Source organism: Cupressus sempervirens, chromosome 6 (genome assembly GCF_028749045.1).
Source record: "Cupressus sempervirens isolate cs-2001-9-10 chromosome 6, ASM2874904v1, whole genome shotgun sequence".
NCBI classification, from domain to species: Eukaryota; Viridiplantae; Streptophyta; class Pinopsida; order Cupressales; family Cupressaceae; genus Cupressus; species Cupressus sempervirens.
In genome coordinates, this window is record NC_143123.1 from 299,174,144 (window position 1) to 299,656,839 (window position 482,696).

Sequence of the window (482,696 nt, forward strand, 5' to 3'; positions counted from 1 at the left end):
TTTGATTAGTAATCTTTAGACAATTAATATATACATACATACATATAAAACAATTCTCTAATAATTACTAATCATAAATACTGGAACAATGTATTAATGAATAAACATGTCCCTTCATGGGACATGTCTTTCCTTGTCTCATACACAATATAAATACAAGAGATCGCTGGCCTTGGAGCACATGGAAATCACATGTAGTTCTATTACATTTGCAGTGATAATACTTTAAAATGGTATTAGAGCAGGTGATAGTCATGGAGCATATTTAAACATCACAGTCTAGGGTGATACTAGTCCATTTCATATTCCATAAGGAAAATTAGAGGAACAAACATTGAAGATTTGTACAGCTTAGGCCAGATTATAAATTCTAGAAGATTTTTTTCTTTTTTCTTTGATGACCCACACCACAATTGACATCTAGAGACACCCATAAGAAAATACATGGATTAAATAATATGCATTGATATCATCGTTTAAGGGAATTTATGGAATACATGATTGAAATATCTCTTCTAGCACCAAAATATTTTGTTGGTCGATAGAGAGAGAGAATGGAAGATATAGTATGTGGTTGGACAAATTAGTTGGAAAGTTTGCTAGGACCTCAAAAAATATTTCATACAGTAATGGAATCTTAATTGTTCAGAGTATTTTGTCTTTAGCGCAATCAAACAATTTGATAACTAAGAAAAGATCTAAATTGTGTGTCATAATTGACATCTATAGACAACCATAATAATATACATAACTTGGATTAAATAATAGTGTATTCATATCATTGCGAAAGGGAATTTATGGAATACATGATTGAAATATCTCTTTGCACCAAAATATCTCTATTGGTCCATAAAGAGAGACAAAGGAAGATATAGTATGCAGTTGGACAAAATATTGGAAGTTTACTAAGACCTATAAAAGTATTTCATATAGGTAAGGGATCTCAATTGTTCAGAGTATTCTATGTCTTTAGCACAAGAGTTAATTAATCTTGTGGTGGTTTGTGACTTGAGTTTTGTAGCAAGACAAATCTCCCAGTTCAAACGATTTGATAACTAATAAAAGATTGAAATTGTGTCATACTGGAAACAATGTTTGACTATTATAGAGCATTTGAATATATATATATATATATATATATATATATATATATATATATATATATATATATATATATATATATATATATGCATGTGCATAAGCCAAAATGCTTACAACTGCTCCTCTAATATACTAACAACCAAATTCAAGGCGTCATTTGTACTTGGTGAGGCACTATAAGTGACATTTAGAAGGATTATGGATTGTTGCAAATATTTGTTTGGACAACCTATGAGGATAACTTGCCTACATGGTAAGGTGTTGAAGACGGTCGTCCAACTATTTCATTCAAGAAATGTGCAATGGCTATTCTAGGGTGACTTGGGTTGAGCATGCCGAAGTGGATGAGAGCAGTTCACAACATTTATCGTTAGTTGGTGAAATTGAGTTTGGCATTCGACACCAAACAATATTGGATTAGTGAATTTGGATAGATAATGCGAACATTTGGTAAGTGTGTTGGCCAACAATATCCATGCCAAGGATCTCAGGGTATTTTCAAAATCGGAGGGATGAAAGACCTTGTTGAAATTAGTGGAGTGCATGGAATAAGCTTCTAGGGAGGTGTGAGTGACACATCAACTTGTCTCTATGCAAGCGGGGTTGAGGATGCACGAGTAATGATTTGAAAGAGTGCAAGTGATCTCGAAAGACCTCTTGGCATTGTCCTTAGTGTTGCTACTTCTTTCTGATTCCTTGTTCCCCATAAGACTCTTTGATTTCCTTAGGGATGAAAGTTCTAGAAATGAGTAGGATATCTTGTCAAATGGTGGTTTTGTTCAAGAAATGGGTCATATTGTTAATGGACAAGACCTTGTCAATTCTATCTTTCTTTTGTGTGTCAATATGTTATGGCCGTGTTATGGAAGGTCGCTCAAAGGACACATTAGAAGGTGAACAAATCAATGAGGATGAAGGTTATGCCTCCATGAAGAAATCCAAGGATGCCTTGGTTGGGGATTGATGTGTTAAAGTTGTAGCTTCACTCAGATTGATTTGATTTGATATACATTATTATTATTGGTAATCATCATTTCCTATATATACTTATCCATGTTAATAATATATACTACACACACATTGTTATACATATTATTATTATTCATGTTAATATAATATTATTTAAATGATGATTGCACCATAGAGACATGTCTCTTCATATTTATATGAGATCCAAATTTGCATTTGCACATCATCAATAACAATGGCTATGATTCTACATTTGTAGAAACGATCCTAGAAATAACATGGTATCAGAGTAGGATTGCATATGTAATGAATTAAATACATAATAGAACATCAAATGTTGGAATTAGTTAGGATTCATTAAAATTGCTAATCTTAAAGATCCATAGAAAATTGTGACGTAGTTGGTGTACATAGAAGTAACTGGACTGTGAAGTACAATCTTTGTAGGTAAGGGCACGTGACCTCATTGGAAGAATAATATGGCAAAATCTTATCAAGGAAAAGATAGTGTGCAAATGTGGCATAACAAAGGAAGACTAATTGAATGTTGTATGAGCTATATGGCAGTAATTAGGCATGAAATTTTAAATAAAACACTAGGAGTTGCATTATTGTATAAGGGTGAGAATAAAGAGTCTAAGCAAATAATTGCTTGCCAATTACTTGATATAAGGCTCCTAAATGATTTGAACCATTGGTAACGCTGAGCATATCTGTATTGTAATAAAAGAAGCTAAGACATCAAAGACTTCCTTGGTCAATGTTGAGGTCAAAATGCCAGTAGAGACATGAAGATACCATTGGCAAGCCACTACAAAATAGGAGTCGAATTTAATCATTATCAAACCATTGAGCTATAAAATGTTGCACAAATTTTATAGTCTACAAAGTGTTATAAGCATTGAATGCAGACGTCCAACAGTTTGAGGAATGACAACCAATAGATTTTTTTATCTTCTTTGTTTCACTCAAATTTTACCTTACATGAGTGACATCATATATGTAGTGGAGAAGTTCAGTGTATGTTGCATATACATTTGACAAGAAAAATATGTGACTGACGTGCTTGGTAAATTGCTCATTATTGAACTTTGAATAAAGGAGTAACATAGCCCATATTGGCTCCTAATTTAACAGTGATTTCAGCTACCTTTTATAATGCCAGAAAACCTAGGGTACGCTACAAACCATTATTGGTATTTTGCAAATCAAAACAAAAGGATCAACTAACAAGACATCAAAGTCTTCTCCACTTCGAACCCTACAAAATTTAGGCAGGTTTACCTCAAGAATTCAAATCTATACTCTTCTAGTCAAGATTTATAACACAAATTCCAATGGCAACAGATTTATGAGCCTTTTTTCTTCTAATTCAATGATCTCGAGATATGGCAACCAACTATTTTACCAAAATCCTAAGGCTTATTGAATCAAGTGCAAACCAACATTTTCATGCTTAGTTAATAGAAATATAAAGATTGATTGATAATTGTATTATGCATCATGCAAAACATTCCACTCAGATTAACTTACAAGGATGGCTAGTGCCTTATCTATTGAGCTATAACTAACAGAGACCACAAACCTACTTATCCAATCTCAACACTTTGTGTAAAGATTTATTTATATTCACATTAAGATCTCATACTTATCATATCTTCACTTAAAACCATGGTGTTCTTTCACTTTGCATTAAGCATTTACATAATCCATTAGATTATTGGAAAAAGAAAACTGAAATATAAATCAAAGAAAATTACAATTGAAATTCAATAAACTTTGCTATCAAAATTTCAGAGAACAAAACAGAGACAAGATTTGGGATGAAATCAACTCTCGGTATCTGTATTCATTTCCTTTGAGGTGTATACAATTCAATGATTATCTTTGTCAAAAATAACTCAAAAGACGAGCAATTGTAACTTAGTATTTAATTTTCGAATTGATTTACAGTCTGCATGGTCCGACTTAGAATTTACAGAGGCTTATGCAATAAAAGAAATTCAGACCCTCCTTTAGCCTTGGAAAATCACTTATATAGCATGAGTTGCAACAAGCTTCAGACATCAAGGGAAAAGGACAATTGTCCTTAGCACAGAAAAGATTTACAAAAAGGACAAAAAACTGTCACTATTACAGAAAAGACAAAATTTGGTTTTCGTTTGTCTTTTGCAACATAATGGCTTTCTCATTGATTTTCTTGTGGTGAGGTCAGTTCTATTGTAGCAACTTCTTGTTGATCTGTTTCATCTATTGATTGGACCTACTCCATCTATTGTTCTTCGGGCTGTGGGACCACTTGGCTAACACGTGATGTATCATGCACTGATATCTTCACATTGATCACAATTGTTTGCTCTTTTGCCAGATCATCAGTTTGAGTGGCCATGTCTACTGTTGTAGTTTGTTGCTTCTTTTCCACCTCTTCGGTTTGAATTACTACATCAACTAACTGCACCCTTTCTGTGGCAATTGATTTGTCCACATTCTCACTCTCAACTGCCATTTGTAATAAGTGTGTTGTTGGGGAATACTCAGCTATCGACTTGTCAAAAAGTGCATCATCGGGCTAATTGAAACTTAATATTTCTTGTTCTTTCTTTAGGGTATCTTTTCCCATTCTCCTTATCTCAAGAAAATCTTGTTTGAAAGAACCAAAAAATAATTGTACCCATACAACTTCCTCGATAGTTCTAGTAAACCAAATGTATTTTTCATCATTTACCACCTTATTAAGCTTGATGCTCATCAATTCATTTAGTTCTTTGGCCCATTCCTCCTTTCCTTTTATTTCACCCATACCTTTGAGCGTAGGAGGAAACAGATCACAACTTTTACCAAGATACTTTAGGAAGCAATTTTTTATCCTTCTTTGCAACAAATTTCTCTTATGATCAAAATCTAAGAGATAATTAATTTGATTAAAAGTTCTCTCAACTTGTTCATTAGAAAAGTCAATGACATGATAACAAAGGGTTGTGATGGCATCATCCCTACTGATCCCTTTATTCATAATTGGCCTTAAGCTTGTCCCATTATTTATTAATTGATTCCATACCTCTACTAGCTTTGATAATTCTAAATAAAATAGGGGGCCAACCTACCCTATCTACTAGATACAAAATAGTATCCCAGATTCTGTCTTCATGTTTGATACCTAATTCCACATGTAGTGAACACATTTTTTCTTTTTCTTCTTCAAGCTCCTTAGCTGAATAAAGTTGTGGTTCTTGAGGAGTACTTGGGATTTCTACAATTGGAATGGTGTTAAAAGGTGGTACTAGGGGAGGAGGAGCAATTCTGAGTGGGCCATATTGTGTGCCTACCTTTCTTTTCCTAGGTTTTTTCTCCAATTGTGCGATCTTGCTTTCCAATAGGTAGATCTTCCTCCCTCTTTCATCATAGGCTTCCAAAACCTTTTCAAAATTCTCATTTAGTTCCAAGAATTTATTTTTCTTTGGTTGCCACAACTACACCAAAGTCAACAATTTCCTTGTTAATTAAGGCCACGTTTTCATGTCTACTTCTTCAACTCTGTAGACCATGAGACTGCTTATATGCTCAAAATCTGAGACTTCCTGAATTTTGGCCTTGTCTCTCTTCTGAATAGACCACATGACCAAGGATTTGTGGTCATCATTGTATTTGATCCCTTTATGGGCTTGCAAAACGTTGTCCTCAGTTTTAAACTTGGTCTCCTTTTCCTTTCTGACAGCATAAAAACCCATTGCATTGGCAATGTCCCATTCAGGCAATATCATGATTCCCAAATCCTTTAATAATTGCCTTCCCCCCCAGGGGTTATCTATCCAAAATCTTCCATGAGGCTAGCCTTGACCTCCTCTTCAATGTCGATTTTTTCCTATCAGGTTGCTTTGCTTTAATCTTTTTGCACTTTGCCTCAAAATTGTCTATATTGTTTCTCCATAAAAATTGAATGAATGCTCTTGACTTGACAAAGCTTTCATCATACAAAAATTTATTGAATGTCTGTTCCACCATAGGGTCAATTTCTCTTCCTTTAAAATCCTCTATAGTGAGAGCTAAAGATGGCATGGAAGGCTCTATAGGTGCTCCTTCTACCTTGTAGTTATGACAATATCCTTTTCACCTCCTATCTGTCTCAATCGCTCTCTCAAGGAGTCTTCATCATCTATGTGGATAGGGGTATGTGAAGGGGAACACACTTCAACCCTAGATGAGGAACCCTGTTCTAATTTTTGCTTCTTTGCAATAGGAGTAGTAGGTGGACTTTCAAACAATTGTCTCTTGTAGAGCAATACAGGTTGTATAGTCTTTGCTACCACATATCTAGGCCTTCTCTGTAAAGTATACTACGCTGGGCTTATTATGGCTCTGTTGGTTAGTCTCCTTTCTATCTCAATAGCCTGGTATAGATATGCTTGAGCCAAAATTGCCTTTTTCTCATTTAGGGTTTGCATGAACCCAACAAAATTACTCATAAGCATATCAATCTTATTTCTCCAATATTTTACATCAGCGAGGGGATTATACTTAGGCTCTAAAGCATTAATAAACTCAAGAATTCTACTATATACTTTCTATTTTTCTTTCCTAATCTCTCGCTCTTGCAATGAAAATTCATTCCTAATTATATCTTCAGGAAAGTAAACAAAATGTTCATAGGATTTAGCCTTTGTCCTCTCCTTAAACATGTCATAAAATCCATCAAGGTTACTGAAACGTGCATTGGATTGGGTCATCCGATACCTATCCAAAAATCTGCTTAAATGCTTTCATCCCTCCTTTGTAATGACAAAATTGTGAACAACAGTGAAAAAGGGAAAAATTGTACCTCTAGATCTGCCGAGGAGCTCTTTCTCTCTCTCCTAGTCCTCCCACTTGCCATAGGAATTCTGTAATCCCAACTTTGAGTGGCACTTGATAGGGCAGGACATGGGGTTTCCCTTGGAAACCATACATTCTGAATACATTAGAGACCGAGTATGGGATAATATCCCCCTAGTTGTGGCTTTTCTTCAACCCTTTAGCATTATCCTTGGGTCTAATCAATTCTAGCAATGATTGAGGTATCCTAGGATTATTTCTAGTTAATAAAATCCTCAATTCAGAAGCAAAGTATCTGTCAAATCTCAAAAAATTGGCATCAATGACTTCCCAAGTCATATCTGCACTCCATAACTGAACAGGTAATTTTTCTCCATCCTTTTACAGCTCCAATTTCATCTCCTTGGAGAAAATAGAAACACCCTTGTACAACCATATGTACATCAACATGGAAGACTAGTAGAAAGGTTTCTATACTTTGGCTTTGCTGATACCTATCAATCCATTGTGGATTTCCTTTGCTAAATATGTGGCAAAGTCAAAAATTGAGCTTACACCATACTGTAATGTTCGAGCAATGATGAAAACTATAGATCCTTGGATGTGATCTTGCTCATCCATCCCAAAAAGTTTGTAGAGGGAAAAGTATAGTGCTTGTGCCCTAGGGTTAATGTATTTCCGTAGTAGAGGCTCCAAGGTATTTATTTTCACCAATGGCAAAGGACCTATCTTTACAAAGTGTTCTTGTAGTGGCCTATTCCTTAAGTATACCCTTTGGGCATCATACTTGGCATGTAAATCCTCTAGATCAATTTGCTCATGCAATGCATGATTATCATTTAACTTGAAAACTTCCCTTATCACCCCTCTTGTAACCCTAAAAAGATTATCTCCAGCATGATTCTTGACTATCCTTGACACTGAGTCATTTATTTTAGCTATCATTGTTAAGAGTTCATCATCAAAGAACACACCAGGAACTACTAATTTGCCAATGTCGAATTGCCATACATTGCTCAGAGGAGTATCATGATTTCTCTAAGAAAATTATTTTCTAAACAAATCCAAACCTCTGATAGATGTCTCTACATCTCTTAGCCAATTTTCTTTATCATACAAATCCTCACTAGTCTGCAACCTAGGGTGTTTTGGAAATAATTCTTTCCCCTTAGTTGCTTCATTAGTCGATTGAGGTAGTTGTTCTAGAAAATCATCATGTACATTCTAATGCTGATATTCCACTTTACCAGAAAAATCTTGTTGGGGAGGCATTTTTTCAACACAATTTCATAAAACAATCTCTTAGAGGATATCCATACTTACCAATAAAGATTTGCTTACTTCAACGACAAATATGTTTGCAACACTTTAATGCTTAAGAAAACACAATATGAGCTTAGGTTTTTTGTTGCGCCTTTGAAATCTTAATTGCTTGGTACTTGATACAAATTGAATTGTCAATTTTATGCATAATTCTCCTAACACGAACTAGCATTGATCAACATTAATCCTTTCAACAATCAATTTTTGGCCAGTGCCAACATTTTGAAATCTGGCCGTCGATTTGGCAAAGATCGGATGGTTATGTTTTAAACTTGAAAGGTCGTGTTACCTTTTTAGAAAGTTGGACATGTGTCAATTAGTTGTTTTCTCACTTTAGCTAAACTTCGTGCATCTTCAAAATGTGAGAAAGTGACAACCGTCAATTTGATATTGATCAATGATCTCGAAAGATCTTAGTTGTCATTGCATTTCCTTTTGAATTTGGGCCCACTCAGACACATGTCAAATAGTCATATTCTTACTTTGACTAATCTTCTTGCAACTTCAAAAAATGAGAATATGACAATTGTCAATCTTCTAAGATCTGACAGTTATGACAAGCCAATACTTTTCCTTATGTGTTGTATCTGCAACAAATCGAAACACACCACTTGGAACCTTGTATAGTTAGCATCCTTTGGCAACTTATAACACAGGTTGACCCTACCATTTCTATGTATCATGACATCGCTTTCTCACTTTAGCTAACCTTCGTGCATCTTTGAAAATTGAGAAAGCGATAATCATCAATCTGCATCCGATCAACGGTTTTTATAAAACTAAAGTTCTTTTATGTTAGTTAGCACCTTCGACCAATCTGAACTTATCCTTATGACAATTCACTCTGACACCTTCTTTTTTGCGGCCCACAACTAAGTTAGTTCCCACCATGTCCACGTGTCGCCCGCTCACATTCTTGTTTTGGCTAATCTTCGTACAACTCTATAAAGAAAGAATGCGATGAGCATTGATCTTTTGTAATGCCCCGCCAAGGGATCCAAAGAATTAACCTAGAATTTCATTAAGTTTGGTAACATTTTTTTTTTTTTTTTTTTTTCTTTTAAAATTACATGAAAGTAAACACCACATATAACTTATTCACAATAACGGAAGCAATAGCAATGTCCATCTAGAGAGTAAACATAACGTGCACAACAGATTACATTCTTTAAGATTCCTTAACGTTGAATTACATACATGAATCTCTCTAGTACAACAACCACATGAAATAATAATGATAAGTCCAATGTTCATACATTACATTTTCAAATGCTCAAACATCCACTGTACACGTCACAGGGTATGAAGGCTTGAAAGAATATACATATGTGAAAAAAGGTACATCATCCTATTCTAATCCATGGTACATCAAAGTAAAGATAATCAAATGATTCACATGATACATCATCATAAAAGTCATATACATCCATCATAATGATCAAACAAAATAAACTAAGTGCATGGTTCCTCCCAACCATTAATAGTATCATTAGACCATCGTGGGCCCTAGCCATCCCTCCCTGTGTAACATCCCAAATCACCGAAGAGATCATCGACATTAACATAGTAGGAATCTCACTCCTAATAAATACAACATCATATGTAGAAAGTAATCTAACATGCAAATATAAGCATAGGATAACATCATCTAACATATGCTAATCATCAATGAAAGGATACATATCCACCATCACGAAGGACGCATCAGCCATGATGTCTCAATGAATCTCAAATGATAAGAGTGGAAAATACGCTATCACCCGACCACGTGGTACCTAAGTGGTCCACTCCCACCGTGCTGAGGAGATAATCTCAAGTCCCAAACAAGCTGTCAGAATCACATAGCACAAGTCTCTAAAGTACAGGAATCCTGAAAGTATACTAACTCAAAGGTTCCAATCACAAAACAGACATCTACTTCCCAGAGGCACACAATGACATGTAGGAACCTACTATGCAAGCGGGAAAGTGTCATCGCATTTATCTCGTACAAGTTACCCTGGCAGTTAGCTAAACTCCACGGGTCCATACAGATCTCATGCGGCCACTACTATCCTTTCATACTGACAAGACATACTATGGAATGCAAGGTCGCAACCATGCGTTCTCACTACTCCCATCCTAGCCTATACAAGCACTCAAGGCATGGGCGAGAACCAAAACTCTTATCTTTTTAGGTTCATTCAGTTAGTATTAAGTGTGAATGTTATCACTTATTAATCCAACTTACAATGAGTTACCCTGGCAGCCTCTTAGGGCCCCGACCCCCATTGCAAGCCACTTCCTGACACTACATGTAGATATCCTACCCTAATGCTCATGGTATCATAATCATAAAGAAAGTCCATAAAATCATCAAATATCCACAGTAAGAATCATCAAATATCCATGATAAAATCATCAAATATGCATAAAAGCATCAAATCTCCATGGGCAACATCCATAGAAAATCATGACTACAACAGTTCTCTATTGGCAACTGAAGTATCACTGATAATCAAAGTATCCATTAGTTCTTAATAACCAAAATATATCTCAAAATAGATCGCCATATCCATTGGTTCTCGACAAGCAACCAAGAATATCTCAAAAACATACTGATCGAAGACTCCAAAATGGTTGAGTCACACATGTCACAACATGACATCATTAAGAATAAATCCACATATTAGTCCCATCATGGCGACTAGAATATAACCAGGGATAACTGATCGATGACCAAAAATAATGGTTAAGTCAAGGGTCTCAAACATAAGAATCTCAACTTTAACAATTAGTAATCACAACCAATACATAGAGCATTCCATCACATAGTCATGGTTGGGTTTATAAAAATCGATAAATAAATCTTCATCATGACATCACAATCACATAACCCCGAAGCCTCTGGTAGACGTCCTATAATTGGTCAACACTAGTCAATCCAAAATCTCAAAACATTAGCATAAGGAATACACAATGTAAACACATGTTTTGGTTTCGCTAAGTTTCAAATTTAAATTCAAATGCCAAATTTCAGTTTATGTTTCCAAGTTTAGAGAAAGAATTTAAAGGACCATTTTGTACGTTTTTTCCCATGTACTATTTTTGGATGGATTAAAAGTTTTCCTCTAAACTTCAATTTCCAATTATAATATTTTAAAAATGTTCCCCACCAACTTTAATTTTCATATACTTTATATATTTTATAATCTAAAACTATTAATTAAATCTTAATAGTTAAAATTATAAAATTACAAAACTATTCATCATTATAAAAGATGAACTCTTAAATCTTTTATCAAACAATTTTAAATCTTTTAATAACATATTTACATATTACACACACACACACACACACACACACACACACACACACACACACACACACACACATATACATACATATATAATATATAAATATTTATTATCGCATTTTATAAAAAATTGAATATTTTTAATTTCGAATTATATCATATAATAATAAAAGTCGAATAACAATCTTTCTTTTTAACAAAGCCGAATTATACATGTCGTCGACTATCATCGAAGTGACATCTGCCGCAGGTACCCTGTGACTGTTACTATCGCGGGTATGCTGCGTAGCAGGTACCTCGCGATCCATTCAAAGCACGGGTACGGGGGTGCAATTCTGCCCCCACCCAAAATGTAAATTTATTTATATATATATTTTTTTAAACAATCGCTGCACGATTTTTTCAAACGTTTATTAGAACGTTTCCGCCCACAGTAAGATATCCGACTTTTAACACATATGAATATATATATATATATATATATATATATATACATATACATATACATATACATATACATATACATATACATATACATATATATATATATACATATACATATACATATACATATATATACATATACCTATATATATACATATACATATATATATATACATATACATATACATATATATATATATATATATATATATATATATATATATATATATATATATATATATATATATATATATATATATATATATACATATACCTTTATATATATATATATATATAATTATAAATATCACAGTATTTATATATAATTATAAATATCACAGTATATATATATATATATATATATATATATATATATATATATATATATGATAATTTATGAATACAAGCTTTCATTTTCAGAATTTCTCTATGAAACTTGGTTTTCAAAATTTCTAATAATTAATTCTAATGGGTTTGTCTATGAATTGCAACCCTAGCCCCGTGTCATTTTCAGATCTAAGCATGTAGAATCCTCAAATAAATTTTAATTGCCGAAATTAAAAATGCATAATGAAGACACATGGAAGACACGAAGAAGACAGGGAAAGCAAGATGCGAAAATAGCATAAGTGAAATCACAAGAATCTACCCGAACTCTGATGCTATATCGCTCTCCCGTAGAACAAGCTCCTTTCTACAGAATTTTCGAGTCCTCCAATGCTCCAATTGTTCTCCACGCTATCCACACTATGTCTAAGCTTCTAGGAATGCCTGAATATAAAGAGCTCTCAGGAAACCTCTAGAATGCTTCCAGAAACAGCTGGAAGGTGTCACCAACTAAGCATGAGTCTTTTCCAACCTTTTTGATGAGCCATAGGGTTGTAGACACCATGTGCTCAATTGATGCACTAACCCCCGTGTTGTTGACACATGAAAAATGGAGAACTGCATTAATTCTCAAGCAAGCTTATAACTCCAATTACTTTTTAAATAATTTCCATTTAAATATTTATAACTCCCATTTTAATTTAATAACTTTTATTTTAATTTTTATAACTTTTATTATTATTATTTGTTTATTAATTTATTAGTATTTTATAATTATTATTTATTTTAATTTTCTAATTTTCTTTTTATTTAATTCTTTTCTCTCAATTAATTCTCCTTTAATTAATTATAATCAAAATATTAAAGATCAAGATATTTAATTTTCTTAAATAATTAATTTATTAATTAAATCTATTTGTTGAGATTTAATTAATAGAAAATTCACCATAGACCTTCAAGATAAAATATGAAAACCCATCATAGGACAATTCATACAAAATCAGTCTAAAGGATTAAAAATCACGAAATATGTCATCCGACACATTCAATGGGTACTCAACTCTGATACTTGTCCTAGAGACAAATGGTTTTATGGTTTGGGATTTGGACTTGAGAATTTATCTCTCTTCTCTTATCATTGAGATAGTAAAATAGGGTACGCTCATCCTGGCAATTTAGGGAAGTCAATACCTGGTACCTGCAACCTGCAGAAAAACCATGCATGTACATACAATATATATATAATGTTAAACTAAACAGGCAATGGCAGGAAGTGGTGCATCGTGTAGATCCCGACTAAGCAGGTGACTACGACTCCCTTCCTTAACCACATCAGAAATGCCATACAATAAGAAAACACGCACACCATACACATGCAAGTATGGGGTAAGTATCCATAATAAAACACATGAGATAATAAAACATCTAACTAATCATCAGTAGTAACTGAAAACAATATAATGATCATCATACATACATGAAATGTAAAGTCTAAATGATCTCATCATATAACAACCGAATCCATACATAGTGTCTGATAGTCTCAAAACAATACCACTAATCCATTAACATAATACTAGTCCATCAAAGTCTGATAATAATAGCAACAATGAGTCTAGAAAAGATGTGAACGAGGGTAGGCACTACATCCACCCCCCCTTGGATTAGGCTTACTCCTGAAAGCCTACAAACAAGTAGGGATATAACTCCCGTAATCTAGCTGCATCCTCCCAAGTAGCTGAAGAATCATCAGTAGGGTCCCATTGGACCCTTACCTGCTCAATGGTTCGACCCCTGAGGGTCAACTCCCGCTGCTCCAGAATACGAACCAGCTCCAAAGCCAGCTGCCCGTCCTCTACCTGCAACGCATTCCAATCAAGAACATGCACAATATCAGGAATATATTGTCTAAGCATTGAAACATGGAAAACATCATGAATGCGAGCTAGGCTGGGCGGTAGAGCAAGGCGATAAGCAACCGGGCCAATCCTCTCTAGAATCTCGAATGGTCCCACAAAACGAGGTGCTAGCTTAAAATCCTTTCCGTAACGGATCAGACTCTTTCGCGGTCGCACTCTCAAGAAAACCTTATCTCCCACTGCAAACTGCTTATCAGTCCTATGAGCATCAACATACTTCTTCTGCCTATCCTGTGCCGTAGTCAAATGTTCGCGGATACGCACTACCTATTGCTCCATATCACAAAGCATCTTAGGACCCAACAGAATGCGATCCTCAAAGTTGTCCCAACTCAAGGGTGTATGACAAGGATGACCATATAATGCCTGAAAAGGTGCCATGCCAATAGAACTGTGATACCCATTGTTGTAAGAAAACTCCACTAGGTAGAGATAGTCCTCCCAATATGTCTGCCTATCCATCTCATACATCCGTAACATATCTTCCAAAACCTGATTCACCCTTTCTGTCTGACCATCAATCTCTGGATGATATGCCGAACTGAAGTTTAACTGCACTCCAAGCTCATGTTGCAACGATGTCCAAAATGCGGATGTGAATACAGGATCCTTGTCAAAAATAATCTTTCTAGGAATACCATGTAATCTCACAATGTCACGCATGAAGACATTAGCTACAGAAGCTGCTGTGTAGGAAGACCTGATGGGTGAAAAATGTGCCACCTTAGTCAACCGATCAACGGTGACCATGATAGCATCATGACGACAAACGGTCATAGGTAATCCTACAATGAAATTCATGGAAATGATATCCCACTTCTAAGAAGGAATGAGATTTGGCTGCAAAAGTCCAGTTGGGTGCTGGTGTTCTGCCTTAACTCTCTGACACTCAAGGCACCTCGCCACAAAATCAGCAATATCTCACTTCATTCCGGACCAAAAGAACAAACGTCTCAAATTAGCATGCATCTTCTTGACACCTGGATGTGTTGAGTATGGTGTACGATGGGCTTCTGCTAGAATCAAGGTGCGAAGCTCATCCAGTAATGGCACATAAATCCTCCCCAAATGTCTCAAAAGACCATCTGATTCTCAAACATAACCTGCAAACTTACCTTCCAAGGGTCTTCCTGAATCTATCTCTCTGCACACTTCCTGATACCATGAATCCATAGGAAGTGCCTGAAGAATCCGACTCCTCAAATCGACACTAAGGGTCATAGATGATACCACATGTCTCCTGCGACTCAAAGCATCCACCACCACATTCTCCTTACCTTGAATGTACTTAACCTCAAAATCATACTCACATAGAAACTCCATCCATCATCTTTGGCGAGCATTCAAATTAGGTTGAGTGTAAATATATTGAAGACTGTGATGATCGCTATGTAGCTCAAATCTGTGCCCCAACAAGAAATGTCTCCATCTTGTCAAAGCATGAACTACTGCTGCTAACTCAAGATCATGCGTAGGATAATTTAACTCATGATCCTTGAGCTTGCGTGATTCATACGCTATCACCCGTCCATTCTGCATCAACACTGCCCCAATCCCTTCAAGAGAAGCATCTGTACACACCATGAAATCTCCCTCTGGATCAGGTACTGCTAAAATCAGTGCACTAGTCAAAAGATCCTTGAGCTTCTGAAACGCTTCCTCACATTTCTCTGTCCACACAAACTTCTTTCCTTTCCTCTGAAGAGAAGTGATAGGATGTGCTATCCTAGAGAAGTTCTGGACAAATCTACGATAATAACCAGCTAAACCCATGAAACTACGAATCTCTGACATGTTAGTCGGTGTCGGCCAATCTATTATCGCCTGAATCTTTGCAAGATCCACTGAAATACCATCACCTGAGATGACATGCCCTAAATATGGAATCTTTGATTTGAAGAATTTGCACTTATAAAATTACATGAAAGTAAACACCACATATAACTTATTCACAATAACGGAAGCAATAGCAATGTCCATCTAAAGAGTAGGCTCTGAAGCTGTAGGCCTAGGTCCTGAAAACTGAGGTGATCACTGTGGACACTAAGCTGCATAATGACCAATCTGTCCACATGAAAAATATTCTGTATTCCTGCCAGATCCTCTACCCATAGGTGGTACATTTGATTGCTGACGGCTGTTCCTACTAACAAACGACTGACTACTCTGAGTTGGTTGATTGGGCTAATTTTGTTTATTGCGTTGAGCATTGCGGTTGTTCTTTAAGTTAGAACCTTTGCCACCACCTTGAGCCTGAGAATTTGATCCCTTCTGTTGTTGTGTCTACTGAGACTGCTGCTGAAACTGTTTTCCCTTAGAAAAGAAAGGCTTCTTGTTACCACCTGAATTGAAGTTGCCTTTAGATCCTGACGCTGTTGGCGCTCCTACAAAACCACCTTGACCAAGGTTGACGCTTTGCTCAACAAGGATTGCTCGATGTACCGCATCCTTGAGGGTTTTTGGCTCAAATACTTTGACACCCCCAATAATACGGTTGTTCAAACCCCTAATAAAGTGTTGTGTCAATTGAGTTGAATTTTCACTGAACCCTGAAAAAGACATGAGCTCATAAAACTTACGCTCATACTCGGTCACTGACATAGTGTACTACTTGAGATTATGAAATTCATTTGCCCTTTGCTGTTTCCATTCCTCTAGTAGGAATCATTCACAAAAACTCTCTAAGAATAGTTCCCAAGTGACACTGCTCATATCGATCCCAAACTTCTTCTCCTCAATTGTCCACCAAGTGGCCCCAAAATTCTCTAAATTGGTGATTGCAAATCTTGCCTTAACATTGCTGTCAAAGTCCTGCATAGCAAAAATCTTGTCGAGAGAAATAAGCCACTGCTCGGCCACATAACCAGAACCTTGCCCATTGAAAGGCTTAACCTTGGATCTTGAAAGATCCTTCATCTGAGTGGACACAATGGACCTCTGACGATCCTTCTGAGGACTTCTAGACCTTGGTCTATGCTCTTGTTCTGTCTGATGTACTTTAGGCTATTCTTGAACAGGAGGTAGACGTTCTAGAATAGTCTGCATCAACTGTCTCTAACCAACCTCTTCAGACTCAGCTTGGTCCTCTCTACAGCTCTCTTCCTGCTGCCTATTAGAGTGCTCTTCCTTGCTCTCTATATGAGCCGATCCCTCATGGGTAGACTCATGGGCACTGATGGTTCTGCCATGACCACGACCTCTTCCATGGCCCCTACAACGACCTCTAACAGAAGACCTAGTCCCAAATACCATCCTGCAACAGTACAGAGTACTATTACAATCAAAAGACACATGTTACAATAGACTATGTTCAGTTCTATGTTTAGGTCTAAGTAAAATTTCAGTTTTGACAACTAAGTGTTGAAGTATGAAAAATATACAAGTAATAGTTCAAGTTCTATTTTTCTTTTTCAGTTCACCTAGTTTCAAGTTGAAAAGATATACTTAATAGTTCAAGTTCTAGTTGTTCCGAAATACCCAGAGCTCCCAATGTAAAAACTTGGGCTCTGATACCAAATGTAATGCCCCGCCAAGGGATCCAAAGAATTAACCTAGAATTTCACTAAGTTTGGTAACATTTTTTCTTTTTTCTTTTAAAATTATATGAAAGTAAATACCACATATAACTTATTCACAATAACGGAAGCAATAGCAATGTCCATCTAAAGAGTAAACATAACATGCACAATAGATTACATTCTTTAAGATCCCTTAACGTTGAATTACATACATGAATCTATCTAGTACAACAAACATATGAAATAATAATGATAAGTCCAATGTTCACACATTATACTTCCAAATGCTCAAACATCCACTGTACATGTCACAGGGTATGAAGGCTTAAAAGAATATACATATGTGAAACAAGGTACATCATCCTATTCTAATCCATGGTACATCAAAGTAAAGATAATCACATGATTCACATGATACATCATCATAAAAGTCATATACATCCATCACAATGATCAAACAAAATAAACTAAGTGCATGGTTCCTCCCAACCGTTAATAGCATCATTAGACCATCATGGGCCCTAGCCATCCCTCCGTGCGTAACATCCCAAATCACCGAAGAGATCATCAGCATGAACATAGTAGGAATGTCACTCTTAATAAATACAACATCATATGTAGAAAGTAATCTAACATGCAAATATAAGCATATGATAACATCATCTAACATATGCTAATCATCAATGAAAGGATACATATCCACCATCACGAAGGACGCATCAGCCACGATGTTTGAATGAATCTCAAATGATAAGAGTGGAAAATACACTACCACCCGACCACATGGTACCTAAGTGGTCCACTCCCACCGTGCTGAGGAGATAATCTTAAGTCCCAAACAGGCTGTCAGAATCACATAGCACAAGTCTCTAAAGTCTAGGAATCCTGAAAGTATACTAACTCAAAGGTTCCAATCACAAAATAGACATATACTTCCTAGAGGCACACAATGACATGTAGGAACCTACTATGCAAGAGGAAAAGTGTCATCACATTTATCTCGTACAAGTTACCCTGGCAGTTAGCTAAACTCCATGGGTCCATACAGATCTCATGCGGCCACTAGTATCCTTTCATACTGACAAGGCATACTATGGAATGCAAGGTCGCAACCATGCATTCTCACTACTCCCATCCTAGCCTATACAAGCACTTAAGGCATGGGCGAGAACCAAAACTCTTATCTTTTTAGGTTCATTCAGTTAGTATTAAGTGTGAATGTTCTCACTTATTAATCCAACTTACAATGAGTTACCCTGGCAGCCTCTTAGGGCCCCGGCCCCCATTGCAAGCCACTTCCCGACACTACATGCAGATATCCTACCCTAATGCTCATCGTATCATAATCATAAAGAAAGTCCATAAAATCATCAAATATCCACAATAAGAATCATCAAATATCCATGATAAAATCATCAAATATGCATAAAAGCATCAAATCTCCTTGAGCAACATCCATAGAAAATCATGACTACAACAGTTCTCTATTGGCAACTGAAGTATCACTGATAATCAAAGTATCCATTAGTTCTTAATAACCAAAATATATCTCAAAATAGATCACCATATCCATTGGTTCTCAACAAGCAACCAAGAATATCTCAAAAACATACTGATCGAAGACTCCAAAATGGTTGAGTCACACATGTCACAACATGACATCATTAAGAATAAATCCACATATTAGTCCCATCATGGCGACTAGAATATAACCAGGGATAACTGATCGATGACCAAAAATAATGGTTAAGTCAAGGGTCTCAAACATAAGAATCTCAACTTTAACAATCAGTAATCACAACCAATACATAGAGCATTCCATCACATAGTCATGGTTGGGTTTATAAAGATCGAGAAATAAAACTTCATCATGACATCACAATCACATAACCCCCAAGCCTCTGGTAGACGTCCTATAACTGGTCAACACTAGTCAACCCAAAATCTCAAAACATTAGCATAAGGAATACACAATGTAAACACATGTTTTGGTTTCGCTAAGTTTCAAATTTAAATTCAAATGCCAAATTTCAGTTTATGTTTCCAAGTTTAGAGAAAGAATTTAAAGGAACATTTTGTACGTTTTTTCCTATGTACTATTTTTGGATGGATTAAAAGTTTTCCTCTAAACTTCAATTTCCAATTATAATATTTTAAAAATGTTCCCCACCAACTTTAATTTTCATATAGTTTATATATTTTATAATCTAAAACTATTAATTAAATCTTAATAGTTAAAATTATAAAATTACAAAACTATTCATCATTATAAAAGATGAATTCTTAAATCTTTTATCAAACAATTTTAAATCTTTTAATAACATATTTACATATTACATATATATATATATATATATGTATATATATATATACATATATATATATATATACACATATATATATATATATACATACATATATAATATATAAATATTTATTATCGCATTTTATAAAAAATCAAATATTATTAATTTCAAATTATATCATATAATAATAAAAATTGAATAACAATCTTTCTTTTTAAGAAAGTCGAATTATACATGCCGTCGACTGTCACCGAAGTGACATCTGCCGCAGGTACCCTACGACTGTTACTGTCGCGGGTATGCTGTGTAGCAGGTACCTCGCGATCCATTCAAAGCACGGGTATGGGGGTGCAATTCTGCCCCCACCCAAAACACACACACACACACACACACACACACACACACACACACACACACACACACACACACACACACACACACACACACACACACACACACACACACACACACACACACATATATATATATATATTTATTTAAACAATCGCTGCGCGATTTTTTCAAACGTTTATTAGAACGTTTTCGCCCACAGTAAGATATCCGACTTTGAACACATATGAATATATATATATATATATATATACAGAATTATAAATATCACAGTATATATATATATAGAAATGATAATTTATGAATACAAGCTTTCATTTTCAGAATTTCTCTATGAAACTTGGTTTTCAAAATTTCTAATAATTAATTCTAATGGGTTTGTCTATGAATTGCAACCCTAGCCCCGTGTCATTTTAAGATCTAAGCATGTAGAATCCTCAAATAAATTTTAATTTCCCAAATTGAAAATGCATAATGAAGACATATGGAAGACACGAAGAAGACAGGGAAAGCAAGATGCGAAAATAGCATAAGTAAAATCACAAGAATCTACCCGGACTCTGATGCTATATCGCTCTCCCGCAGAACAAGCTCCTTTCTACAGAATTCTCGAGTCCTCCAATGCTCCAATTGTTCTCCACGCTATCCACACTATGTCTAAGCTTCTAGGAATGTCTGAATATAAAGAGCTCTCAGGAAACCTCTAGAATGCTTCCAGAAACAGTTGGAAGGTGTCACCAACTAAGTATGGGTCTTTTCCAACCTTTTTGATGAGCCATAGGGTTGTAGACACCATGTGCTCAATTGATGCACTAACCCCCGTGTTGTTGACACATGAAAAATGGAGAACTGCGTTAATTTCCAAGCAAGCTTATAACTCCAATTACTTTTTAAATAATTTACATTTAAATATTTATAACTCCCATTTTAATTTAATAACTTTTATTTTAATTTTTATAACTTTTATTATTATTATTTGTTTATTAATTTATTAGTATTTTATAATTATTATTTATTTTAATTTTCTAATTTTCTTTTTATTTAATTCTTTTCTCTCAATTAATTCTCCTTTAATTAATTATAATCAAAATATTAAAGATCAAGATATTTAATTTTTTTAAATAATTAATTAATTAATTAAATCTATTTGTTGAGATTTAATTAATAGAAAATTCACCATAGACCTTCAAGATAAAATATGAAAACCCATCATAGGACAATTCATACAAAATCAGTCTAAAGGACTAAAAATCACAAAATATGTCATCCGACATATTTAGTGGGTACTCAACTCTGATACTTGTCCTAACTCACTAGGACAAATGGTTTTAGGGTTTGGGATTTGGACTTGAGAATTTATCTCCCTTCTCTTATCATTGAGATAGTATAATAGGGTACGCTCATCCTGGCAATTCAGGGAAGTCGATACCCTGTACTTGCAACCTGCAGAAAAACCATGCATGTACATACAATATATATATATATATATATATAATGTTAAACTAAACAGGCAATGGCAGGAAGTGGTGCATCGTGTAGATCCCGACTAAGCAGGTGACTACGACTCCCTTCCTTAACCACATCAGAAACACCATACAATAAGAAAACACACACACCATACACATGCAAGTATGGGGTAAGTATCCATAATAAAACACATGAGATAATAAACCATCTAACTAATCATCAGCAGTAACTGAGAACAATATAATGATCATCATACATACATAAAATGTAAAGTCTAAATGATCTCATCATATAACAACTGAATCCATACATAATGTCTGATAGTCTCAAAATAATACCACTAATCCATCAACATAATACTAGTCCATCAAAGTCTGATAATAATAGCAACAATGAGTCTAGAAAAGATGTTAAAGATGTGAAGACGTGAACGATTCTAGAAAGTCGGATAGTACTTGGAAAATTTCTAAATAAATGAACTAACCATTTCCATTTCTACCTGTAAATGTCTCCTTAATCCTACCACTTATGCCATGATTTTTGAAATTGTAGCACTTTTAGGATGAATGTATTCTTGAAAATTTTTATTATTATACCACATGGCTTATCTTGACTTAATGTTGAAATCCCATTCTACTTGTTCCTCTCTTTGTCTACTTTTTTATCAATGCATGTGGGAATCTGTTTCTCATTCATTACATTTTTTTAATATTGAAGTGTGGTTGATTTCTATTAGCTTGTTGTGATTTGTCAGGGAAGTATTGTACACTCTCTATCTTTTTGGGCCTATTTTATTAGAAAATTTTGGGCCAATATGGCGTAATTGACTGTAACCCTAAAGCAACAAAAATCTTGTATAGAATGACCTAGGGTTATGAATTTCATGATGTGTCAAATTGTATCAAAGTAAGATTGTTTTCAAATATCCTTTGCAGGAAAGTCTCATAGTTGAGTGGGAGCAATGGAAGATGAGGGTAAATTGGAGGTTGATAAGTTTAATGGGTATAACTTTTAGTTATGGAGAATGCAAATGGAGGACTATCTTTATTAGAAGGATTTATGTTTGCCATTGGAAGGAAAATCCAAGAAAACAATTGTAATGCCCCGCTTGGAGATCCTTGGAATAAGGATTCAATACAAGCCAAGATTTTTTTGTTTTACAAGTATGAATGCACATTACAACATCATACATGGATCACAAAGATTGCAACGGAAGACTTCACCACAATCCTGACAACCAACAGATCTTTGAATGCCACTACCAAACTGACACACGTGAACAAAAGTCAACAACCACCACATACAAGATGAGGGCTCAAGAAATGACCACTCATCAAAAAAATACCAAGCTAGGGTAAAATGTAAAATCTTGAAATTTGGCTAAGCCTAAAATCCTGAAGCCCTGAAAATTGGCTAAGTCTAGATTTCTAAAGCCCTGAAATTTCTTAGAATCTTTATCTTATCTCCGAGAGGTCTGAAACCTATCTCAAAAGATTTGTCACATATATTAAAATATATCTTAAGTATAAGATCATCTTATACTTAAACGATATATTTTAAACCCCAAAGGACTACAACAGAAACATGCAAAAAAAAATTGAAAGAAAACAAACTAAATCCAAATAGCAACAACATAGGGTCAAAGAACACCAAAAAGGGTATCCAAAACCACTCTCAAAAAGTTTTGATCAAATCGAAAAGTGCCCGTTGTTAGCCTGCATAGGTTTTTACAAAACTCGTGCAATACTTTAATACAACACTAAAAAGTACCACCCAACATTTCTAAAGAAGGAGGGCGACACTTTCAGAGTTTGAGTGATACTTTTCTCAAGGGCATGCGATACTTTTAGGGTATCGTACGACACTTCTCCAAAGGAGGTGCGATACTTTCTAGTATCTCACGACATTTCTCCAAGAGGCGTGTGATACTTTCTAGCATCGTATGACATGGTTTCTATGGGCGTGCGATACATTTTTATGTCACACCATGCTGATAAAATGTCACCCATAGAAACACAAAAACACTTAAGGAAAACACAAAAGGGGAAAAAGAGAGAAAAATTGAGTTCAGAACCTCCACACTGGGGAGTACTGGATTCACATAGATCGAGGAGCAAACACTTGAGTGCATAATCAACAAGATGCCAAGATCAAGGAGATACATCTATCCATCTAAAACTATAGCAGAAAAGAATGTACAGAAAGCAACATCATAGAAACAAAACAACCAAACTAAGTACGCAGTTCCTCCCAACCGTCAATAACATCATAAGACCATCATAGATCCTAGCCATCTCTCGCGCGTAACATCCCAAGCTACCGACCAAATCGTCAGTACTATCGTAATAGGGACACTACTACTAAAACATGCAACAATATAATCATAAGGAATCTAACATGCTAGTAGAAAAGCATAAGATAATCCTCTAGTAGATAACATCACCTATCACATGCTAAACATCAATAAGCAATAGATATGCTACTACAACAATTCACATCATCTAATCATACGCTAAACATCATAATATGAGAATGTGTCAAGTAAACTAACATCATCTAAACATGATATCTAAGCATTCCAATGAAAGCATAAATCACAAGAAAGCATACTTCAGAACTCGAAGTACCAAGTGAAAACATCTAGCAACGGTCGCACTAAGACAAAAGATCATCTCTGTACACCACTCCCTAGCAGTGGTGAAGGTAGCTACACCTCTCAGTCACATGGAACCCGTAGGTCCACACCCACCATGCTAATGAAGATAATGATCCAACCACAACCACACATAAAGCACAACATCCAAGGCTAACACTCACACTAGACAGTATGATGGTTGCAACCAAGAACCTAAGACAATGCAAGGAGTACAGGTCTTGGTTAGACACTCAATAGGCTACTAAGTAGGGGCTAACATCATGGAGAGTCACTTGGCATCCAAAAGCCCAAGCTAGTATAGGTAGCTACTCTTCTCAATAGGAAGACACACAACCTAGGGCAACAACTCTTCACGACGAAAGGCACACAACCCACACATTTTATTATTTTGTATTTATTACCATCCAATATTTTAATTTAATTATCACTTATATAAAACTTCCTCTGCCAACTGGGGAATAGTCACTAGGTTGTAGGATAGAAGCCCCTCCATATGCTACCCTACCCTACCCATGCTCATCCTATGACAAGTGCTCGTGGGCATGCATACTCCCATCCCAACCCTAATGATTATAACTCTCAACAAATCCATAGAAGATCAGGCCTTGCAAGTCACCCAAAAAATGTACATGCGCGTACTCGTGTGTGGCGCACCACCATCACGAAGATCAAAACTCAAGGACAGGATGAGAACACAATGCAAAAGATAACACCCAATTGAAAGCAATGCAGGAAGGATGGATTCTACACGAATCTCAAAGTCAATAAAACCATACATCATAAAATCACTCAACCAGCTTCAATCCAAGAGTATGGATTTTACACAAATTCCAATGATGCAATAAGACCAAACATCATGAACTCACTCAACTAGCCTCAATCCAAGAGTATGGATTCTACACGAATCTTAGCACTCATGAAACAAAAAAAAAAGTTTAAAAGAAACAATAACACCAGGTATAAAATCACTCAATCGAACACAACATTGGGAGTATAGGTGCAACACGCATCCCAAAGCAACATAAAAGTGCAATAGTGGTATGACTGATATCCAAATGGATCATCAAGGTCCACGACCCACATTGTGCCAAGAAAACTTGAGAAAATAGGGTGGCACACAAAACGAGGTAAAAACCCCAAATTTTGAAAAATTTTTAAAATTAAAACCCATTTGGCCTTTGGGCACAAAAATTTTAAAAATCCAAAAATAATCAAATTTGGACATCGTATGCAAAAACAGCCAGCATAACAGTGTAAAACCCCAAACCCTCATCCTGAAAAATAGGGAAATGTTCATACCCATCCAACCGAGTAGAACTAACATATAGAAACAGAGGGGAACACTAGTTCTCAACTTCCAAACAAATGGCTACCAAAAACAGAAGCAGAAATAATAAAATGAGAAAGCCCTACCTCATAGCCAAAAGGGCAAAATGAGAATTTGAACCAGAAAATAAAATGCCCGCAGAAGTAGTTGAAAATTGCGACAATCCAAGGTTTCCCTGAGCTAGATCCAATGAGCTCAACCTCGCAACAATCCCACGCATGTAGCTCCCACAATGAACAAAACAATAAATCCTCATGAAGAGGATTTTGGATTTTACTCTCAAACTTTCTAATTCAAAAGTGAGAAGTGAGGAATTAAATTCCTTTTTGGATATTTATTCACTTTTCAAGTTAATAATCGATTAGGGCAAATAACTAGCCAACCTAGTTAAACCCTGAATTGACCGAAATGAAAACAGGTTATTCTTAGAAATAGGAATTCATCTATGGCAAAGCTACTAGAAATTAAAATAAATCAATTAAAAAATCGAAAACCCAAAAACACATAAATTTTCTTAATAACTTTCGCGACAATGTGAACCTCTAGATGCACAGACATGCTTACTGGTCTAATCACATAATGCAAATGAGCTCAGATTTAATAATCATGAAAAGGTTTAATTAAATAATTAAAATAAGGATACATGGACCATACAAGGATGACATTGGTAAAATATGAATGGTTGAATCACTAACTCCATGTGCCACTGCCAGGGATATAAATCCTACACACTAAACAACACGATCAAGTGCAATTGTATATAATAACATAGCCGAAGCAATAAATGCATTAAATCACCTAATTTAACCATTTATTTAATTATATTAAAATAATCTATTTACATCACTCATGTTTGCATAAAGCATAACAACGCAAGAATGAAGTAAATCACCATAGCATTGAATCCATCACCTAACATAATCAGAGGTATGTCCAAATACTAGATAACCAGATATTATCATAAAACACACTGTTATCTCAAAATGGCATCATCATGCAATATGATCAATTGAACAACATAGTAGTCTAATATCTATGATACTGAAATCAAAGTATAACATCTGACCCTCGGGTCGTCTCAAATGTAAATCATCACAAAGTAACACATAACTCTCAGATCAAAATATAACAAGGTAAATGTCTGCAACACAAAACCAAATAATCCAACATGAATAATCTATTTAAATTATTTAAGCATTTAAGAATGATTGTTTAAACAACATTGATAAGGCACTTAAAACACATAAGTGAACACAGTCATAAACATGACTACCCACTACTACAGGAACCTAGTCCAATGTAGCATGGTAAAAAGTACATAGTGCAATCTCTGTACACATCTCAAGGTAATCACGAAACAACTTCATGATACCACATCGATCCTAGTAACCACTGGCACAAACCTCAGTGAACCATAAATCACATCATAATCTCATAGATTAGTCAAAAGTATAATCAAAGCAACTGATATAGAAACATAAATCCAAACACCTCAAGGGTGTAGACCACTCATGGTCACAATCATGATCCAACACAACAAAAGATCAACAAGGTTGCATCCATCAGGATGACTTACATAAGTCAAATGGGAGAGGCACTACACCAACTGCTATGACAGATGAGGATTGAGATATTTTGGACAAAAAAGCACTTGGAAGCATTCATTTATGCCTGGCACAATTAGTGACATTTAATATTATAAAAGTGAAGATGACATCATAGTTGATGCAAACCCTAGATAGGTTGTACGAAAAATCTTCCACTTCAAATAATGCATTTCTCATGAAGAATTATTTAATATGAAGATAGTAGAAGGTAGATCCATTGTAGATTATTTAAATGAGTTTAATACAGTTACTAGTCAGTTATCTTTTATAAATGTTAATTTTGATGAAGAAATTAGGGCTCTCTTGATTTTTTGTTCTCTTGTTGAAAGCTACAATGCCTTGGTAATGACTATGAGTAATTCTATTTCTAGATCTAATACCCTAAAATTTGATGATTTGATTGGTGTTATTTTGAGTGAGGAAACTCTTAGAAAAATCTTAGGTGGATCTACATTAGGAATTGTCTTGAACACACAAAGTAGAGGAAAAATGAATGAAAGAGAAAATAATTCTATAAATTGTGGGAAATCAAGAGGAAGATCAAAGGGAAAGAGGTCTCAATCAAGAGAACCAAGAGATTGCTGGTACTGTAGGAAACAAGGGCATAAGAAGAAAGATTGTTGGACTTGAAAGAATAATGAAGGAGACAAACAAGAAGAGAACAACATGGTAAATGTGGTAAGTAATAAATTTGAATAGGATGCTTTTCTTCTTTTTTTAGAAAGCATTTTGATGATTCATGGGTTTTAGATTTTGGGACTTCATTTCATGCTACTTCACATAGAAGTTATTTCCTTGATTATGTCCAATGGGATTTTGGGCTTGTTTATTTGGGGGATAATGAACTTTATCATTGTAGGAAAGGGAAAAATTAAGATTAAGTTGTAGTATGGGAATCATTGGCTACTACAAGAGGTAAGACATGTTCCAAGGCTAAGTAGGAATTTAATTTCAGTAGGGAAACTCGCTGATGAGGGTTGCACAATTACTTTTAATGATAAAAAATAGAAAGTTTCAAAAGATTTCGTTGTAGTAGAAAAAGTGTGAAAGTAGACATCTTATATCTTTGTAAAGGTCATACTATTCCTTCTACTTTAATTTTTTCAAAGAAAAATGAATGTTCAAGAACAATTGATATAGTTGTGCAGGGAGAACAAATATATGTTGTAGATTTAGATACAACACTATGACATAACAAACTTGGGAACATGAGTGAGAAATGTATGAATTACTTCATTCAAAGAAAGTTTTACCAGGTCTAAAATACATCAATATGGATTTTTGTGAGAGTTGTGTGTATAGAAAACAAAAGAGAGTTAGTTTTGTGAAGAGTAAGAAAGAAAAGAAAAATGAGAAATTAGAGCTTGTGTATACAAATGTATGGGGACCAACTTAGGTATCTTCTCTTGGTGGCTCTCATTATTATGTTTCATTTATTGATGATGCAACTATAAAAGTATGAGTTTATTTTCTTAGATATAAATATGATGTATTTATAACTTTTAAGAAATGAAAAATGCTTGGTTGAGAATGAGATTGATAAAAGATTAAAATATCCTAGATTTGATAATGGTGGTGAATATTGTAGTAATGAATTCAAACATTATTGTTCCACTAATGGTATTTATAGGCGGAGAACTATTGCAAGGACTCCACAAGAAAATGGAGTGGCTAAACACATGAATATGACAATAATGGAGCATGCAAAGAGTATGAGGTTGCATGTTGGGCTAACCTTAAACATGTGTGTGGAGGCTATTAATACTACTATACATTTGATTAATAGAGGTCCCTCTACTCCTTTAGGTTGTGGTATTCCATAGGAAGGATGGACTGGTAGGAAGATGCGTTATTATTTTCTCAAAACCTTTGGTTGTGAAGCATTTGCACATATAGATTATGAAAATAGAACCAAGTTGGAAGCTAAATTAAATAAATGTATATTTTTTTGGATATGACATTGATGAATTTGGTTATAAGCTTTGGGATTTTAAAAATCATAAAAATTAAGAAGGGATGTCATACTCAATGAGAAAGTGTTGTACAAAGATCTTTTGTAGTAGCATGAGAAGAAAAAAAATGATTACATAGTACTAGATGATACTCAAAAAGATGATGTTCTAACCATTTCTCACGCTTTGTAACAGCTGCAAGAAAAAATACCACAAACCCTAGTGAATGTTAGACAGGCCAACAAGGCTAAGTAGACCTCTAGAAAGATTTTGTCCCTCTTTGTATTCTATTTTATTAACAGATGCTGGTGAACTTGAATGTTATGATGAATTTTTGCATGTGCATACAAAGATTCAGTGGGAGTATGCAATGGTAGAAGAAGTGAACTATTTGCTAAAAACCAAGATTGAGATTTATATAAGCTACCTATAGGAAAAGAGCTTTATAGAATAAATGGGTTTACAGGTTGAAAGAAGAGGATGGAGGTAAGAATATATTTAAAGCCAAGCTAGTTTTAAAATGAGTTTCACAAAAAAAGGGCATTGATTTTGATTAGATATTTTCTCTTGTTGTTAAAATGACTTCTATTTGCACAGTTTTAAGTGCTGTGGCTACTAAAGATTTGTGTTTGGAGAAAATTGATTTTAAAATAGCTTTTCTTCATGGTGATTTGGATGAATAAATATACATGGCACAACCACATGGATTTGAGGTCAAAGGTAAGGAGAATTTAGTGTGCAGATTGAAGAAAAGTTTATATGGCTTGAAACAATTACCTCAGCAATGGTATCTTAAATTTGGTAGTTTTATGAATGAGCATGGTTATACTTAGTGTCATTCCAACTATTTTGTTTATTTTAAGATGTTGGATGATGACAACTACAGTAATTTATGTTTATATGTGGATGATACACTTGTAGCTGGTCTAACATGGATCACATTAAGGGCTTAAAACAACAGTTAACACAATCATTTACTATGAAGGATTTGGGGATAGAAAAAAATCTTTGGTATGGGAATTTGCAAAGATAGTAAGAAAAAATAATTTAAAACTTATCTTAGGTTGATTATATTGAGACAGTGTTGTAATATTTCTCTATAGACAATGCCAAAGCTATCAACGCCCCTTTTCCTAGTCATTTGAAATTGACTATATATATGCATCCAAAGACACACAAAGAGGAGAATAAGATGTCCAAGGTACCTTATGCATCAATTGTAGGGAGCTTAATGTATGCCATGGTATGTACTAGGATAGATATTACACATGTAGTGGGAGTTATTAATAGGTATATGAGTCATCCTGGGATTGAGCATTAGAATGCAATAAAATGGATTCTCAAATATTTGGAAGGAACATCTACTAAATGTTTACATTTTGGAGGCTCTACTACTTACTTACAAGGCAGTGTTGACTTAGATTTGGTAGGAGATCTTGATATGAGGTGGAGTACTATGTGATATGTATTTACTGTTGGTGGGACAATAGTGAGTTGGATTTATTAGTTACAGAAGGTGAATGCTTTATCCACTACAAAGGAAGAGTATGTTGTTGCTAAAGATGCAACCAAGGAGATGATAGTACTTTAATTATTCATGGAAGAATTGAAACATCCGTAGAGGGATAATTATTTACATACAGATAGTCAGAGAGCCATTGATCTTGCCAAGAATTTTGCTCCATATTCAAAGACAAAACACATACAGTTGTGTTACCATTTCATTTGGTCAAATTTTGATGATGAACAATTGAAGCTAGACAAGATACATGCTAATGATAATTCAATAGATATGTTTACAAAAGTAGTGACAATGGAAATTTTGAAATCCTCTTTAGCTTTGATTGGTCTTCTAGATTGAATAGAATAAAAGAACAGTTGAGTCCAGGGTGCTTCGATCTAGTGGAAGCCTCATGGAGTAGTGGTATTGCTATAGGATCAGTCTTCAAGTAGGATATTTTTGTCTTGCATGGAGCATTATCAATCCCAAAGAGGGAGATTGGTAGTTTTTGGTGGCTGATTAGGGAAGTAATATACATTCTCCATAATTTATCAATGATTTTTGGGCTGACATGTTGTAACTGACTATAACACTAAAGTGGGAAAAATATTTTATAAAATGGATTAGGGTTAGGAATTTCATGATTTGTGATGTGATAATAGCTTCTTGTAGTGATATAGAGTTGTAAGGGATTACAAATTGTAATCAGGTTGTAATCACCAGATAATAAAAATATTGGACTCATTGTTTGGTGGACGTAGCCCAAGAATTGGGCAAACTACATTAAATCTTTGTGTCTTATGTTCTCTTTTTTGTTTATTATTATTTTATGTTATTGAATATATTTGCATGTAATTGTTAATTTTGTCTCTTTAAATCCTAACAATTTGGACATCCATTGCCTTATTGATGTCCTTATAAAGTTGAACATCAACATAGACACAATGATTCAAGTGAGATGAATTAAAAAATCTCGTGTTATACACAAATGATAGAATCATCGAGGATGCAATTTGGCTATGAAAGCTCCAAAAAGGAAAAAGTAAAATTCAACCCCAACCCAGACATGCAATTTTTCTTTGTGGACAAATTTCACAGATCTAAGATTGACATGTGAGAATAAATTGAACATTTGAGATTAGTAAAACAAAAGGAATTCTTTGTGAGATTTTGTATGAAGTAAGGGAAATATCACATGAGGTTCAACATTTATCTAAAGTAAAGAAGCACAATTTTGAAGGTAAAATTCTATACATGAAATATACAATAAGAGTAAAATTTGTATATTATAAAATTAAAAGCATATTATTTAGAGGTAGGTCAAAATATTTAGCTCATGAAATATCTTTGAGATGTTTGAGAAGAAGATCTATGAGGTGTTGTCATAAATTTTTTAATTTTAACAATAATGGTTAAAATAATAGCTTATTGTTGACTATTTTCTTTATAGTAATGTGATAACTTTGCATTTTAACCAACTTGTCTCTTTTGTAGAAGATCAAGTTACAACTGCATATAAAATATGTGAAAAAAATTTATATTCATAAGATTAAATTCATTATAGTCTCCATAATGCTTGTCTAACATGATAATCCAACATGCATAGGTCTCTCTAAAGGAGTATAAATGATAATCTCTCATAATATTTTGTACAATCTTATATTATTGAGTCATAAAAAATGATGTCTGGAAAGATAATAAAAGGATGATCTAGTAATATAAACTTATGTGCTTAATTAATTAGAAAATACACTTGAGCTTTAAAAAACATGCAGACCCTCTTGTAAATCTAAAACATTGAAGTTTAATCTTTCAAACTAGACATGCTCTTGTCATAAACATGCATTGATACACTTATCTAACAATTTTGAGGCTCATAACCATGAACAAGGAAAACTATGCTCAAATGAAAATTTTCTTTGAAAATAGTAACCTCAAGTAAATGCAAGGTTGATATAATTTTCCCAAAAAACATGTCTACTTTTATAGTTAAATACAACTTCCTCTAGCAATTTATGCTCATTTCAATGTTGGGAACTCTTCTAAACTATTTTTTTCTAAGATTTCAAAAATACTTTGTATGTATTTTGAATGACTTTAAATCCTATTAATTTTGTCATTGTTCTTTAATCATTTTCTTACATATTCTACCCTTGTATTCTAGAGGTTTTATCTCACTTTGACTTCAAATGAAAATTAACATATTTTCCCTTCAAGATATCCATGATGTCTAGTGAGTCGCATCTATTTCTATACTAGAAAGTATTCTTTCTTTGTCATTATAGAATTTTTCAAAAAATTGGGCTTATTTTTAAGAGTTTTCACTTATAGTCCATGTTTAACATACCATAATGGTGAGAGATTGATTCAAAGTGCACACAATAGAAAATTCTAAAGGGTTTGGTTAATCCTTCAAAATGCACAAATGTACAATTGAGTGGAACAATGAACCCTAAAATGTAACTCCAATATTGAATCAACTTTCACTTTTCCCTTCTTAGGTTTCCTCTTTACTCCTAGGGTCTACCTTCCTTGAAAGACACAACAAAAATCAAAGTGATAATTCAAGTCCTAGGGCACTTAGAATTTTTCAAATGATGGATTTATCTCAAATACCAACAATCAAAAAATCTTGCAAAATTTGGACACACCAACTATAATTTTGTGGCTTTTAGCCTTCTTTACAACTAGGTCTCTCCTAGAAACTTTTCCTCTAAAACAAGGGTAAGGTTGTGAACTCATACATTTTTTGTTGTTGTGGATTCAACCTACTCAAGTGCAATAATTTAACTCCTCCAAATACCAAGAACCAATCTCACTCGTGCAACACAAACACTTACAAACAACACTTTAGCCTAATTGATCAAGTTAAGCTAGAGCTTGATATAAATGCTTCAAATTGGGGGCATGAAATTGATGTAGTGGCTTGGTGACCCTGTATAGACTCACTTTGATCTAATTCATCTGAATATTGGAACCCACAATCTTCCTATGTTGATACCACACTCAAAATAGTTCATTTCAGGCTAAATACATGGGCTTATTTAGCATAGGGCATCAAGTTAAAAATAGTAAACAAGGTTTTCCTTTCCTAGCCTTTTGGAATCATAAAATAAAGTGTCCTAACTTTCATTTCACCAAGTGGCATTAGATTCTAATGATGAACTTGCAAGTTAGGGCCACATTTTAAACAAAATGTTGTAACTTCCTCTAAACAAAACTAAATTGGAAAAAAACTAGATGAAAATGAAAGATAATTTAAAATTCCAACTTCACACAAGCTTTTCTTGCTTCAACCAATCCATACAAGGCCGGAATAAGTTTCTTCCAGAAAATAGATTTTTCTTTCATAAAATGCTACTATAGTTCATACAATCTAATGATCTGCAAAGGAAAGATGTCATATGCCTTCAAATTTCTTCAACCAATGGACTCAAACAAAATTTTGGTGGTTATGAACATTGGGAGGTTGAAATGCCCTTTCATGACAATTTTTCAAAAGTTGCATTAGAAATTTTTGCAAAATATGACAGATTTTTGCATTATGAATCCTAATAGATGCCAAATGGTTCCAAACCCTTAGAATTGGCGGAAAATACATATCTAAGGAAAAAATAACTAATTTTCATTTGTTAGACTCTAAAACACACAAAAACCAGCAAAATACATCCTAGTGAACTAAGGACTCTTTTTGTTTATAAGATGGCCATAAAGATCCTTGTTCACACAAAAAGAGAAAAGCAACACACAATGGATGGTGCCAACACATCATTATTACATCAATAAGAAATGAGAATACAACTCCTCAATAAGGAGATAGATTTCATGCACCATGGTACCAGGCTTGAAAGAAACTCAAGTTCCTTTGAGTGGAATGGTGGAAAAAGTAAATACATCTTTCTCAATGGCTTCTGTGGTCATCCATAAGGCATCTTTTAAAGGTTTTTCCTTTCCACTAAACCAAATACTCATAGTAAGTCCTTCTTCTTGTTGCCTTGACTACCCTTTTATCCAAAAGGCATTCAATATCCAATGTAGGTGGCTTGAGGAGATTTTTTAGCAACTCATCCTATTGGGAACTAGTGTCACCTACAACAAAACAATCATCTTTAGTACCTTTGTAAGCATAAAGGTCAACAATATTAATAATAGGTGACAAATGAATAAGAGGAGGAAGGTCAATATGATAAGAATTTGAACCATATTTCTTTAGGATCTTTTAGGGCCCAACATTTTTCATCATTAGTTATGTATGGCTCCCTCTTGGCATTCTTTCCTTCTTTAAATGGGCCATCACTAGATCACCGATCTAAAAATGCAACTCCCTCCTTTTTCTGTCAGCATATTATTTATTTTTCTTTGAGGTGTGTTGCAAATTATCTCTAACTTGTTCATGAATGTCCTTCATGACTGTCAAAAATTCATCAACCAAAGCACTAGGCTTCTCCATGTTTGCAACACTTTTGAGTTGCAAGACTCCCCTTGGGTGAACGCCATACACAATCTAAAAAGGAGTTTTTCTTGTGCTTCTATTGACATAGTCATTATAGGAAAACTCAACTTGGGCAAGAATAGAATCCCAAATTGAACCATGCTCCTGAATTAGACATCTCAACAAATTACCAAGTGATCTATTGATTACTTTAGTTTTTCCATCAGATTGAGGATGGTATGCTGATGAAAGACACACATTTATTCCTAGTTTCTTCCACAATGTTCTCCAAAAGTGGCCTAGAAACTTAAGATCTCTATCTGAAATGATAAACATTGGGAGTCCATGTGACCTAATAGTTTCCTTAAAGAACAATCCAACAATATTTGAAGCATCATGTATGGTTCTATAGGGAATAAGGTATGCAATTTTGGAGAACCTATCAACTACCACAAATACACTATCATGACCTATTTTTGTCATGTGTAGTCCTAGAACAAAATCCATACTAATTGAATCCCAAGGTTTTGATGGGATGGGAAGTGAAGTATAAAGTCCTTCATTAGAAGTATGACTTTTGGATTTTTGACAAACTACACAAGTTTCAACAAATCTTCTAACATTAGTCTAAAACTTAGGCAAAAAATAGAATCTTGTAACATACTCCAAGGTCTTGTCTGCTCCAAGATGTCCTACTAGGCTGCCATAATGTTTATCCTTTATGATATTTTCCCTTATGAAACTTCTTGGCACACAAAGCAATCCACCTTTAAACAAATAGCCATCTTGAATAAGAAATTTAGAAAATTTTGTATGGTACCATTTTTTCATGTCCACACATACATTGTAGATATCTTTGAAGTCTTCATATGCTTCATACATGTCTTTGATAGTTGAAATCCCTGCACTTTCCAAAGCAATATTCTGAACTGTCAAGTTTCTCCTACTAGGAGCATCAACAACTTTATTAGCAATACCTTTTTATGGTTGATTATGAAGGTATATGATTGCAAAAACTCCATTCACTTTACATGCCTATGATGAAGTTTTTCTTTCCTATTCATGAAACTAAGAGCATGATTATCAGTAAAGACAATGAATTCTTTTGGGAAAAGGCAATGTCTCCATTTTCTGAGTGATTGCACCATAGCATAGAGTTCTAGGTCATATGTGGAATAATTTTTTTTGGCCTCAATTATTTTTTCACTAAAGAAAGAAACTAGCTTTCTATCTTGACTAAGTACACCCCCTATGGCCTTGTTTCAAAAACACATTTTCTCCCTCCTTAATGGTATTGAAGATGGGTGTACATATACCACTTAAGTTTCTTATAAATTTTTTGTAAAAGCTACATAAGCCATAGATTTTTTTTTACCTTAGGTGCTGAAGTAGGAGGTGGTCAATTCAGTAAGGCTTATACCTTGGTGGGGTCCATCTTCGAGATGTCTTTGGAAATCACAAAATCCAAAAATACCAACTCTTTCATTTTAAAGGAAATTCCACCAACTTAGTGTTGGCCCTTTCAACTTGGCTTTTTCTATCTTCACCTTTTGATTTTTAGGTATGTCACCAGATTCAAAATGATTTTCAAGGGCCTCTAGCCACTCCATACATACCTCTAGTTCTAGCTTCCCATAAAACATGGTAAAGTCTCCTTTATCTTTCCTTCCTACCCTTTGTAGGGTTGCTACCATAATTATCTGATCATCAGATACCTCAAGCAAGTCATTATCTTCCCTTTCTTCTTCCTCGGATTCCTCATGGTCTCCTTTACACACTTGCCCCTTCAAAATTTCAATTTCTCTCCTCATGGTTCTATTCTCTTCCCTAACTTCTCTTATCTGAACCATCTTCTCCTTCACTATCTTTTTTAGTTCCATTTTGGAAATCCTTAAGGAAATATCTTCTCCTTTTGCCATTTTGTTCTTCCAAATAGGGTCTTAGTGGCTCTAATACCACTTTATGTAGAGTGCACACAAAAGAAACTTATAAAAGGCTTGGTAAATCCTTCAACATTCACAAATGTACCATTTAGTGGAACAATGATCCCTAAATATGCAACTCCAATATTTGTTCAACTTTCACTTTCCCCTTCCTAGGTTTCCTCTTTACTCTTAGGGTCTACCTTTCTTGAAAGACACAACAACACTCAAAGTGATGACTCAAGTCCTAGGGAAATCTAGACTTGTTCAATTGATGGATTTATCTCAAATATCAACAATCAAACACCTTGCTAATTTTGGACATATCAACTGCAATTTTGTGGCTTTTAGCCTTCTTTATAACCAAGTCACTCCTAGAAAATTTTCCTCTAAAAGAAGGGTAAGGATATGGACTAAATTTTTTTTGTGGTGGATTCAAGCTACTCAAGTTCAATACTTTCACTCCTCCAAATACCAAGAACCAATCTCACTCGTGCAACACAAACACTTACAAACAATACTTTAGCCTAATTGATCAAGTTAAGCTAGGGTTTGATAGAAATGCTTCAAGTTGGGTGCATGAAATAGATCCAGTGTCTTGGTGACCCTATATAGACTTAGTTTAATCCAATTCATTTGAATATTGGAACCCACAACCTTCCTATTCTGATACCACACTCAGAACAATTCATTTTAGGCTAAATAAATGGGCTTATTTAGCCTAGGGCATCAAATTACAAATAGTAAACAAGCCTTTCCTATCCTAGCATTTTGTAATCATAAAATATAATTTCCTAACTTTAATTTCACCAAGTGGCATTAGATTCCAATGGTGAACTTGCAAGTTAGGGCCACATCTTCGTTTCAAACCCTTAATTTGAGGGTTTCAAATCGATGCTAAAAAAAAATGTTGCAACTTCCTCTAAAAATAACCAAATTGCAAAAAAAAAGATGCAAATGAAATATAATTCAAAACTCCAACTTCACACAAGCTTTATTTGCTTCAACCAACCCATACAAGGCCATATAGAACAAATTTCTTTCAGAAAATAGGTTTTTCTTTCATAAAATGCTGCTAGAGTCCATACAATCTAATGATTTGCAAAGGAAAGATGTCATATGCCTTAAAATTTCTTAAACCAACTGTTTCAAACCAAATTTTGGTGGTTATCAATGTTGGGAAGTTGAAATGCCCTTTCATGACAACTTTTCAAAAGTTGTATTAGCAATTTTTGCAAAACATGACAACTTTTTGCATTATGACTCCTAATAGATGTCAAATGGTTCCAAACCCTTAAGAGTGGTGGAAAATACATATCTAAAAGAAAAAATCTAGTTTTCATTTATTAGACTCCAAAACACACAAAAACCAACAAGACACATCCTACTGAACTAAGTACTCTTTTGGTTTATAAGATGACCACAAAGATCCTTGTCCACACAAAAGGAGAAAACCAACACAATGGATGGTACATCAACAACCAATGAAAAGAAAACTCCTTAATAAGGAGATAGGTGCTCTGTACTAGAGATGGGAGGGGGTGAATCAAGATATATTAAAACTTAAATAATTTCATTTATAAATTAAACTAGAAACCATATTACCTAATGAATAGATTCAAAAAAAATTATACACTATGGGAGACACACTCCTCATTGCACAAACAGAGAAAGCAAATAGAGGGACCCTGAAAACCTTGTTTTTGAAGGTTCTCCCAAGTGAGGCATTTCTTCTGATCCAACAACCATAAGAAAAAATTACATTTGGGCCAAGAGAAGTGGCTCCATACCTTCTTCCACTACTACACTTCATCTGGACTGTGTAAGTTATTGTCAAGAGTAGCATATCCATGAGCCACCGTGTATTTCCCTTTAGGGCTAGGACTCCAAGAAAGAGCATCCCTCTCATTAAGGGAGCTACAAAACCTATTCTCCAAAGCTTTAGAAAGGAGGGCATGGTCCTCATCAGAGCCTCTAGCAGGCCACTCCTGAGTATCCTTCCAGCAAGTTACCTCCACCTGACCCAATTTCTTAATAGTCTTAAAATGGTCCACCTTATACCAACCAGCATTAGTGAAAGTATGAAAAAGAGGATGGAGCTAGGGATAGCTAGAGAGAATGGGAGGATGGCCATCCCAAGAGTCTTGCCAAAATAGCTGAACCTCTGTTGCAAATCCATAAGAGACCTACCTTAACCAGATAAGCTCCCTTCTTAAGAGTGTCCCAAATATAAGAGCCCCTGCTCATCAAAGGAAGGCATGGCACATCAAAGTGATCAACTCCAAGAAGGTACTTATGGACAAGACTCTTGGCCCAATCTTGATCTTGATTGTTGCACCAGTGCCAGTACAACTTGGCAATCAAAGCCGTGACAACCAGAGCCATCGATCTAAGACCAAGGCCACCAGCATGCTTCGGCCTACACACAGAATCCCACTTAACCAAGCTCCACTTTGAGGATAGAAGGTTACCAAACCAAAGGAATTATCGAGATAAAGCATCAAATCCCTCAAAAAGTTTGAGGGAGGGACCTAAACACAACACCTGTAAATGGGAAGAGACTGCACCATAGTCTTTAATAGAATCACTCTCCTAGTAGAAGATAACCACCTATAAGTCCAATGAGTAACCTTATTTTAAAACTTATCCAAGATCCCTTGCCAGTAACCCCTCTGCTGAGAACCCAAGGACAAAGGGACTCCAAGATACATCAAAGGGAGGGACCTGATTTGGAACCTAAGAATTCTAGTAATCCTGCTCTGTATAAGCTGAGGGGTATTAAAGAAATAAATGGATGATTTATCATCATTAATCTTTTGACCTGAAGCTTTCAAATAGATATTTAAATCTTTCCTGATATTTACTACCTCGCTGATTCTAGCCATCCCCATCAACCCAGTGTCATCCACAAACTAAAGATGGGAGTAGGAAGGACTATCATTATTCTAGCTCCAACCTTGGATAAGACCCTACTGCACCTGAGATCTTAGAAATCTACCAAGACCCTCTACTATGATAATGAACAAGTAGGGAGATAGAGGGTCCCCTTGCCAAAAACCTTGAGAAGCACCAAATAGGTCTGAAGGGTCCCCATTGATGAGAACAGAGAAGGAGGATGAAGTCACATAGCTAAGAACCCAATCCACCCACTCCTTGTCAAAACCAAAAGTCAAAAGAATCTTCTATAAGAATTCCCAACTCACCTTGTTGTAGGATTTAGACATGTCCAGTTTAATGAACATAGCTTTCTCTTTAGAAGTCGCCATAGAGTGGACTGCCTCCATAGCAATCACAACTCCATGCAAAATTTGCCTACCTTCAACAAAGCCCCCTTGTTTAGCAAAAATCAATGAACCGAGAATAGGCTTGAGTCTCTCAGCAATCAATTTGGTGATGATCTTGTAGACAATGTTGCATAATGCTATAGGCCTGAATTGATCCAACTGATTAGCCCCTTCTTTCTTAGGAATGAGATCCAAGAATGTAGAGTTCAAAGACTTCAATATCTGCTTGTTCCTATGTGATTCTTGGACTACATCTAGGAGATCAAACTTAACTATCTCCCAAAATTCTTGAAAAAACTCAATCGGAAATCCATCTGGGCCAGGGGCCTTACCTTTCTTCATATTAAACACAACCTTCTCCAATTCAAGTAATAAGATAGGGCACAAGAGGGCCTCATTCATCTCGATAGAGACAAGGTACACTCCTCTTATTCTAAAGTTGATAGTTCTAGATGAATAGAATATGATAATTTCCCATATAGGTTTCATCTTAGACATGTTTGCATGTTCTCTGCTAAACCTTTTTCATGTTAAACTGTAGTTTAGTCAGATTGATATGATCATGAGATTCATTATAAATGGTAAATCATCATTAGATAAATATTCTTTATACATACATAATATTATAAATATATATATATTACACATTATATTATATATAATAATATAGATTATATATATATATATATATATATATATATATTATACATATAGTTAGTTATATTAAAATGTACTAACCAATGATGATTAACTATAGAGACATGTCTCCTCCTTCTCATATTTATATGAGATGTAAATCTACAATTGGAACATATCTATAACTATGGAAATATAATTACATTTGCAAAATAGATCCATGATATTTAACATGGTATCAGAGTTAAATTGCAAATGTAGTTTTTGTACACTCGAAAGTGTCCCACTCTAAACCCTTCTATCCAAACGATTCCATAAGTTGGAATGCTTGGATGCCAGCTTAGAGCTCCCTATCCATGGAGTGCAAGAGAGTATATTTCAAGAATAAAAAAGCTCTCAGATGAGCCTTAGAGATGCTCTTCTTGCTAGTAAACCATGCAATGGGAGGTTCCAAAGACAAGATGCAAGAATGCAAATGTCTCAAGGAGTTCCTCAAGAATGCAATGCAAATGAAGATTAAGCTAGAATGAGATGCAAAGTGGAGCTATGCTAAAACATGTATGAGAATGTTACAATACCATTATTAAGCTATGTGAGATTAAGCTACATGTAAAAATGAAAGCTAAGCTAAGCTAGAATGCCATGGATGAGAGAATGTAGACAAGAAATAGAAGTTCTCCACAAAGCTCCAAAGAAACCTATTAGAAAACTTGTAGCATAATAATATTCAAAAAATGAGGATTGATTGAGGGGGAAAGCTCTTTCCCTTTTAAAGATGTATGGACGGTAGAGATCAAGATGAAGATGGTCGATGATCAACGGTGGAATTTGAAAAGAGGAGTGATCCATGTGCACACACAAGTCAACCAATAGAATATAAGTTGACTTGTCATATAAGACAAAATTCACAAAGCCTTTTCTTTTAATTGCAAAATAGAAAAAGGACTTTATGTGTGCACTTTAAGTGGGTTAGAAGAATGGGGTCTTTTATTTAATTAAAAGGGGACATGTTCTTTTAATCAAATAATGAATTTAGGATAGCATAGTCAAACTATAGGTTATAGTCAAATAAATTGATTATTAGCAATTTGGTCTAGATAAATGATTAAATTAAATTAGCCAAAATTTTGAGAAGGGGGCTAATAGTCTAGATGACCATTTTTAGGTGATTACAGTTTTCATGATTGAATTAATAATATGGTTGATTCAAGTGATTGCTTGAGATAGTAGAATGACACCATTTTAGTAGACAATCATTTGTTCTCAATGTGCCCATCATGATTGAGGATTCATGTAGTCTTCAAATTAGTTCTTCTTTTGTAAATGTTGAATAGGAGATTTAGTGCAGTGAAGAAGCACTTTTCAATGTTCCAAATTGCAAAGGATTATGATTTCAACGATGACAAAAGATTCAAATTTTTAGTTGCTTAATTTATCCACCCAATCAGAATGTGGACATATATGTAATTCTCAGGTCAAAGACAAATGAGAATGATCTGTGTACAAAAGACCAACCTGTATATTGTATTAGGCATTCCAAAGAATGACATTGATGATCGCCTTGATGAGCTCCTTCTTCTACTTTTGGGGTTTCTTGACCTATAGAAAATATGAGTAAGGGTAGAGAGAGCTTAGGAAAATGGAGGGATAAGACATCATTTTGAAGGAGAATGTGATGAATTCACTACAATTGGGATTTGACACTATTGTGGTGGGTGACAGAAGTGTGACAGTGATGAAGAGGGAGAAGATGGTGGAAGAGCCCAGTGCAATTTGAACTCACGATGTGGTGGTCATGATTGAGTGCATTACAATTTGACCTCAACACTTTTGGGTGTATATTTGGGAAGTGCCTTTTCATCTAAGGAGTTTTTAATATAACAAGGTGAGGCAAAATAACATCGACAAAACTAGGTCACATGCAGTAGGTGATGACACACTACTTAAATTATAACATGTATAGCATGAATATTGTGCAGATCAATACAAACCACAAAATACGTTGTGATTTTTGGTAGAATGAGGATGTAAAAAACAAAACAAAAAAGACATGAAAGGAAAAATAATATCCACAATCAAGACAGATCAAGTGCAGGGTTAAAAATGTGGGGATGATCGCAGTCAACAAGGAGGATAATTGATGGGAGTAGGATACACAATCAGCAAAAAATCCTCCATGTTAGTTGGTAGAAGTGATCGTAAGAATATATGGAGCAACCTTATATATGATGGCAAGACTATGAGATAAAATGAATTTAAAATAAAAGAACACAATATTTTGAAACAATTATGGCAAATCATGTGAAAAAAAAAAGAAAAAAAAAAGGACTATCAATAAATTGGTAATCTACCAGGCTTGTCAAACCCTCTACATGGCTAGAGCATTCTATATAATGCATATGGATGTAAGTTATTATTTTAGGAAAGGTGAATTGAACCATATAATAATCAGATTAAGAAACTATTATTTTTTACTGGAGAAGGTAGAGATTATGGAACCCAATGAGTATCTCTATCTGTTTAATCATATCTGAGTTCATGGTAATGATGCATGGGAATAAATATTAGTTAAGATAACTACACAAATTATCTTGGTTTTTTCAACTCTCAGATTGGATCATATAGAATTTTGCAGACATAATATCATAGGGAACCAATTTGTATATACAAGATAAAGATAAATAGTTTGGCATTCATCCAGATTTGATTTGGAACTTTTCTTAAAAGAAGAAGAAGAAGAAGAAGAAAATAATGACTGTAAATTGAACTCATCAAAGAGTCAATTTGGACAAAAAGGAAAACCTCCAATCATCTACATACAAGAAAGTAAAATAATATGAATGGGAATCAATAAGAAGGAACTGGTAGAGTTTATTATATGATAGTGAAGTCATTGTAGATTATAGAGGTTGTTGTATTATGGTTACCAAATAAGTTTGATTGGAGTAATATTTTTGACAACACTCAAGGCTTGATTCATGGAGTAAAGAATCTAGTCTAGCCAAAAGAGTAAATCATGCATAAGACTTGGTCAATGCATATTAAGTTTGGATGCATAAGTTTTTTAGAACAAGAATAAAATGTTACATCATCCTATTATCACATACAATTTTTGGAACATGTGCTAAGGTAGATAACCCTTTGTCATAATCAACTCACAAGAAGTTGCAGACATATCTTAATTCCCACCATGATATTGGGAATTCTACATCTCAACCATTGGTGAATATATAAAACACATTTGGTAGCATGGTATCGCTATTCAAAATTGTGATTAGTCCTTTACAAACATCGGTGGCTCCATTACAAAGTGTCATGGATAAAATATAAACTATGGTGGGTGAATTGGTTTAGCATGGACACGACTTGGTATGCCAAAGATGTGAATAGTTTATCAGACACTTTCATATATGGGTTAAAGAGATTGTCGTCTATACTCTTGGCATCACCTGACATCTCACAATAAACAACCATGTGATTTTTTCACAATTAAATGCATATATATATATATATATATATATATATATATATATATATATATATATATATATATATATATATATATATATATATATATATATATATATATATATATATATATATATATATATATATATATATATTCAAGTCTAATGTTGATGTTTCTCCTTGCATAATACACATTGACATGGGCTTTTTCCACACAAACACTCTTTCTACAGAACTGTCAATGCATCATGGTTGAAGGGATTAATGTGTATAGGACACATGTGTTTGTTGTATGATTTAAACCATTTGCAGAAATTTTTTTTTATTCATACATGGTATCTTAGTGGTACCAATAATATTTTGGGTATAAAAAAGGATTAAAATATGGAGAATTACATTAACAAGAGTGTATTAAATGAGAGGGAATTTATATGGTTCATTAGAGGTCATTGTACATACAAAGAAGTCAAAATATTGATATCTAGTTTAGAGTTTGACAATTCATCAAAGACAACCTTGGATGAAGAGGTTAGAAGGTTAAAATAATTGGAAATTTTACATTGTGGGGGGAGGGATAATAACCAATGTTTCATTCCCATTGTTAGCAAATGTTTATATGCAGACATTTTCTAATGGACTTATAAGTATTCTTCTCTTTTACATTCATCTACTTATTGTAGTCTCTCTCCTATTTGTAATTGTATACATAATAAAAGAGTTATTTTCATTCATCTTCACTTTGTACCTAAAGTTGATCTTATAGGAAAAGAAAGCTGGTATATCACACATTATTTTCCTTCATCTTTACTTTGTACCTAAAGTTGATCTTACAAGAAAAGAAAGCTGGTATATCACACATTGTGCATGCTAAAATAGATGATAGTAACTCCAAAGACCCTGATGATCAAGACATATAATGTCTAGCATTGAAAGAAAATATCCTTGATGATTATGAACAAAAATTTCAAGGGTTGCATCACATAGGAAGAACTCATTATTGATTAGTGTATTGGAAAAGAAACAATATTATGAGAAGAATCAGTTAGAGTATATCTATTTGAACTAGCAAGAGAGCAATACTAGAAACAAGAACATGTGGAAATTCTAAATTGAGGGGCGATGAATGATTACCTTTAAAAATGTTGAATTTCCAATTAGAGGCAATTGTAATGCATGTGGATCTTTGTTAGAGAAATTGGTATCAAGGATAAGTATTTATTATCCTTAAGTATACATTTATCTATTTTAGTCTCTCTCTTATTTGTATATCTATGAACTATTTTCCTTTGATCTTTTTCTTCGTATCTAAAAGATGATCTTGTAGGAAAGCAAGAACAATATAGGCTCAATCTTATGAAGTAACTCTTATGATCTATAATTCATTAGTCTTCTAATGATCTAGTTGGATAATGCAAGCACTATAAAGAAAATATCCATGATGAGGAGTATCCTTATATAATAATAAGAGGGAGTTTGTCACTTCTTCTAAAGGAAACATTGGAGCTCAGAAGATAAATAAACTTAGAAGTTTAATAATCAGAGGGAGTCTAGAAATACATGTGGGTAACTACCTCATGGGCCTACCTCTACCTACATCATGAGAAAATAATGAATTTCCACCAAGATGGAAGATTATCAGATTCAAAGGGAGTTTTACAAGCATCGTTGGGGGAAGGAATTTTTGTGGAAGTAACTAGAGGACCTGACCTCCCAGGATCAATATTCAGAGGGAGAAATTTAGAGATGCAATCCTTCATGGATGATATTCTTTCTATGAGAAGAAGTTATAAGTAAAATTCTCTGTAATGCACTCTTGTTTATTGTTGCTTCATTCTTGGGTCAGCTATGATATCTTAGTTTAGTAGAAAACAACTAGTTGTTGCTTTGAGTTCTACTGAAGCTAAGTATGTAGATGTCTCCATGGGAGCATGTGAAGCATATCGAGACTCCTTATCACTATATAAGAGATATGGTTGGTAGTGATGTTATCAAATTAAGTTATATCAGTACATACAAGCAACATGTTGATATTTTACCAAACCTCTTGTGAAGTTGAAAATTGAGTACTTCAGAGGTAAACTTGGTGTGATATTTTTTAAAATGCATTTATTAACTCATATATTCATGAATAAAAATTTCTTGCAAGCTTGTGTTGTGAAAAGTGATGACTTTTCTTGTGAAAGGTGACAACCTTTCTTGTGTTCTGATCCTATTTAAAGTGACAACTTTATTATAGTTGATCTATCTTCAAACAAAAATGTTTGAAGTTAAGGGTTATCCTTATTCTTTGGGCTGAATTTTGTCGAACACATTGATGACCTTCATGATTCTTCAGGCTAGATTTTGCCAGACACTATGAAAATCCATTTGTTATGGTTCTTCGGGCCAGATCTTGCTAGACACCATAACTTATTAGACCACATTTCAAGTGGTGTTTTATATCTACTTTAATTCCCCCTTTGCTAAAGAGGGAGTGTTTGGGATTCTAGCCTCATAGTGAATTGAAGTAAATTCCATATGTTAAATATGTTAATTTACGTATGTATATTGATATGTCATTCTAGGGATATCATAGTGAGATGATATCTCCTTATACTCAAGAACATAGTATGTTCTATATCAATCCTTCCTAACTAAGAGGGAGTGTTAAACTGTAGTTCAATCAAATTGATATGATCATGAGATTCATTATAAATGGTAAATCATCATTAGATAAATATTCTTTATGCATACATATTATTATATATATAATATATATATTACACATTATATATTATATATAATAATTTATATATATTACACATATGGTTAGTTATATTAAAATATACTAACCAATGATGATTAACTTTAAAGACATGTCTCTTCATGAAAGATGTCTCCTCCTCATATTTATATGAGATGCAAATCTACAATTGGAACATATCTATAACTATGGCAATATAATTACATTTTCAGAACCAATCCACGATATTTAACATTTCAATCCTTTGATCTTCCCTTGAACTTATAGAAATCCAAAATAATGCATCACATAGCATGCCATCTACTTCTAGGTTGATTCTTAAATTCTACCATTTTATGCATATAGATGAGCCCTAAAAGTTACACATTTTGTATTTGCTACAATATGTTGTTCCTATTGGTGATTATATTCCCTTTGGATCAAAAATTCTCAATTGGACTAATAATTTCTTGCACAAAAAATACTTCTCTCACATAATCCTTGCATTTCCTAGAAACCTGCTTCAACCTCTCACAGTAAAAGTTCTATGCATAAAATCCCAACATAAGTATGATATCATTACACACTTAGATTCACGTGAAAATAAATTCTTTGAATATCATCTTCAACACCTTCAATTTGAATTAGTTGTTTTACATGTAGATTATGGGTATGTGCAAGATCATGCTATGCGAAAAAGTGGTGATGTGAAAAAGTGGAGTTTGAAAATGTCTAAAAGTGTTTCAAATTTTGCTCTAAATTTTTTCCACCCATCCTAATACCAAGGCTAAAAAGTTTGGGCCAAGCCTTTTTGGGTATTTGATCCATAATCGAGTATCTGATATGAAATTGGATACCCAAAACCTACAACATAGATTTAAAAAAAAAAACTTGAGAGCTATTTTGCATTGCATTTTTTTTAGTTTTATTGTTGTGCTCCATTCGGGTATTAGATTTCTGAACGGGTATTGAATAAAGGTAATTTTTTTTTGTATTTTTTTATGATTTGAATGATTATTATTATAAATTAGTTATTTGAAATAGAATTTATTGAAAATTAAGTTTTTTTAATAGAAATTGTTGAAATTTAGGTTGTTTTTAATAGAAATTATGTTTTACAAATTAATAGGTATGGCTGACCCAAATGATGAAACTTATCAATGAACACAATGTTTTTCTTTATTAGCATGAGAAAATGCATGCCATATTTGATAATGGGTTGGACTATGATGAGGTTGCGACCCTAAATATAACTAAAGATGATATAGTTAACCTTTTTGTGAACCCTAAAACTGGTAAAAATGTAGAATGCACAAAGTCCAAATTATCAATTAAATGGTGCACAAATGAGGCTATGTGTGCAAAATTTTGGGATCATTGGTGGATGGTTTTTGACATCCCTCTGCACAAAAATTTAGAGGTGCCATTCTATTTTATTAAAAAATTGTATGCCAAATTTGTGTTGTACCTCAAGGTGAACTATTGGAGCATGAGGCCCAACATGGTTGTAGGAGGAGGAGATCCTCAAAATAAACCCTTTTCCCAATGGAAGAAAATTGACATTTTTGTCCCCCCTATTGATGTCTCCCCCCTCCTCTAGTACAACATCCTGATATCATTGTAGAAACTAGCTCTCAAATTATTAGAGCCATCCATAGATTGAGTAGCCTATTGATATATTAGGACTTAGTCTATGATTTGATAAGATTTCTTATCCTGATATGAGTACAAGTTTGATATATTTGATTCTACTAATGCTTATGTATGGTGGTGCTTACAATATTTGTATTATGCATTCAAGTCTAACATGTATTCATGTGCTTAGGTTATGTGATGACTACAAGATTACACATGATGTAATTTAAAAATCTTTGAAATTAGACCCTCATAATTTGTATGGTCTTCTACCTTACGTGATTATTTGCTGAATGTCAAAGATTATCTTCGCCACTATTATTTCCTAACCACCTATTCTTTTCTTGTCTTATTCATACATTATCACATATTCTCCAATGTAGCCTTCTACATCCAAAATATAATAGTTCAAACCTCTATATGGTGAGTCTATATGATTATTATTACTATTACTATTACTATTGTTTTGGCTTCAGTCCTATCAATATTCTTTCATTGGTGCAGTGTTGCTAATTTGGCAATGGTCTGTTTGTGCTTGTGTCCATCTTATTCCAAGGATTTATTCACTTGCTAGAGCTACTGTCTAAAGGTTCTTGAATGATTTTTGTTACTTTCTCTTAGTCAATGGAATTTGTTCTTAGTTTGTGTTGACACACATTTCACTTGTATGTTGCCTTGCAATACCATTCCTTGTTTGTTTTTGTATCTTTTTTTTTTCAATTTTGTCCAAGGTGACACTATTATTTTTTTGCTCTTCTCCATTCCTTCTTATATCTTCTTCCTCCAAAATATTGAGACGAGTTATAAGAGTCGCATCACTCTTATCTCTTAACCACACCACTTGATATTTAGTGATTTTGGTCCATAATAGAAATGTGTTGCCTTGAATTTCTTCATGACTAATAGAAGTAATATAGTATTTACATTTTTCACTTTTCTATTATTTATCTTTCAAATACATGTTATCTTATAATAATATTAACTATATCATAGATTTATTTATATTTGAATCAATATTTATTATTTATCTATTTTTTAAATTTTATTTATATTGTTATATTATTCAAACAATATTATGATGGTACTTAGTTGATAATATGTATATATTTGTTTATGACTATAAATTGTGATTTAGCATATTATCATCTATTTAATAATAATAGTAATTTTATTTAATTATGATTCTATTAAATTAAATTAAACATTTAATTTAACTTTACTATTATTACATATTAATAATATATTATTGATTTATTTATCATTGAAAATGGGGTCATTACACTCTGGCTTCTTCAAATTGCTTGTCTTCAAGAAATGCAATTTTTTCCCTTGTGATTCAATCATATTCCTACAACAATAATTTTAATATTGAGATTAGATAATTATAAATTTAAATTTAAAGATCGTATAATTCAATTTAAATTAATAGGAATGATTTTCAAGAAGGAACTTATCTTGATGTATTGTAGCACTTTTTGTTGCTTGCTCCATCATGACTCTTGACGAATAATTCATATGAACCCTAGGAGATACTTTATCTCTTTCCAGAGCATTTATGATATATCTATCTCTATAATCCTTAGGAAAGACTATCTCCCCAAGGCCTCTATGGATATCCCTTTTGGACTATCCACCTCTATTCAATCCTTGGTAAATACTTTATCTCATCCCAAGGTTCTATGGATATCCCTTTAGGACTATCCATTTCTATAGGATCCCTAGGAGAGAATTTTTCATATCCTAAGGCCTCTATGATCATTATCCTTATAGGATGTACTCATTTTGTGATCCTTAGGAGAGATTTTATCTCATTCCAGGTCACTAGGGATATCCCTTTAAGCGTATGCCTCCCTAAATAATTCTTAGGATAGACTTTATCTCATCCTAAGGCCCTTATGGCCCTTATGTGTATCTTATTAGGATTAACCATCTCTATAATCCTTGGGAGAGACTTTATCCCTTCCCAAATATCTAGAAGTATATGATCTATGTAGTTTCCTAGAAGGAAAATTTGGAAGATTTTGAGTGTGGGTAAATACAACTAAATATTTTGCATTAGTTTTCTTTTTTTATTAAAAAAATATTTCTTCAATTTTGTAATCAAATGTTCTCCATCTTATTTTTTGATCTTGTATATTTTTCACTAATAGAAAGTGAATAAGTTTACTAATTTCTTATTCCATTTTATTTTCCCCTTCTTCTCTAGTATTGGTTACTAATTTCATTCTCAAATTTATACTTCAAGTGGAATTTCTTCAAAAGACCATCACTTCTCTCTTTCATTTTGTATTTGGATACTACTGAGATCTCTTAGATCATGTCTTGCTTCTTGTGTGACTCTTTTATTTTTCTCTCTCAGATGTTGCTTCTATTCTATTTATTTGATTCCTTTTGCTACACTTGTGTCCTGATGCCCATGGCTCTCCGCACCTAAAACATAGACCTTTCTTTATCACACCCTCTTTTTTCTTGAGAGCGTCATTTCCTACACTCCACTATTTTTTGCATAAATAACATTCTTTTTATCTATGCTCTTTTCTTCAATCATTGTTTCTATGTTTTGTCTTTGCTAAAACATTCTTATATATTTCTTTTGAAGGATTTAATTCTACCATTTTTTTCTTTTCTAATGGCTTCTTCCAAGTTTTGAGGTTCACACAATTTTTCCACATGTTTGGTTGAGTCTTTCAATCCTTCTAAAAAAATATGAGGAAGTCTCTTTTGCGAAAGGTTTGGGATCATAATTGATAACTCTTAGAATTTGCGAGAAAATTCTTCCACTGTTCCATTTTGTCTGAGTTGAGTTAGTTCTTGGATATACCATTTGATGTCCTTACCATCATATCTATTCATGAGATTTTGGAAGAATCCTTCATAATATTTTACATCTTTATGTCCCAATGAGATAGATCCATGGGTCCACCAAATTTGATTTCCTTATCATCAAATCTGTTCATGAGCTTTTGGAAGAATCCTTCATAAGATTTTACATCTTTATGTCCCAATTAGATAGACCCATGGGTCCACCAATCATATGTGACTCCCTCTAGATGGACTATAACATGAATTAGAGGGCATATTCTTCCTTCATGGGGGTTAGAATAAAAAATGAGTTTTATTTTTCTAACCATTGGTGTAGTGTAATCTTTTCCAACCCATCAAAATTTGGGATTTTTAATTTGAAATGGCCAATATTAGAAATATGTTGCCTTGAATTTCTTCATGACTGATAGATGTAATATGGTATTTAAATTTTTTACTTTGTTGTTTATCTTTCAAATGTATGTTATCTTATAATAATATTAACTATATTATACATTTATTTATATTTGAATTAATAGTTATTATTATTTATATTGTTATAGTAATCATGATATTTTTTTTTAATACATATATATTTGATTATGACTATAAATTATGATTTAGCATAAATTGTCATCTATTTAATAATAACAATAATTTTATTTAATTTAACTTTACTATTATTATTTATTGATAATATTTACTTTATTTAATTATTTCTAAAAATGGGGACATGACAAACAAATCTTAATAGGGGTAGTTCTACCATACAAAACACCTCACATAACTAGGGGCAAGAGGAGAAGAACCAAAAAGCACAAGGGGGTTGCATACATGAGACACCCACAACTCTAATGAAGTAGAAAACACTCCAAAAGACTATCACAGAAGGGAGAGGAACCACCCATGATACACTCTATCAAAATCATAATAGATCATAACATAGCAACTCAAAACCCTTGAAATCCACAAACTAGAGAGAAGGACCTAGTTAGAAAACAAACACTTAAAGACCACCTTATAGGAAACATAGTACATCCCCCAACATGAAACATAATAGGGAAACCAAAATATCCCCTAAACCCTACAAAGAAGAACATTATTGCACCTAAGACAAGAAAAGAAGAAGCCCAAATAGCTCCTCATCATCATCATCTCCCTTAGAATATAAATATCCACTAAAACCCTAGTGGATCACATTTTTTTTATTTGATTCAATTTTGGTCTTTCTTCTTTGTTGTACTTTAGAATATTGGCTTCAAAATTTGTATCATCAAATTGATTAAATTTTACTCATGAGCATTAAATAGTTTGTCCCTATCAAGGAAGTTTGGAGTAGATTCTTATTCTTTGGAAGAATCCTAAGACATGGTGGCCATTTGTTCCCTAGCTCTTCATTATATCTGACATCTCAAGATTGAATTTTTAAAAAGATACCAATTCAAGGACTATTAATGGTGTTAAGGATGCTTTTTCATTGTCATTATCTATTCAAAAATATTTTTTCAATGATACTATAATTTTTGGTGACACCAGATAGGCATTGGAAATCTATTCTTAGGGATATTACAATGCCAACATGCTAATTTACCTAATATCTATCTAGCCCTATCTTTGATTACTAAAATTTCACCAAATTCCTTCTAGATAAACAAAATTAAATGTTCTCATAAGAAATTGGGTGGGCGAAAAGAAAAATCCCTTGCTCAAGTATGAAAATCAACGATTCTTAAGGCCTCTCTCTGAATATCCCAGTCTAGTATCTTTTTAGTTCAACATTTTGACATCCATCTCTAATACGATTGAATAAAATTATGGAGCTTTTCTATGGAAAAACATTGATGAACTCTATTCGATGACCCTATTAACTAGGAAGCTATTTTCCCCCCAATTTTTTTGATGATCTAGGCATAAGGAAACTTTAATTATTTTACCAAGCACTACACTCCAAAGTATGACATAATTTGCTTGAGGATAATAAAGACTAATATCAAAGCCTAAATCTTGGGTCTCTATAATTGTTTTTTAATATGGAATAATATTCATAAAATAAAAATATCCTCAAAAAATTAATCAAATGAAGGAAAGGTGATGAAAAAATAATTGATTTCTAGAATAACTTTTGGCTAGAAGGGTCCTTAATCATTTGATCAACTAGCTTAACAAAGCCTTTATATCAGTTAAATATACATGTACTACACCCCACTATTTAATTTTGTAGAAGTCTTTTGTATGCCTTATTTTTTCTTAAGAATTGTATAACACATTTTGGAAATTATAAAAGATCACATCAAATGATCTATATTAATAAAGATCATACAATAAAATATTAAATATAATATATTTAAATTCAACTCTAATAGTTTAGATAAAAAGATAACCATGAACACAAAATTAAATGATTACTGTATCAATGCTTTATAAAAAAATTTGTAATGTTTAAATACTTTATATCTAACAGTGCTATATTAAAATTTGTACAATACACTTTTTAATAGAATAATTAATAATCAAACAACTCGTGAATGTGTGTGTGTGTGTCTACACACACACATGCACGCACGCACGCACGCACACACACACACACGCACACACACACACACACACACACACACACACACACACACACACACACACACACACACACACACACACACACACACACACACACACACACACACACACACACACACACACACACACACACACACACACATGCACAAGGTCAACACTTTGAGTGTGCTCGTTAAGCTAGGCTGACCCTTACACCTATGTTTCATACATAAAAAATACTAGCATCGAGCTTAGAATTACAATAAAAATAATGATTTAAAATGTTGTAAGTATAAAGCACAAATTTTTTTCCTTACTAATATGGTGAGTATTCTTCCCTCCAGAGTTTGGAGAGCCAAATGAAGAGTGAGCCATTGAAAAGAAATCTCATGTGATTCATGCCTTGCTTGCTAATCACATTACTCAAAGACAACCATCAATTTGATATTCGCAACTAAGAAATTTTGGCTCCCTCAATTATTTTATGCTGAAACAAGTACCCTTTTATTATTAATTTAGTCTCCCTAGTCTGATTGTATTATTTTTGCACCAATGTTGGTGCTCGAGTGCACAAACTATATTGCAGTTATAATCTATAATTATTCTATTCTTATTTTATTGTTATTATTTTTAATTATGGATATATCTATAACATTAATATTAAGATTTGAATAAGGTAAAATTCTACAACATAATGATAAATTATAAACCTCTTACCTAAAATCTTGGGGTTGAGTCTACTCTAGCTTAACAAATACTAATAATTAATCATGAAAATTATAATAATTAACCTTGACTTTGGCCTCTTGCCTATCAATTGTCTTTTATTAATATTTTATTATAAATTTATTATATCAGTTGTATCTTATATTGTTATATTATTATTGATTGACTTATTTATATTATTATTTAATATTATATACACAAGTAAATATCTTTTCATTTTTATAATATTGATAATTCATTCATTAATTTCTTCTGTTAATTAGTATACAAATAATTGATAGTATATTATTATCAATATTTATTTTATTATTAATAATATTTTATTAATATAAATTAAATCATGTTAATTGAATAAAAAAACTATAGAGACAGTGCAAAGATATATCCTAAACCTAAGATGTGAAATTCAAATCAAACCTAAATTGGAGCAAATTGCTAGCAAACTAAGTGAATTCAATCACAAATTTTCTTTGAAAGGTGATTTCAAAAGTGAAATCAAGGCAATAAAAGTGTAGATCAATAAGAGAAAAGTGTGATTACTGATAGGCAGATGTAAGGCAATTTTGATAATAAAAAATCAAGACAAAATAGAAGTGGTCCAAAGGTGATCCCTACCCTAGTAAGAAAGAAAATTTCCACCCTGTGGTGTGAATTTATCAGATTATAAAAGAAAAAATCATAAATGATCAACAAAATCCTCTAGCAAGCAGATCAATGGCCTTCTTTTCTTAGGGAACGACTTGATTTTAAACCCCTTAACATGGTTAAAATTGCAATAGTGGGATAATATCCCTTAGTAGGTTAGTCTTTAATAGAACTCTTAGATACATCTAACAATGAATCAATTACTTTTAAGAGAGTGAGTCACTTAGAAGGTGACAATTATAGCTCTTAACCAAGAATAACTTTCTACTACAGTGAAGAATTGTTGGTGCCCTTCGCACCACAAGTTTTCCTTCTAACCAAGGGTTTCTATGAGACCAATAATCATGGAGCTATGTGTGTGTGCATGATTTCTTATGGTTAATTACTTTATTTCTTTACATTTCAGCTAATAGGTAAACTAGTTTACTTGCTGCAAGATAATGAACATAAATTGAAGGATAATGAATATCAGTTCAAGTTTATGGTTAAAGTTTGAATAGGTGAATTGATTTTTAGTATTGATTCACCCTACCTCTTAGTACCTATCTTTCTAACACTAATAGGGTTTGTACCCCCAAAAATATGGTTTTATGTGTTATGGTGTTGTTTTCTTCCATGCATTAATATTCATCTTTCAGATCTAGGTTCTTATGGTGGTGAATTTTTTATAGTATCAAGTTTTATCACACATCTGATTCACACCCCCCTTAGTAGTGATGATTTCCTCATTCTTCCTCACAAAATGATCTTCTTGAATTTCTAGAAAGTAATATGGTCAAGCCTTCAAATGATACTAATAAAATCTAGTAGAAGAACAAGGATATTAAGGCTAGGAAGATCTCGATTGACTCTTCTATTTTGCCCCATTCCTTATATCACCATTTTTTAAAAACAAATGGGGTTCACTTCATCTATTAATTTTTTGGCACACTTTTAAATAATAATACATATTTAAAGTTATTTAATAGATCCCCTCATCCTTAACTTCAAAATAAGCTTTACCTATGCAAAAGATTGATAAAAACTCCCCAAGTTATGCTTAGTAGTTCAAAATTTTAAAAGTCCTAACTAAAAAGGTTTTCAATGCTCAAAATTTGAGTCCTTGTAACCAAATAAGGTTGTCAATAATCAAAATTTGGGCATGCAAAACCAAAATGTTTTTTAGTTCTTAAAAACTAAGTATGCACAAATTATGACTTTTTAATGCTCAAAAAATGAATATTCATAATCTATTACTACAAATGGCTTGAAAAATCCAAATTATGAACTATTGTGCTCCAAATGGTCAAACTCATAATTAGTTCAAGTTATTAATGCCCAAGTAGTAAGCGTTCTCAACTAATTTGTATAAAATACTTTGAAAATTCAAAATCAAAACCAATTAGAAGGTTGTGTGTGGTAAAAAATTGAATATGTAAAACTAATTTGGAGGTTTTGGATGCTCCAAAATTGAGAATTTCAAACCTTACATTCTAACCATTATTCAATGAATTAGATATTTAAAAAATTTCATGCCATCACAAAGAAAATAAACTAAACATCCAAAACTATCAAGTTATTAGTGCTTGAAAAATGAGAATATATTTCTAACTCTAATATGAATCTCAATTCAAGTAGTAGCTATAACTACCTTGGAGAATATTGTGATGAGAGATTCAGAAAAAAAACATCAATATTTACTAGAGTAGTGGGCACACAAATGGAGATGTAGAAAAATGTCTTTGAAACTCCAAAGAAAATCCAATTGGCATGAGGTATAAAGCCAAACTCTGCAAACTTTTACCTATGTTCTCTTAGCCCATGAAAAATGAGATCTTTTAGGAAAATGTGCATACATTACTAATAGACATATATGTGTAATGTGGAATTGTAGCCTAAGTAGAGAGAAAGAACAATAAGTGGTCGACATAATACCACTAGCCTTGCATATAATAATTTACAATATGTGCAAATGAGATCAAAGTAACATATATGAGTACAAGTTCATTGAAAGCCTTTGAAGTGTTGAAGAAGATACCAATGATGTATTCAACATACAATAGATGACACAACTTTTACAACTAGCACTTGCACCAAATAGTGTAAGGTTTTAGCTAATTTTGATTATGAGTTTCTATGTCCTAATTCAAAATTGAGCTTCAATCCTTTTATTGTCTTAACATATGAACCTAATTGTATTATTAAGTAATATTAATAGAAGAATATCTAGTTGTAATTAAGAGATCTATCAAAAAATTGAAGACACAAAGATACAATCTAATTATATATATTATGCAAACCTGTCAAAAATACCTTCAATTATATATATTCTTCCTCTCCTCTTTCTCTTCTTTTTGGTATTTTTCATCTCTATCTTCTTTGTTTCTTCTTCTCATTTTCCTTCTTGTCCTTTTAGTTCCACTTCTTCTCCTCTTCATCTTTGTTTTCCCTTCTTCTTTAGTTTCACCTTCTTTCCTTATTGCTCTTGCTCCTCTATTTTCCTACTTCTTTTGCTCTATTCCCATTGCCTCTTTCTTTTTATGCACCCTCTGCCCCTCTCTCTTCCCCTCATTTTCCTCCTCTCCCTTGTCCTCTTCCCCCTTCTTCATTTTCTTCTTCCTCGTCTTCTCATATTCTTCACCTTTATTTTCTTTGCCTTCTCCACTTTCCCCACCTCTTTGTCCTTTGTCATCTTTAGGTTTCTTAAATTCTAAAAGTATCAATTTTTTTTTATAGTATCTATGTTTGGTAAAAATTCAATTCCAAATTTAAAATATAATACTCTAAAAATAAAAATAAATGATATATATTATACTTTAAATGACGATAAATACCAAATTTCAAAATGAATATATATTTTAGTTGTAAAATAGAAACTAGATATAAGCATATTTTTAAATACATATATATTTAAATTTGTGTTTTAATAGGTAATTCTTTTTTACAAATAAATTTTCTAAACTTATAAATTTAGATTCATATAAATAAATTTTAGTTCTATTCTTACATATTTAAACTTGGATAAATGATCCATTATAAATTTAGTTTTAAAAAATAATTATACAAAAATAATAAAAAATAGTTATAATTTTTACACAAAATAAATCAATTTATATATAATATAAAGATCAAAATTAATATATTAACCAACAAATAGAAATAACTCAATAATTAAATCAAAGTGGACAAATCCTATTCTTACCTAAAAACTTTGTTGCTTTCTTTCATAGTTTCTATCAATTCTAAGATAGAAACTTTAAAGAAAAAGAAAACTCAACTTTAATGCATTTAGTTTCATAAATGAGAAAAATACAAAACCAAATCAACACTTGATGCATTTTAATATGTGTAGACCACACACGTATCTCTGTCAGTAAAAAATGGAGAGAGATCAATGTACATAGGGTGTTTTGTCATATACATTTATTTTGTAAACTTTAGCTACTCCCTTACATGTAAACAAATTTAATAAAAAACAATTCATTAATTTAAAATATTTCATCACATAATTCAAAATTAAAATAATACATTAGCTTCAAATTATTTAATATTATTTATGGTTAGACTCAAATGTAAAATCAAGAGGCACCATCAATCTAATCTAAATAATCATAATTATATTTTACAAAACAAGCATATCATACAATTAAATTTTACAAAACAAGGCATAAGCATACTCTCTTAAGTGAATGATTTACTCCTTAACTATTAGAGTAATAAAGTATTTTATTATTAATTAAATCATGTTGATTTAATTTTTAAGTCACTTATTATATCTAGTTTACTTAAGCTAAACTTTGAGCATATAATAATTAATTCATTTATTAATTATTATCATGAAACTATGTTTTATCTTTTAGGGATTTGATCTCCTTTATAAGGATGATCTGTCTTTGCAATCTAATTCACTCAATACAATTTTAAATTATTTATTTTCACATCTAGAATGTTTCACCTTCTATGGATCTAGGAATTATAACCTCCATATCTTTTGCTTCTCTCTTTCCGTGACAGGTGTTTGCATGCAGATGATTCTTGGGAGTTGTGGGATTGATCTTTCATCAACTTCAACATAGTATCATAGCTCTATATCTTCATGCCTTTGTTCTATTTGTGAGTGATTCAACATTAATTTCCAAATCTATGACTTTTAGAGGATTTTATATTAGATCTGGGGGCCTATTTTTTAGAGAACTTTGAGCCCAAATGGGCATTTTCATTGAGCTCAAAGCACTCAAAAACCCCCATTTCTATATAAAATGCATCCAGTTTGGACATTGTTCAAAATTTGAGGATTTTAGGCCAAGGCCGTATGACCTTGGGCTCAAAAATTGAGGTGGTGATTATTTTATTTTAAAAAAGTAAAAACTAGAGGTGATTGCTTTTATTTATTTTACAAAAAAAAAATTCTTATTGCATGAGTGAATAAAAAAAGAAACACATGCAATTTACAAAGGGAAAATTAAAAGTTTGGGTCCTTTTTTACAAGGAGCATGAGCCTCAGCCATACATGCACTACATAGGTTTGACATTGTCATCTTGAATAAGAAAATGGTACCTCATCCTCCATACTTTATCTTCATTCCATGTAGTTGTTGTCCCTGTGCTAAAGTCTACCTACGATTTATTTTGGAGCAGATTTATTTGTTTTTGATGAGCACTTCTTGGGATTTATTTCTTTGACCACAATTTTTGGCCCCACACATGGAAATTTTTGGCTTGGGATCTCTAATTAGCTATGATATTTGATTGTGGGTTATTTCCATAGTTGTGCCATCCTTTTTTATACCCTTCTCCATGGTTTGCATACCCTTTTTGGAGTCTTGCACCCACATTTTTTGGGACCATACATGACCAACTTCGATCCCCACACATTTGAGATGTGGAGTGTTGTTTTTTGAGTGTAGGGCACCAATGCCATGTAACCTATACAAGCCTTCATCAATGAGATTGGAGAGTGCACAATTATTTTTGGAGATGTGTGATGGAGAGCGTGGACTTTTCTTTTCTGATCCTAGTGCCACATTTACCAGTGTTGAACAAGATTGGACTGTGTTTGTTTTGGGCTTTGGCAATAGTTTGGCATTTTGGTAGTCTGATTGAAAATTATGACTGCCATTTTTTTTTTCCTTATTTGGAAATTATTTTCAAACACATGCATAATTATATGGCCATGACATTTGCCTGCATTTTCTAGCATTGACCTCTTGTTTTCCAAAAATTGAATCTTTTTCTGGCATTTATGTTTGGTGAAATTTTTATCTCCACTGATTACATGGTCTTCTTTTGGTTCTCCTTGCAACAATTTGATTTTTTTCCATAGTGACTTGCCCTATTTTGGTAGATATTATGGTAGGCTTCGCCTTTTTGGAGGATATTATGGTAGACTCCACTTTTTTGGTGGGTATTATGGTAGAATTCTTGGCTTTGTCATGGACTTTCCTCTTTTTGTACACTTTGTTAGTCATGCCTTGAGTGTTCCTCCATGGTGCTATGTGACTTTTTAACATGCCCTCTACACACCTTTTGATGTTGGTCTTTCCCTGATCAGTGTATTTGGAGACTTTTAAGGCATTTTTTTCCCTCAATGGTTGTTTGGCCGTCAAATATGCCCACCATTCACTGATGTCAATGCCATGTCAGTATTGCATCAACACTCCTGTCACCCCTTCTAGCTTTGTTTGAACCTAACTTCACTTTTTTTCTCATATCTTGAGCATACATGCTCTATTTTTTGCAAACAAAATATTGTCAAAAATTTGGTTCTAATCCCAATCAGTGGTATGAGTAATTTTCAATTTTGATGAGTTTATGATGATTTTTTCTATTGTCAAAGCCAAGGGTTCTATTTTTCACTTTGGGAGACATATCTTGAGAATTTGATCTATGATTTGGGAATTCTTTATATCTTGGAAAGGTCTTTCAGAGCTCTTTTTAGTGATGTTGGTTATTTTTCTAGATTTTTCTCCATGCATAAAAATTCAAGTTTTTGCATTTTTGCATTCTAGTAGATATCTTGGTTGCTTTGAGTCTAGGAATTGATTTCATTTCTTTAGATGATTCTTCATGGGTTGTACTATATTTTTTATTAGCCTTATGTCTCTATGGTTTATTTAGACTTCTATTATATGTATTCTTGCAAATATATTGAGATAAAGTACCATATTGCATCTGTATTTACATTTAAGTTATATTGCCTTGTTATTTATTCTAATTCGAGCAATGTCATCTAAAGAAACTCATGCATATTATTGTATTCTTGAGATTCACCATATCTTTTTCCTTATTGTACATGCACTACTTTGATTAGAGTGTTATGGGGGGTTGATTTTGTGCCTTTGTTTGCCATCTTCCTTTCTCCAATGAGTTTCCCTTTCGTGACATTAGCCACATGACATGTTTGAGGTTGATCACCTTAGTACACACATATGTATTCTTTTGTTCATCTTGATTGTGGTTTCTTGACATGCAATTTTTTTGGCCCACTTTTCCAATTTTCTATCACCTCACCCGTTCCTGTATTAGCGGGGTTTTTCTATTTGTTCTTATGCTTCCTTGGTTTGCTAGAGTGAGCTATGTATTTAGTATTTGTCTCTATGTACTAGGTGGATGTAGTGGCTAGGTACCTATGCATTTTAGTGAGATGGATCATTTACCATATAGACACTTTTATTTTTGCTCCTACTTTGGTTGTAGCCTTCCATGTTTGATTGATCAACTCTTCAAGCTTGGTGTTTCATGTCATTTCTATCTTTGAGCTTAGTTTTTTTCTTTGTGTGCCCTCTAGTTCGAGTAGTGTCTTCTAAGAGCACTCATGTAGATTATAGTCTTCTCTAATTGGCCAAATTCTATTTCAATAGAGGTTCTTTAGATCAATAGTTACTTTTGATAGAATTTTGCAGCCTCTACATGCTTCAGTGGTGTTCTACATGATCATTCGTTTGTTCATATCTTCTGGGACATTCCCTAGTTTTGAGGCTTCTTGAGTCCTTCAATATTTATTTTAGCATTCTTTCTATATCTTTTTAGAGTAGGGTTTTTCCCATGTGGTTTTCTCTTTTTTTCCTCTTTACAGAGATTTGGTTGTGCTTGGGTACCTCATTAGGCTTTCTTGCAGGGACCCAAATATACTTTCAGTAGTAGTTTCTAGGTTTTTAGCTACTCCATAATTTTATATTAAAGAGGGTGTTATAGTAATAAATTATTTCCTTATTAATTAAATTATGTTGATTTGATTATTAAGTCACTTATTATTTCTAGTTTACTTAAGCTAAACTTTGGACATATAATACTTAATTCTTTTATTAATTATTATCATGCAACCTACGTTTTACCTTTTAGGGTTTTGATATTCTTTATAAAGATGTTCAACCCTCTTTGTAATCTAATTAATTCAATACAATTTGCAATTTTTTTTTGCACATCAATAATGTTTCATTTTCTATGGATCTAGAAATTTCAGCCTCCATAGCTTTTGCTTCTCTCTTTTTGTGATAGCTGTTTGCATGTAAGTGATTCTTTGGAGCTGTGGGATTGATCATTCATCAATTTCACCAATAAACAAATAACTTTATAAGATCCTTTCTCAAACTTTTCAATACCATTTATTACTATAATGCCCCACCTAGAGACCCTTGGAACAATGATAGATAAAAGCTAATACAATTTTTTATGTTTTTAAAGAGCAAGCATGGAATCAAAAACATCAACATGCAGTTGATCAAAAGATCACAACAGAAGACTTAACCAACAATCCAAACATCCAATGAATCTTCAAGTGTCACTACTTACCAATACGTCCAAAACCAACTATGAAAGTTTACGCAAACAAGAACCCAATAATCTCTTATCTGTGGGACCTAGGAAGAGGCACAACCCAAGAGGGTACCCAAAACATCCTTAAACTTTCAACCAAAAAGTCTAGAGATACTCACTATTTTTTGAAGTAGGTTTTTGCAAGGAAGTTAGGTGATATTTTTCTAGTATCATATGACACTGTTTAGTACTACCAGGTGATACTTTTCTAGTATTGTGCAATACTTCTTATAACTACAGTGCGATAATTTCTAGTATCACATGATATAACTTACTACTATTGTGTGATACTTTACCAGTGTTCCATGATAGAACTTATTACCATTAGGTGATACTTTCCAGTATCACACAATATTTCTCTCTAAGGCATGTAATAATTTTCCCATATCACTTGATGCTAGACTTTAGTTGCCCAAGATTACAAAGAAACAACCCAATGAACAACCAGAAGGGAAAAAGAGTTAGAACCTCCACACTAGAGAGTACTAGATCAACAATAGTCAAGGAGTAAACACTCAAAAGCATAAGGAAGATCGCATAAATCTAATAGCTCAACCATAACATCTAATCCAAGCATATAATGTAATCATGTAGAAAGTAACATTGCAATGAAAATACATGTGCATGAATCAACTACCTCTATGAATTGAAATAATATAAATGATATGGAAACATACTCTAAAATATATAGAGAACCATGTAAGCATCTAGCTTCAGAACTCAACATGGAGGAAGGCCAACTCTGTATGTGAGTCTGCAATAATGGTAAAGGTAGCTACACCTCCCAACCACATGGAACCCATAGGCCCACTCCTATCATGCTAATGGAGATAGTGATCCAACTTCACAAGCAAAAAATAGTCATCTGTAGCTAACACTCATGCCAAATAGTACAAAGGACTAAAACCAAGATCATGAGATAATGTAATACAATATTCCCTAGTCAGACACTCTATGGGTCTACTATGTAGGGACTCTAGTGGAGAGTAGGTTGCTTGGGACTCCCAAGCTCAAAAACATAAGAATCATTCCCCTTAGAATTCCCTTAGGAGGCAAACATGATATGTCCTTGGATGATCCATGTGGGAAAAGTGGCTCTTAGATAAACCGACAAGAACATACCTTTGGAAGAGCCATACAGGTATGTAGTATTTTCTTATCTCAGTTAATTACCCATGAATTTATTTAATTATCACTTAATTAGAAAATTCTTCATGTATACCTCACTAGGAACACAAGTCGAGGTTATGAGAGAAGCCCCTCCACCAACCTACCCTATATACCCATGCTCATCACATGATGAGTAACCCGTAGGCAATGCAATTGCCCAACCAAACCCCAATGAACATAACTCAACTAAAAAGTAACCAGGAGCTTGGGACTCATAAGACCTTGCTAAGTGTACACTCACATGCTTTTGTGTGGGTGCACCAACTACACAATGATCAATAACAACAAGGGCTGAATGAGAAACATAAAAAAGACACAAGTATAAAAAAATCACTCAACTAGCCCCTATCTAAGAGTATGGATTCAACATGGTTCCTAATGAAATAAAATACATTAAGGGTTAGAAAGAATATCCCTATGAATAATCTGGATCCATGACCAATTGCCTTGCCAAGAAAACTCAAGAAGGCAAGGCAACACACAAATTGAGGCAAACACCAAAAATGAAAAAACCTCAAAATTAAAACCCATTAGGATATTGGGTACAAAAATCACAAATATTAGTTGGCACCAATGAATCTATGATAGCTCATATTTTCTTTGGGTCTACAACAATACCATCACCTATGATGATACGCCCCAAATAATTCACCCTAGACTAGAAGAATCCATATTTACCCAGGTTGTCATATAATTGATGGTGTCACAAAGATTGCAACACCTAGAATAAATGGACCTCATGCTCCTCAACAGTCTTAGAATAGATACATATGTCATCCAAGAAAATAAGGACACACTGATTAAGGTACATGCAAAATACTCCACTCATCAAACTCATAAACACTGATGGTGCATTGGTTAACCCAAAGGGTACAACCATAAACTCATAATTCCCATAGTGTGTATGAAAAATTGTTTGATGAATGTCATCCTTATGAATCCAAAGCTAATGGTATCTGAATTTAAGATAAATCTTTGAGAACACTCTTTCTCCCTTCATCTGATCAAACAAGTCATCAATCCTCGGCAAGAGGTATCGATTCTTCACCATCACCTTATTCAATTACCAATAATCAATGAATAAATGCAATGACCCATCTTTCTTCTTCACAAAGATGACTAGTGCACACCATGGGGATATGCTAGGAAAAATATGACCCTTGGCCAATAATTCCTCCAACTACAAATTGAGATAACTGAACTCCTAAGTAGTCATATGATAAGGAGCTTGTGAAACAGACTCCACTCTTAGAATGAGATCAATGTGGAAATTAATGTCGCATTCTGGTGGCATTCTTGGTATATCATCAAGGAATATGTCAACATACTCATGAAGGAGTGGATAATCATCTAGTGTCACCTCACGACTCTTAGGCTCCTCAGGGTCACTAATAGAGACCATAAACATCTAACATCCATGTCACATATTCTTCTTTAGCCTCTTAGCTGAGATCATTTGAAGTGAGACTAGCCTATGGACCCCTACAAGTTCCACCTACCCACCTATGGCATCCACACACTATACCAACTTTCATGGACAATCTATATTCACCTGATGGGTGGCTAACCAATCCATACCCAACAAAATGTCATAAGACCCTAAGGATAGGATGCAAAGATCAACTATAGTGGTGAAGGTGCCCAAGTCTAACACACAACCACTAACTATAGAATCCACAGTCACCTTGGAAACTTTAGCTAACACAACCTAACACCTATCAACCTATCATGTAGCATAGCCCACATTGCTAAACAAGGGGTGGTGAAATAAAAGAATCTGATGCATTTGAATCCATTAATACTATAAAAGTATTACCATGCAACATACTTATAGCCTCGACTATGGTACCCTAGTGCTCAGCTTGATGATTTTCAACCATCGCAAATACTCTATGGGATCTTCCTATGTCACCCAAGGTAGGTTCATACATAGTCATACCTCTGCTAGTTCTTGAAGATGTCTTTATATGACACTCTACTAATCTATGGCCAAGTTGACCGCAAGAAAAACATGCTCCTTTGAAACTGGAACCAAATCCACGTCCACCCTAGGAAGCACCAGAGTAAGGTGCACTCCCTCAGCTAAAGTCCTATTGATTACCCTAAGATGGATGGCTTTGTTGGGACTACTGACCTTGAATCTAGTCACACCCCTTTCCTATTGTGGTACCTAAACTCTATCCACCTTTCTACAAATAATGTTGACATCATCGGTCTTAATGACTGCGACCACTTTGTGAGGGTGGGCTTGACCCTGTTGTGTGACCTATGTCTTAAGTGGTGGTACACTCTAACTTGTGGATGGTGTACTATGGCTCTAGGAGCTTGATCTAACACTAAACCCCCTAAGAACATTTCTCTTAGCAATCCTTGCCTTCTCAATGGCCTCGCACAAGTGTCTTAGGTTGATGAAGACAAACATCCCTGATGATAGAGTCCTTAAGACCCCCAAAAAAATATTGTGTGAGGAGCACCTCACCATAATGGTAACTAGAATATTGTCTCAAGGAAAATAATTGCCTCTCATACTGATCCACTATCATATTCCCTTGTTTAAGCTCATGGAACTCATTAGCACGAGACTCATGGTACCGTGGAGACAAGAATTTCTCCTTGAACCTCTCCTTAAAGATCTCCTAGGTGAGATTCATTATACTGATATGGAACTTATCACTCTCCATGTCCCACCACACAGATCCATGTTCTCTCACTTGTGTAATAGCACATCAGCCTTCACATTTCTTTTATATGGATGCAAGGAGAAGTAATGCCCCATGTTTGAAAATCATGTCTCAGCCTTGAGACCTCATCCTAGGCCATCAAATGGTGGTGGTTTATACCTTTCAAGGTCTCTCATCATGTCCATTAATATGAAATCTCCACCATCCTAACCATGGCCTCTCTTATGGTCACCTCCACCACTAGGTGGTGTGCAAGAACACTCACATTCATGCCCATGATCTTCTTCACCACCATGCTCTAACATGTGGGAGTCTACATGGTGGGATCCCTATTCTTGGCTACAATCCTGTTAGTTTTCCTTAACTCAAGGTCTCAACTGAGCTATAATGTCTTGTAGCAAGGGAAATATTTCCCTAAAATCACCCTGATTGTTATCGCCTTGTCCTCCCCCAACACCTTGATGTTCTTCCTCATGGTGTTCATATTTATTGTTATTCTATTAGTTCTTACCCTGACCACCAGGTCTATGTGTAGGAGGCATCACTAAAGAAAAAACAAGATAAGGGTTAGTCTCATACGTAGCAATCATTAGTATCACAAGCATAAGCTAAAATAAGATACCATAATATGTAATCAAAATAATCTCATAGTGGGAGCATAACACAGAGATCCCAATTTTTGCAACATGGGATCTGATACTAGATGTAATGCCCCACCGGGATATCCTTGGAATAAGGATAGATAAAAGACAATACAATTTTTTTAAAAGAATACGCATGGAATCAAACACATCAACATACAGTCAATGAAAAGATCATAATAGAAGACTTAACCAAGCAATCCAAACATCCAACGAATCTCCAAGCCTTGCTACTTACCAATGTGTCCAAAACCAACTATGAAAGTTTATGCAAATAAGAACCCAATAATCTATGACCTGTTAGGACCTAAGAAGGGTCACAACTCAAGAGGGTACCCAAAAAACCCTTCGACTTTCAACCAACAAGTTCAAAGATACTTGTTTTCTCAAGCAGGTTTTTTCAAAGAAATCAAGCGATACTTTTCCAATATCATATGACATTGTTTAGTACTATTGAGTGATACTTTACTAGTATCACACAATACTTCTTATAACTACCATTCAAAACTTTCTAGTATCACATAATATAACTTATTACTACCGTGTGATACTTTACCAATGTCGCATAATAGAACTTATTACTATCGGGCGATACTTTCTAGTATCACATGATATTTCTCTCTAAGGCATGTGACAATTTTCTCGTATCACCCAATGCTGAACTTTTATCACCCAAGATTACAAAGAAATAGGCCAATAAAAAAATAGAAGGGAAAAAGAGTTAGAACCTCTAGACCAGGGAGTAGTAGATCCACAATAGTGGAGGAGTAAACACTCGAAAGCATAAGGAAGATCACATAAATCTAACAACTCAACCATAACATCTAATCCAAGCATCTATTGTAATCATGCATGAAGCAACATCACAGTGAATATACATGTGCATAAATCAACTATCTCTATAAAATGAAATAACATAAATCACATGGAAACATACTCCAAAAGATACAGAGAACCATGTAAGAATCTAGCTCCAAAACTAAACATGGAGGAAGGCCAACTCTGTATGCTGGTCCCTAGCATTGGTAAAGGTAGTTATGCCTCCCGACCATGTGGGACCCATAGGCCCACTCCCACTATGGTAATAGAGATAGTGATCCAACCTCACACACAAAAAATTTTCATCCATGGCTAACACTCACACCAAATAGTATAGGGGACTGAAACCAAATCAAGAGACAATAAAATACAATAGGTCTTGGTCAGACACTTTATGGGTCTACTATGTAGGAACTCTGGTAGAGTATAGGTTTCTTGGGACTCCCAATATCAACATCATAAGGACTATTCCTTATGGGATTCTATCAGGAGGCTAAGGTGTTGTGTCCTTGGATGAGTTGTGTGAACAATGTGGCTCTTGGATAAACCAATGAGCACATACCTTTGGAGGAGTTGTACAAGTACACAATATTTTCTTATCTTAGTTAATTACTCATAAATTTATTTAATTATCACTTAATTAGAAACTTCTTCCTGTGTACATCACTAGGAACACAACTCAGGTTACGAGAGAAGCCCCTCCATCGACCTACCCTACATACCCATGCCCATCACATGATGAGTACCTGTAGGCAATGTAGTTTCCCAACCCAACCCCAACAAACATAAATCAAGTAAAAAGAAACTGGGAGCTTGGGACTTGCAAGACATCGCTAAGTGCACGCTTACATGCTTGTGTGTGGGTACACCAACTACACGATGATCATAACCAACAAGGGATAGATGAGAAACATAAAAAAGATACATATATAACAAGTTACTCAACTAGTCTATATCTGAGAGCACATATTTGACACAAATCCCAATGCAATTAAATACATCAAGAGTAAAAAAGACATCCCTATAGATATTATGGATCCATGACCAACTACAATGCTAAGAAAACCTGAGAAGGCAGGGTGACACACAAATCGAGGCAAAAACCAAAAATGACAAAAACTTCAAAATTAAAACCCATTAGGACATTGGGTACAAAAGTCATAAATATCAAATAAAATTTGGGTTCAGGGTCCTTATGCAAAAATGACTAGCATAACAGCCTAAAACCCCAAACCCTCAAGTCCACAAGGATACAAACACTCATACCTGTGCAACCAGGTAGAGCTAGCATGCAAAAATGGAGGGAAACACTAGTTCCCATCTTCCAAAAACATTACTACCAGAAAATACCCCAAAATGGAGTGGAAGCAATAAAATGGGAGAGTCCCACCTTACAGCTGAAAGAGCTCAAACAAGAATGTGCCCAATAAAGTAATTGCCCTATGATAACCACCGAAAATCTTGGCAAACAAAGGTCTCCCTAGGTTGGATTTAACAAGATCAACCTCACTACAATCCCACACCCATAGCTCTTACAATGAATAGAACAGTAAACCCTTCAAAAAGGATTTTGGAATTTCCTCTCCAAATTCCTATTTTGCAAGTGAGAAGTGAGGAAATAGTTCCCTTTTAGGATCTATATTCACTTTTAAAAGTGGAATATAATATTAGGAAATTAACTGACCTACTACAACAACCCTTTTCAACCTAGACAATATTAGGAAATTCCAATTAAATAAAACTCAACTATGGAAAATATATCAAGAATTAAAATAATTAAATAAAATATAAAATTCCTAAAAACTATATCTAATATTCCTTAATAACTTTTGTGATGATGTGAACCTCCAAATGCACAGACATTCTTAGAGGTCTAATCACATAATGTCAATGAGTCTATATTTATTAAATCATCAGAGAGTTTAATTAATCAATTAAATAGGATATGTCGATCATACATGGACAACATTGGCTAGGTAAGAACAACCCAATCACTAATGCCATGTGCCACTTCTAGAGATATAAATCTTGCATACTACATAATATGATCAAGTGCAACTATATATAATAATATAGCTGATTCGATAAATGCATTAAATCATATTAATAACCATTTATTTAATCACATTAAAATAATCTATTTAAATTACTCACTACATCTAAAGAGATGTAATCTCAAATTCTCATAAAAGTATTGATAAAATTTAAATGAATCATTATAAACATTGATGATTGTAGAAGCATAATTGGGCTAGTGTTGTTTATACCAATGATTCTCAAACATAGTAATATTCTTAGCTAATGCTTTGCTTTTAATCTTGGCATGTTTTATTTTGTTTTATTGAAAAGATTGTCAACATGTTTGTTTGCCAAACTATAAACGAAAACAAATACAAACATAAGCTTTGAATAACATGATAACATGTTAAAGGTTGATAAATTCAGTGTGTAATGAAAAAAAAATGGACAGCACAAATTTTTTAAAATTTAATGCTTAATGATAAAAAATATCAACCCCTAAAATAAAGAAAATTCTAAGTAGAAAAATTAACTAGATGGCAGAAACCTAAAAATGGAGAGCTAAAATTGCTCACTATACATCATTAACAACTTTCATTTCACATCACAGATACATAAACTTACAAAAATAAAATAAAATTCACAAATTGTAGCTAGGCTAACATTAAATCCATAAGGCATAAAATTATATCAAACAAAAAAATTCTTAAAATCTCAAAGCATTAGATTTAAGAAGCATTGATTTTTTGGTTGGGACTTACCACATAATAATTTAAAAAACTTATTTGCTGAATTTTTGTGTGTCAATTGACACAATTCATAAGTACCCAATGTTATTCGAATATAAATCAACACCTATACCAATTTATATATGAATACTAACTAAATTTGGCCAACATATTATACACTCCATGTTCCCTTTTGTATTTCCAAATCTTAACACATAAGCACAAACATGCAAAAAAAAAAACAATTGTAAACAAATGAAAGTTGGCTATACAAAATCAATGTTTTGACTGTAAAAAATGAAATAAACTTGTGAATGATGACAGAGTGGAGTGCTTCCCTGTGGAGTGATTATTGGAAAAGCATAGGGCTGACATTGTTTATACCAATAATTCTCAACCATAATAATATTCTTAGCTCATGCTCTACTTTTATTTTGACATGTTCTATTTTGTTTTATTGAAAAAATTGTTAACATGTTTGTCTGCCAAACTAGATACAAAATCACATATAGACATATAGACATAAGCTTTGAATAACATGATAGCATGTTAAAGGTTCAAAAATTTAGTTGTAATGAAAAATAAAATGGAGAGCTACAAATTTTCTAAAATTTAATGCAAAAAAAAAAAAAAAACATAAAACACTAAAACAAAGTAAAGTCTAAGTAGAAAAATTGACTAGATAGCAGAAACATGAAACTAGAGAGCTAAAATCACTCACTATACATCATTAACAACATCATAGATACATAAATTTGCAATAATCAGAAAAAAATTCACAAACTACAGTTAGGCTAACATTAAATCCATAAGGCATAAAATAATATTAGACAACAAAATTCTTAAAAGCTCAAAGCATTAGATTTGAGAAGTACTAATTTTTTTTTGGGACTTATCATGTAATAAAAATAAACAAATTATGTGCTAAATTATCGTGTGCCAATTGGCACAATTCATAAGTCCCCAATGATATTGGAATATAAATCAACACCTGTACCAATTTATATTTGAATACTAACTAAAGTCACACAAAAAATTATACATTCCAGGTGCCCTTTTGTGTTTCCAAATTTTAACACATAAGCACAAACATGCAAAAAAAAAATCAATTGTAAACAAATAAAAGTTGGTTGTACAAAATCAATGTTGTGATTGTATAAAATGAAATAAACCTATGAGTGATGACAAAGTGGAGTGCTTCCCTTTGAAAGCATTAACTTTGGAATGTTGATTTGCAAAATGTGGGTTTGAAAGAATTAAATATGAGTATCTTATTAACAAGAAGAATGTGCAATGATTTCTTCAACATTATAGACTCAAATCACGGGTCATGAATGTAATCACCCAAAAATGATCATCTAGACAATTAGCTCTCTTCTCAACATTTTTGCTAAATTATTAAATCATTTATCTAGATCAAATCTTTAAAAATTAATTTATTTGATTTTATCCTATAGTGTGACCATTATATCCTAAGTTCTTATTTAATTAAAAGAACATGTCCCCTTTTAATTAAATAAAAGACCCCTTCATCTCTTATCCTAAGTTGCACACATAAAGCCATTTTCCCATTAAAAAGAAGAAGAAGAAAATACTTTTTGTCTCACATTCAATTCCCCACCTTTGATTAGATCTTCTTGTCTCATGATCTCTAGAATTTTTACTTCTTTGAAATGGAGAGTTCTCTCGTCATCTAGGGGTCCATCTTCTTTGCATGAGTATTATGTTGTAGGTTTTTCTATAGGTATTTTTGGAGCTTTTGAGGATCTTGTGGATTCTGATGTAACATCAAGTCTTGCTCACTACCCTAGCTTCTCTTAGGGTATTCTATAGGCCTCTTCTCTGGCCTATTTAGAGTTATTCACTAAACCTAACTTATAAGGTTTCTCTTCTCGAGAACCCTCACTACATCAGCTTGTGTCCACCAATCAAGAAATCAAAACATACCACACCTAGCCCCATAGAGGTCTTCTTGCACCTTTTCCCCTAAATGAGCCATAAGGTTCAAGATCACACACACATGAAGAGGTAGGCTTAGAATCATGCCAATTGGATCCTATCCAATTCTTACCAACTCTTCTTGCAATGAAACTCTAATCGAATTCAAAGAACCAATGCAAATTAACCCAAAATAAGGCTACAATGAATTAGGCCTTTTTCTGGCTAAATATCCTATAACTGCCAACTTCCTCAAACAATAATCCAAACACACTTCACTTTTAGATTCCCTTTATGTTACTCTACAATATTTTACTAGTTTTGATCTCCCAAATTGATCATACACTAGGGTGCTACAATCAAGGTTAAAAATAAGGGTTTCTATGTTCTTGGACTATCTCCACAAGGGTTTGGTTTCTTGCCACTCCAAATTTATCACCCAAGCTTCTCCATGGGCATGGTGCTTCCTTAAACATCTAACCACCTCTCCACAATCTCAAATTGAAGCATCCAATGCATCCAATCCACTGAATAGCCCTTGTAGTACTTTGTATTTCCTAGCCATGCACTATTGGCTTGCCTAGGGCATAACTACAAAACTAGTAAACAAGATTTCCAAGGCCCCTCATTCTACACATATATAGTATAGGGAGTCACCTCACCCATTCCAAGAGCTTGCACAAATGCTACAACAAAATGATGAACTATGACCCATTTACATGGTTTGCTTGGTTCATACTAGCGACATGGCTTTAAAAAAATAGAATTTACAAAACCGACTAAAACCAACCAAACTACTAAACACATGCCACATATAATTCAAAGATGAAATCCTCTAACTTATTCACTAGTCATAGTATGCAATCTAGTCTAGTAAATCAAAGAAAAAATATGAAAATGTTTAGAAAACTTGCAAACTCTTCAATTTGTCTTTCTCCAAAAATTTATCCAACCCAACACATAGGTCAAGGGAGGCCTTATATAGTTTAACATCAACCTAATTCATTGGTTTTACATAGTTAAGAAAGAAATTTCTCAAAGATGCAATAATACAACAAATTTTGTTAATGACAACATTGACAACTTTTACAACTTTTGGGTTTTTTCTTACAAACTTGGTCAAAAACACAAGAAACTTAACCAAATTCCTATCTAGGTTAATTAAAACATCCAATAGGTCTCCTAAACACTCTTTTGTCCAATTTGACCCTAAAGTGCAAAAAATACAACTTTTGTCACCATTTTGACAACATACAAACAACTTGAAAAACTTGGACAATTTTTACATGTATGGTCACAAATGACCTAATGAGGCCTCCTAACCTATTACACCACACTCTAGGACCCATATTGTTTGATTATTGCATTAGTGGTTTGGCTAAGACCACTACCAGCCAAAAATCAAATTATGGAACCCTAGGACACCAACTGGCCTTACCTAGGTTACCTAGGTGCTCCTGCACCATACTCCCCCACAAATGAAAGTCATGTCCCTATTAAGAACAAGATGTATTCAGAAAGGCTCACCTTCTTGAAATATATAGCTGCAATCTATGTTTCCTATGATTTTGGCCCGTTATTCCACTTGATGAGGTGCTCCATGTACACCTTATGCCTTGTAGACTTCTTAACCCTTGAATCCAAAACTCTATTTGCTTCTAGTTGTGGCTTGGGAAATAAGATAGTAGGTTCAATATCCTTGTCAAACCCCTTGAATTTTCTATCTCAATTGTTGATTTTTTGAATTTGATCAAGTCTTGGACATTAAAAACAAGAGAAATGCTCAAATTTGAAGGTAGATCTATCTTATAGGCATTATCCCCATACTTGGATATGATCTTATAAGGTCCCACCCTCTTTATCTTAAGCTCACTAGGTACACCCTTCTACAATCTAGATTTTTTCAAATGAACCATTACATAGTCACCCACCTCAAATTGAACATCTCTTCTCTTTTCATCTACTTTGGCCTTCAACTTTTGTGTATTGTCTTGGATTGTCTTCTTAACCTATTCTTGGATATCCTTCATGGTTTGAGTGAAGTATTCAATATATCCACTCCTATACTCCATGCCTCCAAGGTCTCTAAGCTCACACACACCCCTTGGGTGCATTCCATAAACAACTTCAAATTGGCTTCTCCTTGTTATTCTATTATTTCTATCATTGTAAGCATACTCTGCTTGAGGAATGACAACATCCCATGTCTGGCCATACTCTTTAGTTAGACACTTCAAAAAATTACCCAACCCTCTATTTTCCACCTTAGTTTGGCCATCTATCTGAGGGTGGTATGTTGACCTGAAGGAAAGAGTTTATACCCTTGTCTACTCCACAATGTTTTCTAGCAATGGGTCATAAAATTTACATCCCTATCTAATACAATGCTTAGGGGTAGACCATGGATTCTCACAATCTCCTTGAAGAACAAGTGTGCTAAATGACTAGCTTCATGGGTAGTCTTGCAAGGTATAAAATGACCCATCTTACTAAATCTATCAACCACAACATAGATATTGTCATGACCATTCTTTGTCTTATGTAACCCTACAATGAAATCCATGCTTACACACTCCCATGACCTATTAGGAATTGGAAAAGGTAGGTACAAACCTACATTATTAGTTCCACCTTTTTCCTTCATGTACACTACACATTGTTCCACATACTTGGTTATATTCCTTACCATCTTAGGCCAATGGTAAAATCTTTGAACTAACTCTAGGGTTTTTTTCACACCAAAATGGCCACTCAAACACCCATTATGATTTTCCTGAATGCAATTTTTTCTTGGATTGAACCCTTAGGAACACATAGTTGGTTCCCTTTACACAACAATCCATTCTGCAAGGTTTATCAAAAAATTGACTATGGAAGTGATTCTAAAAATTAGAACATAACTTATAGGTTTCACCAAAGTTTTCATCTTCCTTATAGAGGTCTTTGAAACTCTCTATCCCAATTCTATTCAAATAAACTTCCTAAATGGTTAGTAACCTTCTTGTCAAAGCAACTCCAACCTTGTTCAATAGCTTTTTCTTGTGCTTTATAGTGAATGTGAATGCTTGAAGGTATTCCATGCACTTCAAGTGTCAGTTACTAAGCTTCTCTTAGGTGTTTATATAGTTCAAGGCCTAGTTATCAGTAAACACCAAAAATTCTTTGGAAAAAAGGTAATGTCTCCACTTCCTAAGAGATTGAACTAAGACATACAATTCTAAGTCATAAGAAGAGTACTTCTTAGCTTCTTTCAATTTTTCACTAAAGAAGGCTACTAGCCTACCTTCTTGACTCAACACACCCCCTATTTCCATCTCACTTGCATCACATTCTAGGGTAAAAAATTTGTCAAAACTAGGAAGTCTTAGGATAGGTTGTGTAGCTACTTGTTTCCTCAACATGTAAAAAGATTTCTATACTTCTAAGGTCCACCTAAACTTGGTTTTGACCCTACCATTTATGGTATCTAACAATGGTGCAAAAATACCATTCAAATTCCTAATAAATTTCCTATAAAATTAGACTAATCCATGGAAAATTCTTACCTTAGTTGCTGTGGTAGGTGGTGACCAGTTTAGAATAGCTGTAACCTTATCTTGGTCCATATTTAAATACCCTAGCACACAAGCTCTTGCTTTAGAAACTCACACTTCTCAAGATTTATAACTAGCTTCTCTTCATGTAACCTCTACAATATAGTCCCCACATGCTATATATTCTCCTCTCTTGTCTTGCTAAAAATCAATATATCATCAAGATATAGTACTACAAACTTCCCTATGTAGTTTTTGGGCACTTTATTCATAAGCCTCATGAATGTGCTAGGATCATTTGTGAGCCCAAAAGACATCACAAGCCACTTATAAAATCCATCTGTTGTCTTGAATGTTGTCTTCCACTCATCTCTCTCCTTCAAACTGATTTGGTGATAGCTACTCTTTAAATCAAACTTAGTAAAGTACATTACCTAAGAAAATCCACAAGGTCCTCAATTCTAGGTATGGGAAAGCTAGACCTTATAGTGATTCTATTTATTGCCCTTGAATTATTGCAAAGTCTCCATTTTCCTTCCTTCTTGGATGCCAACACAATAGGGACTATACATGAGCTAATACTCTTCTTAATCAATCCTTGGTCCAAAATTTATTGTACTTTTGGTGCCACTTCTTAATTATGATAAGGGGTAAGCTTGTAAGCTTCCTTATTAGGCAATGATGCACTAGGAACAAAGTCTATCTGATGGCTTATCAGTCTAATAGGAGGTAAAGTTGTAGGGGTACCATCACTCACTATATAATTATGAAGAAATTATTGAATCTCTGTTGGTACTCATTCCTTCACTGGTTTTTCTTCCTCTTTCAGCTTGAGAAAAATAGCATAGCCCTCACTATCTTCTTCTTTAAGGAAATTAATGAACTCCTTTTCACTACTCAACAAAACACTAGGGGTTTTGGTTTGTGGCTCCTCTTCTTCTAGCAAAGACCATATCTTGAAAGTTCTATCTCCTTTCTTCAATGATATGGATTTATCCTTCCCGTCATACAAAAATCCTCTATCATAGTGCCAAGGCTTTTCAAATAGAAAATGGCAAGCATCCATTGGTAAGATATCACAAAGTAACTTGTCTTTATAGCCTATTATAGAGAACTCCACCCAAGTTTTCTCATTCACCAACACACTTTGGTCTTTGTTAAGCCATGTCACCTTGTAAGGATTAACATGAGGAATCTTGGTTAGTTTAAGTTTTCCTCCTTTGATATAATGTTTTCTATAGAACTAGAATCCACAATCACTTTGTAGACTTTACCAAGAATCTTGCATCTGATTCTAAATAGTGCCCTCCTTTTCTTGGGTTCATCTTTGACTATTTGTATTATCAACACTCTCCTAAACATTAGGACTTCTCCCATCTCTAACTCTATATGGTCAACTTCATGTGATTTGACACTTGTTGTGTTCTCATGAGCATAGGCAATTCATTTGTCATTTTGTGAAGAAGTAGGCTTTCTATAGGCAAGATGACCAACTAACCACAATTGTAACATTTCATATTTTCAAAGTATGAGTTGCTTCTACCTGATCCTCTTCCTCTACTATAACCTCTTTGATGTCCTCTTCCTCTGGTATAACCCCCTCTTGGGGTAGTCTCTATGCTCTGCTCTGTCAACTTAGTTTCCCCTTGGTTTCTTTGCTTATTGCCCCTGCCTTGATAACCTCCTCTTTGGATCCTTTGCTCTCTTCCTCTACCTATACCTTTGAAGTAAGAGTAACTCTTCTTTTTTTTCTTTTCCTCCACCTTTAGATCTATTTGATGACACCTTTGAACTGTGGTTGGTCTCGACAAAATTATCTCTTCTTGGATGTTCCACTTGAGACCACCCAAATATCTTGCCACCCTTATTGGCTCTTCTTCTTTCTTATTGGATCTAAGACATAACCTATGAAACTCCTCTATATAAGAGACCACATCCATATCTTTTTTCTTCAATCCTTTCCTTTACCTATAGAGTTGAATCTCATAGCCCTCTGGTAGATAGTTTTCCTTTAAATTGGTCACCATTAGATTTCAATTAGCTATGAGTTGCTTACCCACTCTAATCCTCTCATCTTGAAGAGACTTCCAATATATTAAGGCTAAACTTCTAGGTCTTGAATTGGAAACCTTAAGTTTATGTGCCTCAGTCACACCTTCACATTCAAAATGGTTCTCCATTCCTTCAATCCAATCCATAACTATTTTGATGTCCATCTTCACACTAAACATGGGTATACCTTCCAATTCCTTGCCTCCCAATGCTTTGATGGCCTTCAAGAATGATTCCTCATTCATTGGAGGATCTCATTTAGGGATGATGTATTCTACATCTATTTTCCCCTTGCCTCTATCATTATCATCTGTGTCTTGTTCCTAGTTACATCAACAACTTCTTTTAGCCTTATCTTCATTTCCTATAAGGATTCTTCAAAGAGTTTGTTCTTATCCTTTTCCTCATCAAATTCCTTAGCTAACTCTGCATTAGTCACCATGCTTGACTCTCCTACTAATTCACTAGTAGATGCATACATACACCTTCTTCCCCAAATATTTAACCCACTTTGATACCAATCTAATGTAAAAACAAGCCTTGATCACTACCCTAGCTTCTCTTAGGGTCTTCTCTAGCCCATCTATATTTCTTCACTAAACCTAACTTCCAAGGTTTCTCTTCTCAAGAACCTTCAATACTTCATCTTGTGTCCACCAATCAAGAAATCAAAACATACCAGACCTAGTCCCATAGAGTTCTTCTTGCACCTTCTACACTAAATGACCTATAAGGTTCAAGATCACACATACATGGAGAGGTAGGTTTCCAATCATGCCAATTGGATCCTATCCAATTCTTACCAATACTTCTTTCAATAAAAGTCTATTTGAGTTCAAAGAACCATTGCAAATTCACCCAAAATAGGGCTACAAGGAATTAGGCCTTTTTCTGGCTGAATGACCTATAACTCCAAAATTCCTCAAAGAAGACTCCAAACACACTTCAATTCTAGAGACTCTTTATGTAAATCTACAATATTTTACTAGTTTTCATCTTCCAAACCAAACATACTCTAGGGTGCTACAATCAAGGCTAAAAATAAGGGTTTCTTAGTTCTTGGACTGTCTAGACAAGGGTTTGGTTTCTTGGCACTCAAAATCAATCACCCAAGCTTCTCCATGGGCATGGGGATTCCCTGACCAACTAACCACTTCTTTATAGGCTCAAATTGAAGCATCCAATGTGTCTAATCCACTGAATTGCTCTTGCAGTGCTCTATGTTCCCTAGCCATGCACCACTAGCTCGCCTAGGTCATCACTACAAAATTAGCAAACAAGCTTTCTAGGGTCCCTCATTTTGCAAAAATTTAGTACAAGGAGTCAAATAATCAATTCCAAGAGCCAATAGAAATACTATAGTGGAATGATGAGCTATGACCCCATTTACATGGCCTGCTTGGTACAGACGAGTGACTAGACTTAAAACAAAAAAAATTACAAAAAAAACTAAAGTAATCAAAGTACCAAACTAATACCACATATAACTCAAATATGAACTCATCTAACTTATTCACTAGTCACATTATGCAATATAATCCATTAAAGTACTTCAATCAAAGAAAAGCATGAAAATACTTAGAAAACTTGCAAACTCTTCAATTGCTCTTTCACCAAAAATTCATCCAAACCAACACATAGGTCAAGGAAGGCCTTATATATTTGACCATCAACCTAATTCACTGATTTAAGATAGTTAATAAACCAATTTATTAATGATGCAATAATGCAACAAATGTTGTCAATGTTGTCAATGACAACATTGACAACTTTTACAACTTTTGGGTTTTTGCTTACAAACTTGGTCAACAACACAAGAAACTTAACCAAATGCCTATCTAGGTTAATTAAAACATCCAATAGGTCTCCTAAATGCTTTTTTTTTTTTTTCAATTTGACCCTAAAGTGCAAAAATGCAACTTTTGTCACCATTTTGACAACATACAAACAACTTGACAAACTTGGACAATTTTTACATCTAAGGTCAGAAATGACCAAATGAGGCCTCCTAACCTATCACACCACACTCTAGGACCCATCTAGTCCTATCATTACATTAGTGGTTTTCATAAGACCACTACAAGCCAAAAATTAAAAGCTAGGTTACATAGGTGCTCTTGCACCAACTTCACACTCATTCTTGCATAGAATAGTAGTTTAATCTCATAAACATGGAAAGGTTTTGAATTATTGAGAGATAAAACATTAGATTTGAGAAGATATGATCATTGTTGATCTTTATTGAGTTATAAAATGTTATTGGAAAACCTTGGGCCTACATATGTCACCTATTCACATCTCACATTTTTGCATTTAGGAGTGTTAGATCTGACAACAATACGAGGATCATTGATTTGGGAACTCATTTTGAGGTACAACTATAAGGAATGGTAGAATATAAACCAAAATTTTAAACTTAGGAACAATTTTAGACCATGGGAGAAAACACTTAAAATGTGGTGATTGCTAGGGAAAAAATAAGGGGGCCCAACTCATGAAAAGACAATCCCTCACTTAAGTTATATGCAGATATAACCTTGGGATAAACATAAGATGGGGTATAAAAATAAATTCATAGCATTAGGAGAAAGAAAAGGCCCTTGCTTCATGACATGACAACCCTTAACTTACTTAAAAATTAACTTAAGATTATAACATGATAAGTATTCTTTCAAGGGTTTCACCTAGGGTTTCAAACACTTAATTTATCTTCATAGCAATGGCAACATTGTAAAACCCATCCAAACAACAAAAAGTGAAAATTTTATGACACTACTACACAATTTTGCAGTATACTAACAATAGGGTTAACAAAAGAAAAGGTCCAAAATGGTGGAAAAGAAACATAGTTTCATATATATTTTCATCAAGATCTATAAGAGAAAATAAAAACTTGCAATATAACTACCTACAAGGGAAAATAGAGCAATGTAGAGATAACAAGATTTGAAGAAAAACCTCATATAAATATGAATAAATAGTAAATGGTGTAACAAGGAAGTATGAGGAGATATTTCCAACAAGAAGAAAGACACCCTAAGTTTTTCAAAAAATGGAAACCCTCATGGGAGTCTAACATAAGTGTTTTTTTTAAATGACTTAGCTGAAGCCTATGAGGAAACTTAGATTCAATTTATTGTTACCAATTTTAGCACACTTGACTAAAATTAGTATCCTTGTAGAGCTAAATAGTTGAGTGCTTTGGTGTTATTTGAAACTTCTAAAGTTTGAAGTGTAGTGTTCCATTTTTAGTAATGCAAGTACTAGAGAAATTGAAGTACATAGATTCAAAGAAGAATAAAATGATAATTTTATTCATGGAATTGATCATTAAATAGATTATTACAAAGTTATTTGCAAACATATCATTTGCAATTCAATGTCTTTCATTTCCTTTATGAATGGAAAATCATAGTACAATGTTTTCATTCTATACAATGCACCTGACACACAACAATGTAGAACTAAAGAAAAAAGGCATGGTAGAGATCCATCATTTCTTGAGCATGATGACAGGCTGAAAGTAGTGGTCCCAACTAGCTAGTTGTCGTGGTGCTCCTCACAAATATGCACTTGCAAAAGATTAAAAGAGGGGGTTTAGTCTACACGAGAGTAACAAATGACAAATCTTTATCATACTACAATTTGTTGACTCCTACATTACTAAACATCGAATCACATTAAATGGAACTAAGATCCTAAAAGAATCAAAACAACAAAATGAAAGAAACTTATTCTATCTAATGAGTATTTTTATTGTGCAAGTAAAAAATGTTGTATCATTTTCCTTGACAAAAACTAAAATATTAGATGTTGGATAAATCATCATGCAATTAGTATAACAAGAGGTCAAAGTCTTTGTACATATGAGGAAGAGATTTGTACTACTAGTGCATATTCAAAAATATTTGACTATAATAGTTCAATCAAAGGAAAATAACATTATGGAGACAAAGAACAATAAAGGAATTCATCCAAATAATCTTGGTAGAGAGTTAATCCTATTTATAAAATTAGTGCAATGAAGTGTTTGAAAGCTAAACGTTTGAAAAAAAAATTGACAAACAATAAAAAAAAATGGTATTTTCTTTTCCTAATCCAAATTCAATATTGCAAAATTCTCATGGTAAAAAAAGCATAGGGAAGATTAGTATTCTACTTCTTTATAAAATGTCGAAAAAGATACATTTTATAATCTACTATAGTAACAAACTCTCATAATCACTATGGGGATGAGAAAGATTCCCAAGTAAAAGTCAAATGGTAAAGTATATTCAGCTAGTCATGGACTTGGTACGCGAACAACACATGCCCATATAAGGTTACAAAACATACATCAAAGTTCTAAAGAATAAGATATATCAATAATGAGAATGCATATTTGAAAAGAAAGGAGCAATGAGAAATTTTAAGGTGGAATATGCATAGAATAGCTATGAAGTGGTTCAACAACAACATTGTAAAAAAAATGTATATAACATCCCAATGCAACAAAATAGTAATCCAATCATGTTGTAGTGAGTACTTTCCAAGGAAGAGAGCTCAACATTATAGAGTAACAATCAAGAGAGTGTGCACATAAGAAACTTATGGCTATGCATTTAAAGATAAAGAAAATATTTCCAAATCATAATGACATCTATATATGAGTTTTTCATATCTTTACTTTATAGATGCTAATAAAAAAAACTCTCAACATTGAGGACCACATTAGCAAGAGTAAATTGATTGTATCAAAGCCACAATGTTAGTGATAATGTGAGAAATATGAGCATACGTGGCATCAAAAAGAGTACAACAACCACTGAAAGAAGTAAGTAAAAAAAGAAATATTATTGTTAAATTTTTAGCCTATAAATAGAGAAAACAAAAATAAAAGAGCATAAAAAAATCCACAAACCACTCAAAACATTTATCTTGGGGAAACCCTTCCATGGGAAGGGAAAAACTTGGCCACATCAACAAAATCTCTTTTATTGATCACAAAAAATATTCATGTACATAGCTTTCCACTTGATTGATTTACAATATACCAAACAATCATATAAATAGATTGCATAAGACTCTTCATCTTTCACACAAAGGTCTTTCCGAGTCTTAAAAATAAGACCCTTCATATTTTCACATATTCAACACTTGACATTTGCATACGTGCATGCCTCTTTGCATGATTGCATAATATTAAATTAAACATAATCACAAATATATCTTTTAGCTAAATATGACCATAATGATCATAACAAACATATTATGTCTCATAAAATTAGAGATGAAAATCTCTATTGCACACAATTACAAATTTAAACACCCCCACTTACCAAGAGAGAGATCTTTAGTCAAGAACACACACATAGTTACAACCAAAGATGATAAGTTCACATATGTTATCTCCGTAGTCCACCGTAATTACTTCATAAGAATATAGAATAAAGTCACACACATGAATTTCACCATACCTTCTTATAGAGGGTAGAACAAAGACTTTTATCTCAAAACTTCTTCTAGGATACATTTCCACCATGCCTACTCATAGAGGGTGGCCCACTATAACCACTCACAGAGGGTGGAATGAGGGCTTTCACCTTAGGCTTCTCCTAGAGAAGAATACAGTTCTACAATGCCTACTTACAAAAGGTGGTCCACCATACCTACTCACATAGGGTGGAATGAGGGTTTTCTGGTGTAGAGGCACCTCACCATTGGAGAAATATTGCAAATTCCATAACCATGATGAAATGGTCTAAATGATTAAAATATCAAAATATCATTGTAATGTGTAGAAAATGGTTTAAATTACCATTATGATATATTTAAAAATGGATTAAATGTCATCCATAGTGGTTAGTGGTTGGTTTTTTATAACTAACCAAGAATACAATTCTTTAAAAAAAGAGAATTGCATGTAATGAAGGAGAGATTGAAAAAGAATTAATAGTGGAGAGAGAAGTGAGAAAAAGAAGAGAGTGCAAATTTTGAAAAGAATTGGCTCTCTAGTCTTTTGACCAAAGAGCCATTCAATTTTTTTTGATTATGCAAGTGGAGTGTTTTAAATACAATACATATTGAATTTTGGAGTTCTATTATGCACTTCTTTCTCTCTCTCATAAATGTTTAGGTTGTAGTTTTGAGTTGAATGGTTTACACATCTTGCTTGCAAGAATCAGTTATGTGGAAAGGAACTATTTTCCATAAGTATGGAATTGGCCTAAACCAGCAATGGGTCTATAGAAATTTGTGTGGGATTTCATAAGAATTTCATTCCTTTGGTTTTGTTTGTTTTTCATTCACATTGTTATGATTCAATCTTATTGGCATTTACTATTGGAAATGTAGTGAATGTGGCTAATATCCATATGGAGAAAAGAATTCTATCCTAGGAAAAAGACCCTCATTTCATGGGGCATAACTTTCCAACCAATTGTTCGATTTTGCTAAGATTGGAATATGTTTTTATAGGCCTAATTATGCCCATCTTCATAGGAGTGATTGAAGATTTTTTATTTGGTTCAAAAGTTATTCATATCTGAGTACGAGTCTATCTAGAGATAACAAGAAGCAATGTTTTGAAGATTTGAGTAGGGTGATTGTGTCTTGTGAGTGTGTAGTGAGCCAGTTACATCATTTTCACCTCAAACTTCTCCTAGAGAAGACTACATTAATAACTAAGATTTTCTCTTAATAGATACTCCCTCTCAGCAAGGATAACTTTAATAATTGAGATCAGAAAGCCCTCTCAGTAGGAACATATTTAATAATAGAGTCTCCATCTTAGAAGGGACATATTTAATAATAGGGCCTCCCTCTCAGTAGGGACAACTTCAATAATAGAATCCCCCTCTTAGCAAGGACAACTTTAATTTCCACAATAAGATGACTAACTATTGCATAAACTTACAAAGGGTTGGACATCTCCAACTATTATGTAATATCTCTCTAAAGCTTATTAGTTTATTTATCTAAATATGATCTTCCCCTTATGAATATTTTCCATGAGTTTAGTATCAAGATTACAAACAATATTGCATAATATCTCGCCATCCCATTGCATCCTGCAACCATGAGAGATTTTAATAACTCTTAACCATCGATGTTAAAAGCAATCACTATCTAAAAATCAATATTCAAGAGATATAATCATAAATAATTACCTCTATAATATGCACACATATATACACATAAAAGAGATTATGTATTGTGTCTCTATAGCCAATGCTCATGACATCAATATAGTTCCAAAAATCTAATACTTACATTAGAACAATAATACTTATCTCAACATCATTTAATATTCTTCACAACCCACCTGTTCACTTATTCATAATACCTCTGTATAGTTTTTAAAGGATCACCACAGGCCTTCAATATTGTGGCTAATCATAGAGCATTAACACCACAATGTTTTTGAAGCATCAACTTCTTCCCTTACTTTCTCATCAGCCTATATATAACATAGAGGGATGCAAGAACTATTGTGTAACACCAAAACTTGAATGTGGGCTCAACATAGATGATGATTGTAGAGATGAGCTAGATAATGACCAAACCTTCAAAGCTTCATAATTACATATTGGTTAGAGTTTTATGAATGCAAACAAAGTATTTCCTTCATGAAATTTATGAATCATAAAATCAAGAAATATAATGCTAAAATTTTGATCAATACAAAATACTTATCAAAACCACAAATAGACATTGAAAATATATTAATTTTACTATTCCTACTAAAAGACTAAAATGAATTAAAGTCTTTTAGGCTCATGAGAGAAAACAAAAACCACTGCTAATAATAATAATCACTATTATAAAGACAATAGCATATCAATGTGAAGGATACAATACAACCTTTTATTTAACCTCTGCATTGAAAGGAAATGTAAAAACCACTATATAACATAGATGCTAACAAGGAATATAATAATCATAATATTAGAAAAAAATGATAATATCCTTGATAAGGCTTGAAGAAGCATCAAGAAATTTTCCATTAAAGAAGATGACCTGGTAAACCACCACCCAAAAAGATGATTTCTCTCTAAAGAATAAGGAATAATAGTCAGTGACTACAAATGGTAGAGGTCTAGAAGTGTGATAATGAATCATCATCTGGAGGGGTATTTTTAGGCTTGTAGTAATATTCCTCAAATTGCTTCACCATTAAAATACCAGTATTGATGATCTTCCATATGTTTAGTATGTTGTAATTCTCCACAACATAAACCCTAGCTATAGTTCCAACTATGAAGGAAAAACTACTCTGAATTATTCTCATCGGGGCTACAATAGAAACCCACCTAAAATCCTCGTCACTCTCTTCCAAAATATAGGTGTTTCTAGACTAAATTGAAAGAAATTGAAACCCCCCCAAAAAAAGGAGAAAGAATAATTCTATGGAACACTTCCTCTTGGAAGAGACTATTGGAGGAGCTGTAGTGATTGGGCTGATAAAAAATTAATGAGCTGCCATTTATATGAAAGAAAAACTCTCCGCCAATAATAATAAAAGATAGATATAAGAAAATTATGACAATAGGAGAAAAGGACTTTGCACAAAATAATAACTTTAAATTATGGATATAATATAGTAAATAAAAACCATGTCACGGATCAAACAATGACATTTTCCATTAACTTGAGAAAGATGCATGAAAGAAACATGTAGCTCACACTAGAAGAACAGTTCAATATGAAAAATTGATAGTGAATAAACACCAGGAAAATTAGATGATACCATGACATGAAAATAAATAACATGATTCACTTTCAACATAAGACTGGTATTTCAACCAATAATTGATGTTAAACTGAAATTATAAAGTACAATACATGTGAGTGAAAACTAGGAACAATATAAATACAACAAGCTAAGAGCTACCAATCTAGAAATATCCATGTGATCCTTATCTTTAGCACTCCTTTATTTCTTCTGTTCAATCTAACTCCAATTCCATGTTAAAGATTTAGCTCACAAATAGAGAAAACAAAAATAAAAGAGCATAAGTAACCCACAAAATACACAAAACATTTATCCTGGGAAAACCCTTCCACTAGAAGGGAAAAAAACTAGCCATGCTAGCAAAAATATCTTTTATTGATCATAAAAAATATTCAAGTAAATAGCTTTCCACTTGATTGATTTACAATATACTAAGCAATCATATAAACAGATTGTGAAATACTCTTCATCTTTCATAGGAAGGTCTCTTTGAGTCCCAAAAATAAGACCCTTCATATTTCCACATATTTAACACTTCACATTTTCATACACATTCATCTTCGCATGACGTATGCCATGTATTTTTGCATAATATTAAATTAAATATAATCACAAATATCTCTTTCAGCTGAAGATGACCATAATAGTCATAACAAATATATTATGTCTCAAAAAAATAGAGATGAATATCTCTATCATAGCTACAAACTTCAACAATTATAACATTAAAAATAGAATATGTTGTCAACTACAACATTTCCAAATTTAGTAAACAAAGTGAGGGAGAGCTAATATCAAGGGAAAAATCTCATGTACATACTAAAGGTACATAAATCTCTAGCACAAAAAATGTTTTACATGTAATTCTTATTTCATCACAATAGATCTTAAATAGGTCATATTTTTAGTATGGTTAAGACATAACAACTTTACATTATATGTAAAAGAGAAACTAAAAAGTTTAATTCACCAATATATAAAATAGATTTGATAAAGACAAACATCCAACATGGGAAAAAAAGATGTTTAACACAACATGGGAGATATGAGCATGAAGGAACTCCATAATCATGGAGCACATAAGGATTCAACTATAGTAAAATGATATCATTAAAATGGAAAGAAGAATAGATTGGAGTTCTATTTTGGTTTACAAATATTATGACCACGATTCAAGTTGTGGGCATGGAAAAATCCTTTGTTTAGTTTCAAATGGATCGAATGGCTACAAAAAAGATGGAAAAGGACCCACATTTTTGCACAAAAGTAATAAACTCATGTTTAACATTTTTATCTTGAACAATATAAGAAGAGAATCCACATTTAATCTACTTAGCATGATGGTGACATTGCATCAAAGTGAAAAAGTCTAATTAGAAAATCACAACCTTGATGTCATGCACATAAAAGGAAGACATTTTATTCTATTGATGGTTTTGTGGCCATGACATAGGAATATTTGAAACTCAGTGAGTAAAGTTTAAAATTATACAAAGTTTCAAAGTCCTCAAAAAACTATGAACTAAGATTTGTGCAAGGTGTAACATCATGTAAGGGAGGTCTAGTGACTTCCCACATAGAATCAAATAAATATAAATGTTAATGAAACAAAACCTACAATACATGCATAAAATATGCAAAGAAGGTTCCAACTTTTGGTCACAATTTTGCACCTCGCAAATCATGCTTGATTATTTGAGCATGCAAATTGTAGTAGATTTCCTAATTTATCTACAAAGGTTGATTTGATATCCCACAGAGTGTATTTGTGATTGTGTTTCACATTTTGATTATGAATCTGTGATAACACAAGTGTTTTCCTCTTTAGAAATTGGGATAACAAAGCTTTTCGTAGAGTTACTTTTGCAAAGTTGTCAAATTGATTTTTAAATTTATGGTGTAATTTTATGAATAGTATTGAGTGTTAGAGTAATTATATATTTCCTATTTAACTCTAGTTGCTTAAGCTAAACTTTATGCATCTAATAATAATTATTTTTATTAATTATTATGATGCAACCTAGATTAGACCTTTTTAGGGTTTTGATCTCCTTTATAAGGATGATCTCTCTTAGTAAATTTCATTCATTTAGTTTTGATTATAGCAATTTCTCTTTTTTCTCATCAAGAATGTCTCATCTATAGATCTGGCAATTCTTGCCTCCATAGTTTTTTACTTCTCTCTTCTATAATAGGTTTTTGCATGCAGGTGATTCTTGGGAGTTGTAGGGTTGATCTTTCATCAACTTCAACATGATATCAGAGCTCTAGATCTTCATGCCCCTATTCTTTTCGTGAGAGATTTGACATCATTTTTTCAGATCTAAGCTTTTAGGTTTTTTTTTTTATTGGATCTAGGGGTCATTGATTTTGAGACACTTTGAACAAAAATGGACATCACCATTGAGCTCAGAGCACTCAAAAACCCCTATTTCCATATAAAATACATCCTATTTGGATGTTGTTGAAATCAGAGGCAACATTTTTTTGTACCCAAGCCATTTGACCTGCTCATGAAAAAAACAAGAGGAAAATATTTAATTTTAGTCAAAAAAATTATTTTTGACTTGGAATTGTATGAGAGGGGCATTTTGTTACAAAAAGGTACACACTCATCAAAAGCCCCATCCGCTGACCTTGGGCTTCCCATGTCCTCTGTTGGTGTACCTTGTCAGAGGAAGCACTTTGTAAAAAACACATATAGTTGATATTTATTGAGGCATCTTCTATTTCTTGGGATCCACTAGTCTTTTGGGTGATTTTTTTCACAATAGGAGATAGTGATGTCACCAGGCTTGACAACAAGGATGAGATGTTTCAATGGGCCCCTGTGTGACCTATCGTGTGACCTGTGCACTTTTCTTGATCTGATGATGCCTTTGACTAGTAATTGACCTTAGGATCCTCCCACATGTAGGTACAATTTTTTTGTGCTCACCTTGGTTACTGGAGTATTTTTTTTGGGCTTCCACAATATGGTGGATCCTTTTGGCCCCCATCTCGCCATGCCCATTCATAGGGACTCCCTGCATCATCCATCTCCTACATATGTGATGATTTTTTTTGGTATTGATGCACTCTTCATGAATTTTTCATATATTATTTGGAGCTAAGATGGTGGATGTTTTGGCATCGCTGATGCATTAGAGCCTACGATTTTGGGCTAGATGGTGAATATTTAGGAGATGAAACACCTACCTTCCCTCCACGCAAGTACTATTTGACTTGGATACTCCAATACCTCCATGCTCACATGAAGGGTGGCATCAATTTTGCCCAAGTCTATAGACCTTTAATAGAGGCTTATGGACTACTTAATTGGTGTTGTTTCTGGTGCCGTCACTGGTGATGTTCACCTTGTTTAGGATGTGAAGGCTTGTGTAATTAATTAGCCTCATAAAACTAAGTGCCGAAGGTTGATGGAGGAGTGCTTTGTCTTGATTTTAGGTGGTACAATTCCCATAGTGATTTGTTGGAGCTGAAGGTTTTTTTTTGGCCCACCCACTTTGGCAAGCGTTCTCCATACCCATGCCTTTGACTATTTCCCTCATTCCTTGGGTCCCATGTGATTTTTATTGGTGTGGCTTTTGATTTTTGAATGGAATTCTTTTCTGACAGTACAGGCACAATTTTTTATGTGGTGCGATTGAAGACCACCTGTCCTCCAACCTTTTCTGCAACATGATTTTGGGCACAAAACTTGAGCAATGTCTCCATGCAATCGATATGCATGCTGGTGGTGAAGAGCTATTAGAGTTCACCTTGGCCTTTTTGGTAATACAAACTTATTTTTGGTTTGATTTTTGTTCTAATTTTTGCCCACGTAGACAAAGATTGATTTCTCAGCCTCATGTACATGCCATTTATTGTGGATTGGTGTTTTTATTTCAAACATGCAATTTCTTTTGGCCACCAAATTTTTACTCTAGCACTGGCCCTTTTTCTGGCATTGTGTTTCTGGCAATCGAATATTTTTTTGATAGGGGTCATTTTAAAGCATTTTTTGCCTCGAAAACCATTTGACCATCCAATTTGGGCTTGTCACTTGCTGATGTCAACACCACATTAGCACTACATTAGCATTTCTTGTTACGTCCTCAACCTCTATTTGGACCTACTTTCACATTTTTGTTCATATCTTGTGCATGTGGACTCTGTTTTTCAAAAACAAGATATTGCCAGAAAGCTAGTTTTGAGACCGTCATAATGGTATAGTTAGTTTTTAGTTTTGATGCCTTTTTGATTCCTTTTTATGCTATCAAAGTTAGGGGTATAGTTTTGTACTCTGGGAGACATATCTCGAGCATCCAATCTTTATTTTGGAAATTCTTTATATCATTGGAAAGGTCTTTCCAAGATCTTTCCACTGATGCTAGTTTTTTTTCTAGATTATGCTCCAAGCACATTCTATTTAGTCTTCTGCAATTTTTCATTCTAGTGGATACCTTGGTTATTTGAGGTCTAGGAATTGATTTTGTTGCTTTAGATCATTTTTTATGACTTGTACTATCTTTTGCATTAGTCTTATATCTCTTCTAGTCTATTTTAGCTATCATTTGTATGCATTCTTGCAAATACACTAAGATAAAGTGCCATATTGAAATGTATTTTTGTTTTAGTTGTTTTCCTTGTTTCGCCTTCTGATTTGAGCATTGTCATCCGAGGACACTCATGTAGATTATTGTATTCTTAAGATTCGCCATATTTTGTGCCTTATTGTACATGCACTACTCTAATAAAGTTCCATGGGGGGTTGATGTTTTGCCTTTGTTTTCCATCTTCCTTTGTCTAGTGAATGTCTCTTTCATGACATTAGCCTCATGATGTATCTGACATTGATCACCTAAGTACACACACATGTACTATTTTTGTATCTTGATCATCATTCCTCAACAGGTAGTTCTTTTGGCCCACTTTTTTAGTTGCCTACTACCTCACCCTTCTTTGCATTAGGGGGGTTTTTCTTTTGTTTCTCATGCTTCCTTGGTTCAATTGATCAAATCTTTAGGCTTTGGTATTTCATGCCTTTTGTATCTTTGAGTTGAGTTGTTTTCCTTTGTGTGCCTCCTTATTTGATGTAGATTACAATCTTCTCTACCTAGTTAGATTCTATTTCAGTGGTTTTTTATTTAGATCACCAGTTACTTTTGATAGAGTTTTTGTAGCTTCCATATGCTTCAATGGGTGTTCTTCATGATAATTTTTTGTTCCTATCTTCTAGGACATTCCCTAGTTTGGAGGCTTCTTTAGTCCTTCACTAGTTTTTTTTCAACATTATTTCCATCTCTTTTGGAGTAGGGTTTTTCCCATGTGGTTTTCTCTATTTCTCTTCTTTTTAAAGATTTGGTTGTGCTTGGGTACTTCATCAGTTCTTGTTTTTTGAGATTCAAAATCTACTTTCAGTTGTAGTTTATAAGTTTTTATCTACTCCCTTAGTTTATCTTAGGGGGTGTTAGAGTAATTAGACATTTCTTAATTAACTCTAGTTACTTAAGCTAAACTTTAGGCATCAAATAATTAATTCTTGTATTAATTATTCTAATGCAACCTAGGTTAGACCTATTTAGGGTTTTGATCTCCTTTATAAAGACAATCTCTCTTTGTAAATTTCGTTTATTCAGTTTTGATTATAGCAATTTCTCTTTTTGCTCATTAAGAATGTCTCATCTATGGATCTAACAATTCTTGCCTCCATAGTTGTTTGCTTCTCTCTTCTGTAACAAGTGTTTGCATGTAGGCAATTCTTGGGAGTTGTGGGGTTGATCTTTCACCAACTTCAACATTGAGAAGGTGTGGTTACAATTTTTTCAAATTCATAGATACATCACCATGAACATTAGTTTAAGTTTCAATTTTACAACATATCCTTCTATCCCTTTTCTTGTCCATACTTAGTTTTAGGTGATTCACAAGGGGAAATTGACCCTTCACCCAAAGCTTCACTCTCATCATAGGTTCATCCACTACCTAAGAGTGTTTCCATGTTCCAATAGGATAGCTTGAAACCGCATTATTCTATAGGTGAAATCCCAATTAATAATAGTTTCTGGTACCCTGATGGGATATGAACAATTTCATAGTTTAGTTTAAGATACATATTTTACTACCAATTTTGGTGTGAATAGTGAGTATACAACCTTTCAAAAGGTAATTTTTGAGCACTCAATGAATTTATATCTAATATTTTTTTAGGTATGTACTTTGAGAAGATTAGGATTTTCAATGGCTTATCAACTCCCAAAAATCTATCATTTGTGGCACTCAATCAAGGCAATCCACTAAATATTCAAAAATATTATGACATACCAAGATCATCCTTAAAGAGCTTACCTTATTTCACATGTCAAGATCAAGTTTCAACACTTGAACACATCAAATATGTGGATTCATTATGTGGAATTCATCAAGTTACACATCAGGACATCACATTAAAGCTATTAGTAGGATCATTAAAGTGTAAAGCTCTTGATTGGTTGAGAGGTCTAGTAGTAATTCAATATCCACATGGGATGAATTAGGAGAATAGATGAATTTTCAATTTGAGGATAAGTATGATCATATTTCATTGGTTGAATATTTGACCACTATTAATAGGAAATAACATGAATTAATGTTATATTTCACTCATCATTTCAAAAGGACATGGAACTGGATTCCAATTTTTATGAGATCATCTAATGCCTATGCATTCTTATTTTATCTAAAGGATCTTAACAATTATATTTCAGAAATGATTCTATCAATGAAAAGAAATACCTTACCAACAATATTTGATATAACTATAATAGCAAAGAATTGATTGATACAGGCTTGTAAGATTGTATTGAGGCTTGTAATGCCTTATGTTGTAGAAATCTAGCCAATTCCACAAGTTGTTTTCGCTATTGTAATTTTTGTTCCAACACTTACAACACCATTACATGATCTCCAAAATTAGAATCAACATCTAAAATAGAAAAAATAGACCATGCTAAGGACCTCATAGAACTGTGGTAGAAAGATCATGAGTCTTGAAAGGCAATATAATCAAGGTAAATGGCTAATCAAGTTACTTATCCAAAAAGTGTTCCTAATTATCAAGTTAGTAATCAAAATCAATATAGATGTTTCAACCAAAGATTCAATCAACCTCATAATCATGTTACTCCAAACACCTCAAGTGAATTGGTACTGGAGTTCAATTACATGACACATGAGGTACAACAACAAGATAATTATGATCAAGACATGCTTGATCAACCATTTAGTCATATTGACATAGCTAGCATAGGTAACTACATGGTGCATGATGAAGGTTTTGTTGTACTAAATTTGGTAAAAGATCACTATCAACAACCTACAAATTTAGAGATTTATCGTGTTAGCCTTGATGATGGATTCACTTTTCAATGGAGGAGATGAATAAAAAGCATGAAAGAACACAAATACTTCTTACAAAATGGATTTCTAAATTTAGTATTCCAATATTTTTGCAAGGTAGAAATTCTATGTCATGTAATGAAGTTTCAAATTCTCTAAGTTCTATAAGAGCCTACACAAGACCAAATTAGTATGAATTTTTCCTTAGTTATCAAAATCTTGTCTTGAGAAATTACTACCATATAATAAAGTTGATGATGCTCAAATAATTTAAAAGTTGGTACTTATAGTTTAGAAAAGCCTCATATTTTGAAATATAGTCAAATTTCTCAAAAGAAAGCATATAGAAACAAGGTGTATGAATTAAAATAAGATATTTTACCAATTGATTTGCATGTGTGAGGTTCAAGATCATAGGAAAGGCCAGTTACAAGTGGTAGCAAAGGTCATTATTGATAAAAACTATGTTGATGAGGTTCAAGAGGATGTATTAGATAAAAATACATTTTATTGACGAGAGTCCTAAAAGGGAGTTTCATCCATGTGGCATTAAAAATATGTTTCCTACTTGGCTCAATGATCTTCCCTATTATATTCAACATGAGTATGAGGTTGTGCTTAATTTTTTAATAATTTACTTAGTTTAATGGAAGAAGATGATGATAATATTCAAATTACAGCACCAATACCAAATATTTATGAACAAATAGGAGTGAAGATATTTGGTATGTCGTAAATCTGAACTAGAATCAACACTTGTTCAAGAAGAAATTTCTAAGGAAAGAGATGAATGCCATATCCCCATTTTAAGATATAATTTTAATAATAATTAGATAATAGAATGTTATTAAATAAATATGATGATAAAGTTGTATTAAAACTAATATAAAAATATAAAAATATAAAAATAGGAAATAATAATTATTTAGTCTATATTATCAATGAAATAATATTTAGTATGATATTTTAAATAATTAAAAAATAATAAAATTTCAATGAATAAATAAAGAAATAAAAATAAATACAAGACAATACTATGGAAAGTATGTTAACTTTCTAAATAGAATTCAATAACAAATAATAATAAACACAAATAAGTAAGTAAATACATAATATAATATAATTCTCGTAATATAAATTAACTAAATCTAATGAAAAGTTAAGAGATATTTAACAAATAGACATGAATTCTTAAAATTACTTGATATAAAAGGGAGGAGAGTTTATTTTAGGGGGGGAAGAAGACACTACAACATTTGGGGTCAAATTGTGATGGCAATTTGTGATGGCATTGTAATTGTGGTGATTTTTTTTTTTTTTTGCAACTGTCCCCGACATCATTGTAATACCAACGTTGGCATTGTAATTGTAATTGTGACACCCACATGAGTATAAAAAAAAAAAAAAATTAAACATGACAAATCATTCCCCATTTTTTTGATTGTGGAGAGTTGTATGTGAAAGAGTGTGGAGAGCTCGAAACGAGGATGGAGAGCTTTGAACGGTGTTGTGCCCTTGTGATCGGTGCATTTCATTGTTGTGCCCTTGTGATCTCTACATTTCATTATCATGCCCTTGTGATCTTCGTACCCTTGCTCTATGATTTTCTTCAAGGACAAAAGAGGTACCTATGTAAATTTTCTTTTCTTTTCCTTCAAAACATGTATCTCTTTATATATACTTGAAGAGACCTTTTTTAAGGTGCTTATTACATATTAGCTCACAACAAAAAAATTCATCCAATTGCATGCATATTCTAGAATCCAAATAATAAAACAATGAAACTCGCTCAACCTATGTTAAGTGACTTACCTCAAGATCCTACACAAAAATAATGTAGACCAAGAAAAATGGGCAGAGTTTGCAAGAAATTTTACAAAAACATATCATTGCAGATATTTTTAGAAATAAACAAGCCATAACCTAGTTAAATTGGTCTAGTTTCTAATTAGATGGGTTGATTAAAAATTCCTATATAACTATCATCATATTAGGTACAATAAAATGAAAAATTAACTATTCCCAACTAACAAGATCAAATACAGTTTTTCAACGTAATAAAATTGCATATGCAGATGCATCATTTGCATGTCAAGCATTAAGTGCATTCCCCAAGTTATAATGAATGGTTGGATATAAAGGTTCCATATGTTGGCCCAATAATGGAAGCCAAGGATGTAACCATACATGTATTGGCATAGTTTCCCTATGAGGATCACAAGAATCTATTGTTATTGTTAATTTGGGCATCACTATATGATCCAAAATGTTATGAAGTACTGAATCCAATAGTAACTTGTCCCTTGGCTCCCATGGATTTGTAGCAACTATTATCACTACTAGAAGAATAACTTTAGTAAAGAGTTGAGTGTAAGGATTTGAAGAAGCAAGTTTTGCTTCTGTATAAATGTCATAATCATGAGGCTCATTCCCTTGCAAAAGCCTCTGCCACAATGATGTTACCTCTAAACCATGAAAATGATGTTGAAGTGGTTCCCAACCTTGAAACACTCTTATAAGCAATGGTATAGAAAATACAAATGCAATACATGACAAATTACACAACTTGATAGGCTAGTCATAATGGAAGTAGCAAGACAATTACTCACATATGAAAAAATTAAATAAAGAACAAGCACACATTTGGGGGTGCCTTTCCCTTCTCATATTAGAAATTTGAGCAAGATCTACCCATTAGTCCTAATGTAGGGGGAGATGAGAAATAATTTTACACTAGGCCTATACAACACTTGCCCCAACTTCAATCCACATCATCAAATTTAGAGGGCATATGAAGTTAAGTATAACCATATATAGTTCATGTTGAATATCATTGGATTAATATGATTTTTTACTATAAGGTAAAGACTTATAAAGATCAGTGCATTTGATAGAAAATAGGTTATAACTTATTCCAAAGTTGTTTGAGGAGGATGGAAGCTATTTCCAAGGTGATCATGACATAACAAGAAAGAATGTAATTCCTTCTATAGATTGGTCAAACAAAGATGAAGTTTCCACACAATAATGATTCATGTTTAACACCATTCACTCGCACATGGATAAACCAATAGATGGCTAAGTTGAAGGAAAAAAGAATTCCATTGAAATATGAACTAATGAAAGGTGTAGAAGAACCAAATGAGGAATCATGTGAACAACTCCTTGTTCAAGAAAACAAGAAGGCCAAAACAAAAAGAAGAATTGACGGAGTGACAAAGAGTTACAAACAAGAAGAATAAAGAGGAAGGGGATAGAGGACAAGGGGCCACCTCAAAAGAAGCAAAGGTCAAAAGGTAAGATGGCTTCACAAGTTGTGACTGAATTAGAGACAACAAGAAGTTCAAGTTCAAGGTACTCACCCTTATCTCCAAGTAAGAAAGAGATAGATTCCCCCTCTAATGAAAGTAAAGAAAAACATATTGAGAGAAATTTTGTGGTTGACATTGAGGCCCTTTCAAATGATGATCAAATAGGTCCCTAAGGCACAAAAGTGTTGGACATTAATTTGAGCACCCAAGATCATGATTAAGGAATTCAAAGTCATGAGGATGAACTAGGTGAGATCACCTCCCTAATAGGGCTATCAAACTGAATGTGATGGGGACAAATAATAATAGCCCAACCCATTAGGAGTTAGCAAGGTAGATCTAATATTTACCTTTAGATTTTGTTTTCTTTGTGCAATCTTATTTCTTTTCTGATGTTGATTCCTAGAATGGGATTCCATTCCCCCATATTTTCCATATTTTAATGTGTCAATGTAAATGTCGTAAGAGATTCATAAAGATTAGACTTACGAGATTGTAACTAGTCAATTTTTTTGGCGAATTCCCCAAGGAAAAAAATGTCTAGCCCATTTTGTTTCCTAAAATATAATGTGTAAGGAATTTTTCTACAATTAGAAAATATTCAAACTTAGTATAAAGGTTAATATTTTCAGCTTTTCATTTATGGTGATTACAAGTTTTTGTTTATTTTTGTTAGTGTATATTTTCCAAAATTGCTTAATTAAGTTTATTTGAATCATTTAGCTTGCATTATTTTTTTAAATTCCCCCAATCCATTTCATCCCTATTCATAAAATTGTCACATTTAGCACATGAGTTTAACTTAAGCCTTCTAAGGAATCTTAATTTCAATTGTAAAAAAGGAGCAAAAACATATCCTTCATACCAAATAGACATCCCCAACTATCTTTCTTTAATGCACATTTGCATTCTTGCTAAATTTATTTGAACATTTGCATTCTCACTAGAAGAATAACTTCAATGAAGAGTTGAGTGTAAGGAGTTGAAGAAGCAAGTTTTGCTTTTGTGTAAATGCCATAATTGTGAGGTTCATTCCCTTGTAGAAGCCTTTGCCATAATGAAATTACCTCTAAATGATGCAAAGGATGTTGAAGTGGTTCCCAAACTCGAAACACTCTTATAAGAAATGGAAGAAATGCAAATGGAATACATGAAAAATTGCACAACTTGTAGTCCTCTTGATATTTGGACTGTAAATTCTCAAAGACACTTGCAAGTGATTCCAATGTCATAGTACCTACAAGAACACTTTCCTGGATTCTATCTAGTACTCCCATAATATCATCTAGGTTATCTAGTTGTTGTTTCTTCTATGTAGTCTCTTTCAAAAGCCTCTCCTTCTCCTTTTGGTATATTGCCACAAACTCTCTCTCATGTCTTAAATTTTGATCAAACTTCTAAATATCTACCTCTACCATATCTTAAATCAAATTCACATTATGTTTTAACTCTGGCACAGGTATTTGATCCTCAATGGCTTTCATTTCAACATTCAAGTTTTCAAGATTGGTCAACACCCTGACTTGTGGACCTCTCATGTCAAGCACTTTCTATACTATTTCAGCACCATGTTCTTGCTTCCGAGCTAATAGTTCTTTATGTGCATTTTCTTGTAAAACATTAATTTTTTTTAACAATTTTAAAGTCTTAGAAAATGCAATCTTGTTTCTATTACAATTGACGAGCTTTCCTTGAAAAAAATCAAAATTAAGAGGCATAAATACACCAATTTTTGATTTCAAAACCATATGTGCATATATAAACATTCAGTACAACATGTCCAATATTTTTGTAGATATACACATTAATTACACCAAATATCTCTTTCAAAACTATATGTGTAGATATAAACATTAAGTATAACATGTCCAATATTTTTCTAGATGTAACATTAATTATACCAAATTTATCTTTCAAAACCATATGTGTAGATATAAACATTAAGTACAACCAACTCAATAAGGGTACAAGAATAAGTTATTCCCATGAAGAAGGATCATATCAGATAATACAAGGGAATTTGATCAAAATAGGGAGTCACTCACAAGACAACAACCTTTCAAAGAGAAGGTGATGACAAATGTTATTATCCTTGCAAGAGTTGTAATGGTTTAAAGACAAGAAGAATCAAAATCAAAACAACTAAGAGACATTGTAGGGAGAATGGTCACATTGAAGGGGGGTTTGATTATAATCCATTGGTATGAATCCATTGATCCATGACACATTTGGTACTGGTGGTGGTGGTGTTGTTGTTGATGATGATGATGATTATGATGAGGATGACATTGAGGCCAGCCATGATATACCTTTACTTGAGAAGGAAAACATGACCCTTTATGAAGAATCTCAATCAAATCTTCTCTCTATTGTATTTTTGTTGGTGAATTTGAAGGTTATGAATGGTTTATCCAACATAACAATATCACATATGTTAAGGTTTATGATATAAATTATTATAGTCTATAAAAGGTGAAATATGTACTATTAAGATTGTTTATACTAACAAATTATTTTTTTTTCTGTAGATTGATAGGTGACTATTTGTTACCACCATCAAATGTTCTCCCTTGCTCGTACTGAGAATTATGTGCCACTATGAAACATATTGGAATGGAGTATCAAGCAATATATGCTTGTCCTAAAGATCATGTTATTTATCATAAAGAATGTGAAAATGCAACAGAATGCCCCGAATGCCATATGAGTAGATATCAAGATGATCAAGTGACAAAAAGATTCCTCGCAAGGTTCTTCATTACATCATCTTAAATGATTATTTAGGTGTAGTAGCTTGGCACAATTTATGGATTACCATGCATGCAATAGAAGTCAAGATGACATTATTCAAATGCTTGCGAAAGGTTCAACATTGATGGACATAGAGGAAAAGTGGCCACACTTTAAAGAAGAACATCAAAATCTTAGGCTTTCTTTGGTAACTGACAGTGTCAATCCATTTGGAGAGATGAGATCTGTTTACTACGTATGACCTATTTTTGTTATCAACAAAAACCTTCCTCCATGAAAGTCAATAAAGAGGGAGCACATTATATTGGCAATGATCGTTCAAGGTATTTTATTATTTTATTTTTATCTACATGTAATTATAAGTCTTGGAGAGAAATGACCACAATAATTATTTGATGTTGTTCATTTAACTAGGTAAGTACCCAATGAAAGATATGAATGTACATCTATTGTACCTCTTATAGATGAGTTGCTAGTGTTATGGAATGGTTTCACTATGTATGATATCTCTAGAGCAATTAGACAAAAAAAATTTCAATTCCATGCAATGCTTGTGTGAACAATTCATGATGCCCCAGGGTTGACACATTTTTGTGGTATGTTATGTTGATATCTAGTTGTACATGATAATACTAATTCCAAAAATGAACATATTTAGTCCAATTGTATCATTATCTTGTAGGTATTCAAACAAAGTGAAAATTTTCATGTCTAATGTGTGGTCCAAAGATGAAATCTCATCATTCAAAAAGTTTAAGAAAGTGTAATGTCCCCATTTCTGAGATAGGTTTTAATAATAATAGAGTTTAAATATAAAACTAAACAAACAAATAAATAGATAAATAATAAAATAATAAAACTTTGTTGTTTACATGATAATAAAAAGAGAGAAATTAATGATACAATATAATTAAGAATGTTCAATAATGATATATTATTAACAAGTTATTTATTATCAACATAATCAAGAAGAAAATAAATGAATGATATACTATAATTATAACAATAATATAATAACACTAATAACATAATTTGAATATCATCATTTATTATCGATCAAAAAATGGTTATAGGAAATGAAAACCTTACCAATTAATTATATGGAATCACCCGATAGTTAGCAATTATAAACTAATTAGTCTATATGGAGAATATGCTAGGAAACAATGAAGCATTTGAATTAGCACGTCAACTTGTCTAGTTTTTACACATCATTGGCATTTGAATCACATTTCGTACATTCTATTTAGATGGGCGATGAGGTCCAAAACCCTCCATGTTAGAGTTGACACATGGATAAAGTGAATTGAACATCAACATGCTATAGTATGGACAATCACACGAATACGAGTTGGGCATCGATTCAAACAGATGCACCCCCTTACATAAAGAAATATAAATAAAGGATGGTTCGGGGAAGATTTAGACACATCGGATATACAAAAAAGATATCCTATATAGTCAGGCACGAATATATTTAGACATGATTGGGAAATAATTATAAGATTAGATAATACACCATACACCACGAATATAGATAGGAAGACATAGGATATGAGATAATATGGATAATTATCAGGAGAAGCCTATATAATCATACATAGTCAGGGGCTGATGATTGTTTTTATCAACAGAATAAACAATAGAGAGAAGAGATGATATCACAAAAAAGTCATCTATGACTACGAAAGCTATCTTCAAATTACAACATCCTCTGAATAGATAAATTGAAAAGATAGAATAATTTGTACCTTTTTAAGTCAGTAATATTGGACATGTAATCAACATATATCAACATAATAAAGCACCATTCATAGACAAACCATTATTGGGCAGATATTTTGATTATAGTTGTATAATATTCATATCTGAAGTGAAAGCGTATTGCTAGTAGTAAAAAGTTGTCACTAAATATAAGTACATAGTTGTGTAAATAGTTCATCGATATAGAAAGATCTAATCACCCAAAATATATGTAATCCTCAAATCAAAGATACCAATAAATTGACATTAAATATATTCTTACAAGTGATCTAACCTATGTATTGTTCTTGAAACAATAATACCAATATCTACATATATCTTATAAATTACATAAGCTTGCATCAATCATATTAGATAACATAATAAGGTTTGAAGAAGAAAAAAGTTTTCTAGAAAGTGCCTTGAAAAGAAATTGTCCCAAATTTCCAAACTATACTAAGGGGGACATTACAATGGTATCATAGCATAATCCTGCCATCTTGTAAATAAAGGCTTATGGAAACTTAAGAGAGAAGGATAAATAAAATTATAATGAATGACTTAAAAAATGAAGTGAGAACATATATGGAGAAAACCCACCAAACCAACCAAACTATATTGAATCAAATGGAGAATTCAAACCAGGCCCTCTTGCAAGCATTATAGAATATGGGAAACTCAATCAATAATTTGAGAAGTCAACCTAACATAGGGAGAGAAAATAATTCAGTCAATTCTGAAAATACTAATGTAACTTCATGTTCTAGCCTACCCCAACCCACATTCCTACCTAGAAGAGTAAATCTAAGAGAGGAGGAAGGGATCAAGCAACCCCTAACTAGTACAAAAAATATTGCAAGGGCATATGCTGCTCTAGAACTTAACATTAGAGAAGTAATATCATTTAGAGAATTTTGTGATGATAAATGAAGGGAGACATCTAGAAGGATGGTAAATGAAGAACTCAAACATAAAATTAACAAAATAAAGCTTCCACATTTTGATGGTTCAGAAAAGATTAAATTGTGCCAATGGTTAGAAAAATTAAACACATTTTTTATTCTAAATCCCATGATGGAAGAGAATGCATTGCAATTCACTATAGTGCATCTAGAGGGAGTAGCACATGATTGGTGGACCCATGGGCGTATCTCATTGTGACATAAAGATGTAAAATCCTATGAAGAATTCTCCTAAAAGCTCATGAATAGGTTTGATAATAAGGACATCAAATTTTTCCAAGAACTAACTCAACTCAAACAAATTGGAATAGTGGAAGACTATTCTCACAAATTTCAAGAGTTGTTAGTTATGGTCCCAGACCTTTCCCAAAAGAGACTCACTCATATATTTATAGAAGGATTAAAAGAATCCACCAAGAACTCTATTAAACCGCATGAACCACAAAACCTGGAAGAAGCCATTAGAAAAAAAAAAATGGTAGAATCAAATCCTTCAAAGGAAAGATCTAAGATTTTTTCAGCAAAGACAGAACATAGAAATAATGACTTGAGAAAATATCATAAAGAAAAAGAATATTATTTTTGCAAAGGAAAGTGGAGTGTTGGGCATCAATGCCAAGCAAAGGATGCTCTTAGACAAAAAGATGACATAATAAAGAAAGGTTTATGCTTTTAGTGTAGAGAACCATGGGCATCAAGTCACAAGTATAGAAAAAGGAATCAAATTAATAGAATAGAAGCAATGTCCAAGAGAGAAACAAAAGAGTCACATAAGAAAGAAAGACATGATCTAAGAGATTTGAATAGTATCCAAGCACAAAATGAAGGAGAGAAGTGATGGTATTTTGAAGAAACACTACTTGATGTATAAATTTGAATGGAATTAGTAATAGATATTAGAGAAGGGGAAATAAAATGAGACAAGAGATTATTCACTTTTAATTAGTACTCGTACCTATTTCTTTTGGGATTGACAAGTAAAAACAAGTAATTGATTATGAAAATTTGTAATAAGCATATGAATACAAATATTCAATCTCAATTGTTTTTGTACTTGAAATTTTCTCAAAACTCCTTGAATGAAACTATAGAAAGATCCTGCACTTCTAGAGACCTTAGGATGAGATAAAGTCTCTCCTATGGATTAAATAGACAGGGATACTCCTAAAGGGATATCCTTAGTGACTTGGGGTGAGATAAAGTCTCTCCCAAGGATTATAGAGATGGGTAATCCTAAAGGGATATTCATAGAGGCCTTAGAATGAGATAAAGTCTCTCCTAAGGATTAAATGCAGAGGGATAATCCTAAAAGGATACCCTAGTGACCTTAGATGAGGTAAAGTCTCTTCTAAAGAATCACATAGATGAGTATATCCTAAAGGGATATTCATAGAGACCTAGGACGAGATAAAGTCTCTCCTAAGGATATTCCTAGTGACTTGGGAAGAGACAAAGTCTCTACCAAGACTTATAAGGATTACCCATCAAGACTTGTCATGGGTCAAAGAAAGGCAAATAAAGGAGCAGGAAGTACACAATATATCAAGATAAGTCATCCTATAAAATCAATCTTAGTAATTTAAATCTAATATTTTAATATTAATATTAATATTTATAACTATCTAATTTCAAATTTTTGTTGTAGGACTATCGATCAAACCACAAGGAGAAACTATTCACTTGCTTAAGGACAAGCAATTTTGAGAAGGGTGGACTATAATGTCCCCATTTTTGAGATAGGTTTTACTAATAATAGAGTTTAAATATAAAACTAAACAAATAAATAAATAATAAAATACTAAAACTTTATTGTTTACATGATAATACAAAGAGAGAAATTAATGATGCAATATAATTAAGAATGTTCAATCATGATATATTATTAACAAGTTATATATTATCAACATAATCAAGAAGAAAATACATAAATTATATAATATAACTATTATAGTAATATAATTACAATAATAAGATAATATGAATATCATCATTTGTTATTGATCAAAAAATGATTATAGGAAATGAAAACCTTACCAATTAATTATATGGAATCACCCAATAGTCAGCAATTATAAACTAATTAGTTTATATGGAGAATAATAATGAAGCATTTGATTTAGCATGTCTACTCGTCTAGTATTTACATGTCACTAGCATTTGAATCACATTTCATACATTCTATTTAGATGGGCAATGAGGTCTAAAACCCTCCACATTAGAGTTGACACATAAAAAAAGTGAATTGAACATCGACATGCTATAGTATGGGCAATCACGCAAATACTAGTTGGGTGTCGATTCAAATAGATGCACCCCCTTACACAAAGAAATATAAATAGAGGATGGTTTGAGGAAGATTTAGACACATTGAATATATACAATAGATATCCTATATAGCCAGGCACGAATATATTCAGGCATGATTGGGAAATAATTATAAGATCAGACAATACACCATACACCACAAATATAGATAGGAAGACATAGGATATGAGATAATATAGATAATTATTAGGAGAAGCATATATAACCATACATAGTTAGTGGTTGATGATTGGTGTTATCAACATAATAAAAAATAGAGAGAAGAGATAATATCACATAAAGGTCATCTACAACTAAGAAATATGTCTTCAAATTACAACATCCTCTCTATAGATAAATAGAAAAGATAGAAGAATTTATACCTTTTTAAGTTAGTAATATTGGACATATAATGAACATATATCAGCATAATAAAGCACCATTCATGGACAAACCATTATTGGGTGGATATTTTGATTATAGCTGTATAATATCCATATCTAAAGTGAAAGCATATTGCTAGTAGTAAAAATTTGTCACTACATATAAGTACATAGTTGTGTAAAGAATTCACCGATATAGAAAGATCTAATCACCCAGCATATATTTAATCCTCAAATCAAGGATGCCAATAAATTGATATTAAATATATTCGTACAAGTGGTCTAGCCTATGTATTGTTGTCAAAACAATAATACCAATATTTACATATGTCTTATCAATTACATAAGCTTGCATCAATCATATTAGATAACATAATAAGGTTTGAAGAAAAACAAGCTTTCTAGAAAGTGCCTTGAAAAGAAATTGTCCCAAATTTCCAAACTATACCAAGGGGGACATTACAGAAAGTAGGTATTTGATGAGAATAGAAACTTCCTCCACATAAATCATAAGTATCGAAGTGCAAAAAAACATCTTTTTGATGAGAAAGAAGAGACTACATCAAAGCCACAAAGAATGACACCTCACCTCTGGGAGTTGGAATATAATATAATTCGAGGTATTATCACTCTACCTAATGGTTTATGTTTGGAAATTATATATTTTGTTGTGTTTTGTTGGCTAATTATGTAATTGATGATTGTGAAGGTCATCAAGGCATCAATGACCACCTTCCAAAGGGACTAAAATGTTATCCCAAAGAATTTAGTAGGCTATCCTACTACAAGCAGCTAAGAATTATGCATTTATTTGATACTATGCATATTGAAAAGAATGTAATAGAGACACTATGGAAAATATTGGATGGAAGGCATGACAAAGAAAAACTTGCCAAAATTTGTAGTGACATTCATGATTCCAATCATTCAATGAAAAATATCATTGAAGAAAATAGCAATGGAGACTAAATAAATGCAAGTGTCCTTCCTTGGTTATTAATGAACCAACAAAGTAATGCCATAAAAGAAGTCACATGAAAAAATTGATTTCCTATAGGATTTTCTATGAATATAAGAAATCTCATATCAAAGAAAAGTGATTCAGGGCCAGTGCTAAAAATGCATGATTGGCATACCTTCATCAAGGTAAGTCACGATCTTTTGTATTTAGAATACATTTGTGAAATTGCATTCAATTTTCATTGTATTATGTTAGAAAAGAATGAAATAATCAGTTGATAATTGTTGTAGTATGTGCTACCCATATCGTTCCCAAACAACTTTGACAATAATATTAATCATGTGATATATGATCTTGGAAAATACATGAGGTAAGCAGTGATATGTGTTCAATATACCAAACAAGTAATATATTGTAAAGTCTCATATTTACATGTTTTTGTGTCTTGAATCCCTTGTAGGTGATTGTCATCTAAAGAAATCCATAAAGAAGATATAAAATATTGGAAGAAAAGAATTTTTCTACTAGTGTGTGAAATGCAAAAGTGTTTACCTTCAACTTTTTTCAATGCACAAGAACATTACCTCATACACCAAGTTGAGGAGATTGAATTGTGTGGACCTGTACAACCTATGTCAATGTGGATGGTTGAAAGACACTTGAAATTTTTGAAGGGCTTGGTTCAACAAAGAGCATGTCCTGAGGGTTCTATGATTGAGGGATATATGGTATACCAAATGATGGTATATGTTTTACTCAATATCTTCCTAATCTTGCAGCAAAGACCCATATAGATTGCATTTGAGATGTTGACTCCATTAAACAATTTGAAGGGGAGTACTTGGTGGGGAATGGTAGATTTAGAAAAGTGAAGGGTAATAAATTATGAGATGTTATTGTAGTTAATTAATCCTTAATCTTCAAAATAAATATGTTGTAAGTCATCTATTTACTTTTGTACAACTGCTAAAGAGTGGGATGTAATACATTTGTTTATTGCAAACAATCAAAGATTGAATGACGGTGTGGAATGACCAATGTCAACATTCTAGTCATAGATTAAAATAGGAATCTATCTCTTCATTGGTTAAACAAGATCATTGTAATGGAGATCCCAATCTTACACAAAAGGAAATATATTTAGCATATGCTTTAAGAGATCTCCAGGTACTTATAAGTTTGTTAAACTATATGTTTTTGAACTCGTGATGCAATAATTTATAAATGTTTGACATTATTGTAGGTGAAACACCGCAATGCTATGTTACACAAAGGTTATAAATTTTGCATCAAATATTTTGATGACACAAAGAGAAATTGTGATTATGACATAAGAGTAGTCTTCCAGGTGACTAACATTTCATCTAGAAATGACTTACATCCTCAAGAATCTCAAAATCAATACTATGGCGTTTTGGTTGATATACTTGACTGTGACCTTAATTCCTTCAAATTAGTTCTATTCATCATCAAATGATACAGACTAAAATTCAATCAAAATTATTCTAATAGAACTATTATTGAGCATGAGAATGGATTTTCAATAATTAATACAAGGTTGTTTGAGCCACTTGGTGATGAGCCTTATGTTCTTCAAAGACAATGTGAACAGGTATTTTACTTAGAGGTTCCACATAAGCCAGGTTGGTCATTTGTTGTTAGACATAATCCAAGAGGAAGGCCGATAAAGTATAATGTGATGGAAGAAGAAGATATCAAGGAAGAGGAAGAAGTGGATCACGATCAAGAGTTAGTCGATGATGTTCCTAATGCAAATGATGATGATGATGATGAGAAGGAGGAGGATGATGATGACAACCATGACCATGATAGTGATCATGACGATGTCGATGATGAAAATGATCTTGATGATGAGATAGATGAATAATAATATCAGTGATGGGGGGGTTGATTAGCTAACATTGGAGGGGGGTTGATTATCAATGAGAAAAATAAAACGTATAGTTATGTAATCAATGCCTATGCTATTCAATATTTAGTTCTTGATAGATCAATGATTAATTTGATTAACTTTTCATGTACCTTTTATTATTCATAATTCATATGTGATGCTAATATTCAATGTAATTTTGAGTATATGTATCATGAAATTTTTAGCTAACATAAGACAATTGATTTACATATGCAGAAACTTGAAGCCCTTTCACGAGCATCCCGTACAATTTCATGGATCATAAGGTATAAGTTAGTACACCCCATAAAGATTAATGTCTTTTACCATTTGTAAAATATCTCTCTCATTTCCACCTATCCCTTTTATTTTATGGAGTGCAGGTACTAGGGAATAGGTATTTTTCTTATTTGTCTTCCTCGAGTGAGGAAAATGTAGGAATGAAAGAAGAAAGTGAGGCATTTAATATGTATAAATCAAGGAGATTAGCTTGAGGTGAAAATATTTTTTAAAAAAAAAAAAAGCACATGAAAATTTTCCTTTCTCAAGGGGGGTCATGTTCTCATGACAATGAGAGTGAAGGTGACTCAGATGTGCCCTTTAGGTACAAACATCTACAGAAACAATGGGTCCTCAATTAACTTCCTCCAATAAACATAGATTTTTGTTTTGGAGAGAGGATATATCACATAACAACATTCTTATTACATGGGTTGGGCCTAGTTTCCATGGATGGCATAAACGTCTCTTACAAAAATGTTATTGAATTGATGGAGTATGTCAGACCTTGCTACAATTACAGTAGTTGGATGTAGATTGTTAGATATAAAAAATGTATGTATAGGTATGCACTCATAAAAAATTATATACAACAAAACATTAGTGAACAAAGTAAAATAGTAGATATTTACATTGATGGAAGACCAAAAGCATCAGGGAATATTGTAGGTTTTATAAATAGTACACAACTTGCATCAACTAAGAAGTGACACAATTGCATATTTGAGGTGGGCGAGGGAAATTGTATACTTGTATTTGCAATAAAATCAATATGTGGAGGTGAAGAGATTCTTATTGATTACAATTTTAATTGCATATATAGAAAAAAAGCCACTATCATGGGCAAGGTGGTACGTACTATGCACATTTATAATCAACTCCAATCAATGAATCCGACACACCATTAAATTTTTAAATATTTTTTGCTAACTTAGAATAATAGTACATATGTTTTAACATGTCTCAATGATTTTTTTTTTGAAATATAGGGTTACATTATAGATCAATAGCCACAGCATATGCACGGTGGTGATGGTTCTCAAGGGACTTCTTCTTCCCAACAGGTAAAACTCATTGTTACTGTACAAATTAGACACAAAAAATATGTTAATGTATATTTTTTATTATGTTTTATTCTTCACTACTATTTTGGATTGATTTCAAATATAGTGCTAATAATATTGTGATGTGAATATCAAGATTTAACTATGTGATTTTGAGTCAAACTCGATGACCCATGTTTCATGAGTAGTGATTCAACATGAATCCATCTCTCATGAGAATAAATGGAATGGTTAGCACTCATTGGATCTAGGTGATGCTCACAGGGGTGAAGCACCGGGACTTCCCGGGAGGTCACCCATCCCAGTACTACTCCAGCCTGAGCGCGCTTAACTACATAGTTTCCTCCACAGTTAAACCCAAAGCTTGCAAACATTTGCAAGCTTTGGGTTTAACTGTGGAGGAAACTATGTAGTTAAGCGCGCTCAGGCTGGAGTAGTACTGGGATGGGTGACCTCCCGGGAAGTCCCGGTGCTTCACCCCTGTGAGCATCACCTAGATCCAATGAGTGCTAACCATTCCATTTATTCTCATGAGAGATGGATTCATGTTGAATCACTACTCATGAAACATGGGTCATCGAGTTTGACTCAAAATCACACAGTTAAATCCTGATATTCACATCACAATTTGACTAGTTGTGGAAATCATCTCCTACTTATCAGCTAATAATATTGTTCTCGCAAATGAGTGCTAATCAGGAAAAGGGAAAGGAAAATATAGTCCACGAGGAGCCACACAATCAGCTAGATGAATTCATGATTGATTTTACATCAGCCACTGATCCTATGGTTGTAGTGCAAAAGTTTCTTTATAATATAGGAATAAGGTTAATGTAATTTGCATCAACTCAAGCTCAGAATCTTGAACTACAACAAATGGAGGATAAGTTGATGCACCTTGTTAAGATATATACAATAAGTATTAATGTAGTTTTTAATTATAACATAAGTTCAATAACAGTTTTTATAGTATAATTTTTTATTTATGTCATTACATAAAATGCATACGTGTTATTTTTACAAAGGATGCTGAAGAGGTTCAAGGGTGATGCTCTAAAGGATGATACTTTAGGTGGTTCAAGTACATTACATGTTCTATCCTTCAATTGTGTTTTTCTCAAACAATTTTCTTTTAATAGCTCTAACAATCTCATTTTTACTCTTACCATTGATCCTATGTTCACTATGCCACCTGCTACAAGGAATAGAACCAAAGAGGTAATGGTGAATATAAATTTGGCAACACATAGCATGGTGACAAATGTAGTGGAAGCACCTATTGGTAAGTAGATTCCTCTTTTTCTCTCCCATTTTTCATGTGTTTATTTCACTTGAACTATTATTTCTTAGGGGGAATTTTGTAATATTGGATTTATTTTATGTAGGAGGTGATGAGGACAATCCTAGGTCTACCCGTGTTAGATGTACAAGAATACTAACAAATTGTGATCAATTTTTTGTTAGCAATGAAAATGATCTTCCCCTGAGATTAACCCAAGTTCCAAGTACATTAACGTTTGATCCTTTCTTTTACTATACAATCTTATACTCATAATCAAATGCACTAACCTCCTATGGAGTCCCTTGCAATAACTACTAATCCCATTATTATTTTGTAGGAATAATCTATTTTATGAAAAAATTAATGATGAATGCTTGCATATATTTGGGCCGACCATATGCACATGGTATCATATTTTGATTTCATTGCTAGATCATGTTTCCTTTGATCAATTTCTTCTAGTAAATTATAAGGTAGCTTCAATTCGTTTATGAATCTATTTTTTTTTTCTTTTCTTAAAACGTGGAATTTAAAAACTAAAGAGTTAAAGGATAAAAACTCATTGATGTCATAACAACACTTTTTTGGACCCAACGTCCTTCAAAGACTTAGGCTCCTTGAGAAAGTGGGCCAAGGTTTGAAATATATTAGGTACAACTACTAGATAAAAATGAAAGAAAACCCTTGCTATGAGTGACCCCCCTATATTCCTATTATTGAGTGGAAGAATCTTAAAAAGGACACCACTAAGAAAAAAGAAATACATGGTAGAGAAATGGTACCACCTAAGGAAAGGATGTATGTCATAATATTCAGAATGAAATTATCTAATAATTACTCTTAATACTTATGTGGTCAAATATATTTCAAACTTCACATAGGTTTCTTGACACATCAAAGGAAACCAAAGCAAGAAAATAGAAGCATAGGCAACACAAGCTTGGCTCGAGTGGATATTCAAAACTTGTTGCACGAATTATAAGTATAAGTAAATGAAAAATTATATGCAAATATTTATAAATTATAAACAATTTGGTCTTTGATGAAATTCATTACAAAAAAATATTCATGATACCAAGAAAAAATGTAGGCCATGGAGTTTTAAAAAACAACTTCTGAAGAGGACAAGAAATGAGCCTACAGACGAGGCTATACAACTATTGTTGAATGACTCTAACCAATGAGCGTGAAAGGTTCTTCTACTAGATCTATCAATTAGGATTTGGACTCAAGAGTTATCTCCCCACTTATACCATTGAAATACTACGATAGGGTATGCTTATCCTGGCAATTCAGGAAAGTCGATACCTGGTACCTATAATCTACATAAAATCAACACATGTACAAACACAATATTCTAAATAAGAAATGGTAGTAAGTGGTCATTGTGTAGATCCCAACTAGCAGGTGACTACGACTCCCTTCCTCAACCACATCAAAAATGTCAAATATAAAGAAAACATACACACACACCATACACATGCAAGTATGGGGTAAGTATCCATAAAAATCGCATAAAAATCATTCATCTAACTAATATTATTAAATAACTGAAAGTCACTAAATGAACATATATATCATCATCAAAAAAATCATGAAATAACTAAAATAATTAGTACTAAAGTAAGTCAACACATATATTAATTGAAGATGAAATACAATTAATTAATTTTGGTAACCCAATACTACTAAACATAAAACAAAATTAGAAAACTGGCCTAAAAGAATTTGACAATACAATTAGAAAAGTCAAGTAGGGGTAGGCATTACATTACTTTTGTGACCTCATCTTCAACACCTCCTTCATGACACTCTATTAGATCTGAAATGTTAAATACTAGTGAAATATTTAGTTCACTAGACAAATCTATTTCATATGCATTTCTTGAATTACATTTCTTTAGTATCTTACATTGTCCAAAATTTTTCATTTTTTACTTATTATATGTTCTTGCTAGAAATCTCCCCTTTCTTAAATGAACCATGATTTTTAGCCCCAACCTAAAATTCCTTATGTCTCATCTTCTCATATGCCTTATCCTTGTACTATGTATTCATTTTAGTAATATGCTTCCTCTCCTTCTCATGAATGTTCTTCATGTTCTCTACAAAATATTCACCTTTAACACTATATGTCTCCTCTTTGTCCAACCTTTTTAATTTAGAAGCATTTTTGGGACTACTTCCATCTCCACTTGGAATGGTGATTTACTAGTGCTCTTATTGACATAGTTATTATATGTAATTTTTATCTGTGAAAAAATAAAATCCCATCCCTTTGGTTTATCTCCGACCAAGCATCTCAATAAATTTTCAAAACTCCTATTCACTACTTTTATCTATTTATCAGTCCATGGAGGATGTGGTGAGTTAAATTAAATTTTTTTGTTAACTTCTTCCATAATGTGCACCAAAAGTACCCAACAAACCTAGTGTCTCGAACAAAAATTATGCTCTTTGGTAGACAACGTAGTCTCACCACTTCTTTGAAAAATAATTATGCTACATGAAGAACATCATTAGTCAAATGAAATGTACCATCTTCAAAGATCTATCAAACAACACAAAAAATGAATCATCCTCGTGCTAAGTCCTTGGAAAACCAAGAAAAAATTCGATACTAATATCCTCCCATGAATTCTTTGGTATAGGCACTACAACATTTGGGGTCAAATTGTGATGGTAGTGTAATTTTTGGTGATCTTCATTTTTTTTTGTAATTGTCCCCAACATTGTCACAATACCGACTTTGACACCATAATTATAACGACACCTAAACGAGCATAAACAAACAAAAAAATATGACATAAATCATTCCCCATTTGTTTTGACTATGGAGAGCTATGCACGAAAGAGGTGGAGAGCTCCGAACGAGGGTGGAGAGATGTGAACATTGCCATGCCCTTGTGATTGATGCATTTTTTTGTTGTGCCTTTATGATCTCTACATTATAGTGTCCTTCCCTTGCTCTAAAATTTCATTGTTGTGTCATGCCCTTGTGATCTACATGCCCTTGCTCTACAATTCTTGTCAAGGGCGAAAAGAGGTACCTATTTAAATGTTCTTTTCTTATCCTTCTAAACACGTATGTCTTTATATTTCCTTCTAAACATGTATCTCTTTATATATTCAAAGAGATCTTTTTTAAAGTGCTTATAACATATTAGCTCATAATAGAAAAATTGATCCAGTTGCATATATATTCTAGAATCCAAATAATAAAACAATAAAACTCACTCAACCCGTGCTAAGTGACTTACCTCAAGATCCTACACAAAAATAATGCAGACCACAAAAAATGGGACGAGTTCACAAGAAATTTTACAAAAACATATCATAGCAGATATTTTTAGAAAGAAACAAGCCATAACCCAATTAAATTGGTCTAGGTTCTAATTAGTTGTGTTGATCACAATTCCTGTAGAACTGTCATCAGATTAGGTACAATAAAAAAAACAATCAGTTGTTCCCAACTAGCAGGATCAAATACAATTTTTGAAGGTGATAAATTACATATGCATATGCATCACTTGGATGCTAGGCATGAAGTGCATTCCCCAACTTATAAAAAATGGTTGGATATAAAGGCTCCATACACTGGCCAAACAATGGAAGCTAAGGATGTAACCATGCATGTGTTGGAGTCTCCCTACGAGGATCCCAAGTATCTATTGTTGTTGGTAATTCAGGCATCACTATATGATCCATAATGTTATGAAGTATTGAATATTGTAGTAACTTCTCCCATGTCTCCAAAAAATGTAGCATAGGTTCAAGGTCCTTTGGCTCCTAGGAATTTGTAGTAGTTATTGTCACTGCTAGAAGAATAACTTTAGTGAAGAGTTGAGTGTTAGGAGTTGAATAAGAAAGTTATGCTTCTGTGTATAAATTCAATAATCACGAGGTTCATTCCCTTGCAGAAGCCTCTTCCACAATGAAATTACCTCTAAACCATGCAAAGGTCATTGAAGTGGTTCCCAACCTTGAAACACTCTTATAAGCAATGGAAAAGAAAATTCGAATGCAATGCATGACAAATTGCACAACTTGTAGTCTTTATATATATAGAGAGATCTTTTTGAAGGTGCTTATTATATATTAGCACAATAGAAAAATGATCTAGCTGCATACATATTCCAGAATCTAAATAATAAAACTCACTCAACCCGTGCTAAGTGACTTAGCTCAAGATCTTGCACAAAAGTAATGCAGACCAAGAAAAACGGGTAGAGTTCGAAAGAAATTTTACAAAAACATATCATAGAAGATATTTTTATAAAGAAACAAGCCATAACCTAGTTAAATTGGTCTAGTTTTTTATTAACTAATTTGATTGCAAATTCATGTAGAATTGTCATCAAATTAGGTATAATAAAATAAACAATCAACTGTTGTCAGCTAGCAAGATTAAATATAGTTTTTCAAGGTGATAAAATTGCATATGCAGACGCATCACTTGCATGCTAGGCATGAAGTGCATTCCCCAACTTATAACGAATAGTTGGATATAAAGTCTCCATATGCTAACCCAAAAATAGAATCCAAGGACATAACCATGCATGTATTGGCACAACCTTCTTGTGAGGATCCCAAGTATCTATTGTTGTTGTTAATTTGGGCATCACTATATGATCCAAAATGTTATGAATTACTGAATTTGGTAGTAACTTCTCACTTGTGGAACTCTCATGTCAAGCACTTTCTGAATTGTATCAACACCATGTTCTTGCTTATGAGCTAACAGTTCTTCAGGTGTGTTTTCTTGTAAAACATTAATTTTGTTGAACAATTGTAAACTCTTAGAAAATGCATTATTGTTTTATATTACCATTGATAGGCTTCCCTTGAACAAAATCAAAATGAAGAGGCATAAATACACCAAATTTTCCTTTCAAAATCATATGTGCATAAATAAACATTAAGTACAACATGTCCAATATTTTTGTAGATATACACATTAATTACATCAAATTTTTCTTTCAAAACCATATGTGTAAATATAAACATTAAGTACAACCAACTCAATATGGGTACAAGAATAAGTTATTGCTATAAAGAAGGATCATGTTAGATAATACAAGGGAATTTGATCAAAATAGGGAGAAAATCACTAGATTATTGTCTAGCTTTAAAAGAGAAGGTGATGACAAAAGTTACTGTCCTTGAAATTGTTGTAACAACCTAAAGACAAGAAGAATCAAAATCAAAACAACTAAGAGAAATAATATGGAGAATAGTCACACTAAAGGGGGGTTTTATTATTATCCATTGGTAAGTTGTTCGTTATATTGTTTTCGCAATTAATATACATATGAACCATGGAATAGGGGTTTGATTATCGTCATTTTTATATAGGTCGATCTCCCTAGGGTAGTACTTAATATGGACCACCACATCTTGGAGGAACATAGAGGTGTGAATATGGAGGAAAATGGAGGTGTGAATATGGAGGAACATGGAGGTGTGAGTATTTAAGGAGAAGATCATGATCTCATGGAAGATGATGATCAATCGCCAAAAAATACATTTGAAGATGATGGTATGAATGCATTGATCCATGACACATGTAGTTCTAGCATTGTTTCTACTATTGCTGATGATGATGATTATGATGAGGATGACATTGAGGTCATCCATGATATACCTCTACTTGAGAAGGAAAACACAACCCTTTACGAAGGATCCCAATGAACTCTTCTCTCTGTTGTAATGTTGTTGGTAAATTTGTAGGTTATGAATGGTTTATCCAACATAACAATGTCATGTATGCTATGGTTTGTGATATACATCATTATAGTATATATAAGGTGAAATGTGTACCATTAAGATTGTTTGTAATAATGACTTATATTCTTTGCTATAGATTGATAGGTGACTATTTTTTACCCCCATCAAATGTTCTCCCTCACTCATACCAAGAATTATGTGCCACTATGAAACATATTGGAATGGAGTATCAAGCAATAGATGCTTGTCTTGAAGATCATGTAATTTATCATAAAGAACACGAAAATGCAACATAATGCCCCAAATTCCATATGAGTAGATATTGAGATGATCATTGAAAGCAAGCATTTATTTATAAAATACTTTATTTACTTGAGGACCTTCTGTATGAAACTAATACATGTCATTGCCAATGGACTTAATCAACACAAATAATTTTCTCTGATATGTTTGACATGTTTATCTCGAAGTATGCCATCCAATGGTTTAGTGAACAAAAACAACATGCAACTCCAAATAGATTTATGATCTAAGTATTAAATATATGTTGTTTAATTCACAATAAACATATAAAAGTTATGTTTGGCCTTATTTAAGAAATCTTATATGTTCAAGTGGTAGACAATGTGATCCAAAGGATGTGATCATTGCACAAGTGTGGTCCTTATTTTGCTTAAGACTTAAGTGACACTTTGTTTTTAAAATTTTGATGTAATGTTGTTAGCTATTGTTTTAATCTCCAATACAATCCATATTTTTTCAATGACTTCAATCATGCATTAAAAGTTATTAAAATGTTGGTTCAAGGCTTATCCTCTAGCCCATGGGTTGAAAGGAGATTTAAGGTGTGTATGCGTGCATGGAGACCTCAACCAAGGTTGAGAAAATGTAAAAGGTGGTAGGCTAAAACTTTATTCACTTTGCACAATTTCCTACAATTCCACCTTGCATTTGAAATAACTGCCTATAGGACACTTTATCAAGTAGTCCAACACCTCATTCCTACCACAACTAGAATGGAGAGAAGAAATTTTAAGTGAGAGATCTACATATGCTGCACACATGCTTTTTACAAATTTGTACTACCAACTTCTTCATTTTTTTTCTACCAAAAATTTACAATTGAAATCCATAATGATAGATGAAATAGGAAATTGAACACATGTGGAAGTATGTTGAAGATGGTTGTGTCAATTTGGGGTATTCAACAAAAATGGTATGCAAGCCAAATTTATGATTCCATATATTGGATGAATGCCTATGAGAACATAGCTATGAGGCATTGGCTCAAAGAATTCGCACACAATATTTAAATGGGCACATTGATCATAGCTTTGCCATCTTGAATAGTAGGGATATATTTATTTTAGAGCTCAGCAATACTTGGTCATTCATCCCATGTGCACATTCAAATCTTTTATCTATTGTTGATAGTACCTGCACATGCAGAGCATCCACTCTTTATCTCAAGATGCCTTGGGATGCCTACGCTCAACTTAGTATAACCACCCTTGGCGAGAAGATGGTTTGTCTTGATATAACATCTCTACATTTTTTAGAAACAAAACACATGGATTTTACATGTTTTTAGTTATTTACAGGAAAGAAAAATTCAAGTAAATCGCGCAATCGATTAAAAAATATAGGAGATGTTGGGATTTTCTAGGGAATATAAACTTAATCAAGTAAGGAACACATTGAGGAAAAATCAAAAGATATGAGATGATTATGTAGATATTTGATTATTTCCAAATAAAGATAAAAATGAATTAAGTAAACCATATATAAAATCAAGAATTGCAAATTGGCATATTTCAGGACTTTCATCTTTTCGTGCCAAGAAACCAAATTAAAGAAGTCTAAAAATAGAAAAGACAATGTGTATAGCTAATAAGAGAAGATAAAACCTAGTGAATAGTGGGGTACTTGATCAGATGACATGAAAACTCAAAGGTAAAGAGATTATAAAGAGATGCCCAACATTGACAACAAGTAGAGCTTTGCTCTAAATCACCGACATTAGCTTGCCCTTCTTATGAGCTACCACCCACAATAAAACATAGAAAATAGACAGGAAAAATATAGATAAAATCAAACATAAATGCCACAAGAATGAAAAATACTACAAAATTGAACAAAACTATCTTTGAAATCGTAGTGTGATTGAGATGAAGAGTACAATGTTGATGGTGAAGAGTACAAAATTGAACAATACTACCATTTTTTTTTAATAATTCAACAAGCCATCACAATTGTGACGACTTGTCTGACATGTAGTTGTCGCTCCAACAACATTGTCATCGCATACCATTGTAATTATGATGGCCATTTATGATGGATGGTCTTCGCTCCAACAACATTGTCATTGCATACTGTCATTGTTGTGATGTCCCCATCTGACAGTTGGTTGTCAACCTTGCAACATAGTCTTCACACTTGCGACAGAAGATTAAAAATGTAATCCATCGTAATTGTGACAATAGACTGTCATAATATCTACGACACGAAGAATAACTCTTGTGCTTGCTTTCTTCCAAATTTTGACGAATTTAGGCATCCCAATTGTGATGGATGTGCTTGTCATCGCAAATTGCGACTACAAAAGTCTAATGCCCATTTGACAGAAGCCAATTCATGGTACTTTCGCTTGGGCAATGGTTGGTCATTGCAATTAGAGCCCAAATGTAGTAGTGAGGTAATGGCTGATATAACCTTGTATTCTACTTTGCTCCTTTTTCCATCTGACATACTCTACAACTATGTACAATTTCTTTGACATCTTGTTGCAACTATGACTAGTAATAATTCACCAAATTGAGCATTGGTTTTATCACAACCAAAATGTCTAGCCAATCCTCAACTATACCTCTCCTTAATGATATTTACCTCATATAACTCCTTGGAATGCACAATTAACTTTTTCTAAATAACATACCATCACAGATGAAAAAATTCAACCACTCGGTTCTATCTAGAGTAACATGTTTTGTACAAGCTTTCCAAACTTCACCAAAATCATGATCCTCTAGATACCAACTCTTGAGTTCCTTGAGCCCAACAACCTCATATGGCATCTTTGTGAACAAAATCTATCTCCTACTAAGGGCCTTTGCAATCTTGTTAGACTTTTCTCTCCTATGTTTCAAAACAAAAATTTAAATCTGCAAAATCTCAATCCATTTCAAATACCCTTGATCTAACTTTCCTTGATTATTTAAATATTCCAAAGCATGATGATCAGTATATAAAACAAACTCCTTAAAAAGAAGACAATGCCTCTATTTCTTCAATGTTTGAACTACAACATAAAATTCGTGATCATGAATAGAATATTTTCTTTTGGCATCATTTAACTTCTCACTGAAGTAAGAAAGAGCTCTACCTTCTTGGATCAAAACAACTCTGATTGCTTTACCACTACCATCACAATATACTTGAAACATCTTATTAAAATGTGGAAGTGCTAAAATAGGTTAATTTGTAACCTTTTATTTCAACAACTCAAAACTTTTGTTTACTCTTGTAGTCCACTTAAACTTCTTTATATCCCCTCTCATTATTTTAGTCAAGAGTCAACACATACTGTTAAAAATATTGATAAAATCCATATAAAATCTAGTCTAACCATGAAAATATTCCACCTTAGTAGAACACTTTGGAGTAGGCCATTGGAGGATATCTTTCATCTTCTCTAGGTCCCATTTTAGACCTTTTACCGAAACTAAAAATCTCAGGGTATACTAAATCCTTTTTTACCAAACTACTTTTCTTTCAATTAATCATCAATTTCTCTTCCCTTAACTTCTCAAACACCTTTAAAATATTTATTAGGCTCTTCCAATGTCTTACTAAAGATAAAAATATCATTTAGGAAAATAATGAAAAACTTAGTGAGAAATTATTTCACTACCTCATTCATGAGCTGGACAAAAGTGCTTGGTGCATTATTTATCCCAAATGACATGACTAACCACTCATGCACCCCTTCCTCTATCTTGAAGATAGTATTCCATTCATTTACTTTCCTAATCTAGATTTGGTGACATCTACTCTTCACATCTGCCTTTGTGAAATATACACATCCACTCAAATCATTCATAATATCTTCCATCCTTAGCAAGAGAAATGTGTACTTGCTTATAATTTTTTTAATGGCTTGAAAATATGTACACATCCTCCATTTTCTATTCTTCTTTGGTGCTAATATTATTGGTACAACACACAAACTTACACTTTATCAAGTTAATCCTTTCTACAACAACTCTTGTACTTGGCTATTCAACTATTCACTTTATGCTATTGTCATTTTGTGTGCTACCTTATTTGGAAAACTAGCTCGTGGAATCAAATTTATATGATGGCTCATCTTTCTCATTGGTAGAAATCCATCAAGCACATTATTAGATACAAATCCTTAAATTCATCCAACAAATGGGAAATTTGTAGGTACATCTACTTCTTATTTACCAACTTTTAAAGAAAAATAAGAATGCTCATGCCTCATACCCTCTAGAAAATTTCTTTAATCACCTAAATACATTCTAACATTAATATATGCATTTTATTTTATGTCTTTCAATGGATTTATCTTATGTATCACTCCATCCTTTATTAAGGAGTAGGTATTTGCATGACCATCATGTATAACATGCCTATCAAATTGTGATGACCTTCACAACAACATATGACATGAATCCATGTGAATGATGTCACCTAGCATATCATCATGGTAGATCTTAATCTTAAACATTACTAGGCATTGTTCATTGACCAAGACCTTGTGATCATCATGCACCCAATAAATTTTGGTATAGATGCGGGTGTCTCCCTCTCTTGAGATTTAAATTTTTCAATGCTCCTACTAACAATAATTATCTCATAACACTTAACCCCACACTTGCACCTAGTACAAATCAATATATTCCTTTGTTTAGGTTCATTCTCATCACTTACCAAGACTCTTATATTAACTAGGACTTCCCTCTTTTATCATCTTTGGAATGTAATGACTTGGCATCTTTATCTAGATGTACAACTCTTGCCTAGCCTTCAAATCTCCTATATATCCTTTATTTGCATTAAGGAGAATCATATGCTCTATTACCTTCTTTGTCACAATAGAAACAAGTTCCACAGAAACCTCCTCTTCCTAGTCCTTTCCCTCTCCCTCTTCCTCTCTGATCCCTATTATTCTTATCATGAAAATATTTAGAATTATTTCCCCTCTAATTCTAACTAATGTTTCCTTCATCCTTCTTCTTTGTTATCATCATTTCCTCTTCCATAAAACTATCCACTAGATCTTCCACCATGACCTTTTCCACTTTACCCGCTCTCAAATTTTCTTGTTCAACTTTTCCTCTACTCTTAGGGAAAATTGGCATGCCTTTTTTATTATGGTTATTCTAATTAAACTCAATTCCTTCTAAATATTTGACCTCAACCCTTTAAGATAACGACCAACTTTCTCTTTGTTATCTTGCATGGTCTATTCTAATGAGGACTTTATAGAACTTATATTCTAATGAGGACTTTATAGAACTTATATATACTCCTAAATTGATATTGCTTTATATATACTCCTAAATTGATATTTCTTCTTTCTTTAATGCTTGCGATTTCTTCAACAAATCAAGCTCATAATAAATAGGAAAGAATTGTTGCTTCAATTTATCCACCATTTGATCCCATCTTGTGATTTTCTCCTTTCCTCTTTCATTTCACTCCAATTGAATCTCCTACCATTGAATCTTCACATGACCCTTCAATCTAACCCTCACAAACTTGACCTTATTAGGATCTTTGATATCTTCATACTCAAAATATTCTTCTATTTCATTGATTTAGTCGATCAATTCCTTTAGCTTAATATTTTTTTAAAATGTGGGGACCTCAGTCTTGGGCATTTTTCCAATCTTGGAAATGGTCATGAAAAACCTTTCTTCCTCAAGGTTCCTAGCTTCTTCTTCTCCTTCTTGTTCAATGTTTCCTTCTTTACATTCATCCTCACTTTCATCTCTTACCACAATACTCATTCCTTTGTGAATTTATCCTTTTGAAATGTTTGCACTTATCTTTGGAGGGCTTGGAAACCCTCAAGTGTCACATCTCCAACTCTTCCACCACGTTCCCTCCATGGAGGCATATTACCACTTGTCACTCAAACCCACACCCATGGTCCTGATGCAAACTACCTCATAGTCAGTGATTTGTATACACACTCAAGAACTCTAACTCTTAAACCACTTGATGAAGGGTACTCCCTTTAACAACCTAACCACACAACATAAATAGAGAAACAACAACAATTTGCAAGAATATAAAATTGACTTCTTATTATCTCCAAAAGTATGGAATTACAAAATTTAGAAATACATGTTAATCCACATAGGCATTTTCACTATAATATTCAGTAAGTAGGAGCCACCAATAATCCACCCAAAACTAGCCTAAACAACCCTACAAACCTTTGTTATTTAGGAAATTGTCTACTACCCAAAAATGTTCTAGAAATTTAGCCCTACCCCTTGAGGCTGACCAACCTTACATTATTTTATTTTTCATATTCTATTTTTAAGAGCACAGGATTATACTAGGGGAGGGGAGGGGGGGGGGAGTTAATTAGTATAGTAAAAACTTTTTATCCAAATAGCTTCAAAGGTTGGAATCAATAATTATGCACATAACACAATAACACAATGTTTAAGTGAGAACCCAACGTGGGAGAAAACCATGACAAAAAAATACTTCTATTTAAACTTGTTCTTTTACAATGTTTTGTAGGCTCTAACCCCTATGCTTTATGAGCACTGACTCAATGTAAGCTCCAACTCCCACACTTTGTAGGCACTGATCTACTGGAAGCACCAATCCATTTCTCACAAACTTATTTTCCACCTTTATGATGCTTCTTTCTTTAACTAGTAATGGACACTTTTATTGCACACTTCTATCTTCTTATCTTCTTATAAATTTATATCTTGTTCACTCTTGAACTTAGCCAATCACTCTTTAAAACTTGATTATATTTTTGCTTTTACTCTATTATATATATACATCCACTTATTTTACTTCCTTTATATTTATGTTCGATCTCAGACTTCTTCAACTGTTGACTCATTTCCTTTACTATTTTATTTCTCCACTTTATTGTAGTAGTGACTTCTCTTCTACTCACTCTTTTATTTCCACATTTTTTACTATCTTCTAATTCAAATCTTCAATCTATTTATATCGTTAATTTTTTTTTAAATACACCTTTTGGCATAAAGGCTCTCTGTTAGTGTAAATAAATATTTACTATTTACACTTTACTTAAGTTTACTTAGGTCAATGCATTATTTTATTATTTCTTAGGTGAGATAGGATTTTGCGTACTCTTATGAGTTGTCATGCTGACAACATTGGAGTAAGCAACTCTAATTTAGCACATGGTGTCTACAACATAATGTTGTGTGCTACACCTTTGTAGATTTATCCTCTCATCTTCACACTTACTCCTATGCTTAATGGAGGATAACCCATATCTGGTGGACATGTCCCTAGTTGTATGGCTTATCATGTTGCTGATTCCTATGCATTCTAGAAGCATTCTAGAGGCCTTCATATACAGGCACTCCTAGTGTAATTTCACATTGAATGAATATCATATCATCATTCTAATCATACTCTTTTGGTCTACTATTGTGTTTGTGCTTAAGTTCCTTGGTCTTGGGTGATTTTTTCTTAAGGAAAATTCTTACATGGTATCAGAGCTTGGGGAGATTCTCTTCACATAGTCGTTCAAGACCATTCTTTCTTTTGCACCTCGACCCAGATCTGAAGAATCTCCAGATATTAGGAGCATCAAAAGCCAAAGCATACCTTTCCATTGCGTCCAGAATGTTAATTCAATGAAAATAGGGTATAAATTCACATATATTGGGCCAAAGTCAATTTTGAGGCAAATTCTTTTTGCAAACTAACACCTGAAAGCCCGATTTGAAAATCTAGTATAATCTATTAAATCTATGCAATTATTTTGTTCAGATCTGCAATTATATGTATTTTTCAAATTTTTGGCATTTTTGGGAAAAAAATTTGCCCAAAAGGGGGTGCAGAGAATTTTTTTTGCAGGAACCAGGTAGTGATATATCGGCCCTTGCAAAGAATATTCTATTTTAATTGGTGGTTTCATATTTCCAAATTTTGGCTCACAACAGCTAAATCTAGTGAGCCTCACCAATCGAGCACATAATTTCGATGCATGAACCCCATTCTTGTTAGCTTGTTTGTTATTCTCCTATTGGCTTTGCCTTTTAAGCCATCCACATTATGCCTATACTATCGACATGGGATTAAATCTAAATCCCACCACCATCCTTTCTACTTCTCGACATCACTAAACTCCATCTCAAGCAAGCACACCCATCAAAGGCTTTAACAACCTAGCAAGAATCTCTAGCGCATTGAAATCTGGCCCCGGTGAGCAAAATTTGGCCTGTCAAAGTCATTGGAAAACCTGCATTTTTCGGCCACCACTGCAAATTTTTTGGCAAATGTGACCACATCTTGCTTTGCTCCAGTCTACCACACATCCCTTACTCCACATCCTATACCAGCTCACCACTGAGTCATCACCCACCACATCAGCATATGTCATTGATGCAACACAACAGACGTTGGACACATGGACTACCAACTCATATGCTGAGTCACCGCGACATGTCAGACAAAGTTGTACGTTGCCCAGTCACCCTAACCATATGCCACACAGGCAAAATATGTGTCAGATTGTATAGGTCGTACATGTTTGTATATGTTGACGTCGTCCTTACGTCACTGCCATGTCATTAGGGAGCCAAGTGTTTGTTGATGTCATCATTTTGCTAGTTTAAAATTGACAGTTGTATGACCATCATTCCCAACCAATTTTGAATCGCTGCAATGACCGTTTGACCATCAAATTTAACCTCATATTTTGTTGATTAGACCCCTCTCCAGATTCATTTTTGATTTGGCAATTTGGATTTGGGAGGTCATATCTCAGTCATCCAAGCTCCAAATCAAGTGCAATATTTTTTGATTTTGGCTAAAATCCTAAACTTTTTAGTGTAGCTTTTTTTTTTTCTAATTTTGGTGCATGAATTTGTCAAAAATTGCATCTTTTAGCGATTGTACCTGTCTAATCCTACATTTTGCAACTTCAATTGCTCCATCTGGGCTCGTCTGGACTCGAAATCAAGTTTGTTTGTTTTGAAAGTGTGTTATTTTTTTATCTACTTTCTAAATCTACAATAAAATTATAGAGTTGTGTGGACAAAAGTATCACTTTTAGAATTAGGTCATTTCTTGCGTTGTAATGCTTTGATATATCTTCAAGAATTGTTGTATATCTGAGATACATTGTAATGTTCTAGTTTTGAACTCTATAAGGAGGTTGTAAAAAGAAAAAATCAGAAGTCCACTAAGGCCAAAATTGGCAAGTAGCCATTGTAAACACACTACATATAAAGTGTCAAAAGCATCTCTTTGTTTTTGGGGGGGGGGTTTCTTGATTGAGTGAAAAGGGGGGGTGTTTCTTGGTGTTGTGTTCCTCTTTTCTTGTTTTTTTCTTTCATTTCTTGCATCATGGAAAATTTGAAGATTTCAAAATTAACACCACATAACTATGCTACATGGTTTATTAAAATGTGGTGTCACTTAATGCATAATGAAGTTTCTTGATATGTAAATGGTACCCTTCCTAAACTAATAGGCGATCAAGTATCTAGAAGTGAAACCTCTGCTTAGAAATCTACAGATAGGAAAGCCCTAAGTAATATTTGTTTGGGGGTTGAAGACAAGATTGCCTATCAGATCTAGAAGTCTCATACATCCAAGGAAGCTTGGGATACCCTCAAAAACCTATATGGTAAAGTGTCTGAGGAAGATATTTAAAAAATTTGAGACGAGCTTGTATCCCTAGATCCTAAGACATTTGATTCTATATAGGATTTCCTCATAAAGGTGAATTAATTAAGAATGAAACTTGATGATTGTGGGAGTCTTATTAAATATGAAAGGTTAATCTATCTCATTCATAATAAGCTGCCATCTGAGTATTCCACATTTGTTTCTTCTTACAACACCAAAAAGACTAAATTAGGGGCTACCTATCAGAAACTCACTTTTGATCGTTATGTTGAACTATTGGATGAAGAAGAAAAAAAAAAGTTACAATCAATGGGGATTCTCTAGTCACCTAAGTCTAAGGCATTGGTGGCCAATAATGAGGGTTCTCAAACTTCAAATAAAGCAAAGGGAAAGAAAAGGAAGTGGAAAAATAACACACAAAAGGATTTAGAAAAGACAAAACCACCATCAAATCAATAAGGGAGGTCTTCCTCAAATTCAAATAAGAAGGGAGACACTAATAAGGAAAAGAAAAAGTGTTCTTATTGCAAGAAGTTGGGTCATGATGAACATGAGTGTTATCATAAAAAGATTGATGAGTTAACAAACATCATAAAGAAACACAATGTTCTACTGCCTAATGCATATAAGGAGAAAGGATCTTCAACTTCAGATTCAAAGAGCAAAGGGCAAGGACTCATGGAAAACTCAAGTTCTTCATCAGAATGGATTCTTGGCTCAAGTGTCTCATATCATATGGGTTCTTCAAAAATAGACTTTTCTTCATTGAAGCAGTCTAAGGTATCACACATCTTTGTAGGGGATAATACAAAAATGGAACTTAAAGGGAAAGGACATGTAGAGATGGAAAATGGGGAATTCAGAGACATTCTCTATGTTCCTAACCTAAGCTCTAATATCCTCTCAATTTACCAAATCACTCACCTTGGAGATGGCAACAAAGTTGAGTTCCTTCCAAATTTAGTAATGGTGTACACTCTCAAAGATGATTCATTGGTTGCAATGGGGAAATTTAATCATGACACAAGGTTGTATTCTTTCTCCCACTTTGTGTCTAAGTCTCCTTCACATGCTTTGTTGATTCAATATCATCCAAAAATAAAATTATGGCATGAGCAGTATGGTCATCTTGCCTTCTTCTATTTTCAGCAACTTTTATCAAAAAACATGGTCAAAGGTCTACCTACAATCAACTTTTCTAAGGGTGAATCTTCAACATGTTTAGTGGATATGCATCTAGAGGAGAAGTTTAATAAAGGGAAGTCTTTAAGAGCACTAGTTGTTCTTCAGTTGGTTCACATGGTACTAGTAGGTCCTTTTGTAGTGACATCAGTTAGCCAAGGTCACTACATACTCACTTTCATTAATGACTTTTCATGCTACACATGGGTCTACTTTCTTCATCACAAGAATGAAGTGTTGGACAAGTTTCTAGCCTTCAAGAGTCATGTTTAACAACAATCAAGGAAAGCCATAAAAGTTCTTCAAATGGACAATGAAAGCAGATATGTGAACACAAGACTTAAAGACTTTTGCAAACTTGAGGGTATTGAACTTCAGAATCCACTAGCATTCAATCTGTAGAAGATAGATGTTGTAGCACTGAGATTACAAACTCTTAAGTCTATGGAAAGTTGCATGATACAAGCTAAGTCTCTAGATCCTACACTTGAAGTCGAAGCTATAAGTAATGCCAATCACATACTTAATAGGTCTTCTCATAATGCCTTATATGGAAAGACTCCTTTTGAAGCATGGTGCGGAAGAAAACCAATTGTGAAACACTTCAGAGTTTTTAGTTGTCCAGCATGGGCAAACATATCTTCCAAGGGATGCAAGACACCACCACCTAGGCCTTGTACTTTTATCGAATATGAAGATGGTGTTAAGGCATACATGTATGCACCCTAAAATGGTTGCCTAGACTATAGGGCTCCATTATTCAATTTATCAATTTATCAACTTTTCTGAATCAATGGTTTGCAATATTTTATTAAATCAATTCAAATCAAAAATTTTGATCAAATTCAATTATTTATTTTTCTAAGGTTGATCATTTTATCCTAAGTCTTATTTAAGTAAAGAAAAATCTCTCTTTTAATTAAATAAAATAAGTTCTCATTTAATCAAAAGAAAACCTATCTTTTAATTAAATTCATCCACATTTAATTAATTAAGAGAAAAACCCCTATTTTAATTTAATTAAATATTTTCTATTTAATTAAAATAACTTGCTCCCTTTTAATTAAATAAAATTCCCACTTAAATATCTCTTTGTGATGAAAAAAGAAATAAAATAAAATAAAAAATTAAAATAAATCATTTTTATTTGCTCTACACTTAAATACACATATCTCTAAGTGGGAGTCCTCTTTTTCTGCTTTCCACTTTTTTCTCAAACTCTCCTCTTTTCTCATTGGTGGAATTTTGTCTCACATGGATCAAACTCTATTATCCCATATTGATTGTGAGAAGCCTCTCATCTCCATATTTTCCTTTATAAAGGAGATCCCTCTCCTCATTTTAGACATCCATGATTATACATCCATTATTGTGCTATTGTTATGTTGTAGGTTTGGAGAGTGATTTTTGGAGTTTGGGCATCAAAGCTTTTTGTGGAGAACTTCTATCTTCTTTTCTTCTTCTCTCATGCATCCATGGCTTCTATCATAAGGTTTCATCCTTGCATTTGTATATTAGCTTAGATCTACATTTATTTTTATAGATTAGTATTGCATTGCTATTACATTTCCTTTCTTGTATTGTTTTGCATTGTTATTATATAAATTAGTTTTCATCTCCATTTGCATGCATTTTGGATCTTTGAATCTCTTGTTTCATGGTGTACTTGCATGGGCATAAATTAGGTCAAACTGAGGGCCTCCATTACAAACCCTTGCACTCCATGAATAGAAAGCTATGAGCTGTCATTCGAGGTCTCATTCTTGAGCAATCTTAGATATAATGACTCATAGAAGTGTGCCCACATTTTAGGCATGATAAACAATGCAAAAAAATGCAAGAAAGGAAATGTAATAACAATGCAATACTAATCTATAAAAACAAATATGGATCTAAGCTAATATACAAATGCAAAGATGAAACCTCATGATGGAAGCCATGGATGTATGAGAGAAGAAGACAAGAAGATAAAAGTTCTCCACAAAAAGCTTTAGTATTCAGACTTCTTCAAAAATCGCTCTCCAAAATTGCAACATAACAATAGCATAATAGTGGGTGTATAATTGTGAATGTTTAAAATTAGGAGAGGGCTCTCCCTTATAAAGAAAAATATGGAGGTGAGAGGCTTCTCACAACCAATATGGGATAATAAAGTTTGATCCATGTGAGACAAAATTCCACCATTGAGAAAAGATGAGTGTTTGAGAAGAAAGTGGAAAGAGTAAAAAGAGGACTCCCACTTAGAGATATGTGCATTTAAGTGTAGAGAAAATTAAAAAAATATTTATTTAATTTTATTTCTTTTTTCAAGTGGGTTTAATTTTTATTTATTTAATTTCTTTTTTCATCACAAAGAGATATTTAAGTGAAAATTTTATTTAATTAAAAGGAAGTAAGTTTTTTTAATTAAATAAGAAATATTTAATTAAATTAAAATAGGGGTTTTTCTCTTAATTAATTAAATGTGGATGAATTTAATTAAAAGAGAGGTTTTCTTTTAATTAAATGGGGACTTATTTTATTTAATTAAATGAGAGATTTTATTTTAATTAAATAAGACTTAGGATAAAATGATTAACCTTAGAAATGAAATAATCAAATTTGATCAAAGAAATTGATTTAATAAAATATTGCAAACCATTGATTTAGGAAATTTGATAAATTGAATAATGGGGCCCCATAGTCTAGGTGACCATTTTAGGGTGCATACAATACAGACTTATGGATCCTGAGACATATGAGATTTCATAGAAAGGAATGTACACTTTGAGGGAAGTTCACCTAGCTTATCCTCTATTCCTCTCCACACTTCATACGTGTTGTGGAAACTGATAGTAACACCAACGATAGTGAGTCAACAGATTTAGATATGTGGGATACTCTTGACAGATATAGGGAGAGGTCACGACATCATCACATTCCACATGCATATATAGCCATAGTGATAGGTCCAACACAACAGGGTACAGCTAGTCTTCCAGCTCTAGCATTAAAGGATGACTACATAGTAGATTTGGGAGACATCATTGATGATATACATTTTCTCTTTGATGAAGAACATCCTTCTTCAGTTGTTGCAAGGGCTCACTCTAACCCTCATGTCCATTCTCTACATGATCGATCTTCACAGGTTGATGTGATTGTGGATTCTTATATACAATAGTTGCAAGATGTCTCTTTATCAATTGAGGAGATAGTATATTCTTTAAGATAGGTTCTACATCCATCCTTGCTAGATCTGACATTGTTCTTTTCAACAGCATTGGAAGGGGCGACAGTTAGTATCGACACAAGGACAATTGAACAAGTTTTAGAGGCATCATTGATCATCGAGATTCTTTCTACATATAGGGGAAGCATCTCATATGTACCTATGATATTGTTTCTTCCAAAGGGGAGGAACATTATTCAGTAGTCCTGGATCAGCTTCTACATTGGAGCAACTATCATTGATTGGCATTCTACATTTGGCTAGGGGGGGTGGGTGGGGACTATCTTGTCTCTTTTATTCTTCTCTTTTATGGGAGGGACCTTTTCCTTCTTTGGGATTGTGTTCTTCTCAAACTTCTCTATTGTATATACTTGATGTATGTCGTAATGGGCAGGTCTTGATTACTCCATCCATCCATGCATCTTGATTTTTCATCTCTCTTTTTGGGGGAGATTTTTTCCTATGAGGTTTTCCCTCTTTCTCAGCTTTATGAGAGATTGCATTGCATTATGTACATGGGTACCTAACATGGCCTAATAGCTGAGACCCATCTTGCATTTCATCCTAGCTTTCATAAGCTTAAGTGCATTCCTCTAAGTTGCACTATTTACACTTTACTTAAGTTTACTTAGATCAATGCATTATTTTATTATTTCTTAGGTGAGACACTTAGGAGTTTGCATACTCTTATGAGTTGTCATGTTGTTGAGTAAGCAACTCTAATTCAACACATGGTGTCTATAACACTGGAGTTTGCACAATTCACTAAGTTGTCATGTAGACAATATAGTTATTCGCACTCCTAATTTAGCACATGTGTCTACAACATAATTTTATGTGCTACACCTTTGTAGGCTTATCCTCTCATCATCACACTTACTCCTATGCTTAATTGAGAATAACCCATATCTGGTGGACATGTGCCCAGTTGTATGACTTATCATGTTGCTGATTCCTATGCATTCTAGAAGCATTCCAAAGGCCTTTATATACAGGAGCTCCTAGTATACTTTCACATTAAATGAATAAATATCGTCATTCTGATCATACTCTTTTGGTCTATTGTTGTGCTTGTGCTTGAGTTCCTTGATCTTGGGTGATTTTGCCGTAAGGAAAATTCTTACACTCTCTAATAAGAGATACGTCTTTTCAATACCATGTGTTACTCTACTTAAAAAATAAATTACTTCAACCCCATAGCTAAAATATCTTTATTCCTAAATGCCATAACTAAAATATAAATTGGCACCTTTTGGCACATGAGATATAATCCATCATTTTACATATTTTATTTCATTTATATTGTTGTTGCTTTGTTGAATACACATCACATGGTTTCCTTCACAATTATTTGTTTTCATGTTTATTATAATCTTTGTTTTATTTGAATGTTATAAACTCTACTAATGAGTCCATCCAAATATATTCATCATAATAAATTTTATACATCTATATAGTTTTCCTTGATATCGACATAGTCCATGTTATAGGTATTTGAAGCAATTATATTTTCCTTAGTGGGGCTTTTGACCAATGGATTAATATTTTCTCAGTTTGAACTCAAACTTTAAGGGCCTGTTTGGCTACGAGAATAGGAATACATATTCTGGATATTTTATTTTGGAATAGAAAATGAGAATATGTATTACTATTTTTTTGTTTGGTTAGACAAAAAAGAAAATTTTGAACCGAGAAATTCAATGGCGCTCCCAAACCGGTGTTGTCGATAACTTTCCATAAAAATGTAAATTTCATACCTTTCCAGAAGATTGTCGATAACTCTTTTAAAATCCACAAATCTCCAGTATCTTAAATTATACTAGGTTACTAGGGTTTACTTATAGTGAAGTGGAATAATTTGTGCACAATTTCTTAGAATCATGTAAAAATTGATGGGGGCTTGAGCCCTGCACATCTTGATCTTCACTATACAAATTTCTCACAACATTTTGTAAGGTATCATCTTATAGTTTATGTTTTCAAATCCTTTTACAAAAAAATAAGGACGATCAACGTAGTTAATTTAATTGCTTTTGGAAAAAATAGCCACAGGCATAGGGGGCATTAGATAAATTTTAATGTTAGATTTAGTATATTTCACTTTTTTCTTTAAGTAGTTGTGGGTTTAGTTTTGTTATGGCAACCTCTAGATTCCATTGATTTTAACGTAAAAATTATGGTAAAAACAACTAACTATATTACTCGAGCATCTACATGTTCAAAATTGACCATTTTCCTAAAAATTTTAGTGAATCAATTTCTATGATTGTGGAGCTCTCGTTGGCTGTTCTCATGGGCATGGACTTGAAATTTTCATCAAAAATGAAAAAAGTCAAAATTGAAATAGAAATACATAGTCCACTACCACCTATTTTGGTGGAATAGAAAATGCTCATTTTGAGACCAAAATGGAAATACATGTTACTATTCTCAATTCCAATTTGTGTTACCCAAATGAAGGATTCAAAATTCTTAAAATTTACAATTACCTCTTCTAGTCTAATTCCTCTTGCCAAACGTTGTATGTACTATAAGAAACTCATACCGTTCTTTGTATTTTATGCATGTACTCCGGTGCTGCTGAAGTCATCGAGGGTTGATTAAATGTTGTCTTTCATTTAATCTCTATGTTTGAAATGTGTTTGGTTATCGCCATTTCATTGAGTCTTTGTATTGTCGACTATGGCATGATCTTGGTAAGTCATTCAATTCAATCTTTCTTTGTTTATGACACTTTTTTCACTGCTATAGCATGTAACACAAATGATCATTGCATACCCGTAGTCTCCATGCGACATACACACTAAATCCATCGCTTTGTAAAGACAAATTCCTTTAATATATTATTTGCGTTTCCATTGACCAAAATAAATTGAGACTTCAGTTACATTTCCAAAATATGAATTGGTATCAGTCTGACTTAGGAATTCACTTCCACAGATCGCTGCTTATTAAGAGGCTTGATGTCACATGGTACATAATCGCTTTTTAATCGGGCTGGTCTTCCTCTGAATAAATCAATAACTCCCGATGGTATCCGATAATTCTATTCATCGTAATCACTGTCCTCTTGTGATGAGCCCATAATATAGACTTGGTCGCCCGCTCACCTCTGTGATTGCCTTGAATAATCATAGTATCATGTGCTTTGTATGGCCGCAAAGCTTCAATTGTCCGCGTTCACATATTGTCTTCACCGGATGTTTATTAATGCATATTTAATTGCCGCTTTTCCTTTCTAAAAACTCCGTTCAAGCATATGTTGCAAGTTCACATTGAAGTCGCGTATATATCTTTTGGTGCTTATACACATCATAATTTTGGCATCTTCATAATCACTCTTTGATATTGATAATGGTTATGCTTACAACTCTGTCTTGTATGTGGCGCCCCTAGACATAAATGATAATATCAATCCCCTGAATGCCTTTAACATCAATGACAATATTCCATCAATGTCCCCTTTGTCACTAATGGCAATACAAATCTTCTGAATCTCATCATTTCAAATCTCTCCTTTGACATCAATGGCAAAGGGACAACTATCAGAAGTGGTCATCAAATTCTACCCCTGTGAAAGTTATCACATACTTTTCCTAAGAATGATTCCTTGATGTTCTCTCATGCTCTATCATTGTAGCTAATGCGTCTTACTCTTTGAAGTTTCCCCTTTCAAACTTTGACATCAATCCAATCCAAAATCCATCTTCTTAGTGTGATCAATTCATCTCACTCTCTTTCAAGAGCTTAATGAATATTCTCATTCGTATCTCCTCCTGAACTCATGCTTCTCCTTTTAATTAAGAGGTTTATGAATTACAAGTTGCACTTGCATTAGTTTCATCTTCTTCTTTGGTTATCTTCCTTTTCCAAACTTTTATAGTTTTGATTTTGTGATTATCTTTGGCATCCTATCTCTTGTCATCTACACGAGTCTCTCTAACACCAAGTCTGCAATGCTTTGCTATATGCTCATAGTTATTGCATTTGTGGCATAAAGTAGAGTATGGGTTATAATTTATGCTTATCCATTCATGAGGATTTTTCATGTGTTCAGCATTTTCCCGCCTTGCGACCAAAATAGTTGCATGAGTAGCAATATCCATAGAAGCTAGGTTTATAACCTTGTTTTCTATGAGCCTTTTTGAGTTCAAATCCATCAAATTTTATGAATGAATGTGTCATAGTACTTTTCTTGACAAAGCCTATCAATGTACGGTCTTTGATTATTTGACCACCCTTCATACCCCACTCTCATTTGCTTGTGGATGGTCTTTACCTATCAATGATTTCTATTAGAATATTAGAGCTCTTTTTAAAATTGAGACCATTTTTCAGTTTGGTGTTACTCTCTTCTAGATCCTTTCTCAAGTTTTCAATTTCTTGTCTTAATTTGGAGCACTCCTCTTCATCATTCTCAACTTGTTTAGATTCTTCTAATTGGGTCTTTAATTCTTATATTTGCATCTTGTACTTCATGACTTGCTCTTTTAGTTTCTTATTTTGTTTGTATGCATAATGTAACTCTTCTATGACATCCACATCTTCTTCCTAACTAGATGACTCATCATCTTCTTCATCTTCATTACTTGCTTTGTTGACACCTTCGTCCTCGCTGCCTACCTCATTAGAAGATCCATCTTCTTATTGCTCACTAGTCATGGCTAAAAAGAGCATTTCATCTTATGTATCATCACTTTGGTATTCATCATCACTCTCTTCTGATGAAGCACTTTCTTTCTTCGAGTAAAAACTCTTTTTGTGCTTGTGATATTTCTTCTTCCTATTATGCTTAGCATGCTTCTTTCCTTTTTTCTTTGTGCATGTTTCTTCTTCATCGTTGCTGGAGTCACTTCTAGTTAGAGGGAATTTTGATACACAATGTCCCAATTTTCCACAATTGAAACACTTCAACTTTCTTTTGTTCTTTCCATTACTCCTTTTCAACTTTCTTTTGAAGCAAGCATCTAATTCACTATTTCACCTTTCACTTGAATTTTTTTGCTTTCTTTTACCTTTTTTAGATGTCTTGAATGTTATTTCTTTCTTTGATTCATTGCCCCTGATTCTCATTTCATAAGTGACCGATAAGGATCTCATGTAATTCTTCTTTTGTCAATGTGTCTAAATTTTTCCTTTCTTAGATTGTACACACCTTAGAATTAAATTTCAGAGGTAATGATCTTAAAATCTTTTCCACTACGAGTTGTTCCTTCACATCTTCACCAAGAGCTTTCATTGAGTTGACCACTTCATCCATACGATTGAAAAAAGAGGCTTATTTTCAGCATCCTTCATTCTGAGGCTTTCAAATATGCTTCAATGAGCTTGAAGTTTTTCTCTTTACATTTTCAAACATAGAGATTAAATGAATGACAACATTCAACCAATTGCAATAGAGTCAAACCAAATGATTTCATTTTTGAATTTTTGGGTACCCCAACTTTTGAAGACCATAACTTTTTAACCGTAGCTCTGATTGACTATGATAACAACTTTTTGGAATTGAAACCTCCTGAGCTACAATGACATGGTCTTGTAAAAAATGGTGTTCAAGATTCAACCTTGTTTTAGAGCCTCTAAGTCCTTCAAAATTGAGTTCAAAGATTTTGTACAAAAACTTCTCAATAACTTCACCAATAATATGGTAGTGCAATGAGACTTAATTGGTAGGCTCAAATATCTAAATGAACCTCCACCCATGAAGTCAAAATATTCTAAGCTCAAATGACCAACTCACTAAAAATAACAAGTTTCCATAAAAAGAAACTATGCACTAAAACAACTCTTATTGAAAAAGACAAAACTAGAAATAGTTTTGGGTGATGCAAGATTGCCCTTACACCCAAGATGCTCTTGCGTTGGATCATATCAGAACTTTAGATGGGTTAATCTCTTATGCTCAAGAGACTTGTGATGGAGTGGGAAAAAGAGGAAGTTGAACCTACCAAAATGTGGATTTTGTGTAGGACTTAGATGGTAAATGTTGTTAGTGTGGATAGTGGAAGTACCAAAAACATGGTGTTAGAAGAGATGGTAAAAGAGCTTGGCTTTAAGAGGCTTAGATATCATTGTCTTTATTAGATAAGTTAGTTGCAAGATGATTATATAATAGAGGAGGACCGATGTTTGGTGGACTTCTACATTGGGCCTTTTAGGGATGGAGTTTTATATGATATTGTATATATGAGTTCTTGTCATGTTCTATTAGGTAGACCTCAACAATATGATCAAGGAGTGATTTGTGATTGCAAAATAAACTTGATTATAGTAGAGAAGAATTTTTGGAGATTTACTTTGGTTCCCTTGAATGAAGAGGGGTTGGAGAGTGAGAAATTTGAGCATTATGAAAAAATGTCACGTTGAGGAAAAAAAAATATTGAGGTTAAGTTCAAGGAAGGCTTTGGATATGAAGGAGGATCTTTAAAACAAGATAGTATTGAAATATGGTTGAGGTAAGGTAAAAGAACAAAAGCTTTTGGTTGTAGATAAAAGGGAGACTTTTGTAGTGGTAAATTGGATGTGCAAAAGAAATGAGGTGGTGGTGAAGGTCCCTTATAACCATGTGAAAGTGCAGAACTAGAGAAGTTTAATATTGGTTGAAGATAGAGAGGAGTTGAAGAAGAAGACAATTGGAATCAAGGAGATATTTGGATCGACAATGAGCATGACATTTACATCATATATCATGTAAGTTGTTCATGAGTTCCTCTTGCGTAACATCTTCTTCTCACAAGGTGTATACAATGCAATAATATCCTTGGGTTCTCCGCAATCTTGCATCAACCAAACATATTTTCTTTCATCTTCATGTTAGTCAATTTTTTTGTTTTTAGTGGTGTTCCTTCATTTTGATTCAATTGCTTTTGTGAACCTTGGGGATTATTCTAGACAATATGTTTCACCCATGTTTAGTAGGTTCACACCTCAATTGGATTCTTGTTTGGGTCAATGAGTTCTTCATGTTCTAGCTATTAGTTGGAGATTTCCAATCTTGCAAAGTAATTTCTCAATTGACAAATCTTGGTGGCTCATATCATGAAATTTTTGGATCTAAGGCAAATGTCTCTCTTGGATCACACATGATTTCAATGACTTTTCATCAAGGTCCTGACCAATATTTTTGTATTATATTTTCTTATTCTTGAAAAATGTGATTGATCTAGGATGACATGTTTCTTGCAAAGGCTCTATATATTGAGGCTTTGTTCATTGTTTGTAACATCTTGGTGGCATATACTTGAGGGTTTAAAGGAATTAGAAGTTTAGATTTTGTTTGTAAATTAGACATGTATGCCTAGATTGTAAGATGAATGTTGCAAGTAAATTTCATGTAAATCTTTGATTATCTATTAATATGAACATCAAATTGAGCATATTTTTTATTCATAATTTTCTATTGTTGATAATTTCTGTCATGTGACTTAAGCTGCATGGTTTGGACCATCTCCAGTGGGGAAACTCCTATCATGATTCTATTAATATATATGAGGGATCATTTGTGTGTACATATAGTAGGATCCATGTGTGTGGGTATTTGTGTGCATGCATGTGCACATGGGGACACATATGCAAGTATTAGTGTACACAAATAAATGTGAGTGCACATTTGCAATGAGTCTTCATATGTTGTATGGGTGTGTATCCATAGGCTATGCCCACTTAACCCATACCAATATTGTAATGCTCGCAATACTAAATGGCTTTAGTTGAGAATTTCAAGGAAGAGGTACCAAAAATCTACAATCTATCCTTTAACTCAAGTTTCCAACTCATAGTAGCATGGTCCTTTAGAAAAAAAAATATTGTCTTTTTAAGAAAAAAGGCCACAAATAGGTTTATTAGAAATTTTAATGTCAATAATGGTGGATTTTCCTTTATGTAATAGCTCTTAGTCTCACTTGAGCTAGGGCATCACCCATTGCATCTTATGTTGTCATTGACTCCAATCCATTCATCGTGATGTTTTCTCTAGCTATGTAGGGTCCTCCCTTGGTCATCTCTCTTGTTGGCAATGTTATGTTTGTGGGTCTAGGCTCATCCTTTGTAGGTTCATTGTCACATACTCCTCCTTTGGTCCTGATTTGTGTTGGCATTTCTCAGGATTTTGTTGGCCCTACTACTTCTAGTGATGTTGGACTCTCTTTGGCAGGTTCATAGGTTTTTGTTGAAGTAGCTAGGATTTTTTTTGTCCCTCCAATGTCTTCACAGTCATTAGCCAATGTTTTTGAATTGGGATCTTTTATGTTGGGGTCAATTTCTTCACCTGAAATTCTTCCTTCAATAGGAGAAGATTTTAACAAGAAGGTTTTAACTATTGGTAAGGTTTTATACTCAAAGAAGGGGCTTGCTAATCATGGGTTTGTCCCTAATTATAAGCCCATTGTTGTCATTTTGGATACAAAACTAGATGAGGAAATACACTACAATTCCTTTATTTTTTGTGCTCATGGTTTGATTTGTCGCTTATGGGGCTTTTGGCCTAACCTCTCGAGTTGCATTCCTAGATCTATCATTAGTGGGAGCTCCTTCTTGGTAGACCTTTTCATATTTACACTATGGAAAAGGGGCATTTTTGTTTCTACATTTGAAGATGTTGAAGACAAAAATAAAATATTGTGTGATCATTTCTTCAACTAGGAGAATAGACTTATGCTTATGACTAAGCCTTGGTATATTGATTTCTTCACTGTCATTGAAACTTTCAATAAGGTTCATGTTTGACATTGATTACCTAATCTACCCCTTCATTGTCTAATTGATAATTTCCTAGAGATGGTTGGTAATGCTCTTGGGGGTTTCTTGATTTCTAGTTTTGCTCATTTTTTGGTTGATTTGCATGTCTCTTAAGGGACTTCTAATAGAAATAGAGATTGAGTCCTTTAAGGGCATTTTTTCAAGTGTAGAAGATGCTTTAAGACATGGCATGTTGCTACCCAATGTGATCTACAAAAAATAAAAAATCTACTACTTGGTGCTAGGGTGCCTTTGCTCAACATTATTATGTTGAAAAGTCTACTTAGAAGAGCTTCTCTTAGGTGGTTGGATAGGATTATTTTTCTTCTTCTCATGAGGTGTGTTTCGTAGACGGTCGGTGTAACAAGCTCAATGTGCCTTAGTCGGTCTGTGAAAGGGATTTAGTTTCTGGTAGTGCTTCTCTTGTTGTATGTTGTTGGCATTGTTCCTCTCATTTCTTTTGGTCCTCCTAGAGATAATTTTTCACCATTAGTTGCTAAAATGATTCCTTTTGGGGGCAGTGCTTTGGTTTATGTGCCTCAACTAGTTATTGTGGATGGTGATGCCTCATTGGTTGTTACTAGCCCTAATCCTCAAACTTCTTTTGGTCCCTCCTTCGTTGCATCCCTTCCCAAGGGATGGGGAACTCTGTGCTTAATGAGTTTTGTTGGCAGTTCGAGGTTGCTAAGGTGGAGGAAGGGTTGGTCATGGTCAAAAAGAAAAAAAATCTAAATTGCCCATGTCCTCATTTGACCCTCTAATCACACAAGGGGAAAACCAAAGATAAATCTTGAAGGTTTTTTGGTGGGCTTGGGGTTTGGGATGGATATCTTTCTAGTCGTCTCTTCTTGTTTGGCTGCATGTTGGCTTTTCCTATGTATGTTGGTCTTTTCCATGAAATGTGTATTTTTTTTTGTGCAAGCCTAATGGATTTTCCTCCATCTTGGTTGGCACATGTTTTGGCTATGTCATTAACCTTATTGAATATCTTGTATTGTGGGATTCAAGTCCTTCCAAAATCTATTATGTCTAGGGTTTTTGGCCCCACCAAGATATGTTTTGTTTAATTAAAAAGGAATTCTAAGGCCAATAATGATTTGACCATTGTTATTACAAAAAGGATTTGATATCAATATCGAAAAAAATAAAAGAAAAATTAGTGGTCATAAACCTCAAGTGAATACTTAAAAATGTTAACATCAACTATAGAAAACAAACAACGATATAATTTAACATCAATGCTCTAGTCATATTGTAAAAATAATTGATCGATGGAGACCTAAAAAAATTCTAAAATATTAGGACAAACAAAATAGTTGAAGGTGTAATGTCCCCATTTCTAGTAGGTCTCTATAGTTGGCTATGCCAGTTCATCATTGCAACCATAGTGAGATGATGGTGAGATTTGACATTATTATAAAGACACTTTTAAGTTAATTAATGTTATAAAACAAAATTGCAAAGATGAAGCTTCATAAGTGATGAAAAGTGTGTAGAATGAGCTAAGTATCAAAGAATATATAAATATGAGCCCAATTTGTAGAGAAAAGCATCCAATTTCTTGTTTATTTCTTGATATTTTTTTGAGGGTTTGAAGACTAAGTTTCATCTACAATATGCTAGTGAGGTATAGTGTGATTATGACATTGAGTAATCTGAATTTATAAAGTTGTTCCCTTTTGTTTCTACTGTATTGGGGAGCTTATCAACATTGAAAGAGTTGGTGATGAATATTTGATTTGATAGCCATACATGTTTATTGTATGGAGCATGGGTTGCTACTAAAAATTGATTGCAATTCTATTTCCAATTTGTGGAGGGCAGACTTGCTTTGAGTGATTGGAATTTGGAGTATCTAAGGGACCTTCCTAATTCCCTAGTATTGGGTGATTGAATTTGTTGTTATAAGGCAACATTGTTTCTATGTGAGATTGTAATTTGCAACTCATATTTGGCATCCAAACTTCTACCATTTTAAGCATCCATTTACATTCTAATGATGTACTGTTGGGTATCTGTAATGTTTTGATGGAATGCCAAAGCATCAACATATCATTGTCACAGTTATTGGTGAAGTTCTTGCTACAAGAAGCATCCACTATAATGATTCATGTGGAGTTTTTCTAGTGGTTGTTGGCATCCTAATAGGTTTGCATTGATTCACTGAAGGCTAGGAAAGATCAATGTGTGTGATCTGGTAATCTGAATATTCCATTATTCATTGTTAGGCTCTTTTAATTACATTTAATTCCTTAATACTATTGCAACCATGGTTTGGGGTTTGGCTGAAGTTACCAGCCTAATGTGAATTCAACAAATTAACATCATCGCATTCATTACAAATTTTCTTCAATTTTAGTAATGAATCTTACTTTGCAAAGCAAAAAAATTGCAAGTCTTACTACTGTTTGGTATCTGGCATTGTTTGTTGTGAAATATTTGTTCATAGTTTCTTTGCTTGACATTGAATTTCCAAGACAAGTTGTAAATTTATTAGAGTTTCGACATAAATATTGTCTCAGTTTATGGCTAAAGTCAATTGGACTCATTATAGTGATAGTATAGCTTTATTGCAAAGTGTCTAACAAAATGCCAAACCACTCATTAGTAAAGAAATTTGATGCTTATTTTTTATTAAGGAAAATAGGTTTTGAAGAGTACCTGAAACCCTTTACACATCAAAATATTTTCAATGGAGCCCAAAAAAAAGATACAACAAACCAAAGGTGAAACAAGTCACCAACCAAAATAATGTGACTAGGGTGGCCTCACAGATAACACAATACACTTATGCCCCCAAATTACAACTCAATAAAACCATTTAGGACCCTTTAGTCCCAAAAGAGTGAGATCTAAGAAGCCGATTAGAGGACTATTGAGATTGTTTGTATTTTTTTTCTTTAACATTTATCAAATCTTGCTCCGCCAAAGAAGCCTCCTCCCAAACCAAAGCATTGACATCAGACCCAACCAGAGAATCAGGCAAAACCATACTAGAAAATTGCCCACAGGATCTCGACCCTTAGAGGGAGGGGCAACCACGACATCCACATTCAACAATGAACCAAAAGCCAGGTCAGACAGGGAAGAGCTATAAGCACCAAACCAAAGGAGTAGTCTTTAAGGACAGAGTAATGCTGAACCAAAGCCCCAACCCACCAAGAAGGTCTTTTCTTTGATTTCCTCAATTCCATAGGCTAGCGTGTTGCAACATGTCTAATTCCGGAGCAGACCCTACAATGGAAAGGAATTCCTTCATAGTCTAGAGTCTGAATCCAAGAACCATTAGGGACTTCAATTTTGATCTTCTCAGGGAGGCCCTTAGAAATATCAACCACCACGAGAATGTGAGCATAAGTAGTATGAAGAATATTTGAAGATTTAGAATCCACCATTTGGAAGTCTCCAGTAGCATCTCCCACTACTTCAAGAATTGAATTCAGCCACAAGTGAAGGGGAAGATTCGAGAGCCTGACCCAAAGAGGCATATGAAAAAAGATTTTGATGTAGGGTTGAAACCCTCGTGCCAAGGTTTCACCAACAAAGGGTAATGGTCCTCTCAGCTGAAGCGACTACACAAAATAACCTTCCTATCTTCAGAAGCATCAAATTTCTATGAAAAAACGCCTAGCCACAAGGTAAATCTGGACAGATTCAATAATCAACGGGTCCCAATGCTTAGAAATCCAAGCATGAAGAGCCTGAAGGGAAGCCAAGGAGTCTCAAAATCTAAAAATAGTTGCCCTCTCAGAGAAGTCCTCGATCTTATGAGCAATTTCTTCTGCAACATCATCCTCCAACATTAGTGGATAGAAAATTGGAGCCTAGTAGCCTAGTTTTGGGAGTTGATAGAAAATTGGAGCCATGACAAGAGTCACAACCGAGGAGAAAATTGGACAATCCAAAACCGGAACCACCCAATCCATGGACCTCAGCTTCAAAAGCAATCACATTTGCAAATGAAGCAGCACTACCGCTAGCAGCTGAGGTAGGAAACCTAACCCCCGATCGACCGTTGGAAATAGGCCAAGAAGACGTGGCCCCAACAACCATTCATGGACCATGCAATGGAGTGGGATGTTGACACCCTCAAAGTTACTCAACATGATGCTTGTTAAAGATGTAAGTAGTTGGGATTATTATGGTGGTATTAGAGCAATTTTTTGCCATCTTGTGGGGTCAAAAATTCCTTATTTTAATCATATTTGTTGTTGTATTCAGAGTGACAAGCACTCTTGCATTCTCTAGCTATGGGCAGGCACAAGAGGACTACTAGTTTTGGGAGTTGATAGAGTAGTGTGGAAAATAGTGAGAAAACAAATGTCAAGCGTGAGTATGGAAAGATTAAGCTTCATCATAAAAGATTGTAAGCGAGTCGGTTGGATGTAGTGACAGTAGATAGGGCTGTGAAATACATGGTTTCTATTTTTAGTAGACCGACATGAAGGATGCATGGTAGAAGGCTTCAATTCTATGCAGGCATTTAGGTTGCATACGAGACTATTTTTGGTGCAACAACCACTAGTCTTATTTGTAGTCTTGATGTTGGACTTTCCACATAGACATGTGGATGTGTCGATGTCATTAGTGATCAGTGGCACTAAGCCTCAACAGTTTGAGGATTCCAGAGTCCATGCTGTGGATAGTGCAGAGGCTATTAAGGCAGTTGTTACCTCTTATCGTTCAAACTCTCTTGAGGAGCGAAATGTTATTGGAGACTATGCAGAGAACATGACGACTAATGCCTATGATAATTGTCACAGTGATGATTCAATATAGAAGGTAGTGGCTTCCTCATGTGGTATCAATGCACGTATGGTCACCTAACTCTAATACTAATAATATGGGCATTACAATGAGTCAAGGAAGGTTGGTTTAGGATTTGCCATTATTGATTCACGACATGACATTGAGTCATCTATGCAAGGGCAAATGACATTAGTGGATATTAAATTAGGAGTTGTGGATACAAATAGTAAGGACACCCTTGATGATTTGTTCAAGGATTCTATGAGTTGTTGTGGGTATGATATTCCTTGCTAGATGTTAGGTGATGACTCCTAGAGATTTTTGGATGGGTCCCAAGATTGATATTTATAGGGACTTATTATTTTCGGGGGGAGGGGAGTTGAGACATGCATGGAGTTCAATACCGCGAGGGCTTCCACTACTTCAAATGAGGAGTTGGTAGAGGTATTGAGTAGCTATACCTCAATTATTAATACATGGGAGGAGGATTGCACACATGGTGTTAGCAATCTTGTGGGAGCAATTATGATTCTACTTCCTATCACTATGTGTTTAGTAAGACAGAGGCTTACATAGGAGTCCAGAGTTGTAGAGACATCATGTGGCTAGTCAGCTGAAGGTGAGCGATAGTGATATCCTCTTAGCTCTAGAGCAATATGATGTTATCTAACATAGGTTAGATGCATTTGATTGGGGTGCTCCGATGGCAAATGAGCATGACGATAATTGTCTTTCCCTAGTAGAGGCTGTTAGATCTTGAGACATAATTACTCTCAGTCGGTAACTAACAAAAATTACCTTCTAGAGTGGGGTAGCAACTATTATGAGACATTGTTAGGGAAAGAGGAGGTGGTGGTTGAGCTCACCTAGGAGCTTTAGGTGCCTGTGGACTCTTTAGATGACTCTCTAGGAGTCACAATCATGTTTAGATGAGGTTACCATGGAGTTGGAGAGGGTTTTGTCCACATCGGCCCTAGATCCAATTATGTTACACCTAGTGGTGGTTGGTAGTGAGGTTACTTCCACAAGTAGGGAGGATGGATGTGGTGATGATGTAGATACGTCTATCTAGGATAGGTGTGTAGTGGATACAAAGGAAATGATTGCGGATTGAGCCTTATTGTGCCAAGTTCTTCCGTAGTTAGCATAGCAATGAGGGATGCTTCAGAGGGATGTGTGCTTGTTCTTGACACTATTCCCCCTTCTTCTTAGGATTTGGTTAGGGGATTACATGATGTGGAGAGGTGCTCTCATGGAGATATGTTTCCTTCTACAAGAAGCAAATATGTTATTTCATCTCATACAATTGATAACATTGAACAATTGGTCGCACCACGATTTCAAAGGTATCAATTGTGGATTGCAGAAGAGTTGGTTGACGCATCCACATGTAATATCTACTTCACAGTCTTTCATGGGAGTATCTATTGGAGGGTGCGGATTTGCAGTAGGGACCATATAATGTGTTTGAGGATACTCTTATATGGGACTCTCGTGGTATTTGGAGATATGTGGGAAAGATTGTAGAGGTCTTCACCACAATGTTTCCCCTCAAGGATTTTGTGATTGGGTTTGCTAAGAGGGTTACTCACAACCTTGGCCAATTAAAGATCGAAGTCGTCTCTTGATTCCTGGTTTTATTTTGATGGGCCTCTAACAAAGATTAGAGATTTTTAGCAGCATTACACAATGAGTGCTCATCATTTTGCTTTTCACCCACATGTAGAGGATTTGGTTTCATGCCAGTGTGGGTTGGCTCCTTTCTCATAACATCTAGTATGGGATGGATTAGCACCATCATTTGTAGACGAGACCAACAATTGGAAGTTAGATTCAACATAATTTTGAGTTAATATAATGGCCTAGCTAGTACTTGAGCCCAACCGCCCAAAGATATTAACTACTAAGTGACCATTTGCGAGTGAGTCTAGAAACTCTTTACAAGAAATGTGGCCAATAGATCTTTTATCATCTTCAATAGAAGAAAACACCATTGCACAAGAAAATTAAAATAATAAAAACTTGTGAGGCTCAAGGTAGGCCCTTGCATACCCCCTACTATTTCTCAGGGAAGGGCAAAGGACTACTGACTAGTTTGATCCCACCACCAAGTATCATTCATGCCACTTCACTCATCAATTCCCAACAGAAGCAGTCATTCAAGGAAAGCAATCAACCAAGGAGGTCGACAATCAATCAATTTTTGGAATGGCTTCATTACTGTACTGATTCCCTGTTCGTTTTAGGAATTGGCTAGAATCACAATGCCCAATAGGCCTACAATTCCCCCTATTATTCTATTCTCATGTTACATATTGAATCTGGCTTCATAAACTTCTCTCAATCAAACATTTCTAATAATTGGTTCCCACACTAATAGCAAAATAAAGGGTGCACAACCCTTCATTATATTATTAACCTTTGCTAATCTACTCAAGTAATATCATTCATTTACCCATCTAAATAATCTAGAAGGGGGGCACTACAATAATCTATTTTAGGGGCCCTTACAATAATGTAGAAGGGCCTCCTACCCCTACTATTTAAAGCAAAAGGGAACCTGCAGTCCCATGTACGGTTCGAGAGCTTATTGCAGAGTCCGTTCTAGTGCCTTTAAATTTCACGCTAGTAGAGGCTTAGGCAATTGATCATCCACCCCAAAGATCTTACAGCTTAAGCAACACATTTAATGGACCAAGAAGTAGGTCCATATCAATATGGAGGACCCACGATATTCAAGGCACAAAAAGCATAGACAACAAGAGCAAAGGTGGCTAATGCAGGAGAGTAAGCAACACCCCTTCTTGGCACTAGCCTAGCTAGCAGAAAAGCCATATATAGAGACAAAGATTGCCGGTCATAGAGACAGTGGAGCCATATCCATATCCTACAGTCATAAATTTGTGAAAAATAAATCAAGGCACAAAAAGCATAGGCAACAAGAGCAAAGGCGGCTAATGCAGGGGAGTAAGCAACACCCCTTCCTGGCACTAGCCTAGCTAGCAGAAAAGCCATATACAGAGACAAAGATTGCCAACCATAGAGACAATGGAGCCATATCCATATCCTACAGTCGTAAATTTGTAAAAAATAAATCACAACCCTAAAAATTTTGCTAACAGTTTTGCTCGACACATAATGGATGCCAAGTGACAGACAATGGGTGTCGAGTAAGCTTGGCACAAGAATCTAAGTGAACACGGCACAGAAGGGCAACTTGGCAATAGTGTATGTCAAGTGAGCTCAACAATGAAGATGCCGAGTGAGCTTGGTCATCATTGCAAGGTGATGCTCGACAAAAGAGAATGCCAAGTGAGCTCGGCAATAACAACAAAGAGAGAGCTCGATCAAACACTGAATTGAGTGAGCTATAGACCAAACTTATAACTAGAATATTTCTACCATTAAAATGTAGAGAGCTGAAGGATGAAGCTTTCAACTATGAATTTTTCAAATGCAAAATACTATGCAATGATGAATAGAAGTAGGGAACAACATATTTTAGTATGCTTGCTTTCTATTCAAATAAGATAAAAACTATTACAAAATCTGGGAGCATTCGATTTCAACTAGAAACCCTAAAATCTTCAAACTAATAAAACTTAAAACTTACAGCTCTAATGGCTACATACAACACCACCTGGAGCAATCACTGTTTCATAGGTCGAATCAATACAAACTTACAGAATGACAAAAGATCCAACACGTGCAACTGCAAACACGAAACTGAAAACCTTCCGTCTTCTGAACTCTGACTTTATCTGCTGATCGATTTCCTTCTCTGCTCTGCAACTGATCCACTTCTGCTACTCTGCTCTCTTCCACTAATCGAATGAATCCAATTCATTCCTTTTGTCTCTTGGAAAAAACATCTTCCCTCTCATTTCGAATTTGAACTCACCTACCATGCATTAATGTTTCTGACCATTCAATAGGCCATCAGAGTGGTGGTAGGTGGGCATTTGGCTCTAGGGGCAAACCTACTACATTAAGTATTTCAACAAAATTCAGTTCCATGGCCTGCATTGGCGAATATAGAAAATATGGAGCTTATGCAGACCTTCAACAACTAAATAAGAAGGGGGGGCGTTCTGCTTGTTGATCGTGATGATGACCTTGAACCATTGAATGATCAAGCAATAAAGGTGAGGTGCCCCCCATAGATATATAGGGCCTCTCTCGGTGAACCGCTTGAGCCTTCTTATGCATCCTCATGACATCTAGCATGGGCGGGCCCTACTATTTTAAGGGAGCTAGTCCCACATGGACAAATTGACGATCCCTACCTGGTGTAGATTGACTTTTTATGCAGTGTCATATCCTGTAGCTTACCTTGTACAGTTAATGGATTCACCAGCCTACCCTACAATTCTATGGACTATGAGGATCCACAGGCCAATGGCGAAAGGACCAGGACAACCAAATCAAGAACCCCGATCAGACGATCTGCACCAATGAAGAAAGATCTGCTACTGCAGACAAAGCGCCGATAGATAGTAGGGGCTGTCCCACATGCTATCTGCACCACAAGCCCAAATGCCAAGTCTCAAAGGATGGAACCCCAGAAAGCAAGCAGCTCCGGATGAACCCGACATTTCAAGGTAGCCCCTGCGGGAACAACACATGCTAAACGTACTGGCTCTCAATGATTGGAATGATCTGGCAAAAAGAAAAGACTAATCAAGAAATTTAAAATTCTATTTGCATAGAGGAAAAAGAAAAATCATGGGATGTCTGCCTAAGGATTTTGCATAGTATATGTTTTGTTTACTTTGATATGATTTATTCGATTATAAATGAAAATAACTGCAAGGTAAGAAAATATATTCCTTCATTACTTCCACTACTACTTGTCCACTAAATCCACAAAGGAGGACAATCCAATGACTCATTCCCTTCATCATCATGCTGGATTTCTACCAAAATTAACAAGAGAATACCGTGAAAGCTTGATTCATTATACATAGAAAGAGAAGATGCTGATGAATAAATCGGTTAGGCATCCATGTCTGTTAACTTTGAACTGTATAAATACAAGCAGTTTTCAGTTTTACAAAATTTTGGACTACACAATTATCATTGGTGGTCTTTGTCACATTCCAAACCCAAATTCAAAGATTTCGTACTACAGTGATCATTAAGACAAGGTTGCAAATAAGAATCCATTTTTTTCTGGCGTTTATTTAAGTTAAATTGCTGCTCTGAAGAAGCTTCCAAGGCATTCTCTTGACCATCAAGCACCTACAATACAAAACAAACATTAGCCATTGGCAGAAACTTAATTGAATAAGAATCAACCTAACTATCCTATATAAATAAAGTTGTAGGTAGATTGTGCATTCAGAAGAAACACGGCAACTCAACCCCTACCCCCTACATAAAACTTGAAAAACATACTCGAAAAATAAATCTTTAGAATCTTTTAAGTGCTTGATTGGTTTAAGCTAGTTGTAACATATATCAGTTTTAATCTCGTTGCTAACACAATGTGCCCTACCAAAGGATAACAATTATTGGTAAATCACAATGGAATGGGGGTGTGGATGAGTCACGATATGCTATAATAACAGGAAACATGGGAAATAGTGGGTTCAGAAAATAAACCTGTCCTAAATTTTCCAGTTTATGCTGCACACAATCCCTGCGTAGAATTCCAATTCAAAATCAGATTATATAGAGCTACGTCATTTTAAGTTGACATTCAATGTCGGGCAACAGAACAATCAGAAATAACCATAAGGTGAGTTACCAGATAAGGTCATCCACTGTCTCATTTGCATGCAGATAATATACATTAACCGACGAAACCTGCCAAAAGTTCCCAAGATAAATATGATAACAAGAAGTTAAACAGCACATAATATCTCTCTTTGTTTTCTAGCAAAGATACCTTGTCATTGCTAATTGTAATGCAAATCCAAAAAAAAAACAATAGCAACTCTCACCTACCATTTTAATTTACGTAAATTATCAATTATTCGTAGCCTTTATTGAAATATTAATTGCACATCCATGCTATTGTTAGCAACACCCTTCTCACATGGTTTAAACAAGAAATGCAGAAACAACCTCCCTCCAAAAAGCCAAATAATAGAAACAACTCAGAGAGTTTAGTTTGCAAGATTTAAATTCAGCTTTAACAACCAAAATCCATAAAATTTCATGTTAGATAATAAAAATAATTAAATCAGTTAGGGACTAACATATTTAATTAGTTTTATTAAATTAGTTAGGAAACATAGGAGTTATTTCCCAAGATGGATTATGATCTCGAGGTCTTCACCTAGTGAACCTGGGTCATAGCTCGTATATTTATGGCATACTAAAGAATCCTCTTATTTTCAAAAATATTGCCCCAAACTCTTTTTTAATCACCCCCTCCAATACCCACCCAAATAACCCCCTACACTGTCTTCTTATATTTTGACCTCACTCCCCTCTCCCCATGCCAAAGAAAACCCCCTCACCCCTTTTTCGTAAATATTTTGACCCCTTTTAGGCCTATTTTAAACCTCCCAATATGATCCCACATGGTATTGTATTGCCCCTTCAGTGAAGATCCCATGATTTATGACAGTGTTGGAATGCAGTACTTTATAAATATTTGTACAACACATTGTAAGAATTCCAATGCATTATATTATATTTACATTTTGGTGCAATCCATGTGAACGAAATTGTTTAATTTTTATGGGATTGATGCCTGCATTGTTTCAACATGATATCAAAGCTTATACTTTAATTTTTCCATAGTTTCTTGTATGCTCAAGGTATCTCCTAAAATCATGGTGGATACTTCACAAACAAAAACAAAAATGGTGCTTGGCTTTTAATCTGCTTTCTTGCCGCTGCACAACATCGGAGGCTAGGAAGAAGCTGCCGTTGTTTGAACAGAACACAAGGGATGAAAAGATATCTTGTGGTCATTTTGCTAGCACACTTTAGTTTGGAAACTTTTGATTGCATGTGTAATGTCCCCTCTTTAGAGAAGGTTTTTTTTTTTTTCCCATTTTGATAAGCAGCTCTTTAGGCAAGCTAATTGACAGCTAACGTTGGCCTATTATATGGTTCCCACAAGCCAGCAGACTGTGTAGGGGATAATTTAATTAATTACTCAGATTATAATATAATAACAATTAAGTGGACTATTATAGTCACTCGTAATATAATAATACATGACCACCCATTTTATGAATAAATAACCCCTCGTATGTATCAGACTCCTAGGGGGAGAGTTTTTTAAAATAAAACTTAGGTAAATTACAAAATAAAATAATGATAAAATCGTATATGGTTCAAACCATTTGAGAGGGAAAAACAAGTTGACTAAAAAAGGATTTTGAGATTTTTTGGGATATCCAGGATTATTGTATTTTGCAGCATTGGGTTTTGAACCTCCATGAGGTTTGAACCAGAATTCATCTTTCAGGAACAAAATCTCCAGGGAGAGAGTGGAGCTGAACATATCCCCAAGTCTTGGTGACAGGCCATGCAATTAAGTCAATTTGTATTCAGTTTGCAATCCAAAATTTAGTGACATTTCTCAGCTCAGAATTGGAAGGCAGGGATTTCCTCATTAAAAATTACAGATTGGAGCTTCAGGAATAATTTTATTTAATTTGAGCAACCCAGCCTGGGCCATACAGCTCCAGTTTCCATCCAACAAGACCCAGCTTGGTTGACATGGAAAATTGCAGATCAGACTATTGTTCCAGGTGTTTGGGACAGAAAACGTCAGGTTCCAACTCTATAGGGCCTCTAAGCAATGTAGTAGACAGATCGGTATTGAATTTCCAGCCGTACAGCAGCACCATATTCACTGTTTCATTGGATCTGTGCTTTCCTTGGCAGCAGCAGCTGTCATCCCACTGAAATCAGAACTTTTGATTGATAACAGCACTTGGGTACTTGACAGAGAGAAAAAAGACATTAATCAAGCAGCTGATCCAAATGTATGCAACTCATGATATCAGTTTTGGCTAGCAGATAGCCTGGTACAATCTTATGGTGTATTGTTTCAAAACAAATTGAATAAATCTGATTTTTCCAACCAGATCCTCATTTAGTTCTGGCATTAGTTTGGAGTTAGCAGTCTTGTGCATTTGGTTATATTCTTTAGTACTGCAACCACCTTATTCAAAAATACAAAAAATATAAAAAAATAAACACAAAGCCAAGAAAAAATCAGAATTCACTATTCAGTGAAAATCAGACTTGGCAAAACATTCTACGTCTGGGGTGCTTATTACAGCATGTTGGATGTATTTCCTTTTTCATCACAGCGTTTTTGTAATCGGGTGAAGTCTTTGATTTTTGCTTGTAATCAAGAAAATTCTGAAGGATTAAAATTAAGCATGATTTCAAAATCAGTTTACAATACACTTTAACATTGAAAAGATGAATATGGTATGACATGCGTAACAAAGAGATTTTGTCATTGCACCACACAAGCAATATTATTCCATTTCCATTCCCTTGTGGCATGTTTTTTTTAACTTGTGAGAATAAGACATATAAGTTATAACTACACAAAAGTTTATTTGATTACTTACTCTAATGGTTACCTACCCTCAAGTCAATATTTGAGAAATACACAGCTCCATGCAAATGACCAATTTAGTGCATCAACCCACAATTATGTACCTTGTTATTATAGTCCTATTGTTCAGAAATGCTGGTATGACACAAATTTCTGTAGGATGTTGGGTACGTTATTGGTATATATATATATGTGTGTGTGTGCGTGCGTGCGTGTGTATATATATCTTAGGATTAAGTTTAGAATATCATATACCTATACATATGCTATTGCAAATTTTAAATTTTGAAACATATCATTCTAATTTAAATTCAGGTTTCTGTCTCAGAAAGATCAAGCCAAAATCTAATGATAGGTAAGTTCATAATTCGCTGATCAGCAGTCTAGGTCTTAAAAATATCTAGAAGATCAAACTAGAACAACTAAACATTTCGGGATTTAAAAAGACAAATCCCAGATGTGTACCGACAAGAGATTCGTTTCAGATTTAGATTCCAGTACGTTTCATATCAGGAAATGCTTGGAAAAATCCCATGATTCAGCAACTTAGTTCCAAAGCTTGTTCAATAATCGTTTGCATTATTTTCATTAACAAAACCATTGATGAAGCAATGGAAATCAAGTTATACCTGATGTGACTCATATTTAACAGTTCTTCTCTAGCATATCTTTTTCTTCTTTGTACCTCCTTGGATGGTAGCACTAGCAGGTTGCACTCTAGGCTCGAAAGTCAGTTCCAATTCTATTATATGCTGAAATTCTCTATTAGGAGGCAGTCTTGAAGGTAACCCATTGCATACCATGATATCCAAGATAGACTAGTTATCACTATGATAAGATTTCATATCTATGAACTTATGGTTGTCAGTAAACAAGGAGTTGTCCAAGCAACTTACAATTGTTCCATCTGTTGTATTGAAATAACTCTAAAGGGTCCTTTACATATAACTTGGCATCACTTCTGTTCCTTTTGATTTGAATTTCAGCTGAATGTTTTGGTAGTTTAGAGTGAAATTTCCAAAGAAATGTAACCATTACACTCACAAGACCACGTTAGTCACTCCAAGGCACATCCTTCATCTAGACAGTACTGGGTTGCTCCACTATAAAGTAATTCTGCAATTTCTGCTCCCATAGACCTCAACATAGTTGAATCTAGACACAACAAAAAGGGTAGAAGGGTGCCTCCTAGAGACTTTTCTAGTTCTTTATATTCAAAATTTGATTCATTCACTTTCATTTTTTGTTCAAATTCCTCTAATTTCCATTCCTTGTATAAATCATCTCTATGTAATGCACCTATCCTTTACCAAGGCATCATTGTCCTCGTACCCACATCTTTTGCACGAAGCGCAATTTTTGATTTTCTCAATTTATTCTTCGATTGAGATATTTCTAGTCAAATTTGATCTAAAAACTAGGATTTACAAGTTTATGGACTTAATCCAAAATAAAGTATGACTTCCCTGATCCAGGCAGTAAATGCATGGTTATATGTTTTAACCATTGAATTTACAACAGAGTACGTAATACCGTTATGATTGAAACATTTCAAACATAAAAGAGAGAACAATAAAGAACTAAGAGAAATGAGAAAATAAGAAAGAGATAGAAAAGAGATGCAAAAACTTTGATAACGGAGTTCGTCAAGTTAGGACTATGTCTCCAGATCCACTTCTCAATTCGGGAACAACTTTATCAATGTTGCCAAGAAAAATGCTTTATTACAACATCCAAGCTTCAAAGCCCCATTCACAGTGTCTCCTATGCACTTGAACACAATACCCAATGCCTTCATGCTTACAAAATCTCTCAATAATTTTCCCTGTAGAAATTACAATTAAAATTTCCACAAGAATTCTATCACTGAAAATTCTCCAAAGCTAATTGTCTTCCCAAAGAATATTACTCTCCTTTTATACATGAATTTTTCCATAAATGGGTTATAACCATAATAACCCTTTTAACTATTTTGGATATTTGTTTTATACCCCACTTTATCATCATTATATTTTTTGGGGCTACTTGAAACAAATATAGCTTTATTTAAAAGGTTTCTGGCTGCAAACACTTAAAATAAAATGTGCCTCAAATTAATTCCCAAAATAGTAAATGGTGGAATGGTAGGGATTGCTTTTAGGAGTTGGGTGGTTGGTGATTCAATATCCACCATTAGCTTTTAATAATCATGCCTGACCTGATAAGTAACAAAACGATTTGGCGACCAAAAAATAGCATAACCCCCCTTATTTGGTGGAATGGTGGAGGGGACAAATTGGAAATTGGAATTGCTAGGTTCAAACCTTCCAATGGTCTTTTGACTCAGATAAGAATAAAATCTGATTCGGATAGGACTGCCACATCAGTGCTGCATGGCACCAAATTATTGGCTTCCTTGCTGACATGTCACACTTCAATTGGTCAAGTGTTTTGCTTTTTTGCAACTGCCACGTGTCGGCATTGCCACCTCAACTCGCCATGTCACCATCCTGCCACTTGTTGCCTTTTGATTGGACCTTTACCATGTCACCGTTTTAACCATGTCATGCTGATGTCACCACTAGCCTACCTCATCAACCTTTGACCACAAAACATTGACTGGCCGTAACTTTTGCATACAGACTCTGTTTTGTGAAACCGAAGATAGTTCTGGAATCAACATGATGAACTCTCTGACTTGGTGTCAATTTTACTTGCATTTGAGACAATCATATTTTCACCATTTTTTAGTCAACCTCTGCTATGCCTGTTTGACCAGACCTTTAACAGAGCATAACTTCTAAGGATGAGCTCCTCTTGACCCCGTTCAAGTTGCGTGGGGTAAAGTTTTATGAGCTCTATGCAGCAATGCTGAGTTTGAGTGATTGTAAGACTGATTTTTTTTGGCTTTTCTAGATCCACCTGGATCAAAATGTGTTGTTCTTAAATGTTTTCTTCTATTGTCCCACTAGTGATGTCTTAGAGTCAAATTTGTTTTCAGGTATAAATGTTTCCAAAGCTATTGCCCTCTTAATGACTTCTTGCAAAGACAGTGGGTTAAAAGCCTTAAACCAACCTATGAGAGGCTTGGTCAAACTCTCTATGAAAAGAACAGTAAGTCTCCTTTCAAACATATGAAGAACAATCATTGAAAACTTCTAAAATGTTGTGATGCTTTGCCTAGGATCGATCCAAATCATAGGAATGAGAAGCAAACCTCAGGTTTAAGTACAACTAATAAAGGATGATCTCTAGGTAACTCGGGCTAACTCATTAAAGTGGAATCACCTTGTTTAAAGTCCAACTATCATGGCTTGATCACGTTATTCAGAGAGTCCAATAAGTTAAAGGATGTTAGGAAATAAAGTGATTAAATGTTAAAAAATGATGACCCATGATTAGTAATGATGAGGCACCTCTCTTGAGGAAGAAGTCATCACACTAGTGAAGTCATTCCTATTTATGAATTGCCACTTCCTTTCAAGTTAAGGTGGGATTGGGTATTAAAAAAGGTATGTGAGATAAAGGCAAGCAATTCAATGAAATACTATAAGATATAACAGAAGACATAAGCAGAGATAAACCTTAAAAGCAGCAAGTAAACAAGACAGAAGCACCAGCAACAATAAGATACTAAAACCAGTGATTCTGTTATTTTAGAAGGCAATAAATACCAACAACAGAAATTTTAGAATTAAAGCAAACACTCATATAACAAGACACCACCTTTTATTAATAGTTATAACTCTTGGTGCACCCTCATAGCTTCACCTTTTAGTGATAAGCCAAGATAAATTGACCAACTAGACATTTTGATATAGATGGACTAATTGGTTAAGTGTGGATATGGAGTTAACATCTTAAGGTGTTTCAATAAGTTAAAGAGTAACTTAACATTTAGCTTTATGATAGAATGAGAATCAGTATCATCCATGACAATGACAGCATTAACATAAAAAAGTGACCCTTCAGAAAACCCAATTATCTATTAAATAATGGATAAGATTAATGTGACCAAAAAATATGCCAATGGTGCGAACTTTGATATTAACATTATTGATGTTATCTGATCATATAAATTAAAATGGAAAAGAATAGAAAATAATAAAATATTGGCACCTTTTCATTCGTATTAGTAAGAGAGCATTAGACATATCATGGGATTAACATATACCACTGGTTAGGATACCTGACGCAACAATTAATGGCAGGGATTGGTTATAAATAAATATCATTAAGAGATCAGTTACGAAAAGGCATTGTTAAGAAAGGTCGTGTCCATCCCTTAAGGACAGCAATCTCCAAGAGTTGTCTCTCTTCTAGAGGCACAATGTTATTAAGGCAAGAAGATCAGAATGGAGGAGGCATCAAGACAACCAATCCAATTATCACTGAAGCTCATAAGAGCAGATCAGTTCATCAAACATCACCGATCAAGCACATAGATGGACCAAACCAGACAAATATTTATTGCAGGCTAAGCATTCTTGTTCAATGGTGGTATGCATGAGATATATGATTAGTGTATGCATGATGCAAATGTTACCTACTTATAAATTCAACTGTGTAGTTTTGAGTCAAAATCATTGACCCATTTCTAATTGCATCTGGGTAATGCTCACAGAGGTGAAACATTGAGACTTCTCGAGAGGTCACCCATCCTAGTACCATCTCAGCTCAAGTGCACTTAACTGGGGAGCTTCCTCCAAGATTAAGGCCACCTTGCTTGCAACCCCATTTGCAAAGCCTTTAACAAATTTTGTGCCTTATGAACCACTCATTATAAAGCCCCTTATGCTCATCTTCTTTTAAATGCTAATCACTCTAGATTATTAATTTATTTATTGTCCCAAGGAAACCATCATGTGTGGGTGGGAGAGGAAATGCAAGGAGGTAGAAACTGATATGAGGTTCTCTTTTAAAGTACACCACCTTGTGGTGGATGGCTAGAGGTCGGTCACATGACACCAAGTGAGGCAATGTGAATACCTCCCTTGGGCTTAGATGGGAATGATACTTTGGGATCTCTATTGTAGTTTCCCCTCTAACCTATACTGAAAAGGATTCAAAGGAGTTTCAATCATAGTAGGGCGAATAAGGTGGTATGAATAGGAGACAGTTACAAGCATACTAACTAGATACACCAACTCATGAAGGATGGAAGGTAGACAACTGCATGAAGCCAAGAGGGATGGTATATCAGGCCTTAGCCCTAGCATGAGGATCACTTTGGCTACCCTATCACGTTTCCTTATCCAAGCCCCATTATGGTTGAACCGAAATAATGAATTATATGCATTATATAACTAAGACGATTACAGATAAATGTTCTTTAACCCTAATACTAATAACAGATTATATCTTCAATAATTGTCTAACATGATTTAAGGATCTCAACCAGGATCTATCATGCTTTTACATTCTTTGGGTAGAGTTATATCTCTAATTGTATTATCTTCCTTGTTTTAATTTAACTTATAATTATAGGGTAAAATATAGAGTAATTCCAAAAGGAGATATTAAAAAATTGGTATCAGAATAGTAATCTTACTAGCCAATAAGACAAACATACTTTGGCCGCTATCTAATTAGGGTTACTATTCAACCCTTTTCTAAACTAAATTCGAGTAGGTCAACATTGCATTTCTATATGTATGTACCTTTACATACGTCATGTCTAATAAGCTGTAATATCTCGAAGGGATATTTTCCCAAATTTCCTCACAAACTTTAAAACATAACAAATAGCTCATGCAAATAATACCACCAATACAAACTAGCAAATTAACCAGTAGATAGTCATTAAATTACCTCAAAATACATTATTGCATTATACATCAGCAATACAATAACCCGATATCTAAGATCCAATCTTAAATACAGTTACACAGTTAGATTGGAACAGTAAGAGAGAACCTTTAAGCTCAGTGTGAACTCTGTCTGAATCCACTGTACTAACGAACTTAAATTGAGTCCAATCCACTAGAAATGGCCTAAAGGTTTCTGACCTCAGCTCTGAATAGGAAGTTGTAAGCACTCCCAATGTGTCTCCAAGAGCAACTCAAAGTTCTCCAAAAAAAAAAAACTAACCAAGCATAGCTGAAAATTTGGCTTCCCCTTTAGTGCTCAAACAGTGACTATTTCGTTGTCTTCTCTTGCCTTCTAGTTTTATTCCTCCTTTGTCACTTTTGCCCACTTTATAATATTAAACCGACCCCTTGTAATTAAGTTGCATCATGTTCTCATAAATCAATTTTAATATTACAGGAAAATGTCCTTAATTTCCTAATGTCCCCAAAGGGGGACATTACAATCCTCTCTCCTCAAGATTGTTTTCCCTCAAACAATCATGAGTCCATAAACCAATACTAGGATCCCATATCCATCTACTAGCATCTTAATGGCCCATACTAGTAACTTTGAAGTCAGCACCTGCCATGTTGTGGTACCAAAAAAAAGAATGCAACTCATCTATTACTATGATCATTGGATCCCATGTGATATTCAGAGATATTGTTGTGACTGTCTGTTGTGCTACTCTGAAAATAATAGTGTCACATCTTAGATGGTGAAGCAACTCAACATAGTCCACATAATGCATAGTGTCCTTCCTATTAACTCCTAGATTGCATACCACTCTATCCATATGATCTTGGGAACAGATGTGCGTTCTCCTACAATCTTCTTTGGAAATCACCCCATTGTTGTAGTTTTGTGACCGAGGCCCAACGCTAGTGTGTATGCATGGGTCCCAAATCCTGCGATTAATCTCATCCTTGTCATGTAAATTGGTGGGATCATCCTCATCCACTTAGTCAAATCAGAATCCATCTCAAATAAACAAAGTCAACAAACTGAATGACTTCCATCTCATCTTGACGATCTAATGGTTCCTTCAATTTCTTGGGGCAGCTGTCCAAATTATAAGTTTGCTGAATGCTATCAAGTTCCTTAATTACTTCCTAGAAAACTCATGCCTTCCTATAATCTCCCATTCCCTAGATTGTTTGGTAGCAACCATCTGATTTTCTACTTCATGAAGAGCAACCTACGTATTATCCAATGCCTTTTGAGCAATATTAAGCTTTCAATTGAGCTTATTAACCACATCATATTTTTCCCTCAATTGTTTAGCATATCTTTCAGCAACCTTTAAGATGTAAACCTTGTCTATAAGCAAACATAAATAATCTGATTTCAAAGACTCACAAGGCTACTATAACCCTCTGTAAATTAACAATATAAGAATCACTTCTTATTCCCTTTTGCTGAATTTCCATTTGTGCCTTTATGTAAAGATCCTCAATCATCCTGTGTGTGTCGTCATAGCATACTAAGGCTGCAACAGTCATATCTTCAGTGCTTTCAGATGATTCTTCAAGACATGCCTCTCATCCTTGTCATAGTGAGGGGCATCATCATCCTTGAATACGATCTTTGTTTGGTATTCTAAATCAGTATTGTTTATAAGTGAGTTGTTGATATAAGAAATACATGATTCATCGCACCTCTCAACAATGTCATCATGTGTTTCAAATTCCCTGTTTGATTAATTTGTATGCAAAGGCAAGGTTGCTGCTGTGCCATTGAACAATTTCTCATGACATGAAGTTTTATAAGCTTCTTTAGAAACATCCATCACGCTTTCACAGAGTATGACTATTGTTAATGGAGCCCTCGTCAATTTTAATCTCTAAGTCACCAATGTAGAGCTTTGAATGTTCCATACCCTTGACAAAAATTGCATTCATGTCATCACCAATCAGTGTATTTTCTTGTGGGGGCAAAGTGGTGAGATTCTTATCATTTCCATTGCTGGTCTGAATTTCTTGGTCTGCCTTATCTACATCAACAACATGAGTAGGTGTCCAAGTTTGATGGCATGTGAAATAAGTTTGCTCTCTCCTTATTTGATTCTTGCTCATTTTTAGAAAACTCACAACCTGTATACCTGCTGATGTTAACTCACATTTAGTCATAAATTCCTTGAACATGTCAAACTTATGTTCAATCAAGTCCTCCTCAAGCTCATAAGCAATAGGTGAGATTATATTCTCCGTTCTCTGCATAGCCAACAAATCTAATTTTTTATTGCTTACATGTCATTGTTCTCATCAAGGATTAATGACGTGATGGTTTTTATGCAAGCTCTCAAGTTGTTGGGATGTTGTTTCATAAATTCTCTTAGGAAAAATTGAAACAAGTGTTGAATCATCTCCATACAACCAAGGTTCCAACCTGAGAATGAAAAATCTGGTTTTTGCCATTAGTTCTAGAATCTTTACCTTCTTACGACAAGTAGGGCCCTTGTCATCACATAACCCCCATAAGCTATCCACAATCAGTTGCAATACCCTTCTTAATATGTTATCGCTATAGGGTGTAACTGGTGCTGTGATTCTGAAGAATTCACTAAGACAAGTAGCAACTATTAACATCACCTCTTCACATGGATGCTCTGTCAATCTGTGACGGACTAATTTAATCATGGAAGGCTACAAGACCTACATTAAGAGCCTCTAATCAGACTGGTCTATTTTGGATAAACATAAATCCAATTCCTCCAATTTTGCAAGGACATCATCCACACATTGGGTCTGTCATCCCATGATATACAATTCATTTCCAATTTCCTTTTCCTTTTGCAAGCCTCGTCGGTGATTACCATCGAATGTCTCATTGAATTCTTTGGAAAAGATTTTGTTCTTAAGATTTTTCATTGTGTTTTGTGGTGGTTTGACTCCTGCTGCACCATAAGACTACCACTACTTCCATTGAATATTTTTACATCAAAACTGCACTGTTCCATCCTTTTATCTAGCTGGAAATTGTCAAACTGTTTGTGTGTATGTTGGTTGGATGTTCCAATTTATACAAAGATTGCTAAGAAGTAATCGCAACAACCCTCAATCCAAATTCATATCATAATGTAAATGTGAATGAATATATATCAAAGAACCCGCTGTTGGACAATACCAGAAACTACTATCATTATTTTGTCTTCTAACACCTTATCATCCTGATAAGAAGTTTTGAGCTGTTTACAGTATCCTCAATAAACTCAAGCAATCATACATCTGTAAACCAATACAAAGATCCCATATCAATTTACAACTGCTCTATAGGTCATTCCAGAATCTCTTAAGTCAGGACATGCCATACTGTGAAACCAAATGTTAGAATTTAGGGTGCAACTCATTTATCAGTAAGATCTCTAGATCCGGAGTCAACTTGGACAATACTGCTGCACAATCTACTACATCACTCCGATCATAACAACACCAAGCCTCAAGATGAGAGGCAACTTGTCATAATCCACAAAAAGAAAAGCACTCATCCTGTCAACATCTAGATCCCAAATCAGCCTAACCATTCGAACCTGGGATTAGAAATAAATGCATATCATTTTACCACCTTCACAGACATTGGAATGAGTAATCCACCCAACAGATGCCAAATACACCTCTAATAGGCACGAGGATCAACCCATTAGGCCAGCAAATGTTCCTTTATAAGATATGCTAGCATCAATAATAGTACTAAAGGAGCCATCATGCGTCTGCACTTGAAGAATAATCACCTCAAGAAAAAATGTCTTTACAAACCTGCCTGCAACTCAATAACTTTGGTAGAGCAAGCCAAATCTGAAGATGCACTAGAGGACGAAGCAAGACAGCCACTAATAAATGAAGCATGGATGAAGAAGAAATCACCAAACAATAAACTAATAGCTGCTATAGTAAAAAAGCTCAGTGGCATATCTCTAGCTGAACCATAGAAGCCTTCATTACACATTAAGGACAACCATGGAATTCTTGATTCACTACAAGTGTCATCAATCAAATCAACACCTCCATGAAGGAAATGATCATCATCACATGAAATTGCAGAACTAGTATCACTAGGTTTATCCTCATCCTCATGTGGAAAAGTTGTTATCTCATGGTTTTGTAAAGGCATACAATTGCTAATGTAAAAATCAGGATTCTTGAGTCTAGCTTCTATTGTCAGGAATAATTGTAGACCTTTAGGAATAGTTATTAGTTAAGTGTGTAAGTTGTCAAGTACCGAAGGTAGTTGGAATGTGACGGTTGACTCGCAACCCTTCGGGTACTATATGTACATCCACCTGAGCGGCAGTAGGAATCAATCAGAAGTAAATTGTCTTATATTGTATTGATATGAACATTAATGGAAGCAGCATTACAGTTTTATGAAACTCAGTGTTACATTCTTTACTTTTCTATTAAGCATTAAACTTGTTCACCGGTAAACAACTTCTTCTATCATTTCTGCCTCAGAACTGAAATGACTCTGAAATCTGCCCATAGAGTCTGTTATATCAACTCTTTTACGGCTGCATAAGGCAACATCATAGGTAAATAGTTCATCAAAACTCACAAGTTTAACTTCTCACTGGTTCTTTTGATCTTCTTTAGCATAATGTGTCTCATTTGAGTAGGGAAAGGTGGAAATGCTATGCTCAATTTCATTATCGCAAATGGTGTTCATTCCTTCAACAAATTGCATGATCTCCTTGGTTTTTGAATCAACTCCATCTTGCCTATGAGTGCCTGCCATAGAAATCTGATTTTCAGCCTAGTGCAATAGGTAATGTGACATACTCAGTTGAAGACAGAGCTCATCTATCTCCTCCACTTTATATACTGCAAACTTGATGGTGATATCTCTATCTTTGAGAAACTTCATATAATTTGATTCCAGCTTTAACAATATCGTCTTTATTGTGTGAAGGAATGCACTATTAATTTCACTCACTATCCCCTTTCCCCTACCTTAATTTGTACTTCCCACAAGGTTTCTTCAACTTTATTATGGTATTATCAAACTACACTGAGGCTGCAACAACCATGTCATACGATACTTTTATCTTCCAAATTACATGGCCCAAATTCCTCATCTAGAAATAAAAGTTCTAATAGGTCATTTAAATCGGCCCCTTTAGTCTCATCATCACTAAAAGAGTTTTTCTCCATCTCAAAGTGCATGGCCTCATTTGCTATTATGTCATTAGTTTCAAATGATTCATCATCATCGGAGGATTTATTTTCTTGCATGGGAACATCAAAATGCATGTCAATAACAACTTCCAAGTCACTAAATAAGAGGCTTGTATATCCCTTACCATTAACTGTAGCCAATTCCATTTCCTTGCAAGCTTGAGTAGCATTACGTTGAAGCCATGTTGTTGGTTTCTCATCTTCTACAATGAAGATCTGAACTTCTTCGACTGACTCTTCTTTCTTGTTGTTCCCAAATATGTGATCAGGTGTTCAAGTATGCTGGCATGTGAAACAAATTATCTTATTTCTCATTTCATTTTTGCTAAGTTCAAAGATCCCATAACCTATATGCCCATTGAAATTAGCTCATTTTTAGTCATGTTCTCCTTGAACCCTTTTAATCTTATGCTCAATTAATTTCCTTAAGAACTCATAAGCCATAGGTGAAATTTTATATTTGGCTCTCCAAATCGCCAACAAATCTGATTGTCACTGCTTACATATGTCATCATCCTCATCTAAGATTTAGGACATTATTGTTTTGATGCAAGCCCTCACATTGTTTGGATGATGCTTCCTAAATTTCCTTAAGAGACATTAAAACAATTGTAGAATCATTCTTTCACAACTGAGATCCAACAAGATGATAAAACATCTGGTTTTTGCCATAAGTTCCAAGGTCTTAACTCTCTTACCAAAGGTCCCTTGACATCATGTAATCCACATAAGTTGTCGACAATTAGTTGTAGAACCTTCTTGAAGATTCTATCACTATAAGGTGTAACGAGAGCTATTATTCTGATGATTTCACTAAGAAAAGAAGCAACCGTTAGTCTGACATCTTCACGTGGATGCTCCATTAACCTATGTTGAACTATCAATATCTTCCAATCAAAATGGTCCACTTTGGATAAATATGCATCCAATTCTTCCAACTTTTAAAGGACAACATCCTAATTTTCATAGACTACAATTGCAATCCAATGATATACAACCCATCCCCTATTTCTTATTACAGTAAGTTCTGCAGCTGATTACCATTGAACGTGTCATTAAATTCCGTTGAGAAAACACTGATTCTCAGATTTTCCATTGTTTAAATTTGTTTTTCTTCCATCAAATCTAATGCACTGAAAATTATCCCTGTTTGTACCTGTCTCTTTTGTCTTTTTTTCTGAAAGGAATTTTTGTCCAACAGTTGGCTGAGAAGTAGGAGATAATTTCCACAGCAAGTCAAATTGTGATATTGCTATCAGGATTTAACTGTGTGATTTTGGGTCAAACTCATTGACCCATGTTTCATGAGTAGTGATTCTACATGAATCCATCTCTCATGAGAATAAATGGAACACTTAGCACTCATTGGATCTAGGTGATGCTCACAAGGATTAAGTATCGGAACTTCCCGAGAGGTCACCCATCCCAGTACTGCTCCAGCTTGAGCGCACTTAACTACGGAGTTTCTTCCATGGTTAAACACAAAGCTTGCAATCCCTTTTGCAAAACCTTCACCAAGTGTTGTGCCTTATGAACCATTCATTAGAAAGCCCCTTAAGCTCATCAATTGATAAGTAGGAGATAATTTCCACAGCAAGTCAAATTGTGATATTGCTATCAGGATTTAACTGTGTGATTTTGAGTCAAACTCATTGACCCATGTTTCATGAGTAGTGATTCAACATGAATCCATCACCCCTGTGAGCATCACTAAGATCCAATGAGTGCTAAGTGTTCCATTTATTCTCATGAGAGATGGATTCATGTTGAGTCACTACTCATGAAACATGGGTCAATGAGTTTAACTCAAAATCATAGTTAAAACCTGATAGCAATATCACAATTTGACTTGCTGTGGAAATTATCTCCTACTTATCAATTGATGAGCTTAGGGGGCTATCTAATGAATGGTTCATAAGGCACAACACTTGGTGAAGGTTTTGCAAATGGGATTGCAAGCTTTGGATTTAACCATGGAGGAAACTCCGTAGTTAAGTGCGCTTAGGCTGGAGCAGTACTGGGATGGGTGACCTCCCAGGAAGTCCCGATGCTTCACCCCTATGAGCATCACCTAGATCCAATGAGTGCTAAGTATTCCATTTATTCTCATGAGAGATGGATTCATGTTGAATCACTACTCACGAAACATGGGTCAATGAGTTTGACTCAAAATCACACAATTAAATCCTGATAGCAATATCACAAGTTGGCTGAGAGTTATAGAGTTTTTTGAGATTTTACAATTGCAGTGTAATCTCGTTAAAGTTTAATCACTCATACGTATTGGTTGAGCAAATGGAATATCACTAATACTTTAATAGAGTAGAAAGTTTTCTGTAATGACTGTAGACAATAATGGAAACCACACCTTGATTAGCAAGTATGTTTGGGTATTGATACTGGAATTAATGTTTGCAGGCTGTTATTCTGAGATGCCCAAAATCTGAGCTTGCTTGTACTACATTCAAAATATTCACTGAAAACATACCAAGGCCCAAATCAATTCAAACAGTCCTGAGTCTGTATATTTCAGTAGTGAATGGTAGGCACACAACAGTAATGACTTCAGTAAAATGAACCAATTAGGCCAATACACCTGAGGTAATTCCTTAATAATTTCCCAAAACAGTAAAGTTATATGCCCAGTCTAGGAATGTCTTATAGGCACCAACACTTTGCTATTAGAATATGTGCGCTGGTGAATGGTAGTGTGACCTCAGACAATGACTTATATTGAAATTCCAATCATGGACTATTGCAAGTGTCTGACTAGACATGAGCCTCAACCTACATAAGAATGTTGTCTGCATCCAAAATGCCCATGTGTTGATGAATGAAGGCATTGTTTGTGCACAAGTACCATATGTTTTTAAACCTGTCTAGTAGAATAAAATCTAACTCCTGACTCTTTCTGAAAAACAACTAAGTAATATTCCCTTGTCAACTCCAAAAATGGAATTCACTGGAAAGTTCCTTAGTTGTGTATTGATCTATTGCTCCCATCATTATTTTTAATATACCTTCCCAATCTATAAGTGTTGCTTAAGAACTATGATTATAAACTTCAATATAGTTGTGATGCAACTTTTTCCTAGGCTTATTAAATACTATGCCACTCACAAAAAACTTTGTTAATTGATGTAGGGGCATCTAAGGTTCCTGGAGATTCAAGCATTTTTATGGAAAGCTAGAGGTGCTCGGTCATCTCTATGGTTTTTCTTGGTTGGAGGCTTGACCAAATGGGCTTGGTGGATACGCTTGGTGCTCGGTCTAAGGAGTGGTGCTTAGTCATTGAAGGAGCTCGACAAATACTATAGTGCTTGGCATGCACTAGGAGCTCAACATGACTTGGGAACTTGGTTATGCTTGGAGTGGAAGGCTGATGCTCGGGCTTGATTTCTTTGACATTTGGCTTGGTCTTGGTTACTGTGGTGCTGAGTTGTCAGTGAGCTGACTTTTGGCATTTCAACTTTGGATATTTAATTTGTGTTGTAAATGACTTGTCGCTCAACATATTGTTAATATAAAGGATTTAATTTAATTTGTAATGAACTAGGCGACTTGTGGCTTAGTTGGGTATAAGTAGGGATCTTGTGGAGTCTTTTGAGATTCATATTCATTTTCATTCGTTCTGAGGGAGTGGATCGTGAGTTTAGCGTGGAGTAGCTAAAGGGCGAGTTTTCCCGAGTCTGTGTACAAAGCACCGAATGTGAGGCAGTTTACAGTAGGATTGTGGTGGAGTCGTGAGTTTGTGAGTAGGGCTACTAGTCGAGGCTTGAGAACCAGAGGATTGCTTGGTGGACCTGAGGGTACAAGTGTAGATCCTTCTTGGTGTTCTTATCCAATTGTGGATTTGGACTAGCTAGGGTTTGGATTGGATCTTGAGGAATCTTGCAAAACTATTACTTGCTCTGTAATTGGTCATAACTGGGAAGGCCTTACAGCTCGGCACATTGCATGTAAATAGTTATATTTATGAATACAGAGTTTTGATTTGGTATGAGATCTTGTGTTTCCACTGTGCGGTTATTTACTAGGGGCTGGGACATCTCCTTTGGGGATTCCCCTGCCTTGTACTACATCATTAATGAATATTGAAATACAACCTTGCTGGAATATGGAAAGCCTTGTATACAATATTTGGGTCTCGTCTATTAAGTTACTAGCTAAAAACTTCAGAGACTTACATCAATGATACAATGCCTAATGAGAAGCACGAAAAATGAACAATGTCTATTGGTCTCAATCAAATATTTATTCTTCGTTCATTCAACCCAATAACAGTATTCTTTTCAGTCAAATCTGAAAAACGATTGTTCAGGAACAAGATGTTGTAGAAGAATATGTCATTTCTATGAATCCAAATATTATGCAACCTCCTAGGATTTGAAAAATCATTAAGTTCTTTAGCCAAGAGATTAAGCAATTGTTCCCACTTCACCACAAATTGAGCACACCTAGCTAAGGACACCTAGCATTGGAAAGCTGTAACAACAACTTTACCTAAACCCAACTCCACTAAACATGTTCAGAATATCATCTCGCTCATTCCTTTGTGCTTCAAGATAAGTTTCTTTCCCTCAATAGCAATTACCTGTACACAAAATATTATTGTTTGTTGTGTGGAGAAAAAACGATCCGTTTCTATTTCTTCTTCACTTCTGCGATGACTAAATCTTATCATTTCTCGCACCAAAAAAGGATAAGAGTAGTAGTTATTGTCAGTAAGGAGAACCTGACAAATGCATATATGTTATGGATGTTTATTTTTCTCAAAATATTTTAGACTTGTCTCATCCTCGAACTTAGAGGATTAAAAAACATTAAACTTAATATAAGGTGCCCCCCCCTAAGTGAACTATTTAATTACTACTCCAAATAACATTTCACATAAGAATGCTTTTGGACCTACAACATTATTCTCATTCATAACAAGCAACATAATTTATTTACCAGCCATTTCATGACTTCATAAGATCCCAATATCGAACTTAAATGTTGTAAGCAAATATTCAAACTCAAAAAATAACGTTTCTAGAAAATTGGAGACTACCTTGAATATTTCACCACAATCCTTTGTGCAACGGCTATATACCCACAACAATATTTTTAATGCTTTAGAAATCTCAATGCCAATACGAGATGTGGACCCCGTACTTTTTATATAGTCCTTGGAATAACTTTTCACAATCAAAACTTGCATGAGTATTTCAAAATAGAGAAACTGACTTCTAATAAATATTAACCATTCTTTTAAATTGTATGTCCAAACTATAGAAGAAATCCTTCACACGACATTAGGTTGCAAACATTAGTGGTGATAGTATGAAATATATAGCCTTTCAAATGCCCATCTCACATTATAATCAAAATGAGATAGAGTCCTTATTTTGTAATCCACAACTAACCCATAATACTTCAATTTTTCCAATTTTCAATAGCTCATTGAAATATTTGTACACATTGATGCCATTTAACTTTTTAGGTCAAACAAATTTTCATAGGATCTCACACCAAAACCATCAGCAATAGAATATATTAACTAAGAGTAAACCTTAAATAGTGTTCTTTTGCAACTAAATATAACTCTACAGAACCCTTTGAGATCTTGGGTATATCAAATTCGGAATTAAATATTTCTATTTTTCCAAAACAAATTGAAAACAATCTCTAGAACTGTAAACCATTAAGTTCTGGTTCTTTTGAACTTTATAGGTTGGTAGGAAAGCTAGCTCTGGTACCAGTGTAGGCCAATCGCTAAACCAAAAGATTAGGCATATCTCCCATCACTGGAGCATTTGAGGGCAAGGACCAGCCCCTAATTACGCAGACCCTGAAGACGTATTTGTCGAGGCACACAACTGGTGCAAAGGACATTACATATGCAATGATAGCATAGGTCTCAAAACTCATGTTTGATTGATCTACATGCAAAGTCAAGGCTTTTGCTATGTCATCATTTTGTTGCAATTTCTCATCATTTGAAGATTTATTTTCATCCTTAAAAACATCCCGAGTCTTCAACATGCTCTCCCCTTACGTAAGACCATCATCAACAAAATGTTCGTCAATAACAACTTTTAAGTCACCGATATAATGGTTTGTACATCCGTTACCTATAGCAACAATTGAATTCACCTCCTCATAAACATGTGTGCTATTTGGTAGGAACAACACTTGGGATACCTATCTTCCATCATTTGTCCAAATTGTTTTCACTGGCATATCTTCCTTACCAACCCCAAAATTGTGACCAGGTGTCCAAGTCTCCTAACATGTAAAACAAATCAACTCCCTTCTCATTCGGTTCTTACATTTTTGGGAGACCATGCAACCTATAAGCCCATTCATAATCGTTAATTTTTAGTCATCAGTTTTTGGAAACTTTCAATCTTTTCCTTAGTCAACCCTTTTGGGAGCTCATTAGCCATAGGTGTGAAAATTCCTAGTAGGACATTTTCTCCAATTTTTCTCAAAATAATTTTCAAAATATAACAGATAAAAGATGCAATGAAACCCAACAATAATAACCAGTAATTGCTCATATAAATTCTTCAGAAATGCATGTTAATGCACTATACATCAGCAATACAATACCCAGATAACAAGTCCAATCTTAAATGTAGAAAATACACTTACATTGGAAATAACTACAAAATGCCCCCGTAATCCCAAGTGTGAGCTTTGAAATGAATCCACCACAAAAGATGAACCGGGGCTACATCCAATCCACCCAAGAAGAGCTTGAAGGTTTCTGTCCTTAGGACCCTCAACAAGAGAAAGCTAGTAGCTTCCCAAAGTTCTCCAAAGAGAATCCAAAAAATAAGTCTCAAATCCAAGTCTATTAAATGAAACCATCTCCTTTTATTGTCCAATGCTCTAACTCTTCATCTTCCTCTACCCCATCTCCTTGTCATCTTGTCATTTCGTCTCTTGTTAATTCCCCTTTAATATTAAATTGACCCTTTTATAAATTTGCATCAAACTCTCATAAGCCAAATTAAATATTTCATAAATTTGACTTTAGAATTCTTAATGTCCCAAAGGGAGACATTACAAAGTGAGATATTATGCTCCTTTCTCCAAATGGCCAACACGTCTTATTGCATCTGCTTCCTGAGAATATCACCCTCATCTAGGATTGAAGACACAATAGTTTGCATATAATCCCTCACATTGTCTGGATGTAGTTTTCTAATTCTAGAAACAAAAAATTTGAAACATTTATAGAATCAATTTATCACATTTGAGATCCAATATAGTTATTAATGATAAATGATTTAGCTTTTGCCATGATTTTTAACATCTTAGTCCTCTTATCAAAAGTAGGGGATTCGATATCATTTGACTCATTTAGGCTCTCCACAATCAGTTGTACAACCTTCTTTAGTATTCATCATTATAAGGTGCTATATAAGTTGTTATTCTAACGATCTCAATGTGACAAGAAGCAACTACAAGTCTGACATCTTTGTAAGAATCTTCCCTAAAATTGGGCTAGACCGAAGAGAGCATTGGGGCCTGCAAAGACCAATTCCAAAGCCTCTGATCTGACTGGTCATCTTTGGACAAATATGAGTCTAATTCCTCCAATTTAGAATCTAGATACAATAGCATCAGGAAATTTCATGGACTCGAATTGCAATTCAATTACATAGAGTCAATCTTTCTACTGCTTTTTCTCTCTACAGCAGATCACCAGTAAATATATCATTCAATTCATTAGAGAAAATATCACTTTTCAGATACGCATTTATCTTCTTAGTATTTTTTGAGATAAATGTTTTGAATTTCAGAAAATCTGATGCACACTAAACCAAACTCCACAAGCTAGCAAGAACTTTAAACTCTGATACCATTGTAAGAAGCCACCTCAAAACTAACCCAAACATTTAGCCCCTTCTTAACCAGTCCAACTACAAGACATTTCGTCAAATAGTCTGCATGATTTCTCTTTGATGTTGAATGCATATCAGATGTATGAAATCATGGAAACAAGAGGAAAAATAACAGAAAAAGAATAATGTCAAATAGTTGGGATGCAATGTCAAATAAGTAACATGATGTAGTTTCAGTTGTTCTTGGCAAGTTTATAATCGTATCCAAACTTGTATTTGAGAATAAGTGACAAGGACTGACATGAGATTAACTTCTCAGGTTAAGATCATACTAAAACTCTTGACATTGCATAATATTCATGACTGAAACTACAAGGAGAGAATGCTACCAATCTAACCTCCTTTTCTGAGTTTTCTAATCATAATATTTGATGTATCCAGAAAAGACTTCTATGGACAAGCTGAGAGTAAAACCTTAGGCAACCTTATGCAAGACTGGAACTCCATACTTTAATAGAGAATAATGAACAGCAGATAGCTATTAACATCTATAAAGTTAAGGCAAGAGCCTACAACACAATGGTAAATTGTGAGCCTCTTATCGAAGAGGTCTTGGGTTCAAATATACCCATGCTTACTAAAATAATAATTAATAATAATACATAATAATTAATCTTGGCTTTGGCCTCTTACCGATCCCAAAAAATCATCTATAAAGTTAGTTCAAATCTGAAAATGAATTGTGTTGTTCACAGATACATATATCATTTGAAATTGCAGAAACAACACTCAGCAAAATACACAGCAATACTCATCATTGATTCCTCTTTCCAATGTTATATTCTTAATATTGCCAAAGATCACTCCCACCAACCTCTAGAAATGTCTATAAATAAATGGATGTTTGCACAGAGATAGAACATTCCCAGCTGACAGATATAAAGAAACACAGACATAATATGAAGTGTCTAACAATGAAGATGCAACTAAGTAGTGTAGTTGTCAATCATCAGTTTCCTAAAGGGTCTAGTTTTTTCCCTCTTTGACTTGTATGATGCCCCAATTAAATAATGCATATGCTCCATGTTGTACAGAAGCCCCAAACAAATAGAAATAACAATAGATAATTTTATGGCTGATAGCAGTGATGCTAAACTGCAAAAATAGAATGGTACAGTCAGCATGGGCACAGCCAATAATAATATCAATAAAGACATCGCCACTCAATGACAAATAAAAGTATATTATAAAATCAGGCAAATCTTCCAAATCACTAAAATATTTGATCACCAAATTGAAATTGGCAAAACTACAAACTTCAACACAAATGTAACTCCTGAATGGAGTCACCTCAACAGGAATTTGGGAGGTATTTCATTCTCCATATTTCTGCACCAAAGGGTTTTCATTCTTGGGTGTGTATATCAACAAAATGCTCAAGCTCTGTTATTGGGTTTGATAACAATAATAATGAATGCCTCTTTTGATGCCAAACTCTTGTTTAATATAAACCTTCTTAATTTTTTCTTTTCTTTTCTGCCTAAAAATTCCTTTGTTTTAAAACATCTTAATAAAATATTTCTATGATGCTCAGATTAATAAAAATGACCTTAATCATTTTCATAATATTAAAAATAAATTTTTTTGGACAACTTTAAATATTATTAATAAAACATTCCTCTAGCCTTATCCCTTAACATAACAGAAATAAGAAATAGGCTACAATCTCCCATATAATTTAACTTAGAAAACGAACCTGACAGGAAGAATAAGTAGTTAAGTTTTCATAAGGGCAACCGCATTTAAAATATTTAGCATTTGCTTTTATATTGAATTAGATATATGGAATTTTTGGTGTTTTTATATGTATTGGTAACAAAAGCTTTAAACTATTTAGTAAATTTGTGAATGGCAATTCGTGAATAGCCAGCTACTTCTGACACTTTGAAGTGAGTTTTTTTTTATCATGGCATTCCATGCTTGCACTTGTCAGGCCATCCATGCTACACTTAACAAGGCTTATAGAGACTCACATGAAATATCAAGCGAATAATCAATAAAGTGTAACAAAGATGGAGGATAGAGGTACTAAAGGTTGGAGACAATCTTATCTCAAGCTAGCTACACACTTAGAGACAGTTTTTGCATCCAGCTATTGCTAATTCTTATTCTCTTCCTCTGTTTCGATAAAGTATTTCTTGAATGAAATCCACCTCATCACCCACTTTCCAATGGGAACTGATCCATGTAAACCAAACTTGTCTATCCCATGTTCTTTTTATAAGAAAAAGCTCACCAAATCATCCTTTATGGTAAATTATATTAGAAAGTATTCATGCTTTATCTTTCCCACACGTGACACATACTATTCTTTTATTTAAAGGTTCACATAAAACTCCCGCCTCATTTGCCCCCTCAAACATAGGCCTATGTTCTCCTTTCGAGTGCTTTAACACCCCAACATATTTTTGCAATTGATGTCAGCTCAAGGTTTCCATTTGCACACACTTAGGTGAGTAATCCAATTGCTAATTGCCATCAACTTCCCAGGGCCTTCTTCTAAAGAAAGTGCACAACTGTCTAGCGCACCGCCACCCTCCCCCACAAAAAAAATTAGAAACAGACTTCTGAAGCTACCATAGATATCAAGATGATCCAAATTAACTTTTTCTCAACTATAGTCCACCAAACAAATAAATTCCAAGAATTCTCAAACCATGTTTTCTTTGTTTTGGGAAGCCAAGCTCTAATTCCCACTCTACATTTTAATTTTGACAAATGGGAGTTTTTTTAATGCTGCTCTACTCAAAACAATACTGCATTATATCTAAGAACTTATATCCAATCCAAACCATAAGATATGATATGAAATTAATGCCTACAAAAACATCTCATGGCTCCACAATGGATTCATCAATGCACAACCATTGGTATGGGATTGCGGAAGCCAAGCATTAGCAAGATATAAGCAAATGAGTTTCACACGCTGCCAAAATCATTCTGAGAAATTCAACCATGGAGTGAACACGTGGTCTGAAATCAAATGACTGCAGAGAATTAGTGGAAAAAATAGGGAATTGACATTTTTGAGAAGCAATGAATAAAGACATTGCATATATAGGGGAAATCTGAGGGGGTAGCAACAGGAGAAGACATGGAAGGGTGTGAATGTATATGGGGCACAATGCCATGTCTACAAAATGTTTAATCCATAGTTACACTGCCTTGGGGGATGGGGGGACGGCGGAACGGGGGGACAAGTTTTCAAGACAGGGGGGTAGAGGGGCCTTAATTTGGGGATGGCGGCGAGGGACAAGAGGGGTGAATATATCTATGCATATGGTACTTAAAAATGCTAGTTATGAATATATGTATTGCAATATAGGATATAAAGATGTAAAAGAGTGAATACTTGAACATTGCATTGAATTGGAACATCGAACATTAAACATAAATAGTCGAATCTGTAAATAGTGAATATCAGAATGTCCCCCATCCTCGATGGAGGTGGTGGAATCTGGTGGTGCCGCTGGGGATGGGGAGACGGAGTCCCCAAGTCTCTGGTGCGTTGAAGTCTCCGAGATGTTGGGGCAAAAAGGGGGGGGGGAACGCGTCCCCGTGTTACTATGGTTTAATCTATGTCCCCATGACTCTTATTATACAAAAGTATTCTTGTTGAAATACATTTAGTTACCCTTGCATATGGTTCAACATTCAATATGTCATCCTGCAATAAGAATGGTGCATAAATAGACAAACATTCCTCATTCCAATTCTATTATATTATATATTACGAAGTCTTATTCTCTTAGATGTATTCCTAAACATTCTCATACAATGTTCTCTGTTTCTATCAATTGTGCATTTATTTATTTATGTTCAATAGGAATTTGGTTATCTAATCTATCATAGCCATCACTGATGAAATTTCTAGATACAGTTCCCCATAATATCTTCTTTCACACTTCTCTAAAACATTATAACGACCAATATATTGTATCATACAATTAGATTGTGGAAGGGTAAGCCAAAGAATTATTATGACATCTTCGTTAAAATGTGAACTTATTACATTGTCTTTTCAGAAAGTAGCAGTAATAAAAAAAAAATTCTAATCATGGTAACATTAAGAAACTTTGAATTACAGTTCAACACAGTCCTGCCAATGAGTTTGTGTAAGTAGGCATGCATGCAAGAGTAAATGGAGTAAAATGGGTGAAAAAGAAAAATAGTGAGTTAAAAAGAAAATAAAGTTAATAAGTGTATTTTGAAATATCAGTCAATGGAAAGAAACAGCAATATTACTAAGGAGATGCACTCGTAGAGTGTTTTCCCATCTCAAATTTATTTACCAATATGAACACAGTAGCTAAACTCTAGGTACAAAATATGTAGTTTGTCGTAGTAAACCATTTTCTCAGCAAATCCTTCAAAAGCTCTTGGATTTAGTCATGTTATGTTTCCATCAGCTAAAATTGCATACCTGGCCAATTCGATGGGCACGATCTTCTGCCTGAACAATTTCACCAGGTGTCCATGACAATTCTGCAAATATCACGGTAGTTGCCGCAGTCAAGGTCAGGCCCACTCCTGCAGCACGTATAGAAAGCTGGACAGGCAGAAGTTATGACATTTGAAATCAAGTCAAACTACCGAATTCACTAAAAATATATGTCAAATAATTCCAGACTCCCATGAATGCAGTTTTGGAGTATAAACACTAGAAAACAATATTAAATGGTAAGGCATTAAAAGATTGCAACATAGACTGAAAATGTCATACCACAGCCACTTTCACATCATCTCTCTCCTGAAACAGTGTCACTAACATCTGTCTTGATGATGCCGGTGTACTTCCATCAATTCGTATACAGCTAACTTTCTTTTTCTGAACATAGACAATGACAATGAGTTTATTAGACATTCCACATTACATATTTAAAACATTTACATACAATGGTAGGAACCAGTAAATAAATATGCTTACAATCAGATATTGTTCGATAGCATCTAGCATTGACAGATGATGTGCAAACACCAGAAATTTGCAGCCTCCCTGCAATACATTAGTCAAAGAAAAGACCTTCAATACCAAAATATAAAGAAATGCTCATTTAGTACGTAAGCTTCAGGAGTAATGCATCTATCTGTCAAAAAGCTAAACCAAATCTTTTAGTTCTTGCTTTATTACAAAGCTGCTAGAAAAAATAAAATGGATTGAACCATTGACTTTTGTCAAAGATAGCTCTCTTTATCTATGGACCCTAACACAAAAAAAAAAAGCAAAGAATAAATTGACAAGCATTAAGCAAGCTGATTCAAATCTAGTACAAAACAATCACAAATATCTTCAACTCCAATGAATACAAATAGCCAATTCATATTCCAGCATCCCAAATCCAAGTAAACTAAAATGTCAAAACACCAAAGGTTGATCATTTCATTGGGAATTAAAAGATTGATCACATTGATACACCATATATGATATCACTCATTATGAAAAATTTAGATCTACGAAATTCAAACACAAACTTACGATGGGGAACACAATTCTATCCATGGTCATCCTAGGGCCACATCATCATACTAACCTCTACGCTCAAAAAAGTTTTCAAGAAAAAAACAGAACTGGAAAAAAAAACAACTAGCTTGAAACTAAGCTTCTGATTCTAGTTTTGGTTTCATGTATCGTCCCGTTCTTGGTACATTAGAAGTTATCGAATAACTAAATTTTATGTTGTCAAGTTGTATCAAATTTGATAACAACATAATTTAATAAAGTATTAAAATGATTTTAAAATAGAGCTTAGTGAATAATTAATAGTCATTTTAATTTAAAGGAGGATAATAAAGAAAAAAAGAAAAGGAATACCTAAGTTGCCGTTACGGGTATGGGCACGGATACGGGAACATTGATACGATACGCTGGTACAACCATTTTTTGGGAGGAGTTTGGGTACATTTGGGTACGTTCGTAAAGAAAAACATTAAAAATCATAACTATATAAATATTTGCAGGCTTAAAAGTTAAAAGTAAAAACAAGACTAAATTTAGAATATCACAGATCATACATGCTAAACAAACTCAAAACTTCCATTAATATTAAAAACCCAAAATACAATAGTATCAATTTGCTATCAATTTGTCAAAACTTGAATTTATGGTAGATTATTCAATTCACTGTTCATTGATTCAACTGCAACATTAAAATAACACAAATTATTCAATTCATTGTTCATTTATTCAAATGCAGCATTAAAATAACACACTTAGTGGCTACTAATTATGCATCGATGATATAGGCATCATATAAGATCATCAAAATCAACATCATCAGTGACATTAGTTGATGTAAGTAGATTAGAATCACATGAAACCCCACTGCTACTTGCACTAGGACGGTGGCTGCCTGGCTGCACATCCAGTAAAGATTGTGTGGCAGCTAAAAAAATCCAAATCAGTTCACTACAGATCTACATCCCAAAAATTTATGTCCCCTTCCTTGTACTCATCTTGACTATGAGTAAGAAGGCACAAGTTGGAATGCACATAAACTAGTTCTTCTGCCTTACTTGCAGCCAATCGATTGCGTTTCACTGAGTGAATAAAGGAGTATGTACTTCAATTTCACTCATATGAGGAGGAACTAGCAACCTATATTAACAAAGTGAGGGGCATAAAAAATATCATTGAAATTTTATAGCTGATAATTTTTGTTATTTTTACAAATAGTAAACAATATAACTTGAGTGCAATGAAAATGGAAAACCGAAAACAAAAAACTTACTTGTGATAAAAGTTTGATTGCAAGAGTTTGGAGGTGTGGTGACGTATGACCATTAAGATACCACCAAGCATGAGCATCTTTTGTATACTTGTCACAAAGAGCGGAAGCACTTTGACCATTGGAAGCCACAAAATCAGCAGACTCACTTGTAATTATATTCTCCATTTCACGATCGGAGAAGAGTTTTGTAAGTGCTTTCCTGCACCCCTCACTAACTTCTACATCTCTATATGGTGGTACCCTTGAAGGCATAGAAAGAATTTCATCACTATAAAATTTGGGAGTCAATGCAAATGCAAGAAGATGAAGAGGGGTGGTCATTTTATTCCACCTCTCAACACAAATTGTCTACACCTCTTTGAAGAAAGTTACTTCAGGATCTTGCTCCTTTTCATTGATGACATGTTTCATTTTCTCAAGCATTGAGTCAATTCCATCGTATACCTCTCCTAAACATAGATGATCCATGCCAATATAACGAATCATACTCATGATGGGCTCAGTGAAACTAAGAAGATATTCCACTCGTTCCCACCAAGCGTCGTCCAAGATCATTAGTTTTAGATTTGTAGCCCTTTCAGTACTAGATTGCCTCCATAGTGACCAACTTTGACTAATAACAATACTAGCAAGTGACTCTCGCAACTGAACAAGTCTCCTTAACACAATTGTGTTGGATGCAAAGCGAGTCTCGGCAACCTATTCAAAACACAAAAAAATAAAGTTCAAAATACGAAGATGTGCTCACCTTTAAAAACTAAATTCATAATTATTATTGTGAAATACAAAATTTAAAAGTTAAGAACTAAAGTATTTCAATTACCTTTAGCAACTCCAACTGCGAAAATGATCTAAAAATGGCCTATGACATGTGATGGTTTGTAATGAACATTTGGATCTCTTCAGCTTCTGCATAGATTTCTTTGATCCAATTTATTTTCCTACCCAACTTTTGTAGCATAAGATTGAGAGTGCAATGGACAAGGTGTCCAAAATATGTGTTCAAATCGTGTCTCAATCAACATGCCAGCAGCTTTACAATTCTTTGCATTGTCCATTATTACTTGGACAACATTCCGAGGGCCCACATCTTGAATGCAATGTATAAGGATGTTAGCAATAAATTGTGCATCCTTCACTTGCCCTTCACAATCTACAACTTTAAGAAACATTGCCCCTTTAGGGCACACCGCAATCACATTGATTAGAGGCCAAATTTCTGACATCCTTCCACCCATCAAAAATAATTGACACCCTTGTTTGTTTTCATGAATTCCTAATAGGAGCCAATGCAGTATCAATGCTTCTTACCTCCTTTGTTAATAAGGTGCTACGCACCTTCTCATATCCTAGCCCCATATACCCTTTTGAAGCCTCATTTACTTTTCTCAACCTATCATGCCAATATGGTGATCGTACAATGTTAAATGAAAAACCATTTGCATATAAACATCTTGCAACACTTTGATCTACAATCTCCCTAGCATCATTCTTAAATGCACTCTCTAATGGCCCCTTGCTTCTCTTTACATTATCAAGTTCTTCATTTCTACCCAAAAATGGGTGACTCTCTACTACAACATCAGGAAAATCAGTATGAGATGGAGGATGCTTACTTGATTTCTTCCCTTTCTTTAAAGGATGGTTTGTGCCATGAGAAACTCTTGCATCTGCTTCTTGCTCTCTAATATATCCTGCTATTTGTTGAGGTGGTAATCCGTTACCATTCTCTCCTGGACATGCTTTGATTCCCTGTTGCGGAATCACACAAAGATGGGCTTTCACATGACTATATGAACTTTTGTACCTCACATTACAAAAATTGCATATCCAAACAAATTTTCCACCCCCTTTTACTTGTCCTATCATTTGGACATATTTCCATAGAGGTGAATTTGGATTGGTCCTGAAGGTGGGAGAGCTAACATTAGTCACCATTATCCTATCAATGAAATTTTTTTAAAGCAATTAATAATTATTAAATAATAAAGGTCAAATATTTGATCAACTATTAAAAAAATTAATTAACATGATTATAAACATATATTATAAATTTATAAGTCATATTTTAATAGAAAATTTACTTTATTATTATTTATTTAATACTTCTAGTTCTATCACTAATTATTTTATATCTAAATTTTTTAATTAACACATTAAAATACATTGTACAATATACTAGTTTCATTATTTATTTTTATTTTACAAAAAAAATTACTAAATATTAGAATTAATTTATATTCCTAGATATTATAAACTTAACATTGCTAAATTCTAATATATGAACACAAATTAATTGATAATATTTTATTAATTTAATAATATGATTTTTTATTAACTTAATTTTTCCAATTTAAAGACATCATAATATTAAAATACATTAATTAACCCCATAAAATTACATATAAAATAAAGATTTGTACACTTCAAAATGAAAATATAATATGATTAATTCTATATAAGAAAGAATTATCAAATATAGAGAAAACAAGACAATGTAATGAAATTTAATGAACAAATTATTATTATTAGAAACTAGTGAAATTTAATAAAAAAAATATTATTCAAAACTATGGAATAATTGAAAATTAAAATTTAATAAATATGATAAACAATATAAAGTCATAAACTATAGTCAATCTTAGATTTTGGAATATTACGATTGACGAACAAAGAGGACAAATTATTCGAAACTGCGTGCAGCAAACAAGTTGCTTTCAAGTGCCTCGCCTGTGGTTTGATTGAAGAAGAGTTGGCCAGCTCTTGCCTCCTGCAGCATTGTTTTTCCTTTGTAAAATGCAAAATTATTCCTGCCAGGCGTTTGTCCTCCTCCAAAAACGTCTGCAAATCGTGGTGTCCAACAGGAAGCATTGCCATCTATTTATTTTGGCAAATCCTGTGTATGAAATAGAAGGTTTTTTTAAAAGGTTAATAAAATAGAAAATTCGTTCCAAAATCACGGCAAACCCCAAAACTGAAAAATCTTTCCCAAATTCGTGTAAATATCTCAAATTCGGTTTGGAAATTTTCGATTGCGACTAGATTTGACAGGAGTCACGGCGAAATCCATTAAAATGATTCAGGGATGGAAAATACGATTCAGATACGAATCTAAATAGTATTTTAAGCGCATCTGCATCTAGTACGTTTCATGTCTGGAAACGATTGGATGTAGGCACCGAATCTGCAACGTAGAGGAATACCAAAACAAAGAGACTGTTTACCGCATAGGTTAATTAAGAATTGCACACAGATAATGGACATGAACACGAACAGAAAAACTCTTATTATTATTCGCATATGCCAAGATATTACATTAGTTTCTGATATCATAAGATCTCCTCAATACAATGCTTCCCGAAGGGGTTATAAATACTTTCCGAAGAACTTTCCCGAAGGAGTCCATCGGCCACATATAACATGTCGCTACATAACAAAAACCTTTCCGAAGGGACCCATCGGCTGATACACAATTTCCTTCTCGAAGGGACCCATCGGCTGATACACAATTTCCTTCCCGAAGGGACCCGTCGGCTGATACACAATTTCTACCGACGACATCATCCCCCCCAAAAAGAAAAGTCGTCTCCTGACGATTATTACAAAATCTCTGAGACAAATCAACAACCAAAATACATTGACTGACTAACTGGTCTTCAACATTGTCACCTTAGCCAATCTGACATCTGACCCTGATAGCCACCTATGCCACTTTCTGCCTTCCAATTCCGGGTACACTGAACCAAGTGTTGCTGTACTACCTTCAACTGGATGATCAACTCCTTCCGAGCTCTCTACGCATCCACCAAGACAGCCTCACGGCCAACACCTACTCGCAGTGCCTCTAGTACACAAACACTCCATGCCTGCAGCAGCTCCAAGTCTTCTCAACTGGTCAGACTCCCACGACTGATATCCGCAACGACTGGGGGTCTAGGGGGCAACGCCCCCCGGCGGGGTCGAGGGGCACTCTGAAACCCACACAAAATTGCACGGAACGCAACATTTTTGTCATTTTCTACCGATTCTACACTCTTTCTGGCAATCGTTGGTTCTTCCTCTACCTTGTGGCATCATCTATTACTCATTTTGAGCATTCTTGATTTGTCGATGTTTTTTTTTTTTTTTTTTAATTTTTTTTAAACCTCCTGTCACCCTTACACCATACATCCTGCCACTGTATCGACTCCTTCCTTATGCAATATCCTATAACGTCCTCCAAAGTCTGAATGCAATAGAAGCCGCACACCAAAACCCCTCTTCAGAATCTGTAATCTTGCAATCCAAATCCATACACATGATATGCTTGAAAAATCCGTACAATTACCTCGCATTCCAAATTATAATTTCCGTACGCTGTCTTTACTTCCAAATTCCGTATGCCGTACGGCCAAAATCCATAGTGTCAATGGCTTTCCACAAAAATCCGTACAGCACATGTAGAAATCCGTATGGTCACTATACTAGAAATCCATACCATAACTGTTGTTGAAAATCCATACTGGGATACCATACGGTGATTTCAATAAAGTCCGTACGTTAACCTTCTCAGGCTATTAAAATCTGTACGGTGGTCCCAATGTTACAATATGCAGCTCTTTAAAAACCGTACGCTGTTAAAAAAATCGTACTATACTAAAACTGTACATCAACCTTCAGTTAAAATCCGTACATTGTATTAAAAACCGTACTACAACAAAACCATACACCTTCAAATATGAAAAACCATACAGTGCTACCTTTTTCTTCAGATATGGAAACTGTACGACACTTTTCCCTTCAAATATGAAATCGTACGATAAATATGGAAGCCGTACGATATTCTTCCCTTCAACTATGAAATCCGTACGGTACATATGGAAGTTGTACGACACTTTTCCGTACGGTATTTTTCCCTGAAAACCGTATGGTACTTTTTTCTCTCTTTTTTTTTTTTTTTTTTTCCTCAATAGGAAAGTTAATTTTCCCTTCGCACGTCTGCATCGTCAGTTTGCAACGACGAAGGGGTCGCCCGAAGGCCATTCTCTGATGCAGAAGTCTTCCGGCCATGGCATACCTTCAGCTTCGAGCCATTCACCACCTGAGGCACTTCCTGTCCATCCAAAGTCCATAATTTTATTGCTCCATTGTCCCCTATTTCCCGGATCTGATACGGCCCGACCCACTTAACTTTGAACTTGCTTGGTTTGATCTCATTCCGATCGTCGTACTTCAACACCCACTATCTGAGTTGAAACCTACTACGCCTATTCTGTGTCATCTCCATATCGCCCAGTTTGTTCCCGAAGCTCGATACCATGGACTCCGTCAGCTACCCCTTCTGTCCGTCAATAACACATTCACTCTGTATTGCTACAACTTTTATTGAACCCTTCCTCTTTGTTGCCTGTCCAGACCGTATCATGTGTCTTCCTTGCTGCCGGTACCTTTCTGCTATATCTGTGGTTCGACATAATAATTTCTTCCTACATGGTCGTACAGTAGAATCTTTCCTTCTTTTGGGTTCGTATTGTATGTTCTTTCCTTCATCTTCAGTCATACCCACGTCTCCTTCTTCGGCTTCTGTGTGTTGCTTCGAACATTCATTTCCTCCTTCGGCTTCTCCATGTTCCTTTGGACATTTATTTCCTCCGTCGGCTTCTCTATGTTCCTTCAGACATTCATTTCCTCCTTCGGCTTCCCTGTGTTCCTTCCGACATTCATTTCCTTCTTCTTTCATACCTTCGTCAATCCTTAGCATATTACAACTTGGAAAGAGCTCGTAATCCTCTATCTGCCAGTGGTAAAGACCATTTACTGAATCCAAATCGTCATCTCCTTCCAGTCGTAGAACTCCCTCCTGATCTGGTTCCATACTTTGCCCCTTTTCATCCTCTTCTCCTTCAGAATCTGACGATAGGGCTTCTTCCCCGACCATCTGAGTGTGCAAATCAATGACATACTTCCGGCCTTTGCTTTCAAGTGATAAAGTATTTTTCTTCCACTCGTGCTTCGCCTTGGCTTGTATCAGCCACCCCCGGCCCAGAATGGCATCATATCCTCTCCGCTTCAGTGGGATCACGACGAAATCCAACAAGAATGGCTGTGTTCCAATCATCACTGGTTGCGCTATGAGTACTCTCAATGGCTTGATTCCATGTTGATCAGTTATTAACAACTGGAAGGTAGGTGGCCACAATGTTGGCTGTCCCAACTTTTTCCAAGTGTCTTCAGGCAACACATTGACACCGGACCCTCCGTCCATAATTGTTTCCGTCAATATAGTCCCGAGAATTCCCATTTCGACGACTGCCAGATGGCGTCCAGATGAGAGGGCTAACAACATCGGATCTTCTGCACTTGCACCACTTTCCTTCTCCTTTTTGTCCATTGTACTTGCTCCACTTTCCTGCTTCCTTCCATGTTCTCCTGGTAGTTTAGCAGCGGAACGATGTTTGTGAGTGTCGATTGGAGCTGAGGCATAGTGAGCAACAGATCACTTGTCCTGATAGGTATCTCGGCTTGCAAAGTTTGCCGTACGATGTTCTATTCTGCGTAGTTCCGTATGGAGGTACCAGATGTGTCCTTCAGGTGTGCCATTTTTGCCTGCGTTGCTCTCTGGATCTCTGCCCGTGCTTCCTCCAGTTTCTTCTTTTCCTCCGTCGGATCAGGGTATAGCTTCACCTGCTTCCGAGTGATTGCCAGAACTTCTTCCTCGCCTGTCCCGACAATAATCAAGTTTACTCCAGACTTCGGGCACTTAGCATCGTCATAATCGCCAGGTCCACACCATCGGCATAGCAACTTCGGTGTGTTCGCCGTTGTGCACTCTCGGGCAAAGTGACCCCACAAATTGCATGCACGGCATTGAACTATCGGTCGGCCATTCGCATCATACTGGATTCGACTTCTTCCGCCATTATTGTTGTTGCTGCTATTGTTGTTGTTTTGACCGTGACAGTTGTTTCTGTATCCGCCCGATGTGGCACCTTCCGTACTGGTGTTCCCGTTCCCTCCTGACAGGGATGCCTCCTGCGTGAGGAACACTTGCTGCAGTGTTTTTGTTTTCAGATTGAACGGGCATTCCTTTATCGAGTGTCCCATAATCTAGCAAATCTCGCAAAATTGCTCTTTCGGGCATGATCCCTTCGTATGGCCTTCTTTCTTGCACTTTGTGCACCATAGGTCGTTGCCCTTAGTCTCCTTGTTCATGTTTTTGAACTCCCTCATCATCCGAAGCATGTCATTCTGAAGAGCACGAACTTTCTTGCTACTGCCTTCATCGTCGCTGCTATCTTCTCCTGAAGGCTCGTCGTCATCTAAATTGGATGAGCTGGTCTTCTTCTTCTTCTTTGTCTTCTGTTCACTTTCGAGGTTCAATGCCCGATTGTATGCTTCAGTATATGTCGATGGTGGCACGATCTTCATCTTTTTCCGCAGCTTCGGGTGAAGACCTTCAATGAACCATCTTTTTTGGAGCCCATCTACCGGCTTATTTTCCATTTTACTGATTAAGTCCTTCAACCTCTTGGCGAAGACCCGTACTGTTTCATTCTTATTTTGCTTGGTATTGAATATCTCCACTACAATTTCATTATTGTCGCGCAGAAGTTGAAATTCTGCGATGAACTCCTTAATGTTATCCCAACTGTTTAACTTCTGTGGATCAGTATCAGTACACCAATCGATCGCAACACCTCGTAGGGTAGCGGGAAATTTTCGGATCCATTCGTTTGTATCTGTTATGCCATTTGCCCTCCAGATCGTTTCACATGTTTTACAATGTTGATTGGGATCAGCTGCTTCCTCACCATCAAATTTAGGCAACTTTTCTTTCGGACCTTGCCATTATTATTGTATGTTGGGGGTTTTGTTGTGTACCTGCGCTGTTTTGCACTCCCGCGCCATTTTGAGCACCCGCGTTGTTCTGAGCTCCCGCGCTATTTTGATCACCCGTGCTGTTTTGCACGCTCGCGCTGTATCCAACACCCGCGCTGTTCTGCACACCCACGTTGTTCTGCACACCCGCGCTGTTTTCGACTTCCGCGCTGTTTTCAACACCCACGCTGTTTTTGGCTTCCGCGCTGTTTGGTGAAGAAGAGGGTTCGTCAACCGAAGCTGTTCGTTCCGGAAGTATATCTCGAACGAAGAGGTCACTCCACGCTCGTGCTCCTTCGGCACTTCAAGCCGTGAGAGTCGATCTCCTTCCGTCAGGATTCTCTTCCCGTGGCGTATGCAAGTTAAGAAACTCCTCCCTCGCTTCTTCCACCAAAACGAGCTGCTATCAAGTCTCCTTCAACAATCCTTCTACGCTCTTGTTTCCGTCGGCAATCTTCTGAAATCTCCTTCGATGCTCTGTCTGCTGAGCCAGAATTAAATTTTCCTGCACAACGCGTATGTCATCTTTTTCCTTCAACTTACTGTTCAACTGATTCGGCATTTAATTCATATCCGCTTGCCTGCGTACTAGGTCCATCGGGCAACGACGCCAAATGTTTACCGCATAGGTTAATTAAGAATTGCACACAGATAATGGACACGAACACGAACAGCAAAACTCTTATTATTATTCGCATATGCCAAGATATTACATTAGTTTCTGATATCATAAGATCTCCTCAATACAATGCTTCCCGAAGGGGTTATAAATACTTTCCGAAGAACTTTCCCGAAGGAGTCCGTCGGCCACATACAACATGTCGCTACATAACAAAAACCTTTCCGAAGGGACCCATCGGCTGATACACAATTTTCTTCCCAAAGGGACCCGTCGGCTGATACACAATTTCCTTCCCGAAGGGACCCGTCGGCTGATACACAATTTCTACCGACGACAGAGACATAAGGAGGTACTATTAAAGAACATGGAGGGGATCATTCTCAGCATGCCTGGTTTATACTTAGTTTATTATTTTCATTTAGAGATTTTGAGAGCCTCTAGCTTTCAGTTTTGAAACCTGAAGATCGAAATGTTCAGGATATCTCAGTTGATTGAACACAATTCTTTTCTTGGTAGATTCACGCTAGAGTTCACAACTGGGCAAGTTTGTGAAGTCTACATCTGTAGACAAACTTGGAATGTCATATATTTCTGAATAAAAGATTTTAATGATTTATCCTCGTATTTACTTTCACACCTCTATTATTTTCAGTATAATCTGTTGGACACGTGGAAGTCAATTCAAAATGTTTGTTAAAGTTCCTGTAGAAAATTTGGTAAATCTAGAGCAAATATCTATTGAACACTCTCGATAATTGAGAGGGGAAGTGAATCAGTTGTCATAAAGTATCTGTCTTAATCTTCATTGATCTGGAGCAACCTCAATTCAATCAAATAAACAAAACAGATATGAACATGAAAACACAGTGGAATACCATAAACACTAGTTTTTATGTATCAGTCAATTTGCATCTCAATTATGAAATGCTAGTTAAGGTGATTTTGTTGATGAGTAGCATCAGTCAGATCACTGAAGACTGCAACCGTACATGTATGTGAATGTATGTTACATACATTCACATACATCTGCATATCATAGCAAACCTGAAAAGCATTTCACTGATCTTGCACCTGTACATTCATCTAACTAAGGTGAATTCCTTGTGTCTGTAAATATATTCAGATCAGGCATCATAAAGGTATGTATTCATCTTAATCGCTGATGACAAAGATAGTTAGTATTCACTAACTAGTGAAGTCCATAAGGACCGGATTAGCTAGCGAATACTAACTATGACAAATTGTGCCTCTTGGAGTTGAAAGATCTTTACTGATCAATGCAACCCTTGAATATATCATAAATTTATATATGCAAGATCAATGAAGGAAGGAAATCATCAAAATCAATAAATGAACTACTTGTCCTTCAGATTGAATAAACATACAGTTCTATACCTCTTGCTACAGCATATTATATTACTTGCATAGTCACAGAGATACATTACTTGCATACCAGATCATTCTCCATAACTGCAGATAGACCAATCATATCAAGCAAAGACATTTGCAGTGACAATAAATATATAGAAGATCATACATCAGATCGAACATTTGTCTTAGGAGATCGGGTATTTGAATTGGAGATTATAATTGCAATCAAATAATTGTTGAATCTACACCAGCAGAAGAAAAGGTACATATCAGATCATCATCATCATCATCATCATCATCATATATATATATGCTGATAAATTGGAAAGTTATACAATCTGATAGAAGCTTAATTCATTTACACATTTTTACAAAAGGTGGTTCACTGCCTGGCTACAACCAATAGAAAAAGGTTCACTGCTAAAAGAAGAATAATGAAACAGACTCCACCACTGAAATAACTATCACCAGCTGCAACACCAGAAGAACCTTACAGTCTCCTAAATCTCTTTTGCATACCTAACTTTTACTTTCAGATTTGCATCCTTTTAGAAATCCAAACATCAAAAAGAATCATCTTTTACTTAAGCCCTCATAATCCTCTAAGACAGTCAACCAAAATTTGAATTACGTCACTACAAAACATTTCAACGGTGGAAAGGAATGAGATGTGGATAACACATAAGCTCCTTGCTCAATATAACACATTACACATTTACCATAATATCCAAAGTCAAAAAATAGATTTAGACATTACAAAGCATAATATGTTTCTCTGTAACGTTACTAGCTATAATTCCTTGGGATTAAGGAATAGTCAACAAAATTTCTTCCAATTATAATTCCTAATCCCACTAATAAATTGTGTAATAAGGATGACAAGAGTAATAACCAGTATCAATTGCCAGTATTTCTGGTGGCTTTAGATTTATCAATGTGCCTCTTCAATCATATGCAATTAGTAAGCATCCAATGTAATTTTTTTCAGAATGGTCATTAATTAAATATTATGTGTCATGTAGGTGACAAAGTCCCTGACCTATTTTTAATGTTGTTTCCTGACTTGACTATTGACTGATGTATAATTTTCATAATAATCAATGTTTACATTCATTAGTTTAAATAGTCGGTTATGATTTAACATATCGATTAGTCTTCTTCCATGTAATGGCTTGATGACTATACTTTTATTTCTTATTTGGCATATCCATCAGAATATTATATTGATCATAGTTGGAAAACTCACTGATTTTTTACTAAAAACTTGCCGAGTGATCGACATTTCTTTAGAGAAAACTCGGTGCGTTTTGTGAAAGTACTCGCCCATGCATCAAAATCAGAGGTCAAACACCCAAATATGTTAATTTTTTTTATCAGTTTGCATTTGCAACATTCTTTAGTCGTTTTTGCAGCTCAGGGGCAAGAGGATTAATATAAATATAAGTTCTTATACTTTAACTTATATTTGTATAAATACTATCAGGATGTTTGAGATAGCTTTCAGCTTCATAGGAGTTAAAATGCAGATTTTAAATTTTGGGGGTTTTCAAAAAATTCTAGACATAGCCAAATTTTGAGATTCAACATGCCTTCGACAACATTATCTCCCACAAAGTATCCTTGCCATTTGAGGTTGAATTGATACTAGAACAATGATTTTGTAATGATTCAAACTCATTCTCTCAGAAATCACTTGGTTCCAATTCTACATTCTTGAGTCCTGACAAACTTAGCTCAACCACTTGCTTAGACCGAAAACAAACATTACTTTCCAGCAGGCTGGAATTGCCCAAACTCATGTTCAGACTATTTTGCTATGATGTATTTGATTCTAGACTTTAAGAAACTATTACTATGATGTATTCACTTCTAGTTTTATAGAAACCAACTACAATGATGTATTGACTTTTAGTTTTATAGAAACTCTTTACTAGTTTGCTTCCTTCCATCAGCATTCTGCGTGAGAAACCGATTTTGTACTCACTTTGTATTTATATATATCTAAACTCTGCTTGGTTCATTTGTGTTCTCATTAATTAACTCAGTTGCATCTTCTCATTTAATTTTGTAATATAAATGTACTTCTAATTAATTTAAACTTTTTTTAGGTTCTAGAGTTTTTTTTTTTAAAACTGACCAAATTTATCTTGAGTTTTTTTTTTCTGGCTTGGCAAGCTTTTGTCAAGTGAGATTTTTCCAACTGTGATATTGGTAATGATTGTTTTGGAATCACAACTTACATGTCTTCTACAAATGGAATTAGGCACATGTATGAAATTGTATTGGAACCGTGTTCTCCTTGATTGTAGACTAGATTAAGTATTAAAGACTGTAATGCTGATTGGATGCTCATCGATCTCTTATGATTGAATTTCCTTTCCAAATATATGAATATCAAGGAATTATTTAATGATCTCAGTGAATCCACTGCTGCAATTATACACCAGGGGTGAAGATTTATAATCCCCAATTGGTACTCGATGTTGAAGTCTACTATTCTATTCGATGCGTTGATAGCCTATGAGGAAATGAATAATTACCACCATGAATCTTCTTTTCTATTTGAATATGCTGATCTCGATTAATCGGGAAGTAAGAGTGTAAAAGCTAGGGTGGACCCTAGAAATTTGATCTTCTATAACATTAATATTACCGACTCAGACTGATCGCTCAATCCTTCACACGGACTAGGAGCATCTTATGTGTTTGTCATACTTATTGAATGTATGCTTTCTTTAATGCTTCGTACCTCCCCTTTCTCTTCCCTTCCAAGTCACTACTGGTCTCTCTCTTTAAACGCTGACTATTTCTTCTCTGTTATTTAGGACAGCTAACATGCTGTTTTCTTTTTGGCTGTAGTCGTTTTCTTCTTGTTTTTCTTTCTTTCCTTGTATGCCATATGGTGTCCTGCAGTAGGCTGGTCATCTGCTTTGTGTCAGCAATTCCTTCAACCCTATTTGTGGTCATGTGTTGGACACTAATAAATTATCTTATCTCTATAACATCTTCATATGTTAGAATGCCTCCTTGATTACTTACTTTATCTTTTGCACTACAACTCTCCCTGAAGTTTGATTAGGCCTTTCACTATGATTATTATTGCCCATATTTGGATGGCTTCGAGCATCATTTTGCTTGTGCTCTTGAACCTTTCATTAGTTTTATTTACAAAGCTTCTTAATTCTTGTGCTAGTTGTTTTGCCATGATTCTCTGATTTATACAGGGGTTTGAGTGAGCCAAAATTTACAGGATGGTAGGAATATGCTCTGATACCACTGTAATGTCCCCTCTCGCAATTGGTCTCTAATTTACTTCTAATTTCCAACTTCGAGTTTGGACTTGATCTCACTTGTATTATATACATATTGTGAATAATTCATGAGAACTTCAACTATGTATTACCATTATAAATATACAAAAGTTATTTCCCAGCACAATTTGTTCTCTCAAAAATATATACAGTCTTTGAATAAGGAAATAATAATTTCCTATATGAGAACAAAGCATGTTTAATAATATACTCTTCCCATAAAAATATTCTGAGCTAAATTGACATGTTTACTCTTATCCACTATAATCAATGTTTAGTGTTGGTCCTTATAATTTGTTTCAATAACTTAATACCTCTCCAAGATCCCCTTTCTTCCTTTCATATTCTTATTACCTAATTGCCTACTATCTTTATCCTCAAATATTTAAATAGTTTGTTTTCACTGCAATATTTCAACTTTCCCTATAATTTCGGCCTTGTAACATGTGATTTGCCCCTTATAAGGAAATATGGTATATAACTTGATTTCTTGTTTGTTCACTTATCTCCTTATGTCCCTTGCAATATTCTACTATCTACTTGGGTGGCTATCCACTCTTTACCTTTTTTACCTTTTTGGTTACTTCGTACTTATCATCCAATGAGAATATGTCTTGCCATTTTTTCCAATTCCTTTACTTAGCTTGGCACCAATAATATGTATTCTCCCAGAAAATCTCCTCTCTCCTTTTATTCCTACACGGGTACACTTAAATACCTTCTTTGGCCAGCCAAGTGGCACAACTGCTTGTTACCTTAAGAATCATTCACACCCTTTTGAATTTGAATGTTATTTCTTTAATTTGATTCATGGGTGGGTTTAGACCCGTAATCCTTGTTTAATAACTATTATTTGGGCCCTGATCTTTTTAACTTTTGAAGTCCCGTTTATTAGCAGTGAAGTAACATACATACATACATACATACATACATACATACATACATACATACATATATATATATATATATATATATATATATATATATATATATATATATATATATATATATATATATATGTTATTATTTAATGCTTTAATTTATTTTTTCCAAAGTATATACTATTGATTATATTAATTATTATATACTAATTAATATATTATAATTGTTCTGAATTCAATTACTAATTTATTTATTTATCATAGTGATTATACTAGTGTATTTATTAATTAGTACATACTATTGATTATATTATAATTATATTTAATTCAATTACTAATTTATCTATTATAATTATTTTACTATTATTTTTTATTATGTCGATAATATTATTGTATTATTAAATTTCCTTTTCTAGAAGAGGGATATCACAGATTGATATCACAATTTTAGAGTTTTCAGACTTCTGAGAGTTGTTTTAGTTTACAGCACAAACTCAAGATTAGTTGAGATGTGATATTGTGTGCCCATGATGGGTGTTATGCACTTCCATGGAGATCATTCACAGTAAGACAGTTGTTCAGTGTTGATAGCTCTTTGAGATACTACTGTCTCCTCATATTTGATAGTTGTGATATCAAGATAATTTGGGATCCTGGCATTTCATGTTTGGTATGTTACTTCGATGAGACTTTGATGTGTGGCTTTATAATTCCAGGCATATTTATATTAAAGTAGAACAACATTATTGAGGTTGATATGGGATTCAGGAATTTGGATTCAACATGCACCTGCAGATTGCTTAAGGGCAAACAATCTCTAAGAAGGAAGGACTAATTTTTAACACATTAGAAAACAATTAAATTTATATCAAACTATATCAAATTTAATGACGACTTAATTTAATAATTTTAAAACTACTAAAATCACTTCAAAAGCGCTTGGTGGATAATTAGTAAAGTCATTTTAATTTAAAGGGGGGTAATAAAGATACAGAGGAAAGGAATACCCAGAGGAATGGGCTACTAAAGAACATTGACAGGCTCATTCTCAGCATGCTTTGTTTATTATCTCTCGGAAATTTTGGCAGCTTCTAGCTTTCAATTTTAAAACCTGAGAACAAAAACCTTCAGGATTCCTCAATGGATTGGATGGAAACCCAATTCTTTTCTTGGTGGAATCGCAACCGAGTTCACAGCTATGCAAATTTGAGAAGTCTTCATCTAAAGACAAACCCATAGTGATAGAGGTAATTCATATTTGTTCTGAAAATAGCATTGTAATGATTTATCTTCAAATTAAATTTGACCTCCATGATTTTCAGTATAATCTATTGGATAAATGGAAGCCAGTTTGCTTGCCAAATGTTTGTTAAAATTCCTTTAAATATTTGGCAAAATATGAAGCAAATATACATAGTGGATATTACATTCAAGTATGGGTACATGGGTTCGGGACTAAAATATTTCCCTTGGGTTAGGGTTCTTCCATGTGTGCTTGAAATCCCTTGATATGAAACACCAACTTCACCAATAAATCATAAAACTGCCACAAACTTATTACAATACCCTATTAGAATCCTAGAATCTGCCACAAAATGAACACAATCTCTCAAAAAATCTTCGCTGAATCTTTCCTTCATATCTGTAACAATCTCTTCTTATGTACTCCTATGATCTGCAATAATATTCTTAATATATGTATATCCGCTCTTAGTGTATGCGACTTTTTTTTCTTTCTTTATTAACATGCCTTTTATTTCCATCCTAATCAAGTGTAATGCCCTCTCAATTCAACTACTCTTTCAGATAAATTTTGTTCCCTTTTTGTGTGTTGTCTATCTAGTGATTGTCTCCTTTCCATAATCTTCCTGTGATGTTTGACAGAATGTTTACACTAAAGAGGTGTTGTGTTGAAACATTTATAATGCTAAGAGTATTGCACCTTGTACAATAGTTCAATGATATTGCTCTGATCCATTTTATTTTTGGTATTCAAGTTAATAAAGTAGCAAGCTACTAGTTTAACAATATTGTGGAAAATTGAATGTGTTACTTTTCATATAAACGAATATCCCCCTTAACACAAGTAAAGCTAGTTTAAGAAGTTCATTATAATTCGCAAGCTTTCGCTATATGGTACCTCAATAGTACAAGTTGAATAAAGTTAGTGTTGGATTTAGGCCATGTAAGTATGGAATTTTGAATTATTAATATTTTATTAAAGTGATGTTGTGTAATGCCACTACTCTTTCCTTGTGGGAGGCAATCTGATCTAGAAAACTGAAAACCATAGAATGTGGAAGGATATCATTTCTGGAAAATCAAAATTCAGTTGTACTTGGTAGTGGCGAAATACAGAGTGTAAGCATAAATGTCAGTTATCTCCTTGATCTTTGAGCGAGCAAAAAATATATATTTTTGGTTGTTCTGCACAGTGGGTAGGAGTTTCGGAATTTCGTTTAGCTAACAGGAGCTGGCTCAATTTGTCATCAGCACTAGCAGACACTGTTTTGAGGTGGGGCTTGTGTTTCTGTATTATCTGATCTGTAACCAAAAGAATAGTAATGCTTGTGTGTTTTTTATAAATTTAGCATGCAAAAATGTTCCTCTGTTTTTTATTTGGCTCATGAAAGGATTTAGGTAGTAGGGCTCTTGTTTTGAATTTCTTTGCTTTTAAATTTGAAATGAAACTTTGAATTATATTTCTAGTGATTCAAAAGAATGAAATTGAATTTAAATTTGGTATACAGTCTCTTAGTACCAAATCTGAAACTGAAATGTCTGTTATAATCATTGAATGGAGGTAAAAAACCTTAATATGATTACATTATTAGCATCAATTTCTTACTTCTCATTACTTCCTTAATTGAGAAACCTTTGGCGTGAGGATGTTTTCTGTTCAGAGCCTGAGTTTATGCTAAATAAATTAATAATTATCAATTCTGTGTGGGCATGCTCTAGGATTGTTTTTGTTAAATAAGTTTTTTCAGGGAATCAACCATTATGGTAGACACATGTTCCAGGCTATGAGACTTATTTAAAGTCTGGGGCTTGGTTGCTATCATTAATGAAATTAATAGTTAATCTCATTGTTATCTACTAGTTCTTGGGGCATGTGTACAAGGGCTTGAAAGTTAGGAATATATCCGTATTGTTCAATCCTTTTTATACTCACTGTTGTTTGGTCAGTCAAAGTGTTATCGGCTGTTGGAAGCAACTTGTAAACTGGACCAATCCATCTACATTTCTGTTGTTTCTTAAACAGATTGATGGTTAATCCAGTGTTAATTGATTATGGCATTATGCAATTAAGTATGTATTAAGGGGACTTCTCCTTGTTTGGACTCTTTGTCTGTTATTCTCATCTCAAGATGTCTTGATAGAGTCCTTCATGTTGCCGACTATTGCAAGATTTCTTTGCTGTTACCATTCCTGTCACAGCTACCAGTATCTAGATGTGTTCATATGCTTAGGTTGCTTTCCCTATTTTAAGATGCATAATGTTTTTCATGTGCATTCCATGAGAGGTGCTCGCTTATTCGCAGCTGTAGAATGTTTGAAGTGAGCTGATTTTATTGAAATTGATGTCATCTGTTGATGATGACTCTTATAGCAGTATCTCCTTGCCGCAGGAGTGTATTTAGTGGGAACCGAAGCTTCTTTATTTTCCAAACAGCATAACTAATTGAAATTGTAAATATATGTTAATGCTGTGCTGTCGTCTTGATCTGATTTGCCTCATACGAGCTGTAACCACTAGAACAACTCATATTCACCTACTACTCTTAAACAAAATGATTTCAAAACTGAATCTTATGGTTGGAAAGTAGTGTCAGGGTTGATGTAGAATAAATGTTAAAGATTATATAGTTTGTCTCTGCATGATTAATAGTCAATATTAAACTCTCTTTGTATTTAATAATAATCAAAAGATGTTTGAGGTATATTTTGTGTATAATTTTATTTGGTGGAACTTCAGATTGTAATTGATTAATTCTAAAACATATAGTATTATGTCTGCATCTCTAGTAGGTGAGTATTAATGATAATGATGTTTTGAGAAATTAACTAATATTTTCGTATGGTTGTATTATGTTGTATGTTTGGGTGAACTTATCGAGTCGTCTATATGTTTGAATGTAAAAATCAGATCTATGTTAAAAATGAAATTTCTATTTCCACACTTTAAGTAATGTTGCAAGACGAGTGTTATCGATGCATTGATTTTAATTATCTTTTCAGGTGTAAATCTTTATTGGTAGATTGTTCAATTCAGTGCTCTATGTATTGTGGTTGAATTAAAAAATGGTCACTTAGGAGTCATATAGGGGGAGTGGCTCTTAATGGGGACTGGGGCACTAAAGAGGCCAGTCCATGACAACCCATGTGAGTGTTAAATAAGCAAGTGAAAACAATAATATTAACTCGGGTAAACGACTAATCAAGATAAAGATATGCCTCGTCAATGCCTTACAGCTAGTAAAGGCTAAGGATGGGAATGGAGATGATGTCAGAAGCGAATGACATTGTTGAACTACCTTGTCCCCACGAAAGAAATGTTCGACTCTACATGAGTTCAACTTGGGGCCAAGGGTCCAAAGGTATCAATCAAGACAACCCAAGGAGATAGGATCGTGTGATGGCACTCTTCCCTAATACTCCCTAGTGTCCAATCTAATACTTTGCTTGGAAATGGAAACCTATTCCTATAATTGTTTCTTATTGTAGCTACCATGGTTATGTTTATGGTACATGCTTCCTTTCTGTTTTATATTGCATGCTCCATGATGACATATTTTGATCTTTATACGTGATGCTTACATGTCTACTTATAAATGTATTGTTTCTTAGCCTTTTTTGTATGTTGCTAGTTGTACTTGTGGTTTTTGATGCATGAAATATCCCCAATAGATATTTACCTGGTTTCTCCCTCAATATAATAATTAGAACTCAAACATATGAAAATGCGTTACAAACCAACAATATAAAACCAGTAAATTCTCATAAAGTACCTTAAAATATGTTATTGTATTATACCTCAACAATACAATAACTAGTATACAAAATCCAGTCATAAAACACAGTTTTACAGCCACATTGGAATACTAAGGAAAGAACCAATAAGCACACGCGAGACACTTGATGTGACGTCTCCACGAACAATGGGTTTGCGTCCAATACCTACCTGTACAAGGGGCTACGTCCTCACACTGGATGAAAGTTGAAGCTTTCCGAATAACTTTGCAAAAGAGAAACTGAAATCTGAATCATAAACCAAGCATAACTAAATGAATGAGTCCCTCTCGTTTTAAACCACAAAGACGTGACTATTTGACTCCCTTCCTGACTTTTCGTCTTATCTTTCCTTGTCATTTTTAGCCCACTTTATAATACTAAATTGACCTTTAATAATTTTAATCCATGCTCTCAAAGTCAACTTTAATTTTATATGAATGTCTTTAAATTTTCTAATGTCCCAAAAAGGGGACATTTAAAAACTTTCCCTCCTCGAGATTGCTTGTCCTCAAGCAACTAGTACCAGGATCCCATATGAATCTGCAGGTAGCTCTGTAGCCCAATCTGAAAATAAATCTTGCCACACTGCGAAGCAAGGTGTCGAACTGCAACTCATCCATCCACCAGATCTTTGGGTCCCATGTTAATCTATGAAGTATCACTACATCTTTAGGCGGTACAACTCTGATTATCATCACATCCAATCTCAAATTGAGTAGAACTACAACAAAATCCTCAACAAGAAATAGATACATATGCCCAACACCTGGACCCCAAACCCTGTTGTCATGACCAGCAGATATGATGAGTAGAAATGTATCAAAGAGCTATGTATAACCCAATAGATGGTGATGACATGACTTAAATAGTTGATGTAAGAAACAAGCTACTCAAAAGCTGAAAATAACACCATGGACACATCAAATATCATTTTGTGGTCATCAATCTGGAGAACCACTACGTACATAGGTGCTATGAGTAAGAATGAAGCTGAAAAATCATTCCTTATGCTCGAAACATAACTCTCATCAATACTCCACCAAGATCTACTCAATGGTTGATATATGAAATCCATCCAACTCTTATATGGGTTGAAATCGGGAACCATATTTGGGCTGATCAGAGGCCAAGCAATTGTAGTCAATTCACTACACCAATCCTGTGACCAACATTCACCACTAGAAATTGTATTTGAATCCAATATTCTTAAGTCATGATCATCCTCTTCATGATAATCAAAAAGAGTTTCCTCGTTTATCTCAAAAGGGGAATTACCAGAAGTCCAATCAGCATCTACTTAAAACATGGGGTTGTCTACAAGCTGTATGTGATCTGAAATTTCGGTACTTCGTCTTTTGGGACAACTATCCAAGTTATAAGTATGTTGAATGCTATCAAGTTCATACATTACTTCTCGAAAAACTCCTACCTCTCTCTATCCTTGTGTTCACATAAATGATTCGTAACCCTAACCTGATTTTCCGCTTCCTGAAGGGAAAACTAAGTATCATCCAATGCCTCAGGAACATGCTTAAGCTCCCTGTTGATCTCCATATTCTCATTATTTTCTTTATTCAACTAATCAACATATATTCCAGCAACCTTAAGGATATAATCCCTATCGGAAAGCAAGCATAAATAATCTGACTTCATAGATTCAAGGGCTATTTTGACTACCTACAAATCAGCAACAAGCCAATCTCTTTCCATTCCCCTTTGAGCCTCCCAATAGAGATCCTCAACCATCATGTGAGTGTTGTCATAACATACCAAAGACATCACAACCATGTCTTCACTAACCTTCAGCTGGTTCTTTGAGACATGCATCTCATTATTGTCATGTTGATACAACTTATCTTCTTGTAGTGTCATCTTGGACAGTTCAAGGAATTTTATATCATGCACATAAGAAACATATGGTTCATCATACAAGGACCCCTACATGTTGTTACTTTGAGTACAACCAACCTCATCAACATGTTTGTCAAAGCTAACCTCCACATGACCAATCTAGAAACTTCTATGCTCCTTATCTACATTTTTCCTTGCCTTGATCTGAATTTATTTTGCCTCTTCTTCATTATTACGAATCCCACAAACAGGATCAAGTGTAATAGTGTCCTCACATGTCGAGCAAATCTGTTCCTGCCTCATAGGGATTTCTTTAACTTGTAAATCCTTCAAGTTCTTCACTATCAGTTCCAAAACTCTCTTCATCACCACATCATTGTAAGCTATTGTAGGAGATGTTATTCGCATGATCTCATTAAGACAAGAAGCAACCCCAAGGTTAACCCCTTTATCTGGCTGTTCCATAAACCTGGGCTAGACCAAAGTAACCATTGAAGGTTGTAAAGCCTAATTTAAGAGTCTACAATTTGTCTACTCTACATATGTCAAATAAGTTTCTATCTCTTTCAATTTAGAGAGAATATCATTTGAGGATTCCATATGTTCTAGTTGCAACCCAAGCACGTATAGCCCAACTCAATTGTTTTTCTTTCTACAAGTTTCTCAATTGTTCACCATTAATGGTGTCATTAAATTTTGAAGAAAACACTTGATTTTTCAAACTTTACATGACTGCTTCAATTACCTGATATTTGTTTGATTAAAGAATGCACTTCCTTCTATATTGACTTTTGGGGTTTGAGTGTATGTGTTTAGATTTTGCTAACATAGTTTTCTTACTACTTGTGTGATTCAAATTGCCATGAGAGATCAATTGCATGCACAATAACGAGTTTGTTCTTAATTACAACAAGGTAAGCTACAAGGCAATTCACAGTTAATATTTCTCACAAAATTTGGTGAAAAAAGAAGGATTTGTTAAGGAAGCTCATGGCAAAGCTTGTGCAAAACATTCGAATAGAATTGTTTAGTGTCAACACATCTTGTTGCTTCTGGTGTATTTGTACTCTCCTATTACCTTGTACTAACACTCCTTTGTTGGTGTAACCAGTTCTATCTTCCTTCCCAATGTTATCTGTTGTAGAACATGATCAAGTGTAATGGTGTTTACCTCTTCCTCAAAATCAATGATCCCATGTTGAACCAGACCTACATTGCGGTAATACCCAATCATGCCTTTTCATTACATATTGTGTCACCCAAAATAATAACCAAATCTTCCTTGTAAGGAGGCAGCTTAATAAGCTCTGAGATATTTTTCACACATAGATGCTATTCCTAAGTTGATTGTGATGATCTTTTACCAATCTTCAGGTTGTACATGATTACAACACCTCCAGGCTGTGGGTTGTCTAGGAATTGTGTTCAGTTTGGTGGAAGAGCATACATTTCCAGCTACCTATGGTTTTACTCTGACAACAATTAACAACCTACAATCTTTCTCCTCGATTACACGTTGGTATCCCAACCATAAGATTTTCATTGCTCACTGTATCCTCACGTGAATCCAATTGTTAAGTATTTTAACCTAATAATATATAGCTTTGAAAGTGTAGACCGCACTACACCTTCTTACCTTAAATATCATTGGTGTTTCTTTGAATAATATAACCTTCTAGAGAGCCGGCGACTTCTTAGAAATTGTTTGGTAATGGTTAACTAATCTAACACACTTTGTTAGTTAGCAAAAGTTATAACCTTCCTTACTAATCGCTGATTTCTAGATAGGATTATATTTGTTAACTAAGGAAGGGATATGTCTCTTTGAGGGACAAACCCTTTAGCATTAATATTTAAGGAGGTTATTGGTGTAGTTACAATTCAGTCTGCTCCTCCAAGCATCATTATCCAGCAATTTATAGTGCAGAGATATTCTCTTTTAATATCAGATCAAAGTCGACTATTCCTTCTTGTATTGGCATTGGAGAAGTTCAGTGATCTTCTAACATTTCACATTTAAGGCTATTTCCTCAAGCAATATCATACTAATCTATTGCAGAATTATATAATTCTCTGATCAGAATTATAAGTGTCAAGCTTATCAGTATCCAAATTATTAGAAGATCATTGTCAACATTCAAGGAAGGAAATAGAAGTCTGATTCAAAGGATTTGCAGAATCTTTACATGGTATCAGAGCTCTGGTAGTCAAACCTAGGCTCTCCAAAATTCAATTATCAAGACTCCATATATATCTAGCAACTATCTTCTGTTTTCAAATGGCATACACAATCAGACCCGAGGATAGGTCTGATGGGAAAGAACACTTTGAAGCCTGGAAATTGAAAATCATGATGATTCTTGAAGAGAATGATGTAAAGCAATTTGTTGATGGAGCATCCAAACAACCTCCAGTTGAACCTCACAAATCTATCTAGAGCAGAGGAAAAAGAAAAACAATTCAAATCATTTTAGATGGAGTAAAAAATGATATCGTACCTATGCTTACAAAACATCAAACTGCCTTTGATATGATGAATGCATTACGAAATGCATATGAAGTAAACAATGTAACTAGGGTTCTCGCACTATAAAGGCAACTAAATCACATTCAAATAAAGAAAGGAGAATCGATAAATTCTTACTTCCTAAGGGTTGCCGGCATTAGAGATGAACTATCAAGTATAGGAACCACTATTAGTGACACAGAATTAACACTAATCACTATAGATGGATTACTAGATTCATGAGAGACATTTGCACAAGGAATAAGTGCCCGTGATAATCTTCCGAACTTCAACAAACTAAAGAACAATTGTCCCAAAGAGGAATCCAAAAAACTAAAGAAAGGAGGGAAACCAAAACAGAAGATGAAGAACTTCATGTTCTTAATACAAACTCCTATAAGGGCAAGAAGAAGCATTTCAAAAAGAAAAAGGAAAATCAAAAGAATGGAAAACCCAAGAAAGCTCTATCTAAAATAAAGTGTTTCAAATGTGAAAAATTTGGACACTACAGATCTAATTGTCATGAAAATTCCAAACAACAAGCAAACTGTACAAATGTTATTAGGGAAGAAGATACTTATGATCTTGAAAACTGTGTTTTGTATTCCTCACTATCAAATGAAATTTCAAATAAAGCACGGGTAATTGATAGTGGATCTTCTAGACATATAATGGTATACAAAGAAACATTAGACTCTTTATCAGAGAAGGTAAACGGTGAAGTTACCATTGGCGATAATTCAGCACACTCTGTTGAAGGAATTGAAAATTGCACTTTGCAACTAAAATCAAGAAATACTCTTTATCTCAAAGGTGTACTCTATGTACCAAAAATTATAAGAAATCTAATCTCAATTACAACACTTGAAGATGATGGGCATAATATTGAATTCGTGGATGGCAAAGTATTAACTTGGGCAAAGAACTCCTCTATCAAGAAAGCAAACTTAATTGGTCAGAGAAAAGGATATTTGTATGAATTGAATACAAAATCTAGTTGATCCATTCAAGCCTTAGTTCATGAAGCTGCAGATATAAATGAAATATGGCACAAAAGATTAGGGCATCTAAATTTCAAAACTTTATCAACTATGGAGAAGATGGTTACTGGATTACCTAAACTAAATAAAGACCACTCAAGTATTTGCAAAGGGTGTGCTATGCGCAAGAACACAAAAAGTCATAATTCATTCAGATTTATGTGGACTTATGTTTGTTCCTTCTCTTGGAGGATTCTAGTATTATACCTTGTTCATAGATGACTTCTCTAGGAAAACATGGATTTACTTTTTAAAATGCAAAGAATCAGAAGAAATCCTATAGAGATTTAAGGAATTCAAAACATTAACTGAAAACTTTTCAGCGCACAAAATTAAAACCTTTAGAACTGATAACGGAGGAGAATATACCTCAAACTTGTTCAAAGGTTTTGTAAAGAATCAGGAATTAAGAGGGAGTGCATTGTTCCTTATAATCCAAAACAAAATGAGGTAGCAAAAAGAAAGAATAGGACAATTATAAAAGCTGCTAGAGCTACGATTTTTTATCAAAATCTAGAATATTATCTTTGGGCAGAAGCCTCTTGTACTGCTGTATACATTCAAAACAAAATCCCTCACTCCTATCTTAAAGATAAAACTCTTGAAAAAGTATTTACTAAGGTAAAACCCAATATAAGTCATCTTAGAATTTTTGGATATCCTGTATATATCCATGTTCCAAAAGAAAAGAGAACCAAGTTAGAACCCTCTGGGAGAAAAGGTATTGTTGTAGGTTATAGTGAAACATCTAAGGCACATAGGATTTTCATACCTAGACAGAAAAGTATTGAACTTAATAGGGATATAATCTTTGAAGAAGATCTTGCATTCAAAAGAGCCATAAGTTCTGAAGAACCTTCTCCTTTATCTAGTTCTGAAGGAAATAGTAAATCCAGGTGCTAGAGGGAGAACTTAGAAAAAATCGAAAATGAAATTCAAAATATGAATATTGAAGAAAATCAAAATTCAAAAAAAAGACCAGTTTGGGCCATTAAAACAATCGAGGCAGCTCAAGACTTTGTTGCACCTTCCCGAACATTCAAAGAAAGTAAAAGACCTAAAAGATTCTCTAATTATACAACAAACATGAGTGATTTATCCAAATCATAACCAGCCAATCCTTCTGATGCTATTAAACATATACTTTGGAAAGAAGATATGACACAAGAATACCAATCTATTATGAAAAATGATGGTTGGAAAATTGTTCCAAGACCTTAAGGAAAATCTGTTGTTTCTTCCAAGTGGATATTTAAAATAAAGCATGCTGCTTACAGTAGCATTGAAAAGTATAAAGTTAGAATTGTAGCAAGAGGATTTTCTCAGAAGGAAGAGATTGATTATGAAGAAACTTTTTCTCCTATTTCTAGATATACCTCCGTAGAAGCAGTTTTAGCAATTGCAGCATCAAAGGGATGGAAAGTACATCAAATGGATGTAAAAACAAAATTCCTAGATGGAAAGATTTCAGAAGAAGTATATCTACAGCAACCTGAAGGATTTGAAACACATGATCCTAAGACTTTTGTTTGTAGACTCAAGAAAGCTCTCTATGGGCTTAAACAGGCTCCCAGGGCCTAGTATGAAAGAATTGATAAGTATCTCACTGGCTTAGGATTATCCAAGAATGAAGTTGATCCAAATTTATATTATAAAAGAGATAAAGATGATATGGTAATTATGATACTGTGTGTTGACGATTTACTAATAACAAGTGATGATCAACTCATAGATTAGTGCTAGAAAGATCTAACTAGAGAATTTGAGATGAAAGATTTGAGACTCGTTCATTACTTCCTAGGACTGGAAGTATGGCAAAACTCTAACAGTATCATACTTAATCAAGGAAAGTATACATCAAACATTTTGAAGAGATTTGGAATGTAACCTATGTCTTTTCCAATGGAGACTAATCTACATAAACTTAAGGAAGCAACAGCAGAATCACCTTCCATAGATTCTACTCTCTACAGATAGATGATTGGGTCCCTTATGTACTTAGTAAATACAAGAATAGATATTTGCTATGCAGTTAATGCCTTAAGTCAGTCTATGTGTGAACCAAAGGAGATTCACCTAGTTGCAGTTAAACACATTACGATATACTTACAAGGCATTCTAAATTTTGAACTCAAATATGAGAAGGTTGCTTTAGATTTGCATGGATTCATCGATTCAGATTGGGGTGTAAGTGTTAAAAACAGAAAATGTACTTCAAGATGTTGTTTCAGCTTAGGATCAACTATGATATCTTGGATATGCAGAAAGCAGTCTTCAATAGCCCAAAGCTCCACAGAAGCTGAATACATTGAAGCAGCAATGGCCTCTCGAGAAGCAGTTTGGCTAAGGATGTTACTTGTAGGGTTATCTGGGCAAGCCATGAATCCTACAATTATTCATTTTGATAATCGGAGTTCCATCAAGCTTTTAGTGAATCCAGTTCTTCATGACAGGTCCAAGTTCCTTACCATTATGTAAGAGATATGGTAGACAAGAATTTCGTAAGATAGCAAACATACTCACCAAACCTCTATCTAGAGTAAAGATAGAACACTTCAGGAGGAGACTCGGTATGGTTGAGTTGTAATCAATTTGTACTCTTTTAATTATTAATAAAATTATTTTATTTTGTCAGGTTATTGATTGTTATGGGCTCCACCATTTGTATTCATTATTTGAAGAGGTGACGATCTTTGAATTAATGAACACTTGTATAAAAGGCATTATTAGAGATGACGATCTCTTAGATAATGTACTAAAATAGTAGAGCTTTACTATAAGATCTAGATGTGTTTTAGATCGTATTGTGATGTTGACATTGCTATGTCCATGAGTCACAAATTGGATAAAGGAAGAATCTAAGTATTCTCCGAGTTTATCCTATGTTCTGGTAGATCTTAAACTCAGGATCTTGTTGTGATATAAAAATACTAGTTTCTATGAATCACTACTTGGATAAACGAAGAGATTAAATTACTCTTCAGATCTATGCAGTATATTATCACTAGTAGCGATGATTTGTCATATCACAGGTTTAGTAATATGACATTGTATCATGTGTTCTATGATAACACATACTAAGAAGATTCAGACAGATATAAAGCATTAATTCTTGCTTATTCATCTGTATTGATGTTGCTAGATATAATATCTCTCTGTATGATTATTAGGTTAAGAGGGAGTGTTAAGTATTTTAACTTGATAATATACAGATCAAAAAGTGCAAACCACACTAGACATTCTTACCTTAAATATCATTGGTGTTTCTTTGAATAATTTGACCTTCTAGAAGTCAGCGACTTCTTAGAAATTGTTTGGTAATGGTTAACTAATCTAACACACTTTGTTAGTTAGCAAAAGTTATAACCTTCCATACTAATTGCCAATTTCTAGATAGGATTATATTTGTTAAGGAAGGGATATGTCTCTTTGAGGGACATACCCTTTAGCATCGATATTTAAGGAGGTTATTGGTGTAGTTTTGAGGACACACAATCACAATTCAGTCTGCTCCTCCAAGCATCATTATCTAGCAATTTATAGTGCAGAGGTATTCTATTTTAATATTAGATCAAAGTTGACTATTCCTTCCTGTATAGGCATTAGAGAAGTTCAGTGTTCTTCTAACATTTCACATTTAAGGCTATTTCCTCAAGCAATATCATATTGATCTATTGCAGAAATATGTAATTCTCTGATTAGAATTATAAGTGTCAACCTTATCAATATTCAGATTGTTAGAAGACCATTGTCAGCATTCAAGGAATTAAATAGAAGTTTGATTCAAAGGATTTGCAGAATCTTTACACCAGCTCTTTGCAGAAAGATGACTTTAAACTCCAACTATTGACGACTTAGCTTTAGCTTGCAACCATTTGGAAAGATCTCACAAAGCACAGATACAGTCTGTTATAAATGAACATCTAAGTAGTGTACAGACCCGATTTTCACCAACTGTAGGGTGTCTCTATTGAGGATCAAATGTTCTTACTATGGTTGTAGGAAGACCTCTCTCACACCACCTTCGAATGCTCTCAGCCTCTATCCCTAACGTTGCACAAAGGTAATACCTGAACCGCTACCTGTGTAGCCTTTGGCCAATGGATGTTCCCATGATTGAAGATTGTGAGGTTCACGCTCTACTGAGCAAGGGAAACCCGCTGTGATTTTCAAACTCCACTATAATGCTGCAATGTACTCTGACTCAGGTCAGTCTTGCCTTACGGTCTCTTAGAGTGTGACGACAGGGAATACTCTCTTCGTAACTCTCTCCTTCAAGGCAGACAATAATTAAGCAATCAAAAACTGTCAGACAATATTCACCGAATTATCCTATCCACAATGTGCTCATCTAATCAAACCTGTGACTCAACCAAATTATCCTATCCACAATGTGCTCATCTAATCAATCCTGTCACTCAACCGTTACCTGCAAATTTGCAAAAGCTGCAAACTAGTATCGATGATGCCATGTTGTCCAGAGTTATAAAACGGTTCCTTTAAATTACCCCCGACAATTATTAATCTGTTGTTGTTACTCCTTTACACGTCAACTATTCCGCTCTGACATTGTATGTGCAGAGTAGCACGACTTCACTTCTTCGACAACTTCACAGCAATCATAGACTTGCAGTTTTTTTTTTTTTTCTAAAAATTCACTTAGACCATAGACTCATAGAAGATGTTCTCTGTCAAACCTTGGCCAAATTCATTCTTTTCACTTCCAAAGGACAAGGCACAAGTGTAACACTCAAGATCGATAATAGGCAATAGAAAGGACACACTTTACACCAAGAAATGATTCTTACTGAGTCCAGCCACCATTGATATCACTAAACTTTCTAGAAATCTTCCTCTAGTCATGCCAAAAATTTGAATATTAACGCTCTTGCAATTTTGTCTTCAACTGTTGCAGTTCAAACCTAGAGTGTTCATCCATATTTGAAGAATGGTTCACTTAAATTTGTTGTCTCCCTCATCAAATATACCACTCCAACTTGGATGAAGGAATGTTGAATGGACACCTAAACACACACCATTTACGACACTAAATTTCAGCTCAAAACAATACTCAAACCTTAAGGGCAATTTCACCAATCTCCAACAACAGTCGACCTACACTTCTCAAGTAAGATCAAATTTCTAGCTCTGGAAGCTAGATTGACATCCTTTGAGTGCTTGAACATTTGAAACCGACCCAACAAATATTAAATTCCTTCATCATTTGAAAACCTTTATTCTAGAATCTTGGCTTGCACAAAGACTCCGTTACAAAAACCATTCTTCTTGAAAATATTAAAGAAAGCTTCTCCTCTTGTGTGGAAAATCTACCACATATAAAATATATTCCAATCTCTCTGCCAATCGGTGATACATAAGTCTCTCATAAATATTAACAACAGGTAAATAAAATCTTAGTACCATCATGCACCCCTATGTATCACGAATATTAAATGGCAAATTATAGTCAAGTGGTCAACTAGACGGTCCCACTTAAATCATTTTTTATTCTAAAACATATGGCCCGCAATACCTGAATTTTAATTTGCTTCGCACCTTATATGAAAAGTAGCCATATCATTGATGTTCGTAAAGCTTAATTCCTCACTTGAATGGAGGACAAATATTTCAATTGTTCCAACTGTAATTTTTCTACAGTAACTTCAAGGCAAAATCAGAGGTGCAATATAACTACTATAATATGTGGACAAATATTGACCAAAGTGTGCCTAGCCAGTCTCAAAAAAAAAAAAAAAAATTCAATCATTGAGCCTAGTGGATTTTGAAACTAACGTTTCTATACACTTTTGTTTCTAATATATTCTTGAGAACTGTAAATACATATTAATCCCTTTGTAACTCTGTACCTTTATTACTAATAAAACCTGACTATACCCAACAGGATGGCAAGTTCATGGCTTTGATACCACTGAAATATCCTCAATAGATATTTACCCAGTTTCTCCCTCAATATAATATTAAGAACTTAAATATATGAAAATGCATTACAAACCAACAATATAAAACCAGTAAATTCTCATAAAGTACCTTAAACTATGTTATTGTATTATACCTCAGCAATACGATAACTAGTATTCAAAATCCAATCTTAAACACAATTTTACAGCCAAATTGGAATACTAAGGAAAGAACCTATAAGCACATGCGAGACACCTGATGTGACGTCTCCATGGACAATGGGTTTGCGTCCAATGTCTACCGACACAAGGGGCTACGTCCTCACACTAGATGAAAGCTGAAGCTTTCCGAATAACTCTCACAAGAGTGAAACTGAAATCTAAATCATAAACCAAGCATAACTAAATGAATGACTCTCTATCCTTTTAATCCACAAAGTTGTGAGTCTTCGACTCCCTTCTTGGCTTTTTGTCTGATCTTTCCTTGTCATTTTTAACCCCCTTTATAGTACTAAATTGACCATTCATAATTTTAATCCATGCTCTCAAAGTCAATGTTAATATTATATGAATATGTCTTTAAATTTTCTAATGTCCCAAAAAAGAGGACATTACAATGCAGATACTAGAAACTCGAAGCAGAACATCCTTAATTCATCTCCTACATATTTCAACTAGAGAAAAAGTTCTAACATATTAACATTGATAGGCTCTTGAGGGAACCATTAATTTATTAGTCATGCAGATGTAACATGTTATAAGAGAAACCTATAATTGTGATAAATCTTGGTCTTGAGCATCGTGATTGTATATAGTTAGTAATGAACTCTATTTATGTTTCAAATTATTGTTATAAATAACTTGTAAAATTAAACTACTTATTCTTTGAAAATTTGTGTTCCCTCCAGGACTCTTAGTAGGAGTGTTACATTAAGACTGAATGAAAATTGGATTGATTAAATTTAAATCTTTAATTCATATTACTTTGAGAGAGATTAAATTAGATCTATCCTACTCCTTGATTTCTAATTTGTTCACAAACCAATATACCCCATGTAGTTGTCATGAGATATTATTTGACGAATCCAAACAAAACAATTAACCTTTATTTACTCAATGTCTCCTATACCGAGGTTTTAGTTCTAACTTAATTTTCTTTACATGTGTTGTGATGTCCACAGAATGAGTTGGTATTTTGTTGTAATATTACTCTCCCAAGATTTATACACCAATAATCTCAACAGAAACCAATGGGGTTGTCAATATTAAGTTATATGGATCGTTTTTGCAAATGTACTAACATTGCCATTGTAATTGATGATTTTCAAAAGCAGATTTGGATCTCTTATAAATGAGAGGAGGAGACATGTCTCTATAGTTAATCACCAATTAGTTAACAAATAACTATATGTATAACTCACTTTTAAACATATATAATATTAATATATTAATCATATATGTAGTATAATATAATATAATGCATAATATATATAATATATATTATATTACATATATCACATATATATCATATATATAAGATATATAATGCATAATATATATTATATTACATATATAATATATATCATATATATAAGATACTTATATTAAGGACAATTTATCATCAATGAGGTAGCCCTAATAAAACCAATCCAACAAAGGCTACAACAAAGTCATGTCCTGTAGCTTATGTAAGTCATAGATACATACATACACCCACCCACACACACACACACACACATATATATCCTTATCAGTAATATGAGACATAAAAAAATGTTCATATAAATGATGAATACAAATACTCAATGTAATGAGTATATCACTTTGACTGATGCTATACTTCAACACTCCCTCTTAACAAGGGAGAACTAACAAAAACATTTTATGAGACATCAGAATTAACGATATCTATACACAACATATTATCTGACTTTAACACTCTGAAATAGTGACTTGTCAGATAACTAGAATCACAATGTTATGAACACTATCATAACATATATTATGATCTCTAATTGTCCGAAACAATATCTAGAGTAATCATAATGGATATGTTATCTATGATTTCTAATTGTCTGAAACAATATCTAGAGATATCCATGATAACATAATAGATTCGTTACCTATGATCTCTAATTGTCCGAAACAATATCTAGAGATGTCAATGGTAACATGATGGATTCGTCATCTATGATCTCTAATTGTCCGAAACAATATCTAGAGATGTCCATGATAACGGGCCTATCATTTCCAAGATTGTCACCTTACAAACAATTACCTTTTGTTTGTTCATTATCATGGTGTCCGACAAAATCTAGCCAAAGAACCATGATAGTAGGTCTACCATTTACAAGATCCTCATCTTATAATGGTTACCTTCTGTTTATATATGTTAATGAAAGATCGTCACCTTTCATTACATATCATATGTGAAATAGTAACTACCATGAATCTAACCATAGGGTGGTACAAAGGGCTTTCACCTTATATTTCTCTCTCATAGAAGAAAGCACATTATAAAGAATCTCTCTTAGAACTTCTCATAGAGAAGATATCATCCATAAAGGATTACATCTCAAAAATTTCTCTCTCTTGGGAAGTCAGGTCGTCTTGTTACTTCCTCAGAAACTCTCTTTACCCAAGGATTCCTGTCGAACTAATCACTCCCTCATGATATAAATAGGAGTGGGCTCATCAACATCATGCAATCATCCACATGTATTTCTAGACTCCCTTTGAGTATCAATCTTATAAGCCCCAGCATTGCCTTCGAAGAAGTGTCATACTCCCTCTTCATGTAGAAGAATCTCATAATCTTAATCATCAAAGATGTTTTCTTCAAGAACCTTCCACATTAATCATCAGGGTCTTTGGAACTACTATCATTAGATTTAGTCTGCACAATATTTGGTAGCATATGTCAAGTACCAACCTTCTTTTGCTATAAGAATATCCCCAAACATAAAGGAAAAGATCAAAGCAAATAACCCTTATAGTATGCATAGAATTACAAATAAATGAATAGATAAATGTAAAAGATACAAGTACTTATTTGCCCATAAGGGTCATGGAATATCTCATTTTCTAAGGATGGTTCAAGTGGGAATGAAACATTGCTTATTATTCCCCCCACAATGTAAAATTCCCACTCTTATATCATTGCACACTTTTACATCACATCAAATTTGACAACCTCTTTCTAAGTTCCAACGTGCTCTTTTCATCCATTGAAGCTCTAAACATTCATTAAGCTTAATAGTAGAAGCTAACACAAGCTCGTCCACAATATGCCAATATCTTGATTAAGTATAATTGTGCCATATGAATGACTCTACAACTCACACGTCAAGTGTCATTCATCAAGGAGAGATTCATATATGGTTCAAATCAATTCTTATAAACTTTATTAACATCTCACAACAACTCAAATTTCCTTACAGTAATTTCTGTAAATACAAGTGACATCATTTAGAAGTCATTACTTCCTCGTGATGTACACAAGGGGTAGGCCCATTAAAATCACATGGTCACAATGTATGAATCACGGTCCTCTTGACAGTGCGAATTTATTGATTACTAGAGAAATTCATCTCAACATTGTTTACTCTCTCTTAATTACCACTAAGACCGAGATCACTGAAGATTAACTAAAAACCATCCTTAAGTCTTCTCCCTCTCTCTTAAGGTTACCTACAATATCAACCTCCCTCTGATTCTCAATCTCCCTCTTTTTCCTGTAATAACATTCTCGAAGGAAAAGATCAAGGCACATAGGTCTTAAAAAGAATATAAGAGAGATTTATTTTTATTACAAAATATGATAATAGAATAATTTACAAAGTAAGGTCTATAATATGAAAACAAATCCAACTTTTGATTTCAATCATATTCTTATAATAATATAATACCATTTAAATGGATCTCATATCTATGATGCCTTTAAATAATTACATAACTTCAATAATGTCAAAACTTACATTACCCTTCTTTATATTAGAAATGTGTTTTTCCAATATTAATAATTTTCAAAGCTTAAATATATTTTATAAATTTCCATATAAATATGTTCATATATATAGATACATATAATAACATAAAAGAAAAATCATCTAATAAACTTATCTAACAAATAAATACAACCTTAACAATTAATAAAACTCTTACCTTGACGTTACATACCTTAAATGTTTGATTTCCTACAATTTTGGGTTCCAGTACAGCTTCATAAATGGCAGGCCATAATATCCTCCCTTTCTAATCATTCAAAATATAATTATCTTTCCTTTTACTTGCTCTTAATTCCACCGTGGCTGGCTTAATTTTTCTCTCTTTCCTTCCTTCCATTGAATGGCATTTATACAAGAAGATATCGCTTTTTTGTCAATCCGGAAGACTGGTACTTTCCCTTTGTCCAATCTTCCAGCACGTATTCCTCTCAATCTATAGATATGTTTCTTGCTCCTAGATACCTTCATCTCCACATGCGTTTGATGCCTCCAACGTGGTCAGTTCGTTTGCTTATGGGTCCATGTGGCAATGAATGGTTTAATGTTTTCCCTCTATTATCATCAAGCAGTGCTCTGTACATCTGATGCTCCTATATAATCGATCCTCTAGTTCATGTTCAGATGTATTTGGTTCTTCAAGAGTTCAAATTATCAAATTTATTTGTTTATTTAATCGCTTGAGATCCCTACACAATTTTATGGTCACATAGAATATTCGATGTACCCTAAATTCTCCTTGTTTATTTGATGAGCACATATTACTTATGCTATGTCTTCTGTGGAGCTATCGTTTTCATACAATTCGACTAGTATTTTTGAATGCCACATGTTCGGTTTTAGGTTAAACTAATTATATGATATAAAAATCAATGTGTTTTTGTTGTATTGAATATCACTCCTTAATTGGTCGATAGTCATTCACGGCACACTTGATTTATCTTCTTAACTCCTTTGTTGAGTCACCACTATGTAGAGTGGAGTCTTCCATAATACTGGATAACTCTTTAAACTTGCCCAAATTGCTATCAACATTATAATATTTCCTCTGATGATGCACTTACTATCAACATTGTAAGTGCTTTGGATTTAGGAGTGAGTGTCTCAATTCAAGATACTTCTAATAGTCTCATAAATAGAACTTCCAAATTTCAGATGACTGCAACCATATCTATAATGTATTGATTCTCCATTGTTGTATATCTGATTATAAGTGATCACCGGTCAAAGACTATCCTGGATTTAATAAAGTTTGAGAATTGGTTATGATGAATATGATTCCAAGTGCTTATATGATTCCGTAACTACTATCCCTGCTTTATCCTCTAGATTCCTGATCTTTTCAGGCCAGTTAGGATTATTGGAATTTCATATCAGTGGGAACTCTTATAAGCGACTTCTTAACACAAAGACTCTATGTTATCCTTGGTCAATCTTGGAGTGCATGATGCGTTACTTGTTGTTTCAGTAGTATCTCTCTATGTATTCTCTTCATTAAATTATCCTACTTTATAACATAATTCCTGTTTCCTTTTTGTTTTATCTGGACTCTGATAGTAGACACTTCTTATGCACTTTGCTATCGGTGAAAGGAATGACTTCAAGCTTGTCTCCCATGTTTTGCTGGCAACGTGGCTTCTAGTTTGGGATTCTCAAATAAACATCTCAATAAATATTGCCATCTATATAACTGCTGGTTCTGTTGTAGATTATTTGTATATCTGTCTAGTCTTAATATTCTCAGCCACAACCTATATCTATCTATTAAAAAAAATCCTATTCATGTATGCTTCTTATATCTTCCTTTACTTCATAAACACAGGACTGAATATTCTCTTCTTTCTTACATTTGTACTTTGGCTCTAATACCATGTTAAATAACATGGATTGTTTCTACAAATGTTTCAACACTGCCATTGTAATTGATGATTTTCAAAAACAGATTTGGATCTCATATAAATATGAGAGGAGACATGAAGAGACATGTCTCTATAGTTAATCACCATTTAGTTAATAAATAACTATATGTATAACTCACCTTTAAACATTTATATAATATTAATATATTAACCATATATGTAATATAATATAATATAATGCATAATATATATAGTATATATTATATTACATATATCATATATATATTATATATAAAATATATAATGCATTATATAAAATATATATTATATTACATATATTATATATATAAGATACTTATCTTAAGGACAATTTATCATCAATGAGGTAGCTCTAATAAAATCAATCCAATAGAAGCTACAACAAAGTCATGTCCTCTCTCTCTCTCTCTCTCTCTCTCTCTCTCTCTCTCTCTCTTTCACACACACACACACACACACATTCTTATCAGTGATATGAGACATAAAACAATGTTCATATAAATGATGAATAAAAATACTCAATGTAATGAGTATATCACTTTGACTGATGCTATACTTCAATAGTCAATAATAGTGATCACTATGCAGATGTTATTTAGCTGCTCAACATAATAACAAATGGATGCTCCTTGATTAATATGTCTATTGCATAATATTTGAGTGCCCTAATTTCAATAATTGTTGTTGGGACATGGTCCTCGAGAGAATAGAGCATTCATGGTCCAATAATATACTTGGCATTTCAAATCATTCCCTTTGTATAGCCGACTGCAACAAGTATTGTATTTCAGTAATATCCCCAATATGATTCCAATGACTGCAGCAAAACATGTTATTCACTACTTTTCCTTGTCATTTTTGTCTATATCGTTTGATGATTGTAATGGTTTGCATACTCTAATTGGATACTTTTATTTGATGCCTTCTTTCCATTGTCAAGACATCCCCACATACCCGAACGGTGGGAAAGGTCACGACTTTTAGTCGTTAGTTATTACGTTTACAGCATAGTATTTTTTATGCTCCCATAGTTGGAATTACATTTATGTTTTATTATTCATTTACATACATACATACATATATATAATTTTATGTATTCATATTTCAGATGATTATATATAACATGTCAAATAATTATATGCATAAATAATATAGATATAATATTTATTTTTAGACTATAATATATGATAGTATCAAATATATTGAATATATACTCAAATAGATGATAATATTAAATAATTGTATCAAATATGCAATTATATATAATATTTCTGTTATGATAACAAATACTATTCATATTAGTTCCTGCCAAAGGCAGGAATACTAATGCATTCATGCAAGTTCTTAAATTTTTTTAGTCTGACCAATGAAATTAAAATATCTTACCAATTCTGTAATCTAGTCTGATGTTTCTTTTTAAATTTATTTTTTCAAGTGTAGAAAATTTTGTTTATTCCATGTTTCATTGGCTATTGTCATTTTAGGCAAGGAATAAATTTTTTTTCTCAAAAGAAAAATAGGAGAAAGTAAAAAGGCCTATTGATTGTCATAAAAAAAATAATAATAAATATGCTGGCATACACATCTCTGACATAAATACCACTGCATATCTGGGCCACTTAAACTTTTTCATTTGTACTCCGTTGGTGGGAAGTGATTACAGTTTCATAAATGCCTGTGGGAATTGATTGAACATTTATTTATGTTTTAGTCAGTGGCATTAATGTTTTAGTCAGTGGCGTTCATCTGCATATGATATATTAAACTGGAAACATCATTTCTTTCTTCTGCCGTTGACATTGAGATCTTCGGCAGGTAATGACGAGGAACTATTTCCATCTACTCGTATGCTATTTCTGTCTCGTTCGCTCAGCGTTATGGTGCATGTTATGAATTTTGGTGAAACGAAAGGCTATTGCAAGTTCAGAGAATCCAACAACTAGAAGATTTGGTATGTCTGATAACTTCCACAGTTTAACTATTCAATGTTTTATTTAACTGTTTTCCCGAAGTCAACATTTGATGGAATGTTTGAATGGCAAATTCTGCGTAGTTTTTGTCAGCAAGCTCAAAATGTTTGAACTCAAGGGTTTCAAGCTGCATTCTCTGCGTGCTTAACTATTTCTGATATGTCCACTATACGGTGTTTATGTTTGAAAACTTATAGGAAATTTGTTTTCCTTCTGAAAAAGTGAAGTATAGGAACTAGATTTTTTGAAGCTATCCTTTATGGAAATTTCTGTCAAAATGTTGAAGTATTTGCTCTTTGAATAAAATGTAAGGTACGAAGCTTTTCTAGATGCATCTCTTCACATACACCACTTTAATTTTCTGAGTCTAGTTACTTTTTCCTCGAAGCAAACGTAAATATAATATATTTATGCCAGTTTCTTTTAGTTTCTATAGGAATTTACTTGTTCAGGTAAATTATAGAGTCTGACGCTTCAATGCATGCATCAAAATTAACTGTTTATATTACCTGAAGCCCTTTTAAAAGTTGGACGAATTTAAGCTTCCATTGAGGCAATCAGTAGCATTCAGTTATTTGTCCTAAATACGCTTTCCTTCTGTCAAATTTGATTTCTCTATGGGGATAAAGACTAGAAATTGATATGATATAAATGTTTACAGCTATCTGGTACTGTCAACCCCTCTTTTCCAGGCAAAAACGAGTTTCCTTTATACTATCTTTGTTAACTAATCTGGCAGACATTAAACTTATGGCCATTGGTGATAGCCGCTGCTTGCTACCAGTGAAATCAAATCTAGATGGAAATATATTTTATTATGTTTTTTTCCTGCCATTAAATTCTCTGGTTAACTATTTTTGTGATGTCCTTCCACTGTTACTGTTTTGCAAGTTACTTTGAATTAATAATTTTTTCCTCGCCCTATATTTTAGTTGCCTATCTTCTAAGATCTTTTCACCTGGTTTGAATGAACATGGATTTAAATTTGAAATTACCAATCAATAAAATAAAAATTAAGTGGTTCTTAAAATATTCTAAGAAGCTTATCATGAAATTTAACAGTACAAAGGCACGCATATTTATGTTTTTTGGTGAAAGATATTTGCAAGATAAAAATAAATTTGTTTTATATTGAGCAATGCAGAAAAACATATTTGCCAGGTATGCCAAAGTTTAATAAAAAGTTACATATGCATCCTTGGTACGGTTGAGATTTTGAGATTCCTGATGCAATTACAGCTTGTTCCTGGTTAAGAATTTAATCATCATGCATTACCTTACTACTTCGTTTATAGGGAAAGTTTGAGAATAGGTGGCTGGATTGGTGGATATTTCTGGCTATTTATTGTGGCTTTTGTTGTCAAGCCTTGTCAATGAAGTAAACTTATATATTACATAAAGTTGTGTGTTGCATCCATATTCCACTTTATAATTCTTCTATATTTTCATTCTTCTGAAGGGAGTAGTTTGTTGTACATGAAATGTACTGTTGTTGCTTGCTGATTGGTCTCTAGCAGAAATTCAATACTTGGCAGTAATGCAGAATGCCAATTACTTAAGGGTAGTGTCATTCACTTAAGCAACTTGTCTATTAGGAATTCTTAAACCTCTTCCCTCCATCCTTCACAATAATACAGCTATCATGCATATGGCAGGAACTATGACGCTACGCATCACTTGTTTATATTGTAATCATTTATCAAATATATATAACATTAAATTTATTATTCATTTTTAATTATTAAAAAGTTTTTTATCATTCATTATCAAATCCTCTCTCTCTCTCTCTCCCTCTCTCTCTCCACACACACACACACACTACTTAAGTTAGATCCATGATACTCTGAAATCCATAATTACCAAAAAAATTATAAATAAAATACCTCGTATATCATATTCATAATATGAAAAAATATTAATATTCAATTCTAAAAATGAGCAAAGATGATGTTAATATGTTAAAATAGGGTTGTTCGAGATTTTTTTCTACTTTTCTAGGGTTGTTTGAGAAAGTTTTCAGCATCCTAGAAGGTTTGAACTGTTCAGAAGGCATGAATGTTTGAACTACTGCGGTACCAAAAATGGGATATGGCAAGGGGAACGAAGGAATTTTCAAAAGTGGGCTCAGTGGAAAAAAGCAGAACAGCAAAAGAGGGGGAGTTGGCAAAATGAACGACAAAGGAATTGTTTCTATGAGCAGAGGAGCCATCCCATGCAGAGATTCACATCCTTCAATCTAGGGGGAAAAATGGATTTTGAAGAGATTGCAAAGCGTATGAGGAAACCACAAGCAGTGGAGAACCAGGAGAAACAGCTGATTGAGAACCAACAAATGATAAGATGCATGATGGAAAGGGTAGTTTTAGAACAAGGCCCTATGAAGGAGAAGAGGAATTTATTGGAAAACAATGCATTCTTATTAAACTGGGGAGGACCATGGCCTACAATAGGGAAGCTAAAAAACTAGTGTGATGAAAAGTGGGGAAGGGTGAAAGACTTCAAAATTTGGAGAATGGGTTTTGTATGGTCACGGTGGAGCTAACACAAGATAGGGACTGGATTTTAAATGAGGGGTCGTATTTCCTCGAAGGGTTTGGTTTTTATAAGAAAGCACAGGTACCAAACTTTCACCCCATAAAGGAAATAATGAAGCAGCTTCCTATATGGGTGGGCTTCAGAAACCTTCCTCAAGAATATTGGAATGAGCATTGTTATCAGAAGATAGGCAATAAACTGGGGACATTTTTGAAGATTGTGGAAATGGTTGATAAGGAAACTCTACAAATGTTCTGAAGAATATGCATAATGTGGAATGATTGTCATCCTATACCAGAAATGATTGAGGTTTCCCTGAAGGGGAGGTCTAGAGGCAATGTCTATCAATGGATGAAGGTCTGATGGTGTGTGAGCATTGCTTATGTGAGGACCATGAATCAAAAAAGTGTAAGCAAGACGGATAACAAAAGGGGAATAAGATGAAAAGTTACTAAATAGAGTGGTGGTGCTGGCTGAAGCAAAAATAGGGGTGCAAGAAAGGGGAGAGAAAAGTTCAAGAGGGACTGCTGCTAAAACAGAAAGCATTATGATTTGGAAAGCCGGAGAAAACAATTTTAGAGATAACAAAAAGGAAGGGAGTGAAAAAATGGTAAATGAGCAAGGGGAGTTAAATGGAGAGAAAATGTTTAGAAATACGCAGCAAGAAAGCCAGGAAGAGAAGGAAGGTGAAGCTGTAGTTCAAAATAAAGTTTAGGAGGCAAAAGTGGGTAGTTTGGATGTGCAATGGAAGAGGGGGGGGGCAGACAATAGCGGGAAGACTCAAGGTTGAGAAAAGACTTGCTAGAATTAGTTACTAGAGAGGAACCCCAAAATATTAGAAGAGAGGTCTGTTGTGAAGATGGTGGGGTTGGAATGGTTGTGGAAGGGCATAAGGACAATGAGGAAGAAGAAGACTATAGTTATGTTACACAAGAGGATGAAGACAGACGTGAGGTTGAGGTATTTAAAGACATTGAAATCTCCCCAATCAGAAACTTGAAGGGGGGCTCTAAAGCCTCAAGCTTTGATGAGAGCTCGAATGAGGAAGCAATGGAAAGGGAGGATATACTAGAGGAGGATTACCTTGGTTTGGAGGAGATGATGGCTCTGAAAGAAAAGAGGACCCTAGCGAAATCAAAAAGAAAGAATCACAAAGTTTAGGTGGGGAAGTCAAAAGAGAGGAAGGAGAACACTCAATGCTTTGATTCAAATTGCAAGAAGTACAAGAGGCCAAATTAAGGAGTCACAAATTTCAGGTGGGGGAAAGTCAAAAGAGAGGAAGGAGAACACTCAATGCTTTGATTCAAATTGCAAGAAGTGCAAGAGGCCAAAGTAAGCTAAAGACGGGAAGGGGGAAAAACCCTTCCCGAAAGGGATGAAGATCCTATTGTGGAATGTCAAGGGCTATAATGCCCCTGACAAGTTTCGCTTGATCAAGAGAAGCCTAGATCAAGCGAGATCGGATGTGGTTCATTTTCAGGAAACAAAGATAAAAGTAGATGATGTAATAGGTGCTAAAAGGAAATTTCGGAAGTGGCAAAGTGAATGGGTAGTTGCAGAAGGAGCTTTAGGTGGAATGCGTGTTTTATGGATGGAAGATTCAATGACTGTTGTGGTGATGCAGAAGGAAAGAAATTGGCAATGGCTTAAGGTAAGTTCAAAACAACTGGGAACATAATTTAATGTGATCAATGGGTATGGGCCAGTTCAATATAGGGAGAAAAGAGTGTTATGGAAATCTTCAACAGAGGTTTTAAAGGTTCTACAAGATGCAATCACAGGTCTTGGGTGGTGATTATAATGTTATTCTCTATCTGGGGGAGAAAAAAGGGGCGAGAGGTTGGAGATCGGCAAAGCAGAAAGACTTCTCAACCTTTATGGCTAATAATGGGTTAGTAAATATCCCCTCTAAGGAAGGTGAATTCACATGGAATAATAGAAGACTGGGATTTGTGAATATTGCAGAAAAGTTGGACAGATTTTTCTTAGGAGGGGACTGGACATAGGTTGAATGGATGGTGGAAGCTGAAATATTATCTATCCATGTATCGGATCAGTTTCCAATAAGTGAGAATTTAGGAAGATTGTTCCCCTGATGGATGCCCTTTCAAATTCGAAGCAATGTGGCTAAGAGCGAATCGCTTTAAGGAGTTGGTTGAACAATGGTGGAAAAATGCCGCAATTTTTTAAGGGAATAAAGCTTTCATAATGTTTAAAAAGTTACAATATATCAAAGGGAAGTTTAAGGTCTGGAAGAAGGAATCCTTCAAAAATATTTTTAAACAAAAAGAAGAGCTAGAACTATCTCTAAAAGTTTTAAATGAAGGAATACTATTGCAGGGAATGAGGGAGCAGGGTTTCCTAAAAGAAATGAAATTTAAAAAGGAATATGAGGAAATACTTTCAAGAGAGGTGTATTAGAGGCAAAAATCAAGGGAGACATAGCTAAAAGCAGACAGAAACACCAATTTTTTCCATAATTCAGTCAAAGTGAGAAGAGCACATAATAAGATTTTCTCAATAGCAAATCCTGAAGGGAGGACGATAAATGACCCGGAGGTGATAAAGAAGAAGGTTGTAGCCTTTTTTAAGGACAAGGGAAGGTTAGAGAAAGAAGGTGGGGAAATAGAAGGTGCAGTCTTGGAGTGTATTCCTAATTGTGTTTCAGAGATGTAGAACAAAATGTTATGGGCAGAAGTAACTAAAGAAGAGGTAAAAAATGCTCTTTGGGGTTTAGGCAAAGATAAAAGTCCAAGATCGGATGGGTTTACGGGAAGTTTTTTCAGCTTTTTTGGGACTGCTTGGGGGATGAAGTATGGGAGGTGGTCGTGGAATCTAGACAAAAGGGATTTGTTTCAAAAGACATAAATAATACCTTCATAGCTTTAGTGCCAAAGAGGGAAGCTTGTAGGATTTTTGAAGATTTCAAGCCTATCTAATTATCTAATACTTTGTATAAAATCATCTCCAAAGTGATTGCAAATTGACTAAAGCTGGTTCTAAGTGAAGTGATCTCAAAAGAACAGAGTGGGTTTGCATTAGGGAGATCTATCTTTGAAGGTGTTATAATAGCCCATGAAATGATTCATTCTATTACAATAAAGAAACTGAGCAAAATAATGGTGAAATTAGAAATAAGGAGAGCCTATGATGAGATGAATAAGGGTTTTCTATTCAAAGTTCTAAATAAGTTTAGTTTCAATGAAGATTGGATAAGATGGATAAAAGATTGTTTGAGTTCTGTCAAATTCTTGGTTTTGGTTAATGGCAATCCTCAAGGTTTCTTTGAGTTAGAGAAAAGGAATAAGACAAGGGGATCCATTGTCCCCCTTTCTCTTTATCATTTTAGTAGAAGTATTGGGGACATTGATTAGTATATAGAGAAATAGAAGCTCGTGGAAAGGTGTGAAAGTGGCTAGGGATGTAGAAGCTATTTCCCATCTCCGGTTTGTGGATGACACCTTTTTAATAGGGGAAACCTTAAAGAAGAATGCCAAAATGATGAAGAGGACTTTGGAGACATATGGGAAAGTTTCAAGACAAAAGACTAACTGGGCAAAATCAAAGATTTTCTTCTTTAATACCCCTGTGAGTAAAAAAGTGGCAATTTGTAGAATTCTTAATATAAAGCAAGGGTTACTTCCAAGAAGACATTTGGGGATCCCATTGTTCCAAGGCAGAAAGAAAAGTGTTTTAAAAAAATCGAAGGATGGAAAGGTAAGTGGCTATCTTCAACAGGGAGAATTTTAATAATAAAATCAGTAGTGTCTGCAGTCCCAATCTTCTCAATAATGTCTCTTAAAATCCCAAAAAAGGTAATTAATAGTGTGGAAAAACAAATGCGTAGGTTCTTTTGGAGTGAAGCAAGGGATCGTAAGAAAATACCTTTGTTAAAATGGGAGAGAATATGTCAACCAAAAAATAATGGGGGAGCTGGATTAAGTGACTGGAATCTTATTAAAATAGCTTTAGGAGCTAAATTAGCATGGCAGATGGTAACAAGTGCTGATCAGATATAGACAAAAATTCTAAGGGAAAAATACTTGGATTCAAATGAAGGAACAAGGACTTTAACAGTCCAAAACCCCTTAAAAGGGTTGGCTATTTGGAACTTTATTATTTCATGTCGACATGTCATAATGGACCACATTTCTTGGGTGATTGGTGATGGTAACCAAGCAAATTTTTGGAGGATTCATGGAATGGCTATAAAGCTCTGGATGAAGAATGTCAGGATGGAGATTTAAAACAAAAATTATGTGGTTTATGGGGAGGGAAAGTTAGAGATTACTTAATTGAGAAGGAGTCCTAGGTAAGTTTTGGGAATGGAAGGATTGGAGGGTAGAGGGCCTGTCTTAGGGGCAGAAACAATCTCTTAAAGATATTTTCACTCAAAGGAAAGTCTGTATAATTGCTAGACGGGATAAGATTAGTTGGTGTGCTGCAGCTTTAGGAAAGTTTTCTGTAAAACTAGGCTGAGTTAATAGCAAATAGAGAGGATGTCAATTTTCAAGTAGGTGATTTATGCTGGCATCAAGAGATTTTGCCAAAGGTAAGAACATTTTCATGGTTAGCCATTCAAGGCAGAATTCTTACTAGGAAAAGAAGGAAGAAACTAGGATTTCAAGGTCCAACTAAATGTGTAATGTGTGGTAAAGAGGAAGACACATTGGATCATCTATTGTTAAATTGCGAGGTAGCAACAAAATGTTGGAGATATATTCAAGGTAAGTTGGGATGGTTAGGGCCATGGAGTCCCTCTCACTTTTACATTTCATGGCCAAGAATGAGTAAAAGAAATATGCTAGAAAGAATGTGGAAGATAAGCCCTTCAATTATAATATGGGAGTTGTGGAAGGAGAGAAATAGGAAAATAATTTAAGAGGTGACTGAATCGGTGGAACAGCTCTTGAGAATGATTGACCACTCTATCAAAGAACTGGTAAGTGCAGCGGTTTTTAAGAAGGATTTGTTAAAGAGTGTTTTTATGAGAATAGATAGAGATATTCAGAAGGAATGGCCAAGATACTCCATGGTGGTGGTGCAAGCGATAAGAAGTAACATGATTTCTACTTGGCACTTAGAAAACATTTTGATAACTGTCAATGAGGAGCTAAAATTGTTGGAGAAATTTAAAGTGTGTCATGTTTTTCAAGAGGCAAACAGGGAAGCAGATCAGTTTTCAAAGTGGGTGGCAGATTGTTTGCTGGTGGGATCAGGGTGTTTTGAATGGTGTAGCCATTGGGAGGGGGTGTTGGGTGATGAATGAAGGAAAAAAGAAATATAGTTTAAATTGTTGTCATGTAAATGATTAAGTGGAGGATGACATTTTAAAGGACTGTCAAAATAAAGTAAGGAAGATTTGGGCAATTTTAAATAACTGCTTGCATAATGAAAAGATGGGCTAAAAGCAAAGGACAGAATGATTAAGTTACTTGGTGAATGGAAAAAAGTGCAAAAAAGTGAGCTAATCGATATGCTATAAATATAGTAGCCAAAAAGGTAAATTTTAACAACCTTGAAAAGTAAAGTGCAGATTTGGTGAAACTAGCAGGAAAGGAAATTTAGAGAAAGAAGATGGAAGCTACCTTCGCCTTTAGGACGACCATATAGCATAAGGCCCTTTATGGCATGGTTCAAAAATCAAAGGCTACAACTGTTGCTTCAATGCCCATCAAAAGGCATCTTGGAGGCGGTTAAGGGAACGATGGGGGAATTGTTCCAAAAATCAACCCACCATTCGAAAATCAATGTGGATATAGCAACAATGGTAATGGTATGGGGATTGGAATTGGCATTTTCAAAAGAGAAAGTGGAATGGTGATGAAATCGCTATTCCACAAAGATCTGATTGTTGGGATTGACTCTCTGCTGGAATGGGCATGGTCGGGGAAGGGCTTCAAATACACTGAGTGCTTTGAAAATGAAGAGGAAGGGGAAGCAGGAGGAAAACTTGGCTTCAAGTGGTGGCCAACTGGGGTGGACAAGGAAGCTTATAAGGCAAAGATAAGAGTGGAATGGCTTAGGTTGGTGGAGGAGATCCGCAATTTTAAAGAAAGGGAGGAACGAAAGGTGACTAGCTTTTTGGTCTCTAATCCAAGTCACCGGAGACCTGCAGGAAATAGGAAGATAAGGGTGGTGAGGGTTCTGTTCCCGGTAAAGGTGGAAGAATAAATGGAAGGCGTGACCAAATTTTGCCTGTGTTTTTTGCTTTTTTCGCCAATTAAAACCAAAGCAATGGTTTTCTATTTTTTGGGGTTTTTTTAAAGTGGTTTCGAAGGACAAGCCTCAGGTAAAAGGACGTCAGAGGATGTTGAAGGATATAGCGGAAGGTGCACAGCTTGCAAATGAATAGTTAAAAAAGCTATGGGATGAATTTTGATGGGACTCGCAAAATGCGAAGCAATAGAGGACAATCAAAATTCATCCCATAGCTAGGTACCTTCAACAAAAAACTATTATTCAAGAATCAAAACTAGTCTAAGCCATACAACTAGTCCTGAGCTAGAACATCGAGTCCTAATCCATTAATAACCATTAACCATCAACTACACCTTAAAACCGAAGGGTGCAAATAATTACAATAATCTTGCATATAAAATGAAACTAAAAAATTAAAAATTTAGGTCCAACAAACTTTGACAGGCAAGGGGATTTCATCTAGAATAGAAAAATTAAAGGGATTTGATATTAAGCTACATTCACTTAGTTTAGAGACAAATTATGTTTAGTTTTGCATCAAAACCTCAAATTTAAAAACAACACAGCATGAAACACCCGACTGCTGTTCAAATTTTTGACCATGAATATTTACATAACAAAATTATATTTTAAGATAGCTAATTGATGCATACCTCAATCATAGTTTGTATATAGTCCAATACAGCTGGAATCTTTACTTCAGCCGACTCTGTATAAATCTAGATGGAACACATAAACAATCCTTTCATTAAACTATAAAATAAATAAAGGCATACTCCCAAAAAATACAAAATAAAAAAATAAGATGCACACAAATACATGCACTAATAAAGTTGGAATTAGTTTACATAATCAGATCTAAGATTGGAGAAAACATTGGTATAAAAGTTAGGGATTCATAAACATTGAAAACAAATATCTAGTTACAGATAAATTGATTTAGGTATAAAATTTGGGAATTCATTATAATGAAAAACAAATATCTGTTTACAGATAAATTTCCACCCTGTTGTACCTTGAACACAAGCCCCATTGCAAATAAGAATCTCCAATCTTTTTTTTAACCTCTTGGTTAGTTTAGATCCAAGCTTAGTCCTGGTTCTGCATCCGGCATCTTACTTATGCATTCAAAGAATCTAGAGAGCACCTTTCATAAGCTTGGTTAAGGACAAGAAGTCTCAAACTGAGAACGCGTATTTAAGATGAAACAATTTGGGAATATGAGCCATCCTAGTCAATTGGGCAATGTTGAATATCAAGAGATATTGTTAGAGATGCGGAGACTACCTTATGATGAGAGTGAGAGTGAAACAATGATAAAGAAAATAAACTTTCATTGGGCTAGGGGATTTTTGCCAATCATGCACTTAGGGAGTAGTCTCGAGGAGTAAGGGGATGAAGAAGGAATAATTCCTAGAATGGGGAATGTGAGAAGAGAACCAACCTTTCAAACTTAGGATCTGCATTTTGATCAATCAAACCATCTAGAAATCAAGTACGTAATCACAGATGGATCAAGTAGGTTGATAGCAAACATGCACAAGAACAAGAAAAACAGAATTTTGGACTTGTGAAGGGAATTTGAAAACATTGATGGAGCACTTTTTTCTCAACCAAGTTGAGATGAAACCTTGGAACACGAACAGAAAGTTGATATTTTGTACAAAAAAAATACAAGAGATCATAAGTTACTGCATTTTGGAAGATTCAACTAAAGACGGTGCACAAACTCATAAGCAGGGGATGAGGCCTTATTAAGAATCTCAAAATGCCCCCCCAAGCTGACTTTCTTCAACTCAAAATTTCCACCCACAAACAAGAAAAGAGACATACACTGCAAATGGAGAACAGCATAGGTGCATTAAGTACCCTGGAGACGATTAACCAAACAACAGGATTCCAAAATTACTCCATAACCAACCACATCAAGCTAAGAAACAATAAACAGAAAATGAGATGGCAAAAAAGTCCCCTGCAAGACTTGATTCTCTCCAAGAGCCTTTCCTTGCATCATCTAAAACAATGGGAAAGTTGGAGGGCATCTCATTTCTTCGAACAAAGAATCCAAATCTTTTTTAGAGAAAAAATAACTCCATATAATATAGCTAGGACCTCCGGTTGGTCTTGAGATAAGCTTTATTCACAGTGTTTGGTCTTGAGTCTGCTACGTTCATGATGTTCACTACTACGTGATTCCCACTGGAGGCATTATCGAACTCTTCTACTTCTTCAAGTTGGGGTACAGATGTTGGAGCTTTATATTTTATTAAATGGAATATCGGGGGCCTTGCAGTGAATCAATTTTTGGAAGATATAGGTCCTTTTCCAGACAAATACAATCTTCAGCACAGAGAAGACTGCTTAAGATAGTTGCAGTTGCCGGACGTTTTTCATTTACATTACTAGAGATGAGTACTTGAAGCATAAGTGTGTTTGAAGCCTTAAAGTTTCTATGATCATTGTCTTGAGTCAACGGAGAACCATATTTCTAAGACTACTATGCTCATCGAGCACGAATATGCCGATCGCATAAGAGAAAAGAGCTAAGTACACAATTTAAATACCTTATTTGGAGATAAAACGGAAGGTGTATTTATTTAATGCATATGGGAGAATTGTCATTTTGTGGAAAGAAAAAAAGTTCACCGACAGTAGTAAGTGGTTTTAGTTATCTGCTATTGCAGCTACAAGTTCTTGCATCAATAATAACGACAAGCCAAGGTGAGTTTGTCAAAATTGCTTACCATGGCTTAAAGAAGGAATCAGCTAAAGTCTATCATTCTGTCTCAGAGGCCATTAGCGGGTGTGGTCCAATTCAAATAATCATCATTACATTTTCTTCTCAGTCATTTCATTTCAAGGTTGTTACAGTATGCTACTGATGTTGAGGAATCTATTTACCATACAGGGTAAAGATACTTAACACATGTAGTAAAGCATGATACAACACAGAATAGATACTTTATTCATATATGCACTCAATGTTTACAATCCAAATACAATGATTACAACGATGATCCAAAGTCCATCTCAGACGGTGTACATATATCTTTACGAAGGGGTGACTCAACCGTCACACACCCATTCAGATACTATTCTACCCATCGGCTACAATATAGATTTTACCGACAACATCATCCACCCCAAAAGAAAAGTCGTCTCTGGATGACAATACAACAAAACTCAAAATAACCAAAGTACATCAATGCATAAATACTAAACAAAGGGATGCGTCCCTGGCGTAGTGGCCATCCGTGCCCTCAACTCGTTCAGCTCCACCTGTAGCTTGTAGACTTGCTCTTTCTTAATCTTCAGTTCTACTTCTGCCTCCATCATCCTATCGATTTCTTCCGTGACCCGTGTCGCATAGTTCTTATTCATTCGGTACGACTGCTTCCGTACAGGTACTGCACCTTCAATCAATGGTATCCAGTGGACACATAGCTCCGGTGGCATTCCTTTTAAGTCTTTATATGTCCAAACGAAAACATCCTTGTACTCCATGAATATTTTGAATGCGCCTTCAACACTGGGTTCCAATCATCTCCTACAAGAATGTTTTCTGGATTTTCCTGATCACCCAAGTTCATTGTTTTCACCGTAGGCTCTTCATACTTCATCGGTTTATCTTATGTTAACAGAATCAAAAATCCAAAACACTCTTCCAAGATTTCACAACATCAATGGATTAATAGGCCTATTTAGGCCACACTAATGAAGCAAGTGCAACAAAATAAATTGATAATGGCCAAGAAATTATTAAAATAGTTAGAGGACATTGATTTTACACTAAACCCTGAATTTCCAGTCTTAACTCAAACGTCCATGTGAGTTATAGCACTTTCTATGACTGTTCCTCCTAGAAAATAAGGAAATCTGCCCACTAGGGCTCTCTACCATGAATAATATTCAACCCAAACATAAAAATGAATTTTCAAATCTTCAAATACTCTAAAAACTTCTTAAATCCAAAAAGACGTGTTTGGTGGGAGGTAAGAGGAGATAAACAAGCTTCTTTACGAAACCCTTGGTCTCTAAGCAAATTCTGACTTATCTGCAATGTTTTTAACTTTTCTAACAAATCCTATCGTGTCAGAACCTCAAATCAGGTTCATTTTAAAGCTAGCTCAACCCTCTAAACGTCCGTGGTGGTTTCAGACCTTTACCAGTCCATATACCTCTGTACCAAGGCTGGGAAAGGCCAAAAAACATTAAAAACAATACTCTGGCTTTCAACCATTGTTCAATAAATTTCAATTTTCTCCCACATACGGATGAGTTAGAACCTCCCAATGGATTTGTTGGAAAGCCAATTCAAAGCTCTTTCCAACCATATAGGTTTCAGACATTGTCAAGGTTGTACACACACATGAGAATCATACAGCAGAAAATTTTCAATCAAAAATCAGGATTTTTCTTTGTTTCTATATCCAAACTTGTTCAAAAAACCTTTTTCAGCTGTTCATACCTTTCAATAATGATATGATTCGACCAAAACACGCGACTATTGACTTTTGAGCTCTTGCATGTTTGAAAGACTCTTAGACTTCTAAAATTGCTAGAATTTCCTAGTTGTAAAAGTGCAACTTTGTAATATGTAAGCAATATTAAACTACCATGCATTTCTGTTTGTGTGACCCCTCTAAAACATTTAGATGATCCTAAAATTGAACTAAATAAACTAATTGCATGCTTATAGGCTAGTTGACAACTTGCACATGATGAATTATATGTGTGCCAAATCAAGCAAGTGCCTTACAAAATAGGCCTTTATTATAACTGAATGCAATTAAAAGACTAGATGATATGGACAAAACCTAACAAATATGAATGACATGATCTATTCTAATGCATGATGGATATATGTACATGTGGAAATGGAATAAAGAAAAAAACTCTTCACATAGGTGCCCCTTCACCTTACACCCCTAGAAAACTTATCTAAAGCCCACTTGAGATGAGCTCTTGTAGAGTGATACCTTGTTTCTTTATGTCTTCCTTTGTCATCCACACGGCATCTATGTCAGAATAACCTCTGATTTTTACCAAGTACTGTTTGAACTCCTTTCCTCTTGTCTTCTTCACAACTTTGGTATCAAGTATCTTCTCTAACTTTGGTGCCTCCTTCAATGGTAGATTTTTTATGTCTTCTACATCAGCCATCTGCCCTATATCAACTCCTTCATTGGCTGCCTTGAATGGTGTGAGGTTTTCTATGTAGAAGATGGGAGAGAATCCAATCTCAGGTGGCAATTGAATCTTATAAGCATTGGTTCCGAACTTCTTCACTATTTGGCAATGACCTAGTGTTCTCAACATGAGCTCAGTATGTTTACCTTTTGGTACCAACTCCTCCTTGAGATTAGCCCAGACTAGGTCTCCAACTTCAAATTCCAAGTGTCTCCTTTTCTGATCTGCATGCTTCTTAGACTTTTCAGAGGTTTGTTGAAGTTGTGCTTTGACTTCGTCATGGATCTCTTTGATGACTGTAGCAAACTCCTTTTCCTTGTGCACTAACTTGTTCTTGTGAACTCACATTTCTTAACTCTAAGATCCCTCTAGGATGAATCCCATACACCACTTGAAATAGTGACTTTCATGTACTCCTATCGATGGAGTCATTAAACGCATATTCAGCTTGAGATATGATTGCATCCCACTTCTCTCCACGTTGCCTTGTGAGTGATCTCAACCAATTCCCAAATGTTCTATTAACTACCTCTGTTTGCCCATCATTTTGAGGGTGATAGGCTGATGAAAAGGATAAATTGGTTTCAAGTTCCCTCCACAAAGTCCCCCAAAAATGTCCAACAAACTTCACATCCCTGTCTTAAACTATTTTGTGAGGTAGCTCATGAATCCTTATGACTACTTTGAAAAAAAAATTTGCCGTACAGAAGCATCATTGGTTGAGGTGCATGGTAAGAAGTTAGCCATCTTGCTGAACCTATTCACTACAACAAACACACTATCACGCCCTCTTTATGTTCTTGGCAGCCCCATCACAAAATCCATTGTTATGCTTACCCATGGTCTAGATGGTATTGGCAAAGGTTGATAGAGCCCTGCATTAGTGGTCCTCCCTTTGGCTCTTTGACAAATCATACATGGTTCCACAAAGTGTCTGACATCAGTCTGAAGGTTAGGCCATTAGTAATACTTCCTAACCAAATCTAAGGTTTTATCCAATAGTAGATCCTTGTTAATTGAATTTTTCAGAATGAAAAATGAGAGCTTAAGGCATCATGGAAGAAGTTGAAGAAACAAGAACAAGGCACCCTCAAAGACATTCAATTTGCAGGACAAAGTGCAAGTGCAAGGGAAAGGTATGTAAAGTCATAGTAGATAGCGGTTCAGTTGAAAATATATTTTCAATAGAAATAGCTGAAAAGCTGAAGCTTCCAAGAATTCCACATTAAATACCTTACATTTTATTTGCGTTAGATGATAACAGATGGATTGATGTTATTGAACAAGCTTGTAATCCTTTCAATATTAGAGAATACTATGATGTTGTTTGTGATATTATTCCTTTAATCGATTGTCACTTAATTTTAGGAAGGGAATGGCAATTTAATAATTCAACCGTATGACTGTAGAAAGAATATATATTCTCTCAAAAAGGATGAAAAAAGGTTTAATTTAGTTCCATTAGATGATGATGCTGCATCATGGCCAATGACAAGGAGCATACGTTTGATTGATAGAATAGAATTTCCAGCACATGAAGAATTTGAAGAGAAAGTAAAAGAATGTTTGGAAGAACTTTTTTAACATGAAATTGTACAAGGTGTGGATGCATGTGAATTTGGGACAGCAATCCTAACAAAGGAATAGGAAATACATCCATTGAAAGAGAAAGTGGTTGCAGTACAACAAGAAGAAAATGGAGATGTTCTTGAAGTAAAAATAGAGGAACAAGACAAAGAATCTGATAAGAACAACCAACAAGAGTTTGATTATGCTGAAAGCTCGTGCAAGAGAGTAGAAAATGCACCCATAGAGAAAGATGATAGTTTGGCATGCCAAAATGAAGGGCATGAAGAAGAGGTTCAGCTCATGAAGTTTGGTTTTGTCTCAAGAGAAGAGACTATAGAAGCATTAGCAATGGACCACAACAAGACACAAGAGTTTATCTATTCTCCAAGCATAGAGATATGGCATATAAATATTGACAACAAAGGTGAGTTTAATTGGAAAATATATTTGGTAAAGTTGCACATGTATGCAACAATAGAAGTTCAGCACATGATGTTGCTGATGACAAACTATGGACAGAAGATAGTTTCTAGGTTATCAAGAGGAATCAAGCCTACAGTAAAACTCAAGATGACATGGCAGTTCTGGGTGCTCAAAGCCCAAACCACAAGACAACACGAAGAGGAGAAATACAAACCCACAGTGAAGATGAAAATTTCTTTCCTAACATTTTGTTTGGCAGCTGTCTCAAAGAGGATTTGAAAAAGTTTCAAAGTCGGGAGTATGATGCAGAAACACGCATGGGATGGAAACTCAAAAAAAATATTTTACATTGTAAAGTCAATTAGAGTCGTATTGTTTCAAAATGATTATTGATGTAAACGGATTAATTTCATCATATTGGATATGTATTAGGTCCATTTATTATGTTTAGAGTCATATTGTGAAGATAGATGAAAATTGTCAAATATGTAATAAAATATTGTCATAAAATGTTGACAATATGTAAAGATGATGTAAGCGAGAAGGTGAATGGTCATGAGGGGTAATTAATTAGTTATACAATGTGAAAAGGCTTTAAAATATGATGTATTGCTCATGAGTTTTAGAATGTAATTGTTGGAGAAGCTCAAAGAAAAACTGTAATATAGAGAAGCTTGTTTTTGTGAGTTTTATGATACATTTCTAGGTTATTTTTCCAGAAATCCAACTGTTTTTTTTGCTGCTACATGCACAAATGAATTGATATAGACCTAAAACTTCTATTTTTGGAAAGGTATTTGAGTTAGCTCCAATTTGACATTGGTTTGGAAAAAGTTCATGTTGACTTAAGAAAGTTATGATCGATTTAGAGCAGACTGGTCAGGATCTAGTTTTCATGGTGGCAATTTGGCAAAAGTTTACTAACTTTTATTCTACTCATTCGATTAAGTTATAAATTTGTAAAAACGTATTTAACTCATCCAAAATTAATATCATAAAAGCAATTTGTGGCATCTTTTCATTTGTAAAAGCTATTCAAGAATCTTTAAAGCATTTGGATGCTGTCCCAACTTATGAATTTTGGTTTGAATCTTTACATGATGTGTAAGAGCTCACTGTTGAAGCTTCTTGAGTGCTAATTCCACAAGAAGTATTCAAAGAGGTGTAGCTCTGCATCAGCTGATAGCATTGCCAAAACTCTATTCCAATGGTATTAGGGTTCAGAGAATGTCTCATGTGCTTATGCGATCCTTCAGGGTCGTCATTATCATGTCCATCTGAATCAAAGTTATAGAAAGGAGCAGACCTTATATGGGTCGTGACTCATAAAGATGTCGTCCATAAATTTTTCAACTAGTAAACTTGGTCATTGTAATATCAAGTTGCAACCAATGATATATTGACATTGTTGTGTTTGTATCTCTCCTTGCTACCAAGTCTCTATGAAGAAAAAAAGATTTTTGAGCTACTTAGGTTGGGCATACAAACAGTCAACAAATTTCAGGTTTGAAAATCATCTTTATGTGCGCAGACTCTTGTTATCAATTGAACCAGCTACTTTTAAGAAAATATAATACACATTGGGTCATATTTGTTGCTAGTTGCAACTTAAGTTATTGGTCTTTCCTGTTATATTATCAGAGTTAGTCTTCTCTCTCTTGTTTGGTTTGCAACAATTTTTGTGATGTTGGAAAGTATTCTTAATTCATTGACGGCTTTGAAGAAAATATTTGTGAGTCAAGGCTTGACTCAGGTTCTTCGGAGAAGCTTTAAGGGTGTTGCATACATTGTCTTCGACAACCTATTTGCACGAAGAGCTACAAAGATTGTGAAGGTAACTTCCAAACTTGAATACTTGATATATTTATATTCGAGTCTTTCATTATTAATTTGTGACTTTAGTGATTAATTATTGTGAAGAATTTAATCTTAGTGCAGCTTTCTTGATTTGATTGTGTGTGGCATTTTGGCATCAACATTTCAAATCACACTCGGTGATTCGTCATCAGGATGAGAAGAGCATAAGGAAAATCCACATGCTCCTCTCATCTTGATTATGAATCAATGAGTGCAATTTGAAATGATTTGTAATATTGATGAAAAAAGCATACAATCAAATACAAAAAGTTGCACTAAGTTTAATGATTAATTTTTTAGTAGTTTTTAATTGTATGTGTTGAAGCCCTTTCTTAGAATTTTCCACTGGGTAGATGTGGATCAAACCCCAATGGGATATCTTTATGTGACCATGGACAAGACCAAGCAGTATATTAAAAATTACTACAAGGAGACAACCTTAAATACGATCCGAAATGGGAAACTATTGATTGACGAAACAATTGGCCACACTAACCCATTCATGCAGTAGAATTATAAGTCTTCAACTCTCTTTTTTACTTTTCGGATTCCTTGTTAAATTCCTACCAAGATTACATTTGAGAGATCGGAGGGCCTCACCATATGTATTCAACAGATGACATTCAAGCTTCTGGTGATAGACCTTGTTGCGTCTAAATGGGAAATTCACCAGAGTGCAAGTGGTAAGCTATTCTCTTTAGAGTTCTCGAAGACAAGAAGAACCTGTCAAACACTAGGCATAAGATTTGGAATTTTGAATTATTCACAAGCATGATAAGTAGACAAAAATTATAATGTATTTTCACATTGATTTTAAACTCTCAAATATCTTATCTTGCAAATCCTTGGTGGAAAAACTGGCGCAGAAAAGCTGAAATCTGCAAAAAGTTACCTCTGAATCTTCTCCAAATCTTGTTGTTCATCCACATGTGAGTGCTATTGGAGCTTGTTTGAGGCCATCACGAGAAGGAGAACAAATCAGCTCAAAAGGGCCTAAATGACCTTGTCTTTGAACAATATAATCTTTGGTTGTCCACAACAAACGTAGACAAAACATGAGCAGGTACAATTGATTTGGACAACATAGGTTCTTACAATGATTGGACATACGTCATGTCCCTTTCTCATGTGTAAACCTCTTGGTTGTGCGATTAGCCTATTCCCATCTCCGTAGGATAATTTTCGTCTCACGAGGGATGCCATTGTAGCCAATATGTGTTTTAACATCATGTTGGGCTGATTAAAGCTTATTTTATTATTACTATCCTTAATTGGAAAAGTCTCCTACAAAATAAAACTATTTAGTTCAAGGTTAAGACTTCAGCATTACCACCATAGTGTTTTAATTGTCTAATTGGTTGCATGTAAAGAAGTTGGTAATGCTCAAGCTCCCAAGCTATTTGGTTGGCACTTTTCTTGAAGATACTCAATGAAAAACATTTTTTCTAAGTACATTGTTCATGACTTCTTAGTGACTGCAATTTTTCCTATTGACACCAACCTCTAGGAATTAAGAATGGCGTATCCCTAATCTTTGTGAGAAATTGTACTTCAGGTTTCACCGTGCAGTTAATAATTTGTCAGGAGAATTTACGATGGAGATAAAAGAGAAGTCTCAAGTATTGTAGCACGTGGTGGAGCAACAGGTATGAGATTAATACCTCCGGCTGAAAGAGTATTGATATTGTTTGGTGGCATGATATCGAATTGAACAAATATGTCATGGTAGAAGTGGAGTTTGTAATTGTTTTTGGATAGTGAGAAGTCGTCTTTGGTAAATAAAAACAGGATTTATAGGTTGTGGAGACGGAACTCTACCATTGCATTAGATATTGCCGTGAAAATGGTTTGGTGATAATCTCATGCTATGATGTACTGTGTGTGAAGGAAAAGAAGCTCCTAGTCCATCTACTATGCATATTGTTGTGTCCAAAGTCAAGGGTTGCCTATAGCCTACGAAAAATCCCTCAAAGAAAATCGTGGGTCAAAGGACTACATTCATCTACAACGACTCTACACATATTCCAAGGTTCAATGAAATAGCATTAATAGGTGTTGCCAACACTGTTCCGAATCATCTTCTTTACTAGCTCGATTTCTTGAAATATGGTCAAACCACAATATTTTGATGTTAGAATTCTCCGTACCAATTTTCTTATTGTGTTTTGCATATTGAGATTATAGTGAACATGGTGCATTGAGCAGATTATGGCTGGAAAATAATTTGTGTCCAAGCCTTGTGGAATTCTAAATTTTACTATCTGATCCGATTGGAATGCAATTATATGAATTGGAAAGACTATGGTATTGCTTATTGTTAGAAAGGTTAATCTTTCCTTGGATATATTTTAATTGGGATATTCCAAGGGTCCCTACATGTAGTTTGTCCACTTGTACACATGTGGAGGACATGTCATTGTTTGTCCTTTATTCCACATGTGAGGACAACTCTTGTTTATTTCTTTATTTAGTTTATCCTCCTTAAGAGGATTGTGACACTTTGCACACACCTATTATGAATGTGGCATTCATAGAAATGGGAGTTAAAAATGCAACTCCTCTCTCATCTCTATATAAGAGATGCTCCTCCTTCTTTCTTCACAACCACAACACCACTCTAAGCACTTGATGTTATTGTATTGAGCTACTTTTGCTCCAACACTCTCTCTCTCTCTTCTCTAGGCATTTGCCTTCATTCATAATAACTCACAAGGGGTTTTCTTTGCTTTCCCCTTATAAATCCTTGTCTCCATTGTTGAACCATCTTGGTGTATGCTCTTGGAATTGCTTATCTTATGGTAACATTGTTTCACACTTAACTTACTTGGATTGTTTCTCGTTCCTTGCTCAACATTATCATTTCTTACACTTATAAACTTATGTATTCACAGATTCCATATTGCTACACAAATTTAGTTCTGCAATACTTTCCAAATGTTTGGGAAATTTTTAGTATCAAAATAAGCATGGAAATTACAACATCATAGGAGTAGCCATTATTTATAGAGGCTGAGATCTATGATTTGAAGAGGCAACCTATGGAGGGGTGCAACAAGGTTGGGGTTGATGTTGAGAAGGATGAGGAGGTTTAGGATGAGGATGAGTCATTATCAGTTTCAACAGAAGCTACATCTAAGACGGAGGTTGATCAACAATCAGTCATACTGAGTGAGTGGGTACAGCTATAGTGGACTCCAAGGACTAGACCCTCTAGCTCTCCCGTAGTTTTTACTACAGCTGGGAAGAGGAAAACGTAAATTGTTTGCATCTTGTGTATACATATAGGTTTACAATGTACAACTATTTGCTACTGTCATTTTGCTTTTGACAATATGGCTGCCAGCCATCAATAATCCACTTGAGAATGGAACTTTGTAATCAATTTGCATCTAAATCAATCAAATGTGTCAAGACTCAGCTTTACTCATTTACAAGTTCATTAGATGCATCTCCTCAATGAGTTTTGCCAAAAAGAAAATGTATTTCTATTTATATTTAAACAAATGTTTAACCTGTCGAATTTTCCTCTGGCCTTGGCAACTTTTTGCTTTTGGCAGTTGATCAGCTTCATGTACATTGGGTATTCGTTCTACAATTCAGTTATCATCTTCAGCACAAATACAAGATTTTGTATTATTTTTACTAATTAATATTCATCAAATTGAGCTGGAAAGCCATGCATACAAGAATTGTTATCCCTTGAGCATGAAAAATATTGTGTTTTTTAACTCGCTCTCTGATTGTATTTTACATATCCTCATTTTCAGATGGCGAAATGTGACGACGGCTATTGCCAAGAAATTGTATGTTGCTGGTCGAATTTTTTAGGTATACATACTGAAACGAATAATCTCCAAATTGTATGAGACAATTTGTAAAGGACAGAAGTCGAAAGAACATGAACACTAGATTTAAAAACATATACTCTTCGGTAATGTAGCTTGCCTATAATTCTAATATTAATTTTCATATAGGCAAATACAAAGGTCGTGTAACTACACCCCACACTAGAACCTATTGTTATTTAAGAAAGAAGAAATATATTTCCAATTAACTTACATTTAACACCACTGCAAACTTATAACCTTAGGCTCAGCAAACAAAACTATCAATGTAAATAAATAGAAGGTGCACATTAATTTATACAAAATAACTCCACTTTAAAATGAATATATTTTTACAATTCAATACAAAAGATGTTCTAAGACTATTTCAAGTAGTTATGAGGCAAGCATAACACTAACCTTACTGATAAGTTGTTGCTGAGACGACCTTAACATTTGGGCTTCTTCATCACTGGAGAGTTCCATTTTCTTTTTTATGCTACCCAGCTGCAAAGATCCACAGGAATATTGCGATGAAATAATATTATAAAAAGAATCCAAAAGCTACAAATGGTTGCAAGTAAATTACTCATATGAAATGTTTAATGTGTACGTGCTGATGACTGCAAAAATTGCCATAGATTCAAAAAAAAAATATTGAAAACAATAAATTAATGTAAAGTCCTTTTTTAAGACATCAGAAGTCAATTAAATAATTAAATTAAACTATCACTAATTTACACATTGTAACACAGAAACTCTGCAAAGACAATTTAGAAATGTTCTCATGATCATACAATAAAGATCAATTCACACTCCTGTTTTTATATACTTGCAAAACCAAATGAGAGCTGAAAGGTACTACACTATCCACTTGCAAACATCAAACATGAATAGGATTCACCACGAACACAGAAATAATTAGTCGATGATCATATTTTGTATCCACCACACACAAAAACTATAAGGGCATTGACAATTAAAAGGAGACAGCCTTACACAAAAAGACCTTTTTGTTGTTTCTTTCCATTGAGAATTAAACACAGACATCTATGCACATAAAAGTCCTCTATTTTTGCTTTCACATTGACAATGTGAGGCAAGCACCCATGTGCAAAAGCACACTCCTACAACTGCTCTCCATTACAGCAATACAGTTAAACTAAAATAAATTTAAATAGGAAAAAAGCAAAGGAAAAGATTAAGTTAATTTTAATTTTTTTCCTGTTTCTTATCTAGTCCTTGTCTTTTAATTTTATTGTTTGTTTTCAAGTTTAGTTGGATTCTTTTCCTTTGTCTTGTTCAAATATTTTCAAGAATATATTAAATCATTTATTTTGTTCTCTTTTCAATTGTTATTTATTTTTTATCCTTGTTTTTCTTTCATTTAATCTTCTTTGTTTTTAATTTTTAAATATTATTTCTTTCCATTTTGACTGTCTTCTTAAACGTCTTTTAGAACTTGTACATAAATACATATTTTGATTTTTCTATGATTATTAAAAATTTATTTACATCCTTTTATGTATTTATTTTTCTGATTTTTATTATGGTTAATGTAATTTTATTGTTGCTCTTTTAAGTCTTATTCCATTCCTTTCAATTGTTCTGTTCATTTTCTTTTAAGTTTCTTTTAATTTCTATTATTAATTTAAACATAATTTAAAATATCGCCAAGAGGTTAACTTCTTGTGATAAGTTCGCGACAGCGACTAAATACACCAAGTTATCGTCAGGCTTTGGTGCAGAAAAGTTGGGGAAATATCGTCGAGAAATACTAAACATATTGGAAATAACTTGAATACTTCCCGTGGAATTCGCAAACATATCGGCCGCGGCAATTTATGACAAAGGCAGCCGAGCAAGAAGTCAATATTGTTTGTTTACTTTGGTAGAGTAAATTTGGATAGCTTAGAAAGGTTTTGGAGGAGAAAGGTCATCATTTGCAACATTCTAGATCAATTAGATGAGGATTTGAAGTGGATTCGAACAAATTTTTCAAGTAAATTCTGATTCACAAGTAAGTTTTCAAAATTCTCTCTCTTTTGTTTTATAATCATTTGGTCTCGTATTAAATGCATCCAAGTTTATACAAACTCCTATCAGATCATTTTCAATCTAGTTTAACGCCTTTTAGAATGTAATGAATAAGATCTAACACTTCTATTTTAGCAAATTTTGTAAAATTTACCTCACTTTTTTCTTTCAAGTTTCAGCTATGTTTAAACATATCTAAAGTTTTATACTAAATTAGTTTGTTTCTAAATTTCCTTATTAAATTCCAAATATGTGCCCTCACTTTGTCTGACATGTGTAAGTTGACTCTTCTTTGAATGGCAAATAGGGATACATCTACAACTTGGTCAGCTACATGTTCAGCCAGTGCCCCAATAGATGCATGTACATCTAGATATGTAGGAACTTGCCCTAAAGCGGCTGGAAACAACGCATGGGCATATGATTTTGAAGGACCCGACTTTAATACTGTGATATGCATAAAATGTGAAAAGGTACTTAGTGGAGGCACATCCCATTTGACATACCACCTTAGAGGGACCATAAGGCGTGACACAAGGGTCTGCTAGTTCACCATAGATCAAATAAAGAGTGAGATGAATGCCTTGCTCATTGCCCAAGAAGAGAAAAAGTTGTGAAGGGAAAGGGCAAAATGGCCATGAGGGCAGCCATTCCTAAATCACAAGGTATCCAACACTATCTTCTTTTTAAGAATCATTTATCACTTTACAATCACCATCATTAGTTTAGAATCTAGATTTTGCTAAAAACAATGATCATTTCATAATAAAATAATTTGGGTTGTGACTATGTATCTCAACCAACCTTGATGAAGATGAAGAACCACTTGAGGGCACAATGGGCTCCCATCGTGGCCCACAGATCCACAAATCTACCATCCCCTTAGCTTCCACTTCTATTGGTTCTAGTATAGCACATTTTCTTGGTCTCCTTGTGCAGTGCATGTCCTTGACCTTCTTTTGGACGACATGGGAAGATTGGATTAGATGAGACTGGTTGTAGAGGAGGGAAGAAATGTTAAAAAAAAATCTACAATCTCCCTTGGGTTATCCGCTTGATGGGAGAACACACCCATGGAAAGGAGTTGGTTAAACCTATAGTCACAAGGTTTGCAACAATTTTCTTAACATTGCAAAGTGTTATTACTTCTTTGACTTAGTGAAGCAAATGGTTGTGAGTCAACCATGGCTAGACTCAGGTTATTCAAAGAAGCATGATAGAAAGAGTCTTGCATGCATTGTCTTTGACAACCACATTTTTGAGGTTGCTACAACATTTGTGAAGGTAACTTGGAAACTTCAATAGTTGAATATTTGTTTTGTTTTGTATTAAATAATTCTTTGATTATTAATTTGTTACTCTAGTCTCTAATTAATGAAAATATTTTTGTACTTGTCAATTGTAGGTGACAGAGCCCTAAGATAAAGTTCTCCGCTTGGCTGATGAGGATCAAACCCCAATGGGGTATATTTATGAGGCCATGGATAGAGCCAAAGAGGCTGTAAAAACTTACTACAAGGGGGGCAGCCTAAAATTTGATGCCATATGGGTAAGTATTGATAAGGGGCGCAACATAAGTCACACGGTTTGAGTTCGAGTTCATGTTTGACACCAATAAAATTCACATGAAATTCAGTAGGGGTAAAAAGTTTGATTAGGCCCTAAATTCACTTTTATATAAATTTAATTTTTTTAACCATATAAATAATAAATTGATTAAATTGTCAAAATAATTAGACATTGTTAAATAAATTTGAAATAAAATAATCAAATTTATTATTTACTAAATTTATTATGTACAATATATATCATGTTACGTTTGAAAATTAATATTAATAGTTTATATTTATTAAGTGAAATTCTTAAATATCGTATGATTTTAGACTTCCTTGATAATTCTAGTCTCGGACTGTAAAAACTAAATTAAGGGCATTTTTCTAGGAAATTTCCACTCACAAATTTCCTCTGCATTCTAGTAATATCGTGTCGCCTTCGGATATTAGTGAGAAAACAAAGATTTCATTTCTAAAAGTGGGGGTCGAGATTTCTTAATTTATGCAGGAGATTATTGCATTAATAAGTTTCTCAATTGCTGATTGTGATTATTGCATCATTATGTTTCCTTACGGATTTAACTTAGAAATGCCCCAGGCTTTTCCATACAAATTTTGTGCCAATTTACAATGAATTTTACAGATTTTATTCAGATTCACCGAGTTTTGAATTTCATGCAAGAAATGTGGTGAACCCTGCAACATAGGGTGGAACAATCAACTTCACCAACCCATGCATGTCGTGGGGTACTTTCTCAACCATTGTTTTCACTTATCTTCATCCAACGGGGTTACCAATAGAGAGGACATGAAGGGCTTCATTGAATGCATATAGAGGCTTGTACCTGAGATTGAGGTGAGAAACCTCAATGTTGTTGAGATGGGAGTGTATTACAATGTGACAACAAAGCTGTTTTCCTAAGAAGTGGCAAGGAGAAGAAACACTCAAGCCCCAGGTACAATATTTAGAATTTGGTTGTCTTTTGCATGCATGATAAGTAGATAAAATTAAAACATAAGTTACTAAAATATCTTTTGATGTAGAGTACCCTTAAAACACAAACAATCTCATAGGATCCTATTGAACAATCCTTAATCTTATCGGATACAACTCACTACAAGCACGTAACAACCTTTGTCTTCCCTTATATACTGTAGTTTTTCCGTTTGTTCTAAAACAATGTTAAAGTAGCCTACTTCATTACAAATAGTTCTTGGGCTTGATTCAATCCATTTCACATGTGAGAACGACTCAAGAACAGAGAAAATTTGAAAATTCATACATTTTAAAGCAAAAAAATGAGCTTTCATTTATGATTCAATATGATACATTGCAAAACCTTACAAAAAATTATTTATGGGTGATTCTCCACCATTCATTCTTACTATTCTTGAACCCTCACCCTGTCTATAGACCAAGAGTGATAGTCAAAGGCCACAAATCTGCCACTATTAACCTCTAACTATTCAGCCTCTTCTAAACTCAACCCAGCATTGATATTTATAAATAATTTGACTCCTTATGGCAGTTCCATGAACCTATTCCTGTTAAGCTTCCCATGATAGTTACAACCAAACAAACCGTTCGATTCCTATGACAGTTAAAAGCTATTTCAACTTCCCTAACCATCCATCTTCCCATTTTGGAATTATCTGCTAGTTCACAACTTGTACTCTTTAGTACCTGCGAAATAGTGACACTTCACAATTTTTTAACATGCAATTGTTTGCATCTGCAAAACAATGAAATTTCGCAATTTCATAGGTTGCAACTTGAGAGCCTTGCAAAATAGAGAAAGTTATGCAAGGTGCCTATATCCAACCTTGTGAAAAGGCGAATAGACTCTTCGCTTGACTGACTTTGACTTTTTAAACTATACCATCTTTTGCAAATGGCTTATAAAACCTTTACATAACGTGGACTTAATTGATTAAAAAACATTAAAAATGATTGAATACAATCAAATTGACTGTGTGACCTTTGACCTCCTGATTGTGCTTGTGCAATGAGTGTTGCTATACCATACTCTCGACCTTGAAATTTTTCCATGTCCCTTAAAAAAGTTATCTTTAGAATAAAATTAGACTTCAAATGTCCATCTTCAATTGGGCTTCTTTGCATCTATGCCTCTTGTCATTGTCTCTTTGTCTTCTTATCTTCTTTTGGATGCCTCTGCTAAACTTTTCCTCTTGCAATCTTCTAGTGACTATTTCCAATGGAGTTTTCAAACTTACCTTCAATGGTAGTGCTACCACCTACATGTCCACCTCTCCATGCCACATCATCTCACCGCCTACTTGTGCCTCACCTGTGAGTCCATTCCTTGTCTCTCACCTTAGGCCTCTTGGTAACCAATGGACCATCTCTTGTGGCTCGTGACCATCTCTTATGTCCCTTGATAGACCTTCATATCTTCCCTCTTGCAACTAGATGGACAAGCACCTGCAACCATTAAATCATGAAAAAAAACCACAACGATTTTTCCTCAGCCCAGATCTCTTGCCAACTCTTATACCAATTTGATGCAAAGTACCCATGAAATTCAAACAATCTCAAACCATCTTGTTGATCCATGCTTAACCTTAGTATAAACAACTCATTAGAGGCATGTAACAACCTTACTCTTCACTCATACACTACAGATTTTTGTTTTGTTTTAAACAATGTTAAAGCGACCTACTTCATTACAAATAGTTCTTGGGCTTGATTCAGTCCATTTGATATGTTAGGACAAGTCAATGACAAAAACAAAATCTAAAATGTCATAGATTTCAAAGAAAAGAATTGAACTTTCATTTATGATAAAGTATGATAAATTGCAAAACCTTACAAAATAAACTTTTGAGTGATTCTCCACCATTAATTCTTAATTTTCTTGGACACTCACCCTATCTATAGACCAAGTGACAATCACCCTATCTATAGACCAAGGCTGACAGTCAGAGACCACAAGTTTGCCACTATTAACCTCTAGTTGTTCATCCTCTTCTAAACCCAGCCCAACATTATTTGCAAACTCAACTTTATGATGGTTCAACAAACCTATGCCCATTAAGCTTTCCATGACAGTTACAACCAAATTGACCATTCAATTCCTATTACAATTACAAACTTTTTCAATTTCCCTAACCGACCATCTTCCCATTTCGGAACTATTTGCTAGTTCACAGCTTATACAACAACATTTCGTATTTTCGTCGGTTGCAATTTTTCGTACCTGAGAAACAGTGAGGTTCCGGAGCTGCACTAGGTGCAATTGTTGGTACCTATGAAATAGAGAATTTTGGTAGTTTCACAAATTGCAATTTGGAAGCCCTGCAAAATAGGGAAGGTTTTGCTATTTTGCAAGGTGCCTGTATCCATCCTTGGGAAATGGCTAATACACACTCTGCTTGACCAACTTTGACCTTTCAGATTATAGCATCTTTTACAAATGGCATATAAAGCATTTAGATAGCATGGACTTAATTTATTCAAATTCAACACAAATGACTGAATACAATCAAATTGACTATTTTGTGACCTTGACCTCCTGATCGTGATAATATGTAGAATATTCTTGATACTCTATAACATATTGCCAAAGACTATGTTCTTGGTTTACAGGTGTATTTAGGACCTAATAGGACTACTAAAACAATGTACCACATTCTCACCAACCTTCATTGTTAAAGATAACATGGGGAGTATAAAATAATGTGAGAACACAGACAGATATACCAAATTCTCATGTCACATATCCTTGTTCAAGCTAACCTCTCACAATAATAAGGGAGAAAAACCCATAGGAATGAAAAAAAAGTTAAAGAAAGAAGTGCACGACTATAACGACTCAGCACAACACACCAAAGGCTATTTTGTCACTTATTAATAAGATTTTCCCATATACCGGAGAAAGATGGAGACCATATGTAATATGCCCTTCTTTTTTGCAATCTCGCCAATAGCTCAATTAGCCTATTTTATCATCCCAATAGCTTAATAAATTAATTCAAAAGGGAATTTTTCTAGTCATGACTTTATTTGGGGTGAAACGGAAGACAAAATAGTATTATTTGATGTTTTAAAAAGTAAAAATTATTGTACAAGATAAAGTGATATTATAAAACTAAAGATATGTTGTGTATATTTCATTGAAGCTATTTCTCCTTTTGCTGAGATTTAAATACATAATATGATCTATCCCTAATATAATAATAATTAATTTTATAGATAATAATTTTCTAGTCCTCATGCTTCACCCCTGTGAGCATCACCTAGATCCAATGAGTGCTAAGTGTTTCATTTATTCTCATGAGAGATGGATTCATGTTGAATCACTACTCATGAAACATGGGTCAAGGAGTTTGACTCAAAATCACACAGTTAAATCCTGATAGCAATATCATAATTTGACTTACTGTGGAAATTATCTCCTACTTATCAATTGATGAGCTTAAGGGGCTTTCTAATGAACAGTTCATAAGGCACAACACTTGGTGAAGGTTTTGCAAATGGGGTTGCAAGCTTTGGGTTTAACTATGGAGGAAATTTTGTAGTTAAGCGCACTCAGGATGGAGTAGTAATGGGATGGCAGACCTCCCAGGAAGTCTTGGTGCTTCACCCCTATGAGCATCACCTAGATGCAATGAGTGCTAAGTGTTCCATTTATTCTCATGAGTGATCGATTCATGTTGAATCACTACTCATGAAACATGGGTCAAGGAGTTTGACTCAAAATCACACAGTTAAATCCTAACAGCAATATCACAATAAGTTTAATTTGGTTATATCTCAATTTTATTATTTTGCATAAATTTTATTTTTTATTTTTATACTATTTGTATTTATTTAATTTTATCAATATTTATTTCTATTATTATTATATATTTGTAATTTGTCGATTATGCATTGTCTTAATAGATCATGCCTTGTTCCTATTATTCACTGTCATTCCTTCCTTAGGCGGCCCTAAATAACTTAATATTCTTCATCCCAAGAACACTACTCTCACTGTGTAGTTGTGAAACGATATATATAGGTGATTATATTTGAGAAACCCAGCCCAAAGTGCCTTATAATCTTCAACTTTTTTGAAGCACAAATTCAAAATACCTCTCCAAACATCACTTCTTAAAAATGGTCAGAAAAGTGGAGAGTAACTCTAGTGGTAGGCTAGAATGTGATAAAAGGAATTTGAATACAATAACCAAGCAAATGGAATAGCACAAGCCATTAGGAAATTCCCTAGCACGCAGCTATGCTAGAAGATCTTATGTGAATGGTGGAAGGAAGGAAGGAGCTCATTCGAACATCACTCAAGAAACTAACATTTCTTATGCCAAAGCAAACAAATAGTCTCCATCGATGTATGGAAAAAACAATAGAGGTTGAGTGGAGTAATATGATAAGGGATGAGTAAGGAAAACCTACAAGGAAAGAATAATAAAGAGTTCATGAGACCTGTATGCTAAATATTTTGTAAGCCTCTATAACCACAACTTACAAAATGGGAAGTTTAGGCAACAATGTAGTGAGATAAATCTCTCCTCTCAGCAATAAGGGAGGCTCCCTTCTTACCATAGGTGGCTACAACAAAGACCTAACAGGAATTGACAAATGGGTTGTTCACGGGATCAATTCCTCTTTTTTCAGGATTGATCTTATACTAACAACAACTATTTGCAATTTAACAAAAGGGATCTACTACTTTGGTAATACTGGTGGCTTAAGAGTTGACATAAGAACAACCTTAAGACAGAAGTTATAACTTGACTTGTACGGTGGATAGCAAAAACCCATAGTCTCCTACAAGCAACCTTCATGAAACAAATGGGCAAACAACTAATAAAGCTCAAAGTCTTTAAATCCAAGTAATTGCAGCCACTATCAAACTATATCAATCTTGTTTATGAAAGCTCAGTATCTTTCAAAAACTACACCAAATACTCAAATATTTCACACACAGAGAAGTAAGAAAGCTAAATTAATCAATGCAACGTAAGAGACAAAGATTGATTCCAAGTATTACAACACAAAGTTTAGGAAAAACTTGCTTCTTTGTAAACTTCATAGATTTGCAACAAGAAATACAAAGCTTTCAAGTCACAAGCCCAACCTTCTCCTATAAAGCAAAAGGTGATTATTTACAATGTGCTCTCTCCTTTATAAAGGAGAAATGAAGAGAGAAAGATGGAGGAAAAAGTAGAACAACTTCAACCACCTTGACTTATCTCTAACTAACTACTTTGACTTTATTCAAAGTTGCATGCCCATGCGATTGCAACTTAACTGCATAAGCTGGTTCTACAAGTGCATGTTATCATGTACTTACAACATAGATGTTCTTAACATGTAGTTTTCCTACTACTATTCTACTTAAAGAAAATGAAAAATTGAAATGTTCACAGAGTATCAACAATCTTTGTAAATTTTGGCAGTGAGTCACGCACAACTTCAGCATCGGGCTCATTGGTGTACTCAACAACCATTATGATCCTTTGATATGTACTGGCTACCTCTTAAACATCCTTGATAGAAATTTTCTATTCACTTTGTAGTTCGTCTTGTGAACACTTCCAACTTGCAAATATATTCATTATACTAAGATTGAAATCATTTGCTTCAGGCTATAAGTAAATTGCTTCAATCAACCCTATAAGAAATTCCTCTTCTTTCCTGAATTCATCATTCTCATTGATAACTCCACATAAAAGTTTCTTGTAGCATTCATTGATCATGTCCTCTTGCTCACCAATCTTCATTACTGCTGCCTACACATCTTTCATGAGTTGTTGCAGGTTTTGTACTTTATTAATCATCAAATGCTTCTAATCATGATACATCTCAACAAATCAAATGACTTCATAGTCACATAAACATCCAAATGAGACTCCATCATACTCTTCCAGGCACCAATGTCCCCATCCAACAACTATAATTGACTTTTATGTGATCCTTGAATATCACTTAATTGAACAACTTCTTCCTTTCCTTTCTTCGGCATCTTATAGATATCTCAAATGAGCTAAAAACCTTGTGATTCAATACTGGCAACCGACTCATCTACAACTTGCATTTTTCTTTTGATCCTGTCAATACAAGTATCTAGAACAGGTTCACTACCCAAGGAAGACTTCTTTGTTTCTTTAATGAGTCCCAGGAGACGTGCATTCTCCTCCTTGAGTTTCGTCTTCTTAAACCTCAATCATCATTCTTTCGAGCTCAAAATTTGGTTGTCTCATGTACATGTTGTTGTTAACTTAGCCTAGTCTCTTTATCAAGTTCAACTCTTGTAATTTTGTAATCAGTAGGCTACATGTCTTCAGTAGATTTCTCCACAAGTGGTTTAGCTAATTTACATAATTAATGTGATTATCATCAACCACGACCCGAGAAACTATATTGGCTTTCTTATTCTTTAAAACCCTTTGCTTGGTCACTTGCCCATCAGATTCCTCAAGTGGGATTTCTTTTATTTTTTCTCTCTTTTACGTCATAGTGCTCAACGATGGAGGAATGTTGAAATAAGATGCGCTAACCGGAGTAGTAGTCACCATAGTTAACTTTGGATTGCCTTGCATGATAGTAGTGACTATAGAAAGCACCTCAGTCTGAATGGCTATAAGAGTAGGACTGCTATCTATAACTTCAGTCATGAATTGCTCAAACTAAGCTGAAGTTACATCAAGCAACGCCATAAACCAAAAAGTGTCAGAAGAAATCCTCAAGGAATATGTATCAAAGAAACTCTCGTAGTCATAATGATCATATCATGTTTCCAATGTAGTTGCAGCTGAGGACACATGCAATGCTGGAGTTATGATCACATGATCCTCAAGAGATGGATGCTCGATGGAGAACACATTCATAACCATGCTCAGGGGTGAATCATGAGATTCAACTAATACTGGTGTTAAATCTGGAAGAGAGGTTGCAGCAAGAACCTCAAGAGGATGTATAATTAGTGGTGAGGGCTCCTTTGACTTCCTTGCATCATCATCACTTGAGTCAATTTGGATAGATTGAGTTTCAATCCATTTTACCTCAGGTACTCTTGAGTCCTTCCCTCCTTCGATAGATAGCTTGGGCAACCTCTAAACAGGAGGTTCAAATACAATGATGATGTCCCATATTTGCCTTTACCTTTCATCTCAAATCTCAACCCAATTGGACCAACAAGATCAAAGTCTTTCCCGGGCTTTATCTTGAAGCACTTGAGACCCCTTCTTTTCATTCAAGTGTTGGTATCGAGGTGCTTTCCTCACACAATGATGCAAGAGGAAGAATGGGTAACTTCTCCATATTATCGCAAACATATTTCAGATCTAAGATTTGATTATCATCCTCAAATCTAGAAGGGATTGGTGCCAAATTGAAATCCACAATTTGTTTCACAGTCAACCGAGTGTAGTCCATCCACCATATATCCCCCTCAGTACGTACATCAATCAAGAGATCTTCTAGACGATGTGTGTGTAGGAATTGCTTCCTCATCTTTTCATTTAGTTCTCTCCAATCAAAACAACTCGTTGTTGCTATTCTTTTCAGCATGATCTTTCGAAGTTCAAACTCCATGTTTTTTGTTGTAGGCACAGTATCCAATGAGTACCCAACAATATTCACTGGGTTACGTGATGAGATCCCCACTCTTGGCCGGTGCAAATTGGATTGATAAGCCTGTTGTAATGTCCCTCCTAGATGAAATGAGTTATATCTATTCAATTGCCCACTATCTAGCAAGGGCACATTTGAAATGAATAATGACTTATAGAATAACCCGAGACGGTTGTAACTTCCTTAACTTTGATATTGAATTTTTTTTGCATGCATATGACATAATATTGATTTCTCTCAAGATGAGATTGTTGCTTCCAAACATGTCCATATTTTGGGTACATTCTCTATTATTTGAAATATAATGAACTTTTGTCTAATTTCTAATTTTTAATTTCTCTTGTTAATGATGTGTCTAAAGGTGAACCCTTTCCTTTTCCATTGGTGAATATTTTCTTTATTGGATATTTTTCTTCAGAACAATATGAAATGATACCCATTTCATCATTGTTGCCTGAGTTTAGTGTTGTATCTACTTAGATATTTAAATTCCTTCATTCCTAACTTTGGTGATGTTTTTCATTGATTATCAATATCTTCCAATCGATAGTAATTCTTCAAGCACATTGCAAGATGCTTGTGATCTATTCAACCATTGTCAATGATCTCCTCCATTATTAATTGCTCCCTTTTGGATGATGTTGATAACCTTTATGTCTTAGCTGGTTATCTGATTTTTCTTATATATAATTCTTGATAAACATAATAACTATATAGCATATCACGACGGAAGATCGGGTGCGATTGACACATTTAGACGCTAAGACTTTGCTTACATGTCTCTCCAAATGTTGAATCTATTTTCAATAATTCCACTACTACATTGACTGAGAATTTTGTATTTCAAATTGGTCAGAATATAGAATTGGTCCTTGTTCTCACATTGCCTCTATCCTACTTACCTTGATATTAAAAAAGAATGTTGATTGGATGATTTTCATTGATAATCTAATTGACTGTTTCAAATGTTGACTAGATGATAACTGTACTTATCATTTAGAATATGAGTGTATGTCTTTGTTGTAACTTCTACCATTCACTGAGACTATTCTTTTGCCACGGATCATTAAAAAATATTATGTAAAATAATGTTCACTGTTTTATTAAACATCTATCAGTGTACTTTTCATCGCCACAATATTCACCAATCCATTATGTAAGTATATGTTGAGCCAAGAAATATATTATTTGATAAAGAATATTGATTGGTCATCAATTCTAGACTTCCATTTGATTTGCATGTAATAGCAATTGGGATTCCCTTCTATCATCCCTTTTCATTACAGTGCTAAGAATGCATTGTTGTGTTGTATACATTCTGTGATTCACAAGTATCTTGTTCAATATTGCCTCCTTGTGTTAAGTTGATGGCTGGTATTGTTGTCTTCTTGTTCAATATTGTAGTTCCCCATTCTCTACTCTATATGATATATCAATCACTCCAATATTGAGTTATATCCCTTAATGACTGCTCTGACATATCCGCAGCTGAATCATTCATAACTCATGTTGATTATTATTGATTTCCGTCCGGAATACTCCCCAACAATTTGCCCTTGTATATTTCTTCCTTCATAGTTTACTGGTTCGGATAAACTTGTTGATTCTTGTCCTCATTTTTTTCCTTATCCCGATGAGAAAATATTGCATCCTTGTCTGTGCTTCTATGCTCATTTGAGGATTGGGATTGCCTCATAATATCTTGAGTTTGGAATGATAAGACATGTCCCAAGGGACCTCTATCATGTCTATTCATAATTTCCTTTACTGTTAGCTACACTAAGCATGACTATTCATACCTTACTTTTTTATTATAGTCGATGCCTCTTTGCCCCTTTGGACCTCTGTTTGTACATATGGCATTAATTATATTAGTGTTGGGTCATTCAAATCCTTTTCCTATAGTTGAGGTTATGTGATTAAGAACCTCTATTGAATATCATAGCTAATATCACGACGTCTTATGTTGACAATCCCTAATCTCATGATAATGATCGATAGATTCTAGAGACTCATCACTAATGATTGTTCTCGCAGTCCACTTTTACCTACTATAGATATAAACCATATTTCTCTTTTCTTCACTATTGTATCTAGCCATATATTTGACCGTAGTTGATATTCCCTAATGGATTGCGATATATTAGTATTATTTTATGACAATATTTAATAACAACCGTATAATGTTCATATTCAATATAATAATATGTAATTTTCATTGTTTATCTTTTATAATGATAACATATTCATCTATATTGTATGATCAATATATATAGTTATATTATATTAATATTATATCAATTCAATTAGTTTATTTATTCACTACTTATTATTACTATTATTATTTTTGTTTCATGATATTTATTAAATTCAATTAAAAGTAGGGATATTACACCTGTACCTCCATGAGTTGTCTTGCCAATTCCATCAATACAATTTTATTTGTAGGGTAGCTTGGCAGAGTGTATGGCTCTCCCTTGAAACATCCAACTTGTAGATATGTGAAGTCGAAAAACTATAGAAACATACAACCATACTCATTTACTTTGTTTTGTGCTTCATTAGAGACTCGCCTATTTGGGAGTTCTTTGTCAAACAAGCACATGAAATGCCCAAAGAAGGCATCCTGAACCTTTCAAAAATGTATTTGACTCAGACGTAGTTGATGATAATATTCCCATACATGCACTATAGACATGTCATTTTTGGTTGACAAACCTGAAAAAGTAGCCAGAGCAGCAGCAATATACATCATGTAGGAGTTCATGTTGAACACGCCGATAGATAGCACATTCACCAAGCGTTCACAGATTGAATCACTCACTAATTCAGAACAAAATACATTCTTTTTTTATCTTAGTATGAGTGAGATGTACTTATACATCCAAGGTTTAAAGGTGTTTGAATCATTGAGCCTTGCTACGCGATTGAGTAACGTGATGAGGTCATTGATTTCTTCCTTGAAGTCACATCGACGCACGCCCTTTATGGGCCATCTAACAAGATTTGGCCTCTAAGTAACCAACCAGTTATCATTGAAGAACTTGGCACAATAGGAGGTATCCTCGTTCCACTGCTCCAAAGCCTTTTCCCATGTGATGTTTGTAACAACTGGACTGTGAGGAACATGAAAATAACGATCAATAGTCTCAGGATCAAGACAAATGGTAGTATTACTATCCTAATCTCTAATGGTTCAAGAGGGTGCATCAAAGTGTCCTGCACATCAAAGAATGAATCCCAACTCATGAGATGCCAAAGAGAATGTGGACAATAGGTGAATATGACTTTACTTGATTCGTGTCATTTTCTCAGTAGCTTCAGCATCAACTCTTGCAAGAAAATCTTCAATGTTTATATGATGTCAGTATCCCGCATTTCATCACAGAAAGAAATTACTTGTGATGGTGGAATAGAGTTATGATACTATCATACTTATACTTCATCTTCTTTTTATCTTTCCCCTTTGTTGGAGTAGTTTCTCTTGACATTGCAAAATAATATGCCTACACAATTGTCACATGAAAATCTCATAATGTGAGAACGTCTTCATATGAGGTATCCATGATAAGTATTTTTTTATGCAAAAACACGAGTTTAGAACAAAGTATGGTTAAGGAAACTGAACGAAATGATTAAGGATGGAGAGTGAACAAATAGGTCAAGCTCAGAATGGCTCAAATATGACTAAAATAGCCAAAAATGGGTTTTCTGGAGTGAGTTTCATATGCGACCAGCAAACTTGGAATTAAGTGAACAAGGGGAAAAATGAGTAGCACATTGAGCATAGCACATTTTAATAAGTGCAAAATGTGACACTCTATCCAGTAAGCATGTGGGAGAAAATTCAAACATAGGGCAGCCATATGGAGGTACATGGACTGCGTGACAATGGGATTTTAACTTGCATTTGCATGTGGGGGGAAAACGAACTTACCTTTCCTTTAAGAACAGGATTTTACACCCGACTGCATATGCAAGTAAAATGAAACCTTGCACATGCAACTTTGAGAAGAAGGCGAAAGATAGAAGGAACAACTTCATGTACATAAAAGAGATGCAAATCTGAAAATGCAAATGATAAAGGTTTGCAAGAACAAACAGAACAAACATATACAAATGCCTTAGTGAAAATGACAAAGGAATTTAACCTCAACTCCACCAAGAATGAGAAAGAAAGTCTTTATCCAAAACTTGAGCAAATCTGAAATAAATCCAAGAAATTTAGGTGTTAACAATGTAGCTTCATTATGATTGAAGCATGTATTCCATTATTATTAAATTGATATATATTTGTATTTGTAAAATATGATATGAATAGTATATATATATAATCACAAATACCCTTATATAAATATTGAATAGAATCAGTGAATAATAACATCTGCTTAACAGCAGAATGATTAACATTCTTATTACCCTCATTGGGTGAAATATCTATTTCCATTACTTAATATTATGCATGCCTGATAAGTCATATACTAGTGACTAGTTTTGGATTGCTGACTTTGTTTAAGTAATATGTTAAAGGCCACTAAGGGCCATGACTCCCCATGGCATAAGCCACGGTAGTAGTCATGTCCCTTCGTGGACTTAAACCCTGTACTCATATATAATAAACATCGAAAGCTGCTGTTATGACATATCAATTAAAGTGGCAATACAGTCATACACAACAGGCATTTAATTCATTACTTCAAGACTTTCATAGTAATTTTCAGATCATTGATTCAGAGATTGTTATACATATTCAGCGTACTGTCAATATATATATTGACAGTAAAAGTCATATATTATATCAATCAATATCTCAGATATATATAAATAATATAAGTCTGAACATATACTTGAATATTATTCTTCAAGGAATGATATAAAATCCGTGGTAAAGATCTGAAACAATTTGAAATTAAACGATTATCAAAATTTTCTCTATTACTAATCAAGACTCATTAACATGGTATCGGAGCCTAGTTAGAGAAGAATAAAGATAGTAAAAATTTAAGTCAAAATTATGAGATTTATAATCAAAATTAAAAGGGAGCATCATGGTGAACGGCATTACAGTTGAGGATAGGCTCAAAGGCACTTCAAATTTGTTTCATGGAAAATCAGTATTATAGAAATACTTCAAGAACTTGAATTGGACTCCTAAATAGAAGAAGACATTAAGATGCCTGAAAATGAACCTGATATGACATCTTGGAAGAGGCACAACAACAAGGCTAAGAAAATAATCATTGTGCTGTCACAGATCACATTCTTCCATCTATACCAAAACTGACATCTACTTATGAAGTCTTTAAGACCATTCAAAATACATTTGAGCTCAACAATGCAAGCAGATTACTCACCTTAAAGCAGCAGCTCTTAAATATCAAGACAATTTCATCTTACTTCTTGAGAATCATTGAATTAAGAGATCAACTCTCTTCAATCGGAAACAATGTAGATGATTTGGAACTATTTCTAATAGATGATTTGGAACTATCAAATAATAATGAAATGTGGCATAGAAGATCAGGACATCTCCGATATAGTGCTCTACCTACAATTCGAAAGATTACTACCGGTTTACCTCATCTAAAACCTGAACATTCTGGAATTTGTAAAGGATGTGCTCTAGGGAAAAACACAAAAAGGTCTTCTCCTACAAGTGAACATAAGACAAAAAATATACTAGAACTTGTCCACACTAATTCATGTCGACCAATATCAATATCCTCACTAGGGGGATTTTTATACTACGTAATCTTTGTTGATGATTATTCTAGAAAAACTTGGATATACTCCCTCAAACTGAAAGAGTCAAATGAAGTATTGTTGAAATTCAAAGAATTTAAAGCCTTTGTTGAAAATCAAACAGGCAAAAAAATAAAAGAACTCTGAGATTAGATAATGTTGGTGAATATATCTCTGAAAACTTTAAAGAATTACGCTTTTCTGTTGGGCTTAAGCGGGAGAGTACATTACTTTATAATCCTCAATAAAATGGAGTCGTACAAGGAAAAATAGAATAATCATTGAAGCTACAAAAGCCATGATGCATGATCAAAACAAACATTTCTCATTCTAGGCTAAAGCCTTAAATACAACTATATATATATGCAAAATAGATGCCCTCATCAATCCTAGAGAATCTAACAACTGAAGAAGCGTTTACAGGGATTAAACCAGATTTAAGCCATCTAATAATCTTTGGTTGCCCCGTATACATTCATGTTCCTAAAGAAAAGAGGACTAAACTAGAAACCTCTGAGACGAAAGACATATTTGTTGGCTATAGTGAAACCACTAAAGGATACAGAGTTTATGTTCCGGGACAAAGATCTATTGAGATCGGTAGAGATTTTTAATTTGAAGAAGATGCGGCCTAAAACCTCTCTCTCAATGTTGAAGATGATTCAATCACAGAATTGAATACAATTGAAAATCAAAGGGAGAACATTATAAAAGATCCCCCAACTATGGCACTAGCGAGTGAAGGCAGTGAACCCTTATATAGAGATAGGTGTGTTCAGTGAAGGTTTCATCATTTAGTCCACAGAATGCTGAAATTTCTAACAACAAGAAAAGACCACTATGGGCAAGGAAGATGATTGAAGAAAATAATGTAGAACCTGATGAAGTATTTAGAGAAAATAAGAGAACAAGAAACCAAATATGCTATGTTCCACTTATAACCGAGCTTACTAAAACTAAACAATCAAATGTCGAAGAGGCTTCGACATGTCAAGCTCAGAAAGATGCTATGATTGAGGAATACCAATCTATCTTAAAAAATGATGTCTAGGATGTGGTACCTGGACCTAAAGACAAATAAGTTATCTTCTCAAAGTGGTTATTCAAAATCAAATATGCATCAGATGGTAGCATTGAAAAACACAGAGCCAAATTTGTTGCTAGGGGGTTTTCTCAAAAGGCTGGAATCAATTATGAAGAGCCTTCTACCCTAGTTCCCCGATATATTTCTCTAAGAGCTATTATCACCATTGCAGCATCCAAAGGGTGGAAGATACATCGAATGGACATTGAGACTACTTTTTTGAAGGGTATTATAGAAGAATTATATACAAAACAACCTGAAGGTCTCGCTACACATGACAGAAATCTTTATGTATACAAGCTAAAGAAAGCTCTCTACGACCTTAAACAAGCTAAAGAATAGATAGTTGTCTCTCCAAACTGGGATACTCAAAAAATGAAGCTGATCCTAACATATATTTTAAAATATTTAATGGTGACATGTCAATACTTGTTGATGACTTGTTAATAATAGGTGAAGATCATCTTATTCCAAAATGCAAACAAGAATTTATGGCTGAATTTGACATTAAGAATCTGGGACTTCTGCACTATTCATTGAGTCTAGAAGTATGGCAAAAGAATAATCACATATTACTAAATCAAAGAAATACACCTCTGATATATTAACTAGATATGGTATGATGGATTATAAACCTTTATCTACTCCAATGGAAACAAATCTTCATAAGCTTAAAGTTGAAGCAGCAGATTCAAAACCTATAGACCCTACTTACTATAGAAAAATGATTGGATCTCTGATGTATTTGGTAACCACTCAGCCTGATATCTGTTATCCTAATAATGTGTTCAGTCATTTCATGTGCAAACCTAAGGAGATTCATCTAACGGCTGCCAAGCGTATTTTGAGATGCTTGGTACTATTGGACTTGGCCTAAAGTATAAGAATGTTGAGATATTACTCCAAGGGTATTCTAATTCTGACTAGGCAGGCAGCTCCATTGATCGTAAAAGTTCTACAGGGTGTTGTTTCAGTCTTTGATTGGCTATGATTTCCAAGATTAGTAGGAAACACTCAGCAGTTGCTCTAAGTTCCACTAAAGCTGAATATATGGCTTCTTCCATGGGAGCTCGTGAAGCAGTTTGGCTGTGAAAGCAACTAGTTGGACTATTTGGGAAGCCTTTGAGTCTCACTATGATTCACTAATTCATTGTGATAATCAAAGTTGCATCAAACTTTCAATAAACCCAGTTTTTCATATTGATCCAAGCATATAGAAATCCCTTACCATTATATAAGAGATATGGCAAACAGAGATGTTATCAAATTGGTTTACATAGTATTGAAGAGTATTGTTGGTAAAATCTATAGTGTAGACAACAGGTAGAATAGTATCTGAATGGGCACGTGACGCTTGAGTCACCCCTTCGATAAGGTATATGTACATCCCCCGGAATGCACTTTGAATCATCATTGTAATCATTGTAATCATTGTATTCAGATTGTGAGCATTGAGTGCATATTGCATATATGAATAAAGTATCTATTCGGTGTTGTATCATGCTATAATAGATGCGTTAAGCATCTTTACCCAGTACGGTAAACACTTGGCGCCGTTGCCAGACAAATTTGGAACGAAGGAATGTTATTAAGATTAATGCCGAATTTGCTTAACAAGAATAGGAACAAGGTAAAGGACAAGGATGAAATACGTATAGCACAAGAAGTTTTAATTTTAGCACAGCAGGCGAAGCGCACACAAAAACATTAGCAGATTGCCGATGAACACCAAGGGGGTGAAGGGCACAGATGGAGAGAGTGCACTCACCTAGTAGGCCAAGGAGTACCGAGGAATTGCTGGAGGAGACACGACAGCAACTGAATTTGGTGGAGGAAACAAGGGAGGAGTTCATTAACCTATATACGCCGAGGGTAGAGCAGCCGAACAGAAGGGAAGCAACTCGCACGGCTAGAAGTGCCAAGGGAGCACGAGTGTCAAGTGAACTCTTCATTCCCGATACACCCGACAAAATGATATAGGAAGAGAATCGAACAACTTCGCTTGAGGAAGATCTTTTCTCACCAAGTAATGCGGTTGTCGGAAGTAGGACAGTTGTCTGAAGCAGCGTGGTTGTACAGAACAGCGTGGGTGTTGTGCAGAACAGCGCGGGTACTCAGAACAGCACGGGTACTCTGAACAGTGTGGATGCTCTGAACAGTGCAGGTGCTCATCAGGTACCTCAAAATCAGAAGAAAGTAGTAATAGCAAGTCCCAAAGAAAAATTACCAAAATTTAATGGGGATGGTACAACAGATCCAATCAGACATTGCAAGACATGTGAAACCATATGGATAGCAAATGGCGTGACGGACGAGGACAATTAGGTCAGATAGTTCCCAGCAACCCTACGAGGTGTAGCAATTGGTTGGTTTTCAAACGCCGACCCTCAAAAACTGATTACATGGGCGGACGTAAGAAAAGAGTTCATAGAAGAGTTCTGATTGCTACGACACGATAATGAAATAGTAGAGGAGAAATATAGCACCAAGCAAGTAAAGAATGAAACAATCCGAGCCTATGCCAGATGGCTGAAAGAGCTGGATGGGAAGATGGAAAGTCAACTGGCAGACGGATTGAAGAAACGATAGTTTGTGGAGGGGCTACGACTAGCTCTGAAAAAGAAGATGAAGATTGTACCACCTACATCGTATGTCGACGCGTATAATCGTGCGATGGATCTGGAAAGCGAGCAGAAGACAAGTAAAAAGAAAAAGCACAAGTCATCAGATTTAGACGATTTGTCATCCAAAAGTAGTAGTAGTAGTGACGAAGAAGCGAACAAGAAAGTTCGAGCATTACAGAAAGATATGCTTAGAATGATTAAAAAATTTAAGAATTTGAAAAAGAATCCAAACACAGTGAAGGGAGAACTGTGGTGCACAGACTATAAAGAAGATGGCCATACGAAGGGCTCATGCCTGAAGAAACAGTTTTGTGACATCTGTCAGGTTGTGGGACATTCCCTAAAGGAGTGCCTGTTTAGCATGAAATCAAAAGGACACCAGCAGGTGTTACTAATGCAGGAAGTGTCCACCGGAAACAACACAAGCAATGATGCAACTTCGGGAGGATATCGCAACAATAATAGACGCGGGAGGGGTGGCAATAACAACAACAATAACAATGGAGGACGGAGTCGAATACAGTACGACGCAAGTGGACAACCAATGATTCAGTGTCATGCATGCAATCTCTAAGGCCACTTCGCTAGAGACTATACTATGAAGGAGACGCCGCAGCTACTATGTAGATGGTGTGGTCCGGGGGACCATGAAGATTCAAAATGCCCAAAGCAATGCATAAATCTATTAAGCATTGAAACATGTGATGAAAAGGTAATGGCAATTACACGTGAGCAGGCAAAGAAAGCAAAATACCTTGATGTAGAAGAAGAGAAGGAGAGGCTACAAAAAGCACAAACAGAGCTGGAAAGGCAGATGAAAACAAAAAAATCACAAGTAAAAGACACTATTGAGACTTTGAAAAAGAACTTAGCGGAACAAAACATGATAAGGCAAATAATGCAAACAGAAGTGCCTATTAAGACTCTATTGAGACTTTGAAAAGGAACTTAGCGGAACAAAACATGATAAGGCAAATAATGCAAACAAAAGTGCCTATTAAGACACTATTGAGACTTTGAAAAGGAACTTAGCGGAACAAAACATGATAATGCAGATAATGCAAACAAAAGTGCCTATTAAATTAAATGATCTTCTCACGATGCCACAGTTGCAAACAGCTATTATGAATATGACACCGCACCCGAGAGTGATGGAGGAAACAAGAAAGGATGGTAGTGGAACGATGACAACAGACCCAATGCTACTAGCACTTACAACAGGAAGGCATCCGACAGTAGTGGAAATGGGCATTCTGGGCACTGTACTAACAGACACAATTGTAGATGAAGGGTCAAGTGTAAACCTGTTACCAGAAGACATATGGAAGAAGTTAGGACAACCTACATTGTGGCCACCTGCATTCCAATTACTCACGATAGATCAACACGGGTTCAAACCGTTGGGAACTTTGATGGCGCAGCCGATAACGATTGGGACGCAACCATTTGTACTAGATTTTGTGGTCATCCCGCTGAAGAGAAGACGGTACGACGCCATCCTTGGATAGAGATGGTTGGTGCAAGCAAAGGTAAAACATGATTGGAAACGAAACACCCTATCCATGGAGCGTGGAGGCAAAAGATTTATAATTGACTTGCATACACAAATGGTAGGGGAAGAAGCAGCGTTGTCGGACTCAGAAGGCGAATGCGAGAGTGATGACAAAGGAAAAAAGAGGATGGAACTAGATGAAGAAGGGGTGTTGAGATTAGAAGGTGAGTCAAATGATGATGACCTAGACTCAGTGAACGGCCTTTTCCACTGGCAGATAGAGGATTACGAGCTCTTCCCGAGCTGTCATGTGTTAAGGGTTCACGAAAGTGAGAAGGGAGAGGAAAATGAATGTCCGAAGGAATACAGAGAAGTGGAAGAAGGAAAGGCAGTTACAGCACAAGTTAAAGGAAAGAACATATCGTACAAACCCAGAAAAAGGAAAGATTCCACCATACGGTACACGGTGAACAGACCGCGTGGAAAAGAAAGGTTACACTGCACCACGAATATAGTAGAAAGGTGCTAACAGTAAGGAAAACACATCATACGGTCTGCACAGGAAATAAAGAGAAAAGGCTTGATAAAAACTGCAGTTATATAGAGTGAAGGGTCTAGAATCAAGAATACAGTTATTGACGGCAAGGAGTGGCAGCCAACGGAATTCATGGTATGGGTCACAAAGGTTACACAGAACATGCAAAAGGCATGGCACGACAAGCACTTGAAGTTGAACAAATTTCAATCGAGACAACTAGTGTTGAAGTATAATGGGTGTAACGAGATCAGACCAGGCAGATCTAAAATAAAGTGGATTGGGCCATATAAAATCCGCGAAGTGGGTGATAACAAAGCAATCAAACTATGGATGCTAGACAAAAAGTGGCCGACGCAGTGAACAAGTCAAAGTTGAAAATCTATCATGAAAGAAATAACGCACCTCCATGGACAAGCAACTGAGAGAGTATAAATAATAGATAATGTATATATGTAAAGTAAATGTAAATAATAATAAAGAACGTGAAATTGTAATATGTTAATAGAGCAAGGATAAAAGAGTAGACTAAAGGCCATATAACACACTGTTCGGTTAGAAAGACTTGTCTGCAGGAGACAACAGTACTGTACGACTTCAATAAATCACATGTATTGAGTGCAGGAGAAGAAGATAACATCGTACGACTATGAATTGGAAGGAATAGACCACCGCACGGCTATGAATTGGAAGGAATAGACCACCGTACGGCTCGTACAAGCTCAGGGAGGATAGCGTACAATCAAGCGGACACCATTCATGTGAGCTAAAGAAGATGACTGTACGACTTAGTGGTTCACTAAGCATATGGCCTACCTAGCAAACACTGTATGCCGTACGGATAGGAACTGGAGCAAACTCATATGGCTAGAGACATTGTACTACCATACAACCAACTAGGAAGCATAAAACAAAAGTATATGTACCATAGGGACATACGGACTTAAGGAGTGCAAGAAGAGAGAATCATCGTACGACCAATTTAATAGACCGTACGGCCTTGGAAGGAGCAGCTAGTATCTATCGTACAGCCAATTAAGGTGACCATATGACCTAGAGAAAGTACGGCCAACAAAGAATGAAACAAGAGAACATGCATCATACAGTGGTCCATATGGCAACATTGGAGCACATCGTATAGACAAAAAGAACACGTGTATGGACCATACGGGCATATGGGCTTAAGGAGCATAAAAGGAGTGGACCGTACGGCACAAGGACAGTGACATACTCTGTCGTACGGGGTTAAGTGGTGATATAATAAAAGCGACCAAAGAAGGATAGAAGTACAGTAATAAAGTTACCCTTTAGAGGCCATACCAAAGCATTCAAGAGGAAGGAGTTGTACTCTTCAAGAAGCAGGAGGTTCAAAAAAAAAAAAAAACGACGACAAATCAAAATAGTTCAGAATGAGTAACGTATGACACCGAAGGGAAGGGAAAAACATAAAAAGGTAGTAAAACATAAGCTATTGGCAGAAAGAGTATGGGATTGAAAGAAAATCACAAAAAAAAAGGGGTGTTCAATGGAGTTTTTTATGGGTTTGAGGGTGCTAATTTGGTCTTGGCGGCCAGCGCGCTTCCCCTCAACCCCGTTGGGGCCGATGCCCCCTACCCCCAGTTAGTGCAATTATCAGTCGTGGGAAATGTGACTAGTTGATGAGACCTGGAGCTGTTGCAGGCATACAGTATCTATGTGTCAGAGGTGGAGAGAGCACTAGAGAAAACCTTTTGAGAAGGGTGCTACGCTTTGAGGCACTCAGAGTAGGTGTTGGACGTGAGGCTGTCTTGAAGGATGCCTAGAGAGCTTGGAGGAGCTGACCATCCAGTTGGAGGCAGTAGAGTGACACTTGGCTCAATGTACCTAGGCGTTGGAAGCAAAGAAGGCAGCACAGGTGGCTATCAAGGTCAACTTGGCTAAGGAGACAGTATTGTGTTAGCAGAGGCTATAGATGCAACGTGTTTTGGAGACCAGTTCGGTGCAGGCATGGGAAAAACATGAATGTGATGTGACAGAAAAAGATCTATCCTGTTATAGTTGGTCACAGTTAGTGTATTCTATTTTGTTAATCTGTCCTGGACATTTTGTAATTGTCGTCTGGAGATGACTTTTCTATTGGGACGGATGATGTTGTCAGTAAAATCTAGTCTAGCCAACAGGTAGAATAGTATCCAAACGAGCACATGACACTTGAGTCACCCTTTCGAGAAGGTATATGTACATCGTCCAGAATGGACTTTGAATCATCATTGTAATCGTTATAATCATTGTATTCAGATTGTAAGCATTGAGTGCATATTGCATATATGAATAAAGTATCTGTTCGGTGTTGTATCGTGCTATACTACATGCGTTAAGTATCTTTACCCTGTACGGTAAACAAAAAGCAAATCGCTATCATATTTACCAAGCCTCTTGGAAAGTTAAAAGTGGAGTACTTCAAAAGTAAACTTGGTATGACTAAAGTGTATTTGAAATTTCTGAGATTGAGTCTCTGTGTTATGAAATTGAATTATTTATGAGTATTTAAATTTTTCTATATTGCATTTATGTGTTATGTCATGAAAGTTGGCGATCTTTCATGGAATGTTGGTGTAACGTCACTACTACAAGGTGACGACCTTAACAAAAGTTTTTGACCTATTATCATGATAGACTACATTAATTTGTTGTCTTGGAATGTGTCGAAATTCATGATAACAACTAGGTCAAGATTGACTACAATAAGTTGTTGCCCCGAAATGTGCCAGATATCTTGATACAAAATATATTGTGTTATTTTGTTATCAATAAGTCTTTTCCCCAATTGTGTCGATGAATATGATAACAAACATATCACGATGGACTCCTTTAGTTGTGTCTCGGACTGTGTCGGATATCATGATATGGAAATAGCTTTACCATGACTAACTACAATAACTGTTGTCCCAAAATGTGTCAGATGTCATGATAAGATGGACTATTTATAATTGAGATTGTAATTGTTGTTATCTGATAAACTTCATTCCAATGTTGTCTCGGAGTGTCGGTAATTTGATAACTCGTAATAGCGCTACTTCTTGATGTCAATGCAATTCTAATTATGAAATACTTATGACTATTCAATCCTCTTTTGCTAAGAGGGAGTGTTAAGAATGTAGCTTCGTGCGAATTAAAGCATGTATTTCACTATTATGAAATTGACATATAATTGTATTTGTGAAATATGATATGAATAGTAAATACACATATATATATACATATATATATGTGTGTGTGTGTGTGTGTGTGTGTGTGTGTGTGTGTGTGTGTGTGTGTGTGTATAATCACAAATACCCTTATATAAATATTGAATAGAATCATTTAATAATAACATATGCTTAAAAACAGAATCATAAACATTCTTATTACCGTCATAGGTTATCATATCTATTTCCATGACTTAATATTATCCATGCCTGATAAATCATAAACTAGCGATTAGTTTTGGATCACTGATTTTCTTAAGTAATATGGTTAAGGCCATGAAGGGCCATGACTCCTCGTGGCAAAAACCACGGTGGGAGTCATGTCCCTTTGTGGACTTAACCCCCGTACTCATATTTAAAAAGCATCATCGCTGCTCTTATGACATATATATTCAAGCGGCAATACAATCATACACAATAGGCATCCGATTCATTACTTCAAGACATTCAATCATAAATAAAAAGATTGTTATACATATTCACCATACTGTTAATATATATATTGACAATAATAGTCATATATTATATCAATCAATATCTGAAATATATATATAAATGATATAAGTCTGAACATATACTTATATATTATTCTTCAAGGAGTGATATAAAATCTGTGATAAAGATCTAAAACAATTTGAAATTAAAAGACTATTAAAATTCTCTCTATTACTGACCAAGGTTCCTTAACGTTAGTATTTTAGATTTGTCCAAAGCCAAAAACGGCGCCTAGGGCAACAGATTAACATGCTAAATGTTGAAAAACAAGTTTGAAATGATAATACTTACCATAGAAAACTTCTTGAAGGCATTCAATGCGAAAATGCCTAAGAATGTAAGGTACTTTGGTCAAAATCATGCCCCAAATAGGCTGTTTTTTGCAAAACGCGCATATAAGAAGCATATGCAAAATCTGAAAAAATTGCCACTCTAGCTCTTAGTGGGGAATTGCAGACTTTAAAATACCTTTACGAGAGAGACTAACATATAACAAACATATGCATTTCTTCTAAAAATCGCCGTCTGGAAAGGATGAGGTGTTTTTAAGCCAAAACGCATTTCTTGGAAGTCATAACATATTTGAAAATGCAAGCATCTCTTTAGAAAATCACCACTTCTCTCTTGATAAAGCAAAACGCTTGTTAGAAGGGCAAAAAAGGTAATAATATGCCCAAAAGAAAATCCAAAAGGTGCCAAAGGTTTCAATATATTGACAAAAGAAATCGCCACTTACAGCCTTCAAGAGAAAAATACACTTTCAATGGACAAAAGCATATACATCTAAACATTTAATATCACCCAAATCACCACCACAAACTTGCTCAAGTTCATAATGTGTTTTTGAAATGTTTTTTATGTTTAGATATGTGCAATCCTTTGGAAAATCACTACCAATAATGAATCGAGAAGCTAAGTTATTAAAAATAGGGAATTTCGAGCCCTTTTCATGTATCTGAAATACATGCAAAGCTACAAAAATCACCACTTTAATAAGCTAACATTTGGACTTTTAGAAACAAGTTTATCTAAAACATGCAATAAGGCCCAAAATTGTCACTCTACATTTAGTGGGAAAAATGTATTCTTTAATCAACAACATAAGAATTTTGGTCCAAAATTGCCACTTTAACGTGATGTTCATGAAGAACTTGTTTTAAATTTACATTTACTTGTTATAATGACATGCAAATGTATTTAAAAAACTCACTTTCATGGTAATTCAAAAATACATATGTATTTGATTATTCAAAAAGAACTTCTAATACAATAACATGTGTAATCGTATTTAAAAAGCACACATTTAATGATATTTAGACTTAGAAGTCGTTGGGAGTAGATTTTCATAAAGTATTTTGCATGTGGATGTATGCAATATAAGAGAAAAAAAACCCACTCTTATGGACTTAAGTTGTCTCATGTATTTATATTTAATATGTAACTATAGTTTTTAATAAAGTAACATGAAAAAGTCTACAAATAGTCGACTTTCAAAAAACATAAAAAAACTATGGTCAAATCAACTTAGAATGAGTTCAAATTTTAAAATGGACCACCAAATCCACTTTATATATTAAATATAATTTTATATTGTACAATTGCCAATAAAAGAGACCAATTTTATGAGGTTTTTAATAAAAGTATGTTGTTGACCTAAAAAAATCTTACTTTTCCCCTATAACTTGTGCCAAACAACTCCAATTTGGACCTAAGTTACCTCGAACAAAGTGGAATTCCAAGGGCAATTCACCTAAGTCAAAAACAAGACACAAAACAATTTACAACATAAAGAAAAACAAAGAAAAGACGTGAATGTTCACCAAAAATTGAGTGTTTGCAGTGCGAGAAGGAAAACTCTTACAAACAAACAATTGGGGATAATCTCGACGAAAAACCTTCAAAAAAGCACATAGAAAAACCCACACCAAGAACAATTCAGAGATAAATTTTTCATGTGGTCTTATCAATGCATTAAAAAAAAAAAAGAATGCACCTACAAATCCATGAGAAAATTACAAAGGGTTGACTCAATTTTGTGATGTCAAAATTGAGGACAACAAGACCAAATGTTGGACACAAACCAAGAAAGCCAGCAACCATAGAGCAAGGAGCAATCACAAGTAAAAGAATCCATTTAAATAATTAGTTTTTACAAGTTCCTAACATTCTTTGTGAAAGCCACAACCGGTTCTAACTTCAATTCTAGTGGTTTGACATTTTGTCAAGCACTTCTCATGCAAACTCTGATACCCCATTGTAATGAACCTTGTTGACTCACACTGGAACAATGCTGGCAAATTATTTTTTATTTTTTATTTTTTGAGTTTTTTCTTTTTATATGCCTTTGATGTTCAGAATAGATAGATGTGCTCATACCAATAACATGAAAATGAATCTACTAATGTTGCCAGCATAAATCTTATTATAACATTTGCAAAATATTACAGACAATAACTCATTCACAAATAGCTAACAAGGAACCAATAATCATTGTTGGTGTCTGATATGTATGGCAGCAGAACAATGGAATTCCAATGCCACAAGTAATTGCAGACCAGAACTTAATTGCTACTGTTCTAGAGACTAACATAACGCAGGTTGGCATTTAAATGACCAAAAAGGGCTCCCCCAACTTGCTAAGCACACGCTCTAGCACCCACGTGGACATATGAATCAAAATGCTTCCTCAGCTGTTTTCATTGCAGCACTCCAATCTGCCTTCTAACGGAAGTAATAACGAATACAAAGCAGATGAATAGAGATGCTCGGCAATCAGGGAAGATATCTTCAAACAAATTCAACTTCAGCATTAATTCTCACACATGAAACCTCTTTCTTGGATGCCAATACCAGATCAATTGTATTCCAAAGTAATATAAAACAGCATCTATTTAGTGGCTAATCAAAATACAAAATTTAGCACAATTCACTGTATGTTTCAACAGCTGAAAGTGCAACCAGAGTGTAGGAATCAGTCCTCTCCCAAATCCAATGCCAAAACCCTCAAGTTGTTCACAAGTTAATAAAAAGCATAGGGCAAAACATGGTTTGATTTCCTCATGAAGACCTTTTTATAATATTAAATGAAACTTGGCTTCTAGTTGACACCCAACACCCAATAGCTTCATCAGTACACTTTTCACTTAAATGTACTTTGAATTATACACAGTCACATAATTGAATAATAAAATTTATTAACTCCATTTGCCTCAAAAAACAAACTTTTCAACAATATCATGATATTTTGATGCACTAGGTCATTGTTTATTATGCCCAAGATTTAAAACTTTCCAACTCGGTTCCAATGAGCTATTACACAAAGGTGGCCAATATACTATACCGGCAAAAATAGCAACCTTAACGAATTTAATTAAATAATAATCATAATTCACTTGTTTTGCGAAAGTGACAGAAGAAGCATCAAAGTTAGAATCTAACAACAAAGGAGTAATCCTAATGAAGAAAGATAATGAATGAACCTGACAGGATGACTTACTAAAAATAGACTATCTCTCCAAGATTCTTGGAGCCCAAACCAGAAGCTACAAATAAAAACTAAAAGCATCATTCAACTCCTCTAAGTCATATGAGCTCATCGGAACCATTCGTTGACTTACTATGAAAAGTAAGTCCCTCAAAACGGAGCCAAAGCTCACCATTGGCTACTGGACAACATAATAACTCCACAAAAAGGTCTTCTAAACACCAATATCACCTTACAATGAGCTAATGATAGATCCATCAAATCTATGACAGCTCAAAATACGAACATTACAGTCTGCCCTCCCTAAGATTGCTTGTCCCCATTGGTTCCCAAAACCACAAATTGGAATCCTTTGAGTCTTGCCAACTCAATACTAGGATACACAGTTGTTTAAGGCCAACTTGACAAGGCTGATGAACTTGATCAAATCCTCTACCCTTTTGGCTCTACAGGACCAAGGCAGGTGTACATATTTCTGAACCTTGAAAATTGGTTTAAGGCTTTTCATAGCAGATTGTTTTGGATGCAAATAACAGTTCCCTCAACTGGCAAGAATGTGAAAGGTTTTAAATATGAATCACTTTGAAATGCTGAAACTATATTCACTCAAAAACTTTAATGATAACTTCAAGATATAGATGGATAAAATTGCTTTAAAATTAATGTTCAAAATACTTCTGAATAGTTTATGAGAGATGAATTTATAAGGAAAGCTGTGGAACTAAGTTAATAATTTCAACTGAAAATCAGATGACAACATCCTAATAACAATAGAGATTAGTGCCTTATCGATTTGGGCCACAGAATTTGTTATACTGCAGATTTTTCGATGCAACTATGTATGACAAAATATCTATTTTATATCATCAATTGCTCTATATTTTAAATGCAAACAGTTAACTTCCATATGTAACTCAATGTTAATCTGAATGAAATTTAACCTCTTAGGAAACAAGACTAATCAGATAAAGGCGTGACAAATTTACATATCTCTCTCAGGCTTCTTGGTTGTCAAACAATGAGAGCAGACGTATTCTTACTGTGCATAATAAAATAAAAGGAATTCAGTAGTTGCTTGTGATGACTAGAAAGGATCGATTATGGCAGCAAATGATCTCCTTGCCTTTAATGGATCATGACACAATAATCTCCTATTCAATGGATAAATGTATTTGATGTGCTGCAAAAACATTAACTTTCTCTGACAGTTCCAGTTACAATACAAAATGTTATAATAATGTTTTTCAGTAACATCACTTGCTTCCTCTTTGATTTGGCATCCCTTTATTTATCAGCAATGGAGAAACATTCCTAAACCATCACACCTTTTCATATAGAGCAACTAATCCTATTATAATAGTTATAAAATTATATTGATTCTAAACATTAATGTAACTAAATTGTCCTTTTCGAGTTTACAACCTTGCTCTTTTGAATAATTTACTGATCAATAAATGGAAGCAGGCATCTTGGAAGAAGCCTTTTCAGATTTGCATTTTCGTATCACTGAATCCTCATCCAAGCAAGATGTTCTTAACAAGGGTTACACCAATACTATAGATGGCTACAAAAGTTAATCGACCAACCAAGATAAATCCATTCATCCTAATGCGAATAAATAGTGCCCAGCTCTGATAATGGTTCCTCAGTTGCGTTGGCCATCTTTGTTTCTATGTGTTCATATTGTGTAGTATATTAATATGTATGCCTTGCCTGTAATTTTGAAATCATTCCATGAAGACCATTTGAAGACTCTCGCTTCTCTATAAATCCTGAAAGTAATATGTGTTGAAAACTTTTCTGATTTGAAATATATTTGAGTCTCATGCATCACACTAGTCTTTAATCTGAAAGTTACGATGACCTAATCAATCCACGACATCAGGGACAATGCTACTTGGGAAAATCTTTCACGTTATATGATACAAGACAATGAATTATAACTGACGGGTGCAAGCAACTGATAGTTATCACACATGCCCTACGACTATTGGTAGATTCCCCATTCTCCCAATCGCGATTATGATCAGGAAGAGTTACTTGCGCTTTAAGCAAATGGAATGTTCATAAACATTTAATTGGTTAATAGTCTCCTAAGAAATTACGAAACTCCCATCTGAAAGCTCTACCAATTTTCAATACATATTCTCGTCCATCCCTGATTCCAAGCATCTGAATTATTCATGAGCCTTTGATGATATGTAATAAACTTTTCAAAAGACAACCAATCCTATGAATGCCAATTTCTACAAATGACTAGGAGTCTTTCATGCCTTTGCGCCTCCTTTTATGCCTTTTGTGTAAGAACATATAGCCTTCATAATGGTTTTGAGATTGTATGTGAATTCTCACCATCATTATGAAAGCAAGGTAGGTGTTGAACATAAACACAAGATATTTTATAGTTAGTTTATGTAACATAGTAATCTTCTATGAATTCTAGGATTTACTATAAAAATGTGACATAAAGGCATGCGAACATATATAACAAGATGTTCTAATATGGAAATATAATCCTAATGGATTATTTTCTGTGTTATCGATGTATGCTAATGCTTTTGAAGAGCATCATGAGCCTTGCTGGGCTAAAGCTTGGTTTAAAGGTATGACTCCCAAAGTAAACATATTTTTTTGGATTCTTCTATCGGATAAAATTTTGACAACGAATAACTTGTTGAAGAGAGGGTTTAACACCGTTAATAGATGTTATCTCTTTAAGAATGTTGATGAATCGGTTAATCATTTGACTATTCATTGTTCTTATACTAGAAGATTATGGGAAAAGGTTTGTGGCTTGTTGAATATTACCTGGGTTTTCTCTACTAAAATTCAAGATTTTTTCAGTGATTGGAAGTCATCCTCTACTAATACCTTGGTTATGAGATTGCGGGATTTTATTCTCTCATTCCTTTGCTAGGGCATTTGGAAGGAACATAGTGATAGGGTGTTTAGGGTTATAGAAACGAATCCAAGTTAGTTATTCTGTAAGATTAAGAATATGGTGACTGAGAATATCAAATCCTATGGAAAAGGATACCAACCTCAAAATGTTTGGGAAGAATCAGTGTTTCAAAATTTGAATTTGAAGGGTTTTAGCTTGGTGCAAAATGGTCCGAACCTTAGGGATCTAGCAAGATGAGATTGTTCCCCAATGGACTCGTTTAAGATAAATTTTGATGTGGCCTCGAAGCGCAACCCAAGAATTGTTGGTTGTGGTATCATCATTAGGAATATGAGTGGGGATAGAGTGGGTGGAACGGCCATTCTAATTGGGATTCAAACTAACCATGTGGCAGAAGCAAGTGCAGCCCTCTATGGTCTTAGCCATGCAAAAAGCTTGAATTTGAATAAGATATGGCTTGTGGGGGACTCCCTTTAATATAATTAATTGTCTTAATAAAGTTACTAAGCCTTCTTGGACTATTAATAATATTATAGGTAAGGCAATAGATCTTATCAACTCCTTTGAAATTTGTGTTGTCACTCACAACTATAGAGAAACGAACCAAGTCACTGATTGGGTGGCTAATGTGGCATGCAAGAGTGATGAAAAGTTAATTTGAAATCACAATGATATCATCCATATTGAGAGGTAATTGTTGATCAAGCAAGACAAAGCTAGAAGTAAGCAAAAATGTTTCATTAATGATGAATATGCCAGTAAGGAGTAAGTATTATATGGGCAGAATTGGGAAGTGGCAGGTAATTATGAGAAGGATAGTGTATTACCATTCAATACCACACGGATTGTGGGTCTTTTTTCCCACAAATTTCCTTGGCTACAATTTTGACTCTAGTTTTTTGTTGCAGGGGGTATTTTTGAGAAGAGAGAATCTTCATTTTAGAGACAAGAAGATGGGAGGAAGTCGAAAAAGAATTGAACCAGCAAGCTACAAAGAGTGGAGGAAGACAAGTGAGATTTGGGACATACTGGAGCAAATGAATATTACTGGTTATATAGAAAAATTAGTAGGAAGCAACCCTGCAATTACCCGACAATTTATCAAAACATGGAAAGACAGGAGTGTTTTGGTGGGAAATCAGAGGATGGAGGTTTCTAAAGATATCATAGCTAAAGCAAGGGCTTGATACGGAGGGTATTAACTTCTACCGGGACAGGAAGCTCTCAGATCGGGCAGTTGATGAGTTTGCGGACTCAGCTAAGGAACACAACCATTTTAGGCATAGTGTTAGGATAAATTTACCTTTTTACCTCAGACAATCTTTGGGTAATTCTATTTTAGCCTTTCAAAATGATCCCGAGGGAGATCATGCCTACAATGAGGGGTTAATGGTTTTAATAATGAACCTTTTGAAGTCAAAAAAGGTGGATAGGCCCAAGAAAACTAAGAAGTCTATTGATTATGAGACTGCGAGTATTGCTTCTAAGGAGGAATTTGATGAGGAAATAGAGGATGAGGTGAATGAGGTTGATATAAAGAAGAAGAAGAAAGGTGATCTTGGAAGCTCTTCCAAGAAGAAAAGGAAGGAAAAGGAGAGTGATTCAGACAAGATAGTGTTTATGAGGAGGAGCAGAAAAAGGGTTTTGAGAAGAGAGGAACTCTGGGAAAGGTTTCGGGAAATAGGGGAAAGAATGTTGAAAGAGATATTGTCCCCTCTAATGATGAACTCTTAATCAAGAGGGTAGAAAGAAAAAGAAAAAAGGAGCTTGCTCAGGATGCGGGTGATGAGAATGATATCAAGGAGGTGGATTTGAATAGGAACAAACAAGGGGAGCATGATGACTACTTTGAGCATAAGGATGACCAGGGGTTCCTAAAGGGAATCATGGGTAACCCGGGGACAATGATGAAGGATATTGGTACCCTAAAACAGAAAATACAAGATATATCAAGGGACTTTGATCAGCTCAACAAGACGACAAGGGAGGAGAGAACACTGGGTCAGCACATTGATAGACTCTCTGAGGTTATTCGCACTGCAGAAGAGATAATGAATTTGATGAAGCATGTCCAAACAATTGAAACCAAGAATAGGAACTTAGATCAGTTAGGCAAAGATCTACAAAAAAGAATGAATGGTCTAAATACTAGAGTAACATGGAGAAAGTAGTCAAGAAACTAGAATCAAAACTACATTATTTTGAAGACTGTGGCTGACAACTTCAACACCCTGCTGAACAAGTTGGTACAAAGTAAAGGCCAAGACTCTCATGTTGTGAATGAGGACCAGGGCCTGAGCAAGCGCACAAGAGCTAATTCCAAGAAGAATGAAGGAGTGAAAGCAAAAAAGTTGGATGACATGAAAGCTTCTGCAGAAAATATGAACATCCTGGTAGACCAAGCAGCGGACCTTTTGAAAACTCTGTAGTTGTTTGGGGACTGTCTTTTTGCTTTTTTTTTGCTGTCTTTTAGTGCATAGTTGTATTCTAGCCTCTTGTCTTTTGGCTTATTCTATTTGTTCTCTTTGGCTTTGAGGCCTTTGTTCTCTGAACTTTTATGTTCTTGTTTCTCTGATACTTTGTTAAATGTTTCAGGTCCTTTAAAACTTGTTTTTACATAATCAAAACATATATACCAAGATCAATATATCTTGCCCAAATATAAAACTGCGAGTAAAATATAACATTAGTCAAGTGGATTCAGAAAGTGTTCACAAATGTAGGCCTTATTTTTCCAAAAATTAAGGCTCCATCAGTCCCCAATCTCAGAGCAAAAACAAGCTTCACCGTCCCCCTCGATGCAAAGGCCAAAACTGTGTAATTTCCCTATTGTGCACAATTGACTCCTCTAGCATTAGCACCCATATAACTGAAATCAATAACAGAATCATCTCAAAACTAAATGCGAACGTTGATGGCGTAGACATTTCATCACAACTCAGCCCAACTGAAGGGCCAACTCTATCAACACTTTAGTCCCAATACAACTAACATCACATCCAACAAGGATTAGTAGCAATCATGGGCACCTGTAATGAAACCACCATCTCCATCCTCTGTTGAGATGTCCTATATGTGTCAACTGCAAGTGATTTCACTTGCAACTACTAATCCCATCTACAAAAGATGGTGCTAACTAATCCCATAAATGATGGTATGAAACTAGTGCCAAGCCACACCTGAACGAAACTAAGTCCTCTAAGGTGTGTAAAAAGAGAAACGATGAGCCTCATTGTGTAATTGTGGGAAAATGCTCCAATCTCTATCAAAGGCTCAATAAAACCAAAACAAGAATCAAGAGATGGCTCTAAAATCTGAATTTGAATAACTGGTTGAGCAAGATGTTGGGTAACCATCTCGGCAAAAATCAACTCCAAAATCCCTCTAGGAAGCATTGTAGTCAAAGTCTCTACAATCTTTACCACCAAAGGTCAAATAGCACATGATAGTCAAATGAGAGTACCCTCAAAAGCTATGTATGATCCCTCCTAGACTATTAAGCAAAAACTCCATAAATGACTCTGTAAGGTAGAAATTATATGAACAAGCATCAACCTGCTCTTCCTACGACCCACAGTTGATCTCTTTGAAATTGTGGCACTACCAAATGGCTATCACTATTAGTTGTATGAGATGAAGTAATAGATTCTTCACAAAGAAGGAAACAATTCCCCATGAAAGCTCGGCTCCAAAATAGATGATACCCTATCCAACACCTGTAAAGAAACAAGAGTAGTGTCAAGAACAGGCACACAAATCTCCATTACTATCATGCTAACCACCGGAGGACTTGGAACAATAGGAAGCTCTCCGCAATCCTCCACTAATGCACTCATCTCAGCTATATCTATTACACCCATATCAGGGATGGATGTAATTGCATCCTCGTCAAATCATTCATCCCTATCCATGGAAGCCAATTCACCACCAACCACCAATATACGAAGTTGAACTGGACCAGGGGCTAGTGTAGACTCTGTACACACTCCAACTCCACAATAACCTCATTCAAACCTGATTGTGACTCTTGAAAGGCCAATTGAGTATACTGCAAGGAGTTCACAGTCACCTCAAACTCATGGGTGAGCTAGTCAACCTCCTCCCTCCCCTCAATGCATCATAAGAAACCCAGCCTCTCTTGAGCAAGAAATCCTGATCTACTTACAACTGTAAATAGCTGAGAACCCACCCGTGGTCTAGCAATGAACTAGGGTCACATACATATAGGTCTTAAGTTCCACTCTCACGTATATATATATATATATATATATATATATATATATATATATCAAAGTTGCATGGATATGGATATGGATAGAAATACAGATATGGTATTGAGTACAGATATGGTCATTTTTTAAGACCACCAATATGGATACGGCTGGACACAACATTCATAAATAACACACACATATATTTAACATAGTTTTTAAGTTATTATAGGAGGTTTTCATTACTTCAAAAGCAATATTGACACATAAATATTTACAAGTTGATTTATCACTTCACAATATGTATATATAGGTGAGAGTGTGTAATGTCCCCTGTCAAGATGACTTAGGATTTGAACTATTTTCTCTAATTTGCAATAAACTTACTCCTTTTTGTGTTTAATGTATATATTCAGCATGACATGCAAATAAATATAATAACAATATCCTTGGCAATTTTTAGCTAAATCAATATAATTACATCTTTCGTTTCTTCATGTTCAACAGTATTGTCATTTCCATACCTCCATATTAATCAGATTTTAATACAGTCCAATTATAACGTCCCTTCCAAACTGTATTCAGAATTAAGGAATCATTGTCTTAAATTACTTATATTTACAACATTTGATACAACCATTAGCCTATGTAACAAATGCTTTCGGATGCATCTCCCTTTTTCTAGGAGTGTATATCTTTCTGGTAATTGTTGGTATATTTCTCTTAAAACTCTCTATTGACTTACATGGTACTAGCCAAGGTTTTATTTCCACAATTAGTTCACTAGAATTTAGGACTACCCCGTTTTAGATGGTCTGCCTATTATCTTTCCTTATTCAATATTTGATCTCTATACTTGCTTCTACCTTTGTTGTAAGACTTTCTGACTGCAATTGGAGATTTTGGGTATAGGCTGATAAATAGTGGCTGCATTGTTTAATTACTGGATTGACTGAATTCTGAAAACAAAGTTTTTGATTCCATTGATATATCCCCTGAGTTTGACATTTATCACTGTTTATCCTGTTAGTCTCTGCAGCCTTCATTTATATAATAATACTGTTCTTTTTCTTTAATTCAACATCTTATCGTTGTGTTTGCTTCTGTATATTAATTATTCGCGTGGTATATCTTTTAATCACTGTAATATATATAGTCTGTTGCCCCCACTCCATGCAGTCACCTTTCCATACACTGTGAGATGGCATTTGTCGTCAAGATTATCCATACAGTAGTTTACTCGATGTGTCGCTTACTGAGTTCCTATCATTCATGTTTACTAACTTCTACTTTGTAAAGTCACCGCTGCAACAAGGATGTTATGATACTTCTATTCATCTCCATATAAGGGATTGCCTCTTTGTATGGCTTCACTGCTTCAACACCTCATGTACTGCTGAGTCGCTATATCAAAATTGATGTGTATCATTCCTGTGTGCACCCTATATCACTCTTTTCATCTGTCCACGATTTTGCAAGGGTCTTCCAATTATGATGTGCTTCGTTGAGTTCCTATCTATAAGATGGGGTGATAAGCCAAGGATGTGTTATTCGATGATGTCTTTTATTGCTGAATAGATATCCATAAACCGATGCGGTGTACTGGAACATGACTCTTTGGCTGAGGTGCTTGGATACCTTGTTTGCAGGAAGTGTTTACTTCTCACTAATCATCTTTGAGATCTATAATTATTCTCTTTGCTGAGTATTCATTTGCACCTTGCCGCTCACTGGACATTTTTTATTTCGTCTCTCCCTAGAGATGTGATTCAATACTCTTTCTGCGATAATCCTCATATCAAAGTGCTCTAAAGTTTTGGCAATCATGTTGTCTCTAACCTTGTGCTGGCCAATCAAATGATAAGGAGCCTGTAACAGCTGACTCGTCCAAATATCCTCCTACCCAAACTTGGCACTACGATAGGAAATTGTGCCTACACTACTCACCACATAATCACTAACATCATATGCGATATCGTCCTCGCACACATCAACAACTGAGCTAATGCTACAAGGTACCTCTACCAACACCTCCTCTGAAGAAGTCGAAGCCACTAGTGTATCAAACTCCTCGCATGTCTCTACTTCACCCTCATCAATAAGTCCCTGTAAATCATGATCCTAGAGCCTATCATCATCGAATAAATATTGAGTCGTCACCCGAAATCTCATATGATACACTAGACTCATTGCAGCATGAATCATCATTGCATGAAACATCAAAGGTCTCCACATTGTTGTCAATAAATTCTATATTGTAGCCGACGGATAGAATAGTATATGAATGGGCGTGTGACAGTTGAGTCAGCCCTTCGAGAAAGTATATGTACACCGTCCGGAAGGGACTTTGAATCATCATAATCATATTATAAGCATTGGAGTGCATATTGCGTATATGAATAAAATATTTGTTCTGTGTTATATCTTACTATACTACATGCGATAAGTGTCCTTTTACCCTGTACGGTAAACATTTGGCGCCATTGCCAGTCGAACCTGGAACAAAGGAAGTGTTATTGTTACATCCCAATTTTTTACCTAATTTAAAATATAACCATTGCGGTTCACATGAAGTCAATTGGCAGTTTAATTTGTTATAATCTTGCAAAATGGTAAGATGGTTAGTCGTTATAATTTCAAGTAAAGATAACAAGCTAGTTGATCATTCAGCACGGATTCATGGAATTGAGAAGATGGTTAACTATTATGATTATTATGATTAAATAATATATAATTTAATTACGGAGAATTTCATTGCAGAAAACATTTCGAAAGGGTGGAAGCATTGTCAAAAAAGAATTAGGCACAAGAGCATCACCATCACTAGACAGATGGGTTGATGACCTAGCAACTTGAAACAGGATACATCTGTGGGACCCGCATGAGCTATTTAAATAAATAATTTGAGAAACATAAATAATTGAGTTAAAATATAAAACGTACCTTAAAGGATTTAATATCATCTTTCACCTTATTATTATAATAGATATATTTATATACATGCATATAAATATAAAAATGATATGGCACCATTTTATTATAATAATTTAATAAAGTGATGTTACCCTGTTAATATATTTACACGTACATAAATAAATATAAGATTATAAAAATATTCAAAATATAATAACATTTAAATTCTAATCTTCCAGCTCTATTCTTTCCAGTTAAATATCTTCCATTTAAATTTCTTGCTTTTAATTGATTAACACTTGGCATAAAAAACAATTTAATATTTAGCAATTCAAATTGTATTATTATCTTTCCAACTTCTCTTCCAACCTTTTTATTTTCTTTTCCTTCTATTTTTCCAATTGATTTAATACTTGGAATTTGAATGGGCAAATAATCTTTTTGTAACCGGTGGGAGCCAAGAAGTCACGGCTCGTTACTTTATATCGAAGCCAAGAGAAGTGTCGAACGCATTACCTCCATAGTTCCAGAACCCTTCTGCAGTTTTATGTCCAGATTTCCTTAGCTGACTTCATGGCAATATACAATGATTTACACCTACAAATATCGATTAATAACTTGAACAAACAGATCGATATCTATTCCTTGCCATACGAGTAATTCTGGCTGAGATTCATGGTTGAGAGCAGCTGAAGAGATAGAACAAAGTTCAATATCATAAAAACATTTCCAAATCATTAACAGGCCATGGGATTACCATTCCATTATGTTTATTTATTTCTATAGCAGCCGACTAGGCTCAGGATTATCTTTCTTACCCATGATTACATTATAAGCTTGTTGAATAATCCATGATATGATTAATGAATCTTCTTCTTACTTTATAGTTTCCTAATTCCTCATAAAAGAGTCGAATAGTATCTCTTATGGGAGAGTTTTAAAATGCAATAAACCTGAAATAAAAAGTACAATAACATTAAATTTCATAGCAGCAATTCATAGCATTTATTATGATGATATCTTGTTTGAATTTACAAATTGACCTTCTTTAAATTTAACATTGTTAATGGCAAGCGAAAGCCAAGTAACCATGGTATGGATCCATAAATTATTATGCCAATTGATATTAGAATCAATTCTAGAATCTTTAAAGAACATAATCATGTAATCACAGAGTCTGAAATGTTGGATGCATGTAATCTTCTTGTATAATTGACAGAGTCGATTGCTCTGAGATCCGAACACCTAAGATTCACCAACTGTATAGCCATGAAAAAGGGGGAAGAGGTGAGATGGAGTCTGTAATGACTTAGAAAATAAAAGTCAGATACGATACATTTAATCTAGAATAATATCACTTAATAGTTCATGCATGGTCATGTTATTGTAATCTCCCGCTGTCAAGTCGAGTGGTATAGATACCAGGATTTCTCGGTAGATGATAGATGTTCCAAGTCCAATTCCAGGTAGGGAGGGCCTTTCCCATTAGAGATTGTGTGTGGAATAAAGTTACGGTCCGAGGTTGGGTGGTTAAGCCCCTGACAATGTTTCACCTCTCCCCAAATTGTCGGGCGTACAATAGACAAAGATAAGCTATGCATTACATTGTTTTCAAAAACAAGTAGTTTTACTTTTATGAAGTATATGCAAGAAGAGGGTAAGATTATTTGAGTTTTCTCATCATTACAGTCATTTTACATTTAGATGCGAGAGAAAGATTTATCTAATGGATTGTTATATCAATCTTTCATTTATATGAATAATAAATATGAGTATATCTTCTAATCTTATGTTATTGCCAAAGTTAAGCAATCGGAAGGAAAAGAAATGATACAGTGGTATCTGAAGCCCTAATTGAATCAGTGGTATCTGAAGCCCTAAGTGATACAATAGTATCTGAAGCCCTAATTGAATTAGTGATATTTGAAGCCCTAAGTGATACAATGGTATCTGAAGCCCTAAATGATCCAGTGGTAATCGATGCCCTAATTGATACAGTAGTATGTGATGCTCTAATTTTATATAGTGGTATTTAATGGTAATCGTCATTTAATTTCAATGTAGCAGTATTGGATGGTAGTTGTTAGTTGATACTGTTATAGTGGTACTTGCGAACTAATCTAGATGATTGCATGAGCATTCTTACAATGATTTATCAGTTCAAATTCCATTACATGTGATTTTTAATTTTAACAATAAAATCATTGATGGCGTTTTAAGTTCTTGGTTAAGAAATTTTTACTTATTTTAACGGTAAATCTCATTCACATGAACATGACTGATATAACTATCTTCCTATTGAAGTGAAGTAATAACTGTATTCTATGAGTATGTTAGTTGTTAATTAAGACCCGAGAAATCTGGCTATTACAGTTATGAAGATTAATGCCGAATCTACTTAACAAGGATAGGAATAAGATAAAAGATAAGGATAAGATAAAAGATAAGGATGAATACGCACAGCACAGGAAGTTTTAATTTTAGCACAACAGGCAGAGCGGAGACAGAAGGTTCAGCAGATTACCGACAAACACCAAGGGGGTGAAGGAGCATAGATAGAGGGAGTACATTCACCTAGCAAATCGAAGAGTACCGAGGAATCGCTAGAAGAGACTCGACAGTGATTGAATTTGGTGGAAGCGACAAGGGAGGAGTTCCTTAACTTGTATACGCCGAGGGTATAGACTCCGAATGGAAGGAAAGTAACTCGCACGACTTGAAGTGTTGAAGGAGCACGAACGTGGAGTGAACTCTTCGTTCCCAATACACCTAATGAACAGATACAAGCAAAGAATTGTACAACTTCGCTTGAAGACTTTTTCTTGTCAGGTAACACGGTTGTTGGAAATAGGGTGGTTGTCTGAAGCAGCGCGGTTGTCCAAAATAGTGCGGGTACACAATAGGTACCATAGAATCAGAAGAAAGTAACAATGGAAGCACAAAAGGAGAAATTGCCGAAGTTTAATGGCGACAAGACGGCAGATCCGATCAGACACTGCAAGACATGTGAAACAATATGGATAGCTAATGGTGTAACGAGCGAGGATGATTAGGTCCAGTAGTATCTGACAACCCTACAGGGTGTAGCAACTGAATCGTTTGTGGATGTCGATCTCAGAAATTGACTACATGGACAGAGTCAAGAAGGAGTTCATAGAAGAGTTCTAACTGCTAAGGGACGATAACAAAATTGTAACAGAAATATACAGCACAAAGCAAGGAAAGAACAAAACAATATGTTTCTATGCAAGAAGGCTAAAAGAATTGGTGGGGAAGATGGAGAGACCACCAGCTGACGGATTAAAGAAATGATGGTTTGTTAAAGGGCTACGGCTGGCACTAAAGAAGAAAATGACAATTGTACCTCTAACATCATACGCAAATGCGTATAATCAGGCGATCGATTTGGAAAGAGCAAAAAACAAGCAAGAAAAAGAAGTACGAATAGTCGGACTCAGACGATTCATCGTCCAAAAGTAGCAGTAGCAACGAAGAATCAAATAAGAAAGTTTGAGCATTGCAGAAGGATATGCTACTGATGATGAAGGAATTTGAAATTTTGAAAAAAAATGTTTTGACTCAGTAAAGGGGGAATTGTGGTGTGTGGATTGTAAGGAGGGCCACACAAAGGGCTCCTGCCCGAAAAAACAATTTTGCAATATCTGCCAAATTGTGGGACATTCCACCAAGGAGTGCCTGTTCAATATGAAGAAAAAGGGATGCCAGCAAGTGTTAATGGCGCAGGAAATGTTCACTGCAGGTGCAGGAACAAACACAAACATTGACGCAACAATAGGAGGGTATCAGAGTAATAACCAACACAGAAGGGGTGGTAATAATAATAACAATAATAACAATAGAGATCAGAGTTGGATACAATACGACTCGAGTGGATGGTCGATGATACAATGTCGTGCATGCAATCTCTAGGGGGCACTTCGCCAAAGATTGTATCACAAAGGAGACACCGCAGTTGTTATGTAAATGGTGTGGTACGAGAGACCATAAAGATTTGAAATGCCCGAAGTAGCGGGTGACTTTGTTAGCATCAAAACATGTGATGAGGAAACACTAGCCATTATGTGTGAGCAAGCAAAGTACCCTAATGCAGAGGAAGAAAAGAAGAGGTTGCAACAAGCACGCACAGAGTTGGAGAAACAAATGGAAACAGAGAAATTACAAACCAAAGACTCTATCGGCACCACAAGGAAAAACCTGGCAAAACAAAACATGATAAGGCAAGTAATGCAGATAGAAGTTCCTATAAAATTAAATGACCATCTTCTTACAATACCTCAACTACAAGAAAAAGTGAAACGTAATTGGAAAAGAAATACACTATCCATGGAACGCGGAGGCCGAAGATTTATAATTGACCTACACACAAATGATAGATGAGGAGGCAACGTCATCGGATTCTGAAGGTGACGGTGGAGTAGACGACGAGGGGAAGAAGAGAATGGAACCTGATGAAGAGGGAGTATTGATACTGGAAGGAAGGTCTAACAATGATGACTTAGACTCGATGAACGGCCTACTCTATTGGCAGATGGAGGACTACGAGCTCTTTCCAAGCTGTAATATGTCAAGGGTCAACGAAGGTAATAAAGGAGAGGAGAATGAATGTCCAAAGGAATACAAAGAAGCGAAAGAAGGAAAGGCGGTTACAGCTGACGCTAAAGAAAAGAACATACAGTATGACCAGTACAATCAAAAGAACATACTGTACAAACCTAGCAAAAGGAAAGATTCCACCACGCGGTACATAGTGAACAGACCACGCAAAAAGAAATAGTTACACCACACCACAGATTTAGTAGAAAGGTGCTAGCAGTAAAGAAAACACATTGTACAGTTTGCATAGGAAACAAAGAGGAAGGGTTTAATAAAAAATTCAGCAGTACAGAGTGAAGCTGTTAGAATAAAGAATACAATTGTTGACGGCAAGGAGTGGCAACAGACGGAATTCATGGTACCAAGTTTGAGAATTTCGATTGAAAATAAGCTAGTAGAAATGGAAAGCCTGAGAGAAAGATTGTATAATTTAAATAAATTGGACGAGCGATGACTACAAGCACAATGGGCCACAAAGGTTACACAGAACAGGTGTAAGGCACGGCATGACAAGCATCCAAAATTGAATAAATTTCAACCAGACCAATTAGTTTTGAAGTATAAGAGGCGCAACGAAATCAGACCAAGTAGATTAATGATAAAGTGAGTTGGGCCATATAAAATCCATGAAGTGGGCAATAACAAAGCAATAAAATTATGGACGCTCGACGAGAAGGAAGTAACTGATGCAGTGAATGGGTTGAAGCTAAAAGTCTATCATGAAAGAAATAACGCACCTCCATGGACGAACAATTGAGAGACAGTATAAAAAAAGCAATTATTAATGTATATATGTAAATGTAAACAATAACAAACAATGTAAAATTGTATAGAGCAGTGATAAAAGAGTAAACTGAAGGCCATATGATACACCCTCCAATCGAAAAGACTTGTCTATGGCTTTAATAAATCACATGTATTAAGTGCGACAGAAGAAAACCAAACCATATGGCTAAGTTGGAAGGAATAGGCCACCGTACGGCCCGCACAAGCTCAACGAGGACAACATACAATCAAGGGCACACCATTCGTGTGATCTAAAGAAGATGATTGTACGACTTAGTGGTTCACTAAGTGTACCACCTACATAGAAAACACCGAACGGTCGTACGGACAAGAAGTGGAGAAAACTCGTACAGCTAAAGATACCATGTTGTTGTACAACCAACTAGGAAGCGTAAAATAGAAGTATATGTACCGTACAGAAGTATAGACTTGGAGACTGTAGGAAGAGAAAAACACTGTACAACCAGTTTAGTAGACCGTACGGCCTTGGAAGGAGCAGTTAGTACGCTATATAAGATCTACTATAAGGCCAATTGAGTTGCCTGTACAGCTTAGGGAAAGTGCAACTGACAAAGAGCAGAAGATAGAGAAAAGCATTGTACAATAAAGAGGAAGCATACAAGAGGTAGAGACATCACCGTACGACCTTTTGATAGAAGGGGACAAGAAGCTTTGTATGACCAAGCTGGAGGAGGCAACAAGTCCGTACGAGGTGACAAAGCTTAGGTGGAAGTGCACCGTACGGAGTGTTGTATGACCCTACAAAAAATAACAAAGTGGATACCATATGGACACAAGGGACACATAAGGAGGGTGATAGGAGGTTCTAAATAAATAAATAAAACGACAATGATGACAAATCAAAATAGTTCATAATGAATAACGTATGGTGTCGAAGGGAGACATAAATAGGTAGTGAAGAAAACATAAGCAGTCAGCAGAAAGAGTATGGGATCGGAAGAAAATCACAAAAATGGTGTGTTTTACGAACATCTATGTGAGTTTGAGGGTGCTGCCCCAAGACCCCGTGGGGGCGCTGCCCCTCAACCTTGTTGGGGGCGTTGCCCCTTAGACCCCCAATCAATTCAATTATCGGTCGTCGAAAGTGTGACTAGTTGATGAGACTTGGAGCTGCTGCAAGCATGGAGTGTCTGTGTGTCAGAGGTGGAGAGAGCACTGGAGCAAGCCTTTCGAGAGGGATGCTACACTTTGAAGCACTCGAAGTAGGTGTTAGGTGGACTTGAGGTTGGCTTGGTGGATGCATACAAAGCTCGAGAGGAGCAGACCATCCATTTGGAGGTAGTAGAGCGACACTTGGCTCAGTGTACCCAAGAGTTGGAAGTAGAGAAGGCGGCACGAGTGGTTATCAAGGTCAAATTGGCTAGGGAGATAGTATTGTGTTAGCAGAGGCTACAGATGCAACGTGTTTATGAAGACCAGTTTGGTGCAAGCACGGGAGGAATGTGAATGTGATGTGAGGGAAAAAGATCTATCTTGTTATAGTTAGTCACAATTAATGTATTCCATTTTGTTAATTTGTCCCGGTAATTTTGTAATTGTTGTTCGGAGATGACTTTACATTTTGCAAGGGATGATGTTGTCAGTAAATTCTATATTATACAAGATAGATACAATAGTATCCGAACGGCTGCATGACAATTGCGTCAGCCCTTCGGGAAAGGGGTGCACACCATCTGGAAGGGACTTTGGATCATCATTGTAATCATCATAATCATATTATAAGCATTGCAGTGCATAATGCGTATATGAATAAAGTATGTGTTCTATGTTATATCTTACTGTACTATATGCGATAAGTATCCTCTTACCCTGTGCGGTAAACGCACATCACTATATCAACACCGTCCAATTGAGACCCCACTGTTGTCGCTTGATGCTATATACATGACTCATCCTATGAGCCAACAACTCTAGGGCATAAACCTACATCACCTGACACATCTATAACACTCAAACATAAGTGTCATAATTGAGTATCTACATGCCCTCATTTATTGCACCTGAGAAGACTATTGTCTCATGCACTGACTCAACACTATGACAGCGGCCCTAAAAGTCAAAACTATCAGAGCTCATGTCCTCCACAGTCTTCAAAAACAACACCCTCATCAAGAGAATCTAAATGAACAGTGGTAACATTTGCATCTTCTACACTCACGCTATCCATAATATCATCAAAATACTCACATAAGGAACTATTGCCCTAAAACTCAGACCATGTATTACCCATATCCCCACTACTACCTACTAATGTAAGGCTTCCATCAAAGGTAGTTAGCATGTCTACAGCATTTTTTGAATAACTAACTCTACAATCCTCAAATTGTTGAAACCTAGCGTTGATGTCCTCTAATGAAACAGACACATCCACATGTCCCTATGTAGAATCTCCAACATTATAACTACAGATCGAACTAGCAGCTGCACCACTAAGCACAAGATCATCTTCACCATGCTCATCAGCAACTAAACACTCATGGTGACCACTTCGAATGGTGCACATTAGCAGACTTTCTGAGAATATTGGCAATGCAGAAGAGGAAAAGAATTTAATGAAGCATGTGCCACCACTTTAAGCCAAGAACTTAAATTTAGATCAGCTAGGCAAAGATCTTCAAAAAAGGACGAATGGTCTGGATACTAGAGTGGATAACCTAGAAAAAACGGTTAAGAAATTGGCAGATCAAAACTGCACTTTATTGAAGACCATGGCTGCCAACTTTAACACCCTGTTGAACAAGTTGGAATAGAGTAAAGGCCAAGACTCTAATGCTATGAAAGAGGACCAAGGCCTGAGCAAGCGCACAAGGGCTAACTCCAAGAAGAATGAAGGTGCAAAAGTAAAAAAGTTAGATGACATGAAAGCATCTGCAGAAAATATGAACATCCTGGCACATCAAGCAACAGACCTTTTGAAGACTCTATAGTTGTCCTGGGGCTGTCTTTTTGCTTTTCTTTTGTTGTCTTTTCATGCGTCGTTGTACAAGAGCCTTGCTAGGTCAAAGCTTCGTTTAAAGGTATGACTCCCAAAGTTAACATATTTTTTTGGATTCTTTTGCAGGATAATATTCTGACAACAGACAATTTGTTGAACAAAGGGTTTAACATTGTCAATAGATATTGTCTCTATAAGAAAGATGATCAATTGGTTAATCATATGACTATTCATTGTTCTTATACTAGAAGATTATGGGAAAAGGTTTGTGGCTTGTTCGATATTACCTGGGTTTTCCCCCTTACAATTCAAGATTTTTTCAATGGTTGGAAGTCTCCCTCTACTAATTGTTTGGTTATGAGGTTGTGGGATTTTATCCTCCCATTCCTTTGCTGCGGCATTTGGAAGGAACGAAATGATAGGGTGTTTAAGGGTAAGGAAACTAATCCAGGTCAGCTATTCTGCAAGATTAAGAATATGGTGTCTGAAAATATCAGCTTAGGTGGAAAAGGGCACCAACCTCAAAATGCTTGGGAAGAATGAGTTTTTCAGAATTGGAATTAAAATGGTATTAGTCTAGTGCAAAATGCTCCTAACCTTAGGGATCTGGCAACGTGGGATTGTCCTCCGAAGGATTGGTATAAGATTAACTTTGATGGGGCCTCAAAGGGCAACCCAGGAATAGCATGCTTTGGTATCATCATTAGGAATATGAATGGGGATAGAGTGGGTACAATGGCCATCTCTATTGGGGTTCAAAATAACCATGTGGCAGAAGCAAGTGCAGCCCTCTATGGTCTTAGCCATGCAAAATGTTTGAATCTGAATAAGATCTGGTTTGAGGGGGATTCCCTTAATATAATTAATTGTCTTAATAAAGTTACTAATCCTTCTTGGACGATTAATAATATTAAGGCAAGGCCATTGATCTTATCCATTCCTTTGAAAATTGTGTTGTCACTCACAACTACAAAGAAACTAATCAAGTTGTTGACTGAGCCGCTAATGTGGCATGCAAGAGTGATGAAAAGCTAATTTGGAATCAAAGTGATATTATCCCTATCGAGGGGCTTTCATTGATTCAGCATGACAAAGCTAGAAGTAAACAAAAATGTTTCATTAATGATGAATATGCCATTAAGGAGTAATAATGATAAGGGCAGGATTGAGGTGCGAAGGGTTATTATGAGTACAGTGTATTATCATTCAATACCACATGGATTGTTGGTCTTTTTTCCCCCTAAAATCCTTGGCTGCAATTTCGACTCTGGTATTCTATTGCAGCAGGTTTTTTTGAGAAGTGAGAGCCATCATTTTAGTGTGAAGAAGATGGGAGGAAGGAGAAAGAGAATTGAACCAGCAAGCTGCAAAGAGTGGAAGAAGAGTGAGATTTGGGACATACTGGAGCAAGGGAATTTTAGAGGATATATGAAAAAATTGAAAGATAGTAACCCTACCATAACGCGGTAATTTGTCAAAACACGGAAGGACTGGAGTATTTTGGTGGGGAATCAGAGGATGGAGGTTTCTGAAGATATCATTGCTGAAGCAATGGAACTTGATACAGAGGGTATTAACTTCTACCGAGACAGGAAGCTTTCAAATCGGGTGGTTGAAGAGTTTGCGGACTCAGCTAAGAAACGCAACAGGCTGGTAAAAATCAGTAATTCTTACTTTAGCCTTAGCTCCATTTCTCGACCTTGGAGATTTGTTATGTTCGTGGTGATAGAGTATCTTACTTTAGATGGGCGCTTTACTAAGATTTATGGTTACCATTTCATGTTGGTTAACCATTTTAGGCATAGGGTTAGAATACATTTACCCTTTTACCTTAGACAATCTTTGGGTAATTTTGTTTTAGCCATTCAAAATGATCTTGAGGGTGATCATGCCTGTCATCAGGGGTCAATGGTTTTAATAATGAACCTTCTGAAATCCAAAAGGGTGGATAGGCGCTAGTAGAGCAAGAAATCTTTAAATTGTGAGACAGAGGGAAGTGAAACAGAGGAGGAATTTGATGAGGATACAGAGGATGAAATGGCTGAGGTTGAAATGAAGAAGAGGAAGAAAGGTGATCCTAGGAGCTCGTCCAACAATAAAAGGAAGGAAAAGAAGATTGAATTGGAATAAGATTGTGATTCTGAGGAGCAGGAAAAGTGTATTGAGAAAAGAGGAAGATTGGGCAAGGCTTCAGGAAACAAGGGGAAGAATGTTTAAAGAGATTTTGTTCCCTCCGATGATGAACTCTTAATTAAGAGGGTGGGAAGAAAAAGGAAAAAAGTGCTTGCTCAGGAAGTGGATGTTGAAAAAGAACTTAAGGAGACAGAGCTAGATAGGAACAAACAAGGGGAGCATGAGGACTTCTTTGAGCGTAACAAGGATGAGGATGACTAGGGATTTCTAAAGGGAATCTTTGGTATCTCAAGGATAATGATGAACAATATTGGCACCCTAAAGAAGCAAATGCAGGATATATCAAGGGATTTTGATCAGCTCAGCAAGATGGCAAGGGGGGAGAGAACAATGGATCAGCACATTGACAGACTTTCTGAGACTATAGGCAACATGGAAGAGGTAAAGAATCTAATGAAGCGCGTCACCACTTGAAGCCAAGAACAGAAATTTAGATTGGCTGGAAAAAATATCTTCAAAAAAGGATGGATGGTTTGAATACTAGAGTGGGTAACCTGGAGAAAATGGTTAAGAAATTGGCAGATCAAAATTGCACTATATTGAAGACCGTGGCTGACAACTTTAACACCCTATTGAACAAGCTGGAACGGAGTAAAGGCCAAGACTCTAATGCTATGAAAGAGGACCAGGGCCTGAGCAAGCACACAAGGGCTTACTCCAAGAAGAATGAAGGTGCGGAAGCAAAAAAGTTTGATGACATGAGAGCATTTGCAGAAAATATGACCATCAAATTTATGATAGGCAATAGTTAAAGTGCTAAAAACAAAGATGAATGCTTCAAGTTCCCAAATGACCATTCAAATCAGTCATTCTATCTTTAATGTGACCCATATGACCATGGTCAATCCCCTTACCAAGAAACAAATGTTTTCAAGACAAGTTATACAACAGTTGAACACACCATCTTCTACATTCTTGCACTGTTTACTGTATTTCTGTGAAGCCTCACAACATTTACAAGCATTTGCCCATCTACTCATCAATAAATTTATGAAATTTTTGGATCACCCATACCATAGTTCAGTTTTATTACATACTATCTTACAAATCAAGAGTCCCAAAACCAAGATTCAAAAAGCAACTTCTAATAATGGGTTGACAAATGCTCTACACAATGGTCACACGATTTCCTCAGCAACCATGGTAAAACCCTTGAGGCTGACTAAGCTCTTTCTTGCAAACACAACACACCCAGCCAGCTTAAGGAAGCAGTCTTGTCATAAGAGTTGATTATTCGTTTGGTCTTGGATGTAGTTGACAAACAAGGAAACCAAATTTTGGAGAGATTAAAGGCTTTATTTTATTTCCATTGTTGCCAATACTGAATAGCCCTTGCACGAAGCCCATTGCGTTTGCTGAGACATTGTGCAGTAAGGACAATATTACTATTGGTGATAAAAACACATCTATTTTAAGCTTTATTTTTATGGTAAAAACCTACCATATTCATTAGATAACAATGCAAATCATTCTAATGTTTGTTCTACACTTAGATTCTCTATGGTTTTTCATCAGCTGTCATGTCAACGACTTTTAGGGAAACTGAGTGCAGCATAGAAGTGCCTAACAAATACTGTAGTCAGAAAATCAGTATAAATATCTGCTGTTTATAAATTATGCTACATGCTACAGTGCAATTCAAGGAAATCATTTAAAAGATATTCACTAATGTATCAAAAGTAATTTATTTAAACTCACTGCAAAAAAGTGAATGATCAACTATTAAAGTGCTTTGCAAGAAAAAGATTTATCTTATAAATCAAAACTGAATATGGCTCACCTCAAAGAAAAGTGCTCGCATTTTCTGCAATCCTTTGTCCTCTAAGGATAATAATACCTGCAAAATGTTTAACATGAAAATATAAAAACTTCAAAAGTCGCACAAATACAAGTTAAATGAAACCCCTTTCAAATTTGACTTTTTATATCTCAAAATCTGATCTTGCAATTCAATATTATCATTTTACATATAGGATGAAATGCAAACGAATCTTCAAATAAATAGTGTAAGAAACCGAGCAGAGTGATATTTAAATGTCAATTATTCATTTGAATTTCTACTCATTTTCAAGCTCTAACTTTCATATTCTGATAGAAAAAAACACGAAAAGATTGTAGGAAAAACTCAGAAATAAGGACATGAAAGCTTGTTTTGATACTTATCAATTATATGTAAAAATGAAATAAATAAATAAACAATGTGAAAGACATGGCAAACCCATCGTCAACTAACCTTTAATAACAAGATTGGTTGATCAGATCATTATTATTATGGATCTTGTAATGGAAATATTGTTTTTCAATTTTGCATATATTTAAAGGAAATCTCGATAACCAATAAAGAAACACTTTGCTAAATTGGTTATAAAATAAAAACTTTTACAGAAAAATGTAAATCAACAAAACAAACAAATAAGTAGAAAATATATCATGCAAAACCGTTACATGAAAAACCCAATTAACAACACAGCTCCCAGTCAATATGATATCAAGGAGAACAATTGAAACAAACAGAGATTTCTCTCATTTGATTCTGCAATATATTTAATCTTGAAATGAATCCAACACCATGTTGATCTCCTGAAAGCCTATCAAACAAACATGTCTAAAAACAATGCCAGGCACTTGATTTATGGGAAACAAGAAACGATCCAATTAAGATAACTGAAACCTAGTTTCCAAACTTTCTAAAATTCCACAACTGAATCGAAGTAAAGCCTACAAACATGGAGCCCAAGATCCAGATGAATTCCTAGGAATCCTACAAACATGGAATCCTATATACAATAACCAAAAGTGTTATCATAATATGAAAGGGACTAATGACAAAAAAACATTGAAGGTACTAAAATGAGATAGCAAATTGGAAGAAGCCAAGTAGAAATGAGGCATGATACAAACTATGAAGCAAGAGGTCTCAAAGGCGATATTCAAAAGGGCTGCAATGATTGTTCAACTGCAACTATATAAACATATTAAAAAGTTTAATAATAAAATATCGGATATCTCTCAGCAATTGAAATAAGCCAAAACAATATGTCTTCTATTTCGAAAAGATAAGCAATTCCATAAAGCATTTATGGAAATCGATGCAAAGAGATAAAACAGGTATAATAATGACAAGTCAGCTTGCATTAGTATGGCAGGCACTACCTTAATATAGCTAGAAAACAAACAGGGATCGACGAAGATGTCACAAACAAACAATTGAAGCGATAACATACATATGGAGACGTTTTCAAAATAGTGAATATGTTGAGCATTGAACAGGACCAGTTTCATGTGTGTAAAACAAAATAATTGAAAAACCTTTACACCCAGCCAAGCAATGGTCAATTTGGAGCCTGTTGACTGTATTGTATAGCAATGAAATTAATATGCCCAATGCCAATAAGACAGCGATGGGAACTTAAGATGTGCCCGAGAGTTAAGAAGCACTGTAAACAACAGTCAGAGGAGCCCATGGTAATGTCTGAGAAGTCTATCTAAGTCTGCAAAAAAACCCGAGACACATCAGCATTTAAAATAGAAGAACCTCAGTTCAAACAAGCAGTGATGATATACAGGGAGCAACATAAGATTCAAAGCAGCAACAAAATATAGAGAAGACGGCAATTATAAAGGAAATATATGTGAGACAAAAATGGTGCCAACAAGGATCTTAGACAGTGTTGATTGGCAGAATGATCATCGTTCAGATAGAGGGTGCAGAAACATTGAATGCAAATATAACACAGAGCCAAACAACTCTAAAGTTTACAAAAAGCAAAAATATTAGAAGTGGATGTAGCAATAACATATTTGGTGATATCCTGATCCATGTCAGAGATAGAAAATGATGGAGTTTTACGGCAGTTAAAGCAACCCAAGTTGATGCTGAAGTTGGATTGTGAGATAGAAGCATATTCGAGAATGGTGTCAAGTTTAAAGACAATATTATAGTGGTTAATAATATTAAAAGAACCATAATGTAAAAAGCTACACTCAAGTTAATTGAAGAGGTGATTTATTTCAGAACTGAAGTACCTTTCGAAATCAAGTACTACTCTTTCTTTATTAAAATATAAATAAAGAGATGCAGCATTGGCAAAAATAATTGAGCAGAAAAATGTATTAAGGGAGATATACCAGAGATAAGAAAGGGGTTAGAGCAGATCAATGAACTTGGTAAAATAATAGAGTATATATCTATATTTTCAGAGTTATTAAATCTGACTTATTCATGTGTGTGTGTGTGTGTGTGTGTGTGTGTGTGTGTGTGTGTATATATATATATATATATATAAGAGTGTTCATTTATAGAGGAAAATATAAGGAAAAGCATTTTCACAGATAAGTGAAGATTTGAAGCAGATATACATATTAGTTTGAACATAAGTTCTGGAACAAAAACAACCATCATCAGTTGACTAAGCGACATTGCTAAGGTGGAACAGAAGTTTGTCTGCAGTGGGTTGGTGCTCACGAAGACAACTAGTGGGGTTGGTACTTCCAATAGGCCAGTGCTTGTGAAGTGTGGGAGTTGGAGCTTCCACTGAGTCAGAGCTCATAAACATAAGGGTTGGAGCTGCTAGTAGGTTGGAACCTAGAAAAAACATTGTAAAAGAATAAAGTTTATATAAAAGCATTTACTTGCTGTGGTTTTCACAGGGAGTCACATAAGATTCAAAGCAGCAACAAAATATAGAGAAGACGGCAATTATAAAGGAAATATATTTGTCATATGTACTGCAAGAGGGAAAGACAAGTCAAAAACGGTGCCAACAAGGATCTTAGACAGTGTTGCTTGGCAGAATGATCATCGTTCAGATAGAGGGTGCAGAAAATAATGAATGCAAATATAACACAGAGCCCAACAACTCTAAAGTTTACAATAAACAAAAATATTAGAAGTGGATGTAGCGATAACATATTTGGCAATATTCTGATCCATGTCAGAGATAGAAAATGATGGACTTTTACGGCAGTTGAAGCAACCCAAGTTGATGCTGAAGTTGGATTGGGAGACAGAAGCATATTCAAGAAAGATGTCAAGTTTAAAGACAATATTATAGTGGTTAATAATATAAAAAGAACAATCGTGTAAAAAGCTATGCTTAAGTTAATTGAAGAGGTGATTTATTTCAGAACTTAAGTACCTTTCGATATCAAGTACTACTCTTTCCTTATTAAAATATAAATAAAGAGATGCAGCACTAGCAAAAATAATTCAGCAGAAAAATGTATCAAAGGAGATGTATCAGAGATAAGAAAGCGGTTAGAGCAGATCAATGAAGTTGGTAAAAGAATAGAGTTTATATCTATATTTTCAGAGTTTTTAATACTCACTTATTCATATATATATATGTTCATTTATAGAGGAAAATATGAGGAAAAGCATTTTTAGAGATAAGTGAAGATTTGAAGCAGATATACATATTAGTTTCAACATAAGTTCTGGAACAAAAACAACCATCATCAGTTGACTAAGCAACATTGCTAACGTGGAACAGAAGTTTGTTTGCAGTGGGTTGGTGCTCACAAAGAGAACTAGTGGGGTCGGTACTTCCAATAGTTCAGTGCCTGTGAAGTGTGGGAGTTGGAGCTTCCACTAAGTCGGAGCTCATAAACATAGGGGTTGAAACTGCTGGTAGGTTGGAACCTACAAAAACATTGTAAAAGAATAAAGTTTATATAAAAGCATTTATTTGCCATGGTTTTCTCCAAGATTGGGTTTCCACATAAATCATTGTGTCATTGTGTTCATGTGCATAATTTTTTATTTCAGAATTTGAAGTTATTGTGGTGATTAAAGTTTTAAATTGGGAAAGTTGTTATTATACTCATTCACCCCCACCCCCCGGTGTAATCATGTGCTGTCAGTACTAACACTAAGAAGGCTTAAAAATAAGGACATTACACTGACAGACACGTCTTTATTAATTTCACTCCCCCCACACCAATCTAATTACTTTATTAATAAAGTAAAATTATAATTTAAGGTATTAAAAATCACTTTATGTGCAATGGGGCAATGACCCCCAATTAAATGCCACTTAAAGTTCAGTATTAATTGAATAAAAGTGAATGCCCAAGTTGAGGAGATCGTATAAAGTTTTTATTATAAACCCAAAAGTGAATTTGAAAGTGGACTTAGATGCTTTAGGAGATTGGGGTTGTAAAAAGTTCACAAAAAACAAATCAATCATACTTGTTGATCATTTGACTTATGCTTTTTTAACTTCTTGCCTGTAGAAGGAACCAGCTATGGTTTCAGCCATTTTTATACTTTGAAGAATGAAAACTCATCATAATTGCAATCTTGAGGTTGTGGGCTATCAACTGAATCATGGCCATAGTGTGGGCTTCATCTAGAAGTATAATTGACCATAGAGAGAAGATTTGTGCAAGGGTTTAAAGCATTTGTGAAACTTCATCAACTGCAAACCCGTAGCTTCATTATTTCAGCCATTGTCAGTTATATTTCAAGCTATTCATCTGCTGCTAACATTCATCCTTTCAGAGGGTTTCAGGGAATGTATTACTTGTGAGTTCATTGATTCTAACTCCTAGTTTTCTTATATTTTGGGTATTGTTGTTTTAGATAATAGGGGTTTCCTAATGAACTGGGCTACTATTATATTGTGAAAATTCCGAGTATTCAAGCTGGTATAGTAATTTGGAATTTTCAGCTATGTATCATCAATGCAGTATCAGTTTTCAAATATAAAATTTGTTATTGCAATACCTTTTATTTTCTGAAATATATTTTCATATCAAACAAAGCAAATACATCACATTCATTCCACAAAACAAACACAAACAAGGCAGAAAATTTATATTTACAAGAATCCACCTGGAGAGAGTTCTTACACAAAGCATGAGTAGCCATGATGTAGAGATGAGTGATGTAGCCCTTTTAGCAACAAAATTATAGGTTAAGTATGATATTACTTATATGCCACAAATTTCATAATCCATATGTTTTGTGCGTATTCGATAACACTTACTAATGTATTATATCTGTTGATTATGTATCTTCTAGCTATATTCCACTTCTATACTCATTTAATCAATGTGCATTTGTGTGTGTAGTCAACGTAGCTTCTATTTCTTCAGTTTATTGTGCATTTATAAGTTTATTTATTAAAGGATGCATCAAATAAGTTTTAAATCCTTTAAAAAGTTTCTAATTCCTCATTTTTAGGCCAGTTGTGTCCAAGTATAAGCGGTTTGCTGGATTCATAGCCATTAAAGTTAGTCCTGCTTCAAAATTATGTAGGGTTTCATCAAATGAAACCAAAATTATAAAGTCCGGCACTAACTGGTATACAAATGTTTCAATGCACACCTGGCCCGCATATGTAAACACTTTCTGATTGGCCAAATAGATTACAATTCTTTAGTATTCTCTGGAATAAACTTTTTCAACAGACCTAAGCTTCTTTGGAAAAAGTTCATATAAAAAAAGGTGTTTTGTAATGTTTCTTTTTTGGGGACATTAGAAATCGATTAAATAATTAAATTTTAAGCTGTGAAATTATGTAAAATTAAATGACAACTTAGTTTAATTATTTAATAAAGTATTAAAATGACTTAAATGGGATCTACTGAAAATTTATAAAAGTCACATTATAATTATTTTACCTTCCAGTATAATTCATAAATTAAAAGGGGAAAATGAAAAGACAAATAGAGGGAATTTCAAGAGTCTTCTAGAACCTTCATCAGAAAATTATAAATTGGCAGCTTGTGCTCCATTTTCGAGTATGGTTTATTCATTTCTTTAGGCAGAGCTCTGAGAGCTTTTTGTTTCAGTTCTAGTTTACTGAGTATGGAAACCCTTAGGATTCTTTCACTGGATTTGACAGAAACCCGATTTGTTATTCTAGAAGATGGATTTGCGACAGAGTACACGACTGGGCTTATTTGTGACATTTATTTTGGAGACAAATTTCCAGTGTTTTGAGGTATTTCATATCAGATCTTATAAAGAGATTGTGATGTTTTATGTTCATATTTAATTGATGTTTTATGTTCATATTTAATTTCAGGGTTCTATGAATTTCAGCATAATCTATTGGATATTTACAAATCGGTAGCATGCAATTGTTTGTTAGAATTTCTATGATACATTTTGCAAAATCTTAGAGAAAATATCCCAGAGGGATATTTCATGTTTTACTGTCTCTTCTCCTTTTTCCAATTTAGACATATTTCTGTCCCAGTAAAATCTTACTTCTTTATTGATAATGTATTAAAAACATCTTGTCCAAGCACAACCAAAGGGAAAGCTAACTCATTGGCCAGCCTGGTGTTGTCCTTAGATTAACCTGTATCTTTTACTCATTGCTAATACTTGAAGACATTGCTATTTTATTAATGTTTCTCTATCATGATATAAAACATATGTCATTGACTTATAACCATAGTTGTTCAGAACAGAATAAGCTAACTACACTATTATTGGTAAACCCACTATAGCAGCATAAGAGACTTTTCAATTATTGGTAAACCCACTATAGCAACATAAGAGACTTTTCTCATCTACAAATTTTTCACATTAAGGAGCTAGGTTTTAAGGTGTTTGTTTTTCTGTTAACAAAGGAACTGTCATTTTATACTTCCTAAAAGATAAGAGCTATCTAGACCTTTAGATCCTTTATACATATTGGCAGAGGCAAATATGTAACAGCCTCAAATTTCATCAGAAAAAGAATATAACAAACAGAAGTTTTACCATAAGCATTCTTCTATCCCTTAAAAAATATAATCAATCACCATGTATCTTAAAATGATAATATATACCTGTTGTCGACGCTTGACTGGAAGTTCTGAAAGGACATCTTTCTTCAACCTTCGAATCATAACTGTTTTCTTCATTAAAGCATGGAGCTCATCAAGATTACTAGCCCCTTGATATGTGCCAAAATATCCCTAATATCAAGCAATTTAAACAAATTGTTTGCTCAGACATACACTCCATTATAAGAATAAAATTACCCCAAAATACTCTGAATCCAATAATTGCAGAATAACTTACACCCTTGCAATATCGCTGTCCATAATGGTGAACATTCTTATATACACTAGGATGCAACGCTTGCAGCTGTAGATGTTAATCCCCACAATTCATAAATCAGCTACATCCATCAAAAATATAGAAACATACACACTTACACTAGGCAAGCATTCCTTCAATATTAAGTCTAGATTATTTAACTCCATTTTTAAAAACAGGTTTCACCTGTGTGAAAAGCTCAATGGGCCGTGATAATGCAGGAGTACCGGTAAGTAAGATACAGTACTGTGCTTTCTGCAGGACAAAAGCAGATTTTAGTGACTTGTGTCATTAAATACACTACATGTTGTCTAAAGACCACAAAACTATGTCTACAAATCTGTAAAAATGACAATAATAAAAGAAATACTTTACAAATAAAAATAACTACATGCAAAAGAGGAATGCAAGCATCTGTCCTTTTTGCTTGACCATTCTTCAAATAGTGTGATTCGTCCGCAATAACAATCTGCCAAAATAGAAACCATCCACAAATATAAATAGGAATCATAAGAAAATGTCTATTTGTAATATCAAATACAGGGAGGACAAAACACGTTCAGCTCTGCTCATTATTTAGACAAAAAAATATAGGGACGACATAGTATATAACCAGACGTAATCAAGACTATTCTATTACAAATGCTAAATAAATTCAAAAATATCTAGCCTCATAAATCGCATTAATGGCAATCCCATTACTAGCAAACAGCGAAAATCTATAGAATTAACATATCAGGAATATAGACATTTGTCAAAAACTTCAAATACAACAAATACAAAATTGTTTTACCTATGAACAACAAAAGTGAAAAGGTTAACCTAATAGTTTGGAACAAAGAGGATTTATTTTTTCACACTAACAAAACATGAAATTAATGTATGCAGCCAAGAAATAAGAATAAAATCCTGGCAAGAATTTGAAGCAAACCAAGCTGCCCACATCACTGCTGAGAAGAGCGTAGGGCACCATACTGCCAAAAAAGAATGCTAATAAGCTTTTGTGAATTCTGAAATTACTCTCCTCTAGTGCACTTGCCTTAAATTCACTGTCCATAAGAGTTTCTTGCAGCTTTGGTACAAGATCATAAGACACTATGTTGAATAGACCATCAAGCTGAACCCTCTTTTTTCCAGATGAGTACACAACTTTGAAACAATCCCTGATTGATCCAGCCCACTGTGACATCACAATCTACACTCCAGTACACCAATCCAGTCAAGATATTAGAGCATTGACATTAGATGATAAGCTGTCATAAACATTAAAGAATGTTGCATTTATAAGATAAATATTTTTCATTCAACACTATTAATATGCACAGATGAAAGCAATAGCAAACCTAAGTCAAATGTGCTGACTACCAACTACTACCGTCACCTTCATTCTCCCAGCAATCTTGCAAACTGGTTATGGCATTGAGAAAGTGCAAAATGGAAAAGAATCAAGTTACTCTGCCTAAATTATAATCCATATAGCTGTTATTCACAGGTTCTCCAATTATAATTGAAATTTAATTCAGAGTTGTTATAATTATTTATTTGGTCTTCATCAAGAGCTGCCTCATAGGTATTTTGGTTTCATGCCAATTGTTTGCATTAATGTCTACTGTCTGTAGTTGCACTTTTCACGTGTAGAAATCATATCGATGCATTTGAAAAGGTTAAAAAGGATTGCATTGTAACTTAGTTCTTTTCCTAGGCTTCTTGGTAAACTTTTGCAGGCATTCTTATATCATTGAAAACCATACCAAACAAGTAAACACACTCTGAAAACAAAATACAGTGAGAGAGTGAGAGAGAGAGAGAGAGAAAGAGAGAGAGTTTGCATGTGAAGTTTTTGACAAAATGTCAAACATCTAAAAAGTGAAGCAATTGATGATTTGTTACAGTTGGAACTAGTTGACGTTCTTACATCCCCAATGCCAAGATTTCCATTAAAGAACTTTGAGATTTACAACAGAAACTTAAAATAAATGCTTCCCCTAAGAACAACTCAAGATAACAATCACTGAAATTTGTTGATACATGCCACAAAGTATAAGATGGGTTAGCATATGATCCCTAAAACACATCCCTCATAAAAATCAATGGAAAAGAAATTTCATCACCAAAATCATGTTATTCCGAAAGCAATCTTAACAAACAAGGAAGCATTCAAGGACAGGAATTGTAATTAAATTGCCAAGCCTTTCTACGAATAAGGAAAGAACTTCAGAAGAATATGTGAGATCATGAGTACTCATAATAGTTTACATTTCTAAAGACAAGGTAAAATTAATGCACTTCAATCAGCAAACTCGTTTTCCACGAGAACTTTAAGTTGAGCCTAGGAAAATGTCATATTGGAAAGGAAAAAGACTAAGATTTTATTCAAAATAAAAGATGGATCATATGGATGCACCATGATGTGATTTATATTTACAGAACTGCATTTCTTTAGAGATAATATCGTTAGTTCATGATTGCTTGCTTGGACAACATTCTCATAGAGATTTTGACAAACACAAATAGTAATCATATTCAATAAATCGGTTGGTTATAAATTCCTCAAATAAGCTTAATGAAAATAATAAGAAAGCATTATTATACTCGTTACCATCATCCTGATTAAGCCATGGGTACCCTATAGATTTGTTTTTACAGCTGTTTAAAAAAGGTATAGACTAACTAACGAAGATAGCAACTAGAGAACAACAGAGATTGATGGTTTCATACAACTTTCCTACTGATATTTACAATTTTGTTTTCCTGTGAGATCGAGGACAGAGATGCTGTTGCCTCCTTAGCATGTCGATTTAGACAGCTGCCAGGCAGAAGTGGAATGAAGCAGGCTTGCAGTTCTACCAGTGAAAGTATGGTGATGGAGAGAGCAGCATCAAGAGACAAATGTTATTAGAAGATGTCAAAATGACCTATCTTTTAAGGTTGAGCATCCCTCGCTGATCTGGTCTGCACCCTACCATATCAGGGGTCCCTATCCTGCTCTGTAGGGTGAATGCTGTGAGTTTGGATAGGAGGACTGATGTGGGATTTTCTGGGGCGGTGAAGTTCAGTATATTCAAAACTACATCAAGTGGAGAGAAGTCTCACCAGTCAATGGTTCCACTGTTCCCTCCTCAATGATTCTACCATTCCCCCCATAATTCAAAGTTGGCTTAAACTACGATCACGGCTTCACCTCTGATAGTCTGCCTATAACCATCTAAAATGGTGCTCCAAAAGAGGCCTTGTCCCATCTCTAACATAAATCAATGTTGGAACTTTCATAAGAAAAGAGGTGATATTGTTCCTGAACCTGCCTAATTTTAAATATTAGGTCACTTGTAATGCTTTTCCTTTTTCCACGAAAAGGAACTATCTCTACCTCTCCACCCACACACAAATAGGTTTAAAAGGACAGAATTTGAATATCCTTTTTTCCCGAAGCATGGGCTTTTGGTCAAAACTCGACAAGCCAGAGAAGGTTGATTCAGACAGTTTCATGTAGTGCAACTTCAAGTAGGTGAAATAAAAGGTCTATTGTCCTTCTCCATCCAACTTTCACTTTTAATCTCTCCTTTTCCAGAATACCTTTCACTGCAGAACCAAGGAAAGAAAGATAAGCCATTTCTCTAATGCAGTAAATTTTCTCCTTCCTTCTTTACAAATTGAAATAGAAACACCCAAGATGCTGCTCAGGGAGGAAAGGATACTATATGTAAGCAGCTTGACTGCCAAGAATGCCTATGCTTAAGAGGATATTCAAGATTCTTAAGCCAGAGAAAAAAAAAATTTCTTTTATTTATCTGCACCTCCAGGTAAAACCATATATTCTCCTTTTTCTCTTCACTAAACAATGATACAGAAATTTAATAGTTCGCAACATTAAGTTACAAACAATACAGAAATAGATTTGAAAATACAACAAATCCTTACGATTCACCAAACAGAATAGATAGGGATCGACTAGGTATTAGATAGTTGGATCAAATGTTGTTCTTCATTGTTGTTCACATAGCTAATTATCTAATCCTCCAAATTTAGTTTCCAAAAATAGCATTCATTATACATTTACTATTCCCAACTGGTATTAACTAAACTATGTTAATTTATGCTTGATATGCCTTGAATTAATGTAATGTTCCCTTTTGGAAAGGTTAGAAAGGCTGGAAAGGTTAAACAATTTCTAAAGTTTAAAAAAAATATGTATTTAATTATTTAATATTTTCATCACATAAATGATAAATGATAAATATTTAATGATTATTTATAACTTTAGAAGGTTAATTAATTAAAGATTAATTGTATGGAAATGCAGCTGAAAGTATTGTCATATAAGAATCTCGGAAAGAGTACACAACATGATTTGGGAATTTATTTTATTGATTTGAGAAGTTTTCTCAAATTGTTCTTGTGAATGAATGCCACAGAATACCATTTTCGACAGGGAAAGGTCTGTCCTAAGGAGACTTGGAGAGATGATTCAGATTCTTCACTTGTGCTTCAATGGAATGTACAGGCCAAACAATAATCAGATTTATTATAATGTATTACATAGTTCTTGAATAACAATATTATTGCAGCTCAAAGTCTGCAAGATTGAATTCAAATTGCTCTTCAACAAAGCATAAAACTTACAATCAATATTTAGAAAATGGCATCACATAACACTTTAAATCAACACAAAGTTTGAAAGCAAGTTGGCCCTTTTATTGAAAGCAATATATTCTACGTCCAAGAAAAAGTCTTAGAGTGCATATATAAGCTAACAGGTTTTTGCATTCCCAAAAGATGATAATTACAATAAAGATCTCTCCTATCTATAGGTGAGATGCTGAGAAAGTAAAGTGGGGGAAACCTAACAAACTTTGAACTATTCCCTAACTAAACTTGACTAATGCAAGTCCTGATGTCCCGCAATGTGATTACATGTTCTAGCTTTGCAAGTAATACTATCACATACAATTCCATCTTGTTTCCTAATTACATATAAGTTGTTAAAAAAAATTAAGTGTCTGACAACACACAACTTCTACTACATCATTGTTTATTAGTCTTCATGCTATTACAGGATGTTCCATGATTGGTATGTTAAGGGCTGATGAAAGAATCTCAAACTAGAATATGGATCTGCATCATAATGGTGGTTATTGGGCAAGCATCGTGGTTCTTTTCCATCTCTGACTTCAAAGCATTCTATGCTCTCAATCATTCCATCATTTTTACACCTCCTTTTTGGATCCATTATGTGATTATTCCCACTTTGTGTACTTCTGCAACATTGGATCAGTTACTGGGATTTTGAAACCCGAGTACATGTAGGGAAGAACACCATATGTCATATGCGAATAACCAAATTATCAGAAGATCATTAGCTGCAACACAAATTTTCCACATGAGGGGAAGTACTTACAAGTTGGGAAGAGTGTGGGTATTCCAAGTGTTGGATATGGGAAGACATTCTTTCATCTCCAGGGGTAGTACTAGCTCTTTCGGGAAAGTTCCCTCTGCATAGCCATGGTGGGGAGCTCGTGATGTAGGAACATCAACATAGATCATTGAAAGCTTTGTGATCTTTAAGCTCGAAAGAGCAACCTGCATCTTTGTTGAACAATTATAGGACTTCTAAGAACAACCATGAGAGCACTGAACAATCAGAGCATCTTCCTTCACTTTCACAGTTTTGATAAAAACCTATACCATTATGATTTGATTATTGCTCTCCAAAACTACCCTGACGTCGCTGTGATGGCAGCGATGCCTTCTATGCTCTGATATCATTTCTCATGAAGGAGCAATGAGTAATTTCTTGGGCTAAGGTTTCAAATATTGTCTTCTTCCATTATGGCTTGCTGCACTAAAGCCCTCTCTTGACATTTCTCTACAGCCTCAGAATTTTCATAAATTATCAACATGTCCCTTGATGTTGTAACCATGAATACATTTTCTTTGAAGCAATCATAAACTTCTTAAGAAAATAAATCTCCACGCCAACAGAGATTAGCCTCAACATATCAATGAGAATCTCAAAGTAAAATGAAAAAATCTTTTTACTTAACAAACCCTTCAAGAATAGTGCAAAGAATTCTATGAATGGTGAATAACAATGCTTAGAGAAAAGTCACAATTCTCGAAGAGCAGTTATGAACATTACATCAAAATGAGCAACAAACTTGAAGACAATCTTCAATGACTGTTTTATTTTCTTAAAAAGCAAACAATGAGAAGGAAAAAAGACACAATGAGGAGATAGAGAGACAGAGATAGATTAAAAAAAGGCATAGATATTCTTTGCAGTTGTGGAAGATTGAATATTGTAAATGAAGCACAGACTATTTATACTCATTTTTCCAATTTAATGCAAGGGCCCTGTTTTCTTTATTCATCTTAAAAATCTAAGTTGAAATACTTTATTCAGATTTATCCCCTGTGATTACTGATTCTACAATCAATTAATTTAATTGCTACTAAAGGTGAAGTTGATTTCAATACAATTCTTTGATTATCAGAATTTTCATATGAAATGTTGTCTATGTGAAGTTTCTCTAATTGGTTTTCCCAAAGAAATTAAATTCAATTACACTAGCCGTTGTGTTGCCAAAGTAGTGCACAGTATAGCATTGTCTCTCAGAGTTGTATATAAGGACCTGGAGAAAGCTTGACCCTATTTACCCAAGGTTGGATAAGGGACTGGTCTGTAATTTATTTGGTGGAAGTGGGTTGATGTCTGAGGCTTTGAAGTTCAATATTATGTCGTTTGCATTACTCATGAACACTATTGCTTTCATTTAACTAATATTCATGTCATAAGTAAACATATCAAAGCATTCAAATAACTTTCATTTGATCGAGTTTAAGGATTTGTCCAACTTCACAACTCAAAAAGTCTATATTCACTATAGAAAAGCTTCAAACCAAGTGATTAGGATTTAAGGTGAAGGTTCACCCACTTAGGTTTAGCGAAGCCTAAAGTGCAGGGGAATTGAAGTATTCCTATCAAAGAATTGGCAAAGTTCTTGGATTTTCAATCTGTGGTTTTGGGAACCAAGAGACTACTACAAGCTAACCATCAAACAAATAATCGACTTCAACCATGCAAAGATCCTTGTTGGGCTTGAAGATGATGATGATGTCCTTGATCTGGATTATGCAAAGCATCATGTGGAAAGCTTGCCTATTCTACCACATTCGTGGTCATGTAAGGAAAACACATCTATTTGGGATCGGCTACAATCTATCCTTGCCAATACCAATATCTGGTTGAAAGGAGAGGCCTTATGTGCACCAAGATCAAGCCAAGTAAAGAATTGATTATGCTGGTCTAGTTTGCTTGACACCTGAGATCAAAGGAAAGGCTAATGATGGTACATGAACTTCAGCATCAGAGCCTCAAGTCTCATCCATTCCAAAACATGCCATGAAGGGAGGTAAGGATACAAGAAGGGTCCTTGAGGTCAAGACTACGGAGGCCCAAGGGAGCTGGAATGATTCCAATAATGAAAAGATACCGAAGGCGACATATCCAACAACACTTCCAGACTTTGCATCTGTGTCAGATGAGTCTCTTGATTCACCACTGGACACAATTGTAGGAACATTCATCATAGAACATGTATTTCATGTGGATTTAGTTATCATAACACCAACCTTCCCCATCTCCTTAGTTGCTCCTTCACTTACATAGAGGATCAAGACAACAACTTCGAGGATGTGTTTGATACATATCCCATATCTATTCCCTCCATGTCAATTCCATCTATGGCATTATTGGATTTTGAGCAATTCATGGCTGAGGCCATACATAGTAATCCTACACCAATGGTCATTCAGACAGAGACTCCTCGCATTGTCACCAGTGGTGCATGGGTGGACTCAGCTACCACATCCACAACATGTTCATCTTCCTTCTCTAACCCCCATGGTTATGTGCAATAACACAAAAGAGAAAGAAAAAACAAGTTCAAACAAGTTGCTAAACCTAAAGCCCTAAAGGACAAGAAAGAAAAAATAGTTTCCAAGGTTGTAGTTTGTAATAGTGAAGTCAACTATGTTGAGGTAGCTAAGCCCTTGTTTGACAAACCTGCAAAGGAGACGCAATCCACCTATTACAAGTTCACCAAAATTGAACTTGGTAAGCAAGCATGCCTGAGTTGTCAGCACAATGTACAAGATGCAATCACCTTTCTCATTAGAGGAATGATAAGCTATGGGAGAAAAAGAACAACTTTAAGGAAGAAAATACACAACTTCTTGAGACCATTGAAAAGATGAATAACTCTTCTCAGAGAGTTGATCCCATTTCAACATATCTTCCTAAGCATGTTGTACAGATGGAACAAAAGGCCAAGGCTCTAGATGATTAGTGTGGCAGCTTGGAATCACAGGGTGTGCAGGTGATCCAAGATGGATTATGTATGTTGGAGAACGCTAGGGAAGGTATTAATAGCTTGATTGATCATCATGCACCATTCAATAAACAATTGAAAGTGATGGAGGGAAGCATAAATGTTTGGAAGGTTATGTTAGATGTTGATCAACAAATAGTACAGGAATATGATGGCATCTCTTCATTAGAGATGTATCACAATTACCTAGATTTAATGGTTAAAAGACAGCATGTGATCTAGGAATTGATAACAAAGCTCAAAAAGTTGTAGACTTCTGCTATGTCTAAGAAGTTATAATCAGCAGAGGTTTCCAGGAGTTTGCATACAAGCTAGTCAATGGAGAAGGTTATCTATAGGATGAAGAAATAGTAATGCTTGAGTAGACATAAGTAATTTTTCTACAGCTTGAGGTGGATGACTTTGATTGTAGTTCCATTGATGAGCTAACGAATTTTATAGTCTTACTGAATAGTCTCTAAAAGAGTATTGGAGCATGCAACAAGCTAGACTCGAAGAGCACACATGCAGTCCATAAAACAAATGTTATTGCTAAATACATAGGAGCATCAAATCCATCTATCATGCAAGAGACTCTTATAAAGTTCGAAACCTTCGTCAACTCACTCTAAAGATTATCATGGACACTGTTATTTTTACATACTTTCATAGAGTAGGATAGGTTTGTGACAAAATGTATGCAGAGCCTGAATATGTTGTAAATACACGGAAACGTGTACCTATATGGTAGCTTCATGCAATCAGTTGCCAATGCTTTAGGACTAGCAACATTGAATAAGTCAAATTTAGTTTGTTATAGAATAAGTCAACATGGTTGAGGGTTTCCACTTTTCTCTCCAATTTATATATATATATATAGGAGAAAGCCCATTGTATATAGTCATCTTTTGTTTTAGGCAAGAAGGCTATGCTTAGATATCTTGTACTTTGAGGACTTTCTGTTTCATAGTACAATTTTTAGAATTCAATAAAAGAAGCAAGATTTTCAAAACTTTGTGTTGCAAATATTGAGATTAATTGATGTTTTCTTATGTTGCATTAACCATTATTGAATTCATTCATTAGCTCCTCTTGTGTGAACCATTCGAACATTGAGTTTAATTTCTGACTTTATGCTTCAAAGGAAGAGATTGTTATAGTTTGATAGTTGTCACAATCATTGTGAGTTGAAGACTTTGAGCTTCAACTTTGAGGATTTTATTTAGATTTAAGGGTATCTGGTAGGAGACTTTGGGGCTTATTACTTATTTTGTTCGTTTCTTGAATCAGATTAAACACAAGAGACTTTGGGCTCTCGTTCTTCACCGACCAAATATAATTGTAACTATTGTCTTAGAAGTTGTTCTTAAGTCAACCACCCAACCATCGGTCTTCTCATAGCAGTATTTACTTTTTGTTGAATTTGAAGTCATAGCTGTTCATAACTTCATACATCATTCCTAAAAAGAGGAGGAATTAATTAAGAGAAATGTCCATTTGGTAATTCCAATTGAGTCTCTATTGAAACAACATATGATAAGAAAGGAACCTCAAGAAGACAGATTTATCACACTATATGTTGCCTAAATTTACAATTTTGTAAGTTGTGGTCTTAATAGCTTATAAAAAATTTAGCCAACATCTACAAAAATCATGACGGGCTTTGCAAGCAGCAATACGAGTAAAAATATGCTTGATCTCTTTTAAAAACGCATTATACGCCCTTGCACAGACTTTTAGGCGAGTGCTGCAACTGCTGGGATTGAAACATGCATTTTAATGCCTCATGACAGGATTTTAAAGTCAAGACACAAGCTAAGAAATGCTAAGGAAGGCATTGATGGCTTTTAGCATTTCAAAAACATGCTACAATAATGCAGCGACAAGCTTCAAAAGCCACTTGCAAAGCAAAAATGTGATTTTTTCAGTATGGAAAGCATATCAGAATCATTGTTTCTCTCTTTCAGCAACAGGGTTTTCTAAAGAATTTGCAAGATCTCTTTAATACAACACGTTGCTTTAACGACCTCACAGACTATCGATGTCTTTTTTTATTGTATTAACAAGTCATTTTAAACATATAAATGGGTTTTGTATATGTGATGCACACCGAAAACAACATCTTTATGCAAGGAACCTGACCTCGAGATTTTGCTTGGCCTTAGCAAGACTTGTAACATTTGGAAGAAACAATTACTGTTCAAGACAGGCTTTTGTATATGTTTAGCATATAAAAATCACCACCTTTGCTCTTCGATAGGGTTTTGGAACATGCTTGCAAGATTAGAACATGCCAAAAAGAGCAGCGAAGGGATTTTAAGTCATCACTACAAATAAAGCATGCCTTCCTCTAGAAGAAAAATAACACTTGCAAATAGGCTTAAAAAGCCCACTTGACAAGCATGAGTTTATTTAAAACATTATTTTGTTTCAAGGATGGGCTTCTCGTGCACATTACAAGCATTTAAACTTTTAAAGAAAAAGGAAGTAATGAAGCTCAAAAAGCCCACCAATACATTGCCATTAAAGTTCACATATTGCCTTGAAAATATGTAATGATGAAGGTTTAATTCCACTTTGCAAGTAAATTACCCCCAAGATGATATGTAGTAACTAACAAAAAGCCCAATTTCATGACTTTAAGAGGCCTTGAAGGACTTTTGTTACCACATCACAAACTTTTAAACAAGAAATGAAGGCTTGCATGTAGTAGAGAATAAAGTAATATTGCACTTAGCACTAGTTAAAGCTTGAGCGGGTTGGGTAGTTAGCAGGTGAGGGAATGAGGCCATTGGTTTTCCCAACCAACTGACCCTTTTATAAGTACTAGGAATATTAGCAATGTACTCATGATGTTTTGGTATGAATAAAGTAAATCATTTCCTCGCCAATTGGTATTGTGGTATTAAGGTACATTCTATGTTTTGCTCTATATGCATATCTTTATTATTCTGTGAACTTGAGTAGTATTTTCATTTTACATTTTAAGCATCGTTGCCGAAGTCTAAAATCGGAGGTCATTCGCAAGACAAGATGGAGTAATAGGAAGATCATTCCTACCATGCATACAACTAACAAATAGTGACGGAGAAGAGGAGGGAATAACCAAACAAGATCAGTTGACACCCAATTTGGTGATAGCCTGGGAAGTTGCGGTCAATCAATACAAAGGGAAGCCCATGAGAGAACAGTTCCTGAGGGCACTATACGCAACAAACTTTCAATGCCATCGAGTAGTGTACGATATACTAGGACAAATTCCTTGCCTATTGGCACGAAACTTGTTACATGATGAGGAAGAAAGAGTCGAGGTGACAGAGGAGTCAACAAGTACTCTAGCAGTTTGTTGAAAGAAGAACATGGGCATGTATTTTAGAAGAGGGGGATAATTCCAGGAAGAGAAATAAATACTAAGCAAATCGATGCCCCTGATCCCAAACAAATATCTAAGGTGGGTACTAGAGGAAGAAACTGAGGATGAAGAATCCTTGAGGACGTTACGACTCCAACAGCAAGAGGAGAGGCGTCATTATTTAAGGGGGCAAGGGACCCCACCCGGATCCAAGAAGGGCCAATTGAGCATACAATCAAAGGAATAGCCAATTTGGGTATCTCTGAGACACTAGGAAGGAAGTTAGGGTGTAGAAACCAAGAGACCTCGACAAAGAGAGAACTTTGAGAGGACCAAATCCTACATAGGAAAAAAGACGATACTTACGAGTCAAGCAATCAAAATCAAGTCCATCTGGAGGGAACTTCCAATCAAGAGAAAGTCTCTCATCAAGGAGTGTTCCATCGGGAGAAAGTGTTCCGACATGAAGAAGTGTTCCATCAGGAGGAAGTGTTTTGATAGGAAGGAGTGTTTCATCAGGACGAAGTGTTCCATCAGGAGGAAGTGTTTTGTCGGGAGCAAGTGTTCCATTTGGACGAAGTGTTTCATCGAGAGAAAGTGTTCGAATAGGAAGGAGCATTCTACCGAGCGGAAGTGTTCCGTTGGAAGTGTTCCATTGGGAGGAAGTGTTCCATTGGCAGAAAGTGTTCCAGAAGGAAAAAGTGTTCCATCGAGAGGAAGTCTTCCATCATGAGGAAGTGTTTCATCGTGAAAAAGTGTTCCCTCAAGAGAAAGTGTTCTGTCGGGAGCAAGTGTTTTGTCAAGAGGAAGTCTTCCATCAGGAGGAAGTGTTCAGATAGGAAGTGTTCCATTGGGAGGAAGTGTTCCATCAAGAGGAAGTGTTCCATTAGGAGGAAGTGTTCCAACAAGAGGAAGTGTTCCGATAGGAAGGAGTGTTCCATCAGGGGGAAGTGTTCTCATCTCGCCTGGAAGCAAACCAGCAAGAGGGAATATTCCACCAAGAAGCAAAAAGGGAAACATAATGGCAATAGACAAACAAAAATTGCCTAGATTTATCGAGGACGATTCAGAGGACCCCTCGCGTCACTGTACAACATGCATAACCATATGGCAAGCTAAGGGAGAGAATAATTTAGACGAATGGCTAAAAGCTTTCCTTGCCACACTCAGAGGTATAGCAATCAATTGGTATACAGATTTGGAGGCAAGAAAGAAGAACAAATGGAATAATCTCCACACAGCCTTTGACAAAGAATTCAGACTCTTGAGGGACAATGATGAAATAGTGACCGAGATTTATAATACAAGGCAAGGAAAAAATGAATCCGTTAAAGTCTAAAGTATAAGGCTAAAAGAGCTTATAGGAAAACTTGACAACAAGCCTGCAAATGGACTAAAGAAAAGATGGTTCATTGTAGAACTGACACTGTCCCTTAGGAAAAAGATGAAAATGGTTCCACCATCAACCTTTGTGGATGCGTGTACTAGCGCAATGGACATAGAAAGCGAGAACAAAACCTCCAAGGCAAAAAGGCATGGAAGCACGAGTGAAAGTTCAAAACAAACTGAGGACGAATCCAAAACCATCCAAGCCCTGAGAAAGGAGATCAGGTGATTAAGGAGGTAACATGGAGTAAGGAAGAGAGAAAAGAAGGGAGGCAACTTTGGTACATGGACTATGAAAAGGAAGGCCAAAAAAAGGGGCATGTCCAAGGAAAGGATTTTGTGAGATTTGTCAATTGTTGGGACACACAATCAATGACTGTCCCTACAATCTGAAAACACGAAATGCTCAAGTATTCTTCACACAAGGAGAGCAATCTACACCACCCTCCAAAGAATAGAAATACAAAAGCCTCTAGAAAATCTTCATTGTCAATGATGAATGGAGATACATTATGGATTTGGTGAAAAGTAAACTCACAGCCGGAAGCTGCACCTTCAACATTGCCTTTTGGATGTTGCAAGTGGTTGACGAATTGTATAAAGGGTAGGCCTATAATTGAGCACAATTCCTTTCAGAGAGACTTCAAGAATTCATGGCGGTAAAGCACAAGGCGTTTTACATGCCCCATCATGTCGTGGCCTTATTTCTGGAAGCAGAATGGAACCAAGTGGGTAGTTAGCATAGAGGGACATTGATACCAACTAACAGGGTGGAATCCTACAAGCTAGCTATGACATATTGGCTTCACGTGGACACTATGGCAATAGGATCTCACAACGGCGAACCTCAAAAAAAGAAACCAAAACAGGCAATTGAAGAGCACCAACAGGACGCATTAGTGGGTAGTAAGGACGAGTAGGAGGATGGAGAGAGTTCAGAAGAGGACTCTAGCGACACATAATCATCTTCCACAAACTCTCAGGAGTAAAGATCCACTTAAGTCACCTGCACGGAACTCCGAAAGAAAGTTGCCTTCTTGCCACCAGCCGAGGGGCCACTTCCCATAGGGATACCAAAATCTGTGGAGATTTACCAAGATAGTACAGCTCTCCATGATCAGGGTACCACTCTTGCTTCAAGGAAATGGCTCTTAAAGGAGGGGAGGTAACCCAGGGCTTGGCAATCAGTCATACTGACATTACTACGCAAGAGAGGGGACCGATAGACGAGGATTGCAGTAATGAACGGCGAAAAATTCTGCAATGGGGGGCTTCCAAATTGTCCCTACCAAGGGGGGTGCAACTAACTACTCCAAATCACACCCGTACTGAATGATAGACTTGAGACACTAGACAAAATGTGCACATAAGGTGGGTAAAAAACACCATTAGGCCCTCAAGTAGTTCGCCTAGTTTCTCTCGTTGTACAGTCGATACAAGTAGAGACAATGGGTAACCAGCAGGGAGAGATTCACACTAAGGAGAATATGGAGGATACAATCCTTGAGGAGGTAGACAGACTACTTGAAGAAGGGATGGTTTCTTCTCCTATGGAAGAAGTTAACAAAGATTTGGTGGAAATAGAGAGTGAGAACGTAGAACCTATTGGTTCCCAAAAACGCAAATTGCAATCCTACGAGCCTTGCCTGCTCGATGTTGCGATATCCAACTAGTAAAGGCCAACTTGACAGGATTGATCGATGCAATACAAATCCCCTACACTTCTAGCTCTGCAAAACCAAGGTGGGTGTACCTAATCCTAGACAACAAACTTGGATCCAAGACGTTTATAGCAAATAGATTCAATGCAAAGACAATTTCTCGAAATGGCAAGATTTTAAGGAAATTTCTGGATTGATAACTATGAGTATTAATCTTTGAAATATGATTACTTTAATAAACTTGAGAATACTGAAATAAGATTAAAAATGAATTACTAAAACAAATAGATATCAAACCCTTAAAAGAAAAAGATTAGAATATTGCTAGCATATAGATTGAGAAATATGAGCGAGTTAATGATCAGTGCTGAAATTTAAAAGGGCAATAGAGTCAAAACTATATGTTTTCACATACAACTTTATGATATTATGTATATTTAATCTATAAACAATTCAGTTATCAAGATGCGTCAAATTATTTCATTTTAATACATATTTAAACTAGTCTATAATGTTTTGACCCTTATATGGACAAAATAGATACAAATAAAGAAAACAATAATAATATTTCACGATATTTCTATTTGTCGGGTTTAAATAGCAACGAATAATTTGATCACTTATCCTAATAACATATTATTGATAGAAAATTAAGATGATCACAAGGGACGAACTATGTAGTAATTTTAACTCTAAAGCAAATAAAAATCTTACTGATTATACTGCGGAAAAATTCATGTTGAAGACACTCAAATGTTGATGCTGCACTCAACATAATTTTATATCACACAATATCGAAATATATGCCCAATAGTTTTGCTATCCAAGAGCTTAGTTCAACTTCAATCTCTTCCAAAAAAAGAATTTTAATACCATATATGCTTCAGGAATGCAGAGAGCTTTTGAAAAAATAAACAATGTCTTGTTTGATTTTTCATTACATATTTATAGAGAATGAAAAGGCATCAATTATATTCCAAACCTTGCACCTCTTCATTAAAAACTAATCCATATTTAATTTTTAATATGATTTGAATTATAACCGGCCGTTACATCTTTCCTATGGCTTATAACATTTGATGTGATTTCCACCCACCGAGTAGTGATTCGTAGCCCATATTCTGCAATATCCACTCACACCATCTGTCTAGACCTCTCGTTCATCACACATCCATGAAAACTCTTAATTACTCTATTCTTTCTATGTCCTCGTCTATGCACTTTGCACTTGTTCTAATATCTATATTTCTCAGGATTCTCCTGTACATGATGGTTCCGACATCTGAACGTACACCTACCAAAAATATACAAGGCGCTATAAGTAAGTATATAAGTAATAATTTTATGGGAAAGACTTACCAAAAGGTTCTATGGAAGCCGTTGACGCTGAGAAGAACAAATTCAATTCAAAGGATTGCATATATTATGACTTTTATGTGCCGTCAATATGCCAACCACCATGTATTATTACCGTGTGATTCTGAAAACACATACTAGCGCTCTTCTCCATGATGGCCTGCTGAATATTGTCAGTTTCAAACCTAACAGTACTAAAGAAAACTATTTATGGGCAATGATTCATATAAGATAAAGTATCTAGTCATTACATCAGTTCAGTTGTGGTTCCTCTCTCTGCAAATATAAATACTAGAATCATAAAAATCTAGAATCTACAGGTGCCATATCCATTGTTAATTATCACCGTATATGACTGTTGTTGCTCCATTACAAGCATGTATTGGGTGTCTAAGCCCTGTTTACATTTATCACTATACGATCTTTAACAATTTCATTGTAAACATCTAGCATAATACATACATATTTTCTTTCATCCATTCAATATCTTGAAACAATTAACCATCCTAATGTAATATAATTGATATGTAATTCCACTATAAAATGAATCCTAAAACTCCATTAGTTTGTGAACATGATCGTCACCATCTTCAAATGCACAGCAGAAATGAATTTTAAAGATGAAGGTTGATACTCATAGAATCTAGCAGAAATGAATGGCTAAAAATTTTGAATTTTAAGGCTCCATCAGTGGCTCTTGTTGGGGACATATGCCCCTTGTGGGCATAGCGTGCATCTCAGCTATCTCTGGAGGAGCAAACCTGTCAAAACACAGGGAGTAGTCAATTCATGAAATAATACAGATAAAAATCTAAAGAAAAACAAAACAAAATAGGGAAAGGAAAAATAACTCCCCTTTATATGCTCATTGAAAAATTGACTTAAGATACTGTCGATGAACTGGAATATCCTACATGTGACCATCTGTATTCTGCAAAAATAAGAGTGTTCCCCAACCTTTTCAAAGATGATAAATGGTCCAAACCATATGGACTCGAACTTACCATGTTTCTCTTTGTCTTGATCTTTTGTATTCCATTTCAAGACCCAATCACCTACTTTAAAAGATCGGTTTAAATTTTTCTTGTCATGACGAAATTTAACTTCTTGTTGTTTATTAATATTTTGTTCCTGTGCAAGCCTTCGTACTTCATCCAGCTCAATCAGTGCATCTGATCTATTTTCCATGAAATTGATATCCTCTAATTGCTCCTCAGCAACAAATTAGCAAACAAGCAATAAATTGCTTAAAGGAAGCTTTCCTTGCCATAAACTGAGTTAAAAGGAGAGAAACTAGTAGACTTTTTCATCGTGATTCTGTCTGCCCACAATGCTAAATTCGGCCTTGAATCCCAAGCACGCTTGTTATTATCCAGCATCCTTCTGATAATCTTTAAGATGTTTTTGTGTTACTAGACTCAGCTTGTCCATTCCCTTGAGGATGATATAGAGATGAGTATGATACAATTATGCCATATTTCCTACAAAAATCAGCAAACTCGTTAGATCTAAAACACATACCATTATCTGCTATGATCTTTTTAGGGACTCTGAATCTAGTTAGTATATTCTCAGTAAGAAACTTAATTACTACTTTACTCGTATACTATTGAGTGGGTATAGCCTCTACCCACTTGGTAAAGTAATAACTAGCCACTAGAATCCAACTGCGCCCTCCGCTCAATTTATCACTAATCTCCGCAATGAAATCAATTCCCCATATTTGGAAAGGCTCTTATGCTTGTAATGTTCTTAGTGGGAGGGCACCATCATATTTTAACTTACTTGAGAATTTCTAACATGGCTCGCACTTTTGCACATAAGTATGACAATCTTTAAAAAGCTAGGGTCAGTAATAACCTGCACACAATCTTTTATGTGCTGCGGTCCTAGCTGAAAAATAACCGTCGCACACTCCATGCATTTCTCTAAGAGCAACTGTAGACTGAGCAATATCCAAACAAAAAAGTAAAATTCCATCTTGATTTTTCCAATATAGATCTCCCTATATCACGACATACTTAGCAACCTATAATTTGGTATTTCTTTTCTGATTGTCACTCAGATTATCTCTACATTTTGTATGCTTTAAATAGTAAACTATGTCAGTATACCAAGGGTATATTTCAATACTAACCTTAGTATGATCATTAGTAATCTGATTGACTTGTACAGCTTCCAAATTTGATTCTGCCATAAATTTAGCCAATCCCTGCCCTCTGACTAATCTTGTGATTTGAACATCTATATTAAATTCTTGGATTTGATTTATCCAATGGCATCGTCTTCCGGTAGTTTCAAACTGCCTAAATATATCTTTAATGGCAGTGTTAGGCACATAAGCAATGACCTCGGCTCTGACCAAATAGGGTCAAAAAGACTTAACTGCTTTAACAAGGGCGTAAGCTTTCTTTTCATTTATATCGTAATTAAGTTCAGCAGCTTGTAAACTCTTACTAAAGAATGCAATCGGCTGCTCACGCCCTTCATTGTTCTTTTGCAACATAATAGCAGCTATAGTATGATAATAAGTGAACGAGAACATTTTAAAAGGTTTATTACAATTGAGGGATTTAAGAACTAGAGCTTCCTTTATAGCCCTTTTTATCTTAGCAAATGCTCCTATAGCTTCATTATCCCATGCTATCGTTCCTCCCTTTTTAAGCATTTTAGCAATAGGTTTAATAATCTCAACAAAATTAGAAGTCAAGTTTTTCTGTTATATTGTGTTCAGCAGTCGTTTGGAAGACGACTTCTTTTTTTGGGGGGATAGATGTAGTAGAGAATAAAGTAATATTGTACTTAGCACTGGTTAATGCTTGAGCGGGTTGGGTAGTTAGGAGGTGTAGGGATGCATCGGTTGGTTTTCCCAACCAACCGACCCTTTTATAAGTACTTGAAATATTATCAATGTACTCATGATGTTTTGGTATGAATAAAGTAAATCATTACCTCGCCAATTGGTATTGTGATATTAAGGTACAATCGATGTTTTGCTTTGTCTGCATATCTTTATCATTCTGTGAACTTGAGTGGTATTTCCATTCTATATTGCAATAAGGCTTAAAAACTCTACCTGTAGGTTACTTAATTCCTCATTATTTCTAAAAATATAGATCCGATTTAGGCCTAAGATAGCTTAAAATGAGCGGAATTTGAAAAGTAACAAACCTTGGCCAAAAACAAAACCGAAAATAAATCAAACAATTAAGAAAAATCAAAAAATGACTTGAAGGTTACTGAAAATTGAGAACTTGCTGTCAGGATAAAGACACCCATCATAGCAAGAAAGACAAAGAAAAATTTGACAGAATCCTTCAAAAATAGTATTCGGAGGATGTGAGACTCAAAATAATTCAAAGGATAACTGATTGCCTTCATAAAACATCATTTTGAACACTGAGCTTAGAGAATTTTGCCCGCGAATCCATGAGAAAATTGTGTAGGGTTGTCCAATTTTGCACATACAAAATTGAGGACAACAATACATTTTTATGCAGAGTTTGGCTCTTATTCCTATCCCTGTCTATTCTTATTTAGTTTCAAATTCACACAATTCTATAGATTCAGCCTCACCCTAGCCTTTTGCACATATCCCCACACGTGTCTCATTCTTCATTTCATACTTTCATACATCTATTTACGATCTAAAAGATTCAAATTTTTCATTCTATACCTAACACAGAACATGCAGGAGCAATCTTGCTGGCACTGATCTCGGCCAATATTCAAATTTTAAAATTTTAAAATGTTAACTACCACACTTTCTACCAGCTATTGGTAGTCAATATTGTACACATTTGTGGGATTACTCAAATGTCTTGAAATTTAAAGATATTCATAAGAAAAAATTGGTTTGGAGCACTAAAAGAAAACAGCATTAGCATTGCAATCATTTAGGGGCATTGCATGCTTAAATCCGTCACCATAGAACACTTGCCAAAAACTGTATGCCGGTAAACCAGATAGGAAAACATGAAGCCACACAATCCAGAAACTTCACTGAGCTGTTTATGTAAACTGGCAGACCTTATGATTCATTAGACAGCAGAGACAGAGGTGCCTCAGATAACAAAAGTATACAAACATTACCACAAATAAGAACACTCCTGCAGTATGCATATTCAATTTGCACAGAATCCCTAATCTATCACATTTTCCACATAACAAGCATAATAAGGGCATCAATTTTATATATTTGGATAATCTAGTTGTGTGTTTCATCAAACATTATTCTCATTATAGTCATGAAAGCTAAGTGTCTAATACACCTTACTTAATTTCCTAAGCTAGCATTTCTTACACATTTATCATTAAAAGCTGATATTTAATTATGTGGAAAATATTGCAGTTGATTTTCTTGCATTTAATTAATTTGCCTAGATTAACATTTCGAAAGATATTTTTTCGCAAAATTGCAAATGATGTTTTCAAAGGGTTGACAAGGATTAAAATTAATGTACCAATATTTCAGACGAGCATAGATGGAGCCATTGATTAATCATCTGCCAATACACATCCCAATATTACCGAAGATAGTGATTAATCCCTAAAAAATATAATCAATCAAATAAGTTTTCACATCTTTGGATGGTGTAAGCAAATGAATCATGGAGAAGTTAATTTCAAACAATACATAAGCCCATTGTAGACGCAATGCAGATGGTGTGACAACAAGTACTGGCCAGGAATCTTTGAGACACGAGGCAACAGCAATTGCCTGCAATATGAATACCCGACAAATATTAAATAAGAAAAAGGAACAGAAAACCCATACTGTAAAACATTATCGAAGGCAGAGAGCAACTTTGAAAAAGAATAAATTAGAAATATTAGTAATCCTTTCACTTAATATTAATATTTACACCTGATATGCTTATCTACCTAGTGCAAGCTTTCTGAATGAATTTAGAAATAACTCCTTGATTTTACAATTGGCACAATTTTCATTGATCAGAAGACATTCAATGTGTAATGGATTATCATTAAGCCGAGAGGCTTTCTACAATGGCAGCAATCTTCAATGTTAATATTTTCCATTTTGAAAAAAATTTGATGTTCATTTACATGTCAGAAACACAAAATAGAAATATGCATTTTTTTATCGTTATGATTTTTATGGAATATGATTTTTTTTTAATTTGTACATGGTGAAATAAATCATTGTCTAAATTTGACTTGCTGAATTTTCCAGTCTCATAAAACTTCTATGTATTAATATGAAGGCATAGTATATATAACAACAAATACAATAGTTTATTCATGGAATTGTTGTGTTCATTTGAATACAATATTTACTAAATTTATATTAATTCTTTTGAAAATACAAACCTCTCGGCTTTTTTTTTTTTTAAATGAAATTAAATTTTTAGATATGCTAGTTTAAATACAGAAACCTCTGTAAAGTTTCTGCAAATTCTGTAATAAAAACTCAAACTTGTATAATATCCTTTGATTGCTGAATATGATCTTCTTAATATTCTGAAGTAAGGAGGAGTTATCACTTTTAACTCTAATCTTAATGTTATTTATATCTGCAATATATTCGAACTGGTATTATTGCTTGAGGAAGCGGACTTGTAATTATTGTGTGTCCTCAAACAACAATAATACTTACCTTTAATACCAAGAACAAAGGGCATGTCCCTCAAAGGGACATGACCCTCTCCAGATCAGCCCATACCATACTTCTAGAAATCGGCAACAAATCTAGATAAACTAAATGTTAACTAACAAATCTATTAAGTTAGTGTTAAACATTGACATCTTATCAAGAATAGCCGCCTATCATTTCATGAACTGTTAAGTATATAATGCCTTAACCGGTATTAAAGGGAGAAGATTATGGTGCGGTCTGCACTCTCTCAGACCAGTATGATATAGTAGTTATATACTTAACACTCTCTCTTAACTACATAATCATACTGAGAGATAAAATATCTAGCATCATCAATTACGATGAATAAGCATAGATTGAAACTCTATATCTATCTAAATTTTCTTGAGCAAATGGCATCATGGAACACATGATACTGAGTCATATAACCATCTTGTGATATAACTTATCACGTATACTAGTGATGTCAATATTGCATGTAATGCAATACACACGGGATAAAATCTGAAGAATGATTAAATTCTTCATTTATCCAAGTCGTGATTCATAGGTACTGGTAATCCTATATCACAACTAGATTTTGAGTTAAGATCTATCAGAAAACAAGATAAAATCTAAAGAATAAATTCTTCTGTTATCGAAGTTGCGATTAATAGGCATAGAAATGCTTATTTCATAAATGATCTTCAACTCACCTAGATCTAATAGTAGTTCTATACTGTTCAACACATTATCTGAGGGATCGTCATCTCTCATAATGTCTTTTATACAAGTATTCATTATCTCAGAGATCGTCACCTCTTAAATAATGACTATAGATGGTGGAGCTCATAACAGTCAATAGTCTGACAAATAAAATTATTTCATTAATAATTTAAAGAATATAGATGGATTACAATTCAAGCATACCAAGTCATTTCCTAAAGTGATCTATCTTCACTCTAGATAGAGGTTTGGTGAGAATGTCTATTATCTGATCTATGATTATCCAAATGAATAATCGTAGGATTCATGGCTTGCCCAAATAATCCCACAAGTAACTTCCTTAGCCAAACTGCAACCCAAGATGCCATCACTGCTGCAATGTATTCAGCTTAGGTGGACCTTTGAGCTACTAAACATTGTTTTCTGCATATCCAAGATATCATTGCTGATCCTAAACTAAAAACAGCATCCTGAAGTATTTTCTCTATCTTTAACACTTCCACGCCAATCTAAGTCAGTGAATTCATGTAAATCTAAATCAACATTCTCATATTTGAGCCCAAAATTAAGAGTGCCTTGTAAGTATCTCATAATATGTTTTACTACAACTAGGTGAATCTCCTTTGGCTCACACATAAACTGACTTATGGCATTAATAGCATAGCAAATATCAAGTCTTGTATTTACCAAGTACATAAGGGACCCAATCATCTGTCTGTAGAGAGTAGAATCTATAGAAGGTGATTTTGGTGTTGCTTCTTTAAGTTTATGTAGATTGGTCTCCATAGGAGAAGACATAGACTTGTAATTCCACATTCCAACTTCAAAATATCTGATGTATACTTCCCTTGATTAAGTATAATGTTGTCAGAATTCTACCGTACTTCCAATCCTAAGAGGTAATGAAGGAGTCCGAAGTCTTTCATCTCAAATTCTCTAATTAGATCTTTCTTCCATTGATCTATTAGATGATCATCACCTGTTATAAGTAAATCATCAACATACAGTATCAAAATGACCATATCATCTTTATCTCTTTTATAATATAAATTTCGATCGGCTTCATTTTTGGAGAATCTTAAGACAGTGAGATACTTATCAATTCTTTCATACCAAGCCCTTGGAGCCTACACAAGCCCATAGAGAGCTTTCTTGAGCCTGCAAACAAAAACATTAGGATCATGAGTTTAAAAACATTCAGGTTGCTTCAAATATACTTCTTCTGTAATCTTTCCATTTGGGAATATTGTTCTTACATCCATTTTGATGTACTTTCCATCCCTTTGATGCAGCAATGGCTAGAATTGCTCTTACAGAGGTAAATCTGGCAACAGGAGCAAAAGTTTCTTCATAGTCAATCCCTTCTTTCTGAGAGAATCCTCTGGCTACAAATTTGGCTTTATATTTTTCAATACTACCATCAACAACATGCTTTATTTTATATATCCACTTGGAAGAAACAAAAGATTTTCCTTTAGGTCTAAGAACAATTTCCCAAACATCATTCTTTATTATAGATTAATATTCTTCTGTCATGGCTACTTTCCAAGCTATATGTTTAATAGTATCTGAAGTATTAGTTGGTTCTGATTCAGACAAATCATTCATGTTTGCTGTATAACTAGAAAAACTTTTGGGTCTTTTACTTTCTCTCATTGTTCCAGATGGTGCAGCAAAGTCTTTTGGTTCCTCGACTGTTTTGATGGCCCAAAGTGGTGTTTTCTTTGAATTTTGAGTTTCTCCAAAATTTAGGTTTTCAATTTCAGTTTCAATTTCTTCCATGTTCTCCCTTTGAGACTTAGACTACGTATTTCTTTCAGAACTAGGTAAAGAAGAAGGTTCTTCAAAACATAGAGCTCTTTGAATGCTAGATCTTCTTCAAAAATTACATCCCTACTAAGTTCAATATTTTTCTGTCCAGGTATGAAAAACCTATAAGCTTTAGATGTTTCACTATACCCTACAAAAATACCTTTCTTGCCGGAGGGTTCTAACTTAGTTCTTTTATCTTTAGGAACATGGATATATACAGGGCACCAAAAAATCCTAAGGTGACTTATATTGGGCTTAACCTTAGTAAAGACTTCTTCAGCAGTTTTATCTCTAAGGTAGGAGTGAGGACTTTTGTTTTGAATATAAACAGCAGTACAAGAAGTTTCTGCCCAAAGAAAATATTCTAGATTTTGATCAAATATCATAGCTCTAGCAGCTTCTATAAGTGTCCTATTCTTTCTTTCTGCTACCCGTTTTGTTCTGGATTATAGGGACGGTATACTACCTCTTAAAACCTGTTTCTTTACAAAATCTTTTAAACAAATCTAAGGTGCATTCCCCTCCATTATCAATTCTAAGAGTTTTATTTTTGTGTCCTGATAAGTTTTCAATTAATGTTTTGAATTCATTAAATCTCTTTATGATTTCTTCTGATTCTTTCGTTTTCCTAGAGAAGTCATCTATGAATAAAATATAGTACCAGAATCCTCCAAGAGAAGGAACAAACATAGGTCCACATAAATCTAAATGAATTAATTCTAAAACATTGTTGGGTTTTCTAGTGCTATCATGAAATGGACTTTTGGTGTTCTTACCCAAAGCACACCCTTTGCATATGCTTGAGTGATCTTTATTTAGTTTAGGTAAACCAGTAACCATCTTCTCCATAGTTGATAATGTTTTGAATTTAGATGTCCTAACCTTCCATATCATATTTCATTTATGTCTGCAATTTCATGAATTAAAGCTTGAATAGGTTGACTAGGTTTTGAATTTAAATCATACAAATACCTTTTTCTCTGACCAATCAACTTTTCTTTCTTAATTGAGGAGTTCTTTGCCCAGGTTATTACCCATCCATGAATGCAACATTATGTCCATCTTCAAGTGGTGTAACCGATAATAGATTTCTTTTTATTCCTGGTGCATAGAGTACTCCTTTGAGAAGAAGAGAATTTCTTGATTTTAGTTTCAAGGTGCAATTTCCAATTCCTTCAACGGAATGTGTTGAATTATCCCTAATGGTGACTTCGCCATTAACCTTTTCTAATATAGAGTCTAGTGCTCCTTTGTATCATGTTATATGTTTAGATGATCCACTATCAATTACCCATGCTTTACTTGAGACTTCATTTCATAGTGACAAATATAATACACGAATCATAGTTGTCTTCTTCCCTAGTGACATTTGTACAGTTCACTTGTTGTTTAGAATTCTCGAGACAATTAGATCTATAGTGTCCAAACTTTTCACATTTGAAACACTTTATTTTGGATAGATCTTTCTTAGATTTGTCATTCTTTTGATTTCCCCTTTTCTTTTTGAAATGCTTCTTCTTGCCCTTATAGGAGTTTGCATTAAGAAGATGAAGTTCTTCATCTTCTATTTTCAATTTCCCTTCTTTCTTTAGTTTTTTGGATTCTTCTTCAAGACAATCTCCCTTAAGACTATTGAACTCAGGAAATTTATCTCTAGCACTTACTCCTTGTGTGAAAGTTTCCCATGAATTTGGTAATCCATCTATAGCCATCAACGTTAGTTCCGTGTCACTAATGATGGTTCCTATACTTGAAAGTTCATCTCTTATGCTGGCAACCCTTAGGAAGTAAGAATTCATCGATTCTCCCTTCTTCATTTGTATGTGATTTAGTTGCATCTTTAGTGCTAGAACTCTGGTTGCATTGTTAACCTCGTATGCATTTAGTAGTGCATTCATCATAGCAAATGTTGTCTGATGTTTTGTTAGCATAGGTACGATATCATTTTTCACTCAATCTAATATGATCAAAATGGCTTTCCTATTTCCTTTACTCCAGATAGATTTATGAGGTTCAACTGGAGGTTGTTTGGATGTTGAATCAACAAATTGTTTTACATCATTTTCTTCAAGAATCATCATGATTTTGAATTTCCAAACATCAAAGTGTTCTTTCCCATCAAACTGTCCTCGGGTCTGATTGTGTATGCCATTGAAGATAGGAGATAGATGCTAGATATATATAAGGTCTGATTACTTAATTTTGCAAAGCCTAGTTTCGACTACCAGAGCTCTAATACCATGTAAAGTTTCTATTAATTCTGTAATAAGAACTTAGACTTGTATAATATCCTTTGATTGATGAATATGATCTTCTTAATATTCTGAAGAAAGGAGGAGTTATCACCTATAACTCTGATCTGAATGTTATTTATATCTGCAATATAATCGAACTGGTGTTATTGCTTGAGGGAGGAAACTTGTAATTATTGTGTGTCCTCAAACTACAATAATACTTACCTTTAATACCAAGACCAAAGGGCATGTCCCTCAAAGGGACATGACCCTCTCTAGGTCAGCCCATACCATACTTCTACAATCAGTGACCAATCTAGATAAACTAAATGTTAACTAACAAATCTGTTAACTTAGTGTTAAACATTGACATCTTATCAAGAATCGCCACCTATCATTTCACGAACTCTTAAGTATATAATGCCTGAACCGGAATTAAAGGGAGAAGATTATGGTATGGTCTGCACTCTCTCAGACCACTATGATATTGCAGTTATAAACTTAACAACCTCAAGGTAATGCTCTCCACTAAGGACATTGTGCAGGATCATAGAGTTGGCATCACTACATTGAGATTTCCTGACAATAAAACTACTTATGACAAGAAACTTATGAATAATTCAACAAGAATATAATTTTGAACCACCAATACAAAGGAAAAGAAGCCATATATTGTTGTTGTTTATCACGCTTTCAAAAAAGTTGTCTGAAATATCCCAACCAGCTCTAATGCTGAGAATTGAGGGTTGGTTTGCAATTTGTAGTCTTTGAACAGCGTATCATCCATTTTTGGATTTTTCCAACTGCAGAATTTGCAAATTATTTTTGCAATCTAAACAGCATCTACAAAATACTGAAATTCTGAACATAGCTGAAGCTCTGATTTATAAATCTAAGAACATTGATTTATGCGTTGAATTGAAACAACAGACTTGTGGACATGTTCCATCCCAAGAAATTAACTATGATAATTGCGAAGCCGAACAAAGATGAAATTCTGATTAAATAACAATGCTACAGCCAAATAGCAGTGACATCAGCTATCTAGGAACCTCCGTATGGGCCATATATGGGCCATACAAATTGAATTTGACTTGTCTTTTTTCTGTAGATTCCCTTGCATAGGCCAATCTAGTCTCAGCGAGCAATTCCGGTCTGCAATTGACCAAGATCAAACCCCAATCTGCAGTCTCATGTCTCCTTGCTGTACAGTTATGAATACGCTGCCAGGTAAATTCTCCGATGCTGAAACACTCCAGATCTGTATGCTACTTCCCCAAACAAATCAGTTTCCGCCTTCAACAAATAAATCAGTTTCTACCTTCAACAAACAAATCTCAACAGTTCCCTCAAACAAATATATTCTAAATAGCTACAAATGATGAACAGTCGACTGTATATGAGCCAACACAAGCTGAGGGTGTTGTCCCAGCCTAACTATGCCTAGAAGGTTTCGTTCCTGAAGCTGCAAGTCTTCCTAACTCTGAACCTTCCAGTGTTACACAGGGACTCACACCCCCTCCCAAACCTCGGAGTACCTGTCCCCGCGACATCTCTGTCCTCACGTAACCAAGTACCCCCCCACCTCCACCATTCTGCGACAATGCTGCCACTGGAATGGGGACTTGGATTTCTATTTTAATTTTGATTTTTGAATGTTAATATTGGGTATGTAATATTTTACTATGTTGAATGTTCAATGGTTCTAGTTCATGTAGCAACTTTGCTATGTTCAAGTTTTTTAAATTGGTATGTTCTACTAAAACATCATTTCATAACAAGCATTTCAAGTTCTATATGTATACTATACAACACCCCTCCTGCCCCTTCCTCCCCTTGCCGCCATCCCCTCACCATCACAAAAATGAGGCACATTTTCTTCCCGTCTCAACATAACCCAGTACTAGTGTTGCATTGGCATTTCCATAACTCTCCTTCCAAGGTGTCTTCAAATAATAAGCATATAAATCACATACTCAACAGTTTTGTCTACAAAATTATTCATACAACTTCAAATTCAAGTAAAATCAATAACTATCACTCATCTGGGGTAACGTCTAGCACTCCTGCCAAAAGATTTTTCATTCTTGATGGCAAAATTGGTTGCAGCCCTGATTTAGAGCCCCAATATCCAAAACCTAGCAATTTTCATTCAAGTAGCCTCTAATTGCCTTATTAACATGGCTCAAAACCTAATTTGGATTTGGTATTTGGGTTGTACTTTTGCAAACATAAATGTGTTAAAATGTTTCCTCAATTAAAAATATAACTTCCCCTAAATGACTCGACCCATTGAGGCTCTAATTCGTCATTAAAAGTGGACATATTATTAAGCTATAACCTTAAAGTTATAACTTCTAGGAAATGAGCTAAGAGGTCACTTATTCTAAAATAAATTGATTATACTATTTCACTTTATTATTATTTGATTAACCAAACTTAGAAAATATTTTTATATTTCCTTTTTATTCATCAAATGCTCAGATGAGCTCAAAAATGAAAGCCAACTGAAACCACTTGACTATGGATGATGCCTGGACTATTCAACCCAACTGCTAGTACTTCTCCTAAAATCTAGGGATGCTCATACAAAGTAGGAGACTAAACCAATCACCCTAGAATTAATTCCTAATGAATCTCCTCTGTCAAGTGCATCTTTGGGATGTCTATCAGTGAACTCAGAGTTCCTCGTAAAAATAAGAGTAACTCCTAAAGACTAGGAACTGCATCCAAAGTGTTACATCCCCTATTTTGTTGATTTTCAAAAATTCATTCAAACATTGATTTCAAGTAATTAGTTACATCAATTACTCATTTTGAAGTTCAAATGAATGGAAATATTTATTGATTGTTATGTTTCATGTAAAGAGGAAGATGCCAGTCAAGTTACCTGCTATTACAGTTCATTTGGTTATTAGTTATGATGATTAGTTTGAGTTGAGTAATTCAAAAGTATGCTTAAACCTTTCTAATTCTTCTTGCAGGTAGTGCGGCGATGGAGAGAAGCATTGGCAAAGAGAGAATTGAGTATGAGAGCAACTTCCTACCACCACAGTTAACAAGTATGAATCTAAAACACCATGGTCAGGGAATGTGGGCTAGGACAAGCTAGACACACATCAAAAGACTACCATGAGCTAACTAGGTCATCAAGCTTACTAAGATATATAAAAATTTATATATGCAATAAAGCAAATTAAAAACAAATGTTACCTTTGAGAAGTGAATGGATCTTAAATCCTTCTTGTAATGACAGACATGTTTTAGTGCAATGGTACTATGGTATTTACACACATCTGTACATGATGCACACATGTATATGTATGTATGAGTATATTCAAATATGACGTAGATATAAGTATATGTATATATAAAAATGCAACGTATGCATAAACTATGTATATTTGGAATAATACGTGTGTATATATGTGTGTGTGAGAGTGCAACATTTACAAATATATCTAAGTAGAATAGATACCATTATAGTGAAACATGGAAAGTAATGTATTATTTATGCCAATGAAATATTATTTCAAACCCATTGGCTATATTCTTCTCATTAATTATTGGTACTTGCATTTTATTTTCAAGATTTTAATTCTTGTTCACCACCCTACACCTTCTTTGCATGAACATAACTCTTCTTTGGCTCATATCTTCAAGTATCCGAGCCTCAGTCTATATAGCATTTAAGCAAAACATTTTAGAGGTTGCTTCTAAATATATACTCTTGCATTTACCAAACACTAGTTTGGAAAATAATTTCCTTCTCAATTTGATATCATTGTAGTGACAGTGACTACAATATCATTGAAGGTTTTAGAGAGATAATTATTTGTATTGCATTGCCAAGTGGCCCACTACAGCAGATCACAGTTTGGGCATTTGCATCATATTTCCTGTGTCTTGTAATCATCAAGTCGCATCCCAATTTGCTCATATCATTCTTATTTGATATTATGCTTGCTTTATTGGAAACTATCAAGCCAAAAAATATTTTAGATTTATGCATCTCTATTTCTTCTATAAGATTCGATTAAGCGTGATCAACTTCTGCTATCGAATCCAAACAGCCCATATGAGAGCCAAAACCTGCGATATTAATTGATGGCTTGTTCAATAATTTTTTATGAACAGATTAGTAGAGGGAACTCGTACATACAGGGGCATTAATGGTTGTATGTCTCTAAGACTTGAAAGCTTACCTCTCAACGGTGTATCATCTAGCATGTAAAACTTGTATTTTAAAAACAGGTATTAGCATTATAATCTTATTTAATAATCCTTGAAGAAATGGAAAATCCTTGATCTGAAAATAGAAATATGGGTTCACCATGATTAAGGATGGAACATCAATGACCATCAACGTTAGCCGAATAGGAGTGAAATGGAAGATGTGAACCATGATGTTGTGGACTGTGTGGAAATGTCCTACAAGATTGAGAATCATGTCAGTAATAATAAAAGAAGGAAAGTAAAGATAAGTTTAGAAAACCATAACCTAGTCAACTCATGGTGATTTATTGAGATGTGTCTGGTTTGTCAAGTTGAGCAATAGATGATTGAGCACATAGTGTTCATGTAAAACCATGGCCACGGTAGCTTTAGTGGCAATTGATGTTGTTGCGATCACTAGAGGTCAAAATAGCCACCGATCAGATACATAGACTATTAGGAGTGTATCCAAGGTCTAGCCTGCTGAGTGGTTGACATTCTAACACCAGGATGCTTAGGTGGTAGGACGTGATGGTGTTCTTGTGCTCTTTCTCGCACAAGGTAGAGCCATTCTCATAGGAGAGTGAGAGGGTATACACTAGCTCCGTGGTTGGGTGGTTAAGCCTCTGTTAATGATTTTCCTCTCCACCAAAGCCAAGGCTTGCACAAGAGAGATCAGGATTCCATCCATAACCTACTGCACTTAGCAGTATCTTATTCTTTCCATGTGTTATTAGTTTTCAATAATATGTGTAATTAATTTTGCTGCTGAAGTTTTACTTTCTTTTCAGTTATTAAAAAGATGTTTAAGTGTAACATCTAGTTAATGATCTAATATATCATGTTCGTAACATTAGTCTTCAATTTCTCTTGCCATTGTTAGTTATGATATTTCCAAGAAACAGTTAGTCTATTATAATAGTTATTCCCTTTTCTTATTAACATGTAATTTGCTTATTCTTGTATGATTATAAAAGTAAATTTAAGGATAGGAATTTAAAATCATTACACAATCTCTCCCTAATGTGCCCAGTGGTCTTGAGTTGCCTCTAGGTGCAACTCCTTGTTAGTCCTCCCTCCTAAATTTCAGGAACCTGACATTGATTGCCCACAACTGCCTGAAAAGCTAGTGTCTGGATCTATATGCCCTGTATGAGTCCCCTCCAAACTCTATTGGCCTATAGGAACTCCAATACTAGGACAACCTTGAACAACTGCTTATCATCCTAGAAAGGGAACATTACATTGTTTTCCACTAATTGATTTTAAATTTAAAACATCTAATTTGATGTAAAGAATTTGGCTTTCAACCTTCAAGTTTGATTTGCAATCTAACAAAGTGTTATACATCTAAATATCTTATTTCCTACAAAATCAGTTCAATGTGTGGTTAAGTTCATTTCATCTCTTCGTATCAGTCGTTAATGCTCAAATGTTTTCTTGTAGAAAAATGATATGGTGTTAGAACATAAATATCATATCCATTGGTCTAAGCATATGTATAAAACATAAAAATATATAGTTTATGTTAAATGAATCATTATTAAATACATATCATCATAAAAACTATCATACAACACATGTATTTATATAGATCCATAAATACATATACAATAATATATTTGTGTGTGTGTGTGTACAAATGATTCTTTTCCTTGTTGCAAGCAAAACATTCTTACTTTCAATGATTTCATTTTTTGCACAGGAAAGCATTGATATGATGTTAATAGAAGGATGATTCTCATTATGTAGCAAATCATGAAAACATGTCGAAAGCTACTAGATTGTGTTCTTGCCCATTTTAATGTTGCAGTTTTTTGGTAACATAATTAGCTAGCCTTACTTTTATATCTGATATCTTATTATTATAGTAGCTATTTCCTGATTTTTTCTTCAAGACATAAATGTGTGTCTGTCTACATTTCAAAACAGCCAGCTTGATGTAATTCTATAAAGAAATATGGTTTTATCTTCATTTAACTCTCACGGTCATTAAAAGAATCTCTAGGTTCATGGAATCCTTCCAATTCATTGTTTTTCTGTTTATGATCTGCATGACTTATTTAATAGTTCTATTGCTTTTCGGCAATAAACGTATCACCTCTTTCTTCAGGACCTTCCTAACTCATTACTACCATCCTCACTATTCCTAAAATAGGTTACATTTATTGATTTTTCCATTCTATTGGAAACACCTGCAACCTTACATTGTTTCCTTTCCCTCTGGCATCGCTAGTGATTCACCTCCTTGAACCCTTTGTGGATAAAAAAGCAAAACATACCTTAACAGAACTCCATCAATTTTGAATCTGAAAGCATTTATATCACTTAACATTTTATTACACAAGAGATACACGCATTCACAAACTTTATATCTACATAATTGAGCTTGAAATATGTCACCCATGGAAGTAAGGCAATCTCCTAGCCCAAAAGAATCACTTTTTCCTTTCCCTTTGTACAACTTTCTACCATTAAAATCTCAGCACAAGTACACCAAATCAACATTCTAAAGGTATGGCCAGAATTGTCCATGTTCGACATCAATTTTTACAAACTTTTATGACTTAAAACTTCGCCATTGCACTATGTAGTTTAGTAGCATGAGAGGTCAACCTGTACTGCTATTTCTTTCTTTAATCCTAGAGATCTAACTTTCCATTCCTGATCACCTGACCTTCCTATATTGTGTTACCACCACATATAAAAAGGTTGATAATTGCTATTCTCCATCCACTATCTATAATATGCTTCAACACACTTCGAGCTTACTTTTCTAGCCTCCAACCACTTTCATAAACTGTTCCTCAAATACAACCATTGAAACAAGGATGCATCTTCTATCATTTCTACATTTTAGTACTATGGCTTATAGCACCTTCTGTTGAAGTAACATGGATCGTTTTCTGCAAATGTAATAACATGACCATTGTAATTCATGTCTTCCAAATACAGATTTGAAGACTCGTAAATATGGCAGGGGACATGTCTCATGAAGAGACATATCTCTATAGTTAATAATCATTAGTTAATATATTAATTATATAAATAACCTTATGTATAATATATATATTATTATATATATAATATAATATATATATAAGAACATTTATCTAATGATGATTTTCCATCAATGCATTTCATGATCAAATCAATCTGACTGCAACTACAAACTTAACACTCCCTCTTAGTTAGGGAGAAGTGATATAGAACACATTATGCTTTTGAGTATATGAAAAGATGTCATCTCATATGATATTCCTGGAATGACATATTTAAGGATATCAACATAAATCCATCAACTTAGATGTTAGATTTCAATATAATCCAAAGTATGATTAAACAAGAAATATCAATCATATGATATTCATCATACGTATATTCTTTTGATATGTGTACATGCATCAAATCCTTGATGCCTTCCAAAAGAATATGTTATATCCTAGAAGGATGTGAGTTATCTAATTTCCAGTACTTCGGGACAACAATTTAATATAGTCTATCAGATAACAAGAAATCACAGTGTCATGGTATCTATCATGACAAGTATCATGATCTTTGGCACTCTAGGACGACAACTTAATGAAGTTTGATCATGATACGTTCATTATCATGACTTCTACCACTCTAGAAAAATAAGTTAATCAAGTCTCTCATGATAACAGGTCTACCATTTATAAGATCATCACCTTACAATGGTTACCTTCTGTCAGATCATGATAACAGGTCTACCATTTATAAGGTCGCCACTTTACAATGGTTACCTTTTGTCTAATCATGACAACAAGTCTACCATTTATAAGATCGTCACATTACAATGGTTACCTTTTGTTTATATATGTCAATGAAAGATCGTCACCTTTGATTACATATCATATGCGAAATAGTAACCACCATGAACCAAGTCAGAGGGTGGTACAAAGTCTTTCACCTCAATTCTCTCTCATAGAAAAGAATGCATTACAAGGAATTTCACTTAGAACTTCCCCTGATAGAGAAGAGATGGCAAGATCCAAAGGAAGAGTGGGCAGACAGAACATGTTTATTCTGTAATATGGGAACAGTTGAGACAGAGCAGCACTTTGTCAAGGAGTGCCTGGCTTACAATGACATCAAATCTGGTTATACAAAAAAGCCGCAAAACAAGGACTTCAACTATTTATTCGAGTGAAGAGAACAGCGGATTTGATTATCAAACTTCAGAGAAGGAGAGCCAAGTTAACCAAAACTTTGCAACTAACTAGTTTCGCTCCTGACTCAGGAGGGTGACTGCATGGGTCCCATAGACTACTTTAGTCTCGTGGACGTCATTAAAATCTATCGTATCATATCATTCACAAAGTATTGCACCTCAAAATTCTCTAAGGTTGACATTTTAGAATGCCCTCTATAGCCTATTACTATATCATCACTTTAATAGTGATGAAAGAATATAGTGTAATGTTACTCACAATATTATTATCTATTACTAGATAATGAAATCATTACAATAAAATAAATGATTAACTCAATTATAAAAAGGGAAAATGAAATTAATATATAGTAATATAATCATCAATATAATATAAACAATTAATAAATAATGTAAATATAATTACTGCATTATCCATTACATATATTAATTAAGATTATAAGAAGCCGGATATTGGACAAAAGAGAGCAACAATCTAATTATGAAAATGATATATTACAAATGATCATAATTAGAAGACTATTCAAATACTTGTGATGAATACTTATAATGCCATATATTAATTTCAGATGGTATATTAAATTGCCCAGAATTGTCAATCCAATAGAACTTCTTGTTAATACATGAAATCACTTTTAAGACAAACAAACAACTATGTAGTTGGGATAGGTGTGGACGTTTACCCAAAAGGCTCTAGAATCTGGAATTCTATATTGAATTGTCGCCCCTTAATTTCTGATAATCTCACATGGGACATTACTTGTCGCCAAGATGCCCTATTTTGGTAGGACTCATGGGATGGGCTTCCCTCATCAATTAGCTTTAATTTACCAGCTAATAATAAAAACACTCTTACCAATCGATGGGGTTTGCAAGTAAGGGATTACAAATGTAAGATTAATGACAATCTTTATGGGGATTGGTAGTAGAAATCCCTCGAAGAGACAACACTGCCAATACAAGAAAGACAAATTTTAAAGAGATGACAGGCCAACCATAAACGTAGGAATGATAGACTAATATGCGAAGCTTCAAAGGATGGTAAATCTAGTGTCAAAAGAGGATATGAAAAAATTATTAACTCACAACTATGGGAGAAGAGTGGGACATAGCATGTCTTCCTAAAGAAGGTATATTCCTTTGGGCAGCTCTCCCAAAAAGAATTCACTTCAGATATGTTTACAAAGATGGGTTTCAAAGACCTTCAAGATGTTATCTTTGTGAAAAAGAATATGAGACGGTCAATCATTTGTTGTTTCATTGCCCATACGCTGGGAAATGTTGACAATGCTTATGTCAAAAACTTAATTGGCAAACAACCATTTTTTTATAACCTATGGAGTTTTCTTAAATGTTGGCCCAAACAAGGGTGCTCTAAGGTGTATAGCAATCTTTGGAAACTCTCTCCATTTATTCTTCTATGGGAATTATGGAAGGAGGGGACTAGAAGAATATTCAATAATGTAAGTATGGATATAAACTCTTTCCTAAATAATTGGAGGCTTGTATAAAAGAGGTGGCAAACAATAACCTCAAGAAATCACATAAAGAAGAATAATGCACAAGTGCACAAGAATTAGTTCAACTAATTAAACCTCTGATGATCTACTCAAAAACTAACAAACAATCCAGGGCTGAGTGTAAATGGGAACCTCCTCCAACTAGTTGGGCAAAGCTTAATTTTAATGGGACCTCTAGGGGAAATCCAAGTCTAATAGGATTAGGATGTATAATCCATTCAAATAAAGGTTCTTATATTCTAAAGAGAGCCAAGTCCCTAGAGGTACTTTCTAATAACCTAGCAGAATTAGAGGCCTTAATTGAAGGGTTCAATCTCGGTCTAGAAGTGGGCATTAGCAACTTCGTGATCAAAGGTGACTACTTATCATAAATGCTCTAAGGAAAAGGATCAACCGTAACTGGATACTTAATTCCAAACTGGAGTATGCACTAAAGATTGTTGATAAATTAGAAAACTTAATTAGACAACATATTTATCAGAAGAATAATAATGAAGCAGACTATCTAGCTAATAGACGAGCAGATGGAGAAGATATCCTCCAAAAATAATCTAATCTGTTTTAATCTAGGATTATTGTTATTAGATTTGAGGAATCCTTTGTTAGTAATATAATCAAAGGAGGCAAATCTTTAGGCTCCTTACTTTTGTTGAAGTTGTAGCTTTAGTCGGATTGATTCGATCTGATATATATTTTTGGTAATCATCATTTCCTATATATACTTATCCATGTAAATAATATATATTATTGTATATAATACATATATATTATTGAATATAATATACATATATCATATACGGCAGATATTTAGGCTCCTTATTTTTGTTGAAGTCGTAGCTTCAATCGGATTGATTCGATCTGATATACATTTTTGGTAATCATCATTTCCTATATATACTTATCCATGTTAATAATATATATTATTGTATATAATACATATATATTATTGTATATAATACATCTATATTATTGTATATAATATATATTAAATTATTTTTATACATATTAATATTATTCATGTTAATCTAATATTATTTAAATGATGATTACACCATAGAGACATGTCTCCTCTCATATTTATATGAGATCCAAATCTGCATTTGGAGATCATTAATTACAATGGCTATGATTCTACTTTTGCAAAAACGATCCTAAAATTAACAATTTCTGTGTCATCTCCTTGTAAGGTTTGTTTTTCTCCACTCGATTATTTTTAGGTGGGCCTCTTTTAATTTTCATGCTCTATTGTGTCCCCTTCAAAGTCCATGCTTAGGTCCTATGCAATAATATGCACTCTTGTGGTACTGATTCGTTCATTAGTGTGCTCTCTAGGTTGTTAGCAGCTTTCTCATGACCCTATTCGATGTTTTCTTTAGGCTCTCCCTTAGCCTTCCCTTTCTCCTCCTTTTAGTCCCCTTAGTTTTTATTTTCTTTCTTTGTATGAACAATTCCTATTTTTTGTCTTCAAGTTAGGGCTCGAGCTATCTATTAAAGAATTTTAAATAAAATTAGACATTTAAATATCTCAATATTAATTTTAGTCCCTCTCATTTGATATAGTAAGATTGTTAATTACCAAAATTTATGGCATCTATTTTGTCACACTAAGTATCAAGAAGTATTATCACAAAAAAAACATAGGATTAAGCATATGAAGATAAGCAAAAAGCTATGAAACAACTATATCAACAAATGAAGATTTCTCATCAAGTTCCCAATTGATCACATTCAGCTTAAATCATTCTTATTGATTCTGATTGAATGATAGCATATCTCCTTTTTTTTTTTTTAGACTGAAGGATAAATTAGAGGACACGGACCAAATATTATTTTCATTTCTACATCAAATATAAATAGGTAACATATTGTATAAAAAATCTAACAATGATCTTCCCCAAGGGCGAGTGAGTGTAGATCTCTCAAAAGCATTCAAACAATGTGCAACATCTAACTGACAAAGATGGATATTAACTAAAGAACGGGCATTGACAAATATAGGGAATAAAAGAGAAAAATTCAACATGTAAATGAATTTTTAAAGATAAGGGAGTACCTATTTATAAAGTCTGCAAAATGGGGGTTGCCCCATTATTTCACTATAAAGTTTTATATGGATCAAAGTCTCAAACAAGACTAGAGGTTTTCTTAACATTGTTCTTTCCTTGGAAACATGTACAAACTCATCCATAAATTTAAATTTATAAAACTATTTGACTTAGGCCCTTTAGCGATCAAAAAATATATGAACATTTTATTTTAACATTAATTTTGTTATTATTTTCTTCATTATTATATAATCATATTAATCATATAATAAATTATATATATCATTAGGCAAGAGCCTATAACACAACGGTAAGCTGTGAGCCTCATATCTGGGAGATCTTGGGTTCTAGTATACTTGAACTTAATAGTTAACAATAATAAGTTATAAAGGCTTTGGCCTATTACCCATCAAAAGAAAATTATATTTACAATTACTTTATTTAATAATTTAATCTTATTATTTACTATTCAATTATATTCTCGGAGTGGGGACATCACAAAGAATGCCCTCTACCATGAGTGGCAACACTCACTAAGAACGCCCTCTGCCAAGAATGTTGATGCTCACTAAGAACACCCTCTTCCAAGAATGACAACACTCACTAACAATGCCCTCTTCCAAGCATGGTGACAATCACTAAGAATGCTCTCTTCCAAAAACGGCGATGCTCATCAAGAACGCCGTCCTCCAAGAATGGTAACACTCACGAAGAGCGCCCTCTGCCAAGAATGGCAATGCTCACAAAGAGCAACCTCTACCAAGAATGGAAATGATCACCAAGACTGACCTCTAACAAGCATGGCAATGTTCACTAAGAAACCCTAAATGGCTGACATTCACCAAGAATGCCCTCTAAGGTCGACATTCAAGAATGCGCTCTATAGCTGACATTCATAAGAATTCCCTTTATGGCTGACATTCAAGAATGCCCTCTACAGGCAACATTCACAAGTATGCCCTTTGCGCCCGACATTCACAAGAATGCCCTATGTGACCAACATTCAAGAATGTCCTCTATGGTCGACATGCACCACGAATGCCCTCTATGACTAACATTCAAAAAGCCCTCTACAAAAAACGTCTTGTATCTCTAGATTCGCTTTTAAGAATCTCAACTTTATCAAGAATGGTCTATTTTAAATTTAGTACATAAGTCATACTTATTTTATCACATATATTCTCAAATGATCTCAATATGTTCCTTATGCTTTCACTTTTTAGTATTGCTTTGAATAGACATCGCCACAATTATGTGTCTTCTTTTCTCGAATCGAGACTTGCCAGACCTTAGGACTATTATGTTCTTTGATGTTGAATGACGATGCCTTCACTCTTGTGACTAAATGATGGGGTTTTCCATAAATACTCTCTTATTCAATGAATCCCCTATTTATCTTTTACCCTACAGAATGTTAGGATCATGCTCAAATACCACTGTAATGCCCCCTCTTGGACCCCTCAGGCATTTCTCTAGCTTCATAAAATTGCAAGAGATGTATTTCTTTCTATAACATATAAACTTCTTTGTAACTTGTCACAAATATGTGTTTCAGATATGATTTGTAAAGGTGTATAATATTGATATCCTTATTATATTGAATTAGGTAATGTGGGTATTGATCAAACCAAATACCTACCATTACAATATGGATTAAGTCTAATCCACGAGGATTATATTCTTATGTGATTCCTCATTTTGACAATGATATATTTATTGTATGATGGACATTGTCTTTGATAACCAAGTATCTTATACAAAATGCTTCAAAAAATGGATGCGATTTCATACTCTACCATCTCTTCTATATTTATATTTATATTTCACTATAACAACAATATAGGATTTGAAGATATAAGCAAACCAATATTTACTTAATCGGTCTGTACTAGATCGATTAGCATTAATTATGATCTTTTAACTACTATGTTTTTACTGATTAAGATTCTTATGTGTTTCACTTTCATTTTCATTTATGATTCAATCTGTCCTATATACATCACTCTCATTCTTTTCAATGTCATTTTATGAAAGTTGACTGATCCTAAGCCTATCTTATACGAATTGGTTTGTTCTTCTTTATATCTTATATAGTTGTTGCAAATGTTGTGATCCCTTTATATATTGGTCACGTAGTTTTCTATCAATGATGTTGCTGACAATTTCTTCTTTCTATTTTTTCCCCCATATTGGATTAAATGACTATATATATATATATATATATATATATATATATATATATATATATATATATATATATATATATATCGTCCCATAGATGAGACATTGAAATGAACCCGCCACTGAAAAACTAGTTTCATGTTCTCCAACTCTGATATGTAGATTAAAGAAAAAGAGAACCTCACAAGAAGAGAGCAATCAAGATGGGACGCAATTAGCAAATACGATAATTATTAATTTAATAGAATCCAACATACAAAATCCTCAAACATAACCATATAACTACAGAAGTTATTAAACAAAATTGAGGATCTGTCCAAATCAATTGCCCTCTGGCTGGTCAAGGCCACGTTTACTCAAAAAAAAGAAACCAAGGCATTACACAATTCTAGAAACATAATTATAAATACCATTCATTGGCTAAAGGTGCTCAGCAGCTGCTACGTTCAGTGTTTGAAGCAAGAGAGGCGATACAATATCTTTAACAGCCAAAGCCAATCAAACGAAGGGTATCCCAAGCCTTGTGTTATTGGATAATAAGTGCAATGGTTACCTCCAATTTACTACCAATACCATTCTATGTCTTCCACCATAAGAAATGCTCATACATGTGCATTGTCAATACACTGGTTTCCCGTAAATCATCCAACTTGGGGCTTGAGATTGCACGAGCCTTTACACACCCTGAACTTCCTGCCAAATCATCACCTACCAGTGCAGATATCTGGTTGATCAAAATAACTTGATTCACAATAACAATATAGCATGAATAGGGGTTTCATCCCTTCAGAGGTAATTACCTAAGATGTATCCGATGATTTATGCTTTCTCCATCCAACTCCTCCCGTTCGCCCAAGTCCGATATGTTAACATGTTGCTCTAGCGCTGAGATGTGCATTATAGACCAACTTCGCAGGCCAAGAGTCTCAAGCGTTATTATCCAATTAGGGAGAATGGTGGAGTGAAGTGGCATCCACGAAGAAGGGAGTTAGGATGCCACGCAGACTTGAGCCCTACCACTTGGCTCACACATCAATTGAATGAAAAACAACCAATGAAGATGAAATATTAAAAGATAGGAGTTAATTCAGCTCACCTAATCACATCCCTCACACTTACAGACTTATGCCTATTGGTATGTAAAGTAGGCCAACCCCAAATTTTCGATTATTCGAGGGCAAGAGACATGACAGTCCTCCCTTCCCAGGATTGCTTGTCCCCAAGCACTCGAATTGACAGATGCTGAAGTATCTGCTCACTCTCCCATGAGGTATCCTCGATTGGCAAATTGGCCCATCTGATCAAATACTCCTTAATAGTTTTGTTCCTTACTTGTTTTTCTCTCATATCCAACACTTCCACCCGCAAAAGTTCTAGTTTCCCTTCATCGTCCAATGGAGGTAACCTTGAAGTGATACTAACGTGTTGTCCCAAAGCCTTTTTGAGGCAATGTGAATCTTGTTGTCAGGGGATAATTCCAATTCGTATGTCACTTCTCCAATCATCTTATTTACTTTGTAAGGTCCATAGAACTTAGCCCTGAGCTTCTCAGTCCCATTCATTTCTAGTGAACTCTACCTGTAAGGCTAGAGTCATAGAAACACCATCTCCCCGACCTCAAATACCCTCTCTATTCAGTGTCGGTCCGCATAGAATATTTGTTGATTTTGAGAACGCATTTTCTTTAAGTGAGGATAGGATGTCTTGCTGTTTTTGTTACCAATCTTCGGCCAAGGGTACCCAACTACCCATTAAGGCAACATCCACAAAAGAGTATAGCTCGTACCCATAGAGAGCTCTATAAAGGTACATACCAATGGTCATATGATGGGTTGAATTGTAGCAATACTCACCCAGATACAACCATCTCACCCAAACCCATTGCTACCCAAAATCATAATTAGGAAGGTACCCTTCTATCCACTTATTCATGATCTCTGTTTGGCCATTTGTCCGAGGGTGGTAACTAGTGTTGGGTGTAAACTGGCTTCCCGCCAATCTGAATAGCTCTTGCCTGAAGCTGATATAAAACTTGTTGTCCCTATCACTGATTATGGTTTTGGGAAGGCCATGCAACCTAAAAACCTCTTTGAAGAATAATGTTGCTACCTGTGAAGTTGTCCAATTGGTTGCGACTGCAAAGAAATGTGCATATTTGGTCAGCCTTTCAACCACCACAAATATATAGTCTTTACCTTGCACCTTCAGTAGGCCTATGATAAAGTCTATGGATATACTCTCCCACTTGTGCTCCGGAATAGGTAAGAGCTGTAATAGACCAGCGGGGTATACATGTTTGGATTTTTTTTGTTGGCAGGGTATACATTCCCTAACATTACGAAGAACATCGTCTTTAAGGTCCTTCCGTGTGAATCTCTCACATATCTACTTGTAGGTCTTAAAGTATCCATGGTGGCCTGTTCTAGGACTGTCATGAAATACCTACATAATCTGCTCCTTCAATCTGATTCAAGAATCAAGTAAATCCTATTTTTGTGATAAATAATATCACCCATTACCCTGTACCTGTCATCCTAAATCTGCCCTTCCATAACCTTGCAAGCGAAGGTATTTCTGGAGTATTCAATTAATAGTTGAGATTCTCAATCAACTGAAACCTCTGACATAGAACAACAACTGGCATTGGCTTGTCTCCTGGATAATGCATCAGAAACTACCTTGTTCTTTGCTTTGATATACTCAATGTCAAAGTCATAAGCCTGGATCCTGCCGATCCATTTTTGTTGTCTCTCATTCAACTCTCTTTGACCCAAGAAAAAACGTAAACTAGTATGATCCATCCTTACTACAAAACGTCCACCCACCAAGTACTGTCTGAGTTTGCCTAGAAAGTGCATGATGGCTAACATCTCCTAGTCATAGGTGGAATACAGTTTCTCATGATCTTTTAGTTTCCTGCTTTCATATGCATGTGGATCTACCCTACATGAGGAACGCCCCAATCCCATCACCTAAAGCATCACACTCCAAGATGAATGGTATGGTGAAATTCGGTAGTGCTAACACTGGGAATGTGCTCATAACCCTCTTGACTTTATCTAATATTACTTCCAAATATGTAGACCATCTAAAAGCCCCTGCCTTTTTAAGATCAGTAAGAGGTGTTGCAAGCTGTGAGAATCCCTTCACAAACCTCCTATAGTAAGAACATAACCCAAGGAAGCCTCTCAAATCTGACACATTCTTCAAAGGTGGCCAATCTAGAATTGCCCGAATCATTTCCCGATGCAACTAAACTCCATTAGCACCGATCACATGCCCTAAATACAAAATCTTCGTCAATCCAAACTCACAATTCAATTCTTTACCAAACAATGAGTGTTGCTCCATAATTCCCAGGGCCTCCTTCAAATGCTGCAAGTGTTCCTCCCATGTCTTGCCAAAAATCAGAATATCATCAAAGAACACTAGAACAAACTCGTGCAACTGCTTATTAAATATGTGATTCATGCATGATTGGAATGTAGCAAAAGCGTTTGTGAGCCCAAAAGGCATCACCAAAAACTCATAGTGGCCATAATGGCATCTGAATGTCGTCTTCTGCACATCTTCCTCACGAACACTAATCAAATGGTAGCCTGAATGGAGATCAATTTTTGAGAAGTAAACGGCCCCATGTAGCTCATCCAAAAGCTCATCAATACAGTGTATGGGATACCTATTCTTAATGGTTCTCTTGTTCAAGGCCCTGTCATCTATGCACATTCATAGAGTCTATTCCTTCTTCTTGACCAAAACTACAGATGAGGCAAATGGGCTAGAGCTTGGCCTTATGTGTCCCATGTCAAGCAACTCCCGAATAGTCCACTCTATCTCTTCCCTATAGTGCCTTAAATAACAATATGGTGTAGTAATTACTAGCTTTACTCCTTCCTCCAACTCTATCACATGCTCAAACCCGCAATCAGGGGGTATGCCAGGGGGAATAACACAAAAAACACCCTTGTGTTCATCTAACATAGCCTAAATTTCAATGTGATGCTACTGCCCCAAGTTTGAATTGGTCTTGGTGGATATCAAACAACGTGTTGCCCACTCAATGTCCTCATGTCTTAGAATGGATTCCATCCTCTGAGCTAAAACGATCCAGGGACCCTTTTCTGTCATAGCTCTGAGAATGACCTATCATTTGCCTTCCATAAACTCGACCTGTCTCTGATTGTGGCCAATGGTGTATTTACCCAAAATGGCATCCATTCGACCTAACTCAATCGCACAAAAATCTAATATGAGATTGTAACTCCCCAAATTAACTTCAAGCGGTGAAACCATTCTTGAGCACTTAAGAAGACCGCCACCTTGACATCAAAGTGTGGAACTTTATTCTCTTGTAACTTCCTCTTTGCTGCTATGGAAGCATTGATGAAGTTATATGTAGCCCCTATATCCACCAAGCAAACCATTCGTTGTCCCTTTCCTACTCCCTTAAGACAAATAAGACCACCTGTAAGATCTCCAAAAAGGGTAGCAACTATAGGTCATTGATCTGAAACCTGTTTATCTACCTTTCCCGACAGGGGCTGCTCATGATCAACAAGTTCGACACTGTCATCAGATTCGTTACCATCATTTTCTTCATCTGAAACCACTTCAATATGGTGAACCTTACCTTTTCCCCTTCATCTATGATCTGGAGACCAAGGTTCCTTGCATGTAAAACATAAATTTCTCCTCCTTAACTTGTTTCTAGACTCATAATCAGTTTTAGAGGGCTCACTCTTATTTTGATTTCATAATTTCTGATTGGTTTTGGATCCTTTGAAGGGCTTTTTGGAAGGCTGAACCACTGGAGATGAACTATCCAAATCAAGTGTCACCTTGATTGCATCCTATAAAGTATTTAGTTTCATTACTTTGATGAATCCCTTGAATCTCTTGCTCAATCCCTCCACAAATAGCATTACCTTTCTGTTTCAGTCATGTCTGGGACCATGACAGATATCCTTCGAAATTCATCGATGTAGGCATCCAAGAATCCACTGTGCTTGAGCTAAGCTAATTCCGTGTAATAAACCTCAATGTCCTTCTTGTCAAATCTGGTAATCAGCTTATTGCTAAATTCCTTATATGAAGAAACCATACGGTGATCTTGGGTTACCAACCCATGGTGCCACCAATCATAAGCCAATCCCTCTAGATGCATGGTGGCAAACTTAATTGCATCAGCTTCAGACATGGGTTTAAACATGAGAAAAGTATGCAATTTTTGTATCCAAGCTCTAGCTGTACTTTTCCTGCTACCATCAAATACTGGTAATGAGAGCTTGTTCATAGCATGCTTTAAATCTTTACAAGGATTCCTTGGCCTCCTATCTTGTCGAGCTTTCATCATCTCTCTTCACTGATTTATCTATTAAACGAAGCCCAATACCGCCTTGACATTGTCCAGAAACAAGTCCCATTCCGCATGAATAGCCATGGCATCTTCAGGTATGTCTGCTACATTAACAACTTCATCCTGTTGTTCAGCAAAAACCGGCACTGAAGGCCTATTTGTGGTTCAAGTGAATGTCTCTCTGCCATGTGTTGACCTAACTACACCTCCATCTATACTATGGTGACTTTGATGTCGTCTAGGTCCTGTACTAATCTGTTGTATCGCTTGTGTGAGTTGCTGCAGTACAGTAGCTACTTGATTTTGTCCTTCCCTTAAAGCCCTTAGTGTCTCCCTTGCTTCTCTGCCCGCCTCCACTGTTGTATTGGGAGCAATTGGTACTCATTCAGCCATCGAATGTACCCCAATGATCTCTGAAACTGTTTTGCCTTCAAGAATTGGTGGTGGTTTCCAAATTCCACATGGTTTTCTGTTGTACTGGTGCATTCAAGAAAAATCCACAAGGCAGCAGGATTGCTGCTCTGTTATCACTGAAATGAACCCGCAACTGAAAACTAGTTTTATGTTCTCAAACTCTGATATGTAGATTAAAGAAAAAGAGAACCTCACAAGAAGAGAGTAATCAAGATGGCACCATACTGACGCTATTCGCAGAAAGGACAATTATTAATTTAATAGAATCCAACACACAAAATCCTCAAACATAACCATGTAACTACAGAAATTATCAAACAAAATTCAGGACCTGTCCAAATCAGTAGCACAAGAACTGATCAAGGCCACGTTTACTCCAAAAAAAGAAACCCAAGCATTACATAGTTCTGCAAACATAATTATAAATACCATTCATTAGTTGAAGGTGGTCAGTAGCTGCTACATTCAATGTTTGAAGCAAGAAAGGCAGTATAGTATCTTTCCTAGCCCAAGGCCAATCAAACAGAGGGTATCCCAAGCCTTGTCTTCCTAGATAATAAGTTTCCCACGAATCATCCAACTTGGTGCTTGAGATTGCACAAGCCTTCACACACCCCGAACTTCCCACCAAATCATCACTTGCGAGAACAGATATTGGATTGATCAGAATAACTTGATTCACAATAACAATATAGCATGAATATCTGATGTTTTCCGGTTTCTGCATCCAACTCCCATCCACCCAAAACGAATATATCAACATGCTGCTCCAGCGCTCAGATGTGCGTTAAAAACCAATCTCGCATGCCAAGAGGCTCGAGTGTTATCATCCAGTTAGGGAGAATGGTGGAATGAAGTGGCATCCACGAAGAAGGGAGTTAGGATGCCATGTAGGTTTGAGTCCCGCTCCCTGGCTCACACATCAATTAAATGAAAAACAACGAATGAAGATGAAATATTAAAAGATAGGAGTTAATCCAGCTCACCCAAATACATCTCTCACACTTAAGACTTATGCCTACTAGGATGTGAAGTGGGCCAAACCCAGGTTTTGGATTAATCAGGGGGAGGGGTCATGACAGACGTGACTTATAATTATTAATAGTTTATTACTATTTGTACTTCTTCAAACTAATGTCTTATCTTGCCCATTCACTTAGTGGACTCGTTAGGCCTTAACCATTCTCATAGAAGAATTATAACTGGATCAGTTACAAATCTCTATTATAACCACTAATCTTAATGGGATGGTGTTGTCTTTAATATCCAAACTTGTGTTACTGTCACACTACGTCTATCTAAAATCTCTTATTAATTAAGCATTAAGTTAAGAAAATAGCAACTACATAATAGCAACTACTGTGTAGTGGCTATACATTGTAATTCCAATATCATGTTAGAAACTATATAGCCCATATCGCTAGTGTTTGTTTGTTATTAATTCATACTCATGGAGCGCATTTTCTGTTGATATCTAATGTATAGTTGTTCTAAGCATATTGACACCACACCAAAGACACTTCCTAAAACTTCTAAATATTTGTTTTTGTTACATCCCAATTTTTGACCTCATTTGAATTATAGCCATTGAGGTTCACATGAAGTCAGTTGGCAGTTTAATTTGTTATAATCTGATGAAATGGTAAGATAGTTAGTCGTCGTGATTTTAAGTGAAGATGACATGTTAGTTGATCGTTAATCACGAACTCACGGAATTAAAATGAAGGTTAATTGTTATGATTATTAAATTTAATTACGGAGAAATTCCTTGCAGGAAGCATGTTGAAGGGGTGCAAGTATTGTCAGAAAAGAATTAGGCAGGGCATCACCATCACTGGGCAGACAGGTAAAGGACCTAGCGATTTGAAATAGAATACATCTGCTGGATTCGCATGAGTTATTTAATAATTTACTTAAATTAATTGGGTTAAATATAAACATATCTCAAAGGATTTTAATATATCTTTCATCATATTATTTTAATTAATATTTATAAACGTTCATATATGTATAAATGATTTGGCACCATTATAATTTAATTAAAAAAGTCATGTTGCTAGTACATATAAGATTTTAATAACGTTCGAATTATAATAACATTTCAATTATTATAATTCTCGAATTATAACTCTATTCTTTCCGATTTAATATTCTTTACTTTTTTTTAATGATAACACTTGGCATGGAGATCGATTTGAGTTAAATTTGAATGGGTTCTTGTAACCGTAGGAAGCCATATAGTCAAGCCTTCCATTTTAATTGAGTCACACTCAAGATCGAACCATCCTTTTATTCTTTCCTCCTTCGGCTTTCATGTTCTTGGAGCGTTTGATTTCTTTTACCTCCAATCTTTCCAAACCCATAGCAGCTAGTAATTCCAAGTAAACAGAAATCAAAATACGGATTCATATTTGCTTGAATATTTCATATCTCTCTACTCATGAAGAATGTTGTCAAGAATGTTGTCAATTTTGAGATCTTTAAAGAACATAATCATAGAATGTGAAATGATGGTTGTATGTAATCTTCTTGAATAATTGATAGAGCCATCTGTTCTGAGAATTCCAAATACCTGGGACTCACCTGGCTGTGTAGCCAAGAAGATGGGTGATGAGGTGAGAGAAAGGAATCCTCAACAATATGAATCAGGACCAGTTATGATAGAACAACAATTATCTTTTTTTTAATATGAATTAATGCATAAATTGTGATCTCTTGCTGCCAAGTTGCATGTTAAATTACCAGGAAGCCCAGTGGATGGCAAGATGTCCCCTGTCTGTTCTAGGTAGGGAGGGCCCTTCTCATTAGAGATCGTGAGGGGATAAGATTTGGTCCAAGGTTGGGTGGTTAAGCCCCTAACAATATTTCACCTCTTCCCAAGGTGTCAAACGTGCATCAGACAGAGATAAGCTATACAATCAATTGTTAAACAGGTAATATCACTTTTATTTATGAGGTAAGATTAAATTGAGTTATTTTCATTGTTACTGTTATTTTACACCTAGATATAAGAGATAGAATCATGTATTGCTTTTCCTTTACATGAATATCGAATATAAGCATATTTTCTAATCTTGAGATACTGTCACATTTAAGTAATCGGAGGGAAAGGAATCTGAAACCCTAATTGATTGAGAGATGGTTGGAACCCTAAATGATATTGTGGTATCGAAAGCCCTAATTGAACCCGTGGTATTGGAAACCCTATTTGAATCGGTGGTATCGGAAGCCCTAATTGAATCTGGGATATTGGAAGCCCTATTTTAATCAGTGGTATCAGAAGCCCTAATTGAATCCGTGGTATTGGACGCCCTAGTTGAATTCGTGGTAGCGAAAGCCCTAAGTGAGATAGCGGTATTAGAAGCTCTAAATAAACCGAAGGTAAACAATGCCCTAATTGATATAGTGGTATGTGATGCCCTAATTTTATATAATGGTATTTAACGATAATCGTCATTTGATTGGATAGAAGTCATTTTGTGGTATTGTTATAGAGGTATTTGTGGACTAACCCAAGTGGTTGCAGAAGTATCCCTAATTGATTTCAATCTCATTTTTTCGAGGTATGTAGTTTTCAATTTCTATAATAATTTCATTTGATGGTACTTCAAGTTAAGAAATTTTGTCTATCTGATTTTAACGGTAAATCTTATTAACATGAACATGAAATGATATAACTGTCTTCCTATGAAACAAAGTAATAACTGTATTCTTTGAGTATGATAGATATTATTTTAGACCCAGGAAAACCGGATGTTATAGTTTTCCTTACCTTATTTTGATTGCAAGTTGTGAGGTAGTCAATCATTCATCAATAAATCATCACTAGAAGTTCATTGCTGACTTATGAATTAATGGCTTCTTTACTGGATCACACTCTCTCTGAAATACCCGCTTTAAGCTTATGCTCACTGAGTTGAAGTCTGGGTGGATGTTAATTCAATGAGTTGTAATGACATGTATGAATCCAATGTGGATATTGTTTTCTTGTTTTGAAGGTACTCATCTGTCTCTACTATTATATAATGTTGGGCTATTAGTGTTCTACAATAATATTTAACCCTCGTTCTTTGACTATGTAACTTGGAATATTAATCTCCACTGTTAACTGTTAACATGCAAAAGTCTTCACTAAGAAAGATTTTCTGGTGAAAATCTTTAATCATGATACTTGGGCTTATAAAAATACACAACTATATATAATGATGCACCTTAAATGTTTTGAACTATAAGAACTTGACAATTAGTAACTCTGAAACTTTCCAAGCTCAGGATATCAATTAGGCTTAGTTAATTAAATAATAATAAATGTCATTTATTATCTTATTATTATTTGATTAATTTAACATTATATTTATTATTATTTTTTATTTATTTTTTTCATTCCATTAAATATTATGTATGTATGTATGTATGTATAGATATATATCTTTACCATCATGTGTATATAATTTAATTGTCAATGTAATTATTATTTTATGCATCATAATCATAAATACATTTATTTATTTAATCATATCTTTTAACTCTATTATTATTAAACTTCACCTCAGAGAAGGGGACATTACACTTTTTTATTATTTCCCTAAGCTCAAATCAAATTAAGGGGAAACAAAAATTTAAAAGAAAGCAAAATTAAGACAAGCAAAGGGAAGGACAAAAGTCTCTGCAGTTGGTTATAAAAGAAGATCAAGAGGCTCGTGATGATTATGCTTGGTTTATTAATTTCTGTTTGAAGAGCTTTGAGAGATTCTTCTTTTTAATTCAGTTTCCTAAGAATGAAAACCCTTACCATTCTATGGTGGATTCAACGTAGACCCACTTAATCACCAGAGTGGATTCATTTCAGGTTTAGCCAGGGTGCTTCATTGTCAGATTTAGGGATTTCAGTTGGAGACCTAAGAAAATTGTTTAATAGCCAAATGTTTCAAAATCTTGAAGTTTTGATCAGAAATGCATGCCCAGACTAAGAAGATTTAATGAATTCACGGTTCTTATTTGACATATATTATATTGTTGACTTGTAAGAAAGGATTCCTGATAAATATATTTCTTATATTCTGTATGAATATGTTCCTGGGTGTTGTACATAAATCGAGTTTACAAGGCTTCAATTTCACTGTTCACAAGTTATTTTCAGCTTAGGCTTCATTTAGTTTGGAGTTCTGAGCAAAGCTTTCAGCAGATCAAGTGGGGAAACAAAACTTAACAATTTAGGAGGCTACAAGAGTGTAGTACCTCTCAAGGGTTTGGTTTCGCTGTTCCATTCAAAGAATTGGTGATGGAAATTCACTTCAGATTTTCTTTAAGGATATTGGCAGAGGCTTTCTGTTATTATCATAGAAAAGGACAGATCTGGGCATTTTAGACACTATGCGTCACAAATATCACGTCCTACAGCGAACCCCTCTGTCTGCAAGCATAATTACATCTACAGGAGATGTGGGTGAGCAGAGACCTCAAATCTGATTGCATCATTGCTGCAGCCACATTCAGCAACATACAGCAGCAAGATTTTGTTAATGTTAGTGTAGTTTCAGTAGGAATAAAATTACTGAAGATGTATGCGTGTGTCTCTGTGTCTCTGTGTGTGTGAGATATATACATTGCCTATATATAAGATATATACTTAAAGATATATGCTTAACTCATTTAATCTATACATTAAATATATGAGATATAGTGTGTATGTGTGTCTCTCTCTCTCTCTCTCTCTATATATATATATAATAATTACCTCACTATTAATCATTATAATAAGCAAATGTTATTGATAACTAATGAGAATTAAAGAGACATGTCTCTTCGGAGACATGCCTCTTAATATCATATACATATGCATCAAGAAGGTAACTTGGAGCACGCACAAAAATCGAAGTGCTATTACAAGTTACAGAAAAAGACAAATCTATTAAAATCAACAGGTTTCAATAATAAATTTTAGAAAATGGGCAATTCTGGGCTCAGCAGATCATAAAGCAGATTCCCAGAATTTCAAAAAATAACAATTTCATCGGCAAATTCCTTTAATTTGCAATCTAGCATTCGCATTTACAGTGCTAGGAGAGTTGTGGGATTGAAGGGATGGTACTTAGGACAGCAATTTCCAGTCTATGCCATATTATTAATCTTGCTGTGTAAGGATAAGTACCAGATTTTCCAGAACATGCAAATAAAGCCCCAACTTTTTTGAATTATTAGTAGTCTACATTTTGTAGTTTTTATTAGTTATTCCATCCGTCAATTATCCCAAAATTCTTTGCATTATTTATCCTATCCAGTTCAAATTCAAAACTCAAAAAAATTCAGAAAACGCAGAAAATCCAGAAAAAAATAAGAACTTTGGCATTTAGATTAGGGATGATACTCCAATAGCACATTAATACACCGGACTCCTCGAAATTAAAGATAGCACCTAATGGTACAAAAGGTCACACTATTCATGGACTCAATTGTGTCTCATCTAACAGACTTGAGCTTGTACAACTTGTGATCTTGGTTTCAGAACTGCAGAAATCAGAAATTTTATGCGTGTTAAACAAGCAGAAATCCTTGAGGATTCCCTACACAAGTTTCCTTCTTGAACTTCCGAGATTAAGACACCATAAAAGTGTCTACAAGATGGGGGGAAGTCTCAAGCTCATTGCTCCAGAATTTTTTTAATGCATTCTTCTATCGTCTGCCTTCAAATTGCTTTTCCAAATGTTTGAGTGATCAGATATGCAATTCAGAATAATAGCCTTGGGTCTGTACTAACTACGCTGGAAGCTATAGTATAACCTACTGCATGTTTAATCCATGTTTTCTTATGAATATATTTCCTTATATATTTTCATTTTGTAAAGCCTTCTCCTTTGCCGTCCCTTAGTCTTCCCCTTTGCCATCCCCAAAACCAGCTCGAGAAAATTGGGGGCTAGGAAATTAGTACTCCCACCAAGAAACTAAGGGTAAGACTAGCCACATATAATTTCCTTTCCTGCCACATGTATAGAAAAGAAAATCATATATGTGGCTTTTTCAATCTTATGTTGTTAACACAATACAGATATTCCAAATTGTGTTAGTACATGTAATCACAGTTGTATTTGCAGGTGCAAACCATATCATGTGAGCTGGTCTCCCCATGATTATACGTGTGTTTTTGGCATTTCCAGTTCAATATTTTCAACATTTTTTTTCACGAATAGATTGAGAATGCATCATGATGCTCTATAATTTAGTATCATATCCTAATGCAATAACCATATAATTTCATTCTGGCATCTCATCATTCCAGACGACCATCACCATAGATAACAAGTGTGAACCAATTTGGTTAGATTTAATAAACAATGTATTCAATAAAATCATAAATCTACAAACCTGCAAAGTCTTTCCCAATCCCATTTCATCAGCGATAAGAGCACGTCCACCATGCTCCAAAACAAACCTGTTACACAATTTTCTTAGATACACAAAGCAATATAATCAAATTGTAAGATCAAAACTGAACAACGGCATGCCAGTCAATATGTTAACAAGTATACTATCTCCATCAAGAATATTTCCTTCTAACACCAAGTTCAAATTTGCAAAAAAATAGCTACTGGTGAATTGGAAAATACGAAATTCAAGATACCAACATAAAGTTTGAGGTGGAAAAACTTTAAACAACCAAAAAGTAGACTAATGCAGATTATAATGCTGCCTAAATCTCTGTTGAATCAATGTCTCTTTTTCTTTGAGAAAAGATAAAAACAAAATGGAAACTTTATTGATGTAGAATATCATAATTACCTATTTATGGTATTCAAAAATGCTACCCATCTAAATTCTATCATCTACAAAATATTTAGAATTGTATCACCTTACTCCATCTCTTTGAAACGGTAATAGTACATTCTCCAGGAAAGCGGGTATATTGCTGTACATTCCTGCATATCAAAAAAATTACTTTTGAGCTCAGTTAAGTGTATATATAGCTTTTCTTCAGGAATCGGCAGCATGTATGTCATAGCCAACTTTAAGGACCCACATTCAACTTATTATCTGTGTAATTAAAACAGAAAATAATTCAAGCTTGCAGCACAGACTGTCAAAAATTACAGCCATAAATGGCAATAAAAATTTCAATTATTAAAACAAACATCAATTACTTAAACTAAAATGGTTACAGCCAGCTTCTATGCCTATACTTCTGCACAAAAACCACTCCAAAATTATGTTAACTAGTTGGACCCAAATAATTTGATAATCTGTCTTGAAAGCATTTCCATGTACAGGAAACAATTACTTATAATAAAAATTTGTTGTAAAGTTGTAAACACATACATTATAAAAAGTCAGTTCCCACTTTTGACAGTCAATTGCAGATAAAGAAATTTTTCCTTCTTGCAAGCATAAAATTAAAAAGAAAAAAGAAACCCTCGTTGGCTTTTGGATATTAAACATACTTTTTGTTCTCTCTGGTATGTCTTAAATGGTAATGAGAACTGTGATTTGTTTCAACTCCTAATGTACAAACTGTTTTATCTCTGGTTTTTTTTTGGTCATGTGGTCATAAAAACTGCAAATTAAGCAGTATTTATCTAGTCATTCTAGTTTCACTCCGCTGAGTTCTCATTACCGATTACTTAAAACAATGATGTAAGCTATATAACCTTTCAATTTATTGAAATATCCAACAATTTGAGCTATCGTCATTCCTCTGTCCCCATATCCTAACACCTCTAAATTTAATAACATATCATTGGTATAAGCGAGAAGCACAGTCAAAACTCTGGACATGATGTCAATATAGCACACCTCTAAGGTCGGGAAGTTTAGCACCAGCATCAAGAGCACGTCGCACAAAAGGATCCAATGATTCCACCTGATAAAACCAAAAGAACATATTAAACAACACATGGATGAGGTTACATCTGGAAAATTGCCTCATTAGCATCTTAGCAGTAAATATCAATGATATATATTACATATATCCATAGGCAGATACATACATACATACACATACACATACGTACGTACATATAAATAGGCACACACACACATTGTAACAGCAAGTATGCATGCATCCACTCTTATACTTACAACAACTTCCAGGTCATCTATTTGTGCAAGAGCTCTTTCTGCATCTGCAAAGGATGATATAGGGAGAATCCATAGCCTATGGAAATGATTGGCAAATTAAAAAAATTTAAAAGCGATTCAAAATATAATACGACTAATATTTAGTTATACAGAAACCAAAAAAACACTCAATTATTTGGCTGTCTTTAACAAGCATATTAAATGCTGCATCTAAAATTTAAAAAGATATGCAGAAATTTGATAGCATAAATAATAACCTTTCTTTGGCCTTCCATTCAGCTTTTGGAACTGCACGAAAAGCTGCTATCACTTTCTTCATATTGCAAAGAACACCGCAACCATTAGATTGGGAAATGCTAAGAGGAAAAAAGCCAGACAAAATTCAATTAGATGCTGCAAGTCCAAAATAATTACCTCCTGGAATGGGAATCTTGCGGCAATATTCCCACTGGTATGCATAGAAAGGTTAACATAGCACTTTCCAGATCTGCCTTGTATTTGATCAGCATTTTGAAATAACTTTGTTCTTGCTGATGGAATTATGCCTGACTTGGCCTCAGACTCCATAACTTTCCCAAACTCTGAAATACAAAATGAAGAAAGCATCATATATTTTAGGAATCAGCACAATATTGAAGAAACTTAAAACTCGTCTTTTTCAACGTAAATGGGAGATAATATAATTCGGCATCCTAAGAAAAATTGCTACATTGAAACCTAATTAAACAATGCATGCACAGTAGAGGTTGCTACCATTAATGGCCTTAAAAGTGAGGAAGCCATATATAAACAGTTGAAAAAGTACAGAAATTAAAAGCGCAGAGTATGAAGACTACAAAATTTAGATGGAACATTCCATCTTAGCATAACTCATTGTAAATCCTATAAAGATCCAATGTTGCAATGTTATATTAAAACACCTGAGGCCATGATGTGCACATAGAAAATCCGGTCCTCACTCTCCAAGAGGCACAGAAGATTATGCTAATAAAAGACTGGAAGTGCCCCTTGATTCAGTAGTCACGCACATTTAGCATTTGAACAAGGTTGTTTAAAATGAAACAATAAGCTATGTCCTCTATTGGTTTTAGTTTAGCTATTGAACAATTTTGAATTCAATCCAAGCAGCAAGCTATAAGAGTACAGTAGAGATCTATCTAAGAACTCTAAGAATAAGCCCTTCATATTTGCTACACCCAAGCCATTGAGCTGTTTCACAGGAACTTGAACATTTTTATGTCTGAAATTATACACCAGTTGCCTGGAACCATGATTCCAGAAATTTGATTTGCATATTCAAGATTGTGTGATTGAAGCAACAATCATAAGAACCGCAGGTAATCTGGTTATAACCTCTCGCTATTAAAATTCAGGATATGAAAATGATAGTTTAATGGGTAAAATTATGGGCTGACAACTTTAGGAAAAGATATTAAGAGGAAAGCAGAAGCTAGAACAAATGAGCCATCCAGTTAGCCAAAGAACCATACTCCTATATAGAAAACTATCAAGTACAGAGAACAAGGATATATGCTATAGAACCATACTCCCCCCTCCATGGGCGGATATATACTATAGAACCCAATTCATCAAGACAGTCTTGCCCGACATATAGAAGCATGTGACTTGTCTGTTGCTTGCATCCAACTAAACCTTTGCCCAGCCTATATCTGGAATGCGATTAGTGAATCTCCACACAAACAGGAGTCAAATGGTTTGAGCAGCTCAAGGACATCTATGTCCACAAAGTAAACCAGTCTGATGATTCTTCACCAGCCACTGCCAATATGAATGATTCATTTTAGAATAGTTTTCTTCATCTCTAGTCTTTGTAAATATTTTCCCCCAAATATATCTCTCCACCATTATTATATTTGCCCCCTGTGCCTTCATTTCAAAGCCTGATGAATATATAATATTTGAGGGGTCTTATTAGTCTCGACATAATACTTTGGTTCAAATATATCCTCAATAAAATGAAACAGGTCCCACAGAAAATACCTCCCAGAACAATTAATATTAAACCTAAAATATTTTAGCTGTTCCTGCAAGTAAAAACATCTATAAAAAAAAAAATTTATGTTTCTATTTTCTGTGTCACACTTCAATTTCTTATGATTTGTCTTTATGAAAATTCTCAAATTTGGCATAAGCGTGAATTCCATCACAAATCTACTCCTAGGAAGAGACAGGTTTTTATCCTGCTCTCCAATCAACTCCTAAAGCTTTTTGTCTCCAGAAATCTAGCAAATTCAAATGCATTAGACAATTTCATATTAAATTCAATACACCTGAACACATTCTGAGTAATCCTCCTCTTCAACTTTTATAGCATTCAGCAGGAAACTCTTGGCCTTCCATCAAATTGTCTCTTGGTATTCCATTTCTTTGTCTTCTTTTTTTATTTGAAATGAAGCGACTTTTATTTTACAATTCTAGTTGACATAAAAAGTTACTTTAAGACTAAATAACTAATTACACCATCATTTAATTTCGACAACTTAAATTTTTATTAATTTCTAATTTCACAATGGGGATATTACACAATATATTTATGATTTGGTTTTGAGCAAGTCTATAAGCAAAAACATTGTACAATCAATGATTGATCAAATTTACCCATGTAAATGGTGCCATAATTGAACTAGATAATCTTCTTTTTGTCTTCAGAAATCTAGCAAATTCAAATACATTAGACAATTTCATATCAAATTCAATAAACCGGAACACATTCTGAGTAATCCTCCCCTTCAACTTTTATAGCATTCAGCAGGAAACTCTTGACCTTCCATCAAATTGTCTCTTGGCATTCCATTTGTTTGTCTTCTTTTTTTATTTGAAATGAAGCGACTTTTATTTTATAATTCTAGTTGACATAAAAAGTTACTTTAAGACTAAATAATTAATTACGCCATCATTAAATTTTGACAACTTAAATTTTTATTAATTTCTAATTTCACAATGGGGATATTACACAATATATTTATGATTTGGTTTTGAGCAAGTCTATAAGCAAAAACATTGTACAATCAATGATTTATCAAATTTACCCATGTAAATGGTGCCATAATTGAACTAGATAATTAGAGATATTGTATTTAATTGGACTGGGTATCTCTTTGTGAAGATCAAGACTTTTCTTGCCAGACCATAAAAGAGAACTTACATGTCACCATATGTTAGCTTTCTTTTCCTATGTCATTACAATGTGTCTAAGATTGAGAGTCACAATGTACGGTACCTAATTTAGCAATTTGAAATCAAAACTGAATGAACAGCTATAAGTTTAGAACAAGTTCAATCATGAGTTAAAAAACACCAAAATTGCCAGTGAAGTTGAAAAAAAATGAATATTCAAAACAATACGATAAATTTTGCAGGTGTGATGTACTGTTTTCCATTTCAAATTTGTGATATGTTTGTTATAAGAATATATGCTAAATGTTTAGATGCATAACAGAAGATGGAATTTAAACATTGAACAAGATCATATAGCAAATGATAAACTTCTGGCTTGAACAGTTATAAAGTTTATTGGTGGTCACTATTGTATCAAAATTCCAAACTGTTTACGTACTGAATTAAGCTTCATAGACATCAAGCTGATACACGAAGAAAAAACCAAGATAAAAAATAGAAATCCTAATCAGGGCCCTTAGCTATGATGCTCTCTACTGAGTACCCAATACTACGGTACGTGTACCCAGTACATGGGTATGTGGGTATGCATACTCCTGGAACATAGGTTAATATCTTCTTTCCAAAACTCATTGAAATTATGAGTTAAACAAACCCCAGCACGATTTTAGCAAAATTATGCAAGATTTGCAAACCCTAAACCCGTAGACGGTGGTGAGGAATACAGTGTGGTGGTCATTAAAAAAAATATACAAAGGGTTTGAGAGACCATTGTCAATAGAATGGGCATTTTGCAAAAGGGTACGATTTGGGAAACCTATTGGAAACATTGCTAGCTGGTGGGAGCAGGCATTCTGGGGCCACATAAGCATTTCCATCATTCCTAAAATATATTTAATTATTGATTGCAAAAATAAAACTCTTACATCCGAATCTATATCTAGTAATCAAGTTTTTTTATAAAAGATGCAACTTTAAATTCTTAGAATTGCAGCTTAGATTTGATCCAATTCAACAAATATTCAGAAAAAATGTCAAAATGGGGTTAGATTAATTAATCTACTAGTAGAGTTAATGCATAGCCACATACTAATGAGGTTGAGCAATGAATTAGGAAATTTTATTGGGAAAGAAGACAACTTCTCATCACCCTCTGATATTAAATTGTTAAACAATATAGATAGCAACCATAAACAACTAAAAAAATTGAAATTAATTACAGAAAGTGAAACAAATTATATTAAATCCCAGATTTTTCAGGGATCAATATCTGATAATATTGTGTTTCTATCAGTCAGTCTTCCTCAGATTAGGGATAATAGAATTGAGCCTCTCAAATTGGTTGAGGGTATCTGTAATAGGATTAATGAGGAGACAGGAGGATTCATTGTTCACAATCAAGTAAACAAAACTGATATAAATTTGTAAAGTAACAACAGCGGCATGAGCTGTTTACACTTCAAAATCAGCAGACGAAGATAGCCATTCATAAGCAGAAAATGCCAATTGTAGCCCAGCAAGCATTGATAAAAGCAGTGAAACTGTGAAGCAATATATAGCCAATAGCTCCAGCCTTAATACTTTGGAGGAACTCGAAACAGGAATAATGATTCTGTTAGTACCCCCTTGGAATCAGATGGAAATGGAGAGGATCCTAAAATCATGGAAATAGGAAAGGGGGAGATGGTGGAGAATAGAGACAATGGAAAATGTTGAGCCTGAAGCAGTTCTTAATGAACAGAATTCCAATGATAAAATGTAAATTGTTAAAGAGCAATCAAACAAAGCAATACTAAGGATGTTAAAGACTCTATACCAGACAGAGATGAAGCTACGAATAATAGCATTGATTTAGCACTTGATTCCTTATCCAACTAGGTATTGAGTGATCTCTTGGAAGGATTTGCAGAAGAGTTGTTGAGAGAAGAGGAAGAGGCCTTAGAAAAAACAATGCTATCTACCGATATTTTAGAACTTGACGAAGAAATTTTAAATCAAGTACGGGAGAAAGAGATGATGGTCAAGTAAGAAAGCGAGCAGGTAGAAACAACAGCAGCCTCCTTAGGAATTGCACAAACTGAGTTAAGTAATGAAACCCCAGATTGCACCAAGTGTAATAAAAAGAGGGCAAGGAAATCCCAATCAGAAGCAAGGCATAGATCTACAGAAGATCAAACCAAAATCACAGCTTTCTTAAATGTTGGGAAGGGGCAGATGCTTCACAGGGAGCCATGAAAATCACAACATGGTAAAGCAACGGATATTTAAACACTGCATTCACTACCACAAAAGTTGATATCACAGTCAAACAAGAAACTGTAGTCTACCAATCCAGCACTTTAGACGTTGTAATCCCTTTGACTTTCAACTGCACACAAAGACCCTCTTCGAACCATCTAAGTCAAATATTTTGCACGTAATACTTGTGGGCATATGGTCATAACAATCCATACAGAGTCTGAGATTGGGTTGTACGGTGTCAAAGGATATCCAAGGGGTGATCGTACAATGTAGAAGGGTTGTACTGTACAGATGGCACTGTGTCCCAATAGTGATCGGGCATACAGCGGCCAAGCAAGTCTTTCCTTTAGTCCACACGGGTATCAAGTCTAGGACTGTCGCACAGGGATGTCTTTCTTTTATACCATATAGTGGTGACAATAGAGTATGTCATACAGAGGTTGCAGATGATATAACATATGGTGGTGGAAGTAGGGTTCATCACACAGTTTGTTGGCTTTCTACTTTGACATTTGGATTGTAGGTCGTATGGCCTCAAGCGTATTTCCCTTCATGCAATGTTGGTTTGAATGCAAACAAAGATGGCGAACAGCATACGCAATGAAGATTCAGTGCTATGGAAATAAACTAAGTTGCTGGTTCGGATTCTGGTTTGGATGTGGGTTCAAAAATCAGGTCTGAAATTCAATCACTTTTTTTTGGGCTAGGTTTGGGTTTGTTTGGGTTCGCCCATACAAGAATTATATGTGTGTGTGTGTGTGTGTGTGTGTGTGTAAAAATATGCTGCAGCAAATAAGTTCATACACCACTATATGAAGTATGGGCATGTTTTAGAGTTGGGTCGGTCCGATAATAAATCAGATTATATTTAAACCAAAAAAATACCTTTTCAAAACAATAAATATTAAAAACGTTAAAAAGTCAAACTTTTTTGGTTGCACACCCAAAGTCACTCCAAATTCGTTGTCATTCCTCCCACCCTCTTCTGTCAACTGCAAAATTCACTATACATTTGTCCAATGTCCGAAAAAGAGAATTTGCAGGGAATTCATCAGACAAACGACAAACTTGACAAGAACGGGGACCGACTTCAAATTAGCTACGAATAAAATGTCGAAGTTTGCATGCTGAGGGGCGAATATGATAACTTAGGAAATACAAGATAGAAATATTATGCCACTAATAATTGAATATAGAACTTCAGATTCAGACAATGATGGTACTTTAAATTTGCCATATTTAAAAAAGCAAAACAGGGTAGACTAGAGTGAGAGATGTATCCCAGTGAAACTGTGTAGCCAAATAGGTTAGATCTTTCACTTCTAAAATAGCCAACAAAGCATAACTCCAACTAGAATTCGCAGTGCAATAAAATAATTCATGTCACATGAGAAAAACATCCTACTTGACAGTCATAAATACCCCATCAGAGGAATACTCCGGAGGTGCACAACAAGTTCCAACATGACAACAAATACCTACACCAAAAATAAAACATGGGCCTGAAATACACATAAATCAATAGGCCCCCTAAAATACAGATACTATCATTTATTTTATTTAATAACAAAGACATCACAGTCTTTCTATCCCTAAAATTTCTTGTCCCCAAGCAATTACAAACTGGGCTGTTCTAAATATTCATTTGCCTTCCCAAAGATACCTCCAACGCACAAGAACCTCCTTGACTGTGCATTCCCTCAGCTTCTTCTCCCGGGTGTTGATGATCTCAATTAGCTCTATAACTAACTTTCCTTCTTCATCGATGGGTGGCAGATCCTTTGGCATGACTTCCTTCGGGCAGCTCCAATTCATAGGCAAATTTTCCTACCCTTTGCAACACAGAGTAGGACCTATGAAAACATGGCCTCAGCTTTTCTTTGCCACATGCCTTCAGAGAAGATTGTTACTACGGCTAAAGTCAGAGATACACCAAATCACCAAATGAACCGTTTAGTATCATGATATACTAAGTATTGAACAATGTCGAAGCAACATTTAAGTGTACTAATGGCAGATTAGAATATAATAAACAGCGTCTACCATATTTGAGCCCATTCATTCTTTGTCCAGCTATGTTGATGGTGTGAAGACATAAGAGCATAGGATCAAAAAGACATTATGTTCAATGTTTTTAGTCAAGTTGGCAAAAGATATCTATGGGACTCTAGCATTGAAACGATGTCACACCTTATGTGGTTTGCAATAACAATATCAGCCACCTGCATTTGCAAAAGATATCTATGGGACTTTAGTATTGGAACGATGTCACATCTTATGTGGTTTGCAATGACAATATCAGCCACCCGCATATGCCAACAGCATTGAAGAATCTGGTTGATACACATAAGCTTAATGTTTACATGATTGGCTATTTAGTTGTTCAGTGGTTTTTTTTTGGTTACAACTATGTGTCAATTACAAACATCTTGTAACCACTCACCAAATAAGATATGAGACTCTATTTAAATAATCTGCAGGCCCAAAGAAAAAGAGGAGAGTGGGACTTGACACAAAGAAATGAAAATAATATAAAAAAGAAGGATGCTAATGTGGGATTAAAAGCGAGAACAATTAAGAGACTGTAATCACATACTTAAGCAACATGACAACTTGAACACTGGTCTAATATCTCATCAAATAATGATTTATTATATTCATTACCTCACCATTAGGCAAGACCTTTAAGTGTTTGAAGAAAAACATCGACGACATTTGTCTGTCGACGAGTGTTACACAACAGCATAGAATGGTGGTTAAAGAATCAGCCATGGTTATTGAACTTGCCAAATAAAGCTTCATACTTGCCAGAGAGCCTATACTTGCTGTGAGAAGCATCTGGTAGTGAGCACAAGTTCAAATTCCATAGCTACAAGCATTGGACCCAACACAAAACATTACAATGGAATAAGTGAGAATTTTACATTGTGTGGGGAATAATAATCAATGCTGCGTTCTCATTGTCTCACAAATCCTTATATGGAGGCGATTACTGATTTGATGCATATGGACCTTCATTGGAGTAACTTGTGCAGATAAGTATTCTTATCCTTGAGTATTACATTTATCTACTTATTGTAGTCTCTCTCTTATTTGCAATTCTATACATACTATTCGCCTTGATCTTTTTCATTGTGTCTGGAGATATTCTTTCAAGAAAAGAAGGTTGGTACTTTACACATGCTACCAAATATTGTGAAGAACTCAATCTAAAAGAAGTTTTGACCTAGAATTCATTAGTCATTTCATGATCATGTTGTATAAAGTGGGGCTCTTGAAGCGAATATCTTTGATGATTGAGATGTGAAGTATCCTCCCATATCAAGAGGAAGTCTAACAGTTCATTAGAGGCACCCTTGGACAAAGAGAGCGAGCAGATAGAAGATATTCTTCAGTCAAGTTTTTGGTGATTTTGATCGAATTGATTCAAATTGAGTATACCATGTCAAGATGGATTCTCCAATGATCATGTATATAGGCTGGAATGCCTTATGCTATCAAAATACTTGTTGAACTAGGGAAGTATGACACAACTTGTTGCTAGGAGATTAGAAAGATGATATCAGATTCAGAGGGAATCTGACACTTCATCGGAGACAACCTTGTACGAGGAGGTCAGAAGGTTGATATCAGTTTCAAAGGGAGTCTAGCATTACCTCAGAAGCGACCTTGGACCAAAAAAGTCTACAGGTTCAGAGCGAGAAGTTCGAGCTGAAATTCCTTGTAATTCATTCTTCTTTGTGAGAGAGAAGTTTGAGGTGAAAACTCTTGTTCCACCCTCTAGGAGCAGTTATGGTGGATCCACCCTCTAACATGGTTCATGGTGGATATCATGTAAGTTATTACATGACTCTGTTGGAAAACATCATGATAGGTGACAATCTTTTATTGATATTTGTGTTTGTGAGGTAACTATAGTAAGATGGCAATCTTAACAATGGCTATACCTGTTATCATGATTGACTACATAAATTTGTTGTCCCAAAATGTGTCGAAGATCATGATAATGAATATATCATGATATACTACATTAACTTGTCCCGAAATGTGTCGGAGATCATGATACTGCATTTGTTGTTCTTGTTTTCTTGATCTATTATCATGATAGACTTCATTAACTATTTAACCTAAAATGTGTTGGAAATAATGATAACTAATGTATCACAATAGACTACATTACGTTGATGTCCTAGAGTGTGCCAAATGTTGGGTGGATATTGTACAACCGACAGTTTGGGTAAAATTCAACCACAAAATAGGTAGACCAGCCATAGCGTGTGAGACAGAGTCTCTTATACCTTAAAGGGAAGGTTCTCCCTTCTCACCATTCCTTGGAACAACTCAAGCTAAGCAAGAAGTTGAGAGATTTCAAAGGATATTACCAATATCCTTTCCTCTTACCTTTCAAAAAAGAATCCACTTACCCAAGGAGCGAGTAATGGGCAAGACGAAACCTCGAACTACACTTCTATCTAAAGTTCTAAACAATGATACCAATAAACCAACACTATCTAAAAGGTTAGTTGAAAACGTACCAGTTTGGCTCTAAGTTCGGTCTTAAGATATGCTATAAGAATAACCAATTTTCTATTAGAGCACAATGAATTCCAGAAGTAAAGAATTCTAACTATTTTTGTGAATAAAGGAGATACAAGCTATAGTCAAATCTCCTCGTATATGTATCACCACAACCGCTCCCAATCAAAGCTTTGTCTCTAAATGTTTGCTAACTCTTATACTCAATCATCAAGAATGCAAAAACACATGAATAAAAGATAACAAATGCAAATCATAGTCAAATCTTCCAACTTGCACTAGTCACAATTGCACTCAATCAAAGTTGAGCTCCAATTGTTTCTTTGTATTCACGTTTCTTTCAGAATAGTGTTGCACAATCAAAGTTATGCTTACACAATTTTGCAATTTCTCTAGACCTCTCTTGCATAAAATAAAAGATGATTTTTACAATGAAAGCGCATTTCTTTATATAAAAGGAGTTGAGAAAAAGGAGAAAAAAGTGGGAGCAACTCAACCAACTTTGACTCTAACTAAGCAAATTTGCCTCAGTTGCGCCAATTCCTTGAAATTAAGTTTTCGATCCTTTCCATTGAAACAATCTATAAGCCTTTTTGTAAAATCAGCATAAGAGGTTTCTTGGCCATGATGGAGAGTAATCAATTTGTGATGCCACCATTCATGAGTCACTCTTTCCAAGTGGCTACCTACAAATTTGATATCTTCTTCTCCAGGCATCAAATTGAGCTAGAAATATTTCCACCTTTAGCAACCATCCCTGTACAAAGATTGATCTAGATCCATCAAACGACAACAAATTCACCTTGCCTATCTTCCTTTTGAGGTCATCATTAAAGTAGCCATGGTTGCCACCATCAAAGTACCTCATTATCATAACAACATAATTTTTGTAAGATATCCCCTTCCATTCGCATTCGTCCAATCTTCCCATAGTTGTTCTTGCATCTCCTAGAAAGTGGCGTCTTGTTCTATGTGCGGTGTTTCAAACCTTGCAGGGAAAGTTGGCAGCGTCGGTGTTCAAGATTCATCCTTCCTATAAGTGATTTGTCACTATCCTTGTTTGTTCTCTATTAATCGTCCCTTTGGCCAATTTGCATAATGTTTCCTCCACGAGTCATTGCTTGTCATTGATCTAAGCTTGATTTCTAGTGAGCTCTCTTAGCATAGTCATAACTTTTGCAGCAAGGTCTTGTGGTTCAATACGTCCAAGTGAAATGCTCTGAACGTAATGGCAGTTGGTGTAGGATCAAATATCCATACAGAGTCTAAGATTTGGTCAATGGTATCAAGGGATGTCCAAGGGGTGACCATATGATGTATAAGGATTGTAAGGTATAGATGACACAATCCCAACAATGATTAGGCACACAACGGCCACATAAGTTTTCCCTTCAGTCTGTATTGTATCGAATATGGGACTAGTGTACGAGGCCCTCTCTTGTATGACATATGGTGGTGACAATAGGGTATCTCATGCGATGGTGGCAACAAATATGTTGTATGGCGGTGGCAGCACAATTCCTAATATGATTTGGTGACTTTCTCTTTTGGCCAATATAACCCGGGTAAGCGCACTTGGGTCAAAACCCCGACGCACCCAATCCATGTAAGCACCAAGTGTGGGTGCATCACGCAGCCCAGTACCCCCACCGAGAGATTTTTCACTGCCGCACCCCCATTGCACCGGTCGAGTAACCGGGTGGGATGCAGTGCTCAAGTGTGTGGCAAGTGCTTGGGTGCGGGGGTGCTCGTGGGGTGCTTCTCGGGTGCTCGCGAGGTGCTCCGAGGTAGATGACCGAAAAAGTAAGAAATTAAAATTAAAAAATTGTATTTTTTTTTTTTTGTTTTTTAGGCATGCTAACCCAATTGGGTGTGGGTCCCATGTGGTCTATTTAAAGGTTTAATAATACCAATAGACCTCACTTTCATTTCACCATTTCATTTCATTGTTTTGGAGCAGCAAGGAGCTAAGAGAGCAAAAGAGTTTGGAGGAGTTTGTGAGAGCTTAGTGGGTGATTTTGCAAGTGATTGCAAGATCAAGAGCAAGAGGAGCAAGAAAATTTCATTTGGCAAGTGTCTTCTCAAGTTCAAGGTAGGTTTTTTTTTATTTTACAACTTTTTTTTATTTTAGAAGTCAATTTATAATTTTTAAATTTAGTATTTAGTTTTACTTTCAAGTTTCAACTTAAATTTTTTAATGTTTCATTCTTGAATCTTGTTAATAGTTGATAGTTCTATGATTTTTATTATCTATATTAATTTTTTCATTGTTCTTAAAATAAAAATATGGCAATAAGGGATATGCTGAAACGTATTTAGTATTTAGTATTTAGCTTCCTTTTTTAATATTTTAAAATAGTAAATGCTAAAATTAAATAGTAAAGTTTTAAGTAGGCTGAAACTAGTTTGTATAACTTATTTTTACTCGGGCTGAAATATATCATGATCATTTTTATAATTTTATTTTCATTTTGTGAAATGCAGTTTTATAAATGGCATCTAGATCCGGCCAAAGTGCAGAACACATAGAAATTAATAAGCCAAGTGCATCTGATTATGAGCCTGAGCTCGAAGGAAGTGATCATGGGGCTGATGTAGATGGTCAATCTGAGGAAGAGCCTCCTTATGTTGCACCAGGGGTGCCTTCTATTGATTTACTTTCAAAGATTTTGACAAAGTATGCTATGGGTCCTTATGATCCAAAGTCCTCTCTAAAATAGTTTGCTACAAAAATTACACACCCTACACCTTCAGGTGGTGGCACACGTAAATGGAAGTGTAATATATGTGGTGCAGAATGGTTAGGCAGCATTACAAGAGTTAATTCACACCTTTTTCGAAGTGGCTATGGCATGAACGCATGCATATTCTTGTCAAATCCTGAGAATGTGAAATACGTAATTCAAATGAACCAACTATGGGGCATTCCTAATAATAGTGATGTTCTAGTGCCTAGATCTTTGTCTGCTAGGCAACAGGTAAAGAATATACAGCAGTTTCAAGGACAGCAAGATACATCTACTCGTATCTTGCATCAAAGAGCAGGGACTATGTCACCTACACCATCATTTTCCTCACCTACACACAGTTCAGCAAGGGATAGCGGTAGGGGAAAACGGAAAGCAACTACAAGTCGTAGTGGTAGTAACCCCATTGCTCATTTATTTAACATGCACACAAGGGACCGATTAGATGATGTTGTTGGTGATTTCTTCTTTGCCAGTGGCATCTCCACACATGTGGTTCAACCTCCCTATTTTGCGAGGATGATGTCCATGGCAGTGAACGAGGGAGAGCCACCATATGTGCCACCAGGTGACCACAAGTTGAGGACCACAGTGTTGGATAGAGCCTATGACAAGGTTGGGATCTTGATGGAGCAAATGAAAGAATGTTGGATGGATTCAGGCTGCAGCACTATCATGAATGTGTGGACAGACATTAGTCATAGTCCACTCATCAACATTATGGTTATATGCACCGAGGACCCATACTTTTTGAAGGCAGTTGATTGTTCAAGGCATCGTAAAGATGCTGATTTTCAATTTCATGTGCTTAGGGAAGCCATTGAGGAGGTTGGGCCACAAAATGCGGTCCAAGTTGTGACAAATGCAATACATATGTGCAAAGCTACAGGGAGGCTTATTGAGGCAGCCTATAGGCATATTTGGTGAACTCCATGTTGTGTGCATGCCATCAACAATGCACTCAAAGACATGGGGAAAATAGAGTGGATTAGAAAGGTGGTTAATGATGGGAGGGAGGTGTAGATGTTTATCTGCAATCACCATACATCACGTGCACTTTTCAAGAGCTTTGCAAAGAAGCAATTCCAAAAACCAGTTGAGTCCAGATACGCATCATATTATATTCTCTTGGAGAGTGATTGAGTTGCAAGAGCCATTGCAACTCATGATTATGACACAAGAATGGAATCAATGGCCTGAGTCGCGAACAGAGCAAGGGAAGAGGGTAAAGGAGACAGTGAAGAGTGATTAGTTTTGGAGTAACGCAAAATACACAATCTCCATCATTACTCCAGTGTTTCAGGTGATCAGATATGGAGATGCAAATTCACCTAGCCTTGGAGAGGTTTATGAGTGCATTGATTCCATGCTTGGGCAGATGAGGGTTGTTGTGCGTCAAAGAGACCCCACTCTAGCATTGAACCCAAAGCGGTACATACCTAGGCCTAGTAGAGTCACACCACTTCAAGATGATGAGGTGAAGAAAGGGCCTCAAGTTTTTGGTGCGGGAAAAAAAGGGCCTCAATATATATGACTGAAAATGCTAATTATGAAATGATACTTCAATATATTATATAACATTAACATACTTCAAGATGCCCTTCATATATATATCATTTCATAATTGAGGCCCTTTTTTTCCCGCACCAAAAACTTGTTCCAACGTCACCCCGCACCGAGGTAACACTGCTTTTGGCATTTAGATTGTAGGTTGTACAGCATCAATAATCTTTCCCTTGGCGTGAAGTTGGTTTGATACAAACAAAGATGTTAAACAATATGGGCAACAAAGATTCCATACAATAGAAATACAAGAGAGCAATATTATGCAACTGAGAATTGGATATAGAACATCAAATTCAAACAATGATGGCGCTTTAGATTAGCTACATTTGAAGCAAGCAAAACAAAGTAGAGTAGGTGAGGGACGAATCACACCGAAACTACGTAACCGAAAAGGGAAGATCTTTCACTTCTGAAATGGAAAACATAAAAGAACACCAATTGGAACTCGTTGTACAATAAAGTAATTCAAGTTCCATGAGAAAAACATCCTACTCATAAGTAGTGTGGGATAAGGTATATAAACAAAAGGAGGAGGAATAAAAAATATTTAGGAGCAAGGTGAAGATTTGGGGCTGACATTAGTATGTTGATCTAGATGAACCCCCATCTCAAATAGATAAAGATCTTATGTCACAAATATGTAAATGACAGTGGGCCAACTAGCATACTTAGGACTGCTTTACCCACTAAAGGATCATGCATATGGAACTTCATGCTGGACTACAGTAAAACAATCATGGAAACTTTAACTTGGAACCTAGGGAATGAGGAAAAAGCTTTGTTCTAGAAAGATTCTTCCGGGTGTTATGCAGCAATTGAGAGTATTATTAAACTTCGAGTATTCTGAAGGTATCTTAGAAGCTCAATGGGATAAGTGTTATTTAACTTTGAGTATTCTAAATGTATCTTAGAAGCTCAATGGGGTAACTATCTTAAGGTCTACAATGAAATATCGAAAGAGGGTACAATATTAATATCCCAGATGAAGAAAGGAAGAAGCTCATGAGTATCCTCACAAACAGGAAAATAACCTTTCAATCAAAAGAGGGAAAATTACTTTGAGATGGCTCAAAATCAAGAGAATATAATACTAAGGATGGGATGAGTATCTCATTAAAAAACAGCAGAGACCAAAAACTGATATCCCTCCAAATTTTGTGTTTCGACAATGCAGGAACGTTCTCCTGGATAACTTTGCAGAAAAAAATATATTGACTATGGATAGAGTTAAAATATTGGGCTATGAAGGCCTTAGCAGGTACCTCTTATGTGAGCAAAATGAAAAGATTGCAGATCACATCTTATTAACTTGCAGCTTCTCTAATCAGTGCTGGCAGTGGATATGTATGAAACTGGGATGGGTCTCAGCCCTTCCTAATTCTATTTTAAGTCTATTAAATCATGGCCCATCATCAAGACAACTTGTTTATGCAGTACAAATGGCTAATAGCACCTTCAATTGTCATATGAGAATATGGAAAGAAATTTTATGTAATGAGCCTTGCCAGCTCAGGCTAAATCTCACCTGAACAATAACTCTTTTCTTTGAAAGTTTTATATTTTCTTGTGTTTTGAGATATATGAATTTTGCAATTTTCAGAAAACATATATAACAATGCTTTGAAAAGTAAATGATTAAGATTCAAACTCTGAATATATTTGCTATAATTCAGATTTTGCAAATAATTCACAAATTGCATATGCACATACACAAAAACTTATTTAATTAATAGGACCTGGTATTTTGGTGAGGACGTTGGCTATGTGAGAGCAAGAACAACCTGCAGCAGTCACTATATGCTCATGCCAAATTGGAAAAACTGATCACAGCCTCTGATGAAATTGCTGCCAACAAAAACGATGAAATGCTGAAAGAATGCAGATGAGACACTGCTTCAGAGCAAAAGGCAGCTCTAGAAATTCTGATCACGGTATGTATTGACAGCTCAAAATGCAGTAATAGTAAACAGTAGTGTAGCCAACTTGATGACTGTATAAAATCCATGCTCAGAGGTAATTCTATACCAAAACCCTTACAAGAAAAATGCCTAAACAGTCCTCAGAAATTGCAGAATAGTTTTTGTCTTAGTTACTGATTCCGGATACGAATCCGATTCGGGCACGTGAATCGGATCCGTGGATTCGTGATTTTTTTTTTTTCCCGATTAGGATTCGTGGAGGATTCGTGAATATATATATATATATATATATATATATATATATATATATATATATATATATATATATATATATATATATATATATATATATTACTGATCTTGCCCAAGCCCCAACTAGTAACATATATATATATATATATATATATATATATATATATTTCTCTCATTTATTAGTATATATAATGCATAAAAAGGTCATTTTAGCACTAGAAAGCCAAAAAATATATTTAAAAAAGTCATATTAAATAATTTAGACTCACTTGAACCTGTTGATCCTTGAGGATTCATGCTGGATCCTTGAGGATTCGTGTCTGGATTCATGCAGATCCGAGCAGGATCCTTGTTTTACACAGTGGATTCGTCAGGATTCATGGCCCACGAATCCGGACGAATCCACTGTATAAAACAAGGATCCTGCCCGAATTTGCACGAATCCAGGCACGAATCCGGATCCGGATCGAACCCGAATCCGGATCCGGCCTCTAGGGCACGAATCCGGTAACTAAGGTTTTTGTTGGTTCCCAAAACCGCAGATTGGAAATCCACGAGCCTACCAGTTCTCCGATAGGATTCCACAATCTTTTCTAGCCAACAAACGAGAATCACTCTAATTCCCTTACACTTAAGGCTCCACTACACCTAGGCGGGTAGAGCTTCTCCTCGAACCTAATCACTTGGTTCAGAGCTTTTCTAAAGAGAATTTAAGCTTTGGAGAGTTCTTCAGTTGGCAAAGTCTTTGATTTTGATTAACATGGAGCTATGTGATAGTTTGAAATGAATGTTTTGTATAAAGTTTTAAATAATGGATTTGAGGTTTGTAAGAAGGAAGTTATAGATTTTCTGACTTCAAATATAAATCCAATACTTCAATGATAAAAGACCAATGTTATAGCTTATTTGGGCAACAGAGTCAACTATAATGAAGATTATAATGTACAACTTTATAATGTTCTATGCACATAAATTATAAACAGTTTAATAATCAACACGCGACGAATCAAATATATATATGTAATTCTAAACTAGTATAGATTGCACCTTAACTCCTAAGGTCGGGGAGATAGACTGGACACAGATTCGGAAACAATTAATATTTTCAATAAATTGATCAAGTCTAAAATGCCATAGATGATCTTGTCCACTTATCTGACATAAATTGTTTACAGAATTTAAAAGATGATTATAAAGGACGAATCAACTGCAATTTAATTCTCCATGCCATTTAGATAATATAAAACCAACATGCTTTTATAAATCATTGAAATATAATATATGAATTTATAATACAAAATCGTATTAAAACTCCTTATCCCCCTATACGTAATATATAATACTTCTTTGTAGAATGTTTTTTGAAATATGTCTTGTCTCTCTTCTTTTTTTTATTGCTTTATCTTCTTATTCTAAAGTAATCATCAATTATATTATTCCTCTTTTAAGACAAATCACATCGAATATGTCTTGTCTCTTCTTTTTTTTATTACTTTATCTTCTTATTCTAAAGTTATGACTTTTCAAATGAAAAGTCATTAGTTATATTATTCCTCTTTTAAGACAAATCGCACCTTTCGGTTATTGTCAATCTTTATTAATTTTTAATTATTACTTATTGTTATACGATGACTTAAATTATATTTGATGGCTGCTTTTCCCTTTATTTTATCGGGCTCTCACAAATCTGTTGTCGGCTAGGCATATTAGGTTCAATGATATCTTTAATGCTATCTTCGCCTTCTTTAAGCGCTATCGTGCCTCCATGCCAAACGTTTCTAAAATCGATGGAATAATTTCACATCAACAACTCATCATCACATGTATTGATCTTTTCACATTCATTTATCAGGCACCATCGTGAAGGTACTATAGCCATTGGAGACATCATGCATTTAACTAAAGTCCATTTATATTTTTGTTGTTGCGATGACTTTCAGACATCCAAATATCCCGTGATGACATCTCTCTATCTGCAACTTCTCCTCAAGATGTATTAGATAATGAAGGTGATTATTTCAAATGGTACCAAATCATCCTGGAATAATTAGCAAACATTGAAGCATTTGGTGCATCAGTTAATCCTATTCAACCATACTGTGTTTCTCCTAGCGCATATTACTTAGTCCCATGATGAATACTGGGGATCTACAGTGTTGTATACACTATTGATAGATGAAAGCATATATAGAATTTGCAATTGAATTTTCAATCTTCTAATGGTGTCGTCTTCCATAGTCTTCACAATTGTATCTGCAAGTTTGCTATCAAATTCCTCTAATACGACATCTACTCTTGTATCGGCCCTGGTCTTAGTAGGTTTGATAATTACCATTCTTCTAAATAGGCTCAGAATCTTTCACAAACAAGATTCCACCTTTTCTTTTCAATGTCTTTGTTTTCTTTACCATTTACTTTTATCACTGTTGATGTCTGACCATTGGGCCAGTACTGTCATTTGGACCTCCTATATGTTCATCGGGGCCTACTATACATATGTGATTTCCAAAATCATAACACTAACTTTGTCTTCTAATCCATTTCGGTACTACAGTTGTACAAAGATATCACCAATTCATGGTAGACTCATGCTACACACACATGTGCCAGGGTCCAAATCCCCGAATGGTGCACTATGTCTGTTGTGAGCAGTTGCAATGCGAAGTAGATTCTTATGACCTACAAACTTGCCTCTATATTTGCAGCCTCCCTTTAATTTTTTGATGTGGATAATCATTCCTATAGCTGAAACATGATTATGAGACTACTCATTTAAGTCCAGAATTTCATTATTGCATTTATTCTTCGAAACATTATGGTTGTTTTCTTCAACAAATAAAAATCCTAGTAAGCTTTCCATTGTTGATAACACCCTTGCAGCATCTACCTACTCCACCATAAAGTCCAAATGTATCAATCAATTCGGTTAAATATCTCTGCAACTTCAATTGAGTGTCCATAGTGTTTCATTCAACATGAACATGTTTGCATATAAATGCCATTTGACTTTTGACAACCTCTTTGAATATCAACTTCATTTCAATTAATGCTATAACCAGATATAAGATGATCAAGAGTTGCTCTTTTAGTTTATCATCCTCAACTTTGCATTCACTCTTCATTTCCAATAGATCAAATGGTTTCTTTAGGGTTTCACAAATTATCTCCACAAGAGCCCAATTGAATAGGCTTCCTCTTTTTCCTCACAAAGTTCCTTAAGCCTCTCTTCAATATATTGAACAACTTCAATAATTTTCTCTCTTATTTTCAGTTTGATACATTTCCAAAAATATTTTTAAAATGGAGGCAAAATAATTTGGACTCCATCAGTGACTCTTTCTAGAGACATATGCTCCTTATGTGCATAACGAGATTCCAACTATCTTTGGAGGTGTAGACCAAGAATCCATGCTTTACATGATACAAGGTGAAATTGGGCGGCCCAAGGCCCCCCAAAAATGAACACTACTTCTTTCCTCTATCAAACACATAGTTCTGATCATGTAATACTTTCAATCTCCTGAATACAATGCCACAATTCATATAAACATTACATATTGCTTCTATTTCATCAATGCATTCTTTGGTATCCAACTTTTGTTTAGCCTTCAAGAAATCATCAGGTGCTTCATGGTCTTTGTTGAATAGAGGATTCTTATGCATTTGATCAGCCATATTAGCATCTAGATTAAGCTCTTCTGCTTGGATGTCCCTTTGCACACAATCCTTTTCAGCCCCATACTCTGAATGCATATTCTTTCCACAATAAGAATTTGAAGATGATCCACATTTAAAAGATGTCACTTCACATATATCAAGGGGATGATCGGATAAGGAATCATCACAACTATCCCTCAATCTATCTTCCTCATCATGCTCGGCTGATTCCATCTCATTACACAACTCTTGCCCATATGACGAACTGAAAGACACCTCACCTTTTGAACGCATATTACGAGTTTTATCGGCTTCAAAATCATTAGGCCTGCTATATTAATCACAACGCTGATGGACTTGATTGCATGGACAATCCTCTTCAAACAATAGACTCAAGAACATAGATAACTTGGACATATCCTTTGCTTCCTCTTCAAATAATGGATTCAAGATAATAGAGAATTTAGGCATACCTTCATGAGAATTTTCATCCAAATCATCAGATGCTGCATCAACAAGACTAATATCTTCATTATCTCCTAAAACTTCCTCATGTTCATACACTGTATGCATTTCTCTATGATTCCTATGAATTACTATCTCCTTCATCCAGCACCTCCTAAGTGTGCATTGATCCATCAAGTTGCTCACCATGCTGAATTGAGAAAAAATTGGACTATTTCTTTCAACATGTTTCTGATATTCCTTATCTAGCAAGGCTGAAATCTCTTCCACACTGAGACATTCCTCTTAAAATTTACATTTGCTAACATTTGTTGTCGTACAAGTTTCATCATGGATGGATTCTTCCTCAGATTGTCCATAAATTTCTTCTCCATTCAACTTTGAAAGATCATTATGTTCTTCTAGCACTTTGGTATAACTTTCTTTATCGCCATTACCTTCCTCCAATATCTAAAAAAGAAGCTTCAAATCGGGATCACTTGGTAAGACTCCCAACTCAAAAACATTCTTTATAAATTCCACGTATGGGGGCATGATGTGCAATGGTATCTCATGATAAATGTTTGTCATCCTCATGTACAAATGCGTCGAAGACTCCTCTTCAAATCTCCCTAAATTGAAAAAGCCATCAAGTGGAGACATGTCAAGATCATCTTCCATGCTACAGCTTTGGGCTTCATCTGTTTCATAACAGACATTATCCTCCACACTAAGAGCATGAAATTCACATAGGAACCATTGTTCTGTTCAAATTATTTCCAAGATGAGATACATTGTGTAGGTGATGATTCATACACCTGTCTCGCATTGTCCCTCAATGTTCTGACAAACAATTTCATCACTTAATCCTCTGCACAAACCTCATAGTCCTCTATGAATGTATAAAACACATCCAAATGCTGAATTGCCAAGTCATCCCATTCTCCATGAAACTTTGGTACAAGTTTTGAAAGCTTTGGAGATAACCTACTAGGTTCATAATCAAAAATTTTGAAATCCAATGGCCTGATACCATCTAGAATAAAAGGTTTTCTTAGAAATGATCGATACATTTGAAAAAACTATCACCATCTCCTTCTGAATCTTCTCCCTCGGCAAAGCTACCAACTAAAATCCTTTTAAATAAAGTCGCCACCTCTTCCGACAAAAGTGTTGATTGTTGATATTTCGGGTTCTCGCTTCCAACAGAGTATGCTTCCAAACAAATTGATACAACTACTTTCTAATTCTAGTTTACGAAATCTGAAATTTGGGTAACTTCACAACACTTGTTGCGAGCAACTCTCCCCAATAAAGTCGCCAATCTGTTACTTCCCAAAACCGCAGATTGGAAATCCAAAAGCCTGACACTTCTCCGATAGGATTCCACAATCAATTTTGGCCAACGAACAAGAATCACTTTGATTCCCTTGCACTTTAGGCTCCGCTACACCTAGGCCGGTAGACCTTCTCCTCAAACCCGATCACTTGGTTTAGAGCTTTTGTAAAGCGAATTTAAGCTTTGGAGAATTCTTCGATTGGCAAAGTCTTGGAACTCGAATAATATGGACCTATGTGATAGTTTGAAATGAATGATTTGTATAAGGTTTTTAATAATAGGTTTGAGGTTTGTAACAAGTTATAGATTTTCTAACTTCAAATATAAATCCAATACTTCAATAATAAAAGACCAATGCTTTAGCTTATTAGCAATAGAGTCAACTACAATGAAGATTATAACGTACAACTTTATAATGTTCTATGCACATAAACTATAAACAGTTTAATGATCAAGACGCGGTAGATCAAATATATATATACAATTCTAAACTAGTCCAAATTGCACTTTAACTCCTAAGGTCGGGAAGACAAACTAGACACAAATTCGGAGACAATTAAATATTTAACAATATCTGTGATGATTGAGTCTAAAATGCCATTGATGACCTCATCAACTTATCTGACATAAATTGTTTACAAAATTTTAAAATGATTATAAAGGACGAATCAACTGCAATTTAATTTTAAATGCCATTTAAATAATAAAAAAGCAACATGCTTTTATAAATTATGGAAATATAATATATGGATTTAAATTACAAAATCATATTAAAACTCCTTATCCCTCCATACAAAATATATAATACTTCTTTGTAGAATGTTTTTCGAATATGTCTTGTCTCTCTTCTTTATTTCATTACTTATATCTTCTTATTCTAAAGTTATGACTTTTCAAATAAAATGTCATAAGTTATATTATTCCTCTTCTAAGACAAATTGCACCTCTCTGTTATTGTCAATCTTTATTAATTATTAATAGTTACTTCTTGTTATACCATGACTTAAATTATATTTGATGGTTGCTTTTCCTTTTATTTTATTGGGCTCTCACAAATTTATTGTCGGCTAGGCATATTCGACAGAAACATCATTTCATAATCACCATTTCAAGTTCTATATGCATTGTATACTGCACCCACCACCCCTATCAACCCACCCCCCACTGTCCCCCCAACGCCCCCACCACCCTATCCCGAAATAGAGACCCTTTGTCCCCCCTCCCCTCAAAAAATCGTCAAAGCATCCTGACCTTCCCCAACATCATTGTTAAACTATTATACTTATTATTTACCTTCGGTTTCCTTTTTTCTGGCTCTTCCTTGTTTACCTCTCTGTATTTTGTGTGTTTTTCAGCTATCTATCATGATATATATATATATATATATGGACACACACACACACACACACACACACACACACACACACACACACACATATGTTAATTTATTCATTTTTGTTTTTATTTTTCTCTCTTGATTTCTTTGTTCTTCAAATTATTATTTTTCTTTCCTTTTCCTGCATATATCATCTAAATTCCCTTATTTTCTTTTGTTTTTTTGTACTTATATTGTCGTGCATGTAGGTATTATATATATATATATATATCTTTTTGTTTTGATTTACTACTTGGCTCATTTCATTGATGATCTCTTATATTCCTTAAGTTGTAGGCTGATTTTGTCTTACTATTGTTGCTTATATATCCCTATGTACAATTACAACGTAGAAGCAACAAGAACTTATAGTATTTGCTCATGTTTATTTGGTCCATCTACTTCCATTATTTCCCACTCAGTCAATGTCATCTCTCATTTTTAATCACACATGCAGATCCAAAGGATACAATTATTTATTGATTCTCCTTTTGTTTCTTAGTTTGTATGCTTTGAATTCGTAGTTTCATTCAGCGATTCTGAGTGCTACCCTCTGTGGACATGGAGTCTAATCTGAATATAGTCCTTGCTCGGGAGTGTAGAACCATGGCAATTAAAGGCCGTATTGAAAAACTTAAGAAATGCTGAGAGGGGGAGGGGCTGAATCAATATTTCAAAAATTTAAAAGTAAATGCAACTAAATGAACACAAAGGAAAAAAAGACAGAGAGATTTATCGCATAGAAACCTTTTTGGGTAAAAACCCACAATATCACTAATCACTGCAAATGTGGGCTCCAACCCAGTACATCCAAGGCTCTGACCTTCTCAACAAAAAGAAAACTTCAACCTGATCAGACTGAGGCAATTACCTCTAAAGGCCAAACCATCCAGCTAACTAATGAAGCAATAGTATTACAACTAGTGTAAATCTTGTTTTATCACAAAGTGGTAAAACATTATAGAAAGAATACAGATGCAGCAACACAACCTTTCTCACATAAATGAGTTCACAAGTGCAGCTGATGAACTTCCTATATCAGACCTCACCACACAAATCGTGTGTTTTTCACACCGTTGCAGTAGACCTCCTTCCCCCTTGAAAATATACCTATCCGCCCAAGTGCGTTATCCCTTGTTTACACCCTACATTTAACTCACCCAAGCAACCGACGTCACTTCATAATGAATCCCCAAAAATATCTAATCTTTGGTCCACAAAAAACTTGTACTCATCCTGCACACCCCTGTCCACATTCTCTTGTCACTTAAAAAAAAATGATGCTCTGCACTTCAAAAATCTCCTAAGACTGCTCTTCCAGGTGCCTTCATCCCATTTGCTCTTCAAACAGTTACATTCTTCAGTCATTATTATCATTGATTATCAGTAACGAGTTTAGGACAGAAGAACTCTCATCATGCGACCAATGTCCAATTGCTAGCATTCATTTTTGAGAATAATCGATGCTTCTCCGAATAGCTTCACCTAATGTGCAAACATTTTATCTATTCTCAGCAACTAAGAATGTAACGCTGTGTATCCAAATAATTATCACTTTCAGCGTGTAGTATGTAGAGGCCCGAACACGACAAATAGAAACACATGGCAAACATGCCAATTTGAAGAAACAAACTGCCAAGCAACCCAAGCATCCGTGGAACCATTTCCCATGGACTAAGCTTTCTCCCGTGGACAAAACATGTCCTCGTAGAAAACCTCATACTCCCTCAGACAACACACTTCCCCATGGACATCATTCTTCTGTGGAGACACAATTGGACGACTATTTTCCTGTGGACTACCATTCTCACTTGGAGACACAAGCGGACAACCATTTTCCTGTGTACTACCATTCTCCCTTGGAGACGCAAGCAAACGACCATTTTCCCGTAGACTACCATTCTCCCATGGAGCCATAGGCATACGAACATTTCCTTGTGGACTATCATTCTCCTGTGGAGACACAAGTAGACAGCCATTTTCTCATGGAGACACAGGCGAACGACCATTATTTTGTGGACTACCATTCTCCCGCGGAGACACAAGTGGACGACCATTTTCCTGTGGACTACCATTCTCTTGTGGAAACACAAGCAGATGACCATTTTCCCTGGGAGACAAGTTCCTTGGCCAAGAAGAAAATTAAAAATACTAACACGTATCAAGCCTGAAAGGTGAGGCAGAATCCTCAATGAACAAGATGCCTTAGCAAACCTGGTGGTAAGGACCATCATGGGTGAGGAGACAATAGATTACAACATCTGTTTCCAAGTAAATTGTGCTATTAGTGCTATATTTACATCCCTTCTTCTGATCACATAGATGGCAAAACAAACGCCATTCACCTCTGTAGAAGTGTCTTTTGTGGTGAATTATTGGTAAGACTAGAGGTGTTGTGCGGATTGTTGATGGGAACTCCATGATCCCATACCTTGAGGAAGTGGGTGTCAACATTCTGGGTGTGGAATTGGTGAAAACGCCTCTGATAATTGTCAAGAATCCTCAGCTCTTCAAAGCTAGAAGTAAGAAATCCCCTTGAGTGCTAGTTTTTAGATGAAATGGTTTCAACTTAAACCATCTTCTGGGGACACTGGAAGAAGTATATGTATCCACTCAGGTACGGGGCTCCTACAGATTCCCCAAACATTAATATTGAAAGAATCCAATATCTCCCTCCCATTACCGTGAAGCCTGCTAGAAGATACAACACAGGTGTTACATATGACAATGTAAAAGGAAATGATGGAGCGGGATCATCAAAACTCTGGAAACTCTTATGTGGATGCAAGCTTACTCGAGGAATAGTATTGCTTGTTTGGATGGTGTCTAGAAATGTTGTTAAGATAGGCCCATTTTGTTCTTCTTGAATACGCTCAGCTTACACTCTCCATTTTTTGCATTATAGTTGTGGACATCCTGTTTATATTAACTAATAGTCCCCTTATAATGGAGTGGTGGATGCTTATTTCATAAACAGTTTGGCTGATTCTGGTACCCTGTTGGCTGCTATTACAGTAAAGATCCTATAACATAGCTTAGTATTATTAAGTAAACAAATTTAGACTGATTACAAGTTCAGGGTATTATTTCGGTTCTCACTGTTTAGTTTTTTTTCCTAAATTATATCTACCCTAGCTCTCAACTAAGGATACTACATTAGGTATTGAAAATTGGCCATATCATTCCATTGGCCTGTAATTCTTATATAGGTCAGATGTATTACTGGTATAGGAATTATATAGGCATGGAATGGATGCAGCTTTCTAACTCTTAATTTAGCACCCTTAGCATCTTCTTGAGAAGCCGAGTACTTAGCTATTGTTGAATTTGGGGGAATCTCGGACTGGTTGTTCCTTCTTATTCTGTTTGTAGATGGGCTTTTATATCCAGTTTTCTACATAAATGGGATAAGATGTTGAATGCAGTAAAAAGGGGTGGTTGATTCATCTATTTGTCAGTGTAGAATGTGACATGGTTCCTTCCGCAAGGGATCAGTAAAGCAAATTTATCATATGATAACTGTGATTAGCATCCGTTAACTTGAAGTGCACTTATGGCAAGAGTTTTGTACAGTAAATATGGGAATAAATTGATCAGTACGATGAAAAGAATTTATGGTGGGGATTGTCTGAGTGTCTGATAATCTTTATCTTTCTAGTTAAGTGGATGTGCATTATATATAGAAAAATGTACATGAATACATTTGCATTTTCTGTTAGATATAAAGTTCACTTGTTACTAGCCTTTTGTGCACAAGTCTATTTTGCATGCAGCTAGATCAAAAGATGAAAGGCTTACACCAGGCTTCTGGTGTATTTCTACATCTTGCTTACATGGTTTTCCAGATTAAAAAGTCGAGATTAATAGCTGCATTAATTTTAGATTGTAAAGTATAGAATAAGCATTAAAACAGATTATACAGTATAGTATACTGAAGCATTAAAAAGATATTTAGCTATTCTTTTAAATTAGTATATGATATTTGTGCTATCAGAGTATCAAGCTTTGGGGAAGAATTCCTGCGTCTTATGAAGGATATGGGAGTGCCTGACAGAAGGGTGACCTGTCAGAATGCAAGTGACCGATTCAGAAATAGAATGTACACCATATCTATGTACTCATAAAGCAAACCAATGTAAAGGGGAAAATCCCACGTATTCAGCTTTGTATAGCAGAGTTTGTAAGAGGACAGAGAATTCCGCATTCCTCTCTATTTATGGGATTATTTGTAAAAGAATGTCGCTAAGATTATTTAATTTTATCTTTTGAGGCTAGAGCAGAGGTTTTCTCCATCCAGCTCTTTCCTCACGGTGCCCGTAGTGAGCTGGGTCGTAAATAGGTTTTTAATCTCAAATAAATAATTCGGCCATTAGCTTATTGCCCATCAAAAAAATTATATGTATATGTGTGTGTGTGTATGTATTCCATCCAAATTGTTTGCCAATCTGTCAAATAACTAAGATACAGGAAAGATAAAAGGAGTGCACAAAATTGTGGCAAAATAGTGGTGTGTTGTTACACTCACGAGACTTATTTCAAGTTTTTCAACTACACAAAAACTAAATATGATAACCTATCAATAAAGCAATTGTTTATTGTAGACAACACTCAAGTTCTACACTTCACTGATCACGAAAGTATGAAACATAATTTCTCAATTGCTGACCAAACATTATGACAGCTCAAAAATTTATACCAAATTTTTTGATAGCTTAGAATTTATTAATCCATACACCCAAATTCACTGGATAATTGATTTTAACTCAGTATTCAATTTCGAACTCAAAATGTAAACATATATATTTTAGAGAAATGCTCAAAATCTACAATTTCCTTAATACAAAGTTACATGAAGTCTAACATCACTTATTGAGGAAACAGTCAACATACTCAAGTTTCTTGAAGACAAAGTGTCTGGCAACACCAATGGTGGAAGAGCTTCAACCTGCACATAAATTTTCATTCTGTGAACATCACTGATGACCCGTCACCTTGAGTTTCCCTATAATAACACTAAGCATACAAACAAACACAATAATTGATGATACTATCTACTTATAGCAATTTTGAGTGCATTTTGCATAAATCTATGATTTGTTGTGTTTAAATCTCACTGATTTCCTTTTGAAGAGTTATTCAAATATACCCCCTTGCTAGTTCTATCCTCATCTTACCAACTGTCCTATTGACTAACATCACACTCCTCGACACCAATATAGGACAATTCCTTTTTTTTGGTTTCTCCGGAACTCATATGCTCATTCAGTCCATGGCCCCCAAACATCGTAAAAAATAAATATGACCTACGTATAAAGGTCAGAGAACCTCTTAACCAATATATAATATATATATTATATATGAGTTTTTAACATAGGAGTATCCAGGTCCACAAGCAATCTCATAGAACCGAAAACATGTACTGATAAATTTATTTTAGTTTATTAAGTTAGAGCAGGTAAACTCTTCTGGTTAAAAAAATTGATGCAATTTTACCATATCAATCTATCCTCAAGTAATAGAAGTCACCGCTGTAGTCACTACTTCAAGGTGAGCACCTGATTTCAAGATGGAATATTTTAACATAATTATAGCATGGAATATTGCAGCATTATCATTACAAATCATCAAGAAAAATGTTGTTTATTGGGAGTTATGTAATGTCCCCCTTTTGTGACATTAGAAGACAATTAAATAATTTAATTTTAAGTTGTAAAATGAGTTTAAATTTTATGATGACAGAATTTAATTATTTAATATAGTATTAAAATGGCTTAATGTAGCTTAGTGAACAATTAATTTATATATATATATATATATATATATATATATAGAGAGAGAGAGAGAGACAGAATATAAAAAGACAGGCAAAAGGAAAATGAAGTCACAGAAATGTGCTATAAAAGATTATTGAGAGGCTCATTCTGAATTTGCTTGGTTTATGTTTGCTTATTGTTCTCCTGGAGAATTTGGAAGTTTCAGGTTTTAGGTTCAAAATTGCTGGGCCGAAATCCCTGGCAATGTCAATTAAACAAAAACCCAATTTGACTTGGAGGTGGATTCGTGACGAAGTTCACAGCTCGGAGAAGTTGTGAATAAAGGTACTTCATAGCCGTCTGAGAAACAAAGTTATAATGATTTATTTTCATATTAAATTTAGATTTGTATTTCAGACCTATATAACATGATTTTTAGTATAATTTGTTGGATGGAAAGGAAAGAGTTTGCATTAAGAATGTGTAAATTCCTGCGAAATATGCAGTAGAAATCTTGAACAAATATTGTACAGGGATATTACAAGTTACAATCTGAAATAGCATCGGAATATACTACAGACAATTTTGAGCATCAAAGAAGGCAAATAAAAGAAGATTTTATGTTGCAAAAAAACCTAAATATATCAATTGAGGTTTTAAGTTTCAAAGCATAAAAAGAATGATCATTTAATGATGAGAGTTATTCAAGGAGGTGCCATAATTGCGATTATAGCATATTTTTAGTAATGTTTCATTTAAAACAAAGCAAAAAGAATTAAGAGATGTCTTTGAATGACCAAGGGAGGAGGTGAGGGTCTTTAAAGAAAGGTTTGGAATTTTTTTGCAGCTATAGGTCATGCATTTCATTGGGAGGGGCAAACCATGCCATTTTGATGCTCAATATTATGTTGAAAGCTCCAGAAATACAGTTTATGTCACTAATTCTTGTTGTATTGAACAAAACATGGGCAGAGTTGCTGGAAAAGGACTACTGAATTTAATTTTCAGCTTATAGTCGTAAATGATAAGAAATTGGAGAAAAATATCAAAAGATAGCTTCAGAAATTGCATTTTTCAGCTCAAAATTGAAGATACCAAGAGATAGCTTGGGTATTTTTAGTTGCTGCATTCTACTTCCTGTTTCCAAGGATTTGGAATGTTTGATACTTTCTGTTACAATAGAGCTAATGTTACTGTAACAAGCTGCCACAAGATCCTTTGGTGACTGATCATAGCTTTGTATGATAACTTTCTATGAGTTTTCTTACTTATTCAGTGGAGGCATTTAATTTTCTGTTGCGAGCGTTTTGGTTAGTGTAACCTATATCAATATCAGATAAACAGAAACGCACTATTAAAAAAGGTTTATGAAAATAGATCCCATATAATAGTGTTTCTACAAACCAGCGCAACAGACAAATTTGATCTACTTTTTTTAAATGTAGACTGGAGATCACACAAATAAAAATATGTACAAATTATCAGTGAGATATTGGCTATTTTAAGAAAGAAACAAAGGAAAATATCAAAAAAATGATTCTTAATTTGAGATAAATAAAAACCTCCTACACTTCAATTAGCTCTCTATACTTAAAATTTCCAGTGGATTGTAAATGGTATCATTATTCAGCCTGACTATCCCCATCATCACAAATTCCAAGGCTTAAAAATTAATCTTGACTGGCTAAGGGTTTGTTCTCAACAGTTATTCTTTCAGATTGTTGTATACGTCCAAATAAACTAAAATTGTCTTAATTATCAGCAACTAGTCATTCATTTCTAATCCATGAAATAAATCCTATATATGAAACTTATCATTTATCACATGTAAGCCATTTTAGACTCCTTTGTTGCCAATATTTATTGATGTTTATCATTCAAGCAAACTCTTTAGCAGTACTTAAGGTTCAAAGTTTTTTCTAGGCACATTAGACAAGATGGATGCACAAGGAGTCAAATCAACAAGCATACAAGTAGACCACAATGTAGCGAATGAAGAGATTGTCATATTGATATGAAAAACATCAAAGATATTCATGCTAATAGGCATGTCTATAGGCAATTTTCTACATTACTGGGGACATGTCCCCAGATCTAGAAACTTTGCCCCTATTTAATTGGACTGCATATAACAGTAGAATGAACAGTTCAGCTGTAAAATGAACTAGAGTGTAACTTCTATCAACATGAAAAAAAAAGCATACAACTGTAGAATAAGAGTATAAAAATATAACTCTTTTCTGACAATAGGCAAACACACTACTGCATACATCTGTAAAATGAACAAAAGTATGACTGCATACAGCTTTAGAATGAAATGAAAGTGTACGGCTATTCAATAAGAATGAATATTCAAGTTGTTGAATGATGATGTTCATATAGTTTAGTGAGATTACTTATTAAATCTTACTGATTAACAATGTTTTAACAATGAATTCTGAATGTGGAATGATTATTCAGAATTGACAATGAATTATAATTCCTAAACACAAATATTATATTTTAAGGTTCTATAATGTATCTAGGCATGCTTTAACCATGCTTTGATGTGAATATAATGTATGTATGCATGCTTATCAAAGTTCTCATATGAACATGTCAAACTCCCCTATATATTTTATACTTTCCTTATATTTATATAACCTTCCCCTTTGGTCTCCCCAAAATTTGCAAATAAAAAAAACATCAGTGTCCTAGACCCGTCCCCTCCTCCCCTACCATCAATGTCCTCGAGACTTGGGGTAACCTTAAGGATTTTATCCTATTTGGCAAGTGAACATTTACTTAAGTGATAAAGTGTACGAACTTCTCCACATCAAACATAAAATTGACCACTTAAGTGATTCAAAATGCACTTTTTCAATGAAGTTATAAATCAATGAGGAAACAAAAAACCAAACATTTTCATTTTGTAGACTAAAGTTCCAAGAGAGAATAAAATCAAAACATTTAAAGAGCCTAGGCCTACCTCTAAACAATTATGTGCCAATTATCAACTCAAAAATGAAAAAAGTGCAATTTTTCCAAATAGAAATTAAATTAGATTGTAATAAGTTGCCGAGGAGTTGCCCACAAGCCTCCTTGTGTCAAACCCTCCAAAGAAAACAAATAAGAGAAGTGCAATAAGTCATCGCGGCATGCCCATGAGGGTTTGTGTTAACGTGTACGATGAAATTAAATGGAAATTTGAGTTTCATGTGTTGGAGATTGTAGATGCAATAGAGATCTTTATCTCTAGGTGTTAAATACCATTATGGCCACCTTCAGTTGAAGAGAACATTTATGTAATATTAAATATATAGACGTGTCTTACAACTATTATTTTCTCTGAGATCACCGTAAATATAGTTGCATAGTCAATTTGGTATATGCTTTCCAAATGGAAGCCATCTCTCTAAATATAGGATGAAGAATCAATAGACATGTCCCTTCACAAGAAATGTCAATTCATTAGCATTTAATAAATATAATGACAATTAAATATCTCATATATTTAATATATTAATATATATTATATCTCACATTTATATAATATATATACATATATATATATATATATACATATATATATATATATATATATACATATATATATATATATATATATATATATATATATATATTTATTTATTTATTTATTTGCACTATAGTTTATCCAACTAAAGCTACCAAACATTAACACTCCCTCTTAGCTAGTTTGGATAAACAAGATTCATACACAATATGAATAACATACACAACATGAATCCTTTTACCGACAACAATGGTTTCTAGAATGTCAACTCATTTGACTTCCCAGTTTACTGAATGCCAACTCATTGGTAAATGTCAACACATTTGACATTTGAAAGTCAACTCATTTGATTTGCTAGTTTCTTAAATATCAACTCATTTGACATTTGAATGTCAACTCATTTGACATTTGAATGAAGTTATTTTAAGATCATTACCTTATAATAACTTCTGCAAATACAAGTGATAATCATTTGGAGGTCCTCACTTCCTCATGATGTACACAAGTGATAGGTCCATTAAATCATACAATTATAGATATGACACCAAAAGTTTACATGAAGTCAAAAACTCCCTTTGATTCTGATAGGATCAAGATCTTCAAAAATCAACTGAAATATATGCTCTATCTGCTCCTTCTAATGGATGTGTCAGACTCCCTCTGAACATCAATCTTCTAAGCTTCTTTACCATTGAAGAAGTGTCAAACTCCCTCTGAGTCTGAAATTATTCTCCCTTTTCCCGCAATAATATTCTCAAAGGAAAAGATCAAGGAAAATAACTCTTATCATAATAAAAATTCCCTTTAATAATTATTCTTGATAATTATATTTTAATTATAAGAACATTAAAAATTTGATTGACTTCACAAGATATCAATTATTATTAACATAATTTTATACATACCTTGATAGTAGTCCCCTTATTTCCTTCACGATGGACCCTTACTATATTATTTCTTGATCAAATATAAAATAATTATATTTGTGTTTGTGTGTGTGTGTATAACTTCAACTATAATACATTCACTTATATAATAAATAATGTGAACAAGGAATTTAAATATCTATGATACCTTACTAAATTAATAATCTCAAGGGCCAATGACCTTTTGATCTCGGTTGTATCCAATGAACGAATCTTTTAACATTTTCATCCCCGATTCATGAGTGTCATCCTCAGTAACGACTCAGGGCCTCCAACGTGGACGTAATATGAACTACCAAATTCACTTTCTAAGCTAGATTTCTTGTCAGAGGAAAACGAATATGTCTAAGCTGCTTGTTTTCTATTAGATGTTGTGATTTCTTTTTGCCATCGGGAACCTCTGTACCTTCATTCAAATCATGTTTGTTCTCTACTATTCCAACTGCAGAGGCATATAAAAATAGCGCCATATTTTGTGTATTTCTTCCAAATCATCGATGGGCCTATTTTTTTAAATTTCCACGCGAGGGTTTCTATCTTTGTTTTTATCCCCTTTTTTGTCGACTAATTAGTGTACACTTCATATTCCCAATGACATCTACGTGGAGTTGGACTACCTTGCAAGCAGATTGCAATCACTAGTGTCATAAATACTCCTCTATTCTAAATGATACAAATGGTTATCGTCTACACAACCCAACAACTATCATAGTTCCTTTGGCGTGTTTTGTCTGACTTATGCAAGTTGATGTTTGTCATGACTTCCTATCAATGTCAAAACTATTATTTTGGTTACCTCGTAGAATCTCCAGATTTACAATAGGGCATAGCACTTGTTCTGTTCCAACATAGCCTGAAAATTCATGTTTAGCAAAGACTCACAATAACATTAAAGGGAACAAATCCTTATTGACGTGTTATTCTTCAAAGGTTCAGTTTCACATTTGTTGTCATTGGCAACATGTCATCAATAATTTCTCAATCAATAGCAAATATCCAAACTCACTTAAATTTTCCAATGGGTCAAAACCATTACTAACAAAAGGATCTTTGGCTCTCACTCCAAGCCATCTCAACGGTTTTCATAATAATTTTCCTCTATGCTTCTTGTTATTTTTTTCCCATCGCTTGTATATAATTCTTACATTTGCATTTGGCTCTGAGACCATGTTATTTTCTCTGAGATCACTACAAATGTAGTTGCATTGTGAATTTTGGTATATGCTTTCCAAATGGCAGCCATCTCTCTGATATAGGATGAAGATCGGATAGACATGTCCCTTCACAGGACATGTCTATTCATTAGCATTTAATTAATATAATGACAACTAAATATCTCATATATTTAATATATTAATTTATATATTAAATCTCAGACATATATATATACACATTTCCACTATAGTTTATCCAATTGAAGCTCCCAAACATTAACAACAACATGTGTTGAGGCATGGAAATATGAAGAGTTGTATTTGAAAATCAGGTGTCTTGTTTTGGGAATTTGAAGAGACCTTCAGTTGTAATGTGAAGAATCTCTCTTGTGTTATTTATCGCTCCAAGCAAAAGACATTGCACACTTGAACATTTTATGATCAATAAAAGTGACATTTTGTGTGACTGGGTTTTTTTCCTTCATCTTAAAGGGTTTTCCCAGGATATTTTTGTGTCTCTTGCATTTATTTTGGTTTTCCTTATTGTCGTTTATCATTGATTTCTAGGTTAATTCCTAATATGGTATAAGAGCTAGTATTTCCAATTTTGTGCTTCTGATGATTGCTTGATTTTTGGAAGCAATTAGAGTAGTCCTAATTTCCGTTGACTTAGTGCAAATCGACAAGAAATTGCCATTCTTCTCATATTGGTTGGGTAAAAGGCAACTGATTCGTTGTCCAACTCAAATATGATATGTGAAATTTTTCTAATGGCATATTACATGTTGGCTCATTCTCTTTAGCTATCTGTCAACTTTTATATTACTCGTGTCATTATCATTTTTTTTGAGCTCAGCATGGCATCAACGCATATTTATTTTTGGCTGCCTATGGTGAATAATATTTGTCATTCATATTATACTTTGCATGCTTCGTAAAGTTCTTTGATCCTTTATCAGAGAGATCGTTCATTATTTGCGATTAAATCGGGATTCAGCTTTTTTTTACAAATAAAAGAAACCAGGGGACCTGTGCGCATAGTGTTGAGCGATCAATCCATACATGTCGTATTGTCGTCAGCAATTTTCAAAAAAAAATTAACATCGGTGAGCAAGGAAGCATATTGTAACTAGAACTTCAACAGCCAAGAAAGGAAGACAGGCATAAATCACCTCCAAAATTGCAGAAAGATCGTTCGTCTTCAATTCTCAAAGGGCTTCTAACTGGATATTCACGATGGGCCATACAACATCAAGCACGATGTTGGAAAGCAAACAACAGGACCTTCATCTAGCATTTCCAGCAAGCACAAAACCACTATGATTTTATAATTTTTTAGTCTGGCAAACATGGACTATGAGTGATTGTAGAGTTTGGTCATGCTATGACTCATGTTATTGGCTTTGGTCGATGAGATGCAATAAGAGCCAACAACCAGCTTGTTTGAAAAGGACAGCATTCACTGTTATGATGGAGACATTTGATAAATTGGCGTATGTTTAACGTCAATGAAGGTCCTCTATCAATTCTTGTCAGTGCACATGCTCAACCAGTTGTTAATAGTGACAAGTCAATGGCAGCACCACCCCATTTGCATCAACAAGGAGCTTGTGAAAGGGAACTTTTGCAGGTAGTAAAACCACTTAAGTGATGCAAACAAGGTTCTAAATGAATAAGTTGTGGTTATGATGGCTTGCATGAGAAACAAGCTTACTGGATGCAATTTCCCTTCTGGTACTACGGATCTAACCCACTTCATTCAGCCTTGTATTCAGTTGATCGGAATGGTCCTGGTGTTGGAGATACACATGAACTGGAACCTAGATTGACAGTTAAATTCCAAGTTCAAAAGCTAATTGCTCAAGGAGCATTGCATGAAAATGTGTCCAAGCTATGTTGGGCGAACAAGTAAGGAACCTAGCACAGTGTTTGTCTTGGTAAAATCTAAAGGCAAATCGAGAGAAATTAAGAAGAGACTACTTAAATGAGCAGTTGCACAGTTGGGAACTGCACTTGGCTATGTGTTCCAAATATAAAGAGATAAGTACTTTATGATTATGAATTTTGTTATATTACTAAGAAGAAAGTTGTTCTTACCACTGGTCTCTTTACATCTCTTTATAATAGATTGATTTTATCTCTCTTAGTTATAGAATGCAACAAGAAGCAAGGAGATAAGGATGTTGCCTTAATTCAGGGAGATGTTCAACATCAGCGAGAGAATACAATCACAATCATATTTCAATGATCAAATTCACTCCTGTCAAGATGAAGTTTTTATGGAATCCTCACTATTCTTATATATGTTGCTTGAACTATAATTTCCTTTCTTATAGATGTTGAGACTCTTGTTTGAAAAGAATTTCTCTTATGAGTTCGTATTCATGTGAAACATTGTAAAGTCAACTTGATAGCTCTTTCACTTATGAGAGCTTCACAATTAGCATCATATAAAGAGAGTTCATGTTGTCATCACATTGAGAGATTTTGTGATGGTAGTTGAAAGTAACATCGAGAGAGTCAATGACTATAGCAAGTTGAGAGAATCTGTGATAAAATGTTGGTTGAAAACATTACTAACTTTTCACATTGAATGATTCAATGATGGGAGTTGCTTGTCATGTTGAGAGAGTCCATGACAACATCACATTGAGAGTCTTTGATGTATGAACATTGCAGTTTTGTCATGTTGAGAGATTCCATGATAGCATCATGTTGAGCAAGTCCGTAATTAAAGTTGAATGTGATTTTTTGCAGGTTTTTCATGTTAATTATTAGTTATGAATAAATATTTCCATCCATCATGTTGAGTGATTCCATGATTATGAGTTATTGTTACAAGTCTATCATGTTCAGTGATTCCAAGATTCTTAACAATGAGTAAATTTTTTCTTATTGTCGTTCCATGAAAACATCACGTTGACAGAGTACGTGATGAAAGCTGGTTGTGCTTCTTGGGGGTTTCCATATTGAGTGATTCCATGAATTTTATAGGATCTATGTGATTAGATTTTTACATTGGCATTTTGGTTGCAACCTTGTGTGACTGTTCAGCTAAAGATCTCTTTCTCACTAAAAAAAAATGTTGAAGATTGTAGTTGTGATAGAGATCTTTATCTCATGGTGTTAAATACTATTATGGTCACCTTCAGCTGAAGAGGACATTTATGTAATATTAAATATAAAGACATGTGTCTTACAACATGCGATGGGAATCATGTTTGGGGAATTTGAAGAGACCTTCGGTTGTAATGTGAAGAGTCTCTCGTGTTATATATATATATATATATATATATATATATATATATATATATATATATATATATATCGCTTCAAGCTAAAGGCATTCTACACTCAAACATTTTGTGATCAATAAAAGTGACATTTTTGGTTGTGTGGCTGGATTTTTCCCTTCATCTTGAAGGGTTTTCCTAGGATATTTTTATGTGTCTCTTGCACCTATTTTGGTTTTCCTTATTGTCATTTATCATTGATTTATGGGTTAAATTCCTAACATCATGCTCCCAAGTTCACCACTAGACACTTAGTTGTCAAGTTGTCAACTCAAAACCATGAGAAACCTGTTCTAAGCTGTCTTGATTCACCAATTAGAGGCTGTCTCATTTTTTTGAATTAAAAGTGTTAACCGAAGAGCACAATAATTCCAAGGACAAGAGAGAGGAGAGATAGCCAAGTTTAATAAAAGAAAAAAACTTTCCAAAAACTTATACTACGCCCTTCTCCAATCATTCATTTTTCACCTCCCAAGTTCATGGGAGTACAATTAAATTTTGTGACAGCATGACTGAACATCAGAAGAATACATTTCTTCACTTGTCTAACACGTCTTCCTTCTCTTCTTCAATTTTGATAGAAACCCTTATTTCCCTTGCTAATTCAAAGTGATTACTAATATATTTTAGTAAATTCACAAAAGACTAACAAATGTTTCATGTTTTGTCAAAAATAACAAAAAATGATTTCTAGACCTGGTGTTTTAAAAAAACAGACCAGTTTGTATCCATCCTCGCAATGGAAGTTTCAAGTGAGAAATCAGTTAACATATACCAAAGGTTTCAAAATTCTTTTGGAATTGTTTCATGATACTTTACAGCCCTCAAAAAAAAGTTTCATCTTAGTCCTTCAAATGATCAGATTCCATAGGTGTTTAGTTCTAGTAAATGCTAATCAATTCCCTTCTCCATTAGACAGCACATATTTTACAATTGCTTCCTCAGTTTCTTTCCTAACATCCTCATAATTGCCTCCCATCAGAAGAATTCCTCTTCTTTTGTTCCTCAGCAAGGGCTCGATACCCTTCAAAATTCTATCAAATTCCTCCTTAGAGTCAACATCACAAAGTTTATTTATCATTGTGATCCTCATATTCATATCTTCCTCTAATACTTTCCTTTTCCTATTTACAAGCCTATTATACAGATCCTCTAGTATCTTATTTTGTATATTCTCAAACCTTTTGTTCCTCGAAATCATGTTCCTTGCAATGGCATTTTCTAACTGCCTTCTATCCATATTACTATACAAATCATAATATTTATTCAACTGTACAAAATTGTCATCATTAATAATTTGCATGTTAAGGTTTTCTACCTTTGGCCTCCATGCTTTCTCTCCAACTATGGTTCTTCCTTCTTGCACTTTCTGGACTCCTAGTCTATCTTCTGTTTCATCCTCTGATTCCTCAGAATCGCTGACTTGTGCAGTTTTCCTTCTCTTTCCAAGTCCACTTCTGGTCTGCTTGACCCTTTTCTTGATTGTTGGTGCAAGTTCATGCTTCACCTTTACCAATCTCTCTGATTTTCTTTGCGCAACAGATTATTCAACCTCTGACTATCTTCTAGGCTGATCACTCTTGTCCTGACTAGTTGCACTGCTGCAACTACTGCATATGGTGCAATTGGTGTTTGCGCACATGGTTGTGCTACTATCACACCCTCTGAAGGTCTTGCAACTGCAATGGGAGTTGCTGCCAATACTTCAGTTTGTCCACTGGCCTTCATCTCTAGCGCAATACCTTTAATCTCATCAAACTCCTTGCGAGTCATGCCAGATTCTTTAAGGAGGGAATCTATCTCTTTCTCTACCTTTTTCTTGCTTTCTTTGTTGCATAGTGCAAAATGAACTATTCTCATCTTCTCCTCAGATGTTCCCCATCTAGGGCACTTTGTGTCCTCAGATTCAAGAATAATTTGTGCATGTCCTTCTATAAGCTCAGCACTCATCTCATATCCCATAGGCTCTATAAACTTAACTCTGGGAATTACTACTTCCATGCAGGTCTTGTCAGTTTCCACCATGACGCATATTTCTTGCTTCTATTTCTCAACCATAGAGGGAGGTATCCTATATCTCTATTTCATTTCAGTCTGGAAGTTCTTCATCATTCTGTCGATGTCATTATCTCTAACATCTAGCTTAGATTTGTAGCATTGACTCACCATCTTCATTGCACACTCACTGCTATCCCAACTTATCAATCCAAGAAACTTCCTTGTAGCTTAAAAGAATATATGAGTCAACAAGGACTCAAATCCGAATATTGCATTCTTAGTCTTCTTCAACCTTGCAATGTTATCAAACAATTGCATTCTAATAATCTTGCATAAGTTATTTTTCCTTCCTTGCATAGCAATTACATAGGTTGCATGCAAAAATCCAGCTAGTACAGAGTTAACCCTTGATCCATGGTTCAACTTGTACCCTAATATCTTGGTTAGCAATTTTACTCCTTTATCTTGAATGGAGTCTACCTTCATATTTCTTCCGTCAAATCTTGTGTTCAGGTTCGTCTCAACCATTTTCCTGACATTCTTCTCATTAATAGGATTGCTACCTTCATTACTCAATCCTGTGACCTTGTGAATTAGGTCATTGTTAATAACAATCTTCTCATCTCCTAAACATAACATATCATCATGTACCCTACTCAAAATGATTAGAGTCCAATCATGATTGTCAAACTCCATATAAACATGTACTTCACCAAATTGAAATTCTCTAGATGCGCATACTCAGACTTCAAAGATAAGTCACTATTACACATCTTTCCCAAATTCTTATGAGTTTCTTCATCACCTATGCTCTCAATCTTGCAATGGATATAACTTCTTATATCTTCGACATGCAACACATTTTTCGAAACTTGCGAAAATGCACCCAACAGGTCATCCAATAAAGAAAGAAATGAATGTTTCTTAAACTCGTACCTTGGTCTATCACTTACATCATACACATTCTGACTTGCCATTGAACTGTAACTGAAAGTAGTGAAAAACTAGATTCAAGCTTTGCAAAAATACCTTAAAAACATTATATAGGGCTTTTGCAATTTTCCGCTTCTCAAACTTTACTTCGCACTTCAATTTGTTGTCAAATCGCTCTTCAATTCGCTCAAGACAATTCGCATGAGCAAATGGTACATACAATCTTGCTTGCGATCCTTAAATCATTTCAAATTGCACTGCGCATTAAATGTGTATCTACCACAGATTCAAATACTGTCTTTGTATGCCAGTAAGCTTGATTTCTCAATTCCTGCTCACTATGATCATATCAAGACTTGCGCACTTGACCATAGCCTTCTCTCTGTCCTTAATCTCTTGTTAACTACGCAACTTCTAACTCTCTCTAACATCAATTATGACCAACCGATGCTCTACCACTGCTAAAGTTGCTTAATTCAAGTAGGACGAGTCACAAACAATCTGTGACTTCAATGTCCTATTAGGTGTATCAAAAAATTGTTACTCCAAAACTGTATAAGAGCTTTCTGGATCTTTAGCTGTCACAAATGCTTCCTTGAATTCATCAACATGTTCCTTACTTGCTTCCTTCTAACTTTTGTTACTGCCATTATCATTCCTTCTGTCATTTATGTTGTTGTTCCTTCTATTGTTCGAATTCCTATTAAAGTTCTTTCTGTCCATTCTGCAATATCTTGTTGTGTGGCCAAAGTTATTACATGACTGACATATAAGTGCATTTCTCCTCTGATTTGTTCCATTCTGATTCTCAGGTGCTCTACAATTCCTTGCAATGTGTCGAAGATTGTTACATTTGCAATACACAAAATGGTTCTTTTCTCCATTAGATGTCTCTCCATCATTGGATTTGTTCTGTGATCTTCCTCCTTCATTACTTGCAAGGTTAGTATTCCTACACATTCTACTATTTGCATTATTACCATCAAACTTAGGTTTCTTACATTCTACTGCCTTGTGTCCATTACCATGACAATTATAAAAATAGAAATTAGTAATGGGTTAAAAAGACTTACCTAAGTAATCTCTTTTCATGTGTCCAACCTCATTACATATGAAGCATTTACCTCTGAACTCACATCTTACTTCCTTGGGTGGTTCATCTTGCTTAGGTCTATCAATTTGCTCTATTTTCTTAGGTTCATCAAGTTTAGCTGACAAATCAATGAAATCAACTTCCTTTGATACTTCAGTAGATGTGTTTGATTCTACCTTACTTAGATCTGATTCCTTACCAGATTCAATAATTGGATCTGGTTCTCTTCTGATTTCAACTTTCTTGGCTAATTTTTCTCCAATCAAATATCCAAGTCCTGTCTTGTCATAAGGTCTCTGATGAAATATCTGCTGATCTATCTTATCACTACTGAAATAAAGTTTCTCTAGTTGTTGCTTAGCTTGTGTCAATTCACAATAATGTTGTACTTCTCTAACTTAGCATGTTTAATCTTGATAGTATCTAGTTCAGATGTAACTTGACTTAACTGGGATCTAAGATCAGCATTCTCAGTTTTCAGTTCTAGTTCAATCTTGCCACTATTTCTCTTAAGATTTAAGTTCAACAATTTTAAGTTCATGTTTCAAGATCTCATTTTCCTTCTGAAGATCTCAAACTTTATCATTATCACTAGCGCAATTGATTTCTTGCCAGATTCTAAATCATCAATCGTGTCTTTTAACTTGCCAATGAAAACTTTTGCATCTTCATATCTATCTTTCAAGTTATCTCTTTCTTCGGTAAGAAGATCAATCTACACAAGAGCTTCTTCAAGATTTTTCTTCAACTGTTCCATATCTTCAAGGATCTTACTTAAGTTGTTAAACATCTTGAAACTAACTGGGCTCTAATACCAATTGTTAGAAATAGATAATACTGATTGGGGGGGGGGGGGGTAGGAAGTGAATCAGTATTCTACAAACTTTTGCCCACAATTGAATATTGTTAATTACTTTATAATTTGCATATGAAAGTAAAGCAACAATGTTGAACAGTAAATATAACCATGCACATAAATAACTCATAACACCGTTATTTGTTAACTAGGGAAACTATGGCCAAGGGAAAACCCCAGTGGGGATGATACCAACTAGATGATTCACTAAACAATAGGATTTTGTTAAGGATATTGATCCTATTAGGAGTCTATGAAGTACATATAGTGCCTCAAGTCCCTGTTAGGAGACTAGGCCTTGTTAGAAGCCTCAACCCTGTTAGGAGTTGCTTTAACCATGTTAGGAGTTGGCAAAACAAATACAATATATGCAAGAAGAGCCCACTACCCTAACATGTAATTATACAATTCAGTGCTTCACAAGAATAGATATACATACAATACTACTTGTTTGTTGTACTCCGTACTTGTTCTAATCATACGTCAGAATTCGAATCACATAACGCTCTCAATAGTTCGCATCACATAACACTTGCTTATCTATCATAGATAGAACAACTATCTTCGCAAGATAAGATCTTTACTTATACCTTGCATAATTACAAAACTATGCTCAGTCGGCTTTCATGTGTTCACACGCTTGACATAATATAAAATAATATTCACATAGTCAGCTCATCATAATTTAGTAATTATTTCATAACCAAAATAATTCCTAAGGCCGTACAATACAATTCTCTGTTATGCTCTGTTCTGCACTGTTAAATACCCGAACTAGTACTTTAATCATAACTCGCATCATATTGTCCATACACATCTGCACACTGGCACACGTCATAATGATACTATCATGAAGCTTCCCTTAACTGCGCATGAGCTAACTACCAACGAGTCATTCGTACACTTAACATCCATTCTCTGTGCTGCTATAAGCTATCTAACACTTAGACAATTTTCTAACTCTAAATGCATAAATGAAATGCTGAATGTATGTTGCCATAAATGACAACCATCAAGACATCTATCTGACCATATTGCCAACATAAGTAAACATTGTTATCTTACACAATACAACTCCCATGAACTGAATATGCTGGAATGTAATTGAAATTCTAACTACTGGAATATAATGTAAAAACAGAGATATTACAAGCAAAATATTTCACATAATTTAAAACCATGCAATCCAAACATTAATTTAATAATTTTTCCATGAGAATTAGGACACAACTCTAAATATAATAGTTGCATATTTATATTACCTGCAAAATTGAAAAACCATAAAAGAATTCCTTACAGCTATTGAAGGTGAAGATATTTTATCCAAAGAATCCAGAAGTTCGCCCAACATAGCATTTGGAAATGTCCAAACTCTGGAAAAGAAAGACAATGTTCACATGGTGGTTAAAGACCAATGCACAAGATCCTAGTACGGAAAAGATTTATACAGAATAATTCATAGAACAGTCCACAATAGCCACAAAGACATGAAGACAAAAAAATGAGTACAAGTTAATGTGAATGACATTTGACCCAAAAGAAGCAAAAACATGTGTAACATTGAGAGTGTAAAAGGTTTAAAATTAATATTATCACGTATTTAGAGGGAAATTTTGTCCGAGCAATGAAACTATGCCTATGAACTAGTGTAACACGGACATTGGGGGACACTGGGATGGCTTTCTGTATAGGGGAAAAAATTGGCTCCAATTTGGGGACAGCAGCAAGGGGGGTGGAGATGTTGTAATATAGCGTATGTATAGTACTTGAAATACTAATTATAAAATGATCTATAATAGTATAAGAACTAATAAATTATAATTATTAATACCAAATACTTGAACATAGCAAAATTGGAACTTACCGAATACAGAATACATTGTGCTTTAACATAGAATATCTAAGTTTCATTTCGAATATTTATGTCGAATTACAAATTACTATTAAAAATTCAAAAATTCAAATTATCAGCAAATAGAGGATTCTGATTTAAAATCATAACTGTATAACAAGGAAAACAGTAAATACTAAATAGAAAACTTGTAAACACCAAATACTAAATAGTTGAACAATGAGCAATGGAACATTGCATATCAAATACAAATTAAAACATAGAATACTGAAATTAATAATTATAAAATTGTCGAAAGTTGAAATGGCGAATGGAAGATTTTGATTATATAAAAGATATCTGTATCATAAAATGATTACAATAAGTAACATGATAATATGATATCAAAACAAGTACAAAATGTCAAAAGGTAGTGATATTAGGCCTTTAATCATCACTCTACAAAAACTCCTCATTAGTAAAGTGTTGGACTTCTACACATCCCAGGGACATCTGCACATCCCTTCACATCGCTGAGTCTCACGACAACTTGGTGGGGAGAAGGCAGTGGTGGGGGTATGTGGGGACACCAAATCCCCACCCAAGGACGTCTCCAAACTGGGCTCGTAGGGGTTCGAGAGGCAAGGAAGCGTCCTCATGTTACACTACTATTAACCAAACTTGGGTTAAAAACTTACCAAGTCTTTTCACTAAGAGGCTGCATCATAAATTTAAAAAACAAATCAAGATATAACATGAGTCATTGCAGTAGGAAACTACATTTCATGAAGTCTTATAAAAATAAAAATAAAAGTGTACAAACATTAATGATGATTACAAGTGACAAAATAAAAAAGGCTCCTTCACTTGTCTTGTTGGCTATCAAAGAAAACATCAAAGAGAAAAGAACTCGGCAAGTCTTCAAACTAGTGTCCATGACCTTCCTATGTATGCTGATCTCCTACAAACCAGCAATGCGTTTTGCATGAATATTTGGGCATAAAATACATAAATCTCATGTCATGATTAGCGAAGAACAATTACTGTTATTCAATCTTAAAAAGAGCTATTCCCTCACCAACAAAATTTATCGACATGTTAATGTCAAGTGAGTCTGAGTAGGAAAGTTTTGAAAAGCTCACATTGGGTTCAAATTTGCAAGAAAACTACCAAACGTACTGTCATACCGGACTTAAAGCTGCAATCTATGACTACCTCCAAGTTGGCTACTTCATTCCGCATCCAAATAATTGAACTCGTGGGTAGCAATAGGTGATGGTGGCATGTCCATTGCCAGCTTGACTTGTAACAGAGCAGCATGATCTTCTCTCAATTCCTTGCTCTTACTCAAATCCATGAGATCCATAAACAGGCTATCCCACACTTCAAACAATTGTTGGATCTCAGCCTTCCACTATGAGAGTTGTAAAACGATGAATTTGTGAAATGTGGGGTGTGACTAGTTTAATTTATACACGTAGCTTTGTGATGTCTCTTCCCTGCTTTAGTCTGCAACAATCTGATTAAAGGCCCATTTACTGCTCTTTTTAGGTGCTCCAACAAAGTAACTTTTTTATTGTGAAATTAAATTCATTTAAATTTTGGGAGGCGATATTAATGTAATTTTATGGGCCCAAAACAGTAATGCCTATAAAGGAAAATCTACTGCCTCATTCTGTATCCAAACTTTTATTTTCCAACTGTATTTCCTATTTAAGCTTCAAGGATGCATGGAAAGTTGGAAACCCTTGTGAGTGTGTTCTAAGGCTGAAGCCCCTCTGAGTTTTGTTGTGCGATTGAGGACACAAACCCTCTTATAGACTGTTAGATGCAATCTTTATTAATATTTGATGCAAATTATTGAAATTTGAAGTGCCTTCAAGTGCTGCATCAAACTGGATCAAATTCATATTTATTATCTGCTTAATTCGCAGTGCAAATCTGTGTTAAAAATGATTATCAAATATTTATGTGGCTCAATTAGTTCTGATTTGAATAAAGCACAAAATCAATAATTAATTGTTAGTCATTAAATGTGCCTAATTTCATTTTAAACCTGTATAATGGTACCTTTTTGCTAACTATGAGACAGCGCGAGATTTCTTCAATTCCTACTTGAACAATTGATTTACTGATCAAAACTGCAACATAAAAAATTTGCCAAGATAAAAAGAAAATTAACTCATTTAAAGAGGGCTTCCTTAAATTTACAATAGCCAAATGTGCATAATTGGCTTTTGATGACTCAAAAAGCTTTGGGTGTAATTCTGAAGCATTCAGAGGTTATGTGCAAAGCATTCAATACAAAGAGCCATGAAAATTGACAATGTTTAGGATAGTGACTTACTGTTTGAAGGCATGAAAAGGCAAAAGATATGTATAAGAGGAATCGCTAAACATACAACCAAAAGAACTAAATGATGTAAGGACAAAGTCAACAAATTATTTGACTAATTAGCACATGATAAATAAAAGTTTTGGTCAGAAGAGAAACTGATTAAAAATAGGCGTGAAGAGAATGTGAGATTTAACTTGAAGAATAGAAAAGTTAAAAGCATGCACGGTGGAAGTGGAATAAAAAGTTCCTTACTGTGATTATACGTTTGCTCTGCTAAAATTGCTACTAAAATGGCCTTGAAATTTCCCTATGCAATCCAGAACTATATTGGCTGAGGTGTGCCCAAAATTGTGGTATTTCATAAAAATATACCATGGCATGTCCAATGTGGTATTTCACATCTTTTGCTTGTTTTTCCTCTTGTTATAAATAGTTTGAGTCTTGTTTTTGCCGTATGATAATAGTCCCGCATGTTTCGAGCTAACTTAGGCATCAAACAGAGTTGTCTAGCTCAAGTTATGAAGAAAAAGTGGGGTTTTCCAAGCTGACAGCACATAGTGATTACAAATCATCCATAAGTGGGTCTTTTATTGGCAATCGCACGAAATAAAATTATATTTTATATTTGAAGAGAATTTTGACATCCAATTAAAATTTTTAGCTCATTTTGAGTTTTGATCTGACCATAGGTTTTATATGTTTTATGAAAAAATAGCATTTTTTAAGTCGATTTTCATGTTACTTTATTAAAAGCTATAGTTATTTTATTAAATTTAATTACATGAGACATTAAAAATACATAATGGTGAGGTTTTTATCACTCAAAGCATATCTCAACATGCTAAACACTTATTAATACCCCATTGCAAATAAATATATGTCCTAAAAGCATATAAGTGGACTTTTTAAAGACAATAACATGTTATTTCATCATTTAAGTGCTCATAAGTGGGGAATTTGAACCCAAAAGTATATGTTATTGTATTTCTAAAGTTTATTAATGTGTTTATTAGCTTGAGTTAGGATTAAAATACATCTAGGAGGCAAATTTAAACCCAAAAGCACATGTATTTTAATAGCATGTGTTTCTGCATCTTAAAAATTCATCCATACTTCTCCAATAGAGGTGTTTAAACATGTTAAAGCGTATGGTGGAGTTTTTGAAGTGGATAGCACATGCTTTTGCATTCTAAAAATAGGTCATTACTTTCATTAACACTCGAAACTGTTAACTTTAACCCCTAAAAATTAGATAAACAACAAGAAAAATAGAGAAAGACCACATAAAAGACGCAAGAAATTATCTTGGGAAAACCATTCTACTTGAAGGGGAAAACCTAGCCACACCAGCACAATATCTCTTTTATTGATATGAAATTGTTCAAGTACAATGCTTTTACTATATTTGGCATATGCCAAGCAATTTGTTGGTTCCCAAAACCACAGATTAGAAATCTAAGAGCTTTGCCACTTCTCTGATAGGATTTCTCAATCAGTTATGGCCGACGAATGGGAATAATCCAAATTTCCCTGCACTTTAGGCTTCACTACACCTAACCAAGTGAACCTTCACTCCGAACCCAATCACCTGGTTCAAAGTCTTTATATAGCGAATTTAGACTTAGTGAGTTATTCAGTTGGCAAGGTCCTCAAACTCGATCAAAACAAAGTTGAATGTTGAATATTTGATTTGATTAAATGTTTTATATAATATTTGTGAATAATTGATTCGATGCTTGCAAAAAGGGAGTATGTGGATTTCTAACTCCAATAATTATATTCCAATAATATTGAAAGACTGGTGCCTTAGTTTATTCGAACAACAAAGTCAACTATTATGAAGATTATTATATGCAACTCAAGGAGACAATATTTATTTTAAATATCATCAATTATCCCTGAGCTTTGCAACAGATACGTTTTATATGCAATTCTATGCTAGCCAAAGGGACTTTAACTTCTTATGTGGGAAGTCCGCTCAGCCAAAGATGTAGAAACATTATATGTTTCACACTATTCCATGTTTGTTGAACACAGAATGCGAAAAATATCCAATGCAAAAAATAAAACCCTATCGGAATAGTTGAATAATTTATTTATTGATCATAAAGGACGGATCCACTTTTCAATTGCAAGCTCTTTGCCTTGAAAATAAACAAAAAGGACTTTTATTTATTATTAAAATAAATTATACAAATTTATATTAAAGTCATGGCTTTAATATTTTACATTTCTCCTACAAGTAAAATGTCTTCTTATTTCTCTCCCAAATATGTCTTGTTATTGCTTCTCTTTTTTGACAACTAAATAATCTCTTATTTATATCCCCTTTTTCTATAGGTGTAATAAAATTCATATTCTTTCATGAATAAATCGCACTTGTTATTTCTCTTAATTAATTCCTCTCCAACATAATCATAGCTTTATAGTTTCATCTAATATTTCTAATAACTAAACCTTCCATGAAGTTTATGAGGTATTTGTTGTGCGTAAATACAACTGCAATCATCAATTCAGAAAGGTGATGATTTAACATAAAACCATACCTATTACTCTTCCTCTAGTGTAACATGGTCTCTACTACTCCTACATGATGCTTGGTGATGGTCAATATCATTATTTGTTGGATATCACTTGCTGCTAAAACATCCTATCGGGGCTCATACAGTTTATCTAAGAGCCTTTTGATATAGCCTGAGAGTAATTACAATTCAACTAAATATCTCCACTAGATATTCAAATAAATAGAGAATCAATCCACCCCTAAGCCTTGAGTTTCTGAAACCGTCCACATTTCGGGGACTTTGGGACTACTGGAAACGTTTCCAAGCTGTCCCCACCCAAGCAAGAAAATCGAAAACATGTCCTTGAAACTTCGGCAATGATCATGTTTCCAATTGTTGTTGACCGTCCCAAGGACTTTGTCGCCATTTCCCATCAGTCTCGGGGACTGCTTGAAGTTTTCGATTTCAAATTAAAATTTAATACAAAAAACATTAATAAATGGTAATTTTTTAATTTACAAGCCCCACATATTGAAAGTTATTCAAAATTTAAAAATAATGTTATGTTTAACATAACATATGTTGAAAGTTTTTTTTTTGGAAGTCATCACAAACTTAGCATCCAACTATGACTGAAAAATTCAGATTTTTGTTCTATAAACTAGACTTGAAAATAATTGTAAATTAGACTTTTGTTTGATATTCATCTTGCAGAGCTGGAAATGACTACTGTTGAATTAAGGAGTACTCAAATCATAACAACAATAATCGCCCAAAAATACAATTTGTAGCTGATTACTGCCTAGACTAGACGGTTGTTATTTCTCTAGGAAAGATTTGGCACCATAAATTTAATTCTACTACAAAAACCACAAGCAAGGGATCTAAAGTCTAAACATATCTCCCATCTATTGCAGATTGATTCTCTGTTTTGATGTCATCCTACATTCCTATTCTTAGATGATGATTCGATTTGATGCTATGTTCTATGCTGAATTGATGCATGAAATTGATAAATTTAAATTATGTTGCTATGATGAATGTGACAATGTTATGTAATTATAAAATTCATGAATATAGATATATAGTCATCCCCTGTCGTCCCCTACTCAGACCCAAAAAAAAGGTCCTGAAAATCCGTTTCCCTGTCCCCCTGTCCCAGAAACTTGAGGTAACATAGGCTGAAAGTGAAAAGGACATCCTAGAGGCTCGTTAGGAGGCTTTTAATTTCTCCCACTATCGATCTGGTATTTTCTTCCAAACATGGAATGTGGGGAGTTTTGCATCTTCATATTTGCACAAGCTAATATATCGCATATTTTCCTAGACTTTTTCTCTGCCATTGTCCATAGTGGTAAGCATCCATTGCAAGGTTTCATAATTCCCATCAGTCATCGAGAATACCTTCTCTAATCACTGGAATTCGCTTTTACTTTTATTTCTTCTTCAGGATACTCATGTTCACATTCCTAGAAGAGTTATTGATTCATCTTCAGAAACATCTTCCTACTGCTCAGAGCCAAACTAGGCACAACCCGACTCCAGTGGCTTTTTGTATTCTTCTCAAATACTGGAAGTGTGAACTGCTCCAGCAATGTCCAACTTGTCTAAACAATGGCACCATACATCTCTGAAATTCACCTGCCCGGATTACTTCTAAAACTTCCTCCAATTCTCTGACCATGTAGTGGCATTTGAATCGATCTATTTGGATTTGTCAGCATCTTCCTCACTTTCTTCAACCAGATTCAGATCTGAGTCTGTAGCTTTACACTCAAAGTAACCCTTTTCTTTTTTAACATTGGCTTTACTCTCCATCAACATGCACGACTACTATATATATTGATTGTCTAATAGACCAATCATACACCTTGAAGCAATCTGAGACCTTTTAAGGATTTGGGGTAATCTTGAGATGAGGGTATGTTCACTTGAGGAATATCAGTAGCTTCTTGTTAAACCATTTCATGTAACATAGATCATAGCTCATTGCATCCTTTCATTGGTAATTGTTGACTGCTAAGGATACTGTCTTAGTTTGTTCGGGCAACTAAGTCAACTATTTTGAAGATTATTATGTAGAACTCTCTATGAGACAATATTTATTTTAAATATCGTCACTTACCCCTGAACACTGCAACAGATACCCTTTATATGCAATTTTATGCTACCCAAAAGGAATTTAACTTCTAAGGTGACAAGTCCAATCAGCCAGAGATGCAGAAACATTATATGTTTCACACTATTCCCTGTTTGTTGAACACAGAATGCAGAAAAAATCCAATGCAAAAAATAAAACCCTGTCGAAATAATTTAATAATCTATTTGTTGATCATAAAGGACAAATTCACATTTTAATTGCAAGCTCTGCCTTGAAAATAAATAAAAGGGGCTTTTATTTATTATTAAAAGATAATATACAAATTACATTAAAGTCATAGCCTTAATATTTTACATTCCTAATGCAAGTAAAATATGTCTTTTTATTTCTCTCCCGAATATGTCTTCTTATTTCTCTCCCAAATATGTCTTCTCATTGCTTATCTTTTTTGACAAATAAAGTATCTCTTATTTATATCCCTTTTTGGTATAGGTGTCACCTTTTAAGATAAAACTCATATTCTTTCAGCGAATAAATCGCACCTATACTTTCTCTTTCTTAATTCCTCTCCAAAATAATCGTAGCTTTATAGTTTCATTTAATATTTCTAATAACTAAACCTTCCATGGAGTTTAAGAGGTATTTGTCGTGCGTAGATATAATTGCGATCATCAATTCAGAAAGGTAACTATTTAATATTAAATCATAACTATTACTCTTGCTCTGGCATAACAGGCTCTTTGCCACTCCTGCATGATGCTTGGTGATGGGATTATTACCAGAGATGCTCATTATCATCATTCGTTGGATATCACTTACTCCTAAAAAATTCAGTCAGGGACTCATATGGTTTATTTAAGAGCCTTCTGATATAGCTTGAGAGTGATTACAATTTGTGCCTTTGCTACAGTCGAAAAGGACATACTGGAGGCTCATTAGGAGCCCTTTAATTCTGCCCCTATCAATCCGGTCTTTTCTTCCGCACATTGAATGTTGGGAGTTTTGCATCTTCATATTCACACAGGCTAACTTACCACATATTTTCCTAGACTTTTCCTTTGTCGTTGTCCATAGTGGTATCTATTGTAAAGTTAAATAATTTCCATTAATCATTGAGAATGCCTTCTTTAATCACTGCAGTTCACTTTGACTTTTATTTGTTCTTCAGGATACTCACATTCACATTCCTAGAAGAGCTATTGATTCATCTTCAAAAATATCTTCCTCACGCTCAAAGCCAAACCAGGCACAGCCCAACTCCAGTGGCATTTTGTATTTTTCTCAAATACTGGAAGTGTGAACTGCCTTGGCAATGTCCAACTTGTCTAAACAATGGAACTATACATCTCTAAAATTCAATTGCTTGGATTGCTTGTAAAATTTCTTCCAATTCTCTGTCCATGTAGTGGCATTTGATGCGATGTATTTGGATTCATTAGCATCTTCCTCATTATCTTCAACCAAATTCACATCCCAGTCTGTAGCTTCACACTCAATGTACCCCCTTTCTTTTTTAACATTGTCTTTACTCTTCATCAACAGGCACAACTACTTTATATATTGATTGTCTAATGGAACAATCATACACCTTGCTATCTGAGACCTTTTGAGGGTTTGCAATAATCTTGAGATGAGGGTATGTTCACTTGAGGAATATCAGTAGCTTCTTGTCAAATCATTTCATGTAACATAGATCATAGCTCACTGCATCATTTGATTGGTAATTGCTGACTGCTAAGGATCCTTTTATATAAACAAACTTCTTCTATGTACCACTAAGATCTCATATATGTTATGTTTGAGAAAAATAATCATTAATATGCAAAAGATAAGACATGAAGCTCCAACATTGTTACACAAATGGAGGCCCTAATTTTTGCAAAAATTTAGGTCTCCATCACAATTACATAAATAGATAGCATTTAGACTCTTCATCTTACACACTGGGATCTCTTCAAATTCCAAATAGAAGACCTTTCATATTTTCAAATATTTAACACTTTATCTTTCCTTATACATGACGTATGACACGTCTTTTTGTATAATATTATCACAAATGTCTCTTTCAGTTGAAGATGACCATGACGGTCATAACAAACATATAACTATTTCATTAAATCAAAGATAAAGATCTCGATCACAGCAATGATCTTCAACACTCGCTCTTAGCAAGAGAGATATCTTTAGTAAGGTAGACGCACATAGTTGCAAACAAAGATGATAAATTCACAAACACATCTTATCTAAGCATAACATAAGTCAGCATAGTTACTTCATAAGCACTTAAACTTAAAGTCATGGAGTCAAACACATGGCTTTCACCATGCCTACTCGCAGAGGGTGATCCATTGTACCTACTCGTTGAAGGTGGAATGAGCACTTTCACCACAAACTTCTCCCAAAGAAGAATGCATTTTCCCCATGCCTAGTCACAAAGGGTGGTCGACAACACCTACTCGCAGAGGATGGAATGAGGGCTTTCACCTCAAACTTCTCTCAAAGAAGAATGCATTTTCACCATGCCTACATGTAGAGAATGGAACAAAGGATATCACGTTGAACTTCTCTCACAAAGAACTCATTAATAACATAAATAAGAATGGTTGAGAATCTCTCTCAATAGAAAGTCCCTCTCAACTGGGATATTTTTTATCAAATAAGATCGCTTATTCCAATTTGACCAAACAGGGAGCTTTAGCATTTACACGTCACATAAGCTTTCCGAAGAATTTGGCATTCTCCCTCCATCATGCAAGTGCCCTCTGAAGGTAAATAGTCTCCTCTGAATATCATTTCTGCCTCTTAAAAGAAACTCAAAACAATTTCATCAATTCAGACAATCTTCATGACTTTTGCATATAATCTCTCATTATCTCATTGCTTCTTGATCTATACTGACAGCATTTTAGAAAGATTAGTAAATACTAGAAGCATATATGAGTCACTATTCTCTATATTATTTCATGAATTATAAGATTCACAATCAATACTCAAAGGTTTAATCATAGAATACTTATCTCTTGATTGTAGTGAAAGAAAATACTTGACCCCCTATAGCCTTCAATTGAGCCACCTAAGCCTCTAGCTTCATAGTAAATGTCAAAAAAGGACCCATGGAGGTAATGAAACCAATACAAAAATCTTCATTTCAATAAATCTTTGCATGCCTATGATAATGAAGATGCACAAAATATACACAAGTAATGTTTGTTACTGATCCATCAAAACTTACACGTTGATAATCAGTAGCCTTTGCTCTTGAGAACCACAACATGATTATTATAATGATTCCAGACTCTGCTAATGAATTCCTTTTGAATCATAATCACATACACAACAGATCAAGCTAGAACGTATCACATAGAAAATAAAACTAACACAGAACAAATCACACAAAATAAAACTAATTATGTTGCATGAACAGAATAGTAATATAGGCACTATTTACTTAGAATATCATCGCTTTACACTACATGCACACCCCTAATTACAAGAACAGCACATACAACACACACCACACACAACACATGATAGGTTGAATCAAAACAATGCAGGATTTTCCTAACTTTATCAAAAATACAACAAAGATGGAGAAGAATATTAGCAAGACATAAAAGCATGAACAAAGAACACGAACTAAATGTAATGAAAATGCACCCACTGTGAGACGATGCTAAATTATTTAACAATTGTATTTGTTACAAGACTTGGATCTCCCAGAACATATAAAAGACAAAATGAACCAACCAAACAATATAATATAAGTAATTGAAATCATGGACCGATCAAAGTCAGAATACCAATGGTGGAGACAATATAAAAAACAAAAAATAACGAACATACCAATCTTGAGAGACAAAAAAAGGTTGGTCTCCACTTGATAGAGATAAAAGCTTATACAGCCATGAGATACAAACCTTGATGCCAACGACACTTAGTTCCTCATATTCTTACAAATAGAGGGAAGTACAAAAACTACTCATGTATACTGTCGAGAGAAACAACAAAAGATTTCACAGCGTACAGAGAAAAGGTTAGATACAATGAATTTTCCACACTACATAATTTCCAAACTTCATAGTCATCTTCGAAATACATCAAAAAGACAAAAGACGACAATATGAGCAAACAATATAAGAAACTTTATAACCGAAAGTATAATAACATTTACTGTCCCACAAATGCTATAACCAAACAATAAAAATAAGAGATTAACCACAATATAAAAACAAGAGAAAAATGACTTGATGATGAACACTAACATCAATACGGTGCCAAGATACCTTTGAAAGGCCTGCCACCATTTCCACTTCTTTTGGGTCAACTAAATTATCTTCCTCTAAAACTAGGGTCTTGGCTTATAAAAAGAGATGTGTCATGATAGCTTCAATAAAATGAGTCCGATGTGATTTAATTGTTGCTATGAATACAAAGACTTCCACGTTAGCAAGTTCGCCGAAGGGGATAGCTCCTAGGTTGAAACAAGCATATATTGAGGGTGGTCGTGAAGAACTACAAACTTGCCTCCCTTATCTCCATCACTCACTATTGGAGCACAAAATCTTAAGTTATCCAAAGCCCATTCAAGTGCTTACATGCTCTCCTTATTATCGTCTATAGCCACCACTACAATCCAATATATATCCTAAACTAATCACTACAAATTAATGTCTTTGACAACTTTGAAACAGTATCATATATACTTTGCATCATGAGATGGAAACTTTAAAAAAAAACTATGGGGATGTTAGACTATTGATAAGTTTCAATAGCCCAAAAACTATTGTCTTCATAACAAAAACGAAACAATTGAACTATGGTAATCACTTCGCTATCACAAAGAAAAAGAAAAAATATGAACGATGGTTCCTAATCTTCCCAACAGAATAACACTTCGAGGAACAAGGTGATCTGAATTAAGAATTCAGAGTACAACACCTAGTTTAGAACTTGCGGTATTGAGATTTAGTTGAAAATAGTTGAAATGCAACAATAGATTTTTGTGAGTCCAAAAAGTGATCCATTGAATTTGAAATAGAGTTTATACAAATCTAATGGATCCCAAGGGTCACCACTATCCCTTGGAAATGAAAATGAAAAGTCCACAAGTTATTTAATTTTTTTTTAGACTTTAAAATCTACAAAAATCTATATTCAAAATTACGTCTACTTGTAGAAGTCGTAACTTTCTACTCGTCGCTCGAAATCACGAATCATCGGATTTTCTGAAAAGATTTTCAAAAGCTCTACGATCAGTGCTCTAAGGTTTAAGTATAGCACTACACCATCTTTGCATCATTGAAGCCCAAAAATGCCTGGAAGACCTTTGAAAATGCAAAATACTAAAACATAAAAAATACCAAAAAAATAGATTTTGGTATTTTCCCATTTCTGCTTGCACCAACGTCCTTTGCATCTTCCTGGATTGTGTTTTGATCATTCCTTCCCCCTAGAGAGGAAATAGGTACCATTTCATCCATGCTTTGCAACAAATGTGGAAAGTGAAACTGCATTTGTTCACATGTAAGCCACTTTCCGTATTGAACAATTTGTCTTGCTTTTACAACATGGTACAAGTAGATTGTCTGGTTCCTCAAATTCTTCATAACAAACTCCACAATTTGATCACTTTAGAGGGGATTAATAGCTTTTGAATTCAACTATGTATGACTGATTTCCTCAGCAACATCTACAATGTCTACTGAAGGAGCGAAATATGGCTTCAATATACATTGAAGACTAGATCAACACCCAAAAATGAAGGCAAGTTGAGTTCAAATGCATTTTTATCAACTTTCTTGATGATCTTATATCGACCATAGCGAAGAGGACGAAGCTTCCTATGAGGGCCTTGCAATCGTTCCTTATGGAAATGCAACCATTCCTTATCTCCAACCTCAAAATTATGAGAAGTTTAATGCTCATCATGCCTCTGTTTATACTTCTTAGTGGTTTGTTCCAAAATTTCATGAACTTGTTGCTGCAGATGATGAATTTTATCAATAAACTTTTTTGCTTTGTCCTTCTCCTTATCCAAGCATGGTACCAAGTCAAGTTGTATAACTGGTATAGAAACAATTATTGGTGCTAAAGGTTGATATCCTAGACAAACTTCAAATGGGCTATGGCCAATTGAACTATAGATTGCCCTGTTGTAGCTATGTTGTACATATGGAAGGCTATCATCCCATGTACACGGATGTTTGGAGTAATACATACGCAAGATTTAAACAATCATTCGATTGACCATCTATTTGAGGATGAAATGCAGTGGACTTTGTTAGTTTTGTGCCCATAATGAAGATCAAAATTGACTGAGAAACCGACTATCCCTATTTGAAATGATGCTTTTTGGTAGTCCAAAATGAACCCAAACATGCTCAAAAAAGAGTTTTGCAGTTTCTTCTTTGGAGATTGCCTTTCTATAGGCCACCAAGATTGCCATTTTTTAAAATCTCCCTACTACAACATATACACAAATCATGCCAATGTTTAGTTGTAGAAAGACTAGACATATAATCCATAGAAATTGAATGCCAAGGTTTATCTAGAATAGTAAGTGGTAAATATAAACCAAGCTTACGATTTACGGGCTTTGCAATGATACACGTACATGCTTGAACCTATTCTATCACATCATTTTTTATTTTTTGCCAGTAAAAACATCTTTGGTGTATAGCAGTAGTCCTAATTATTCCAAAATGACCAGCAACCTTACTGTAGTGAGCTTCACATGTTAACTTCTTACGTTCTACCTCAGGCACACAGATTTGGCCAAGGTGGCAAAGAATTCCATTTTGCAAGTAATAATCATTCACATGTTTACCTTTCATAAGCTGAGTATAAACATCCAAAAAATCATTATGATGTCCATACAAGTGCGCCCAATTTTCTGTTTGGTGACCACATTATTCTAATACCATACTTATTCCTACAATTGGAGGCATGCTCAAACAATCTACTACCTTATTGGAGCTTCCTTTCTTATGACATTTGTTGAAGATAAGTTGACCACCTTTGGTGCCTATCATTCTGTAATTTTTTTTGTGTTTGCAAAAACTTAGGCGGTGCGATCTGTGTGGATGAGTATCCTTTCCCAATATATAATGTTTCCATTTCTTGCAAGCTTGAACAATAGCATATAATTATTTATTATAGGTGGGATGCCTATGCACTATATCAAAAAAAAGTCTCGCTATGGTAGGCAACTCGATGTCCATGTTGCATGAGGACTGCTCCTAGGACATATTTTAATGCATCAATTTGTATTTCAAAAGACTGCTCTAAATTAGGAAGAGATAAAACTGGTGCAGAGCATAACCTTTGTTTGAACTCCTCAAATGCAAGTTGTTGAGCAACTATCCACTTGAATTTTGCTTTCACACCTCCTCGTAGTGACTGATTTAAAGGCCAAGACAAATGTGAAAACCCAAACAAAAATCTACAATAAAAGTTAGTCAACCCCAAGAAGCTACACAACTCTTTGAGATTCCTTGGAGCAAACTAGTCTTTAATTACTTGTATCTTTTAAGGATTACCATGAACACCCTCACTATCAATGACATAACCTAAGTATTTAATACTTAGCATACCAAAAGAACATTTATCCTTATTTGCATAGAGTCCATGGTCTTGCAATTCAGAAAATACAACTACAAAAGATTCAATGAATGGCCTATGTACATCATTCATCATCCTCATAAATGTGGTTGGGGCATTTTGAGGCCAAAAGGCATCACGAACCAATTGAATACTCCCTCCTTAGATTTAAAATTTGTCTTCCATACGTCTATTGGATCAATTGGTACTTGATGGTACCCAAATTTCATATCAATTTTAGTGAAGAATTTTGCCCCTCTAAGCCAGTCCAAGAGATCATCTATTTGAGGAATTGGATATCTATTTTTCAAAGAGATCTTATTCAATGGTCTATAATCAATACAAAGCCTCCATGTACCATCGTTTTTCTTTACAAGAATAAGTGGGCTACAACAAGGAGATGCAATTAGGCGGATATGTCCTTTCTGAATCAATTCTTGTATCTATCTTTTTACCTCATCATTTTCTAAAAATGACCTCCTATATACTGGCTCATTAGGCAATGGGGTTCTTGGTAACAAATCAAAAGAGTGTCTAACTTGGCAGTGTGAGGGTACACCTATTGGTAACTCAGACACATTTTGATAAGTTAATAAAATCTGATCCATTGACTTTGTTATTTTGTTGTGATAGACACTGTGGCATGGGAATTAAACAAATTTTTCTTTTGTTCCTCAAGATGGATCATTAATAACACAAATGTATCAGTTTGGGACATTAATCTTCTATAGTTTTTTGCACTAATCAAAGATGCAGAGTGCACAGGACTTAAGCTGTGATATCTAGCATTTTTTCCTCCCAATTTAGTTGTTACACTTTGCGGCCTAGATTCATACACCCCATGGCATTGATACATGTATGGCTTCCCTAATAGAATGTCATATGCATCAAGAGGAGCTACATCATAGACCACCTCATCTCTGAATGGTTTTATGGAATATGAAAGACGACATTGCTTGTTTACTTGAATATCTCGCCCTTGGCTCACCCACCCCATAGAATATGGTTGCGAATGTGATGTTGTCTTCAAATTCAATCTTTTTATAGTCTCAGAAGATATCAAATTCTTTTGACTCCCACTATCAATAATAAAATGCAAAGCTTTTCCTCCTACCCACATTTGTGAATGGAATAATCTCTCTTCATCATCACAAGCAAATACCTTTGCAGTGGCCACTGTGGCATATCGATCAGCCTTAATGAATTGTTCACCTTCCTTTTACTTTCCAAAATCTGTCACCTCGGGTTCAATAGATTCTTCTTCATGGATTTCCATCATTAAATTCTGTATAGTTCTACAATCTTCTAGTGTTATGAGAGGGATTTTTATGGACCTAACACGACATACCTGATTCTTGACCTATTTTCTTCACACCCCGTGTCTTCTTTGCTGGTGAATTCAGAGATGGCTCCTTGGCTATTTGTTTCCCTATAGACTTATTACCTTCACCTTTCCATTTGTTGTTCATTGGATTTTCCATCCATTTTTGTTTGAACTTCTCCTCAATTTTTGATGTATATTTGAAAGCACTAGACAATGTCTCTATATTCAAGAAATCCATTTTAGTCTAAATGTATCTATGAAGACCACTCTTATAATTCAAGACTCAATGTTTTTATGAGTCTTTGATTCAAAGATTTGCTAAGAGAACATGAGATATGTAGTTGTACTCCTAAACTGATCGGTCCTTCTTCTATCAGAGTAATTGCCATTGAATATATTTTTGTTCATTGGTATTTTCAATGTAATATTCTTGTTTTATATGCTCTAAAAATTCTTCCCATGTGGATCTTCCATCAAATAACACATACATGTCCCTCTTGAGCTTTCTGGGTTTCTTCAAATTTTATGTGAACCTCCCATGCCAACTTCATGAGTCTCAACATTGAGGGCAAAGGTGATTTTTTCAATATCTAAGAAATTATTAACACAAACTTATCCTCTCCAATTTGGACAACCAGTCATCAACAACATCTGCATCAATTTTCCCTTGAAAAGTTGGAATATCAAAAATTTACCTGCACCTTGAATGGGAGTTGCCCGTCAAATGTTGAATTTCTTGGATTTGCCTGTGACTCATTTTTCAAGCATCCATGAAAATTGCTCCATTATTTCTTTACGTTGTTTATTGAATGCCTCTTCCACTATAGTGTTTTAAAGGATTCATCCATCCCCTCACGTTGTTGTTTTGCCATCTACGACTGTGTGCGTATCAAAGGAAAATAATCTAAGAGATCTCTTGTGCCCAATCCCAACCTTTAATAAGCTAAACCATGAACGATGGGACATATAGGAGCCAACAAGCTTTGATACCACTGATCAAAATTAAGAATTCATACTACAATACCTAGTGTAGAACCTAAAGTATTGTAATTTAATTGAAAATAGTTGAAATGCAACAATAGATTTCTACAAGCCCAAAAAGTGATCCACTGAATATGAAAATAAAGTTTATACAAATCTGATATATCCCAAGGGTCACCACTATCCCTTGGAAATGGAAATGAAAAGCCCACAAGTTAATTACAAAATAACACTAAAATCTACAAAAATCTATATTAAAAATTACATCTAGTTGTCGAAGTGATAACTTTCTACTTGTACCTTGAAATCACGAATCGTCGGATTTTCTAGAAAGATCTTCAAAAGCTCTACATTCGGTGCTCTAAGGTTTAAGTGTAGCACTACACCTTCACATTGTCAAACGCCTCGAAAAATGCAAAGTACTAAAGCATAAAAAAACACCGAAAATATAGATTTCAATATTTTCCCATTTCTACTTGTGCAAACATCCTCTACATCTTCCTCAACCATGCTTTGATTACAGGGCCGTACTCCACTTTAGAAAAAATGACTAAAAGAAACAGAAAAAAGAATACCAGAATACCAAATAACATAACAAAGAACACACTTGCACTCCAATTTCCAATCGCAGTACAACTTCAACATACGACAATTACACATACAGTATGTCGAGACCTTTAATGCTCCCTCTCTCCTTTGAGAGCATTTCCATCAAGCACACAACACCAATTTCCAACGATGCTTGATCTTTATTCTGAGGGCAGTTATGATTATGAAAGATAGCCAATAATAATTATGCAGCTTAGCCCGAACAAACCCGACCACCCTTGAACTATTAGATGCTATATCAAAATTAAATCACGAACCATAAAAAGAATGCCTAAATAAAGGAAACAGAACTAGGATTTAACATAAAACTCTCGACAGCACACCAAAAACTCTTGACACAACACAACAACAAAAAATCTTCCACAAAGACAACCAGATAATATTAGCAATTAACCATGCCACATAAGGAAGATTGAGAGTTGTCGAAAAAGATGAGATGGACAACATAATGGCCTGGTCAACAATAAAACAACAAGAATTCCTCACATAAATCTGGCCAAATACACAAATTTGTTTTCCTATTGACAACACTACAAGACAGTCATGATCAACTATGCCCGACTACAAATGATCATGAACGCAAATAAAATAGATGAAAATTGATGAATATTTTCAATACTTACATCTGAAGCACTCTAAGGAAACATGACACGAAATACATATATAAGCTCAACACACACACTCAGAGCATATAACAATTTATCAAAGCCTCCCATATTTCCCAAAACAAATATTTATTGTCAGACGCACAAGCACACACCAAAAGAGCTTCCACAAAAGACAAGATCGAGGAACATGAATGTATTAAGAAAACGTTCATCTGAATAATTTTTGTCCTTATGAACATATGAGATGGCTAAGCAATAAACTGACACCTCATAAAGAGTGTTGAGCAATCACAAATGACAGAGAATAACTATGCATAGCTACCTAACAGTGCAAGAACATGAGCTAGCACAAAATAAATCACAGGACTCAAGTCATTGATAAGTCACCAAAACGAACAAAATGCATAGAAGAATAAAATAGAACACAGCACAAAGGAGGTTGCATATACAAAAGCGTGTTGTCACCAACGCAATCTCGAAGGCATAATAAACATGCAACTAAGACAAGAAAATGGACGAACATTAGGAAAGCAGCTAGACTTCCATGAAGCACAAAATATCATAGTACTCTAGCAACATAAAAGGAACAAAAAACAAAAAGACCTTGAACAAGCCATCATTTGAACTTACACAAAAGCATAATATCCATAGTAAATTCCAGAATTTCATGACTGTAGATAGAAGAAGCAAGTCGAACAATATGAGAAAAGAACATAAGAAGATACTCTTTAAGGTAAGATCTATCTTGCAAAATACCAATACTTCAACACATACAGATTGCCTACAAAATACTCGGAGCAATTTGCAACAAATACACAAACTAATGATACCATGTTAATGTTTTGCCCAAAAAATTAGATAAACAACAATAAAAAAAATAGAGAAAGAAGGCACAAAAGACACAAATAATTATCTCGAGAAAATACTTCCACTTGAAGGGAAAAACCCAGCCACACCAACAAAATATCTCTTTTATTGATATAAAATTGTTCAAGTACAATGCTTTTACTATATTTTACAATACACCATGCAATCACATAAATAGATTGCACTTAGACTCTTCATCTTACACACGAAGATCTCTTCAAATCCCAAATACAAAACCCTTCATATTTTCAAGTATTTAACACTTTATATTTCCAAATGTATGCCTCTTTGCATGACATATGACACATGTATTTTTCAGTGTTACCCCGGCGCGGGGGTGCGGCGGTGGGACGTCGAGACGAGTTTTGGGTGCAAGAAAAAAATGGCCTCAATTTGGGGATGGCAGGGGTGTGGCAGCAAGGGAGCGGGGGGGGGAGGGGGGGAGGGGGTTGCATAGTATATATATAATATATATAACTGAAAATTCTAATTATGAAATGATACTCTAATATATTATATAACATTAACATACCAAATATAGTTGAATACAATGAATAGAGAAAATTGAAATGCGATTCACAAACCATAAATATTTAATAAGTTCAAACTTGAAACTTGAAACTTCATAACCATTATTGATGACCATTTAACAAATTAACTTAGTTCAACATGCAAGATTCAAAATCATTGTCCAAATATGATTCTATGAATATCATATATCATAAAGATGCTCATGATGACAATGAGCCGAATAGCATGAAACAGTGAAATAATAATAATGTATCATAGCCATATCAAAGTGAGTACAATCAACAAAATGACAAAATTTCAATAATGAGAATGGAATCACCATCTATTGGTCTTATTAAACCTTCAAATAGACCACACAGGACCCACACCCAATTAGGGTTAGCATGCCTAAAAAACAAAAAACAAAAAAAATGCAAAGACACTTTTTATTTTTGACTTTTTTCAGCCATCTTCTCGGAGCACCCCGCAAGCACCCAGGAAGCACCCACGCACCCGAGCACCTGAGAAGCACCCAAGCACTGCATCCCACCCAAGTGCTCGATGGGTGCGGCGGCCAAAAATCTCTCAGCGGGGGTACTCGGGTGCGTGACGCACCCACACCAGGTGCGCCGAGGTTTTGACCCAAGTAACACTGGTATTTTTATATAATATTATTTTAAATATTATAACAAATGACTCTTTCAACTAAAGATGACTATAACGATCATAACAAACATATTTCTATTTCATAAAATCAAAGATAGAGATCTCTATCGCAGCTATAATCTTCAATAGAAACTCATAAAGTGGGGAATTTTAAGGCAACAGCATGCACTTTTGCATTCTTAAAACATGTACTTCCTTTAATTTGCACTAGAAACTCATAAAGTGGAGATTCGGAGAGCAAAAGCACGAGTTTTGAGCACTGAAATGTGTCTTTACCCACATTTACATGCATTTTTGTTTACTCAAGCATTAGTGGCAATTTTTAGCTCAAAAGCACATGTTTTTGACTTGCAAAAACCCACTTTTTAGGGTGTTTTTGAGAAAAACGAGATTTTACATCAAATACTTGATGGATTTTGAAGATCTTTAGGCCATTTTTGCATCAAATTGTCCAAGGATTACATCAAGCTACTCAAAATTGGAGTTATTGAGGTTTTTGCTCATTTCCCAACCTATCTAGGAACATTTTTGCCCAAAAACAGCTTAGATTTGAGCATTTCTCTTCATCAAATCAGCAACTATTTGGCTCAAGGTAAGTTCTAAAGCATTTTCCATCACTCTTAGCTTGCATACAACTCTTTCAAGTTGCATTCTATGCTTTAGACGCCATTTCCAATACGCTTTGCATTTCAAACATTGTTTGGTTGAAACAGTTCCTAAAATTGTGCAATTTTAATCTCTAACTTCCTAGATTAAGCAAGCTACGAATTTTGACTCAAATCTTGCAAGGATTGAGTCAAGATTCGAAGTCTATTTACCACTCCATCTTGCAATCATTCTAAATCCAAGAAATCTCTTAGTTTTCATTTTCAGATTTTTTATTTTTTCGCAAGCGTTTTAAAGACTTCTTCTCTTGCTTCTCAAGGAAAAAGGTATTTTTTGGTCATTTTTAATAGGGTTTTGTTGTATATATTTGGTGTCTTGTTTATGCAAGTCTCTTTAATTCTTTTTCATGATTTGCATATTGTATATTATATGCTCCTATTTTTCGTCTAAATTCTCTAAATTGCATTTGCCAACACTTCCTCTTGCTTGTACATGCAATTGGGATTAAAAAAATGTTCTTGAAGATCACTCTCATAAAGCGAGTTCATTTATCACGTGCTTCTGCATCCAAAATCCCCACTTTCATGCTTCCATACACTCCATTCATATCTTACATACCACTGCCACATGACTTAAAAACTCATGATGGTGGTTGCTTGCATGTGCGTGCATGTTTAATTATGATGAAAACACAAAATCTCATTACAAGTAGATATCTTTCCATCCATTTCCATACATTTTCCGCACATAAAGCTTGTTGTCTGTCCATGTCCAAAACTTGTTTTTAGGTTTTTCCATCATATAAGCACATATTTTAATCTTAAATGCATGTATCCATTCGATGTCCCAAAAGTTTCCAACCGTGCTCCATATGCAATGCTCCCCAAAAGATAACATTTTACATTTTTCCTCCATTTAAAGAGTTGGTTTTATGCATGCAGATAGGAATGGAGGAAATAAAACAAGCGTGATCACATAATGGACCCTACAAGGAGGTGAAAGAATGATTACAAGCATAGAATGCTTTCAAGAGAAAAATGGGCAACGAATCCTCAATGGAACAATCAGGGATGCATATAGATATTCCGGTTTGAGATGCTTCCACCAAACTTGAGCATAGTAATTGTAAAACATCGAACATCTAATAGTAGCATGAAGACCAATAAAGCATGATGTAATAGAAATCATGTCTTGTCATGCACTTAGCATAATTTCATCATGTATTTCTAATTTGTACTTGACATATAACTTGTAATGGAAAAACAAAATGTAATTGCATGTGATAGTATCACGTGCAAAGTTGTAACATGTAAACAAGTTGCAATTGCATTAGGCATGCAACTTTGAATAAGTCAAATTTAGGAGTTTGCTTTGAATAAGTCAAGGTGGTTGAGGATTTCCCCTTTTCTCTCCACCTTTCTCTCTTATTTTCCTATATAAAGGTGGGAGTTCATTCTAAATAATCATCTTTTGGCAAGGCAAGAAAATTCTACCAGTTTGTATGTGCACTCTAAGACTTTGTGCTTGGATGTAAATCACATTGCTTTCAATAAAAGGGGCAACTTGCTTTCAAGCTTTGTGCTGATTCAAGGTGTTATGTGGCAACATTTCCTGGATATTGATTTTGAACTTTAATGCTTTGTTCAAGACGGATTTGAGTTCAATTGTGCAAACTTTGAGTTGCCTAATGCATTCAAAGCCAATTTGAACTTTTGAAGACTTTGTACTACAAGAGGACAAATTGTGATAGATAGCAGTGGTTGCAATTACTTAGAGCTGAAGACTTTGTTTCAATTATAAGTGTGTTTTTATTAAGTTTGATAGTATCTGGTAAGAGACTTTGTGCCTTCTGGTTATTCTACTTGAATCTTAATTCAGGGATAATCACAAGACTTTGGGTGGTTCTACTTATTCCACAAAATATAAAAAAGTAAATTGTTGCCCCCAGAAAGTTGTAGTTGTATGCAAATCATTCCTGAAAAAAGAGGAATTGATTAAGAGAACAGCCCTTTTTGTAATTTCACTTTAGTTACTATTAAAGCCACCTACGGTAATAAGGGGGCCTCCTCTATTGCTGAGAGGAGAGATTTATCTCACTACACAGTTGTCTAAAGTCGCAATTTTGTAAGCTGTGGTTTTAGTGACTTACAAAAATTTTAGCCAACATATTGCTTGGTTTTTTATTTTATCAGAATTGTTATACTTTTTGTGCTCCTACATTTGATAGAAGCAACTTTTATATGTGGCTAACGATAATAATTAGAAATGTCCTACCATATGTCATTATCAAATGATATTTGCCCAAGCATCAAATTAAGGGAAGTTTTTTCTTCATAGATCAAGTCAATATTTGACCAAACTTTATACTATTCTGGCTTATTGTTTCAGGCAAGGAAAAGTGACTAGCAATTAAACAACTATACTTTATACTATTATGTCTAATTATATCAGGCAGGGAAAAGTGGCTCGCAATTAAATAGCTATAGATTTGTTATAGCTAGTTTAATAGAGAGTTTCACCGGTAACCATAAACAATAAGTTACATAAAGGAAAATCTCAGATGTAGTCCCATCCGGCTAACAGTGAGTTAAGCTTCTACAGGTTTAATCAAGTCTGAATGTACAAATGCAATAACTGAAAGCGATGTGTAAAGCATATTGCATTTTTACCTTCTATAATTCATCTCTATTCTAGTCATCTGTTTTTATGGACCCTCAAGAACCATGCCTTGCATATGCACTGCGGTCATTTATATTCTAAGAAAAATACAACCAATCACCACGATATTACAATGCAGATTATTCAATATAGAGGGATAAATTATTTACTTTTCTTCTGCATTCCAGAGTCTCCCCTGAACAGATTGGCAAGCTTCCTTGATTCTCTGCAAATAGGATTATCAGAATCAAATATATTTACCATTCATATATGATAAGAGTAATTTCATCCTATGTAGTGTTTAGATTAGATTATACAAATGAAACTATTTTACAGCTAATTGTGTTTAGCCAAAATGGGGCTAGCAAATTTCAGAAAAACCTCATTATAAGTACTTCGAGCAGCAATCCAGTCCTGATCTATAATATACAATTGCACAGTAACAGCATTCTTTTGTGCCTGTGGACTTCCACCAATATGGCCATCTGAATTTGCAGACAGCTTGCATGGGCTTGATTTGCTTGAACCATACTGTTGTGAAAACAGAAAATTTACAGAATATTTTTGCTCGGAAATGCTTTTCCCTGTTTCAGACAAGAATATTATAACTGTTTTTCAAAAGCATCTCCACACACATGACCACTCTAAGATATCTAATATGACAAATAGATAAATGCATGAGAACATTAGAAAAAATAGAGAAGAATACAAAGTTGCTAATCATTCACATGACCTGGTACCTACCTATTCTTAAAATATGTATATTATGATTTATCAATTATTTAGTCTTGAACACGAATAATACGGGATTTATTTTGCTATTATTTGTTGTTCTTGGGGTTTTATTAAAAGCTTGCAAAAGGATTTTTTTTAAGGCTTGTGAAAGGGGTGAAATACTATATGAATATACTCTAAAGTGAATTGAGCATTCATTTGGTCAAGAATCAATCTAGCAAGCTCTTACATTATGCTAGCAATATAAATCTGAAACCTAAAGCCTGACTGAAGAAACAAATTTTTATCCCTTGTAAAAAGATTCACTACAGAGTTGCCCAGCTTAATTCTTGACTAGTTATTAGTGTATTAATGTGATCATGTAGGGACCTTGCAAAAAAGTATTCTTAAGTGAGAAAGTTTGTCAAAGTTGCACAACAAGAATGTATCTAATTACATATCTTAGTTGTTCCAACGATCAAGTTTCCAAAAACTATCAACGTCTACTCAGCCCTATCCATTTTTACAAAACAAAAAACTTTTTACATTACAATTAATATTGGAATTGATCATTTATGGTTTTTTAAAAGAATGTGCATAATTAATGAAATTTCAAAAAAATTACAAAAATCATGTGCACGTTGCATATGTATCTCTTACACCTCAACCTCCCCAACCATGTCTCTCATCGTTGTAGTCACATTTCTCATTCCTCACAACATAGATGAAGAGCATTCAACCATGACAATACAAGAGATTGCCAATTAATAGAGTGTAAAGGAAAAAGAATAACAATATGCCATTAATGTCAAAATATCAAAGACATATGAGCAATCTTATAGACTAAATGTGATTGATGCTATGTTTAATGTGAAGGGCAGTTGCATAAAATGCATGCCCTAGGCAAATGACTCAAAGCCTTTATGGGGGACAAGGCCACCTAAAAACATAAACGTGTGTGCCAATTGTGCAATATCCAAGGGGACCTTAAGAATATAGAAGTGCAGGAGGAGTGTAAAATGAAAGGAGAAATCGCAGGGCATGTATTTGTCTCCACTACTACCAAGAACTTATGCTGGTGCATGACACTTCATGAAATATTGTATTTAAAAAAATTAAAATATTGAGGGAAAAAATAAAAAAATATACAGTATTCATATTGAATTAAGTTTTTCTTCACCAATGATCATGTGATTCTCTAACAAGAAGTTGGACCAGGTTTGGGATCTCCTTATGTTCCAAACAATCCAATCTATCTTGGCATGCTGCCATTAATTTGAGTTCAACAAGGCACTCCTTATGTAAATATCATTTACTTCACAAGACAAAGAAGAGTTATTCCCCTTTCCATTTTCTTTGGGTAATAGATAGGAAACAAACTAAGCGACATCATGCAATATATGCTTAAATAAAACTATGGCATTGATATTAAATCCTATATGCCAATTTGAGTCAAGGGCAGACTGAATATTTATAGTTATACAAGCAAAAACTAGGTTCCTTGGCAACTGACCAACTAATATGGACACCATAAGAGAACACCCAATAAAAACCATTCAATTATGAAAAACGCTACAAATATTATTGCAATACACACATTTGTACACTATTCATTAAAAGTCAATAAATAGTTTATAAACATACAAGACTAGCACTATGGCTAAAATGCGTGCATGCATGCAAACAAAATAGCTTGAGGCACATAATACAAAAATGAAAGAATCATTCCAAGATTCTAAATTAGAATACATACACATACAAAAGAGGAAAGATAATTTCCAAAGCAATAGTGCACACATGCATAGTCAAAACTTCACTTATATTTGAGTTGACTTCAAATTCACATCACCTTACAAAATCTGGACATTTGTAGTACCTTACACAAAAAAAAAATTTATACTCATCCAGATACATTGAACTCCCAACAAAATAATATTCTTAATATTTTAATACAGAGAGAACAATGACGGTAACAAGTGGTCCTAATGTAGAACAATCCATACAAATTGTATTTCAAGTCATTTAAGATCAATATAAAAAAATTTAAAATTACTAATCAAATTTTCTTTGGGGGTGACAATCACATAGCAGCATACATAGGTTAAGTTTCAATCCAGAATAGCTTACAAGGTGCATGTGGTATTTTAATCAGGTTGAACATCTAACATGTAATGGGGATTTGAATTTAAATTCCTAACAATTTTACCACTTGAACTTCTCCATTTTGAGAGGACTTGGGGTGGAGCTAGTGTCATAGACTACACCCTCGCCTACAACTCCTTCATCCCCTTTGTCTCCCACCTTCCATTGGCTGACCATTCCTCCCTCAATCTCACCTGTTGTGTCCCTTTCCACACCCCCTACCACTCTCGTCCACCTCCTCACTGCACCCTTGCGGTGTCCTCAACTACCTACACCACCTTTTCCTTCCTGGACATTGATCATGACCTCTTCATTACCACCTCAGATGCTCTCTTCAAGCCACTCCCTTCACAGACTTGCAACATGCTTCCACCATGTTTGACACCATCCACAGTGATCTAGGAGGGCACCATCCTTTCTTTCCCACACTTCTTCGCCCCTCTCACTGCTTATCCATCCCACCTCAGCTCTTGTCCCAGAATCATTGGTTCGATGACATTTGAAATTCCTTTCACTGCCTTCTTCGCTCCACCTTCACTAGTCAGGATCCCCCTTCCCTTGAGTCAAACTCTCCTATCGTAGCTTCCTTCACTAGAAGAAGCATCTCTTTTACCTTGAGCAATGCAGGTCCCTCAACTCTTCCCTTCAGATCTCCCCAAAGCACTTTTGGCGTACACTCTTCCCCCACCACTCTACTCTACCCTCTATGCTAGATTTCAGCTACCTCATCTCCTTAATCATCACCCTTTACGACATTCCTGAATAGCCTCCCTTCTGCATCACCCCCCTCTCCACTGTCACCTCTCCAACATTTCCACCTTTGTCGAGGTCATTACAACAATGAGTTGTAGCAAGGTTTCAGATGAGGAAGGGTTCTAGGCGAAGCTCTTCAAGCTGGGAATATTTGTTCTTGGTTGGCACCTTGTTGATCTGTTCAACAAAGTGGTCTATACTGGCTTTTTGACTTCATGGTCTCACCATAAAATTCGCCCAATCCAAAAGGTTGGTTCGGCCTTTGATCCGGGGAACTACAAGACCATTATGATTGGGCATGATGGAGCCTAAAATTTAATCTCCATTATTGACCAAGATAATTGAAACGTGAAGTTTTGGAAGTTTTAGAAACAGTCCCTTTGGAAAGTTGTATTTAATTATTTGTTTCAAATCATTGCTGCTTTTAAGAAAGACATGTCAGCACAGTCACAGATTGAAAATGGTACGGATTTGAATAGGAAGGTTTCCCAGTATGGACGAGCAAAGATGTAATAAATATAGGATTTGAGGGGGAACCGTTGTGGACCTGGAAGGGGAACCGTTGTGGACCTGGAAGGCATGAGAGTTGTTGGACATGTGTACCAGTATATAGCATTTGTTATAATCAAAGAAATTAAATCTGTGCACAATAAGAGAGTTCACTGGTGTTTGCTGAGTCAAGTGTTGAGTTTCAACGACAAATTAAAACAAAAATATAAGACTCAGATCAATAGTGTATTATCAATAAACACTTTGTGTCATCATAAGACTCCATGGTGCCTTCATGCATATATGCAGTGCCAGTTATGTCCAGGAGTAATTAAATTCTTATGAGGAACAATGTTCTCAACAAAAATAAAACACAACATACTGTATGAAGTAATACCATCAGTTATTCAGCTAAATTCTGGAATAATACCCTGCCTCACTATGGATATCAGCAATATCAAAAGGAACAAGTGCTTCTATAAACTGGATACAGCAACAAATATATGCCATTAGTTGCTCACATAACCATGTTCATCAGCTTTAACAAATTGAAAACAAATATTTGAAGCATAGACGTCAGTAGGGAGACTTAGTCAAGAAGGTGTTAATAAAAAATCTCAGTGTCAGGCTTATTGTAGTTCAGGTAATATCATATAAATAACCCAGAAATTAATAGCATTCAGACGAAGTCCAACACAGACAAGTGATAAGATGTACGCACAAACTTGAATTATGGAATCTGCTGAAGTTGGTGTCTGAAGTAATCACAACATGCTTATCATATACACCCGACAGAATTGGCTTGTGCAGGTATGTTGCAATTCAAAGCCATAGGCATAGGGAAGTACACTCAAAATAATCTTTACAGTGATATATATGAAGTCAGATATGTTGCATCGCTTCAAATACCAAAACAATAAAGAGCCCTGAATTAAGGACAAACTATGAAGTTGATTGCAACGACGTTACACAACAAAAATTTGCAGATGGCACCGGCCTGAAAATATTTTGATGGAGTATGTGTGACTTCAAAACTATTCCATTGCATTCGACTAATGTCCATATCTGTTTCGGAACACGGGGAATGCGATTATGTTCACACAAGAATAAGGGAGTGCCTATACAGATGAGGGCAAAAATGGAAGATCGCACCATATTTGCTTTTGAAATAATGATTATGGCCTTCCAGTCTGTGCGGAAGCAAAGAATTTGAAGAAAATAGTTGCGTGGAGGACCAGAAAAAGCGGCCATTCAGTATCAAGAGCCACCAGATTGGAAGGAATTATAATTGTCATCGGTGTTCTAGTATGCGTTAACGGTGAAGTCCAGGATAGGAGCAATTTCTCCTTAAAAAAATTAGTAATAATGTTTTAACCTACAGTATAAATTAATCAAAAGTTGAATAAATGAGAAAGGTGCGATCTATTTTCAAATAATATGACACTTGACTTTGAAAAATCCCGTCCCCTTATGTGAACAAATATAAATAGGGAAGAGAAAATAGAAATCATGGGAAGATATCTGAACATTCAGATTGAGAAGAGGCATTTCATATTTATATTTTATTGTAAGGAGGAATAAGGGTTCAATATGATTTTATAATAAAATTCCATTATTTTATTATTATAAAATTATTTTATTTTAATAATAAAATAAAAATGTTCTTTGTTTATCATTAATGGCATGGAGATTTAAAACTACAAGCGAGTCGTCCTTCATGATTATATTTTAAAATTTTGTATATGATTTTGTTATCAAATAAGTGGACATGGTCAATTAAGCACTTTAAATTTGATCATCATAGGTGTTGTGAAATATTTGATTGTTTCCGCAACTGTGTCCAGTTTGTCCTAATGGAGTTAAAATTCAATCTGGACTAATTTAAGATTGCATTATAATTGGTTTGTCGCATCTGGATTATCAAAATTATTGGCAGTACAAGTGCATTGAACATTATGAAGTTGTATGTAAAAGTTCACCGAAGTTGATTCTATCGCCCGGATGAGCAAAGGCACTAGTCTTTTTATTGAAGTCAAAAAATCTATATATTCCTCTTGCAAGCATCAAATTTATTATTATTCAATTGTTCAAAATATTTAACCATTATCCAGCATCCAGTTTTCATTTTAAGTGAATTTGAGGATTTTGCCAGCCAAAGAACTCCAGAAGTTTAAGTTCGCTATAGAAAAACCTTGAACCGGGCAGTTAGTGTTAAGGAAAAGGTCTACCCGCGTGGGTGTAGCGGAGCCCAAAGTGCAGGGGAATCTAAGTGATTTTCGTTCGTTGGCAAAAATTTGATTGAGAGATCTTACCGGAGAAGTGGCAAGCTCTTGGATTTCCAATCTGCGATTTTGGGAACCAACAGATTGGCGACTCTACTGGGGAGAGTTGCTCGCAACAAGTGTTGTGCAGTTACCCAGAGTTTCGAAGTTCGTGGATCAGTATCAAAAAATAGTTGTAACAGTTTGTTTGGAAGTGTACTCTACTGGAAGTGAGAACCTAGAAGAGCAATACATTCCTCGAAAGAGGTGGCGACTCTATTCAATAAAGTTCTAGTTGGTAACTCTGCTGAGGGAGAGGACTTAGAAGGAGATGATTTGATTACCTAACATGGACAATATATACTATGATCAGGATGAGGATTTATGTTACACCATGGACGAATAATACATACATCCCTTAGATGCCTTTTTCAATTTGGAAAGATATGAAGGTGAGACATCGGCACACTTATTTATAAGAATGGTGGATATTTTTCAGAAAGTACCTTCAGATGTCATGCCTTCACACAAGGAATTGATAAGAAAGTTTCGTGAGTTGGAAATCTCACCAAAAGATCCTAATTTGATGCTTCTCTTCCAAATCATGGATGAAAGTTCAAGTTATATATCTCCTTTGGATGCATATTTGAATGTAGAAAAGCAAGAAGGTGAATCTGCTACAGAATTCTTCCTAAGAATGTTTTATGCTTATCAAGAAATACCTTCAGAATACAAACCTCCATCATCTGATCTTCTCTACAGGATGCGGAAATTAGGCCTCTTATATGATCGTCAGTTTCTTAACTTTCTTGAACTTATGGATAAAGAGCTGGTTGTAGATGATAATGAATGCAGGACTGAAATAACAAATAGGTTAAGTGAAGTTTCAGATTCAAGTAGAGATGAAATTTTTGAACATGTTGAAGGAGAATCAGCTCGCAATGATACGTATATGCCTATAGATGATGATGAATGTGAAAATGAGGAAGAGGATTCCCTAAGTGCGGAAGAGATTTCAGCCTTGTTAGATCAGGAATATCAAAAACATGTTGAGAAAAATGGTCCAAATTTTTTCTCAAATCACCATGGTGAGCAAGTTGATGAATCAGTGCATTCTAAGGAAGTATTGGATGAAAGAAGTGATCATTCTGAAGAATCATATTATGAAGATGAAATAGAATTGTACACAATGTATGAACAGGAAGAAGTTTTAGAGTATATTGATGATGAAGATATCCCCCTTGCTGGTCAAGCAGATTATGATTCTCAAAGCGATGAAGTTAGTACACTATTTGATGAAACACTTAATGATCTAAGTGAAAACTCTTCTGAAGCCATGCTTGAATTTTCTATGTTCGTAAACCCTTTGTTTGAGGAGCAAGCAAAAGGAGATATGCCTGAGTTCACCACGTTCTCAAATCCATTGTTTGAAGAGGATCTCTTGGGTGATCAAGCACATCAGCATCATGATGAAGATAGCAGGTCTGATTTTGCAATTGATGAAACTCATGATATGCATATAGAAGATGAGATTTCTTTCAATCCATCCTATCAGCAGGAAGTACAGCAAACATGTGAAGGTGAGGTGGAATCATCCATGCATAATGGGGATGATATGTTGAGGAATAGTTTTGAAAATTTTCTTAGTGTCACATCTGATGGAATTCTTGATGAGAGAAAGATAGCATTTCCTGAATACAAACCATCTTTGAATCCTTCTTGTAAGGAGAAACATCTTGAAAATGAGACAGATTGTGTGCAAGACAATCAGGTGAAGAGGACGCATTCCAATGGTTGTATAACAGATCAAAAATGTAACTCCAGCAATCCTCCATTCAGCAAAAATAGGGTACCTGATGATCGTAAGACACATACTAGAGAATGCGTTAATGAAATGGAAGAAATAAGTGTTGTTTATAAGGATGATGCCACAAATACAGCAGGACTGAAAGTGTTACTTGATCAGAATAAGGTATTTGACAGAGGGAAGGATCTATTCAATTTTTGGGGGGCCTGGGGTCACTCAAATTTCACCTTGCATCATTAAGCATCAAAGCTCGGTCTGCTCCTCTAGAGATAAGTGGAATCTCATTATGCCCACAAGGAGCATATGTCCCCAACAAGAGCCACTGATGGAGCCTAAAATTTAATCTCCATTATTGACCAAGATAATTGAAACATGAAGTTTTGGAAGTTTTAGAAACAGTCCCTTTGGAAAGTTGTATTTAATTATTTGTTTCAAATCATTGCTGCTTTCAAGAAAGACATGTCAGCACAGTCACAGATTGAAAATGGTAAGGATTTGAATAGGAAGGTTTCCCAGTATGGACGGGCAAAGATGTAATAAATATAAGATTTGAGGGGGAACCGTTGTGGACCTGGAAGGCATGAGAGTTGTTGGACATGTGTACCAGTATATAGCATTTGTTATAATCAAAGAAATTAAATCTGTGCACAATAAGAGAGTTCACTGGTGTTTGCTGAGTCAAGTGTTGAGTTTCAACGACAAATAAAAACAAAAATATAAGACTCAGATCAATAGTGTATTATCAATAAACACTTTGTGTCATCATAAGACTCCATGGTGCCTTCACGCATATATGCAGTGCCAGTTATGTCCAGGAGTAATTAAATTCTGAGGAACGATGTTCTCAGCAAAAATAAAACACAACATACTGTATGAAGTAATACCATCAGTTATTCAGCTAAATTCTGGAATAATACCCTGCCTCACTATGGATATCAACAATATCAAAAGGAACAAGTGCTTCTATAAACCGGATACAGCAACAAATATATGCCATTAGTTGCTCACATAACCATGTTCATCAGCTTTAACAAATTGAAATCAAATATTTGAAGCATAGATGTCAGTAGGGAGACTTAGTCAAGAAGGTGTTAATAAAAAATCTCAGTGTCAGGCTTATTGTAGTTCAGGTAATATCATATAAATAACCCAGAAATTAATAGCATTCAGACGAAGTCCAACACAGACAAGTGATAAGATGTACGCACAAACTTGAAAGATGGAATCTGCTGAAGTTGGTGTCTGCAGTAATCACAACATGCTTATCATATACACCCGACAGAATTGGCTTGTGCAGGTATGTTGCAGTTCAAAGCCATAGGCATAGGGAAGTACACTCAAAATAATCTTGACAGTGATATATATGAAGTCGGATATGTTGCATCGCTTCAAATACCAAAACAATAAAGAGCCCTGAATTAAGGACAAACTATGAAGTTGATTGCAACGACGTTACACAACAAAAATTTGCAGATGGCACCGGCCTGAAAATATTTTGATGGAGTATGTGTGACTTCAAAACTATTCCACTGCATTCGACTAATGTCCATATCTGTTACGGAACACGGGGAATGCGATTATGTTCACACGAGAATAACGGAGTGCCTATACAGATGAGGGCAAAAATGGAAGATTGCACCATATTTGCTTTTGAAATAATGATTATGGTCTTCCAGTCTGTGCGGAAGCAAAGAATTTGAAGACAATAGTTGCGTGGAGGACCAGAAAAAGCGGCCATTCAGTATCAAGAGCCACCAGATTGGAAGGAATTATAATTGTCATCGGTGTTCTAGTATTCGTTAACGGTGAAGTCCAGGATAGGAGCAATTTCTCCTTAAAAAAAATTAGTAATAATGTTTTAACCTACAGTATAAATTAGTCAAAAGTTGAATAAATGAGAAAGGTGCGATCTATTTTCAAATAACATGACACTTGACTTTGAAAAGTCCCGTCCACTTATGTGAACAAATATAAATAGGGAAGAGAAAATAGAAATCATGGGAAGATATCTGAACATTTAGATTGAGAAGAGGCATTTCATATTTATATTTTATTGTAAGGAGGAATAAGGGTTCAATATGATTTTATAATAAAATTCCATTATTTTATTATTATAAAATTATTTTATTTTAATAATAAAATAAAAATGTTCTTTGTTTATCATTAATGGCATGGAGATTTAAAACTACAGGCAAATCGTCCTTCATAATTATATTTTAAAATTCTATATATGATTTTGTTATCAGATAAGTGGACATGGTCAATTAAGCATTTTAAATTTGATCATCATAGGTATTGTGAAATATTTGATTGTTTTCGCAGCTGTGTCCAGTTTGTCTCACTGGAGTTAAAATTCAATCTGGACTAATTTAAGATTGCATTATAATTGGTTTGTCGCATCTGGATTATCAAAATTATTGGCAGTACAAGTGCATTGAACATTATGAAGTTGTATGTAAAAGTTCACCGAAGTTGATTCTATCGCCCGGATGAGCAAAGGCACTGGTCTTTTTATTGAAGTCAAAAAATCTATATATTCCTCCTGCAAGCATCAAATTTATTATTATTCAATTGTTCAAAACATTTAACCATTATCCAACATCCAATTTTCATTTTAAGTGAGTTTGAGGATTTTGGCAGCCGAAGAACTCCAAAAGTTTAAGTTCACTATAGAAAAACCCTGAACCGGGCAATCAGTGTTAAGGAAAAGGTCTACCCGCCTGGGTGTAGCGGAGCCCGAAGTGCAGGGGAATCTAAGTGATTTCCGTTCGTTGGCCAAAATTTGATCGAGAGATCTTACCGGAGAAGTGGCAAGCTCTTGGATTTCCAATCTGCGGTTTTGGGAACCAATAGGGCATACCTTTGCCAAGCTCTATGACACAACTTTGCACATTATCCTCACGAGAGAGTTGGATTAATTAGGTTGCAGAACCAAGGGCTAGGTTGGGTTCAGAGAAGATTTCCTAACATGGGACCATATTCTCACCCTCAAGGCCATTATTGAGGAGGCTTGGCAAAAGTCTACTACTGATTTGTAGACTTTCACAAGGCCTTTGATTTTGTGCCCCACTTGGCATTATTTCAAAGACTCAAGGATATTGGGGTTTTTGAGGTTCTCCTCATGGCCATCATGAGACTTTATGACAAGGTTGTTGGTTGTATCAAAACTCCTCTAAACTTCTCCAATTTCATTCAGAGCTCTATTGCAGTCAAGCAGGGCTGCCCGCTTTGTAATACCCCGCCAAGGGACCCAAAAGAAATGACCTAAAGTTTTACTAAGTTTGCCAAACTTTTTTTTTTTTATAATGTTTAAATTACATAAACTTCATACAATAAAATATTTTTAAATATGTTTTTATTTATTTAAAACAAACCCCCCTTTCAATAATAAAATATATATATATATATATATATCATTTGCAAATATAATCTGATAGAAAATTTACAACAAACCACTCGAATTTTCAACTTAGAATTTCCATTTTTAATTTCAAATCTTTCCCAAATTATCTAATAGGGAAATTCGATTAACATTCGAATTTTCTCAATTAAATTTTCTTTTAAATCTCAAATCCTTCCTGTTTAACTACAATTTCCTTTTACCTACAGACGAGGTTTTTAAATGGATTTATTTTCCTTTCAATTCTTATTATACAGATGAGATATAATATAAATATCATAAGATTCAGACAAGAGAACGAAAGAATCATACCACGAAATCTAGAGAATTCGATCTCAACAATCACAGGCACGAAGAAGACAAGAAAGGAAAATTGTGTAAATAATCAGTGATCAAAACACAAGGCCCTACCTGAACCTGATGCTAATACACAACCACCCGAAGATTGTGAGGGAATTCGCTTCTATCCAAAACTTCTTTTTGGAACTTTCTCGAAATTCCTTCCCAAAATCCACTTCTAAAATTCACGTCCAAATTCTTCTCCCTTGAAAATGAACCCTCAATTGGTGATAAGGAGTTCTCTCCTCAAATTGAGGCGCTAATTGTGCGTTCACCCGAGAGGACTCCTTGCTCACAAGACTCAACTCCAAATTAACCTTTATTAGTCTTTCATTTTCATCTTTTCATGCACGTTAAATGAATTATTAAATAACTTTATTTAATTTCCACTTGACTTCGCTTTTCAAATAATTTATTAAATTTAATCTCATGCACACTTTATGCAAATTAAAATATCTTTATTAAATTCACTTGTTTATTAATTTCTTATATTTTAATCTCATGCATAAATCATGCGAACTTAAAACTTTTCAATAATTAATATCTTTTCACTTTTAATTTATTTTCGAACGTTTAATTTGATAAATATTTATTAACTTAAATAACAATAATATTTAGCATTTATTTAAAAATGAACTCTAAATATATTATTATTAAATTAAATAAATATTATCACGTTCTAAAAAAATTTAAACTTATAACTTTTTATCTCCAATTTTAATTCTTTTTATTTAATTAATTTCCCAATTAAATATTAAAATATCATAATAATTTTCCATTAAATTAAATCATTAATTTAATCTTTTAATTAAACTTAATTAATAGAAAATTCATCACAGACTCATAAAACAACATACGAAAACCCATCATAGAAAAACACATACAAAGTCAAACTAAAGGGTTATAATTACGAATTAACGTCATTTGACGCATTCAGAGGGTACTCGACTCAAATACTTGTCCTAATTATCAATTAGGACAAATGGCTTAAAAGTTTAGGATTTGGACTTAAGAATTTATCTCCCCTCTCTTATCATTGAGATAATGTGATAGGGTACGCTCATCCTGGCAATTCAGGGAAGTCGATACCCGATACCTGCAACCTGCATAAAATCCACGCATGTACAAACACAATATTCTAAGCTAAACAGGCAATGGCAGGAAGTGGTGCATCGTGTAGATTTCGACTAGCAAGTGACTACGACTCCCTTAACCACATCAGAAACGTCATATATAAAGAAAACAAACACGCACACCATAAACATGCAATATGGGGTAAGTATCCATAAGAAAACACATATAATAATCCATCTATCTAATCATCATCAATTACTTAAATCACTAAATAATCATCATGCATACATGAAATATAGAGTACTAAGTAATCTCATCATATAATCAACTGAATGTAAAACAATATCTAATAATCTCAAAACAATACTGCTAGTAATCAAGCATAATACTGGCCTAAAAGAGTTTGACAATGATAACAGAAATGCAAACTAGGGGCAGGCACTACACGCTTTCTCCTACGTTGTTTGGTATTTACATTGACGAGCTTGAAACCTATATCAGGAGTTTCTCACTTCCCGAGGACAGGTGCTATCTTCATCAGGTCTTGATTTCCATCCTTCTCTTTGTTGACGATGTGGTGCTCTTGTCTTCCTCCCCTGATTAGTTACAGCACCTTTTGGACGGGTTAGCATCCTTTTGTAATTCTCGGCAGTTGGTGGTCAAACTGGGCAAGACCTAGGTTATGGTTTCCAACTACTCCACTTCTTTCATTAAGGTACCGAGATCGAGATGACTTCTAGCTACACCTACTTGGGCATTAGGTTTTTTGGGCCGCACTTCAGTTTGAGACTGACCATGATGCTGTGGGTCAACAAGAGGCTAGGTTCACTTGTTTACTTGAGAGACAATGCTTCAGACACCATTTTCACGACACCACATCAAAGATTGCATTTCTTAGACTCTCTAGTTAGACCTACTATCCTTTATGGTTCAATTGTCTGGGGGCCCTCGTTGACCATTAAGTGGGCTTCGATGGAGAGGGTGCAAACTCTTCTTCTCTAGCACCTCATTCGTTGTCAACCGACTATGCCTACGTATATTATCTTGGTCGAGTTTGATTCTCATCCCTTCAAACTTTGCACGATCTTTGATCTGGTTTGGTTACTTCATAGACTCAGAGGATTTGCAGACTTTGTTGATGGTAGATACCATTATTCAAACTTGGCCTATTGTTCCTCAACTTCAATTGACGCTTATGACCCTACCAGGCACGCTCAATGCTAGTATGCTCAAGCCTCCAGTCTCCTCAGCTCTGTGGGTATTGATATGGACCACCTTCCTCCCTTTCAGTATTCCCTAAACGCTATCATTGATCTCATCCTCCCTCAGTCAGAGTTGAATCAGATTACCACAATGGACATCTACAAGAGGTTTATTCATGTGACTTGGGTCGACCTGTTGGAGGGACACCGCCCACGTAAGGGCTTCTATGCAGAGCACTATATTGACATTCAAGATGGTATTATTGTTTGACCTCACTACTCTTCCTGACGGCGGCCTTATACCTTACGTATCCAGTTAGGCTCCTTTAGTGTTGGTTCTCACCAACTCCATATCCAGACAGATCACCAAACCAACAAGGATGAGCAGTTTTGTCAATGTTGTGACATGGGTGTGGCTAAGACTAAGATCCATTTCCTATTCTACTGTCTGATCTACTATGAGATTTGAGGGAGGTTTCATTGCTTATTCAAAGAGTACAGGTTCATTTCCTCCTTCAAGTATGATGATCAGCAATTCCTTCTACTCTTTCTACAAGAGGACTTCCGTCTTCAGGATCTTACTCTTAGGGAGTCTTCCTCATCAGCTTACCACTTCCTCCTTCATACCTCTCCTAGAGGAACCAAGTGGTGTAGGAGCTTGTCCATTGCTATTCACATCAAATCAGTGAGACCGCACAGAGATCACATGCACATGCACCCATAGCGATAACGACCCTCCTCTCTCTGGTGACGAATTAGGACTTCTCTGCACATGGATAGTTATCCTTTGGTTTTGAGCTTCTTTTTGACAACTACAAACCGCTAGTTGTTTCACGGTTTCGTAGTCTCTCTTGTATAGTGTTGTTTCTCTTTCTTTGTTTTTTGCTTTGTTGGTTTCCTTTTTCTCGGACACCATTTGGTGGTCCTCCTACCTTCTAGCCTCTATTGGTACTTTCAATCTCCTGTTGGACATTAATATTTTATCTTATCTTATCTTATTACATAACCTTTATAAGTTTTTAAAATTCAAAATATCAATCTAGTTTTCCAACAATCTATGTTCTTGATCATCTCTAAAGAGACTATTTTACTCCTCAAAAGTAAAACATAATAACTTTACTCTGATGGCACTCATCTACTCAAATCTACATTACTGTTTTACAATGATGGCTACTTCTTACATGTGCAACCAAACACCCAAGCAAGTGTTAAGACTGTAGCTTCAGTCAGATTGAATCGATCATGAGATACATTGTTGATGGTAAATCATCATTTAGACAAATATTCTTATATATATAATCTATTATATATATATATATATATATATATATAAAAAATTATATTATATATATATTTATGGTCCTCCTCTCATATTTATAAGTCTTCAAATCTGCATTTGGAACATATCAATAAAAATGGCATTATTACATTTGCTGAAAATGATCTTTAATACCACAAGGGCGAGAAGTAGCTGAAGCGGACAAGAAACAGACATTCATTTTTATTACTCTTTCATTTCCTCATTATTAAAGAATCTAAACTATTTTTAATTTTTAATAAAGATCTTAAACTGTATGTCTTCATAACAAAGAATTGGTACTTTATAATCGTCATTACATTACATAACCATGAATTCTCATTTTTGTTATCTGCCAAATCTTAGGAATTTTATTATTTACTGCAGTTATTTAGATTCTAGAAAAACATCAGATGGTTGAATTGTAGCCCAAACTAAGGTATTATTTTTGAGATGTCCCTATACAATTTTGCACTACTTTTGTATTATGTCATTCTAACATTTTTCTGTTCCTTTTCACACAATAACATCATCTGCTAGTTTAAATTCAAAACTTAAGCTGTGACTTTAAAGATTATTGGAATTAAACTGTTCCTTCATTTCAGCATAAACCACCTATTAAGCCTATTTATCCTCATTGGGGTCTCTCAATAACTGTAGTTTACAAATTCCTAATCTGCTCCCACGCATTTCTGATACACTACTCCAGTAAATTACTAATTTTAACATACAATAATTGATTAGAATTGTAGTTCTAATATAAACTTTGTTGCAGTAGAGGCTATGAGTACCTGCATTATAGTCAGCTTCTCTGGACTTCCAAAGCAAGTTAAGTGGAGGAACTGCATAAATCTATAAAACAAGAAATATATTAGAGTCAAGAATTCTGTGTATTACTTAACTTGATGCTTAAGGCATGGACTGACTAAAGATCAAAAAGAAATCAATAAGATCAATTGGCAGAGAGAATATACACTTGCTACGATATGGGGAAGTGAACTAAGAGCCTTTTCAACATTCTCAAGTTCTCCCTCAGGATATGTCCAAACCCTGTCACACAAACACCAAAGAACACATGATCCTTTTCAAGTTTTAACAATTAACGGAATAAAAAACTTAAGAAGGTGAAAACATTATGTTTGTTACATAATCGTTGATGAGAAAAGATGACAGTTGGTAGCAACCAATTAGTTTATTCAATACATCAATGTCGAACATATTTTAGAAAAAGTGGAAAGAGAATAGCAAATCAAGAAAAGCTTTGCACCATCATTATTTACTTGAAGCAGCATTATTCGGCAGATTTCAAACAGCATAAGTACTGTAACCTAGAACCTTATCGAAAAATAAATACAGTTTTCTTCAGACACTCCATCAAAGACATTCTCGAGAAACAAAAAAGTCCATGAAAAACATATGCTTTGGATATGTTATAAAGAAAAAGAGAATACTCTGACAGTTTTCTATTTCTTCCAGAATTTTAACAGCATTCCTCAGCATCTTTTTACTGTACCATAAGCTCAATCTCCCTAAAAAATTGGGCATACCTACACCTGACTATTTTCCTTTTAGGTCCTACAATATATGATCATTCGAAGAGGCTTGTTAATGCTGTAATTATTCTGTAAGATATAGCACGGAATGATTGCCAATATATTTGATATTAAACAAAGGAGTGGAAGTCTCCTTAAATAAGATTTACAAAGGCCTTTTCCATAAAGGATAAGAGCAACAACCAAAAAAGCAAAGGATAAGGACATTAGAAAAAGAAAAAGGCTATTCATAAACTATAATAAATACTTAATTGATCATTGTTAACTAAAATATTACAAAATTACTTTCCCTTAGTAGTAAGTCCACTAGCTATGACATGGAAAAATTGCAAGAATGTTTGCAGTTTGATCCTCAGAAAGACAAAACTACAAAATCACTGATCAATCTTTCTAAAATCTGCCTAAAGATATGACAATAAAGCTCCGTATGTTTGGTACGCTCGTTGAAAACTTGATTCTTGGCAAGCTTTAGAACCACTTGATTTTCAAAAAACAAGGGTTCTACCCAAGGCATGTAATGTCTGAAAGCATCCTTTTGAGCCATATTGCCTCATATGCTGCTTTTATTGTTCCACAGTAATCTACTTCTCTCAAAGAAAGAAGCTTCTACCTATTGACTTGCTGGTCTATGTGATTGTACCTGTGCCAAGCTTGAAAATATATCCAGAAGTGGATTTCCTGTCATCAACAAAACCTGCCCAATCTGAAGTTATTAATCAAACTAGCCTAGGGTCTTTGTGATTGTCATGCCTAAGCCACGCATCCATTTCACGTATCTCTACGCCCATTTAACTATAACCCAGTGTTTTACCTTTGTGTATTGTCATGAATCTAGAAATGAAAGTCATGGCATAGCTCAAATCAAGCCTAATGATCGTAAGATAGATAAGGCTGCTAGCCAGTTACAGAAATGCTAATTCATTTATTGCCTTTGAGTCTATTTTGGTTGAAAGCTTCAGTCCTTTCTCCATAAGTGTAAAAAAGATTTTGCATTTTTGCATTCAGAACTTGTCAAGCAAACTCCTAGCATATTTGAATTGAGAAAAAAAAAATAACACCACCTATTTGCCAAACTTCTACATCTAAGTAGCAATGTAGGAGGCCTAGTCAATCATGTCTGAATCTTTAATCAAATTAAATCTGAATTATTCAATCAAATGTGTATCACTACCTATATTGACAATATTATATACATAAATGACCAGTAGAATGATCTCATTGCCTACACCTTTGACTTATAGATTTGAATTTCAAGGACTTCTTTAGAATCTATATTCAACCAAAGACTAGTCAATATTAATATACCGGATCATGAGCACCTGCTTTAGGCCCTATATTGCTTTCTTCAGTTAGCAATGAGCATACCTCAAGCTCATTTCCTACAACCTGAAAACCCCGTGATTGGAGACATGTAAACTTCTTCCTGCAAATCACCATAAAGCAAGCTACTTTTTAAATCCATTTGATGGACTTTGCAACCCAAATGTGTTTTCACTTTTCAGAGTCAAAACTAAACAGATAGTACTCATATTTGTTATAGGAGCAAAGATCTCCTCAATACTTAGCAAGAACCTTTTTTGCAACCAGCCATGCATTGTACTTGTCAAGTGTATCTCAACTTCGTACTTGACTTTGCACACCAATTTGTAGCCAATAGTTTTCTTCCCTAGATCTAAAAGAGCCTGAGTCGTATTTTCATAAAACTCTTTTTCAAGCTTCCATCACCTTTCCTATCAAGTTTTCCTTTTGCCTTTACAAAATCTCAAGTCTCAAAAACTCTCTGAAGATTGGCCATATGAGTGAAGTTAACTGTGTTTTTGCGCTGGCCTCTAGATGATCTACTGGCGATCAATTCATTAACTTAAATATCAAACAATGACATTTTCCCACCAATTGGATCTCTTTTTAAAAGTTTTCAAAGATTCTCCAACTTTTAGCTTGTCAAAAGAAGCCTCCAGCTGACATGAGGATCATGGGAGGGATAAATCCAAAGATATCATAATGATAATTATAAGTTTATTTTAGGACACTGTTGGAAATGAATATGAGTCTTCAATGTACATGTTGAATGGCAGCTCACAAGAACTACTGAATTCGAAAGCAAAACCAGTGTTGGTAAAAAAGCATAAATTTATTCTGAAAAATGGGGAGTCTTTCAAAATGGAATACAGTATTCATGCAACATGAAGAAATATAACTTTTAGATTGTCAGGAAGAATACAATGGTCCATGAGACTAAATTCATGATTGTTGGAAAGCTGTATGATTAGAAGAATCTGCAAATCCTGGACTGCCAATGTCCAAGGTCAAGGAGAGTAAGTTGCAAGTTTTGAAACTGAATCATTAGGAACAGTTTGTGATTATTTTAAATTTCTTTTTCTGTCATCACAGCCATGTAACTGGTATTTGTGTTTTAATATGACATTCTAAAAAGGCTATAATTTATTTATCTTTGTTGTTCGTAATCCGCAGTTACTTGTTCCACCTTGTTGATGTTATTTTTAAATGTCACATCCAGATGCTGCAAGTGTTCAGCTACCATTCACTGGCACTTGAGGCTTGACTGCAGTAAAGCTGCAAATAAGTAACACTCATTAAAAGAGAATTTGGTAACCTTATTTTGTTAGGTCAGTAATATGAGGTCTTGAATTGCGTTCTTTAGGAATCTTAGAAATAATCAAACACTATGATAAAACAATATTGAACTCTTAAGGTACTTTATATGTATGTTGCACAAAGTCCAATTTCAGATTTTTAAGAGGGCAAGGAAACACGTGAAGACAAGATGGAGTCCCTAGATGTGCCCCAAAGTCCTATGAATCATATTTTAGCAAGAAGATAACATGGTAAGGAAGACAAGGGGCTGAGTGGAAGGGAAGATCCCTATATGATACAGATATAAATTCATATATGCATGCAATGACATGGATTAAAAGGGAGGGAAAGTCCATTTAATGTCTCTTCCTTAGACGGCTTAATTGTCAATAGAGGTTGGTCTATAGACTATTATCCAGGTTCTCATAGGTTAGCAATATGGATCAGAGAACCATCTAGAGGTATGCGGAGCTACACAGGGGGTTTTTAAGCCATTTTGAACAGTTTGGGACAATCCCCTAATTTCTAGGAGGGATTCCCACTTTTTAAGAATTGACTAGGAGTTGACCAGAAAGCAAGGCATATAAGGTGGCTATATAAATGGTATTTTCAACTCGTACAAAGATGACCTTCAATTGATTTAATCGAAAAAAGAGATATCGAGTGGCCCTGTAAGATTCCATCTCCTTAAAGTATCCAATTGCTGCATTCAATACTTTTCTTTAGGGGAGGTGCTTGGAATTTTTAGGAGCGTGATCTTTTTGGGATATAATGCAATCAGGATGCTTTTGAGGGGGAGAAAAAATTTCATAATACTTTCCACACTTTATTAATGTCACTCAAAACATTGTGAGGAAATTGTGCACACAATTGTATCAGGTGATCTCTAGGAGTATTCTAAAGACTAGCTATGGAGGATTTGGGGCATGTGCATGTAATATCCCCTACTAGGAACGTAATAAATTTACTGAATATTTCCCAATTATAGTTTGGATTGCACTTTCTCCATATCCATGAGTTTCTTAAATTATATATTCATATATCTTACATATCATTTAAAGCTCCATATTTGATATTTCTTTCCACCTTTTATTACTAATAGAGATCAAATATAAAATGTGATGTGTTTGTCCAGGATCTTTATTGCTAGAAGTGGATGATATTGTTGAATGCCACTTTAAGTGTTTGATGGACTGATCCAATGGTTTCATCTTTCCATCTTCCTTGTTGTTTCTCAGATATATTCACTATATCAAAAAAAAATGTATTCAACCACCATTTAATGCCAATAGGAATTGCTCTGTAAACAAAAGCGTTATTTCTAGTATAAACTTGTGTGTTTACATCCTAAGAAGGCAATTAGTCGATACGAGCAAATACCCAAGGATTGCATATAAAGGTTATCAACTAGAATGTTAACTTGCTCACTATAGCCACACCTTTACATATATATTTTTCTTCTTACTGCATGTTGTGATTATTTGATAATGGCCATATAAGAATCTCTGACTTTATTCTTAAGTTTTCAGGACACACGATAATCGTAGCTTCCCTCAAAACTCTACTCATAATCAATCCCAAGTCATCCTCCAATTGATCATGCACAACACAAACATATCTTCACTGAAAAGAGGTAATTATTGATTATCGCTAGAGCTAATGATTTTACTTATCCTCTCGTCTTTTTATCGCAGTATCTTCTGGTCAAACCAGATGTAGTGTGCCTTACTATACTTGTTAACCTATCCAATACATGTTGTTTGTATAATTCGCAGTGTTATCTGAAGGCTAGCATAATCCTGAAGATGAAAGCTTTTGGTCATAAATTCCTACTTGATTGATAAATATGATTCTGATATGAATATGCATTCCTGCAACGATGGTGTCATCTCTGATGGATAGTTATCTCAATCTGCTTGCAGCCTTATGCTATTGATTTAGACAAGGGCTCCCTCCGACAAATGTGACTGGGAAAAACAAAGAATGATCTATAAACTCCTCATCTCAGACCTTAGCAACTAATTCCTGTGGATATTAATTGCTGCATCGTTCCTTCCTTTCTATTAGTCCATTTCTTTCTATTCTCCCATCTTATTAATTGCTGGTGCAGATGCAAGTAACTTCTAAACTATCGTCATGTCACATATTGCCTGGTGGTGTTGTATCGACTTCTTGAATACTGCCTTCCATCAATGATATCGTAATTGCCAGTATTGCACATTTAAGTATTTGTTTGTTCCATTCCAAACCATGCCCAGACTTCCCTCATCAAATACTGATTAGTTTGTAATTGTTTTTTTAATTACTTATTTGTCTGTATCGATATTGTTAGGATTATCTTTATTGCTGCCATTTCTGGTGTCTGCCCATTGATAGTATTTATTAACATGATTGTTGATTGTATAGTATGCTTTTTCCTTCATCACTTGTTTCCATGTTAATGCAGATTCTATGTATTCTCCATTATATATTTCCACTGATAGCCTCCATCATTATTATTTCCATTTCCCTCCTCCCCTGTCCAACTCAAATTCTAATTTATATTTATATATTTCTTGTCTAGAGACATGTCTCTTCGTATTTTATTAATGTTCCATTAATTTAGAAAGTATCACAAAATTGGGTTATTGTTTATTTGTACTTATGTATCAAAATATTATTACTTAATATTTATTATAATATTATTATTTTACATTTTTAGTATATTCATTGTTATAATTATTCATATTGTTATTCGTTTATAATAATATTGGATTCATCATATTAATTACATTATAATCATATCACTTAGTAGATGATATGATTCTATTGATCAATATATGTTATATGTTACTAATTTTCTTATTATATTTATAATATATAATTATAAATTGTATTATAATTTATTACTATTTATTCTATTACTAATTTATTTTAATATTTATTATGAAATCTTATTAATATGGAGACATCACAGTGCGCCTGTCATTTGGCCCATAGGGAGAAAGTGCATGTACATGTCATTTGAAAAAATTGGGCCATATTTGAAAAACAGGGTAACACGCTCATAAGCAAACCTCATGTCCCTTCTAGAGTGGTATTAGGGTTAGGCGGATAAATACAAGACAAATCAGAATTTCTTTTTGAATCTGATTCTCAGTTTGAGGCAGCAGATAAACAGCGATGAAGAAATCATTTGCAAACATTGTATTTGCTGATCATTCATGCTCTAGGCCGTACGACCCTAGTACGCCTATGTAGATAATTGTTTCCAAGAAATAAAATCGAATTTGTTCCCTTTTGGGGTGAACTAATTGCTGTTAATCTCTTTTCAATATTTTCTTTGAAATTCAAGCATTGCAATTTCCATATCATCAAAAACAGAAGAAAATCAGAAAACCTTAAAAAATGCAGAAAAACCCAAATATTGCAAAATGTCAAAAAAATAGTAGAAGAAATGCATTCAGAAAAAAAAGCAATAATCAGAAATAATTTAGGCAGTTAGGGATCTTTCGCTCCAAGGGCTTTGGTGAAATGGTGATGTGAGCAACTTGTGAGGATATAAAGCAAGCTCAAATCCAAATCCATCTTGCATACTTCAGACATGAAATTAATTGGTATTCTGCTAAGTTAATTCAGGTTTGGTTTTTAGATAAAGGTATAGCAGTTTGCTCATATTATTAATCCAGTATATCCAGTGTATGGCTATACAAAAACTATATAGAAATATTAAATTTATCGAAAAAATGCCATAATTTAACAGAATATGGAGAGGTTAAAAAAATCATTTTCTATTTTGGTGCTGTCTGCATTGTTAGGGGGTTGTTGCTTTAAGAGTTTAGGATACTTAATCAACATTTGTCTTTTTTTTTAAATTATTCTTTTAGGGGAAGGACCCTGAATATTCACCAAGGTGCAACCCAATCGTAGGAGGTCTGCTCAGATACACCCCAAGTTTGTTTCAAACAAAGCCACACCTTACCTAGGCAGGATTTGTTTTCCATGTGTATTGGGTTGTACCAATCAAGGATTCTAACAGGATCACGATCCAGTACAAATAAAGGTAAGGGTATGTTCCAAAAAACTATGAAAACCCGTTATCAGAGGTATTTTAGTTTTAGGAAATAACTATTCACCTCAAAAAAATTAGTTACTTAACTGTAGCCAGAATATTTGAACAAATCTAGTCTTGTTCAAAAATTAAATTTTTATCAAGGACCCAATGCACAGAGAGGCTTCACAATTACATCCTTTTTTAATCTTAGATGTATATCTATAGATACCAAGTTACTTTATCAAAGTCATTACTCTCTATCACTCAACCAACATTTTTAACATTATTTATTTCAGTTATCAAGCATCTGTATTTGTAAACAATTCATTGCAACTACTGGACATTATTGTTATGCAATTTTAGTTGCAAATATAATGGCAAGGAACTAGCTTACAATGGCACAACAGCCCTTATTGATCCCTTCTGCTGAAATATATTCATTAACAACTATCTTCCAATTAATTGGCTATGAGAGAGGAAAGAAGAAGCGGCTCTAGCCTAGCATCATGTATATGCCCTATATGGTGTCCAAAATTGAGCAAAAAGCCGTGAATGAGCTTTATCACAAGTAAAGAAATTTCCAAACCTCCGATGTTGATCCCATTCATGTCCAGCAACAGATTTTAGCATGGCCACCAGATGCTGTTCTGTATGAAATCAATGATTAGGAATGTATATATCCAAAATAAACAAATCCTTAATGATGATTCACCAAGCTCAATAAGAAACATACCAAGAACCAAAAGTAAATTAATAGCTGCAACATAAGAATGCAATTATTAACAGAACTTAAAGATGAGTGAATTTTTTCTCAAAATTCAAATGCTAATGAAGAATTCTTGCATAAATATTTCACCTATACTGTAGAAGTAAAATTTATATTAACTCATTCTTCTATTGCATGGAATATTTAGTTACCAAAAAGCTACATAATGAGAGCCCTCCTATGCATCCAATTAAGACAAAAGAATAATATTTTGTTAGGATAAATTAATCTAATCATAAATCACACTGGTGAGTTGACTGGGTGATCCATTTCTCCCTGGCAAATTCAGAAGTTATTTGTTACTTATGTATACCTTGTACATTGATTGTGTGAATTAATCCAGCATAACTGCCTTTGTTGTTAATGTCTATGTTCAATACCCGCACAACGGCTCTAATAAGTGGTATACAAGCCATTCCATTTCTTTTTCTATGTCCTCCTAGTTGTAGTAGTCAACAATGACATTCATGTTGGAATCCTTTGTAGGAAATTTTTGCTAATTGATTCATTGTTGGGCATCACTCGGGGAACATCTCCTTAGGTTTACAGTTCTGCTTCTACACTTCAGTTATCAACATTTTCAACCTCCCACCATCACTTAAATAGACAAGCAGAAGACTAATATATGCTGTAAGAAGAAGCAGCTTCTAACAAACTGAAATTCTACTAAAGAGACACAACAGTTTTGCTAATTGATAGTTTCATTTTCAAATTTCTTAAACATCCACTTTCACATGATTCAAAGAGAGATTGAGTTTAACAATCCTATTAGGCAACTCTATTGCCAATTTCAAATGTTTAACCCAAACTTCCATGACTCTCTGCAAGTCATGTGAGTGGTACGAGTCATCGAGCCAAGAAGACCTTTCCAAGTTTTTATAACTAAGCCCGAGTCATGGAATATGATATATATACAATTTCAAGGGTTTTTTCATTTTTCCAAGTCATTGCCAAGTCGTTGTCAAGTTGTAGCCAAGTCACAAATCAAGTCAACCTCGCCGAGTCCGATCCAAGTCCGAGTCTAGGAACTCTGGTTTAACCATTCAAGTAGAGAATCCATCGCATAGTTGATTTGTTTTATAAATCTTAGCCCAAAAATATTTAGAATATTTGTTGTGCTTATCAATCACATTATCAACATTTACCTTGAGATGATTCAAAATAATTGAGTATCATCAACAAACTATAAATTAATCAAATTATCTTTGTTTGGATATAATGTCCCCTTTTTGAGATGATATGGTTTATGATTCAATTAGCCAATTATTGGTCATCGTGAGATAACTTAAATGGTTAGAGGGTTCCCAATTGGCAGAGCAGAAGATTCTTTCCCCTATGGAGGTCAAAAGTGTTCTAGATTGCTATTTGTTTGGGTCAGTTTGGTACACTTACTATTTATAGCAAGTCATTTCTCTGGCATTTTTATACTTGGAAGAGCACCTAGACCGGCCTTAGTTGTAATGATGACCCTTGACTCCTTTGTTTGATCAGGTATTCAAATATTTTCTATTAAGCATAGTAAGTCAAGGGTAAAAGAGATGCACCCTTACTACTTTTAGCAAGGTTGTTGGTTGTGCAATGGAAGCAGTGGTTGACTTACAAGTTCAGATAAGACGAATAGACAATGAGTAATCAACGCAATATTGATATTATAATCGCAATAATGATGTTTTTATAAGGGTTACATTATAAAGTTATTTTTTAACTTTATATAATATTATTGTGTGAGGAGCCATTATAGTTAATGATAGAAGTACACTTTAATTAACAACATAACCAAAGTCGACCACCAATGCAAATCAAAAATCATTAAAAGAGACTTACTGGAAAGATTAACAGATAGAACTTTATGAGGATATTATAAAAATTCGAGGAGAAAATCAATTTGTTATACTATTTACTATTTACTTTCGTTATAGAGAGTTCGTGGACTTTGGGCCACGAAACCTAGGGTTTTTTGTGATTTTCAGCATTGGAGAATGTTAATTTTCTAATGTAAGTTCAATACTAAGACTATGAAAGACCAATTGAATCATTTCTTACAAGTGGACTTCATTCAGACATCTAGATTGTGCAAATTGATTGAAGATTTGGAGCTGATAATAATATCAAGAATAAATCTGCACCTGTCTCATAGCATCTGTTAGCAGCAATTTCTTGACAAATTTCAGTCTTCTAAGGGGAGCCATACAGTTCCATACCCACATGCAAAGTCCAGGCCTGGCGTCAGATCTGCAGGCTCAATCGCCTAGGTTCTATGCCCTAATTCTGTCTATATTTGGCTGTCTAAAAGCCTGAATGCATTGTGTGGTTGTCATGTCCCCTTTTAGGGGCATTAGGAATTCCCAAGGTAAATTCATATAATATTAAATTTGACTTATGAGAGTTTAATGCAAATTTATAAAATAGGTCAATTTAACATTATAGAGGGAGTTAAAAGAGAACAAAGAAGGAAAAGGACATGAGGGGAGGAAGCAAGCTCAAGGGTCACCTGTTGGGTCTTTAAAAGAGGAAGGAGGATTTCACTTTGGACGTGCTTAGATTTGGAATGTTTTCAGTTTTTCCCTTGAGGAAGTGGAAGCTTGGCTTTCAATTCATGATCCTGAGGACAAACACCTTTAGGCTCTTCTTGTGAATCGGACACAAACCCGGTTCAGCCTTGTGGTAGATTCAAGACAGAGTTCACATTGTGCATACAGGTTCCTTATTGGTATTTCCAATCTGACTGTAATAATGTTTGTAAGATTGGATTCCCTTGCATGTTATTGTATTGCTACTTTATAATGCAATATCGGATTTTGTAGCATTTTATATGAGTGTTCTACTGGTTATTTGCTGGTTTCAAATTATATAAATCATCTGTTGTATTAAAAATCAGTTTATGAGTGAATTTGGGGAAAATATCCATTGGGGAAAATAATGTGATAACATATTTCTGAAGAATGTATATGGATTTGCTGGTTATAATTTTGTATTGCTTTTGAAATCATAATACAACATAAGTTTAGGAAGTTTTCTACATGAGCGCTGCTTGTTTAAATCTGAAAGTTCACTGCATGAGCTATCTGTTGCATTCTGAAAATTTATTGTGAGGAAAGTATTGGGAAAATATCTTTTGAGATACTACAGTGATAACAGAGCATCGAACCTGTCATCCTGTTGGGTACAATCAAAGGTTCGATCAAAACATAGTTGCAGATATACAAATGGAGTAATGGATATTTGCAGTTTTAAAGTTTTGAGCAGATTCAGAGAAAACAAAAGGAATATTTTATCAGGTGTTTGATCTATCTTCAGTATCTCACGAACTCCTATTATTCTCAATATTTCACTCTGTCAAGTTTGGCAAAGATTTATAAAATATATTTACCTTGGACTCAGAGTAGTCACTGAAAATACATAGAGAAACATATTTGTCTAAGTTGAAGCGAGTTTTTATATTTCTGCAAGCCCAGATCTATTTGGTTGGCTACTCTCTTTAAATTTAATGGTTGTGCAAACATTATCAATGTTGAGAGGCTTTAGTATTTGATTGTCACATTTCGTGGGACCAGATATATTTTGTCATATTAAGTTTACGGGTGCAAAGAAGAAATTGGGCTCTCCTAATGATTATTTGATATCAGTCGAAGTGGTCGTCCAGCCTTGATTTTCACAAGAGAAGTGAGCGTATACAGATTAAATATTATATCGTGATCAGATATAAGCTGCTAAAGACTAAATTTGTGATATCCCCAATTTTAATATAATAATTAATTAACTAATTAGTCCCTGGAATCAAATTAAATAATAAAGGACCTTTAATTAATTGATAAATATGGGACCTAAATTAATAAAATAATTAGTATTGTTGGCCTATTGTGAAACTCTAGATGCTTCATGGAGGCCTTTATAAGAAGATGGTCGAGCATTGGAAGGATCATGGATTGGATTTGATTTCTCTTTATAATTTTGGAGGCTAGAGGCTAAGGGATCGTTATGCACGATTTCGAAGGTGGAAGACCCTCTCTATTCTGCTTGTTGTAGTTTCGGTAGTTCAGTGCCACCCTATTCTGTCGTTGGAGGTATCATTCAGATATCTCACTGTGTGTGCATCATCATTTGGCAACTTATTTGTATTTGCTCGGATCTTGTCTAGTGCCTCTGTAACATTGCAGTATTACCATTTGGGAATTAATGAATTTGTGTTGTTGGTGTTTTGGCGACTATCTCTAGAGTCTATTGTGTGTGTGGATCTACAAAATCATGTTGGCAAATATCACCACCTTTGTCTGCAAATATACATTTCTTGCGTAATTATCCATACTAGCATTTATCAATTATCTATACTGGCATTTTATTAGCTATACTGGTATTTTATTTGTGCGATTAGTGAATGTCTTGTCCACATCATTAACTCCATTTGCTCTAGGTTTAGCAACATTAAAGACCACATTCCAAATCCAAACTTATATCTTCATTTGTACGGCTAGCAAGTTCCCATCGCCATGCCTTTCCCCTTCGTACAACCATGGTCATTCTCTATATGGCATCTTGACAGTCATCTTGTGCTCTTCAGTACCCCCGTACCATACAGCAATTACTACTATGTACGCTCATCCTTCCTACATTCCATCGTACCCCATCTTCGCCTGTCATACACTATCTGACATACGGACCAATATTGTACATGTCCTTGTTCCTTCTATCGTACAACAACCCTTCTTCCATCCTTACAACCTACCTTCCCTACACAGTACAGAGACAACCGTATGACCACCTTCTCCACATTACCGTATGGAGCAATAACAAACCGATTTGAATCTAACTTACAAGAGAACACCAATTTGAGAAAATTACAGTGGTATTAGAGCTGGTGATCTTGTCATGCTGTCAGGTATTGAGATTGAACCATGTCAGCGAGTGATGATTTGAGTGAAATGTTGAGAGAGTTAAGAAGTCAATATAAGCTCCATGAACGGACAAAGGAAACACTCAACCTCTTGGCGAGCACAAGGTCGTTGTTGATGACTTCCACTCCGAAGGTCGAAGGTGAGGATTTGAAAACACCCAATTTGGTTGAGTCGCTCAAACAAATAAAGCAAAATAGGGTGATGGGTGAATGGGAGAAAGACATAACTTTGAAAGATTATACAGAATTGTGAATGAAGTATCCATCATCTCAACACAATATACTCTTCAACAATAGTCTAAAGTGAGAGATTAATAAGTGGCTACAGACATCAGAGAATATGCACAATAGTTTATAATCTGTGTTACTTATTTAGTGTTAATGATTTAGAAAAACTTATTCAACAATATTATTTGGTTCATAAATAATTTTCCCTTCAATTCCTAAATTTGCAAGCTTGTTTCCTTATGTGTTACCTTCTCTGTAAATGTGTTTATAGCTAATATTATTAAGATACTTAAGGAGACCCAAGATTCTTTGAAATTTTGAATCGAGGCACCAATTGGGAGTAGATCCTATTCAAATGGTGCTAATTACAATTTGGGAGTCACTTTCAATCTCAAGGTTTTTTATTCCAAGAGTTTTACACATTATTATGTCTTCTAATAATGCTTATAACCCAGCATTTTTATTTGTGACCGTTCCTATTGCTTTCGTACACTTAAATATTACCACTTCATTTCACTTATGAATGACAAAACCAATACATGTTGGACCAAGGTTTCCTCGAGAAACACCGTCGAAATTTAATTTATAACAATTTATTTCAGAAGAAGACCATGTGCAATTTAATCTAGTTGATATTGAGTCTTTGCTACCCTTTCCGTAATGAGGAGGAATATTAAGATTATACCAATTATTTTGGATCTCATTGTCCATTGTGAAAAGATAAGGTCTGATAATTTGATCTATCTAATTATATTATTTGGTACTTCTACAATACTCCCTTTTATTTTATTGAGTAGATTAATGGGTTCCAATTTTGTATTGCAAAAAATTCTACAATTACATTCCTTCCACAATTCCCAGATTAAAAAAGATGGAGCTATTTTCGTTAAAGGGTGGAAGGTATTATTTTTAAAAGGGGAAGGCCAACTTTTGAAAAGATCAAAAAGATTATTAGGAAGGGGACTGTATAGTTGAAGTTTTTTAAGAAGCCAAAATTGTTGATTTATCAAGATCATTGCAAATGTACTAAGCACTGCCATTATATTTGGTATGGGTCTTCCAAATGTCAGCAACCTTTTATTTATAATGAGCAAGGGCTAAGAAGAGACATATCTCTTCATGGGACATGGCTATTCGTTAATTTGACAATTTAATATAATAATAAATATAATCATATATATATCATTATTATTATTATATTAATTTTTCTCATTTTATAAATCTATATGTAATTATATCTCAAATTTAATTATATATAGTCATGGGTTTATCCGACTAAAGCTACCAAACATCAACACTCTCTCTTAGCTAGGGAGGATAAACATATGTATTACCTCAAAGTGATATCAAGTTAGCAAAATTAAGGATATCTATCATTTTGATATCATATTTTATATCATGAGTATTGGCCTTCAGAATATATTTATTCACCAAATACTCTGAGTAATGATCTTCAAAGTATCAACACTTGATACTCACCATGTACTCAGTAAGGTAATGGTCTACAAAATATCAACATATGATATTCACCAAATACTCTTTGAGTAATGGCCTCCAGAATGAGATGCAAGATATTCACCAAGCACTGTGAGTGATGGCCTCCAAAACATCAAGTCTTATGATATTCACCACATACTCTGTGGAATGGCCTCTAGAACATCGATTTGCATAACATTCAACATATACTCAAAAATTGTTTATGAGGTATGTGCACACGCATTTTCATAATGCTTACCATATAAACATTCAACATGCAAAAGTATACTCTATCATGATCTACATAGATATCGTAAGATATCCATCATAATAGAAAATTAAGTTATTGTAAGATCATCACCTTTCAATAACTTCTACAAATACAAGTGACATCATTTGGAAGTCGCCACTTCCTCATGATGTACACAGGGGGTAGGCCCATTAAAATCACATAGTCACGAGGTATATTCATGAATTACAATCCTCTTGACTACTACAATTTATTGATCACTAGATAATCCATCTCAACATGTTTTTCTCCGTCTGAATCGATATGGTCGTTATCACTGAAGGTTGACTAAATCATATTCTCTATCTTCTCCCTCAAATAAATGTATTAGATTATGTCTAAATATCAATCTTCTGAGCTTCTTATCTAAACTTGCCTTAAACAAAAAGTCGGACTCCCTCTGAATCTACTATCAATCCTCCTTTTCCTGCAAGAACATTCTAAGAGAAAAGATCAAGGCAAATAACTCTTATAGTAAAATAAGAGAGAGAGAGAGAGAGACTAATATAATAATCAATAATAATAATATAAGATCATCTGATAAAATAGAGATAAATATCTAATTTAAGTATATACTTTGAACATATATGCATATATTTAATTTTATATATATACATTAATCTATATTTTCAACATATATTTCCAAATTCCCCAATCTATATTCACTTCTATTCATAATAAACTGTTCAGAAAATATACTTACTTTATATAAATATATAATCACCATATATTTGATACATATTATTATTGTTGTTATATGTAATGCTTCATTTTATAGAAAATAAAATATAGAATAGACTCGTACCTTAAACTCACCTGTTAATACTCCCCCATATAACTTTATCTTTATTTATTCCAAAGATGGAATTACTTGAATCTCCTCACCTTTTTTATTTTACACTCTCTTTGCTGCTACATAGGTGAATGTATTTGCAAATCTTATTAAATGACCCCTTCTCTTATTTCCTAATCCCTTAATATTATTCAAATCTCTTGCTAATCTTCATAATATTATGCATGGTGGATAAAAGGCTTTTGCTAATATATACACCTTGTTGTTACGTGTTGCCTTTGATGTTTAAGACTTTGTCTTCGAACGTAAATGCCATAAATGGTCTTCCATCTCAAGTGGATACCCAAATTTCATAAATCGGATTTGAATCATCCCACTTTTATTGTTATTAATTGTATATATGCCTTTACATGTGGTTGGTCGCCTTGATGCTCTCATACCTTAAGGTCCAACCTATGCGGCTCATGCCCTCACCGCCCAAAAGGATTAATTTTCTGTAGGATTTTAGGTCATATTTAGATACATGACATTGTATGTCCTCCTACAATTAAAGCTTACTCTCTTGGGCAGTGTTTTGTTGTTGCCAAATGTCCCTTTTCTCCATTGAATTTCTTTACAATGACTTGTTTATTTTGGTCACCGTTTGATCTTTTTCTCATAATAATCTTCATTTCTTACAGCTTTACCATGTCCTTCTAGCATTCAAGGCACAGCTCTTCCATGTACTCGCTCCTATTATACATATTAGGACTCTAACAACGGTTGAATCTCTCCTATAGCTTCCGTAAGGACACAAGTAATCGCACACTGTTGTCCCTGAAAGGAGTAGCAATGGTTCTCAGTTTTGCAAGCATAAAGGCAAAGATCAGATTAAGGCATGCGTACTACAAGAGGTTCAAATTTATTCCATCTTCTTGTCTTCTCTAATTTTGAATGTTTCAGATTGTAGTTGTGCCAATTTTAGCTGGCAATCATTATTCTTTTGTGCCCTCTGCATTTTTCTACATTCTGCACTAGTATTGGTTAATGTGATGATTTCTAAACCATTTTTCCATGACATTGGTCACTGTAGTGATTTCAAAGACAACCCGTGTCTTAATTTAAGTTCACACATTGTTTGCAAGCTTTCATTCCTCAAACACTTGCTTACATTTTCAGTTTCACTCTCATACCATGTTGATTTATCAAGATCGCTGCAAATGTACTAAGCACTACCATTGTATTTGGTATGTGTCTTCCAAATGGCAGCAACCTTTTATTTATAATGAGCAAGGGCTAAGAAGAGACATGTCCCTTCGTGGGACATGAAGTATCTAAATCAATCAAAGCATTAGGGGCATATCAATTTCATAACATTGCATCAATTTGATAGTGTCTTCAAAAATTAGGTAATAGACTTCATCGGGATCCATATCAAGATAATTACCCCCAATTAATCTCTTAACAGTGATCAATTTCATCGCACTTCATCAAGTTGGTTATTCATTCAAATCAATCAGTTGATTTAAGAATATTTCTAAAATTGATCAATTTCATCACTTCACATCAAATTGGTTAGTTGTCATCACCAAATCAAACAGGTGTTCTGGTTTCAATGCATCACATCAAGCTAAGTATCATGTTCATCATTGATCAATCTTCTCTCAATCAAGTCTTGAGTTGATGCCCTACTCTTCAAATTGATTCTTATTCAATCAAGTAAAGGAATCAATATCTTGGCCTATTCTATTAGTCTTCGTCCAATCAAGCTCTGAGTCAATATGATCAATTTTCATTCAATCAAGTTTGGAATTGATCTTTCCTTACTAGGAATAGTTTCATCACATCACATCAAGCTATTCCTTGATTTAACATCAGATGTTCTTTGAATTGATATGTTGCTTGCACATCAATTCAAACAGGGGCAAATGTAATCACCTAAAAATGGTCTTGCTAACTAAGTGCCTCTAAATTCAATTAATTAAATCAAATAATATGCTAAATATAATTATATAAGTACTTAAATCAATCATCAAATAATCACTTAATTAACTGATGGAGCATAAAGGTTATTTTAAATAAATTCAAATTAAATCAATTAATTAAAAGGTGTCTAAATACTTTTAATTAATAAAATAACTCATTCATATTCACTGTGCACAAATTTCGAATTCAATTTTTTTAATTCAAATTTCTATATCAGTTTTTTAATTAAAAGAAAGACTTTAAAGAATGGAAATTTCTAATTTGAACTTTTAATTCAAATTTCTAATTTCTAAATTGATTTTTTAATTTAAAGAAAGACTTAAAAGAAATGGAAGTTTCCATCTTTCTTTTAGTTTCATCCAACCATGGGAAGTTTCTAAAAAGGAAAGAGAATCTCAACCACTCAACAGGATGAATCTCAACCGCACATTCATTTTGGTATTTAAATTAACCAGCCTCTTAGCTCATTTAAAGGATTCTAATTTTTAAATAGATGCATTATGCTGATTTTCTTTTAGACTTATATGCTTAATTTTAGTGATTTAAAAATTCTTAAATATCTAGTTTTGCATATTAATTCATAGCTTTTAAATTCATAGATTAAACTCATATCATGTTAGAAGAGGCATTAGATTCATAATTTTTGAGTCTTCTCATTACTATATTCGGATTGTTGAATGCAGTTTCGTATGTCAATCCACCATTAATCTTCCATTATGAAGTTGTCTAGTCGCCAATTCGCATGCATGACATCTGAGAACATCTTTTATAGAATCATACTCGCTTCATATAGGAAGCAACAAGTCAGTTTAATTAAAAGAAAGACTTAGAAAGAATGGAAATTTCAAATTTGAACTTTTAATCCAAATTTATAATTTCTAAATTGATTTTTTAATTGAAAGAAAGACTTAAAAGAAATGGAATTTTCTATCTTTCTTTTAGTTTCATCCAACCACAGGAAGTTTCTAAAAATGAAAACCACTCAACAGGATGAATCTCAACCGCACATTCATTTTGGAATTTAAATTAACCAGCCTCTTAGCTCATTCAAAGGATTCTAATTTTAAAATAGATGCATTATGCTGATTTTCTTTTAGACTTATATGCTTAAATTTAGTGATTTAAAAATTCTTAAAAATCTAGTTTTGCATATTAATTCATAGCTTTCAAATTCATAGATTAAACTCATATCATGTAAGAATAGGCATTAGATTCATAATTTTGAGTCTTCTCATAACTAGATTCGGATTGTTGAATGCAGTTTTGCATGTCAATACACCATTAATCTTCCATTATAAAGTTGTCTAGTCATGCATTCTCATGCATGCCATCTGAGAGCATCTTTTATAGAATCATACTCGCTTCATATAGGAAGCAATAAGTCAGTTTGAAATGGGTTTTTGCTATTATGTTGATTTCAATATCATATTGTTAACCCTTTGATAAAATAATTTATAGGGTGTTGGTATTGCAGGTTTGTAACCAAGTTTAACCCACACAATTACAAACACTATTCAGCCCTCCTCTATGAAGGAATTTATCAAACCCATTAAAACCAAATATGCATCCTAATTTATTCTTTAAGAAAGGATGACTGAGTTGCAAGAGCCCTTCTTACTAATCATGACATAAGAGATGAATTAGTGGACCGAGTCAACAGTTGAGAAGGGTTGCAAGTGAAGGAAGTGTAGAGTAACACTTTTTAATTATATGTCAAACACATAACATCCATCTTACCCTAGCTTTCATAGTGATCAGATATGAAGTCTCTTAACACTCTCTGGCTTGAGTTGGAGTAGAGAACATCCATACCATGCTTAGCCAACTGAAGGTCATTGTTCAACAAAGAAACCCCACCTTGTAACCCTACAAGAAGCAAATTTACCTATCATTCAACAAATACACAACGGCCTATACACAAAACCTAAAGTGGTATATGCAAACGCAAGATAGACATCATTCTTGGCTGACTTGGAAATGAAGAGTAGCTTCATAGTGTTAGTTTTAAGGATCTCTGATAGAGAGAAAACTATTATATCAGAATTGAACAATTAAAAATATCTTTACTTGGTATCTCAGATCGTAGAAGGAATGATGCAGATCTTTGTCTTTGGATAGCAGTCAATATAATCTTCAGATTCAGTCGATGTATAGTAATCTTCAGTATTGTGCACCAATGGAGTATCAATGAGATTAACTGTACTGACCTGCAGAGAAGAGGAGTAGATTGCTGGGACTTGTATATATGACTTGTAACTGATATATGATAAGTCCCACCAATGCTATAATATATATCCAATGAAGAGTTACGTCCCCGTAGGGGCATGACTCTACATGGCCAAAGGCCACGTAGGATCATGACCCTACGTGGGCATAACTATTGGTTTATCTTTAACAAAGAAATGTTATTTGAGATCGGCGGCAGTAACCTTATCTTGCCCGATACAAAATTATTATCAATGCATCACACCCAATATGAAATCGGTGATAGAGTATGTTTAACAACAAGTGGAGCCCGATATGAATCGAAGGCAGTGATATTAATTGCATACATATATATATAGGTATATGTATCTGTTCAATATAATCACAAAATCAGATTTAATCTGTTCGGTATTACTTCGACAAAAGCTATACTTCAACACATAGAGGCCATTGAGAAGATCTACAACACAAAAGAAGTTGCACGATTTAACATAAGTGAATTAAATTTTTCGAATTAAGGGGCAAGATGAGTTTGGCAAATATGAGTAGGGAGACTTTTGGCTTACAACCTAGTGAGCTTATGGTAGTAATATGAACCTTCCTTGCTAGAAGGCACATTGGCCATTCATCTATTATCATTAGCTTGTAGTTCCTCTACATTGAGAGAAACTAGTTTACATATGACATCATTCTATCTGAAGGAAGGGAATTAGCTTTAGGTGAGCAAAGTAGCTTGTGGATGTATATGGTACCTTACATCTTATACATCGCAAGACAATTGAATATAAGGGGACTCCAACAATTGGATGGAATTTAGCGTATGAAGAGTTGTCTCAAATTAAAAAGGAACAAGTTGCATATAGAGGGTTGGTCAAGGTAAGTCGCAAGAGCTAGATGAGTAAAGTGATTTTAACAATGAGGAGTATGTCACAGCCTTTGTATCAAAGAAAAAGTAGGATTAGCCATTTAACTTTCTATCAATCTATCTATCTACCTATCTATGTATAGCCCTTGTAATTAATTTCACATATTATTAATAGCCAACCCATCACTCTCCCCGAAATTCAGAAGAAGAAAAATTTGCCCTATAACTCTTAACTATATCTGGGATTTCCAGGTAAAGTATATCTACCAACAGAAAACTTTCTGAAGTGCAAGTCCTTACGTTTGCAAATTAGGAATAATTTTAATTTGCCATACTATTTTAGAAGTTCAGAATTTTTGGTAAATCTCCTCAATACTGGATTATTATCGATAAATCATTAATGGAATTTCTATTTCCTTAAGATTTTATAAGCTATTATTAAAAATTGAATGCTTACCAAGTGTAATATTACTTCGTAGAGCTTGAGGAATGAGGTCAAGAGGTAAACGCATTAAGGCTCTTTCAAGACAGAGGTTTGAGTGATAAAGACTTGAAATTGGCAACAATACCCTAAAAAAGGAAACCACTGGACAAGCGGAGGGAAGATACAGAAGTCACAAAAGTAAAAATAAATTTGTTAAAAGCATTTAAGGTAATTATTAAAATTGGTTAAAAAACGAACCGGGTTATACTGCGTTTCCAAGGCAATTCTTCCGGGGCAATCCTTGAAAATCTTGACGCTTACTTGACCTCTGCCGGACATTTTAGAAGGAGACGAGATGAGTGGAGATGAAATGGCAGAAAAGGGAGAGGCGGAAGCAGAGGCGGCTATGGATGATTGTTGGCGTTGGGCAAGGCATCGAATGGCATCTTGTTCCAGGCAATCGAGCTCCTCGGCGCTCAAATCCCAGTCTTCCTCCATGGACTTCGTTGCTGATATCGCTCTTCTTGCTACCGACCACCTCTCGTCAATCAGTGCTTTCACGCGTTGCACAGTGAATATTGCATTTGCTCGCATCACCGCTTTGAACATCACTTGCGCGGGCTATCAAATTTTATGTCCGCTGTCTCTCTTCGACGAATGAATAAATGAATCATTCCAGCAACGTCCATTAGACCATGGGACCAAGGGGTCCCCAAAAGAGCACTCCATTAACTATTAGACTAGCACTTGCTAGCAGTTGGGATACTTGTAGATCGAAAAGGTTCCAAGGGGGTTGGAAAGCGTTATACTCTTTACAAAAGAAGTGCAGGAATGCAGAATTATGAGATTGGACGATCATGAAAAAAAAAATTGGTTTGTTGGTCACTCCGGTTATTCTATACGGATGTGAAGTGTGGGGCGATAGTATGTCTGAACAGAAATGGAGGCAAGTAGAAAGAATTCAAAAACACTTCATCACATGCAATCTTAAAGTCAAGACCACAATTCCGTATGAAATCATTTTGGCGGAGGTGGGTTCCTTTCCATTAGAAGTCGTCGCATTGATCCAGATGCTAAGCTATTTAAACAAAACCCAAGGTCTAGAAACACATCGTTGGCCCAAGTTGGTAATAGAGGAAAAACTTGTGAGGCGGAAAAGCACATGGATGAAGCAAAATGATCAATGAATGTGAAAATGGGATATCAACATCCAAACTTGCCTGGATAACATTAAAGAAATAAAGAAGTTTGTCAATGAAAAATTTCGCAATATTCTGTGGACAAGACACATAGGGTGGAAAAAAATTTATTACATTAAAGAATTTAATCTCACTTCTAGTCATGATGAAAAGGCCTATATAAGGGCACCTATTAACTGGAAAGCAAAAATGTTGATGGCACAACTTAGAACTAGTTCACATCAACTACGATATGAAACTAGTAGATGGCAAGTTCCAAAAGAAGAGTGGGCAGACAGAACATGTTTATTCTGTAATATGGGAACAGTTGAGACAGAGTAGCACTTTGTCAAGGAGTGCTTGGCTTACAACGACATCAAATCTGATTATACAAAAATACTGTAGAACAAGAACTTCAACTATTTATTCGAAAAAAATCAAGTGAAAAGAACAGCGGATTTGATTATCAAAATTCAGAGAAGGAGAGACAAGTTAACCAAAACTTTGCAACTGACTAGTTTCGCTCCTAACTCGAGAGGGTGATTGCATGGGTCCCATAGACTACTTTAGTCTCGTGGATGTCATTAAAATCTATCATATCATATCATATCATTGCACATGGAGGAGCAAGGAGCAAGAGGTACGGGAATGGTGACAAAAAGTGGATGCTTCTATAAGCTGGTTTCACATATATTATCTTTGGTATAATATGGAAGGATTATTTTTGTTATGATATGAAAGGAAAATAAAATAAACATAGTTAAACAAGGGGTGCATGCGTCAAAGTTCCTGTCTTCATATTTTTATGATTGACTGAAGTAGCTTTTGCAATGATCTTTATCTTACCAACGCCTCTGTGTTTTACTGATGGAAACTTATGGCTCAAGATTATTTTTTGTGTTTAGTGAGGAACTAATGGAAAATGTTGAAGTGTCTTTTAAAATGGAAACGTTTATAACATTTTTTTGTATATATACAACTAAGCTAGTATTGATATCAAGGATGCCTATGGCCCATGGGATATAATATTATACGAAGTGAGGGCTAAAAAAGAGAATGATGTGTTATTATAAGGAAAAGTAAAGATAGAATAATAGAGAGCGCTGAAGAGAATTTCAAAAATATTAATAATTTTATTATTTAAAAAAATATATAAATAACAATAAAAATTATATTATATGAATGAACTACTCATTTCTACAAATTCAATTATAAGTTGAAATATTTAATTTTAAAAAATTGTTAATTACTTAAATCAAAGTACCAAAATATGTAGTAAGTTTGAGGGGTACCATATCAAATAGTCAATAATAAATGTGTTTAAAATAAAAAATATATTTAACTCAATATTTGATTAAAATATCTATATTTGAATAACATTTTACAAATTACAACAAGAGACGCAATGCATCATAGTTTCTGTCTAACGCATAATGGTTGTAGAGGTGTAGATGAGTGAGAATAAGGTTAAATACTTCTAAATTAATATTGTGAATGCATTAATTTTTTCATAGAAATGCACTTGTAATATGATAGGATGGCTCATATTTTGTTGTTAAGTTCTCATGTTATATTATCATATCTTTGGGCATTTAAGAAAAAGAATAAGAGGCCAAAGTCCCCAATATGGCACTAAGTACTTAATATCATACTACAATCAATACATATGCTTTAGACAAATTTGCACATTCTACATTGACAACTTATGTGCAATGAGGAAAGATATCCATACCAATATTTGAATTATAGAGTTTGAAGAAGTGATGAAGCATTTGGAGTATCACATTATATGTTTAAGCATGTTATGCATACTACTAAAGAACCATAAGTAGTTGGGAAAACTCCTCCAACTATGTATTATTTTCATCTTGATTATCAAATGGAACTCATACTATTTTTAATCATTAGCACTGGACAAAAATTACAATAGAGATATAAATAGAGATAAATAGCAGTGTAGAACGATAACCATAAACATATATATAGAAGAAAAAAGAATAGGTAATATAGAGGAGGAAGAGGAAGAGGAAGAGAGACAAAATAGTAAGATAGAATGATACCAACATAAATTGTGTGTGTGAGAGAGAGAGAATTAAATATAATTATTTTTCTTAATAAAAAAATAGTCAAAATAAAATCATGGTTATAATAAAAAATTAAAATATATTATATTTTAATTAATGAAAGTAAGAATTTAATTTTTATATTAAAACTCACATTTGTATAAGAAAAAATGAAATGTATTGAAATATAAAAATATTTTATAAGTAAAACTAATTGTTTAATTTTACACAATTAGACAATGTTTACTATTTAATGTTTTGTATTTCTAATTTTTCATAAAATTAAGTAATTTTTAATTATGAAATAATATCTATATAATTTAATATGGTAAATAATAAATAGATGTAATACATATAAATTTGATGTTGATGAATAAATATGATGTAATAAATAAGAAATAGAATATAACTATTTAATTTTAATACATAGTTTATAAAAACTTAATAATAATTTATATATTTTTTAGAATTGAATTATTTCTTTTTTGTGGTTATTTCATTTAGTATTTTTTTGATATAAAATATAATTATTAATTTAATATTAAAATATATATTAAAGTTTTAAATATATTTAAACTAAATGATAAATTGTTTAAATAAAAAATATTATTAATAATAAATGATATAATTTATAAATTGTAACACTTATCAATTATACATATTACAAACACTATTATAAAGTATAATTAAAAAATAATATTGTTTAATTTATTTTTATAAAAGTAAAATAATAGTAATAATTTAACTACTTTTATTTTAAAAAATTATATATATATATAGTGAAGTATAATTTGAATTTATATATTACATAAAGTTTTAAGAATAAGTCATATCAAATAGTCAAAAATAAACATCAATGTAAAATTAATAATGAATATATTTAAAATAAGAAATTAAAAATATTTAACTCTATATTTGAACTTCATAAGAAAATTAGATTATAATAATTAATATTTATTAAACATGTTGTATGAGGTGGAAGATAAAATGATTGAAAAAAAATAGATCTTATCAACTTGTCACAAATGTGGAAAAGATAAAATTGTAATTAATGCATGATGAAGTTGTTAGAAAATATTTGCATTTTTTTTTGAAGAAAATTAATTTTCTCCCCCACCAAAAATAATATGGACCAATAGAATGAATGAAAAATGTGATTTATAAAATAATGAAAAATTAGAAAAAAATATAAACATTTGAAGTTTCGTATAATCTTTTAAATTCTTTGATTTGATTAGTCAGTGTTAATGTCATATTAGCACTGACATGAATGCATAAGTATTCCTGCTCATGGCAAAAACTAAAAATAAACATCAATGTAAAACTAGTAATAAACATATTTTAAATAAGAAATATAAAACATTGAAGTCTATATTTGAACTTGGTAAGAAAAATAGATAGGAATAATTATTATTGATTAGACATATTTGTGAGGTGGAAGATAAAAATGATTGTTTTTTTTTTAAGTTTATCCACTTGTCACAAATGTTGAAAAGATAAAGTTGCAACTAATGCATTCATTAATAGAGGTATTATAAAAAATGATTTTTTTAATTTTATTTTAAGTTTATCCACTTGTCACAAATGTGGAAAAGATAAAGTTGCAATTAATGCATTCATTAATAGAGGTGTTAAAAAAAATATTTGTATTTTTGTTGAAGAAAATTAAATTTTTTCATTGCCTTTTTCATCATGAGCCAATAAAAAATTTTAAAATTTGTATTTTCCAATTCTAAAAAAATATGCAAATTAATATAGCTTTTGCAAACATTAGTATATCTTGAAATTTTTAGATTATGTAACTAATATGAAACCTCATGATTCCATTAGTTTCCTGCCAAAGGCAAAAACTAATAATAAATAGTGGGTCACATACATACTTTGTTCTTTAATTCATTTGTCATTCTTATCTATACCACTAGTTTGTCACGGAAAAGAATTTCTCTTTCACTTCTTTGCAGAAAATTGTGAACCTTTGATGCAAGAATATTGACGTGGTATGCAAGTTATTAATAATATTGTTTGTGTGTTGTTACTTTTATGGATAGATGGAATGCCACTTGAAAATAATTATTGAAATTCTAATCATTTAGTATCCATGACATAAAGGTCAATAATAGAGTAAAAGATTCTAGTTAATTAATCATATTTGAAATCTCACCACAATATTTTATCTAGTATGCTCGAGTTCCCCATAAGGAAGATCCAAAATGCATCTATTCTCCAACCAATTGAGTTTTGGGAAATTGTTGTATGTGGATGCAAAGGTTTTCACAATGGTTGGGATGCAGTCATCTAGATTTTTCTTAACAAACACATGGAAATCATCAAAGAAACTTTAAAATTTAAAAATAAACATGACACCCCTTCTCACTCACCATAATTTGACACTTCTCCAATAAATGAATATAACACTGAGGGTCTTCAAGACATGGCTTTTCCCAAACTCTTCTTGAATGGTACTACATTACACTTGAAACCTTGATGTAAACAAGTTAAGATATATGAATATGTTTTGTACTTGATGAGATTTCATGGTAAGAGATTGGGAAGTCATTCAAGGTTCAAAATTTTTTATTTGAATCTTATTATGGGACATCATAGCCAGGGACTTTCTTCTATTTCAAATGAAGAAAAGTATAGAGGTTACATGCCCACACCCCTTGATAATCTTCACCTCCACTAACAACGATTTACCTACACATGACTAGATGAAGATACTTGGAGTAAGCAATTTATTTTGCAAATCTCATTATCTAAAAACTTTAAACCAATGTGAAAATCCTAGGAATTTCTTAGTGAGTAAGGTAAAATATAAAGTCCAAGATCTACTTCTATTAAAGTTAAATGTTAGAAATTAAAATAAATGCAATCATTGTATTGCTTTTACCTTATTGTTTGGGTTTGTTTCTAATTTAACAAATGAAAAGTTTTATAACCCTTGTGCTCAAAATCTTGAGCATAAGAAATTGGTAAAAGTTATTTATAAAATTCCTCAAGATATAGAAGATATTATATGAGATTGTCAGCGTCCAAGAAATTGGACGCACAAACATCTCCTACCATTCCATATGAGTACAAGGATCAAATCTATCCAACAACAAATTGAAAACCTGGAGATCAAAACCATTCAAAATGGTGTGGACATGATTAAAGGTAGAGTTGCATTTGAGCCTCCATTTGTAGAAGCTCAAAACAAACTTATGTCTACTTCTATCTCAATCCACATATAAGCATTGCCTACTTTTCTTTTTCTTCTAACTACACTTGTCCATTCATTACTTGTTATTCCAGCTACATCTTTGATATATGGAATATGTGGAAGACCAAGATTTTTAATCATTGCTAAAGGATTGATTATGTCAGTCAAAATATTCTCCAACCACAATAATTGTTACAAAAATTATTGGACTTCATACACTTAACAAACAAAATATAGAATAATACAAAAAAATTAATTAGAAAAATGAAAGCCTATAAAGTATCCTAGCATTAAGCCTCAGAATCGCAACTCAAAATTTATGTTCTTAATGTTGTTACATTCATAAAGTTCTTGTTCAATCAACCATTTCGTTAGGTCTTTCCTTTTATGGTGGGATTTGTTGCCAGCCAACAATAGGCATAAATTTAAGTAATAACATTTAGTTTATAATAAATATTTTTTGATGAATTGAAATACCAATGTTAGTAGATAGTAAATAACATTTGATGAATTAAAATAATAGTTTTTAGTTATAGAAATAACATTTTTGTTTGTAATGGACAGTTTCAAATTCATCATTTTGTACTTCTAATCTAATGTCATACATAATTAGTTGTAGAACATGACCTTTAATATTTTGTTTTATATGTGTTGGTATTTATTGAGTCTATTCATTTTAAATAATGCATACAAAATTATTAGGAAAGGATCTAAGAGGCTTTCCTACACTTAACTCCATGCAAATTTTAATAAAATCTTTTGTGGTCAACTTTTAACAAACTTCATTGTACATGAGTTTCTAATCTAATACATTCACACCACCACGATGTATAATGTATAGGTGCAATAATTCGTTCATTTTAGCCATATTATATTTTTCCCCTCTTTGTTTCATTTTCTTTACACAATATAGCATTATATTATCTACTATTAATATTGTTAACATGAGACTAGGCACTCCTCTTTTGTGTGTGTGTGTGTGTGTGTGTGTGTGTGTGTGTGTGTGTGTGTGTGTGTGTGTGAGAGAGAGAGAGAGAGAGAGAGAGAGAGAGAGAGAGAATTATATGCTCATCAAGGTCTTTCATACCACTATTGCACACAAAGCAATATAAATGTGAACATCTACCTCATTTGTTGCTGAAATTTGTGTTTGTCTTATCATTTGTAGCAAACATAGCTTTTTAAAAAAATGTGTTAGAGAATGATTATGAAATCAAGATGAGCCATGTGAGCATTTGGATTGAAGCAAGTAGTCAGAGAAACAAAAAATGGTGTTGAAGGTCAAAATTCTACTTTGAAGATGAATCACCAATTTATGTCAAGATTGTATTTTAAAACTATATGCAAAAAAACTACATTTTTAGTAAGATACTAAAATTAAATTAATATATTTTTATTTTCATATAAAATTTTACACTCTTTTTAACATATTAACTTGTATAATAGATGTATTCTAAAAGAATTACTCATTCGACATCCTACACATCAAACCTTATTTTGAGATCTTTTCATTAAATGTCCAAATCTAACATAACTCAAAACCTCAATGTCAACAATTGTTGTTCTTTTGTTGACACGATCTTTTCAACACAAACATTCCATCTATAGTTATGAGATATTAATAGATTAATTAGATATTTAAATTATTTTACCTAAATAGTGTTAATATTGTTCCTCCTTAATCTGAATAGAGAACTTGTTAGTGATCTTCATAATGATTTTAAGAACTATATAGAACAAAAGTGGTCTATCATTGTGGCAGATCATTTGGGAGCTCACAATCTATTATCTGCAGCTCAATTCTACACACATATTTACCTATTATTTACTAATTTCAAAGATCTTTACTAATTTGTTAGAAGTTGAGTTTAGGAAAGGTTACACATCGAAGATAATAGATTCATGGTGTGTAGTTAATGCTTATGATCCTTTGTGTTTGTTATCTAATCAAATTTGTATCCCCCACAATTGTTGGTACTTGGATTTTGTAATTTTTTTCATAAAAATTTCCTTTTAGTTATGTGATTAGCAACATGTTAGATGAGCAAAGAGACTAAAAGTTTTCAAATTCTCCTTCTTCATATAAGTGTGTGCAAACATAGTTGGGTTTGTTAGGTAGAATTGTGTAATCAATCTTGATCCTTAATAGTTTCTTCTTAAAAATCACCATCTGCTAAATCTTGTCAATACGTATTTGGGACTTGAACTCTTAAGAGTCCTAGTTTTTCTCATTGCAATGTTTCTTCCCTGCACCCAACAACTATCATTTCAATGCAAATCTCATTTCACTCTATCGTCTGTGAGTGTTTTCCTGTTATTTGAGAAAACAATTTTACATTTTTTTCTTTGTTTCCTAGCATGTCATTTACAACAAGTAAATTAACAAGTTGAAACCTATTAGCTAAAGGATCTTTTTTCTACAAACTATGAAGGTAGATGAGTGCTGATTTTTATTAATAACAAAACCCTCAACAAACCATTATAAAGAACTATTTACTCATCGATTTGGTTGCCTCCTTGAACAACAATGGACCAAAGACTTCACAAAAAGTGTTATTCCTAGAATGCCACCAAATTTACACAAAGCTTTATGATGTGTGATAAATAACTCACAAAATAACCAATTTGATGATATTTCAATTATAACACTAGCTCGAAAGATAGTATAACATGCACAAGAAGCCATCCCTAAATTTCTTTGACATCATTTTCTCTAGTTTGAGACAAGTTTTTTTTCCTACTGACAAAATTCAGTTAATTATTGGGATTTACAATTGACTCATTTAGGGTTCATGTGTGTGGCAAAAAATATTGGCTCTTTGAGAATTGCCCACTCTAACAAATACAATTGTTGATCATTATTCTTCTATAGCTCATACCTCTAACCAAATCTTCAAAAACAACAAAGCATTTTAATGTGAATCTGGACCAGAATAATATTTCTAATGCCCTTAAAGATGTTCTTTGCTCAAATCAAGTGCTTATGCTTAATTGACATCCAATATTATATTGAACTAGGGATATTCCCCTCAATTTCATTTTGGTACATCTTGAAGAGGGATGGAATCACATCACAAGGAAAAATAAATTATATCTACAAAGAAAATAAATAGTATCTCCTTATACAGGTAGGGGCAAACTGGTGAATCTACATCTAATACTATAGTGTAACCCAATACCTCCAATACAATTGGGCATCCTATTTTCAGCAATTTCATCGAATAATTAAGTACAAGAAGTGAGCCAACAAAGGTAGGGAACCTCTACACTCATTACTCAACACCTTTACTCACCAAAATATGAGATGTAAGGTGCAGTAGTCTTGATGTTTGTATACAAAGAAACCAAAGTTTATCAATCATTTAACCTTCTTGGAATTTTCCCTTTAAGATGGGATGTTAAACATGAACTCTTTCTATATATATGAATTGATGTTGTTTAGATAGGTACATATCCCTGTCTATGGGGAACACTTTGAAGCAGAGAAGGCCCTTTAAAAATCACTAGAACGACATATTTTGGCTAATTAGCGATATAAGCACCTTCAACACCATTGGAGATACTTATAATGGCCAACCACAATTAAAGAATTGTACAATCAGATGAAGTCATAAAATTGATGCTTCTCTTTTTTTTAGTGAAAGTGAATGAAATATCAGATTTCTATGTGGTTGTTGTGCAACATACCAAATCATAAAATATTTACTTCATTTGTTTTAAAACACACACACACACACACACACACACACACACACACACACACACACACATATATATATATATATATATATACATGTATATATATATATACATGTATATGTATATATGTATATGTATATGTATATATATATATATATATATGTATATATATATACATGTATATATATATACATGTATATATATATATATACATACATATATACATATACATGTATATATATATATATACATGTATATATATATATATATATATACATATATATATATACATGTATATATATATATATATACATGTATATATATATATACATGTATATATATATGTATATATATATATATACATGTATATATATATATATATATATATGTATGTATATATATATATATGTATATATATATATATATATGTATATATATATATATATATATTTTTTTTTTTTTATATGAGAGATTTATGTCAAATATTTTACTCATTACTTTCTACGTACTCATCCACTTCTTATTCAACTTCTTCTTATTTATAGATTAAATGGTTGTCCATCCCTCAAACTAAAATTGAACCATTTAATGATTTGTTTTCCTATTACTAACCCTCCTCTTTTTGGAGTTAAAATTCTCATTGAACAATGAATTTCAAGATATTTATATTGATCAAATAGAAATTGCAGCCCATTAACTTTATCCTTCATTCTTGATCCACTCTAATCAATCTGTCTATCCTTAGAGCAATGGGTAATGTAGAAGTGACATAATCTAGGATGAGAACTAGGAAGAAACCCGATTCATACCAGTTTCTGGCTGCACTGTTTGATTATCCGTGCAAGAATCAAAAAACATTGGGAGATATTTAGAGATATTTGGATGTTCCAAGGTTCCCCTAGTCTTCAAAACCTTATCACTACACTGCACATACCCTTAACCATTGGCATGCCACAACACAAAGTAAGTACCACCCAAAGTTATATGTTTTAAAGTAATTGAACAATAATGCACTTACCCGATGTAAAAGAAGTTACTTAAATTTCATTAAAAATGACATTAGGATGTGATCAAGCCAATGAAGCAAGCCATGACCATGCAAAAAACTACAATTGAAAACTAGGTAGGGCATTCTGATATTTTTCCATCACCACAATTTTGTCACCAAATTGGGGATGTTCCAAGGTTCCCTCAGTCTTCAAAACCTCATCACTACATTGCACATACCCTCAACCATAGGCAAGCCACAACACAAATTAAGTACCATCCAAAGTTATAAGTTTTAAAGTAATTCAACAATAACACACTTACCCGATGTAAAAGAAGTTACTTAAATTTCATAAAAAATGACATCAGGATGTGGTCAAGCCAATGAAGCAAGCCATGACCATGCAAAAAACTACAATTGAAAACCAAGTAGGGCATTCTAATATTTTTCCATCACCACAATTTTGTCACCAAATTGGGGAGGAAGTGCCCATCTTGTTATATCTTGAGGATTTTTTAAGCATGCGGAAGCACTGGATGTGTTTAATCAAATAAAATTGTAATGACTGATATTTAATCCAAGGTACAATGTCTCTGCTCAAAAGAAATGCCACCAAGAAATTTATCTTCAAGGATAGGGATGCTATGGTCTAAAATATTAATTGTTATCATATAAATTGACAACTGAAAATTCAAAATCATACAAGATCCAAACATGTTAAGAAAATGAAGCATATGTGTTTTATTTAAATGTAGAGAATTTGTAAGATACATCAAATTCTAGAAACATTTCAAAAGTTTGATATATTTTTGGATTATACAAAACATTCTTAATCCTTTTGATATATGGAAGAAGCTCAACAATGGCTCTAGCAGCTTCCAAGGAAATTTTGTTGGTACTACAGAATTCTAGATTTTCTAGTGTTTTCTGAGATTTTAGAAGTGGTGGTCTTGCCTCAGAAGTGTTTTAAACAGTGGTCCTTTTGTCTTCTATAACTCCTAACAATGTTGGTATAACTCCTAATAGGATTGGATTCTCCTCACAGGGATCCAAAGTCTCATAACAGGGACAGGGATGTATTGAATATATTTCATTGGCTCCTAACAGAGTCCATCCTCTTATACAGAACTTATATATTAGTACATTATTTTGTGGGTACCATCCCCATCAAGCTTTTCCCTCTAATCAAGAGTTTCCCTAGTTAACATATACTTTGTTATTGTGTATGTGTATCTTCTTATGGTTTTTGTTGATATTGATCACATGTTTAAGTTTTAATAAGGTTGATAAAAGTTGTCTCGATCTTATAATTGGTTCACCCCCTCCCCCTCTCACAATTATTTTGGTGGAATTTAATTTCTAACAATTGGTATCAAAGCATCAAGTCCTTGAAGGAAAATCTTAACAGGTTAAGGAAATCAATGTCGGGTCATTTTAGAAAAGAAAGTCCTAAGTTTGATGGAGTTCACTATGACAACTAGAAAGAGAAGAGGAAGACACAACTGCTATGCATAGGTCCAAGATATTGGTTGATTACAAAGAATGATAAGACTATAGTATAAGAAAGAAAACTTAAAGAATGTACTAAAGCTGAAAGTAACATGCTTGCTTGAGAAGCACTTTTGTTAGCTCTTCCTAAAAATGAGTACAGTTAGGCAAAATCTCTGGGATTGTCTCAAGAAATTTGGAAATATTTGGAATCTACTTTTGAAGGTGATAAGCATGCTCAAAGAATTAGATTGTGAAATTGTACATGTCTATTTCAAGAAGATAGAATGATGGGAGATGAATTTGTAAGAAGTTATATCGGCAGAAATTTAGAAATTGTTACAGGAATCAAGGCTTGTAAACGGACTAAAGATGAAAATGAGATCATATAGAAGATCTTGAAAACTTTGACACCACAATTCAAGTCGACCACACAAATGATTGAGAAAGTGATACCTTGTTCTAATAAGTTTTATAGAGAGACTCTTCTTAGAAGATTGGAAGCAACATAAATAAATTTGAAATAGTCTAGAGATTTACCTAGAGTGGAGACTACCTTTCGTGCATTGAGTGTTCGCCCTTCCTTATCAAAGAGTGCAAGCACTAGTGAAGATTATGCAAGTAACGATAGATAAAGATATGAAGAAGATAGGAATATTGAAGAAGGAATTGCCCTACTTGTGAAAAGAGAACCAAATGGTAAGAAAATCTTTAAATGTTGGACTTGTAATGAATTTGGTCATCGTGCTTCTAAATGTCCTAAAATAATGAAGAAGTACAAAAAAAAATTAAAGTCTAGAAAGCCTAGAGAATGTTTGTATGCAAACGATGGTGATGAATCAGGTGCATGATGATGAGTTAAGATTTGTTACTATAAAAGAAGAAAATCCTAAAAAAGAAGCCAGAGAAGAAAAAGCCCTAGTCACAAGTTCAGAAGAAAGTTGATTGGATCATAGATAGTGGTTGTTCACATCATATGATTGGTGATATGAATAAATTTGTTGAGTTCAATAGTTGTGATGGAGGAATCAATAGAGTTGGTAACAATGCAACTTGTCACATTAAGGGAATATGATCTATTACTCTTGATGGTAAAACTAACACTAGTGATGTTTACTTTTTTGATAGTTTGAAACATAATATTTTGAGTGTTGGACAACTAGTTGATAAGGGATATCAGTTGTAGTTCACAAAGAAGATGTGCACTATTAAGGATAAGAATGGTAAGATGATTGACACTGGAACAAGGTCCAAAGGTAATATTTGTCAATTGAATCCTATAGAGATGACATGTTTGGTTGCTAAGGTTGACAATAATTGGTTATGACATAAAAGGTTTTGTCATATAAACTTTGATAATATTGTGAAAGCAAGTGCCACATTTGAAGTTAGGGATTTACCTAAAATTCTAAAGCCTAATAATATTGTATGCAAGGAAAGTGTTATGGCTAAGAAGAAGAAAAGTTCTTTTCCTAGCAAGAAGTTTACTAAAACAACAAAGTTGGAGATTATTCACATAGATTTGAGTGGTCCTACAAAGATAAGAAGATTCTATGGTGAAAGGTACTTTATGATTCTTGTTGATGATTTTACTAGGATGACGTGAGTAGCATTTCTTAGAGAAAAGTTTGAAGTATTTGAGAAGTTTAAGTTGTTCAAGAATAGAGTTGAGAATGAATATGGATTGAAGATTAAATGCCTAAGATCTAATAGAGGTGGAGAATTTACTTCAAATGAGTTTAACACTTTTTGTGAAGTAAATGGGATTAAGAGGTAGCTTTCAACCCTTAGAACACTTGAGCAGAATGGTATAGCTAACAGAAGAAATGGGTCTGTAACAAAAGCAACAAGAGTTATGACATTTGAGAATGATGTATCAAGGACATTATGGAGGGAAGCAGTTAATACAACAATGTATATAATAAACAGAGTGTAGATAAAAAAAAGGTACGAACAAGAATCCTTATGAATTATGATTTGGACATGCACCATTAATAAAGTATTTCAAAATTTTGGAAGTAAATGTTATATCAAGAGATATGACAACATTAGTAAGTTTGATGCAAGAAGAGATGAAGGTATGTTCCTTGGTTATTCATTGAAAATAAAAGCTTATAGATGTTTTCATCAAAGAACTAAGACTATTGTTGAGAGCACAAATGTGAAAGTGGATGAGAAGTTTGGAATTCAAGAAAGAATACTTGATTACAATTCTGATGAAGAAGTTAATCCTAAGACTAATCAAGAAAATGTTGAGTTGTTCTATGAAACTAACAATGATTTGGAAAATGAGATTTAAGTCATGGAACCAAGAGAAGAACCAAGATATGAACCTAGTCCAAAAGTAAGAGTTGAGATAGTGACACCAATGAAAAACAAGAATTTGACAAAGAATCACCCTCCTGATTAGATTACTAGAAGTAAAGACAATGGAGTTATGACAAGAAACAAAGTGTAGTGTTTGATTTCTCAAGTTGAACCAAAGAGTGTTGATGATGCATGCAAGAATGATCATTGGATTCAAGCAATCAAGGAAGAACTAGATAAGATTGTGAATAATGATACATGGGAATTGGTTCCTAGATCTAATGACAAGAATGTTGCAGGAACTAAGTGGGTTTTCAAAAATAAGATGAATGAACAAGGTGAAGTTGTGAGGGATAAAGCAAGATTGGTATGCAAAGGATATTCACAACAAGAAGGTATAGACTATGAAGTAACATTTTCACATGTTTCCACAATTAAAGTAGTAATAAAATTCTTGGCTTATGCAACAAATAAGAAGTTCAAAGTGTATCAGATGGATGTGAGGTCAACATTCCTAGATTGAGAACTTGAAGAAGAAGTCTATATTGAGTATCCTGAAGGATTTCCTTTGATAGGAGAAGAAAATATGGTATACAAGTTGAAGAAAGCATTGTACATATTAAAGAAAACACCTAGAACTTGGTATGCGAGGTTGGACAAGTATTTGGCAAAATTGATATTTACTAAAGGTATTGCAAATAGTAACCTTTATCTAAAAAAATTGGGAATGCTTTATTTATCATTGTGATATTTGTGGATGATATAATCTTTGGAATTGACAATGAAGCAAGTGACAAATTCACTGATGAAATGAAGAAGGAATTTGAGATGAGCATGATTGGCGATATGAAATATTTCTTGAATTTGCAGATTCTACAAAATAGTGATGGTATTTTCCTTTCACAAACTAAGTATTTGAAAGACTTATTGAAGAGATTTGGCTTGGAAAGTTGTAAGCCTATTGGTACACCCATGATAACTAGTCACAAGTTATCTAGAAAATATGAGACACCAATTGTTGAGCAAAAGAAGTATAGATCCATGATTGGAGGTTTGCAATATTTGACTCATACAAGACTAGATATAGAAAATGCAGTTGGTATAGTAGAAAGATTTCAAGTTGATCCTAAGGAATCACATTATGCAACAGTAAAGAGGATATTCATATATTTGAAGGATACACTTGATTTTGGATTATAGTATGACATATCAAATGACTTTACTTAATGTGTATATACTAATGCAAATTAGGGAGGAAATATTGATGAAAGAAAGAGTAAAGTGGTGGGACATTTTTTCTTGGAGGAAGATTGGCTTCTTGGCTAAGCAAAAAAAAAATTGCATTTCATAGAGTACAAAAAAAGCAGAGTATGTAGCAAAAACAAATAATTGCAATTAGATCGTGTCAATGAAACAAATGTTGAAGGATATTGGGATTGAGTTTTCAAAACATGTTATCATGCATTGTGATAAAACAAGTATAATGTTTTCATATTGGATATTGCACATATTGGATATTGGGATTGAGTTTTTAGAATATATCTATTAAGTATCATGTTTTGAGAGAGAAAGTTGCAGAGAAAGAGACCATATTAGAATATTTAGCATGAAGGATCAGATTGTAGATATATTTAGAAAGCCTTTTCCTAATGATACATTTGAGTATTTGAGAGATATGCTTTGGGTTATGCCCCTACCTACTTTAGAGTAGATGATGTAGAGAATGCATCAATCTAGTGGTATATAAAACTATTATTTATATGGATCAAATGTTGATGCTTCCTCTATGGGGGAGTATATGTGTTTGAGAAGAGTCATAAAGGGTTATTGGCAGCTAGTATTGAATAGCATCTCTGGACACTTGAGCTGGTTGAAGACATTTCAGTAGTAGATTGACGTAATGATGCCTTTGTCTCTGATGTCGATGGGGTAGAATGAGCACATGAAACACATCTCCTATGATTGGGGGAGAGTTAAGAAGAAGAGATCAATGTCAATGGGGTAGAATTCATGGAATGATATGTATACAAAATGGGTGTCATGCCCAAAATTCAAGGGAAAAACACAACCATTTTTTGAAGATAAAACTTAGTAATTCACACGTGGAACTATACATTACCAACGAGGTTATCGAATGGCTAGGAGTTCAAAAAACCTACAGTTATGTTTATAAGGTTGCACCATACTAACTGAATGTGATCTCTAGTTAGGTGAGATGAAAGTTTAGTTTGAGTTAACATCATGAATTAGAAGAGACAATTCAAGGATACAACATCCATGAGTTAGTGGAAGAAGAACTAATTCTATAAGCCTCCAGTGCTAGCATTATTAGGGTTTATAGGTTGTCATATATGGCATAAAGGCTAAGAAACTATCCTGCCGGACCTAGATTCATTGTAGCATTATTTTAGGTGAGTGTATTAAATTGAATCTTTAGGCTTGCATGATCTTGAATTCTCCATCCAAGATAGGGTTACAATGTATGATATTCTTTTTATCAAATTATATGCTTATATTAATCATGACATGGTTCAGAATATGGGTTATTCTCGTTGTCAATGGATTTATGGTATAAGGATGAAGGTCTCACTAAGATATTTGAATTTGAGCACATGTGATATGTTTGATCACGACTAGTTGGACCAACTATACTACATTTCTCTTGACTAATGTATCATACTCACTTCTCATTTAATAATGTATATATAACAGTCATAAATGTTATATTATAGTGACAATTAATCTATGGTATGGAAGTGGAACATATCAGATAAATATTTGACTTAAACCTTTATAATTTAAAGCCTTATTTATAGTTTTGTGTGTGTGTGTGTGTGTGTGTGTGTGTGTGTGTGTGTGTGTGTTTGGATTTAATATCTTGTTACATATGCATATAATTATCATATATGTATATACATATTGTACTACATAGGTCTACGATACAATAAGCTAATTGCTACACATTTCCACTAGATGTCATATCCCATATTTATAATCACCTTATATACTATTAACAACTAACATGATCACCTTATATACTATTAAAAACTAACATGATATTGAAATCTACATATTATAAATATGAATTTATTATATAATCAATAATAACTATTCTTTAATGAACTTTCAATACATTCTACCTATTAAGTGTATTGGTAAAAACTATAGAAAGAATTAATATATGATCTATACATATATTATTTAGTACTATAACTATTTACTATGACTGAGTATGTGTGAATGTAGGCTTTTTGGATGATGCTCCCAAGATTGCAAGTAATTCTCAAGGAAAAATCAATAACTAAAATAAGTGCTTTTGGAATTATTTAATGGATGATTGGAAATATTAATAAGAGTGGATAAATGATATACATATGAATTAGAAAAATAACCATGCAAACTGCAATTCTATATCGATTCAAATGAATCGAGCAAGACTAGCCCTTAGTTATATTGGAAAAATGGAGTAAACCTTGCAAGAACTCATCATCAAAATCTTATGGAGGTAACTACCCACACCATTAAATATCAAACATAGAGCTTAAATCATGAACCATAGTCTAAATGAATTTAACTCCAATTAAAAGAGACCAATTAGAGAAACATTACATTGCCTGTAATATCTGATAATCAAGAGTGTATATCAAGTTCAATCTATCTGAAAATAGTTTGGAATCCAAGAGGACAATATAGTATGCAAGTATTGAAAAATTAATTTCTAAATTGAGACAAAAGTAATATCTTTTATTGATTCAATAAAAGAAGTTTTATTGATCCATGTTCAATTGCATTACCTAATCAAATGCAAAATCATTCAACTAGTATATCATGATCTATAAAATTTCTTATTATGATTGCTAACTATCATTATGAATGATCCTAGTATCCTTTATAGAAAATCAAAGGATGTGTAAAAGTATCAGATCATCACGAAACTTCCTTACTAAAACCTAAATGCAACTGAACACATAATATATAAAATGCCAAATTTTAACAAAATAATTAATCCAAGAGATCATCTCTTCTGGAAAGGCATGCTCTTTGGCTTTGGAAAATAATTAATCATTGATAATCAACCTCTAATCTTATTTTTCCTTTTCCCCAAATATCTCCAACAATGAATGCTCTGATCCATTAATTGTTTGATAAACAAATCTTAAATGATTTATAGTTTTCCAATATCCCTACACCAAAATTAAGCATATTAGGGTTTGTCATAAAAGAATATATAAATAAAAAGGAATGTATTAATATTTAGGGAGAAATTTTATAGTCTCATATAAAACATTTTTCGCAAATCATTATTTCTAAGAATAATACTTTTGAGACCTAATGCATTAGGCTTCTTTTCTTAAAATACTTAGAATATTGCATGCATATTATATTTTGAGGACAAGTAATAAGGAAACATATGAAAATATTTATGCATTAAATATAAATATATTTCCCTAAACAATATCTCTTAAATATATATTCAATAATGTTAAATAATGTGATAAATCCTTTTCCTCAAAATATTGTAAGATTTACTTTGAAGATAATAGTATCTTCAAATATTACCCCTTTAAAGTTTTCAAAATACTTTCAAAGAATATATAGAATTTTATTGCTTTTATAAGACCATTCCCACCTTTGAAACATCTATTTCAAAAGTAAAATGAGAACAAGATAATATAGAAAAATGTTATAATTGATACATTGCTTACCTCATTCTTACCTTTTTTGCCTTCAGAGGGACAAAAGCACTTACCTTGGGAAATGGAGAGACTTTGTATTTTCACAAGCCTTTTCACGATGCCTTTCGATTTGTTGATATTAAGTTTTGGTTTTGTCTTAAATAAAAATATTAGAAAAATATTGAAAGATTAATATTCTCATAAATTTTTTATCCATCGAAGTATAAACATTTCATTTCAAAAATAAATTAGAAATTGTTTCCTTCATTGGAAATAGAATCACAAATCTATTCAAATGTATTGAAAAATGAAATAAAATTTAATTTCAAAGATAAGATAAATATTTTAAGGAAATACATGAATCAAGAAAACTATTCCATAAAATATAAATTATATCAAATAATTAAATAAAAATAAACAAATTCATGTTTCCCATATTAATACTTACCTTTACTTACCCTATCACCATCTTGGAGGGGCCAATGAACCTACCTTGCAATTTTGCAAATTTTTGCATTATCGCAAGCCTTTTAAGCTACCACCTGCAATTTGGAAAAGATGTTATTTTAGGCTTAGAGTTTGCTCAATAACCAATCTCATTGCATGCTTGCTCATAGAGTGAGTAATTTTGGTGACTTCCCTAGAACACCTTTGACCTTAATATTCTATAGATACTATCATGCTCTTAAGAAGCATATAATTTTCCTTTGTATTTCTCATGATGCCTAGAACATTGGAATCAATGTTGTCTAGCCTTTTGCATGATGATGACCAAAATTGTGGTTGCAATATTCTAACAACCTCTCTCTAATACAAATATGATAAAGGTATTACTATTTACATGAAATAGAAATTACATTATCATTTAACTCATTCTCCTTAGTGAGAATGTAATGGCGCCATGATGCCCTCACAAACTTTCCAATTTCAATCATCGCAACCAAAAAAAATATGCATGTGAAGTAAAGGCTACCGGGCTTCAAAATTCACTTGATGGTGGCTCATGAATGAAGTCACCCAAATATTTAAGTTGATCCTCCATGCTATGGATAGATTGATTAATTGATAGCAAATATGCTAATGTTCAGTGCATAATTTGTACAAAATTATGGCTATAGATTTTATACACATGTTGATTACTTCACATGTTTCAATGAAATAATTGTAAATAGAAATGAATGTAGTTAAGCATTTCATTTTTATCAACTCTCTCTAGATCTTGTCGCTAAGAACTGACGATGAGGATCTACTATTGTGGAGCCTCACTGAGTCAATCCAATACTATTAAGGATGGCTTGAACGTGTGCATCTACAGGTTATAATCTTGACTCTCTCTATATCTTGTCTCTAAGAACTAACGATGAGGATCTGCTATTGTGGAGCCTTACTGAGTCAATCCAATACTATTGAGGATGACTCGAATATGTGCATCTACAAGCTATAATCTTCGAGCTACATTTCCAAAGGTAAGAGGCATTTGATTTTTATGCAAGCACATATGTGCTTATTAGGCTAGCTAAAATGTCAAGTTTTATCACTACTTGTGTTGGTTCCTAAAATTGTTGTTTGGAAAACCTATGAGCCTTTCTTGATTAATGATGGGAAATCCAACACAATTTGGCCAACAAGTAGGATTTTAACTAAAAGACAAAACCATCTTCACTTCAGGATCTACTAACCTAGGTGGGTATACCTAATAAGGTTGTTTTCTTATGACTTGAGCAGATTTATTGTTTGATACTCTTGGGATAGCAAGAATTTTCCAAGGAGAAATCAAGGATGTATGGTTATAATTATTTTTAGATGTGAAGATATGGTAGAAATGGTAACAATGAATTAATATGATGATAGTTATCAAATAGAGAACCTTAGTGACTATTACCATTAATCAATTTAACAATAGCTAGACCAATCCTTTTCCATTGGATAAATAGAGTCTATCTTTGAATCAAAGTATCATTAAAACTCTTAAAGACAATGTGGACACCATCAATTATTGGTCAGATAAATTTTATGGAATATGGATCC

General features: G+C 34.5%; 1 protein-coding gene across 3 annotated transcripts; it reads right to left on the reverse strand.

Annotated features, from left to right (window-relative positions):
* Positions 1-150,410: 150,410 nt before the first annotated feature.
* Positions 150,411-461,804, reverse strand: CHR18 (chromatin remodeling factor18). Of its 3 annotated transcripts, none has more exons than XM_089787935.1 (30): positions 461,326-461,804; positions 447,752-447,807; positions 439,959-440,034; positions 439,776-439,836; positions 423,888-424,090; positions 423,677-423,732; positions 399,602-399,677; positions 383,675-383,729; positions 355,985-356,151; positions 355,828-355,883; positions 355,571-355,646; positions 355,286-355,352; positions 354,348-354,414; positions 353,864-353,930; positions 320,847-320,930; positions 320,674-320,715; positions 301,129-301,284; positions 300,481-300,558; positions 300,276-300,344; positions 300,072-300,137; positions 299,837-299,965; positions 292,830-292,886; positions 240,026-240,112; positions 227,396-227,461; positions 177,961-178,029; positions 177,757-177,861; positions 177,457-177,582; positions 151,346-151,404; positions 151,201-151,237; positions 150,411-150,837 (listed from the first exon to the last, which is right to left on the reverse strand). In XM_089787935.1, the coding sequence occupies exons 1-30, from the start codon at positions 461,674-461,676 to the stop codon at positions 150,673-150,675; spliced, it is 2,829 nt and encodes a 942-aa protein (XP_089644061.1). In that variant the 5' UTR covers positions 461,677-461,804; the 3' UTR covers positions 150,411-150,672. The 3 variants fall into 3 exon arrangements, with proteins under 3 accessions (XP_089644061.1, XP_089644063.1, XP_089644062.1); XM_089787937.1 differs by having other exon boundaries at positions 447,752-447,812; positions 461,326-461,775; XM_089787936.1 differs by lacking the exon at positions 461,326-461,804 and adding an exon at positions 461,101-461,224 and having other exon boundaries at positions 447,752-447,812.
* Between the last annotated feature and the right edge of the window lie 20,892 nt (positions 461,805-482,696).

Bases quoted from the DNA above. Each gene is read 5' to 3' on its own strand.
- CHR18 (XM_089787935.1), bottom strand. From the start codon at position 461,676: ATGTTCAAAGCGGTGATGCGAGCAAATGCAATATTCACTGTGCAACGC. The intron at 355,353-355,570 runs GTAAGTATAAGA...TGGTTTTATCAG, and splicing joins TAGATGACCTGGAAGTTGTT to GTGGAATCATTGGATCCTTT. The intron at 151,238-151,345 runs GTAACTCACCTT...AATTCTACGCAG, and splicing joins ACAGTGGATGACCTTATCTG to GGATTGTGTGCAGCATAAAC.